General features: G+C 42.0%; 3 protein-coding genes, 1 long non-coding RNA gene and 1 pseudogene across 17 annotated transcripts; 3 read left to right on the top strand and 2 right to left on the bottom strand.

Moving 5' to 3' along the window:
* The first annotated feature begins 59,403 nt into the window (after positions 1 to 59,403).
* LOC126937326 (basic proline-rich protein-like) lies at positions 59,404 to 114,118 on the top strand (annotated as a pseudogene).
* Positions 114,119 to 175,502: 61,384 nt separating this feature from the next.
* On the top strand, positions 175,503 to 239,783 carry SLC28A3 (solute carrier family 28 member 3). Its single transcript, XM_050761201.1, has 18 exons — positions 175,503 to 175,702; positions 202,279 to 202,377; positions 206,025 to 206,110; positions 210,315 to 210,406; positions 213,249 to 213,438; positions 216,433 to 216,577; positions 218,094 to 218,207; positions 218,818 to 218,895; positions 221,814 to 221,894; positions 223,337 to 223,417; positions 225,754 to 225,879; positions 227,875 to 228,005; positions 229,984 to 230,152; positions 230,556 to 230,753; positions 235,227 to 235,308; positions 236,051 to 236,149; positions 236,731 to 236,851; positions 238,014 to 239,783. Exons 1-18 carry the CDS (start codon positions 175,643 to 175,645, stop codon positions 238,168 to 238,170), a joined length of 2,109 nt encoding a protein of 702 aa, XP_050617158.1. The 5' UTR covers positions 175,503 to 175,642; the 3' UTR covers positions 238,171 to 239,783.
* LOC126937632 (uncharacterized) lies at positions 208,813 to 419,061 on the bottom strand. The gene is made up of 5 exons (XR_007719800.1): positions 418,725 to 419,061; positions 416,900 to 417,050; positions 213,168 to 213,352; positions 212,757 to 212,840; positions 208,813 to 209,403 (listed from the first exon to the last, which is right to left on the bottom strand). It is a non-coding gene; the product is annotated as an uncharacterized LOC126937632 (long non-coding RNA).
* A 96,219-nt stretch (positions 419,062 to 515,280) lies between these two features.
* Positions 515,281 to 539,366, bottom strand: RMI1 (RecQ mediated genome instability 1). 4 transcript variants are annotated; one of them, XM_050761188.1, is made up of 4 exons: positions 539,182 to 539,366; positions 532,037 to 532,070; positions 519,869 to 519,957; positions 515,281 to 518,389 (listed from the first exon to the last, which is right to left on the bottom strand). In XM_050761188.1, exon 4 carries the CDS (start codon positions 518,351 to 518,353, stop codon positions 516,476 to 516,478), a length of 1,878 nt encoding a protein of 625 aa, XP_050617145.1. In that variant the 5' UTR covers positions 518,354 to 518,389; positions 519,869 to 519,957; positions 532,037 to 532,070; positions 539,182 to 539,366; the 3' UTR covers positions 515,281 to 516,475. The 4 variants fall into 4 exon arrangements, with proteins under 4 accessions (XP_050617145.1, XP_050617143.1, XP_050617142.1 ...); XM_050761186.1 differs by lacking the exon at positions 532,037 to 532,070 and having other exon boundaries at positions 539,062 to 539,366; XM_050761185.1 differs by lacking the exon at positions 532,037 to 532,070.
* Positions 539,367 to 539,451: 85 nt separating this feature from the next.
* On the top strand, positions 539,452 to 551,859 carry HNRNPK (heterogeneous nuclear ribonucleoprotein K). Of its 11 annotated transcripts, none has more exons than XM_050761195.1 (17): positions 539,452 to 539,570; positions 541,613 to 541,692; positions 541,791 to 541,875; positions 542,268 to 542,365; positions 543,015 to 543,071; positions 544,562 to 544,605; positions 545,479 to 545,551; positions 546,087 to 546,158; positions 546,661 to 546,774; positions 547,080 to 547,208; positions 547,868 to 548,175; positions 548,312 to 548,366; positions 548,685 to 548,768; positions 549,134 to 549,149; positions 549,227 to 549,309; positions 549,705 to 549,874; positions 550,656 to 551,859. In XM_050761195.1, exons 3-17 carry the CDS (start codon positions 541,818 to 541,820, stop codon positions 550,684 to 550,686), a joined length of 1,392 nt encoding a protein of 463 aa, XP_050617152.1. In that variant the 5' UTR covers positions 539,452 to 539,570; positions 541,613 to 541,692; positions 541,791 to 541,817; the 3' UTR covers positions 550,687 to 551,859. The 11 variants fall into 11 exon arrangements, with proteins under 11 accessions (XP_050617152.1, XP_050617147.1, XP_050617150.1 ...); XM_050761190.1 differs by having other exon boundaries at positions 550,596 to 551,859; XM_050761196.1 differs by lacking the exon at positions 539,452 to 539,570 and adding an exon at positions 539,831 to 539,920.
* The last annotated feature ends 10,472 nt before the right edge of the window (positions 551,860 to 562,331 follow it).

The raw sequence follows: 562,331 nt of genomic DNA, 5'->3' as shown, positions 1-562,331 counted from the left end.
CAGCTAGAATCAGCCATCTTAACTGACAACTGTCCTGCTGTCACTCATGGTAAGAACTTGGCATTTCCCTTCCACATCAAAGACTTTCCTGCAAGACCAACCGGCCCAAACCAAGACTACTTTTGTCTTCTTTGCTCTCCCTAGACTGGTTCATTAACCCTTTCTCCTATTTCTTTTTCTCTTGATGTTAAATGTTTATGGTGTAATGTTTAATCTATAACACTTACATATTGATTAAGTGTACTATTAAGTATGGTTTGAAATATTGGCTGATTTGTGGCATGGCTTGAACCTGTGTGACCACGGCTGTGACTGCTGAGTGAACAAAGAGTGCTAAGGAGAATTGCCTCCTTGGGAACTCCATGTAGCTCATGGTTTTTGCAATTGAAATAGCATCAGTAAAGATCTGACACTGTGGAAAGACACAAACATGCATGGACCTGCTATCTCTAACCTTGTACTGCTCATGACATATAATAATAAATAATAAAATTGAATAATAAATAATAAATAAAATTATTACTAATAGATAAAAGTAACTAATAATAATACATGATAAATAAATAAGAGCTAGCATTTTTTAAGCTCCCATTACGTTTAAGGGTCATGCTAAGAGCTTTATATGTGTAATGTCTAAAACTTATGATTTTCCAAAAAGAGCAGATACAATTATGCCCAATTATAAAAGAGGAAACTGAGACTCGGTGAGGTAATGTGACTTGCCCAGGTTCTCCAACTAAGGAAAGGCTCCCCACCATGTGTACCAGGTCTGTCTCACTTTCACACAGCAGGGCAAACTCTGAAAGCCACTTATTCCCTAAATTCAACCACAGCAGCTTTACCTTTGTCTGCTTTCTCTGTTGGCATTTCACATATTTTTTTTTTAACCTAAGTGTCTCATTATTAAAAAGGAAACTTTGAAAACCACTGCCATACTCCATGCTGATGTGACCTCTACTTTGTGACTTCTGACTTCTACCACAGCCAACCATGGACTGTGGGGGTCATGAAACATCGACAAAGTCATCTTGAACCAAAGGCCCTGCCCCTGGAGTTCAGTCATGCCACACAGCCTGTACCCACCCTGACAAAGATGGCACCTCTGATCTCATGGCAGCCTTTGATTCCGGAAAGATGTTTTGAAACTTCAGGAGTCTAAGCCCCTTGGTCCACAGAAACAGAGGACACACTCTGGGTGTCGAACCACTTCCCGGTAACTGCACTTCCCTGTAACTGTTTTTTTATGAATAGTGGGTGATGTGCAGGAATTGGCTTCCCATAGTGAAGTCCCCCTGTACCAGGCACAGTTCAATCAGAGAAACAGAAACCACTGTTTCCAGCAGAAAGTGATTTCATATCAGAAGTTGGGTGTTTTCAGACTATTGAAAGGAAGATAGAATGACAGGAGGCAGATGAGTTGTTGCCTGGGCCAGGATTAGGGGCAGATTGATTGCCAAGGGGCACAGGGAAACTTAATATGATGGTGCTTGCCTGATTGTACATATCTCTCAAAACTCATCAAACCAGGCCAAGCACAGTGGCTCATGCCCATAATCCCAGCACTTTGGGAGGCCACGGTGGGAGGATCACTTGAGGCAAAAAATTCAAGACCAGACTGAGCAACACAAGACTCTGTCTCTACAAAAAAATGAAAAAAAAAAAAATTATGCAAACCTGGTGGCACACACCTGTAGTCCCAGCTACTCTGGAGGCTGAAGTAGAAGGATCACTTTAACCAGGGAGTTCAAGGCTGAAATGAGCTATGATCACACCACTGCACACCAGCCTGGGTGATAGAGACTCTGTCTCTTAAAAAAAAAAATATATATATATATATATATTGGCCGGGCATGGTGGCTCATGCCTATAATCCCAGCACTTTGGGAGGCCAAGGTGGGTGTGCTTTCGTTCAGGCTTTGTTGTTCCATTTATAGAGCACAGGCAAAGTAGATTTAGCTTAATCCTTTTTTTTTTTTTGAGACGGAGTCTCGCTTTGTCGCCCAGGCTGGAGTGCAGTGGCCGGATCTCAGCTCACTGCAAGCTCCGCCTCCCAGGTTTACGCCATTCTCCTGCCTCAGCCTCCCGAGTAGCTGGGACTACAGGCGCCCGCCACCTCGCCCGGCTAGTTTTTTGTATTTTTAGTAGAGACGGGGTTTCACCATATTAGCCAGGATGGTCTCGATCTCCTGACCTCGTGATCCGCCCGTCTCGGCCTCCCAAAGTGCTGGGATTACAGGCTTGAGCCACCGCGCCCGGCCGATTTAGCTTAATTCTTAAGGACCCTAGGATTTTCAGAATGGTAAATGAGCATTGACTTATGGTCACCAGCTGCATTAGTCCCTAACAAATGAGTCAGCCCATCCTGGGAAGCTTTGAAGCAGGCATTGACTTCTCCTCTCCAGCTATGAAAGTCTTAGATTACATCTTCTTTAAATAGAAGGCTGTTTTATCTACATTGGAAATCTGTTTTATGTACCCACCTTCATCAGTGATCTTAGTCAGACATTCTGGATAACTTGCTGCAGCTTCTATGTCAGCATTTGCTGCCTCATCTTGCACTTTTATGTTAAGATGGCTTCTTTCCTAAACCTCATGAACCAACTTCTGCTGGCTTCCAACTTTCCTTCTACAGCTTCTGCACCTCTGTCAGCCTTCATAGAATTGAAAAGTTGGGGCTTCACTCTGGATTAGACTTTGGCTTAGAAGAATGTTGGGACTGGTTTGATCTTCTATCCAGACAACTACAACTTTCTCCATATCAGCAATAAGACTGTTTTGCTTTCTTCTCATTGATGTGTTCACTGGAGTAGCACTTCTAATTTTCTTCAAGAATTTTCCTTTGCATTCACAACTTACCTAACTGTTACATGCAAGAGGCCTAGCTTTTATTGTATCTTGGCTTTTGACATGCCTTCTTCACTAAGATTAATCATTTCTAACTTTTGATTTAAAATGAGAGACATGTGACTCTTTCACTAGAACTCTTAGAGGCCATTGTAGGGTTACTAATTGGCCTAATTTCAATATTGTTGTATCTCAGGAAATTGGGAGGCCCAAGGAGACATAGAGAAACAGAGACAGAGGAAAAAATGGCTGGTAAAGCAGTCAGAACACACACATTTATTGGTTAAGTTTGCCATCTTATATGGGCATGGTTCACGGTGCCCCAAAACAATTACAAAGATCCACGATCACATATCATCATAACAGATATAATAATAAGTGAATTACTAGGAGAATTTCCCAACTGTGATACAGAGACACAAAGTGACATCCCGGTGGAAAAATGGCACCAGAATTACTTGAGTCCTGGAGTTCAAGACCAGCCTGGGCAACATGGCAAGACCCTGTCTCAAAAAAATGGCACCAATAGACTTGCTCAACACAGCATTGCCACAAACGTTCAATTTGGGGGCGGGGGGGAAGCAATACCTGCAAAGTACAATAAAACAAAGTTTCAATAAAACAAGATATGCCTGCATACAGGAACACCTAAGAGCACAGTCAGAGAGAAGGACTTATATGCAGTAGTCTATTTGGGGGATGCATTCATTTTCTATTGCTGCTGTAAAAAATTCCTGCAAGCATAGTGGCATTTTGTTAGAATAGCCCTGTGAAAATATGATACGGAGGTAAAATCAAGGTGTTGACAGTGCTGCATTCCTTCTGGAGGATTTAGGGAAGAATTCATCCCTTGCCTTTTTCAGCTTTGGTTGCTTGCATTCCTTGGCTCATGGCTGCATCACTCTGACCTCTGTTTCTATTGTCACATCTCTTTCTCTGACACTCCTGCCTCCTTCTTAAATGGACTCTTGTGATTACATAGGACCAACCTGGATAATCCATATCCCTAACTTAGTCACATCTGAAAAATCCCTTTGCCACATTAAGATAACATATTCACAGGTCCTGAGGATTTGTATGAGAACACATTTTAGGGATCCATTATTCTCCCTTCCGCACAAGGTGATTATGAAAGGTCACAACTGGGAACAGATTGATTCTGCCAAAAGCTCCCAATCCACACACTGAGAGCTTCCAGAATAGCCCATCTGAGCAAAGGGCTGCTGGAGCATTTATTTTCAGGCTTCCACCTCCTTTGAGAGCTGGTCCTAGGAGCACTGACCTCTCCTCACTGCTGGGCTGTTTTCATGCTGGTTGAATGGTGACATGGTTTGTATCTATGTCCCCACACAAATCTCACGTTGAATTGTGATCCCCATTGTTGAAGGTGGGGGCTGTGGGAGGTGACTGGATCATCAGGTGGTTTCTCATGAATGGTTTAGCACCATCTCCCTTGGTGCTGTTCTCACTACAGTGAGTTCTCACAAGATCTGGTTGTTTAAAATTCTGTAGCACCTCCCCACTCTCTGTCTTGCCCCTGCTCCCAGCCATGTGAAGTGCTGGCCCCCTACTTTGCCTTCCACCATGACTGTAAGTTTCCTGAGGGCTCCCCAGAAGCCAAGCAGATGCCAGCATCATGCTTCCTGTACAGCCTACAGAACCATGAGCAATTAAACCTTTTTTCTTTATAAATTACCCAGTCTCCGGTATTTCTTTATAGCAATTCAAGAATGGACTAGTACAAGTGGGTTGTGTGACATCAGAGAAGGCCCAGGTTTGTGCTTGAGGTGGAACATTGTCAAGCTTACCCAGAACTGCCCACTGAAACTACAGATGAAATCAGAGATGGGTCAATGGAATGTGATGTGGGACATGAGAGGCATCTGCTACAAAGAGAGAGCCTAATTCTACTTGCCAAGAATCCACATTATATCCAACATGCCAATCCCTGGCAACTGCTTAGATGTTTGATTTTAAGTAACAACTCTAGCCTGTTTCTAATATGCTACCCTAAATGATATATCTCCTGTTCAACATTTAAATTTATGAAGTAGTTATCTAACAGGGCTGTCTTATTGAATGCATAGGACAAGATTTCCCATGTAGTTAGGTGTCAAAGTTGCTCCTAAGGAGAAGGATATTACCAAATGTGATCATCAGGCAGCAAGTGGGTCAGAAAATAAGGTTTTGAAAGGGATCCACAAAAGAATCACACAGACAATGACAGTGGCTGTAGCCCACTGGCAGATGAGGGGAATTTGCTAGGTCAGCCAGAAGATCTCAGGTTTCATGGTAGTGAGACATGCACTTCACTTCAATAAATCCTGATTTATTGAAACTCTGTGAAAGAGTCTCAGCCAAAGAAAAGTTAAGATCCAAACTCAGTTTCCCTAATCCTAAATCTCATCCTCTTTCCCTTACTCCAGAATGAATCCTTTCATTTGTTGATGACAGTCAGGAGGAGAATGTCCAGGTTTTTCAAAGACGGGTGGGCAGCATCTGGCCCTGTGCTGTGCTGCCTGCTGTTGAAGGGGAAGAGCAGGAGAGGTCTCTAGGTGCTCCAAGAGTCCTCCATGGAGAAGAATGCACCTGGGGGGAGAGGCAGGCTCCTGGTAACCCAGAGGGAAACACGGACCAGACGAGCAGAGGAGCTGGGTTTTTCTAGGTCTCACTGTGAGCAGGAATCATGTCCCTGCTGCAGATTCCCTGTAGTGTCTTGGTGAAAGGGTTAAGATGATCTTAGGTTGTTCTTGCCTCTCAATCTCTCCTTTCCCTAGGTTTTAAAGCTCTCTGGGATTGCACCTTCCATTAGAGGGCACAATCCTCTTTTCTTCCAACTTCACCCAACAAGATCCAAAGCTATTTATTTTTCTGAATGTGTCCAGAACAGAAGCCCCTGACTCTTTGCTAATACTCTGGATGTTTTGACAATTTTTCCTGGCAGCTAATTTATCACAGACATCCAGTGGACTATTCTCCCCTCTATTCCCCACTACCTTCCCTTGACAAAACCTTGGGTGCTTTAAATGAGTCGTGCAGCCAAGGAGTTCAAGTCCAGCACTGCAGCAAGTTCCTTTGCTCAGTCATTCCTCCCTGCCGAGTCCTTCACTGTCTGAGTTTCCTTCCTGTCATTTCCAGGGAAGCGTTAACCAGTCTTTTGGAAACCCATCTAAATTGAATGGCTCCAGGCTCCAGTGGCGGGAAGGGCATTCTGTTTTATATAAAATCCTGGTTTATTAAAACTTTATAAAGAAATCTTCAGTCTGAGAGCCATTGTGTACCATCAATCTTCGTTCAGCCATTAGGACTTGTTCAGTCTCACAGAAACAGATTGAATGAAATATCTTTCCGCAATATTTTTGTTTTTTCTTAATGTGGAATGGAAAATGGTTATTTTGGGTCCCTATGGACCGTGCTGTCTCAAGACCATTACATGATTGATCCTTGTCATTCATCTCCCAATTCAGATGTACATCTTCATAGTCCTTCTCGACCACCAAACAGCCACCAGTTACTTTGTCATGTTACCCTATTTTATTCTCTCCATAACATTTATCAAGATCTGAAATTGACCCTTTTTGTTATTTACTGGGGTTGTTTTGTTGTTCGTTTGTCCCTATCTTCCAAGGAACACAAATTCCATGAGCCTAGGGACCTTGACTCTTCATTAGTTGGGGGAGCCGCCAGGGCTGATCCCAAATTTCAAGTTCCCCTCTCCTCCATATGTAGGATTACATGTCCCTTCTCGAATTAAAGCTGGGCACAGCCATGTGATTTGTTTGGATCACATAAAATCTGAATCAAAGTGTATGTGTCACTTCCAGGAGGAAGGTTTATGAACTAGTGTGTGATTTACCAAATAAAGATGAAGTGGTTACAGAAGCACATGTTCTGATGGGGCCTCCATCATCCTGGGTAAGAGGCTGGTGACAATGGTCAGAGCCCCCTGATGGCCCTCACTAGACTTCTAATGTGAATAAGAAATACATCTTTGTTGTATTAAGTCAGTGAGGTTTGGAGGCTGTTTGTTACTATACCATACTCTAGCTATCCTGACTGTGTCGGTTTCCTATTGCTGCTGTAACATGTAACCCTACTTAGTCACTTAAAAAAAAAAGAATCACAAATCTATTATCTGACAATTCTGGAAGTCAGAAGTCCAAAATGAGTCTTATGAGAGTAAAATTAGGGTGTTGATAGGGCTGTGTTTCTTCTGAAATTGTCAGGGGAGAATCTGTTTTCTTGCTATACCAGATTCTAGAAGCCACTTTAATTCTTTAGCTAGTCGGCCCTTACTCCATCCTCAAAGCACATCACTCCAACCTGTGCTTCCATCATCACATCGCCTTCTTTCTGACTCATTCTTTCCTCTAATAAAAACTCTTATGATTACATTGAGCCCACCTAGATAATCCAGGATAATCTCACCAATCTCAAAGTCCTTAATTTAATCACATCTGCAAAGTCTCTTTTTTCATGCAAGGTGGCACATTCACAGGATATGGGAATTAGGACATGGATGTTTTTGTGGGAGGAGGGTGTAATTATTCTACACACCACACTGACTACTACATTAGTAAATCCATCACACCAAAAACAGTACCCACCATATTAAAGGCTCTCAGTCAATATCTGGGGAATGAATAAATGAATGAACAGATAAGAATAGAATGGAACAGCAGGGCAGAGCACAGCATAGGATGTAAATCGATTTTTTTTTAGTCAACAGCATTTGTAGTCTAGCTACAGCTTAAAAAAAATATGGGTCCTGAAATGCCTCTTTACTTAAAGTTTACCATTTCTTTGTCTAAAAATGATATTGACAGAGTCTAACTTCAACCTTAAAAGAAAATGCTGATTGAAGTTAGCCAAGGGCATAACTATTTCTAAGTCAAGGTGGTTTCAGTTTTTCTTTCTTTCTTTCTTTTTTTTTTTTTTTGCCAGAGGGTAGTTGGTATTTTGTGGTTGTTGTTTGGCTTTGTCTTTCACATTCTTCTTTATTCTGATACTTTGAGAATTTTTCCAGCTAGATCAAAAGAAACACCAGGGCCCTCACACAATCCTAATGTCCAGGATGGTGTGGAGGAAAGAACGGAGAACTTTCAGCCAGACATTCCTGGGTTGGAATCTTAGCTACATCATTATTAGTTACATGACTTTGTGCAATTTACTCTGTGCCCCTTTTTCTTCAACTATGGTGGGGTAAGCATACCACCTCTCACTGTTGCTTAGACAATTCCATGAGACATACACATGGAACTCTTTCATAACACTTAGCACAAGGCAAGCACACTCAATGCCAACTTCCCAATTCCCCCTCCTCACCCTCCAGCTTCCCATGCCCTTACAACACAGAGAGTTCAGTACCTGCTGTTTAAAACTATCTCTTTCTCTGCTGTCTACATCTCAGGAGTCAGGAGGTATGGCTGTTTCCTGAAGAAGTAAAAGCTCTTTCCCTCTCTGAGATAATGTTCAGGAAGCCATTACCACATCATATTCTGTAGTTACACTCAAGGCATTCTTTAATCATCATCATCGCAGCTAACATTTTTTGAACGTTTGTGGCAAGAATTGTTTTAAAATCGCCTGTATGTGTAACTTAATATGCACAACAACCCTAAGAAGTATGTATTATTATTATTTCTGTTTTACAAATGAAAAACTAAAGGTCAAAAGTGATATAACTGGAGATGGGTAGAGAGTTAATCTGTGTCCCAAGCCTCCACTCTTGATCACCATGCTAGACCCAGTGAACCTACAGTGTTCTGGAAACCAGGGAAGCCTTTTTAGTGAGTCATGGAAAGACTAGAAACTAGATGGAGTTTGGAGCTTGGACCTGCTCTGTCTAGCTCCTCCACAGCTCTGCCAGCTGGCCGTAAACAAAGCAATGGGTGAGAGGCCCATAAGTAACAAGGGAGTTCAAGTCAAATCAGAGAGGAAAATATTTTAGCATTAAAGAGCATCTTTTGCATTTGTGCAGAAAACCAAATGAGGTGGCACAAAAACACATCTCCTGGGAATCAGAAAGACAAGTTAGAGGAGAAACAAAATGCTAGAGCCTCAATCCAGCCTTCTGGGGGAAGACCGTAGTTGCCTTGGGGTCAGAAAACTGTACCTTGGAACTTGAGTTCTATTACATAATTTGTATTTTCCAAGAGCATGTCTTCTTGCCTTATGTTCCTTGACAAATTTAGAAGATGTTTAGATGTTTGCCCGTCTCAACTGACCTAAAGAGTACAGAGGAAGAAGCCTGAACTTGGAAAGAGATGGTGTGATTTTGTTAGAGGCTGAGTGTGGTAGCAGCAGAGGGAGTGGGGATGGGAGAGGTGATGCTAGGAAGCATATGCCACTTATCTATATGCCTCCACCTTCTAGAAGGACCTTGCTTTTAAAGGGCTCTCAATAGACAGTGTGGCCCCCCTGGTGATGGTAGGAGATGGCCTTATCTAAACAAATGGTTGTCCCCTCGTAACCTATTGCAGTTAATGGACACTCTCCTCCAGGTGGGTCTGTTCAATGATATTCTCCATGAGTACATGTGATTTCTGGCTAATGCTAGTGCCAGAAGCCTCTAAAGCCACTGGCCACCTGCCCTAGCTAAATAACACAGAATGCTGACAAATAAAAATGACAGCTGGTTTCATTTAGTAAACTTTCAAAGTACTTCCCTGGAGGACAAGGCAATGAGGTTGGAAATTTTTTAAGGCTATGTGATTATTTCAGTACCATCCATTTTGGAGTTGCTTCCTCATAAATTACAAACCCTGAAAAGACTACAGACAGTACGAGGAAGCCTAGAGAGTCACACACGCATTCTGACATCTTACTTGTGTCACTTCTTCACTCCACTTTCTCTCAGCAAATTATGATCCCAGGCTACGCTGTGGGCCCTTACATGTATTTGCCAGGAGTCATGCAACTGCACTCTTACTAATTCTTTGCAGTATTTTTGGTGTGAACACTATGGTAAATTTAAGATGGGCACATATTCTTCACCATTCTTGCCACTGAGAGATGGAGTCCAATTCTCCTCCCCTTGAAGCTAGGCTGACTTTAATGACTTGCTGGACCAACACGATGTGGTGGAAGTGATGTTCTGAGTCTAGATTATAGAAGCTTCACAACCTCTACCCAGATGACTTGGAATACACTCTTGGAGCCCTGTACCATAGTACAAAATATCTGACTACCCTGGTACTGCTGTCTTGCAGGTGAGACCATGTGCAGGCATTCTGGTAGACAGCCCCAGTTGAACCCTGCCTTCTAGCATGACTGCCAGGGTGCCTGAGTTGTGAGGGAAACTTGATTGGAGCATGCAGATCAGCCTTTCACTAGCTGAATATCAACAAGCAGCTTCATTTGATGGCACAGAGAGGTGAAGAATCACCCAACTGTACCCTCCCCTAATTCCTGATCCACAGACTCGTGGAGGAGAGCAAAATGGTCACTGTTTAAGCTACTGAGTCTTAGAGTGTGTTCACTGCACAGCAATAAACAACCAGAACAACTATCTAATCAGTTACAAATTCCTAGAAATTAACTACTGTTATCCCACACTGACCTTCACTCTCTTGTCCACCAAATGCTTTGCTTTGCACCAAGGGCAGACCTAATCGATGCTTCTGGAATAAGTGTATTTGGGTCTGTCTATTTCTGCTGTATTAAACAATCAGGAAGAGCCCTCATTTTTGTAGTGAGCAGATTCACTTCAGATACTGAAAAAAAAAATGACTTAATTTGTCAATTTCTTCCATATTTTAGAGATGATTGACATATAAATAGTTCATGGGTTTAATATTTCCATTATCATCTTCATAATGACTTCTTACAAGAAGGAACTATGATGTCCATATATGCTCTACTTCACTTACATTATGTGGGGGCATTTAAAAACCAAGTCCAACAGCTGACCACAATACCATAAAGCTAGAAATTATCAACCAAAGAATAGTGAATGCAGTCAAAGTACTGTCTGCTTTGGAGAATATAATAAGATTTCCCTCAGGTCTAATATTGACACCAGCACTGAGCACATTGTAAGCACTCAATAAATGCTAGCTACTATTGGTTTTAAAGACATGTGTGTGTATGTGTGTATATATATATTTTTTTTTCTTTTTTGAGACAGAGTCTTGCTCTGTCTCCCAGGCTGGAGTTCAGTGGCTTGATCTTGGCTCACCGTAACCTCTGCCTCCTGGATTCAAGTAGTTCTCCTGTCTCAGCCTCCCAAGTAGCTGGAACCACAGGCGCACAATACCACACTTGGCTAATGTTTTGTATTTTTAGTAGAGACGAGGTTTCTCCATGCTGGTCTCAAACTTCTGACCTCAGGTGATCCACCTACCTTGGCCTCCCAAAGTGCTGGGATTACAGGTGCCTGGCCAAGACATATATAATTTTTAAACCCTGTTTTAATTCAACAGGAGATAACTAATGCTACTCTGTCGAGTTCAAAAACATAGTCAAAATGTTAAGAAATGTGATGTTTTGCTAACCTTGTGCACCCTTATCAGAAAATAGGTACTATTTCTGGGAGACTTTTTGAAATATTATAAATAGTGTGATAATCCCTTCTAATCTCCAACCAAGAATCTAATACAGACTCAGTCTTTTATTTCCGAATGATAAAACCAAGTTCCAAAGAGGAGTAGGCAATTTGCCGTGGACCACACAGCCAGCCCCAGAACCCATGACTCCTAACTTCCCATCCAGGATTCTGTCCCTTCATGCTGCTTCTCTTGAACCAAATTAGAATAAACCAACATTATTGTTGTTTTCAGAAAACAAAGAAGGAAACAAAAAGGTTCTCCTGAACTCTGCTGTTTTTTCTTGGAGAGATGATGGCAGAGCATTGAAATAGACTTTGTACTTGACTTTTACAAAGTACCAGATCTAGAACTCAGCTACATCTTTTAGGACCTATAGGGACCCCCTATAGGATTTCCTCCAGATATGCCTTTGGACATCCAGGAAATATTTGAAGCCTGGGTCTCCTATGAATGTTTCTATTGCAGGAAATATAGTTAATGGAAAGAAAGGAAGTGTTAACGGGCAGCTTATATGGATCATATGTTATGCTGTAGATTTGAGCACTGCACCAACATATTTTCATCCTCTAGCTGCAGCATTGTGTCTCAAAACTTCGAGATTTACAATCTTATTATTGTAAAATCAAATGATATATGCCCAAGGATAAGGTGAGGCTTTTCCCCCTAAATCATCCCTCAAACAAGAAAGATGGTTTTTTGTCAAAGTCCATTTATTCTATTTCTTAGAAATTCTCTCATGGGGCTGGACGTGGTAGCTCATGCCTGTAATCACAGCACTTCGGGAGGCTGAGGCAGGCAGATCACTTGAGCCCAGGAGTTTGAGACCAGCCTGGGCAACATGGCAAAACTCCATCTCTACAAAAAATACAAAAATTAGCCGGATGTGGTGGCGGGCACCTGTGGTCCTAGTTACTCAGGCAGAGGTGGGAGGATCACCTGAGCATGGGAGGCTGCCACTCCACTCCAGCCTGGGAGACAAAGTGAGACCCTGTCTCAAAAAATAGAAAAAAAAAAAAAGAAATTCTCTCATAGTATGGAAGTACTACTTCACTTACCTTACTGTTGGCAAAGCCACATTTGCCTGAAAAATCATAACCAATTGTAGTTTAGTTGCTTAGAGAGGTTACCTTAAGAAAGAAGGAAGTATACTAGCCAGTAGATAGAATAGACCATGATGCAGTAAGAAATTAACTCTGAAATCTCAGAGGCTTAACACATAAAAATTTACCCATCACTCATACATGTGCCACTGTGGGCCTGGGCAGCAATCCAGGAAGGTGCCCTCCAGGCAGTGACTTAGCTTTAAGCTTGCGGCCCCACCTCCAACACAAGGCTTTCTTGGTTGCCAGCGCAGGTCGGGGGAGAGTTGGGATGTCACACAGGGACTTCTCACTGCTGCAGAGAAGCTGACCCAGGTGTTTACAACTGACATTTAACTGGCCAAAATTGCTTGACTATGAGATGTCAGTGAGTGTGGTCTTGGTCTTCTGTGTGCTCAGGAAAGATGTGCAGGAAAGAGGACCTGATAAATGCCATGTATTTCCTCATTCATATGGGGGTAAATGCTTACTGTAGATTTAGTAATTACATGACTTCACAATTGAAAGGCTTGAAGGTTGTCATAAACAAGCCTCTTAAAGATCACTTTTAAAAGCAATACTTGGATATCCATTTGGGGGAAAAAATCTCAACTCTTACCTGAATACATAACACAAAAATGAATTTGATATGGGACGTAGATCTAAATTAAAAGCTAAAACTACGAAAGTCCTAGAAGAAAACATAGGGGAAAATCTTCAGATTTGGAGTAGACAAAGATGTCTGAAGAAAATGCACAAACCATAAAAGAAATTATTGATATGTTGTAGTTTATCAAAATTTAAAACATATACTTTATGAAAGATAGCTTTAGGAAAATTAAAAGGCAAGTCAAAGAACCAAAGAGAATATTCAATATATCTATATTGAGTATATATACATATACATGAATATATAGCCCAATGTATTTAATTGGCAAAAGATTCAAACAGGCACTTTTTTTTTTTTTTTTTTTTTTTTTTTTTTTGAGACAGAGTTTCGCTCTTGTTGCCCAGGCTGGAGTGCAGTGGTGTGATCTCGGCTCACCGCAACCTCTGCCTCCTGGTTTCAAGCGATTCTCCTGCCTCAGCCTCCCAAGTAGCTGAGATTACAGGCATGCACCACCACGCCCAGCTAATTTTGTATTTTTAGTAAAGAAGGGGTTTCTCCATGTTGGTCAGGCTGGTCTCGAATTCCCGACCTCAGGTGATCCACCATCCTCGGCCTCCCAAAGTGCTGGGATTACAGGCATGAGCCATCTCGCCCAGCCTCGAACAGACACTTTCTAAGAACGTGTGCCAATTTGCAGCAACCTGGATGGAGCTGAAGACCATTACTCTAAGTGAAGTAACTCAGGAATGGAAAACCAAATACTGCATGTTCTCACTTATAAGTGGGAGCTAAGCTATGCAGTTACAAAGGCATAAGAGTGGTATAATGGACTTTGGGGGCCAAGCGTGGTAGCTCACACCTGTAATCACAGCATTTTGGGAGGCCAAGGCGGGCAGATCACCTGAGGTCAGGAGTTCGAGATCAGCCTGGACAACATGGTGAAACCCCCCATCTCTACTAAAAATACAAAAATTAGCTGGGCGTGGTGGCAAGCACCTGTAATCCTAGCTACTCAGGAGGCTGAGCCAGGATGATCGCTTGAACCCGGTTGGCGGATGTTGCAGTGAGCAGAGATCGTGCCACTGCACTCCAGCCTGGACAACAAAGCGAGACTCCATCTCAAAAAAACAAAAACAAAAAAAAAATGGATTTTGGGTACTCACAGGGAAGGGTAAAAGGCGGATGAGGGATAAAACACTACACATCGGGTACAATGTACACTACTCAGGCGACAGGTGCCCCAGAATCTCAGATATCACCACTAAAGAACTTATCCACATAACCAAAAACCACCTGTTCCCAAAAAAATCTACTGAAATAAAAATTTCTGTAAAAAAAGACAGACCCGGCTGGGCACGGTGGCTCACGCCTATCATCCCGTACTTTGGGAGCCTGAGGTGGGAGGATCACCTGAGGTCAGGAGTTTGAGACCAGCCTGGCCAACAGGGCGAAACCCTGTCTCTACTAAAAATACAAAAATTAGACGAGCGTGGTGTGTGACTGTAATCCCAGCTACTCGGGAGGCTGAGGCAGGAGAATCGCTTGAATCCGGGAAGCGGAGGTTGTGGTGAGCTGAGATTGCACCACTGCACTCCAGCCTGGATAACAGAGCAAGACTCCATCTCAAAAACAAACAAAAACAAAAAAAGACACACACTACCAAAAACAAACAAACAAACAAACACATGCCAATACCCAACACACAAAGCAAAGATGTTCAGCATCATTAGTCACAGGGGAGATGCAAATCCAAACCCTTGTGAGATGCCACTGCATATATACTACAAAGGCTAAAATGAGACAGACTGATAATACTAGTTGCTGGAGAGGATGGGAAACAAATACATCTCTTGCACATTGTTGGTGATAATGTAAAGTTGGTGATAATGTAACTATCTTGAGAAAACAATTTGACACTTTCTTGTAAAGTTAAACATATACCTACCTTAAGACCCAACAGTCCCATTCCTAGGTATTTACTCAATAAAAATCAAATTCTATGTTCACAAGGAGACTTATACTTGTATTGTCATAACAGCTTCATTCATAATCTCCCAAACTGGAAACAACTCAAATATCTACCAAAAGTAAATAGATAGGCACATTTCACTTAATCCATAGTATGGATTCTATTAAGCAAGAAAAAAATAATGTACTGATACACATAGCATGACTAGATTTCAAAATTAATGGGCTGACAGAAAGAAGCCAGACACTAAGGAAACATACCTAGGATTCCTTTTATATGATATTCTAGAAAAGAAGGAAGCTAATTGGGAGTGACAGAAAGCAAACAAGTAGTCAGCAGGGTCCAAGGATGGGGGGATTGACCGCAAGTGAGACAGAGGGAACTTTGGAGATAATGAAGGTTATCTATTTGTTGACTGTGTTGGTGGCTACAGGAGTGTATGCATTTGTCAAAGTTCACCAAATCATACACTTCAAATGTTTATCTTTTATTTTATATAAATTAAATTACATTTCAATAAAGGTAATCTTAAAAAATACTTTAAGACAATATTGTAGCAATCACAAAAATACATCAGCAGTGAATGGAAATACATTTTAATATTATAAAAATAGTACATTTAGTTTAGGGTAAGACTACCTGTGGAAACACTATAGATCGTTTCCAGAAGTTCTTTCTCTAAACAACTTTAATAGAAATGAATATACTGTATTGTGAAAAACTGAGTTCAGTGACAAGCAAATGATTATGTTAAGGACAAAAACAGTATGAAGACATTGAATAAATGGAAATGGGAAAAACACTATTTCTAAATTAATACATGATTCTTAACGTGTGATATGAAAATTCTGTTGCATCAGTCTAATCAGAAAACAGAAACCACTTGAATATTTTATTTATTTATTTGAAGACAGGGTCTTGCTCTGTAACCCGGGCTGGGTGCCATCATGACTCACTGCAAACTCTTGGGTTCAAGCAATCCTCTCGCCTCAGCCTCTTGAGCAGTGGGGACTAAAGGAACTTGCCACCATGCACAGCTCATGTTTCCTTTAATTTTTAGTAGGGATGTGGTCTCACTATGTTGCTGAGGCTGGTCTTGAACTACTCAGTTCAAGGGATCCTCTTGCCTAGGCCTGCCAAAGTGCTGGGATTACAGGCATGAGCCACTGCTCCCAGCCACTTGAGTACTTTAAGCAGAGGGCCTTTAATCCAGGCAATTATTTCCAGCAAAAAGGCTGGAACGAGCAGAGGATGAGAAGACTGAAAAGAGGTGACAGCACAATAGGAAGTTGAACTGTTTTCCTTTTTGCTGTCATTGAATAATGTAACCGAGCCCACAGAGTGAGCTCAGCCCTCACTGACGTGGGGACAGAACAATTACTGAAGTGCCCATGTTCCTAGTAGCCCCTCTTCCCTGGTCAACGGCAGAAAGAGGCAGCACCCAGAGATAAAGCTTGTGGGCCACAGGGGCCAGAGCAGACAAGCAGGTGGGAGCACAGCAGGCCCAGGCAGACTGCAGGTGAGCAGCCCCATGGCGGCAGCTGTCCGCCGTCTGCAGCCTTCCCCTGGAGCCCGCACACTCGCCTCATTTTCAGTCTGTACAGATTCAAACTCCAGAAACCGACTGCGCAGAGTGTATGCTAGCTGGCTGCTGCCAGATCTGGGGTCCAGGTGTATGTGATTTAATGGGTCAATAATGTTTTTTTAAAAGAGGAGATTTCACCTAGAAATTCAGATTTCTGACTTCCTCAGCAAATCCAGATCTGAAGAGACACTGCCATCGTCTGCTGGAGCTGAGGCGCAGCTGCCCCTTTGGCAGGAAATGCGTCCTCCACCTGCCTTTGCCTTTGGCACTCCCTGTTGTTACATCCTGCCTGCTCCATCCTCCTCTGGCCTCTTACTCTGATTATAGTTTTGAGCATCCTGCGCCTTCAAACATGTTGACCGAGACAGGGATGTATGCATGGCTCTGCAAACATCTAGATGGTTAATACTATCCTCTCGGTCCTTCCACCCATCCATTCCCACCAATGAATACCACTCACATCTCTCACTGTCAAAGTCTTTGGCACATAGTTCCAAAGTCAGAGAAATGTGAATGAGTTCATGGACAGGAAAGCCCCTTGCTTGGTGCCAGGTATACAGTCAGCACTAGGTGAAGATCAGTTCTCCTGTTTTTCCCTTTGCAGAACTAACTGTGCCTTTGGCTAGTAACCCTCTGCTTGGCCTTCTGAGATCAGCCATGAGCAGGCCAAACACTTACTAATAAGCTCTAAGGCCATACACTTTAATATGACATTTCGAAGTAAAACCAACTTCAAATGACTGGAAAAGTTATAGAGCTTTGGACGACATCCACTAAAACCCAAAGGCCAAAATGAAAGGGGAGCTGTCGTGTTGAAAACTTTGTCAGTATGAAGCAAAGAACATAACTTTCTAATCAGAGAGTAAATAGTTTTATTATCTCTTCTAGTTTCTCCTGCAAGGATATGTGTGGTAAATACGTCTTATTGGCTTCACTGTGTGACTTTGGGGCCTAATTTAGTTGACAAAATCCTTGAAGCAAAGAAAGTTGGGAAGAAATCACACATAAAGTCAGGAAATAGCTTTGGGAGAAGCCAGGACCTCAGGTTCACTTCTAGGGAGTTCTGCCTCTTGTCTCCTGAGGTGCACAGGCTCCAGGGCTGGTCCAGCCTACAGACATGGAATCAGAGTTGCCTGAACTTGGAGGGAACCCAGCTGGACACACATACATTTGTGACTCTACCCCAGAGTTTCCAGACTCAACTGAGCCCTCTCCTATCTTCATTCCAAAAGTTCCTAGCAACCTGGTCTGCATATAGCCAAAACAATTTCTTTCTTCACTGTATGTACATAACTGAATGGTATTTCCAAATCTCGGGGGTCATTCTCAGCCAAAGTAAACCAAAAGCTTTATTTAATATTTTATGTAAACAGTTAATAAGCCAAGCTCTTCAACTATTACTCTATTTATGAATGTGCGTCTTGAAAGAAACCTTTTGTCCAAGCCAAGATGCAGGATACAGTTTTCTGTATGGGGATAAACTTCCCTTTTGCAGACAAAGTTTTCTTTCTGATTACCGTTTCCATCCATCCATTCATCTGGCCAAGCCTTTCTACACTATCAGTAAGGTTTCTTGACTGCCTCTGGATAAGATGTCACTGTTAACAAGAAGATGGGCAAAAGAATAAACGCGCACTCCTTACTATCAGGATAATTCTCATAGAATGAATATTTCCCCTTGACGAATGAGAAATAATACAGTCAAAATTGCATCACCACGATGCCCAAAAGTCTAGGACAAAGTCAGCATTTTATTATTACATGTTAAATGCTTAGCACAAAAGCTAACACAACCGTAATACTGTTTTCAATTTTGCTATTTATGCTAACATAGTTCATTTCCTATTTTGGTTGTTTCAAATTGCCATTACATAACACAAGCTGTTCCTCACTGATCTCAGTCCCACCTGTGGATCTTGTCGGGTAACTCAGGAAAGTGTAAAAAGACTGCACCTATAAAAAGACTAAGGTTCCAGTCTGATTCTGCCTCTAACAAATTGGGCCTAGGCAAATCATTTAACTGTCGGGGTCAATTTTCTTCTCTGCTAAATGAGAGAGGTAGGCTCTTCACGCATTAAGGGTAATTCCAGCTCTAGATGTCTGAAGTTTTATCATCAGTGGTCCTTTGTTTCTTCCAACAGTGTGTATGAATCTCTCCTCTGTGGGTGCCATGCGAGGGACTCAGGATACTAGTGAACAAGATAATTGGATGTGTTCTAGGGGTCTTTACTGTGGTGAGGAGAGATAGAATTCCAATGTGTGTGATCCATATGGATGTCTAATTGATGACAGAGGTGAACCCAGAGGGTCCCTAATGGCATATGAAAATTGGACATAATCAAGAAGAAAGTCAAGTGTTTACGGAAGCTTCAGGAATACATTTTCTTTTGTCAGAAGCCTTCAAAATATTACAGTTTTTAAATGTAATTTCAGTGGAAGACACTCGAGGAGCTCAATATTGCGGACTTAATTACATTTAGCTTCCCTTATAATTACTAACTGATTTAAGCCTGCTAACTTGAAACTGACATCACCAGTGGGGAAGTTAAGTTTTACTGGCCTAGAAATTCAAAGTGTGTTAACTAGGGAGAGGCAGTGATTCCGCAACCTTGACTGTATTTTAGAATCAACTGGGGACTTCTTTGAAAATACTTAAGCCTGAGCTCTACCCCTGAGAAATTCTGATTTAATAGTTCTTGGAAGGAGCATAGACATCTGGAGATCATTTACATTTTTAAAGCTCTCCCTGTGATTCTAATACACAGTCAAGATTGACAAACACTGAACTAGGAAAAGAACAATGTTTTGATCAAAATTTCAGGTAAACCATAATCCAGGGTGAAGCAGGTGATATTTGACCCATATTAGAACCTTGGGTTCTTTGATTCCGAAGCTCTGATTCTCATAAGACGCAAACTTTAAACAAACCTAATGCAACAGAGTGGAACCATGCTGACTCCATGTAAAAGGTTGTTTTTCTGTCCAAACAATTCCCTGGGGGATTTCTTCAAGTAGCCAGCTCAAAGCTGTGAACTGAAATCACAATTCCATTTAGCATAAACATGTATAATACATGCAACTTCTCAGCATAGTATTCCACAAAACTATTGGGGCTTTAAAAATAGCCAGCAGATGTCTTTTGCTTGTGCAGCACGTGAAAAGAAAAGTGACTTACTTTTGCAAACCGCCTCCATATCTGAGTTGAGGACAATTTCACCACCCAGGGATGGGTTAACTAGATTTAATCTGTCCCACTGGCAAGCCTAGAAGGTCAGTTGAACAAGTAACTCAGCATTCCTAATACCAAACCACTAAACCAGCTAAAAGAGAATGTGGTTGACACATGCTAATGACCAAATCCAATTCACTTATCATGTGTACCATCAGGCTGGGACTCCTGCAAGCCATTCCCTTAAACCTTTTCTAATTAAAAATTGTTACAGCCGGGTGCCTGTAACAACAGGCTCACGCCTGTAATTCCAGCACTTTGGGAGGCCAAGGCAGGTGGATCACAAGGTCAGGAGTTCAAGGCCAGCCTGGCCAACATAGTGAAACCCCGTCTCTACTAAAAATACAAAAAAAAAAAAAAAAAATTTAGCCAGGCATGGTGGCAGGTGCCTGTAGTCCCAGCTACTTGGGAGGCTGAGGCAGGAGAATCACTTGAACCCGGGAGGTGAAGATTGCAGTGAGCCAAGATCACGCCACTACACTCCAACCTGGGTAACACGGCAAGACTCTGCTTATTGGAAGATAATTAAGGAGGTAGAGCTCACAATACTTGGTTTTGATGGAATGTGGGAAAAGGTGAAGTTAAAGATGACCCCCAGATTTCTGGGTATCATTTACCAAGACTGAGGACAGTGAAGGAGGAGCAGACCCCATGGGTTTCCCTTTTGCCTCCACCTACTTTTTCCATCGCTTAAATTTGTTCTTCCTGGGGTTTTCTTTTTGCTATTCCTCCCCGAGACCCCGAGGTCTTTATTTGGTCTGTGTTTCTTTTTTGACACCCCAATCTCAAAGACTTCATCTACTCTCTCTCATGCACACACCCATCAACAGCCTGCCCAAGGTCCTAGATGGACATCACACTTAGCCTATCATCTTTCCCTCAAAACCTACTCTGCCTTACTTAACCTTCCACTTAAGAGAATCCAATCTGTTATCTACCTGTTCACTAAAGGCAGAGACCTGGAAGTCACCAGAGAGTGTATTCTCTCTCTTAGTCCCATATAGAATCAACCACCAAATCCAAGCTTTACACTTCATTGCACCTGTAATATCTGCCTCTGCTCCCACATGATCCATTATTGCTCACCTGAGTTGCTGAAATTTTCTCCTTGTGTGTTATCTCTCTCCACTGTTGTTGACCTACCTCTGCCCCCACGTCCTTCCCCATACTACATCTAAAAGAGATATTCTAAAGCCCAAATCAAATCATGTCATTCCCTGTTCACCACTTTCCAATGGCTGTCGTGGTGGTCATTCAAGGCCTTCCATGCTCCACCCTGCCCACCTTTCCAACCTCATCTCCTGATGCTTGCTCAACGTAGTTGGCATTCTTGTCACCTGCCAAAGCCGCCACTCTGAATAAAATTATGGACCAAATGGTCACCTCAGGCATGCATACTGCTTTTAGTTCATTGAGCCCTCAGGGAGTGAATTTGTCTACAAATTCAGGACTTTTTTTGAGTCCTTCACATAGTCACTGTTGAAAAGACGAAATTCTTCATCAGCAAGGCTTTGTGCAGTGGCTTTTCTATGAACAGTGTTCCCTAGATGCTCTGGGAAAGTTTACAGAATAAAAAATGATAAAGTGTGTTTACTTTTGAGGGCCCAGAAAACACCTTTAACTTCTTATTTCCTATACTACCACCACTTTTTCTTGTAGCCAAGAAGTAGAAAGGGACATTGAATCTTGGAGTAGGAGCAACACTTATCCATACGGTGTTAAGTGGTTCCTGACAAACATTTGGAAACAACTATCATTATTGAGCACCTGCTTGCTTGTTTATTCCTCATCTCCATCCCAGGAGTTTGGGGTTATTATCCCATCTTATGGATAAGGAATAAAGGTTTCATTCATTTGATGACATCCATTAAAGGCAATTGTAGACTCCACAAGGTCAATAAGTGTTACGTATCTACGTCACTATTTCTGAAACATGGTACTCAAATAAGTGCATATTGGATAAGGAAACAAATGAATGAAGCAAATAGCTAGTGAATGAGCTGGTGTCAAAACCCAGGGTGATCTGATTTTGCTCTTGTCACCCAGGCTGGAGTGCAATGGAAAACCCAGCACAGAAGAACGTTCTGTTCAGGAGATGTCAACCAAGCTCCTCTTTGTCTCATCTCTCTGTGCTTTCCGTGTGTGGTTTGAAAAGACTAAGGGGGGAAATCTGACCAATCTCATGACAGTGCTAGGAAGAATATTTAGGAACTGTTAATGAAACTGTGTAAATATATAACACTAAAAAGTAAACTGTTTCTTTGTGAATGTGGAATATGCATGCTTTTTTGCAAATAAGGGGACATATGAGTGAAATACCTTTGCTTTATTTCACATTACTCTTATCATTCCAGGTCACCCTTACCAATTATGTGGTAATGGGAATAGAAGTGATTCTTATGTTACCTCCAGAGGGGTTGTTACCAGGTCACATAGATCCACATGTGTCTGATAGATTTACATTGAACACTCCTTGTGGGAAAAATTACATTTGCTAAAATGAGGTGAACTAGGTCCAGGTTTAGACATTACCTATTAAACAAAATCTATTACACTGTCAAGGACACTAAATTGTTTAATTCAATATTTTAAGTGTGAGAAGTTAATGTTAGTGGAAGAGTTAGGCACCTTTTACATTCATCACCCTAAAGACAAAGATATGAAAATGTCTACACCATTAGCTACATAATAGCTTCAAATGCTTTATCCCAGTAACCATAAATTGGCTAAATTATGAAACCACAATTAAGAATGATTATCCATGAAGTAGTCAGGTAGATGCAGAAACTCCAAGGAGTGCCTTGGTAATATATCAGCTCACAACCTAAGTCAGCCTGAATAGTGATGGGCTCACCAGTTTTATACCCCTCTAATAACGTTTCACAAACCATCAAGAAATAGTTTGTGACAATGAGAAAAGGAAAATTACAAGATGCTAATCCAAAACCTATGTCCATCTAAAACTAGAGGTGCAAAATACTCCAGAAATGATGTTTTCCTTGTAAATTAGCATGGATGATATGAAACTCCACTTATTTTCAAAGTCATTTGTTTACAAAACTACTTTGTAAGCCATATATATATATATTTTTTTTTTTTTTTTTTTTTTTTTTTTTTTGAGACGGAGTCTCGCTCTGTTGCTCAGGCTGGAGTACAGTGGCGCGATCTCAGCTCACTGCAAGCTCCGCCTCCCGGGTTCACGCCATTCTCCTGCCTCAGCCTCCTGAGTAGCTGGGGCTACAGGCACCCGCCACCGCGCCCAGCTAGTTTTTTTGTATTTTTAGTAGAGACGGGGTTTCACCGTGTTAGCCAGGATGGTCTCGATCTTCTGACCTCGTGATCTGCCTGCCTCCCCTTCCCAAAGTGCTGGGATTACAGGCATGAGCCATCGCGCCCAGCCAAGCCCTAGATTTTAGAAAGATTTTGTATCTTTAGATTTTGATAAATAAGCCAGTATTTTTAAGTTGATTAAAGCTAGCTGATTTTAGAATATACGGTGGTTCTATTTTTTAATGTTTTGAGGAGCCTTTATACTGTTTTCCCCTATGGCTGTATCAATTAGTGCAATCCCACAGTTGAATAATCTCACTTATCCAAAGTAAATGAAATCAGTGTCTCCAAGAGATAGCTGTACCTTTGTGTTTGTCACAGAGCTATTCACAATAACCAAGATATGGGAACAACCTACATGTTCATCAGTGGATGAATGAATAAAGAAAATGTAGACACACACACACACACACACACACACACACACACAGAGGAATTATTCAGCCATAAAAATGGCAGACATAAAAAATGTCTGCCATTTGAGATCGTGTAAATGAGCCTGGAGGACACTATGCTAAGTGAAATAAGCCAGGCACAGAAAGACAAATACTGTGTGATCTCACTCATCTGTGGAAACTAAAAATGTCATAGTCATAGAAACAGAGAATAGAATGGTGGTTGCCAGAAGCTGCAGGAACAGGAGACATGGGGAGATGTTGATCAAAGGGTACAAACTTTAAGTTATAAGATGATCTAAGGCACAGTGTGGGTAGCATGTTAATTAATTTGATTGTGATAATTGTTACACAGTACATACATATATTAAATCATCACTGTACACCTTAAATACATACAATCTTTGTCAATAATTGAATATTAAATAATTAATACTTTAAAATTAAAAATTAAATGAAAATAGATGCCGGGACAGTGGCTCACGCCTGTAATCCCAGCACGTTGGGAGGCCGAAGCAGGTTGATCACCTGAGATCAGGAGTTTGAGACCAGACTGGCCAACATGGCGAAACCCTGTCTTTACCAAAAATACAAAAATTAGCTGGGTGTGGTGGCGGGCACCTGTAATCCCAGCTACTTGGGAGGCAGAGACAGGAGAATCACTTGAACCCTAGAGGTGGAGGTTGCAGTAAGCTGAGGTCATGCCACTGCACTCCAGCCTGGGTGACAAGAGCAAAATTCCGTCTCAAAAAAAAAAAAAAAAAAAAGAAAAAGAAAGAAATAAAAATAGAAGCCAGCTTACTCCTAGCATATTTCTTTGAATCATTATTTCCAAAGCTCTCCCTTTCAAGGTCTGTCACATTTATCCTTCTTTTTTCCATAACAATTACTCCACATCAAATCCAAATAGTGACCACTCAATAAATATTTGTTGAATGAATTAATAAATGAATGAACAAATGAACGAGCTACAGACCTCACATAGACCTCACAAGATACAAGCAGTTTTCCAACTTCCCAGTCTTTCTCGATTCTTGTCCATCCTGTAGCCTTGCCAAGTTAGTCCTGCCCCAAACGTCACTCTCCATGCATCCATGCACCAGCCTCTTACTCAAGAACTACCAACTCTAAAGTAATTGGTTTAACAGTGAGATCCTCCCTTACTTAGTTCCAGCTGACTGGACTTGGCCGTCTTTGCTTACATTGCTCCCCTTCCTGGGAATGAGCTGTCTGTTCAGTTTCTGAGATGGTGGGGCTTCCCAACATGTCAGAACACAAATACAGCCTAGGGCCACTCCCATTACACCAGGTTGTTCGTTCCAAAGGCCAACAGTGAGGCCCTGAAACAAACAGCAAGAAACATGCTGACATTTGATTAACACAGCTGCATTGAAGTGCTCTGAGATTTTGGTAGCAGTAAGTATTTATCCAAGTGCTTGTCAAACTTTAATAGGTGCAGGAATCACCTAAGAGTCTGAGATTCTGCATTTCTAGTAAACTCCCTGGAGATGGTAATGATACTGACCCATGGATCACACTCTGAGTACCAAGGCTCTAGAATAGGAGTTACTAGACTTGGCTGCACATGTGGCTGGGCTGGGTGTGGTGGCTTACACCTGTAATCCTAGCATTTTTGGAGGCCCAGGCAGGAGGATCCCTTGAGCCCACGAGTTTAAGACCTGCGTAACGTTGGGAGACGAGAGAGACAGAGAGAGAGAGAGAGAGAGAGAGAGAGAGAATAAATAAATAAATAAAAATACTAGTGACTGAAACCTATCCCAAAGATTGTGATCTAATTGGTCTGGAGTACAGCCTAGGCATCAACATTTTTAAAACTCTTTCAATAATTCTAGTGTGTAACCAACACTGAGAACCACTGCCCAAGACCAATGTTTCTCCATCTTTTTTTTTCATTATGTTTCCCTTTGGAGGCTTTTTAGACATTTTTATCCCTAAATGCCCTCCACAAAATTTTATCATTAAGGATATACTGTATATCCATGTGTTGTACACATACCTTTGATTTATACCAAAAAAATTATTTAAAAGATTTTGCTCTCCGAGAACCAGTTTCATCCTCTTGGGGGTGACATTGCTCCCATTGAGAACATATGCTTTAGGGTCTAAAGTTATATACATGGTCTAAAGTTTCGACTACGACTAAGGCCTGGTTTTGCCCAAGCATCCACATGTCAGTCTCCACACTCCAGCCTCCAGTGGAGGCAGCAGTTCTCAGCCCCAAAGAGGCAGGCTGAGAGAAACCACAGGAAGGTGGTCAGATCAATGCATCCGCAACCCCTGCATCCTAAGCCATGATTGGCTACAAGGCCTGAAATTCCTGTGTGCTTTCCAGGACCTCACTGGCGGCAGCCGCAAAGGACAGTGTATATCCCGTCCAATCCAAACAAGAAAACTACGGTGTTTGCCAGCCTATTCCTACTTGTGTTCACAGCCAAGCCTTTCTTTAGACTGCCCAATAGCAACATCTGCCTGGAGACAAATGGGTTCTCCATCACTGCCTAAAGCAAAATGTCTACAGGAGACATTTTAATGTATGTACTAATTCCTAACACTTGCTCAGGTTACACAGTAACTCGTATAAATTGTGGCAGTAGGGGTCACAGCTATGGGGCTAGGAAACAGCATTGCAGTCTAAAGGCAGAAGAAGCTGAACTCTAATCCAGGTGTAAAGTCCTGACTACGGGAAAGGCAGATGAAAATGTGGTAACAAAAGGGGAAAAAGATGGGTAAAGAGAAAGGGAAGGAGAGAGAAGTTAACATAGTTGCATGTCTGCTGTGGTGCAGAGGTGGTGTATGAGCACTCTTTTATCTAACCCAGGCTCCAGGAGCACAGGAAAGAGAGGTATTATTGTCCCCATTGCACACACAAAAGTCCTGAGATACTGAAACTGCCCCAGATCCACTCCTAGAAAGTGAGAGAGCCAGCATTTAAATTCTTGTCTTTCCAGCTCCAAAGCCATGCATGCTGCCCTCCCAACCTCATGAAAAAAAAAAAACACACACACACACACAAATGAACCACCAAACACCAAAAGACGGCCTTCCAGAGATAAACCAGGAAGCTCAAGGTGACTTTACCATGACAGCAGGAACCCCGGCTCCTGCAGCAGCTCCAAAATATAAGTTAGGCTGAAATGGATATTTGAAATCAGCAAGAGGCCATCTGTACTCAAGACCTCCACACAGCATGGATTTAAGCAACTAAATCCAGGAAAGCATCAGAAGTTGTGAAGAAGGGTGAAGAAGTGAGGACTGAGGACTGGTCTGCATCTAACCTTAGTCAGAAAAATGGGGGCCCTGCATGGCCTGAGAACACAATGACACCAGAAACTGTGGAGGACAGAAAGGAGGCAGTGATGGTGCAGAGAATTCCAGGAAGTGGGCCAGGTACAGTGGCTCACGTCTGTAATCCCAACACTTTGGGAGGCGGAGGCGGGTGGATCACTAGATCAGGAGATTGAGACCAGCCTGGCCAACATGGTGAAACCCCGTCTCTACTAAAAATACAAAAATTAGCTGAGTGTGGTGGTGCATGCCTGTAATCCCAGCTACTCAGGAGGCTGAGGCAGGAGAATGGCTTGAACCCAGGAGTGGAGGATGCAGTGAGCTGAGATTGCGCCACTGCACTCCAGCCTGGCGACAGAGTGAGACTCTGTCTCAAAAAATAAAAATAAAAAAATAAAAACTCCAGGAAATGGAAAATGGAAAAATGAACAGCCCCAGAAGAAAGTAACTTACTTGCCTTGAGAAAATAGTGCCCCTGAGCCCACAGGTCCTCTGCTCCATGGGGGCCCTTCTGCCCTCAAGGTAGGGAGTAGGAGAAAGAGAACAAAATGCTGAGCAAACCCTAGGGATTCTCAAAATTAGATTCTTTTCTCAGGAAGAGAGGAAGAAAGATCTTCTCTACCCCCCACTCCAGACCTAATGCCTGACCTCACCAGAAAAGCCCCTTTCTCCCTCTCTCTGGGGCAAAACTAAAGCAGCCTCACATACTCCAGAATGAATGGAAGGAGGCCTAAGAAACTGAGAGTCCTCACGTGCACACAGGGACACAGAACCCACCATAAATATGATCATTCACATCCGCCTTTATCCAGGACAGGACCCGCTTCTTTTTCTTTGTCTAAACAGTGTAGCCTGAAACCCATCCAACGCCGTGACAGATCACCCCTGGGTGAATTACAGGGCTGTCCTACACATCTTTCAGAGGGGCTGCAGAGGAAATCTAAGACGTTAACCATTTGTCTTACCGTCACCAACTGCGCTACTAACTACAGTCTCCCCCAGCTCCCTGCAGGTCCAGAGTGAGGGAGACCACATCCTGTGGAAGCCCACAACATCAAGTTATTTCTCATAATATATGTTTGTGGGAAAAGGAAAAATTCCTGAACAATACATTGAAAGCCAAAGCCCCCTGAACCTTTCCTTTCATAACCACCTGCAGCTGGAAATCACCCAGGACATAAGAGCGGCTTCAGGTAGGGAAGAAACACTGGTATCCAACACCTCACTTTAAGGCTTAATGGATCTTACAGTGCCTAAAAGGTTAATGATGCTTTTCAGGGCCTACGGGAGACTCTGGCCATAAAGGAAAAATAAAAGATCCACTATGTAAAAGTTATCTCCCTCAAGGAATTCATTCAGATTATTGCAAAAGTATTTTTAAATTGCTGGAGAGACTAAGTGCAGATTTATCTCCAATGCCTCCCCAGGGTCAGGCATCTGGCACGTTTGGTGATTAGATTAAACCAGTCTGCAGGGCAGAGAGAAGAGAATTGTCTCTGTTTAAGGGATGAGGAAGAGAGTTCCTGTCCCATTCCTCGCTTTGCAACATTGATCATATTCCTACATTGATTTGGCTCCTCCAACTAACCAGTTGATTTCCACTCAACATGTTTGTTAAAATATTGAGCAAGAATTGGCAGCATTTGACAATGCTGGCCCTGGCAGAAGAATCCTCACATGATGTTGACAAGAGCAGTTCAAAGGGTTCTTCTGAACTGGCACCACAAAGGTTTGCATTCCCAGGAGCAGCGAAGCAGAGATCATTTGATTATTTGCTGAGTACTTACCCAAGCACAATTACACTCGATAGGCAGATGAATTCCAAGAGACAAACTACTTTGAGTCTCTCACTAAAGCCGAGAGAAACATATCTGCGCGTTTTGGCTAGAGATGATCTGCCAGTGGATAGCCATCTCTGTTTGGTGTAAGGAAAGCTGCACAGTCAGACCAACCTAGGGGCTTGCTCAGTGGGGAGCTGTGTGTCTCAGCCACAAAGATCAAGGTCAACAATGTTCATGCAGGTCAAGATAGTAGCAAATACCTGGAGAAGTAACCCACTTCAAAATAAAGGAAGAGAGAAAGGGAGAGAGGAAGAAAGCAAGGGAAAGAGAAAGAAAGAGAAAAGGTAAGGGAGGAAGGAAAAAAAAAGAAATGAAGAAGAAAGAAGTTTAATACATTCTTACTAGTCTGAACTAGTGAACATTCCCCAAATTCGCCATTCTGCTAATTCACTGAGCAATTATGCAAATTCCCTGGATAGCTGTCAGACATTCTTCATCTCCTCTCCCTCTCATCCCCCATGGAAAAGCTAATTAAATTAACATTGCAGGCTAGCGTGTAGAAAGTGCTACCATATTTTGTAAAAGAGGTGGACATAAAAATATACAGTATTTGCTTATATTTTCATGGATATCGATGCAACCAAACTGGAAGTAAACACAAGTAACTGCAACAATGATTGCCCCTGGGTGAGGTACAAGGCAATTTGGGATGGGAAGGGGCCAGGTTGGAAGCAAGATTCTTCCTTGGGTATCTGTTACACATTTTGATATTTGAACCATGTGAATATGCTGCCTATCCAAAAAATTAAATAGGTAGAAATATAAAAAGCAAATTATTGGCCAGGCGCAGTGGCTCACACCTGTAATCCGAGCACTTTGGGAAGCCAAGGAATGTGGATCACTTGAGGTCAGGACTTCAAGACCAGCCTGGCCAACATGGTGAAACCCTATCTCTACTAAAATTACAAAGCTTAACTGGTTTGTACAGGCTAGTGGTACAAGCCTGTAGTCCCAGCCAATGGAGAGGCTGAGGCAGGAGAATCACTTGAACCTGGGAGGCGGAGGTTGCAGTGAGCAAGATCACGCCACTGTACTCCAGCCCAGGTGACAGAGCGAGACTCCATCTCAGAAACAAAGCAAAACAACAACGAAAAAGCAAATTTATTTCAATGGCTGCTAGCAGAAGCCCAGCCATGCTTACATCAGACTTGGAAAGGAGGGAAATCCAACTAGGATTTCCTCTTTTCCTTCATTCCCCCACTCACCTTTCCCCTTCCTCTCTTCACCAAGCCTGGGTTTTGATTTTGCAAGTGACTGGAACATCCCAGAACTCAGCAGAAGCTGAGACTGTGACAGTTACAGGGTCCTTGAAGCAATAAATGGTATAAAAGTCCTAAACCTGGAAGTTAAAAGCGGAGAAAGTCTAAACTTTTCCATCAAGGCTAGGAATAGAGACACGTGGCAGCAAGATGCGCTGGAGTGTCTTAGAAAGGCAGCAGGTAGGAGCATCTGCTCTGCAATTAGACGACCTGGATTCCAGGCTTAGAGGTGATGCTTCTCCCCATTAAGCCTCAGTTTCCTCCTTTGCAAAGCTAACACAGTGAAGGCCCAAAGAGGAGGTGCAGAGACAGCCGTGGCGTGGGACCCGGGCAAGGGAAGGTGCTCATGATATCAGCAGCCCTTATTCTTCTACTTCACCACAGCCTATGGCTGCCACTGAAAGCATGCTTTCGTTCTGACAGCAACGAAGTATGGGGGTGAAGAAGACTAACCATGAGACTAAGACCTCAGCACACTGTAAGTGTTCATTGGACATTGTGAGGTGATCAATTTCTGCACTTCAGGGGTTGCACCACAGAGAAGGAAAAACCTGGCTTTGAAACTCCAAATCCCAGCTCCTTTAACTTAACTAATTGTGTGACGTCAGACAAATGGTTTAATCTCTCCACTCCCGGGTTTCTTCATCTACTAAATAGGACACCAGGATCTACCCTGCAGGAGGATGTAATGGGACAGTGAGATGTTGTGATCCAGCCCCTACCGCAGATTTGGCTCTCTTTTGGGGAGAACTATTAATCAAATGGGAACCTAGAGGTGATGGTGACAGACCAAGGTCCAAATAAAGAGTAACTTCTTCCATCCAATACTTTGTTAGCGCAACTATTATTAATTTTCATGTTCAGTTCTTTGCCACAACATGGAAGTAATGATTTGCTGTTATTTGTAATTTTTGTTATTTGTTTTAGGCATAACATTTGTCCAAAAAAAATGCTAGAAAGAATGCCACGGGGCCAATGTCGAACTCATCTTATTCACTTTGCCATGGCGAGAATAGGGTTAACTACCAGCATTGTTATTCCAAGTCCTCAGGGACCTGGAGAAACCCCTTATAGAGGACCTAGTATGTTTGAAACTTGGAGCAGATCATTTTCTAACACCTCCTTCTCCATAGAACAAAATTACTTTCAGTTATAATAATGTTCTATGAGTAATAATCATTATTTTTGATGTTTGTTCTTTAGTTTTAAAATAATCACCAAGCACAGTGGCTCATGCATGTAATCCCAGCACTTTGGGAGGCCAAGGCAGGTGGATCACTTGAGGCAAGGAGTTCAAGACTAGTCTGGCCATGATGGTGAAACCCCATCTCTGCCAAAAATACAAAAATTAGCTGGACTTGGTGGTGCATGCCTGTAGGCCCAGCTACTCGGGAGGTTGAAGCAGGAGGATGACTTAAGCCCAGGAGATAGAGGTTACAGTAAGCCAAGATTGCATCACTGCATTCCAGCCTGGGCAACAGAATGAGACTTTCTCAAAAAAAATAAATAAATAAAAATTAAACAAGGTGACAAGATCCGTACTCCAAATCTTAGCATCCCACAATATTCCCACATTACACATCTGTACATGTACCTCCCGTATCTAAAATAGAAGTTGAATTTTTTAAAAAAATTTTAAAAATAAAAAGCAAAACAATTAATTTAAAAAGAAGAAATTTCTATTTTAAATATATTATTTAAAATGTAGTAACCTGGCTAGGCATGACGGCTCACGCCTGGAATCCCAGCATTTTGGGAGGCTGAGGAGGGCAGATAACCTAAGGTCAGGAGCTCCAGACCAGCCTGGACAACATGGTGAAATCCCATCTCTACCAAAAATACAAAAATTAACCGGGTGTCATGGCGGGTGCCTGTAATCCCAGCTACTTGGGAGGCTGAAGCAAGAGAATCGCTTGAACCTGGGAGCAGAGGTTGCAGTGAGCTGAGACTGCACCATTGCACTCTAGCCTGGACAACAAGAGCGAAACTCCGTCTCAAAAAAACAAAAAATAAAAAAATTAAATTAAATGTAGTAGCCTATTTCATTTATGAACTAATATTTGCACTTACCAAACAAAAATGTTATGCCTTGGATTTACTCTTTGAAGTTTCAAAAACAAATAACAACTCTAAATAGTCACATAGAAGGACAGAATTAAAAAAACTCACATTCTGGGTTTTTGTCTTTACAGTCACCAGAATGTCACTGTTTACTTCAAATCTACCTACAGTTTAAACATGGAAATATGCAGTGTCACAGGGGTTGGAGACACATTGTGAGCCCAAAGCGAGCTTGAATAACTCTAGAGCATTCTTCATTTCTTCTCAAATAAAATGTGTAGCTGAGTCCATGTGCATCAGAGGTCCACTATGGGACAAAGAAGGCTCCAAATTAACGTCCATGTAGAATACTATCTTTGTTACAGAATAAAAAATTTAAATATGGTAATTTGAAGCTGATGTATACATTATTAAGTCTCAACAGTAATTCTAATAATTTTTAAAAATATAGACCGACCAAAAGATTGTTTTTAGGTACAAATCTTGGATCACTGACATGGTGTAGAATTTCCCACACACAGTGATAATAGAAAGCAAGCTGACTTTTAGTGGGTTTTATGGTTTTTAAATTGTCTATAGACATTACCCCCACCCAAAGCAGACAGCTCTCACCCATGCACACGCCAGAACATTCACCCATTCATCAACCCAGCTGCTACGGCTCCAACTTCCAACCTGAGCACACAGGAAGTAGAGATTCATGTTTATCAAAAAAGTCTTTGTTGGTGAAGCTATTCCTATAGTTCGCTTTTTGCATTTCAGGCCATTTGGCCTTGGGATTGATTTATAGGAGGTCTAAGACATTTTTATTGCAATATGAAACAAACAAGGTGTCCCCAGGGGAAAGCTGGCTGGTTGGCTAGCAGCGGAGAGCTTACTCAGGATGACACTAGGTTGATGAGTTTATCACAGCTCAAGTTCATTCCACAGCCTTGCAAGTCTAAAAACTGCAATTTCTCACTATTCCCAGAGGAAGTCAAATACATACAAAACGGTTAGTGTGTCCATTTACAGTGGGAAACATGGCATTCCCATAACTAGAGGACTAATTCCCCTGTCTGGCTCTTTCTTTGCAGTGGACCTTTGTTGCCCTCTCTGTATTTGGAGACTTTGCCCTTTATGAGTGGCATCTCCCAAGGTAGAGTCAAAGAGGGTGCTTTCTCAGTCTGCCTGAAAGCTAAGGTAAAGCCATGTGACCTGGATTTTTCCAATCAGATACACCCACATGAGATTTTGGCCTAGCACTGTGCAGAATCTGATTTTTTTTTTTTTTTAAGAGGATGGATGGCACTGAAGGTGATTTTAAAGCAGCAGCGGCCAATGATAGGGTATTTACTTTCCAATATTGATATAGTTTGAATGTGTGTTCCCTCCAGATCTCACACTGAAATGTAATCGCCAGTGTTGGAGGTGGGGCCTAGTGGGAGGTGTTTGAGCCATTGGAGCAGATCCCTCATGAATGGTTTGGTGCTGTCCTCATGGTAATAACTTCACATTCTTTGAATTCATGCAAGGTCTGGTTGTTTAAAAGAGTCTGGCACCTCCTGCTCTCTCTTATTTCCTCTGTCACCATGTGACATGCTGGCTCCCCTTCACCTTCTACCATGATTGTAAGCTTCCTGAGGCCCTCATCAGAAGCAGATGCCAACATCACACTTCCTGTACAACCTGCAGAACCATGAGCCAAAATAAACCTCTTTTCTTTATAAATTACCTGGTCTCCGGTATTTCTTTATAGTAATGCAGATGGACTGATACAAGCATCAGTGGTGACCTCTACTAGTATATCTTTGACCAGGGGTGACATTCATGGGATTGTGCCTGGAGCCATCCCATCATGAGGTCTGCTACAGGCTGCAGACGACTTAAGCATAACCTTCTGACTCTCCCAGAGAGCATGTGAGCTACGAAAGATCCTGCAATAAACTTCATTTCGGCATCATTTAGCTGGAATGGGTTTTGTTATTTCCAGTATCCCAGGAAGCCAGATCAGTAATTAGGAAGTTACAGGTACGGCATATAATGTAGGTAGATAGTACTGAGGAATATTTTGTGTGAGTCAAAGTGAGAACTGTTTATAAGACAGCACCTGTCTATGATTACCTTATGTCCCCCAGGTAGGTTTTTATCCCAGACAGTGATGTTCACACAATGGCAGAGTTTGTGCCTCTTAACCCCACTTTTTATGCTGTAATAAATGTGTTCTTGATGGCACTGTATTAATATCACTGATTAAATGACAAGTCAGAGTTGTTCCCATGGGCTGACACTTTCCATTTAACTTTAAGTAGACTAATTTATGTCTAATTCAGCAACCTTATATATAGACTCCCATGGTCCAACTCCTCCTATTTAATTTTATGTAATTAGTCTAATTTATTTATATTTAATTAATCTACCTCATTTCTGGGTTATCTGTGGGCATCTCACTGCTACCCTCATGTACCACCTACAGTTGATGTAAGTTTTTGGAGTCTTTATTTTAGACTTTTTTGTTTTGGTTTTGTTTTTTGTGTTTTTTGTTTGTTTGTTTGTTTTTGTTTTTTTGAGATGGAGTCTCGCTCTGTCACCCAGGCTAGAGTGCAATGGCATGATCTCAGCTCACTGCAGCCTCCACCTCCTAGGTTTAAATGATTCTCGTGCCTCAGCCTTCTGAGTAGCTGGAACTTCAGGCATGTGCCACCACACAAGACTAAGTTTTGGAGGGTTTTTTGTTCTTTTTTTTTAGTAGAGATGGGGTTTCACCATGTTGCCCAGGCTGGTCTCAAACTCCTGACCTCAAGTGATCCACCCGCCTTGGCCTCCCAAAGTGCTGGGATTACAGACATGAGTTACCAATGCCTGGCCTTTTTTTTTTTTTTTTTTTTTTTTTTTAGACTTTTAAAAGTAAAGTAGTATCATGTGAACTAAGAACTCCTCTCAAAGCAATCAAATTTCCTCATATTCACTCTCTACCAAATTTCACTGAAAGATATTCAATATTATAAGAAATTATTTGGACACTTTAAAGGCTACCATTTTATTTCAAAATAGTAGACTGAATCAAAACTCAAATGTAAGGCTTTACTACATTAGGTAAAAATTACTCATCAGCTTCCTCAGATGTGACATATATAGCACTAAAACACCAACTGAAAGATGCTGCTGAGAAAAAGAGCTCACAACTGGTCCACCAGCTCTTAGAACTCTTGGGTGATTTCCAGACAGCCCTGACAAAGGCAGAGGGATGAACAAGTGGCACCTTAAAGTCCTCAGATTCCAAAGTTTTAGAACTATCCATGATGAGACTCTTATAATAGAACTTCTAAAATCCTGAATGTATTTAAATTATTTTGCTGTCTGGTGAAAATTTATTACCAGGCAAGGTAATGGCTGGTAGTGCAGAATGCTAATTTTCTAATGCAGAGTTCTGCCAACATCGTTGTGTTTGTTGTATCATTTGTCTTTGTTCTGTTTGAGCTTCACAGAGTGAACAAAAGTTTACCTGGAAAGATGCTTTTGACAAATTCACTGCATTCAGAAGATTTGGCAGCTGTCAAAAGTTATTCCTGGGCTTTGAAACATCTTGCTATATTTTTGACAAGAAAATGTTCACTAAGCCACTTAAATCATATACCAGGAGTAAGCCAAAAGTTTTGAGCAGAATATTCTATACTAGACCAAGATGGATCTTTCTTTAAAAGGAGAAAAATAATATACTTAAGGGTTGAAAAAGAGGTTTTCTTGTACTTACTCCCAACAAGTAAATTTTGAATGAAAATTAAATGTTTATTCAATTTTGTTTGACATAGTATAATGTTAAAAAATAGTTTTCTGGGTATTAATTTTTTTAAATGCACATTGACTTAGATTACAAACTCTTAAAATCATAATCAGCCGACCCAGCAACCTGGTAGAAGGCTGTGACATCCATTAGCTGGTGCCATCATCATAAAAGAATGTGGTGGCTGAAATGTCCTGACAATCATCATATGGTCCAGTGGTTTCCAGCCTTCACTTATTCACCTACTACTTCAGGATTTTTGTCATGTTATGCACTATATGCATTCGTATTTACTTTTTCTTTTACAATCTCTTTCTTTAAACCAACACACTTATTTATACTTACATAAATTTGACTTTGCCTTAAGCATTAATATCCATGAAATCAGAGGTTTGAGGTATGTGATAAAGACTAGTTAGATGTTTACCATTTTTATTTCCTCTTCTTGGTGACACAAGAAGGCCCCTCGTCCTCAACCATCCTTGCATTAGGTTGGTCCCACATGGCTAGATTCTGGCCAATAGAATCTTAATGGAAGTGATACTTAAACTTACAAGCCTGGCCTCTAAAACATCCTGCATGTTCTTCCTTTATCTCATTCTGGCATCTGTGTAAATACAAACAGTGGACTCTGAGATGGCAGAGCTGGGTTCTCTAACTGCTTGGAGAATGGTTGAACAACAGGGCATCCAGTCCTGCATCAGACTTCACATGAACAGCAAGTAAATTTTTATTGTGTTATGCCATTAAGATTTTGAGGTTGTGTTTGGTCCTCAAGACCACACTTTGGTTGAATGATTCAGTAAAAGGACTCACTGAACTTTAAAAAGTTGTTATGCTCACAGTTTACTACAACGAGAGGACAAAGATTAAAATCAGCAATGGAAAAAGCACATGGGGTCTTTCCATTGGTCAGAGGCAAGGAGAGTCCAGGCATTAAGTTTCCAGTAGCCCTTTCCCAGTTGAGTCATGTAGACGGTACTTAGTTCTCCTACCAATGATGTGTGACAACACATGTTAAGTATCGTCAACCAGAGTCTCACCAGAGTCTCGGGGTCCAGAGTTTTTACTGGGGCTTTAATAACATAGACATGGCAGATCACTCAGGTGGCTGACCTTTTCTCCATCCCCTCTAGAGGTCAAGCTGATATTGTGCTGGTCAAGATCCCAACCGTAAATCACATTGCTAGCATAAACTCTCTGATAGGGCCCAAGGTGTTTGGCAAACAGACACATTCTTAACAGGCAAAATGTTCCACGGACTTAGAGATTATTTCCCAGGAGCCAGGTAAGTGCCAAAGCCTTCTTTGCAAGGGGCAGGGTTTGGACCACTCATACTTGCTTAGTTGATCCTTTACTGCATGGTGGTATACTTGTTATACAGCAAGGCCTAATCTACCCTGACTAAAATATAATGTATAATATATATTATATGTAATAATAATATATAGTATAAATATAAATATAAATGTATATAATGTATAAAGTATAGGTTTGTCTAATATACATGAAAATAAATACACAATAAAAGAAATGTATTCACATAGTTGCTGAAATTATCTTGTATAATTGAAACATCAGTATAATGCTAGCAGTAGTACACATATCATACTTTAGGGAATATTGATCTGGTCCAACTCCTCATGTTAAAATGTGAGAAAGTTAAAGAGCCCAACTCCACACTGAGTTTTGTCCTGGGGGAAAGATTTTGGCCTGGAAGGAAGGATTATTAGACAACATGAGGTCTGAGGCGGCAACTGCACAGATGAGTTCTCAGCAGCTTCTCCAGGCAGAGATATCGAAGGGCTATGATAGGAAGTTTGCAGGAGCTACCAACCTCTGGATCCCACCAATCCCTAGCCTCTGGATTGTTTGGACAATCTTGGGGTACCCTGCCCCTAGGAGATTTACCAAGCTTAATCTCTCTCTCTCTCTCTCTTTCTCTCTGTGTGTGTGTGTGTGTGTGTGTGTGTGTGTGTGTGTGTGTTTATCTTCAAATCTCTTCCATGAGTATCAGCTTCCTGGTTTCTCTTCCTTTACAGCACTGCAGGGTAAGTGGAACACAAAGGTATGGACCTAGGGCCTGTGACTTGTAAACCCAGAGCTCATAACCACCTGATGTACTCAGTTTCCATGTCTTAACACTAAAATTCAAGAGAGAAAAGTGAGAATGGCCCAGCTTGGCCCAGTCAGTTGTGACTACAGGGTAGCTAGGAGGGTGGTCAAATGGCACCACCAAGAGAGATGGAGCTCCTAGGGAGATGTGAATGGGCAGAAACCATCCATTTATCTTGTACAATAGAGAGGCATGGAATAATAGAACAAGGTTGAAAACCCATCCTCCGAGTAAACTACAGATCTTCCAGAATGTGAATCTCAACCTTCACTTAAAATTTTCATTTTATCTGAACCAATCTTTTCTTCTAAGGGTCAATCCAATTACTTGGGACAAATACCAGTGGCACTCTGATCCTCTATCAATCCTCAGAGGACAGATCTGAAAAGGGACAGCCAAAAGAGCAGCAGGGTCTCAGTCTCATGGGCCATCCAAATGGCTCCTCTGTGTGGATGGCAGTTTAGAATTACAGCTTAAAGGGCCCTTGATGAGATATGTTCATGAAGACCACAGACAGACCCCTCGTCTTCTTGCTTCTCTGGAGTTGGTAGTTTGTGAAGGACTGTTACGGTTCTGCTCCCAATTTGTCCTTAAAGCCATTTTCATTTTTCAAATGCCAAATGGTTATAAGTCTGGCCAGTGACAAACAGCATCAGGTTTTTGCTTTGTTTCATTTTGTTTTGTTTTAGCTCTAGCTTGCTCCATTTCAGAGTTCCCCGAGAAAGAGGACAGATGTACGCCAACTCACTCCTTGGAGCCAGGATGATACAGACTCAACTCCTTATCCAAATGGATGAAAGCCAAAGAAACAAAAATATAAGGCACAAAATCATTGGGCAATCAAACAATGAGATATTTTGTACTTTTTGTGTATCACATGAGTTTGAATGTCGATATGTTTCACTGCTAAAATATTAATGGGTTTGATTACAGGGTGCTACTCCAGACCCCACTGGGAGTATTAAGTACTCTATGGAATATGTGTCGTATCCTCCTTCTATACTCTACTGAATTTCAGAAACATCTGGCTTCAGACCATTCAAATAAGGAATTGTGCACTCATTCAACAGACACAGAAGTAGCTTTGGCCCAGACAGGCAGGCCTGGATTTGAAAGCCGTGTTTAGTTCTGTGGCAAAAGGCTTCCCTTCTCTGGGCATCAGTTTCCTCCTCTGTAAAATGGAGTTAATAATGGTAACTTCCTCATGGGGAGGAGGGTAGTTGGGATTAAATGGGATAATTTATATATGGAATTTAAGACCCTCCCTGGTTCCCCAGTCCGTGCACAAAAAGAATACTTTTCACCACATAATATCCCCACTCATTCCACAGAATCCAGGCCAGTAATACAACAATCAAAACATGAAAGAACAGAAAACAAAAAAATCATTCCCGATAAAAGGAAGGCACAAAAGCAGAGACTGGCAAGATAATTATCAGAAATGCCACCCTGTTTTCAATGAGTAAGGTGCTCATATGGGGCTGCACATGAAAACCAGTAATAACAAACATCTACTCTCATAGGTATTTCTTTATGCTTCTCTTGGATTGATTTTTTTATGGTCTATTAACCAATTCTAACAACTGGTGCAATTATGTGGGTGGATGGGTAATTTCCTTTCTCCACTTGTCCTGTCATTCTGGTAAGGGATTGGTTGTAAACATTGCCAACATTATTGACTTTATCAACTCTAGAATCCCACACCTTGCTTTATTATTTGTTCCCTTTTTGAGATGAACTCCTTACTTAAATACTTCGCCACACTCCAGTCAACTTCAAAGGCCATAAAGTATCACAATATGTTTCCTTAATGTGAAATCTATGCACGTGAAAATTCCAGGAACTTGTAAATAGATGGGTTTAATGAACTTTGCCCAAACCTACAGAGGAAAGGAGATCCAAGAAGCAATTGCATGTAGAATTTTGACTTCTATTTTAACAACATTTTTAATAAATTGAAGTAGAAAAAAGAGTGTTTATGCTTTTAGTCCTCTCCAGTACAAAATAGGATTGATCACTAGTTTCTATTTGTAGTTCTGTGTTTAAAAAAAAGAGAGCGTGAGGTAGTCTCTCTGTCCCTTGGGAGTGCTGGGGTCTGTTCGCCATGACTTCCATGCACACAGAATTGGGAAGAGGTAGCACGTGTGTGGCAATTTTGCAAATTCCACTGCATATTTTCCAAGTGTTTCTCTCCATTCATTTATTTACCCATCATGCATCCATCCATTCTTGGCCTTTTTTCTGCCAATCACTGAACTCACGTAGGGATGCAAAAGAGAGTAAGACACAGCCCCCAAGGGTGAGACAGACAGGCTTTTCATTTAACAGTTCATGATTAACTAGAAGAATGTTTTCTTGTCATAATGAAAATCCCATCACCATCACTAGAACATCAACCCTGCTCTTAAGGAGGGTGAGATCCAATCCCTGGAGGTCCTTTTGTTGCGGAGAGAGCTGGGATGGGCGTGGTTCGGCAGGGTTGGAAGCAGAGGGAGGAAGAACACCATGAATTCTGTATTATGAAGGCATGGGATGTGTGAGGTATCCCAGAGAAACTGCAGAAAATTGAGACTGGCACCAGTAAGACTGAGCTTCAACTGCAGGAAAAGCTGGGCGTGGTAGCTCATACCTGCAATCCCAGCACTTTGGGAGGCCACGGTGGATGGATCACATGGTCAAGAGATTGAGGCCATCCTGGCCAACATGGTGAAACCCTGTCTCTACTAAAAATACAAAAAAAAAAAAAAAAAAAAAAAAAAATAGCTGGGTGTAGTGGCGCCTGCCTATAGTCCCAGCTTCTCAGGATGCTGAGGCAGGAGAATCACTTGAACCCGGGAGGCGGAGCTTGCAGTCAGCCGAGATCATGCCACTGCACTCCAGCCTGATGACAGAGTGAGACTCCGTCAAATAAATAAACAAACAAACAAACAAACAAACAAATAAATAAATAAATAAATAAAAATGCTGAGAGCTGGAATAGCTAAATGGCTTCAGGAGAAAGGAGAGTTTCAAGGGACAGAGTCATGGCCTCCAGAATGAGAGAAGGTCTCATGGGAGAAATGGGACTTGGGCAAAAGTTGGAAGGGATTCCAGTTATTACTATTTTGCAATATAAGGCACCCTAAAACTTAGTGTCTTCAAAAATATATACTATTTGGCCAGGCACAGTGGATCACACACAGCGCTTTCAGAAGCAAGAGGATTGCTTGAGGCCAGGAGTTCAAGACCAGCCTGGGCAGCAAAGTGAGACTCCATCCCTAAAAAAAAAAATGTTTAAAAATTAGCCAGGCATGGTGGTGCATGCGTCTAGTCCGTTACTTGGAAGGCTGAAGCAGGAGTATCACTTGGGCCCAGAAGCTCAAGGTTTTAGGGAGCTATAATCACAGCACTGCACGTGAGCCTGGGTTACAGAGCTAGACCCTGTCTCTAAATATATACATTATTTTATTGCTGCTCACAGTTTGTGCATGTCAGAAATTCAGAAAAAACTTGGTGAAGTGGTTTTGGCTCATGGTAGTTTACCGGCTGGAGCTGGAACATTGTGGGTTAAAGGAAGAGGGGCCAGGAGCAGCCTGTGAATGGCCTGTCGTCTCTCTCTCTTCTTGGAGCTTCTCCATATGGTCTCTCCAAGTGGGATAATTTGAGCTTCCTTACAACATGGCAACAATAGGGCAGTTGGACTGCTTTATGATGGCACTGGGCTACAGAACAAGTCTACAGTTCTAGTGCACACGATGTAACCAGCATTGCTTTTCATTCCCTAACTTTGAAATCATGCAGCGTCATATTTGCATATTCTATTAGTTAGAAAGACATCATAAGCCTGCCTAGATCCAAGGAGAAGGGAATTGGACCTTACTGCATAATGCGGGGTAGCAAAATTCTAAAGAGCAAGAGGGATAGGAGCAATTGTCATGGGCGCCTTTGGAAAATACAATCTGTCTCAGAGTGACAAAGGTTGGGGGTTGAGAAACCTGATTAGACCTGAATACCTGTGTGCTGCTTGTTCCTGCAGCCAACCTGAAAGCTCTGCCCCAGTCCCACTAAATGAGAAATCAGCACTCTCCCCAGCAGTCTCTGTGGGAGTGCACCTGGTATCACTGTCAACAGGCTGCCAGACCCTCTCTCCTCACCTCTCAGCACCTGAGTCATCTCTGCTCACCTTCCCCCACTGCCTGACACTGACACGATGGCTTTTGCATCCTGTCTTAGTTTCCAGGGGCTGCCACATCAAAACCCACAAGCTGAGTGGCTTTAAACAACAGAAATGTGTTTTCTCATAGTTCTGGAGACCCAGAGTCTGAAATCAAGGTGTCAGCAGGGCCAGCTTCCATCTGAAGCTTCTAGGGAAGAATCTGTCCCTGCTCTTCCCACCGCCCTGTGGTTGCTGGCAGTCTTTGGCATTCCTTGGCTTAGAGCTTCAGCACTTCAACCTCTGCCTCCATCACCATGAGGTCTTCTTCCCCCTTCTCAGGACACCAGTCACTAGATCAGAGCTCCCTGTCTCAGTCAGTTCAGACTGCTATAACAAAATACCATTAACAGGGTGGCTTACAGACAACAGAAATTCACTGCTCACAGTTCTGGGAGCTGGGAAGTCCAACATCAAGATGCCGAGAGCTCCAGTGTCTGGTGAGGGCCCACTGCACAGACAGCAGTGTTTTTGCTGTAACCTCACTTGGTAGAAGGGGTGAATGGGTGCCCTCGTGCCTCTTTCATAAGGGCATTGAACCCATTCCTGGGGGCTTCACTCTGATGACCTGATCACCTTCTGAAGGTCCCAACTCCAATGACTATCACCTTGGGAGTTAAGATTTCAACATATGAGTTTGAGGAACATAAACATTGAGACCATAGCACCACTGCAATCCAGTATGATCTCATAAGACGCTGTTTCCAAATAAGAGCAGCAGGTGCCAGGGGCTAGGACTAGAATATATCTTTGGGGAAACACCACTCAACCCACATGCTTGCCAATGGGCCGTGGAAGCTCTGGAGTCATCACCAGGCTTCAGGACTGTTACTCCCTCCCAGCCTCAGTCTCTTCCCCCTTGGAGCAGAGCTGCCACCTCCCATTCGGCAGGGCTTCTCTCCTTAACGGGACTCTTAGTGACACACAGTTTGGCAAGAACTATGTCCATGTCTCTGCCGCCATCTCTGCTGTATTGCAACCCCCTCTGCAGCACTAGTATGTGCATCCACACACACACACACACGCCACCTGACTCACTCCTGACCACAGAATACAGCGTTCAGAGCCACACACAGGGGATTATTGATTTTTCTCTTCCCTCAGCTTTTCATTAGTGCCCACAATTGCTTTTGTTCTACTGGCTTCCTTTACCTAGCTTTTTAAAAAATGAGTTGTGTTAACATTCTCAGGCTGGTGTTGCTGTAAAGTTTTAAAAAATAAAATAAAACTAGATGTGCTAGCAGAAGAAACCCAACTTTTTTCCATGAACTGAACAGAGCTCTCTAGAATGCCAGCCCACCTTTTTTCAGGCTTGTCCATCCACAGGGCCTTTGAGGAGTCCAGGTGCAGACCTCTTCCTAACGGCCTCTTCAGTTACAGTAAAAGGGGAGAGGTCGGTGGAAGAAACACTCATCTACATGTTGCAGGCTTCAATCTGAGAGAGAAATAAAGCTACAAACTCAGCTTGTGGGAGTCCCTGTGTTGATGAGTGAGAGCCTCACTACATTGAGAGACTAGACTCTAAAGTGCCACATTTTGACTCTTATCTGAAGGACACCACCTGTCCCTTGTTCTATTCTGTTCTGAGGCATGAATACAATTTTAAAATCACCCACATTTAGGCCGGGTGCAGTGGCTCACACCTGTTATCCCAGCATTTAGGGAGGTGAAGGTGGGAGGATCACTTAAGGACAGGAGTTCAAGATCAGCCTGAGCTACATAGTGAGACCCCTGTCTCTACCAAAAAAAAAAAAGTAATCGGCCAGGTGTGGTGGTTGCACCCCTGTAGTACTAGCTACTCCAGAGGCTGAGGCAGGATGATCAGATCACTTGAGCCCAGGAGTTCAAGGCTGCAATGAACTATGGTCACGCCACTGCACTCCAACCTAGGTGACAGAGTGAGACATTGTCTCTATTTAAAAAAAAAAAAAAAAAAAAAATTTAAATTTGTTCACACACGTGCTCAAACCGAAAAGCTCTATAAGAAAGGATTCAGCAATTCTTAATTAGACCTCATTATATAAAATGTGTGTGTGTAGAAGTGTGTGTTTATATTTATACACACATTATGGCTGATATCCTGAAATAAACTCATTACAGAACATTTTTTCCTGCACATGTAATGACTGTACCATCTTAAATTTGCAAAAGTAGCTTTCTTCATGTTTGAAAAATCTTCTGCTTGCCTGTCTAGGCCATATATGGAGGAAATAGTAAGGAGCCCCTCTCCCCTAACTTTGAATTAATTCAAAACATAATTGATCTAAATGGAAAACAATTGTCAAAACTGAACCCCAACATGACAACAGGCCCTAAGTACTGTCTGATTAAAAGAAAATGAGGTGCCAGTCAGGGAAACCCAGAAATAAGAGTCATATTCCCACCCCGCCCTACCAGCCCTAAGCTGGGTTTTAGTCTGTAGGGTGGGCTCTGGGCCTTCAGCCACAGGCCTGAGGTCCTGCCACTCTTTGCCCTGGGCCATGCCCTCCCCTGACCCTCCAATGGCCTGACTTCTTCTAAACTTGCATATAGGAAGAAAATATACTGGGCCTCCTCAAATATCAGTTTGTTTTTAGAATTTATCTGTTTTGTTTTTAGGTAAAGCCACTGGGTTTTTCAAAACTAACTGGAAATGATGGAATAGCTAAAATCTACCCAAGCAGGAAATTGTCCAGCCCCCTTCCAAAGTCATGAAACCCAAGTTACCTTCACGTGGGTTTTAATAGTGAATTTATTGCATGTACTGGCAGTCAAAGGAAACTATATACCTAGAGATCTGAAGATCTCTCTGGATCACTGCCATGTCACATGATTTTGAAAGGCTGTAAATGGTTCTCCAGTTTTCAACAAGCCCGGTGCAGCTCTTGTGAGCATGTTTTTGCCCCTGTGGACTATAACATATTTAATAATTCCTGAGAAGTTGGCAGGCTTATGTTTAAGAGCTCAGGCCATCGCCTCTCAGCCTTTTGGCTAAGATCAAGTGAAGAGCTCAGGTCATGTAATCAGCCAGAATTGGGTTTGAATTTTCAGTCCTGCCACTTAGTAACTATGTGACATTTGGCAAATTGCTCGTCCTCTGTGAGGTCTATTTCCACAGTGATAAATGAAAATAATAATGAATGCTTTCTATGGCCAAGGTAAAGATTAAATAGTTGGGGGTGGTGATGCAATACACCCTAAAATCTCAGTGGTCCTAAAACCACAGAAGGATAGCTCTGCCTCCTGCTCCACATCAAACTCAGGTTGGTGGGAGAGCTCCAGCAACCACCATCCTCCCTCAAGGGCCGAGGCTGATAAAGTCACAATTGTCAAGAGCATCTCTATTCATCACAGCAGGGAGAAGGACTTATGAAATTGCACAGGAGCTCTGCAAGGCTTCTCTACATCGAAGTGACATGCATCCCTTCTGCTCATGTTTCATTGACCAAGTCAAGTCCCATGACCATGCTCATCTTCAAGACAGAGGGGAATTACCCAGAAGGAAGAAAATTAGAACCATCGGTGAATGGCACTAATGTTGGCCACAAATGCAGACCACGGGTTCCGGTGATGCAGAATATGTAAATCCTATCCCTTTTCTCCTGCAGGGAAAATGTTGGCTCTGTGGTAATGAATGCAAACATTTTAATGAGAATTTGTTCAACCAATATTTGTCAAGCTTCCTGCATCCCCAGCCTTCTTTGAGACACTGCAGAGTGAGCAGTGAACCAAAGCCTTTGGAGCTCACATTCTAGCCAAGGAGGTGGGACAAATAGACAGTTATAATAATTTCAGGAAATAGTAATTACCTTGAGAAAAAAGAAAGTAAGGTAAGGGGGTGGAGAGTGAGTAGGGTAGTCCAAGAAGTTCTCTCTGAGAGGTGATATTTGAGTAGAGACCACCACAAAGTGATGAGTGAGTTGGGTGATATCCAGGAGAAGAGGTAACATGGCAAGATCAAAGGAGTATGTGCCTGGCATGTACAAGTAACAGCAAGGATGCCAGTGTGGCTGGACCACAGGGAACCAGGGCCGGGTGCAGAAGATGAGGCAAGAGGCGTGACCAAGAGCCAAGCCACACAGGGCCAGGCCAGAGCTAGGGCTGAGGATTTGTACGTATCAGGACATCCCTGGAGCATGTGGACCAGGAGAGGTCTGAGTTGCACCAACATGAATCCATGTTCATAAAGAGATATTTTCAGAAGTGAACTCTATTAAGTAAATTTAATTCCTTGCTTAGTTAAATGATACCCAATTATTTCCATTTTTATTTCTATTTTAATAACTTTATTTTGATTGCTATTAAATTGTTTCCTCATAACATTTACGGCATAAATTTAGTCCAGTGAAATTTAGTTCATTGATTAGTTTTATGTCCGTATCAAATTTTAGAGAATTTAGCATCTGCCGCTGGGAGATGTATTAGTCAGGGTTCCCTAGGGACATAGAATCAACCAATAGGAGATAGATAGATAGATAGATAGATAGATAGATAGATAGATAGATAGATAGATAGAGAAATAAAGGTGATAGAGATAGAGAAGACAGATATAGGTATACAGATATACAAAAAGGGATTTATCAGGGGAATTCACATGATTATGGAGGCTGAGAAGTCCCACAGCAAGCTGTCTTCAAGCTGGAGACCCTGGGAAGCCAGTAGCACCCAGGGAGTCAAGGAAGCTGATGGTGTAACTCTCAGTCTGAGCCCAGAAGCCTAAGCACCCAAGCAGCCACTGGTATAAGTCCTGGAGTCCAAAGGCCAGAGAGCTTAGAGTTCTGATGTGCCAACAGGAGAAGAAGAGTGTATCCCAGCTCCCAGAGAAAGAAGCCAATTTGCCCTTTTTCTGTTTCTGTTCTATCTGGGCCCACTGCCCACTGGATGATGCCCCACCCACAATGAGGGCAGATCTTCCCCACTTAGTCCACTAAGTCTCACACGCTGAGTCTCTTCTGGAAATACCCTCGCTCTAGGGAGTCCTCCATCCAATCAAGTTGACATCTAAAATTAACCATCACAGAAGGTGTTCCTTGTTTGTTCTGTCTTGTCTTTCAGTGGCCAATATTTTGGTCAATTCAAACGTTTCTAACAAAAGCTTTTTAGATCTAATTTTTTTCACAAAGATTCGATATTCCCATGTGTTTTTTTAAATTATCGTGTAAAATTTTAGCCATTGCCTTTTTAGTTTCATGTTGATTATTTTTAACCAGACAAATTTTTCCCGGGTCAGTTTTTTGCTATGTAACTATCAAGATATTATTCTTTTTTCTTGCTCTGTCACCCCGGCTGGAGTGGAGTGGTGTGAACATGGCTCACTGCAGCCTCGACCTCCAGGGCTCAAATAATCCTCCTACCTCAGCCTCCTGAGTATCTGGGACTACAGGCGTGCACCACCATGCCCAGCTAACTTTTTGTAGTTTTTGGAGAGATGGGGTTTCACCTTGTTGCTCAGGCTGATCTCAAACTCCTGAGCTCAAGCAATCCACCTGCCTTGGCCTCCCAAAGCATGGAGATTACAGGCATGAGCCACAGCACCTGGTTAATTCTTTGGTCAAGGTTTTGTTAGAAGGCTGTTTTGTTTTGTTTTGCATTGCTTGCATATACCAGTAATATACATTATAATTGAATTTTTAAAAGATAGTTTTACTGATTTCTTAGAGAAAAGGGCAAGAAATAAGATCTTAGTGAATCAATAAGTCAAAATAGCAAGCCGATCAGTTTCCTGCTCTTAGCAAACACTGATTATTCAGTAAACATACTCATGATTGTCCCCTGTTACAAGTAGGACAGTACTGTACACCTGAATTTCTATTTATTCACTCCCAAGTAGACTATTTGCATTTTTATTGCCAAAAAAAGGCATGATTAGCTGAAGTAGGGTTTTATACATTAATTTCATACATCAATACAAGAAAGGATCTCTGAACTGAAAACAAGATATGAAAAAATAAATTTACCTGTATAACTTTTTTTTGTTTGTTTTTGAGACGGAGTCTCGCCCTGTCGCCCAGACTGGAGTACAGTGGCGCAATCTGGGCTCACTGCAAGCTCCGCCTCCTGGGTTCACGCCATTCTCCTGCCTCAGCCTCCCCAGTAGCTGGGACTACAGGCACCCGCCACCACGCCCAGCTAATTTTTTGTATATTTAGTTGAGGCAGGGTTTCATAGTGTTAGTCAGGATGGTCTCGATCTCCTGACCTCGTGATCCGCCCACCTCGGCCTCCCAAAGTGCTGGAATTACAGGCGTGAGCCACCGCACCCGGCCTACCTATATAACTTTTTTTTTAAACTCACAGGTACAAGTGATTTGATTCAAAGCTGACATTGAAAAGACAGCCTTGTCAACCCCAGTCTGAACTAAATGGTTCCGCATTCTTTTCAGCTGTATAGACAGGGTTCGGTTTTAACCTATGGCCATTGCACTGCTGTTCTAGAATGCTGAGATTCCTGAGTCGACAGAGCTAGAAGCTGCCTGATGACTCTGTTTCTTCTCCAGACGCACAGGAGAGGAAAGCCTAAAGTTACTTAGCAATTATCCAGGTGTGTATCAAATGTCTACTCTTCAAAACATCCTTATGAGGCAAGAATTTCGTCCCCATTTAGAGACAAAGAAACTGAGGTTCTAACGGGTTAAGCATCTTGCCCAAGGTCCCATGTCTAGTTCAATAATGATAGAGGCGGGAAATGAAATCCAGAGGCCAACCGGCCTCTAGAGCTCAGGCAATTCAATCCAATCTAACCCAGTTTCATTAGGGTTTCTTTTTTTTTTTTTTTTTTTTTTTTTTTTTTTTTTTTTTTTTGAGACGGAGTCTCGCTCTGTCGCCCAGGCTGGAGTGCAGTGGCCGGATCTCAGCTCACTGCAAGCTCCGCCTCCCGGGTTCACGCCATTCTCCTGCCTCAGCCTCCCGAGTAGCTGGGACTACAGGCGCCGCCACCTCGCCCGGCTAGTTTTTTGTATTTTTAAAGTAGAGACGGGGTTTCACCGTGTCAGCCAGGATGGTCTCGATCTCCTGACCTCGTGATCCGCCCGTCTCGGCCTCCCAAAGTGCTGGGATTACAGGCTTGAGCCACCGCGCCCGGCCTCATTAGGGTTTCTATTTCACAGCATGGGAGTTTTCAAACACCAGAAGGTGCTTTTTATCCACCTGCAAACTCTGTGTGTGTGTGTGTGTATAAGTATAAGACAGAGTGTAGCTATGCTGCCCAGGCTGGTCTCCAACTCCTCGGCTGAAGTGATCCTCCCGCCTCAGTCCCTCAAGTAGCTGGGATTACAAGCATGGGCCACTGTGCCTGGTTCCTCCTGCAAACTTTTGACCCTTACATCCCTCTCCCAATGTCAAAAAGAATATTATGAAAAGGCAATAATCAGTTTTGAGCCAATGTGGAATACTCATGACCAACCATGGAAATTCAAGGTATGTGTCTCACAAAAACACGTGTTCCCAGACCTGTCCCTCAGCAATGTAACATTGAAAATGGCGTTTGTCTTTTGCAATTCACACCACTTCATGTTGTACTGCGTCGTGGTGCCCAAGACACACTGTTCCAGATTTGCTTTTCAAGAAAATAAATCCTAATTTCCCTGACCTGTGACATATGTAATACATCATGCAACCCAAGATCTCCTATATCATTCAGTCTATTATATACATTACAACTCAAGTTCACTCACTTTGTCAAAATAAGTCATTCCTTTGAAATGAATTATAATAACTTAAAAGAAAACAAACTGAGACTCATTTTTTTCATATCTCTTTATCCAACCTGGGAATATCTACTTTAAACAACCACTCAAAAGGTATTAATAATAAAGGCTTTCTCTGACTTCATGATCTAAAAAGCTCCCAGTTAATAGCAGTCACTGATTTTCAGCTTTCCTCCCCGGTAGTCTGACCATAAAAGACTGAGCCTGGCTTGTCTGATTTATTGTTACCACCATAGATTGTCAATTACTCATAAGCACTGCAAATGCTGAAACATTACATGCATAGGAACACTATACTAAATTATGGATGGCAATGTTGAGAAGTGTAATATATGAGGTCCCATCAGCACAACCTAGAGAACGACCTTTCAAATAAAAGTCTCTGTTTTAATGAGCACCAAAGGCCCATCCACATTAAACATATGAACTAAAGAAAAATAAATCAGAGAATCACAATTTATGAACCAAAAAGGGTGCATGAAGTTTGGGAGGAACTTAATTGCTGAGTTAACAAGGCAAAAGCAGTTCAGCATGTTAACAGCACAAAATACAACACAGTGTCAATTTAAGTATCCTCGAGAAGTGTAGTACTCAACTAAAAGCCTAATATTAGTACACTAAGAAAAAAAAATATATATATATATATGAAATGAGTAAACTGAAGAGTAGTGTCTTCAGTGGATTCCCGAAGGCACAAGACTAAATTATTTCTCTAACTTAGAGTGGTAGAGGGAGGGTTTGGGGGGTAGCACAATCAGGAATGCAATTCTGGGACCTCTTTGCTCTGTGTATATAAATCATTAAACAGTAGACAAATGATTTAACACTAATATGAGCAAGGGTTCCCAGAGAATTAAATTTCTCTTCCCACAAATGACTCAGAATAAAAGTGAATTGGGCCATTCCATCAACTCACCAAATGCCAGGAAATATGATGCCAGCACAAAATAAACCTCATAAGAATTGACGTGGCTGTCTCCAGAACCATCCATGCCCTCATGACGTTCCTCAATCCATATTCGATCTTTCCCACATAGACTAATGAAGTCATTGGTCATCTAGTAGAGTGCCCAAAGGCCAGTCCCACCACCTGGGCTCACCATGATGCCGTCTTAAGCATTTTAGAGCAAAAACCAAGGTAGAAGATTACCAAATGTGCTTTCTTAGGAAGGGCCACCTTTTATTCTGAGATTATGCACTTCCTAATAATTGATATAAAAATTCTATTTCTTGCCAGGGACAGTGGCTCACGTCTGTAATCCCAGCACTTTGGGAGGCCAAGGCAGGTGGATCATCTGAGGTCAGAAGTCTGACACCAGCCTGGCAAGATGATGAAACTCCGTCTATACTAAAAATACAAAAATTAGCCAGGGGTGGTGGTGCACACCTGTAATCCCAGCTACTTGGGAGGTTGAGGCATGAGAATCACTTGAACCCAGGAGGCGGAGTTTGCAGTGAGCTGAGATAGCAACACTGTACTCCAGCCTGAGCGATAGAACAAGACTCTGTTTCAAAGATAGATAGATAGATAGATAGATAGATAGATAGATAGATAGATAGATAGATAGAGGATAGACAGATAGACAGATGTATATTTCTTTTAAAAATAATGACCATCAGTTTGTCACTGTCAAGGTCCTTTTAGTTTAATTTCTTAATTCAGCAAGATATAAAGTTAACAATTCTGTGTTGGATCCCAATTTTTTAAAATTTATTAGCTCATAAAACTAACAATCAATGCAAAAATCCTCAATAAAATACTGGCAAACTGAATCCAGCAGCACATCAAAAGCTTATCCACCATGATCAAGTTGGCTTCATCCCTGGGATGCAAGACTGGTTCAACATACGCAAATCAATAAACGTAATCCATCATATAAACAGAACCAAAGACAAAAACCACATGATTATCTCAATAGATGCAGAAAAGGCCTTCGACAAAATTCAACAGCCCTTCATGCTAAAAACTCTCGATAAATTAGGTATTGATGGGACATATCTCAAAATAATAAGAGCTATTTATGACAAAACTAAAGCCAGTATCATACTGAATGGGCAAAAACTGGAAGCATTCCCTTTAAAAACTGGCATAAGACAGGGATGCTCTCTCTCACCACTCCTATTCAACATAGTGTTGGAAGTTCTGACTAGGGCAATCAGGAAAGAGAAAGAAATAAAGGGTATTCAATTAGGAAAAGAGGAAGTCAAATTGTCCCTGTTTGCAGATGACATGATTGTATATTTAGAAAACCCCATCGTCTCAGCCCCAAATCTCCTTAACCTGAGAAGCAACTTCAGCAAAGTCTCAGGATACAAAATCAATGTGCAAAAATCACAAGCATTCCTATACACCAATAACAGACAAACAGAGAGCCAAGTTATGAGTGCACTCCCATTTACAATAGCTTCAAAGAGAACAAAATACCTAGGAACCCAACTTACAAGGGATGTGAAGGACCTCTTCAAGGAGAACTACAAACCACTGCTCAATGAAATAAAAGAGGACACAAACAAATGGAAAAACATTCCATGCTCATGGATAGGAAGAATCAATATTGTGAGAATGGCCATACTGCCCAAGGTAATTTATAGATTCAATGCCATCCCCATTAAGCTACCAATGACTTTCTTCACAGAATTGGAAAAAACTACTTTAAAGTTCATATGGAACCAAAAAAGAGCCCGCATTGCCAAAACAAGCCTAAGCCAAAAGAACAAAGCTAGAGGCATCACACTACCTGACTTCAAACTATACTACAAGGCTACAGTAACCAAAACAGCATGGTACTGGTATCAAAACAGAGATATAGACCAATGCAACAGAATAGAGCCCTCAGAAATAATACCACACATCCATAACCATCTGATCCTTGACAAACCTGACAAAAACAAGAAATGGGGAAAGGATTCCCTATTTAATAAATGGTGCTGGGAAAACTGGCTAGCCATATGTAGAAAGCTGAAACTGGATCCCTTCCTTACATCTTATACAAAAATGAATTCAAGATGGATTAAAGACTTAAATGTTAGACCTAAAACCATAAAAACCCTAGAGGAAAACCTAGGCAATACCATTCAGGACATAGGCATGGGCAAGGAGTTCTTGACTAAAACACCAAAAGCAATGGCAACAAAAGCCAAAATTGACAAATGGGATCTAATTAAACTAAAGAGCTTCTGCACAGCAAAAGAAATGACCATCAGAGTGAACAGGCAACCTACAGGATGGGAGAAAATTTTTACAATCTACCCATCTGACAAAGGGCTAATACCCAGAATCTACAAAGAACTTAAACAAATTTACAAGAAAAAAATCAAACAACCCCATTAAAAAGTGGGTGAAGGATATGAACAGACACTTCTCAAAAGAAGACATTTATGCAGCCAACAGATACATGAAAAGATGCTCAACATCACTGACTATCAGAGAAATGCAAATCAAAACCACAATGAGATACCATCTCACAGCAGTTAGAATGGCAATCATTAAAATGTCAGGAAACAATAGGTGCTGGAGAGGATTTGGAGAAATAGGAACACTTTTACACTATTGGTAAAGTGTAGAATGGTGGGACTGTAAACTAGTTCAACCATTGTGGAAGACAGTGTAGTGATTCCTCAAGGATCTAGAACTAGAAATAGCATTTAACCCAGTGATCCCATTACTGGGTATATACCCAAAGGAGAATAAGTCATGCTGCTATAAAGACACATGCACTTGTATGTTTATTGTGGCACTATTCACAAAAGCAAAGACTTGGAACCAACCCAAATGTCCATCAATGATAGACTGGATTAAGAAAATGTGGCACATATACACCATGGGATACTATGCAGCCATAAAAAAGGATGAATTCATGTCCTTTGTAGGGACATGGATGAAGCTGGAAACCATCATTCTGAGCAAACTATCGCAAGGACAGAAAACCAAACACTGCATGTTCTCACTCATAGGTGGGAATTGAACAATGAGAACATTTGGACACAGGGCGGGGAACATCACACACTGGGGCCTGTCGTGGGGTGGGGGGAGGGGGGAGGGATAGCATTAGGAGATATACCTAATGTAAATGACGAGTTAATGGGTGCAGCACACCAACATGGCACATGTATACATATGTAACAAACCTGCACATTGTGTACATGTACCCTAGACCTTAAAGTATAACAATAAAGAAAACTAACAATCCAAAAATCATCATCTTATACTGTAGAGTAGCCCAACCTTGTTAATCAACATATACCCAGTAAGAATCAAAGAATGCTGGCTCTGCTTATTTTGCTACTTGATTATGGTTGGAGGAGAGAGCCATGCAGTATAACCTAACTTAGAGGACTGGTCCCAGCTTCCTGTAAAATGAATCAAGTAAATGAATGAGAGTCTCTCAAGCATTCACACTTGAGCAGTTCAGTCATCTGGAATGCTATGGTGGTTTATGCTTCATTTTTCACCTCGCCTGATATCTCAGACACACTGAAGATCCTTTCCACACTCTGGACTGACAGTTTCTTGACCTCTGTTATTTAGTTTCCACTCTACATCAGCTACCCATAGGCAACAAACCTTATTTTCACTTGTACAATGGGACTACTCTTTCCTTTGATCTTATAGCAAGGCTGTGGACCCAGAGGACACAGTAATTGACAAGTGGTGATTGGACATAGCACCTCCCAAGGCTTAGTCAACAGAAGAGCACTTTGAAGTGAGTTTCATATTCCAGAAAAAGAAAGTTGATGGACTTCTTGCATCGCATGCAACCAAGGTTATGCTAGCAGGGGCCAGGGGCATCTCATGCTCAGACTTACTGCATATTTTCAATGGGGGATCCCAAGGGAAAAGAAAACATCTACTGCATGGCAAGATAGCCGATTATTTTTGGAAACTTAAGAATGATCAAAGGAAAAAAAAAAAAAAACAGGGCTTTTTAAAACAGAGAGAGAAATGGAAAAAAAGTAAGTTTAATACCAGGAGCACAACACACACTAGGGATCAAGAGGACTTTAAAGTCACACGAGGAGTCTGGGCACTGAGAATGGAGAGAAGCCAATCCTTTCTGCACCCATCTGTTCCTCTGCCTGGGTGCCCTCCCTTCCCCAGCCCATCTCTTTAAGTTAACATTTTCTCCACCTTCCAAGACTCAATTAAAAACCATTTCTTGGCCAGGCGTGGTGGCTCACGTCTATAATCCCAGCACTTTGGGAGGCCGAGCTGGGCAGATCACTTGAGGCCAGGAGTTCAAGACCAGCCTGACCAACATGGTGAAACCCTATCTCTACTAAAAATACATACCTGTAATCTCAACTACTCAGGAGGCTGAGGCAAGAGAATCACTTGAACCTGGGAGACGGAGGTTGCAGTGAGCTGAGATTGCACCGCTGCACTCCAGCCTATGCAACAGAGTGAGACTCCGTCTCAAAAAAAACTCTTTTAATAAGCCTTCCTTCCCCTTGGCAATAAATTTTCTCTCCTCTCTTCAGCATAACCACAGCATTACAACTATATCTCTTTTGTAACAGTAGTGCCTATCATTTTATACTTTGTGTTGTGATTTAAGATATAGCACTATTTCTCCTAACATTTTGAAAGAATCACAAGAGCAGATCTACGTTTGATTCATCATTGTATACAGTTGGTGTTCAATAATGACTTGCTGGATAGAAAAGTGAATGAATGAATAGAAAATTGCATACATTTACTTTAGTCTTCCTGCAATTCCACGGAAATCTCTGCCCCCCGCGGTCAAATAACTCAATAAAACACCAGCGAGCAGGGAGGCTTTCTGTAAACCTAGTAAGGAATTTGACCATTACCTTCAGCATTTTTAATTCTCTGTTTCTTTGGGGGTGTTCTGCTTTGTTTTGTTTTGTCGAGTGAGACACTGCACTCTGTTGCCCACGCTGGAGTGCAGTGGCTCAATCTCTGCTCACTGCAGCCTCAACCTCCTGGGCTCAATTGATTCTCCCACCTCAGCCTCCCAAGTAGCTGGGACTACAGGGGTATGCCACCACATCTGGCTATTTTTTGTATTTTTTTGTAGAGATGGGGTTTCACCATGTTGCCCAGGCTGGTCAAGCGATCTGCCACCTCAGGCTCCCAAAGTGCTGGGATTACAGGCATGAGACACCACGCCAATTCTCCACTTCTTTTTATTTCCTATATAGTACACCTGGGCATCTGAGAGGTGGCTGGGAAGACCTATACAAACCTACTGGCTGGAGAATGCTAATAACTCATAATTATAAGAATTCCACCTTTGGTAACTACAACCACTTCTAGATTTTCAAATTCTGTTCACACACACACACAAATATCATCTCATTTGACACTCAGCACTACCCTGCCACAAGAAAGATAAAAGCATCACAGGAATATTCTCCCCCATGGAGCTGATAAAGAGAAAAAAAAAACTGAGATTCTGAGAGATGCAGTAAATCATCCAAAGTCATACAGATGGCCAGTGACAAGGCAAGTCCTTTGCCAGAGAAAACATACCTGGAGACATTCACCAGGGGTAGGGCAGGAGTGGGGCAGGGTCCACAAGATGAAGAGAGCAATGTTGGGAAATGGGCTTTGAGAGGGCAAGGTAATCCACACGAAATAAACAAGAGCTGAATGTGAACATTCCCCCACGGTAGCTGCTGTGCCAGACCTTGCTGACACACCCATCCCTCTAGGGGACCCAGGCAGTGACTCTGAAGACCACTGGCATGCCCATACAGGTGTTGATCCATTGGCCTCAAGGCACTTGAAATAGACGAAGTCATACTTCAGCATAGCAGTCCATCCATCTATTCAATAAGCATCATAGGGCGGCTTATTCTCCAAGGGGCTGAAAAGTCCTATTTCTGATTTCAAAGACTATAAACTAACAATTTGTAAGAGAAGAGAACAGAAGTTCTAAGAGTTAGGTGGGACACAGTGGCTCACGCCTATTATCCCAGCACTTTGGGAGGCCGAGGCAGGTGGATCACTTAAGGTCAAGAGTTCAAGATCAGCCTGGCCAACATGTTGAAACCCCATCTCTACCAAAAAATACAAAAAATTAGCCAGGGTGGTGGTGCACACCTGTAATCCCAGCTATTCATGGGACTGAGGCAGAAGAATCACTTGAACCCTGGAGACAGAGGTTGCAGTGAGCCAAGATCGTGCCACTGCACTCTAGCCTCCAGCCTGGGCGACAGAGTGAGACTCAGTCTCACAAAATAAAAAAAGAAAGAAAGAAAGAAAAAAAAAAAAAAAAGTCCTAAGAGTTCAACTCCTCTCAGCTCTACATGGTGGAACCAGAACTGCCATACATGTTTTCTGACTCTAAAATCCTTGCTTGACTCTCTGCTTTTACAGGAAAGGGAGACTGAGACAGGGTGAGGTTAGCACGACTTAAGCCCCACGTGGGGCAGAGAAGAGGTAGGATTTATGAGAGCTAAATCCCATGTCTGCATTTTAGCCATTAAACAAGGCTCTCTTCTAAGGACGGAACACAGAGGAGACATTGCTTTCCTTCTCTTTACACCAAAAGAGCCAAGAGTTCAAAGCCCCATCCAGCTGAGGCCTCTCTAACTGACCAGCCCCTTCGACTGTCAGCAGCACCCCCAGGGCTGCCCTATAGATTTGCATGGCAGACATCTCCAAGCCAGAATCATAGAACCTCTCACCAATGGACAGTTGCTTATTTGCCTTGAATTCAACTACTAATTGTCTTTTAATCACATGTTATGTGGTGGAAAAATGAATTTCAGAAAAGATATGTTCTGGGCCGGGGGCAGAGGCTCATGCCTGTAGTCCCAGCACTTTGGGAGGCTGAAGGGGGCAGATGCTTGAACTCAGGAGTTCAAGACCAGTCTGGGCAACATGGCGACATCCTATCACTACAAAAAATGCAAAACATTAGCTGGGCGTGGTGGCATATGCCTGCAGTCCCAGCTACTCGGGAGGCTGAGGTGGGAGGATCACCTTAGCTGGGGAGGTCTAGGCTACACCGATCTGCATTCCAGCCTGGGTGACAGAGACCCTGTCTCAAAAAAAGCAGGGTGTGTTGGGGAGGATCTTCTGTTAGAAAAAAGCAAATAATAGGTGCCCAATTCACGAATAATACTCTATTTTCACTCTGTATGAGGAGACTCTTCGCCTGACTCTAGGTATTAATCTGTACACAGATAATTCTTCTCCCCCTTGTCTCCCTGGGAATGATGCCTGTCTTGCTCACTGTGGTATCCCTCGCATCTAGCACAGTGGCTGGCACACAGCAGAAACTCAATATTTGTTGGATGTTGATGTACGCTTGTGTGCATGAGTAAAAAGGCTGCTATGTCACCTGCTGCCCTTGCAGTAATTATTTATCCTGGAAAGAACCCCCTGATATCCAGGGTGGCTCTCTAGGTTTAGGAAAGCAGAGGCCAGTGGGTGGGGGTTGCCTGTGTGTGTGCTTTCCCAGCAACTCCAATGACAATGCACCTGGATGTTGACTCCTCGAATGTTAGATGTTAGGCCTAAATATGGCAGCCCACACTGATGAGCACATCTGTAGGTGCCTCTTGCAAGAGACAATTGTAGCAGCCACGTGTAGGCTGGCCTTGGGACACCTAGACACTAGGTAATGTGCAGAAGTCTGCTGCGTCAAGTCACCATTCAGGAAAAGCAGCAAATGGCACTGCAAAGCCTCTGAGACCGTGCCGCTGTGGTGCTGTGACAGAGAAAAGTGACAAGGAGGAGAGGCAGAGTCGTCATCTACTGAGCATTCACTTTGTGCCAAGCATTTGGAAGCTGCTGTTATTACCCCCTACCCCCACCATTTCAGAAATTAGAAAACTGAGGCTTCAAATGGCCAGGAAGTTTGTCCAAGTTTCCTCAGCCCAAAAGGGACACAGCTGAGACGCAAATTCAGTTTTGTTTTAAGCCAAGCCCCACATTTTCTCCACCATCTCACTCCGTGTACTGAAAGGGCCACTAGATGGTATATATAATTCTGTTCTTGCTTTTTGAGGGCAGCACTTTGTCCAGCGTTGGGTGTGTGGTATCCCTGTCCCAGTGACAGCTTGGTGGTCCATTGAGTATCTAGTAAAACAGTTCCCCTGAAGACACCAAAAGCCAAGATTGTAGCATTTCCTTCAATATGCATATTTGCTCCATCCCATCTCCCTACCTTAATCTCTCATAATTTTTATTTTTCTTCTGACTGCCTGTCCCTTTCTGCCTATATCTTGGCCTTGCAATGACAGCCCTATGACCCTTAAAGCTACAACATGTGCCAAGCCACGGATCTCAAGAGCTTAATTTAATTAGGTCCTGGGATGGCCAAGTTCATGGCTGACATCATTTCTCAGAATCCAGTGGGGTATAGCCCTGTTGGCTGCAATGCATCAGGACATGGTGTGAGAGTCCAGAAGCAGGAACTGACCTTGCCCACTAGAAGGACAGGCTTGGTGGGGAAAGCCCTACTGCAGGTGCTTCCCCTCTGGAAGGCTGAGTGCACGCTCCAGGATGCACAGCAGTAGAGATTCTATAAAGCCGGTGACATCAAGTCATTCTAATGGAGGGAAAAGGTGTCCTAATGATGTGAAGAGAGGAGAATGTAGGAAATCAGACAGTGGACAATGCTTGGAGAACAACCAGGAGTTAGACTCATGGATACCTGTCATCAGGCAATAGGCACACAGCCACTCAGCTCAGGTTCAAAGCCGGGATCTCAGGTCCTCGAGAGCTTAGCAAAGATCAAGGTAGAAGCCCAGGGGTATAAGGGCTGGCAACTGGGTAAGTTATCGAAACCCAAATGAGGGTGAGAGGTTGGAACAGCAGACTAGAGCTCAGGGCGGAGAGAGCACATCTAGGGACAGAGCCTGTTAGGGGTTTTCCTCCACCCACCAATTCTCCAGCACCAACCAGGTGTCCTGCAGTTCAATTCAATTCTGACCCTAACAACTGGAGTTAGCACCAGACTCCACAGATTCAAGGGGCTCAGTACCACAAAATCACCTTCTCTTCAGATGCCGGCTGCAAGTGTGGGTGCCCAGGTTACCTGCACTTCTGTCTGCCTCTGCTACAAAGTCAGCGGTTCCCACAACCTCCTTCCTCAACTTCAATAATTGGCTAGAATTGTAATCACCCAATGGGTTGACCTTGCCCGCTCCCTGGGCAGAGCTGATTTCTCAAGACAGGGGAACTGCAATAGAGAAAGAGTAATTCACACAGAGCCGGCTGTGTGGTGGACCGGAGTTTTATTATTACTCAAACAAGTCTCCCCGAGCATTTGGATATCAGAGTTTTTAAGGCCAGCTTGGTGGGTGAGGAGAAACCAGTGAGCCAGGAGTGCTGATTGGTCAAGTAGGAGATGAAATCATAGGAAACTTATGAAACAAACCTTTACATTCCAGACCCACATCCCAGAACTTAAAGTAAAATAAAAAGAAAAAGAAAAAAGAAAGAAATCACAGGGAATTGAAGTTGTCCTCTTGCACTGAGTCAGTTCCTGGGTCAGGGCCACAAGAAAGATCAGATGAACCAGCCAATCAATCTGGGTGGTGCCAGCTGACCCATCAAGGGCAGGGTCTGCAAAATGTCTCAAGCACTGATCCTAGGAACAGTTTAGGGAGGGTCAGAATCCCGTAGCCTCCAGCTGCATGACTCCCAAACCACAATTTCCAATCTTGTGGCTAATTTATTAGTCCTACAAAGGCAGTCTAGTCCCCAGGCAAGAAGGTGGTCTGCTCTGGGAAAGGGTTGCCATGGTCTTTGTTTTAAACCATAAACCAAGTTCCTCTCAAAGCCCAGCCCACGTCCAGGAATGAACAAGGACAGCCTGGAGGCTAGACACAAGATGAAGTCGGTTAGGTCAGATCTTTCACTATCTCAATCACAATTTTGCAATGGCAGTTTCAGAATACTCATAGAACTCAGGAAAATGCTATACTTCCTATTACCATTAATTATAAAAGATGCAAACAAGCAGTTAGATGAAGAGGTAGATAGGGTGAGGTCCAGGAGGGTCCCCAGCACAAGAGCCTCTGTCCCATGGAGCTGGGATGTACCGCCCTCCCGGGAAGTGGATGTGTTCAACTCGCGTTTCCTGCATCCCATCATAGAAGGGTTTGGTTTTGGAGTTTTTTGTTGTTGTTGTCGTTGTTGTTGTTGTTTTGAGACAGAGTCTCGTTTCGTCGCCCAGGCTGCAGTGCAATGGCACGATCTCGGCTCACTGCAACCTCCGCCTCCTGGGTTCAAGCGATTCTCCTGCCTCAGCCTCCCTAGTAGCTGGGATTACAGGCACCTGCCACCATGCCTGGCTGATTTTTGTATTTTCAGTAGAGACGGGGTTTCACCATGTTGGCCAGGCTGGTCTGACCTCAGGTGATCCGCTTTCCTCAGCCTCCCAAACTGCTGGGATTACAGGTGTGAGCCACTGCGCCCGGCCCATATAAGGGTTTTTATGGAGATTTTGTTACACAGGCGTGATTGCAGCCACTAGTGACTAATGCGACTCCAGTCTCTCTTCCCTCCCTAAAGCTCCAAGGGTGGAGCTGAACGTTTCTAGCTCTAATCACAGTGTGGCCTCCCTGGTCACCATGCAGCCATCCAGGAACCCCTCTGTCTAAGTCATTATTAGCATACCAAAGACACTCTTACTGCTCAGGAGATTCTAAAGGTTTTAGAAGCTCTGTACCAGGAACCAGGGACAAAGACCAAATATTTTTTATTATACCACAGAGGCAAATGTCCTACTATCAAAATGAAGGTCAGAGCCACACAGGTAGCAAGGATGACTTATAGCTGCACCCTCCAAACTGATCCAGAACCTCAGCAACAGAAAAGGACAGAGGGGAGCCTGTACGTGTAAGGCTGAGGCAGGAGGATCACTTGAGCCCAGGAGTTCCAGACTGTAGTTCTCTATGATTGTAACTGTAAATGCCACTACACGGCCGCCTGGGCAGTATGAGACCCTGTGTGTGAGGCCCTGAATGACGTGGGAAAGAAAGATGTGGGAGCTTAACCGCTGATGAGAGGCCAAGAAGAGTTGAACTGAATTCAATTCAACCAGGACACCTGGTTGGTGCTGGAGAACTGGCTAGTGTCTGGAAGAGCCTTCTGTTCACATTGCTTCGGAGCTCCTGCTAAGTCATGGTGGTCATCATGGCTTCTCTGCTTTCCCCCAGATACCTTCTAAAAATTAACAATAAACAGGTTTATTATTGATCTTTTTAGATGGATGAATAAATTCATATTATAAACATTTAAAAAATCAATAATTATTGAACTTCTGTAGTTATGTTCTGAAGTTATAGTGGATTAATTTTGAGAAGGAGCCCCTGCCTGCAAGGTTTTTAATTCTATTTAAAGGCATGAGCCCTGTGCATGGGTGTGTTTCTTAATCCCAGCTACTTGGGAGGCTGAGGCAGGAGGATCACTTGAGCCCAAGAGTTCCAGGCTGTAGTTCTCTATGATTATAACTGTAAATGCCACTGCACTCCTGCCTGGGGAACATGAGACCCTGTCTCTAAAAAATAAAAATAAATTTCAAAAACTGAAAAAACAATTTTTAATATATATAGACATGAAAGGAACATACAAAAAAAATCATACCATTTCATTCTAGAAGAGACCTTAAAGCTTCTCCTAGTTTCCTATTGCTGCTGCAATAAATTACACAAATTTAGTGGCTTAAGACGATGCACGTTTATTATCTTACAACTCCGGAGCTCAGAGGCTGAAATGTTCTTACAGGCTAAACAGAGGCGAGGCACAGCTGCCATTCTTCTGGAGGCTGTAAGGGAGAATGTTTCCTTTCCTTTTCCTGCTGTAGGCAGCCACCTGCATTCCTTGGCTCACTGCCCTTTCTCCACCTTCAAAGGGCATCGCTTCAAACTCTATTTCTGTTACCACGTCTCCTACTTCTGACCTCTGACTCTGACCCTTCTACCTCCCTCTGGTAAGGACCCCTGTGATGACACTGGACCTACCCACATAATCCAAGATAGTCTTCCCATCTCATGATTCTCAGTTGATCACATCTGTAAAGTCCTTTTTGCAGTGTAAGGAACCATAGACAGGTGCCAGGGATAAGGATCTTTGCTGGGCAAAGGCGGTATTCTATCTATCACAAATTTCTCCTAACATAACCACCCTGATTTTTTTATTTTAATTTTATTATTTATTTATTTATTTATTTGAGACGGAGTCTTGCTCTGTCCCAGGCTGGAGTGCAGTGGCGCGACCTCGGCTCACTACATCCTCCGCCTCCCAGGTTCAAGCGATTCTCCTGCCTCAGTCTCCCAAGTAGTTGGGATTACAGGCAAGCACCACCACACCCGGCTAATTTTTGTATTTTTTGTAGAGACAGGGTTTCACCATATTGGCCAGGCTGGTCTCCAACTCCTGACCTCAAGTGTTCTACCCGCCACAGCCTCCCAAGGTGCTGGGATTACAAGCATAAGCCACCGCGCCCAGCCTGATTTTTTTAGACAAGAGTATTTAAGCATGGATAGGCCAAATGACTTTCCCAAGGCCATGAGTTTAGACTAGAACTCAGGGTATCTGAGTCCCACCATCATACTTCCCAGACAGGTGTTCTTTCTACTACATTAAGTTGCCACAAAAAAAATGAATAATACAAATTACTATATTGGTGAGTGCAAATTACATGCCCTGGAGTATTATGTTCGTAGGTACACAGAATTGCAGGATCAAAGAGTTAGTGCCCAGAGGACCTTAGAAGTCTTCTTGTCCAACCAGTCTGATCCTGCCTACATTCACATATTTCAACATCTCCAGTCACCAAGAGCTTTACAGTCTTGCCAAGGCAACACACAGCGCATTCCTGAGGCTGCTAGTTGTTAGCAAAGTATGTCTTGAATAACTGGATTGCCAGCTTCAGAGTGTGGACAATGCACACTACAATCCAGCCAGCCCCCAGGAGTGACCCACACAATAATGGAAATCCCAGAAACCCAGATGGACAAGAAGTCCAGGCCCCCTCCCTGGGAAATCTCTCACTTGAAACAGACAAGATCAGCAATCTGAATACTTACTCCAGCCTCAAGGGCCATCCTTCTGTCCCCAGCTTCCTGCTGGAACCAGAACCCAGACGTGCCTGTGACCAACATTGCTAGACATACCTCCACACACACACTCTTTAGTATAATAGAGCGGTAACAGACACATCCCTTGGCTGCATTTTTAGGATCCCTTACAGTTAAGTGTGGGCATAAAGTTAGCTTTCATCAATGGAATGCAAATGGAAGTCATGTGCACTACTTTGGGGCCAGGATTTAAGACACAGGTGTTCCTCCTTCATTCTTTTTTTATCCCCTTCTACCTGAATGCAGTGTCTCTGAGGATCTAGATAAACGCTGCTCCAGCTTTTGAGTCATTGCCCGGAAGACAGACACCTGCCGACCAGAAACAGTGCCCTTAGACTGCTGTGTGAGCAAGAAATCAAATTCCGTCGCATTTGAGCCACTATATAATGTGGGGTCTAATCTGTTGCAGTGGCTTCACTTACAATAACTAAGACCGTATCTCTCGAGGGAGAAGTATTATACAACTGCTACCTGAACAGTGTCACTGCCACTGGCTGTAGCCAAAGGTGAGTTCTGACTGTTCCTACCAGCCAGGCAACTATTGTTAAGTCTGTAGAGGCCTTGGCAAGTGACACGGGAGACTTAAGTGGCCTCCATTATCTTCATCCATGCCCCCATGCTTTGATAGAGACTACAGATTTTTTTTTTTTTTTTTTGAGACAGTGTCTTGCTCTGTCGCCCAGGCTGGAGTGCAGTGGCCTAATCTTGGCTCACTGCAACCTCCACCTCCCAGGTTCAAGAGATTCTCCTGCCTCAGCCTCCCCAGTGGCTGGGATTATAGGCATGTACCACCACACCCGGCTAATTTTTACATTTTTAGTAGAGATGGGGTTTTGCCATATTGGCCAGGCTGGTCTCGAACTCCTGACCTCAGGTGGCCCACCCATCTTGGCCTCCCAAAGTGCTGGGATTACAGGCATGAGCCACCACACTCACCCTTACAGCTGATTTCTTAGTATCACATAAAGTGCTACTCAACACTCCCTCCCCCACCCTGACACACACACATACATGCGATACCTTCTAACAAGATGCCAGCCCCAAGTCCCTTTCATGTGGGAGTTCTAGACCTGCCAATGTCACAATGATACTCAAGACGTCTGGAGAAAAATTCTACTCACCATCACTGCCACCTGCATTGTGTCATCACTTTTGGTCACTTCTGAGTCATGCAGTGGTCATCACCTCACACTGACATAGTGTGAACTAAGAGTAGACCTCAGATCAGTCTGTAGGGATTCTCCCAGTGCAGGAGAGCCAAGTCCACCCCACCAAAACTGCACTGCAGCTCCTTCCATTCATGCATATAGCCTTTTTCCAGGGGGTACGAGCCTGACACCGTGGACTCAGAAGCACCGGTGCCCTCTGACCACCCGATTTTGTGCAAGGCTCACCCCTCAGGCAGCCACCTGGCCTTTCCTGATATAAGGTGACCTTATATCAGGCCACCTTTTCCACCCTAATAACTTTCTATGACTTTGACTCTCAAGGAGGAAAGTTCCCCAGGCCAAGTTTCTCTATTAAAATAACAACAATAATAATAATAATAAGTGTAGAGCGTGATAGCTCACGTCTGTAATCCCAGCACTTTTGGAGGCCGATGTGGGTGGGTTGCTTGAGCCCAGGCATACAAGACTGGACTGAGCAACATAGCGAGACCTCATCTCTACAAAAAAAAAAAAAAAAAAAAAAAAAAGCAAACAATTAGCCCAGCAAGGTGGTGTGCGTCTGTAGTCCCAGCCACCTGGGAGGTTGAGGTGGGAGGATCACGTGAACCTGGGAGGCTAAGGTTGCAGTCAGCCGAGATCATGCCACTGGACTCCAGCCTGGGCGACAAAGTGAGACCCTGTCTCAAAAAATAAAAATAAATTAAAAAACAAAAAAACACTAAATCCTGGTTTCACATAGGACCAGGGTTCTGGAGAGCAAGAATGTATCTACATGATAGTCCTCATAAAAACAGAAAAATTTTCATGACCACAGACAAGGTGGTATTTTCCCTGAGCCAAATATTATAATTCCTTTGATGAGTCCTTAAGAAACTAAATGAGAAAAAAAATGTAAAAGAGAGTGCTTTGTGACTGCTTGAGCTCCCAGCAAACGCTGGTCGTCTTTGTGGCCACTGTGTGCAATCTCAAGTCCCCACACTGTCCTCACTTTACCTCGGAATGTGCCCAAAGAAGAGAGAAAATAATGAGGGGTGGAGGAGAGAGCACAGGCTCCATGGAGGAGGAATCCTTGCTGGACATGGAGCAGATGAGTAATCCGGGTGGGTAACAGGTGAGAAATCCAGCGAGGAAGAGAAGATGCGTAAAGGCAGAATCAGAGAAGGAGGGTGGTCTATGAGGATGTGAGTTTGCCCAGAACTGAAGGTGTCCATATTTTGGGAAATAGTAAGTAAACCATTTTAAAAGTCAGAAGGAAAAGTTCATTGACTATTTAGAACATTAGGACTCAATGAATTCTGAGCAGGTTAGTATTCTGACATAAACACCGAGAAAGACAAATTTGGTATCAGTGTAATTGGGAAGGACCAGGAAGAAGTTATGGGCTGAATTTTGAAATGGGGAGGTGAGGGAATGAACTAGAGCAGTGAGAAGAAAACCTCAGAGAAAAGAATGTATGGTAAACATTTCCAGGGATTCCATGACTGGTTGAATTCAGAGATTCATCCATTTCTAAAATCTGGCACTTGGATAACTAGCACAATGACTTGGCATTGGTGGAAATTTGGAGAGGCAGGGCTGATTTGGAGAAGGGATTTTTTTTTTTTTTTTTTTTAGATATGTTGCATTTGAGCAATTAAAAAAAGATCCTAATAGAAATGCCTGGTAAGCAGCTGAAGATGTGGAACTAACACTTGATTGAAAGAGCAAATACAGCTGTAGAGTCAGGAGCTACTCCCATGGTGGTAATAAACAAGAAACAAAAATAAATGAACTTTCCACCCATTGGGCCAAATAGCTAATTGAATGACTAGAGAAAAGGTAAGAGAATGCATATTCAATCAAAAATCAGGACCAGCAACTGTCCTAGGCACTGGGAATGCAGAGCTTCATTTCGCCTCCAACAGAACAGGCTTACCCTGGGGCAAAAAGTCTTTGTGCTGGTCCTGATGCCTGGAAGACAGACTATTGGGCGATTACTCCCAGGTCAGGCATTTCTGCATCCCGCCCCTGGCTGAATTAGAGGAAGGATAACTCTTTTCTCTCAGAATTCACTTCCTCTGCAGACCTCATGTTTCCTGATCTTCAAGAAATCTTGAGAGATATTTTAGCTCTATATAAGCTCTGAAACAGGCATAATTACCCGCAGCATCTTGCCCATTCTTCTCAAACACTGGAATTTATCCAATGTAAAAAAATTTCTTTTTTCCTTTTAAGAGAATTACCTTTTTAAAAAAATGCCTTTTAGAGTATGTATTTAGAAGTTTCAAATAATTGGGCTGGGTGCAGTGGCTCACGCTTGTGAGCAGCGGGTGCAGTGGCTCATGCCTCCCTGCACTTTGGGAGACCGAGGCAGGCAGATCACCTGAGGTCAGGGGTTCAAGACCAGCCTAGCCAACATAGTGAAACCCTATCTCTATTAAAAATACAAAAATTAGCTGGGCATGGTGGTGCTTGCCTGTAATCCCAGCTACTCGGGAGACTGAGGCTGGAGAATTGTTTGAACCCATGAGCCAGAGGTAGCAGTGGGCCAAGATCAGGCCACTGTACTCCAGCCTGGGTGATAGAGTAAGACTCTGTTTCAAAAGAAAAAAAAAAGAGTTTAAAACAATTGTAGATACATATGGTCTGGCTCACACATCTCTCTCTGTCTCTCTGTGTGTTTTCTCTCTCTCTCTCTCTCTCTCTCTCTCTCTCTCTCTCTCTCTCACTGGGGTGCGGGGCAGGGAACTCCCACTGAGTAGTTTCTTGTAAGGAACCAATTGACCTAAAGTCTTTCCCTACTGGAGATAGAGGCTGACAAGTCAGAAAATTGTGAGAACTTGGCCTTTGGCCTCCAAGTGTCCAAAAAAAAAAGAAAGAATGAATGAAGAAAAGCACTCAGGCTCCATATGTTCAAGACTACAAAGTTTATCTTTTGTATTAATATTTCTCTTTGTCCCAGGAGATGGAAAGGGCTGATAATATAATTACATGAATGCTTTTTATTTTAGTGATGCTTCTGTTACAGAAAAGTGGCTTTTTTTCTCCTCAAGTTTGGACTCAGGTTTACCAAATGGTCAGCACTCTGTAGTTAGCCCCCAGAGTCCTTCACTCTCTTTTCACTCGTTACAGAAAGCAAAGACGTGTTGGTCATTGCTGTGGCATTAACACCTTGAGAATGTCCTGGCCCTGGCATTAGCACTCATACATAAAGAGAGCTGTAGCTCGTGCATATTTTGATTCTTTATTTTAAAGAAAACAGGTTAAAAAAAAATGGTTCGAAACAGGAAAACGAGTCCTTGAGTTTTTCTTTTCTCACGAGAGTTCCCCAGGCTCTTCAAGAGACCATTATTAATATATTCTCAGTGGAGCTCTGAGTGATCTGCAATGTATTTCAGTTAAGGAAATGTGTTTTCCATGACCAATCACAATCTTTTTTTTTTTTTTTTTTTTTTGAGACAGAGTCTCACTCTGTCACCCAGGCTGGAGTGCAGTGGCATGTTCTCGGCTCATTGCAAACTCCACCTCCTGGGTTCAAGTGATTGTCCTGCCTCAGCCTCCCAAGTAGCTGGGATTACAGATGTGCACTACCACACCTGGCTAATTTTTGTATAGTAGAGATGGGGTTTCACCACGTCGGCCAGGCTGGTCTCGAACTCCCGACCTCAGGTGATCCACCTGCCTCGGCCTCCCAAAGTGCTGGGATTACAGGCGTGGGCTACCGTGCCCTGCCCCAACCATAATTTTGAGTTTGCTTAAATGTGGAATGAGAGGCCTTGATAATCATCACCATGAATATATATTTGGCCAAGGCGACTTTCTCTTGAATATAATTTTTAGAGCAGGAAGTGACCAAGAAAGAATGTATGTAAGACCCTGAAAACAAAATGTGCTCTTTATTCAGTGTGACTTTGTCCATTCAGAGAAAGATGGTCTTCTTTCAGAATGAGGTTTTCCTCCTAGAGACTGAGACTGATAGTGATTAGGAGGCATTGAATCTTGTGTCCTACAACAGTGCTACTCAGTCCATTCACACATTATAACCGGTCTCTGATCAGAAACTAAGAGAGAGTGACTACAAACTTCTATCACTATTTGACATTGACACGACATCCAAGCACATGATCAGTAACTTACTTGTTTCTTGAACCAAGATAGAGGCTTGAATGTCACCTGCCTCATATGATGAGTCACATGTGGTATGAGCCACACAATGGTACTGGACTGTGATGGATGGGAAAATTTTTTAAATAATAAAACAAATAAAAAGGAAAACTAGTTTTCACCACAGACAGTTTGAGAAGCACTGGCCTGCAAAGCTATTGGTTAGATATCCACACTATGACACAGTTTGGGGCTTCCAGAATTTCAAAATACCTGATTTAAACTTTCCAAGAAGTTTGAAAATGAAAATAACTCAATGAAATATTTATTTTCAGGGAAACTGAAAAGACGAAATTTTAAAGCAAAAGAGTAAAAAGAGATTCTGAGTTGTTCCAGTGTTTTCTTCATCTGCGGAAATGTGTAGGGCATATAGATACACTTTTATGTTACATTGCATGTAAAATAAGTTATATGCAGGGCAAAACAATGGCAACCTTGTGTATAACAGCAAAAGTCTGAAAACAACCTAACTGCCATCAATCAATGGCTGATTAAACCAAGTGTGACACTTTCATGCAATAAAGTATTTTGCAGTTGTGTATTCATCTCTTGAAACTGTTCACTATTGTGAACAGTTTCAGAACTTGTGAAACTGTTCACAAGTAGATATATATTAAACTAATAATACCACATTGGACACTATCTCATACCCTAAACCATAATGATATATATCTAATCAATAACCAATGTTATTTCTTTGAGGCCGAGGCGGGTGGATCACGAGGTCAGGAGATCGAGACTATCCTGGCTAACACGGTGAAACCCCGTCTCTACTAAAAATACAAAAAAATTAGCCGGGCGTGGTAGCGGGCGCCTGTAGTCCCAGCTACTTGGGAGGCTGAGTCGGGAGAATGGCGTGAACCCAGGGGGCGGAGCTTGCAGTAAGCCGAGATCGCGCCACTGCACTCCAGCCTGGGAGACACAGTGAGACTCCGTCTCAAAAAAAAAAAAAAAAAAAAAAAATTTCTGACAAACAAAAAAAAAAAAGAAAGATCAAGATCGAGACATACTCTACCTGTTCAGATACGACAAGATCTCCAATATATAGTAAGCTTTTTAAAAGGCACGGTGCAGAACAATATACATGATATGATACCATTTGTATAATGGTAACAACACAAACAAGTGTGTTGGTTTTTAGATGCATGAATTACTTTGGGAAGGCTAGAGTAGTTGCCTCCAGTCACTAGGTTCCTGATAGATAAAGAAAGCAAATTTGTCTTACCTTTCACCTTTGCCCTTTTGTATTATGTGCAAGTGATATCTATTTCCAACAATATATTAAAAGTAATAATTTAAAATATCAAAAACAAAAATGAGAAATAAATTATTCATGTTCAATCATACCCATAAAGTGAAACAACATCTGCCTTTAAATCTTCATGCAGGGGCTGGCACAGCGCCCTATGTTCACTATTTGATCAGTTGTTGAACTGAAAGTAATAGCTCATACAGAATTTAACAAGATGCCCTTCTAAACCCCCCCCCCAAAAAGGATCATTCAATATTTATCATTTACATTTGATATGTTTTCAAAGAATCAAATCATTTTAGCCAAAATGGACAAACTACATTATGGAAACAGATGAAACTGCTAAAACTGCTGAAAGACTGTAGAATCAACTTCAGAATCATGCTTTCTGCAAAAGGATAACTCATCCTTATAGATATAATCAGTAAATTAAGACGATTATAAGGCCGGGCGCAATAGCTCTCGCCTGTAATCCCAGTACTTTAGGAAACTGAGGCGGGAGGATCACTTGAGGTCAGGAGTTCGAGACCAACCTGGCCAACATGGTGAAACCCCATCTCTACTAAAAATACTAAAATTAGCCAGGCATGGTTGTGCGCACCTATAATCTCACTACACAGGAAGCTGAGGCAAGAGAATCACTTAACCCAGGGATGCAGAGGTTGAAGTGAGCTGAGGTTGCACCAGTGTACTCCAGCCTGAGCAACAGAGTGACACTCTGTCTCAAAAAAAGAAGAAAGAAAGAGAGAAAGAAAGAGAGAAAAAGAAAGAGAGAAAAAGAAAGAAAGAAAGAAAGAAAGAAAGAAAGAAAGAAAGAAAGAAAGAAAGAAAGAAAGAAAGAAAGAAAGAGGGAGGAAGGGAGGGAAGGAAGAAAGAAAGAAAGAAAAGAAAGAAAGAAAGAAAGAAAGAAAGAAAGAAAGAAAGAAAGAAAGAAAGAAAGAAAGAAAGAAAGAAAGAAAGAGAAAGAGAAAGAAAGAAGAGAGAGAGAGAAAGAAAGAAAGAAAAAGAAAGAAAGAAAGAAAGAAAGAAAGAAAGAAAGAAAGAAAGAAAGAAAGAAAGAAAGAAAGAAAGAAAGAAAAGAAAGAAAAAGAAAGAAGGAAAGAAGGAAAAAAGGAAAGGAAAGGAAAGGGAGAGAAAAAGGAAAGGAAAGGGAGAGAAGAAGGAAAGGAAGGAAGGAAGGAAGGCAGGCAGGCAGGCAGGCAGGCACCTAAAATTATATTGTATGTGACCAGGGAATATAGGTATTAAATGTCATCCATGGGCTGCTCATTCATTTTTCATTAATTTGACATAAATCCACGGATTTAGCAAGGCTCTGCCATGTTTGTTCAAATACTGTTGTAGAGAATAACATTGTATTGGCTGAAAAGGTAATAGTAGGAAATAAATGGAATATTTGGAAATCAGGTTTTAGGAACTGCCTAAGGGAAGTATAGGACTATGCTATTTAGAATATAGCACGTGGAAAATAACAATGAAGCTGTTACAGGTAACACAATAAATATTCACCTGATCTTATTTCTCTATCCTTTTCTGCCAAGTACAGATAGCCTGGCACATCTTAGTTACATAATAAACTATCGTGACCTCAGCTATATTTGTGTTAGTTCTTTGGTGTTAATTCCAGTCAGTCTTCTCACATCCCTGAAACAAGCTCATATTCTCATTAGACATTCTCCAGATTTTTCTAAGAGGTTCAGTTTTTCTCCCAGCTAAATCGTTTGTTTATCCAGATGTTCCATTTAGGGAACAGTAAAAGTATCCAACAAAAGTCTTTATGCAATTCTCTACCCCGACCCCAAATCCAAATGTGTGGCTACAGATCATTCAATTTCCTTAATGAGAAAATAACATCAGGTCACTCTAAAAAGAATGAAGTGAGGGGTTATTTTAACTTAGTAATTACTCCTCTTTGCATAAAGACAAGGTTTTAAATCATATGAACAAACCCTAAAAATGTGATGCCAACTTCAGCACAAATACCTCAGGAAAAGCTCAATGTTTTCAAGGAAAAATTCACTAAAGAGTGAATTTTATTTAATGAAACTCACTGTCCCCTCACGTTCTCTTCCAGGGAGCCCTTCCAACAAGGCTGAATCTCACTCCAGGAGCTCATGGATTGTATCATCTGCCAGCAAAATATATATTAATCTGTCCAGGCCTCCCAACTCTGAGGAGCACAGGGAAATGACAAAGATAAGGAAGAAAGAGTTTACTTTAAAAAAATCCCTGAGGTTTACAGGCACACAATCCATTCATAATAGTTTTAAGAGAAAGCTATCCCCCAGGAAAAGGGTTTCTGCCTCCTCCATTTCTCACATATCCTTTCCATAGCTCAGCCTTTTGAATGCTCTTAATGAATGATCATTTTAACTTGATTTCACTTAAATAAAAATACCTGTTACAGTTGGCCCTCCATATTCATGGGTTCTACATTTGTGTATTCTGCCAACTGAGGATCAAAAACTTTTTTTAGTAAATGGATAGTTGCATCTGTACCGAACATGTACAGACTTTTTTCTTGTCAGTATTCCCTAAACAATACAACTATTTACATAGCATTTACATTGTATTTGATATTATGAGTAATGAGATGATTTAAAGCAAAAAAAGGATATGTGTAGGTTACATGCAAATACTACACAATATATATAAGGAACTTGAGCATTCATGGATTTTGGTATTTGTGGGGGCTCCTGGAACCAATCCCCCACAGATACCAAGGGATGACTCTGTATCAGTTAGCTACTTCTGTGTAACAAACTATCCCAAAAAATCAAGTGGCTTAAAACTATCCCCCAAAATTCAGTTGCTTAAAATAGCACTTGTTATTTCTCATGAATCCTCTGCTCGGCTGGCCAGCTGATCTTGGCTCATGCATCTGTGGTCATCTGTGGGTCAAAGGGGCTGGCTGGTTTAGGCTGGCCTTGGCTGGGATGACTTGGTTCTTTTCAATGTGTCAGTCATTTTCCCCCAGCATGCTATTTCAGGCTAATTTTATGGCAGCAGCAGGGTCCAAGAAAGGACGAAGAAGTGCCCAAGTGCTTCTTCAAGTCTCTAGTTGTATCAAGTTTGTTTTATCCCATTGGCAAAAGTCACATTGCCAAGCCTAGAGTCAGTGTGGAAGGCCACTAGCAAAGGGCTTGGATACAGGGAGGTGTGGATACAGGGAGGATCCATCAATGCAATCCATCTCTCATTCCAGAAGGCAACACAGGGTGGTATCTTAGAAAACCCCCCAAAATGACCCCAGCCTTCTACTGCAGTCTGGGGTCAGTTGCTGAGCTGGCCAGCAGGTGAAAATGAGGGCCAGCCTGGTGGAGGTGTGGCGTGATTGGCCGGGGTATAGGAGAGACGATCTCCTGTCATGCCACAGCTGGGGTTGGAGTCCAGGAGCATGACTCTTCCTCCCAGAAGTTGGAGAGAAATGATCACTACTCAACTTAGGAAGTAGTCACCCAAATAGGGAGGAAAAATACACCCTAAGGGAAGAGAGACAAAACGCTCCAGTTGGGAAGAGAGCAAGAAGGATGGCTTTGAGTTATAATATATAATGTACTGAAATCCAAATTCCTCCTGGTCCAGGGCCTAGAACACCTGTCAAGATTCCCAAGCTGAGGGTGGCTGTAATGAATTGATTAAAATTTTATCTTTAGAATCTATACCATGAAAGGTACAGAGAAGTTATGCTCAATGAGGAAGTCATAGGGTCCCAAGGTCAGGGAAAGCTTTTCCCTGGTGATGATCAGGGCAGGATAGAGGAGATGTCGCAGTGAACAAAAGAAGAGACCAAGGCACAATGATAGGTGCATCCTGGCCAGAGTAATGATAGCACAGTGGAGAGGAGGAATAGGAGGTAGCCAAGAGAAGTGGTTGTGAGCACACATGAGATGCTCTGTAGGTTCCCTAAATGATGCAAAGGCATTTGGGGCTGAGGTTTCAGTAAGCCAGGTAGTGGGTAATGAATGAGCTAGACCAGTGTTTCTCAAACTACCTGTAGGGAAGGATGAGTTTCTTACACTTCCAAGCTGTTGTAAACTCAGACTTTTGTAAATACTACAAAATTAAGTACCAAAAAAATAAACTTTATTTTATTTATTTATTTTTTATTTTTTATTTTTTTGAGATGGAGTCTAGCTCTGTCACCCAGACTGGAGTGCAGTGGCACAATCTTTGCTCACTGCAACCTCCGCCTCCCAGTTTCAAGCAATTCTCAAGCTTCAGCTTCCCAGGTAGCTCTGACTACAGGCACATGCCACAATGCCTGGCTAATTTTTTGTATTTAGCAATACAAAAAGGAGAGACAGGGTTTCACCATGTTAGCCAGGCTGGTCTCGAACTCCTGACCTCAGGTGATCTGCCTGCCTTGGCCTCCCAAAGTGCTGGGATTATAGACGTGAGCCACTGTGCCTGGCCCAAAAAAATAAACTTCAGAAAAGGCACAAATACAAACAAAATACAAGACCAGCTATTTTATTACTAGATTCAACACACATAAAATTACTCTGCCAAGTTTCAAAGTTTCAAGTGCTGCCTCTCCATTTCAGTGCTTATGTCATTGAAGACTGGTAACAATCAATCTGCCAGCTGGCTCAGGTCTGTGTTCCACACTTAGAGTAGCAACGAGTTAGACAGCTGTCAGGCTTTTCTTTGCTGATATTAAAACAATAGCTACCAGGTTTGAGTGCATACTGTGTTCCAAGCTCTGTACTCAGAACTTCCCATATTTTATCTTTATTCTCTCAACGTTATTGTCCCCATTTTGAAGATAAGGGAACCAAAGCCAGTGAGGCTAGGAACTGGCTCTAGACTGTACAGCTGTTGTCAGTGACCAAGGTAAGTGTCTCTTTTGTTGATGGCCTGATTTGTGGGGCTTGGATAAACACAGATATAGATAGAAGCACTTACAGTACTCTCCACTCTCCAAGACTCAAGTAAGTGTATGAAGTGCCCAGGAAAACCTCCAAAATAGCTGATTATAAATTGCCTTTGATATTAGCTTGTCTCTGCTGCTGCTATTTTTTCCTCCCTAAATACAGAGACTTGGGAAGTTTCGTCAGATTTCTTACAGCGATCAGCTCAGAACTGAGAAGCTCGTCTGCACTGTGGTTTGCCTCATGAGTGCACATGAAAGCCCTATGCCCCCAACTTCAGGTGTTCTGGCTCAAATTTGCTTTGTGATCTTTGAACTAGGTGGGATTAGACACAAAACGAGCATGTTAGGGCTTCGCCACTGTGACAGGCTGCTGACTATGATTCTAGGTTTAGTGGAGGTTTTGTGTTGTGCTGGGCTGAGTCCGGTTGTGCTGTGCTGTGTGTGTTTTGCTTTCATTTGTCTACTCAGCTAAATTAGAGTGAGTTAAGCCTAAACTATTCACCTCACCTTATCTACAAATTCAAGTTCCAGGATGCTGGGAAAATTTACACAGAGGATGTCGGGCCTTGGACTTCCCAGAACAGTGGACAGCAGTGTTCCCTCCCAATCTGCCCACTAAAGCACTCATATAAGAAGACGGTCTTGGCACCAAGCCGTGGAAGACAGTTTTTACGGCTAGAGCCCAACACAATCAGGAGATGAGGAAGGGAGGTTGGGAACCTCCAATGGTGATTGCCTCGGTTGGCATGAACAAGAGAGGAGATGGCTCCATGTCCACTGTGAAGCCTTTCACGACCCCCTGTGCCAAGTGGGCCCTCCCTCCCTTGTGTTATTGCAACAGTCTCGATGTTGTCATGCAGTTCTTCTCCTAGAATAGGGCACTGACGCATTTACGTCAAACTATGACCCGAATGTTTGTGTCTCCCCTCAAATTCCTAAGTTGAAATCCTTTCCTCCAAGGTGATGGTATTAGGCAGTGGGGACTTTGGGATGTGCTGAGGTCATAAGGGTGGAGCCCTCATGAATGGGATTAGTGCCCTTATAAAAAAGACCAAAGAGGGAGGCTCTCTCTTTTTCTCCAATGAGGACACAGCAAGAAGTCATTGTCTATGAGCCAGAAAGTGGGTCCTCACCAGATACCAAATCTGCCAGTGCCCTGACCTTGGACTTCCCAGCCTCTAGAACTGGGAGAAACAAAGTTCTATTGTTTAGAAGCCACCTGGTCTGCGGTATTTAGCTATAGCAAACTGAACAGACTAAGACACACACTCAACTCTCATGGGTATCTTTTCTGACCAGAGACTTCTTACTGTTTTGTATCCAGGAAAATGCCTGGTCAACCACAGGCACTGAAGAAATAGACAAAAGTGAACCCGTGCTAGCTGTATCCTAGGAACATCAACCAGGGAGGTCTTCTCATGAGCAAAACAGGCAAAAGTGCTACAAAAATCTAGACTGCATTTTAAGATTAAAAAGTGGAAATCAAGGGTTTAAAAAGCCTCTGAGCTCTACAGGTCAAAGCAATCATGTCCCTGGAGTTCTTTTATGAACACAACAAAATAAACCACCATAATGAATTGGAAGGAAGGAAGGAAGGAAGGAAGGAAGGAAGGAAGGAAGGAAGGAAGGAAGGAAGGAAGGAAGGAAGGAAGGAAGGAAGGAAGGAAGGGAGGGAGGGAGGGAGGAAGGGAGGGAGGGAGGGAGGGAGGGAGGGAGGGAGGGAGGGAAGGAGGGGAAGAGAAGGGAAGGGAAAGGAAGGGAGAAAGAAAAAAGAGAAGAGAAGAAAAGAAAAGAGAAGAGAAGAAAAGAAAAAAGAAAAGAAAAGAAAAAAGAAAAGAAAAGAAAAAAAAAAGAAAAGACGGAGTCCCTGTCAATGTGATTGTCAAGAATCAAGCCTACTTAGAAATGGAAAATGTGTGCCTCCTATCACCAAGAGTCAGCTGGGCTAAACACAATCAGTCTGCTTTCAAGAACCATGCCATTCCCCATTCAATCTAAAACAGTGTTTTAAATTCCGGGCCCACAAAGATTAAATATAAACACAAAATTTCACCACACCTTGCAAGATTTAAAATTTAAGGAAGAAAACTATACTCAGATAAAGATGGCCACATAGACAATGAGAAACAAATGTTTTTCAAATTCACAAAATGTTTCAGCCTGGGACTGGGCTACCCACCTGCTCCATCCCCATAACTTCCTGCCCAATAACTTCATGCATGGACCTGATTCTGGGGCTGGCTTCTGTGATAAAGAAACAAAGAAGAAATGTGAAAAACTCAAGCACCATTAGGAATGGTGTCCAGTAGAGATACTGGTCAGCTTGATACTTACTGTCAACATGGGGGCTGAGTTGAGAGCACGGAGAATCTTTGAGTTATAGTGAACAGCTTTGGAGATATCTTCCCAGCATTTACTTATATCTGCTGAGAATTAAGTCTCCCACAAATGAACCCCATAGCTACATTAGGACCATGTTACTCTGCCACCAGCCATAGCTAATGGTCTCAGGGCTGGAGATCTGGCCCAAGCTGGGTCAATCAAGTTTCTCTCCCAGAAATCTGAAACTGGAACCCAGATTGCATGGCTGAGATCTTCTTGGTAAATTTTTATTTTCTGCTTAAGCCAATTTTAAGTGGGTCTGAAATAAAGAAAACTTGACCAAGTCTGGAGTTCATCAGCAAATCCAGGAGTGTGTTCAAGGAGCAAAAACCTAATGGGCTTTTCATTATGGTGAGTGTGTTCAGATTGTTTTGCTGGAGAAGGAAAAGATCCTAACATCTAAAATTTTTAGCAGAAAATTATTTCTCCATTACTTTAAAAGGGCTGAGTTAACAGCACTACAAAGCAAACTTCCTCCAACAAGAGTCTTAAGAGCGATACCAGGCCAGGCGCCTGTAATCCCAGCACTTTGGGAGGCTGAGGTGGGTGGATCACCTGAGCTCAGGAGTTCGAGACCAACCTGGCCAACATGGGAAACCCCATCTCTACTAAAAATACAAAAAATTAGCTGGGTGTGGTGGCGCGTGCCTGTAATCCCAGCTACTCGGGAGACTGAGGCATGAGAATTGCTTGAACCTGGGAGGCGGAGGTTGTAGTGAGCTGAGAACGTATCACTACACTCCAGCCTAGCTGACAGAGTGAGACTCTGTCTCAAAAAAAAAGAGCAATATCAATTATGTGTATATTTAAGACCAAATTTTACCCACATGTATCTGAAGTACCCAAAATAGGTACTAGATTTTTTTTTTCTTAACCTTAAGCTAGAGTCATATGAGTAATCTTTCACTGGACTTACCAAAACATATTGTTTGGGCTTTTTCATTATTATTTCTGGACACACCATTTTATTGTGATGGAGAAAACTTTGCACCTACTTGTAATTCCAGTGTGTTTCATATCAGATGAGAAAAGGCAAGTATAAACCGAGCAGCAGTACAGTGTGTATTAATATTTCAATATGGTTTAGCTTTAGTTTTACATATCTGGGTAAGAGGTGGGTCTTAATGGTCTCCATTTATCTGTTTGATAATGTAAACTGCAACCTGAAATGTAAATCTATAAAAATGCTAAGTGTCTTTTTTGATCTCAATCTGCTTTTGGTTTTTGTTGTTACTTACTTTCCTGGACACTTGTGTTTCTGCTAGGATAGATTTGATTAGATGCTTCCTTTCACCTTTCACTCACATGGTCTCTTCTAAGTGATGGCCCCTCTGACCACTTTAAGAGTCAAGAGGAACTCAATCTTTCCGAGGGAGCTCAGCTAAAAGTATGGATCTCTTAGGTCAGCAAAAATTCATTCTTCCTCAAACTCCACGTGGGTCTGCCCCATTAAGCCTTTACTAGGCCAACTAGAGGTTGTATTATTAACATCCCTAAGCACAACACAGACATAAAAAGTGAGGAGAGGAAATTGATATTGATTCTTCCTATTCTATTTTCTAAAATATTCCTTAGATTGCAAAGACCCAAGCAGAGGCTGGCTTCCATTCTAAAGATGACCAAATACAGTTAGTCCTAAAAATTAACATTATTATCATAAGTATCATTTTTGTGCAGGGCTGCTACTGACCTGTGCCTTGAAGTGCAAATTAGAAAAAGTATTTTTGTGCAAATTATAAAAGATGCCACTATAGACAGGCGCTGCCTTCAGGGGCTGAGCTTGGCAAGTGGCCTAAAGCCAAGTTCAACTCCCACTCATCCTCTCAGCCACATTATGAAGGGAACAAATAGTCAACCATAGGCTTTGACTCTTTTGTTGTGGTTCGGAAGTTATCTTTACATATATTTTCAGCTATGCACTTACGAGGTAGTCTAATAAAAGTGTACAATTGCTGCTAACTTATGAACTTCAGAAATTTTAAAAGTTATACACTTTTGAGATTGCCAGTTTTAAAGTTTTTTCCCCATAGACACTTTTGCATAAACATAGAAGAGAAATGAGCAAGAAGCTATATTTTAAGTAGTTCTCTTTCATGGGGAGGATATATATATACATAAAGCAAAGTGCATAATGTGTACGAATCCTAAGTCTACATTTGAGTAATTTTTTTAACATGGGTATACACTCCATACCACCTCTGTTCAAGATACAGGACATTTCTAGCGCCTCACAAGGTTTCCTCTTGACACTGACCAAGAAATCATCCCTTTCCAAGGCAGTCACCTGACTTTCACCAGCTCTGATTCATTTGATGGGTCCTCGGACTTAATATAAATGGAATCATGCCATCTCTACTCTTTTGTGCCTGACTTCTTCTGCTCAGCACAGTATCAGTGAGGTTCTTCCACACGGTAGCATGTATCCGGATTTGGTCTTTTTTTGTTGTTATGTAAAATCCCATCATATGATTATACCATAATATATTAATTCTCCTCTTAATGTATTTTTGGGCTGTTTCTAATTTGGAGCTATTAAGCATATAAATTCAGTGGTTCCTTTTAGTTCAATGAAACAGAAGTTTATATTTTTACTCTATATTATTCCACAAAGGAGTTTTACACAATAAAATAATAGTAGAGAAACACAGTGAATTAAAGTAAGGATAAAATAGCATGCCTGGGCAGATAAGAATAATATGCAAACTGTCAGGTCTTTATAGTTCCATAATCAGGTTTCACTTAGACTCTGAGCTTCCTGGAAGCCAAAACATAAAGAGAAATATGGGGAGTTATAGAATTTTTGTAATAGAATTAAAAAATCAGTTAGTCAGGGGAAGCAAATTTTTTGTTGGCACTAAGTTTCAAAAAAAGTTATTCAGCCAGGCACAGTGGCTTATGCCTGTAATCCCAGCACTTTGGGAGACCGAGGCAGGTGGATCCCCTGAGGTCAGGAGTTTGAAACCAGCCTGGCCAACGTGATGAAACACCATCTCTACTAAAAATACAAAAAAAGAAAGAAAGGAAAAGAGGGAAGGGAAGGGAAGGGAAGGGAAGGGGAGGGGAGGGGAGGGGAGGGGAGGGGAGGGGAGGGGAGGGGAGGGAGGAAAGAAAGAAAGAAAAAAAGAAAAAGGAAGGAAGGAAGGAAGGAAGGAAGGAAGGAAGGAAATTTGGCTGGGCGTGGTGGTGCATGCCTGTAATCCCAGCTGCTCGGGAGGCTGAACAGGAGAATCACTTGAACCTGGGAGGCAGAGGTTGCAGTGAGCTGCAATCACGCCACTTCACTCCAGCCTGGGCCACAAGAGCAAAGTTCCATTTCAAAATAAATAAATAAATACAAAATAAAGTTATTCACATAAAGCTTTATGGTAGGAATTAGGAATTATTAAGAGAGGGAATCAATACTGCCCTCAAGGCAGCTCTACAAGAAATATATCCGGCAGCCATGGTGGCTCACACCCTTGGGAGGCCGAACAGTTTTGGAGGTCAAGGTGGGTGGATCACTTGAGATCAGGAGTTCGAGACTAGCCTGGCCAACATGGTGAAACCCTGTCTCTACTGAAACTAGAAAAATTAGCCGGGCATAGTGGCTGACACCTGCAAGTCCAGCTGCTCGGGAGGCTGAGGCAGGAGAATCACTTGAACCTGGGAGGCGGAGCTTGCAGTGAGCTGAGGTCACGTCATTGTACTCCAGCCTGGGTGACAAGAGTGAAACTCCATCTCAAAAATAATAATAATATAGTAACAAACTTTTAGATATTGTTTTCATATAGTGCCCATAAGACTTGATGCCAACCCAGTAGATTGTAAAATAGTATCATAGTCAGTGGTTTTGAATGTAGGTGTGTACTTTTAAAGAGAAAAAAGTATATTAAAATATCATATACCCTAAGCCAGGGGTCGCCAAACTACAGCCCACTGACCAAATGTGACCCACCACTTGTTTTTGTTTTTTTGAGACAGGGTCTCACTCTGTCACCCAGGCTGGAGTGCAGTGGCATGATCATGGCTCACTGCAGCCTCAACCTCTTGGGCTCAAGGGATTCGCCTGCCTCGACCTCCCAAGGGGCTGGGACTAAAGGTGCGCACCACTGTACCCAGCTAACTTTTGTATTTTTTGTAGAGATGGGGTTTTGCCATGTTGCCCAGGCTGGTCTCAAACTCCTGGTCTCAAATGATCCACCCACCTCAGCCTCCCAAAGTGCTGGCCACCTCCTGTTTTTATAAATGGCTTTGTTGGAACACAGCCACACCCATTCATTTACATACTATCTGTGGGTGCTTTCCTGTTACAATAGCAGAGCTCAACAGTTGCAACAAAGACCATCTGGCCCACAAAGCCTGAAATATTTACTATCCAACCCTTTACAAAAAGAGTTTGCCAACTCCTGCCCTAAATTAGCAGTAGGATAGAATTTCAGATATTATTTGCTTCTTGGTTATTGCTAATGCCTTTGTGTAGTCTCCACCCCTTCAGTACAAGTAGGACCTGTGACTGACATCTAGACAACAGAATATAGGAAAAGTAAAAGGATTTTGCAGGTATAATTAAAGTCCCACATCAGTGATTTTTATTTAATCAAAAGAAAGTGGGAGGCTGAGGTGGGAGGATCACTTGAGCTCAGGAGCTCGAGATGGGCCTGGACAACATAGGGAGACCTTGTGTCTACTAAAACTAACAAAACAAAACAAAACAAAAATAAAAATCAGCCAAGTGTGGTGGCAAGTGCCCACAGTCCCAGCTCCTTGGGAGACCGGAACAGGAGGATCACTTGAGCCCAGAAGTTCGAGGCTGCAGTGAGCTATGATCGTGCCACTGCCCTCCAGCCTCAGTGACACAGTAAGACCCTGTCTCGAAAAAAAAAGAGTGATTATCCTGGTTGGGCCTGACTTAATCAAGTGACAGTTCTTTTTTTTTTTTTTTTTAGACGGAGTCTTGCTCTGTCGCCCGGGCTGGAGTGCAGTGGCCGGATCTCAGCTCACTGCAAGCTCCGCCTCCCGGGTTCACGCCATTCTCCTGCCTCAGCCTCCCGAGTAGCTGGGACTACAGGCGCCCGCCAACTCACCCGGCTAGTTTTTTGTATTTTTTAGTAGAGACGGGGTTTCACCGTGTTGGCCAGGATGGTCTCGATCTCCTGACCTCGTGATCCACCCGTCTCGGCCTCCCAAAGTGCTGGGATTACAGGCTTGAGCCACCGCGCCCGGCCCAAGTGACAGTTCTTAAAAGAGACACTGGACCCTGCCTGACATCAGAGGCTTCTCTCCCTTGTTAGCTGGAAGAAGCAAGCCGTGTGTTGTGATGGGGTCTATTGAGAGGGCTGCGTGGTGGGAACTATGAATAGCTTCCAAATTCTGCTAGCAGCCACGTGAGCTTAAAGGAGGACCCCATGCCTCGAATGAGACTGCAGCTCTGGCCAACACCTCGATCACTGCTTTCCGAGACGCTGAAGCAGAAACTCCACTGAGTTGTGCCTGGACTCCTGGCCCACGGAAACTGTAAGATAAGAAATGTGTGTCGTTTTTTGTGGTTTTTTGTTTGTCTGTTTGTTTGTTTCCTTTGTTAGAGGAAATCTCACTCTGTCATGCAGGCTGGAGTGCAGTGGCGCAGTCTCGGCGCACTGCAACCTCCACCTCCTAGGTTCAAGCAATTCTCCTGTCTCAGCCTCCTGAGTAGCTGGGATTACAGGTACCCACCATTAGGCCCAGCTAATTTTTGTGGTTTTGTGGGGTTTTTTGTATTTTCAGTAGAGACAGGATTTCACTATATTGGTCAGGCTGGTCTCGAACTGCTGATCTCAAGAGATCCACCTACCTCAGCCTCCCAAAGCACTGGAATTACAGGTGTGAGCCACCACGTCCAGCCAAAATGTGTGTACTTTTAACCCACTAAGTTCAAGTCACTTGTTATGTAGCAACAGAAAGTTAATAGAGGCCAGGTGCAGTGGCTCACACCTGTAATCCCAGCACTTTGGGAGGCTGAGGCAGGCAGATCACCTGAGGTCAGGAGTTCGAAACCATCATGGCGAACATGGCAAAACTCTGTCTCTACTAAAAACATGAAAATTAGCCAGGAGTGGTGGTGGGTGCCTGTGATTCCAGCTACTTGGGAGGCTGAGGCAGAATCGCTTGAACCTGGGAGGCAGAGGTTGCGGTGAGTCGAGATCGCGCCACTGCACTCCAGCCTGGGTGACAGAGCGAGACTCCATTTCAGAAAAGAAAAAAAGAGAGAGAGAGGAGCTAATAGAGCTACCTAGTCTTCCCAATTTTTTCTATAATACACATATGGTTTAAACATGAGAAACTACCAGAGTTTGTATAAAGAATTCTTAATTTTAAGAAAATTAACTGGGCATGGTTGCATGCACCTGTAGTCCTAGCTACTCGGGAGGCTAAGGCAGGAAGATCACTTGAGCCCAGGAGTTCAAGGCTGAAGTGAGCTGTGATTGTGCTACTGCATTCCAGCCTGGACAACAGAGCAAGACCTTGTCTCTTTGGGGGGAAAAAAATAGAAGAAGAAGGAGAAGGAGAGGAAGGAGAAGAAGGAGGAGAAGGAGGAGGGGGAGGAGGAGAAGAGGAAGAGGAAGAAGGGGGAAGAAGAAGCGGAAGAGGAGATGTAGAAGAAGGAGAAGAGGAAGAGGTTTTTTTAGAAGTGCACACTGAACTAAGGTTCAAATGATGTGATGCCTGGAATTTGCTTTGAGATACTTGGCAGGGCATAATGGTACAGTATAGATGAGATGAGCTGTGTATTGATCATTGTTGAAACTAATTCATGTATTTGTGGAGATTTGTTCCCTATTCCTTCCACTTTTGCGTATGTTTGAAGTTTTCCATAATAAAAGTTTTTAAAAATTACACTTGTACATACAGAATTAACTTTAAAAGATGTTTCTAGTTTCTGCTAGAGGGAAACTAAACAAGTCAAATGTCTAACATAGGGAACTGGTTACACTAATCACTAAAGATATACAATATGTTTATATGCATCCCTTGATTGCACAGAAAAAAGATGCTGTTAACATTTTTCTATGGTCATATTAATTTGATGTGCAAATAAAATACTTGTAAGCAACAAAACACATTCACAAAACTTAGGGTTTTTTGTTTGTTTGTTTGTTTAATTCAACTGAGTAAAGTCAGCCCCATCAAACAGTGACTAAATCCAGTCTAAGTGCCCTGGCGACTCCTCTTGATGGAAGGAGTGCAGTGGAGGTGTGCGGAGGAGGGGAGAGGCTATGAAGCCACCCAGTGATCCTCCCTGCCCTGCATCGACCCCTCAGCCTTCTGCTGGACAATAGGCTACATTTAATCCACTTTAATGTTCTGTTAAGTCTCCAGATCTGCTTTGAACATATAGAGGTTGGGCAAGGAAGAGGGTGGAGCCAAGCAGGTAATTCAAAATCTTAGTACATCTTAAATATAATCATGATTCTCAAGAAAGATTCGGGCTGTGACCACCTTCGGGAACCTCCAGTTTTTACTGCAGCTCATATGGCCTTAGATTCATATTATCACCAAGAGATTTATTCATGTTCCTAATAATAATAAATTCTCAGTACCAGCATCTATTTTCCTTGGTTCCTTTGTCAGTAAGATTAGAGGAGAAGCTACATCCATGCCAAAGTGGCTCTGGGGCATATTTCTTACAATCAAGATTTCAGATCACTTTAGAGCAAAGTGTTCAAAATCACAATGAGATACCACTACCCACCAAAATCACAGTGAGATACCACTGCCCACCAAAATCACAATGAGATACCACTGCCCACCAAAATCACAATGAGATACCACTGCCCACCAAAATCACAGTGAGATACCACTGCCCACCTATCTAAAATTAAAAAGATTGACTCTACCAAGTGTGGCACAAAGCATGACTAGAACTGTCATAAATTGCTTGTAGGGATACAAGGTTGGTCTACTACATGGTGCAACCACTTTAGAGAACTGTTTGGAAGTCTCTACTAAAAAGAGCAGAATAAATCAATCAATGTAAAATAAAGTTGAGCATATGCCTTCCCTATAAGTCAGCAATTCCACTACAAGGTATATATCTAACAGAAATACATGTATGTATTCATGCAAAGAGATGTATTCATAGTAGCACTACTGTTTTCCAGAGACAGGGTCTCCCTACGTTGCCCAGGCTGGAGTGTAAGGGCTATTCACAGGTGTGATTATGGCACACTATAGCCTCAAAATGCTGGGCTCAAGAGATCCTCTTGCCTCAACCTCCTGACTAGCTGGGACTACAGGTGTGCAATGTCATGCCTGGCCTAGAGCACTATTTTTTGTAGGCAAGACCAGAAACTTCCAAAATATCCATCAATAATAGATGAACAAATATACTCATATAATGAAATTCAGTGCAGAAATGTGAATGAAGTACTGCAATGGGCAACAATATGGATGAATCTTATAAAAACTGTTGAGTAAAAGCAGCCAGTCACAAAAATAGTGCATTTCAATTTACATAAGATTAAAAACCAGACAAAACTCATTAATGGTGTGAGAAGTCGGATAGTGACTATTTTGGGGAAGAAAGATTGGGGGCACCTGGGGGTACTGATGGAGGTCTGTGTCTTTTTTCTTTTTTTTTTTTTTTTTTTTTGAGACAGTCTCACTCTATTGCCCGGGCTGGAGTGCAGTGGGACTATCTCAGCTCACTGCAACCTCCATCTCCCAAGTTCAAGCAATTCTCATGCCTCAACTTCCCAAGTAACTGGGATTACAGGCAAGGACCACGACCCCCAGGTAATTTTTGTATTTTTGGTAGAGACGGGGTTTTTGTCATGTTGCCCAGGCTGGTCTTGGACTCCTGACCTCAAGTGACCGGCCCGCCTAGGCCTTCCAAAGTGCTGGGATTACAGGTGTGGGCCACTGTGCCTGGCCAGATCTGTGTCTTTATCTGAGTGGTCATTACACGGTATTCACACTATGACCATTTATTGTGCTATTTCACAGCTATAAAAAAAGAAAAGATTTCCACTAAACAGTAATACTAAGTATCACATCATATTAGATCACTAATAATTGGCCAGGTGCAGTGGCTCACATCTATAATCTCAGCATTTTGGGTGACTGAGGCAGGTGGATCACTTGAGCCCAGGAGTTCAAGACCAGCCTGGCCAACATGGCAAGACCCCATCCCTACAAAAAATTAGCCATGTGTGGTGGCATGCACCTGTAATCCCAGCTACCAGGAAGGCCTAGGTAGGAGAATCACTTTTGCCTGTGGAGTCAAGGCTGCAGTGAGTGGGGATCACACCACTGCCCTCCAGCCTGGGCAACAGAGCAAGACCTTGTCTCAAAAAAAAAAAAAAAAATCACTAATAATCTTAAAATAACAAGGAGAAAAAGAACTAACATTCTTAGGCACCAAATATGTTACCAGAGCTGTGCTCTGTACCTTACACATGTTATCTTCAGTAATTCTCTCGGTAACTTTTCACAATAGGTATTAGTACTAAACTCATTTTATAAAAGCAGGATTTAAGACTCAGAGAACTTACGTAATTTGTCCTAGGTTGCAAAGCTCTTAAACAGCAGAACTTAGATTCAGATCTGGGATTGCTTTGCACCAAAAACCCAGAGTTGTTCCACCACACCACACATAATTCCTTACATGACCCTGGGCTATGAGTGCCTTTGACTTCTACCAGTAAAACAACTTCATAAAACTTGCGCCCTCATAAATATCTCATATAAACTAAGTAGCCCAAGGTGATTTCTTAAGAATATTATTGCATTATGCTCTGTTGCCATTTACAACCCAGAAAATGTTCCAGAGCCTTTACTACTGAGACCCAAAAGTGGGGGTACAGGTTCCCTGATTGCCAAGTAATATTTAATTGGCTATGACAGCCAGAATACAACCAAATCACCCGCTGAGAAGCTCTTCTGCAAAGAGGCCTCTACCAAGGCCAAGTTACTCTTTTAAACCTTTTCTTACTCTAGCTGTTTTATTATTCATATACTTTTAATAGCATCTCAACAATTGTTTTATAGGCCTACTATAGCTTCAGTTAATGCTAAAGACACGACAAGCAGCTCCCTTTTAAATTTTTAACCAGAATAAAAGGGTACAAAAAGCACATACGCTTCTGAAACAATACCACTCTGTATCCAAATAGAAATCCAGGCAGTTTTACAAGGCGGCCTGCAGGTTTTACTGGGTCCCATCAGTATTTGACGCTCATTACAACCACAAAAACTGAAGCCTTGGTGACTATCTACAGCCAAGTACGTGATGTTTTCTGACTTTAAAAGGCCATTTTCAGGCAGTATTATAAAAGAAGATGAAGAAAGAAAACACTGTATTTTCCTCCTTTTAACAGGACAAGAAAACCAAATGCACAGTAGTTGGAGTGGAGTGACACTAAATAGCACACTAAATGTCAACATTATGCAACTACTGAATACATCTACTTAAACTACCAAAGTTGATGCACTTAGTTTGGAAAGGGCTAATGGCTTTTATTGAAGGGAAATGAGTTTTGTTAAATGTATCAACGTGCTAACACATTAATAATTGAACCATAAATCTTTCCCACTGTTCCATTAGACATATCTATCATATAGACGATAAGGAATTTAATGCTTCAGCTTTTACATGTAGGAACTAATAGTGGAATCCCTCCCAAATTAGATGGTTGGATTCCTGAGAAATCTTCCCGGTAGGACAATTCCTAGCTGTAGAACAGTAAGACCTTTTGAGAAAATCAGGATTGAGGGAATACGGTCCTGAGTGAATCTTTTATAAATATTTTTAAGTGTACTAATCTACAATGATAAAGCTAGCCAGCACATTGTAGTCAATAACATTTTTACATGTCTTGAATTAATAATAATGGCCTCTCTACAATTAATCTTCATTCCCTATCTATTGGATCCATTGATATTTATTAAGTTCTCCTTTCTTCAAGTTTCAATAAGATTCACTGTACTTGTTTGGAACAAGCACAAGCTAAGGCTAAGAGGCAGCTATAGGCTATAGGCTAGGAAGAAATTTGTCCTGTCTTCAGTTTTCCAGCCAAGTACATTTCTACCATTCAGATTTTTTTTTTTTTTTTTTTTTTTTTTTTTTGAGACAGTCTCACCCTGTCCCCCAAGCTGGAGTACAGTGGCAAGATCTCGACTCTATGCAACCTCTGCCTCCTAGGTTCAAGTGATTCTCCTGCCTCAGCCTCCTGAGTAGCTGGGATTACAGGCATGTGCCACCACACCTGGCTAGTTTTGTAACTTTAGTAGAGACAAGGTTTCACCATGTTGGGCAGGCTGGTCTCAAACTCCTGACCTCATGTGATCTGCCCACCTCAGCCTCCCAAAACCATTCAGATTTTACAGCTCAGAGCTGTGGCCATCCCAGTCCCCGAAAGAGGTGCCTGCCTTGGTCTTAGATATGCAGGGATTTTTTTTAATAGAAAACAACTTACATAACATTAATTGACTTATGCATCCAGGTGAGTAGATTTCTTTCATTTCTCTCTAGTCTCAGAAGTATCGGTCCAATGTCAATGTACTCAATTCCCCCCCTGCCTCCTCACCATATCTCGATAGTCCACCTCAGGGATCAGACTCCCCTTTCTATTTCCTTCTGTCTCCTGCAAAAACTCCAGCTTTACCTGCTGTGATGTTCAGTTTAATGTGTAGCTTAGTGAGGCATTAGTACCCAGTTATTCAATCAAACACTAGCCTAGGTATTGTCATAACTAATAGATTGTTTTGTAGATGTTAACATCTGCAATTAGTTGACTTTAAGTAAAGATTACCCTCAATGATGTGGGTGGCCCTCATCTAATCAAGGAAGTCCTTAAGAGCAAAAACTAAGGTTTCCCAGAAAAAGAAATTCTGCCTTAAGACTACATGAATTCCTGCCTGAGCTTCTGACCTACTGGCCTGTTCTATAAATTTCAGGCTTTTTGTTTTTCTGTTTTCTGTTTTTTTTTGAAACAGAGTCTCACTTTGTCACCTAGGCTGGAGTGCAGTGGCGTTATCTCAGCTCACTGCAACCTCCACCTCCCAGGTTTAAGTGATTCTCCTGCCTCAGCCTTCCGAGTAGCTGGGACTACAGGCGAGTGCCACCATGCCTGGTTAATTTTTTGTATTTTTAGTAAAGATGAGGTTTCACCATATTGGCCAGGCTGGTCTTGAACTCCTGACCTCAAGTGATCCTCCTGCCTCAGCCTCCCAAGGTGCTGGGATTACAGGAGTGAGCCACTGTGCCGGGCCTAAATTTCAGATTTTGAACTTGCCAGCCCCAAAAACTGCATGAGCCGAGGCCTGACTGATGTACCAACCTTCCCACCTTCTCTATTCCTACTGCTGTTATTTATCTCAAAACAAAGAACTCATGAGAAGGGGAATCTCCCAGTTATTCCATAGTAAATTTTTTATACCTGCTAATATTTCATGAAAGGGAAATTTTAAGTTGTGTAGATATCGCTATAATTCAACATCATTTTCTCCATTTTCAAGATGGCTTACTTACTATTTGAATAAATTGCCTCATTACTTGACTGCAAGCCAACATTGAGAAGACTTCATTCACTCAGTTGAGAAAAGGTGCCAATTCAACCAGAAACCTATTTTCTCCCACCAGAGTGAAACTGCCTTTGCAAAGATTAAGACAATGAGAGAAGCCTAGCATGGCTTCCTCTATCTTGCCTCTAGCCTCACAGGATGCCTGTCTTCTCTCATTCCTGGCTGTAAGCCAGGGAGGAATTTAGTTATAGTTTAACTTTGAAGAAAGGATGATTAATAGCCCCTCCCTAAAACTGATTCCTTCTTTGTTGGGGAATGAAATTGTCTTTGTAAGACTAACGAAAAACATAAGAAAATGCTTTTTGCTAAAATGTAAGCATAGTTTTGATAATCCCTTACTGCTCAGGAGTCCTGTGGCCAGAGGTCACAAAATTTGTGACTTCCCCAATTGCTCCTGTAGATAACATCACTACTGTAGAACCCACAATTGGTCTTTTGAGATTTTCTCAGACTGACCCAACTTGAATTCATGACTCATGACTCAATGGGTCCTGTGGCGCCCGCCCCCCACCACCCCAAGGCAAACTCAGTGCACAAGGACCATTTTCCACACCCCTATGATTGCATTCCCCAACCAATCAGCAGCACCCGTTCCCTAGTCCCATGCCCAGCAAACCATCCCTGAAAAATCCTAACTTCCAAGCCTTCTGGGAGACAGATTTGAATGATGATGCCAGTTTTCCACATGGTCAACTTCATGTCAATTAATCTCTTCTTTACTTCAATACCACAGTCTCAGTGAATTGGTTTTGTCTGTGCACCAGTCAGAAAGAACCCATCAGATGATTACAAGGGTTTAGCACATCTGGGAAATTCAAACCAATTTTCTCAGTCCAAAGAACAGTGGGAACACCCAGTCAGGCATGGGGAACACTTCTCACAAGAATGCCTACGTACCAAGCATCTCTGCAGCTTGCTCTCAAAAATCTAGGTAACATATGGCTGTGCAGACAGAAGTTGTATTTTTCTAGCCTCTGGAGAAGAAAAAAATCATAGACTTTAGAAATCTAAACCCCTTCTAGGAAGCTAAAATATATCCTATGGAAATGAAAGAAAATAACTCAGACTTGTCATACTGCTTGAGATTCAAGCATTTTATCGAAAGTTTTCTTTCTACTTCTAAGAAAGTTATTTTCTTCAAAATGCATACAGCAGCTAATCTGAAGGCAAAGGACAACATAAAACTTTGTTTATCGTCAACAGAAAAATGCCTACAGGTAATCATTATTACCATGTCATTTGGATGGGTGATTATTGATTTGAAAACCCACTAATAACAAATGTGATTAATGAGATCACTCCACCCACCATGTAACTCGTCAGGACTTACAACCAGAAACTATCATTAGGGCTCTTCATGAGAAGAACCACCAGCCAACTCCAGTCGACCGAAGGATCCTTTGTAGAACTGGCCAGATTGAATACTGGTGCCACTGATCAATGAATAGTGAAAGGAAAATTTAAAATTCCTCCAGCCTTTTGTAAGAACAAAATATCACAGAGAAACAGGAGCAGAGGTGAAGGTCCCATAACCTTTCAGTCCCTGAAGAAAAGGGCATCCACCAGTGACCACCCCTTTACCACTGCCTCACTCACATGCACACAAAACTTCAACACCATCTCCCTTGAGACCCTTGACCTCTCGGGAGCCCTTGATAGGTGAAGTTTCTTTGCCCAGTGCAGATGCACCCCTGACGGTAGGAGGAGGGCAGATGCTTAAACTCCCTCCTGTGACTACTGCAGATGCTACAGGAAAAGGAAGTCCAGGGCTCCAGCAGATGAAGTCTCAGGTCTCCTGCTGGATTTACCACCATCATTTGTCTTTGACTGGAAGAATCTCAATGAGGAGCAGCTTAAGAGTCAAATGGGCTTGCATGGAGGATGAAGAAACCGCGATTTGGGAATTAAATGCAATCTCATTTTTGCAAAACCCTGAGCCTTCAGCAATACATGGAGAATGATTTATCGGAGTCATGACCATGAGTGAAACATTATGCTTTGTTATATAAACACGAGTAAGCAAGCTCCCCAACCTCATGGGCTTATATCTGGCAGAGAAGGCTGACACATCCACAGCAAAAAGATGGTGGGGAAAATTTGCTTAATTGAGGAAGACAACCCTGTAGAAACCCACAGGCGGAAACAATTAATTTCAATAAGAAAAACTGAAATTGAATTCGGTTGGTTTCCCCCAGAAACTCAAAAGGAAGGATAGGGGGCACTTGGAACTCAGGGAAGAAAAGAAATGGAAAGAAGTTACACAGAAGGGAGAATGAGCCCCTGCAATGTGGCAGCGGGCAGAGGCCCCAAGAAAAAGAGAAGACAAGACGGAGCTCTGTGCCCCTCTGTTCTCCTCAAGCCTTCAGTAAAAGTCTGTAACACAGCAATCCTCTAGAGAGTGCTGTGGGACCGAAAAAAAAAAAAAAGAAGAAAGGACTGGACTGGGTCAGTGCTGGGGGCACACAAGACAGACAGGACCTCTTCTGCCTCTGGGATGTGAAAATCTTTGAAAATGTATTTGGAGGATTACGTTTGAATAGTAAAGAAACAGAGACCAGAGGACTTGGCAACCTTTGTGTTTCACACATAGAAATGGTAAAGTAATAAATTTTAAAATGACAGTGGGAGTGCAAAGGAAGGAAACGGCTTTGACATTCTGTAACACTGAGCTAGGGAATGAACCAGGGTTCATGCTTTCTCTCATAGTCCTGCTGTTATTTCAGGCTGGTCTCTCCGCTTAAAACACCTTCTTAGGGTTCACCCAAATGCCACCTCCTTCGGGAAGTCTTCCTGACTCTTGCAGGCAGACACAGGCGCTTGTGTTAGGTAGTTCAGGCTGCTCTAACAAATCAAACATTAGAAATGTATTTCTCACTGTTGTGGGGGTCCCAGGTCAGGGTGCTGGCATGGTCAGAATCTGATGAGGGTCCTCTTCCTTGTTTGTAGATGGTGCCTTCTCACTGTGTCCTCACATAGTGAAAGGAACAAGCTAGCTGTCTGAGGTCTCTTGGTAAGGAAACTTATCCCATGCATGAGGGCTCCACCCCCATGACCTAATCACCTCCCAATACCATCACATTGGAGGTTAGGGCTTCAACATATGCATTTTGGGGGGACATAAACATTCTGACCAAAGCAGCACTCCTCCCATGCTGTCAGTCACTTACCTCAATTAATTGCATGATCCAACTGCCTAATAAATGCTCATTCCCTGAACAGGCTCCCCTCTAAACAGCAACCTAGACTCAAGAACAGGAGCTGTGTGTCTTTCTATCTGGATCACCTCAATGCCAAGCACATTAACTAGCACACAGCCAGTGCTCAATCAAAGTTTCTGTAAATGAGGAGTGGGCAGTAAATGGAAGAGAGGAAGAGTTTAACTGCACTGCGAAAGATTATTCTGGTTTGATTAAACAGAGATCAAAGACATGCTAAGAAAAGGAAGCACAGGAAGGAGGAACACAAAAGGAATGGTCTGGTTCAACATGGTGGCCGGAATGAATGCACGCATCTCTGTTCTCTTGTGAAATCCCACGGACTGCAAGGAATTTTTTAAAAACCATGAATTCGGTCAGGCGCAGTGGCTCATGCCTGTAATCCTAGCACTTTGGGAGGCCAAGGTGGGTAGATTGCCTGAGCTCAGGAGTTTGAGACCAGCCTAGGCAACATGGTGAAACTCCGTCTCTACTAAAATCAAAAAATTAGCTGGGCATGGAGGCGTGTGCCTGTAATCCCAGCTACTCAGGAGGCTGAGACAGGAGAATCCCTTAAACCTGGGAGGCAGAGGTTACAGTGAGCTGAGATCGTGCCACTGCACTCCAGCCTGGGCGACACAGCAAGACTCCATCTCAAACACACACACACACACACACACACACACACACACACACACAAAAAAATAAATAAATAAATAAAAACACTGAATTCACAAGACAAACAGGATTAGCATTGTCATCATATCTCTGGCTATGGAGCAGCTAGAGCCTAGATCCTTCTTCTACGCAGTTACACCAGGGTGCTGCTGTCTCTTACCTTTGGCAGGAGAGTTGTTCCCTGCACAGATCCTGAACAAGACTCTCACACCCTAGGACACTCGACCCTCAGTGCACATGCTATGTGCTCCTTTGCCATGCAATATATCAATTATGTGTACACCATGTACTTCCTGTCCCCGATACCAGATCCTTCAGGAACTCCAGCCCAGATCCTGGCCACCTCCCTTGGAAAAGTCCAGGTGGGGGCTGATGACCAGTAGAGCCCACAAGTTGGCAAATCCATCCATGCACCCAAGTTCACCCAGAAGTTTAATCACCTTTCTCGTGACTTACCATTAGATAAAATTTTTGAAAGCCTCACTTTATTCCCCCTTTTAATACAATCAAATTTACTTATGCCATGCAGATGCCTAGTATTCATTTTAAAACATCGTTTAAGGATATTTTAGATTGTTTAAAGATTAACCAGAGAAGACATCCAGAGGAAACAGGAGAAACCCGACCCAAAACCATGTACTGGGACTTGAGCATCCCCAGAAAGAAGCACAGAACTAGAGTTCCAATTACAGCAGTAGATGGTTTGGTTTGTAATAAAGAAATTCCTATAATCTGTAATTTTGTTTTTAAACCAGAGTTTACTTTCTAAAGAAGCTTAGAAAACCTCTACAGAGACTATAAAAGGACTTGTGGGTAAAGATGAGAGACTGACAATCTCCTAATTCTTACTAAAACAAATACTTTCTTTTAAATCAAAAGAAAATGTTATCCAAATTCCAGCCAAGGAAAAGTAATACAATTTCCTGCCCTAAATTTCAAAAGTGGCCTCAAATGAAAGAAACAGAAGATTCTCAAAAAACGTATGGAGTCTCTGGGGTTGGTTGAAAAACACTCCTAGTTCTTTACTTCCTCCTATGTCTAGGATTTTATATCCTTGTCCCTCGCCATGTGACGCTGCTGTGCCTCCCACTGGAGTTAAGCTAGTGATGCACACAGAGATTTTAAATGTGCTTGTGTGATGAGATTTGGCCTTTCATGCACCTGTGATCCCAGCAGGTCACACTCCCTTCCATCCTGGGCTCCAGCGCAGAGACATGGAGCATCCTGGAACCCATCTGAAGCCTGGGTCCAGCCTGGCCCTGCCAAGCCCAGCCTGCACCCCACAGAGTGGAACTTACCTGCAGACTCCGGAGCAGGAAACTCAACGTGTGTTGTAAGCCGCTGAGATTTTGCAGTTGTTTGCTGCACCGCAAAAATTATGACAAGTTCCTAACTTAATCCCCATCTTGTATAAGCAATATTAGAGAAAGAAGGTGCACAGACAAAAGTCTCAAATTCTCACTTATACCTGCTAATTTGTTTTTGTTGTTGTTTTGTTTTGAGATAGTGTTTCGCTCTTGTCACCCAGGCTAGAGTTCAGTGGCACAATCTTGGCTCACTGCAACCTCCACCTCCTGGATTCAAGTGATTCTCCTGCCTCAGCCTCCCAAGTAGCTGGGATTACAGGTGCTTGCCCCCATGCCCAACTAATTTTTGTGTTTTTAGTAGAGACGGGGTTTCACCATGTTGACCAGGCTGGTCTCGAACTCCTGACCTCAGGCAATCCACCCGCCTCGGCCTCCTAAAGTACTAGGATTACAGGCATGAGCCACTGCACCCAGCCTAATTTGGAGAGAAGCAAATTGAATGGAGGTGTAGCAGCCCAGGGTAGGGGAGGGAGGAAATCGTCAAGAGGAGAAGCATTGAGCTGCCACTATAAAATAGCAGGACCCCAGAAGAGGCAAGAAACAGTCAGGGGTGAGTAGGGAGGCATTACCCACTCTGGGGTTTCTGTCCTCCTTGGGAATAGAACACTCCTAGGCAGAGAGAATCCTGCCATAGGACAAGCCAAGGCCTCTAAGGGAGGCTTTACAGAACCTCAGCAGAGCTCTCCTCCAAACCCAACCACACACCCCACCCCCTTGTTATATACAAGCCACAAAAATACACAGAGAATAATATTCAGTCTTGAGACTGCAAGTAGGAGAGAAAGACAAATGGATCTTAGAAAAGGCAGAAAATTTGAGAGAATTCATTTATACTATATTATATTCACTAGAAAATGGACAGAGTGGTTTATGCCAAGCGCGATCAAGATAAAAAGAAATGGCACAGGGGCTAAGCCAGCATGAAAACACAAGAAAAAGAGATAGAGGGAAGGACGGAGGGAGAGGCAGACAACATAATTGAAGAGAAAATAGGTTGGGTGCAGTGGTTCACGCCTGAGACTGAGGCGGGAGGATCACTTCAGCCCAGGAGTTTGAGACCAGCCAGGGCAACAAAGGGAGACCACGTCTCAAAAATAAAAACAAAAAAGAAAAAAAAAGAAATGAATTTTAAAAAAGAAAAGAAAATACAACCAGAGGAAAAGAAGGCTAAGTACCTGTGAGTGCTTCCCACTACAAAAGGATTTAAAGAAAACATGGATTTTATAAAACAATAAAGTCAAAATGAGTAAGTAATGAAGTGAAATGAAAGGGAGGATGGTGAAACTAAGGAAACAAAATAGGGATCAAAACAACATCATTATAGAAATAAGGAGTAGGAATGGTGAGGAGAAGAGAGCAACCAAAATCAAAATTACTCACAATAAATAAAGGCTCAAGTCTATCATAGCAAATGAAAGTGAAGCTATAAAAGCAATTGAAAGTATTATACAGGAACAAAGACAAAAATGGGTGTCCTTGAGATAAAGAACTCGATAAATGGAATAAGAAGATAGTACTAAACAAAATAGAAGAAGATTCCCATAACATGAAGGGAGAACTAAACCTGAAGAATAACACAAACTGGGCCGGGCACGGTGGCTCGTGCCTGTAATCCCAGCACTCTGGGAGGCCGAGGCGGGCGGATCAACTGAGGGCAGGAGTTTGAGATCAGCCTGGCCAGCACGGGGAAACCCTGTCTCCCCTAAAAATACAAAAAAAAGAAAAAAAATTATCTGGGCGTGGTGGTGCACACCTGTGATCCAAGCTACTTGGGAGGCTAAGGCAAGAGAATTGCTTGAACCCAGGAAGCAGAGGCTGCAGCGAGCAGAGATCAACAGAGCAAGACTCTGTCTTAAAAAAAAAAAAAAAAGAATAACACAAACTGATATAATGTGATTAATAATGTCACATGTTCTCAAGAAGAAATTAAATTCCAACAATGAAGAAAGGATCCATACCGCATCCTGGAAGAAAAAGAAGGGACCTATAAGGGGTGAAAATGAAGCTGTGCTCAGGCTTCCCCAAAACGATACCCAGTGGTAAACGGCAAAGAGGTTCTAAGAAAAGAGACGACCCCAAGACTAATATACACAGCCAAGTAATCCCTGCAGCACGAATTCAAAGATGGGCCTTTCCTAAGAGAAAGAACAGAAGAAATGTAGCAGCCACACATTACTGGGGAGATGGGAAAGTGGGACCACAAAACCCCGTCAGTCTGAAACTGAATAGAGACATTGTGATTTTCAATGATATAACACTTGATAGAAAGTGTGGCCTGGGATTTTTACAACTAGACAAGTTCTCCTTATCTAGAATAAAGCTCAGAGGAAAATCCCAAAATAAAACACCCATAAATTGTTCTTGAAAAAGTTACTAGGTAATGAAATCCAGCTGATTAAGAGAGGAATCAATATTTAAAAACACACACACACACACACACACACACACACACACACACACACACACAGGGAATGGGCCGGGCACCATTCCATCAGAATATAATACGCCCATAATACCAGCATTCTGAAAGGCTGAGGCAGGTAGATTGCTTGAGCACAGGAGTTTGAGACCAGCCTAACAACATGGTGAAACCCCTTCTCTACAAAAAATACAAAAATTAGCTCAGTGTAGTGGCACACGCCTGTGGTCCTTGCACCAGATGGAGATGCAAAGATCACCCGAGCCCGGGGGACTGACACTGCAGTGAGCCATGATTATACCACTGCACACCAGCCTGGGAGGAAGAGCAGGACTCTGTCTCTCTCTCTCACACACACACACACACACACACACACACACACACAAAGGAATGGAGCCGGATGTAAAGGCTCACGCCTGTAATCCCAGCACTTTGGGGGGCAAGGGCGGGCGGATCACCTGAAGTCAGGAATTCAAGACCAGCTTGGCCAATACGGTGAAACCCCGTCTCTACTAAAAATACAAAAATGAGCAGGGTGTGGAGTGCATCTGCAGTCCCAGCTACTCAGGAAACTGAAGCAGGAGAATCACTTGAACCTGGGAGGTAGAGGTTGCAGTGAGCCAAGTTCATGCCCCTGCACTCCAGCCTGGACGACAGAGCGAGACTCCATCTCAAAACCATCAATCAATCAATCAATCAATCAATCAATCAATAAAAGAATGGAGAAGCCTTGCTATAAGAATCAGTGATGGGCATTTGCCTGTCTACTTAAACATCTAAGACCAAAGGACTCAAGTAACTGTGGTTACAGAAGAGAATGTAAATAGTCAGCCTTGACCATTTAAAAACAATCGCATGAGTAATGAGACTTCAGAGGAGGCATGAGAAATGGAAGGATGCATATTTCCTGATTTGTCACAGCATCAATTCAACTCCTGCATCCAAAATTGAAAACCAGAATTTTAACAAGCAAAAGGACCTCTAATCTTTTCATCATCTCTTTTCTTGTTAATTTTATCGGAATATTTTAGGAACTATTATCACCAGTGGTAAAGAAATATGGGTCTGAATTTCAGCAGTTCCTGCAGTCTCATTTCAGTTCATTTTCTTCAGTTAAATTCCAGTAAAATTGAATTTAAAATATTTTTAAATATAGCTTCCATTTTTATAAAAGTGCTTCAGTCTCCTTCGTGGTTTATGAAAATAAAAGTGCTTTCATTTTTCATTTATATAAAATTATTTCTCTATTTTTTTCTCTTTGAGTATGTCCACAAAGACATGAGAAGGGAAAAAAGATTTAGAAATGATGAGCACCTAATATAAATGAGGGTAACTTTAGATTAGGGGTCTGCAAACTATAGCCTGCATACAAAATCTAGCCCTAATAAAGTTTTATTGAAACATAGCCACACCTATTTGTTTACATGTTGTCCATGATTGCTTTCATGGTACAGCTACGGAGCTGAGTTGTGACAGAGACAATCTGGCCTATTTTAGCAAAGACTAAAATATTAACAACCTTGGCCAGGTGTGGTGGCTCACCAACGCGAGAGGATTGCTTGAGATCCAGAGTTCCAAGCCATCCTGGGCTACATGGAGAAACTCTGTCTCTACAAAAAATACAAAAAATTAGCTGGGTGTGGTGGCATGCACCTGTAGTCCCAGCTATTTGAGAGGCTGAGGTGGGAGGATCGCCTGAGCCTGGGAGGTCGAGGCTGCAGTGAGCCACGATCATGCCACTGCACTCCAGCCTGGGCCATAAAGTGAGACCCTGTCTCAAAAAAAGTAAAAATAAAAATAAAATATTTTATGACCTCTACATGTACAGCAAAAGCTTGCAGAACCCCGCATAGAGATGGTGAAATTGGGAGTGGAGGCGGTGCTTGTTTTTTGTGTTTTACTTTCTTCTTTGTTATTTGTTGTATTTGCAGAATGTTTTTCAGTGAGCAGTATAATTTTAAATAAAACAATAAAGCCGTTTTTGCATTTTAGAAAGATTACCCTCTACTCGCATATCAAGGTACTAGTCTGCTATAGATAAGAAGTTAGGCCAAATGACCTTCCAGCTTACCTAGGCTTCATGCCCTTCTAGAACAAGGCTCCTCCATCAGAGAAACTGGTGTTTCTCTGAAGCCTGGAGACACAGCGAACCGGCTGCTGTAGGAATCTGTGCAGGTTTGGCAGGTGCCTGTCAAAAGGAGCCAGTTATGTCACTGGTTTTGGCAAACAATTTGAGAACTCTCCAAATAATAAGACTATGGATCAGGGAAGGCAGAGGAGGAGGGAAAAAAAAAAAAAAACTTTCTATTTAGCATTTGCCAGAATTACAACCTTCAGTAAATACCACATAACTCATTAAGAAATTCCTCATTTACTGAAACTAAAATGGAAGCGGCCCAAGAACCAGAAGACAAGCAAAGCAAAGCAGTCCCGCTCATGTGTTTCAAATCTATTTCTCAACTGCATGCTAATTTTTCTGTGCCCAAATAAAGCCCTTTTCTCAAGGACTCAAATTATGAAATGTTTCGGATTCTACACAATCCAAAGAATAGTCAGAGGCTGTGAAATTCCATCTGATCCACTTGTGAGAGACCCTGTCACACTGAAGACCCCGAGACAAAAAAAGAAGCCGCCCACCCGTGACCACCACTTTGAGCCTCTGCTCTTTGGCCTCTGGGCCTCCCCGCTCCAAGGAGCTTTCCAGCAAAACACCTCCGTGACTATTTAAGCCACCAAAGCAATCCCAGCATGGGGTGAACGCCCACCCCTGCTCTGCCTATCACCTTGCTGGGTATACATTATTAATTAATTATGGAGCATTCTGAGGGCACAGGGGAATAATTCTGCAGGATGATCTATCAGCCCTTAGAAACCAGGAGAAAGATTAAGACCCATGAATTAAGAGTTTTCATGATTCAAGATGTTTTCTGTCTTGAAATAATTAATAATGTTGATTTTATTCCCTCATTGAGTAAATGCGCTTATTCCAAGAACAGTAAATCTCCCCAACTCCAATAGCAATCAGAATAAAAAGCTTTCCAACAGAAATTTTCTGCTTCCTTTCTGATTAGAAAGCAACTTTATTTTTTAGGGAAAGGGAAAATCTGTATTATGGACCATTTTTACTAACAATGCTAACTAATCAACTTACTATATCTAAAAAGAGAATCATGAAAAATTTTTCTTCATGTGTCTTCAGGGTTCTTACACAATCAAAAGGTTTAAAACTCAGGTTTGGTAGGTAATAATAATCTAATTATTTTTTGTTCTCTCTCTTTTTTTTTTTTTTGACAGAGTCTCACTCTATTGCCCATTGGAGTGCAATGGCGTAATCTCGGCTCACTGCAATCTCTGCCTCCCGGGTTCAAGGGATTCTCTGGCCTCAGTCTCCTGAGTAGCTGGGATTACAGGCGCATGCCACCACACCCGGCTAATTTTTGTATTCTTACTAGACACAGGGTTTCGCCATGTTGGCCAGGCTAGTCTCGAACTCCTGACCTCAGGTGATCTGCCCACCTCAGCCTCCCAAAGTGCTGGGATAACAGGCTTGAGCCACGGCGTCCAGCTGTCCTTTTTTCTTTAAAAAAAATTGTTTTTCACTCTGTCCTTCTGGTCTGAAATAATTAAATTAGTTGAACATTCAACACAAGTTGAAGCTGTCTATGAAAAATGCTTATAAATTCTTACGAATCAAAAAGAAGATATTTCTTCTGAAGATTTTTACTTTTGCTCAAATATTGTTCCTTCCTATTTCATTATCAGTCATCCAGACGTTCAGTAAAATCAAGGCTATTCTCCCAAATCGACATAATATTATCTGTTTTGCACTGCCTTACCACCCATCACAATCTCACAGAATCCCTTCTTTATTTATTGTATTTATTTATTTATTTAAGACAGGGTCTGGCACTGTCGCCCAGGCTGGAGTACAGTGGCATGATCTTGGCTCACTATAGCCTCTCTCCCCAGCTCAAGTGATCTTCCTGCCTCAGCTTCCCTGAGTAGCTGGAACTACAGACATGTGTGTCACGGCACCCAGCTAATTTTTGTATTTTTAGTAGAGACAGGTTTTCCCCATGTTGCCCAGGATGGTCTCAAATTCCTGAGCACAGGCCATCCATCCACCTCGGCCTCCCAAAATACTAGGATTACAGATTTGAGCTACCTCAACCAGCCAAAAAAAAAAAAAAAAAAAAAAAAAAAAACACCAGACCACATGGCAATTTGGCAATTAACTTTTTTTTTTTTTGAGACGGAGTCTCCCTCTTGTCACCCAGATTGCAGTGCAATGGTGCCATCTCAGCTCACTGCAACGTCTGCCCCCCGATTCAAGTGATTCTCCTGCCTCAGCCTCCCGAGTAGCTGGGATTACAAGCATGCACCACCACCCCCAGCTAATTTTTGTATTTTTAGTAGAGACGAGGTTTCGTCACGTTGGCCTGGCTGGTCTCGAACTCCTGACCTCAAATGATCCACCCACCTCGGCCTCCCAAAGTGCTGAGATTACAGGCTTGAGCCACCACACCCGGCTGGCAATTGATCTTTTTAAGAAAAAAGAAAGAAAACTCTTAGACATATTTTTTTTCCTTTTTTTTTTTTTTTTTTTAATTGAGACAGTCTCACTCTGTTGCCCAGGTTGGAGTGCAGTGGCACAGTCTTGGCTCACTACAACCTCCGCCCCCTGGGTTCAAGGGATTCTCCTGCTTCAGCCTCCTGAGCAGCTGGGATTGATGGTGCCCACCCCTACTCCCAGCTAATTTTTGTATTTTTAGTAGAGACAGGGTTTCACCATGTTGGCCAGGTTAGTCTTGAACTGCTGACCTCAGGTGATCTGCCTGCCTCAGCTTCCCAAAGTGCTGGGATTACAAGCGTGAGCCACTACACCCGGCCCCCAGTTCCTTTTTTTGCCCTTCCATCTGCTGCCATGTGAGGACACAGCAAGGAAGCACGCACCCCCCCCCCCCCTCCCCCTCCCCTCCCCTCCCCTCCCACCCCCGCCCCCCGCCCTCTCCACCCTCCCCCCCCCCCCCCCCCCCCCCCCCCCCCCCCCCCCCCCCCCCCCCCCCCCCCCCCCCCCCCCCCTCCCGCCTCCATCCCCCCCCCCCCCCCCCTCCCCCCCCCCCCCTCCTCTCTCCCTCCCTCCCCTCCCGCTCCCACCCCCCTTTCCCCCCCCCCCCCCGCCACCCCCTCCCCCCCCCCCCGCCTCCCCCCCCCTCGCCCCCCCCCTCCCCCCCCCCCCTCCTCCCCCTCTCACCCCCCCCCCCCCCCCCCCCCCCCCCGCCCCCCCCCCCCCCCTCTCCCCTCACCACCGGCCCTTCCCCTCCCCACCCCCCCCCCCCCCCGCCTCCCTCACCCCCCCCCGCCCTCCCCCCTCCCCCCCCCCCGCCCCACCCCCCCCTCCCTCCCCCCTCCCCCCCTCCCCCCCCCCCCCCCTCCACACCCCCCCCCCCCCTTCCACCCCCCCCCCCCCTCCCCCCCCCCCACCCCTACCCCCCCCCCCTCCCCACCCCCCCTGCCTCCCCCCCCCCCACTCCATCCTCCCCCCCCCCCCCCCACCCCCCCCCCCCCCCGCCCCCACCCCCACCCCCCCCGCCCACCTCTACACACCCCCCCCCTCCCCCCCCCCCCACCGCCCCCCCCCCCCCTCCCCCCTCCCCCCCCCCCCGCACCCCACCGCCCCCCCCACCCCCCCCCCCCCCCCCCCCCACCCCCCTCCCCCCTTCCCCCCCCCAACCCCCCCCCCTCCCGCTACCCCCCCTCCCCCTCTCTCCCCTACTCCCGCCCCCCCCCCCCCCACCCCCCCCCCCACCCCCATCCCTCCCCCCCCCCCCCTCCCACACCCCCACCCACCCCTTCCTCACCCTGCCCCCCCCCCTCCCCCCACCCCTCCCCCCCCCCCCCCCCCCTCGCCCCCCCCCCCCCCCCCCCTCCCTCCGCCCCTCCACCCCGTATCCCTCCCCCCCCCCCCCACGCCCCACCCCCCCCACCCCCCCCCCGCCCCTCCCCCCCCCCCTAACCCCCTCCCATCCCCCCCCCCCCCCCCCCCCCCCCACCCCCCCCCCCCCTCCCGCCCCCCCTCCCCCCCCCCTCCTCCCCCCCCGCCCCCTAACCACCACCCCTCCCCCCCCGCCACCCCCCCACCGCCGCCCCCCCCTCCACCCCCCACCCCCCCCACCCCAACCCCCCCCTCCCCCTACCGCCGCCACACCTCCTCTCCAGCCCCACCCCCCCCCCCCCACCCACCTACCCCCCCCCCCCCCGCCCCCCCCCCCCCCTCCCCCCCCCCCCCCCTCCCACACCCGCCACCCATCCCCCCCCCCCCCCCCCCCCCCCCCCCCCCCCCCCAGCATGAGGAATGGGATCTTGGCAGACACCGAATCTGCCATTGCCTTGATCTTGGCCTTCCCAGCTTCTAGAACTGTGAGAAAATACATTTCTGTGTTTTATAAATTACCCAGTCTTGGGTATTTTGTTATAGCAGAACAAATGAACAAAGACATACACTGAACATTTTGAACGATATGTTGTAGAGACTCTGGATTTTGTTTTTCTCTAAAAACTGTGATTTTTTTTTTTCTGATAAGCAGTTAAATTACTAACATGTCATATTGATCCTGTCAAGCTTGGGTTTTGGCTTTCTTAAGGCAGGTCTATTTCATCTTTGCTCTCAGCCCTACAGCATGTCCCTTATTCCTGGGACATAGTCATTTCCCCTAAGGTGAGTGTTGTTTTAGGTCTCAAATAAAGGTTCACCTCTACTTTGGTTGAATCAGAACTCCAAATCTCCCTGACAGATCAGATTTCGAAAATCACTGCTTACCTCTCAGTGCCCTAGAAGCTGTTCTCAGCTAGACTTTTCAGAGTCTCAGTCAATAAATATGCAACTAAAGATCTTGCCAAGGACCTAAAGGAAGCTACTAAACAGATTTCTGATTGTTTCTCTTCAATTGCCTTCTCTCTGATATCCAAACCTGCAGGTTCAAGCAGTCTTATCTACCCTTACTTTCTGTCTTCATTTTCTCCACCTAGCAAGACTTCAACTATCTGGTTGGGCTCCATTTCCCTACAGTTTGGAAAATGTCTCAAGCAAAAAGTCAGTATTGGTTAGGCATGGTGGCTCATGCCTGTAATCCCAGCACTTTAAGAGGCTGAGGCAACATAGTGAGATCCCATCTCTACAAAAAAGAAAAAATTAGCTGGGCATGGTGGCACATGTCTGCAGTCTCAGCTACTCAGGAGGCTGAGGTAGGAAGATCACTTAAGTCCAGGAAGTCGAGGCTTCAGTGAGCCATGATCGCACCACTGCGCTCCAGCCTGGGTGACAGAGCAAGACCCTGTCTCAAAAAAACAAACTACAGGCTGGCCATGGTGGCTCATGCCTGTAATCCCAGCGCTTTGGGAGCCCAATGTGGGTGGATCACCTGAGGTCAAGAGTTCGAGACCACCCTGGTCAACCATGGTCAACATGGTAAAATCTCATCTCTACTAAAAATACAAAAATTAGTCAGGCATGGTGGTGTGCACCTGCAATCCCAGCTACTCAGGAGGCTGAGGCAGGAGAATCACTTGAACCTGGGAAGCGGAGGTTGCAGTGAGCTGAGATCACACCATTGTACTCCAGCCTGGGCAACAGAGGGAGACTCTGTCTCAAAAAAAAAAGGAAAAAAAAGGGCAGCATGAAAGTGGACCTCACTTTGTGTGCCTTCTTTCAAGAATTGCAGTCCTGTGATGTCCACTGTCCAATGCCTAAGAACACTTGTTCATATATTTTGCCCAGCTTTATAATGCTGATAGCATAAAAATAAACCTGTTGCTCTGTCTTGGCAAGGGCTGAAAGTGCTTTGTAGGGCTGGGAGCGTTGGCTCACGCCTGTAATCCCAGCACTTTGGGAGGCCGAGGTGGGCGGATCATCTGAGATTAGGAGTTCGAGACCAGCCTGACCAACATAGAGAAACCCCATCTCTACTAAAAATACAAAATTAGCCAGGCGTGGTGGCGCACACCTGTAATCCCAGCTACTCAGAAGGCTGAGGCAGGAGAATCGCTTGAACCCAGGAGGCAGAGGTTGCGGTGAACCATGATCGCGCCATTACACTCCAGCCTGGGCAACACAGTGAAACTCTGCCTCAAAAAAAAAAAAAAAAAAGTGCTTTGTATTTTAACACTTCAGTAATTTTCACTTTTCTAGAATAACAAAGGCCTCTAATGCAAAAGTCATCAAACACCAGTTTAAAATAAGTCCTAAACTGGGAATGAGAAGACCAGGTTACTCCATGAGTTCTTTTACTGCCTAGTCGTCATTTAAGCTCCCTGATCCTCAGTATTCAACTCGGTAAAAACAAGCTAAGCTACACGATTGCTGATGTGTCTTTTAGCTCTAGTGTAATATAATTCTTCTGTTCCCATTATGGACATTGGATTAATGAGCTGTACTACTTCAGGAATCAAATCAGCAGTTCCTCGTGAAGGCATTTTTTTTTTTTTTTTTTTTTTTTTTTTTTTTTTTTGAGACAGTCTCACTCTGTCACCCAGGCTGGAGTGCCGTGGCGTGATCTCAACTCAATGCAACCTCCACCTCCCAGGCTCAAGCAATTCTATGCTTCTCCTGAGTAGATGGGACTACAGGCGTGCACTGCTACACCTGGTTAATTTTTGTATTTTTAGTAGAGACAGGGTTTCACCACGTTGTCCAGGCTGGTCTTGAGCTCTTGAGAACTCTCAAACTCTGGCCTCAAGTGATCCACCCTCAGCCTCCCAGAGTGCTGGGATTCAAAGCCTGAACCATCACGCCTGGCCAGGCAAGTCGTTTCTAAAGTTCTCAGTTCAGACGGCCTATTGAGAAACTGTTGAGCCTCCAAGCTCTCTGGAAGTCCTCTCTGATGCTTGGACAGTGGTGCAGGGAGGCACAGGTCAGTACAGAGGGTGAGAGCCTGTAAGCAAGATGGAGGAGCATGGGTGGTGGACCAAGTAAGACTTCAAAGCCCAACTCACCCAGCTTCCAAACTCACAGTGAGTTCCTATCACTTCTGAATCTGTTGCCTCATCTGTGAAATGGCTAACATGATGCTGCCTTGCCAGGGTATTCTGGGGATCAAATGAGATAATGCACAAGTTTGGAGTAAACTTGGAAGATATTTTTTTCACTGATATTTAAAGATGCATAAGAAGTCCCTTAGTGGCCTCTGAGACATGGAGACTCATATATTAAGGTTTTGAAAGTCTTCCTCACCACCTAATCTCCACCACCTTTCCTACACAGATGGGGAGCAGTCGGTGTTCAGCAGAAACCCCCAAGGTGGCACCTTGTCACCTATCCCCTTCCTTAAGAAGTAATCAGATTGTCATGTGACACCAAAAAGAAGAGAAGACTTGGATCAATTAACACTATGTCAAGAAGAGAGTGGAGTAAGTCTATTGGATGTTGAGGAATACAGATAGGGTCAGGGGCATGCACCTTTAGTCTCAACTACTCAGGAGGTTGGGGCAGGAGGAGCTCTTGAGCCCAGGAGTTCGACACCAACCTGGACATCATAGTGAGCCTCTTTAAAAAGGAATAAAATTAAATAAAGATATTGAGGAATGCAAAAAAAAAAAAAAAATCTCAATCCTGGTCTCTTCAATCTCTCTGCCTACCCACCCAGTGTCTTCTCAGAACTAAAGAGATGCAGGGCTTTGGATCCCAGCGGGAGGTTGCCTGAGCCACTCATGAGGACTGGCCCCAGAGGAGAATGACTGAGAACTCCAGAAAACCCAACGAGGAGCACCTTGGACTAAGTGAGGCACACAGGGTGGAGAATTGCCTTTCTTTGAAGGCCCCAGCTGTCTGGACTGGATCATAAGGCAGAGACCACATGGTCCAATGGATGGATGGAGGACAATCTGTGTGCAGCAGCGCCCCCAAGTGGCGGTGATGAGCAGCTGCAGAGCTGCAGACCAACACTACGACTTTTTTCCCCACTTGAAAATTGAACTTTGGAGAAATTTCCTTTTAGACTGCAAAAGATTCATAAAGATTCACAGATGATCCCTAAAGGAGAGAGGACCGGCCCCAAAAATGTGATAATGAGCTTTTTGCCAATCTAGTGGATGGTATGTTGTAGATAAGTTCATACTTACTACATGCATGAAAACCAGTGCTCAACACATAGTAAATACTCAGTTAATCATCATTACGAATAAATGAGAGCTTAATCAAATAAGGATTAAGGTATATATGATGGGGACATGACTTATTAGTCAAAATGATGTCGACTAAAATGCAAGCTCCAAAAGAGTAGAATTTGACCAGGCGCAGTGACTAACGCCTATAATCCCAGCACTTTGGGAGGCCAAGGCCAATGGATCACTTGAGGTCAGGAGTTCAAGACCAGCCACATAGTAAAACCCCATCTCTACTAAAAATACAAAAATTAGCCGCGTGTGGTGGTGGGCGCCTGTAATCCCAGCTACTCGGTAGGTTGAGGCAAGAGAATCACTTGATCCCAGGAGGCAGAGGTTGCAGTGAGCCAAGATCACATCACTGCACTCCAGCCTAGGCTACAGAGCGAGACTCAGCCTCAGAGAAAAAAAAAAAAAGGTAGAATTTGTGTTTGTTTTGTCCACTGCTATATTGCCAGCATTTAGAACAGTGCCTGGCATGCACAACTTGATGAATATTTGTTTAATTGAATGTTAAATGAACTGGGTGGAGGACAGAGTCCAGGCCTCTTGTACCATGCCACACAGCTGTGTCTCAGGCCCTTTACTGTCCAGTGTATTCACCACCAGCGTGAAGAAAGACCGGGAAGCCTTGTTCGCCAAGCTGGGAGAAATAGTCACTATGCTGAATGACTTGTGACATGGTTTGGCTGTGTCCCCACCCAAATCTCATCTTGAATTGTAGTTCCCATAATCCCCACCTGTAGTGGGAAGGACCTATTGGGATGTAAGAGCATGGTTACCCCCACACAGTTTTTCTCATAGTGAGTGAGTTATCATGCGATCTGATGGATTTATAAGGGGCTTTTCCCCCTTTGCCCAGCATTTCTCTCTCTCCTGCCACCATGAGAAGAAAGACGTGTTTGCTTCCCCTTCTGCCTTGATTGTAGGTTTCCTGAGGCCTCCCCAGCCACGCAGAACTGTGAGTCAATTAAACCTCTTTGTAAATTACCCAGTCTCAGGTATTTCTTCATAGTAGTGTGAGAATGGACTAATACAACTTCTATCAGGATACCAAACAAAAAGAACTCAAACTGGAAAACTTGGCTGAAACCAACAAGATAAAATGTAATTCATACAAATTCCCACATACACACTGAAAGAAAATCAAATGTGCAGTTTCAGGATGGAGAAGGCCTGCTTCGTGGCAGTCCCTGATGAAAGGCCTGGAAGGCTGGCAGCCAGGCCTATATTAGTGGCACTTGACAGAGCTGTGAAAAATCCTCACATGGTGGCAGATCCCTTCAGTGAAAGAGGGTGTCCAGAATAGGGACAAAGTGGCGGGACAGCTCTCCTGTTCTGCTTGTAGAATGTCACATTCATCTGGGGTGTCACAGGGCTCAGGCCCAGAAAGGAAGGGAGGGACACTAAAAACAAAAGGACAAGGGTTGCTGTGGAGAAGAGATTGACAGAGGGACATGACTTATTGTTGTCTTCAACTATGTATAGTGCTGGGCACGATGGCTCACACCTATAATTCCAGCACTTTGGGAGGCCAAGGCTAGAGGATCACTTGAACCCCACAGTTTGAGACCAGCATGGGAAACATAGTGAGAACCTATCTCTCCTAAAAATAAAATAATTAGCCCAGCATGTTAGCACTTGCCTGTAGTCCCAGCTACCAAGCAGGAGGATCACTTGAGTCTCAAAGGTCAAGACTGCAGTGAGCCGCATTTGTGCCACTGCACTCCAGCCTGGGCAACAGAGCGAGAAGACCCTCTCTCAGAAAAATGTGTGTATATGTGTGTGTGTGTGTGTGTGTGTGTGTGTGTGTGTGTAACTGCCCTTGGTTCTGGGCACACCCAAAATACAAGGCTAAGACTATACTATGTGGAAATTACAAGGAAGCTTTAAAAGAGCTTTCCAGGCCAGGTGTGAGGGCTCACACCTATAATCCCAGCACTTTGGGAGGCTGAGGGGGCAGATCACTTGAGGTCAGGAGTTCAAGTCCAGCCTGGCCAACATGGCCAAACCCTGTCTTTACTAAAACTACAAAAATTAGCCAGGAGTGGTGGTGTGTGCCCGTAATCCCAGCTACTTGGGAGGCTGAGGCAGGAGAAATACTTGAACCTGGGAGGTGGAGGGTGCAGTGAGCCGAGATTGCACCACTGCACTCCAGCCTGGAAGACAAAGCGAAACTCCGTCTCAAAAAAAAAAAAAAAAAAAAAAAAAAAAAAAAAAAAAAAAAAAAACTTTCCAATTATCTAGAACTGTTTAGAGATAGTATTAGCTGTGTTAGAAAGTTATGGTTCCTTCTCTTTCAAAAAAAAAAAAAAGAGAGGAGAATGAGAATTTCTATTTATTAAGTGCCTGCTGTATATGGTACGAGACCAGAAAATTCATATCATCTCCTTTCTTCTTTCTTCCCGCATGTATTATTAATACAGAATTCTTACATCCAAAACTATCTGTATCCATATCGACAGATGGGTGGTTAATTAGAGAAAAAAGTTAAGGCAAGGAATCATAAAAGATGATACATACCTTAAATATTTAACTCAACCTTCGGGAATGCATTTTTTTCAACCTTGACATAGAACCAAGTCCTGTCTTTGAGAATTGACCTACTAATTGGAGTCCGCGTGGTCTCCTTTCATAAACTCCAACCACGATTTCTACTTTCCATTTGTTTGTTTGTTTGTTTGTGGGGTTTTTTGTTTTGTTTTGTTTTTCAGAGACGGATTCTCACTCTGTCTCCCAGGCTGGAATGCAGTGGCAGGATCTCAGCTTACTGCAAGCTCTGCCTCCTGGGTTCAAGCGAGTCTCATGCCTCAACCTTCTGAGTAGCTGGGACTACAGGTGACAGTCACTACACCCGGCTAATTTTTGTGTTTTTAGCAGAGACAGGGTTTCCTCATGTTGGCCAGGCTGGTCTTGAACTCCTGACCTCAGGTGATCCACCCACCTTGGCCTCCCAAAGTGCTGGGATTACAGGCATGAGCTGCCGCACCCAGCTGTTTCCATTTCTTCAAAGTGGAGCAAGAATTTAAACTCTGTTATGCAGCAATCTGAGAGGAGACTTTTACCTGGCTTTTATTGTTTTTCCCAGGCCTCTACAATCATCTCCTAATTTAAAAGCCAGTTTTTTATCAGCTCACAAACTTCAAGCCTTTACATTGCATTTAACCATTTCAGAGAAAAAGTAGAGACAACTCCATTCTTTTGGCATTCATATTTCCTCAGTTTACATAATGTTTGATTAAATTATATGATTATGTTGTCTGGTAGAGCTGACCTGGGCAGGCCTGGGAGAGAACATGACTGTGGATTGGTTCCCTCGCAGCTGCTGGACAAGTCCGTGCGTAGCTCCCACAGTGCCTCCAACCAACCCTGTGCTGCAAGCTACAGGCACCCATCAGCTCACAGGGTGGACAGCTAGCAAGTCAAGCTGCAGGGATGGTTCCATGGAAATCTGTTGAGAGCTTCCACTCTACCTTTCAATGGTAGAGTGTTCTGACCTTGGAAAGGTAAGTAATTCACCGAGGGTCAGATGGTTAACGATTCTCTCTACTCCAGACCTACACTGTCTCCGCTGGGCCACTGCAGAGTCTGAGTAAATGCTGTAACCACTCGATGGCTTCTTCCTGCCTGCTGCACAGACAAAATCAACTCACTGAGACCACAGCATTGCAGTAAAGAGAGTTTAATTGACACAAGACCAGATCACGCAGGAGAACTGGAGTTATCACTCAAATTAGTCTCCCTGAAGGCTTGGAAGTTAGGAGTTTTATGGACAATTTGAGGGGCAGGGGCTTGGGAATGCGTGCTGCTGATTGGTTGGGGATGCAATCATGGGGGTGCGGGAAATGGTCCTTGTATGCTGAGTCTGCCTCTGGGTGGGGCCGCAGGATCAGCTGAGTCATGAGTCATGAGTCCAGGTGGGATCAGTCAGGAAGATATCTTAAAAGACCAGGCTGGGTTCAGTGGCTTACACCTGTAATCCTAGCACTTTGGGAGGCCAAAGTGGGCATATCACCGGAGGTCCAGAGTTCAAGACCAGCCTGGCCAACATGGTGAAACCCCGCGTCTACCAAAAATACAAAAATTAGCTGGGCGTGGTGGCAGGCGCCTGTAATCCCAGCTTCTTGGGAGCCTGAGCAGGAGGCTGAGGCTTGAACTCAGGAGGCAGAAGTTGCAGTGAGCTGAGATTAAGCCATTGCACTCCAGCCTAGGTAACTCCGCCTCAAAAAAAAAAAAACCAACCTTAGGTTCTACAATAGTGATGTTATCTACAGGAGCAATTGGGAAAGTCACAAATCTTGTGACCTCTGGCCACATGACCCCTGAGCAGCAAGGAATTATAGAAATTAGACCCTTCTTATCAGAACTCAGGCCTCTCTCATAACCCTAACACTGTGGCCTTTCATTAGTTTTCCAAAGGCGATTTAGTTTGCAGAAGGGATCTTATCATCTCTGCTTTAAGGTTAAACTATGAACTAAATTCTTCCCAAAGTTAGCTTGGTGTATGCTCAGGAATGGCCAAGGACAGCTTGGAGGTCAGAAGTAAGATGGAGTCAACTGTATCAGATTTCTTTTTTTGTTGTTTTTTGTTTGTTTGTTTTGAGACGGAGTTTCACTCTTGTTGCCCAGGCTGAAGTGCATTGGTGCCATTTCGACTCATCACAACCTCTGCCTCCCAGGTTCAAGCAATTCTCCTGCCTCAGCCTCCTGAGTAGATGGGATTACAGGCATGCGCCACCGTGCCTGGCTAATTTTGTATTTTTAGTAGAGATGGGGTTTCTCCATGTTGGTCAGGCTGGCCTCAAACTCCCAACCTCAGGTGATCTGCCCACCTCATCCTCCCAAAGTGCTGGGATTACAGGCGTGAGCCACCGCACCCGGCCTCAGATTTCTTACCGTCATAATTTTGCAAGAGCAGTTTCAATACCAAATGTACAGTAGTGCTGATCCTGTCAAAGGACTCCAGTACTGAGGAGAAGGTGAGCTGAATAATCTCCAAGGCCCCTCTGACTAAGAACTTGTGAGGATCTCAACTTCACTATTCTTCAGGGCTCTGTGTTTGTTTGGGGCTAAAAAGTTGTGCTGCGTTTTAAATGTCCCTTCAATGCATCTTTGCAAATGCATGTATTGGGAGACATTAGAAGATAACCTCAGAAGCCTAGACCTCAAATCAAAGGTCAAAAGACATTTTTGAGCTAATTCTAAAGAAATTTGAGTATGAATCAGAATTATATGATATTGAGAAGTTATTATTTTTTTCTTTTTTAAAAACAATTTTAATATTTTAAAAATATTTTATTTTTATTGAGATGGGGTTTGCTATGTTGCCCAGGCTGGTCTTGAACTCCTGGGCTTAAGAGATCCTCCAGCCTCAGCCTCCCAAAATCCTGGGATTGCAGGTATGAGCCACCATGCCCGGCCTGAGAAGTTATTATTAACATGTAATAAAGGCACAGAAGAAACGCCCCATGTAGGGGGAAATGACTAGAAACCTGAATATTTGCCTTTTTCAAGCTAAAATTTCAGCAAAGACAAAGACAAAAAACGAAAGTATGATAATTTTTCTATAGCAAAATCTTTTCTCCCCCTTGGCATGTGAAGTAAGAGCTATGTGGCAAAATCTTGATAATTGTTGACTCTAAGTAGTGGATAAATAAGGATTCATTATACTATCCTCTTTACTTTTGTATATATTTACATTTTTCAATAATAAGAAGAGTTTCGAGTTTACATCTGTGTCTGCTCCCCATGGTTATGACATTAGGGTCAAAAGCACCTTCGGAGCCCTCACCCTCACTCCACATGGGTGGTAAAAGCTGGACTGGAAGAAGGAGGGGCCTTACCGGGCACAGCATCTGCTTCCCGGCCCAGGAAAAGCCAGCAACATCTTGAAGAAATAAATGCATACAAAGATCAACAGCTTGAACGGGTGGATTTCAGGGCCCGTGTGCTTCACACTGAGTCATCACTTCCACAATCACAATCTCTCACTTGGAAGGAACCAAAAAAAGCACCCCTAACCCTTGGATTCCAAACTTCATTGGGTTCTTCTGAGGTGTATTAAACCCACAGATTCCGGGGCTCTCAGCTAGACCCATAGAATAGACCGAGCTGTGTGGCAGGACCCCGGAATCTGTGTTAATTTATTTCTCTGGTGATTCTGGGACAGCCCTGAACTGGAGGCCTGGGAGCCTCTGAAGTGGATCAACGTCCCGATCCCACAAAGGAGAACGTGGCCCAGAAGGGCTTTGTAACCGGCCGAAGGTGACATCCCTGCGACTTCCTCTTTTCACAGCCATGCCCTCCGAGAGACCCCTCAGAAAGAGTGGGCCCCTGGAAATGCGCCAGCACGGGAAAGAAGACAGCCAAACTCTCCATGAATGCACGTCCCATCCTTGGCCTGGGGGACTCGCAGCACCCCCGAGCACCCGTGCCTGGCAGACACAGCCAGGCTCCTTGCCTCCAGGTCCCTCACATGGTGTTAGGCCCAAAGCAGCCCAGCTTCTCCCTCTGATCCGGCCTCCGTGATATTGACCCCTGCCTCCCGCTAAGCAGCTCTTGGATGGGAGATGTTCTAATGGGAAAGAAGACAGGGAGGAGCCAGAAGATATCTGTTACAGCCATTACTTTCCACTCAGGATCCTATTTTGCATCTTCACTTGAGGCCCGTAAATTGAATCTTGAGGGAGGGGCCCCCAGAAATCCGCAGCGAGAAGTTCATAAAACCAGAACAGGATGCCCTGGGCCAATTAAAGTGAAACACTGCCACCAAGTGGCCGCTTTAGGTCATCACGGGCTACCAGCTCCTTCCAGAACACCTGCCTCTGCCAGAGACAAAAAGCATGATAGAGCAGGTGGGCATGCCCTTCCCTTCTTTTTCTAAAATTATTTTACTTATATTAATAGAAATACATTCACATGGTATAAAACTCATAAGGTCCAAAGTGGTCCTGGTGATTGCCTCCAGAGCTAATGTGGATCCAGCTGAATGCCTAGTTAGGGGTCTGCATTAGGCCTTTAACCCTGTCATGCCTGCCATCTCACCAGTATCGTCTGTTGCTCCTTGTCCATAGGGGTTCTGTTCCCAAGTGCCCAGTGCTAATCTCCCTCTTAGCATTTACTACAAATCTGGGTTGTTTCAGCAGCACCAAAGACCTGAGGCTAAATAAATTCTGCAACTCCTACAAGCCTTCCTGGTTCTGAACAATCCGGAGCATCCGCCCACGGGTAGAGTGATAACCAAATGAGCTTCAGTTGTCCTGAGATCCCAGATAAGCAAAACTGTTACAATCCTGAAATGCGTGATCAAGGGAGCCAATAGAATCTCCTCTCAAGATCTTAGCAATTGGATTAAGTTACAAAAGTATGCCATGTATCATAGTGAATCTCAAATGCCATAAAAGACAAAGCAAAACTAATTAATATGGGAGTCTGAGGACTGCCTTGCATTCGAAACTCACTTTCCAATGTACATTGTGTTTTGCTATGACTATTTAATTCATTCATATAAGGTGTGTATATTATACACCTATTTAGGTGAGCCACATATGCCACACTTTCTACTGCTCTTAACATAATGGTAGCTTAGAGATTATTAGGCAAAATATTTCCAATAGCTGCTGTTTTGTCAACTGATAGTTTACATAATTAATTGGACGCATGGCAAGTTTTAACTTTTGTCCTTGTTACATAATGGATCATTTTGAAATCAACTAAGAAACTGTCCTTTAGTTTTTAATGATGGGCAAATGAAAGTAATGCCACTCAGCAGTATTTGATTTTAAGGAATCAAACAATCGTGATTTAGAATAATTGAAAATGGAAAAGCCAGAATGTGAACAGGATCGTGGAATGTTAGAGCTGATGTCTAAGAGATGAAACCCTAGCACAACTCCTTTATTTTATAAGATGGGAACCTGAGGCACAGGAAACTGAAGAGGCTCGGCCATGGCCCTTCACTCATGTCTCATATCTGCCACATGCTCCCTCCTAGGGCTACTGACCGAGAGTTCCGGGTCTCTGAGTAACTCAGCAACTACCTGGCTGTGAAACTCCAAGACATCATCCGACTCTCTCCGAGCCTCAATTTCCTCACCAGCAAAATGAAGAGATTGGACGATACAACATCTGTGATGCACCAATTTCCAAAAGAAACTCTTCCATACTCATAACATTCAACATTAAATGTGCATGAATCAATCGATGCACACAGATTTGCAACACTATCTGTTAAACACAAACTAGCCACACCCTGTCAACATTGGTTTTCAGTGAGACCCTGTCATCCAACATGGTCTGTAGTTTCATCAATCCGATTGGGCTGCAGCTGTACTGCAATTTCCTCCACAGCTGAGCTTGACCCCAGGCCACCTTCCTACCTGCAAGTCCAGGTCAGTGGTAAGAAGCAAAATTCTCTGCAGCTGACTGAGGCTTCTTTCCCAAGTTATTTGTTTCTGGAGATATGTGCAAACACATTCACAGCTAATACATTCAAGTGGAAAGAATAACCTATCCTGGGAACCACAGGTGCCTCCATCAGAGTGGGCAGGAGAGCCAGGCAGAACGTAGGTTCACAAAAGAACTCCAAGGGGTATCATTCAGCAGTCCTAGCTCCATTGGTTAAGATCAACCTACCCCACAATTCCACTCGGCTTCACTCCACCTCTCCCCACCTTCCTCCCAGCTTCCACTGTGAAAGAAAAAACTGGGGCCAGGTGCATTGGCTCACGCCTATAATCCTGGCACTTTGGGAGGCCGAGGCAAGCGGATCACCTGAGGTCAGGAATTCAAGACCAGTCTGACCAACATCATGAAATCCCATTTCTACAAAAATACCAAAAAATTAGCCGGGCATGATGGCGGGTGCCTGTAATCCCAGCTACTTGGGAGGCTGAGGCGGGAGAATCACTTGAACACGGGAGGCAGAGGCTGCAGTGAGCCAAGATCACGCCACTGTACTCCAGCCTGGGTAACAGAGCGAGAATTCATCTGAAAAAAAAAAAAAAAAAAAAAAAGAAGGGAGGGAGGGAGGGAGGGAGGGAGGAAGGAAGGAAGGAAGAGAAGAAAGAGTAAAAGAAAAAGTTTGGCTGGGCACCTCAGCTCACGCCTATAATCCCAGCACCTTGGGAGGCCGAGGTGAGCGCATCACTTGAAGGCAGGAGTTCGAGGCCAGCATGGCCAACATGGTAAAACCCCATCTCTACTAAAAGTACAAAAATTAGCCAGGAATGGTGGTGGGTGCCTATAGTCCCAGCTACTCATGAGGCTGAGGCAGGATAATCACTTGAACTCGGGAGGTGGAGGTTGCAGTGAACCACTGCACTCCAGCCTGGGTGACAGAGTGAGACTCCGTCTCAAAAAAAAAAAAAAAAAAAAATTTAATATATAATATCCTAGATAAGTGTCTTTAACAGTTGTCTAGGATGTTATATAAGGACCACTGCAATGGGGTCTTGCAGTAGAGGAAAGAGACTGAGCTCGAACCTGATTCTAACAAGGACAAGTGGGGATTTATAGCCAAAATACAAGTGTATGAAAAGTACGAAGAAACATCAAGGAAAGGGGATTTCTGGCTACATTGTCTTCATAGGATGATTGCTGAAGGCAGTCCAGGGTGATAAGATACGGAGGGTAAGGGATAAGGACAGATACCAAGGGTAGGGGATTGTTGCTTAATTCACTGAGCAGGTTCTTGCTCAAACTGGATTCTAAAAAGACAGAAAGGGAAGCTTGAGGTCGGCCTAGTCAGAAAGGACTCAAAAGGCTAAACAAAGTGTTGGTCAAAGGAGAATCTCTGTCACTTCTCTTCAGGTTCTACCAGCCACACCTTTCTCCCAGGTTTGACCCACTGGCCCCATGTCCTGGGATTTTTGCTTAAATTGCCTATGGATAGTTGAAACCTGTAAGTGCCAGCTTTTACTAATCAGAGTCTGCGCGACATGGGTTAGGAAAGCAAATGGAAAAGACGAAACAGAATGCTTCAGAAGGAGTCCCCTCTCTGTCACCAGAGCCAACGCTTCCCGGGGAAACTGGGAGCTAGAAGTGCTGAGTCCTCTCCCCAAGGTCTGAATGGGCCCAGCACATCTGCCACCCCACCCAAAGCAGGGAGCAGGTCCCTGCTGCCTGCAGACTTTCGCCATCAGTGGATGGACGGTTAGGAGGTGGGAAAAGGGAAGAACAGTGTCCCACAGAGTATGAGCACACAGCACGGGGGAGCGGAAGTCCGCCACAGCCCCACTGAGTCCAAGCCCTGTGGCCCGCCAGGAGAGGGAGGCCTTCCCGGAAGAAAGCAGCTTCCCTTCTGCTCCAAAGACAGCTCGACTCCAAAGCCGCAGGAGCCAGGGCTGCAGCTGACCTTTCCAAATGTGTCTATCCAAAGGGACCCTGTCTCCCAAATGCACACGTGAAAGCCAGCAGGGCGCTGGCTCCCTGGTGCCCCGCCCGCCCCGACCCCCGCAGCCTCCCCGTGGGCGCCGAGCTCCCTGTGCTCCCTGCGCCTTTGCCCCCTGCAGACCTTGCGGAGGTGGGACCGCTCCTGCCCTTCTCGCAGGCACAGAACCAGGCGCAGGGAAGTGCCAAACAGAGACCTCAAAGCCCTGACCCTGGGAGGTGTCCCACAGCACACGGAGCCCCCACCCCTACCCCAGTTGACCACGAGGGCATCGCCGGTTTCTGAGAGGTGAGCCCCTTCCCAGGTCTTAAAGACCCGGAACTGGCCGGGCGCGGTGTCTCACGCCTGTAATCCCAGTACTTTGGAAGACTGAAGTGCACATATCACAAGGTCAGGAGTTCGAGACCAACCTGGTCAACATGGTAAAACCCAGTCTCTACTAAAAATACAAAAATTGGCTGGGCGTGGTGGCGCATGCCTGTAATCCCAGCTACTCGGGCGACTGAGGCGGGAGAATAGCTTGAACCCGGGAGGTGGAGGTTGCAGTGAGCTGAGATTGTGCCATTGCACTCCAACCTGGGCAACAGAGCGAGACTCCATCTCAAAAAATAATAATAAATAAAATAAAATAAAAAATAAAGACCAGGAACGGACACGTCGCCAGGCTGCAAAGGCAGTTGGTGGCCTTGGTGGGACCTGAACTCCAGTACTCCACCTCCACACCTGCCTTTCCTGGTGCAATGTGATGTTCCAATGAGGGCTATGAAATCTGCTTTGCATGTAACAGGATGTAGGCTGAAAACGGGAGTGAGGGGCAGGTTTCTGCCTCCCTCTCCGTTCCCACCCCATCTGCAGGTTATGTTGGTCCGACCTTCCCACTAGTCCACCTCTTCCTGTTCTTTTGCTACCTCCACCACCACCACGGTCCGAGCTACCAACATCTCTTGCTTGGAGGACGTAGCGTCCTCTTCAGAAGCAAACATATATATAAACCAATACACGTGCTGTTTACCTCTCAGAGTCATTGCGAAGTTACATGAAATAGGTATGTCTGAAAATACCTATCCCAATACCTGGCACATTGCAGGTGCTCAACAAACGTCCTTTTGCTATAAAAGAAAGATAATGCCAAGGATTAATTAAGTTGTGATAATTAATAAAGGCAATACAAAATAAAAGAAAAGGCTTGGCCAAGTGGCGCATGTCTGTAAACCCAGCACTTGGGGAGGCCAAGGCAGCAGGATTGCTTGAGGCCAAGAGTTCAAGACTAGCCTGGGCGTCACAGTGAGACTCCTGTATCTACAAATAAATTAATTAAATAAATAAAGAGGAAAGAGGCCCGGCGTGACAGCTCACCCCTGTAATCCCAGCACTTTGGGAGGCCAAGGTGGGTGGATCACCTGAGGTCAGGAGTTCGAGACCAGCCTGGCCAACATGGTGAAACCCCATCTTTACTAAAAATATAAAAATTAGCTAGGCATAGTGGTGGATGCCTGTAATCCCAGCTATTCAGGAAGCTGAGGCATGAGAATCACTTGAACCTGGGAGGCGTAGGTTGCAATGAGCCAAGATCGTGCCACTGCACTCTGGCCTGGGCGAAAGAGTGAAACGCCATCTCAAATATTTGTTTAAAAAAAGAATATTCTCCATTTGGAAGGGTGATTATCATTTGAAGTCCCCTAATTAAGAATCCACACTCCAGGGGTGTTTGCTCAGCCATAATCAGAAGAATGGCCATCGTAAATCCATATTTCTCTTAAAGAAATCCTGTGCACCTAGGCTTGAGAAGGTTAGACTGGTGGTCTCCCCTTGTTCTGTGGTATGCTGGAGCACCCCGGAGAAGCCCCCCTACCCTCATGGGGCTCCCCCAAAGGCTGTCACTAACAATTCAGGAGAAAATTGCCAGTAGTAGTTTTTAGCCCTATAAGGTTAGAAGTTAACCTGCAGAAACTGACACATTGTTTTGACTTTGTGACATGGTAGAAAAGCAAACCTCAAAGCCATGGTGGCTTCCCTGCACCTTAGCAAGTTAAAGTCGTACATCTAACCTGACAATCAGAGGGAACACGGAACACCTATTTCCCATGGACTACACAAATCCCTCTCCTTCCAGTGCTCTCTGAACCAGTGCTTTGTTTCCCGGCTGGTTCCCTCATTAAAGAATTAAATCAAACCTTGATGCCTGGTGACTGTCTGTCTGTGGGAGAACTACGCTTCTAACACTCCAGAGGGAGCCCTGTCAAGAACTTCAAATGCTGGTAGCTAAATGTGCACCAGGAGGTTCGAATTTTAAAACCACCTTGAAATTTATGACTGAGACAGTGAAAGAGATCTAACTTAATCAACTCCATCTTGCTTGTAATCTCCAAGCTGTCCTTGTTCATTCCTGGGCATAGGCTGAAATGACTTTGGGAGAAACTTAGTTTACAGTTTATAGTTTAAAACAAAGATGATAACAGTCTTTTCCAAAGCAGACCTCCTTCTTGCCCAGGGACTAGATTGTCTTTGTAGGACTAAGATTAGATACAAGATTAGAAATTATGGTTTATGACCGGGCTCAGTGACTCATGCCTGTAATCCCAGCACTTTGGAAGACCAAGGCAGGCAGATGACCTGAGGTCAGGAGTTCGAGATGAGCCTAGCCAACATGGTGAAACCCTGTCTCTACTAAAAAAAAAAAAAAAAAAAAAATTGCCAGGCATGGTGCCATGTACCTGTAATCCCAGTTATTGGGCAGGCTGAGGCAGGAGAATCACTTGAACCTGGGAGGCAGAGGTTGCAGTGAGCCAAGATAACACCACTGCCCTCCAGCCTGGGCAACAAGAATGAAAACTCCTTCTAAAAAAAAAAAAAAAGAAGAAGAAGAAGAAGAAGAAGAAAAGAAAAGAAATTATGGTTTAGAAGTCATGCACCTAGGGGCTACAAGATTCTGACCCTCCCTAAACTGTTCCTAAGATCAGTGCTTGAGGTATTTTGCAGACTCTGCACTTGAAGGATCAGCTGGCACCACCCAGATTGATAAACTGGCTCCTCTGATCTTGTGGCCCCCACCCAGGAACTGACTCAATGCAAGAAGGCAGCTCTGACTGCCTGTGATTTCATCCCTGACTAATCAGCACTCCTGGCTCACTGGCTTCCCCCCACCCACCAAGTTGTTCTTAAAAACTCTGCTCCCCAAATGCTCAGGGAGACTGATTTGAGTAATAATACAACTCCATTCTCCCACACAGCCAGCACCGCGTGAATTACTCCTTCCCTATTGCAATGCCCCTGTCTTGATGAATCGGCTCTGTCTAGGCAGCAGGCAAGGTCAACCCCTTGCGGGGTTACAGTTTCACATAGGAGATGTTTGAAATCATGTGTCCATGGATGAAAAAGTGCTGCCCAAGAAATGTGATTGGCAGCGTTTTTCAACCATTTTTAGTATTATTGCACCCTTTAAAGAGCCCTTTTAGACATTTCTTCCCCAACCACCCTCCTTCCCCTGAAATTTTAATACAACAGATGTACTATCATAACCAATCACCTCCTGTGGCCCCTTGCAGGGCCATAACCCATTGTCATAGCTAATATTTTTTCACACCTCATTCAAGATGCATGTGTTCTCTAAGGCCCAAGGGGGGATTTTAAGTTCTACTCTACTACCCATTTGACTTTAGGGAAGTTACTTTTTTTCTCATAAGGCTGTTGTGGGATGCAAAAAGGGGGAGGAGGGTGTTTAGGTGTGAAGGTCACTCTTTCTCATACAGTACAGTTGTCCCTCAATATCTCTGGAGGATTGGTTCCAGGATCCCCTCAAAACCAAACTCCAAGAATGCTCAGGTCCCTGATATAAAATGGCCTAGTATTTGCATATAACCTAAGAACATCCTCCTGTATACTTTAAATCATCTCTGCATTATTTATGATACCTGATATCATGTAAATGCTGTATAAAGAGTTGTTATACTGTATTATTTATTTGTATTGTCTTTATTGTTGTATTAGAATTTTTGTTTTTAAAATATTTTTGGTCTGAGGTTGGTGAGACCCATGGATGCGGAACCCACTAATACTGAGGGCTGACAGTAATTAGACTGTAACCCCACCCATATTCCACTCATCCTGACTTAGATTTTCTCTTTTTTTTTTTTTTTTTTTTTTTTTTTTTGGCTTTTCAGGTCAGAATACCTTGACAATCTTTTCTAAATAATGCATTTTGCTAACTATAAATTGTTCATTTCAATGTAATGCTATGCACCTTACTGCCATCTAAAAGACCACCAGGATGGCTAAATAGTGGTAGGAGAGCTTTACTGGCGATGCCAGTTTGAAAACTGGGAAGAGGATGTCTCCAGCATGGACAAAGTTGCTCTCTCTTCCAGGAGGGGAAGCACAGCTTGCGTTTTATGCCTCACAGGGTCCATGTCACACAATAGAGTCATACATATTCAGCAGGTTTGCGGGGAAAGCTATACATATTTATGAGGGAGGCTGAGCACAAGCACAATGGGTTAACATGTATGTAACATACATCCCATGTTCACTTTGGGCCAGGGCTTTAGCTTTACAATGAGGTGGGGTTTGGCTCTTTATATCAAAAGAACTATAGGACACAAACACAATTTGTGCCTGGCCTCTAGACGCTGGCTGAAACTGGCTTAAAGTCTGCAGTAGCTTATCAGAAAATAATGTTTGTAAGGCCTGTTCTTCGTCCGATCAGAACTGTAGTGGTCGGATCGTAAATCAGAGTTAGGAGGGATCTGAAAGCTCCTATTGTTAGGGAGTTTAGAGCTGTAGGAATTTAGAAATTTACCATGCCAGCCAGGCCCCGTGCCCTTGAGCAGTAGGTAACTTTGTTTCCATAAGCTTAGGGTCCATCTTAGTTGATAAAGGGGCATCTATCCTCTCCAAGTGCCAGCTTCTATACACGCGCCCCCTTGGACTTTCTCTGTAAGTGACAACTTCTCTATGGGAGATAATTCCTGTTCCACAATAAAACATACTGTAGAGGCTGGGTGCAGCGGCTCACACCTGTAATCCCACCATTCTGGGGGGCCAAGCCTGGAAAATTGCTTGAGGTCAGGAGTTCCAGACCAGCCTGGGCAACATAGCGAGACTCTGTCTCTACAAAAATTTTAAAAATTAGCTGGGCATGGTAGTACATGTCTGTAGTTCCAGCATCTCCTGAGGCTGAGGCAGGAGGATCACTTGGGCTCAGAAGTTGAGGTTACAGTGAGCTATAATCTCACCATTACACTCCAACCTGAGCACAGAGTGAGAACTTGTCTCTAAATATAAATAAAATAAAATAACTCTCTGTAGAAAACAAGAAAACCTCCTACTAAGATAATACTTCTACCAAATAATTCTACTAAAATAATAGTGGCCTTGTAGTGATTAAGTCAACCTCTTGAAAGATTTAGAAGGAGCAAGATTATACGGGAAAAAAAAAAAAAAACAGCTTGAAAGATAATCCTCAGCTGGGCATTAATCTCAGCATTTGGGAGGTTGCAGCAGGCTGATTGCTCAAGCCCAGGAGTTCAAGACTAGCTAGGCAACATGGCAAAACCACATTTCTACTAAAAATACAAAAAAAAATTAGCCAGATGTGGTGGTGCACACCAGTAGTCCCAGCTACTCAGGAGGCTGAAGCAGGAGGATTGTTTGAGCCTCAGATGTGGAGGCCACAGTAAGCTGATATCGCACTACTGCACTCCAACCTGCACAACATAGTGAGACCTTGTCTCAAAACATAATAATAATAATAATAATAATAATAATAATAATAAAACTAATAGGCCAGTCACAGTGGCTCATGCCTGTAATCCCAGCACTTTGGAGGCCAAGGTGGGCAGATCACTTGAGATCAGGAGTTCAAGACTAGCCTAGACAACATGCAAAACCCTGTCTCTTTTAAAAATACAAAAATTAGCCAGGTGTGGTGGCGCATGCCTGTAATCCCAGCTTCTTTGGAGGCTGAGGCAGGAGAATTGCTTGAACCCAGGAGACAGAGGTTGCAGTGAGCCGAGATCACACCACTGCACTCCAGCCTAGGTGACAGAGTAAGAATCCGTCTTAGAAAAAAAAAAAAAAAAAACGTAGTCAAAGTTACTTAAAAGTTATGTGATTTTTGTCCTGGAAATGCAAAATGTTTTCTAATTCCAGATTTACAGAGCCTTAAATTTACAGATTTACCCTTATTAGGGACAAGACTTAAAGGTGTGTCAAACGACAAAATTACAACCAATTTACTTTAATGATCTCAATTGGCTTGTTATTTATTTATTTATTTATTTAAATAAATTTATTTATTTATCCTCCTGCCTCAGCTCCCCCAGTAGCTGGGGCTACCAGTGTGAGCCACCAAGCCTGGCTAATGGCTTTATTGTGATCATAGAATCAGGCAACACTTCATTCCATAAAATAGAATAAGTGTTCCGATGAGCTGAGTGAAAGAGATTTGCTTTAAAGACAGAGACGGGCTGAAAAAAGCAGAAGCAAAAAACAGAGCGTGTATTCGTTGTTTCAAAGCTCCTTTTCTTATAAGGCAGGAGAGAGAAACAGAACAATAGAAAAATAACTAATTAGCTGACATCAGGTCACTCTAAACAGCCTTTACCATGTAAGGGTTAGGCAGAGGGAGCTTCATTGTTATGCAACTGAAATTTTAAACTGGCCCATTTGGGAAACTGACTATTATCTGTACTGATTTTATGGAAGCTCAGATAAATTAATTTAGGTTGGGTGATGTGCAACTTTAGCATGAATTACTCTGTTTTATTTTTAGTTTTTATTTTTTTAATTTTTTTAAGAGATGGGGTCTTTGCTATGTTGCCCAGACTGATCTTGAACTCCCGGGCTCCAGCAATCCTCCCACCTCAGCCTCCCAAAGTGCTGGGATTACAGGCATGAGCCACCGTGCCTCATCCATTTTTATTTTTAATCTGGTCGTCTGGGGCCTAGTGCAGGAACTTAGCCCAGAACAATGGCCTCCTGTGATTTTTATCTAACAGATGATGTCACTGCATGTGAGGGGAAACCTCCCCTTCCATCTCTGGTAGTTCACTAAAAAAATCAACTGACAGCAGATTAATAAGAGAAAAAGGCATACAAATGTATGAATGTGCACAGGAATATTACAGAATTTAAAAACTCAGAGAAATAGGTGGTTGATGCTTTTATATATTTATTTAGTTATTTATTTATTTATTTATTTATTTATTTTGAGACCAAGTCTCCCTTTGTCACCCAGGCTGGAGTGCAATGGTGCGATCTCAGCTGGCCACAGCTTCTATCTCCCAGGTTCAAGTGATTCTCCTACCTCAGCCTTCCGAGTAGCTGGGGTTACAGGCACTCGCTACCACACCCAGCTAATTTTTGTATTTTTAGTAGAGACAGAGTTTTACCATGTTGGCCAGGCTGGTATCGAACTCCTGACCTCAGGTGATCTGCCCACCTTGGCCTCCCAAAGTGCTGGGATTACAGGTGTGAGCCACTGTGCCTGGCTGCTTTTATACCATCTTGAGCTTACAGAAAGAATGGGGGCTTGGTGCTTGGCAGAACAGATCGTGGTGCCAAAACAGATTAAGACGGGGGGAAAAGAAGAGGCCTGGTGACCGAAGGGGGTCTTATTATACAGATGAAACCTCACAGGTAGCAGCCCTCAGAGAGAATAGATGGTAAATATTCCATTCAGACATTTAAAGGTGTCAGACTCTCAGCTGATCTTTCCTAGATCTGGACAAGGGGAAAAGGCCTAGATCTGGCCTCAGAGAAACCCTGGCTGCCTTCATGCAGATTTTCTCTGCAGATGCAGATGAGCCTGTGGTGGTGTCTGCAGCAGGAAGAAAAGGATGCAGGAAAGGCTCTTCTTATCCTTCCTCATTGCCCTGGTTATCAAAGAGATGTTCTTTCCCTTACTAGAGATTAAACCTCAAAAGCTGGGTTTAAAAAAAAAAAAAGGCAAAATTTCAAACACTCTGTGAATCAATGAATTACTCAAACAAAAAGTCATGAGAATGTGACCAGTCCCGTTACCTGAACGGTTTAAATGATCTGAAAGCACTTGCGGCAAGTATGTTTTCTTGAAGTTACAAATTAAACCAAGGAATAAAAGAAAAAAGAAGTCAATCCAGTCCTGGCTTTCTCAGAACAGACCTGTTTGGTTTTCTTCTTATTTCTTCAGTCCCGTACACTCAGGTGTCTCCCAAAAGGCTTTGTAATTCATTTGTGTCTTCTACAGGATTCAGTCTAAATCAGATCACTTTAGGCCAGGCGTGGTGGCTCACACCTGTGATCCTAGAACTTTGGGAGGCCAAGGCAGGTGGATCACTTGAGGTCGGGAGTTCGAGACCAGCCTGGCCAACATGGCAAAACCCTGTCTCTACTAAAAATACAAAAAAAAAAAAAAAAATAGCCAGACATGGTGGCACCCACCTGTAGTCCCAGCTACTCAAGAGGCTGAGGCCTGAGGCAGGAGAATTGCTTGAACCCGGGAGGTGGAGGTTGCAGTCAGCCAAGATCATGCCACTGCACTCCAGCCTGGGCATCAGAGCGAGACTCCATCTCTAAAAAATAAAAATAAATAAATAAGATCACTTTAATATGGGGGATCTTCTTGAGTGGCCACTAAGCCCACCAGTAATCTACATGCATTTTCAGGACAAAGTAGATATTGAAATTGGATTTTCTGCAATCAGGAGAATGTCCCTTTTAAGGACAAGCAAAGGGAAATATGTAATGAGTGAAAAAGTACAGCTACTATCTGGGATCAATGATTATCTAATGTCCCTGGTGCCAAAGCTGAGAAAGTCTGGTTTCTCCTAAAAGTGCAGTTCACATGGATAGCTTGATTTTCCAAGGCTTTGACATCCAGGAACGAAGGAGTAAATGTGGGACCTGCTTTCAAACATAGTTCAGGTCAGATGTATGGATTCCTGGCAACTCTAAAAGTATGTGATCCGTAGCATTTTTGGCTACTGGAATCTACCACAAAGCTTAATCCTGCCCTAAACCATTGTTCCAATATCCTGATTTTTTTCCTAAAGTAAGATTTCAATTAAGTTTTTTGTTATTGCTGTTTTGTTTCTTTTGAGACGGAGTATTGCTCTGTTGCCCAGGCTGGAATGCAGTGGCTCAGTCTCAGCTCACTACATTCTCTGCCTGCTGGGTTCAAGCGATTCTCCTGCCACAGCCTCCTGAGTAGCTGGGATTGCAGGCGTGGGCCACCATGCCCGGATAATTTTTGTATTTTTAGTACAGACGGGGTTTCGCCATGATGGCCAGGCTGGTCTCGTACTCTGGGCCTCAAGCAATCCGTGCGCCTCAGCCTCCCAAAGTGCTGGGATTACAGGCATGAGCCACCACGCCCAGCCCTAAGTTATTTTTGAAACTTAACTACAACCAACTATAAACTAACTGTAACTAAAAACTAGGAAAAATAATTGTGTATTTGGTTAAGTTACAGTCCTTCAACCTCAGTGGAAATAATTGAATGAGGTTACTTTCTCCTGATAAAGAATTAGCAGCTGTCAGGGTTGGGAATGTGAGTAACAAGAGAAGCTTTAATCTGTAAGTGACAGATTCTCACTCCTTAAAGAGCCACTATTGCACTTGTTATTTCTGGCACAACGTATCACCTAATGATGCTTTTAAAGTCCAAAACTCCTTTCAGCTGATTGCCTTTTGTCTGCACCCTAATACTGCTACTTCTCGGAACATAATCAAAATCAGGACGTGCTCGAAAATTATTTCCCGGACTGTTTTTGACCAATTTACAATGAACACAGTCCCTTAATGCTCTGCACCAAATGAAAATAATAAGGCATGATTTGCTCTCAGACTCCACTGACTGCTTCAATAAGGTGCTTAAGCCCTTCAGAGGGAGAGATTTGACCCCAGAGTTGTATGAAATACAATGCTTTCAGATGAGCTCTTCAGCTCCAGTCTGAGTGAACCCCATGTAATTAGAAGAGAGAGGGTCCAGTGTGTCCCTGCACATTGTCGAATTCCATCGCCTTCCCTGGAGGGTATTACAACAGACACCTGCCGGAAGGCGCCACCAGGATTCCGCAATTCCCGCCCCTCTCACGCAAGGTCCTGCAGATAGCAGTCCCAGTATCGCAACTTTGAATCACCAGTTGGATTGTTTCCATTTTGCATTGAGCATCTCACCAGCAGCAGCTGCAAAGGTTATTCCCTCCCATCTTATAGATAAGGAAGACCGAGCTAAAAATAGGTGAAGTGCCTTGTCCCAGCAGTCATGTGATTAGTGAATGTGGCCACTAGAAAAGTCTCCTTTCTCCTGGCTGGCTAGGGAGATCCTCTCACAGACTTCCAAGAAAGAACTGTACTTCCTAAGAAACATTTTGGTAATATCTACCTGAAATGTTCCTGCTAAAATGCATTTCCCTACCCTGTCTTTGGCAATATCCACCTAAATAACAAGTAGAGAAACACTCTCTAAAAGAAAAGATGTTTACTTGGAACAGAGCGTTGCAATGGAGATACACGTGTCATACCAAATTGTGTGCATATTTAGGGAGGTAAGAAAAGACAAAGGTTTTTAAAGAAAAATAGTGAGAAGGATTACCTGATCGTTTTGAAATAATTATCCTTGGCTATAAAGCTCAATAACAAGGGTGGCACCAGTCCGAGGCTGGACAGGCAGGTACTGGGCAGATGTCCTTGCAGAAGTACTTTTTGTGTAAAGTTGAGATGGCCTTTGTGCAATGTTGTGGTTTTTCAAAGCCTTTTGTGATCATTTTTGCTATCAGGTGTACAAGCCTGAGAGCTCTGTTTTGGCCTTCCCCAGCTGTCTGTCAGGGTGTTTGTTTGTTTGACAACTTCCACAGTAATAAAGTAGGCAAAGAATTGCCTTTACAGGTTACTGAATTTCTAATCCTAAAATTTGCTAAGCCTTACACATAACCATAAGGGTAAAACTATAATACCCATTTTGTAAATGAGAAAACTGAGGTCTAGAGAAGGGACCTGGACATGTCATTTAGCTGTGGATTCACACCCAGACCTGCCCAAGTCCAGAGCCCAGGCAATCTGTACACTCTTCTACCTCCCTCTATTATTTTTGTAATTGAGACATAACATCCACATAGTATACAAATTTTTACATGTCACTATCACCCAAATCCAGGGACAGAACATTTCCGTAGCCCTAGAAGCCCCCTGTGGGCTTCCTTCCAGGACAGCCACCCTCCTGCCTCCTGACACTATTGTGTTCTTTCTCGTCCTTCAGCAGACTGCAAGGTACTCGAGCAGGCACCAGTTAAAATGGGCTTTAAACCACATGCTCAGCTGGGCGCGGTGGCTCACGCCTGTAATCCCAGCACTTTGGGAGGCCAAGGCAGGTGGATCACTTGAGGCCAAGAGTTCAAGACCAGCCCAGCCAACGTGGTGAAACTCCATCTCTACTAAAAATACAAAAATCAGCCAGGCGTGTTGGCATGTGCCTGTAGTCCCAGCTACTCGGGAAGCTGAGGCACGAGAATCTCTTCATCCCAGGATGCAGAGGTTGCAGTGAGCCAAGACTGTGCCACTGCACTCCAGCCTGGGCTCAGAGTGAGACTGTCTCACAAAAAAAAAAAAAAAAAAAAACACACACACACACACACACACTCAAGGAACCTCTGCAGGGATGCCTGGGCCTGGCCTCTTGGCAATAGTTAAGGTTGTGCCTGGCTGTGGTCAAAATAACACACACGTATTTATCAATGCCAGGCACTGCGTTAGGTGCCAGGTAAGCAGTGATGACAAAGTCAAGTGGGTCCCTGTTCTAAAGTCACTGGGAGTTCAAAGATGAGCTGATATTAAACAACCTCACCAAAGTATATGTGCACAACAGTGGTGAGCAGGGTGGCAGAGCACAGGCTGCTCTGAAATAAATTTGGGGAGGAGGTCAGGAATGGCCTTGCTGAGACTGGAAAGGCCCATGGTTGACATTGACCAGGAGCAGGACGGGTGTCCCTTGGCCAGAAGAAATGGAATATGCAAAGGTCCTGAGGGGAGGAGGCATGAGCCAAATCACACAGGCCCTAAAAGGAGCTCATGAGGGCCTGAGAGTCCCTAAAAGCAAGGGAAAGTCATAGAAGGTCCTTCACAAGAGGATGGGATTGGTGACACATCCCTGGGAAGTCACAGAAATGTCAAGGGGGGAGGCTGGAAGACCTGAAACAGTAAGTAGGAACAAGGTCAGCAAAACGTCACTGAGCAAAATGTCACCTGTGCCCTGGTGTGAGGTGGCCTGAGTAGACACAGGTTACATATGTGACCCACAATCTCAGGTCTTATTTATAGAAAGACACTGTTCTAGAAACAAAGATCAAAGAAAGAGTTTACTCTCCAGGATTGTTTATTGGGAAGAATTTCTTATAACCACATCCAAGAAAGTATCATGCATCTTGATGCTGACATTTGCCGCCATATTGTTTTTCCTATTAAACTAGTGCTGCTAGGCCAGGCATGCCTGTAATCCCAGCACTTTAGAAGGGTGAGGCAGATGGATCACCTGAGGTCAGGAGTTCGAGACCAGCCTGGCCAACATGGCAAAACCCCATGTCTACTAAAAGTACAAAATTAGCTGGGCATGGTGGTGCATGCCTGTAGTCCCAGCTACTCCGGAGGCTGAGTCAGGAGAATTGCCTGAACCCAGGAGGCAGAGGTTGCAGTGAGCCAAGATCCCGCCATTGCACTCCAGCCTGGGTGACAAGAGCAAAACTCTGTCTCAGCAACAACAACAAAAACTAGTGCTGGTAAATGTTTAACAACTGATTTTCCCAAAATAAGTCCCTATGTGTATGCACACATAAACATATGTATATACCTAAGATTATTATAAACTCACTAATAGATATGTGGCACACAATTTACATAAAATAATAAAATATACATAATCTTTATTTTTTAGTTTTCTTCTTAAAATATGCATACTCTTTGTTTGTTTGTTTGTTTTTGAGATGGAGTCTCGCTCTGGTCACCCAGGCTGGAGTGTAATGGTACGATCTCGGCTCACTGCAACCTCTGCCTCCCGGGTTCAAGGGTTCAAGCAATTCTCCTGCCTCAGAACTCCCAAGTAGCTGGGATTACAGGCACCTGCCACAACACCAGACTACTTTTTATATTCTTAGTAGAGATAGGCTTTCACCGTGTTGCCCAGGCTGGTCTCAAACTCCTGACCTCAGGTAATCCACCAGACCTGGCCTCCCAAAGTGCTGGGATTACAGGCGTGAGCCACTGCGCCCAGGCATTAAAATATACATACTCTTTATTGCAATTGCTATATAGTCAATTGATTCTCACAGAAGGCTTTCATTTATTTTTGCCAAACTCCTCTCCATAGGCAACCGGTGGCTGTAATATGACTCTGATTTGGCAAATGGCAGCTTAACAATCAGTTCGTGAGATTCCTAAAAATTTAGCAATCTGTTTGAAAGAATCTAGAAGCTAAAACTAGCAGCTCCCCCAAGCCCTCAGTACTGGCTTCCAAATGTTCTTTTGGTGACAAAGACAGCAGAAAAGCAGGAAGAGTTGGAATGGGCTCAGGAATTCAGGAATGGTCAGAGGGAAACTCCTGATCCATAGTTCTTGTCAGTTTCCCGGATGAACAGGTCCTCAGAATCACCTGAAGTACATGTCAAAAATACAGAAAAGAAAAAAGAAAGGAAGAAGGAAGGAAAGAGAGAGAAGGAGGGAAAGAAAGAGAAGGAGGGAAAGAAAGAGAGAGAAAAAGAAAAGAAAGAGAGATGGAGAGAAAGAGAGAGAATGAAAAATAGAGAGACAGAGAGAATGAAAAATAGACAGAGAGAAAGAAAAGAATGAGAGAAAGAAGAAAAGAGGAGAGAAATATGCTTGTAAGTTGCCACTCCACCCCAGCTAGTAAAAAGTTGAATAAACTGAAAATTAACAACTCTTCTTAGACCCTTAAGAGAAATGAGGTCACAAGGCAAATGGCTACCCCCAAAATTAAAGAGACAGGTGAATACAGAGGATCACAACTTACTAGAGCAGAAAAGAAATCTCCAGGTCCTGGGTCAGGATACCTAAACTGAAACTGACGAATTGCTGGAAGATCAGTGTGGACAAGTCTGAGAGATAAAAACTCCAGGGAAACCCAGTCTGGGGAAGTGGGGAACTTTTGTGAGTTTCACCTCCTGGAGCTCTACCAGGCTGTCTTACTGAATACAGAAGAAAAATTCCCTCGTGCTTCCAGCAAAGCGAAGAAAAAAGAAAACATTTTGAAATACGCCAGAGCATTCTATTCTTAACAAGAATACCTTGCTAAACTATCTTACCAGTGTCTAACCTGCTGGGGTTTTATCAGAGCCTAACCTACCTAGGGGAAGGGAAATACACAACCTAGCCACCCTGTCCACCTAAGGGGGTAGGGGGCTAGAGGGCACTGAGAAACACACATGAGGTTCACAGTCCAGAGACACAGACTCATTGAAAGACTACAAGGGCCATATGCAGAAGGGTAAATGAGTATGAAAGACATAGAGAGAAAATTGGGCTATAATCATCTTTTTTTCAGGAGCCCCATTCCCAAGATAACTAACCTACTTTCACAATAATGGCATTAACTTACTCATTATCTAATTACCTCTAAAAAGCCCCACCTCTTAATCCTATTACAATGCAGATTTAGTTTCCAACATATAAAATTTCGGGAATGCATTCAAACCATAGCACCCACAAATTTGGTAACCTAGATGAAATGAACCAATTTCTTGAAAGACAATCTTCCAACACTCACCAAGAAGAAATAGACTACCTGAATAGGCCTATATCTGTCAAAGAAATTTACTCAATAATTAATAACCTTCCAAAACAGAAAGTACCAAGTCCTAACGGGTTCACTGGTGAATTCTACCAAACATTTAAGGAAGAAAGTATACCAATTCTCTATAATCTTGTTCAGAATTAGAAACAGAGGGAATGCTTTCTACCTCATTCTATGAAGCCAGATTTACCCTAATATCAAAACCAAACAAAGACATGACAAAGAACACTACAGAACAATATATCTCATGAACAAAGATGCAAAAATCTTCAACAAAATACACCACAACCACATGAGATTTATCCCAGGTATGCAAAGCTGGTTCAGCATACAAAAATAAATTAATGTAATTAATCACATAAACAAGATAAAAGAGAAAAATCATATGATCATATCAATAGATGCAGAAAAATCATTTGATAAAATCCAATACCTATTCATAATAAAAACTCCCAGTAAACTAACAATGGAAGGGAACTTCCTCAACTTGATGAAGAGTATCTATAAAAAACCCAGTTAGCGGTGACAAACTTGAAGCTTTCCCACTAAAATTAAAAACGAGGCAAGGATTTCCCTTCTCACCACTGCTTTTCAGCATTGTATTGTAAGTCCTACCTAGCAATAAGACAAGAAAAGGAAATAAAAGGTATGCAGATTTGGTAAGGAAGAAATCCATCTTTCTTTGTTTGTAGATCATCTACGTAGAAAATCTGAAAGGATCAACCAAAAAACTCCTAGAACTAATTAGCAATCACAGCAAAGTTATAGGATACAAGGCTAATACACAAAAGTTAATCACTTTTCTATATACCAGTGATACAGGTTGGATGTTTTTCCCCTTCCAAATCTCATGTTCAGCCAGGTACAGGGGCTCATTCCTATAATCCCAGCACTTTGGGAGGCTGAGGCAGGAGGATCGCTTGAAGCCCAGCAATTGAGCTCCTTCATATTTACCCAGAAGAGCTAAAAATGTATATCTACACAAAAACCTGCACACAGATGTTTATAGCAGCTCTATTCATAATTGCCCAAACTTAGAAGCAACCAAGATGCCTTTCAGTAGGTGAATGAATAAAATGTGGTACATTCAGACAATGAAATATTATTTAGCACTAAGAAGAAATGAGCTATCAAGCCATGAAAAGACATTAACCTTCTTACTGTGCATTTTGGCTTCTTAAATGCACATTACTAAGTGAAAGAAACCAATCTGAAAAGCCTACATACTATTTGATTCCAATTATATGACATTCTGGACAAGGCAACACTGCAGAGACAGTACAGTCCATAGATTGTAACAAATGTACCACCCTGGTGGGGGATGTTGATAATGAGCATGTGTTGGGGCAGAAAGCATATGAGTAATCTCTACTTTCCACTCAATTTTGCTGAGAACCTAAAACTGCCTTCAAAAAACAAAGTCAGGCTCGGCATGGTGGGTCACGCCTATAATCTCAACATTTTGGGAGGCCAAGGTGGGTGTACATTTGAGCTCAGGAGTTTGAACCCAGCCTGGGCAGCATGGTGAAACTTCGTCTCTCCAAAAAATAGAAAAATTAGCGAGGCATAGTGTCGCACTCCTGTAGTTCCAGCTACTCGGGAGGCTGAGGTGGGAGGATTGCTTGAACCCAGGAGTTGGAGGTTGCAGTGAGCTGAGATAGAGCTACTGTACTATAGCCTGGGTGACAGAGTGAGACTCTACTCAAAAAATAAATAAGTAAAGTCAAGAAATTAAAAAAAAGAAAGAAGGGAGGGAGGGAGGGAAGGAGGGAGAGAGAGAATTAACTCAGGTCCCTCCCCAGGATATTCAGATATCATTGCCCTGGGGGGCCTTCTCGCCCCCAAAAAAGACCCTCTTGCACCCATGTTTGGGAACAGGCTTATGTGAACAGACCCCTGCCATTTAATATCTCTGTGACCCTATGATGTTGGGAAAGTTCCTTCACTCTGGCCTCAGTTGTATTACCCATAAAACAAGGATAATCGCTTCTTCATGGGATTCTAGGAGGGATTAAATGTGGATTCAAAGTATGTAAAGTACTTAACATTGTAATTCCTTTTCCTATCCCTGAGGAATAGGGTTTTGGTCCAAGGGCATTTAGGGACTCACCTAAGAATTTTAATGAAGAAAATGATGTGACTTGCTTTATTTAGAAAAATCATTGATTAGAAAAGTAATTTCATCAGCTATATGGAGACGGATGAAGGACCAGAGGGCCAGCTTGAGGCCCTGGGAAGAGTTCGTTGACAGCTTCTTGCAGTAGTCAAATGAGAGACAGTAAGACCTGAGGTAATGGAATGCAAAAAAGAAGGGACACATACATTTGAGAAAAACTTAAGAGGTAGATGGGACAAGTTTTGGGGACTCAGAGTCAGCCTTGCTTCTTGTCTCTCCTTCACAGTCCACATCTGCTCTGATAGCAGGTCTTACCTCCCCTACCACAACACAACCAGCTCTGCACTGCTCAGCCCCAGGCTCTCAGACTGTTATGATTGGCTTCTAATGTTCTTCTTGCTTGCAACCCTAATCCATTCTCTACAGAGCAGCCAGAATGTTATTTAGAAATGTAAATAAAATCACATCTACTCCCCATCTTAAAATCCTCACATTGAAAAAAATCAAATTCTTTAACCTGGCTTTCAGAACTTAACTCTGATTTCCTCTCCCACCTCAGTGCCAATGTTCCCCCACTTCTGTGCTCCAGCCTTTCTGTTTTTCACCAGCTAAGCTCAGGCCCGCCCAAGAATGCCTGCAACTACCACTTTTCTATGCCTGGAATTCTTTCCCTGCCCTCCCATCGACCAAGCCCCCAGCCCCGGCCTCATCCCTTCCCCATGTCCCAAATACAGTGCTCCCTCCCTAATTGCCAGCAACCATGGTTCAACATCAGTGCAAAATAGCTGTGCGCTATCTTGAGAAATTGAACACTCATGTCAATATCAGGCTTAATTGTATACCCCAAGAATCATTGCACATGTGCACAAAAACACATTCAAGAATGTTCTTAGCATTGTTCATGATAAAAAGAACTAGAACAATTCAAGTATTCATCAATGGAAGATTGGATAAGCAAATGGCAGTATTGATACAATGGAATAATATACAGCAATAAAAATAAGTAAACCGGCAGGGCACAGTGGCTCACGCCTGCAATCCCAGCACTCTGGGAGGCTGAGGCAGCTGGATCACCTGAGGTCAGAAGTTCGAGACCAGCCTGGCCAACATGGTGAAACCCTATCTCTACTAAAATACGAAAACTAGCTGGGCATGGTGACACACACCTGTAATCCCAGCTATTCTGGAGGCTGAGGCAGGAGAATCGCTTTAACACGGGAGGCGGAGGTTGCAGTGAGTCAAGATCATGCCACTGCACTCCAGCCTGGGTAACAAGAGCAAAACTCCATCTCAGAAAAAAGTTAAAAAAATAAAAATAAGTGAACCATAGCTACAAGCTTCAACATGGATGAACTGAATCTTAGGAAATAATGTGGAGAAAAAAGTGAGTTAACAAGTTTCAGAATACACATAGTATGACACTATTTTTTTATAAAGTTCAAAAATAAGTAAAACAAAAAATATATTTTCTAAGCATACATATATAGGTGTCAAATCTATAAAGGAAAGCAGAGATAACTTTCTGACAAGTTTAGGAGGTCACCTTAAGGAATGGTACCCCAAGCACCCTAAGTTGATTACTTACAACTGTTCCTAAATGCATGATGCAAATGCCACCTGGAATTGCCCCAGCCTTCTCCTAATTCTCAACGATCAGAAAGTCCTTCCTAGATTGGGTTTCAATAATGCCCGGCACAGCTGGATACTGGATTAACAAAGTATTATCATCTCCAGGCAACCAATTTGCTGCAACTTGCCAGCATTAGCAGTATTTTAATCTATAGAGATTCAGATCTCAACTGCATGGGAACAAGACTTCACAAGCAAAGAACTCTGCTTTGAATCAGATGTTAGAGAACCCCTTCCGAGGTTCCTCCCCTACAGAACCATTTTCTTCTTCCCTTGCCATGTGACTTTCAGAACCAGTCTCAAAAAGGGGTTTTTCTTGGCAATGTTTGCTTTCTGTTCATTTCTCCCACAACTCTTATTAAAATATCCGTCTTTATTGGGAGACAGGAGAGGTGAATAAGCTTGAAAATTCAAAGTACTAGTGTTAGGCATCTGAGTGCAATTCATTCACTCATCACAGTGTTATCTCCCCGCTACTACGTGTAAGGAGCTATGTGGGGAACTATGGAGAACACAAAGACAAACGTGACATTGTCCAATTTTTCAAAGAGTTTTTAAGGAACAGACATGTAAATATTAATAACTTGCCATAGTACAAGGCATAATATAACCATTCACACAGGGGCTAGGAGTCTGGTTCGTAGTCATTCTGTGTAAACTTGGGCAGGTGACCTAATGTTTCTGGGCTTCTCTTTTTTTTTTTTTTTTTTGAGCTGGAGTCTCACTTTGTTGCCCAGGCTGGAGTGCAATGGTGCAATCTTGGCTCACTGCAACCTCTGCCTCCCTGGTTCAAGCAATTCTCCTGCCTCAGCCTCCTAAGTTGCTGAGATTACAGGCACCCGTCACCACACCTGGCTAATTTTTGTATTTTTAGTTGGCCAGGCTGTTCTCAAACTCCTGACCTCAAGTGATCCACCAGCCTCAGCCTCCCAAAGTACTGGGATTACAAGCGTGAGCCACCACACCTGGCCTGGGCTTCACTTTTCTTATCTAGAAAATGAAATAGGCCAAGTGTCATGGCTCACACCTATAATCCCAGCACTTTGGGAAGCCTAGGCAGGTGGACAGTGGACCACTTGAGCCCAAGTTCGAGACCAGCCTGGGCAACACAGTGAAACTCCATCTCGACAAAAAATTGAAAAACTTAGCTGGGCATGGTGGCATGTACCTGTAGTCCCAGCTACTCAGGAGGCTGAGGTGGGAGGATCATCTGGGAGGCTGAAGCTGCAATGAGCCAAAATTGTTTCTCTGCACTCCAGCCTGGGCAATGGAGAAAGACTCTGTCAGAAAGAAAAGAAAAGAGGAGAGGAGAGGAGAGGAGAGGAGAGGAGAGAGGAGAGGAGAGGAGAGGAGAGGGGAGGGGAGGGGAGGGGAGGGGAGGGGAGGGGAGGGGAGGGGAGGGAGGGGAGGGAAGGGAGGAAAGGAAAGGAAAGGAAAGGAAAGGAAAGGAAAGGAAAGGAAAGGAAAGGAAAGGAAAGGAAAGGAAAGGAAAGGAAAGGAAAGGAAAGGAAAGGAAAGGAAAGGAAAGGAAAGGAAAGGAAAGGAAAGGAAGAGGGGGAGAGAGAAAGGGAGAAAGGGAGAGGGACAGAGAAAGGGAGAAAGGGAGAGAGAGAGAAAGAGAAAGAGGGAGGAGGGAAGGAAGGAAGGAAGGAAGGAAGGAAGGAGGAAGGAAGGAAGGAAGGAAGGAAGGAAGGAAGGAAGGAAGGAAGGAAGGAAGGAAGGAGGGAAGGAAGGAGTCTCATATCATTACTGAGAGGAATGAATGGAAGGAAGGAAGGAAGGAAGGAAGGAAGGAAGGAAGGAAGGAAGGAAGGAAGGAGGGAGGGAAGGAAGGAGTCTCATATCATTACTGAGAGGAATGAATGAAACATACATATAAGGAGTATACTACAGGACCTTACCACTCAATGATGAACCATTTCTGTCACTACAAAGTACCCTGGAAATACACTGAAGGGGCCAATTCAGAACATCTTGTGCCTTTGAGGACAAAAGTTTTACAACACTGGAGACTCGGGTAAAGGCAACCATTTGGAGACAGTACAGGGTGGGTTAAGAGAATTCCGAAGTGCTAAAGTGTCCACTGTAAAGGCAGTAGAAGACCAGAGAGGACCAAGAAGGCTGTGGGTAGGAATTCAGCCACAATTCCATAGACAAGGCATTAGCTCCTGGGTCCAGCCAGAGAGCTCAGCAAACAGTCTGCTCTAAGTAAATGTGAGCGTTCTCTTTTTCCAATGTAATCCCTTCCCTCTGACACTGTATCCCTCGTATTTGAAATAAGAGCAGTCTCCAGGGCTCTGCCGGTCACTACTCTACCTGCTTAGGCCATGATGTTAACCAGGTTCTGATTATTAGACCATTTACCATCTTTACATTTTATTTCAATAAATATCAATATCCTCCTCCAGTCTGACATAAATAAATCACTGCTACCTTGTTCTTCCAGCCATATAAATTCTATTTCACATTTTTTTTTTTAGTGACAGAGGTTAAGAAAATAGAATAAAATTATACCTTAATTATGCTGTCAAAGTGCAGTTTTTCTACAACATTTATCAGGCCTACAGGGGTGGAAGAGAACCAACATGAGGCAAGGCTATGTTTTCAAAGATTTAAAGATGCATAAAATTCATCTTTCATAAGAAACAGATGTACCGTAACTAATTAGAATGAAGAGTTTTCTGAAAACGACAAACCCTAACTATAACCCACCAGCAATGCTAAGTTGAAAACTGAGAGTGTCATGGGCAAAAATAAAGATAAATTAGGGCTACTACGGGAAACTAAAGATCTGACATCACCTATAACCAGGCCAGACAGGGATTGTATTTAGAACTCATTAGTTTTGCTTAAGCTAATCCAAAGCAGAAGGTGGCCCAAGAAGACATGGGTTCAGTTAGTTTACTCTCAGTACAGCAGCTGAGTGCTGCTTTTAAAATGTAAATTTGGGGGCGGGGAGCAGTGGCTCATACCCGTAATCCCAGCACTTTGGGAGGCCAAAGCAGGCGGATCTCTTGAGGTCAGGGATTTGAGACCAGCCTGGCCAACATGGCAAAACCCCTTCTCTACTAAAACTACAAAAATTAGCCAGACGTGATAGAGTGCGACTGTAATTCCAGCTACTTGGAAGGCTGAGGCAGGAGAATCTCTGGAACCCAAGAGGCGGAGGTTGCAGTGACCCGAGATCACAGCCACGTACTCTAGTCCCGGCAACGGAGTGGGACTCTGTCTCAAAAAAAAAAAAAGTAAATTTCATCATGCCATGCCCTATAGTGTCCATCTTCACCTGACTTCATCTTCTACTCCCTCTCCCCAGCTCCTCCACCGTGACCAGGCTGCAGTTCTTCTGACACAACTTCATGCTCCCGCGTTAGGGCATTTTTAATAGCTCTTGCCAGTACTTTAACCACAGATATCTAATCGCACAGCCTCAGTGAGTTCACCCTATGAATACTCAGAAATATGAGCTTTCCTGCCCCCTGGCATTTCAAAACCCCTTCCTCTACCCAGCTTTTTCCTTCTTTTCCATAGCACTTACCACTTTCAGCGTAATACAGTGAACCCATTTATCATATTTGCTGTTTCTTTTCTCTCTTAATAGTAATTTTTGTAGTTTCTTTTATAAATTTTAATTTTTAAAAAATCTATGAAGGAAGAAGAGCAAGATGGCAGAATAAAAGGCTCCACCAATCATCCCCCTCACTGCAAGGACACCAGTTTAATAACTATCTACACAGAAAAAAAGCTCCTTAAATGGGAAAACATTCCATGCTTATTCATAGGAAGAATCAATATTGCTAAAATGGCCATACTGCTCACTGAATTTATAGATTTAGTGCTATTCCTATTGAATGACCAATGACATTCTTTACAGAACTAGAAAAACACTATTTTAAAATTCATATGGGCTGGGCACTGTGGGTCACAACTTTAATCCCAGCACTTTGGGAGGCCAAGACAGGTGATTATCTGAGGTCAGGAGTTTGAGACCATCCTGGCCAACACAGTGAAACCCCATCTCTATTAAAAATACAAAAATTAGCTGGGAGTGGTGGCCGGCTCCTGTAATCCCAGCTACTCAGGAGGCTGAGGCAGGAGAATCGCTTGAACCCAGGAGGCGGAGGTTGCAGTGAGCCAAGATCACACCATTGTGCTCCAGCCTGGGCTACAAGAGTAAAACTTCATTTACAAAAAAAAAAGGGAACCAAAAAAAGAGCTCAAATAACCAAGGCAATTCTAACCAAAAAGAATAAAACAATTCTAAGCAAAAAGAATAAAGCTGGAGGCATCACGCTACCCAACTTCAAGCTATACTACTACAAACTACAAACTATACATCAGTAACCAAATAGCATGGTACTTGTGCAAAGACAGATAGACCAATGGGACAGAATATAGAGCTCAGAAATAAGGCAACACATCTACAACCATCTAATTTTCGACAAAGTCAACAAAAACAAGCATTGGGGAAATGACTCCCTATTCAATAAACGGTGCTAGAATAACTGGCTAGCCATGTGTAAACTATTGAAACTGGACCTCTTCCTTATACCACATACAAAAATTAACTCAAGATGAATTAAAGCCTTAAATGTAAAACTAAGAACTATAAAAACCCTGGAAGACAACCTAGACAATACCGTTCTGGACACAGGAGCAGGCAAAAATTTCATGATGAAAATGCCCAAAGCAATTGCAACAACAGCAAAAATTGATAAATGAGATCTAATTAAACTAAAGAGCTTCTCCACAGCAAAATAAACTAGCAACAGAGTAAACAGACAACCTACAGAATGGGAGAAACATTTTGCAAACTATGCATCTGGCAAAAGTCTATTATCCAGCATCTATAAGGTACTTAATTTTTAGAAGAAAACAACCCCATTAAAGATTGGGCAAAGGACATGAACAGACAGAGAGTTTTCAAAAGAAACGTACATGTGGCCAACAAGCATGTGAAGAAAAAGCTCAACGTTGCTGACCAGTAGAGAAATGCAAATCAAAACCACAATGAGATACCATCTCACACCAATCAGAGTGGCTATTATTAAAAACTCAAAAAGTAACAGGTGTTGGTGAAGTTGTAGAGAAAAAGGAATGCTTATACACTGCTGGTGTGTATGTAATTAGTTCAGCCATTGTGGAAAACAGTGTGGCAATTCTTCAAAGATCTAAAAACAGAACTACCGTTTGATGCAGCAATCCCATTTCTGGGTATATACCCAAAGGAATATAAACCTTCTATCATAAAGACACATGCACACATATGTTCATTGCAGCACTGTTAACAACAGCAAAGATATGTACTCAACCTAAATGCCCATGAATAGTAGACTGGATTTTAAAAAATACAATATCTATACACTGTAGCATACTATGCATCCATAAAAAAGAATGACATCATATCCTTTGCAGGAACATGGATGGAGCTGGAGGTCATTATCCTTAGCAAACTATTGCAGGAACAGAAAACCAAATACTACATGTTCTCACTTATAAGTGGGAACTAAGTGATGACAACATATGGACACAAAGAGGGGAACAACAGACACCAGGGCTTACCCGGAGGGTGGAGGGCTGGAGGAAGGAGAGGATCAGGAAAAATAACAAATGGATAATAGGCTTAATATTTGGGTGATGAAACAATCTGTACAACAAACCGCTGTGACACAAGTTTACCTATATAACAAACCTGCACGTGTAACCCTGAACTTAAAAAAAAAAAAAAGAACCAAAGAATCACATGAGCTCTCACAGTACCCCCACCCCTCCATTCCACCCTTGACTCCAGCAGTAGCATGGTGCAGAGCACATCTCTGGGCACGGAGGGAGGGAGTACACAGCAGTTGTAAGGCATTGAACTCAGTGCTGTTCTGTTAGAGCAGAAAGGAAAACTAAACCAAACTCAGCTAACACCCACCTATTGGGGGAGCATTTAAACCAGCCCTAGCCAGAGGGGAATCGCCTATCCCAGCTGTCTGAACTTGAGTTCCCACAAACCTCACCACTGAGGCCTACAGTGCTCTGGGACCACAGTCTAGGCCACAAGGACTACAACTCTTAGGCAAAAAAAAAAGAAGTAAATTTGATCATACCATGCCCTACAGAGTCCATCTTCATCTGACTTCATCTTCTTTTTTTTTTAAGATGGAGTTTTGCTCTGTCGCCCAGGCTGGAGTGCAGTGGCGTGATCTTTGCTCACTGCAACCTCCACCCCCCGGGTTCAAGCAATTCTCCTTCCTCAGCTTCCCGAGTAGCTGGGATTATAGGCACCCACCACCACGCCCAGCTAATTTTTGTATTTTTAGTAGAGACAGGGTTTCATCATGTTGGACAGGCTGGTCTCAAACTCCTGACCTCAAGTGTTCCACCTGCCTTGGCCTCTCAAAGTGCTGGGATTACAGGTGTGAGCCACCATGCCCGGCATGACTTCATCTTCTACCCACTCTCCCCAGCTCCTCAACCCTGACCAGCCTGCAGTTCTTCTGACACAACTTCATGTCCTAGGGCTGAACTGGGCCCAGAGACAGTAGACTTGGTGGGAGGGCATGTGACATACTGAGACACCAGCTGGGGCGTCCCTCCCCTAACTCCAGGCTGCAAAGCCCTTAGCTCCATAAGACACTCCTTCCTTCCTCTTGAGGAGAGGAGAAGGAAGAGTGGGGAGGACTTTGTCTTGCATCTTGGATACCAGCTCAACCACAGCAAGACAGGGCACTGTTGTGCCTATTCAGAGTTGTGAGGCCCCTATTCCAGGCCCCTATTCCAGGCCCCAGCTCCCAGACAACATTTCCAGATACACCCTGAGTCAGGAGCGAACCTGCCACCTTGAAGGGAAGGACCCAGTCCGGCCAGCATGCATCATCTGCTAGATGAAGAGCTTTTGGGGCCTGAACAACCAGCAGCGATACCCAGGTACTATATCACGTGTGGGGGAAAGGAAGAGAGATCAGACTGTTACTGTGTCGATGTAGAAAAAGGAAGGCATAAGAACCTCCCTTTTGATCTCTATTAAGAAGGATTGCTCTGCTTTGAGATGCTGTTAACATGTAACTTTAGCCCCAACCCTGTGCTCACAGAAACATGTGCTGTATTGAATCAAAGTTTAATGGATTTAGGGCTGTGCAGGATGTGCCTTGTTAACAATATGTTTGCAGGCAGCATGCTTGGTAAAAGTCATCGCGAGAAAGCCTGGGTATTGTCCAAAGTTTCCCCCCACTGAGATGGCCTGAGATATAACCTCGTGGGAAGGGAAAGATCTTACTGTCCCCCAGCCCAACACTCGTAAAGGGTCTGTGCTGACGAGGATTAGTAAAAGAGGAAGGCCTCTTTGCGGTTGAGATAAGAGAAAGGCCTCTAGTTTTCCGCTTGATGGAATGTCTCCGTGTAAAGCCAATCATTCATTCTATTCTGAGATAGGAGAAAACCGTCCTATGGCTGGAGGCAAGATATGCTGGCGGCGATACTGCTCTGTTACCCTTTGCTACACTGAGATGTTTGGGTAAAGAAACATAAATCTAGCCTACATGCACATCCGGGCACAGTACCTTCCCTTGAACTTATTTATGACGCAGATTACTTTGCTCATATGTTTTCCTGCTGACCTTCTCCCCACCATCACTCTGTTCTCCTGCCACACTCTGCTTGCCGAGATAGTAAAAACAGTAATCAATAAATACTGAGGGAACTCAGAGACCAGTGCCAGTGCAGGTCCTCGCATGCTGAGTGTGCCGGTCCCCTGGGCCCACTGTTCTCTCTCTGTACTTTGTCTCTGTGTCTTATTTCTTTTTTCAGTCTCTTGTCTCCACCTGGCAAGAAATAACCACAGGTGTGGAGGGGCAGGCCCCCTTCAATCGAGGGCTTAGGGTGAGCCTCTGGAACTTGCTGGCCTCAGATACCAGCACAGCCACAAATGGGCAAAGCACCAGGCAGGCTCTTGGGGTCACAAATTTCAGGCCCTGGCTCGTGGATGACATCTCTGGACCTGCCCTGGGCCAGAAGGGAGCCCACTGCCCTGAAGCATTGAGTCCCAGGCCAGGCAGCATTCACCACCAGCTGACTTAAGAGACTTTGGGTCTTAAGAGAACACTGGCGTTAGTATGGCAGTACTTCCTGTGGAGTACTCCCTGTGGCCTGTGGTGGTGGTGGCTATGAAGTGAAGCTCCTCTGCCTTTGGAAAGGGGAGGGAAACGTGGGAAGAACTGTGTCTTATGGTTTGAGTGCCAGCTCAGCCATAGTGCAATAGAACACCAGGTAGACGTCTAAGGTTTTCAATTCTACTCCCTGATGCCCAGACAGCACCTCTGGACCCACCAAAGGCCTAGGGGAGCTTGCTGACCTGAAGGGAAGGACCCAGGCCTGACTGGCCTCATCACCTGTTGATGGTAGAGCCCCAGGGCCTTGAGAGAACATAGGCAGTAGCCAGGAAGTGGTTACAGCAGGTCTTGGGTGAGAGCCAGGGCTGTGCTGGCTTCAGGTCTGACCCAGCACAGGCAGAGTGGTGGTGGCCACAGAAGTGCTTGTGTCACTCCACCCCCAGCTTTAGGTGGCTCAGAACAGAGAGAGAGATTCTGTTTGTTTGGGAGAAAGTAAGGGAAGAGAACAAGAGTCTCTGTCTGGTAATTCAAAGAATTCTTCTAGATCTTGTCCAAGACCATCAAGGAAGTACCTCTACAAGTCTGCAAGAACCACAGTGTTGCTGAGCTTTGGTATCCCCCAAAGCAGATAGCTTAGATTACAACACTCGAGTCCTGTCAAATATCTGGAAACCCTTCCCAGGAAGGACAGGTACAAACAAGCCTAGACTGTGAAGACTACAATAAACACCTAACTTTTCCATGCCCAAACACCAAAGAACATCTACTAGCATCAACATCTTCCAGGAAAACAAGACTTCACCAAACGAACTAAGTAAGCCAACATGGACCAATTCTGGAGAAACAGAGATATGTGACCTTTCAGACAGAGAAATCAAAACAGCTGTGTGGAGGAAACTAAGAGAGATTCCAGATAACACAGAAGGAATTCAGAACTCTATGAGACAAATTTAACACAGACACTGAAATAATTTAAAATAATCAAGCAGAAATTCTGGAGCTGAAAAATGCGATTGGCATATTGAAGAATGCATCAGAATCTTAATAGCAGAATTGATCAAGCAGAAGAAAGAATTAGTGAGCTTGAAGACAGGCTATTTGAAAATACAGTCAGTCTACAGCCATACCACCCTGAATGCACCCAATCTTTTTATTGTTTGTTTGTTTTGAGATGGAGTTTCTCTCTTATTGCCCAGGCTGGAGTGCAATGGCGTGATCTTGGTTCACCACAACCTCTGCCTCCCGGGTTCAAGCGATTCTCTCGCCTCAGCCTCCCAAGTAGCTGGGATTATAGGCATGTGCCACCATGCCCAGTTAATTTTATTTTTTTTAGTAAAGACAGGGTTTCTCCATGTTGGTCAGGCTGATCTCAAACTCCCGACCTCAGGTGATCTTCCCACCTCAGCCTCCCAAAGTGCTGGGATTATAGGAGTGAGCCACCGTGCCCAGCCTTCAAACACACCCAGTCTTGTCTGAAAATACACAGAGACAATAAAAGAATAAGAAACTGGATATCCATATGCAGAAGAATTAAACTAGAACCCTATCTCTCCCCATATACAAAAATAAATCAAAATGGATTAGACTTAAATCTATGAAACTACTATAAGAAAACTTTGGGGTAAATCTCCAGGACATTGGTATGGGCAAAAATTTCTTGAGCAATACCCTACAAGCACAGGCAACCAAAGCAAAAGTGTACAAATGAGGTTATATCAAGTTAAAAAAAAAACTTCCTCACAGCAAAGGAAAAATATCAACAAAGTGAAGAGACAACCCATAGAATGGTAGAAAATAATTTGCAATCTACTCATTTGACAAAGGATTAATATCAGCATATATAAGGAGCTCAAACAACTCTATAGGAAAAAAATCTAATAATCCAATTTAAAACTGGGCAAAAGATTTGAATAGACATTTCTCAAAAGATGACATACAAATGGCAAACAGGCATACGAAAAGGTTCTCAACATCATTGATCATCAGAGAAATGCAAACCAAAACTACAGTGAGATAGCATCTCACCCCAGTTATAATGGGCTATATCCAAAGACAGGCAATAACAAATGCTGGTGAGAATGAAGAGAAAAGGGAACCCTCGTACACTGTTGGTAGGAATGTAAATTAGTACAGTCACTCTGGAGAATAGTTTGGAGGTTCCTCAAAAAACTAAAAATAGAGCTACCATATGATCCCCCAATCCCACTGCTGGGTATATACCCAAAAGAAAGGAAGTCAGTGTATTGAAGAGATATGGGCACTCCCATGTTTGTTGCAGCACTGTTCACAATAGCTAAGATTTGGAAGCAACGTAAGTGTCCATCAACAGATGAATGGATAAAGAAAATGTGGTAATTATACACAATGGAGTACTATTCAGTCTTAAAAAACAATGAGATTCAGTCATTTGCAACAGCAAAGATGGAACTGGAGAGCATTACATTAAGTGAAATAAGCTAGGCACAGAAAGACAAACATCGTATGTTATCACTTATTTGTGGAATCTGAAAATTGAAACAATTGAATTCATGGACATGGAGAGTAGAGTATGGTGACCAGAGGCTGGGGAGGGTAGTGGGGATCTGCAGGGGAGGTAGAGATGGTTAATGGGTACAAAAAAAAAAACAGAAAGAATTAATAAAACCTACTATTTCATCACACAACAGATTGACTATAGTCAATAATTACTTAATTGTACCTTTCAAAATAACTAAAAAAGTGTAATTGGCCAGGCACAGTTGCTCACGACTGTAATCCCAACACTTTGGGAGGTGAAAACAGGAGGCTCACTTGAGGCCAAGAGTTCAAGACCAGGCTGGGCAACATAGCAAGACCTTGTCTCTACAAAACAAAGGTCAGGCATGGTGGCTCACACCTGTAATCCCAGCACTTTGGGAGGCCGAGGCGAGCGGATCACCTGCCAACGGGGCGAAATCCCATCTCTACTGAAAAAATACAAAAATTAGCCGGCCATCAAGGGTTCATGCCTATAATCCCAGCCACTCGGGAGGCTGAGGCAGGAGAATTGCCTGAATCCGGCAGGCAGAGGTTGAAGTGAGCCGAGATCGCACCATTGCACTCCAGCCTTGGTAACAGAGTGAGACTCCATCTCAAAAAAAAAGAGTGTAATTGGATTTTTTTGTAACACAAAGGATAAATCCTTGAGGGGATGAATAGCTTATTCTCCATGATGTGATTATTACATATTGCATGCCTGTATCAAAACAATCTCATGTACCCCATAAATATGTACACCTACTATGTACCCACAAAAATTAAAGATAAATTTTTTTAAATCTACAAAAAGAGATAATTTTAAAAATCAAAGACAAACTTTGGTCAGTATGGAAATCAGGCCAGTCTTGGTGGCTTACGCCTATAATCCCATTGCTTTGAGAAGCCAAAGCAGGAGGATAATTTGAGCCCAAGGGTTCAAGACCAGCCTGGGCAACATAGTGAGACCCCATCTCTACAAAAATAAACAAATAAACAAATGTAAATCACCTGTGCAATTTATTAGAAACACAGTGGGTGGGACATGGGTATCCCAACTTCCCATTCTGACTCAGAATGTCTGGGGTGGGCCACGGCCATCTTTTTTCTTTTCTTTTGTTAGCAAAATGCTTAGATGATTCTGATAAATGCCCTAATCCCACCTACTGGTGAAAGTAACAATAATATGGATGTGACAGGATTCAATTCTTGAATACTGAGTGCCTGGCACAGAGGAAGTGATCATTATTTTTGTATTCCCAGCCCTAGAACACCTTGCTTGCTATATTGTTTTGGTTGAAAAATAGTAGCTGAATGAACAATGGGAATAGTCCAGTAAAGAGGAATCTAAATCATCCGTGCACACAATAAATCCTTGAAGGTTATGAAGAATACAGATCCTTGAGTCCTTCCCATAGACATTTTCTTGTCTTGACTTACCAACTTCTCCCCTCTTGGTTCCTCTCCTACCTCACTGCCTGTGCCTTCTCGGTCTCTTTTAAGCTCCTCTACCTTCGTTCAATCTCCTAATATAAGAACATCCCAGGCCGGGCGCGGTGGCTCAAGCCTGTAATCCCAGCACTTTGGGAGGCCGAGACGGGCGGATCACAAGGTCAGGAGATCGAGACCATCCTGGCTAACACGGTGAAACCCCGTCTCTACTAAAAATACAAAAAAACTAGCCGGGCGAGGTGGCGGGCGCCTGTAGTCCCAGCTACTCAGGAGGCTGAGGCAGGAGAATGGCGTAAACCTGGGAGGTGGAGCTTGCAGTGAGCTGAGATCCGGCCACTGCACTCCAACCTGGGCGACAGAGCGAGACTCCGTCTCAAAAAAAAAAAAAAAAAAAAAAAAAAAAAAAAAAAAAAAAAAAGAACATCCCAGATTAGTCCTAGGAACGCTTGTTCTTCTTTATCTACATACTAGTAGATTTCATCGTGTTCCATAGCTTTAAATATCATTTAAGGGATCCATGAAGTTGAATGGGAAAAAATATTCTATCTTCACTAATCTATATCTGAAAGTTAATATTTCTTTCATTCATAAATAAAGCAGTGGTACTGCCATATCTGGGGCTCTGTCACCAAGCACAAACGTGTTCATATTATATTACAGTTCTTCCAGACATCGAAAAATATTTTTATCTTTTTTACTACTTGCAATTATGTTAGTTATTAGATATATAAATCTGTTATTTAATGTATTAATACAAGAGTTATTATATTACTTTATCACAATTTTTTAATACCTACCTATATTTTAATATAGTTTTCCTTTGCAATCTTACGTATTTTATTTTATGCATTTAAAAGCATCATTCTGAGAAGGGGGCTGTAGGCTTCACCAGACTGCCAAAAGGGTCCATGGTATTTAAAAAGTTCATCACCTTTGATTTAAATGACAATCAGTCCTAAATTTATTTATTTATTTATTTATTTTAATTTTTTTTTTTTTTTAAATACAGAGTCTCACTCTGTCACCCAGGCTATAAGGGCAGTGGCCCAATCTCGGCTCACTGCAACTCCACCTCCCGAGTTCAAGCAATTCTCCTGCCTCAGCCTCCCAAGTAGCTGGGACTACAGGTAGGCACCACCACACTCGGCTAATTTTTGTATTTTTAGCAGAGACAGGGTTTCACCATGTTGGCCAGGCTGGTCTTGAACCCTTGACCTCAGGCAATCTGCCTGCCTCAACTTCCCAAAGTGCTGGGATTACTGGTGTGAGCCACTGCGCCCAGCCAAGTCCTAAATTTCTATCTTTAGCTCTGACTTTATTCTAGCTCCAGCCTCCTTGGCATCTCCACTTGGGTGTCCAGTAGCATCTCAATATTAACAGATGCAGCCCTGGGGCTCTCCCCCAAACTTGTCCCTTTCCCAGTCTCTGCCTCATATCAGCCTCCCAATTGTTAAAGCTCAAACTCTAGATCCAAGTTACTGCACTCCACTTTCACTCACCTTCAGAACAGCATCTGAAATTCTCTAGTCGACAAGCTTTAGTAACACAAAAAACACTAATAAGTCAAGTTGTCCCGGGAAAAGTCAATTTGGTTCTTTTAATTAAAATAAGGGACACAAAGTACTGGAATCGCTAAGATGCATCTACTCAGCAAACCTCCAAACCCTTTCCCTTAGTTGTTACTAGAAATTAATTGTATTTATTTATTTATTATTTTTTAGAGACAGACTCTTGCTCTGTCACCCAGGCTGCAGTGCAATGGCACAATTGCTCACTGCAACCTCAAATTCCCGGCTCAAACGATCCTCCCGTCTCAGCTTTCTGAGTAGCTGGGACTACAGATGTCAGCCATTGTGCAGCTTCTTCTTACTTTTTTCCATAGCTGAAAACTCAGAAGTTCGTATTGCCTCTTTTGGGGGGACTCTACCCTAGGGTGGGACAGATCAGGGTAGGATAGGCAGATCCTCTAAGATGGGTTTATCACGCCCAGGCGGTAGGACTCACAAACATCCTCACAGGGGACAGAGCACTCTGGATGGAGAGCTGGGCCTGAATCTGTCATCCCGGGAGCCTTTCACTGACAAATCAGAGCGGGGGCACGAGGGAGCACAGAGATCATCTATGGCTTAACGGTAGGTACAGAGAACCGCAGTTCTTTTTCTGAAAACAGGAAAGGCATTTTAAGTTGGCAATCTTGTTTCCTGTCTTCTTTGCGTAACTCAATAAGCATATGATGGCTCATATTCTGAAATAGCCTGTAACCCTATTTGCATGTTTAACCTTTTTTTGAGACGGAGTCTGGCTCTGTCACCAGGCCGGGGTGCAGTGGTGTGATCTCAGTTCACTGCAACCTCCGCCTCCCGGGTTCAAGCGATTCTCTTGCCTCAGCCTCCTGAGTAGCTGGGACTACAGGCGCCCACCACCACACCCAGCTAATTTTTTGTATTTTAGTAGAGACGGGGTTTCACCATGTTGGCCAGGCTGGTCTCTATCTCCTGACCTCGTGATCCGCCCGCCTCGGCCTCCCAAAGTGCTGGGATTACAGGCCTGAGCCACCGCACCCGGCCTGCATGTTTAACCCTAAAAATCGTTCTGGTTTGGGATTAATTGTTGACAATCAGCTCATTTAGCAAGTGTTTCTTGAGGGGAAGAAAACTAGCATTTATGAAGTACCTACTATATTCCAGGCACTGTGTTGGTTTTTTATTATTATTATTTATTTTGAGACAAGGTCTTGCTCTGTCACCAAAGCTGGAGGGCAGTGAGGCCATCACAGCTCACTGCAGCCCTGACCTCCTGGGCTTAAGCGATCCTCCCACCTCAGCCTCCTGATTAGCGAGACTACAGGTGCGCACCACCATGCCTGGCTAATTTTTTATTTTTAGTAGACACAAGGTCTCACTATGTTGCCCAGACTGGTCTCAAACTCCTGGGTTCAAGCAATCCTCCTGCCTCAGCCTCCCAAAGTGCTGGGATTACAATTGTGAGCCACCGCACCCAGCCTGTGTCGGTATTTTAAATGTCTTATCTCATTAAATCCTTGTAATGAAATGTTGGAGCTCTTATTAATCCTGGACGTTTTTCTCTTATTGACTCTACATATCTAGCTTCCTGCCAACTCACATTTTTATCTCCCGCTTGGCTTCTAATTCCAATTATCTTCTCAATGCTTGAATGACCCCATGAGAACCTAAAACATCTCCAGGGCTCCCTATGGACACCCAACAGCCAATCTGTATGGTTGCTTATCTCAGTAAGTGATAGCCAGGTTATCTTCAGTGGCTCTGTCTCTCCATCTGTCCCTATCTTCCTTTCCATGTTGCCATAGCCCCTGGCCTAGTTATTAAAATCGCTGGTCTGGACTCCTGCAAAAATCCTTCTAACTGGCATCCCAACCAATCTGACCCTTGACCATATCCGTCCTCCCCTGTTCAAAACCTCCCAGTGGCTTCCCATGGCTCCTAGAATGCAAATGCCCTAAGGGACACCCCTGGCACTTTTACTTTATTTTCTGCCGGTCTGTCTGGCCACAAAGCCTTATAGGTTCAAGGTTCCTTCCCACATCAGGGTCTCCTCCACACCCACAGAGATTTAACAAGATTAGTCCTAAGATTTTTTTTTTTTTTTTTTTTTTTTGAGACGGAGTTCCACTCTTGTTGTCCAGGCTGGAGTGCAGTGGCACCATCTCAGCTCATTGCAAACCTCCACTCTCCTGGCTCAAGCAATTCTCCGGCTTCAGCTCCCAAATAGCTGGGAATACAGGCACGTGCCACCATGCCCAGCTCATTTTCATATTTTTTGTAGAAACAGGGCTTCACCACATTGCCCAGGCTGGTCTCGAACTCCTGGACTCAAAGCAACCTGCCAGCCTCAGCCTCCCAAAGTACTGGGATTACAGCCGTGAGTCACCACACAGCCTAGTCATAAAACTTTCTTGATATTTAATACTTTATCTTTTCTCAGGCTCATACCTGTCTTGTAGCTTTCAGTTTAGTCCCAAAGATGTTTAAATTTGGTAATCCTTCTTTAAACTTTGATTTATATGTATGCATGCTTTCTCCCTAATATGCCCACAAATGGGATAATAGTATAAATACTGGTCTGTACCTTTTATTGCCTCAATACTTTCCAAAATACTTTTGGGTCAATTCTTACAGATGTGCCTTATTCTGTTACTTATTCCCTCATGGTGTGAATATACCATAATTCAACACTTTCTCTATAAGCTATTCTAATGTTTTTCTTTTATTAATACTATAATGAACACCTTTGTAGCTGTGTGTTTAGGATTTGTGTATTTCTATAAGACAGATTTCTAGAAGTGAAATCTTAGATGGTACAAGTCGTGCATTTTTCTAAGATCATCGGTTTGTCAGGTGCGGTTGCCCTAAACGAAATCCTAGATTTGGGAGAGGTATTAGAGGGCTCATGGCCCAATGTGCTCCATAACAGGAGAGGAAGGTTTGGAGCAACAATGCCTAGGTGGCAACCAGAGATCAAAACAGAGCAAGGACGAGAGGACGGGGCTAGAGATGCTGACCTGGAAACAGAAGATGCTGTCATTCCAGCACTTTGGGAGGCTGAGGCAGGCAGATCACTTGAAGTCAGGAGTTCGAGACCAGCTGGCCAATGTGGCAAAACTCCATCTCTACCAAAAATACAAAAACTTAGCCAGGCGTGGTGGTGCTCACTTGTGGTCCCAGCTACTTGGGAGGCTGAGGTGGGAGGATCACTTGAGCCTGGAAGGCAGAGGTTGCAGTGAGCTGAGATCGCGCCACTGCACTCCAACCTGGGTGAGAGTGAGACTCTGTCTCAAAAATAACAACAAAAATAATTATTAGAAAATGTCTTCTTTCTAGTTCAGTATTTCGCTGAATCATTCGAAAAACTTATTCTTAACAACAAAAGTTGTTCTCCCTCATCGTGAGGGTGGACTTGTATAGTTTTCTGCATAGTGCTAGGCCCTGAGGAGAAAAATTTGAAGAGTATTTGCTTTCAAGAATTTCATAGACCATCAGAGGAAATTAAGTCTATGGTAAATGCACGTGATAGCAATAGCTTAGACATACCCTTAGAATGACCCTGTATGGCAGATGCACCCGAGTGTGTTCTGAGCTAGGGAATCACCTGAAGATTCATTCCTTGCCTCTGAGGAACCACTGAGCCTTCAGCCCACCCCGTGGAACACAGGTCATACAGGAGACTGAGGTCCTGAGTTTTGGGTTACATGAAGGCTGCCAGCTGGGGGTCGTTAGGAGGAGGGTGTTAAGTGAAAATACTGTATGAACTGCATGCTGTTTGCAAGCAGTTGTGGCTCTCTTGTCCAGCTGCTTCCACTGGACTGTATGTAAGGCTGTGCAGCCCATGGCCACTGGACTGTCTCCCTTTTATGGAAGCCCCTAATAGAACCCCATGCCTCATTCGCTGGCTCTGAGTCTCCTCTGGCCTCTGAACCTGGTGCCTTCCCTACCGAGGCTAATCGGGGTTCAACACAACAGAAAGTAGATAATTGCCGTGAAGTGCATTTAGATCTAGGAACAATTCCACCTTGCTATCTGGTTTAATCCTCAAAGCCACAACTATATCTCAGCATGTGATAGTGGAATCGATGAGGGGATGAAATGGAGTGAGCCCCCATGTGAGTTTTAGGATTCTCTGTACCTCTGCCTCATTCCCCTTTAGCTTGGAAAGATTTGGATGCTCAGACCTCTGCATCTAGACCTGCCTTTTGTTCCTTCTGTTAATCTAGTTTTTGGTTCTCTATACATCAATACTGCCTTGCATAAGCCATTTCGGGTTTCAAGCCTCACTCCAGCATAAAATGAAAATGCAGCATAGGGCTGGGTGAGGTGGCTTACGCCTGTAATCCCAGCACTTTGGGAGGCCGAGGCGGATGGATCACGAGGTCAAGAGTTTGAGACCAGCCTGGCTAACACAGTGAAACCCCATCTCTACTAAGAATACAAAAATTAGCCAGGCATGGTGGCCCGTGCCTGTAATCCCAGTTACTTGGGAGGCTGAGGCAGGAGAATCGCTTGAACTAGGGTGGCTGAGGTTGCAGTGAGCCAAGATCGCACCACTGCACTCCAGCCTGGGCAACAGAGCAAGACTCCATCTCAAGAAAAACAAAAAACAAAAAAAGAAAACACAGCATAAATGGGGGTGTGAAGGTTGGAGGTGTGTCTCTGGGTGGGTGCTCCCAGTAAGTAGGCAGATTCCAACAACCTGGCCTCTGTCACCTGGGGCAACCAGGAAGACCACGAAGAGGAGGCAGCCTTAGAGGGATGAGGGGATTTGCCCGGTGGCCTGCATGTGGAGAATGAAGGAGGAGGAAGGAGTCGTGGAGGCAATGTCCCATGCAGAGAAATAGCATGTGCACACCCTCGCATTATCCAGAGGCCACAGGGAGTTCTGTACACTGGCCAAATCATGTTGAAGAATGAAGTAATGAGGTGGGTTTTTCTTCTGTGAGCAATAGGGAGCCATTAAGCAATGTTGAGCAGGGGAGTGGCGTGATCAAATGTCCATCATGTGTGACATACCTTTTGAGCAGTCACGGGAAGAAGAAATGGAAGTATAAGAACAATAGGCAAGAAGTTGGCAAGGAAACTATGGCAATGGTTAAGGTGAGAGGAGGTGAGTGCCTGAACTGGGCAGGCTCTAAAGGGATGGAGAGGAAGCCAGGGATGAAGAGGTACAAACTGGTGATCGGTTGGGTATAAGAGATGAGGGTAAATTAACAAGTGAGACTCTCCCCAGGGTTCTGACTTGGGAAGCAGAGTGAATGACGATGCCACATACAGAAGAAACACGGGGATGGGAAACTGCTTGAGGAGTTTGTTTTCATTGTAGCCACATTGAATCAGAGGTGCCTGTGTGATATCCAGCTGGAGATGTCCAATGGGCAGTTTCCAAATACAGCTGTAGAGCATCTGCATCCTTTCCTCATCTCCTACCTTCTCTCCACTGGTTCTTACGGGGTCGTGGATACTTAATGATCATGAAAACTCAGGACCCTGTCTTCAGAAAACATGGACAGGAATGTGGAATGTTTGCATCATTTTAGGGGATTCCATTCATGGACCTTATGTGAGAAACTCTAAGTCACAAACCCCTGTTAGAGCAAGAGGACACCCTCAGGGACACTAATACTTCACAGGTGGGCAGAGGAAAGGGAACCATGAGGGCAACTCAGAGGGAGTGGCCAGAGAGAGGAGGAGTGGCAGGAAAGGGTGGGTAAGTGTGGGGTCACTGCAACCAAGGCAGGGTCAAGACTCAGGACCAGAATAAGGACTGCCGAAGGCTCATGGATTGGCGAGAAGTCGCCGGTGACTTTAATGGGTGGTGGCTCCATGGAGACATCAGGGTCCAGCAGGTGACTCTGCAAGTGAATCCTGATGAAGTGGATTTAGCAAGTGTCCGATTATAGGTTGGTGCAAAAGTAACTGAGATTTTTGCCGTTGAAAGTAATGGCAATACTTTTTGCACCAACCTAATAGATCTGCAGTCATTATTCACAGCACCCTGCACTGTAACTGCTTCTGCCCATTATAAATAACCAGTCACTAATTTTAGACAGTTAAAGCCCCTTTAAAAGCAAAAATCAGGTTTCAGACTAGAACGTAGATATATACTGATAAACTCATTGTCAGTTGAAAACACTATATGTTGAAAATGCACAACTGGGCAAGGAGGCCACCTGTAATCCTGGCATTTTGGGAGGCTAAGGCAGGAGGATCACTTGGAGCCAGCTATTTTAGACCAGCCTGAGCAACACAGTGAGATCCCATCTCTACCAAAAAAAAAATTTAAGAAAGAAAATTTGCTTAAGACACCTAACCTACCAAACATCATAGCTTAGTCTAGCCTACCTGAAACATGGTCAGAACACTTATATTACCCTACAGTTGGGCAAAATGATATATATATTTCCATAGAGACAGGATCTCTCTCTGTCTCCCAGGCTGCAGTGCAGTGACGCAATTGTAACTCACTGCAGCCTTGAACTCCTGGGCTCAAGTTATCCTCTTGCTTCAGCCTCCTGAGTAGCTAGGACTACAGGTGTGCACCATGCCTAGCCAATAGTTGGGCAAAATCATCTAACACAAAGCCTACTTTCTAACTAAGTGTTGAATATTTCATGTCATTTATTGAATACCGTACTAAAAATGAAAAACACAATGATTGTATGGATACTCACAGTATGGTTTCTACTGAATGTGTATGACTTTCACACCTTCATAAAGCTGAAAAATTGTTAAATGGAGCCATAGTGTGTCAGGGACTGTCTTGTACTTTGGATAACGGGTTGAGGAAATCCAGGAGGGGAGTAGAGAAGAAAAACCAAAGGTTTGGATAGAGATGTGAATTACAAAGAGAATTATTACTTCATCTGTGTGGACTCTTGAAATGTTTTCCTTTAACAACTAGAATCTGAGCTATTTGTTTTCCTATGCAAGTGAAATCAGAAATTAATCATCTTGGGGAGGGAAAAAGTCATCTCACTTAGAGGCCATATACAAATAAAGTATTTTCTCTCAGCAAAGATAGCAGAAAGCATGTGGTTTATAAATTAATTAAAGGAGAAAGTAACTGTTGCTCAACTTTAAAGATATGCATACATTTAAATAATCCACATTCACAATATGGCTAATCCATGGCACATGTAAGTAGATGATAAGGGCAGCAAAGAAACCTTTTTTAAAAAAACAAAATTTTCGGGCCAGGTGTGATGACTCTCGCCTGTAATCCAGCACTTTGGGAGACCAAGGTGGGAGAATCACCTGAGCTCAGGAGTTCAAGACCAGCCTGGCCAACATGGTAAAAACCCATCTCTACTAAAAATATAAAAATTAGCTGAGTGTGGTGGCACACGCCTGTAATCCCAGCTACTCAGGAGACTGAGGCACGAGAATCGCTTGAATGCGGGAGACGGAGGTTGCAGTGAGCCAAGATCACGCCATTGCACTCCAGCCTGGGTGACAGAGCAAGACTCCATCTCAAAAAAAAATTTCTATTGTATGAAAGGGGATAAAAATGGCCTTGTGTCTTGCTTCTTGGGATTTGTGCTTCCTGAATATAAATAATTCTTCCTGGAACCACAAGAAAGTGTCTTTTGTTCTGGGGTGTCCTGGTGAGTGGACTCAAGCAAATATCTTAGGGGTCCACATGGTAGGGCTTCCTCCTCTTCTCATGGTGCCTCCACACACAAGGCACGTTGAGGGAGTCCTGGGGCCTTAGCAGAACTTACTTGATAGTACTTGATCTGACTGATCAGATTTCTATGCAGTTATCAAAATCTTCTGAATCTTTTTGTTGATGAATTTGTAACTAATTCCTTTTTTTTTTTTTTCTTGAGATGGAGTCTCCCTCTGTCGCCCAGGCTAGAGTGCAGTGGCATGATCTTGGCTCACTGCAAGCTCCCACCTCCCAGGTTCACACCATTCTCCTGTCTCAGCCTCCCTAGTAGCTGGGACTACAGGCACCAGCCACTGTGCCTGGCTAATTTTTTTTTGTATTTTTAGTAGAGACGGGGTTTCACCATGTTGGCCAGGATGGTATCGATCTCCTGACCTCATGATGCACCCTCCTCGGTCTCCCAAAGTGCTAGGATTACAGGCCTACAGTAGGCTGGCGAGGTGGTTCAAGCCTGTAATCCCAGCACTTTGGGAGGCCAAGGCAGGCGGATCACGAGGTCAGGAGATCGAGACCATCCTGACCAACATGGTGAAACCCTGCCTCTACTAAAAATACAAAAATTGCACGTGCCTGTAATCCCAGCTACTCGAGAGATTGAGGCAGGAGAATCCCTTGAACCAGGGAGTTGGAGGTTGCAGTGAGCCATGATTGTGCCACTGTACTCCGGCCTGGGCAACAGAGCAATATACTGTCTCAAAAAAAAAAAGCTGGCCGGGCGCGGTGGCTCAAGCCTGTAATCCCAGCACTTTGGGAGGCCGAGGCGGGCGGATCACAAGGTCAGGAGATCGAGACCACAGTGAAACCCCGTCTCTACTAAAAATACAAAAAATTAGCCGGGCGCGGTGGCGGCGCCTGTAGTCCCAGCTACTCGGGAGGCTGAGGCAGGAGAATGGCGGGAACCCAGGAGGCGGAGCTTGCAGTGAGCCGAGATCGCGCCACTGCACTCCAGCCTGGGCAACAGCGTGAGACTCCGTCTCAAAAAAAAAAAAAAAAAAAAAAAAAAAAAAAAAAAAAAAAAAAAAAAAGCTAAACAGTGCACACAGATAAACAACTCTATCAAGTGCCCTTTGACCGCTGCCCCAGCCTTCCTTCAACAGTGAAATTCCATCTCAAAAAATAATAGTTTTTAATTTTTGTAGGCACATATAAGGTGTATATATTTATGGAGTACATGATTTTTTTTTTTTTTTTGAAACAGTATCTCTCTCTGTCGCTCAGGTTGGAGTGCAGTGGTGCAATCTCAGCTCACTGCAACCTCCACCTCCCAGGTTCAAGTGATTCTCCTGCCTCAGCCTCCCTAGTAGCTGGGATTATAGGCACCCACCACCATACCAGCTGATTTTTGTATTTTTAGTAGAGACAGGGTTCCACCATGTTGGCCAGGCTGGTCTCAAACTCCTGAGCTCAAGGGATCCGCACACCTCGGCCTCCCAAAGTGTTGGGACTACACCTACAGAGTATGTGTCACATCACTGTTAACTGAATGTGACTCCCACCGAGTGGGACAACTCTTCTGAGGAGGTGGTGCTGCCTGGGGCTCACCCCATCTCTTGCTGAGACTGTGCTAAGCATAGTCTCCACTTCCTGCCCACTTCCCCAGTCCACTCCCAAGGATTGAGGCTCTCAGCCTTGGTCGGCTCCTTTGTGATCAGCCATGCCCGTTTAGACCAACAAGAGAGGCATGCCTGGGAATCCGCTGTGAGCGGCTTTGCCCGGCCATAGGATGTTTTGATACAGGCGTGCAATGCATAATAATCACATCATGGAGAATGGGGCATCCATCCCTTCAAGCGTTTATCCTTTGAGTTACAAACAATCCAATTACACCCTCTTAGCTATTTCAAATTGTACTATTAAGTTGCTATTGACTCTAGTCACCAATTGCGCTATCAAATAGTATGTCTGGCTGGGCATGGTGGCTTGCACCTGTTATCCCAGCACTTTGGGAGGCCAAGGTGGGTGGATAATTTGAGGCCAGGAGTTCAAGACCAGCCTGTCTCAAAAAATAAAATCGAATTAAATTAAAACAAGTTCAGTAAGGTCACATACTGGTGATGAGAATTAACGTTGGTAAAATATCTTTGAAAATATCTATGACTAGCCTTGAAAAAAGAATAGTATGTCTTATTCGTTTGAAATCCCATTCCTTGAACCAGGGATAGAGATAAAGATGTAAGGGCTAATAGGGTTCTGTCTGGAGAACAGGTGTTAATGCTGAGGCAGGACTGTGTGGAAGAAAATAAGGTGGGCAGAAAAGGCAAAGCGTGCTTCTACAAATATTTAAAGAGCAGGACTTCCCCTCTGCTCCTAAAGTTGCCCCATCCATAGATTCCCCATCTCACATGACGGCAGTTCCAACCTGGAGTTCAGGACAAAACTCCCGACATGACCTTCGGCTCTTTCTCTCGCATTCTGCATCCCATCCATCAGGTCAGAAATCTTTGCTTTGTTCACTTATGACTTCCAGGTGCCTAGAATGGTGCTTGGCTCATAATAAACTCTCTGTACATATTTGTTTGGGAGCTGAAGATGCCAAAGGCAGACAGCAGTGGGAAAAGTCCACATCTTCAAGGCAGAAAGCCCTAGATTGGGTTATCTCACTGCCATAGTTTCTAGCTGTGTGACCCACAGCTCGGTGTTCGACTTCTGAGTCTCATGGGCTATTTTAGGCCCTGACAGAGTAGGTGTCACATTGCTGTTCACTGAATGTGACTCCCACCGAGTGGGACAAGCCTTTTGAGGAGGCGGTGCTGCCCATCTCTTGCCGAGACTGTGCTAAACATAGTCTCCACTTCCTGCCCTCTTCCCCAGTCCACTCCCAAGGATTGAGGCTCTCAGCCTTGGTCGGCTCCTTTGTGATCAGCCATGCCCATTTAGACCAACAAGAGAGGCATGCCTGGGAATCCAGATTCCGCCTTACTTCCTGTAATTAACACAAGCAGAAGAATTATGGGGAAAACCCTGACCTTGCTGTGCCAAGTGACACATCACACATTATTACATCAGTCCTCTCACCCAGGCTTTTGACAGCTGTGACACTTCCCTGTCTCAAAACAGTCTTGGAAGGAGAAAAATGGTATTCATTTCACAGGCTGTGCACCTAAACCCCATATTTTTACTTCTTGTGGATCAAGATTGTGAAATCAAGCTTAGAGTAAATCTGCATTCAGTGAACAAATCAAAACCCAAGCTTGATTTTTGAACAATTAAACTGACATCTATCAACCCCTGCCATGTACCAGGACTGCTATACACATTTGAGCAGTGTTAAGGAACAAAACAAAGTTCCCGGCCTTCATGAAGCTGACAGTCTAGAAGGGGAGACAGGCAACCAATGGCATAAATGAATCCTCTATAGTGTTTTACAAGGGGATATGTGCTATGGAATCTATTCTGAAAGAATTATGATAATAAAAAATGAAAAAATTATATTTATTCTTTATAGGATTCAGTAAACAAATATTTGTTCACTAATTCCGGGAAACAGAATCAGGGTGGGTCTCAGTTTCACTCTGGTAAATTTATTTTATTTTATTTTATTTTATTTTATTTTATTTTATTTATTTTTGTAACAGTCTCACTCTGTTGCCCAGGCTGGAGTGCAGTGGCGCAGTCTCGGCTCACTGCAACCTCCATTTCCCGGGTTCAAGCAATTCTCCTGCCTCAGCCTCCCGAGTAGCTGGGATTACAGGTGCACACCATTAGGCTCAGCTAATTTTTTGTATTTTTTAGTAGAGACGGGGTTTCACCATATTGACCTGGCTGGTCTCGAACTTCTGACCTTGTGATCCGCCTGCCTTGGCCTCCCAAAGTGCTGGGATTACAGGCTTGAGCCACCTCACCTAACCTCATTTCTGTAAATTTAAGAAAAATAGGATTGGTGTATTGTCTACTGAGAGTGGGAACCATCACATTTTATCTTAGCTGGATGGTGCCCCAGGGATTTAGCAGATAGTCACACTGAACAATACCTTCCTGCCCAAGTGTGTATCACCTTTCTCCCCATAGGCCACAGATTGGAGGCCCTGCCCACTTTTCTTCCAGGTTCATGAGGAAGCCCAGGTTCAGAGCCCTTAACTGACTTCCTCAGGCCTTCAGGATGGGTTAATGATGGGAGGAGAGCCTGAAACTTGGGTCCTGATGCCTTGATGGTTCTCAAATTATCCCATGCTGAAAGTCTAGAATCCCATAGGCTGAACTGGGTGGAAGGGGGAGGAGAGCTATATAGCTATCTATGGCTATTACGACAATAGTATGCATTTATTCAAGAAATAATAGGTGCTGGGTGAGGTGGCTCCCACCTATAATCCTAGCACTTTGGGAGGCCGAGGCGGGCAGATTGCTTGAGCCCAGGAGTTTGAGACCAGCTTAGACAATATGGTGAAACCCCATCTCTGCAATTTTTTTTTAATTAGCTGGGTGTGGTGGGGTGCACCTGTAGTCCCAGCTACTTGGGAGGCTGAGGTGGAAGGATCACCTGAGACCAGGGAGGTCAAGGCTGCAGTGAGCCATGATTGCACCACTGCAATCCAGCCTGCGTGACAGAGCAAGAACCTTTCTAAAATAAAATAAAATAAGAAAAGGAAGAATAGGGCACCTACAGTGATAATAGCTAACGTATTGACTATTGAGTGTTTTAAGTACCCAGCCCCATTCCAACAATTGCACAAGTATTCTCGTTAGATCCTCACAAAACCCTAAGAGGCTCTGAGAGTTTGCATAAACTGCTCAAGATCCCAATCTAGAAATAGGGGAATTAAGATCAGAACCAGGAAGTCTGACTTCAGAGCTCTTACCAAAAAAAAGAAATCAAAATATATAGAGACAAAACCAGAAATGACACTATGTACTTTATATTACCCCACATCAGAAGTTCATGATATCTGGTGGACCCATGTATAGTAAATAGTTGATTTGGATTAGTATTGGCCTGATGTCTTTCCTTCCCCCACAGACATGGTCTCACCCCATCATCCAGGCTGGACTATAGTAGCACGATCATAGCTCATTGTAATCTTGGACTCCTGGGCTTAAGCAGTCCTCCCATCCCAGCCTCCCAGTTAGCTGGGACTACAGGCATGCACCACTGTGCCTGGCTATTTCTTTTTTCAAAGGCAGGGGTATTGCCATGTTGCCCAGGCTGATCTCCAACTCCTGACCTCAAGTGATTCTCCTGCCTCAGCCGTGACATCTTTATGATGCTGTTTTCCTGTTTCCCCTGTGGCAATATGTCATCTGCACACTGTGAATTTGGCTCCATACGATGTCCAGCACCCCATAAGCTACCCAACCAGTGATTTACTTCCAACTGATTATCCCTGCTCAAAGGATCACAAAATCATGCTTTTCAAATTCTATCATTTTTATATTTGTTGCTGGCAATGATATATAAGGTATAGCTTCTTCTTAACAACTGGGGCTATTTAGTTACCCTAAATTCAATTCCTCATGAACAACAGAAATGCTTATTTTCTCCCTTTTTAGGCTTTTTGCAGAGTTTCCTTTTTTCTTTCTTTCTTTTTTTTCTTTTTTTCTCTTTTTGAGACAGGGTCTCACTCTATTGCCCAGGCTGGAGCGCAGTGGCACAATCTAGACTCACTGCAACCTCTACCTCCGGGGCTCAAGCCATCCTCCCACCTCAGCCTCTTGAGTAGCTGGGATTACAGGCACATGCCACCATACCCAGCTAATTTTTGTATTTTTAGTAGAGACGGGGTTTCGTCATGTTGCCCAGGCTGGTCTCGAACTGCTGGGCTCAAGCCATCTGCCTGCCATGACCTCCTAAAGTGCTGGGATTACTGGCGTGAGCCGCAGTGCCTGGCCTAGAGATTCTGTTTTTAAGTATCATTATAGACTCATGAATTGTTGAAGGTTTTATGTGTTTCAATCGATTATAAACATTGTTCTTTCCCAGGCCACTCCTACATCCTTTGGCTATGACCTTAGGTAGGTTTAAAAACTTCCTTGTTTCTAGCACAAGAAGTCCTAGGTGTAACCTGTGGGGTTCCTTTTAGAGGGGATGGTATTCACCAGCCAGGCCTTCAGAGCTCTTAGATACCTACCCTCTGTATTGCCTCCATGCCCAGCCCTATGCCCGTGCAGGAGAGCCCATGGTTCACAAAACAGTGTGCTCTATGAGGGTTGGCCTGGCAACAGGACAGTGTGGTCTGGGACAGCCTCACTGAGGAGCTAAGATCTGAGCAAAGAGAAAGAGCCAGCCCAGGGGCCAGTCCAAATTCAAGTGAAAATGCCTATGGCCAGAACAGGCCTGGAGAACTTGGAAGATTTGTGAGCCAAGAAGAAAGAGAACAAGATGAAGTGAGAGCCAGGCGTTGAGCCACATCCCTATACTAACAAAGAACAATGACACCAATATCTCAGTGTGTACAACCATCATAAGAGGAAGCCAAGAAGTTGGATTTTTTTTCTTTCAGTAATTACAATTTATATTTTGAGTGAATGAATGGGATTTACTTGGAATGATTGGTTTTGATAATTTTTCAATCATGCTAATGAATGCTAACAAGGCAAATAAGTAAAACTAAAATTAACAGGAAAGGATATAAACTGAGGTTTTCTTACATAGGTTTACACAGTTTGGTGTATTTGTGATTGTGACTGTTACATTACATATGTAGGACATAGTCCTTTTCTGTTTATAATTTTTTTTTTTTTTTTTTTTGGAGACAGAGTCTTGCTCTGTCACCCAGGCTGGAGTACAGAGGCTCAATCTCAGCTCACTGCAACCTCCACCTCTCGAGTTCAAGCGATTCTCCTGCCTCAGCCTCCTGAGTAGCTGGGATTACAGGCGCTTATCACCACGCCTGGCTAATTTTTGTATTTTTAGCAGAGACAGGGTTTCACCATGTTGGCCAGGCTGGCCTCAAACTCCTGACCTCAAGTGATCAGCCCACCTCGGCCTCCTAAAGTGCTGGGATTACAGGAGTGAGCCACCATGCCCGGCCTATAAATTGTTTTTAGTGCAGTAGATGGAATAGAATTCAATATCAGTATTTCCCTGTGTTCCCAAGTTATACTTCAACTTACAGATGTTTTACCATGTAGTTTAAGAGCCAAGACACCTCGAGCTTCCACTGGTATATGAAATAATTGACTAGACATGAGTGAGGCTTAAAATATGTAAACTTAAGATGCGATTTGAAACATTTACTTTTAGACTTACAGCAAATGTTAAGGACAACTTACATTTGAGATACATATTTGGGGTACATACCTAAGTTCTTTTTTTTTAATAATCTCAGACATTGACAATCTTTAAATTTAATGTCACTAATAATTACTCAGCATTTTTATAATTCTGACCCAATAACTTGACCTAATAATGACAAATCTCATTGTTGTGTCAATAAATAAGAAGAAACCCCTAAATACTAAAAAATCTTAATACTAATAATCTTAATCCTCATCAGTAGCAGAATTAAATATCTAAACCTTAATCTTCATACTAAAAATCTTAATAAACTAATAATCTTAATAAGCTTTTTTTTTGGAGACAGACTCTCACTCTGTCACCCAGGTTGCAGTGCAGTGGTGCGATCTTTTTGGCTCATTGCAACCTCCACTTCCCAGGTTCAAGCAATCATTGTACCTAAGCCACCGGGGTAGCTGGGATTGCAGGAGACTGCCACCATGCCCTGCTAATTTTTTTTTTTTTTTTTTTTTTTTTTTTTTAGTAGAGACAGGGTTTCACCATGTTGGCCAGACTGGTCTCAAACTCCTGGCCTCAAGTAATCTGCCCCCCTCGGCCTCCCAAAGTGCTGGGATTACAGGTGTCAGCCACCACATCTGGCCATAATCTTAATAAATTTAATAATCTTAATATACCAAAACTTTTAATCCTTATCAATAGCAGAAGTGTGTGTGTGTGGTTAAATAAATCCATCTCAACTCTGAACTGAAATAGCAACATTTTGGCCGGGTGCAGTGGCTCACGCCGGTAATCCCAGCACTTTGGGAGGCTGAGGCAAGCAGATCATGAGGTCAGGAGTTCAAGATCAGCCTGGCCAATATAGTGAAACTCTGTCTCTTCTAAAAATACAAAAAATTAGCCAGGCGTGGTGGCAGGCACCTGTAATCCCAGCTACTGGAGGGGCTGAGGCAGGAGAATCGCTTGAACCAGGAGGCAGAGGTTGCAGTGAGCCAAGATCACGCCATTGCACTCCAGCCTGGGCAGTAAGAGTGAAATTAGGTCTCAAAAATAAATAAATAAATAAATAATAACAATAAAGGTATAAAAAATAAATGAAAAACAATAAACAAATAAATAAAAAAATAATGGTACACCTCTATAGGGCACTTACCATGGATGGCACTTACAGGACTAGGTTCTAGGTGAGTCAGTGAGTTAGTGGTGAGTTAATATTAAGGCCTAGGGCATTACTGTTCAATGATGTAGACTTTATATAAACATTGTACACTTAGGTTACACCAAATTTATTTAAAAATTTTCTTTATTCAATAATAAATTATTCTTAGCTCACCATAACTTTTTTTTTTGAGACAGAGTCTCGCTCTGTAACCTAGGTTGGAGTGCAGTTGTGCAATCTCGGTTCACTACAATCTCCACCTCCCGGGTTCAAGCGATTCTTGGGCCTCAGCCTCCCGGGTAGCTGGAACTACAGAAGCACACCACCATGTCTGGCTGATTTTTGCATTTTTAGTAGAGGCAGTTTCACCCTCCTGGCCAGGCTGGTATATCCTGACCTCAAGTAATCCACCCACCCCAGCCTCCCAAAGTTGCCAGGATTACAGGTGTGAGCCACCGTGTCGCATCTACCATATTTTTTTACTATACCTTTTCTATGTTTAGATACATTTAAATACACAAATACTTAACATTTTGTTATAATTGCCTATAGTATTCAGTACAGTAACTTGCTGTACACGTTTGTAGTCTAGGGGCAATGGACTATACCATATAACCTAGGTGTGTTGTAGGCTATACCATCTGGATTTGTGCATATACACTCTGTGCTGTTTGCACAACGACAAAATTGCCTAAGGACACATTTCTCAGAATATATCCCCATTGTTAAGTAACACATGACTGTGTTATTAAAAAAGATTCTCATCTCTGGAAATCTTCTAGACTCAAGAATGCACTTCCTGGAAGATTCTTGTTTATCCGTAAGTTGTATGTTGCCATTACTATAACCTATATCAATGTTTGTTCTTGCTCCCTTAGTTAACCTCATTCAACCACATGTAATGGTAACACACTTACCCTACTAAACACTGACAGAGCCCTAGAGGCTCAACTCAAGGTTTTCAAAAAACTGGCTACTGACAGGTATCCCACAGACACGTGAGTGTATGGATGCTGTCTTAGTCTGTTTTCTGCTGTCATAACAGAATACTAAAAGTGGGTAATTTATAAAAAACAAGTAAGCCGGGCATGGTGGCTCATGCCTGTAATCCCAACATTTTGGGAGGCCAAGGCAGACAGATCACTTGAAGTCAGAAGTTCAAGATCAGCCTGGCCAACATGGTGAAACCCCATCTCTACCAAAAATACAAAAATTAGCCAGGCGTGGTAGCAGGCACCTGTAATCCCAGCTACTTAGGAGGCTAAAGCAGGAGGATCCCTTGAACTCGGGAGGCAGAGTTCGCAGTGAGCCAAGATTGTCCCACTGTATTCGAGCCTGGGCAACAAGAGTGAAACTCCGTCTCAAAAACAAAAAACAAAAAAAAAACAAGTTTATTTAGCTCACAGTTCTGGAGACTGGGAAGTCCAAGAGCATGGGACCAGCAGCTGGAGAGGGCCTTTGTGCCTCTGAGCTGAGATGCAGTGATCTCAGCTCACTGCATCATAACACAGTGGAAAGGCAAGTGAGCACAGGAGAGAGAGCGAAATTCAGGAGAAACTCATCCTTTTTATCAGGAACCCACTCCTCAGATAACCACATTAATCCATTTATGAGGGCAGAGCTGTCATGGCCTAATCACCTCTTAAAGATCCTATCTCTTTATACTGTCACATCAGTGATAAAGATTCTAACATATGGACTTTGGGGGACATATTTAATCTACCGCAGATGCTTACGACATGATGCTAGACACTCTCCTTGTGGCACCTCAGTTTATCCTCCTGGCAGACCCATGAGATAGCTGTAAACACAAACCTCATTTTTCAGGCAGCAGTAGATGATTTCAGAGGTTACTGGTAACTAGCCCAAGCTTGCAGCTAGTGAGTGTAGAAGTAAAGCCTGACTTGGAAGCTGATTTGAGTTCAGAGCCTGCACTTTTTTTTTTTTTTTTTTTTTTTTTTTTTTGAGATGGAGTTTTGCGCTGTCGCTCAGGCTGGAGTGCAGTGGTGTGATCTCGGCTCACTGCAAGCTCCACCTCCCGGGTTCAAGTGATTCTCCTGATTCAGCCTCCCAAGTAGCTGCAACTACAGGTGTTTCACCATGTTGGCCAGGCGGGTCTTGAACTCCTTACCTCAAGTAATCCACCCACCTCAACCTCCCAAAATGCTGGGATTATAGACATGAACCACTGTGTCCCGCCCTTCCCAAGATTCTCACTAAAGTGATACAGACAGCCAAATCATCCTTTAATTGCAGACAGGTATGACCCATGTGGCAGATTCTATGGCCAGTCTTTGGCTGGGTTAAGTGCTCCGGCTGGCCGTTCCTAGTACCTGGTATATAGTATAAATGTCGGGGGAAGAAACCTAACTGCAAGGAGAATTTTGTTGAAAAACAAATCCTGAAGCATTTCCTATGTCAAATACACATTTTCATTACTTTCCTTTTTTCCCTCTTGGATGATCTGAACAATTGACAGTTAATTAGATTAAGCCTTGTAAACCTCCCAGGATTACATTTTTATTATTAACATTAACATTATTTGATTTATTTAACTACTTCAAGTTGTATAGACAAAGGTTAATCTGCACTACATGAAATGTTCTTCAGGGAGGAAGACAGCAGGAGTCTGTAACACATAACACATCATGCTCAAAATAGGACAAGCGTTATACACAATTTTAAAAAATTTTCACTTGACTCCTTTTGGAAATACCATCATCAAGAGTGACTTCACTATAGAACTGCATGCATAAGGCAAGAAAAACAATCTATTGCCATGTAATTACTTTTTTTCCTTTCACATTTTGATAAAAATGGAGGGCTTTTATGTTTTGGTTTTCTTTAATGAGCTTGTGTATAGATAGTCCATAAGTTTACAAATTTTTTTTTTTTTTTTTTTTTTTTGAGACGGAGTCTCGCTCTGTCACCCAGGCTGGAGTGCAGTGGCCGGATCTCAGCTCACTGCAAGTTCCGCCTCCCGGGTTTACACCATTCTCCTGCCTCAGCCTCCCGAGTAGCTGGGACTACAGGCGCCCGCCACCTCGCCCGGCTAGTTTTTTGTATTTTTTGGTAGAGACGGGGTTTCACCGGGTTAGCCAGGATGGTCTCGATCTCCTGACCTCGTCATCCGCCCGTCTCGGCCTCCCAAAGTGCTGGGATTACAGGCTTGAGCCACCGCGCCCGGCCAAGTTTACAAATTTTTATAAGCTGAGTTTTAGAGAACAGAATGCCATATAGGAATTATTTGACTGAAAAGTCTAGTGACTTGGTTGCTACACAATGGCTTCAAAGTTTAAAATTGAGTTTGAGTGACAATGTGATGAAAATAATTCTGAGGAGTTAAGAGACAGATTTTTAGTTCTTGGTACAAGCTATTTCTCACAAATAATGACTCTGTATGACTGAGGAATTGTTTAAAATGTAGTCTTGGAAAACTGAAAAGGCCTTTCACCTCATTTTCTGATCACAATTTCTATTTCCTAATTGGACAAAATGAACCATAGCTTCTACCGAGGTATTACCACTTTAAATGATAGCCCCATAAATCAAACTAATTCTGGTGCTGCAAGGAGTCAGAATTTTTATCGGTTCTGAAACCTCTTTAAAGATAGGCTTCAGAAACATACAATTTTAAATGACAAGTTCTCTGGATATGACCATTGTTTTGGCATTTTAGTATCATGGTTGTATATACAATTTACTCTAATTAGGTGTCAATTTTTCCTGCTGGCAGGTACAGTTGGAAGATGGATGAGGGAGGTCACTGTATCTTTTAATCATCACTGTATCTTTTAATCAACACTGTCTAGTACTGTGGCTTGCACAATGATATGCTCCCAAACGTTGTTGCATTCTTTTCACATTTTGTCTGTAGCCAAGGAGAAGAAAACACATCGTTGCATTTTTAAAAGTTCCTAAATCTGCAAGGCTGTCAGGCATTGGAGTCACGTTTCTGCAATTGGAAGCTTTAAATGATAGGATGAAGATTTCTGTCTTTTGCTCCAGAAAGTAAGGATCGTCCATAACCTTCAACTAGATTGAGTTGATATATATATATTTTTATATATATATCATGAAAATATATATATATATGAAAATATATATATATTTGCCTTTGGTAACACGATGACTACTAATTATGGCACACTGCAATGATGGGGAAGAACTAATGAAAATCCTCAAGTCTCATCAATAAGAAGCACTAAAGAGCTAAATCATAAAATTTGGGTGATGCTGAATTATGTGTCAGGCACATAATATTCCCTGCATATATTAACTCATTTTATCATCTCAGCAGTGATTCTAAATGGGTATGTCGATGAAAAGAGTTGAACTCTGTTAAATATTTGAAGATATTTATTCTGAGCCAAATATGAGTGACCATGGCCCATGACACAACCCTTGGGAAGCCCTGAGAACATGTGCCCAAGGCGGTCAGGGCACAGCCTGGTTTTATACATTTTAAAGAGGCATGAGACGTCAAATACATTCAAGAAATACATTGGCTTGGTCCAGAAAGGCAGGACAACTCAAAGCAAGGGGAGGAGGGGGTTGGGCTTCCAGGCTATAGGTGAATTTAAACACTTTCCGGTTGACAATTGGTTGAGTTTGTCTAAAGACCTGGGATTAATAGAAAGGGAAGATTCAAGTTAAGATAAAGATTGTGGAAACCGGCTGCGCGCGGTGGCTCACGCCTGTAATCCCAGCACTTTGGGAGGCCGAGACAGGCGGATCACGAGGTCAGGAGATCGAGACCATCCTGGCTAGCACAGTGAAACCCCGTCTCTACTAAAAAATACAAAAAAATTAGCCGGGCGAGGTGGCGGGCGCCTGTAGTCCCAGCTACTCGGGAGGCTGAGGCAGGAGAATGGCGTGAACCTGGGAGGCGGAGCTTGCAGTGAGCTGAGATCCGGCCACTGTACTCCAGCCTGGGCGACAGAGCGAGACTCCGTCTCAAAAAAAAAAAAAAAAAAAAGATTGTGGAAACCAAAGTTCGTTGAAAGTTTTATAGTGGCTGCCCTTAGAGACAAAGGATGACAATGTTTTCTTTTCAAAATATGGCAAAGAAACATGTTTTGGGGTAAAATATTTTGATTTTCTTCCTTGTCTCATAATGTTCTGCCAGAGTCAGGTTGGAAAGTAAGTTGTGATATATAGGGTTAAATAAAACCCATCTGGGCTGGATGCGGTGGCTCACGCCTGTAATCCCAGCACTTTGGGAGGCCAAGGCGGGTGGATCACTTGAGGTCAGGAGTTCAAGACTGGCCTAGCCAACATGGTGAAACTTTGTTTCTACTAAAAATGTAAAAATTAGCCAGGCATGGTGGCACACGCCTGCAGTCCCAGCTACTCGGGAAGCTGAGACAGGAGAATCGCTTGAACCCGGAAGTCAGAGGTTGCAGTGAGCCGAGATCTGCCACTGCACTCCAGCCTGGGTAACAGAGGAAGACTCCGTCTGGGGAAAAAAAAAAAAAAAAAAAAAAAACATCTCATGAGAATTTATGATTTGTAGGGCATGACTCCCCAGACCCCTTAGATAGTAATTTGGGCAAGATTTAAAAAAAAAAAAATCAGAGCTTAGTCCTCAGGTACTATTATCTCCATTTTATGGAAGAAGAATCTGAGATACAGAGAACAAAGTTACTTGCCCAAATTTCCATGGCCAAAGTCTTCCCACCTCAGCCTCCCAAGTAGCTGGAACTACAGGCACGCACCACTACACCTGGCTAATGGTTGTATTTTTTGTAGAGACAGGGTCTCCCTACATTGCCCAGACTGATCTCAAACTCCTGGGCTCAAGCGATTCTCCTGCCTTGGCCTCCCAAAGTGCTGGGATTACAGGCATCAGCCAGGTAGTGGATATTTGTCTTTGAGCCGTGTGGTATTCGTCACATCTACTCAGTTCTGGCCTTATGGGATGATAGTAGCCTTAGACAATACATAAATCAATGGCCATGTTTCTGTTCTGACAAAACTTTATTTATAGACACTGAATTTGAATTTCATATAACTTTAATGTGTCATGAAACATTCTTCCTTTTAATTTTTTTCAACTCTTTAAAAATCTGAAACCCATTCTTAGCTCTTGGGCCATATGAAAACACCAGAAGGCTAGGTGTGACCCTCAAGCTGTGGTTGACTACAGTTATGAGGTAGAGTCCAGGATTTGAACCCAGACCACAGGTTCCTGCAAGCCTTTAATCATTATGTATACACTGTACAGTCTGTATCATGATAACAAGAAAAGAAAAATAACTGCCACAGTCTGAGCTGTGTGAGATATGCAAAATCGATCAGGCCCAGAGAGACTGGGCCTCAGTCACTGATAAAGAGAAAACAAAAATAACTCACACAGTCCCAGCTATGTGAGCAATGCAAAATCTATCAGGCCCAGAGAGACAGAAGGTTGGACTTTAGTCACCACCCAACTCTGTGCCAAGGGGCAATTTTTTTTTTTTTTTTTTTTTTTTTTGAGATGTCGTCTCGCTCTGTCACCCAGGCAGGAGTGCAGTGGCATGGTCTCGCCTCACCGCAACCTCTGCCTCCCGGGTTCAAGCATTTCTCCTGCTTCAGCCTCCCAAGTAGTTGGGACTACAGGCATGCGCCACCATGCCTGGCTAATTTTTGTAGTTTTTTAGTAGAGACGGGGTTTCACTATGTTGGCCAGGCTGGTCTCAAATTCCTGACCTCGTGATCCGCCCGCCTCTGCCTCCCAAAGTGCTGGGATTACGTGCATGAGCCACCGCGCCCGGCCAGGGGCAATTGTTTTAAAGGCATTTTGTTTCTGACTGGCTGCCTTTCTGTTCCTAGAATGTGTGATACAAATAACAATGTATAGCCAATCAATAACTTATGTTATTTTAATGTAAATAATTGGTAAACAACTCAGAAACTCCTTCTTTTCCTTTAAAATTCACTTGTGGCCAGGCACAGTGCCTGTAATCCCAGCACTTTTGGAAGCCAAGGCAGGTGGGAAGAGTGCTTGAGCCCAGGAGTTCAAGATAAGTCTGGGCAACATAGTGAGACCCCCATCTCCACCAAAAAACAAAAATTTAGCCATGGGTGGTGGCACATGTCTGTAGTCTCAGCTACTCGGGAGGCTGAGATAGGAGGATAGCTTCAGCCCAGGAGGTCAAGGCTGTAGTGAGCCATGATTATGCCATTGTACTCCAGCCTGGGCAACAGGACACACACACACACGCACACACACATGCACACACAAAAGAATCTACTTGTAACTGCTACTAAGTGTATATTCAGAGCAACTTGAATGTGTGCTCCCAAGTTGCAATCTCAAACTTAGCCCAAATAAACTCTATACTTACATTAAGTTTGTCTCAGGTTTCTCCTTTAGGTTAACAATAACAAAAGTAAATCATTCTCTTTATAGAAAACTCAACAGCATTTAAGGGAGAAACGAAACACCAACTTCCCATAAAATTAACAACCAAGAAATAACCACTCGTAATACTTGGTATTTTCTTACTTTTTCTTTTTCTTTTTTTTTTTCTTTTTTTTTGACAGGGTCTCACTCTGTCACCCAGATGGGAGTGCAGTGGTGTGTCTTCAGTTCACTGCAATCTGTGTCTCCCGGGTTCAAGCAATTCTCCTGCCTTAGCCTCCCGAGTAGCTTGGACTATAGGTGTGCGTTATCACTCCTGGCTAATTTTTGTATTTTTAGTAAAGATGGAGTTTCGCCATGTTGGCCAGGCTGGTCTCAAACTCCTGGCCTAAAGGGATCCACCCGCCTCGGGCTCCCAAAGTGCTGGGATTGATTACAGGCGTGAGCCACCACACCAGGCCCTTTCCATTCTTTTGTCCACAGTTTTGCAGTATTTTAAATTGTACTGGGAGGAAAATCCCTATTTTAAAAGAATTCTACAGCTAATATTTTCATAAAGCAAAGTGAATTGCTTTATGAAAACAAAGCACTTTTATTGACTTTTGGTAGGTGAATAGTTGGTCACCTTTCATTTACTTGTCACATATCTGCATTTCTGTAAGCTGGATTTTTGAAAGCAGCCCAGTCTGAAGCAGGGATGTAATAAAAGGTTTCAGAATGAACCAAACTTGAATTTGAATTCTCATTATCCCTTTATTAGCTAAATGACACTAAACAAATTGTTAACTTTTCTGTACTTCAGTATAGAATCTGGAGTTGTTCTGAAGAGCCAAGACCCTTACTTACCTACCTATCTGTCTATGTATCTATCTATCCATCCATCCCTGGTATACAGTAGGTCATCACCGAGGTCAGCATGACCTTATGTCCTGTGTTCGCCCACCCTCCACCCCACCACCACTCCTAGTCTTTAACACCACCCACAGGAAAACAGAGGATTTCACTAAAGACTATAGAGAACATGTCCTTTTCTGGCTGGGCACGGTGGCTCATGCCTATAATCCCAGCACTTTAGGCAGGTCAAGGCAGGTGGATCACTTGAGGTCAGGAGTTCGAGACCAGCCTGGCCAACATGGTGAAACCCTGTCTCTACTAAAAATACAAAAGTCAGCCAGGTGTGGTGGCATGCACCTGTAATCCCAGCTACTTGGGAGGCTGAGGCAGGAGAATTGCTTGAACCTGGGAGGCAGAGGTTGCAGTGAACCGAGATTGTGTCACTGCACTCCAGCCTGGGCAACAGATCAAGACTCCATTTAAAAAAAAAAAGAAGAAGAAGAAAAAAGAAACGAAGGAAGGAAGGAGGGAGGGAGGGAGAGAGGGAGGGAAGGAGGGAGGAAGAGCAAGGGCAGGTCAGGGAAGGGAAGGGAAGGGAAGGGCAAGGGTCCTTTTCTGTTTTGTGCACCACAAGAGTTTTCTCCCCAGGAGTGCAAATAGGATGCCAAAAATAGGGATAAAGGAAAAGAGTAATAAAGTGGGCGGGCCAGCACTAGATGCCTCCACCCCGCCAACCCGCCTGCCTCTCTGCCCCACCCCAACCAGGTGTCAGCCCTAGTCATTCAGGAGGTTATTGCAGAAGTTTCCAAACTGAAGCAAGCAATGCCAAAGTTCCTATAACAGCAGGTGGCTTTCTGACATCAGCAGAGACTGGTGCTTTTTCCCAGGTACAAAGGACCTCCAGACCAGAGCCAGCCAGCAGCAAAAACAGCATGGAGCTGAGGAGTACGGCAGCCCCCAGAGCTGAAGGCTACAGCAACACGGGTTTCCAGGTGAGCAGAGCTTTCCTCTTATGTTTAAGGCCAAGTCAGTGGAAATGCTGCCCTTTCCTTAGCACCTTGGCAAGTTTCTTACCTAAGCAGGGAGATTATCAGGACAATAAGATTTTTAACGGCACACTTTAAGCCCATTATTTTTTCTTCTTGGGCTCTTCTGGGTTGACAAACCTGAAAAGTCTCTTTCAATCGATGTGTTGTGATCCCTGTGGTCACTTAGAAAAAAGACAGCCTGGCCGGGCGCGGTGGCTCAAGCCTGTAATCCCAGCACTTTGGGAGGCCGAGGCGGGCGGATCACAAGGTCAGGAGATCGAGACCACAGTGAAACCCCGTCTCTACTAAAAAAAAAAATACAAAAAAAAAATTAGCCGGGCGCGGTGGCGGGCGCCTGTAGTCCTAGCTACTCAGGAAGCTGAGGCAGGAGAATGGCGTGAACCCAGGAGGCGGAGCTTGCAGTGAGCCGAGATCGCGCCACTGCACTCCAGCCTGGGCAACAGCGTGAGACTCCGTCTCAAAAAAAAAAAAAAAAAAAAAAAAAAAAAAAAAAAAAAAAAAAAAGAAAAAAGACAGCCTTCTTCTCCTGCCTTTTTTCCCTTCTGGCTCACAGGAAGGGTACATTATTTATCTTCGGGCACCTTCCCAAAGAACTAGTGAGAAGGGAAGAATGGGGGATTTAGATCCTGGCTGGGGTAGTGCTTCAGGGTTCCTTTTACTCAAGCCAAGTCCCGGAGCCCCTGTCAGATGGCCCAGGTACCTGCCCCAGAGCAGCTGGATTACGCAAATCAGTCTCACTTCATCAACCAAAACTCACTGAGTGATTAATGCTGCTCAGCCCAAGGCTAGGTGCCCGCAGAGACCCAGAAGGAGACCTGTCGGAAACACCTGGGATGGGGATTTCCAGGGCTGTTTTTAGGTGTGGTTCCTTTCCTGAGCTGACACTCAGCATGGGCACTCTGCAGAAGATGGGAAGCCTGCATGAGCAAGTGCGAACAATCCCTTGGGCTTTATGGTCTGCTAGATGGGCAAAAGGAAACTTTGAGGTGCTAACCAAGAAAGGAAAGAGGGAGGTAAAAGGACTCGGACAGGAGTCCGGACTCCAGCACCCACAAGTTCCTGTAACTTCCCAGAGCCCCAGTTTGATCCTCTGTCCCATGGTCACAGTGATGCTCATCTCCATGAGTAGGCATTGGGTTACCATTTACAGGTCACAAGTGTAGGAGAGGAAACAACTTCCTCTACCCTCTTAGGTTGCGTGCCTGAGGCCTGCGAATTAAACCGACATAAAACAGATTAGCAGGAGAAAAGGCACACAAATTTTATTCATATTTAAAATCTCACATGTGGCCGGCAACGGGGCCTCATGCCTGTAATCCTAGCACTTTGGGAGGCTGAGGCGGGCTGATCATTTGAGGTCAGGAATTTGAGATCAGCCTGGCCAACATGGTGAAACCCCATCCCTACTGAAAATACAAAAATTAGCCGGGTGTGGTGGCACACGCCTATAGTCCCAGCTACTCGGGAGGCTGAGGCAGGAGAATTGCTTGAACCTGGGAGGCAGAGGTTGCAGTGAGCCTAGATCGTGCCACTGCACTCCAGCCTGGGCAACAGAGGGAGGCTCAGTCTCAAAAAAATAAAATAAAATAAAATAATAAAATAAAATCTCACAGAAAAGAAGTGGAAAAACCTAATAGACTCAGGAGCTTATACACCATTATAACAAAGGGCAGCAAATAGTGAAATGACTGGACAAAGGAAAGGAGGGTTAGGCTTTTAGGGGCAATAAACTGGGGGTGTAGGGTTGAACTAATGGAAGATAAGGGTTATTTTATCGAGATTTGTTTGTGCAGATTCATCTCAGTGGCATCTCTGTCTCTGGCGATAAGGTTCGCTCTCTTCCTTGCGTGAGGGAGCCGGACACCTGTGCAAGGGAAATAGCAATAAATGTGCTGCTTTTAGGAAGATGGGGGATGGGGGAGGGCAGAGAGCTCTTTCTGTGTCTGCTTTCTTTTTCATAGCCTTCAGTTCAAAATATTCTTGTGCCAAAATAGGGGCATTTGGAGGGTGGCACATCCTGATCTCTTCTCTAAGGGCTAAGTGAGGGGGAAAAGCATAAAGCATGGGGCCCATTCTGATTGCAGAGAATGGAAGGGATGGAATGGGATAGAGTCAGAGGAAGTATGGCAGCAAGAAAAGATATCTGCAATAGAGAGGGTCCATGTCACAGCAACTGGCTGCTCCCAGGGAGGAAGGCAAACAACACTGGTGATCGCTCACTGTCTTCTAGCAAAACTGCTGTTTTGTGGGGGAAACATCCCCTTACACCTGCCCCAGTAAAAGGAAGGAAAAATGAAAGGAAGATTCCTCCTAGTCCTGTAAAATTTCCTGTCATCCTTACTCACTGGATTGATTTAAATTTGAATTTCTACATTTCAAAATCAACACAGTGAAGACAATTTGTCTTTCAAGAGAATCGGAGGCTTCATAACTCCTACCAAGTTAATAAGTATGAGTCTAGCCTTGTTTGACATTCAGCTCTCTGGCTACATTATCTTCTTGAAGGAAAATTAATTGATTGTAAAATATGTGCTACTTCACTCACATTATTAAATATGCATTCACATACCACCAGGGCTTCCAAAGAAGTTAGGATACTTACTTATTCAGCTTGTCCTAGTCTGTGAATTGTTCTAGAAATTCATTTTTCTTCTTCAGAGGTTAAGAGTGCCCTTGGTAGACCAAAGTTCTAATTTTACTGAGTAGAATTACCTTCATAGCTTGAAATGCTGATGTGGGTTCCCAAAAGGCCTGTGCCTGTCAGACTTGGTGCAGGTACAATGATTACATCTGTCTATGGATTACCGGGACAGGCTCTCATCTGGACTGTTTCTCAAAGAAGTGAGCACCAATTGCTGTTTTCATGGAGCCAGTACTCCGGGGGGAAGGGTTAAACAGGAGCACAAAGTCAGTGATACGGGTTATAGGAGAGAAATGATCTCACATCCAAGAAAGGATTTCACAGCTAGAGCACATTTCGTACATGAGAGAGGATTTTGTAACCAACAATAGAAAAGAATGTTTGGGGTTTTGTTTTGTTTTCAAATCTCATTTTATTGCACCTCCAAATGTTTTCTATGAATAAGTAACTTATTTCTCATATGGCTGAGGATGGAAATGACTTCATTCAACAGCAGTTGCAAATAAGACATTTGCTATTTATGAAAGAAATTCGGATTGGCATTTGAAGTATTGTGTGTATGTAGAATATCTAAGGATTTCTTATTTTATTTTAAAATATTTTTTAAACCTTAAAACAGTCAACAAACTGGCTCTTGATTTTGTGCAAGATGTTCCCATCAGTCCAGGAAAAATAACTGCCTGAAAGGACAAAATACATACACGTGTGTGCACACACCCACACATGCACACACACACATACACACACACACAGGCTAGCATCCCCAGGCCTCAAGGTTCTAAGCAGGGCATCTCAAACACAACAGAGTATCATACCAACGACTCCCACACCTAAAAACAGTGACTGGGTTATTTCTTCCAATGCTTGCTTTTCAACAAGAATTTTTGGAGGCATGTATTTATTCAGCAGAATCATCAACTGCCCCCTAGATATGGCCGCCTCTAAGAAGGGATACCAACTTAAGAAAGAATAATATGCTCTTCTTGCCCTCAAGGAGAAGGACAGGCAGAAATAAACATACAATTACAATATAATTGATGTTAAGGAAAATGGTGGAGGTTTGCACCAAGTGCATTGTATTCTTATATTTATTATTTTTTATATTTTGTTTTACCAGGGCTGGTCTCAAACCCTGGCCTCAAGCAATCCTCCTGCCTTGGACTTCCAAAGTGCTGGGATTAAAGTCATGAGCCACAACACCCAGCCAGCACCAAGTGCATTGTAAATAATATGTAGTTGGAGCTGAGTTAACTGAGGAGTCTGTGACAGCATCACCAAAGGAGGGAGGATTTGAGGATGATCAGGTCACAGTAGGAGTCAGGGTGGGCAGAGCACCGCAAGCAGAGAGAACTATCTGTACACAGATTCAGAGCCCTAAAGGAGAAGAGCACATGAGCCTGGGATGGAGGAAGGGAACACGGTATAGGGAAAGAGGGCAGGCTGGCATCAGGTCAAGTGGCCTCTGTGTGTGCTAAGGCATTTTAGAAGGAATCGCTCAGAATTTACACAGTCAAATTGTGACTTTTTTTGAGACAGGGTCTCACTCTGTCACCCATGCTGGAGTGCTGTGGTATGATCTCAGCTCACTGCAGCCTCGACCTCCCAGGCTAAAGCAATCCTCCCACCTCAGCCTCCCGAACAGCTAGGACTACAGACATGCACCACCACACTTGGCTAGCTTTTGTTTTGTTTTGTTTTGTGTTTTAGAGATGAAGTCTCACCCTGTTGCCCAAGCTGGAGTGCAGTGGCACGATCTTGGCTCACTGCAACCTCCACCTCCTGAGTTCAAGCAGTTCTACTGTCTCAGCCTCCTGAGTAGCTGAGACTACAGGCATGTGCCACCACACCTGGCTAATATTTTGTATTTTTAGTAGAAACAGGGTTTCACAATGTTGGTCAGGCTGGTCTCAAACTCCTGACCTCAAATGATCCACCCGCCTCAGCCTCCCAAAGTGCTGGAATTACAGGTGTGAGCCACGGTGCCTGATCTAATTTTTGTATTTTTTTGTAGAAATGAGGTTTCACCATGTTGCCCAGGCTGGTTTCAAACTCCTGAGCTCAAGCGATCTGCCTGCTTCAGGCTTCCAAAGTGCTGGGGATTATAGGTGTGAACCAACACGCCAGGCTGATTTTTTTTTTTTTTTTTTTTAATATTACTTTAGTGGTCACATTGAAAGTGCTTGCAAATGGAGAGAGATTTGTGTGTAGCTGGGACATCTGTTGGGAAGTTACTGTCATAATCCAAAACAAGGTTAAAGGCAGTGGATGCAGACACTGGGGTGGAGGTAGTAATACTGATGAGGTGGCCCCTCCACAATGAAATTCAGGAGTAAAGATGAGGCTGTAAATGCTGCTCTGGCTCTGAAGATTTCTGTTTTCTCCTCTGTAAAATAGCATAATAATGGTACCTATCTTGGGATTGTTGAAATAATTAAATAAGCTAATATTATGTATGTATGATGGACATTATATATATACACACACACACACATATGTATATACATACTTGTGAAAACAGTGCCTGGCACATAGTATGAACATAATAATAGTAGCTTTTGATGCTGAGTAGTTTAAGGATAGTGTGGAGTCAATGCTTCCAGCTTGGGATGTCAACTTGGAAGTGATTCCCCTTATTTATTTATTGCTATTGTTTTAAATAGAGACAGGCTTCACTCTGTCACCCACGCTGAAGTGCAGTGGCACAATTATAGTTTATTGCAGCCTCCAACTCCTGAGTTCAGGCGGTCCTTCGACCTCAGCCTCCTGAGTAGCTGGGGCTACAGGCACACGCCACCACAACTGGCTAAGTTTTTTTATTTTTTTATATTTGTAGAGACAGGGTTTGGCTATGTTGCCCAGGCTGACCTCAAGAGATCTTCCCACCTCTTCCTGGACTTCCCAAAGTGCTGGGATTACAGGTGTGAGCCACCTCGTCCAGCCTGCACAAGGCTTTATTTAGGTAGAAAATCTTGGAATAAAGTTAGAGCAAAAAGGAGAGTGAGTTCTCTTTGGGGCCTGTTGGTTGAAATTAAGTTGACTCCAAGCATCTTCATGAAGAAGGAGATGAAGTAGGAAGCTTGTGGCATACGTTCAACCTTCAACCGGAGCTCAGAAGAGGACACACATTTGGGAGCTGTTAGCATAGATATGAGCAATATGAGCATGGATAAGACCACTGTGAGGGAAGCCTGGGAAACAGCAGCGCTTATGGAGTGGGGAAGTTAGAGATGTCAGAGAATGAAGCAGGGAGCTGCAGGGAGAGAAAGAGCAGCAGAACCAGGAGAGGGGTGATCTGGAGAAGTCAAGGAAAAGTAGAACCACAAGTCAACAGAAAAGACCCCGACAGGACAGAGGAGTCTATAGAATGAGGTCATGGGTTCACTTGACTTGCCAGCTACGAGGTTACTGGTGACGCTAGAGTTGGGGAAGGAGGAGAAGTTTGTGTTGTGAGTGAGAGTTAGGCTAGGAAAAATGGGAGCAGAGTGAACGCTCTTCTGGTGCAGTGGTGGTGCTAGGGAGGGGCGGGGAAGGGGAGTACCTAGGGCAGGGCAGGCGAAGGCAGTTACGGGGAGGTGTTTTTATGTAAAAAGAAAAAAAAATTCACTGTGAAATACAACATACAGAAAAACAAATATACAACTTGTAAGGCGAACTGTCACTCAGGTCAAGAAACAGGATATTGCCATCCCTCAGGGTCCAGCCCTACACATTTCATCACTGCTGCCTCCCTTCCCTGGGGTAAACCCAACCGGGGGTGACCACTGACCCAAATGTGGGGCAATTACTTCCTTGCTTTTCTTTACACCTTAACTTCTAATTATGAATCCCCAAGCAGTACTTTTGCCTGGTTTTGAACTTTATATAATAGAAACACACAAAATGTATTCTTTGCTCATATTGAAACTTTTTTTTTTTGTTTTTTTTTTTTGGAGACGGAGTCTCACTCTGTTGCCCAGGCTGGAGTGGCGCAATCTTGTCTCACTGCAACCTCTGCCTCCCCAGTTCAAGCAATTCTCCTGCCTCAGCCTCCTGAGTAGCTGGGAATACAGGCATGAGCCACCAGGCTCTGCTTGTAGTTTTAGTAGAGACGGGGCTTCACCCTGCTGGCCAGGATGGTCTCAAACTCCTGACCTCACATGATCCACCCACCTTGGCCCCCAAAGTGTTGGGATTACAGGCGTGAGCCACCATGCCTGGCCATCAGCAATCTGAGATTCACATGGTGTTGCGTGTAACTGCAGCTCATCCCATTTCATTAATGCATAGGATTCTGTCATGTAAATATTCCACAACTGATACATTTTGCTGCTAGTGGACATTTGTGTTATTAAGTTTGGGGATTTTGGAGCTTCTACAAACATTGCAGCTAGGGACACTGTTATCCATGCCAGGGGGAGTATCTGTAACAAATTTACTCTGGGGTTGTACTTAGGAGCAGAATCGCTAGGCCACTGGAATAAACATATGCTTTCAACTTTACTGATAGTGTCAAATTGGTTTCCTAAGTGATTTTACCAATTTACATGTCCATCAGCAGAGTGAGTATTCCCATTTCTCATCATTATTCAGCTGGCCTTTTAATGTCAACCATTCCGGTGGGTGTGTAGCAGTATGTCATTGAGTTTAGTTAAAATTTTCCTTTTATTGGTTGTTAGATGCCAACTTTTTAAATACCTGCTCAACTTTCTTGCCCTTCTCTACTGGATTTTTTTTCCATTTTTATTTGAAAGAGTTCCTTAGATATTCTGGTTACAAGCCTATGAAAGGAAATTAAATTTTGGGACGCCAAACTCATTTAACCAAAGGGAAAAGTCAAGCTGGGAACTGGGTCACACAAACCTGTTTCCCCCTTTTGGTTCCGAAATAAGATGGCTACAAGATGAAAAGCTACACACTTCCCCATGTTTTGCCCACAAGGAAATTCCTGGTGAGTTGTTAAAACTTCACCATGGCAATGTAAATTGATAACTTATCTTTACAGGTGCAGTCACCCCAGATACAAATGCATATCTGATTGCTCCCCTACCCCATTTCGTCTGTATTATTTACATAAAATGCAGATGCTCCACATTTTTCCTTTGCCCTCTTTGTTTACGTGAAAACTGTGTGCTTCTCAATATCCCTCCCTTTCTCCTTTAAATTTGGAGCCCTCAAAATCATCTTTGGAGAAAGGCATAGACCTGTCTCCCAGGCAGTTCCTTAACTTTGGCAAATAAATCTGCTAAAATGATTGAGACTTGTCTTGTCATTTTCCTCAATTGACAAGCCCTTTGTCAGTTATGATTTGTAAATATCTTCTACCACTGTGAAGCCATCTTTTACTCTAATGAAATATTTTGAGGAACAAAAGTTAATTATATTGGTCCCATTTAGGAAACATTAGGACAAAAGTTAATTATATATGGTCCCGTTTAGGAAACATTGCTTCTCTTTCCTGCATCTTGTCTAAAATCTCTTTTCCAACCTGCAAAATCATGAAGTCTTTTTTCGAACAAGTGTAACTCTTTATTACGATGAAATTGCTTTTATTAAAGAAATAGATAAAAATGGTTAAGTACAATTAAATGGCTCCAAAAGTCTTACAATGAAAACAACAGTCCTGCCAGTTGTTCTTTCCAGAGGCAAGCACTTTTCATTCTCTTAGTTTTTCCTTCTGGTAGTTACCTTCATGGGTTTTTCCAAATTATTATTTTTTAGTTTTTCAAGTGAACGCATATATTAATACATGACATTTTTAAAAGCCTATTCAGTTTATAATGCATCCTAACAGTCCCCTGCGCCATCCCTCCTAATCCTCCAGAGCAATGACTTTTAACTCTTTTAGCAATGTCTTCTATTTTTTTCCTCACATAACTACTTAGTCATTTCTTGATTGTTTTATACATTATATAGTGACTTCTTGATATGACAGATGAGGATTTATCTCTTACACCATCAGTGTCTTCACTTTTCCTCCCATATTGTCCCAAAGTAGTTACCAGATTTAGGGGCTAAGCAGTCACCACATCATTATGACAATGTATATATTGCTAATTGTTGAGAAAAACAGCGTATTATGCTCTAAAATCCTGAAGATATTTTCTAAAAGCTTACTCTTTCATTCACATTAAGGATCTCTATTCCCCTTGAAATTGAGTTTAAGGTATAGTGTAAGGTAGGAGTCAAGTTTGCTTTCCACATGAACATCCACTTATTTTGGCATTATTGTTATTATTATTATTATTATTTATTTATTTATTTATTTATTTGAGACGGGGTCTCGCTCTGTCACCCAGGCTGGAGTGCGGTGGCGCGATCTCGGCTCACTGCAAGCTCCGCCTCCCGGGATCACGCCATTCTCCTGCGTCAGCCTCCCGAGTAGCTGGTACTATAGGCGCCCGCCACCAAGTCCGGCTAATTTTTTTTTTTTTTTTTTTTTTTTTTAGTAGAGACGCGGTTTCACCGTGTTAGTCAGGATGGTCTCGATCTCCTGACCTGACCTCGTGATCCACCCGCCTCGGCCTCCCAAAGTGCTGGGATTACAGGGGTAAACCACCGCGCCCAGACGGCATTACTATTTTTTTTATTTACTTTTAACACCACTCAGTGATCAACATTGCTTTAAAAAAAATGTATTTTCCCCATTCCACAAATATTTTGCCACGTGTCCATATTTGGGAGAGGCTTTTTGGAACAGGGCAACTGAAAGATGTTTCCAAACTCAGAGGAGATGGGGAGGAATCCAAAGAGATGGAAGTTAACAGCAAGAGAGGTCAAATACAGTTGAGAATTTCTAAGAGGAAAATGCAGGAATTTGTTTTAACACATTTATTAAAGGGCATCTCTTGGAATCCCAACTCAAGTTTCCTCCTCCCTGTGAAATAAGCAACCAGCCTTGCCACAGGTGCTCTCACAGGCACAGAGCCCAGGATTGCTCTGAAGTCAGTTGGGTGGAACCCACTTACCAAAGTCCTGAAAGTCCTGGGAGAGGACTAGGCTGGGGAAATGGGCCTCACTCTGCACGAACACACAGGAAAGGCTGAGTTACTCCATGAGGAAGCCAGTCAAGCAGGTTTGGAGAGTTTGTTAAATGGAGGTCATAGTTTGGAGATCATGTAAGTGCAAGTCCCATTAGGGATCCAAACCTGCTGGAGTATGGGCGGAGACTTCTTGTCAAGCAGGTACTTTGAATACAAACGTTCTGAGGTGGGAAGTAACTATGTTATGTAGGGAGGAAGAATATTGTTTCTCCTTAACCCACTAGCCTGGGAGGTCAACATGAATCACATTGAGTACTTTTTCACATTGCTCAAGAGGTGCTTGGCTGGAGCTTCCTAGATTCAATTAAAACACACACACACACACACACACAAACACATGACAATAATTTGCTTTGGGGAAGGAGGTTAAAAAAAAAAAAAAAGCATATTCTCTACTCTTTCTTCAAATTTGCATGATCACACCTCGACTTACTTTTAGGGGAAAACAGTGTAGGGGATTATAAACCAAATCACTTCCATGGCATCTCAGAGAGAGGGTATAACGATTTATTTTTTCCTCATTCAAACATTCCTGAAGAGGTTCCCCTTAAAACTGAGGAGCCACTTACTCATCAGTGGTTGAGGCATTGGAAAGAAAACAGGAAATAATAAATAATGTAAAGATACATTTTTGCTGAGGGCTTAAGCAGAACTATCTAATATACAGCACAAGCCAGATAAGCAATTTAAAACTTTTCTGCAAGCCCATTAAAAATCCAAAATAAAGTAGATATAACTCTTCACTATATTTTAACTACATTTTATGGAACCTCATATATTGAAATTAATGAAATAATTTAAATTTGTTTCATACCAAGTCTATGAACATCCAGTGTATATTTTAAACATACAGTACATGTCAACTCTAATGCTACATTTGTATCAGAAATACTTCATCTGTTTTTAGATTTCATAAAATGTATAGTTGTAAAAAGTAGATTCATAAACAAGTTGTTCCAAACATGCTTAAGTGTTTTTCAATACATGGATCTAATGTTCAGTTTTAAATTTAAATTTAAATTGGTTAAAATTAAATTCAGGTCCTTAGTCATATTAGTCCCATTTCAAGTACTCAGTAACTACTTATCGCTGGTGATTATTCTATTGGATCACTCACGTAAGCTGTATGTTTTTGGTTTTGGAGTTCATACACACACACAAATCTGGTTATCCTTCCTCTTTAAGGACCTGACCACCAGATTTATGCCAAAAAATTAAAGCAACAACTTGACATTTATTTCTGTAATATCAGTAGTAACATCTCCTCTTGCATTCATGATTTTAGTTATTTGTCTTCTCTCTCTCTTTTTTTTTTCTTGGTTTCTTTTTTCCTGGATGTTTCCTCATTGGGAAGTTTATGGTTAGTAATTCAATCTCTTCACTTGTTATTAGTTTTTTAAGCTTTCTTTTTCCCCCTTTTTAAGTAAGTTAAGAACCAACTTTTGGTTTCATTGATTCTCTCTTTTGTTTTTCTAGTCTTTATTTCATTTGTCTCCACTATAATCTTCATTATTTCTTTCCTTCTGCTAACTTTGGGTTTCGTTTGTTCTTTTTCTAGTTTGTTACAGTAACAGATTGGGTTATTGATTTGAGATCTTACTTCTTGATAACATAAACAATTACAATTATAAAATTCCCTGTAGGCACTGCTTTAGCCATATTTATAAATTTTGGTATATTTTCATTTTTGTTATTTATTTATTTGTGATGAGGATCACGCTATGTTGCTTAGGCTGGCCTCAAACTCCTGGGTGCAAGCAATTCACCCACCCCACCCTTCCAAGTAGCTGGCACTACAGGCATGCATCACTGTGCTCAGCTTTATTTTTCTTTCTTCTTCTATTTTTCATGAGACAGAGTCTCACCCTGAGCTTTATTTGTATTAATTTTTTTTTATAAGACAGACTCTCACTCTGTCACCCAGGCTGCATTTTAACTCTTATCAAACTATTTTCTAACTTCCCTTATGATTTCTTCTTTAATCCATTGGTTATTTAGGAGTGTGCTTAATTTCCACATAATTTCTAAGTTTCCCCCAAATTATGGTTGGGGAAGATACATTATCTTTCAATATTTTTAAATTTATTAAGATTTGTTTGGGCCTAATATGTGATCTAGCCTGGAGAATGTTCTATGTGCCCTTGAGAAGAATGTGTATTCTACTTCTGTTGGTGGAGTGTTCTGTATATGTCTATAAGGTCTAGTTGGTTTATATACCACTGTTCAATTCTTCTGTTTTCTTACTGACCATCTCTCTAGTTCTATTCATTACTGAAGATGGGGTAATGAAATAGCCAGCTATTGATTAACTGTCTACTTCTCCCATGAATTCTGTCAGTTTTTGCTTCATGTGTTTTAGAGCTCTTTTATTATGTACATATATGTTAAAATAGCTCTTTGATAAATTGACCCTTTTGCCATTTTAAAATGTCTTTTGTCTCTAATAACAATTGTTGTCTTAAAACCTATTTCAGCTGATATTATTGCCACTCAAGCTCTCTTTGGGTACTATTCGCATGCTGTATCTTCCCCATCCTTTTCTTTCAACTTATTTAGGTCTTTGAATGCAAAGTATGTCTCCTTTAGACAGCATATATTTGGATCATGGGGTTTTGTTTTATTTTGGTTTGTTTGTTTGTTTGTTGGACTTTCGTTCTGTCAGCCAGGCTGGAGTGCAGTAGGGCAGTCGTGCGTGGCTCACTGAACCCTCAACCTCTGGAGCTCAAGCAATCCTCTCACCTCAGCCTCCTGATTAGCTGGGACTACAGGCACATGTCACCGTGCCTGGCTAATTTTTGTTTTTTTGTTTTTTGTTTTTCATTTTTAGACAGAGTCTCGCTCTGTCACCCAGGCTAAAGTGCAGTAGCATGATCTTGATTCACTGCAACCTCCACCTCCCAGGTTTAAACAATTCTCCTGTTTCAACCTCCCGAGAAGCTGGGATTACAGGTGCCTGCCACCACACCCGCCTAATTTTTGTATTTTTTGTAAAGATGGAGTTTCACCATATTGGTCAGGCTGGTCTCAAACTCCTGACCGCAGGTGATTCACCTGCCTCAGCCTCCCAAAGTGCTGGGATTACAGGCATGAGCCACCGCACCCAGCCAAGACACAGAGGATTTTCTAAGGAACTTCAAAATAGATCAGATAATGGCAGTTATCTGAGAGTTGGACTTTGGGTAACTCCAATCTCGTTTTACCCCCTTCAAAATGGCTATACTGCTAGTTTTCATGATTTCAGGGTTGTTGAGGCTATCATGAGTCTGTGGAGAGGGAAACAGAACTAGGATAATTTAAGACACCACAAAGCACGATGTTCTGAGATTCTGAGTCATTTTATTTGAAAAGCATTCTCTGGAGTGCTGCAAGTCTTTTTTTTTTTTTTTTTTTTTTTTTTCAGAGTTCTGAAAAAGTAATTTTGACAGTTTTGTCAGTGTGGTGAATGGTACCAGCCACATTTCTAGACTAGAATGCATTGGATAATCAGTCAGGAGTAGAACAAGGACTGAGGTTTTCAAGATTACAGCCATCTCTACTGCCTTTTACCAAAACTGGGGAAAAACTTGAGGCACCTAATGGTCACAGAAAAAGGAAAGGAGAAAGAGATTGGACTGTATTATTTCTACCATAAGTGTCCCAAGAGAGATGCCCTCCTAATTTTATTTTATCTTATTTTATTTTTGCCCTCTTGATTTTAAGAGAGTTCTTTTGAGGTGATATGTTTTTAGGGGGTTTTTGTTTTTGTTTTTTGAGACAGAGTCTTGCTCTGTCACCCAGGCTGGAGTGCAGTGGCGCGATCTATCTCGGCTCACTGCAGCCTCCACCTCCTGGGTTCAAGTGATTCTCCTGCCTCAGCCTCCTGAGTAGCTGGGATTACAGGCATGCACCACCATGCCCGGCTAAAATTTTTGGTATTTTTAGTAGAGATGGGGTTTCACCATGTTGGCCAGGCTGGTCTCAAACTCCTGACCTCAAGTGATCTGCCCACACTGGCCTCCCAAAGGGCTGGGATTACCGGTGTGAGCCACCACACCCAGCCTGAGGTGTTATGTTTTGATTGACTAGAGAGTAAGACTTGTTTTTTGTTTTGTTTGGTTTTTTTTAATCCATCTGTAGGCCTAGACAGATTGCCACAAGTATGTCATGTCAGGAATGATTGGAAAATCCCTGATTCAGCCATGAAGACACAGGCTTTAATTGGCTCACAAGACAATGTGTCCTGCAAGCATATCCCCAACCTTCAGAGAGTAGGCTGCAGGGAGGTTTCAGAAAAATGCTCTTGCTTCAGTTAGGATAGAACTAAGACTAGTTCCCAAGCTCTGGGTTTTGTTTTTGTATTTTTCTTTTGATAACCTTGGTACCAATAGTCTCCAGTTTTACTTTTTATTACTGATGATAAAACCTCCACTCTAGTTAATTACTTTAAAACGATGGTGGTGATCCCTGCCGAACCATCTCATTCAGACACTGTTGATGTTGAATGGAGAAGCTGGGCCAGGATACTTCCTGAGCTCTTATTTGTCAAATTAGGAAAAAAAAAGTTCAAAGGTGAGGGTATCTGGAATTTTACATAGAATAGAAATGATTAAGCATGAACTCCAAATCTGTATTATTCCACAGAAGTTTGGAACTTGATTGCAGATATAGGCAGACAAAAGCACAACACAATTTCCACTTAAAGCCACGATTCTGGATCTTTGAATAGCTGCTACTTCTACCCCACACAAGGACTAGGTATTTAACTGCGCCCAGCCGGATATAGCGATTTCTTAGCAAAATGCTGAGTCACCTGCCTAAGGAGTCACCGGTCAGTTTTCAGTAATGAAGGGGATGATTACCAGGAATAGGTGAGTCAGGAAGCCAGGAAATGCACCTGAAGACTTCTCAATCTTCCTTCTAATATCCTGCTTCAAAACTTTGTTTTTGTTTACATTTTCTCTGAAAGCCAAAACTCTTTGACATAAATTACGGCAATTATTGATTCAACAAAAAATTTACTGAGCTCTGACCTTGTGCCAGGCATTACGCTAGGAGCTGGAAACAGAAAGCTAGTTTGGTTAAAATTAATTAAACAATGGCAAACCAGCACAGCACAGTCTGTGAAAAGTCCCATTCATGGCAAAAGGTGACCTCACCTACTTTGACGGTCAGGGAGTCACTCCATTTTCCAAATATTCCAAATGAACATTTATTTTGTACGCTTTTATTATTTCATTCATTCATTCAACAAAGTATATTGAGCAACTGCTCTGTGCTAGATGGAAGGAAAATACTAGGTGGGGCACAAAAGATATAATTCCCCAAGCTACCATGTCAAACACTATTTTTTTTTCATGTTACATTATGTGGAGAAATCAAGGCCCAGAATGGGAAAGTAGGATTCCAAGTTAGGACTCCATTTAAAATAAAATAAAATAAAAGGTAGGAGAGGCATGAGCTGGGAGATAGAAAGAGTAGTAAAGAAAGGCAAAAAGGAATAGACACCAGTTCTCCTGATTTACCTCAGGGATCCTCATTGATTGCAAAATCTTGGTCCCTCAAATCCAAAACCAATGATAAGCTTAAAACTAAATTTGTAAATTATGTGGACTCAGGAACATTCCAGAATAAACTAGCCAGCAACCTCACAAGGGGTTGTAAGTAAAGTGATGGTAAACATTCCTCCATAAAACATGGCCCTAAAGCAAGCCATTAATGTGAGGCAAGGTTGCTTTACACCATGGGAGAGGTCAGCTATAGTCCAAAAGGGGCCAAGACAGGCAAATCTGCTTATTTAATGATCCAGTTGCCTTACTCTCCTGACCTGCTCAACTCTGACAGAATACCAAAGGTTCTGAACAGCACAACCTATGAAGCTGCACAGTCACTGAGTGATGGGTCCTAGTAGTCACTAGTGATGGGTCCTGTCAGTATCCCTGCCTTTCAATCGCATCACTTTACAGTTTCACTAGCTTTTAAGACTGCTGTTTGTTTGTTTGTTTGTTTGTTTGAAGACAGGGTCTCACTGTGTCACCTAGGCTGGAGGTGGAGTGCAGTGGTGTGATCTCAGCTCACTGCAACCTCCGCCTCTGGAGCTCAAGCAATCCTCCCACCTCAGCCTCCTGAGTAGCTGGGACTACAGGTGCATGCCACCATGTCTGGCTAATTTTTGTATTTTTAGTAGACACAGGGTCTCACCGCGTTACCCAGGCTGGTCTTGAACTCCTAAGCGCAAGCAATCCACCCACCTTGGCCTCCCAAAATGCTGGGATTACAGGTATGAGTCACCGCACCCAGCAAAAAGCTTTTTTATTTTTCTAATTTAATGTACTGAACCTGATTTTCACATCTACCAGACTCCATTAGTTGAGAAACATCTGCAAGAAGGAAGTTGGTTAGAGAGTACTGGCCTGATTTGTGCAGCCAGGGAGGTTTGAAAGAAAAATTGCTTAATCAAGGATCTGACCCATACAGATAAAACAAGTGGCGAGCACAGGTCTATTTACATGATGTGCTGGCTCCAGCAAGGAGGGGATAGAGAGACAAAGGTTCTCACAGTGACATGTTTAGGAGCCAGCAAATGTTAGGCTTCCTGTTGGCCCATATCATCACTTCCTTGTTCCCCTGCAAAGCATGAGGTCCTTTAGGTCAAAGAAGAGGAAGAAAGAAGTAAGGGAGGAAGGATTGAGAAAGCACAGGAGTGGGTAGGAGAGGTAGCTTGTAATGCTTCTAGTACTGACTGTACTCTACATGGTCTAGACCTTGGCGAGAGATCAATAGCCTGTCATTAAGGAGGACATGGGAGAGGGAGGAAAGTGATGAGCTTCTAAAAAAAGCCAGATTTAGAGGGGCGGGGGATGTCAGTGGGGAAGGTCAAGGGAGGGTGATAGATGAGGGATGTTAAAAATCAAGCACTGGGGCTGGGCACAGTGGCTCACAACTGTAATCCCAGCACTTTGGGAGGCCGAAGCGGGGGGATCACAAGGAGTTTGAGACAAGCCTGGCCAACATGATGAAACCCCATCGCTACTAAAAATACAAAAATTAGCTGGACACAGTGGCACATGCCTGTAGTCCCAGCTACTAGGGAGGCTGAGGCAGGAGAATTGCTTGAACCCAGGAGTTGGAGGTTGTGGTAAGCTGAGATCAGGCCACTGCACTCAAAAAAAAAAAAAAAAAAAAAAAAAAAAAAATTCATGTACTGAATCATAAAAATGACAAAACATAGGTTCTTCAGGTGAAGAGGCTTCAGTCAGTCTGCCTGGATTTTCCAGGCCCACCATTTAGGCAACTCATCTATTTCTCTATACCTGTTTGCTCATCTAAAAATAGGTATACTAATACTCCACATCATATAATTGCTGGGAAATTAAGGTAATATACTGGTGCCTAGCAAATGTTCAAATATCAGCTATTAATCAACCATTTAGTTGCGGATGCTGGTACAGGCCAAACCATATCTTGAAACCTAGATGTAAAATCTGCCTTTTCCTATAGCAAATACTGCAATTCATTTATGTGAGGCCTGTGGAAGTTGCCAACATGCCGCTCTGAGTTGTCATCATGTCAGTAAAATAAAAAATAAATAAATAAATAAATTCAAAAACAAAAACAAACAAAAAAACCCTCAAATTCCTTAGGTCCCTGCCAGCCCAGGAGAGCTTGGCTCTCCTTGTCGTGTCTCATCAAAGGACTTTCTAAAGTTATTTTTCTAGCATCTTGAGTCATTCTGATCTGTTTCCTATTTAGTCAAATGCATTTCTTAAATGTTTTATATACTGTGAATTCATTCGGTTTTTTTTTTCCTTTTTTTTTTTTTTTTTTCTTGAGACAGAGTCTTGCTCTGTTGCCCAGGCTGGAGTGCAGTGGACAATCTTGGCTCACTGCAATGTCCCCCTCCTGGGCTCAAGCAATTCTCATGTCTCCCAAGTAGCTGGGATTACAAGCGTGCACCACCACACTGGGCTAATTTTTGTATTTTTAATAAAAACAGGGTTTCTCCATGGTGGCCAGGCTGGTCTGGAACTCCTGACCTCAAATGATCCTCCCACCTCAGCCTCCCAAATTGCTGGGATTACAGACATCAATCAGCCACTGCGCTGGGCCTCATTCTCTGTGTTTCTGATTTGAGTAATTTACATTTATTTACTTAGCACTCTTTGGAAAGAAGAGCTTAATGGTCAAGGTGATTTTAGAAATCACCAAAAAGTAACTTTTTTCCAAATGTAGACTTGAGTTCGATTTCATTGAACATGAAGGAAGATCCCAAGTTGTGATACGTGCTGCATAAACCAATGATAGCAGAAGCAAAACATGTCTTTGAATTAGCTTAGGGACTATTCAAGATATTCCAAGATGATGGTATCATTAATGAAGTCCGATGTCTCTTGACACTACCTTTATCTCTCCCTCTCTTTTTCTTCTTATTCTGTCTTATTCTAACAATAGAATTTAATAAAGAGCTGAAGCCATATTTCCTGCTCTTGAATTTAGAAGTCAATCATTTCATGACCACTCTAACCAAATTGCTTCACAGACAGGTGTTGTTATCCTCTTCGTATCTTTTTCTGTGCTGTAAATAATATGTAGTATATAATTTTTCTTTTTGTTGTTGTCATTGCTGTTGTTCAGACAGAGTCTCGCACTGTCTCCTAGGCTGGGGTGCAGTGGCGCAATCTCAACTCACTGCAACTTCCACCTCTTGGGTTCAAGCGATTCTCCTGCCTCAGCCTCCTGAGTAGCTGTGATTACAGGCCCTCGCCACCACACCCGGTTAATTTTTGTGTTTTTAGTAGAAATGGGGTTTCACCATGTTTGCCAGGCTGGTCTCGAACTCCTGAACTCGTGACTCGGCCTCCCAAAGTGCTGGGATTATAGGCGTGAGCCACCACGCCCAGAAGTATATAATGTTTCTTAATCTCACAAATTTTGAGGATCAGGAACCCTAAAGGAAAAAGACTTCCCACTGTTGGTCTAGTGTGCCCCTGGTGAAAGCATTTTTATAAACAAAAAACAATCTATAATCACCTTGCAGTCTGAATGTTGATCCCTTCAGACAGACTAGGAGTTTGCCTATTAAAAAAAAATCAAAGAAGCAAATGAGAGTAAGACCAATCTTGGTTTCAACTGATAGATTCAACGAGATTATATCCTTGTTCATCTTCTTTCTCATCTACTGGAAGGTGTTGTGCTGGTGAGAAGATTTCCAGTTCACCGTGACTTAACAGGTCACATCTTTAGAACTTCAAACACAGTGGACTTTGTTCCAATTAATTCCTAGAAGTAGCATCTTCAACTTTTTAGTAGTCTTTTATCACAACTATAATTAAGTAATCAATTGTGTAACTCATGGTTGAAAGCTTTTCTTTCTTTCTTCCTTTCTTTCTTTTTTTTTTTCTTTTGAGGTGGAGTCTTGCTCTTGTCGCCCAGGCTGAAGTGCAGTGGCATGATATCAGCTCACTGCAACCTCTGCCTCCTGGGTTCAAGCGATTCTCCTTCCTCAGCCTCCCTAGTCGCTGGGATTACAGGCGTGAGCCAGCACGCCTGGCTAATTTTTGTATTTCGAGTAAAGACGGGGTTTCGCCATGTTGGCCAGGCTGGTCTCAAACTCCTGACCTCAAGTGTTCCACCCTCCTTGGCCTCCTAAAGTGCTAGGATTACAGGTGTGAGCCACCACGCCCAGCCGACAGCTTTTCTTCGAAACTCCCTGAGAATAGGGACCAGTATGCAATCCCCCACACCCAAAGCAGTGTCTGTCCCATAGTAAGTGCACAATAAATATTTGTCGGACAGAGCCCCAGGGAAGCACATGTAACATTCAGAGTTAAGTATAAAAGGCTGATACAGCACAGGAAAGGGAGGAGGAACAGTTTAAGTGGAAGGAGAAAACTAGTAAAGTGTGATATCATGAAAGTCAGGGACAGATCATTTTAAAGAGGAAGTTATCTATGGTGCATGATGAAAACTGAATTTAGGGATGTGGAAATCATTGTCTTTGGCAAGGGCGATTTCCATGGAGTAGTAAATGTGCAGGCCAGACCAGGCATGGTGGCTCATGCCTATAATCCCAGCACTTTGGGAGGCCAAGGCAGGTGGATTATTTGAGGCCAGGGGTTCGAGACCAGCCTGACCAACATGGCAGAATCCTGTATCTACTAAAAATAAAAAATTAAAAATGAGCAGGGTGTGGTGGCGTGTGCCTGTAGTCCCAGCTACTCAGGAGACTGAGGCATGAGAATCGCTTGACCCGGGAGGTTGAGGTTGCAGTGAGCCAAGATCATGCCACTGCACTCCAGCCTGGGCAACAGAGCAAGACTGTCTCAAAAAAGTGCAAGCCAGGCTGGAATGAGTTCAAGAGTAAACATAAGTAAAAAGTACAGCTAGAAGATGGAGAAAGGATACTTATCTATGAATTATTGGCTGCAGGGTAATAAAAAAACTAATAAAGGTACAAATATTAGCGTTCAAGGGGGTCAGGGATTAAGTCATATCATGCATGGGAAGCACAGCACCGTGGCTGGCAGAGTCGTGAGTGAAGGCGTGGTCACATTGCTCTCAGGACCAGCTTCTCCACGGGTGACTTTAGACTTCTCTGGTCTCCCTGCCAAATGCATAGGAAGTTCTTATGGCAGTGTCTCTGCTCAAACAAATCAGCCTAAGTCAGTAAGGAACAGTAACGGGAAACTAGAGCCAGTTTGAAATAGTCACACATTAACAAACAAACAATCAACACAAATATCAAAGCAACAATAAGAGCGAAAGATCACCCAGCAGCCGCAAGGGTAATGGTGTCTTGGAGTGGACAATTCTGCATTTGTGACCTTTTACAAAATAATTTTTATATTTTTATTTTAAAAAATAGAGTGACAAGGCTTCACCATGTTGCCCAAGCTGGTCTCAAACTCCTGAGTCCAAGTGATCTGCCTGCCTCAGCCCCCAAAAGTGCTGGGATTACAGGTGTGAGCCACCCGTGCCCAGTTCATGATGACTTTTCACTAGCCCCCAGCTCTGGAGACACTGTATTTAAGGAAGAAATAAAAATATACATCAATGCATTTGGAACAATTTAACTCAGGCCTTTTGGTCTTATTCTTGATATGGTTAATGTCATAGATAAATAAAGCTGAACACTCGTTAAAGTGGTGAAGACGGATTTCAGTGAGTAATAAACTGTCGCAGTAGGGAAGAGGGTCCAGCGTGACCTGAAGTAGGAAATTGGCCTGCTTATCCTACCTCCTACCTTTTCTTATCCTTCCCCTTCAAGTAGCCTTCTAATGATTTTTTCTACATTGGCAGAGGATATAATGTTTATAATTTGTTCCAGAATCATAATCCCCGGAATCGTCTTAGATTTTATTATGAAATAGATTCAAAATGTACTAACCCTCTTTGTCATAATTTCTCCATTTATCATTTGTATGGCTTCTTCCTCTAGCAATTGCTTCAAGAAAGCTCATGGAAACCATATTCTTTTTTCTTCCTCTTCTTCTTTTTTTTTTTTTTTTTCCTGAAATGGAGTTTCACTTTTGTTGCCCAGGCTGGAGTGCAATGGCACAATCTCAGCTCACTGCAACCTCCGCCTCCCGGGTTCAAGAGATTCTCCTGTCTCAGCCTCCTGAGTAAGTGGGATTATAGGCGCCTGCCACCATGCCCGGCTAGTTTTTGTATTTTTAGTAGAGACAGGGTTTCATCATATTGGTCAGGCTGGTCTCGAACTCCTGACCTCAGGTGATCCACCCTCCTCAGCCTCCCAAAGTGCTGGGATTACAGGGGTGAGTCACTGCACCCAGCCTGGAAACCATATTCTATGAGTACTCGCATGTTTAAACTTTCTTAAAACTCTTATTATACATCTTCCGGTAAGTTTTCTCCTTCGGGTACGGCGCTCTCTCTCCCCTTTCCCTGACATTCCCATACATAGGGGTTTCCTCTGCCTCCTGGCTCACAAAGTTCCCAGGGGGAGAATGTTAACAGTGTTCTGAAGCCATAGACGTTGCTAGTGTTACAGCCACTCACAGCAACATACAGAGACTTGACTTCTTGCACCCAATCCAAAGATCCCTCAGCATTAAGAGGTAACAGTGAGCCCCAGGCTGCCCACGTGTGTCTCTTGCCACAGGTACTGCTGCTCCTTACCTGGCCTCTAAACCCACACAGGCAGGCAGGTGAAACAAGAACATCTCTGGGGAATGGTCTAGCTAGTGCCCATTAACTCACACTAAGGATTATGCACACCCAAGACTTGAGCCAGAAAGTTACATGAACCAAGTGAGTCAAGACCAATAGATAAAGATCAAAGACTTCTAAAATACAATCTTTGAAAATGCAGTCATTCCTAGGCAAAATCCATGCAGTCAAAGAATAACATTTAGAGAAAGGGACTTAAAACATTTGACATTGGTAGACGGTAAGAGTAAAAAAAGAGTTGAGGTGGGGGATGACCCCAAACAATTTTGAGAGATCAGATTCACCAAACAGATGTTGATTTTGATAAGTCTAAGTTCAAATACAGAGGACAACATGACTGTAAACGCCCCAGAACAAGCGAGAAGCAAACTAAACCATGAAATTAACTTAATAGGCAACGAGTACTTACTATGTGTGCCACTAGACGGAGCCACCCAACTTTGTTAGGTAGGTCCTACCTCCATTCCCACAAGAAGCAAGTCCACTGAGTGAGCGCAAGACCACTCATGCAGTCAGAGCAACCAGGCCAGAGCAAATTCTGTAGTGAAGAAAGGCTCTCCCAGCACAATGGTGGTGCCTCTGCAGCAGAAAATCCCCTGCCACAAGAACTGAGAAATGGAAGCCAGGCTGTGTGATTACACACAGTGCAGGGGAGAGGCTGAGGAACGTGAAACCAGCCATGATGACAAGATGTGTCCACAGAGGCAGGAGTCCCCACCCATGTTACTCAAAGGATATCTTCCACTTAAAACCAGCGTACAGGGCAGGAGGGCCACTACTGTGGCTTGAGAAATGACCACAGAGCCTAGGTGTAGCTAAAAGTGGCCACAAGCTTCTCTAATTCAACATTTCTATAATTTCTACCTTTGCCTTTTAATATTTGGAGGTCAAATCAGGCTTTCCAATCCTAATTTCCAAAAGGAATTTAATTCCTAGGCAGACTACTATGTCTTGTGATCTTCGCCAGGCCCAAAGAATCACCCGTCTATAGGCACAAGATGATCTGGGGAGGGACAGTCTGGGTTGAGATCCTACCCCAGCCATTTCTGGCTATACAACCCAAGTCAAGTGATTTACTTATCTTTGCCTCAGTTTCCTCGTCTGCGAAAATGTGGATCATGGTACCCACCTCACAGGCTTCTTGGAGTTTTTGTTGTTGTTGTTCTGAGACGGAGTCTCACTCTGTCACCCAGGCTGGAGTGCAGTGGCAAGATCTTGGCTCACTGTAACCTCTGCCTCCCCAGTTCAAACGATTCTTCTGCCTCAGCCTCCCAAGTAGCTGGGACTACAGGCGTGCACCACCACGCCTGGCTAATTCTTGTATTTTTAGTAGAGATGAGGTGTCACCATATTGGCCAGGCCGGTCTTGAACTCCTGCCTCGGCATCCCAAAGTGCTGGGATTACAGGTGTGAGCCACCAGGCCCAGATAAGAGTTTTACACAGGGTCTCCTATCTGCTAAATACTGTATCATTTGGTGCAAAATAAAAGCAGAAACCAAAAGTAACAAGGGAAAAGTTAGTTTCATCCCACTAAAGATGAGGTGGGTGGTACAGAGCTGCGGTGAGCCTCCTGCTCAAGGCTTCCAGGGACCCACGTTCCTCCCAACTCAGCACCTTGACATCATGAGGATGTGGCCCTTGTATCCATGGTTCAGTTGGAATCAGCCTTACACTGGGCAGCAAGACAGAGGAAAGCACAAAAAGGACCAAGTGCACCTGCCAGCCATCCCTGGCAGAACATTCCCTGAGCTGTCCCCCACAGGGCACCCTTTCTACTTTCATTTCACTGTCAGAACCTAGTTGCAAGGGAAGCTTGGAAATGTAGCCTTTTGCCTAGGTGGCCATGTGTCAACTAACATTCTTTGAAAAGGGATGCCACAAATAGAAAGGGGAGTAATTTTAGAAATCTCCAGTGTTCTAGAAGTTATCATAGGTTTAGAAAGTGAATGAAAGGAAGACAATGAAAATGCCTCTGTCCATCTGTGGCTCCCTGTAATAGCCACATAGAAAGTGCAAGATCAAAAAGATGGTGGGAAACAAACCCCAGGCACAATGGACTCCTGGTTACTAGGCTGTCCCTTCAAAGGGGGCTCAATCAGGACCCTCATCGTTTAGCACACCTAACAACTGAAGTTAACTAGAGAAATTAAACATGATAAGCTGTAAACGGCCTAGACATACTCACAACACAATTCCCTCACCTTTCTTACACATTGAACAGAGGGATAGATTTTACCATGAGAATGCAGTCATGGTTGTAGGGTGTTAAGTGTGCAAAGGTATTTAGTAATGTGAGTTGCTAAATAAATAGAAAGAAACAATGGGCTAAGACATTATCTGGGGCCCCATATCACAGCCCCATGACTCTAATTTGAAAAGAAGTAGAAAGACAGTTGTCTTAATGGTCATTTTCCAGGTACCAGTCAATATCCACAATAACCCCATTAATTCTGTTGGGAATCCTCAAGTGGGGGCATTGTTCTTCCAGAAAATACTAAAAGGCCAAGGCGTATACTCTGCTGGCAGCAAAAATAAGACTATTACACAGTGAAAAACAAAACCACAGGTGCCCTTGTTGCCACTTAAAGAAATGCCCACTCTATCCCTCAACACACACACACCTTCCACTTTCATTAACTTTAAAAACAAAGGATCCATCCCTGTATTCCACCAGTAATTTTCAGATCCTGCCACCAGGGGGCAGGAGGAATCAACGTCAAGAAGCTGAATCTCGGAAAATGTCAGGATTCCGGAAGGATCCACAAGAACTCCAAATCCAAACTGTGTTGTATGAATAAGGGAGTTGAGGCTTGAGAGAGTGTGACCTGCTCAGTAGGGACCCTAAGGACTAGCCCCTCAGTGACCTGTGTCCTGTTACTCCACCAACTTATGCTTGGTTTTTTTTTTTTTAACTTATTTATTAAGGAAAATTTTAGCATCCACCAAAGTAGGAGAATAATAAAATGATTCTCTAGGTAACTGTCAGCCAACTTCAGCAATTAGCAACATTCTGTCATCTTCCCATACTATGTATATTTTTTCCTTTCATGCTTTTTTGTTTGTTTGTTTTGAGACTGAGTCTCGCTCTGTCGCCCAGGCTGGAGTGCAGTGGTGCGATCTCAGCTCACTGCAATCTCTACCTCCCGGGTTCAAGCAATTCGCCTGCCTCAGCTTCCCAAGTAGTTGGGATTACAAGCACATGCCACCACGCCCAGCTAATTTTTGTATTTTTAGTAGAGATGGGGTTTCACCATGTTAGCCAGGATGGTCTCAATCTACTGACCTCGTGATCTGCCCGCCTTGGCCTCCCAAAGTTCTGGGATTACAGGCGTGAGCCACGATGCTCAGCCCATGCCGTATTTTTATACCAAGAACCCAGGGGTACTACACTCCTGTGCTAATGCAACATTAAAATCACTGTAGGTCATTAATTCAAAAAATTGTTAGTGTCTGCTCTATGCAAAGAACTGTAGAATATAAGCAACTGTAACAAAAGAGGAAGTATGGCACAATACTTTGATGCATGAATCTTGTGCTGTAAGGTTTTGTCTTTTTTTCATGTTTACTCATTCTTGTGTTTCTGTAAGTGGAAAATGCAATACAACTCGGAATTGCAATATTTGCTGGATTCCTGGGGCCAGTCAGAGATATAAGTTAAAATCAAAGTCATGCACCTGGTCTTTGAAGACGCAGTCATAGCACTTGGGCTAACAGAAGGCATTTCCTGACACCGTTTATCCATTACCTCACTCTGGAAAAGGGCAAGTTGAAATGAGATGGGAGAAATATTAGATACCCCAAAAAGATAAAAGAGACAGGAGACAGGTCCGGTGTCTGTCACTTCTGGAAACAGCAGCTGAGGGGTCCCGACAGCCCTACGAGAGCAAATCTCATTCAGTTCCTTAAAGTAAAATCAAGACAGCCTCACACACACCAAAAAGGGCATTTTTCTTGTGATCATTACTCCCAGAGATTGCTTTAAACCAAATAAAACCCGTTTCAACATTTCATAAATCAAACGTCTAAGAATAAGGTTATCCAGCCTATGGTTTACCACATTTTATTTCATTTTATAAGGTGAAAATCAGTGTGATGTGATAGAAAGGAGAGTGGAAACCTGCCCCCAGTCCCAGCTCTGCCTATTGGAAAGTTATCTGGCCTACATAAGGGCAATTGTCCTCATTCCTCTCTTCCACCGGACCACCTTTGTATCAGAACAAAACAAAGCAAAAGTCATCTGTTTCTTTACTTTCTTTCTTTTTTTTTTCAAGTGGAGTCTTGCTCTGTCGCCCAAGCTGGAATGCAGTGGCATAATCTCCGCTCACTGCAACCTCTACCTCCGGGGCTCAAGCGATTCTCCCACCTCAGCCTCCCAAGTAGCTGGCATTACAGGTGCACAACACCATGCCCAGCTAATTTTTATATTTTTACTGAGATTTTGCCCAGGCTGGTCTCCCCTCCCACTTCAGCCTCCCATGGTGCTGGGATTACAAGCACAAACCACTGTGCCCAGCCCATCATCTGTTTCTTTACAAGCCCAGGATTTATCAGCTGTTCGTTGAATCAGATGCTTCACCTGAACACCTATTCTTTGCTTGTCTCATCCTCCAAATTCTTCTAGGTATTATTCATGAAAGAACATCTGTTTTTTGGCTGTAACTTTTTATTTTTTCAATCTGTACTTTTTTCTTAGAATGAAGAAAACTTTCTTGAGAACGAGAACACATCAGGAAACAAGAACTCAGTAAGGAGCAGAGCTGTGCAAAGCAGGGAGCACACAGACACCAAACAGGTACAGCAAGACTGTGGTGCGTGACTCTGGTGCCATGGCAACCGCTGCGCAACAGGCACCTGAGAACAGTGGGCACAGAAAGCATGGCGCCCCGCTGGCACGCAGAGGAACAGATTAAGTGGTAATTAAAGTGTGTGGGGCACAGTCGTAAAGAAAACACACATGCCCAAACAAAGAGATTTTGTTTCTATCCACCTGTCCTCAGAGTTCCCTGATGGGAAGCGTATGCAGGTTTTCACTGACGCTTCACTATTAGGAGTTCCAAGCTCCATTTCAAGGAAAAAGGCATTGGCTTAGACAAAAGCACCTGAGCTTTAAGGTAAACGACAGAAATAAGAGGAACGGTCTCTATGGTTCTAAATCTGTGTCCATCGGCCCCTAGCATTCCTTAGTAGCTTTATACCAGTCCGAGGGACTCTTGCTTAATTTCACTTACATATGGAATTCTGGACAGGAGTTTATTTAAAGATGGCTTCCTATTGCAAAAAAGGTGAACAGATTACCCACATAGGTCATCCCTTAAAAAGTAATTCAGGGCCGGGCACAGTGGCTCATGCCTATAATCCCAGCACTTTGGGAGGCTGAGGAGGGTGGATCACTTGAGGTCAGGAGTTCGAGACCAGCCTGGCCAGCATGGTGAAACCTCATATCTACTAAAAATACAAAAATTAGCTGGGCATGGTGGCGTGTGCCTGTAATCCCAGCTACTTGGGAGCCTGAGGCAGGAGAATCGCTTGAATCAGGTAGGTGGAGGTTGCAGTGAGCCAAGATCACACCACTGCACTCCAGCCTGGGCGACAGAGGGAGACTCTCAAAAAAAAAAAAAAAAGGAACTCAGGGTGCCCACTAGTGTGTCATTTTGTGAGGAGTTTTCTCGTGGTAAAATAATCACTTTTTAAAAAGCAGACAATTTGGAAAACTTATTGTAGCAAAATCTGGAAGACCAAAAAAGGCTCATAATTCAAGAAAAAAAGTCAGTGCCTAACATTTTGGAACACAGCCTTTTTTAATGCAAACATACGCCCACATGCATATGTCATCTGTATTGGAATCACACCATGCATAGTACAGTGTTTGGTAACTGTCTATTTTGCTTAATTGATTGTAAAAAAAATGTTCACTCCACTAAGTATTCTTCAGCAAACAAAAAAATAAAACAATACTTATGTCCGCATAAAAACCCACACATGGATGTTGAGAGCAGCTTTATTTGTAATTGCCAACACTTGGAAGCAACCTAAATGTCCTTCAGTAGGTGAATGAATAAATAAACGTGGTACATCCAGACATGCAGCGTTTTTCAGCACTAAAAAGAAATGAACTATCAAGCCATGGAAAGACACGAAGTAACCTTAAATGTACATTACTGGGTGAAAGAAACCAATCTAAACTGGCTACATATTGTGCGATCTCAACCGTACAACATTCTGGAAAATGCAAAACTATGGAGACAGTAAATAGCGCTTTCAAGGCATCGGGGGAGGTGGGGACAAATAAGAAGTGTGGGCTTTTTTTGTTTTTTGAGACGGAGTCTCACTCTTTCACCCAGGCTGGAGTACAGTGGCACAATCTCGGCTCACTGTAGTCTCCACCTCCCAGGTTCAGGCAATTCTCCTGCCTCAGCCTCCAGCGTAGCTGGGATACAGGCACCCGCTACCACGCCCGGCTAATTTTTTTGGTATTTTCAGTAGAGACGGAGTTTTACCATGTTGGCCAGGATGGTCTTGATCTCCTGACCTCATGATCCACCCGCCTCGGGCTCCCAAAGTGTTCGGATTACAGGCATGAGCCACCGCCCCCGGCTATAAGAAGATTTTTAGGGCCGTGAAAATAGTATGCCTGATACTGCAATGGTGGATACATGTCATCATACATGTGTCCAAATCCATAGAATGTACAAGACCAAGGGAGTCTCACTGCAGACTTTGGGTGATGATGATGTGTCCATGGAGGCTCCTCAGTTGTAACAAACGTACTTCTCCAGGTTCATTTGATAGTAGGGAAGATGAGGGTGGGTAGACAATACATGAAAAATCTGTATACTTTCAGCTCCATGTTGCTATGAACTTGAAACTGCTCTTTTAAAAATATTTTTAAAATATTTTTTCATAAAAACACAAATTTAGATATTTTACAGTTATAAACGGGGATGTGAAGGCTGAGGAGTAGCTACTGGATTTGATAGCAATGGGCCTTGGGTGACATTGGCAGGACACATTCAGCAGAAGCACAATCACAGTGGGTGGAGAAGTGGGCAGGGGGTGAGGAAGTGACCTCCAAAGAGTAAACGCCACTCTCTCCAGTGGCCTGACTGTGCAAGGAAAGAGGGGGCAGTTGTCCCATGATTGTGGGAGCCAAGGGAGATTTGTAGTTGTTGATTTTAAAATATGAGTAAAGACAGAAAAATAAAGGACAACAGTAGTAATGCTAGACATACCATAGATAGGAGGTAATTTGGGGTACTTTCACCACAAGACAATAATAATGATGATCATTTCAATCAAATATTTACCAAACATTGACTATTGGCTAAGCTGGGAATTAGACAGAAATAAATGAATAAGACTCAACCCCAGCCCCTCCAAAGAAGCTGCAGCTTGGACTCAGCTGGTCTCTCTTACAATTATCCTCGCACCTTCCTAGTTCCTGGGGTCCAGCCCAAAGGTAATCTGAATCAGGAGAAAAATGGAGTTTGGCCTCGTGGAATTACAGGATTTTTGAGAATCCTTTCAGCTCAGACACACACTAATGATTTATTTCTATGATTTCTGTTAAAGAGAATCAAAGGCCACATTGGATATGACAGAAGACAAGTGCTGAGATTTGACATTATACTTCTTAGAGCACACTCAAACTGCTCCACCTCCATCTATTTCCTCCCCCACCAGCTTCTGTACCATTGGTTACAAGAGCCAGGCTTATTATTTGAGACATTCTTGGAGACTGAAGACAGGTAGGAAATCCTCTGCCATCCTGGAAATAGGATGGGTCAGGGATATTTGAGAGCTCAAACTGTACCTAGAAAGATTGGGTCCCTGAAAAAAATGGACCAGAGATATCCTACACTCAATTAATTAGAGCAAGGGCTAGCTGACTAAGGGAAACAGTCCTTGTTCGCCCAACTGATAAAAGGATCCTCGTTCCCAAGGGGAGGTTTATCGGCTCTTGAAGGTGCCAAGCTAGTGTTCATATTCGCAGACCAAGCCCTGGGCTGCCGGGGAAATAAATCCAGCTTCGGTCTCAGTCCTTTGGAAACCGGGGCTGGCAGAGTACTAGGGGAGATTTATGCAGCTCCTGGTATTAACTTCATTTAGCACTTGGCTGAAAACAGAGCTGGGGTTGAATGATTACGGGAGAGACAGGAGTGAAAAGCACAAATATGAGCCTGTTCCCTTAAGAAAAGGAGAAAACACCAACCGCTCGTTTGGAAGGAAAGGAAGAGTTCAATGTGATCCTGCCTTTTTTTGTGTGAGATTATAAGCGGGGAAGAAAATGTCTGTGCAGTAGATAATAGGAGCCGTCTTCTTGCATAATAATTTAAAAGAACCTATTGAAAGTTCTTTGCCCGAGTTCTGAGCAATGAAACCAGGGTCCATTATGCCCAGGATGCTCATTATTCCATCTCTGCTCCAATGTTTGATTTCCAGGATGAAGAACAGGGCACAGTTGAGCAGGATTCTCCAAGAAACAAAGAAGACATGGAGGATGATGAAGAGGAGGTGCAACAAAAAGGGTACAGTCTTTAAAACAGGGAAATAACCAAGCCTACCTCCCATTTGGTTTTATTACTTTGATTTTTTTTTTTTTTTTCCCCAGACAGAGTCTTACTTTGTCGCCCAGGCTGGAGTGCAGTGACTCACTCTAGGCTCATTGCAACCTCCGCCTCCCAAGTTCAAGTGATTCTCCTGTTTCAGCCTCCGGAGTAGCTGGGACTACAGGCGCATGCCACCATGCCTGGCTAATTTTTGTATTTTTAGTAGAGGCGGGGTTTCACCATGTTGGCCAGTCTGGTCTTGAACTCCTGACCTCAAATGATCACCCACCTCGACCTCCCAAAGTGTTGGGATTACAAGCATGAGCCACAGCGCCGGACCTCCCATTTGAATTTTAACATTTATTGTAATTTATTAGAGATTGTCACCACTCATCCATCTACCCTCCCTACCCGACATCCTTTCCAGAAAAATTAATGAAGCTCTAAGATGATCAATGTGGCCAATTCAAACTGCTGATGTTCTGGGAACCCAATATGCAGATTTAAATTCACCCAGGATAGTCTTCTAATTAAAAGTGTAAATCACCAACTAATTGCTCCAGTCCATACGAATGCAGTTAATTCATCTTCTCAATGTCAATCAATAGCAATTGATTGCTCAAAACCCAATCCACTTTAAATCCCAACAAACTGTTACTCTTACCTTGTAATAGCCTCAAAGTATTCCAAGTTCTTACAACCAACTCCGTAAGGTAGGAGACACAAGATTAGTATCTTTATTTTTTGGACCAGAAAAATGAACCTCAGAGAACTGACTTCCCCAAGTGAGCTAGGAGACGAAGAGAGCTAGGTCACAATTTCAGCTTCTGATTCCTAGTCCAGGATTGTCTGCTACTCTGTCATAACACTACAGTATTTGTCCATCTTCTCTATTCCTAAATTTGATTTGCATTCCTATGTCTCTGAGGAAATTTTTCTTCTTTTTTTAGAGGCAGGGGTTCACTCTGTTGCACAGGCTGGAGTTCAGTGGTGCTAATTTTAAATCTAGAAATAGATTTTAATTTTTTTTTTTTGAGGCGGAGTCTCGCTCTGTTGCCCAGGCTGCAGCACAGTGGCACAATCTCGGCTGAATGAAACCTCTACCTCCCTGCCTCAGCCTCCTGAGTAGCTGGGATTACAGGCATGCACCATCGTGCCTACCTAATTTTTGCATTTTTAGTAGAGACAGGGTTTCACCATGTTGGCCAGGCTGGTCTTGAACTCCTGACCTCAGGTGGTCTGCTTGCCTCAGCCTCCCAAAGTGCTGGGATTACACGTGTGAGCCACCATGCCTGGCCAGAAATATATTTTAATTTAAATCTATTCTGTCCAGCCTGGGCAACAGAGCAAGACCCTGTCGTGAGATCTGTCAAGCTCACTGCAGCCTCGACCTCCTGGGCTCAGGTGATCCTCCCACCTCAGCCTCACAAGTAGCTGGGACTACGGGAGGAACTTTGTTTTTATGTATCAGATGATACCTCTGGAGTTGGCCAGAATTAGGGTTGGCAGCTCTTGTCACATATACATCATCCCAAATATTTACCATATCAGAAACATAGCAAAGTTTTATCCTTCATTTTACTTTATGAGTCTCTGACCCGGAGGTACTGAGAAATTCTCTTGGGTCGTCAGAGGTACTCAGGTTTCACTAATGTCAATGAGAGTGAAACAGCCGTCAGGAGGTTGGGAATTACTCAGCCTAGATAACCAAATGACCCAAGTGTCTACTTGTGGGTACTCTGCTTTATGCAGAAGTCAGATTGCCGTAATGGACTACACACATTCCCTGCAATTAAAGAACCTGATGGAGTCAACCTGCAGTATGTGAATGTATCCTATTAAATGTCACCCTCTGCTGCTGCTTTTTAACATATATTCAACTGAGAATAATACATCATTAGCCTTTCCTAAATCAGACCATGAAAAAATGTCTTCACTACACTTTTATTCACCCAATATTTTCTAGAGCACTGTTTCTAATTCTCAGTACACATATTCACACACATACATAATGATGAACGTTTCATGAAGTGATACCTATCATTCTTATGTATGAATGATACACTATGATACTTTTGATACTTTTCTTCTTTCTTGTCTTTTTTTTTTCTTTTTCTTTTTTTGTGATGGATTCTCGCTCTGACTCCCGGCTGGAATCCAATGGCGCAATTTTGACTCACTGCAACCTCTGCCTCCCGGGTTCAAGTGATTCTCCTGCGTCAGCCTCCCGAGTAGCTGGGATTAGAGGCATGTGCCACCACACCCAGCTAATTTTTGTAGTTTTAGTAGAGATGGGGTTTCACCATGTTGGTCAGGCTGGTCTCAAACTCCTGACCTCAATCAATCCACCCGCCTTGGCCTCCCAGATTACAGGCTTGAACCACTGCACCTGGCCCTTTTTTTTTTTTTTTTTGTTTTGTTTTGATACAGGGGTGCAGTGGCACAATCACAGCTCACTGCAGCCTTGACCTCTCAGGCTCAAGTGATTTTCTCATGCAGCTGGGACCACAGGTTTGTGCCATCACACCGAGCTTTTTTTTTTTTTTTTTTTTTTTTTTTTTTTTTTTGTAGAGACAAGGTCTCACTGTGTTTCCCAGGCTGGTCTTAAACTCCTGGGCTCAAATAATCCTTCTACTTTGTCCTCTCAAAGTGCTGGGATTACAGGCCACCATACCTGGCCTCCTTCTATTTTAATAGTGGTTACTATGTGGACTTTATAACCCACGAATGGATCTCCAACTCAGAGCCATAAAATACTGTTTCAGATAAGCAATATTTACTCCCATTTCATTCATCTATCAACCAATACGTGTCTGTTGAACATCCTTAATATCCAAGGTTCTACTCATGGTGCTGTATGGCTCATAGGCATCTGTTCTCCAGGGGTCTCTGGCCCTGGGGGACTGAGAAATTCTCTTGTGTGGTCAGAGGCACTCAGGTTTCACTAGGGTTAATGGGTTGGAAATTATTCAGCCTAGATAACCAAATGACTGGTTATTAACCAAATAACCAATATTTCCTGCTACTTGAAATAAACACAATCAAAGAAGACAGTAAGAATAAACTTCAGAGGCATCTATCTGTCTGAGGAGATGCAAGAAGACTTTTTAGAAGCCAAAAGCTTGAGCTGTGCCCCAAAGCTTGGGAGGTGGCTCACCTGGAGGTGCGGGCGAGACTGTTGGAAGGCAGGAAAGTGAAGGCACTGACCAAGGGGAGTGCAGGTCTCCCAGCTCGGGGCCACGTCCTTTGAGGTCCTGGAGTTTGGAAATCATCTATATGGGATGAGAAATGGTCATTTTTAGAAGTGCTGTCCCGTGACCTGGAGGGGACAATGGGGAAATATGCAAGAAGTTCCTTCCACCCAGACTCAAGTGGGAGAAGGAGAGGCCTCCAAAGAAAGAGGCATCTACATGGGAACAAGACGATCCCCAGATAAGGAGAAGAGAGTCATGTGACTATCACCCTGGCCTCCCAGCTCACTCCTGGGGAACTGCTGGACACGATCCTCCTCCGAAGACAACCTACACATTGCTCACACACTACCCACCCACCCCATAACAAAGCCCTGGATGGAAATAAAGACAGTCCAACACTTCCAGAGCTTTCTGAGAAAGCTGTGACAACCCATTGGTTAATAGCCCTAACATCCAGGAAATCCTACTTTGCATTTTAAGCACACCCCATGAAGCCCATCAGTCTTGGACTAATGGGGATGGTGATGGGGGACAGAGCACCACCAACTTGTTCAGATTTTGCCAAACCAAGAGGGATGACAGAGTTCCTTGGCTTTTTATTTTCTAACAACAAATACATAATAACCATTGGTTAGAAGCTAACAGAGGATCTTGCAGTGTGCCAGAAACACTCTCTTCCTGTGACTATTTCAGCTTTGGTTAGTTATCCATCTCCCCTGCTCTGTTCCCAGGAGCATGTTGTCTGCACCTCTCTAATCCCTCAGGGGTTGGCACACTTATTCAGTGATGGTGATCAATGAATGGTCACGATCATGGCTGACTCTAGTCTAAAATGAAATGAGTTTCCCCTCTCTATTTTGTAAGACATATGCCTCACACATGTATTTGTTTGCTTTCTTGGTTTACAAAGCCTAATCTAGCCTCAGCATACAATGTATTTCATGTTTTTGGTATTTACTTCTCCCTGCCTTTTTGCTTTTGTGTTGCAGGTGTTTGGAAAGGAGATATGACACAGTATGTGGTTTCTGTAGGAAACACAAAACCACTCTTCGGCACATCATCTGGGGCATTTTATTAGCAGGTAAATAACAAAGAGGGATAGAGATACCACAGTCTTTTTTTGCAGGGGTTCCCACAAATATTAACTTTAGGTGGGAAGAGATTAAACCTTTACTGAATCATCCAGGGAGGCAGAGAAGTAATCAAAAAGCCCTTAATAGGTGAAGCCTTTGCAAATTTCTTCCCTACCCCATTTATGAGGCCAGAAGCTCCTTCCTTCCTTCCTTCCTTCCTTCCTTCCTTCCTGCATGCATGCCTGCCTGCCTGCCTGCCTGCCTTCCTTCCTGCCTGCCTGCCTTCCTTCCATCCTTCCTTCTGTCCTTCCTTCCTTTCTTTTTTTGAGATGGAGCCTAGCTCTGTTACCCAGGCTGGAGTGCAATGGCGCCATCTCGGCTCACTGCAACCTCCGCCCCCCAGGTTCAAGTGATTCTCCTGCCTCAGCCTCCCAAGTAGCTGGAATTACAGGCACCTGCCACCATGCCTGGCTAATTTTTGTATTTTTAGTACAGACAGGGTTTCACTGTGTTGGCAAGGCTGGTCTCGAACTCCTGACTTTGTGATCTGCCCACCTCAGTCTCCCAAAGTGCTGGGATTACAGGTGTGAGCCACTGTGCCCGGCCGGGAAGCTAATTTTCGGAGTCAGTTACTCTCCTCACTCTTATAGCCTTTGTTACTGTCATGTGGATTTGAGGGGTGCATTGGTTCACACAAATCCAGAAAACACAAGTGATTAATTCTTTATATGAATACGACATGAGTAGCCTAGGGCCATCTAGCCCATTCCGCTTGCCTGAAGGCAGGACAAAAATGTCTCCTGTTTTTACTCCCTCCAAAACAAAGAACTCCTTGGCTCACTTTGTTTGTTTTTTGTTTTGGTTTGTTTTTGTTTTTGTCTTGTTGTATTGTTATTTTTTTTCTTGAAGCTCAGCACACTGAACTTGGCCCATTTTAAAGAACACTCCTGTCTGTAAAACATAAGCACCCGCATCCAAGCCTACAGGCATCAATCCAAGGCTGCTGCACCGCCAAGGTCAGTGGTTTTGCGGTGCTCAGACAGTTGGAATAGGAAACAGTAGGGTTGGTGAGCTTTCTGAATACTGGGCCAGATCATATTTTAGGCTTTTCAGTATTTCATACGTAAGGTCAAAACCATGCCATTCTGCCACTGTAGTAACAAAGCAACCGTAAACAATATGTAAGTGGACAGACATGGCTGTATTCCAACACAACTTTATTTCTAGAACACACATACAAACTTGTCAACTGAAGAATCAATCATGAGATTCAAACATTTGGAAAGCAAAGTTCTGTTTCTCATAAAGGGTTGCAGCCTGCAAGGTGGCTATTCTGACAGGCTGGGAAGTATAGTCTCCAACAGAAGCCAGAAACAAGTACTTTGAGGGAGGGAAGAATAAGACAGGAATTTATGCTGAAAGGATTGGCTAAGCATAAATATTCAATAAGCTATAGGGGGAGTCATGAATATTTATGAAAGGAGACACATTCACATGCACAACTGAGATCTATGCCTCTTTATGGAGCATGTGTATAAAAAATAGCAGTGTTACCATGATCTGAGGGTGGAGTTATCAGCCCTGTGAAGTCAAAAGGTAAAGCAAAGGACACAGAAACCCTCACTGTGCATCCTCCAAGACTGGCCAGAACCACTCCATGGTCAGCAGTCTCTTATCAGGAAGAAATGCCTTGTGAAACTGGTGAGCTGTCACATCAAAATTCTAAACAGGCCGGGCACAGTGGCTCACGTCTATAATCCCAGCACTTTTGGAGGCCGAGGCGGGTGGATCACCTGAGGTCAGGAGTTCGAGACCAGCCTGACCAACATGGTGAAACCCCATCTCTACTAAAAATACAAAATTAGCCGGGCATGGTAGCACATACCTGCAATCCCAGCTACTTGGGAGGCTGAGGTAGGAGAATCGCTTGAACCTGGGAGGCGGAGGTTGAAGTGAGCCGAGATCGCACCACTGCACTCCATCCTGTGCAACAGAGTGAGACTCCGTATCAAACAAACAAAAACTCTAAGAGGGAGGGGGAGTTTGGTTACCACCTCAGATGATTGGCTAAAGGCGATAGAGAAATGAGCCTTCCATTTCTTGTTTTCCAGAGCTGGTTTCTGCTTACTCCTTAGGAAGGAATTCTGGTTAAAGGGTCAGTTGAGTTGGTTGGGTGAGTTAGGACTTTATTTTTATTTCTCAAAACACACAAATACAAATGTACTTGCCACCTGCAAAAACAAGTAGCAGGCCAGATTTAACCTGCAGACCACCTCTGCAGACCTTTAGGAATAGGAAACCTTATTCTTATCCCAGAATCTGCTCTTCGAAAGCAGCCACCTTGGTAATTGCCCCTACCTCTTTTCCTTAGAGACTCCGTGTCACTTAGATAAGTAGTCTGTTGTTGGTAGGTCTGTGCCTTCACGCCAGTTTAGACCGAATCTGAAATGCAAACCACAAGAATCAGTACCTCTTTGCCGGTGGTCGCTTCAACACTCAGCCTTTCTCTGATAGTAGCTCACCTGCCGAGACTGAATGCCAGGGATAAAAATGGCCAGTACCTAGAGGCCCAATGATCGAGCATCAAGATTCAAGAACTCAGAAGGTCCTGTAAGAATAAAAAGACCTAGCACCCTGTCCTCCTAGCATTCATGGCGATAATTTTCCAGACCTGCTTTGAAAAATATCAAAAGCCCCCATCAAAGAAGCCAGTAGCCATATCAAGAGCACTCCTGCATTCAATGATATCTTGATTAAACTTCCCCTCACCTGAGCCAAATGAAGACTGGAGGCTGGAGGCGTATCCCAGTAGTTAGTGATGTTCAATGTCTGTTTTTGCTTCCTGGACAGGTTATCTGGTTATGGTGATTGCGGCCTGTGTGCTGAACTTTCACAGAGCCCTTCCTCTTTTTGGGATCACCGTGGCTGCCATCTTCTTTGTTGTCTGGGATCACCTGATGGCCAAATACGAACAGCGAATTTATGAGATGCTGTCTCCTGGCAGAAGGCTTCTAAACGGCCATTGGTTCTGGCTGAAGTGGTAAATGCAATCGGTTCTCTTACTTCAGTTAAGAGAGAGAGTCTTTTCCAACACCATTTCAAAAATTTGTTCTGAAATTACTTCCTCGTTTATGGGATATGGAAGCTAGAAACACCCTAGGGAGTAATCTGTTACAATGTCTTCAGTTTACAAACAGGAAATCAAAGCCTAGATGAGGCAATGGCTCATTTGAAACGTGTGCAAATGTCCTCACACACTGCCTTAATGTCAAGTGTATTAAATGATAAAATGTTGTCCAAAAGATGATGAGCATATTACACTCCATGTGCTATATTAGCGAGAGACATCTCTGTGCCTACGTATTAGGAAGTAGTTAGAAAAATAGAAAAGAGTGAAAGTTTTGTCATAACAGGATGGCTTCGCTCTCCCTCCGACCTGTCAGTGGAAGCGCACCGTGATCAATCAGTAATGTCTGTCCTGGCACTAGATAGGGAACAGCACAAATGCCATCTAATCTCAGTACCTGTAAATAAAGAATTGGGTTATAAGTACAAACTGATGGAGATTGCTGATGACGTGTCTTTAAAGAGCTTTCATTTTTACCAACGTTTTTTCTTTTACGAGTTATACCTATTCTCTTTACAATTTATTTACAAAATGAGGATCGTAGAACATATTCAATCTTGAATTTGATTATAGTTCCTGTATGGTTGACCATTTATTTTGCCTACAAAATCTTTGCTATTTTAATTATTATGATGAACACAAATCTTTATATCTATTTTTTATTTATTTATTTATTTATTTATTTATTTATTGAGAAGGAGTCTCATTTTTGTCGCCCAGGCTGGAGTGCAGTGGCGCGATCTCCTCTCACTGCATCCTCCATCTCCCGGGTTCAAGCGATTCTCCTGCCTCAGCGTCCTGAATAGCTGGGACTACAGCTGCCCGCCACCACGCCCAGCTGATTCTTTTATTTTTAGTAGAGATAGGGTTTCACCTTGTTGGCCAGGATGGTCTCAAACTCCTGACCTTGGATGATCCACCTGCCTCGGCCTCTCAAAGTGCTGAGATTACAGGCATGAGCCACCACGCCTGGCCCCAAATAATTTTTCTATCAGGTTTTCTTTTCCTCTAATTTCTTCCCATGCCTTTTACTCATAAAAAATGTAGGGCTTTTAAAATTGTTTAGGGATGTTGAAGACTGCTAGCACTTTTTTTCATGACCCATGGGGCTATGGTCAAAATAAAACAATTTTTTTCATTCATCATTCTTCCAATTTTATTCAATGGGAGATATCTACCCTATATTTTACAAAAATGCCAAAAGCCCATGACCCTTCTGAACACTCTTAGTAATAGTCCAAAGTTCATAGCCTTGTCTTTTTTTTTTTTTTTTTTTTTTTTGAGACAGAGTCTTGCTCTGTCACCCAGGCTGGAGTGCAGTGGCGCCATCTTGGCTCACTGTAACCTCTGCCTCCTGGGTTCAAATGATTCTCATGCCTCAGCCTCCCAAGTAGCTCAGCCTCCCATGTGCTGCCATACCCAGCTAATTTTTTTGTATTTTTAGTAGAGGCGGGGGTTTCACCATATTGCTCAGGCTGGTCTTGAACTCCTGGCTTCCAGTGTTCCTGCCTTGGCCTCTCAAAGTGCTGGGATTATAGGTGTCAGCCACTGTGCCCAGCCTATTTTTTAAATTTTTAATTGTTGTGGGTATGTCGTAGGTTTGATACAGGCATCATGGACATTTTTTAACATCAGAATATGCTGTCCCCTCCAGTAATGAGAACTGTGAACTTGACCCAGTGCCCTAGCTTTCCTCCCTAGCCTGGGCCTGAGTGTCCCCTTTCTCCTTGTTACTTGCTCCCCTGCCAGTCTCAAAGCCAGGATCAGCCTGGCTACCTGCTCTGGATATGAAGCTGGCCTTCTTGGGAGGAAGGGCCTGTGAAGTGTTAGAGCGACCCTTTCCCATAGGACCCTGTGTCCTGCAGCAACTGCTCAGAGCTTTTCCCTCAGCCTCTCTCTGAGGCACCTCCTCTCCCTTCAGGTGGCCCCCTGAGCAGGACCCCAGACCACTTCTCTTCCTCAAGGCTAACATGGGATCTACCAGGAAACTTCACACATCCTTGGCCTAATAAACTGGGCTTGTGCAATCCCAACACAGCAGGCCTTTTGGTTCTGCTGTGCAAGCCGTGAGTCCTGAGTCAGACTTGTCAGGCTTGCTGGGCTCCCCAGGGGAGCCAGAACTCGCCCTAATGTCTGATCTCCCTCTCGGCGGCTGGTGAGGTCCCCCAAGGGCAGATAACATATTCCAAGTTATTCCTTAAAGGGAAGCAGATAACACCTCACCCACCCCACAAAACGAAGGTGAAGAATCCCAGTAGCTCTTTCAAAGAAATCACTAGACGTTCCTCTCCAAACATGCTTTCTCCTCTCTGGCCCCTTCATGCATCCTTGGACAGGTGAAGGGCCCAAGAGTTGTAGAGTAAGGAGACCCAGTACTTAATTTTTTAGCTATTTGCCTTGATAGCCACAACCAAAAAGATTCTGTCGCAGTTTCCAAAAGCACAACCTACTGGTGCCAGAGTGTATTCATCTTGTTTCTATGTTTCTTTGTTAATTTAAGCCTGATGGCTGGGGGTGGTGGCTCACACCTGTAATCCTAGCACTTTGGGAGGCCGAGGCAGGCAGATCACCTGAGCTCAGGAGTTCAAGACCAGCCTGGCCAACATAGTGAAACCCCATCTCTACTAAAAATACAAAAATTAGCCGGGGGTGGTGGCAGATGCCTATAATCCCAGCTACTGGGGAGGCTGAGGCAGGAGAATTGCTTGAACACGGGAAGTGGAGGTTGCAGTGAGCCAAGATCGCTTCGCTCTACTCCAGCCTGGGCAACAGAGCAAGACTCCATCTCGTAAAAAAAAAAAAAAAAAAAAAAAAAAAAAAAAAAAAAAAAAAAAAAAATTTAAGCCTGATTATGATTCTCAAGTAGCACAACAAATGATGCCAATGCCTCCCTTCCCCTTCTCTTAGGGTGATCTGGAGCTCCCTGGTCCTAGCAGTTATTTTCTGGCTGGCCTTTGACACTGCCAAATTGGGTCAACAGCAGCTGGTGTCCTTTGGTGGGCTCGTAACGTACATTGTCCTGTTATTTCTATTTTCCAAGTACCCAACCAGAGTAAGTATCCAGCTGATCTTTTAGATTCTTTTTTTATTTTTCTCCCCATGTGTAAATTGCTCAAAATATTGATTGTGAGAGAATTGAACTATTGTTCAGTACTTTTCTTACCTTGATGGGATTATTTAATGTGGCCACGGTGCCCTATCTTCCTGAACTTTCACGGTACTGTTTGTTACTATCTCATGCTCCATTTTCAGTAATTTTCCAGTTACTCAACCAGTGAGATGTTCTCTCCCTGTCAAGTCTAATTTCTTCTCGCATACCCTCCATCAAACACAGAGAAAATTCATGCATTTTGATCCAGATTTCCCCAGACGAAGTCCCATGCAGTTTGGGCATTTATACTCCAAAAATTTGTCCTTATACAATTTTCTTTTTAATATTGAACTCAACTCTCATCCTAGTTCTGTCCACTGGTAACCCATGAAATGGGCAAGAATTCGGAGACATCAAAGCTCTCATATGTAACTCACGATGGCAAACTCTGGAAGACTTTACCATTAAAAGCTTGACCCAAGGGAAAAAAACATTAATCAGAGACCAAGTCAGCTAATATGATCTAAGTTATTTGCCCTGCTGAGGGGAACATCTCCATTGTCTGTGCTTCTGATGCCATAGTCCTTTTGAAGCCACTCAGCCCTGCACCACCGATGCAAGCAAATGACTGTCCATTCCTACTGCACATCCTGGGTCTGCATTAGAGTTTATTGGGCTCTTTTACAATCAAATGAGAGCCTCTTGACAGGGCAATATTTTACTTAATTCACTTACAGGTTGTCAGATCAACAAACCTTAGACACACAGAGAAATCATGTTCTGCCTTTCCATTTTCCAGACAGGGGAAATAATTATAAGTATCCAGTACTTACAGCTTGACTAGGATGGCCAGATCCTGCCTCCTTTAATGGTCCTTCTTAGACTACTGTTTCTATCGAAGTAATTTATCAGGACATAATTGTTACTTACATACTTTCCTGGACCGAAGAGTTGAAACTCAGTTTTAGGGAGAAGGAATGCAATCCTGAGTTTGTTTTTGTTTTTTTCTTGAGACGGAGTCTCGCTCTGTTGCCCAGGCTGGAGTGAAGTGGTGCGATCTCAGCTCACTGCAATCTTTGCCTCCTGGGTTCAAGCGATTCTCCTGCCTCAGCCTCCCGAGTAGCTGGGATTATAGGCATGCACCACCACGCTCGGCTTCTTTTTGTATTTTTAGTAGAGATGGGGTTTTGCCATGTTGGCCAGGCAGGTCTCGAACTCCTGTGCTCAGGTGATCTGCCCACCTTGGCCTCCCAAAGTGCTAGGATTACAGGTATGAGCCGCTGCGCCCGGCCTGAGTTTTTTAAGGTATGGTTCTATCAAAGGGTTCTCTGCTTATGACAGCTTTAGCCTCCCAAAGAAGGTGGGTGACAGACCACATCTGAGAATGTGTCCAAGGAAATAGTGATCCATTAGACATTTATGCTGAGGCCTGCATTAATTTTCCTTCTAAGATATATCACTTGATCTTTCTGTATAGGTTTACTGGAGACCTGTCTTATGGGGAATCGGGCTACAGTTTCTTCTTGGCCTCTTGATTCTAAGGACTGACCCTGGATATATAGCTTTTGATTGGTTGGGCAGGCAAGTTCAGGTAAGTTTGATTCAAAAGAACACCTTGCTTTTATGGTGCTTTTAACATTGGAGGTAATCCTCAAGATGTGTCAGAAATGGGTTTATCTGTCTGCATGAGTTGTCTCAAATTTTAATTCTGCATCATGGGTTAGACAAATAGTTTTGCTTATACTGAATATGTTAGTCTGTCTGGTTTGTTAACATCACTGCTATTCCGTACCTATATCATCACTCCCTAATTCATTGCCCACATCCTCCTCCCCAAGGACTATCATACTTCTTAGATGTCTCCACAGACAGAGAAATAGGCTTCTTTTGCATCCAGTGCTAACTAATGCCACCTACAATCCATGTATGGCTCCCAACACATTGCCATGGTCAACTCATTCTGTAGCATTCTGGAATCAGACTGAATGTCAGAAATGTCAGGAAATTTGTATACAGGAATATTTCAAAAATATGCTTCTACTATGCCATTCATTAGAGGGGGCAAAGCTGAGAACATTAACTTCCCAAGTCTATTCAACACATTTGCTGGGTCCATCCTCTGAGAGCCTAGCGTTCCTGTGCACTGTCTAATTTCCACTCATGTGGTTGGAATGAAATCTCTTCTTCTTTCTTTAACTCAGACTTTTCTGGAGTACACAGATGCTGGTGCTTCATTTGTGTTTGGTGAGAAATACAAAGACCACTTCTTTGCATTTAAGGTAAAGTCAAACGTTTTTTCTATGTAGTCGCTGCTATTTCAGTAGCTTCTCAGTCTTTGTAGATGTTCATAGAACTTAACTGACCAAAAACCAGGTATATACCTAATGGGCTGGTCAGAGGTGTGTAATACATCACCACCCTTTTCCACTGACAATGTTATCTGAAGTTAGTGGACTGCACACAGTTTACCTTGTTACTATGGAGTTAAGGGAAACATCTAGAGGAAGTTAGACATATTCAAATACCAGGCGGTGGGGCTTGTAGCTTTATCTGCGGTACTTAGGAAGAATCAAAAGGGTAATAGCGTCTTGGGCCTTCAGGGAAAAGAATATTATGTTCCCAGCAACAAGTAGACATGTGGCAGTGAATGGCTGATGGGTCCAGGATCAGTGCCAGCTCTGTATTCGGAGAGCCTCTCAGTCCCAGTCCCTGGGGCAGCCGGTCAACCACATCAACCCGTTTTAGAGCCATCCCCGCACTGAACCTTTCTCATCTCTCCTCAGCACAGCCTTTGCCGAGGCAGGACTGGAGGATAGGCCTTCTCCTAACTAAAGAAGGAACATTATTTTACAGGGCAAAGGCAGCTTGGCCCCGTGGCTGGCCACAGTCAATTCCTTCTTGAGGCTCCCACAGGCCCCAGGAAGCCCATCCTCCTCTGGGAAGTCCCTACAAACGCTTGTCAGTGAGTCAGAAGCATGCATTCGGGTTTTCCTTCAGCTTTTCTTGTGGTGTGTTGTTATTCATACACTTCTAAACTGTTTTCTCACCTAGAGACTCCAAATTTACCTCCAAATTACCCCAGCTTCAGTTAGGCCAACTTTTAGGCTGAATCTTTTTTCAGCCTAAAACACCAAACCAGCAGTTTAGCGGCAGGCTGGAGAGGAGAACCGCTACGTTTGTAAAAAGCCTGCAGCTTATACAGCGGTTCACTTAGCACCCTCCCCCAGCAGCCTCTACCTGGCAGTTTAGCTGGTTTGATGTTTTAGGGCTGAGATAACTCAGCCATCTCTGAAGGGCCAAATGTTTATAGAGTGAGATAGAAATATGCTCATATCATGAAATGAATTCAGAATTGGAAAAAATAAGGTCATAAAGAAGGAATAACTTCCTACCCAGACTACACAGGGGTTTTCAGGCCCTCCCCCACCCCTCTTCCAGGGCAGTGGCCCCTATTTTTTCCTGCCAACACAGAATCCTCTGCTAACATTCCAGAGATGAGACTGTTTAACTCCCTCAAGCTTTCAGGAAGGCACTGCCTACCCATTAAAGCCAATAAAAGGCTCATAGTGAGTGAGCTCTGAATACTGGCACAAAATGTCTTTTAATATATATTATTAATAGATTTTTTCTAAATTGGATCCTGTACAAATTGTCCTCGGTCATTCTGTGCCTCTGGTAGCAGCTTTCTCTGGCCAGTGAGCTGGGGAACAATGGGGAAGGGGTGCAGTAAGATGAGGCTGAGGAAGGACCTAGCCCACAGCTCTGTGTGGTCTATGCAGGATAGAAATTGCTCTCTGTGGAAACACTGGCTATATTGAAGGCACCCAAAGAGCGTCAGGAACATAGGATCTAGGAAAATACAATGGTTTTTTTTTTTTTTTTTTTTTTTTTTTTTTTGAGATGGAGTCTTGCTCTGTCACCCAGGCTAGAGAGCAATGGTGCAATCTCGGCTCTGCAACTTCCGCCTCCCAGGTTCAGGCGATCTTCCTGCCTCAGCCTCCCCAGTAGCTGGGATTACATGTGTGTGCCACCACACCTGGCTAATTTTTGTATTTTTAGTAGAGACAGGGTTTCACCACGTTGTCTAGGCTGGTCTTGAACTCCTGACCTCAGGTGATCCACCTGCCTCAGCATCCCAAGGTGCCAGGATTACAGGTGTGAGCCACCGAGCCCGCCCAGAAAATACAAAGGCCTTTAACACAGAACTAAAGTAGCTTCCAAAATGCAGTCACTTTTCAGTAATTTGAAAAAGTATAGTTAAAATCACTATTATTTTAAAAGCTAGAAGAATGAATGTTTACTGCATAGAGGTCATGACAGATCCCTGTTGACTTCAGTAGGGGGGCACCATGTTTGAGAGGCCAAAGAAAAGACCTGGAGCCAGCAAATGAGACACAGGGTTTATTGAGGGGACTCACATGCAGGGCAGTCCAGTGGCGGCAGGCTAGACAGGAGAACAGCTATCGTTTGCAAAAGGCAGTTTATATAGCATTCTCACTTAGCACCCTCCCTCAGCAACCTCCACCTTCCAACCTTCATTTAACCCAAAACAAAGGGCCTGGATCCCCTGTATGGCCTGCTTTCCACGGGATGGGCCAAGGGTTCAGATATTCCTTATAGATAAGGAATGAATCTTTGGGTTGGTCACTCCTAGTTTCCTTAGTTCAGAACTCCAAACACACATGCTTAGACCATAGGGTCATGCTCAGGACATGCTGAAGTTATTGCTGTCGGGTGTGTCTGCCATCCAGTAGGAGGCACTGTGTATCAGCACCCACCATGCCTTACCTGATCCCTACACACACTCAGAATAAGGCTCTGAGGTTGCTCACAATGTATCTTGACTTGGGTTACTCTGCTAACTAGTGGTGAAGCCCATGTCTTTTTAGCATCAGAACAACAAGACTATTTTCTGGCAGCCTTTATTGTATTGATCTAGTTATTACAAATCCCCCCAAACTTCATTCCTTGAGCAAAAAAAGCTCACCATAGAAGAGAGGGGAAATAAGTCAAGTCCTGTGACAAATTAGAATAAAAGACTGTAGATAGGGAAGCTGCCTGATTAAAGTTCAAGAGGAGTTTCCCATATTTTTATGATGTTTCAGAGGGAGAAAAGGAGACAGAGAGGAGGCCTGATATAAAACCTGCTGGTGCAACTGGACCCATCATTAATCCACGATTGTTTCCGTCCTCGCAGATCCTGCCGATCGTGGTTTTCTTCAGCACGGTGATGTCCATGCTGTACTACCTGGGACTGATGCAGTGGATTATTAGAAAGGTACTGGGGCTGGGAGGGACTGGGTTACAGGTGTAGAGCTGATTATCTCAGACACAAGTCCTCAAGGCCTTTTATGCAGGTATTTACGAAGTGCCTTTCTCTTCCTACCATTATCCACCACCACCACCTAAGTGATTAGATTCAAAACCCCCAATCCTAAATGTGTCCATAGAGGGAATTTTATCTCAGGAGCTTCTAATAGGGCTTTGCTTTGCAAACCACTGGATATCTTCATGAAACTCTAGCAATTACTTCTTTAGCTGAGGAGTTGAGGTCAGATACTGCTGGGGGAAACGATGCTGTTCCTTCATCTTGGTTATCCACCCTGTGCTTAGCTTTTTTCTGTTTTAAGCTACTCCTTAATTATATGCTACCTTGCTTAAGGAGGTTACAAAAGTAGACACTTCTTGTTTTGGAGGTGCTAGAGAAATTGAAGGAAAAAGGAGAAACAGCTTTTCACTCCTGAGAGAGTTTCATTAGCATAAGCATGCATGCATGCACACACACGCAGAGCTGAAGAGTTCATGTCCCTCCTGCTGCCCTAGCCTCTGGGAGTCCTATGTTCGTGTGTTGGATCAGAGGACGAGGAGATCTGTCAGCCAATTTGGATGCACCTCACCAAAGCACAGAGCAGTGCAGGCAGTGCTTGGGGCACAGCCACAGCCCTCCTTGATCCTGATAAATAAATCAAAACGTACAAAAAGAAAGAGAAAATAGAGAAGAGAGAGAGGGAACCAGAATACAGGTAGCAGCAGAGTTCAGAATGACAGCAAGAACTCCAGGGCCCATAATTTTCTGTTTAAACCCCAAAACATTCAGAATTGCTATGCTCTTGTCTAAACTAAAAAGCAAGGAGAGAGAATGCAACAGGAAGTCCTCATCCACCATCTCTAGTTGAAAGGCCAGTACAAAAGTGGAACCAAAAACCATGTTCATTTCAATTAAGTAAAAAAGACCAAACCTCAAATACATCCCGCTACATTCGGGTGACCTTTGACAAAACAACTAAACTGTTCTGTGCTTTGGTTTCCTATTTAATAAAATGAGTATAATTATATAGGACCTCTCTCAAAGAGTTATTGTAAGAATTAATTGCATTTTCTGGATCAAGGGCTTAACACAGTGTCTGGAATGCAGTAAAGCCTTCCATGACCATGTTAGCAATTGTCATTTATTAGTCGTATACAATAGACCTATAGAAATTGATTTGTATAATGTTCAAAGTAGATGCAATGACTCAGACTTACTACTCCAATAAGAGGATTTGCTTGGCCTGCTCTAGGGGCTCAATAAGTTAAACTTACCTTTGGCACCATCATTAGCCTGCTGACAATTGTTGAAGCCCTCAACATTTTACTCCAGTTTAAGGATTTTAATCCCTACTTTGAAGTTTTGGGTATACAAAAAGTTCTTTGTCAACTTTGTCCCTTTCTTCCTTTTAGGTTGGATGGATCATGCTAGTTACTACAGGATCATCTCCTATTGAATCTGTAGTTGCTTCTGGCAATATATTTGTTGGACAAGTAAGTTGTAATATCAACAAAACAAAACATCTGTTGAAATGGATCGTCTCTTTCCAAAAAGTCAAATTAGAAAATAGCACAATGTTATTTTAGTGTAGAGAGAAGGGTGTCAACATAAGAAAGCCCCTGTATTGGCAATGTCCAGATTTCAGAGGGAGAAGGCAGAGAGCGAGAGAAAGAGAGAGAAATTCCTTTTAACAATCTGGGTATGGTATTGTGGAATTGGGTTCTTGAGAATGATTATGAAGAGGATGGAAGGTTGTCATTTTACTAAAGCATAGACATAGAGCTTCTCATATAGATTCTCAATAAATCTGAATTTAGTGATTGTGAGGTTTCTGGTCAACTATTCAGAGGCTGTTAGCTCTTCCACTTGGATGGATTTCACTATTTCCAAATCTCGAAGCCGCAAACATGGAACAGGCAGCCTCCCATTCTAAACTATAATGCCTGTGGCAATGGAGGAGACCAAACAGCCTTTCCACCAACAACCATGCAACTGTGTAAACACTTGAGCATATTCTCAGCTTGTCTGAACTGGTCAATATTCTGTCTTTGCTGAGCCTGAAAAAAATGCTTTCAGGTTTTTCTCCTCTCATCAAAATTAAGCTTTTAGGCTGCAATTTTCACCTCCCTATTCCATCACATGGAGAAATGCTCTTTTGCCTGAAGCCCATTTAAGCAAATAACTATAATGCCAAGGAGTGTCCCTCAAAATAGCAGCATTGCTAAGGGGTGGATCAGTAAGAAATTGTAATAAGTCCCTCATCACTCCAGATATGCAGCTTCAGGTAGAATGGAGTCACACGCCACGAAAACCAGGTGTGAATGCTTGCCAGCACCACTGGCAAGGCAATTGAATTTGAAGCAAAAATCAAGTCACTCAGAAAAACACATAGCCCCAAATCCCAGGCTTACAACTGCTCCAGGCAGGTGGAACCTTCTTGTTGGTAAGCCAACAAGAAGCATGGGCCTCTACTCTAAAGACTATGCTTACGGCCTAGTGCAGTGGCTCATGCCTGTAATCCCAGCACTTTGGGAGGCCAAGGCAGGCAGATCACCTGAGGTCGGGAGTTCGAGACCAGCCTGACCAACATGGAGAAACCCCGTCTCTACTAAAAATCCAAAATTAGCTGGGCGTGGTGGCACATGCCTGTAATCCCAGCTACTCAGGAGGCTGAGCCAGGAGAATCGCTTGAACCCAGGAGGTACAGTATGCAGTGAGCAGAGATCATGCCACTGCACTCCAGCCTGGGCAACAAGAGCAAAACTGTATCAAAAAAAAAAAAAAAAATCTATGCTTACTAGCCTGGAGCATAGTCTTTAGAGTGGGGGCCCACGATTCCTTCCCTAGGAGTTGAAATAATTATAATTACAGTCATAAAATCTCCCAGGACTAATTAGGGCACCATCTTGAGTTGATTGCTCCTACCTGCAGGATAAGAGGGCTCATGCACAGGGTTCCTAGTCGATAGATCGAGGCACCACACATTCAATCTTATAGAACAATTAGAGATAATGAGGAGAAAATTGTAAAATTGCACACAAGCTTCTGTGATGTTCAATTTGATACTTAATATGCTAAAAGTACAGCTATTATCTATGGAGAGCCCCACACCGCAGGCTGCCTGTCCTCCTTAATGGGTTTCAAGCCTTTCCAACTATAGTCCGTCTGCTTCTTCCTTTCCACCCATCAGAGAGGGCTCTCTGACTCCCAATTACAGAAGGGCCTGCAGGCACCTGTCCTTGTTATTGCTGAGGTTGTTTGTTTGTTTGTTTTTAATGCTTGTGTCTCTATTTCCCTGAGGTATCAGGAAATAGGTTTAGGGTCTGTCAAGGTGAAGTTGGAAGATTGGAAGCCACAGTGGCTTAGAAATCACCCATCCAGAAGTTCAGGCCACTGGGTAGAGTCAGTTGACCCTTAGAGGAGTGCACCAAGTCATCACAGCATCCATTCCTAGGCTGGGTGGAGGCTTTCTATGTCTAGCCTCACAAATTTTGCAAAATTTACACAAGACCACATATGGAAACTGATCTAGAGTTCAAATAACTCACAGGTCGATGGTGTGGGTTCTCAAATTTGAGCATGCATTGGAATCACCCGGAAAGCTTGTGAAAATACAGATTGCTAGCTCCCGCCCTTGGAGTTTCTAATTTAGTAAATCGAAATAATTTGCATTTCTAATGAGTTTCCAGGTGACGCTTATGAAGTTGGTCTGGGGTTCACTCTTAGAAACTCTCTGCTTTAAAGAATAAAATTATAAGTAGATTGGCACCCCTTGCCCCACCCCCGCACAGATTTAAAAAGCAACCTGGTCACCCTTCTTTGTCTCCAGACGGAGTCTCCACTGCTGGTCCGACCATATTTACCCTACATCACCAAGTCTGAACTCCACGCCATCATGACCGCCGGGTTCTCTACAATTGCTGGAAGCGTCTTAGGTGCATACATTTCTTTTGGGGTAAGAATATTTTGGAATAAACTTATGAAAACGTCAACCTCTTCTTTCTTTGCTCTTGTTATTTTTTTTCTTTTCCATTGCTGGTGGGAAAAGGAGGCCAAGAGAGTGTTTTTTTGTTTTGTTTTGCCATATGGCAAAAGTTGGTCACAGTTGCTTTGGCGTTTGAACATAGGGACCCCAAGGAGTTTTGGGGCTTCATATCCCTGCTGTCTAAATGTGAGTTCTATCTGCAGAATAAAAATAGAAAAATGCAATCGTATGATGAAGTTGCTTTGGTTGAAAATTTAAATCTGTTAAAAAAAAAACAAAAAAAACTGTTACCTCAGTCAAGGTGATCTGGACTGGGAGTCAATAAACTACGGCCCGTGGGCCGAATCCCAATTGCTCCTGTTTTGGGAAATGAATTATTGGAAAGCAACTACTTTTATTCATTTGTCTATGGCAGCTTCCGTGCTACAGAGTTGAGTCGTTGTGATCCAAAAAGCCAACAACATTATTTTCTGGAGCTTTACAGAAAAACTTTTCTGACCCCTGGTCTAGAGCAGTGATTCTCAAACTTTTCTGCACATTAGAATCACCTGGGAGCTTTTAATTCTCTAATGCCCAGGTCCATATCTGAGTAATTAAACCACAGTTCCTTGGGATGAGACCCAGGCATCAATATTTTTTTAAAATTCCTCAGATTCTAATGTACAGCCAAGTTTGAGAGTTGGCAGTCTGTAGTATAAGGCTAGGGAATGTTATAACTGGTGCATGCACCCCGACCCATAGAGTTTACAAGCCACACAGAGGCACAGTCCCCGATATTGAAACTGAGTAACATAGCCCAGTCACTGTGTGACTCAGGAGGCTAGGATTTCTTACAAGGTAAGTGGGCTTCATTCTAGGCCTTCATCCAGGCCTTGGAGTGCCAATTAGTAGGAGGAGGCAAGAAGAAAGGAGCAAAGGACACCTGTGGAATGAGCGGCTTGCGTGGATCATCTGGGGAATGCCATCCCCACTGCAGAAATGCTGCCTCAAAAATGTTTTGGGGGGAACAGGAACAGGCAGGGAGGTGCTGATCCTGGAATTCTGAACATATGTGGAAGAGAATCCAGAAACCATGTGAGCGGGGGCGGGAAGGGGAACGAGTCGACCTGCGATAAAGGAAACAGAAGTCATGTACAAATTAAAGGGCCTCCAGATCAATGAAGATTGTGTAAAGGCACCAAGGATCTCAGGAGAGCAAAAGGAAGATGGAGAGAGGAGAATATACACATCTGCAAGTGAATCACGAGTCCCTTCTCCACTCCCCAGCCCCTATCTAAAATGATGTAATGAGGCTGGGTGCGGTGGCTCATGCCTGTAATCCCAGCACTTTGAGAGAACAAGGTGGGCGGATCACCTGAGGTTGGGAATTCAAGACCAGCCTGGCCAACATAGCGAAACCCCATCTCTACTAAAAAATACAAAACTTAGCTGGGTGTGGTGGTGGGCTCCTGTAATCCCAGCTACTCAAGAAGCTGAAGCAGGAGAATCACTTGACTGGGGAGGCGGAGGTTGCAGTGAGCCAAGATCGCACCACTGCACTCCAGCCTGGATGATAGAGCAAGACTCCGTCTCAAAGAAAAAAAAAAAATTGTAATGACATACATTCTCTAAGGGCTGTCTGAGCATTCAAAAGGGCAACGGAGAAGTTGAGGAATCTTCCTTGAAAGTTTCCACAACATAGGATTAATTCTTTTCTGAAACAATCAGATTTCATTTTTATGCTTCTCCCGAGGGATGTGGTCAGTTAGCACAAATGTCTCCCTTATCCCTCAGCCTCTTAAGGCGATGCCCGCAACTTGGCTCACTGAGCTAGAGTGGCTCTTCCAGACCTCCAAAGAAACACTGTCTTCTGTCATAGCAGCAACCCCCTACCCTGTTTCTTCCCTTGCGGAGCTCTTGGACCCTTCCTCTGAACACAAGAAAAAAGCTAACCCTGGGTTTGCCTTCTTTCTTCTGAAATTGCAGGTTCCGTCCTCCCACTTGTTAACAGCCTCGGTTATGTCGGCACCTGCGTCATTGGCTGCTGCTAAACTCTTTTGGCCTGAAACAGAAAAACCTAAAATAACCCTCAAGAATGCCATGAAAATGGAAAGTGGGTAAGTGTGACACATTCACCTAATTAATGACTACCCAAGCTGGGGTGGGGGACTCCAAATTCAACGTACAGCAAAAATTCGATAACCGGAAAGCACAGTGAATTACGATATTTAAGTCAGTCCAAAGACTATTTAGACTTCACCAAAAAGAGTCTTATTTTATTTCCTTTTTTTGAGACTTGCTCAAAAAAGGCTTTTTTTTAAAGTTTTGCTCTGTCGCTCAAGCTGGAGTGCAGTGGTATGAACACAGCTCACTGCAGCCTCGACCTCCCAGGCTCAAGTTATCCTCCCACCTCAGCCTCTTAAGTAGCTGATACTACAGGAATGTGCCACCACACTCAGCTAATTTTTTAAGTTTTTTAGAAACAGGGGTCTCACTATGTTGCCCAGGCTGATCTCCAGCTCCTGGGCTCAAGGGATCCTCCTGCCTCAGCCTCCCAAAGCGCCGGGTCCTGGCCAAAATCTTGTTTAATCCTTGACATCAACCTCTCTAAATACCTAATGTCAATACATTTCCATATCTGTTTGTTGTGAAGATATTTCTTTGTAAATATAGCAGAGTGTTTATGGAGCCTTGGTTTAGACAGTCATAGGATGACCATTTCTGGAGGTTCCTCTTATAAGAAAGCTGGTTCCTTTTATTTTGCTCTGTGAAAAAGAAAGAAAAACAGAGTGGAAAAGACTAAGGAATTTAGGATGTTCAAGAGTATTTCCTTAAATAACAGAATTCATCAGCAACCAACATGTGTCCAAAATTCACCCTTACTTGTATGTAGATAAAGTCAACCATGAGTGAAAAAGCAAGCCACCAAAGAATATAGCATAATTCCACTTATAAAGTTACTCAGTGTGCAGACTTGCACAATGTTTTTGTGTGTGTTTCTTTTGTTGTTGTTGTTTTTGGGTTTTTTTGTTTTTTTGTTTTATTGACAGGGTCTCACTCTGTCACCCAGGCTGAGCTCAAATGATCCTCCCACCTCAGCCCCTTGAGTAGCAGGGACTACAGGCATGCACCACCATACCCAGCTAATTTTTGTACTTTTTGTAGAGACAGCATTTTGCCATGTTGCCCAGACTGGTCTCAAACTCCTGGGCTCAAGAAATCCACCTGCATCGGCCTCCCAAAGTGCTGGGATTATAGGGTGTGAGCCACTGTACCCGGACACACAATATATTTTTTAGGGATACAGACATGTAGGAAAATGGTAAAGAAAGGGGACGATGAGTGAATTTTAGGAAGACAGGTACCTCTGAGATTAGAGGGGAGGATGGGATCAAAGAAGAGTACACAGGCGGATTCAAAGTGATGGTGGCACTCCATCTCTAAATGAGGTGATGCATTTACAGCCTTCCTTGAATCATTGATTTATTGTTGTTTTTGAATCATTAGTTTTTATAGCATTTATATTTTATAACTATTCTCTGGCAGCTGCTTGTAATAAAAATCATTTTTAAACTTGTAATATTTTTATCATTTTCCAAGTTTTTATTATAAATGTTCCCAAATTTTAAAAGTAATGTAAGTTACCCAGACTCTGGAGGCTAAGGTAAGAGGATCGCTTAAGCCCAGCAGTTTAAGACCAGCCCGTGCCATGTAGCATGACCCCGTCTCTTAAAAAAAAAAAAAAAATTAGCCAAGCATGGTGGCACACACCTGTAGTCCCAGCTATTCGGGAGGCTGAGGAAGGAGGATCACTTGAGCCTAGGAGTTGGAGGCTCCAATGAGCTATGATCACATCACTTTACTCCAGCCTGAGAAACAGAACAAGACCCTATCTCTTTAAAAACAAGAACAAACATGGTTAAATACCCATATGCCCACTTCATGATGTCATGGGATTCAGGTGAGTACTTTGAGCAAGGCAGGGGCCTGATAGTTTGTCTCTTGTCTAAGCTCTGATTGTGCTACTTCTGCACCAATGGTGTCCATCCCCTAACAACCCTTTGGTAATTCTAGAATTGCTATTTCTTGATAAAGCGATTCAGGGAATCTTCTAGAAGCTGCAACACAAGGAGCTTCCTCCTCCATCTCCCTGGTGGCCAACATTGCTGTGAATTTGATTGCCTTCCTGGCCCTGCTGTCTTTTATGAATTCAGCCTTGTCCTGGTTTGGAAATATGTTTGACTACCCACAGCTGAGTTTTGAGGTATAATCATATCACACCCCTGCCCTCTGTTTTGTTTCTGCCTATCTTTGTTTAAAAATAAAATAGGTTTGTAAACAGCCCACCCTGACGACCTCAGTGGACTCTTCCATGCTATAAAAGCTTCTCATGCATCCCCCAACTTCCCACCCACCTTTTCTCTGTCTCCTATCACCCTCCTTCCCCGCAATGACCGTCAGTCTCTCCTGGCCCCTTCCCCAAGAATCCAGCTTACTTCAAATGACCGATTTCTAGTTCTGATTTCTGATGGGTAAAGATGGGCAAGGGAAGAAGGAATTTCTGTGCCTAAAGGAGACAGAGGGATCAGGAACAGTGTTATCACCGAGGAGGCAGAACTGAAAGCAAATCACTGTTCTAATCAAGTGTCTACTTTTGGTTTCTGTAGCTAATCTGCTCCTACATCTTCATGCCCTTTTCCTTCATAATGGGAGTGGAATGGCAGGACAGCTTTATGGTTGCCAGACTCATAGGTTATAAGACCTTCTTCAATGAATTTGTGGCTTACGAGCACCTCTCAAAATGGATCCACTTGAGGAAAGAAGGTGGACCCAAATTTGTGAATGGTGTGCAGCAATATATATCAGTGAGTAACTATTTTAGTTTCTCGGTACATTTCTTCATCACATACCTGCATTCATCTATTACTTATGCCTCTGTGCGTCAAGCACTATGCCAGGCACCTGGGATAGATCAGAGGGAAAAACAACCTAAAATCTATGGCTCATGGAGCTCATAACGTACATAGAACTTCCTAATTTTCAGTTATGTTGAATTAATCAGAGAGAGTGTGTGTGTATGAGTGTGTAGACATAGCTCATCATTGCCATTGTGATCATTTACTTTTGAGGACTGTGGACACAGACCCAGAGTCACATGAGCTGGGACTGCAATCAACCAACCAAAATTTGTTGAATAAAACATAAAAAATGTTTTATGTGCAATGTGCTGAGTACTGAGGCCATAGCATTCAGCAAGTCATGGGGCCCCTGCCCTCATAGTCTAGTGGCTGACAGTCTAGTGATCATAAAGACCTCTCCCTTTGAACTTAATGGATTCTGTGAGCTCTGAGAAACCGTCTAAAAGTAACATCATGCTTGGACATCCTTGAGAGAGAGTGTAGCATCATTACTGCTCTCCACGTGGATCAGGGAGAGAAAAGACTCAGTCTGTGATCTGAAAGCCTTGAGACAAGCACCATAATTACGTCAGGACTTCAGGTCAGTAGCCTGCAAGGAGACATTCACATCTGTCTGGGCTTTGGTGGGATGAGGAACTCAGGTGAGGTCATGTTTGTAGTTGAGTTTGCAACTTTCTCCCCCGGACAACAGAATTGTCACTCATGGAAACTCTTAAGGAAATGGTTAACATTCCTGAGCATCCCTAGTACTCATTGAAACAATCCATTTGGAATTAATGTTCCAGGCATGTACTTGGTTTAAAAACGAAAGGGGAGGAAAAGTAGCCTGCCTAAGGTTCTGAGTCTGCTCACCCACAAACAACACTACCATCCTTCCCGGCCTCCCAAAGAACAAGCCTGCAGATTGACTCCCACATAGCACACCAATGTAAAAGCCCACTCCGGGGGGAGCACTGATTTATATTTTACAGCTAGGGCATTTTGACCCACACCTCTGACATGAGCGGGGGCTCTGCAGATTTCCCTGTTCTCGCATGTTCATTCTTCAACTAACCTCCCAGTAAAGCTTGGCCAATTATTCTCATTGTTTAGATGCCACCAAAACCAGTTTGTTTCCCTGCCAAAAGTAAACAATAGGCTAAATTAAGTGAAATGTTTTCTATCCCCAGTTGCCAGTTGCCAGGAAAGAATCGTTTTGTTAATGAGCAGGCCGGGCTCTGTGTTCTGGCAGCACGAAGCAGTTGTGTGGAAAGGTTATTACGAGGGTAGTGACAGAACAGTAGAGCTGATTGAGTTTAGGGGTGAGCCCAACCAAAGGCAGGCACAGAGAGAACATTTGGAAACAGGAGCTCAGTGGCCTCCGCTATTGTTGAGTCACGATGGGAAAGGCATTTTGCTTCTCCAAATTTCTGATTTGCAATCAACAAAATGCAGATGAGTTTCAGCAATTTTTGCTCACAACCTAGAAGTGGAGGAGGGCATCCCAACAGTCTCCTCGAAGAGGTGCCACAGAACAGAATGTATTATGTGGGTCCGTGAGGCAAAACACCAGTGATATCCACTGAATTATGCCCATGCTGACCTCCATCTGAGATAAGAGGAATACTACCCCCATGCCCCAGGATGAGCCCTTTATTCCATCACTTTCTCTTTCCTAAAGACAATACTATGTCTGTTTTTATTCATTTGTTTACATGTAACACATACCGTAGTATAAAATTCAAAAGGTCCAAAAAAAGATAAAGGAAAAAGTAAGGCAACCTTCTTCTTTCTCTGGAGCTCTTCTCTCTGTAACATATACTCACTGTTTTTAACCTTGTCCTTTGCACTTAATAACGTGTCTCAGGTACCTTTCCATATCAGCGCCTGTGACATAGTATTCTATTGTATTGCACACCATAATTCATCTTAACTAGTCCCATTCTGATAAGCAGTTATCTGTTTTTTCACTATCAGAGATAGTGCTATAATGACCATCCTGTATGTATGGCATCCTGTGCAGACACAAGGAGAGCTGTAAGGTGTGTTATTAATATTTTCCTAGTACGGTGCATCTCTTTTCATCACATCATCTTGCACATTTGTGGGCAAAGTCAGCGTGGAATTATCCCAGCCTCCTTTTCCTTTTCTAAAACCCATCGTGGCCACATCTGTGTGTCCCCTTCCCACTTATCCCAGGAAAGGGGAAAGAGGAGTTTCAAGCCCCTTATCTTTCTCCCCACAATCTCTTAATAAGCATGCCTGGTTTTGAAGCCAGCTGAACTAAATGAAAAGCACTAGAAAAAAGTGGGGAACAAGGACAGCTTTTCCAGGAACGGTGGACTGCATACCTACTTGAAATGTTTTTTTTTCCTGCAGCTATATGCACGCTGATGGAAAATATCAACAAAGGAGAGTTCTCAGAAACCATGAGAGAGAAGAGGGGCCTTGGAATCAACAAAAATCTTACCATGGCCACTTGAGTCTTGAATGAGTGTAGAATTGCTCGGTTTATTCTTTGAACAAAATCATAGAGTTTTGAGGATACTGGAAAATTATTGCTTTAGTCACGTGGGTACCTTTGTCAGACTGGGTATGCCTCTGGGGAACAATAGAGTAGATGGGATCTTCTGAGCCTCAGTTTGAATCAGTCCTCAAACTGAGAAAAAATTGTCTGGCCTAAGCAGTATCTCTTGAGTCACAGGGCCACACCCATGCTTTCATGAATTCATCTTCCATCCTCTGACTGCCCCGTGAAAAGGATGTTCCTTCTCCTAGTTCCAGCTGGGAGTCCTGACATTCCCAAGGAGTGGTCAGAGCTGCAGTACACACACCATGGCCAGACTATCAGGAAGCTCCTGTGATAGCTAAAAATTTCCTTTTTATTAACATAATTATTTTTAAATTATATCCTTTCCACTGAATTATAACTTAAATACCAAATTAAGGCCTCAGTTTTGATGTCACCTAGGTAACCACAACCATATTCAACATACAGAGTATCTCTATCACACCTTTAAAAAAAAGTTTTCCTCATGGCCATTTGTAGTCAACAACTCCACTCCCATCCCCACCCAAAGACCTAGTCCCAGGCAACCAATATCCATTCTTTCACTGTAAATTATTTTTGCATATTCTAGGATTTATTATTATTATTATTGTTATTGAGATGGAGTCTCACTCTGTCGCCCAGGCTATAGTGCAATGGTGCAATCTCAGCTCACTGCAACCTCTGCCTCCTGGGTTCAAGCAATTCTCCTGGCTCAGCCTCCCAAGTAGCTGGGATTACAGGCACACACCATCATGCCTGGCTTATTTATTTATTTATTTATTTATTTATTTATTTATTTATTTATTTTTAGTAGAGGCAGAGTTTCACCATGTTGGCCAGGATGGTCTTGAACTCCTGACCTCAAATGATCTACCCACATCAACCTCCCAAAGTGCTGGGATTACAGGCGTGAGCCACTGCACCCGGCCCTAGAATTTCATATACATGTGCTCACTTAGCTTTCATGTTGTTGGATGTATTTCCTTTTTATTGCAAAGCAGCATTTCATTTTATGGGTATCCACAATTGTTTATCCATTTGCCTACTGAATGACATTAAAGTTGTTGCCAGCATGAGGCTATTTAATAAAGCTGCCATAAGTATTTCTATATAATCTTTTTGTGGTGAGTGTTTTTGTTTCTCCTAGAAAAATTGCTGGGTCATTCAGGCAGCGCACGTTAAGAAGAAACTTCCATACTGTTTCACAAACAGACTGTGTCATTTTACATTCCCACCAGCAATATCTAAGAGATCTAGTCACTTCATATCCTTGTCAACACTTTGTATTGTCAGTTTTTTTACTTTAGTGGAAGTATAGTAGTATCTCATTGTGGCTTTATTTTGCATTTCCCCGGTGATCAATGATGTTGAACATCTTTTCATGTACTTTTTGGTTATTTGCAGAGCTTTTGTGAAGTATCCAAATCTCTATTCATTTTTCCTTGGCTGTTTATCATCTTATTGAGTTAACAGTTCTTTATATAGTCTGAACACGTCCTTTGTCAAGTAAATGTAATGTGAATATTTTCTGGGACCAATTTTGTATCTCCAGCTACTAGTCCTGACCCTGGCACACTGTAGCAGATGGCCAGGTCATATGGAATATTAGAAGGCATTATTGACCAGAAAGCAGCATTTGTAGAAGCCAAGGCTACCAATTGTAAGCCTTTTGTAGAGAGTCACTGAGTCCACACAGTCCCCTTCCATTTTCCCACAAAATTCAAGTGGAGATGGTAAAAGGGGTCTAGGAAGTAATGGACATTTGATACCATGGACTGTGCATTTATTTGTCAATATTGAATTTATGGTCAAAATGAAGCCCAGTCGGATGTCAGATTTATTAAGCCAGATCAGACTGTGTATACATATGTGTTTATGCTTGCTTACAGATTCGTTCTGAGACAATCGCCACTTACGCTCTCTGTGGTTTTGCCAATATCGGGTCCCTAGGAATTGTGATCGGCGGACTCAGTAAGTGAAAAGAACATTCTTCAGCAACACAGATGTGACATAGACATACTTGGATCTCCATTTTGCTCTGTAATGTTATTCATGTCAGGAGAAGAAAAGGGCCTTTTCAACAGTCATGAGTCCTCTGGGGTCCATTTTTTTTTTTTTTAATCTCTACTCTGCAATATAGTTTTCCCATGCACATCCAAGCTGACCTCAGGAAGAATTTTCTCAAACATACAGGTGCTTCTCCCAGCCCAGGGGTGACCTGTAGGCTTCACCTTGCATGCCGACGCCAATAGATTTATGATGGGCACCTGGAGAAGGATTCTGAGAGCCATTGGAAGTCCAGTGGGAGAAGGCTGTGATTTCTTAGTGGTGTCTGCCATGGGCATAGAAGTAGATGGTGACAGTTGAGTTACACATCATCTCCTTAGTCATCCCTCCTGCCACTCATTTGCCTTGCCATGCCCTCAATGAACAGCCCTTTGGATGAAACATAGGAGGTGTTTCTTCTGTGGAGAATGAAAGCCTTTGAGCCTTTTGGCAAACAAGCCTCTTCCCTTCTTCCCACAGCAGAGAATTTCTCTGTATGTGGAGTTTATTACGAGGTTCTTGAATCTTGAATTTCCCAGTTAAGTTAAAGAAAAAAAAAAAAAAAAGCCAGCTGACCTGAGCCCAGCCCCAGAACAATGTTCAGAGGCAAAGGGTTTTAATCAATACTTCAACATTGATCTCACATCCCTCCTTCCATGTTTCCCAGCATCCATGGCCCCTTCCAGAAAGCGTGACATCGCCTCGGGAGCAGTGAGAGCTCTGATCGCGGGGACCGTGGCCTGCTTCATGACAGCCTGCATCGCAGGTACTACACTCTGTCCTTTGTGTCCTGGTGCCCACAGGATGAATGGCAGCTTTCAGGACAGGCAGTGCCTCCAGCTTGCACGTGCAGCACACACCGCCACGGAAAGCTGAGAGTCAGAGCTGCTCTTCGGCATATTGTAAAGTTAAAGGTGTGCGGTGTGGTGGAGAAGCTAAGAACAGAATGAGGGTTCAGTGACTTCCTTAATTAATAAAATAAATGGGGCCAGGTGCAGTGGCTCGCACCTGTCATCCCAGCACATTGGGAGACCAAGGTGGGTGGGTCACCTGATGTCAGGAGTTTGAGTCCAGCCTGACCAACATGGTGAAACCGCCTCTCTACTAAAAATACAAAAAACAGCTGGGCGTGCACCTGTAATCACAGCTACTTGGGAGGCTGAAGCACTTGAATCGCTTGAACCCGGGAAGCGGAGGTTGCAGTGAGTTGAGATCATGCCACTGCACTCTAGCCTGGGCAAAAGAGCAAGACTCTGTCTCAAAATAAATAAATAAATATACAAATACATAAATAAAACTAAAAAATAAACAAATAATAAAATAAATGGGACTCTGTTCTGCTTCTAGGCATACTCTCCAGCACTCCTGTGGACATCAACTGCCATCACGTTTTAGAGAATGCCTTCACCTCCAGTTTCCCTGGAAACACAACCAAGGTGATATCTTGTTGCCAAAGTCTGTTGAACAGGTATTGTATTCTTGATTATAATTTCTTTATACTCCATTATTAATAATCAAATCAGACCTAAATACCCCATCCACTTAATTTTATAACTTTATGACTCTATTTAAAAGTGGCCGGGCGCGGTGGCTGACGCCTGTAATCCCAGCACTTTGGGAGGCTGAGGCAGGCGGATCACGAGGTCTGGAGTTCGAGACCATCCTGGCCAACATGGTGAAACCCCGCCTCTACTAAACATACAAAAAATTAGCCGGGCGTGGTGGTGGGCGCCTGTAGTCCCAGCTACTCGGGAGGCTGAGGTAGGAGAATCGCTTGAACCCGGGAGGCGGAGGTTGCAGTGGGCCCAGATCATGCCACTGCACTCCAACCTGGCGACAGAGCAAGACTCCATCTCAAAAAAAAAAAAAAAAAAGTAAGAACTTATGCAGTGATTCCAACCACCTTTCACTTTGACTTTCCTCAGATAAGACCAGCAACTATAACACTAGCTAGTGCTACTCAAGCGTTTAATATGCACCCAGCTGTGTGTTAGGCACTTTGTATGAATTAGCTCACTTAAACTTTGCAACCACTATGTACGTTGGGAACTATCTCTCTCTCTCTCTCTTTTTTTTTTTTTTTTTTTTTTTTTTTGCATTCCTTAAAATTAAGGCTTAGGGAAGCTATGCCTACTCCAGCAAAATTAGCACAAGCACAAGTGAGATACAAAATTCAGGTCTATCTGCCTGCTAAGCTTATGCCCTTAACTGCCGCCTTCTGCTGGCTCCCCTTCAAGGGGATCCAGACTGTCCAGACAACATGATGATCGTCTATGGTGAACAAGAAACCACCAGTGACCCATGGCAGCCACCCCTACCCCGTACAGTTTCTGTTTGCAAAATCAATGTTCCCACCCAAGATGCCATCCTTAATGTGCAAGTGTTTTATAACGATTGATTCTATCCTATCTTTGCTTGTTATGGAGGAAATAGGGAAAGTTCTTGAGGACACCCAGAATTTAGGAGCCAAAATGAATTCCCCAGTGCCTCTGTCCTTTAATCCACCCTAACCAGAATGTGGGCGAGAAAATCAGGTTCCTGCCCTGAACTATTTTTAATGTCACTGTCTGCTCACCTACTGTTTCTGCCATCTATGGCTCATCTAACTGTTTGTTTCCACTTTCTACCAGCACTGTTGCCAAGGGTCCTGGTGAAGTCTTCCCAGGAGGAAACCACAGCCTGTATTCTTTGAAGGGCTGCTGCACATTGTTGAATCCATCAACATTTAACTGCAGTTGGATCCCTAATATATTTCGAGGTCAGCCACTTCTCCAGTGGAACTCTTAAGTACAGATGCTGAATTTTCTACTTTGGAAAAAAAAAAAAAAAAAAAAAACTACTGCCCACAGATTGATACTTCCATCATGGAATCAGCTTTAATGGCAAGAAATGAAGAAAAACAAGAGTGGACCTTCAGAGCTACAACATCTTCCTCCTCCCCTCCCCTCCCCACCAGCCCCTTTCCCACGGAGAACTTCTGTGATGTCCCAAAGTGAGGTGGTGTGGTTTCCAGTCTCAAAGGTATTTTCTGACTTTAATGTTTCCAAGGCATTTCACCAGAATACAGCTATAAATGGCAGCTCCCAACAACTGGGCTCTGACTCACCCACACCCACTTAGTGTCCACTAAGTAGTTCAGGGTGACTCAGTTTAAGCACATCTCAGATGAGGTCACTCTGCATACACCTTGGCTTACCTGAAATAGCCTGAACTTGAATCTCACATAAGGGGAAACTAGTCATCAATCACCAACTCATTGACTACCCTCAGGAAGTCCTGCAGAAATCAAGAGTCCTTGAGGAGAACACGTGGACCATACCAAAACCAGGGTTTAAATCCATTCTGCTTAAGAGTTCTATCAGTCAGTTTAAGCATAAGTTATGCTGCACTAGCAAACAACCCTAAAAACCTCAGTGGCTTACAGATTTATTTTTCACTCACATGTTTGTAACGATCCATGTTGGTTGTAATGCATATTGCTTCAGGACCCAGTCTAAAGGAGCAGCCTCTAAGCGGGGGCATTTTGGTCTTAAGAGGGAAAAGAAAGGTGGGAACCACGTGATGGCTCTTTCATCTTCCGCTAGGAAATGATACCCTTTATTTCCATGACATTCCATTAGCCAAGACAAGTCCTGTGACAGGCACGATGTCAGTCACCACAGTTAAATTATTCTGTCATAGGGAGGGATAGTGAATATTTTGCAGAAGTAATATGATACACCACAAGGGTATATGACATCCTTGTCTCCCTTCAAGGAGCCATCCTGTTGTAGGCCATAATGGTAGGCCTATTCATGTGCACATTTGGTAATGTATTCCTGGTGACAAAGCAGTTACTCTTCAGTCAAAAGCCATGTAAGAAGCAGTTGAGGAAAAAAAGTCCTGGTTGAGCTCTGAAAACCTTGCGTTGATAATTTTACTGACCAGGAAGGCATCAGTATCAAACTTGAAGAATGGGTGTCAGTGTCTAAGAAGAAAATTCCAGAGACAATGGTGGTGTGCTCTTTAATGAAATGCCCGTCACCACTGCTCTTAATAGCATAAAGACCACATGCTGTGAGAAAACACAAACGTCAATTACCAAGTCAAGAAACAGACACTGAATGTGAAAAAGGTTTTGAAATACCTTAAGTAATTTATTTTGTTTCTATTTTTCCTTCTGTTTGTGTACAAGAGTAACTTAAAAGAAAAATCTATGTGTAAATAGTTGTGGTTTTTTGTGTGTTTTGTTTTTTGTGGTGGTGAAGGAGGAGCCTAAATGTCCAGAGGACTGTTTATCCCTGAAGTGTGATATACTAAAATATTTATCATTATTTGTATCAATTTTCCTTGGAGTTCAATGTGCCCTTGCAGTCTTCAGACTTAATTTTAGGAAAATATATTTGCATGTTTTCCCCCCATTCTCAATGTTTGGTGTCCTAGTTGATCATACCCTACAGAATGTTATGTATATGTATTATACCATTCCTCTGTGGACATGCGTTTACTTTGTTTACAGTTTGGGGGTTCTCTTTTTCCTACTTTGGACAGTGCATGTACATTTACTTTGCATGCTGGTGCTTTTTTTTCTATAGCAATGGTGTCTGATAGACATATGCAAGTTACATGTAATTTAAGATCTCGTAGCCACACTAAACAACAGGTAAAATTAATTTTAATATATTTAACCCAATACATTGGAGATATTATTTCAGTGAGATATTTTTCATTCTTATCAAACTAAGTCTCAGTCTGGTTTGTATATCTCAGTTGAGACACTAAAGTTTTACTGATAATACTTAATCCATGTTTAGATTTCATAATATCTAAATTTGCAAAGTAAATTTACATACCCATGTTGGTTTAAATGTGCTTAAAAGTTTTCCAATAACTGAAATGACTAGCAGTTTAAAATTTAAAATTTTGTTACTCGATTACTCCATATTTCAAGTATTAGTGGCTACCATATTGGTCAGAGCAGTTTCATAGGATGATTTCCTAGATTTGAAGTGTGTGTATATTTCTGGTATTATAAGATGTCAGATTAGTTTTTGGAGAAATATCTTAATTTTTACCTGCTTTGATGTGACCTTTCTGATGTGTTTTTTCATCTACCTCTGTGTATATGTGTGACATTCCTTTATAAATGCAATATGTTCGCACAGGTCCTACGCTGATTCCTTATTAATACTGTGCATCCTTGAACTGAGAAAGTGGGTATTATTCCTGAGCTATATTATGGAGGATAGTAAAGGCCAAGGACCAGCAAAATGAGCTGGTTAAGCCTCTTGAGCTTGTTTTAAGCCTCTTGAGCTTATTGCCTCCAGAAACCTCACCAATACCCTGTGAAAGTTATAGGTGGCCCTTCTCCCAGTGAAACAACCTAATGGAGGTTTTTGGTGCATGGTGATTTTTTTTTCTTTTTTTGAGACGGAGTCTCGCTCTGTCGCCCAGGCTGGAGTGCAGTGGCACGATCTCGGCTCACTGCAAGCTCCGCCTCCCAGATTCACGCCATTCTCCTGCCTCAGCCTCCCGAGTAACTGGGACTACAGGCGCCCGCCACCGCGCCAGGCTAATTTTTTGTATTTTTAGTAGAGACGGGGTTTCACCGTGTTATCCAGGATGGTCTCTATCTTCTGACCTCGTGATCCGCCCTCCTCCGCCTCCCAAAGTGCTGGGATTACAGGCGTGAGCCCCCGCGCCCGGCCGGTGCATGGTGATGCTTTTGTTTCCCTTTAGCAGACATAGAAGTGGAAGGCTGCTTGTTTTCCCCAGTTTCTCCTTCACCCACATACGTATAGTAGGCAAAGACGGCGTGCCTACGTTTTTCAGCTGTTCGAGCCCACTCACTGCTGACAGATTGTTGCTCTTGGTCTGTGCTCCCCGACCTTGCTTCAAGCCAGGGCTGCAACATCTCCTTGGGAGAACTTCCTACTTTATCCAGTCCACCCACGAACTCCAAAGCCCCTAGCCTCCTGTGTGTCTTCCCACTGGTAATCTTCCCTAACCTGAAAGCCCCTTTTGTATACAGTATTATGGTTCCAGATATCAGTGTTTCCTCGTTTCAATGAAGATGGAAGTTTACTTTACTGCTGCTTATTCTCCATGTTGTTCTCTATTGGTTTGCAAAAAAGGGGAGGGGGCAGAAATGATATTTCTCTTCGCAATCCAGAAACTGGTTATAAACAAATTTTCGGACCCTGGAGAGGCCTTTGGGTCTCAGCCAAAAATAGATTGGAGTCATGGGATATGGAACATTGATTTTTTTTTTCTCCCCATTGGTAAAGTCAACATATCCCAGCAGTTAGGTCTAAGTGACAGTCTCTGTAACTATGCAGATTACTAACAGGCATTCATTTTGCAAATGTTCCCACTTGATTACTTTCATATTTCTGTAGTTTAATTAGGCTGGTAGGGCACTGCGAAGAGCTTAAGACGTGCACTTGTCCAATGAGACTGATTTCCAGTTACAGAACAATTCCAAAAATCAAGTATGCTTATAAAGAAGGTATTATAAGCCAACAAGGACACAGTGTGCCAGGAAGGATTAAGCTGCCCTGACTGTACTGGAGTGGGGCAAGGGGAGCCAATCATTCACATTCTAAACAGGCAGGAGCGCAGGACTCAATAACTGTCTCTGGTACAGGTACACCATGTGGTGCTAATGAACCATATGGTCCTAAGAAAGGCTGCTCTTTACAGCCTGTTACTTAATTTTGTTTTAAGCTCAAGCAGGAAGAAAAGCATAGACTTTTCTTTTTCTGGCACTAAAAACTACACAACCTTGTTATAACGATGATATTTTCCTTTATATCACAAAGGCAATGTGACTGCCCATTGGTTATAGAATGAGTAGTTTCAACCTGGTTATTAGTGGGCTACTTTGCATTTTCATTCCAGGAAACTCTGGAGATTAAACAGTGAACCTACATCAAGTTAGCCCTTCCTAACCATTATGCATTTTGCAAAATGGAAGGACAGTGGCTGGTATTAGGAAGATAGCCTATAGCCACAGAACAGAGAAAAGTACTCAAATGACAACCTTTAAATTTAGTCCTCTGGCCACTGACAACCAACAACTTTGCCATGAGAAACTAGAATTAGGAAAAAACTGAAGTCTTACAAGCCATATTAACATGAAGAATTAAAGCCTACCTCTTCCAAGTACTGGCCATACTTCCAATAATATTCATAAAATAAGAGGATAGGAAAACCTTAGGTCATTCAGAAATGCTTCATCTCTCCTTCCACCTTCTGGTCATGCAGAACTGGCAAACCCACAGATCACTATGGACAAGAACAGAGTTGGGGCAGTATTCCTTGGTCTAAACTAAATCCTTACAACTGCAGGGTGCCTATCTCATTCCATGATGATTTGTCCATATGTCTAACCTCTAGAATACTAGTTCTTATGTCTCTTCAGTACCTAGTACCTGGCATTCAGTAGACATTCAGTAAATATTTGTTTAACAAACGAATGAGTGAATGAATGAGGACTACAAAATAGCTAACCTTCACACAAGCAAGAACAATTGACTGTCTAACTTATAGAATCTCATTAAAAATGCATACTTGTCGTAAACATTGCAAACTGAGAGACTGAAAATCTTCCTCTCATCTTAATCTCATTTCCTATAGTCGGTCACAGTTAATATTTTGATGTCCCTGTGAATTTTTCTCTCTATATGATAAACAATACAGTAAGTTATAATATCAAAATGGAGTGGATGAATCTTCTTTCTAGCCCAATGCCTGAATCACTTTCACATTTCCCAGTTCCTCTTAGCAAAATCAGGTAAATAATTTTGCTTGTGTTATAACATCAACTGTGTTGTACAATGATTAGCAAACAAAGTTCAGGAGATTGGCCTTCTTGATCATGTGCAATGCAAGCCTATAGTTTAGTAGTGTTGACTATGTTGAAGCTAAATGGAATTATTAGAAGAATACCCAACATAAATAAATGCAAAAATAAGGGTAGCTGGATTCTCTCTGTGTATATGAGCAATTGTTCTGCTATCATATTTGGAAAAACGCTTCTAGGAAACAGAGAACAAGCTGGTTGCCACTTCTAGCAGGTATGGAAATGTGATTCAGCAGCCAAAAGCCCAGCTCTGGAGCCGGACTGCCAGGTCTCAAGTCTTGGTCCCACCAGTCACTAGATCCATTACCTTGGAAATTTATGTAACCACTCTGTCTCAGTTTCCCCATGTGTAAAATGCAAATAAATATACTTCTCCCTCATATTTTTGTGAGGATTAAATATATTTGCATGTAAAAAACATGTAAAAGAATACCCCACAGAGAAAGGCTATAAGATACATTCTTTTTATTCATTGAGATACAATTTATGTATGTAAATGCACAGATTTTATGTAAACAGTTTGATGCATCTTGACAAATGTGTACACTCACATAACAATCACCCCAGTCAAATGTAGCTCATTGACTTTCTCAGAAAGTTCCCTAGTATCCCAAACTCACCCCTATCCCTCCAGGCAAGCCTGATTACTTTTCTTTCCCCTATAGATCCCCTATAGATTTCCCCTTAGCCTGATTACTTTTCTTTCCCCTAAAGAATTTCATATAGATGGAATTATACAACGCATGTTCTTTTGTTCCTTGTTTTTCTCACCCAACATAATGTATACGTTTTATCCAGTAGGTCGTTCTATCTTTATTGCTAAGTAGTAGTTCACTGTAGACCACAATTTTAGACCACAATATCCATTCTACTCTTGATGGACATTTAGGTTGCTTTTAGTTTTTGCAGAATATTTGTTTTTGAAGAACTTTTATTTTCCACACATTTGTTAGGTGTTTCAGAATATTTTATGCTCTGGAAATATGAATTAGGATGTGCAGGTGTGATTTACCCACATGGTAGTTTGTTTCCTATGTCCCTTTCTCTCCCTCCTAATCTTCAGAGCCTCTTTACTTATCTGCTGTTCTTCACAGGGATTGAGAAAATTGTTGGCTTCAGGCCACAAAATGGGAGACCAGTGATGAGTCTCAAAAGGGAATAACAGGGCAACCAGAGCACCATGAGGTCATTGGTGGTTGAATAGGATTTGATTAGCCGGGCCCTGTGCCACATAACAGCCCGTTGCTGCATTTTGAGAAGAATCACTTGGCTTTTCTTAGACTCCAATAAAAGCAAGAGTTACATTCACATTTGACTTCATATGTTTAAAGTACAGAAACGTGAATGAAAACATAAGAAAAAGAAATGTGAAAAACACTTGGAAGTTTGAAAGTAGTCCAATAAAGCCTGACGTATGTGAGCGTTGCGCGCTGCTCGCTCTGAAACCGATTTTGCCTCAAGCAGCGTGCAAGTTACAGAAGCGTCTGTGGGCTGAAAATTTTGTTATTCAGTGGCTACAATAAATGTAATCCCATTTATGGAAAAGGCTGGCCGGTTCTTGAAAGCACTTGTGCGAAACAAAGACCCTAATTCTCATTAGAATTCACCCATCAAAACTCAATCCCGCAGCCCGTTCTGACAAGGACATCTAGAGTTGAGGATTATTTGCTGTCTTTAACCGTCCATTTATCAGTGTCCGGCCCGGGAAAATAGTTTATCCAGAAAGCGAGGGTCTCCGCCGCTACTTAAACCAAATGGAACCAAACAGAAGGAAACAATTTGTTCTCGGGGACTCGGGAGAGTCCTCCGTCGCAGTCTGATTTGACTACTCTGTTTCCATAGCAACAGACGAGGCGTCCTCGAACCAGCGAGACGTGCGGAACATGATGTGCTCGCAGGAGGCTGCAGCTGGACGCTCAGGAACGCTGTTTTGTTTTGTTTCTCAAAAGCTACTGAAGTATTCAGAAAGAATCCAATCAAAATTGCATTTAAAATGGGTGGAGGAGTTGCTTTTTTTTGGCCTTTCAGATGACATGAGGATGAAATTAATTTCTGAAATGCGTTCTCCTTCCTCTTACCAGCAATACCAGGAATATGCTTGAGGGAAATTTTAATCAGATTAAAGGTTTTTACCTGTGCCTCTGCTGAGGTGTATGAGCACAACAGCGGCCAGAACTGAATAGCAAGGAAACGCTCAGATCCAGATAGTCTCCCCAGCAACTGGCTGGGAGTCTGCATGGGCCTGAGAGGACAAAGGCAGAGATTTGGAATCTGGAGGTGACTCCGTAATATCCTGTGTTGTCCCGCGAACTAGATTAGTAGAGGCACTCAGGAAGGCATTTTATCTCTTCCTCTTTTTATAATAGCTTTTGCAAAATGCTTCATTGCAAACGTAATCATATTTTTGTAGAAAAATTCATAATCTTAAGAAGAAAATCAGAACTTTACCCATGTCCCATTACAAAAAATATGTCGAGTGCTAATAATCCATGATGTATCGCCATTCGATGTCTGCGTGTGTGTGCGCGCGTGTATGTGTAACACTTTTTAAATGAGATCACACTGTTGTGATTTATTTTGAGGAAGCTTTTCCCCTCTCCCCCTTAATATGTCAAGAACATTTTCCCACATTAAATATTCTTTTACATCATCATTTTAAAATCACTGAAGGGCAGACCATTATATGAGGTACCATAATTTAACTTATCCCCTATGATTGGCCATCATGGATATTTCCTATATTTTATGATTATTAACAAACGGGCAATAAATGTAGTCAAATATTTGCACAAATTCATGACTAGTGATTTTTTTTTCTTGCAAAACATACAAAAAGTGCAGAGACACATAGAGATTTGTCTGCCAACAGCATGTTTCATACCTTGTGCCAGGCCTCTGGACAAAACCAAATAATCAGTCATGGAATAGATAACATATTTCCAATATAAAGTCAGTCTACTTCCAGTAATCAAAAGCTCAGATTCTGCTAGCAAGGAAGAAAGTCATTGACGCTGTACACAACAAAGACATCCAGTGATATCTGTCCACTTAAATCAAATCCAATAAAAAGAAGGTAGTTGAAACAAGTCAGCAAGCCTGGGCTTATGTGTGATTTCATACACTCACCACTGACAACCTCTTTGTATTAGTAACAACCTTTGGCAAATGACATACCAGGTTATCTTCACTGGATTAAAGATGAATTTTCTAGTTTAAGTGTTGGAACTATAAACAGTTTATGTCTTCAGTGGACTTTTACACTGACAACACAGATACATCGGGTATGAATAAGACAAAAGTAAGTTTGCCCAACCATCCTTGCCCTGAGTCCAGGAAGAAAAGAGAAGTCCCAGCCCTCAGAGAATCAAAAATTATGGTACCAGTACAGTTGGATACAAGGCTGACAGCTGGGGAGGGGTGAGCACTGCGTTGATCTCTGAGGAACTGGGTTTGTTTACCCAGTCAGAGGATAGCCAGCAATTTCACCAGCAAAAGCAGAATCCAGAACTGTGTGTCCTACACCATCAGCTTACCCACAGGGGCAACCACAGATTCTCCTTTGTGGGGAGGAGGGTAAACTCGCTATACTCATGGTTCACAGACAGCAGCATACTCTATACATGGTTCTGTTCCTTGCTCTTTTTTTTTTTTATGTTTTTTTTTTTTTTGCTTAACGTATCCTAGGGCTTTTTCCAAATCACTACATAGAAACTTTCTTCATTCTTTTGTATACATCACATGCCTCTATTATAATTTATTTAATAGTCTTCTATTTATTTAGTGTCCCATATTTTACAAAACAACAACAACAACAACAACAACAAAATGCTGCACTTTATACCCTCTACCTATGTCGCTTCCCACAGGTGTGACTATATGAGAATATTGCACGAGAGTGAAGTAGGCAAAATTTTCTCCTATAAGGGAGAAATTGCTAGAAATGGAACTTCTGAAACTTAGTGCGTGTACATTTGTAATTTTGAAATAGATTGTCCTCCATGAAGATTTGACTAATTGATATTTCCACCAACCATACACAGTGCAGTATTTAACTCAACTTTTAGTTTATAAAATGCGAAGGAAATGGTACCCCAGTGTTGTTTTAATTTACATTTCTCTTGTTTAATAAGGTTGGGCATCTTTTTGTATGTTTAAGAGCCATTTGCATGTCCTCTTCTTTGAACAGTCTATTGCTACCCTTATTCATTTCTGCATTGGTAAGGTTGTCTTTTCCTCAGACATTAATAGGTGCTATTTATCTGTTAGGAAGCATAACACTTTATCTGTGGCATGAATTGCACATATTTTCTCCATATCGCCATCTGTACTTTTACTTTTTTGTGTTTTTTTTTTTTTTTGCCATGAAGAAGTTTCCACATGTAAAGTAAATTTATATACTTAGGCCAGGAGCAGTGGCTTACACCTGTAATCCTAGCACTTTGGGAGGCAGAGGTGGGAGGATCGCTTGAGCCCAGGAGTTTGAGACCATCCATCTCTACAAAAAAAATAGCCAGGTGTGGTGGCATGCACCTATATGCGCCTCAGGAGGCTGAGATGGGAGGATGGCTAGAGCCTGGGAGGTGGAGGTTGCAGTGAGCCATGACCCCACCACTGCACTCTAGCCTGGGAGACACAGCAAGACTCTGACTCAAACAAAAAAAATTCCATACTTAAATATATCAATCTCTTTTATTATGGCTTCTAGAGTTTGTGTCATAGGAAAGCCATCCCCACTCTAAAGTCATAAAGAAATTTTCTCATCTTTTCTAGTAGAACTTTTGTGGCTTCACTTGTCATATTTGTCTTTGATTCATTTGGGATTTGTCCTCCTAAATGGTGTGAGATATGGCTTCAGATTTTTTTTTTTTTTTTTTTTTACATTTTTTCCTAGATGGTTGTCCCAATATCACTTATTGAATACTGGTACAGCTGGCCTCAGTATCCATAGATTATGCATCCTTGGATCCAACCTTGAATAGAAAATGTAGCTAGGCCTGCAATGGTTATGTCTGTACTGAACATGTACAGACTTTTTTTCTTGTCATTGTTCCCTAAATGATACACTACAACAACTATTTACATAGCATTTACATTGTATTAGGTATTACAAGTAATCTAGAATGATTTACAGGAGGATGTGCCTACATTACATGCAAATACTATCCCATTTTATGGCATCCTAGGGTTTTGGTATCTGAGGGGATCCTGGAACCAATCCCCCAGGAATACCAAGGGATGACTGTCATCCCTTTTATCATAAAGTCCCCTGTATTGGGATTATGCGGACTTTCTGCTCTGTTCTATTGGTCTGTCTGTTTGCTCCAGTGAACATTAACTGTTTGATCTTTAAAATGAAGATTATAATATCTGCCTCAGAGAACTAGCCTTAAGAATTAAATGAGGCCAGGCATGGCAGCTCACGCCTGTAATCCCAGGACTTTGGGAGGCCAAGGCGGACAGATCACCTGAGGTCGGGAGTTCAAGACCAGCCTGACCAACATGGAGAAACCCCATCTCTACTAAAAATACAAAAGTTAGCCAGCCGTGGTGGCGCATGCCTGTAATCCCAGCTATTCAGGAGGCTGAAGCAGGAGAATCGCTTAAACCCAGGAGGCAGAGGTTGTGGTGAGCTGAGATCATGCCATTGCACTCCAGCCTGGGCAAAAAGAGCAAAACTCCGTCTCCAAAAAAAAAAAAAAAAAAAGAGAGAAAGAAAGAAAGAACGAAAGAGAGAGAGAGAGAGAGAGAAAGAAAGAAAGAAAGAAAGAAAGAAAGAAAGAAAGAAAGAAAGAAAGAAAGAAAGAAAGAAAGAAAGAAAGAAAGAATTAAATGAATGTGTAATGTTTGGCCCATAGAAGAGTTCAATAAGTTTCTGCAATGACAACAAAAAGGAGGAAATTTTTGCCTACTTCACTCTCGTACAAAGAAATGCAGATACCCAGAGTGTTCACAGATAATCATGGTTCAAAGATTAGCCTTTTCATTCCACTCTGAACTAAAGGCTCCTTTACATAAACTAAAGGCAGAAAATGATTTTGTCAATGATCTCCATAATAGGTTTGAGGTGGTTTTAGTGAGTTTTTCACTAACCTACTTTGAAATGAAATTCCTAGGGCCATTAATCCCCTGAAATTTGTTTGCCAAAGCAAATTACCAGACAAGACTGGGTTTGAATCCTGGTTTAGCCACTCATCTCTGAGATTCTGCTTCCTTATTATCAAAAGAGGGATAATTATATCTCCTATTCTGACAAATATTGAGATAATAATATAAGTAGCTAGTACTGTGCTTGTCATATAGTATATGTTCAGCAAATGTAGCTTTAACAAATTTTTGTTATCACTATCATGTTCTTTGTTGTAATCATTAAAGATTATGGCTTTGGGTGGATGAAGACAAAAGGAGGGTAATAAACACTAAAACGAAAGGAAGGAAGGAAGGAAGGAAGGAAGGAAGGAAGGAAGGAAGGAAGGAAGGAAGGAAGGAAGGAAGGGAGGGAGGGAGGGAGGGAGGGAGGGAGGGAGGGAGGGAGGGAGGGAGGGAGGGAGGGAGGGAAAGAATAATCAGAATATTAAAATCAAAGCTACTTCCAAAACTAAGGTGTATTGATAGAAGGATAGATGAATATACAACAACGATAAACAATAAGTGATAAGTCAGGTAAAATGTTAATGACAGAATCTAAATTTACACTATAAATTGCCTTCAAATTTGCTGTATGTTTGAAATTTGTTACGGTAAAATATTAGGAAAAATTAAAGGCTTCCATTGCTTACTCCCTCTAGTCCTAATTTCGTCATAACCCCCAAAACGCCTAAAGGTAAAGGATGATTGATTTTCCTTGAATCTTGATATTTCATATAGAGTGGAGAACTTGTCATTTGCCTCCTCGCCAATTTTTCAAGCTGTCTTTGTGAATGTGATTCATTCCCTTCCCCTAAGATTCATACTTCTTATTTCCTGCTGGTCCAACTGACAGCTCCAATTTACGCACACCTGCCATCAATATACTAATGTCCCAGAATCTCCCCTCCCTCCTGTTTCTCTCAAGCCACCAACTCCCAGAGTCCAAACAGCTTCGTACCCAGGAAACCGCGGAGTGGAAGTTAGGGTTTAGAATTGAAAGCCCTGTTTCCAAGACATTTGGAAAGCGAAAGTCAACTGCAGTTTTCTCCTGTTGCTATGACACAGGTGACCGTAGAGTCGCTAGCCTGGAAACTGACAGACAGGGATCAGGATGCACTGGTTGCCATGGTGAGGAGGAAACTAAGGATGTTTTCTCCATGCCCATTGGTGCCTGGCATATCAGGTGACCAGAGCTGCCAGAAAGTGCTAAAAGCCCCTCATCAAATCATTAACCTGTAAGTTCACATTCAATTGTGTGCAATGGGTCTGCAGGCCCAGCTTCATGAGAGATTGTTGGGGGAGAACAGAAATGCCGGACATTTCAGCATCCTAGACAAATAAAGTATCTAAACCAAACCCTGTATTTTTTAATGACTTGTTCATATTCTTGTGTCAAAGGAAGGTTTACTCCTTTGAAATGTTGTTCAACTTTGGGCAATCAGCATCCGCTAGTTCAATATTTGTCAAAATGCTGTTCCCAAGCCATCTGTTGAATCAGAATATCTGGGGGGTGGAGCCCAGGCATCTGCAGTTTTAACTACATTCCTAGGCTAACTGATGTGTGACAAGTACTGCTCTAGTCTAGCTATCTAACTTTAAAATCTCCGAGCAAAATAACTCTAGTCAGTAGCACCCAAACTTTTCACTGCCCCATATCTTTTGTCATGTCCCTCCATCCCCAAGGCACCTCAAGAGTCCCATTCTTTGAGAGGTGTTTGTCTGCCAAACAAAATGTGTATACTGAAGAGATCGGCCAGGCACGGTGGCTCATGCCTGTAATCCCAGCACTTTGGGAGGCCAAGGCAGGCAGATCACCCAAGGTCAGGAGTTCAAGACCAGCCTGACTAACATGGAGAAACCCCGTCTCTACTAAAAATACAAAATTAGCCAGGTGTGATGGCGCATGCCTGTAATCCCAGCTACTTGGTAGGCTGAGGCAGGAGAATCACTTGAACCCAGGAGGCAAAGGTTGCAGTGAGCCGAGATCACGCCATTGCACTCCAGTCTGGGCAACAAGAGTGAAACTCTGTCTCGAAAGAAAGGAAAGAAAGGAAAGAAAAAGAAAGGAAAGAAAGGAAAGAAAGGAAAGAAAGGAAGAAAGGAAAGAAAGGAAGAAAGGAAGAAAGGAAGAAAGAAAGAAAGAAAGAAAGAAAGAAAGAAAGAAAGAAAGAAAGAAAGAAAGAAAGAAAGAAAGAAAGAAAGAGAAAGAAAGAAAGAGAAATCATTTTCCCCATTTTTAAATCGAAGACTTACGTAACTGCCAGCCTGATTGGATGAGAGAGGCAGTATTAAGATATTATATTGACAAAAATTTACTTCAAACCAAGGAAAGTTTATCTTCCTCTGCAGATTCAGCTCAGGTGTATGTATATTGCTCATTAGAGTTTCAGAGCTAAAGAAAGCAGCTCAAGCTCACTGCCACTGTCTTTTTGGAGACCAAGTGATCTGGGAATCTCAAATTGTGATCTACAAAAACTGTTCAATAACTCCATTGCATCAGAGAGCCTGTTCTGAGATTCTGCAGACTCACGTAAAACAGAAGCAGTAACAGGATCCATCCTCCTCCTAAGGAATTTAAACTCATTTATTCATTCATTTACTTATAACCACCCTTCCCCCAGTGTGGACAGAATTTAAAGTGATTTGCAAAGATCCATAAAATAATCTGAATTACCAATTGATATAGCACAGCCTGCTACTTGTCTCCTAATAGCCCAACTCCATTTCCTCTGCAGTATTAAGACTGCTCGTTTTCAGCCAAAATACATGGTTGACCATCTTTCCCAGCTGTTCTCATAGCTAGGTGTACTCAGGTGACTAAGGTCTGGTCAATGGGATGTAAATGTCAGTTGCATGTGCAACTTCTAGACAGCATCCCTTAAAAGGAGGATTAATTGTGACCCTCTTCTCTCCCATTCCCCTTCCTACTGGCTGGATGATGGACATGATAACTGGAGCCACAGCAGCCCATCTTGTACCATGAGTTGAAAGCTGGGTGTTGAGGATGGCAGTGCAACACGTAAGAGGTCTGGGTTCCTAATAATCCTGGAGCTGCCATTCTAAACTTGGACCCCTACTCAGAATCTTACCCGAGAGAAAAAGAAACTTCTCTCTTATTTAAGCTACTGGTATTTTGCGTTTTCCATTCCCCACAGCCAAGCTTAATCCTCACTGCTAATGCAAGTGAGATAAAAAAAGAAAATGGCAACACATAATAGAATAAGAAATAAACAACACAAGAATATATACCATAAAAACCATATATATTTGCTATTAATGAGTTGCAAATTTAGATGCGAACTTTCCAGAGGTTGACATGGCTGTAAAACTTTTTAAGAACACAGCTCTTGGGATCATATGCTTATTTTTTAAATTTCTCAAAAGAAATACTACTGTTTCTGATGTTAAAAACAAATAAATTTATTCTGAATCTTTATAAAGAGGGCATCTATCATTTGCTGTAATTAACAACAACTGAAACTACTTCCTTATATTAGAAACAACGTGTTTCATGATGTTCTTCAGCACAGGTCAGGAGAATCAAAGTGTAGATGATTTGAAATTGCCCCGTGTAGTTGTCCATGTGCTACGCTAAATTGAATGCTTGCTTGCTTCATCCCTTGCAAACACTAGCTAGGCAGTGACTTTCAGAGGTAACTGGTGGGAGGATAAGAAAGTGACTACAGAAGCCAAATTGTTATAGAATCAACCCACATCCGTGTTGTCTACCACCAGCTCCAGCACCAGCATCACCAATGAGAAAAGGATAGAATAGCCATGTCCTCCCTTGCACAAAGGGTACCCCATTCAACCTTTCCATTTTTGGCTTATTTTCTCCTTTAATACATTCAATGTTACTTACGTTTAAATTTTCTAGGTTATTTTAAATGTATTAAAAGCCACGTAGGCTAGGCACGGTGGCTCATGCCTGTAATCCCAGCACTTTGAGAGGCCGAGGCGGACAGATCACCTGAGGTTGGGAGTTCGAGACCAGTCTGGCTAACATGGTGAAACCTCTTCTCCACTAAAAATAAAATAATTAGCTGGGCATGGTGGTGGGCGCCTGTAATCCCAGCAACTCAGGAGGCTGAGGCAGGAGAATTGCTTGAACCCAGAAGGTGGAGGTTGGAGTGAGCTGAGATCCTGCGACTGCACTCCAGCCTAGGCAAGAGAGTGAGACTCTGTCTTAAAAAAAATAAATGAATAAAAATAAAAGCATGTGTCTTTGCATGCACATGCATGTAGTAGGAGAAGAAACTCAATGTGTGATATTTTACTTCTGCTCTCTGCATATTTCTAAATACAAAATACAGATAGATATGAACAAAACTCAGATACATAAGGCATAGGAAACAAAAAATATAAATATTTAACTTAGGAGTCATGCACCTCAACTGTGAATACAAAGTGGCAAACATTGGCAATTTATGTCTCATAAAGGAAACCAGAATGGATTCCAACCCAGAGGCAGTGACAGGCATCCCTGAAGCCACGGGATACATTTTCAGCAAATTTAAGCACTTAAGTGAGACACTTGCTGATATAGATCCTCATATTTGCTCCATCGATTCTAGAGCATTTCAAGCAGGACCCTACCACAAAGATTCGCTGGTTAAACCTGGGTCTCTTTCTTGCCTTAACCTGTTGGTGGGATGATTCATGAACACACTGTGTGGGGAATGAGTGGGGAACTTGTACCACCTATGGCAGACAATTACACACTTTGCATCCAACATGGTTCCTTTATAACTTATGACTAGGTTTTGCTAACATATTCTTTCCTATAACCCAACACTGGCTTTGAGAAAAGAAGTCTATGCCAATTTTTGTTTGTTTTTTACCTTGAGCATTACTTATTTTCATGATGCAAATACTGGACTTACACTGGTGAAGTAGAGGGATGCGTGGATATCTTCAGGATAGCCAGTCATTCTGAATAATTCTAGTCTCACCCAAACAGAACACAAAATGAAGTCCTCTTTATCCCCCAGTAAGAATGCCTGAGCATCTTTTCTCATCTTTAATCTAAATTAACTGTTCAATTCACCTGGGCAGCCACAGGCTAAAATCTCAGAAGTTTATCACACTGGTTTAGTTACTATCTCCCTTACTATTAAAAGCCACCTTTTAATTTACATACTGAATGCACACCCAAGTTATTTTTCCTACAAATGGAATCTCTAATTAGGATCAACTTCATTTGAAACTGGGCAGCAAATGGGAAAATGAGAGTGTTAGAGAACATCATTAATAGCAACTGCAAATAACCTTTTAATCAATTTTGAATATTTCCCTCTGAGGACTCACTCTTCCATTTATGAAACAGAAAATTTTGGCCTGCCATTAACAATCATCTCAGCAGCATGCACAACAATAGTAATAACAGGCATTTTAAAAGTTAACCAACACGTGGATAGATATTTTTCATCACGAAAGGCTTTCATTTGTATTTTTATCTCCTTCGATCTTATACCTGCCTTGTGTGTGTAGTAAAGTGTTTTTACTTGATTTCGCAGACAAAGGGCAAAGGGGTTAAGAGTGTGTCAGGTTACTTAGGTTTGGGTCTCAGTTCTACTGTTTATCATCTGCGCGGCTTTGGACAAGTTACTCAGTGTCTCTGAACCTCAGTAAACTTATAAAATGAAGACAAAAATGTCTACACAGCCAGATGCTGTGAAATGCAGTCACACTAGTAAAATGCTCCATTAGCGGAGGATGGGTTCAGTGCTCTTCCCAGGGATGAGCAGTTTAATCTGCAGAACCAGGAAGAGCCTGGGATCCAGATCTGGGGCTTGCCTGAAGCGAGAATCGATTTCAGAGCAGAACAAAGATTGACATTTCCAACACTTAACCTTTTTCCGTTTCTGCTGTCCCATCAGCTACGTGAGCGCTCTTAAGAATAAAAGGAATATGGACACTCCTTTGGGACGGGGTGCAATGCAAATATTTTATGATCAATCTATAAATAGATTGATTATTTATAGAAGAATCTATAAATAATGAATAGAACCCACAGAATTGTGCTGTCAGTTCAGAAGCCTGGAAATGATTGTCACAGATTGCTTTTGCAGCTTGGGCACAGCGGAAAGCAGCCTGGCCACTTAGGGAACGAGGCCTAATGCTCAAGTCCAGAGCTGGCCACAAGGTGGCAGGATGTCACCAGCGAGCACGATCAAGCCCAAACTTCCTGGCGCAACCTCCTTGTTCCCACCCAGGCTAGGGTACTGATTGACGCCTGAAGCTCAAGATGACAACCTGAAATATTCCAATCAATATCAGCCCGAAATCTAATGCCAAAAATCCCACAAATGCCATTTTTTTGCCTAATTGCTCAGCTCTTAGACAAGACAGCAAAACAGGCACATCATCCTCCACGTACAAAAAGAAACTTCAAGGTGACCGTGAACTTATTCTGATATAAATGACTAATTCTTTTTTTATGAATTCCAATTTTCAAATGCACTAAAAAAAGTGAGAAGCTTTAGGTGTCGGAAACAACCCTCCAGAATTCCTGGAGCTCTCCTATTATAATGTTTTCTTATAAAGATGAATATATCCGGCCAGGCAGTGGTTCATGCCTATAATCTCAGCACTTTGGGAGGCCAAGACAGCAGGATCACTTGAGCCCAGGAGTTCGAGACCAGCCTGGGCAACACAGTGAGACCTCGTCTCTACAAAAAATAAAAAAAAAAGCCGGGCATAGTGGCATGTGCCTATAGTCCTAGTGACTCAGGAGGCTGGGGCAGGAGGATCACTTGAGCCTAGGAGGTTGAGGCTGCAGTGAGCCATGATCTCACCACTGCTTTCCAGCCTGCGTGACACAGTGAGACCTTGTCTTAAAAAAAATGACTATATATTCAAAAAATAGTCAAATCTAAATTATTTCTATATCACTCAAATGCCACCAACCATTTTCAAAACCTGAATTTTCCCACCAACCTATTTCTGAGCTATCTTCTCTCTTTTCCTCTCCACAAAAGTGAATGCTTAAGGATGATACAATTTAAATAACAGCCTAACTTTAAACAAGGTTTTCTATAGACTTGTATTGTTTTAGAATCAGACAATAACTGGGAGATTATCTATGTTAATGCTCTCATTTTCTTAAGAAAGAAACTGGTGTTGCCAGAGGTTAATAAATTTGCCAAATATGACCCAGCAAGTTAGGTCAGAACTGAGACCCAAACTTTGATCATCTCTCAAGACACTTTGGACTAACTATGACCATTTATTTAACTGTGCCTGGAAAGTCACTACTTTCCTTTAGCCTATGGAACAGCAAGCCAGTAACAAGGAAGAAAATACCAGTTCAGTATTTTGCTCCGTAATTCCAGCAGTTCAACTTGGACTCTGTACTAGAAGCCATGATTAGGACAAACACTATATGAGGAGCATCAAGATGAATACAAATAGTGAAGCCCTAAAAATCAAATAAAATCCCTAACAGCTCACAACCATTCAAACGGGATAGAAGTGAGGAAAATGCAAGCAGAAGAAAGAAGATGGCTCTCCAGGGATGCTGGAGACCCTGAGCCCTCTCTTACAAGGTGTGACTGTAAAGTAATGCGACTGATTTTAAAAGAAACACAACCAGAGCTTCCACATCTAAGTGAGCCCTGTGTCCTCTGGCGCAGTCACTTGGGGAGCTGCATTTTTGTGGCAAGGATGTTGCAGCAGCTCAGATATTAACTCTTGTTTGAGAATTGTCTTCAGTGTCCTCTTTAGCACGTTCTTCTAAATGTTGATCACGCACACAAATCTTGGTCGTGTGAGGGTGGAGTTTTTTCTAAAAAACCTCTGGTGTCAACTCTTGGAAAAAGGTGACTGGCCTAGGTAGCTCATCATATTTTGGGATAAATCTGAGTTGCATGTATTAAATAGTAACTGGGTTCATTTTCCCTTGGGGCTGAAACATTGGACAGTGTGGTTCATCTAGAGAAAAAGATTCAGCCACATGGAGTCAGTTAAGGAAAAACCTTAAGGAGCATGAACGAATCTGTGTATTATTGACTTCAAAGCAAGGCCTCTTAATTCTAGTTCTTAATCATTTTGTGTCTGTTGATAAGTTACTCTTACGTCTCTCAACTCACATCTAAGCTCTTCTAAAGGAAAGGTCAATTTTTAGATCAAATCGTATAAAATTACTGCTATTTGACCATATTTAATGTACAAAAATCACATCATTCAAGGTAATCAATTTAACAGCTTAATAGCTTAGCAGAGGCCAGGTGCGGTGGCTCATGCCTGTAATCCCAGCACTTTGGGAGGCCAAGGCAAGTGGACCACGAGGTCAGTAGTTCGAGACCAGCCTGGCCACCATGGTGAAACCCTGTCTCTACTAAAAATAAAAAAAAAATTAGCCAGGCATGGTGGCAGGTGCCTGTAATCCCAGCTACTCGGGAGGCTGAGGCAGGAGAATCGCTTGAATCTGGGAGGCAGAGGTTGCAGTGAGCCAAGATTGCGCCATTGCCCTCCAACCTGGGCAACAGGAATGAAACTGTCTCAAAAAAAAAAAAAAAATCTTGGTAGAGTGGTAAAAAGGAGTTTAAACGTGTTAGCTAACATCACCCTGCTGAGATGGACAATACTGAACATCGATATTGAGATCCTAGAGCATGTGGTGCTAAACAGCCTCACAAGAGCCGAACATCAGTTTTCTCTCTTAATAGTCCTATTTTTTATGCATTTAGGTTTTCCTCACCATCTAATTTAAACTGCACATCTTGAGGGTATAAAATATTCAGTCAAACACACCCACAAACAGCCTTTCACAATCAGGGCTATTCTGTAAAAACCATCCGTCTTACCCTAAGCAATGATGGTAATGTGATTACCTACATATTGGAAAGCAGGTTTGCCAGTTTGGTCCCTCTAGGTCCTGGGACTCAGCCAGACAGGCCAGCTGATCTGAGTTGTGCTTAAGCGATTTCACTAAGGAACAGAGTGTACCCTCTGCCTTTTCACCTCCCTCCCGCAGGGCAGATGTGACCTCGCCGATCACAGTTGAAGTTACTGTGCAGTGAGCCTTCTTTCCCCCTCTGGTTCTTCTCTTTGCTTTTCATTTCTTCATTATCAAGCATTTATCATCAAAACGTGATCAGAGAAGCCCCTGGCCAGTTCTACCCCTTCCCCCCTCGCTACACACCAGGGCGGACATTCATTTGAATATTCAAATTCATCCTCCAGTCTCTCTAATCTGCCTGGGAGAAAGGACTCATTGGTTAGAGCATAGAACTTTCTGGTTATTATTTCAGCATACAAATGTCATTTAATGTGCGGGTGGGTCTGCAAAAACTGTGTGCCATTTATTTAACTCACTTGATACTCTTCTCAATGAAGAAAATACATCACTGATAAAACCTGGCCCCATGGGGCTTACCCAGTGATCAGCAGAGCTATCAAGACCCCGCGTAGAAGAGGCCCGCTCCGTGCTTCCCACCCAGGACTCAGCATCGGCCCGGGCAGAAAACCTGTGCCTCCCTCCCAATCCCCTCCCTCACTCCTTTTCAGCAATCATCGCCAGTGGGAAGTCACTCTGCACATTCAATTACATTGTGACGAATCTTAAATTGTTCACCTGCGCCTCAAAATGAAAAAAAGTGGGACTACAAGGCTGTGGAATTATGGTCTCTGCTGGGGTCTTCCTAGTAAGTCCTAGGCCTGGCAGGAGGTGTTCGCACGTCTTTTGTTAGCAGCTGGGCTGACCTCGCCTCAAGGCTCCTTTTCATTATTGCTGCCTGGAAAGGTATTTCTTGTTTTGGGGTTTTTTTTTTTTTAAATCAATTTTTTAAAGAAGATTTTTTTTAAATCAATCTTTTGTGATCACGAAAGCAATCTCTTTTCAATATCAGAAAATTAGAAAATGTTAACTGGGCTCAGTGGCTCATGCTTATAATCCCAGCACTTTAGGAGGTGAAGTGGGGGAGGATCACTTAGGCCTAGGAGTATGAGACCAGCCTGGGCAACATAGTGAGATCCCATCTCTACAAAAAATTTAAAAATTAGCCAGACATGGTGGCACGCATCTGTAGTCCCAGCTACTCAGGAGGATTGCTCGAGCCCAGGAAGTTGAGGCTACGGTAAGACATGATTGCACCACTGCACTCCAGCCTAGGTAACAGAGCAAAAGTGTCTCAAAAAACAAACAAAAAATTAGAAAGTGTTGATAAGAAAAAAAGGAAAATCAAACCATCATATTCTTATTCCCCCAAAATTACCCCCAGGTAACCCCAATGTACAAATCCTCCCACACTTTCTCTCTGCACCTATAAATGTATTTTATATATACATATAGAGGTATACACTCATATGTGTATATATATATGTATACATACATAAAATCAGTCATCTTTCCATGTCAATCAATTTTCTTCTCATTTAATACCTTTCAAATGTTCTCCATTGTCCCCAAAACATCTGTTATTTTAGGAGTTTAGCTAAACCACATCCAATCCAAGACCACACACTGTATCTGGTTGTAATGTTTCTTAAATCTCTTTAAATCTAGAACACTCGTCTCTTACTGCTCATCACTGATTGAAGAATGCAGGCCAGTTGTCTAGTTAAAGATCCAGCCTCTGGATTTATTTGCCTTGTTGCTTCCTTAGATGCTCAGTTTTTTTGGGTGGGGGGTGTTGTTTGTTTTGTTTTGTTTTGATACAGGTTTTCTGTTTGTTTCGTTTTGTTTTGTTTCTTGCTCTGTCGCCCAGGCTAGAGTGCAGTGGTACAATCTCGGCTCACTGCAACCTCCACCTCCCAGACTCAAATGATCTTCTCACCTCGGCCTCCTAAGTAGCTGGGACCACAGGCTGGAGCTACCACACCCAGGTCCTCAGTTATTAAGCTTGTTCTTCCATCTCTATATTCCCTGTGAACTGGAAATCAGACCCAACGGATTAGATTCCAACATTTCTAGGCTAGAATCCATCCGGAAAGATGTGGAATGCTTTACGCTGTCCCACATCAGCAGACACTTCACACTCAGTTGCTCACCATTAGTTAACGCTGCCATTGCCCACTGGGTGGGGAGATGATAGCCTAATCTATCCAACCGGGAAGTATCCTTTGGGGTGTTACTCTGGCAAATTATTTTCCAGACTTTAAACGTTTGTACCAGTATCCTGATCCAAAAACCATACCATATGTAAGTCAATAGTAAAGAACAGACAGGACCAGTTTGAGATCAAAGCCGGGGAGGGGTAAGTAAGTGGGGAAGAGCGAAGGTACGAATTTGCTTAGTGTTCATAGCTGGAAGGAAGCCTCACTGTTACAGTTTTCATGGTGCTCTCTACTTTCCAAAGTAATTGACAGACATTACTGAAGCTTGGTGTAAATCACAAGCCCCGAGGACTTGTGGGAGACTGAGCAACTGGGAAAGTCAGCACCGGGTGTTGTGTAATTTTTTTTTCCTGAATAGCTCTTCACAGGAGGTCCTCGGGGATTCTGATGTCTCTTTTAACACTCGCTAGTCAAGGTGATAATGCCAGGCTTACACATGTACATTCTTCAGAAATAAGAACTGCCTGTAATCCTCCCCAGAGGCGCCTGATCTAAGTACCTACTTGAGCTACAATCCCATATGGTTGGATATTGTCACAACGACGAAGCACCAGCAGGGACCTTGATCCCATCTCCCCACCTACCTACTTTAATCTCTGTCTCGGTCCTGGGGGACAGTGATTCTGTGATAAGGACGTCATGCAGGTGAAGTCGTTTATAGAGCTATGGTTGCTGAGTTCAGTGCTAGGTAGGGGACCCCAGATGGGGCTGTCTCAGGTACACATCCCATTAGGCACCCGCTCTCACTGTGACCTGGGGGTCTTGTTAGTTATGCACAGTATAGGTTGTGCTGTTTGCTTTTTTTGAGGTAAGAGGGACACCGTATTTCAGACAGCAGGAAAAAACCTGAATTTGTCAATTCTATAAGTACGATTGCATTTGTACTCAGGAGAAAGATACCTCTGAAGAGGTTTGCCTCTGTGCCTTTAAGCAAGACATTTGCAGAATAAATCAGAGCTGAGGCGGCTCTGTCTGAGACTGTCAGGATGGCCCAATTTCCAGAATAATAACAGAGATGTGCCTGGATAAGGCAAATTGGCTCAGGACATGAGAGGCAGAGAAAATACATAACACAGCCCTTGGCCATCTAATGATGCAGCCAGGTAAATCTTCTCCTAATGGACATTAAGTTGAAAAAATTAAAAGGAATAAGAAGAGCACAGTGTTTAGAAAAATGGGTCCTACAGGCTCTTCTCCCTGCTGCTTCAACTCTGGGTAGGTTCTTCTAGACTGCTTTTTGTACAAGAACCTTGTACAACCAGTTCAGCTGGAAGTGTGCCCGCCGCCCTGTCACGGCCCTCATTAGATAACTCTGACCTGTTGAAAAGCTGAAAATAGAACCTTGAGCCATTTTCTCTGCAGCTCAACTCTTATAAATTATCTGTCTTTCTAAATATTAGCAGTACCCTGGTTATACTGTCATTTTTAAAATACTTGTCCATTTTTACCTTTTCTTAACACCCCTGACCACCACACTACTTTTCTTCAGGAAAAGGTTTTTTATGTAAAGAGAGGAGTGGTTTTCTTTTTATTTCTTTTCTCCCTAGACAGCTAGAGATATTAGTTAAAAAAAAATTCTTGAGGGCTTTTATCCTTGGTTTAAATCACCTGGAAAGATCAGTAGGGAAGAATAGAGTATTTCCTTAGTTACCCATTTGCTGTAGTAACTAAAGCCCACAAAAATCCATCTCCCACTTCCTATTAAAATTTTATAAGCATTAAAAACATTCACTTGGATGCTGTATGGTGTTTTTTCTTTTGCATCCAAATTGAACTTTTTTCACTCTGACGTCTATAGCCTGGCTGATTTTTCTTAATTTATTTACTCACTTAAAATTTTTTTAAATTAATAAGTGAACTCCTGGCAGGGAACAGGGCTCACAAATGTAATCCCAGGGCTTTGAGAGGCTGAGTCAGGAAGATCACTTGACACCAGGAATTCGAGACCAGCTTGGGCAACATAGTGAGATTCCCATCTCTTAAAAAAAAAAAAAATTAAAACTTAGCCAGATGTGGTAGTATGTGCCTGTAGTCCTAACTACTCAGGAGACTAAGGCAGGAGAATCGCTTGAGACCAGAAATTCAAGGCTGCGGTAAGCTACGATCACACCACTGCACTCCAGCCTGGGTGACAGAGAGAGACCCTGTCTCTAAAAAATAAACAAATAAATAAATAAATAAGCTCTCAGTTCTGTTCAATAAACCAATGGCCTTTGAATTTTCCAACAGGAGTCTCTTCTGAATCTGGAACCAAGCCTTAGCAACACAGGGTATTGGATGGACAACACACATAATAAACTATTTACCCTGAAACGCATGTTTCAAAGGCTTCTCTGCATTAGATGACAGGCTTCCTACAAATCATAACTAATATTCACGTCAACTTCCCTTTTTCAGCTTTAAAGCTGATACAAATGCCCTCTCTGGTATCCGTGGACTAATATTTCCCTAGCCCCCAGTTCTTACTTTCTATGTGTTCAGCTTAAAGGGCCTGACCCCAACTGGACTGAACATTTTTTTGCAAATCTATGGGCTTTTAAATACCGGACTTTTCAGGAATCTTATTTAAAACACAAATTCCCAGGCCTCACCTTCCACAAACTCTGATCTGGTAAATCTTAGTAGGATCCATGAGTCTGCATTTTCTTTTTTTTTTTTTTTTTTTTTTTTTTTTTGAGAGGGAGTCTCGCTCTGTCGCCCAGGCTGGGATGCAGTGGCCGGATCTCAGCTCACTGCAAGCTCCGCCTCCCGGGTTTACGCCATTCTCCTGCCTCAGCCTCCCGAGTAGCTGGGACTACAGGCGCCCGCCACCTCGCCCGGCTAGTTATTTTTTGTATTTTTTAGTTGAGATGGGGTTTCACCTTGTTAGCCAGGATGGTCTCAATCTCCTGACCTCGTGATCCGCCCGTCTCGGCCTCCCAAAGTGCTGGGATTACAGGCTTGAGCCACCGCGCCCAGCCAAGTCTGCATTTTCAACAAGCTTCTCTCCCCACCCCCAAGTAAATGGTCCTTGGAATGCTCTTTGACCAACACTGCTCCAAGAATGTCAATCTCCAAAGCTTTTGATTAATGCTGTTTTCATTCATTTATTCAACAAATGGTGACCAGGTACCCACTATGTGCAGGATGTCACTTGAGGGACAGATGAATTTCATATGGGCCCTGCTCTCAAGAAACTTAAAATCTACGGGAGAAATGAGACGTGAACATCAATAACTAAACCAAAGGGAGTAAGAGATTGTCCTGAGAGAGACATGTAAAATATTATAAGAGTTCAGAGGAGAAACAGGTAACGTTGAGATAGAAGGGATAAGGCATGGTTTTATGGAGAGATGAGGTATGCATTAAACCTGAAAGTACAAAGTATTTGGGCACATGGAGATAGAAAAGCGGAGTCACTGTCAAACATAGCAGGTGTGAGCAAAGCCACAACATGGGGGAGGATGAGGCTGTGTAGGGAAGAGGGAGGCATTTAACTTGCTTGGAGCACAGGGTGCAGGCAGGGGCAGAGAGGCAAAGGAGCTTATAAAAGAGAGTTGTAGCCAAATCCTGGAGGACTTTGAATGCCAAGCCACAGAGTAGGGTCACGAGTAAGAGCTTTAAGTATACCCGGAAAACAGGTGACTGTGAGCAGAGTTGCAAGTAGCCACAAGCTGCACCAAGCAGGTAGCAACATGGCAACTGTGGGCATTCTTCCTAGGAGGGAAGAAAATCTACCGAGCTCTTCTCTGCAAGAATCCCTCAACCCTATAGTCCATCCAGAGCCCCCTTCATTATTTTTCAAAATATGATGTCCAATGTAAGCTCACACCTTGCCTTGTAGTAACCCATTAATGTTAGAAAAGGGCTAGCGCTTTTACCTGTGGGTTTAACCATAACAAAGCCTGTAAGTGCTCCTTGAGAAGGAAGGATGAGAACAAAATGCAGGGTGACAGTGCTCCATGCTCTCACACTTTTCTCCTCTCGAGAACACTGCTGCTTCTCCACACATGCTCCAACACACACATACACACACACAGCCAAAGCTTAGGGGAGCTGGCTGGCTGAAAATAAGGGCACAGTGGTATTAAGACTAGACCTTCCCTGGTTAAATTTTCCATACCCTGTTTAATGAGTAAGTTTTATTTACAGTGGGCCCAGCGTAACCCAGGTTCTTCATCTGTAGATTCAACCAGTCGTGGATCAAAAATATCCAAGAAAAATAAAAACAAAAACAGCAATACAACAACAAAAATTATTGCAAATAATAAACAATACAGTCTAACGACTATGTATATAGGATTTACATCGTATTAGGTATTATAAGTAATCTAGAGATGATCTGAAGCTTATGAAAATATGTGCAGAGATTATATACAAATACTATGCCATTTTATATCAGAGACTTGAACTTCTAAGGATTTTTGTATCCTCAGAGGTCCTGGAACCAATACCCCATGGATACAGAGTATATTACAGCACTATGTATGACTCTTTGTAGACTTGTAAGGGGTTTTACAACTTCCCCGATATCTACCCAGGAAAAAAACAGACCATAAATGCTAAACATATCATTCTTTCTGCAGTCATAATAGTTCTACCTCCAGCACTTTGCCACCACCACCCCTAGATCGAGGTCTCCAACTCAGGAGCTGATTGACCATCTGCATTTCAAAGAATCACATGAAAATCCATAATTAGGAGGCTAACACCTTTGCATGCATTTCCGAATCACCAACAGCATAGATTACATGAGCAAATTGCATCAGTAAATTCAGCTGCCACCCTATTTTTCACCCGAGTCTTATCAGAAATACAAAACAACATGTGCCAGAGGTAAATGAATTACAATCAGAAGCAGGAACCCAAGAAAAGCAGGGGGACAGGGGGATTATTTACCCAGGTGAAGGGTCATTTCTCCAGGAAATCGAATCAGAGGCAAACAGCTTACACTTTTTCAGGGAAGGAGGAGGGCAGGAGAGTTTTTTTTCCTGCTTGCTTTGTGACAGCAGCACAACCTCTTGCAAGTGCAGTATGTCTCCTGTGAGCTTCTTGCACGTCTAATATTCTAAGCAGCCACTAAATGAGGAGTGAGGAATCCAGTGCCCACTACTCTCCTCTGGGTTTCCTCCCTACAGACAGGATATGCCAACAAACGAAACAGATGGATTAGCTGCCTGCCCTGCAGCCATGCTGGCCCGTTCCTTGTGTGACCTGATCACTGTGGAACTTGCTTTAGGAGAGGGCAGGAGGAGTGATCTGAATGCTTGTCACCTTGGATGAAATGTGAGTCTCATCACAGACATATCCTTGACTCAGGCCTCCTCACAACAAGCTCTGTCTGCCCGAGTTGCAGCTGCTCTGTGCGGCCTCCCCGCAACCTAATGCAGAGCCAGAGGACATGCAACACCCCTGAAAATCTGACCCAAGGAAGATACAGCAAAGGTGTTTCTTGCTTTGCCTCGGTGGAACACAATAGTGTTGTCATTCCTCTTTCAGTCTCATTCACACACTGTCCCCACAGTGGTGCTGCCATCCTGGGGTGACTCCAATGTAGGTACAAGCAATGGCAGATCAAAAAGTAATGTTGTCTCCATACAAACCAACTCCTTGGAGACCCAGAGGCAGCCACTGGTCAAGGAAATAGCTGCTGGCTTAAGCTGAGAGATCCAGCACAGTGATGAGAGATCTTTAGCAGGAGACCAATTTGCAAGCTGGTTTTTGCTGGGGGAACAACTAGCACCTGCAAAAACTGTCACTTGTCTCCTGGGATACCTGAGATTTCAGCCAAGGCTTCCTCCCACAGGCATAGCATAAGTGCTCATGAAAATAACACCACACATACACATGTACATATGTGGGCATATATACACACACAGACTCACACAGACAAACTGCCACTGGATTGAATCACGGCTACTCTAGAGTGATGCTCTGGAGGGATGCTTCGAGCTGGGACCTCAGATTTCAGAATCCAGGGAAAAGGCTCAAGAACTGTGCTGTTCACTAGTCACATGTGGCCACTGAGTGTGTGACATGTTGACTAGCCTGAGCTGAGATCTGAGATCTGCTTTAAGACTTAGCATGAAATAATGTAAAATATCTTGTTAATAATTTTTGTATGATCAAATGTTGAAATGAGAATATGTTAGATTGTATGTTTCCTATTGCTAGTGTAAATTAGTGGCTTTCAACAACATTTAAAGCATGTGAAATAAATTTAAACAAACGTATTATCGTACAGTCCTGGAGGTCAAGTCTGAAATGGATCTCACTAAATTAAAACCAAAACATCCACAGGGCTGCATTCCTTCTGGAGGCTCTGGGGAGAATCTGCTTTCTTGCTTTTTGCAGCTTCTAGAGGCCACCTGCATTCCTGGGCTCATGGTCCCCCTTCCTCCGTCTTCAAAGCCAGCAACATCCCATCTGTCTGACCCATTCTTCTGACATCAAACCTCCCTCTGACCACAGCCAGGAAAGGTCATCTGCTTTTAAGCACCGTGATCACATGAGGCCCAGATAATTCGGAATTATCTCCCATCTCAACGTCTTTAACTTAGCTCCATCTGCAAAGTCCCTTTTGCCATGTAAGAGAACATATTCGCAAATGGCAGGGACTAGGATGTGGACATCTTTGGGGGTCATAATTCTGCATACCACATGGATATACTGGGTTAAATACCATATGTCATTAAGATTATTTTCACCAGTTTCCTTTTCAAAGGGTGTCCTAGAAATTTTTTAAATTATATGTGTCTTACATTACATTTCTACTGGGCAGTGCCAGCCTAGAGTCTTTCTGATCACTGGAATTCATTACATGGACCATTTTAGGTGCCCAGACCCTCTCTGGAGAACAAGGGCACCACCCCAAGGTGACCTCCACTCCCAGAACACAGCCTCATGGCATATACTCAGGGCTGTGCGAGTCTCCTATGACTGTTTGCCATGGAATTATCACTAGTTCCCTGCTTACTCAAAATGTCCAGTTTGGATAATCCATTAAATGATCACTCTACTCCTGTGTTATATTTGAAAATGGAGCTGCTCAATCATCCATCAAGGGGAGCTTCGAATCGATTTTCTAGGGGTGGTGATGGGTTTGCATTGATCTCCACTGCCCACTCCTGGCCTTCCCCAGGTCTCCTTGTATGTAAGGACTCCATCAGCTTGCTGACAGGTACACCCACATCCACAGGCCATAAGCAAACTGATTGGATGCCAGCTAATTCACTTCTTTTTTTTTTTTTTCTGAGATGGAGTCTCACTCTATGTCCCAGGCTGGAGTGCAGTGGTGCAATCTCGGCTCACTGCAACCTCCATCACCCGGGTTCAAGCAATTCTCCTGCCTCAGCCTCCTGAGTAGCTGGTGTTACAGGCACGCACCACCACTCCCAGCTAATTTTTTTGTATTTTTAGTAGAAGTGGGGTTTTGCCATGTAGGCCGAGCTGGTCTTGAACTCCTAACCTCAAATGATCTACCCACCTCAGCCTCCCAAAGTGTTGGGATTACAGGTGTGAGCCACCACGCCTGGGCTGCTTCTGAGTTTTTAATGACACTTGTTGTTGTCATTTTATAATTACAAAAATAACACATTAATTATAAAAATAAAATAAAACATTACAATAATCTATAATGTAGAATATTTTAAACTTTCTTATCATTTTCCACATATACCCCGGTAGATAACCACTATTCACAGTTCTCTACGTGACAGGATTGGTTGAAAAGTCTCAGTTCAGTGACGAACAAGCATGAAGCTGGCTTTCTGCTCTTGGACAAGCTCTCCAATCCCATTCACACCAAGAAGACTGCATTTAGCCCAGTCAGTTTACACTCCATCTTCCAGTTATATATATATATATGTATATATATAGACTCAAACTGAAACGTGTGCTTTCCTGGGTCTTGAGCCTGCCAGTCTTCAGACTAGAACTAAACCATCAGCTCTTCTGGGTCTCCAGCCTGTCGACTCACTTCACAGATCTTAGGACTTGCCAGCCTCCATCATCACGTGAGCCAATTCCTTATGATAAATTTCTTGTATGCATATTCACAACCTATTAATTCTGTTTTCTCTGGAAAACGCTGACTAACACTCAGGGTTACCCTTAAGCCTCAGGAGCAATTTCAGCAACCTCTCTTCTGAGGGGTAACATGTCAACCACCACCCCTCCCCTGGAGGGCTAGAGGAGGAATATTACCACCCCAGGAATCCTGCAGCCTCTGCCTGCTCCCCTCTCAAGCTGTCTTTGTAAACGGAGGGAGTGGTGACGTAAGTTCTTCTGGAACCCATCTCAGAAAGCCTGCATGGCCACTCCATGCTGAGCTCCCTCTGCTGTCAGCTGAAGTTGACTCCCTGGTAATCAGGTAAACCCAGAAGGAACAGAAAAGATTCTCCCCAAGCATTCACACCCTCCTATGTTTACCAAACATATTTTGCTTTTCTACAAGCTTCCTTCTGGGTCCAAATTCTCTTAAGTCTAAGTATTTAGAGTAATTACACACAATTACTTCCATTGTTAACTAAACTATGCATATAATTCTCCATATTTGTGTAATTGTGACTTAAGGCAAAAAACTTAAAAAAAAAAAAAAAGAGTAGTAAAGGAAGAAATGAAACTAGGCAAATCTTGCACAGATTATTCCCATGATAGACAAGCAAGCTATAAACTGTTCACGGGGAAAGTGATGACCAGACCACTAGAAGACGGCCTTTAGCAGCAATCACTTGCTGGCATGACCAAAACACAAAAATAACATTCCTGAGAAATATGAGAAGATGGAGTCAAAAAAAATGCCCAGAGAATATTGAAACAAAACAAAACAAAAAGATGGACTAGGAGAGGGAAAGATAAGTCTTCCAGGAAACCAATCAGGAAGTCAAAAATTCGATGAATAAAAGTTCTAAAAAGAGAACAGAAAAAGTAGAGGGAATGAAATTATGAATAATCATGACAATAACGGTAATACATTTCTGACTGAAAATTCTCCGCATAATGAATGAAAAATAAGAGTCATGAAAATGCAATTTCAAAACCAAACCTTGAGATTCTAAAAGCTTCCAGAGAAAAATAACAACTCACGTGTGAAGAACTGCCCATCAGAATAACATGTACTTGAAGATGGAAGATGGAGCAATGCCTTCCAAATTCTAAGTGAAAATCATCCTCGGCCTAGAATGCTATCCATACAAATGATCAATCAAGGAAAATGGAAGAAACTATATTATTAGATATGTTCTCAAAACTTACTTTCCCTGCACCCCTTCTGAGGAAGCTAATGGCAGATGCAGCCTAACAAAATAATGGCTGGTCCGTAGAGAGCATCTTCTGCACCAGGTATTATTCGAAGTACTTTATGTATATTAATTGGTTTACCCCTCACTATACCCCCAGGAGGTGAGTACTCCTATCATCTCCATTTTACAAAGAGGAAACTGGCATTTGGTGATTTGCTCATAAATCTCACAGCTCATAGTGGTAGAGAAAGAGGGAACTGAGCTAAGAGTGAAGACATGGGACGTAGGAGAAAAAGATTCTACCAGGAAAATGCCCAGCAAAGTCACAGGATGATGCAGAGCGTAGCTCGAGATGCCCCCCGAGTACTCCTCATCCAGTTTGGAGCTGAAGGATGAAGACAGAGAGAAGTCTGATACAAGGAGGAACTGATTGATATTTAATAAATTTTCTGACATAGCTGGCTTTCGGAAAATGAAATTGAGCAATGTGCAACAGATCTGCTGGGATATAATCATAGAATACTCTTTGGCTCTACAGCTAAGACATAATAATGTCAATGTCAATAATGGATTTTGTAAAAAATGTTTGGATACAAATAAAATAGGAAGAAGGGAGAAAGCGTGTGGGATGATGGGCAGAGGGGAGATACCATTAAGAAAGCTAAATCCTTCCTAGGATTTAGAGACAAACAGGAGGCAACAGAAAACATCGAAAATCGATAAATCAAGAAATGACAGTATATGCATATTCTTCAGTTAAATGACAGCAAATAGTGGAATAGACAGTTAAAGACTCTTTAAAGTGTTTGTCTTAGGGAAGTGGGACACTTTCCAAAGTGTAGAAAGGGATGGGAAATTTTACCTAGTTTATAAAAATATACATTATGATCAAATTTTATTTTTTTTCAATTACATACAGAGAAAAAGATGATCCATAAGAAGTATGGAAAAAGACTACCAACCTTAAATCAATGGGGTATGACCTATTCTGGATTTCCAGAATTCAGATATGTTAATGACTTTTCTCTTTTTTTTTTTTTTTTTTTTTTTTTTTTGAGACAGAGTCTCGCTGTGTCATCCAGGCTGGAGTGCAGTGGCCAGATCTCAGCTCACTGCAAGCTCCGCCTTCCGGGTTCACGCCATTCTCCTGCCTCAGCCTCCCGAGCAGCTGGGACTACAGGCGCCCGCCACCTCGCCCAGCTAGTTTTTTGTATTTTTTAGTAGAGACAGGGTTTCACCGTGTTAGCCAGGATGGTCTGGATCTCCTGACCTCGTGATCCGCCCGTCTTGGCCTCCCAAAGTGCTGTGTTAATGACTTTTAAAAGATGTTTACGTAAAAGTCTGGCAAGACATTAAAAGACTTAAAACATATATAGTCACTAAAAACATTTTACTTAGAATAAGTATATCCCGCAAATCAATTGACCAACTATATGCACATGGTCTACGGAGTTAGCATTTAGGTTACATGAGGCATGTTAGTCTAAATTTTTCCTTTAGACCTTTTTTCATTTTTCAAAATTTTCTTCCATCAAAATGGATTGCTTTCTAATGAGACAAAAAGTTTAAGGGAGTTTTTGGTTAGGCTTTCGATAATGTATTTGTGTTTTAAAACTAGATTCAGACACTCTTGTGATAGAAACAAAAATTTAATTAAAAAGGAAAGAGTTGAGAACAATTAATATTTTAAAAGAATGGAAAGGAAAAACATCCCTGTATCTGAATATTTGATTTTTCTGAATGACTCAAACCCAACATAACACATACCAAAAGAATTGATTTCACATGTTTTGTGGTTCCACATGTTGCCTCAAATCGAGAGGCCGCAGGCTGAGGACTGGAACTCCTGTTACCTAGAGACTGTTCAGTGGGATGGTATATGTGGTATATGTGGTAGCAGAAAATGGAAACAAACACTGGGCTGCCCTTACCCAAAGTACAATTCAAGAAGAAAGGAAAAGAGAAGAGAGTGAAGGGAGGGCAGCGCTCCCTCCCTTCAGAGCTATTCCCTATGCACAGACAATGGGCCTAAGAAAAGCAACCAAGAGGCCCCATAAATGCATCATTCCACTTTTTGGTCCTGCGGCATGGCTGTTCCGCAGAGGACTGAGGGGAGTTTCATGTCAGAAGGTGACTTGATTGATCCCTCTTTCCTCACTTGTAATTTACTTAAATGCCAAAAATCTTAAAGCAGGCTGTCAACAGCTCCATGTAACATTTAAAGCACATGACCTCACTTGGGTCTCTGACTCTCCTTAAGTACTTTAAAAACACATTATCATCTCATTTTACCGCCGAGTCTTAAAGAAATGCCATTTCTTGAAATGAAATGTTACATGAGTCACAGCTGCAAAGTGCTGTGATGGGGCCAGCCTGATTGCCTGACACCCCACAGAACACACAAAGGCAAGAAATCTTCTGCTCTCAAAACAAAGGGAAGACATATCTGTCTGTTACAGAATTCCCAGCATCAAGGAGTACCCTGAAAGGGACACAAAAGTTCCTGCTCAAAAGTAGAATGCAGATTTCTGAGTCATCCTGGTATGTTCCCCAAATCACCACACAGCTACTGGGTCCAAGTTTGGGGAAGACTTTGACAATGCTCCTGGGATCTGGGTTGTCTTTCAGGACCATGAGGCTGCCTGTAATGGAGGCATGTGGCTTAAAATTGCCCCTATAGAGTCTGGTCCAACAGTCAAGAGTACTGACCTTAAAGTACCTTGGTTAAGAATCTGAAAAAATGGCAGAACTGAGCCTGAAGCTGATCCTCTGGTATCTTTAGGCAGAAGCTTTCACAGGGGGTCTTCAGTGATAACCCACAGCAACACAGGACAAGGGCAGGCTCTGGGGAACCCCCCAAAGCACTGGAAAATGAGCAACACCAGCCTCCATGGTATAAAACCACACCAGATGTCTTCTGCCTTAAGCCGTCATACCAGGCCCCACAACAGCCTGGTGATTCCCGGGCTCACAGCCAGCTCCTGAACTTGTCTTCCAAAGCCACCATATTCTGACATTGATAAAATGTCAGATATCTGATATTGATTAAAACCTTCCCCTGAATCTTACCTGTGTCCTGCATCAAATTCAAATGTCTTGCCAAGGGCCTTCTCCCCCAACACTGCCTCCATCCCCACCACCCATTATGACCCATCGACTGTCGAAAGCAGCAGCCTGGTTGACTCTCCACAACCCACATCCTCCACCGTCTCTGAGCTTGCTTTCCCAGGCTGTAGTCTTCCAAACTACACAGCAGCTTCCATAGCCTCCTTGAGTAGGTAGGAAGTACTCACCTGTCCACTGAGTCCCTGTGTTCCATGGCATTAGAGGCATTAAATGGTGTCACACGTCATGTCTTGATTGTCTAATGTTAATACAATCCCTCTCAGGTACCCGCTCTCCTGAGTTGGTGGAACATCCAATGTCTGTCCCTTCTCCAACCTCACTTTCCTTCCCTCTGACCATCAGGGGCCTACAGGTTCCAGAGGTGGGTGGGGAACTCTCAGCATCTGGCTTCTCCGCTACCCTTGCTCCTTGCAGAGGGCTGGGGGATCCACTGTTGTTCTGTCACTGGTGGGCCCTATATCCAGCTTCCTGAGGCCTGTGAAGCCCCGCCCCAGGCTCCCAGGCCACTCCAAAACACTCTCTGTCACCCCAGGTCCTGCCACCTGAGGGGCCAGGTTCAGTATTCCTTAGGCTCTTTCCACTCACACCTGAACCCTGGTCCTCTGCAGGCTCTAAATTCTACCTCCACCCTGGGACCAGGGTGCTTTTCCAACCCTGGAAATTCAAAACCTTCATTCACTTGCCTTTTTGTTAATAAAGGGGCTTAATTGCCACTGAAGAACCATTTGATGGTCCCAAGGGACCAGATCATAGACCCTAGAATAGGAAAGAGTTGTTTATATTTCTTAACGGAGGAAGGAGAAGACAGAGTTAAGTTTATTTAAATGCACCATAAGTGCAATGGGGCAATCTTGGCTCACTGCAACCTCCACCTCCCAGGTTCAAGCGATTCTCTTACCTCAGCCTCCCAAGTAGCTGGGATTACAGGTGCCTGCCACCAAGCCCCGCTAATATTTTTGTATTTTAATAGAGACTGGGTTTCACCATGGTGGCCAGGCTGGTCTCGAACTCCTGACCTCAAGTGATCTGTCTGCCTTGGCCTCTAAAAGTGCTGGGATTACAGACTTGAGCCACCATGCCCAGCCCGTAAGTGCAATTTTTAGACAGCACTTCTATAAAACAGAATTCTTTTGTAATGCATATATTTATTTGTCAAACATTTATGGAGCCTGTGATGAGCACAGCAAAATGCTAGGTGGTAGGAATACAAACAAGAGAGACACAGAACCTACCCTCAAGATAGGTCTTGGGAGTATCTGGAAAGCAGCCATCAGAGAGATTCCTCCCACCCACCACGATGAAAACCCGTTTATTATCGTTTAAAACCACTTATTACTTGTCTGTATGCAGATAGCATATACTTCCATGTCTTCAATTACCTGTTGGTTACTTTACTTTTAAAAGAGAGGATTGTAGGCAGAATTTCTTTAGGGAAAAGCCCCTTAGTACCCAACACCAATAATCACATGAGTTTTCACAGGCTTGTGGTTGCACAACTTAAAACTCCTTCACTCACATCATTTGATCCCTCTTATAGAATTACAGGAGGCAAGCCTGCAAGTCCCATGATTACATTTTATGAAGAAAGCAAGCCAAGCCCAGAGAAGTTAATTAATTTCCACGGAAGGGGCTAATCCACAGGGAAAAGGCCCAGGTCTCTCACCAGTGAATCATTTACATCCATAAGCAGCTGCTCACCCTCAATTCAAAACTGTGTTCCTTACTGGAAGCTGACAGGAAGCTGGAGGTGTTGAACTGCTGGGAGAAGGGGAGTGAATGCTTGGGGGTGTTGTGGTCATCAGAATGAGATTTACCCAGGAAGCCGAGAAAGCTTAAGCTTTCAGCCGTGCACTTGTGCAAGCTCCTTAGAAAGGTAACCCTTCCTATACATTCCAATTAGGAGATTGCAATTCCTCAATTTGTAATTTGTTGAGATCTGTTTTCTCATTTGGAAGCAGTATTTGTTATTTTTCAGATACATTTTTGCTGAACTTTAAAAAATTCTTTTTCTTAAATAGGGTCCCCCAAATTATATAAGCTTCAAGCAATCTGGTTTCTCCTCTGGTTCTCAGTCCTCCAGTTCTGTGTTTGTTCAGTGAGGTGAGGGTGGTTACAGGGCACTGAGACACAGAGAAGGGAATCACAGGCCCCTAGCATCCCTCATCTTGTTGGAGTAGGTAGATAGACGGATAGGGGTAGGGCAGGATAGGGCCCCGAGGAATGTCAGGCAACAGTCAGGTGACTCTTCAAGAATGATAGATGGTCCTTGCTGGTGCCAGAGAGGGGAAATTTTCCTAACAACCAGGAAACATTTTGAGCTTATGTGCAACAACTTCCCAGTAAGATCCTGAGAACTGAGCAAACATGTCCAGGCAGGTGCAATAAGAGTAAACACAGCAGATTGACTGGTGTAAGACCTTCCTCTGGGGGTGCTAGACCAGTAAGGAAAAATTGCCCTAAAAGAGCATGTGCATAGTGTCAACCACCAAACAGTGCATGCAGTAATTAGCCAACAGCCCACCCAAGGGGAAGAATGAGGGCAGGAGACTAGGAAGAACCAGGAAATAGTAACTCTATAAGAGCCCTAAGCCAATAATCAGGTGGGGCACTCAATCTTTTGAGTTCCTTGTTTGGTTTCTTCTATATGTACTTTTCTTTGCTTCAATAAACTGTCATCTCTGTCTTCAATCTGCTTCTGTCTCTTGGCTGAATTCTTTCTTCCAAGAAGACAAGAATGGAGGACTGAAGACACTCACCACCAGAAAGAATCTCACTCACTCCAGAGGGAAACCTCCATATAAATAGCACCTAAAGTTAATAAAAACACCTATTCATTTACTTCCTATATGTCAAAGAATAAAACAAAGACCACTAGAGCTTAAGGGAAAAATTGCTAAGCTAGGGAAAACCCACCAGTGAGTAAATCAACTGAGGAACTCACAGAGAGGGGAAAGTCAAGGGATTCTAAGTGTGAAAAAGGAGGTTTTATGATGGTTATGCTAATTAGGGATTGAAAATTCTGCAGAGAACAGAATGCGCCCTTCCTTTGGATGCCCCCATGAAGGCTCCAGTCTCAACCTTCCACTCCCTCCTGTATTCTGCCTCCTGACCACCCAGTGTCTTTTCATGTGGCTCTGTGTGTCATGGTATGCCCTGCCTCTGTCTGTAGGACCTGTGGGTATAAGAAAACTTGTTTTCCTGAGCCTCTCCACTGCCTCCTCTTATGGTCACACCTGACTACCATTACATGAAAGAACATGAAACACCTCTATTATTAATATCTGGCATTGGTGGAGTACACTTGTTACAAATATGAACCAACTACATTATCATTCTAGGGGAATTAACGCAGAAACAGAAAACCAAATACTGCATATTCTTTCTTTTTTTTTTTTTTTTTGTTTTTTGTTTTTGTTTTTGGAGACAGAGTCTTGCTCTGTTGCCAGGCTGGAGCGCAGTGGCACGATCTTGGCTCACTGCAACCTCCACCTCCTGGGTTCAATCGATTCTCCTGCCTCAGGCTCCCAAGTAGCTGAGATTACAGGCATGCACCACCACACCCAGCTAATTTTTGTATTTTTAGGAGAGACAGGTTTTCACCATGTTGGCCAGGATGGTGTCAATCTCCTGACCTCGTGATCCACCTGCCTCAGCCTATACTGCATATTCTTTCTTATAAGTGGGGAGCTAAACACTGGGGACACACCGACACAAAGATGGGAACAATAAATACTGGGGATTCCAAAAGTGGAGAGGAAGAGAGGAGGTGAGAAGAGGGAAGAGTTGAAGAACTACCTATTGGGTACTACATTCACTACTTAGGCATAGGTGACAGGATCATTAGAGGTCCAAACCTCAGCATCATGCAACATATCCATATAACAAATCTGCAGGTGTATCCCCTGAATCTAGAATTTTTAAAGTAAATTAAAAATTTAAAAAAATAAAAAGCAGGCCGGGCGCGGTGGCTCAAGCCTGTAATCCCAGCACTTTGGGAGGCCGAGGCGGGTGGATCACGAGGTCAGGAGATCGAGACCATCCTGGCTAACATGATGAAACCCCGTCTCTACTAAAAATACAAAAAACTAGCCGGGCGTGGTGGCGGGCGCCTGTAGTCCCAGCTACTCGGAGGCTGAGGCGGGAGAATGGCGTGAACCCGGGAGGTGGAGCTTGCAGTGAGCCGAGATCGCGCCACTGCACTCCAGCCTGGGTGACAGAGCGAGACTCTGTCTCAAAAAAATAATAATAATAAAAATAAAAAATAAAAAATAAAAAACATTAATTGAAGCTCATGATTTACATCAGGGGTTGCTTCTTTTGTTGTACAGTTCTAGGGGTTTGACAAATGCATGTCATACATTATAGTGCCATCCAGAATGGTTTCATGCCCTAAAGGTCCACTCTGCCCCTATTTATCCCTCTTCACCTCTCCCTGAAATCCTAACAACCACTGATCTTTTTACTATCTCTATAGTTTTGCCTTTTCCAATAAACAATGCAATTTTAATTCTTCTCCCGTGGGGAAATTGAGCTTATGTCTGCCCCCTTAACTCTTTTTTCTCACTTGAATTTGGGTGGGCTATGACTAGGGCAGAAATGACATTATGTGGCTTTTGAGGCTACATTAGGAAAGATCATTCAGCTTCCACCAGGTTCTCTTTAGATGCTCACTCTTGGACTCTGCCATGCTGTGAGGAAGCCTAAGATGCCTGAGGACAGACCCCTGTGGAGAGGAACTGAACTCTCAGGTGACCCCAGCACCAACTTGCCAGTCATGTAAGAGAGGCACCTTACAAATGAATCCTCTAGCCCTAGTTGAGCCAGTCGAGCTGATGCTACCTGGTACAGAGATGGGCTGCCCAAGCCAAGCCCTGCTCAAATTGCAGATGCATGAGTAAAATAAATGTGTTGTTTTAAACCACTAAGTTTTGGTGTGGTTTGTTACTCAGTGATGATAACCAGACATCCAGCTATCCTCTAGGGACAGAAGATATGTCATGTGTATTTTAGTATTTGAAGCTGCAATTGGAAGGATGAAAGGTTCTTGATATTTGTTGTTAATGATCATAAAATCAAATGTAGTAAATCCCCAATCCAAGAGCAAAAGTATCATAGAACTTGGAATCTGGAAGGAGCCTTAGCAATCATTTAGCCCAGTTTCCCCTACATGATGGAAAGCCTGAGGCCAAGAGATGCTAAGGACTTACACAGGTCATATCACAAGTTAGTGGCCTGAGACTTGAGCCTGGTGCTTTATTTGGAAAAAACAAGATTAAAGCAAATAAAAACAAATTCTACTTCATGAAGCAAGCCATTTACTTATGGATTCACCAACCCAAAGGGTGTTCACCTAACCATAAGTTTAAAAATGTTAAAGAACAAATTGGAGACCGCAGAGTCATATAGGATTAAAGGAACTTACATGTCTAGGGACCCTTTCCCTAACACCTACATTGATATTAAAGAGGTTTTCTTTCCCCCTCACTATGCATTTTTCTTAGGTAATAAGTCGACTAATATCAGCCAACAGGAAAATAGTTGTTTTATATAGCACCATTTTAAGCTTTGATTCTCACTAACGAAGGCCCTTTAACTGTATTGGGAGATGATTCTCCATGAGCCTCTAATGATTGTATATCTCATGACCAAGGCATTGATCACCCTTTGCTCTAAACTATCTTTTCAGGGATGTTTAGTGAACAGCCTTGGGAGACAGAGGTAGCACCTTCCTCCAGAGCAAAGGGCAATCAACTTACTGCTGATTAGAAAAGATTTGTGTTCTCTGAGCTCAGGGCTCCTTCCCTGCAATGCAAACACTGCATGTGCGACATCCATCTGGGCTCATCTGTGTCACCCCCATGAGACTCAGAGGCAAGGGGCACAGAGGCAATACGCTGCTCATGCTGCATTGCTGTGAGTAATGAAGTCCTTTGTCTGTGGCCGGGGAGTCCCACAACTGCTGCCACCATCCATGAGTTTATTAGCTCGAAAGCAGGGTACAATCTCAGACCCTTTGCAGTCTTGAGATGCTTTCTTTTTGTGTTAGAAATGAAGCCAGATCAACAATAAGAGAACAGAACTTTGCAGGTGGAAAGAATGATTACATTCATTAGTGGGTATAATGAACCTCACAAAGTATTAGCCCCCTGTTTTAGCATCTGACAAACTTGTACTTTCTTTCTCAAGGATAAGCTGTACCTGTACCTTAATTCATTTAAATCTAATAGGGCTAAAATGTCAAAAACACTAAGAGACCAGCAGAGGAGGTTTACCATGGAGTGGTAAGCACCACTTAAGCTCTAGTGGCTTAAGCTGCCTAGGCCCTTCCAAGGTCCTGAGAAAAGCTCTAACACACATGGTCATGTGTTTTATAAAGTTTACAAGTAAGATTTTTCACCTCAGTTGTTCAATTCCATGGGCTTTTTCTACTCTGACTTTTCCTCCATCTCATTATGTTTCATCTAGGGTGGCTTTGAAGTGGCCACAGGTATTTTGGGATACCATTGAAGGGGTCCTGGCAATACACATAGCTTGTGTTTAGCTTGAGACATACTTTCATGCTTCACAGTCACATCCTGCATGGTTTAACCATCCTCTGTAGGGATGGCTTCCGGGAATACTCCTACTGTCCACTGTGCTAATACACCTGACATCATGGCATGGGGCTGCTGGCCAGACACTGCCAGGAAATGGAATGGCCCCACAGCACCCGGCACTGTAAGGATGAGAGTAATGGAGGAAAAACAAAGACTGAGGTTCTCATAGCCAGAAGCCAGTCTGAGAAATTCTTCTAATCATCAGATGTGTAAAACTGTAAGCAGAAGACTGTTGGTCAAATTCCTCTTATTAGGAATATTGAGTACAGCAGATACAGTAATAAATCTATCGTACAATTTTTTGTGTGTTTATCGGAAATTGCACAAAATGGAATTTATCAGGATTCTTGCATTTTGGGGGCACAAGCAGTGGTACAAACAGTGGCTGTGTGAGATATTACATTTAATGCATCCCAAGGTGTCAGATTGTATCTTAGCATATCCTATGTATCCTATCCCAACAAAGTCTGACAGTTCCTGATGAGATGGCATGCAAATTTGCCACCGATGTTCAACAATGGCCTGGGAAAAAAAGAAGAAATTAGTGCTCCAGCAACAAAACTCCTGCACATATTCATCAATTGACCAATGGATGTAGTCTAAATGTAATTTGACTACCTAACTACGTAGCACTGTTCAACTTAGTGGCAATTTCAAAATGCATCTGAATCAGTCATGTGGAATTTATTTTCAAATAAATTTTATACATTTTACATATTGTGTTCAGAATTACTGATTACACCAAAATAAATACAGCAGGAAGGAAACATCTTGGCGAAAGTCAATAACGTAAATTAAAAAATGAAAATTAGGCCAGGCACAGTGGCTTATGGCTGTGATCTCAGCACTCTGGGAGGCCGAGGTGGGCGAATCACCTTAGCTCAGAGGTTCTAGATCAGCCTGGCCAACATGGCGAAACCCCGTCTCTACTAAAAATACAAAAATTAGCCAGCTATGGTGGCGCATGCCTGTAATCCCAGTTACTCAGAAGGCTGAGGCAGGAGAATCGCTTGAACTCCAGGAGGTGGAGTTGCAGTGAGCCAAGGTTGCACCACTGCACTCCAGCCTGGGTGACAGAGTGAGACTCTGTCTCAAAAAAAAAAAAAAGAAAAGAAAAAAGAAAGTTAGCAAAATCAAAGCATCAACAATTCTCTTGCCATTTTAAGATAATGGATATCAAAGAAAATATTAAAATCCTTTAGCGGTCAAAATCATGGAAATTCATAAAATGAATCACAATAGCTGACAAAATACAGATGAAAAATTAAAATAGAAAAGGTAAAGATGATTAGGAGAATTGAGCCACTCTAAAATGGAAAAACAAAGGAAGAAAGATGGAAGATATAGAAAGGAAAAGCAATTTGTACAGACAATGCAGAAATGTGGGACCCACATCTGCTTCATTTTAACGAATTTGGTAATTCTGCTATGTGGTCTTTACAATCAGTATCTAGCCAAAAACACAGGGGAAAAAGTATTGTAGAGGTGTGTCAGCCTATTCAGTTATTTTCTGCACTTTCTGAAGTTTGTGTTATTTTTCAACTTTTTAAAATTTGTAATTTGTTGTGATTTCTTTTCCAATCCTAAGTATTCACTTTGATGTAATTTTGTATTTGCAGTTTTGTACTTTTTCTTCAAGGAAGCCCCAGAATTGCATAAGCTTCAGGCCCCATCAAACCCTGGATCCTGCTCCAGAGGCAGTGCCCTTTATTTCCTGTCAATCAAAGCAAAAGAATATTCAGACATTATCCTCTGCCCAAAGAAGAGGAGATGTGGTTGTCTGCAAGATTCTGGGCCAGAAGAGAGGTAGATCCAGGTGGTCCCAGAGGCTTACTTTGTAGGAGTTTGATGAAAGGTGCCAACCAGATTAGTAGCTTTAGGAAAAAACAGAGTATATCCGCAAGTGGCAGCTGCTTCTGGTACCTTTCAGGAGGACTCGACAACAAACAGTGAATTGAGGCTCAGGCTGGCTGGTTTGAAAGCAAAGATGGGGAGAAAGAAAATTATGTCAAAGCAGGTGCTTTCTGCTGTTTTCCTTAATCTCCGTCCACCTAGTTGTCTCTCAGGATTGAAAAAAGGCAACTCTTTCCTGCTAGTGAAGTTTAAAAGATAAGAGAGAGAGAGAGAAAGAGGGAAAGAGAGAGAGAAAGAGAGAAAAAGAGAAAGGAAAGAAGGAAGGAAGGAAGGAAGGAAGGAAGGAAGGAAGGAAGGAAGGAAGGAAGGAAGGAAGGAAGGAAGGAAGGAAGAAAGAAAGAAAGAAAGAAAGAAAGAAAAAGAAAGAAAGAAAGAAGAAAGAAAGAGAGAGAAAGAGAGAAAAAGAGAAAGGAAGAAAGAAAGAAGAAAGAAAGAAAAAGAAAGAAAGAAAGAAAGAAAGAAAGAAAGAGAGAAAGAAAGAAAGAAAGAAAGAAAGAAAGAAAGAAAGAAAGAGAAAGAAAGAGAGAGAGAGAGAAAGAAAGAAAGGAGGGAGGGAGGGAGGGAGGGAGAGAGAAAGAGGGAAAGAGGGAAAGAGAGAAAGAGAGAAAGGAAGGTAGGAAGGAAGGAAGGAAGAAAGGAGGGAGGGAGACAGGCAGGGAGAGAAAGAGAGAGAGAGACAGAGAGAGAGAGAGAAAGAAAGAAAGAAAGAAAGAAAGAAAGAAAGAAAGAAAGAAAGAAAGAAAGAAAGAAAGAAAGAGAGAGAGAGAGAGAGAAAGAAAGGAAGGAAGGAAGAAAGAAAGAGGGAGAGAGAGAAAGGGAGAGAGAGAAAAGAAAGAAAGAAAGAAAACGAAAACAAAAAAAGCCCAACTCTTCCTCTACCCAGATTCTAGGTCCAATTGCTTTATTAGTCAGGGCCCTTACTGCAGACAGCAATATCCACTTTAATTAGTTTAAATGCAAAGGAGTTGCTAAGGATATAGAGTGCTCTTAGAATTGTTGGAAAGGCTAGAGAAGCAGGCTGCAGCTTTGGGGCAGCTGCCTGGATCAGCGATTCCCACTTGTGGAGGAGCAGCTCCCCTGGTGGCTCGGTTTGGTGGTGTGATTTTGGAAGGTGTCCTTGAATCCCAGTCTAGGGTCATTTTCAAGCAGAACTCTGATCAGTGTATCTCACCTAAGAGCAGCGGTGATAATCTGGAAATCTCATCTTTTGCTGTTAGAATGGAAAAGGTCTTTCCAGAGTTGTACCAGTAACCTCTGACCCCCTTTGTGGATTTTCTCAAGGACTCCTCATGATAAAACCCAGCAATACTGAGCAAAATGTGTCTGGAAAACATCAAAGAATCAGGCAGTGCAATAGGCAGGAATATCGGTCCTGACTGAGACTGGAAGTATTGTGGGGACCGATAGCCATAATAAAAACAAGAATACAAAGATAGAGTCATTTGAGTTCCACTATCTATGTTATTCTGGCTCTGCCTTCCCTCATTGTCTTTTATCAGGCTGTCTCCGACACTGCCACTGTTGTCAACAAAGCTGAAAAAAAAATTATGCCATAAACAGGAAAATTTTGAAAATGTTCATGTTTACCACTGGAGGTGGCTTCCAAAGCAGGGAGATTCAGTAGTTGCCTACTACCATTTTGAAATCTTTTTTTTTTTTTTTTTTGAGACAGAGTCTCACTTTGTCGCCCAGGCTGGAGTGCAGTGGCACGGTCTCAGCCCACTGCAACATCCGCCTCCCAGGTTCAAGCAATTCTCCTGCCTCAGCCTCCCGAGTAACTGGGATTACAGGTGTGCACCACCACGCCCAGCTAAGTTTTGTATTTTTAGTAGTGACGGGGTTTCACCACATTGGCCAGGGTAGTCTTGAACTCCTGGCCTCATGTGATCCACCCACCTCGGCCCCCCAAAGTGCGGGGATTATAGGCGTGAGCTACCACGCCTGGCTTGAATTATTTAATATTATAAAGCAGATTTTTATTGCCTGTGTTTGGAACATATGACAAATATCCCATAAGAGCAATAAAATACAATAGGTTCTCTGGGTTGTGAAGAAGACTGCTGTTACAGGCAAGTTCAACTTCTGTAATTGTATAAATTCTTCATGATACAAGATTAGCAGCATCTCCAATAACAATAGCTTCTAATTATTGAGTGGGGGTATTTTCATATCCTTCACAGAGATTTTTATACATAGGTTAGCTCGGATTACTTCTTAAGTCTGTTTCAGAGAAATGATACAAACACATGGTCCTTCTCTGTTTGGCTCATCAATGCCTCTACCAAAAGAACTGAGAATATTCGGTTCAGTAATTCCTTTCATGGGCTCAAAGGTATAACATTTCATTGCAGAATTCCGTCCTCAGTGCTGAGCTTGTTTTCCCTTCTGGGAAACTTCTTCCCTTACAGAAAAACACATCAGCAAAATTTTTCTGGCTTTGCTACCTCTCTAAGCTTCCCTGGGCAGTAGTAAATACCAGATTCACTAGAATTCACTTTTCTGTCCTGGCACTGAGTCCTACAGGCACTGCTTGTGGTGGTTTTACTCTGTCAACTTAGCTAAGCTGGAACTATGCTTCCCAAAAATCCTTTCCCCACATGGTTCCAAGTGGGGATTGCACACAAGGAAGATTTGCATGTGGTTTGGAAGCTACATAACAGCAGCCGTTATGCTTTAAGTTCAGTGCAGGCTGATCTGCTGGTTAGTCTTGTTAGCATGGGGCAGGGGCAGGGCATGCAGCTCCTTCAGCTCCCACCAGATCAACTCCTTCAGCTTCAACTAGTCCTGGGCCAGACACATGCACAGTTCCATAGCAAAAGGCACCGATTCTTTGATAGGTCATTAGCACCACTGGAGTTAGACATCAGTGAAACACAGATCCAGACTCCAGTTTTCCCTTGTGTTCTACTATTTCCCTCTGCTTCACAGCCAGATTTTCTTCCCAACTGCCTGCCCTGCTGACCTACAACACCCTCAGCCAACCACAGCTCCCCTTCACGGTCCCTTGTTGGTGAGTTTTCTATGACCCCTACCCAATCTCCTTTCAGAACTATACTTGCTTAGCCCTTGTACAGTTGTGTAAAGTCTAAGCTTTATGACAAATCTCTTATTCATACCACTCATAGTGGTTGTACTTCCCAGACAGAGCTCTGATGCTCTACTGCCGAGTATGCTGACAGGTAACAGAATAACAAATGAACCAGAGGAATTCTACTCGAAATCTCAGCTAGTTAATGACTGCAGTCAAATCAACATTGATTTGCTCTCAAGAGCACTGGCAGAAAGCAAATCAACATACCTAACACCCTTGTTCCTAAGTCATCAAAAGCATTCATGTTTTTTATGCTTTCTGATCCAGTCATTCCACCTCTAAGAATTTATCTCGAAGAAATAACCATATTACTTTGATAAATTATTTGGTGAACCTTTCAAGGGACATATTTGAGTTAAAATCTATGGTCCCTGAACTGCTACGTCAAGATGGTTCGTTCTGCTGACCGCAGAACTTTTTGCTTTGCTGAGTGTACGGAGATGAATGACTCTGAACTCTGGACATCATAGGGGACATTTGGAAACTGTCTGGGAAAGAGAAAAAAGAGAGAAGAGGCCAGTGTCTGGAAAGGAGAATGGGTAGAAAGCACAAATATCAAATGGCTAAGTTTCTGTTTCTCCATGAAACATTCATGTCTTCTAATTCACAGTGGGGTTGGCTCTATTTGGAGGTAAGTCAAAGCTCTGAGTCCTGCCTCAAAATGCACATAAGGCAAAAATTGGAAAAAAATAGAGAACTGTGGGGAACAGTCTAAGTGGTGAACAATGGGGAATTATTTAAATGAATTGTGTCATTTCTACAAAAAACATGCCAAGACACTATCAACTATATTGTAAAATAATGTTTAATGATATGAAAAGAAATCTTAAGTGAAGAGAGCACATTTCAAGTAAAATGTAGAGTATTAACCCAGAAAAAAGACAAAGTGACCAACGAATGCTGGTAGCCACTAAGGTACATAAGGCCGATTTTTATTTTCTTCCTTTTATTTACTTATAATGCCTTAAATTTCTATCATAAATATGTATTTCCCTTGTAACAAAAAAGCAGCTGTATGCATATTTTTGTAAACTGGTTGAGATTTATTGAGATGGAGCACAGATACCCACCTCCCTTTTAGGGTCCTGTGAGCCCCCCAAGTATGAAAATAAAGGAAAATCTGGAGTTCCTTGAAAGGGGAATTCCAGGTACCTAGCTAGTTAGCCGTGAGAAGTAAATGAACAAGTCGGTAAGCAACGAGAAGTAATTAGTGGCCTAAAACAATAGCAAACGAGGTTGGAGTCAGGAGACGTTTGGTGCCCCTATCGAAACTAAAGGTAACATCTGAACCTATGACTCTGAGTTGTTTTTCAGAAACTCGGACTCTCACCAAACAGATCCAAGTAGCCCCAGATAAGAAGGAGCTGAGGATTGAACTCTGACCACCATTCTGTGCTCTAAATTCTTCCTGAGGGATCCGGAGGGAGTCATATCCATAAGCCAGAGCTAACATTTTATTTTCTGCTGACCTCAAATGTTTAAATAGAGCCTGTCTTCCTTAACCAATTGCAAATCAGAAAAGCTTTGAACCTGCCCATGACCTGTAAGTCACTGCTTCAAGATCGCCCACCCTTTTAAGCCAAAACCGGTATGTAACCTCATGCATTGATTTCTAATTTTGCCAGTAACTTCTGCTTCCTGAAATTTACCCCTGCCTTTAAAAACCTCTTCCTGCAAGATATCGGGGAGGTCAGGATTTGAGCATTATGGCCTGGTCCTCCTTGCTTGGCACCCTGCAAACCAACAGCTTCCATTCTATCACTGCAGAACCTCAGTGTGGATGTCTGGTCTTACTGTGCTGGGTGAGCAGACTCCAGCTCAGTTTTATAACTTGATACCCAGCATAAAGGCTCAAAGGTAGGAGAAAAACAGTAAGTTGACTTAGGCAAGGATTCATGGTCCAGAAATTGCTATTTGGATCCAGCTGCATCCCCTCACGGTCCCATCGCCCTCAGGAGTTGAGGCACCCTCCTCTCCAACCCCAGCAGAATCACAATGGGAACTGCAGAAAAGGCTTAACACAAGAGAGGTGGTTCATTGTCCTCAAGGGAGGCAATCTGAGTTCCTACTGGACTCTGTCAAAGACTGACAGTTGACTCTGGGGAGCAACTTGGCACTCTCTAGTAGACTGAAGACGCACTTCCAAGTTTATACCCTGAAGAAACGTGTGCTTAAGGACTTACGCATTAGAATGTTTATTCACTTTGGGGTCTTTTTATTGGATTTTTTTGTTATTGTTGCTATGGAAAAATCTAAACATGTATAAAATTAACAGAGCAGTTTAATAAATCCCCACATTCCTGTCACTCTGTTTCAATAACAACCAATTCATTGCAATATCATTTCAACTAAACTCCACCCACTCATCACCATTCCTGTATTATTTCATACCACATCCCGGACATTCTATCATCTCATTCATAAGTATTTCAGTATACATATATGTGTGTGTGTATATATATATACTGAATATATATATATATTCAAAATTCTCATATATATATGTATCTATCTATCTCAAAAATACAGAATCTTCTAAAAAAATAACCAAAAATACGCTAAGTGCGGTGGCTCACGCCTGTAATCCCAGCACTTTGGGAGGCTGGGGCAAGTGGATCACCTAAGGTCAGGGGTTCAAGACCCGCCTGGTCAACATGGTGAAACCCTGTCTCCACTAAAAATACAAAAATTAGCTGGGTGTGGCGGCACGCACCTGTACTCAGGAGGTCGAGGCAGGAGAATCACTTGAACCTGGGAGACAGAGGTTGCAGTGAGCTGAGATCGCACCATTGCACTCCAGTCTGGGCAACAGGGCAAGACTCTGCCTCAAAAAATAAAATAAAATAAAATAAAAAACAATAACAAAAATAACCAAAATATTAATAACCATAAACTACATAACCATACTAACCAAAAAAAAATTTCATAATATTTTTAATTATCAGGTCAGAGTCCAAGTTTTTGATTTTTTTCATAAATTAGAGAATTCTTGCCGGGCGCGGTGGCTCAAGCCTGTAATCCCAGCACTTTGGGAGGCCGAGACGGGCGGATCACGAGGTCAGGAGATCGAGACCATCCTGGCTAACACGGTGAAACCCCGTCTCTACTAAAAAAAAAAAAAAAAATACAAAAAACTAGCCGGGCGAGGTGGCGGGTACCTGTAGTCCCAGCTACTTGGGAGGCTGAGGCAGGAGAATGGCATAAACCCGGGAGGCGGAGCTTGCAGTGAGCTGAGATCCGGCCACTGCACTCCAGCCTGGGCGACAGGGCGAGACTCCGTCTCAAAAAAAAAAAAAAAAAAAAAAATTAGAGAATTCTTAAGACAATTGGGACTCTGAAAATGATGGGATATTTAACGATATTTTTATTTGTTTTGAGACAGAGTCTTGCTCTGTCACCCAGGCTGGAGTGCAGTGGCATGATCTTGGCTCACTGCAACCTCCGCCTCCCAGGTTCAAGTAATTCTCCTATCTCAGCCTCCCAAGTAGCTGGGACTGCGGGTGCACACCACCACGCCTGGGTAATTTTTGTATTTTTTTAGTAAAGATGGGGTTTCACCATATTGGTCAGGCTGGTCTCGAACTCCTAACCTCAGGTGATCCACCCACCTCGCTCTCCCAAAGTGCTGGGGTTACAGGCATGAGCCACTGTGCTTGGCCTTAATGATATTTTTTAATGTTACATTTTTTTAGATATAATAATGATTTTGTATTATTTAAGCCTTATGCTGAAATATTTACGGCTAAAATGATATGTTATCTGGAAGATTTGCTTCCAATTGGAGTAATAGGGGTACAAATGAAACAAGACTGGTCATGAGTGGGTCATTATGGAAACTGATAGACACGTGAGGGTTTTTTTAATACTGCTCTCTCTGCTTTTTTATATATTTTAAATGTTCCATCATAAAAAGTTTTTAACCAGCCTGGCCAACGTGGCGAAACCCCGTATCTTCTAAAAATGCAAAAATTAGCCAGGCGTTGTCGCACACGCCTGTAGACCCAGCTACTCAGGAGCCTGAGGCAGGAGAATTGCTTGATCCCAGGAGGCAGAGGTTTCAGTGAGCCAAGATCACACCACTGTACTCCAGCCTGGGCAACGAAGCGAGACCCTTTCTCAAAAATAATAAAAAAAAAAAAAAAAAGAAGAGTTTTTAAAAAGCATATTTAAACAACATATTGTTTACACATAGTAAGATTAAAAGAATAAAATAAGAGAAAGGGAAAGATAAACACAAAATTAAGGACATGGTTACCTGGGGTTGGGGAGGCAGAGGGTTGTCAAATGTAAATTATTGGAAATGTTCTAGCTCTTAGTTGTGAGTGACTTTTATGTTATTTTCTAAATTAAAATATTACACAATAGGTAAAAGACAGCGGTCACTTATGCATCACGACAATACTGCGGTGTCCCAAACCAAGGATTATAATTAGTTCAATTCTGTGCACCTGAGGGCCAAAGGAAAAAGAGAAAAATTGCATAGTGACCAGTACACACACACACACACACACACACACACACTCACACACTGAAAGAGTAGCTCCAAAAACAATGCTTATCTCTACTACATGTAACACTCTGAAGTCTTCTATTTTAGTTCACTTGTTTAAAAATGCCAGTCAGGATTCAATAAACTGGTTTTCTGACCTTGTATGACCCACAGTGTGCAAAACACTGGACCACATGATGATGAGGGCCTCTTCAAATTCTCACACTCTAAAATGCTTAAGTTGGTTTAATGCATTCAATAGGCATTACAGCTGATTACCAATAGCAGCAGTGAAAACGGGGCTTCTTCTGTATTTCTATCTCAGAAAATACAGGGGACTGCTCTCTTGCACTGGCCTCCTTTTCCAGATCTCTGAATGGTGGAGGGTCTCGGGACTCAGTACTCTATCTGCACCCAAGCCCAGGAGATATCATCCAGTTCCTCGACTTCATAAACCATTTATATCCTGGTGACTCTCCAATTTGTATTTCCAGCCCTAACCTTTTCCCTGAACTCCAGATTCTGACATCCAGTTGCCTACATAACATCTCTACCAGGATATCTATTACTCCTCTTAAATTCATACTCTATATTCTTTTTTTCTTTTTCTTTTCTTTTTTTTTTTTTTGAGATGGAGTCTCACTCTGTTGCCAGGCTGGAGTGCAGTGGTGTGATCTCGGCTCACTGCAACTGCCGCCTCCCAGGTTCAAGCAATTATTCTACCTCAGCCTCCCAAGTAGCTGAATTACAAGTGCGCGCCATCATGGCCAGCTAATTTTTGTATTTTTAGCGGAGACGGGGTTTCACCATGTTGGCCAGGATGATCTTGATCTCCTGACCTCGTGATCTGCCTGCCTTGGCCTCCCAAAGTGCTGGAATTACAGGCATGAGCCACCGCGCCCGGCTCCATACTCCATATTCTACGCTGAATAATAATGACTCTGTTGCTGATCCTCAGGCACAGACTAAAAGCCTTGGGGTCATCCTTGACTTCTCTCTTTCTCTCACACCCCACAATCAACTCATCAGCAAATCCTCCCCCTCTATACCTTCCAGGCGTATTCCAGATCTGACCACAACGAACCACTTCCTACTGACCACTGCAACCACCTTGGCCCACTACGTCAACTCACTCTCAGAGTTCCTGGAAGGAACTTACCTCGAATGCATTCCTTTTACACCTAGAATGTTTTTCTGCCCTTCAGACTTCATCTCGTGGCCCTCACATCTCCAGAACAGAGGTACAGGCTTCTGCTTTTTAGCAGAGCAATAAGAAGGCCTGTCCTACGTAGAATCCCCAAGACACTGAGATGGAGCAGGGCCTCCCTCTCAGGGGCCTGAGAGCCCCCCACCCAAGTATGGAAATAAAAGAATATCTTTAATTCCTTCTAGAAAAGATCCAAGCACATCGCTAGCCCTGAGAAGTAAATAAGCAACTTCATAAGAAATAGGGTACTCTAAAACAACAGCCAAGGAAGCTAGAATTATGGGACATTTGGTTCCCCTAGAGAAACTAAAGATAACATTTTAACCCATGTCTCCAAGTTGTGCTACAGAAACCCAGACTCTCACCAAACAGATCTGCAGGCAAATGGACCTCAGCTAAGGGCAACTGAAGCCTGAACCCTGACCATCTTTCTTTGTTCTATATTTCTTCCTGAGGGGCTTGGAGGAAGTCACGCCCACAGGCCAGAGCCTACATTCTTTTCTGCTGTACCCAAATGTTTAAACAGAGCCTGTCTTCCTTAACCAATTGCAAATCAGAAAAGCTTTGAATCTACCCATGACTTTTAAGGCCCTGCTTCAAGATATCCTGCCGTTTTAGGCTTGATAAAAGAAAAACTTTAGCCAGATTAAATTTAAAGGAGTTTAATTGAGCAATGAACGATTCACGAATTGGGCAGCCCCCAGAATCACAGCAGATTCACAGAGACTCCAGCACAGCCACATGGTGGAAGGAGATTTACAGACAAAAAAAAAAGGGGTACTGATGTACAGAAATTGGACGTGAGGTGCAGAACAGCTGGATTGGTTACAGCTCAGTGTTTGCCTTATTTGAACACAATGTGAACACTCAGCAGTGTGAGTGGTTGAGGTACGGCCGCAGGGATTGACCAAAACTCAGCTATTGTTACAGGCGCATACTCCTAAGTTAGGTTTTCAATATCGTCCACGTATTAAACTAGGTTGCAGTTCATCCACAGGGACCCAACTACAGAAGGACGGAGTCCTTCTCAGGCCATATTTAGTTCGCTTTAACAGGCTAAAACCAATGTGTAATCTGCATGCATTGATTTACAATTTTGTCTGTAATTTCTGCTTTCCTGAAATTTATCCCTGCCTTTAGGCAGTGGCGCAGTATCGGCTCACTGCAACCTCCACCTCCCGGGTTCAAGCAATTCTCCTGCCTCAGGCTCCTGAGTAGCTGGGATTACAGGCACCTGCCACCACACCTGGCTAATTTTTGTATTTTTAGTAGAGACAGGGTTTCGCCATATTGGCCAGGATGGTCTCAAACTCCTGACCTCAGGTGATCCACCTGCCTCAGTCTCCCAAAGTGCTGGGATTACAGGTATGAGCCACCACGCCCGGCCGCATTTTTCCAGAGTCTTAAAATGACATTTGCACAAAACTAGAGAGACCATTAGCCTCAGGAGAAGTTTTCTCCCTCTACTCCCCAATCCCTTGCTGCATTTTCCATCTTCCTACTGCAGTGGCTCCTCACTCTGGTATACTAATACCCTCTTCTCACAAACACTTTCAGTCACCTGACTTGCTGCACATGTCACACTAGTAGGGGGAAAGAAGTTAGTAAACTAAACAGCTTCCATCTGCCAGGTCAATTTTGTCTTTGCAAAATCCCCCATACTGCCCCTTCCATCCCTGCACCCACACGGAGAACCTCCACCAGCCAAGTCACAGCATTGGCTTCTGTGACATTGCAGTCCTCAGGCCGATCAGGAAAACCACTTTGAAGACTGGGGTGACTCTGCTTCAGCTGGAGTCAACAGTGGATGAACCCTCACTCTGTGCCAGGCCCCGCGTTAGCATGAGTCATGTCAGTTCCACCAAACTGAGCAGGACACAGCCCTTACTCTTCGGAAACTCCTAGAGTTTACTGGGAGTGATCACAAACCACACTCGCTCACACAAATACACACACACCAAAAAGATACAAGAAAAGTATAAAGTGCTAGGAGAATTTAGAGGTGAGAAGTCACATTTAATTGGAGAGAAGCTTCATCTCTAAGATAGACCTGTATCTTTGTAACCTCTATATAAATAGAAGACAATATTTATGAAACATAATCATTTTTTTAAAAAAATTGAATTGCCCACATTGATTATGCCAGTTGCACCTTTCCTAATGAGGAAATGTACTCAAATTTCCCAAAGTTTATATGAACTATATATGGACTTCACTTCCTAGCTGAGACACTTCAGCCAGTGTTTGATGAGACTGTCACAAGGGACATGGGGTCCTACCTAACTACAAGCCATCAGAGAATGTATTGACTACTTCCTAGTTCTTACTTTTATAAACATATAGAATTTTTAACATTCCAAGTACTATTCTAAGCACTTTGGAAATATTTAGTCACTTAATCATCATAGGCACCCAAGAAATATGTTCCATCACTATTCCCATCTTACATATGATAAAACTGAGGCACAGGTCAATTATATAACTTACCCAAAGTCATATAGCTAATACAAGGTGAGGCTGGGATTCAAACTCATGCAATCTGTGTTCTTAACCACTAAACTGCTTGTTGACTTGATTACAACAGTCCTCTAGGTTTGATCTATGGTGGAAGATGATTTGGCATCCATCTCTCATGTTTCTGCACATCTTTGAGCAGAGGCACGACTCCCTTTGTTCCTATTATCTCAAGAATGTTTGAACAGTGAAGAGCCTTTAGAAGACAGAGATATTGTCTAGGCTGGACCAAAGGGCAGACATACTTACTGCCCATTATAAAAGATTCAGACTCCCTGAGCTCAGGGTTCCTCTCCTATAATGTAACTAACAAGTGACATGCGGCCTTCTTTGCATCACTCTGTGAGAACTGGGGCTCAGGGAACTGGCACAACTGCTGACACTCTGGCTAATACTATAGCTGTAAATGATAAAATCCTTTTTCTCTGATCCCAGAGTCCCCTGTCTTCTGCCAGCAGCCATGAAACTGTAGTAGGTGAACTTGTTAGTTTGCAAGTAGTATAAAACTGCAGACCCTTCACAGTTCTTGACAACCTGTATCTCCTGTACGAACATAGATTTGCTTCATAGAAAACCTTCTAGAGGAGGCAGTGTTTAAGCCATGTCTTAAGTGATGAAGAGGAAGGATTTCCTGGCAGGAGAATGGCATGTAAAGTCAGGAAATAGGAGTGTGCATGATACTGCAGCAAGGGACTCGGCCCTGTGGCTCCAAGTTCCAGGCTATCCAGTAAGTTCTCCATTGGGGAATAAACCTGTTTTTAGATAAATCTCCTTCCATGGCTCCCAGCTTCTCTTTAGAATACACAGCATGGTTTCATTTTTTTCACTTTCTCAAATTGGCCACCCATGAGCTAAGACAGCACATGCTATAATTTTCATTCTTCCTCAATTATCTCTGATTGCCTTTCCCCTGGATATCAGGCTTGCTAAAGATGAACATCTAGGTTCTAGCAAGAGTTAACGAAGTCTGTGACAACTTAGGTCAGGGAGGGTGTCCTGTTCAGTAGGAGCACCAAGGCCTTCCCTGCACACCAAAGATATGCCGCCATTAGACCGATGTTTGTGCCCTGAGTTACAAATTTTACCCGAAACATCTGTTGCAGTGAGACATCTTGGGCTTAATTGATGTCAACTATGTCAACTGCAACCTTGGCTTCCTGGACTTAAGCAATCCTCCCACCTCGACCTCTCAAGTAGCCGGGACTACAGGTAAATACCACCATGGCCAGCTAATTTTTGTATTTTTTGTAGAGATAGGGTCTCACTATGTTGCCCAGGCTGGTCTTGAATTCCTGGGCTCAAGCAATCCACCCACTTTGGCCTCCCAAAATGCTGAGATTACTCTTAATGGGAATGTTCACATGTAAGATATTATATCCAACCTGAGTGTATAAAAAAAAATCCTAACGATTAAAATGGAGGACTTAGTTTTTACTCCAGCAATATGCTTATGTCTGAAGCAAAGCCTAGGAACAGGTGTCTTAGTCTGTTTTGTGCTGCTATAACACAAATATCACAGCCTGGGTAATTTATAATAAAACTTATCACCCTCCCAGTTCTGTCGCATCTGCAGAAGTTTATTTGGCTTATAGTTCTGGAAGGTAGGAAGTTGAAGATCAAGGGGCCCACATCTGGCAAGGGCCTTTATGCTGTGTTATGCCAAGGCAAAAAGTGAAAAGGTGAGACAGTTCAAACTCACAGCCTCAAGCCCTTTTATAATCAGCATTAATCCATTCATGAGGGTACAGCCCTTGTAACCTAAATACCTCCCATTGGGCCCCACCTCCCAACATTGATGCTTTGGAATTAAGTTTCCAAGATATGCTTTTTAGGGGACATATTCAAACCACAGCACAGAGATTCAGATGAAATAGCTTAATTCTACTGGGAAAACCCTAGGAGCCAGTGTAGTGTACATACCTCCGAGTTCTGCCCCCTGGGAGTGAAGGGGTGCAGTACTTGTGTATCAATTCTTGTCAGTCTTTGGTTGAAGGCTGCTAATTCTTCTTTGTTTCTATTTTTGTTTGTTTGTTTATTTTTTATTTATTTATTTTTTTGAGATGGAATCTCGCTCTGTCGCCCAGGCTGGAGTGCAGTGGCACAATTTTGGCTCACCACAAACTCCGCCTCCCAGGTTCAAGCGATTCTCCTGCTCAGCCTCCTGAGTAGCTGGAACTACAGGTGCCCACCACCACGCCCGGCTGATTTTTACCATTTTAGTAGAGATGGGGTTTCACCATGTTGGCCAGGCTGGTCTCAAACTCCTGACCCCAGGTGATCTGCCTGCCTCGGCCTTCCAAAGTGTTGGGATTACAGGTGTGAGCCACTGTGCCCGGCCTGAAGGCTGTTAATTCACCAACACTCCTGCTTCCTGGGCAAGAGAGAAGACTGGTGGGTAGAAGCAAGCTGGCACCCACCCAAGTGGTGAGGCCAGAGGGACGTGGGGAGGACACTGCTCTACACTGAAAGGCTTCTGCTGCCAAGGAAGGGCCACTGGGCCAAGCACACACACTCACCCTCTCCTAGAAAAGAAAGTCATAAAAAAAAAAAAGCAGCACTTTAAAATTGTATCTTATAACAGAACGACTAAAAACTCAGGGATCAAAGTTGTGTTTTAAAAAAGTTTTCTGGGCCGGGCGCGGTGGCTCAAGCCTGTAATCCCAGCACTTTGGGAGACCGAGACGGGCGGATCACGACGTCAGGAGTTCGAGACCATCCTGGCTAACACGGTGAAACCCCGTCTCTACTAAAAAATACAAAAAACTAGCCGGGCGAGGTGGTGGGCGCCTGTAGTCCCAGCTACTCGGGAGGCTGAGGCAGGAGAATGGCGTAAAAACCCGGGAGGCGGAGCTTGCAATGAGCTGAGATCCGGCCACTGCACTCCAGCCTGGGTGACACAGCAAGACTCCGTCTCAAAAAAAAAAAAAAAAAAAAAAAAGTTTTCTGGAAAGATCTTTACTGTGTAAGCTGTGAACAAGAGAGATGTCTCTGGCTGCCCCTCTGCCAAAAAGCAGTTGCTTGAGCAGCATGCCCAGCTGCGGAGGCAGAAGAGGGAGGTGCTGGAGAAGCCATCTCCCTTGTTCTGCCAGTAGCTGGTCCTCCGCTGCCTTTCACTTGTGTCCAACATGGGCACAGGCCACGGGAGTGATTATCCTTCAACCAAGAGGTAGCTGGCCCCTGAAAGACTGTGGGTGGAGTGAGGAGCTGTATCATCCATACATAAGGTCACTCCCCTGGTCTGAACCGTGACACACAGTAGTCATGCCCTGCAGAGAGAGCAGACCCTGAATGAGCAAGTCAGGGGATGTAGCTTGGCTTTCATGGCTGCCTCCAGGATTTCTTTAAAAGGATCTAGATCCAGGCTGGCGCGGTGGCTCATGCCTGTAAGCCCAACACTTTGGGAGGCTGAGGTGGGCAGATCACTTGAGGTCAGGAGTCCGAGACCAACCTGACCAACATGACAAAACTCCATCTCTACTAAAAATACAAAAATTAGCCGGGTGAGGTGGCGTGCACCTGTAGTCCTAGCTACTAGGGAGGCTGGGGCAGGAGAATCGTTTGGACCCTGAAGACGAAGGTTGCAGTAAGCCGAGATCACACCGCTGCACTCCAGCTTGGGTGACAGCGTGAGACTCTGTCTCAAAAATAAAAATAAACAAATAAAAGGATCTAGGTCTAGACTTGGGGAGGGATTCCTGAGGCAGGGGGAGTTCGTGCCTAAGTGGGTACAACGTGTTCAGTGAAGTTGCTTGAATATCCCTCACCTTTTCCCATACACAAATAGGGCAAGCATCAGCCAAAGATAATTTGCAGCGGCAGGCGGCAGGGAGCAAAGGGGAAACATCGAGTCAACCTGTGGCCTTCAGAACCTCAGCTTTGTGAGAGGAGGGCTCCACAGGGTCATCACCGTCCCGTGCCTGCTCAGGGCTCTCAGCAGAGGTCTGCAGGCACCACACCAGCAAGGGCCTTCCTCCCCAGCTGACCACCCTTGTACTACCTGCTTCGTGATTTGGCCATATGTAGCACCGCCACCTGAACAATGGATGATTAAATACTCTTCTTCAAACCCAGTCCTTTCTATACACACATACATTTATTAACAAAGGAAATCTGACCTCATTACCATCAATGAAAATGCAATCTCACTGGCCACCCATGAAAACTAAACAATGTTATTAAATTCTAGCCAGATCTTCTTGCCCACCATCAGCTAGAGTTTCGAGGGCCGCTCTTGCTCTCTGTTGAAAGAGGACACATGGCTTGCTCTTTGATTCATTGGAAGGACTGAAACAGACCTGGGAAGAGAATGTCTTTCTCAGTCTATGCGATATCGTTATTTAATGCCCTGCCAGTGCTTCTGACCTAGCTCTGGGAGACACCAGCCTCCTTCTAACATTCTGGGTTTCGCTGGCTCACTGCATACTCCTCCACATTGCTGGCAGGGATTCCAAATGCCTAGAAAATTTGCAGCAGAAGTAGGTCAGCACCCAGAGCTGAAGCTCTGCCAATGCCCCAGGGGGTGGTAAGCAGACACTGGTTTCCAAAGGACACTGAAGAGAGAGGTTTCCAGTCTCCTTCCCCAGGGAGGAAAGGACAAGAGAGCCACCAGAGAAAGGAAACCAGAATGGAAGAGAAAGAGGGTCAGAAGGGGCACAGAGCGAGCAAGACAGGATGACGGAGAGGAGAGCACAGAGCACTCACCACCACCCCTTCCATGGAAAAGCTGCAGTAAATGTCATTCACTAGCAGGAACTTTCCTCTCATTAAAGCAGTTCAACCCTATTGAACACAGAGCCTTCCTGTCTGCTAATTACTGCAGTACTGTCTGCTGTGGGATCCCATCAATGCAGCCGTTTGGACTCACAATTTAACCTGCAAAAAAAGATTCACTCTTAATTAAAACCAAGCTGACCTTTTGGAAGGCTAATTTTTGGAAGAAAAGAACTGACTTTTTAAGATTAATAAATCCTAATAAGTTCCCTAACCACAAGACCAGTGGGCACGTGCACTTGAATATCTGATAGCGTCCCCCATAAGAATGTCATACAAACCCATGTCACATCTTCTGGAGCCTGGAACATGAGATAAACAGACAGGAGATGACTCTACAGAGGGCATCTCAATGGGCACCCCCATTGACTTGAGAAATGGAGCTAGCCCTTGTGGGCAGAGGGCCATGGCAATTGGTTTTTGTCCCAAGAACCCATAGGAAACACTGTAATGCAAGATGTTGAATTGAGGTTGGGGTGGGGCTGATGTGGTAACCACAGAGAGAATTTAGGGTGCGGGGCTGTCAATAGTGCTTGGAATCTGTGCCCACACCGATGGGGTTCTGCTTTCTATATTTGTAACAATGCACCAAATTTCCAGAGACAAAAGATAGTTTGAACTTACGGAAATCCAAGACTCATCTTCGCCTTTGAGCTACAACTGGTAAAAGGCAGGAGACAGGCAAAAATGGAAACCAAAATGTCCTGGAGATACGAGTGGAATTAAGGGTTTCATGTTCAGTGTATTTGACCAGAGATCAGAAGGATTTCTGGCTTCAAGTCTGCTTGAAACGGAAAACAACAATGCCTTCTCAGTGTAGATTGATTTATTAATTGTTTTCTCACATTAAATTTGATGCTCACAATAATTTGGTAGAGCAGATACCTGAGATAGCAGGTATTATTGTCCTCATGTGACCAATAAGCCTCCGAAGACTTACTCTATGTGGGGTCACCATTCCAGTTCTACTACCTGCTGGCTGTGTGACCTTAGACAGGTTACTTAACCTCCTCCATGCCTCAGTTTCTTCATCTGTTAAATAGGAATAAGATAGTACTTATTTTACAGAGTTGGGGCAAGGATTAAATGAAATAATATATGTAAAGTGTTTAGAGATGTTTTGCTATTTAATAAGCTTTCAATGAATGTTAGTTTTTATTGACTACGTTGTCAGACCTGAGATTTTAATCCAGATCTTCTAACACCCGGACAGATCATTGATGAAGAGCAAGAACATTACAGTCTAGCAGATCAGTGTGCAAACCTCAATTGCACAACCTAACGTTAAGATTCAGTTTCCTCATCTGTAAAATGGGAAAGTGACTGTAATACCCATTGCATACTTGCTGGGAAGACTGTACGTGCTCAACATTTGGTAGTTGTTTTCCTCATCTTTATTGTTCTTTGTTTTCCACTCGCTCACAGAGACACTGACAAAACAAACTAGACAGGTAAGAGCACTACATGATCTGAAGACTCTACAGAATTGTGAGATTACATGATACAGTTATCCTACAGTAGAGCAACTTTTAAGTTAGGTCATTTAGCAATGTCCTGCTAAAGATGGAAGGCTGGACCTACTCATCCACTTTTGCTCCCTCCTGAAATCTCACTAATGACACTAAATATATTTTTAAAACTCTATAAACTCACAAGGACAAAGAGAAAGCAGAGGAAACATTAGGAACAAAATGTTGAAAGCTGCGAACCAGAGGGGCAAGGATGATTGACACCAAAAATCAAGAAATCCTAATTCTAATCAGCATGGAGAAAACCAAGAAGCAACCTCCAAAGGCCCTGAAATTGTCAGCCCAGATACTTGGAGGAGTGGTCATGAAAGTGAGGCTAAACAGAAGATGCTCTAGAAAGAGTCATTCTCTTAGATGCCATCCCATGCTCAGCCTGGCCAGGTGACTCATCTCTCAGCACCGGCAAAAGACTGAAGGATTTCTTTTCTGGAAAGGAACATCAGCTATAGTTGAAGATGAAAATATTGTGCTGAAAAAAAAAAAAAAAAAGGAGATTAAATGAACATTTATCTGTCAATGCCTCTCAAGGACACTTCCAGAACTGTACTATGGAATGTAGTGCCACTAGCCATAAAATGAAATAAAATTTAAAATTCAGCCCGCACTCACACTAACCACATTTAAAGTGCTCAATAGCCATATGGAACATGCAGATCTAGAACATTCTCATCATCACAGAAAGGTCTACTGGCCAGCACTGTCTAATGCCCAGATTAGATCCTTGCATGAAGGATCTGATCAGCCCAAGAGGAAAAACACAAAAATACTGACAGTGGAGGTTTCCCAAACAAAATGGCCAAAATGTTTAAACTCCTAAAATCAGTAGCCTTCAATCAGCTTATTCAAATCCTTCTTTGAATTGAAACCAAGTACCCTCAGCTAGATGAAGAAAGCCTCTATCATGAGAGTAGAATCCAAAACAAACAGAACAAAATAATCTGAAGAAACAAACAAAGCAGGAAGAATAAATCTTCAAGAGAATGGTTATTGGCCAGGCTTGGTAGCTCACACCTGTTATCCCAGCACTTTGGGAGGCCAAGGTGGGCAAGTCACCTGAGGTCAGGAGTTTGAGACTAGCCTGGCAACATGATGAAACCCTGTATCTACTAAAAATATAAAAATTAGTTGGACATGGTGGCGCACACCTGTAATCCTAGTTACTCGCGAGGCTGAGGCAGGACAATTGCTTGAAACTGGGGAGTGGAGGTTGCAGTGAGCCGAGACCATGCCATTGCACTCCAGCCTGGGTGATAAGATGGAAACTCCGTCTCAACAACAACAAAAAAAGAATGGTTATTGACATCTTTAGAGAGTTCAGAGATGTTGCAACTGTAAAAAGGAATGGATTATCATAACAAAAAAATTCAGAGACATTTTTTAAAGAGATCTTAGAAATTTTAAAATGACAGCAGAAAAGAAATACTCAATAGAAGAATTAGAAGATAAGATTGGGGGGGGAAAAAAAAAGCCCAGGAAGTAAACAAAAAGATAACTAGAGAAGAGGAAAAATGAATAAGTTGTCCTAGTCTTTGTACTTCCTTCACCTTTTCACTATGAAATGTCAGAAACATGAGTTCAGTTTCCAGGGCCAGCTCCCAGCCATAGAGAGGAATTACTCATGGTCTCGGACCCAGGAGTGCTGGATTCTGTGTGTAGTAAATTCATGATCCCTTTTCTTTCTTTTGCGTCCTCCTCTCTCTAGCTTGCCCCGATCCCTCCACCTTGCTTCTTTGATTAGTAGTCAAACACAGCACTACAGAACTTTTTTTTTCTGGAAGTCAAAACAGAGAAGTGGTTTTCAAAAAATATGGAGACCAAAGGAAGTTTGGGGTGAGGGTTTAGCACAACTGCCTCACTTCACCAATGGTGTAGCCTGCCTGTCTTCTCACCTGACTGCTGCCCTTGGAGGTCTTCACGCTGACTTTGCCCTCTCCTGCATCCTTACTGCCTGGCACTGCCTCTCTGGAAGCACAGTCATCACAGGTGCAACTATCAATCCTGCAAGTTTTTTAGGATAGAGAAGAATGGCCAGGATAGGTAAGTGTCAATGAGTTTGGAGACAAAAGAGAAGAAAATAAAATCAAAATGTAAAAGGAAGCAAAAAGTTAAAAGGAAAGGGAAAAGGTTATATTAATAGTAGTTGGTATATATTTTTTTTACTTTTTATTATACAAAATTTAAAACATATGCCAAATAATAGTTTAATGAATACCCACGTTTAAATTATCCAGATCCAACAATATCAAGTCATAGTTAATAGTAGCTTTGAAATAATAATCATAATATATTGAATGCTCGCCATGTGCGACGTCTGTTCTAAGTATGATGTACAGATTGTGATATATTAAAAGTTTTAAAAGTTCTTTGCCACGATTCCTATCAAGAGGTTGGGTCTAAATCAGCTCCCACATCAGCTCCAGCCTGGTCTGTAAGATGCTTTGACCAACAGAATGCAGCAGAAGAGACACTGTGCAACTTCAGGGCCCGGGCTTGAGAAGCTCCGGTGGTGAGTTTGCTGTATCAACTTGACTTGGCTACAGAACCCAGTTATTCAGTCATACACTAACTGGGTGTTGCTGTGAAGGTATTTTATAGATGTGATTAAAGTCCATTATCAGTTGACTTTAAGTAAGGAAGATTATCCTAATAATTTGGGTGGACCTGATCTACTCAGTTGAAAGGTCTTAAGAGCAGGACTGAGGCTTCCCTAAAAAAGAAAAATTTTGCCTGTGGAGATTAGATTCACAGCATGCCCAGGAGTTTCCAGCCTGCCCTTCCTGACTGCCTGCCTTACATATTTTGAACATGCCTAGTCAGCTCCCGCAATCACGTAAGCCAATTCTTGCAATAAATCTCTTAATAAATATCTCCTACTGGTTGTTCTGTTTCTCTGGTGTAACCCTGACTGATAACAAATTTTTGTACTTGTAAGTGGTACTGTAATAAATACCTAAAAATGTAGAAGTTGCTTTAGAATTCAGTAGTGGGCATAGGGTAGAAAAATTGTAAGGAGCATGATAGAGAAAGCCTAGATTGTCTCGAGCAGACTGTTAGTAGAAATATGGATGTTGACTGGGTGCGGTGGCTCATGCCTGTAATCCAAGGACTTTGGGAGGCTGAGCCAGGTGGATCACCTGAGGTCAGGAGTTCAAGATCAGCCTGGCCAACATGGTGAAACCCCATCTCTACTAAAAATACAAAAATTAGCCAGGTGTGGTGACAGGCAACTGTAATCTCAGCTGCTTGGGAGGCTGAGGTGGGAGAATCCCTTAGAACCCAGGAGGGGGAGGTTGCAGTGAGCTGAGTTCATGCAGTTGCACTCCAGCCTGGGCCAACAACAATGAGACTCCGTCTAAAAAAAAAAAAAAAAAAAAAAAAAAAGAAGAAGAAGAAGAAATATGGATGTTAACAGCTCTGCTGATAGGGACTCAGAAGAAAATGAGGAGCTGAGTAAACATATAGTATCTGAAAATATTTAAATGATCATAAGCATACTGTTAGTCGAAATGTGGGCATTGAAGGTGTTGCTGGTGAAGGTTCAGGAAAAAATGAGAAACATGATATTGAAAACTGGAAAAATGGCGATCCTTGTTCCATAGTGACAGAAGGCTTAGCAGAATTATGCTCTATAGTTATGTAGAAAGCAGAACTTGTAGCAATAAACTGAGATATTTAGCGGAGGAAATTTCTAAGCAGTGTTGAAAGTAGGGCCTGGTTTCTTCTTGCTGCTTATAGTAAAATGAGAGTGGAAAAAATATTGATTAAGGGAAGAAGTGTTAAACAAAAATAAGTGAGGATTGATGATTTGCAATATTCCCAGCCTATACCAATTGCCAAAGACACTAAAATTAGGAAATTTGTTGTCAGGAAAAAGTGCTCTGGAGAGAAAACCAAGGATGTGGCTACACGGCCTTTCCACTCGTGTCTTGAAGAATCAAAAGTTCAGATTATTTAGTTATACAGAAGGGTTAGACCTTTGACTTGAGGAGGTAAGGCATGTGAGTCATTGATTCCCTCAGCCATCTCAGCAGAAGCCAGGAATAGTGATGGGATTATCCAGGAAGGATCTGTAGAGGAGCCTCTTGCCCAAAGAAGTATATTCCCAAGACATACACAGTAGACTCAGAAGGTTCTGAAGAATGTATACCAGCATAAACACCACCAACTTGAACTGGAAGGGAAAAAATGGAGGAAGACAAAAATGAAAGAAGGCTATCTGACTCCCAAAATTCTAAAGGAATTTGATAATATAATAGATATATATAATGGTTATATAATAGCATAGGAGAGAGACAGAGAAGTCGAGAATGACTTAAAGCCTTTTGACCCAAACAATTGCAAGGATGGAGGTGCCAAAACCCATAATGGGAATGTTGAGAAATATGCTTTCTTATGGTAATATCAGAGCTCAAAAACACAGGAATAAATATTTACAATTTTGAATGAGATAACAGTTTCTTAGTTATGACACCAAAAGCACGAGCAACAGAAGAAAAAAATTACTTAAACTGTATTTCAAAATTAAAAGCATCTGTGCTTCAAAGAATATCACCAAGGAAGTAAAAAGAAAAACCACAGAGCTGGGAGGAGGGGAATAATTTGCAAATCATATATCTGGTAATGGACTCACATGTAAAATATGCAAAGAACTCTTACAACTCAATAGTAAAAGATAACCCAATTAAAAAGTGGGCAAAGGATTTGAATAGACATTTCTTCAAAGAAAATACGCATCACATGAAAAGATGCTCAGCTTCATTGACCGCCAGGGAAATGCAAAGCCCACAGTGAGATACTACTTTCTACCAACCAGGTTGGCTATAATAAAAAAAGGACAGAAAGTAACAACTGTCAAGAACGTAGAGAAATCAGAACCTGCATACACTCCTGACAGGAGTGTAAAATGGTGAAGCCTCTTTGAAAATCAGTCTGGTAATTCCTTAAGAGTTTACACATAGAGTTACCAGGTGACTCAGCAATCTCACTCCTAGGTATATGCCTAAGAGAAATCAAAACATATGTCCACACAAAGACTGGCACATGAATATTTACAGCAGCACTAAAAACAATAGTCAAGAAGTATAAAGGAACCGAATAGTCATCGGCTGATGAATGGATAAATAAAATGTGGTATATCCATACCATGGGATATTATTTGACAATAAAAGGGAATGAAATACTGAATCATGGTACAACATGAATGAATCTTGAAAATATTATGCTAGATTTAAAAAGCCAGGCCCAAAAGATCACATATTGTGTGATTCCATTTACAAAGAAATGGCTAGGACAGACAACTTTCTTTTTTTTTTTTTTTTTTGAGACAGAGTCTCACTCTGTCACCCAGGCTGGAGTGCAGTGGTGCAATCTCGGCTCACTGCAACCTCTCCCTCCTAGGTTCTAAGGGATTCTCCTGCCTCAGCCTCCCAAGTAGCTGGGATTACAGGCTCATGCCACCACGCCCGGCTAATTTTGTATTTTTAGTAGAGACGAGGTTTCACCATGTTGGCCAGGCTAATCTCTAACTCCTGACCTCAGGTGATCCACCCCCACTCAGCCTTCCAAAGTGCTGGGATTACAAGCATGAGCCACCCCGCCCAGCCAGAATAGACAAATGTATAGATACAGAAAATAGATTACTAGTATCCTAAGGCTGGGGAGAGAGTGAAATGGAGAATAACAGCTAGCAAGAATAGATTTCCTTCTGGGGTGACATAAATGTTCCAAAATTGATTGTGCTGATGGTTGCACAACTCGGTGAATGTACTAAAACCACTGGGTTTTATACTTTAAGTGGGTGAATTGTATGGTATGTGAATTATATTTCAATAAAGCCATACCAAAGGGGGAAAAAGGAAAGAATAAGAAAGCATGCCTGAGGTCCGCTCTTGTTCAGCCCTGCTGGGCAATGAACTCCAAATACACCACACATCTCCCTATTTCATAGTTTGAGGGATTAGGAGGGCCTGTGGTTCTAGTAAGGGTAGACTGCCCAGGACACCCAAGGCCAGTCTCAGGTGGTGCCATCCCAACTGCAGATACCAGGCCATGCCTGCTTGCCCTTGGTAGGAAAAAAAAATAAAAAATAAAAAGGCTGATAAAACTACTCAGCGCAACTATATGTTACTTTTGTGAAAAATTAAAGATAAATTTGTTTAGCCTAAACTCTTTAATCTCAAGGGACAATTTTAAGGGCAGATCTGTGAACCCAGAGAGTGGAGTCTTGAGGCACAGAGGGTTATCTGTAGGCTTTGAAACCTAGCCTAGTTCACCTGGTTGGATTTCAAAATAGATTGGAACTGATGATTCCTTTTTTCCTTCCATTTTCCCTCTTTTTGATCAGAAATCTCTATAGCCATTATTCATTTCCTGTGCCAACACTGTACTTGAGTAGATAGCTTGTTTTTTCGTTTTGCAGGTCCACAGGGAGGGGAGAAAGCTGCCCCAGGACGGGTAATACTTGGAGTCTCACCAATACCTGAGTTAGACATTTAGAGGATGAGATGTGAGACTTTTGAGCTGATAAGATTTAGCTGAGATTTTGGACTTTAAGTTGATGCTGTAATGGGTTGAGGCTTTGGGGGAAGTTGGAATGGAGTGAATATATTTTACATCTGGGATGGATGTGAATCTTTGGGGGACACAGGGTAGAGCGTGGTAGGTAGAATAGTGGCGTCCCCAAGGATTTCCATGGCCCACTCCCTAGAACCTGTGGATATGTTACTTTACATGACAAAGGGGCTGAAAGTGTGATTAATTTAAGGCTCTTGCAATGGAAAGATTGTCCTGGGCTTTCCACGTAGGCCTGATGTAATCAGATGAGTTCTTATAAGAGGGAGACAGGTGTGTAGGGTCCAGTAGAGAGATATGATGATGCAAGCATAGGCCTATGCCACCACGCCCAGCTAGTTTTTGTTTTGTTTTTTGTATTTTTTGTAGAGACAGGATTTTGCCACGTTGCCCAGGCTGGTTTCAAACTCCTAGGTTCAAGCAATCCACCTGCCTGGGCCTCCCAAAGTGCTGGGATAACAGTGCTGGGATAACCGGTGTGAGCCATCACGCCCAGCAGAACTGCCCTTTTTAATGTAGGCTAACTGCTCCAGAGAAATTTCCATTCTACGTGAATTCAGTGGCATGGCCTTGGATAAAAGGCTTTGGGAAACTCTCCCTCTTGGTTGTATTTATAGAAGCCTTCCTAGTAACGTGGAATCAGTCAAACAGAACCAAGCTAATACAATAAGCTTGACTCTTGGCAACCAGAAGGCTCCTGGTAGAAAATGGCTCGATGCAAGAGCAGACAGGAAAAATGGCTGATAAGTCACATAAAACCCAGAATTTCCAAGTTAGAAGGCACCACCGAGCTCATCTAACCTAACCTGGAGGTGCTGACAAGCAGTGATTCATGAATATGCAGTATCAGGGTGAATACACAGAAATGTCACCAACTACTTCCCTAAATGGAAATTTTGTAAAGATTCTTTCCATACAACCAGCATCCAGACCCCCTCATAAACTAAGTTACTGAAAAGAGAAAACTCCCTGCTACTTTATATAATCTGTGAAGCCCACAGACAGAATTTTAGTCATAGATGTGTACACATAATAGGCACTAAGTGGCTAGACTTGAGGAAGCCCTCCCCATTCTAGTAAATCTTAATAGTTATTAATAAAAATCTACACATACACGTATTTTACTTGTCTGTGTATATTAATATATTCATAAAGACTATCAGCTCAAGTAAATTAAAAATCTCATTCCTCTCACACACTACTCTTAATTAATCCAATGATCACATTCTTGAGCAAACCTGTAATACAATACAGATTTCTGGAGGTTTAAACAGATTCTATTAAAAGTTTGTTTCTGTGACCTGTTGATGGGCATTGAGAACACCAGACATGAAAGAAGCTGTCTTCTTTTAAGTAAGCAAGGTTTATTTAGATCAGAGTGTATGAAGGATGAGAAGAGTTTCCAAGTTCTGTACCGTGCCCTGAGCCAGAGTGCACATTTCCCAAGCAATGCTCTCCCATGCTGATGAGAGCTTGATGATATTTGCATCTGGTACTTGGATGTAATGAGTCCTTCCTCTCTGCTCATGTTCAATCACTCTTCTCTTTCATCAAGAAGATGTTCTCTGTCCATCTTCATCATTGTAAAATAAAATTGGGCTCTTGAAATCTAAGTATTCTTTCATGTTTCATTAGAATTTCTTTTATGGTTTCACAGAATTCTTGTACGTGATTCAGACATTTTTAAAGTTCCCAAAAACTTTTTTTTTTTTTTTTTTTTTTTTTTTTTTAGATGGAGTCTCACTCTGTCACTCTGTTGCCCAGACTGGAGTGCAGTGGTGCGATCTCAGCTTACTGCAAGCTCCGCCTCCTGGGTTCACGCCATTCTCCTGCCTCAGCCTCCTGAGTAGCTGGGACTACAGGCGCCCGCCACCATGCCCAGCTAATTTTTTGTATTTTTAGTAGAGATGGGGCTTCATATTGTTGGCCAGGATGGTCTCGATCTCCTGACCTTGTGATCCGCCCACCTTGGCCTCCCAAAGTGCTGGGATTACAGGCATGAGCCACTGCACCCAGCCACTGCCCAAAACTTTTAAACCTTTGATTAGTTATATACATGAATATCTCAAAGTACACAAAATTCCTTAAGAAATAAATTCTTCAATTTTTATAAACACTTAAAAATATGTGCTATCATGGCCAGGCGTGGTGGCTCATGCCTATAATCCCAGGGCTTTGGGAGGCCGAGGCACGTGGATCACTTGAGGTCAGGAGTTCGAGACCAGCCTGGCCAACATGGCGAAACCTCATCTCTGCTAAAAGTACGAAAATTAGCCAGGCATGGTGGTGGGCACCTGTAATCCCAGCTACTCAGGAGGCTGAGGCAGGAGAATCACTTGAACCTGGGAGGCAGGGGTTGCAGTGAGCCAGGATCACGCCACTGCACTCCATCCTGGGCAACAGAGCGAGACTCCATCTCAAAAAAAGAAAAAAAGAAAAAAAAATGTGCTACCTGCTTAAGGGTTTCTCATCCTAATTTTTAAATATTAAGTAAATGCTCAGCAATGTTTATAGTTATTTTGAATAGTCACTGCCTACCGTCATCAATTTAGAGGGGTATTTCCAAGTGATTGCTGGATGTTGTACACTCAATGGTTTTAGAGAGACCACATGAAATGGAAATTATACCCAGCTACACTTGGAGACTTTTTGTATATATAGGTACACTGGGACAGAAGTGAGAAGCTCACCCATATACAGGCTCTTCCGTGAAGGTCAGAGAGGAGTGGAGAAAATAGGGTTATGAGATTGATGGTATGATGGTATCATACACAAGAGACTGGAGAGGTCAGTGGATGAGAGAAGGCTGTGGGTAGAAAGTAGAAAGAATGGTCAGTGGGATACCATAGGATGCTAGAAATGTATTACTTTAGGAGCTACCAAATCAAATGCCTCCAGGGATTACACTTATGAAAAAAAGACAAGTGGACCAAGGGAAATTATAAGATGAACTGAAAGAAAAAGGCCTCAACCCAAAGGCATTTAAGTTCAATTTTTTTTTTTTTTTTTTTTGAGATGGAGTCTCTCTCTGTTGCCCAAGCTGGAGTGCTGTAGCACAGGGGAATGATCTCGGCTCACTGCAACCTCTGCCTCCCGGGTTCACGCCATTCTCCTGCCTCAGCCTCCTGAGTAGCTGGGACTACAGGCACCCGCCACCAAGCCCAGCTAATTTTTGTATTTTTAGTAGAGACGAGGTTTCACCATGTTGGCTAGGATGGTCTCAATCTCCTGACCTTGTGATCCACCCACCTCGGCCTCTCAAAGTGCTAGGATTACAGGCGTGAGCCACTGCGCCCGGCCTAAGCCCAATTTCTAAAAAAAAAAAATCAATGAATGCCAACCAAAACAGAATCTATGAGCCAAATTCAGCTTTCCAGTCTGACTTTCGCATTAAACGATAGCTATGTCAATACTTAGCTGTAGTGGCAGAGAGTATAGACTCAGGAGCCAGACTACTTGGATCAAATCCTCCTCCACCATTTACCAGCTGTGTGACCTTCCGCAAGTGGCTTCACATCCTAAGCCTCAGTTTCCTCAGGTGTACTATCAGGGGAGGAACTATACTTGTTCATAGGTAGGGGTGATCATATGCCCAGGTGGGCCTAGGACGGTCCTGGAATATAGAATATTTTTATAATGATTAGAATAATTAAAAGAATAATTATCAACAGTGTCTCTTTCACTGTGAAAACTGTCCATCATATAGGGTCATGGCAGGGTTAAAGAGATATAATCTATGTAAAGTACTGACCATAGTGCCTAGGATATAGAAGATGCACCCAAAATAATTGGCAATAGCTTCATGTAAGACTAGCTCTGTGCAGAATTAGGAGGGGAGAGAAGTTTGTCTTCAGAGTTGTCCCAGCCCCAGTCTCATACTATCCAGATTCCTTCACATTGGCATCCCACATATGCCTGGACCTTTCTCAGTGACCTCAAAAAGCTGTCTCTGATCCACTCCTTCAGGACCCTCCTTCAGGGCTCAGCAAGCTGATCTCCCAGACAGAGTAGTCTGGTCTTGCCAGGTTCCCAGGAGACTTATGTACTGCCCTTCCTAGGTAAGTTGAGATGAAAAAGGATTAATGGGGACTTTAGGCTGGTGGAAGGAGATGATTTTGGGTAGCTTTCAGTATTTCTTCAAACAACACACACTAACAGCTCCTTGTAAACTTGAGACCTACCTTGATTTCTTCAATCTATTTTATATTTATTTATATATTTTTATATATATATATATATCTCCAAATCTGAATTTATACCAAGCATAAAATCAATGAGTCCAGTGCCCTCCAGCCAAATGTTATTCTAAAACATAGATCATGGCATTTGTTTAAGCTGTCCTCACTTACCATGAAAATTAACAGAAGACTTAGAACTTTTACTAAAATACAAACTACAACCCCTTAAGTTTATTTCCTAGTTAAACTGTTCCAGAGATTTGTTACTGCACAACCAACTACCCCAAAAACTTAGTGGTGTAAAACAGCTATGTACCGTTACCTCTCCTGGGGCTGGGGGTTGACAGGCTTAGCTGGGTGGTTCTTACTTGGGGTGCCTCCTTTGGTTACAGACAGAGCACAGCTGGAACTTGAGCCATTGGAAGGTGCATTAGTCTGGCATTGCAATAAAGGAATACCTGAGACTGGGGAATTTATTTTTAAAAGAGGTTTTGCTTGGCTTACAGTTCTGAAGGCTGTACAAGCATGGTGCCAGAATCTGCTGGGCTTCTGGTGAAGGCTCAGGAAGTTTTAGTCAAGGTGGAAGGGAAGGGGAGCCAGCATGTCACATGACGAGAGGAAACAAGAAAAGAGAAGGCGGTGCCAGGCTCCTTTAAATAGTTAGCTCTCATGTGAACTAAGAGAGTAAGAAGTAAGCCTCAGTTTCCTCAGGTGTACTATCAGGGCAGGAACTATACTTGTCCACAGGTAGGGGTGATCATATGCCCAGGTGGGCCTAGGACGGTGCTGGCATATAGAATATTTTTATAATGATTAGAATAATTAAAAGAATAATTATTAACAGTGTCTCTTTCACTGTCAAAACTGTCTGATATATAGGGTCATGGGAGGGTTAAAGAGATAATAATCTACGTAAAGTACTGACCAAGTACTGCCCATCACCAAGGGGATGGTGCTAAGCAGTTCATGAGGGATCCACCCCATGACCCAACATCTCCCACATTCAACACTGGGGTCACATTTCCACATGAGATTTTGAGGAGACAAATATCCAAACCATATCAGAAGGTGTCTCCACTCTCACGTCTTATGTGTAGGCTGGAAAAGCTGGGGACTGCTTGAGCATCTATCCTCAAGCAGCCTCTCCACATGGCTAGGCTGGGCTTCCTACGCAGTATGGAGGTCTCAAAGTAGTTGGACTGGTAGTAGGTGGTCCGTGGATTTCCCCAAGAGGGAATACGCCAGGAGACCCAACAGAAGCTGCAAGGCTTCTTATGATTTGGAGGTTAGACTATGTCAGTTCTACCACATTCAACTGGTCAAGAGCAAGTCACAGGCCAGCCTAGATTCATTAAGGTGGTGGAATAAGTTCTACCTCTCAATGAAGAATGGCTTGTAGGGAAAGAAAGAACTTAACAGTATTCATCTTGGAGATACACTACCATACCATCCACCCATCTCTCTCCACCTTGTTATGAATGGAATAACTAATGGATTCAAAATAACTAGAACAGAGGATTCTGAATGCTGTCACTACAAAGAAATGATAAATGTTTGAGGTGATGGATATACTAAATACCATGATTGGATCATTGCATAGTGTATATATGTATTGAAACGTCACCCTGTATACCATAAACATGTACAATTATTATGTATCAAATAAAAACAAACAAAAAATAATGAAATGGAAGACTTAGTAGCATCTGACTAAAATTTCCTGAATGATCAGTCTTACATTTTTAAAAATTGTTATTTTATCAATAATATCTGTTCATTTTTAAACTAGCAAATAGAAATGAGTAAATAAAAAATAAAAGATTTCCATGACCCAGAGAAAATCATTCCCAGGGAGGTATGAGTAAAACCAACATTTACCAGATTAGAAAGCATGCAGACGTGATTTTTCAGCTCTTCCCCTTAAACACCAACTTAGTGCAGGAAAGCACTCAATGTTACCCAACTTAGTCAAACAGGCAAAGAGCCAGCCCCCAGATGTCAGAACAAATATAGGGGCTTAGCAATTGAATGGGTTGGAGGAGACAAATGATTTGAGCAGATGCCACGTTGAAGTTGTGAGAGGGAACATCTGCTGTCCCATTTGCTAAGGTATTTGGTAATCAGGAAGATGGTATAAATGCACAAACGGAGCAACCTGTATTGATATGCAGAGCATGAACACTGATGTCAATGTTTTGTAGCTAATTAGACGGCGAGTGTTACATTGTGTCTCTAATTTTACAGAATGAAAGCAGAATGTTCCTCTCCATCAGAGTTTACTGGCAATTTTCAAGCCAAGTGTGGCCTCATTCCCATTCGTCTGACAACATAATGAGCAGCAATGAACCACACAGTAACCAAGCCTCAGTTCCTTACATTATACAGCCCAAATGTTCAGACTTCATTAGTTTTAAATGTCATAATAAAGTCACATTTCTTTGTGATTCAAAAGTGATGGTACCTCGGGTTCCCACTGACTCGGCCCGAGGAAGTCCAGTTCTTCTACCAGCTTCCTCTTCACCAGCATTTCTGGGACTCCCAAGGAATCATTTCGCTTGTCAGAATGCTGTTTTCATGACTGATTGCAGCCTCAGCCACTGGGGAGGTTCTGGCTGCCGGTGGTGGCTCCCCTGGGGTCCCTGGACCTTCCTCTTTCCAGCTGCTGTTTTCTGCTATACCATTCTGTCCCCCCAAAATGGACTCCTCTGACTTCCCATCATTGAATGCAGAAAGCAAGCCGTAATGTTTAAAAGGGGTCTTATGGGGGTTGGGGTTTGGAGTTAATTGAAAGGAATTACAACAAAAGAGAGAAACACTGGATAGTAGATTGATTCTCTATAGTTCACAGGCAGTTTCCCTTGCTTGCCTTCTCTTTGCCTGATCCTCTAGACACATCAAATAGGTAGTCCTAGCTTACCATTCCCACTAGAGGCAAACTCAATACCTGTTCTATTCAGCATCAGGACCTCAACCTCCACAAGACCGCAAGAGAGGCAAACTCCCCCACCTCACCCTATTCCAGCCTGAAACTTGCCTCCTGAACCCTTTTCTGGTCCCAGGTCCTGCTGTCTTACAAAGCTGATTGACAATGGCAACGTCCTTCAACTGGACATTATTTCCAGGAATCCTATTCAGTCTTCTGTAACATTGCTGTGAGATCCAGTGATCTTCTGTAACATTGCTGTGAGATCCAGTGTGACCAAACCCAGTGTGACCAAATGCACTTCTTCTCAGCCTCTTCTCCAGCGTGACCCACCTTACAGCTGTCTCAGCTCCTGCGTGTCATGAGCAGCAGCTTTAATACTCACACACACACCAGACACACACACTCATACACACGCTACACACACGCACAACCCCACACATACCCCACACACACACACCACCCCACACACACCACACACACACCACACACACACCACACACACACCACACACACAACTCACGCACACCCTACACACATGCACAACCCCCCACACACACACCCCACCCCACACACACACCAGACACACACACCACACACACACACCACACACGCGCGCTACACACACGCACAACCCCACACATACCCCACACACACACACCACACACACACACCACACCACACACACCACACACACACACCAGACACACACACACACCACACAAACTCACACAACCCTACACACACGCACCACAACCCACCACGTACACCACACACACACCCCACCCCACATACACACCACACACACCAGACACACATACACACACCACACAAACACACCACACACACACCAGACACACACTCACACACACCAAACACCACACACACACCAGACACACTCACACTCACACACACCCTACACACACGCACAACCCCACACACATACACCCCACCCCACACCACACACATACACACACACCACACACACAAACTCACACACACCCTACACACACGCATCACAACCCCACAACACGCCACACACACACACTCTACCCCACACACATACCATACACACACACCACACACACAAACTCACACCCAACACACATGCACCACAACCCCACACACACCACACACATACACCACCCCACACACACACCACAAATACACACACACACACTCACCTCCCAAGAACAAGCAAGAAGCACAGAGATTGGAATTCTTACAAAGGAAAGCAATGCTTCCTGTCACTACAAACCAAAAACAACCAACCACACCTACAGAGGGACTCATTAGAACACCCACCCATTCCTGTTGTCCAGCAGACCTCCCAAGGCGGGACTTCAAGGACTCAACTTCAGGAACCCAATTCCAAGCCTTTGGGTAAGTTCCTAATGTTCACATCTTCCACAAGGACAAAGCAGGGGTTCTTGCTTCCTGATTAAACACTCACTGTGATGGTGTTCCCAAATAATAGGACAGAGTGCTTGAAAGGTAAATTTAAACCTGTAGGGTAAATGCGCCTGGTAGCAATAGCTTAATGATACCCTTAGACTGACTCTGCATGGAAGGTATACCTGAAGGTGCATTCCAAACTATGGAATCGGGGAACAGCCAACCAGGAGAGTCATTCATTATCTATGAGGAGCAACTGAGCCCCCAGCCCACCCATAGAACACAGGTCATACAGAGAACTGAGACCCTGAGTTTTGGCTTAAATGAAGGTTATAAAGTGGAGGTTGTTAGGGGGAGGGTGGTCAGTGAAAACTCTATATAAACTGCATGTTATTTGCAAGTGGTTGTGGTTTTCCTGTCCAGCCCAACACCACTGGACTGTATGTAAGGCAGATATCTTGTCCAGCCCACTACCACTGGACTGTCTCTGCACATAAGGCAGTTGTCCTGTCCAGCCCACGGCCACTGGACTCTCTCCCCTGTACGGAAGCCCCTAACAAAACTCCGTCTCCTTTGCTGACTCTGGGTCTCTTCTTTGGCATCTTGATCCCAGTGCCTTCCCTATTGAGGCTAACAGGGGTTCAACACGAAAAACCTCATCCCTCGAGAAGGAAAATTTCATCCTGGAAGCTGAAAATGGTGGGGCTGTTATGTCCAGCTCATATCTACCTCTTAGAGACAGAGAGAGAGAAATGGCATTTCTCCCTTATAAGTTTAAAACATAAACAAATGTATTCCAACCTGATCTATATTAACTTTCAGGGACTGATCCCAGAGAAGAGGAAAGTTCCCATAAAAACAATTGGGAGGCACTTTTTAAGAAACAATTTCTTGTTGATACATAATAAATATACATACCTTCAAGGTACATGTGATAATTTAATACATTTATATAATTTGTAAGTTTGATCAAGTCAGTGTAGTTGGGATAACCATCACTTTAAACATTTGTCTTTACACTAGAAATAGTTGAATTATTCTCTTCTAGCTATCTTGAAAGGTAAAATAGCTTACTGTAAATTATAGTTACCCTACTGATTTATCGAACACTGGGTTTTATTTCTTCAATCAAACTGTATATTTTCACCCATTAATCAAATTCTGTTCATGCCCTCCTCCCCATTACCCTTCCTAGCCTCTGGCAACCATTATTCTACTCTCTGTCTTCATGAGATCCACTTTTTTAGCCCCCACATGAGTCAGAATGTGTGATATTTGTCTTTCTGGGGAAGCACGTTTTTTTCCCTATTTTTGTGGGGGGCAGGCACATTTTCGAAAGCTGTTGTTAGACCACCCAGCTAAGAAAGGTACCTTAAGAACCAGACATCTGTCCAATACAGGGGAGCTTTGGATTTTAACTGCCTGTTCACCTAACTTAACCCCAGTGTTCTCTCATGGACATTTGCACCTCATTGGACACTACTTCTTCTCTTCTCTTCTCTTCTCATCTCTTCTCTATTCTCTTCTCTCCCTTCCTTTCTTTCATTCTTGTTCTCACTTCCTCTTCCTCCTTGTGTATAGACAGTTCTATTAACTAGTTGAAAAACTTAGCTGTCCAGCTAGTGAGGTAGGTAGGATCCTTGCCTCATCATAAATTCCTGAACCTTGAGGAAACAGCAAGGTTGCCAAGCCTGGAGGTACCATGTGAGCCAGGATGGTGGGCATGGGAGAGGTACCTGGATGACAAGAGGCTCGCCCTCCAATGCTTGGCAGTGAGTAAGACCCCAGGACCTTTTAAAATCGGAGGTGAAAATAAAAAGCTCTAATAATGACCAACATTGAGTTTTCCACCAGAAGAAAAACTGGAGAGAATTAAGAAAAATTTAAAAATAAAACCTTTATTACACACCAAATCCATAATCTGAGAAGCACTTGGAATTACTTTTGCATGTCCTCTGTGCCCCCCAAACTTTGAACCTACTCCCCAGTCAGAATCATCAACCCATCCTGATGAAGACCTGGGACCAGTCTGGGTTCTGCATTAACAAATGATACCATTTTTGAGGTTCTCAGTGCTTATTTTGTGCATCATTTGATAACCTGCTTTCTCTAGCTGTTTTTCCTGAATTGCTACAAATTAGGAGCAATTACAGATAAAGAATGTACATTCTCTTTTTTGTTAATAGACTATTTTTAGAACAGTTTTGGGTTCACAGCAAAATTGAGTGGAAAGTACAGAGAGTTCCATATACCCCTTAGCCCACACATGCACAACCTCTCCACTGTTAACATCCTGACCCACAGTGCAACATTTGTTACAATTGATAAAGCTGTATGGACGCATCATTATCACCCAAAGTCCCTAGTTTATATTAGGTCTCGGTGCTAAACATTCTGTGGGTGTAGACAAATGTATAGTAGCATGTATCTACTATTCTATCACCACGCAGAATCATCTCATTGCCCTAAAACTCCCCTGTGCTATGTTTACTCATCCCACCCTCCTCCCAGTCCCTGGCAACCACTCATTATTTTACTGTCTCCATGATTTTGCCTTTTGTAGAATGTCGTATGTTTGGAATCATATAGTATGTAGTATTTTCAGATTGTCTGCTTTCACTTAGTAATGTGCACTTAAGTTTCATCCATGTATTTTCATGACTTGATAGCTCTCTTTTTTTTTTTTTTTTTTTTTTTGAGACAAAGTCTCACTTTGTTTCCCAGGCTGGAGTACACGATCTCAGCTCACTCCGCCTCCCGGGTTCAAGCAATTCTCTGCCTCAGACTCCCGAGTAGCTGGGATTACAGGCGCCCGCCACCACGCCTAGCTAATTTTTTTTGTATTTTTAGTAGAGATGGGGTTTCACCATCTTGGCCAGGCTGGTCTTGAACTCCTGACCTCATGATCCACCTGCCTTGGCCTCCCAAAGTCCTGGGATTACAGGTGTGAGCCAACGCACCCGGACTGATAGCTCATTTCTTTTTAGCACTGAATAATACTGCATGTTCTGTATATACCACAGTTTACTTATTCATTCAATACTGAAGGCCATCTTGATTGCTTCCAAGTTTTGGCAATTATGAATAAAACTGCCATAAACACTTGTATGCGAGTTTTTGTGTGGGCATAAGTTTTCAGCTCATTTGGGTAAATACCAAGGGGCGTGATTACTGGATCTTATGGTAAGACTATGTTCAGTTTTGTAAGAAACTGACAAAATGTCTTCTGAAATGGCTGTACCATTTTGCATTCCCATCAGCAGTGAATGAGTGTTCCTGTTGCTCTCAATCTTCACCAGCATTTGGTATTATCAGTGTTTTGTCTTTTCACCATTCTAACAGGTGTGTCATGGTATTTCATTTTTGTTTTAATTTGCAATTTTGTAATGATGTATGATGTTGAGCATCCTATCATATGCTTATTTACCCTCCGTATATCTTCTTTGGTGAGGTGCCTGCTCAGGTCTCCTGCCTATTTTTTAATTAGGTTGTTCATTTTATTATTGTGGGGTTTTAAGAGTTCTTAGTATATTTGGATAACAGTCATTTATTGCATATATCTTTTGCAAATATTTTCTTCCTGTCTGTGGCTTGTCTTCCCATTCTCTTGACCGTGTCTTTTGTAGAAGTTTTTAATTTCGATGAAGTCCAGCTTACTAACTATTCCTTTTCCTTTCTTTCTTTCTTCTTCTTTTTTTTTTTTTTTTTTTTTTTTTTTGAGATGGAGTTTCACTCTTGTTGCCCAGGCTAGAGTGCTGGAACGATCTCAGCTCACTGTAACCTCTGCCTCCCAGGTTCAAGCGATTGTCCTGCCTCAGCCTCCCGAGTAGCTAGGATTACAGGTGTGTGCCACCACGCCTGGCTAATTTTTGTATTTTTAGTAGAGACAGGGGTTCACCATGTTAGTCAGGTCTTGAACTCCTGACTTCAGGTGATCCGCCTGCCTCGGCCTCCCAAAGTGCTGGGATTACAAGTGTAAGCCACTGTGCCTGGTCAATTATTTCCTTTATGAATCATGCTTCTGGCACTCTATTTAAAAAGTCATCACTATACTCAAGGCCATCTAGGTTTTCTCCTGTGTTATCTTCTAGAAGTTTTATTGTTATGCATTTTACATTTAGGTTGATGATCCATTTTGAGTTAATTTCTATGAAAGGTATAAGTCTATGTCTAATTCTTTTTTTTTTTTTTGCACTTGGATGTCTAGTTTCTCCAGCACTATTTGTTGAAAAGACTGTCTTTCCTCCATTGTATTGCCTTTGCTCCTACATCAAAGATCAGTTGACCATATTTGTATGGGTCTTTTTCTGAGCTGTCTATTCTGTTCCATTGATCTATTTGTCAACACCACACTGTCTTGATTACTGCAGCTCTATAGTTAGTCTTGAAGTCAGGTAGTGTCAGTCCTCCAACTTTGTTCTTCTCCTTCAATATAGAATGGACTATTCTGGGTCTTTTGCCTCTTCATACGAACTTTCAAATAATTGTCTATAACCACAATACAGCTTCCCAGGATTTTGGTTGGGATTGTGCTGAATCTATAGATCAAGTTTCAAAGAATCAATATCCTGATAATATTGAGCCTTCCTATCCATGAACATGAAATATCTCTTCATTTATTCAGTTATTCTTTGATATTTTGTTAAATTCATACCTTAGTATTTCATTTTGGGGAGTGCTCACATACAGTCGGCCCTCTATATCCTCTGGTTTCCATCTGTGATTTCAAACAACTGCAGATCAAAAATAGTTTTTGAAAAAAATTTAAAAACATATAAAATAATACAAATTTTAAAAGCAGCACAGTATAATAACTATTTGCACAGCATTTTCATTACATTAGGTATTATAAGTGATCTAGAGATTATTTTAAATATACAAGAGGAAGTATGTAGGTTATACGCAAATATTATACCATTTTATATAAGAGTCTTGAGCATCTGAGGATTTGCTAACATTTTGTCAAAGATTTTTGCATCTGTATTTATGAGACATATTGTTCTGTAGCTTTCTTGTAACATCTTTGTCTGGTTTTGATATTAGAGTAATGCTACCCTCATAGAATGAATTAGGAAGTTTTTTTCTGGGGTTTTATCTTCTGAAAAGGATTGTAGAGAATTGGTATAATTTCTTACTTAAATATTTGGTAGAATTCCCCAGTGAATCCATCTTGTCCTGATGTTTTCTGTTTTGGGAAGTTTTTAATTATTGATCCAGTATTTTTAATGGATATAGGCCTATTCAGATTGTCTATTTCTTCTTGTGTGAGTTTTCACACATATGTCTTTCATGGAATGTATCCATTTCATCTAGGTTGTCAAATTTGTAGGCATAGAGTTGTCCATAATATTCCTTTATTATCCTCTTGATACTCATAGGTTTTGTAGTGATGTCCCTTCTTTCATTTCTGATATGAGTAATTTCTGTCTTCTCTCTCTCTTTCTGTCTCTTTCTGTCTCTTTCTCTCTCTCTCTCTCTCTCTCTCTCTCTCTCTCTCTCTCCCCCTCCGTTTTAGAGACAAGGTCTTGCATGTTGTTCAGGCTGGCCTCAAACTCAAACTTCTGAGCTCAGGTGATCCTCCCACCTCAGCCTCCAAAATAGCTGGGATTAAAGGCTTGCATCACCATGCCTGGCCATTATCTTTTCTCTTTTTTTCTTAATTAACCTGGCTAGAGACTTATCAATTTTATTGATCTTTTCAAAGAACTAACTTTTGATTTCTTTTCTCTGTTGATTTCCTGTTTTTAATTACATGGATTCCTGCTCTAATTTTTATTTCTTCTGCTTACTGTGGAATTAATTTGCACTCCTTTTTTTAGTTTCCTAATGTGGAAGATTAGATTATTGATTTTAAATCTTTTTTCTAACATATGCATTCAACGTTATAAACTTCCTGGTAAGCACTGCTTTCTCTGCATTTCACAAATTTTGGTTTATTCAGTTATTCTATTTTTACTCTTATTTAGTTCAAACTACTTTTTTTAATTTCTCTTGAGATTTTTTTCTTTGATGTATGTGTTATTTAGAAGTGTGTTGTTTCATTGCAGGTGCACAGAATGCAAGAGTTGAGGCTTGGGAGCCTCTACCTAGATTTCAGAGGATGTATGGAAAAGCCTGGATGTCCAGGCAAAAGCCAGCTGAAGAGGTGTATCCCTCATGGAGAACCTCTATTAGGGCAGTGCAGAGGGGAAATGTGGGATTGGAGCACCCATAAAGAGTCCCCACTAGGGCACTCCCTAGTGGAGCTGTGAGAAGACAGCCACTGTCCTCCAGAACCCAGAACAATAGATTCACCAACAGCTTGCACCCTACACCTGGAAAAGCTGCAGGCACTTAATGCCAGCCTATGAGACCAGCCACAGGGGCTGAACCCTGTAAAGCCACAGAGGCAGAGCTGCCCAAAGCCTCAGAAGCCCACCCCCTTGCACCAGTGTGCCCTGGTTGTAGGACATGGAGTCAAAGGAGATCATTTTGGAGCTTTAAGATTTAATGGCTGCCCTGCTGGGTTTCAGACTTGCATGGGGCCTGTAGCCCTTTTCTTTTGGCCAATTTTTCCCTTTTGGAATGGGAATGTTTACCCAATGCTTGCACCCCCATTGTATCTTGGAAATAACTAACTTGTTCTTTACTTTACAGGCTCATAGGTGGAAGGGACTAGCCTTGTCTCAGATGAGACTTTGGACTTTTGAGTTAGTTAATGCTGGAATTAGTTAAAACTTTGAGGGACAGTTGGGAAGGTATGATTGTATTTTGCAATGTGAGAAGGATATGATATTTGGGAGGAGCAAGGGGTGGAATTATATGGTTTTGATCTGTGTTCTTACCAAACCTCATGTCAAATTGTAATCCCTAATGTTGGAGGTGGGGACTGGCGGGAGGTAACTGAGCCATGTGGATTAACTTCTCATGAATGGTTTAGCATCATCCCCTTGGTACTGTCCTCATGATCATGAGTGTGTTCTCATGAGATCTGGTCATTTCAAAGTGTGTGGCACCTCTTCCAACCCCTGCTCCCGCCATGTGAAGATGCCTTGTTACACCTTTGCCTTTGGTCATGATTGTAAGTTTCCTGAGGCCTCCCCAGAAGCCAAGCAGATGCCAGCATCATGCTTCCTGTACAGCCTGTGGAACCATGAGCTCACTAAACCTCTTTTCTTTATAAATTATCCAGTCTCAGGTATTCCTTTATAGCAATGCAAGAATGGACTAATACACCCACACAATGAAAAACAGGAAATATTTCACTGGGAGGATTCTATAAACACTATGTCTTGTGACCACTAATGGTCCATGATATTATTTTACTTCTCTCCAGCCCAGTCTGATAGGATTATAAACACTGAAGTTCAGTTTGCACAGAAGAGAGGACATTTTTTTCCTTTATGTCCTGCTTGATGAGAACATCCATGAATAGTGATTACTGTACTCTAAAAGACAAGGGTATACACTCACGGATGGCATCAGTCTGAGAAGTCTTCAATAGGGTGGGCACTGGTGAAATTGATATTTTCTTTCCTCCCAATGTATATAGTGGGAGAGATTTTTATTCATTCAAACATTCACTAAGTACATTGCTAGCCACTGGGGATAGAAAGAGGAAGTTCCACCATTATCTTAGGTAGCTAAAGTCCAGTAAAGAGATAAACATGTAAATAATAAATCCATCAGAGAGAAATCACACCAAGGCTAGCAAGCAGATACAAGATGTGAATGTATAGGAGAGATATACTGGCTTTCCCCAATTTGGAAACCACATTTAGAGATTATCTACAGGTCCCACTATCTACTGAGAACCTACTATTTACCAAGCCCTGTACTAACTGCTTTGTATAATTCTATTTCATTCTTTTAACAACTGTTCAAGGTAGTTATGGTTATTTTCATTTTCCTTAACTTCAGCAAGGATTATGTAACTTGCCTAAAGTGAAACATTTACAAATTAGTGGAGCCAGAATTTGCACTAAGGGAAATTAGGAAGCTTTTAGTCATCCAAGCAAAAAGTTAATAGTGGCCTACACTTTTTCCATGGAATCAACTTGCTTCCTCAGGTAGTATATGGTACCTAGGTCATCCAGATACTTAATTTACCACTGAAAGAATATGGATCCTTGGCTTTCCAAACTCACTGACCTTGACTCTAGAATGATCAAGCCAAAAATGTTTTAAAACCTGCAAACTCAGCAGCCACCTAGAAAAGAAAAATAGGCGCCTGCTTCTCATTTTGGCTTTTCCATCAATTAATTGTTTAGTAAGGATCCAACCATGCCCACAAATTAGAGAAACTACAAATAAATATGTCTAAGAAACCTGAAACAGAAGTTTGGCATTCCATGTGGCACTTCAGAGCCACTTTATTCAGTACAAAGCCATGTTCATTTAAATTTGTCAATATCTCCCTGATCAATGGACATGGAATAGACTCCTCTGAACACATTTATTTGCTGCCTTTGGAGCAGAGCTTTCACTCGTCCCCACCTTGGACTTGGTTTGTCTTTTCACTTTCTCTACAGTGTTCTTGGAAGCACAAAAGTTTTAAATTTGATGAAGTCTAATGTATCTATTTTTTTCTTTTGTTGCTTGTGTTTTTGATGTCATATCTAAGAACCATTCCCTCATTCAGGACCACAAAGATTTGCTCTTGTGTTTTTGATTTCTTGATCCTACTCATACAAAAACAGATTCCTCAGGGTTCCCCAACACAGTTGATGGCATGTTGAAATTTAATCACCAATACGATGAAATTAAGAAGTGGAGCCTTTGGGAAGTGATTAGGTTATGAGGTCAGAGCCCTTATGAATGGGATTAGTGTCCTTATAAAAAGAGGCCCAGAGAGCTAGCTTGCCCCTTCCACATGTGAGGACACTGGTAAAAAAGGCCATCTATAAACCAAAAAGCAGGCCCTCATCAGACAGTAAATCTGCTAGCACTTTGACTTTGGACTTCCCAGTTTTCAGAACTCAATTTCTGTTGTTTATAATTACCCATTCTATGGTATTTTGTTATAGCAGCATGAACAGACCAAGATAGGAGCATGCCTCAGTTCTAACTTTTTGGTGGCAATCACAATGTTCTTGATCTTTTTTTCCAGTTCCATGGGACAGGAATTTCCACCAGGTTCAAAAAAAAGTTTCTGTAAGACTAGCTATGAAACAGCTGCCATTATGGCCAAATCCCTTTAGCATTTCTAGTGACAAGGGGGTTGGGGCAAATGCCTAGTCCTCACCTACCCCTTAGACATTGTGAGATTTTAGGAAAATAAGAACTAGCCACCTCTTTCCCACAAAAAGGTTGGGGACTCTTTGAAGACACAAAAAGGAGAAAATCTTTGCTTTGTACTTTTCTTGGATTCTCTGCTTCAGGTTGAGTGTCCAAGTGAAGAATTGCTTTCTTGAATCCAAGGGGCCATGAAGGGGGTTCTTTCTGTCTTGATAGTGACTATATCCCAGCCATGATATCATACAAAACCTCCACTCCCTGCCCAGGTATGCTATTGGCTAGCTGGTGGCTCAGTTTTTCATGTGATTATGATGACTGAGAAGTCCCACGAAATACCATCTGCAAACTGGAGAACTAGAAAAGCCAGTGGTGGAATTCAGTCTGAGCCTGGAGGCCTCAGAATGGGGTGATTTCCAGGGCAGGAGAAGATGAAGGTCCCAGCTACAGAAGAAAGGGCTTCTTTCATGTCTTTTCAGAGCCTGATAACTCACTTATTTTTATCACTGAATAATATTATGTTGTATGAAGGTACTACAGTTTGTTTATCCATTCATGTACTGAATGATATCTTGGTTACTTCCAAGCTTGACAATAACGAATAAAGCTGCTATAAACATTTATGTGCGAGGTTTATAAAAACTTTTATTTTAGGTTTAGGGATACATGTGCAGGTTTGTTATATAGGTAAACTTGTGTCACAGGGTTGGCTGTACAGATTATTTTGTCATCCACCCTAAGCATAGTACCTGATAGTTAATTTTTTCTGCTCCTCTCCCTACTTCCATCCTCCACCTTCAAGTAGGCCCCAGTGTCTACTGTTCCCCTCTTTGTGTCCATATGTTCTTATCTTTTAGCTCCCACTTGTAAGTGAGAATATGCAGTATTTGGTTTTCTGTTCTTGCACTAGTTTGCTAAGGATGGTGGCCTCCAGCTTCATTCAGGCTCCTGAAAAGGGTATGATCTCATTCTTTTGTATAACTGCATAGTATTCCATGTTGTATATGTACCACATTTTATTTATACAGTCTACCACTGATGGGCATTTAGGTTGATTCCATGTCTTTGCTATTGTGAATAATGTGTGCAAGTTTTTATGTAGACATAGTTTTCGATTCATTTGAGTAAATACCAAGGAGTATGACTGCTAAATCTTATGATAAGGGTATGTTTCGTTTGCTAAGAAACTGACAAATTGCTACCAGCAACGAGGGTTCTTATTGCTTCACATCTTTACGAGCATTTGGCATCCTCAGTGTTTTGGATTCTCACCATTCTCTTATTTCTTAATGATTTTTTCACCCTTCTTATAGGTGTGTAGTGGTTATGACAGCGGCTGCCATCATCACTCTGGCTACAGCAAGGAGGCCCAGCTGCGGCTGCACATTCCATGGAGCCATTTGGAGCCCCACTCCATCTGAGTTGGGGCAGGAGCTCCTCAGGTGCCACTGCAGCCACCCAAACCATAGCTGTAGACCCAGGCCTCCTGCTCTACAGAGCAGGCAGGAGCCATCCCTGCCCTCCTGGGTAGGGCTACAGTCACCCAAACTGCAGCTGTGGATCTGAACTCCCTGTGCTCTTGGGGTGGGCTGGGAGCAGGCAGGATCTGCCTTCCTGAGTGCAGCTGCGGCTGCCCTCCCAGGTACAGAACCCAGGCATCTCTACAGCCTGCACCCTCGGGTCAGGAAAGGACTGTCCCCGAAGCCCCAAAGGCTCAGGGATTTCGGCTCCCACTGCCTAGCCTCTCTTCTCGCCCTGTACCTGTTCCACTCTCCGAGTAGGGTTAGGGCCAAGTCCTGGGGCCTTCAATGGCAGCAGGAGGCAGCAGAGTCCTGGGTGGAAAAAGGCAGGTATTTGTAAGCCTCCACCTTCAGGCCAGGGAAGACCTGAAGGCTGGGGACCAGGCTGCCAGTCCCACAGACCAGAGTGGGGACTTGTGGTGCCTGTTCCACACATCCACAGCTACCCATGGACCAGTCTGCATGTACTTCCTCCCCTCTGAGGTCCATAAAAGCCCTAGGCTCAGCCAGAGCAGGGCAGACGACAGCCTGAGGAGGAAGAGGGCAGAAAGAGGGCAGGACCACCAGCTACAGAGAGGAGTACCCTCCCTGCTGATAGCTGGAGATGACAGGACAACCAGTAGCAGGGAGAAGCTACCCTCTCTGCTGAGAGCTGCAGAGACGACCTGCTGTCAGAGAGAAGCCACCCTCTCCAGGGCCTCCTCTTTGCTAAGAACTGAACACTTGATGGATGACCTGCCTACAGAAAGGAGCTACCCATTGTGGGTCTCCTCTGAGCTGCTATAACACTCAATAAAGCTCATCTGCATCTTGTTCACCCTTCACTTGTCTGAATACCCCATTCTTCCCGGATGCAGGACAAGAACTTGGGTAAAGGCACCACAGCCACAGAGGTTTCTGGCCAGAAAATTGACACCCCAAAGATCCTGTAACTGTGGTATTATTGTTTTAATTTGCAATTCCCTGATGATATATGATGTCCAGTGTCTTTTTATATGCTTATTTGCCATGCGCATATCCTCTTTGGTGAGGTGTCTGTTCAGATATTTTGTCCATTCTTTACTTGATTGCTTGTTTTCTGATTGTTAAATTAGAGCCTTTTTTAATGATATTAATAAATATCTATTTAAATATTCTCATTTCAATTGACTCATTTGATCAGAATAATCTGATATATTGACATGAATCACAAATTGCAGAGGCAACATAGGAGTGGGGATGAATGGAGAAAGATTTCAGTTAAGTTATTGATATCAGCTCCTCCTTCGATTGTTTGTATACAAACAGGGTACCTATTTGCAAAGCTGGAAGTAGAAACAGAGTCTGGCATCTGTTGTCAAACTTAAGAGACCAGAGACTCTGATCTTAAAATACAGCTCTGTGGATTATGATAATCCACCCCCAAGAAGGAAAAAAAGCAGTGCTCACACCCCCAGCTTCATACCTCAGTTCCTTACCTGCTTTGCTGAGATTTACAAGAGAAGGGTAGTAAAAGACAGTATATTTTTTCTATTCATTAATACCAAGGTCAAGGATCAGGACAAACATCATGGTGACATGTCTAAGTCTGTTGATTTATGACTATTTGCAAGACATGTGAACAGCATATAATGTGAAAAAAAAGATGCTAGCATTTGTCTAGTAAAACAATAACAAGTTATAAACAGGTCCTAGTCTTTGTCCCAGTGACCAAAGACAGAGCTGTTCTCTGGCTGAGATTCTTCATCTTTCTCTGACTGATTTTTCATGGAGGTTCTGTGTTCCAGTGGAGGGGCTGATATCTTTTACTTCCTGCTGCAGAACGGCATGCTCCATTTCAGCACAGAGCCTGCAGATGTGGCCTTCTTTGAGACCTCCGCACTGCCCCCACCACTCAAGTGAGCAATGTATCAAAGCATTCAGCCTGCAGGGAAATGGGCCTGAGGCTCATTTCCTGCGGATGTTTGCCTGAAACCTCCTGAGGTTTCTTTTCCAAAAAAGAAGGAAGACAGGAAAGGAAAGGAAAGGAAAGGGAAAGGGAAAGGGAAAGGGAAAGGAAAAGGGGAAGGAGAAGGGGAAGGGGAAGGGGAAGGAGGAAGGAAGGAAGGAAAGAGAGAGAGAAAGAAAGGAAAGAAGGAAGGAAGGGAAAGAAAGAAAGAGAAAAAGGAGGGAGGGAGGGAGGGAGGGAAGGAAGGAATGAAGGAAGGAAGGAAGGAAGGAAAGAAGGAAGGAAGGAAGGAAGGAAGGAAGGAAGGAAGGAAGGAAGGAAGAAGGAAGGAAGGAAGGAAGGAAGGAGCCAAGTTCCACAATTTCTAATGCTTCAGATCTCTTTGCAGACAGAAGCCAAGTACTCCCCAAAATTAAAGTGGGTCAAAAAGCAAGGCAGAGCACACCGTCAATCCCCTCAAAAATCTCATGATAGAATTTGCCAGAGACCAAAATCAGCTTTCCACACATCCATGTTTTGATGTTTTTAAAAAAATATACAACCACTTTGAACAACTTTTTGGCACTTTCTTCTAAAGTACAACACACACCTCCCATACAGCCCAGCAATTGTACACTTCAGTATTTACCCAGCAAAAACGAAAGCGGATATCTGCACGACATTGCATACATAAATGTTCACAGTAACTTTATTCAAAATAGCCAAAAATGGAAACAATCAATGTGCCCACAAAAAGAAGGCTAGATCATTTGTGCTCCATCCACACAATGGATGACATCTCAGCAATCAAAAGGAACAAACTACCGATACATGCGGCAATAGGAATGATCTCAACGACATTGTGCTGAGTGAAAAGGCCAGACCGAAAAGAATACATACTGTGTGATTTCATTTATGTAAAGTACAAAAGCAGGCAAAACTAATCTGTGTTGATAAAAAATCCAAACAGTGGGAGTTTTCTGGAGGAGGGTAGATTGGGGCAGGGAATGAGAAAACTTTCTGGGGTAGTGGAAATGTTCCTTATCTTGGTGGGAATAGCAGTTACATGGGAATGTACATCAGTTCAAACTCAGAAAATGTATATGTAAAATCTGCAAATCCTATTGTATTTAAATTATACTTTAGGTTTTTTTTTTTAAATATATATATAGGGGGAAAAGAAAGTGAAGAATCCCAATTAAGCAGAAAAGAAGGGGAATAGTCCACGGTTTCTGTGGTAATTTAAGCTCCATATTTGGTCTATGTGTTCAAATGAATTTTTATTACCAAAGGATTATTGAAAGTCATCATCACAGATGACAGGAAAAAGAAAGAGCAGACAGACCATCCAGAAATAATGTTCCCCATGATTTTTTTAAAGTGCATTTTTCAGTCATTATCTTGAGAGAAAACAAGCAGCTGGGTCTCTTAACAAAGAGGTTTAATAGAATACTGGGAAAAAAAGAGGGGAGAAATTGAGGCGAACAATGCCTGTTTCAGTGCCAGCCACACAAAACCAAGCCTCGCAAGGTGAAGCCGATGTCTCCTCTCTGCCAGTAACATTGTTAGAGGCATGACACTCGATAATGAAGGGCCCCCTAATTATTGGAGTGATTTGAAGCATATTGTTCAAAACATTCTAAAACCTGAAATTGCAGCAGCAAATGCATTGATGGCCCTCACCCTCATCTGTGAAAATAGATGTAAATGCAAAAGGAAAGAAGATCTGTGGCTCTTCGGGTCTCTGCGTGCATTGTCAATGCACTAACTCTTGCTTCTTTTTCCCTTGTCACTTCAAATTCATCTGGGCTCAAACTGCTGGTTTCAAAGTTTCCATCTGACCTCCAACCCAGTTTGTTCATCTCTTTCTGTCTTCCCGGATTACACAATATTAGCAAAATACAAGTAATAGATGATTTGAAAGGACATCACAGAACATTCTGAAAAGAAAAAATAAGGGCGGCTTTGGTTTTGTTTAGCAGATTTCTCTCCTCGCCTACGACCACACACATATATGCTGTTTAATTGTAAAATTCAGATGTTGGATGGTGGAGAGGGTAAGCCCAACAAAGAAACACAAAGATGCCTTCTAAATTCTATTTAATCTAAATTAACTGCGTGGCCGACAATACAGGTGCTACTTTTTCCTTAAACATATATATTAGCAGACACAGGCTAAATAAATTCTGTTTAGCGGGAAATGAATTATGTAAATGTAATTTATAGCATTAACGTGGGTTCGTAAATTTAATCCACTCGAACGCAGAAAGATTTTCGTGCAATGAATATTTCTGAGGTTGTTTAATATGTTAAAATAAATATTGAGCAGCTGACAGAAAAACATGTTCTCTGCATCCCAAAAGCTGTTTTGAAACAATCATTTAAGTGCCTACTGAATATTTACAATCATGAGTTTTAAACTCTTAGGTAAATTTTCTCCCTAAAATATATTCAGGGCGCCATCCATTCAAGCAGCAGGCAGATTCGGATGGCAACAGATCAGAAACGTACACGCCAAGAACACTTTGGGTAAATAAGTGCCACAGTATAAGATGAGGGTGGAAGGGAGGGTTTTTTGTAAAACAGGCCTATTTAATGCCACCTGGAAGGCTGCGGAAAAAGCACAGATACAGGCAAACTTCAGAAATAGCGCAGAGTCAGTTCAGACCACCAAAATACAGCTAATAATTTACTGTGTGACAATAAAGCAAGTCACACAAATTTTTTGGTTTCTCAGTGCATAGAAAAGTTATTGCTGCAGGAGTTTTCCTTAGTTCAACTAAAGATGGTCCTTATCACATGACCATGAAAAATTAGCCTTGCAGATAATTCGAAGGGTGAGAAAAACGGGATTTATCAGGCGAAAAAGAAAAAAGGGAAAACAGGACTCTCTGCAAAGCCAGAGTCCTCAGAGTCCTGCTAGTGTACTTCCCGCCTTGCAGATTAAATCCCAGGTACCAAACCCCAGAACAGGAGAGAGAGGCCAGGCTCCTGCCCACTGCAAAGGGCGCGAACTTCCCATGGCTCCACTCCAGTACACATTCCTCCCAGTGCGCAGGTCGCTGGAGGTTCCGCCAGGGAGCTCTTCCCACCTGGCTGTCTCATTATGTTTAAACTATTCTAAAGTCAATTAAGTGTGCAATAGCATTACATCTAAAAAAATAAGCATACCTTAATTTAAAGATACTTGGTTGCTAAAAAAAAAAATGCTAATGATCATCTGAGCTTTCAGCAAGTCATAATCTTTTGGAAGGTGGAGGGTCTTGCCTTAATTTTGATGGTTGCTGCCTGATCAGGGTGGTGGTTGCTGAAGGCTGGGATGGCTGGGGCAATTTCTTAGAATAAGACAGCAATGAAATTTGTTGTATCTATTGACTTTTCTTTTCATGAAAACGTTCTCTGTAGCATGCAAGGCTGTTTGATAACATTTTACCCACAGCAGAACTTCTCTCAAAATTGGAGTCAACCTTCTCAATCACTGCCACTTCTTTATCAACTAAGTTTATGTAATGTTTTAAATCCTTTGTTGTCATTTCAACAATGTTCACTGCACCTCCACAGGAGTAGATTCCATCTCAAGAAACCACTTTCTTTGTTCATCCGTAAGAAGGAATTCCTCATCCTTTCAAGTTTTCCATGAGACTGCAGCAATTCAATCACATCTTTAGTCTCCACTTCTAATTCTAGTTCTCTTGCTACTTCCACCACCTCTGCAGTTCCTTCCCCCGCTGGAGTCTTGAATCCCTCAAAGTCATCCATGAGCGTTGGAATCAACTTCTTCCAAACTCCTGTCAATGTTGACGACATTTTGATCTCCTCCCATGAATCACAAATGTTCTTTTTTTTTTTTTTTTTTGGAGATGGAGTCTTGCTCTGTCACCCAGGTTGGAGTGCAGTGGCATGATCACAGCTTACTGCAGCCTCGACCACCTGAGCTCAAGCAACTGTCCGACCTCAGCCCCCTAAGTAGCTGGGACCGCAGACACATGCCACCATGCCTGGCTAATTATTATTATTATTGTTATTTGTAGAGATGAAGTCTCACTATGTTGCCCAAGCTGGTCTGAAACTCCTGGGCTCAGTGGTTCCTCCTGCCTCAGCCTCCCAAAGTGCTGGGATTATAGGCCTGAACCATTGTGCCCAGCCCATAAATGTTCTTAATGACATCTAGAATAATAAATCCTTCTCAGAAGGTTTTCTATATGCCCAGATCCATCAGAGAAATCGTGATCTATGATAGTTATAGACTTACAAAATGTATTTCTTAAATAATAAGACTTGAAAGTCAATACTACTCCTTAATCAATGGGCTGCAGAATGGATGTGGTGTTAGCTGGTATGAAACCAATACTGATCTCCTTGTACATCTCCCTCAGAGCTCTTGGGTGACCAGGTGCATTGTCAATGAGCAGTAATATTTTGGAAAAAAAATCTTTTTTTCTGCTGGGTAAGTCTCAACAGTGATCATAACCCATTTAGTAAACCAAGCTGTAAACCCATGCGCTGTCATCTGGGCTTTGTTATTCCACTTACAGAGCACAGGCAGAGTAGTTAGCGTAATTCTGAAGAGCTCTAGGATTTGGGGAATGGTAAATGAGCTTTCAACTTTAGGTCACCCACTGCGTTATTCCCCAACAAGAGAGTCAGCCTGTCCTTTGAAGCTTCAGAGCCAGGCATTGACTTGTTCTCTCAAGCTATCAAAGTCCCAGACGGCATCTTCTTCCAAGATAAGGCTGTTTCGTCTATACTGAAAATCTGTGGTTTAGTGTAGATGGTGAAGGTGGTGATATAGTTTGGATATTTGTCCTGGCCCAAATCTCATGCTGAATTGTAAGCCCCGGTGTTGGAGGTGGGGCCTGGTGGGTGGTGGCTGGGCCATGGAGAAGAACCCTCTGGGCTTGTTGCCCTCTTCAAGATAGTGAGTTTTCGCAAGATCTGGTTGTTTAAAAGTGTGTGGCACCTCCCTTCGCTCTCTCTTTCTCCTGCTTTCACCATGTGAAGTGCCTGCTCCCACTTGCCTTCCACCGTAAGTAAACGCTTCCTGAGGCCTCCCCAGAAGCAGATGCCAGCACGATGTCTCCTGCACAGTGTGAAGAACCAGGATCCAATTAAACCTCTTTTCTTATAAATTTCCCGGTCTCATGTATTTTTTCATAGCAATGGAAGAACAGCCTGATACAGGTGGCTTCATCCGTGATCTTAGCTAGATCTTCTGGGTGACTCACTGCAGCTTCTCCACCAGCACTTCCTGCCTCACCTTGTGCTTTTATGTTACGGAGATGGCTTCTTTCCTTATACCTCGAGAACCAGTTACTGCCGGCTTCACACTTTTCTTCTGCAGTTTCTTTGCCTCTCTCAGCCTTCATAGAATTGAAGCGATTTAGGGCCTTACTCTAAATTTGGCTTTGGTTTAATACTTATGCCTAGCATTCCATTATTGGAACGCTAGGCATGTGGGAGTTACTTATATGCTACTGCTCAAGATCATTGCCAAGGTCTGATTGCAAAAATTCAAAAAATTGCAACCTCAGGCATAAATGGGTTAAGGGAGTGTTGTGACTGGTTTTCTGTTCTATCCAGACCACTACAACTTTCTCCCTACCGGCAATAAGGTTCTTTGGCTTTCATATCATTCGTGTGTTTGCAGGAGTAGCACTTCTAATTTCCTTCAAGAACTTTTCCTTTGCATCCTCCATTTGGTTGTTTTGGCCTGTCTCAGTTTTTAACATGCCCTTTTCACTCACTAAGTTTAAGCATTTCTAGCTTTCAATTTAAAGTGAGAGACATGGGACTCTTCATTTCACTTGAACGCTGAGAGTCCATTGTAGGGTTACTAATGGGTCTACCTTCCATATTTTTGTGTCTCAGGAAATAGGGACTCTGGGGGAGAGAAAGAGAGATGGGGGAACGGGTGGAGGAGCAGTCAAGTACAATAGTACCACCAAACATGATTGATCATAGATCACCAGAACAGATATAACAATAAGAAAAAGCTTGAAATATTGTGACAGTTACAACAATGTGACATGGTGGCATGAAATGAACACACGCTGGTGGAAAACGATGCCAACAGACTTGCTCCAAGCTTAGATGATACAAACCTTCAATGTAGAAATGCAGTATCTGTGAAGCACAATAAAAAGAGGTATGCTCTCTTTGGGGAGCTTTGTGCTACCCCGAAACCCTCACCATTCATTGGTCACCTTGCTGAAGCATTTATAATGGTGACTCGAATATTAAAGGGAAAAGGAGGGAGCAATTTAGAAGTGTTTCCTTTAAGAGGGTAAACAACTTTAAACAGGTATTTTAAAAAATAATTTCCACTTTTATTTTAGATTCAGGAAGTACATGTGCAGGTTTGTCCCGTGTGTATTGCATAATGCTGAGATTTGGGATATGAATGATCTCATCACCCAGGTAGTGAGCATAACATCTAATATAGGAAGTTTTTCAGCCCTTGTCTCTCTCCCTCCCTTCGCCTCTCTAGTAGTCTGCAGTATCTATTGTTCCATCTTTATGTCCATGAGGATCCAATGCTTAGCTCCCACTTATAAGTGAGAACATGCAGTATTTGGTTTTCTGTTTGTATGTTAATTCACTTAGGATAATAGCTTCCAGTTGCATCCACGTTGCTACAAAGGACGACTTCATTCTTTTTTATGACTGCATAGTATTCCATGGTGTATATGTACCACATTTTCTTTATCCATCCAGTGCTGGACCCATAGGTTGATTCAATGTCTTTGCTATTAAACAATGTACTTTAAAAAACAGAACTAAAGAGTATGGGATAAAAATTACTCATACTGCTCTTTGGGAGAGAAGAGAGCATGTAAAGTCCTATAGGTAGTATTTATAAGATTACAAGCCAGGAGACTAGGGGGAGCATCAATTTTTTACTCAAATATGGATGCCACTCTCCCTGCTTTCCCAGAAAGGCGTTTTTGTGGCCATCAGGTGGGATTATGGGTATGGGAGCATTTCACAGACTCTAGCATCTTGATTAGGAAGGTTTGTTGCTTTTTATTTGGGAAGTGGTCTTTGCTTCTCAGATTGATAGTATCAGGTCAGAAAGTTCCTTGAGAAAAAAAATGAAGCCTCTGTGAATGGTTTCTACATGAATTTTCTTCCTCAAGTTCCCATTACTGTTTTTGTAGTCCTCTCTGGGAACACTGGTTGTAGACTTCTCAAAAGAAGCAAAAACTTTGTCTTACTCATATATCCCCCAGCCAGAGTCTTGAGTATATCTGGGGGATATATCTATCCCCCAGACTCTTGGATCAGGCCAGGCACTCATGGCAGGCAGTGGGGAATTAAGTCTCGCCTCCCAATCCCTACCCTCAGGACTGGGTTATTCCCACAGCTTTTATTCTCAAAGGCTTTTGACTTCTAGGACTTAAAGAGAAGGGAAAGGAGATACAAGCAAAAATGTCTGTGCTTTAGGCAGATGTCTACTTGGAGTACAGAACTTTGAGCCCTCACCTCTGGACTTGCTTGCAAAGATGAAGCACAGGCAACAGGCACAAGAACAATGTCCTATGAGCCACAGGGAATTCGCATGTTTCCATAAGGAAACACAGCTCGCTATGTCCATCCCATTTGCAAAATCCATTTAATTAACCTTCCTAAGATGAGTATAAGCCGGAAAAAATCGACACAAAAAGACAAGATGTTGATAAAGATTAAAAGCTTCTTAAAGCAAGGGTTAACGTACTCAAGCATTGGATCTATTAAATGTTGAAATCAAAGACTTTTCAGAGGCTCTGCCATCTTGAAATTATAATAGGATTAAATGAGAAAACATGATTTGATACAAAACTTCTCTCCATACATACAGCTTTTTAGGAACACATTATACATGAAAATGAAGCAAAGTTTTATTGCCCAAAGTCACATACTGCCCTTAAGTAGGGTCCCCTTGGGCTGCAACAGTATGACTTTAATAGGACTAGATATGGTGGGTAGTATTAAGAACACACTGCACTGTCCAACAGAGTGGCTAACAGCCACGTGTGGCTCTTTAATTTTTTAATTAGTTTAAATTATATTTAAAATTCAGTTCCTCAATTGCATTAGCCGCATGCCGAATGATCAATAGCCAGGTATGGCTACTGGCTGCCTTATACCACAAAGAGAAAACATTTCCATCACCATGGGAAGTCCTATCCGGCAGCACTAACCTATAGCAAACACGAAATGACAACTTTCTATATCAAGGAGAAAGTGCTTAGTACTTAGTATTCAGAGCTTAGAGAAAAGCTTACTAGACATCAAAGAGATTTAGAGACAATATTGAATAAATTAAAGTGATGAAGATTAGATTTACCTTAAAATACACAGACGTTTTTAAGTGGGTTACACTTACAAGTAACTGATAAGCTTTCAAAAATAGCTAACATAAAAATAATTTTCTTAAAGTATGTTTAAAAATAGTTCACCCTTAAAGTTGGCTTCCTCTAGTTTTTCTTGGTCAACACCTTAGCATTTGCAAAGTGTTTTACAGTTTCATGTGCAGGCTCTTGGTCCTCAGGGTCACTGCATGTGGTTGTTCAGGTTGCATACCCAACAACTCTGAGGACATCATCCATATAGGCTGCCACGTGAACTCTGGAAGACTGCAGCGTCCGAGCTGCACAGAAACATACAGCAGCTCTGGGCTCCCTCACAGCAATCTAATTTACAACATTGCTCGATATCACACAATCAGCAATTAGTAAGATGAGGATTTGGAACTTAAATTTTTCTAAATCCAAAAATTCCTTTTGACCACAGCATCCTAGCTACTGAATAGGTAATCAAATGAGAATTAACACCAAAAAAAAAGTGTGCTTTTGTTTCCATAGCATCAAGCTTCACCAGGAACCCAGTTGCTTTGCTGGAATTGGAGATGTGAGACGCTGATAGCACTGGAGAGCTTCTTTTCAAAGACACACTTTTTTTTTTTTTTGAGATGGAGTCTCACTTTGTCGTCCAGGCTGGAGTGCAGTGGCTCGATCTCACTGCAACCTCTGCCTCCTGAGTTCAAGCAATTCTCCTGCATCAACCTCCCGAGTAGCTGGGATTACAGGTACCCACCACCACACCCGGTTAACTTTTTATATTTTCAGTAAAGACGGGGGTTCAACTTGTTGGTCAAGCGGGTCTTGAACTCCTGACCTCGTGATCTGCCCACCTCGGCCTCCCAAAGTGCTGGAAATACAGGCATGAGCCACCACATCTGGCCAAAGACACACTTTTTTTTTTTTCATTTTTTTTATTATACTTTAAGTTCTAGGGTGCATGTGCACAACATGCAGGTTTGTTACATAGGTATACACGTGCCATGTTGGTGTGCTGCACCCATCAACTCATCATTTACATTAGGTATTTCTCCCAACACTATCCCTCCCCCAGCCCCCGACTCCCCAACAGGCACTGGTGTGTGATGTTCCCCACCTTGTGTCTATGTGTTCTCATTGTTCAACTCCCACTTATGAGTGAGAACATGCGGTGTTTCATTTTCTTGTGATAGTTTGCTGAAAATGATGGTTTCCAGCTTCATCCATGTCCCTGCAAAGGCCGTGAACTCATCCTTTTTTATGGCTGCATAGTATTCCATGATGTATATGTGCCACATGTTCTTAATCCAGTCTATTACTGATGGACGTTTGGGTTGATTCCAAGTCTTTGCTGTTGTGAATAGTGCAAAGACACACATTTTAAAGGGATAGAAAGTAATTGTCATTTGAACATTTTCCTTCCACCTAAATGTTGAGGGTGGGGAACAATGTAAATCTGCCCTTGTCCTGGGTATCCAAGAAGAGATAATGCTCAGATGAAAATGTTTCCAAGCCGGGTCTGGTGGCTCACGCCTGTAATCCCAGCAGTTTGCAAGGCCAAGGCAGGCGGATTGCCTGAGCTCAGGAGTTTAAGGCCAGTCTGGGCAACATGATGAAACCCTGTATCTACTAAAATACAAAAAATTAGCCAGGCATGGTGGCGGGCACCTGTAATCCAGCTACTAGGGAGGCTGAAGCAGGAGAATCGCTAGAACCAGGGAGGCGCAGGTTGCAGTGAGCTGAGATCGTGCCACTGCACTCCCGCCTGGGCAACAGAGCGAGATTCTCTCCAAAAAATTAAAAAAGAAAATGTTTCCAGCCTTTTGTACATGCACATTGATGTGTGTTTAGAAAACAACACTACAAATAATCCTATAAATAATAGAGTAGTACAGGGCCTGTCTCCCAAAGAACTCAGGAAACGTGGAAGGCATTATCCCATTAAGGCTGACAGCTGCCTCACTGGTGCCAGGGAGTAGTAACCTCAATTGAACTTTTACATGCTTTAGCTACCAGAGGGAGGGAACGAATCTCAATTACCCACGGAGGCTGGTCAGCTCTGTGGCTGAAATAGGACACTGGAAGTTGAGGCTGCAAAGCTCTTGTAAACAGGACTCCTCCCGGCCCTCAGGGCACAAGATCAGCTATGAGGGGGCAAAACTCGTTTCTTGGAAGTCCAACCAGGAGCACTCAGACTAGCCAGAAACCACTGGGGTGGCATCTTTAGGTCTGGGAGGGCCAACCAGGAAAGGAAGGGGGAGCAGGTAGTGACACACGCAGCAGGGGAAGGACAGCGCCAGCAGCTGACAGTGCCTGCCGCCACAGACCCCTCCTCTGGCTCCAGAGTGGTCCAGTCTCATGTTCGCTGCTCTCTTGTGATCTGAATCACCAGCCTTGAAATGCCACAGGGCAGCTCTCTCTCACACATACACACACACACATGCACACACACACATGCACACACACACACACACACACACACGCGCGCGCACACACCCACACACACACACACACACACACACAGGCTGTAGGGCTCTATCCCTCACCTGGTCTGCTGATGACTACACCAGACGCTCCCAGTGCCCTGTTCATATCCCATCACCTATACCACTGCTGGGCACACAGCACCTTCCAAAACCAGCACCTGCATTTATTTGCCTCAGCGCTTTCACTGGCTCTTGGAACCAGCTTGGACGCCTAATAACAGCCCGGTAGTGCCATGGAATTAACACCCTGGGAGCAGCCCTTGTCCAATTATAAACACCCCAGCTCTCTTGGCACACGGTGTTTCCCCACCGGCTTCAGCTTCGGCTGCCCACACAGGTGACTTGCTTGAAAACACACCATTTACCGGCTGCTTTCCCCAACCAGTATCACTTCTCCACTCCCCTACATATATTTCCTTCAGTAGCTTATTTCAGGATCTGCTTCTAGGGGACACAAATTCAGATGACAATCCAGCAAAAAAATCCTCAAAGCCACGGATGTCCTTTCTGTCTCTGCTCTGCTCTCCTTCCCTTTCACCCCTACGCCGGGCGGGCAGACTTCTCTTTTGTAGACCCTGTGGACGGCTTATAGTTGGCTACTATGCACTGGTATTGCCATTGGGATGGTTTTGCTGGCATCTGTTCTGATTGGTCAGTGCCTGCCTTAAATATTTTGATGATCACCCCTGACCCTATGTCACATCCCTCATCTACCATCGAGCCACCAGGATTGTGGCTGTGCTGTCACAGGTGGAAGGAGTGTCTTCTCTACACTCCGGAAAACCCTCTGAGCTGGGTGCCTCACTCTCGGTTCCTGATGTATTAAAGCTGGGACATAAAAGTTAAAGATGCCATCCAGCTGGGACTAGGAATGGGTTAGGGGCAGGGTTTATTACACAGTACCAAGACTGTGAGAGGTAATGCAAGAGAAGAAGGGCTACAGAGTTGTCAGGAGATGCAACGTATGTACAACACTTAGCAGAACATGGACTGACCTTGTAAGTCATGGGTCTATTCAACAGAACATCCAGTCTCCCACCAAGCAGTAAGGGTTGGGGTAGGATCGGGATCCAGGTGACCTCTTGTGCTGACCCTTGCGTGATCTATACTATGTATAGCGTGAACACTCTGCAGGCTACCTCAGTGTCAAGTTCACTGTGAAAGGCAGCCTAAGATGCAGGAAGAATCTCTGACCCGCTGCCAAGTAGACCTTAGGCAAGCCTCTTAATCACACCCTAGTTCCATATCTCTCAAATGGAAAGACATCAAATGTTACCTCCTCTGTGAAGCCTTCCTTGATGGGGACAATAGAGAGAATCAGACCGAAGGTGCTATGCTGTGATTGGTCACCCTAAACCTGGCCCCACTGCGGCCAGCTGGGCAACCCTGGACAGGTACTTCACCCCTCTGTGCCTGGAGCTCCTCTTCTGAATAATGGCAGAAGTAATGGTACCTAGGTCACAGAATTACTGGAGAGAAGTAAATTAAGTTACTGAGCTCACGCCTCGCAGAGAAGCTCGGTATGTTATTAGCTAATATTGCTTCTGTTGTGATTGTTAACCTCTAAGTTTCCACAGCGTTTGGGACACGCCGCCACTCTAGCACTAAAGAACTGGTGGTGTTGTAGTCCCAGCACTTTGGGAGGCCAAGGCAGGTGAATTATCTGAGGTCAGGAGTTCGAGAACAGTCTGGCAAACATAGTGAAACCTCGTCTCTACTAAAAGTACAAAAATTAGCCGGGCATGGTGGTGCACGCCTGTAATCCCAGCTACTCAGAAGATTGAGGCAGGAGAATTGCTTGAGCCCAGGAGGCGGAGGTTGCAATGAGCCAAGATCGTGCCACTGCACTCCAGCCTGGCCAACAGAGCAAGACTCTTTCTCAATAAATAAATTAATTAATTAATTAATTAATGAAGAACAAACTGGTGTTGTACTCCATCCTCTCCTGTGGGTAGATACGAGTGTCATTCATTTTTGGATCCCCAGTGTCTGACCCAATGCTTAACTCAACTCAGTGGGATAATGTTTTGAAAAGTATCAAGGTATTTTTCTCTTTTGCTTTTCTGAATAAGTGTCCATTTGCCCGTGGGAAAATTAGGATTTGTTACAGAGGTAAAGTACAGAGTCATATGCAGCTTCTAGCAGGCAAATCAGGATTTGGCAGCAAGATAATAGCCGTACAAGTCAGGCTACCTCCTCCAGAGAGGATTTTCCAAATTCTTTTATGTCCCAGCTTTAATATGTCAAGAACCGAGCCTGGGGCACCCAGCTCAGAGGATTTTCCTGAGTGTGGAGAAGACACTCATTCCAGCACAGCCACAATCCTGGTGGCTTAATGGTAGAAGAGGGATGTGACATAGGGTCAGAGGTGATCATCAAAATATTTAATACAGGCACTGACCAATCAGAACAGATGCCAGCCAGAAACATCCCAATGGCAATACCAGCAATACAAAATACAAGTTATAAGCCATCCACAGGGGCTACAAAAGAGAAGATTGCCTCTTACCCAGGGATGAGAGGGAAGGAGATCAGAGACAGGCAGACACATCAAGCAGTCAGACATGTTCTCCTCATTTTCAGGAGAGAGGCCAAGTCTTTGGCAACAAGTGAGGGAGAGTGTCTCTCGAGCCAGAGTTTGGCCACACCAAGTCGGTGGTACCTTACGGCCAGGTAGAGGAAGATCAAAGTGCTCTGGTGAATAGATCTATGACCTCCAAGGCCATGTCCATGTTCTTCTAAGGTTTATTACATATGTTGCATCTTCTGACAACTCAGCAGCCTTTTTTCTCAGGCATTACCTCATAATCTAGGTGCTACATAATAAACCCTTCTCCTATCCCACTCCTAGTCCCAGCTAAGTGGCATCTTTAACTGCAGCCAGCTATCAGAGCAAATCTATAAAAGTATGCCAGGTAATATCCAGAATCTACAAAGGACTTAAACAAATGTACAAGGAAAAAAAAAAACATCAAAAAGTAGGAGAAGGATAGGAACAGACACTTCTCAAAAGAAGACATTTATGTGGCCAACAAACATAGGGGAAAAAGCTCATCATCACTGGTCATTAGAGAAATTCAAATCAAAACACGATGAAATACTCTCATGCCAGTTAGAATGGCGATCATTAAAAAGTCAGGAAACAACAGATGCTGGAGAGGATGTGGAGAAATAGAAATGCTTTCACACTGTTGGTGGGAGTGTAAACTAGTTCAACCATTGTGGAAGACAGTGTGGTGATTCCTCAAGGATCTAGAACCAGAAACACCATTTGACCCGGCAATCCCATTACTGGGTATATACCCAAAGAATTTAAATCATTCTACTATAAAGGCACATGCACACGTATGTTTACTGCAGCACTGTTCACAATAGCAAAGACTTGGAACCAACCCAAATGCCCACAGTGATAGACTGGATAAATAAAATGTGGCACATATACACCATGGAATGCTATGCAGCACTAACAAAGGATAAGTTCGTGTCTTTTGCAGGGACATGGATGAAGCTGGAAACTATTCTCAGCAAACTAACACAAGAACAGAAAACCAAACACCGCATGTTCTCACTCATAAGTGGGAGCTGAACAATGAGAACATACGGACACAGGGAAGGGAACATCATACACTGGGGCCTGTCATGGGGTGAGGGGCTAGGGGAGGGATAGGATTAGGAGAAATACCTAATGTAGATGACGGGCTGATGGGTGCAGCAAACCACCATGGCATGTGTATACCTATGTAACAAACCTGCCCTTTCTGCACATGTATCCCAGAACTTAAAGTATAATTTAAAAACAAAAGTGTGCCAGAGGTCCCCAAGACCAACCCCTGGTTTGATGACTCACTAAGAGGATTCACAGGACTCAGCAAATAGTGATAATCATGGCACATTCGTCTATTCTCACGCTGCTATGAAGAAATACCCGAGATTGGGTAGTTTATACAGAAAGGAGGTTTAATTGACTCGCAACTCCACATGGCTGGGGAGCCCTCAGGAAACTTACAATCACGGTGGAAGGCACCTCTTCACAGCGCAGTAAGAGAGGGAATGAGTGCCAGCAGGGGAAATGCCAGATGCTTGTAAAACCATCAGATCTTGTGAGAACTCACTCACTATCATGAGAACAGCATGGAGAAAACCGACCTCATGCTTCAATTACCCCCGACAGGGTCCCTCACATGACACGCGAGGATTATGGGATTACAGTTCGAGATGAGATTTGGATGGGGACACAAAGCCAAACGATATCACATGGCTATGATTTTTCATCCCAAAAGGATGCAAAGCAAAACCAGCAAGAGAAAAGACACATGGAACAAAGTCTGCAGGAAATAGACACAGGCTGCTAAAAGTCCTCTCCTGGTGGAATCGCACAGGACATGCTTATCTCTTCCAGCAATGAGCCGTGACAACACTCGTAAAATGTTGTCTACCAGAGAAGCTCAGAAGAGACTTGACACCCAGAGCTTTCATCGGAACTGGTCACATACTCACCCCTGGCCTAGTAGGTACCAAAATTCCAGACTCCCAGAAGGAAAGCAAGTATTCTGCATAAACGACATTGTTGGTACAATGCAGGCACTGTGAGCCTCTATTATCAGCTTTGGAAATGGTGGGAATCCCCTCAAATCCAAGTTCCCTAACACCAGCCAAGGAACAACCTTGCAAGCAGGTCTTTCTAAAGACAGCAACCTTGGGGTTGCTATGTTAAGTGTTTTCTGCAGTAAAGGTTATAGGGTGAAAAAGTAAAGATAGCTCAACAGTGTCTTTTTTGTCACTATTATCCATTAAGTGGGGCTATGGGCTGAGTTGAGTCCTCCCAAAATTCGTATGTTGACAACCTAACCCCCAGTACCTCAGAATGTGACTGTTTTTGGAGACAGCCTTTTTAAAGAGGTAGTTACATTAAAATGAGGTCACTAGAGTGGACCCTAATCCAATAGGACTGATGTCCTTATGAGAAGAGGAGATTAGAACACAGACACATGCAGACAGAAGACTGTGTGAAAACACCGAGGGAAGACAGCCCACTACAAGCCTTAGAAGAAACACCATTGCAGACACCTTGATCTCAGGATCGTGAGGAAATAAATTTCTGTTATTTAAGTCCTACAGTCTGAGGTACTTTGTTATGGCACCACTAGCAAACCATTCAAGTTGGCAAAATGGAATCTGAGCTTGGATAACCCACATCAGATCATTATATATAACTATTGAAAATGTGGTCATTTTAAAAATAACAATAAGTTGCATTTCTTGGATTTCCCCCATACTGTATTCACATGCCATGCTGTAGCTAGAACAAGTTGAGGCAGATGGGTTTAGGGCCCCACCCAAACCCCTTTAGCCAACCCCAGAGGTCACTTCAAACAAATCCTGAATACACCATCAGTCTCCTGGGTCTCTCCACCTCAGAACTGTGTGCAGGTGCCCCGTAGGTGCCAGACACACCTTAGAGTCAATGTTCCAGAGGTGACCTTCCATTCATGACTTTCCTGTCAGAGGGGACAGGAGTTGGTGGCTCAACACCCTGGTTTCCTCTTTTCAGCAACAGATTTCTGAGGTGCACTCAACAGACTCTGAGACGTCCACACAGAGCTGAGCTCACAGTGGTAAAGTGCTACCAAATGCCCCCTGTGTTGGTGATTTCCTCAGGTCGTTCTCCATTAACTGCTTCTGCCCTCCATGTTATGGATAGAATTGAAGAAAAAACTCAGGGTTTCTCAATGCCAAATCCAAGAACCTGCTCCATGTGATTAATTAGAAAGCATTTCACCAAAATGTTTTTCCTCAAGTATATTCAGATATATTCTACTCATCCTTTCTTTCTAGACTTTACTATCAGTTGTCTCCATTTCAGCCCCTGGTGTGGGTTTATGACCAGGGTACACTGCCTTGTGGTTAAGCATGTGAGTTTTGGAATCAGAGATTCTAGGTTCAAATCCCACATCCTCCCCTATAGAAGGCCTCTTGGAACTGATGGAGAAGAACCCGCAGCGTGGCAGCCACAGAGCAAGTACTGAATGTATGTGAGGTTCTGTTATTGTACTATGGGCAAGAGGTTCCATTCCAAGCTAGCAGGAGGGAGGGAAGGTGGGATCCTTCCAAACTGGCGTCTACCTCAGTGACTTTCTCCCTCCAGCACTGCAGGATGAGAGGCCAAGGAAACGCTGTCCTGAAACCATCCTCACTCTTTTCAAGTGTTCTGCAGAGAGGGCACTCTGCCTTATCTTCTGCATTCCACCTGGGGCTGCAAGTCCCAGACGCCACTCTGTAAATATCAAGTGCCGCCTAATAACAAAATTCAAAACCTGGGAGGGCAGACAGACCATGAGGAGCAGGCTGACGAGCACTTTCTGAACCTCTTCAGTTTGTTTATGTCTCCAAGGCCTGCTTTTAGTCTCAGCCAATGTTCATGTAAAAACTCTCTCTCCACTGGAGATAATGATGCTTAAAAGGCTCATGGCAGGATGGACTCTGTGGGTGGAGCAGTCAAAAGAGCACAGTTCTGGGGGTCAGAGAGACCCCGATGAAAATCCTGGCTTTGCCCTTTAATAACTGCTGCTTCTGCTATGTTTCATCTCTTCGCTCAAGCGGAGATGACACTGCCTTCTTCACAGGGCTGCAGCCACAATTATGGATGGCAGTGAAAAGGGCTTTGCTCTTCAACTGGCCTAAAGGACTGTTTTTATAACAGATAAATCCCACAACTTAATATTACTCATTTTCAATCTCTCCTACTTTAGCCCTGGAGAAATGTTGCTGAAGAGGAACAAAACATCTGATTAGACTTTATCTCTTTTTTAAATCTTTCTTTCTCTCTTTATTTCAGACTTTAACTAAAGGGAAAGTGGCCACAAGTATGTTGAACAGAAAAGGAGAGGGAACAAAGGGTCTTGATAACCCACAAACTAGACCTGCTATTCTAGGGGGGCTGAATTTTGTCCAGCATCAAGCAGACAGACACTCAAAATGAAAAATATGCTTTATTTGTGGATGTCAGCAAAGATTTAATTAGAGGCAGCTTTAAAAACTGGGTGATTACGGTCAAGCAATTTCATTGACACATTAAATAAGACTTACAGTTGAATAGCAGGCCAAAGTTAACCACTTAGAACTACCAATATGTACGAAATCTGGGTAGATGAGACTGCTGGTGTTACCCAATATCTATTCTCTTCTTTCACAGCAAGAGAATTTTTAGCTGAGCATATGAGCTCCCAGAATAATAACTTCATTTCTTACCCTCTCTTGCAGATAGGTATGGTCAAGTTATTAAGTTCTGGGCAAAGAAATGTAAGAGGAAATGGTGTATGCAACATCACAGAAGTGTCCTTAAAGGGAAGCTTCTTTTCCTCCTTTCTGCTGGCTGGAATGGGGACATGATGGCTTGAACTGGAGAAGCCACTCAATGTTCCCTGGTATTACAAATAATCACACCAGCCCCTAGACCATTTACTCAGACTTTCACATGAAAAAAATAAATTTCCATCTTTTTTCCACCACTCATTATTTTGGATTTTCTGTTGCTCACAGCTGATTCTAATCCTAATTCAGTCTGGGTGGCATGAATACACAATTGGTTGTGAATTGTTGAATTTCTTGATTTTTTTAATGCATCAAAATCAGGCATTAAAATGCATTGGCTTGGTTTTCTGTATTTGTTGTTTCTGCTATTAACAGAAGTCCTGCTTTATGAAGCAACAGGAACTGCCTTGGTTATTGTTTATATAAAATTTGCTTTGCATGTACAAAAATCTCATTTATCTTGCCATCTGATACTTGGTAGATTTGGGTGTTTAATGGATCTTTGTTACCAAATATTTTTTCCCTCATTGTATACAGATGCTGCCCTTGGGCTATCGCCATCCTTCCTAACAAACAAAAATCCTCAGAAGATATTTCCAGGTTTTTTATTGAGGATGGGGGTGGTGATGGATAGCTCATCTCCCCGAAGTCATCCAGTAATCCAATTCTACAAACACTTTTTTTTTTTTTTTTTTTGCTATTTGGATCAGGGCTCCATCTCCTCATTCCTCTCCCTTGTTTTGTTTTATTTTATTTTTTGCTTTTTTGCAACAGAAACAGAGATCTGAATTACATCAATAAAATAGAAAAACAGAGAGTGTCTGCCTGTCTTCCCCCTCAAGCTCTAACACAATTGTCCCCCATTCACACTCTCCCTTTGTAATTTGTCAAATACCCGAATACCACTACTTTCCACTTAGGTTTAAATTGACTCACTTTTAGAACTTAAGCTTCACTAATATCCATGAAATTACAGATACGGTGTGCAATTTATATTTTTTTCTAACACATGTTAAAATACATGGCCATTAAAATAAAAGTATGTGCCCATGTGCCATTGTTTTAGGTTGGGTTGAGGCTAGGACTAAGTACAAATCATCTATTTGAGAGGTGTTCCCAAGAAGCACCACTAGGGGGCTGGAGACATAAGCGTGAAGAGAGGAAAGTCAGTCCAGGGAGCATTATGGGCTCTGGGGTTGCATCCCTGAGGACCTCCTGGGAGAGCTGGAGAATGAGTCTCAGAGTTTTACCCACCAACTTCCCTTCGTCATTCTTTGAAAGGTACTCCCGTGGATGTGACCATTAACTCCCTACCACTGCAGGCCTGCTGTGGAGGTGGGCAAGCCAGCTCCTGCAATCTGAGTTACAGGCATTTGCAGTAAGAAGCCATGAGCACAGGCCGGGAGAGGTGGCTCACGCCTGTAATCCCAGCACTTTGGGAGGCCAAGGCGGGCGGATCACGAGGTCAAGAGATCTAGACCATCCTGGCCAACATGGTGAAACCCTGTCTGTACTAAAAATACAAAAAAGTAGCTGGGCGTGGTGGCGCACGCCAGTAGTCCCAGCTACTCGGGAGGGTGAGGCAGAAGGATCGCTTGAACCTGGGAAGCAGAAGTTGCAGTGAGCCGAGATCGCACCACTGCACTCCAACCTGGTGACAGAGCGAGATTCCATCTCAAAAAACAAACCAACCAACCAAAAACAGAAGCCATCAGCATAGTGAGGAACAGCAAGTACCTAGGTAGTTTGCTTAGGTCACTAACCACATCTGCTTCAACTACCCAACATATCTTGCATCCCACCATTAGGATAACACATCTTGCATCCCACCATTAGGATATATGCTGCATGTTGGACAATCCTATGCAAATGACCTGAAACCAATGTTGTTTAGCATAAGAGGACAATTACGGTCAGGTGGAGTAGGCATCTAGCTACTTATTATAATTTTTTAATGTCAGAAAACGTCCCCTCCACAAATAGATCTCCTTTTGAAACTCCTCCCCTCCACTTCATCCTTTCTTCTCAAAGTAAGGTGCTAAAATCTTTTTGCAGCAAATGTTATCTGGGAAGAATAAAATGTTAAGTCATTAGCAGCCAACAGTTTAGATGTCATTAGCTTAACAGATGAGATAAAGCAGCAAGGCTCTAGCTAATATTTGTAATTATTTATATCACATCTGCCTTCCCCACTGAGAGCGTAAATCCCACAGGGGCAGAAGCCAAGCCTGTTCTGTTCACTGCCGCATTCCCAGAACTTAATATTGTGCCCGGTACAGAGCAGTCCTCAGTCAATGTTTATTAAATGAATGGATGGAGGAATAAATAGAGAGTAAGAGATATAGCAGATTTTGACGGAAGAAGAGAAAAGGGGGAAAAAAGCTTGTACTTTTCTTAAACTGGCAGAAATAAGTGGAAGGCAGGTGGGACAGGAGGAAGACATCAAAGAACTTCGTAGAGTCTTTACAAGAAAGTTTGCCTATTTCAACTCAAACACCAAAAAAAAATTCAGGAAATAAAATCTTATATCTTACCTTCATGGCACAAAACATTTCTAAATATTAGAAAATGCTGTTGGAACAACTCAGTGACATTGTTTTCATTAAATGTCACAATCTTGATTTATGTGCTACATCTTTGTGAACTCTGGAAAATTTTAGGATGACTAAAAAAAGATATGATAAATTAAATTCCTCTACTGATTCAGCCTATATATACTGGGCGCTTAATCAAATCACCATATAAAGGAGGTGGTGGAGGAGCTCTCTGAGCAGGCTTTGCGTGGGAAACCCTGCAGATGCTATTTAAAGATAGATTCCTCGATCCCATCTTACATCTCTAATCAGAATCTCCAGGGGTTGCACGTGGAAATCTGAACTGTTAAACACCCTGTGTGATTTGAATGCAGGCAATCATTGCAGGTCACTCAACCCACATTCGGGGATCCTTGCTACAGAGGATGCAAAGATGCTGCTGCTGCCATTTTCATCAAGGAGTTTGCAATCTCAAGTGGAATTTTAAAACATAGATAAAAGTAACAAAATACAAATTAGATGACAAGTATGGCAGATCATTGACATTCTCTCAGGGAGACTTCATCTGGGGAGCCGGATTTGATCTAGATCATGACAGATAAACAGATGTACGATACGGAGGCCAGAAGTGGGGGTGAGCGGATTTGAGGAAAGAATTTGGTGAACTTCTAAAACTCACCAAGAAGTCTGCTTTCATTATTGTAAGATCACAGACACTGAAAGAGACCTTTGAGATGCTGAACCTCTGTTCACAAGGAAGGAAGGGCTCTGAGGGATAAAGACAGCAGTACTGAGGGCACGTACTGAACTCTCGGGCCCAAGCTCTCCACTCCGCCTCCCCGCCTCCTGTTGGTCTGGCCACAGAGTTAGGAATATGTTTCTGTTACTCCGAAGGACTACTTGGCTCATGTCCCAGAGCATGCACTGCCATATGGGACCAGGTGTCTGGAAGGGCCTCCTGGGGGCCAAGCAGACCATAGGGCCAGCTGGCAGGCTTTCCACCTCTCAACAAGGCCCTGTTTCCCTCTGTCCTGTCACTCACAGAAGCTCCAGGGACAACAATGTTGGGGAAGGTGAGAAGAACACACACACACACACACACACACACACACACACACACACACACAAATACGTACACACACTCCCTCAGTGAATGAGTAACTGCAGAGACATTGAGACGCCGCCATTGCCCAGGCTGGAGTCACGTACCAGGGACTTTCTGTCAGAGGCTTCGCATATTTGGGCTTGTGACAAACTGCACGTGCTCGTCTGCATTTACCAGCAAGAATCTAATGGGCCTACCTCTTCAGTAGTGCCAGGCCATTGGGACACACGAGCGGGGGCCCACCAGTGAGCGCCATGTGTCCCGGCCAATGAGGGCTATTCTTGGAGATAGAAAAGCCCCTTGATCCAACTTGGCTCCTCTGATTTAAGGCATTGCTGAGCTGACAGTGGCTGCACTTCTACAAACTGTAAAGACTCAGCGAAATTCTTAAAGTAAGACTTGTATTGAAATGTAACATTAAAGAAAAAGAAGTTCACAAATTGTAAGCAAATCATGTAACCAGCCCTCAGAACAAAGAAACAGAACAATATCAGCACCCTAGGCTAATCACTAGGATGATTTCCAGCACAATTTACTAGTTTTGCCTGTTTTTGAACTGTATCTCAAATGAATCATATTAATACATTATATTTTATCTTCAACATTTATGATAGGTGAATGGTTAACAAGAAATTGCCTGCAAAGTTCCCTGCAAGTTTAAAGAACTAAAAGAGTAGAAATACAGTCATGTGCCACGTCATGATGTTTCAGGCAAGGACAAACCACATATACAAGGGTGGTCCCATAAGATTCGAATGAAGCTGAAACATCCCTATTGCTCAGTGCCATCATAGCTGTCATATTTAAAAACAAACGTTAACTGTAAAAACAGTCTCGGGCAGGTTCTTCAGAAGGTATTCTGGAAGAAGGCATTGTTATCACAGGAGATGACAGTCTCCATGCGGGTTATTGCCCCTGAAGGTTTTCCAGTGGGGCAAGATGTGGAGGTGGAAGACAGTGATATTGATGATCCTCACCCTGTGTAGACCTGGGCTAATGTGTGTGTTTGTGTCTTCACTCTTAATGAAGAAGTTTAAAAAGTGAAACAATATTAATACAAGAAAAGCTTATAAAATAAGCATATAAAGAAAGTATTTTTGGACAGCTATACTATGTGTTTGTGTTTTACACTAAGTGTTCTTACAAAAGAGTCCAAAAATTTTTAAGTTTATAAAGTAAAAAGTTACAGCAAACTAAAGTTAACGTCTTACTGAAGAAAAACATTTTTGTAAGTTTAGTGTAACCTAAGTGTGCAGTGTTTATAAAGTCTACAGTAATGTACTGTCATGCCTTAGGCCTTCACATTCACTCACCACTCACTCACTGACTCACCCAGAGCAACCTCCAGTCCTGCAAGCTCCATGCATGATAAGTGCCTTATATAGATGTACCATTTTTTATCTTTTATACCATATTTTAACCGTATCTCTTCTACGTTTAGATATACAAATACTTAACCATTGAGTTACAGATGTCTATAGTATTCAGTATGTAACATGCTGTACAGGTTTGCAGCCTAGGCACAATAGGCTGTATCATACCACCTAGGTGTGTAGTAGGCTCTACCAGCTAGGTTTGTGTAAGCTCATTCTATGATGTTCCTAAACAATACAATCGCCTGACTGTGCATCACATATCCCCATCATGAAGTGACATATGACTATATTTAACAACAGAGTTTATTCTAGTGTAGGCTAGGAGAGTTGTTTGGCTCAGACTTCACTCTCAGGAAGAATCTCAAATTTAGATCTTTGTCATCATCTCCAAATGATGTTAATGTACATTTAGAGATAGACACACCGACAGGGCTGGAACATTAGGCCCATCATACAATTTTAAAACCCTGTTCCATTTCCGGACTACATCTTCTATCATGAATTATTATTATAAAGAAATCGTACTATTGCCTGATGAATTCAAAATTACACTACCTTGAATTTTTGTGTTAAAAGTACTAAATATTTAAATGCAAACAATATATACTATATATACTGGTATTTTGGTAACCTTTTGTTGGCTTTCTCCATTTTTAATGTATTAAAGTCAAAAAATTAGAAGTGGTACAGGCTTCACTTAACTTCTAAACAAGGCCCTGCTTAGTGACATCCGGGGAGTTTTTCTTGCCAGGCTCACGGGAAGGGCATGTGCTGCCAACAGAGCCCCCAAAGATGGAGAAATAAGGAGAATGGCTGGGAAGGAACTGACCCCATCCCCTTCCTAACAAGTCCCTGCCAGTGAGAAGTCACTTTGTAGTCCTTTATTTTTTTTTTTTTCATGACTATTATAAAAATAAATTCCTATAGTACTTGGAAAGATATTTATGAATCTTACTTTTAATTTAATGGGTCATCAGATTTTCATCTTTGCCAAATGCCCTTTATGCCTTCAGTTTTTGCCCATGTTTCATTGATGTCTAGATACACAAGTGCGCTTTCCTTCTGAAATGTCACACCACGCCGCCACCACTTCTGGGGTGTATTTCTCAAGGTGAGTTCCGTAGATCGCCTTCGCCAGAGGGACCCAGGGTGCTTGTCCCTCGAGCACATTCCTGACCTACCCCAGCTCTCCTGAAGCAGAACCTCTAGAGATGGGGCCCAGGAATATGCATCTTAGGTTCAACACCTTCTGCATCACCATATGTTCCTCCCTTAAGGCAGCGGTCCCCAACTTTCTTGGCACAAGGGACCAGTTTCGTGGAAGACAATTTTTCCATGCACAGGTTTGGGGGATGGTTTCGGGATGAAATTGTTCTACCTTGGATCATCAAGCATTAGATTCTCATAAGGAGCACCCAACCTAGATTCCTCACATGTGCAGTTCACAATAGGGTCCGCGCTCCCATGAGAATCTAATGCCATTGCTGATCTGGCAGGAGGCGGGCCTCAAGAAGTAACGCTCACTAGCCCGCCACTCACCTCCTGCTGTGCAGCCGGGTTCCTAACAGACCACAGACGGGCACCGTCCATAGCCTGGAGGTTGGGGACCCCTATTTTAAGGAACTGCCTAGATTTCTGCCTTTCTAAAAATATTCATTAACGTATTTTAGTAGCCTGCATCCCCAGCTTACGTGCAGATCCACTGTTGATAGGAAAACCGCATTGAAGCTAATAATGCTCAGAGAAGTAGTTAAATGTGAAGGTTAAAAGCTTGATGCCTTGTTTAAGATCCAGCTCAGTTACAACCTGGCAGCATGTCCTGGAAACTCAACCTCTCTAAGCCTCGGTTTCTCACCTGTAAAATGGGAAAACGACAGCACCGCTGTGGTTTGGACCTCTGTCCCCTTCAAACTTCATGTTGAAATTTGATCCCAGGTGTTGGAGGTGGGGCCTAAGGGCAGGTGTTCAAGTCGTGAGGACGGATCCCACATGAATAGATTAATGTCCTCCCTCAGGTGAGTGAGTTTTCACCCTACTATTAATAGTTCTTGCAGAACTTGTTAAAAAGAGCTAAGTATCTCCTCTCCTCTCTCATTTCCACTCTCTCCATGTGATCTCCGTACACACCGGCTCCCCTTTGCCTTCCGCCATGAGCGGAAGCAGTCGGAGGCTCTCACCAGAGGCAGATGCCAATGCTGAACTTTCCAGCCATCAGAATAACGAGCCAAATAAACCTTTTTTTCTTTGTAAATTATCTAGCTCCAGATATTTCTTTATAGTAACACAAAACAGACTAAGACAAATACCTAACTCATAGAGTCCTTGTGAGAATTAATGTTCATTAAGCCCTTACAGTATGCCTGACGCGCAATAAACACTCAATAAGTAGTCCCTATTCTAATCTTTACGACTACTTGCAATTTAGGCTTTTAAGGTAAATATTAAAATTACACAGTAACACCTGATATTCAAGCAGTGTAACCAGATCTTAAAGTTTTATTAAAAAAATGAAATAGTGGCCGGGCACGTTGACTCATGCCTACATTCCTAGCACTTTGGGAGGCCGAGGCGGGCAGATCACTTGAGATCAGGAGTTCGAGACCAGCCTGGCCAACATGGTGAAACCCCGTCTCTACTAAAAATACACACAAAAAAAATAGCTGGGCGTAGTGGCGCATGCCTATAATCTCAGCTACTCAGGAGGCTGAGGCAGGAGAATCGCTTGAATGCAGGGGTGGAGGTTGCAGTGAGCCAAGATCGCACCATTGCACTCCAGGCTGGGGGAGAAGGGCAAAATTTCGTCTCAAAAAAAAAGAAAGAAGAGAAGAGAAGAGAAGAGGAAGAGAAAAGGAACAGAAAAGAAAAAAAGAAAAGAAAAGAAAAAGTAACATCCAAAGCTTACACACACGTAAGCTAACACTTGTCTATACTGCTCCTGGGAAATGTACCAGGATCCTCCAGGAAAACAACTTGGCCATAGGTAGCAACAGTCTTCCAAGTTGATTTCCTGGGTATAGGTCTCACACATACATTGTTAAATTGACCCATGGGAATGTCATAATTTTGATGCTACTGTGTTACTTTTACTCAATTTCTGATTATTGATTTCTAGGAAAAAAGTACAATTGATTTTTGTAGATTGACCCCATATCTTGAAATCTTGCTAAATTCACACATTGTTTAGTCGCTTTTTTGAAGAATAGGATTTTCTTCATATTCATCATCTTCAAATAAAGACAGTTTGACTTCTTCCTTTCCAATATATATGACTTTCACTTCTTTTTCTAGGATTTTTACACTGGCTAGGACCTCCAGTACCATGTCAAATAGAAATGGTGACTGCTATACCTAAGAGAAAGCAGTCTTTCACTCTTAAGTATGATGTTCATTTCACTATTAAGTATGATGTTTGTTAAGTACGATGTACAGGAAAGGCGTTAGTTAAAAGCTAGTCCTGGAAAAGCTTGTTTCTTTGCTCTGTAACTACAGGTTCTCACGGGAGCGTGGACCCCTGCACGTTGATGATAGTAGGGTGAAAACTCACTCATCTAAGAGGGAGTAGGCTTTTGTATATGCACATTATCAGGGTGAGGAAACTATTATATTCTTAATTTCTTGAGACTATTTTTTCATGAATGGGTGTTAAATTTTGTCAAGTTTTTTTCCTGCATCAATTATGATATAATATGGCAAGTTATATTGTTTCATTTCCAAAATTTAAACCAACTTTATATTCCTGGGATAAATTCACTTAATCATAAGGCATTATCCTCTTCATACATTGGGGGATTAGTCTTGCCAATATTGTGAAGATTTCTCCATCTATGTTCATAGAGGAGAAAATGTGTTTTTATTTTCCAATGTTTTAGAGTTTACATTTTTTCTAGCCCTAAGGTATTACAGGATAGAGAGCAAATTGCCCAAGATCAAATTGCATTTTCTCTGTCAATATCATCACTGCATTAGTCTGTTCTCGAACTGCTATAAAGAAATACCTGAGACTGGCTAATTCATAAAGAAAAGAGGTTTAATTGACTCACGGTTCCGCAGGCTGTATATGATGCTGGCCATTTACTCGGCTTTGGGGAGGCCTCAGAAAACTTACAATCACGGCAGAAGGTGAAGGGGAAGCAGGCTCATCTTACATGTCTGGAGCAGAAGGAGGAAAGGGGGGGAGGTGCTGCACACTTTTAAACAACCAGATTTTGTAAGAACTCGCTCACTATACAGTACTGAGGAGATGGTGCTAAACCATTTATGAGAACTCCACTCCCATGATCCCAGTCACCTCCTACAAACCCCTCCTCCAACACTGGGAATTACAATTGAATACGAGATTTCAATTTCAATGAGATATGGTATGGACACATTTTCTACGGTAAGTAGAAAAGTTAAACATACTAAGGGAAATACAAATAACAAATTAACATTTATGTTAAAATTTTTGGCCAGGCATGGTGGCTCACTCCTGTAATTCTAGCACTTTGGGAGGCTAAGGCGGGCAGATCACTTGAGGTTGGGAGTTTGAGACCAGCCTGGCCAACATGGTGAAACCCTGTATCTACTAAAAATACAAAATTAGCCAGGCGTGGTGGCACATGCTTGTAATCCCAGCTACTCAGGAGGCTGAAGCATGAGAATTGCTTGAATCCAGGAGGTGAAGGTTGCAGTGAGCTGAGATCACGCCACTGCACTCCAGCCTGGGCCACATAGTGAGATTTGTCTAAAAAAAATTGGCCAGGCATGGTGTCTCATGCCTGTAATCCCAGCACCTTGGGAGGCCAAGGCAGGTGGATTACTTGTGGTCAGGAGTTCAAGATCAGCCTGGCCAACATGGTGAAACCTTGTCTCTACTAAAAATATAAAAAATTAGCCAGGTGTGGTGGCAGGCACCTGTAGTCCCAGCTACTCGGGAGGCTGAGGCAGGAGATTCGCTTGAACATGGGAAGCAGAGGTTGTAGTGAGCCAAGATCATGCCCCTGCACTCCAGTCTGGGTGACAAGAGCAAAACTCCATCTCAAAAATAAATTTATATCATAATTTAATAATGGTCATGATAACACTATGCAGCTTGGAAAGCAGTTTTGCATGCACTATCTTATTTGACTCTTATTATAACATATGTTCTGTATTATTATTATTCCATTTTGCAAGTGAAGAAACTAAGACTAAGAGAGTTTTCAGATCTTTCTTAATGGCCACTCGGTTAATAAGAATCAGAGCTCCCAATTTGGGAACAGAAAATAATTTTTATATACATAGACAGAAATAATAAATTAAGAAATTTATAAATTCTCTATATTTTAATTGCAAAGTCTGAATCTTGGCTTAAGTCACATTTTTATGGCTTGAATACAAATGTTTTCATATTTTAAAAAATAAACATTCACTGTGCTTTGTTTCCTGTGTAAGATGATGACATATTCAAATATGCTTAAGGAAATACAAATGCAATATTATTTTTGGCAGCCATTAATTGTTCTAATAAAGACAGAAGAAATTAGTTCAAACAAAATAGGAGAGTCAGCAGTGCTTGAATCATTATGAATATTGTAATTAATCTTCTTCAATATATTCATTAGCCCTAATTTGGTCTTTAGGACATAGCTCCACACAAACTGCTCTTTCTGGTCTTAAATTACATGTTCCCGATTCTCTGAGCCACTTGATCTCCAGAGTAAACAGCTGCTTATTTCTTTAGACTCTTCTTGGAAACTCCACTCAGACACTGACAGAGTCGTCTCTTTGTACGTTTGCAGCCAAACCACAGGCTACCAGAGCCCCTGTGTGCTCCCCCAGTCATTATTCCCAGACCCCACTCTAGAATTTCTCCAGGGGCCGTGGTTTTCAAACTTGCGTGTACGTCAGAGTCACTCAGTAAGGCCCACTAAAACACAGCTTGCTGGGCCCCACCCACAGAATTTCCAATTCAGGTCTGAGGTGGGGCCCGACAATCTGCATTTGACAAGTCCTCGGGTGGCTGTGACACTACTGGTCCCCTGACCACACTTTGAGAGCCTCTCAACTAGATGGATGATTGGGCCTTTAATTTTCCAGGTTCCTTATTTTTCCCCAGCAGAACAGAAAAAATAGGGAAGTTTTCAGGAAAGGTGTTAGTTAAAAGCTAGTCCTGGAAAAGCTTGTTTCTTTGCTCTGTAACTACAGGTTTACAGCAGGGCCTTGCCTCTATGAATTTTATGTCTCTTTCATTTGAATATTTTAATGTGAAATCTCCTAAAGAGACAATATTAAGAATATTTTTTTTTTTTTTTTTTTTTTGGTTTGCCAAATGAAAGAATACACACACACATGCACACACACACACACACATATACACACACACATTCAAATATAATATGTCGACGGTACTGATCTCTTAGAGGTAGAATTGTGAATAATGTACTTTTCTTTTTGCATTCAGCATTTTTGGTCTTGTTAAAACAAATATAGTTCACCTATGTCATACAAATATGCAGCCGGTAAAAATCAAATGAGTAAATAGTTTTCCCAGTATTTTAATAGAAGCATAATGAATAATCAAAATTTCTTCTTTCTTCTCTACAAGCTAAAGCATTTAAGAATGTATCTATTTTTTAACAAGATTTAAGACCTACCTTCTTCCTGACTCTCTACATTACAGTTCACACTTGGAGCCCATTAGTAAATCAAGAAGTAAAATGGCAAAGTCTGAGACCTCTCTGGTCCCCTCTCTGGTCTGTATCCAGACTAACGTGGCCTCCCCAGCTGATTACTCCCCCAACCATCTTTCCAGGCAATGCTGGTCCCTTCACCCCTTTTTCTCACACCTTCTCTTGGAACTAGAAGTGGTGGACAATTCGTGTGAGTGATGTCTTCGGAATCTGCTATGCACTGAGGAAGACCGTGGCCCTCCATTGAGCCCATTTTCATTCTCAATCTCAAAGAAAAGTTTATCCCATCCATTCATACATTTCCCCAAATTACCGTAAGAACAGACTAAGCTGTTCAAAAAATAACCAAGATAACCTCAGCTTATAAGTGAGAAAAAATGTTTTGTCTACTTACATTTTCATATGTACTGGGGAATATTTCATAATATGAAAAACAACAAAAGCTAATTTTTGCCACATTCTGCTTCCTTGTCTATACAAAACTATATTGGTTTTTCTTTTTTACGCCTACTAATTGTAAAGTCTTCTTTTTCTTTTTCTTCGTGGACTTTTAAAATTGCAAAACACGTTATTGAGTTGAAAATTAAGGAAAGGTTTTGATATTTCACATGCCATTATTTTTTCCTCCTTACCAATTCCCTGTAAAACTTCAAATAGCAAGGATGCTTTTTCTCTGGCCTAAATAAACATGTAGATCTGAACCGTGTAACAGCGGAAAAGTCACATCCTCTTTATTATTGTTAATTCATTGCCAAATTAAAATGCATACAGCCTCTTCTTCTTACCACACAAATTGTGCCTCGAACAAGATAATAATTCTATTTTGTAGAATAAAAACATCATCCAAATTAAGACAAGGTTTTTCTTAATGACCTAAAATATGTGTTTTCTCTAAAAAGAGAAAGAAATTTAAAAGGCAATGACAACAAGATGTTTTTCCAGGAGATAGTAATTAGAAATGAATTAGAGCTTCCAAAAGAGTGAAAACAAGAAGGCCCCTGTTTACCTCTTACGCTAACTACAGCCCAGCTTATGAGCCTTCATTATTCCAGCGTCATCTCTCAACTGTATCCTACAAATGAATGTTATTTGTAGCTTTAGCTCAACCGGGATTTGAGATATGTGAGTGGGTTGTTTTGGCTTTTATTTTTCGAATCTTTTTTTTTTTTTTTTTTTTTTTGAGACGGAGTCTCGCTCTGTCGCCCAGGCTGGAGTGCAGTGGCGCGATCTCGGCTCACTGCAAGCTCCGCCTCCCGGGTTCACGCCATTCTCCTGCCTCAGCCTCCCGAGTAGCTGGGACTACAGGCGCCCACAACCGCGCCCGGCTAATTTTGTTGTATTTTTAGTAGAGACGGGGTTTCACCGTGGTCTCGATCTCCTGACCTTGTGATCCGCCCGCCTCGGCCTCCCAAAGTGCTGGGATTACAGGCGTGAGCCACCGCGCCCGGCCTATTTTTCGAATCTTAAGAGGGACAGTTTCATTCTATCTGAACCAATTTCAGCATTAAAAAAAAAAAAAAAAAAAAAAAAAAAAAAAAAAAAGCAGCTCCACTCTGTATGCTCTCCTGTTGTCCCTTTTAAAGCTATTTTCATATTATTCCGAGAACTCTCAAGCAAACTCACTGAGACTCCAATGTCCATCTCTGTAATTTTGAACAGAACTCGTTCCTGGTAGCTTTTTACTCTGGGTATTGTAGTTCATCCAAATGGAGAAAACAATTTACAGAAATAAACATGTATATACAAAGTCTGAGACAATAAGAGCACAACCTTCTGGAAGGTCCTGTTCCCTCTCTTATCCCTGAGGGATTTAGTCACTCCCTCAATACTCTCACATATTCTTTTGTAACCATCAGTCCAGCCAACCTCAATCATCCAACTCCAGCAAAGCAGCATGAAAAGGGATGAGGAGAGTTGAAAATTAGGAGATGTCATAATCCAACTGGGCTAACCTGGTAGAAAAAAAAGGAAAAAGCAAAGCCCTCCTGGCTCCAACCCTGAAAACTCCTGCAAAGGCAGAAAAACTGAAAGCTACATGCTAGAAAGAAGAAAAAAATAAAAGTCAACCAAATGGAACAGAAGGTGCATAGCTGGGAAGCAGGGAATGGAAATGGCAACTTGAAGAGAATGATGGTTAGATAAGACCTTGGGGAGAGAAGTGTACAGGAAGGTTGGGAAATACAGTCCATGAGGGAGGAGGGAAGCACAAACTAGACCAGCAAGGCAGCTGGGGGAATCCATTGAAAAGGCATAGTGCTCACCAGACATCCCCAGTGGCACTCACTATTGCTTACTAGAGTGTCAGCTTATTGAGTTATATGTTTATTTTATTGTTTTTTTCTAAGATGTAATACATTATAGGAAGCTGTCCTTCAACAGCCAGTTTGGAATAATTTTAAGTATTCAATTATCTAGAAAATTCACTTTTCCATGACCCAATCCATCTATAATTAATTTTATAATTTCACTTTTTACAGTAGAAGTTCTCTTAATATAGTTTCAAGTCTGTGAATAACAAGGCCCTCCATTTTCGTAGAAAAACATCCTGACTGGTGCCCACAGCACACTGAGTCTACGTGGCTCCAGCCAATTGAGTTTTACTTTTACCAAGGATTGGACATATGGACCTATTTATGCCAGTACTATTGTAATTATGTAACCACATTTTAAAATATGTATAAACTCATGAAAATTGGTGCAAAAGGAAAAAGTTCTCACATAAACTAAATTAGATGCCTTAAAAAAATTAAGCTGCTATTTTTTAAATTAAAAGAAGAATTCACAGGGATCTAGTAAGATTCTGCATTCAGTCTGTTTTCTTAGTGTCTTTAAACTCTCTATTGTAAAGAAACAAAGCCAGGAAATTATAGAAAATGTAGGGGAATTTCCAATCCACAGATCCAAATTCAAAGCAAAAGCCTTGGTCTTACATCAAAAGACTGGTAAATTGCCATTCATGTATGCATTTTATGTTAACCTATTTAAGGCAAGTATAGATCATTCCATGACAGCCAAATTGAACCAGCTTTTTCCATTTATTGGTCCCAGTGGCTCAGAGAAAAGAGCTTCCACTACATTTATTTTTAAACTCTGTGAATACACGTGTTCCCTCCACCCCACCAACAACTTTTAATCTTCAAACTGCACAATGGTGCTGGTAAACTTCTTCGTGTTTTATGCATAGAATGGAATTTTACTCGTCTGACCATGTGCTGGGGAATCTTTTTGTCCTTATGGTGAAATGTGCTCCTCTTTTGTTGACAGTCCTGAAAGTGGAGGTATGCCTGTGTTTTTTGCACAGGTGGGATTCCATTTTAACAATGGCTTAATGCCCTTCTGTCACCAAAGTCTGCTTATCTTGAGGCTGTCTTGGGGTAGAGATGGTGGCTTTCCTTTAGTTCTTGGGTTTTCTTTGCAGACGTTTAGGTTAGAGGAAGGGAGGTGTGTGTACACTGCTACCCCGTGCCCAGGTTCCTCTCTCTCCTGAGCCCCTCTGAACATCACTTTGCCTTTGGAATCAACATCCTTTGCTTGGTTGGTTTGGTTTCTAAAGTGAACTTACAAGCTCGGCACGAATGTTCCAAGCTTCAACCAAACCAGGCATGAAAAGGTTTGAAATGGTTCTTTTCCTGGCATGGTTCTTTTATTTTACCCCCGTCCATAAGTAAGTGAATAATAAACTTGGAAAAGATGTAAATTGCTGTCGTGGGCGTTCTGTGGCAATTTTCATTCACTCAGAAGTGGGATTAAATAAAAGACCTTGAAAATATAATGCATTTCTCTTTGTCTCGTGACGCAGTATAAAAAATATCTAAGAGAAGAAGGGCAGAAAACAGAAAGAAAACTACAGCCGATTACGTAAGAGCCACACTCTCCGTTAGGTAGAAGTCTGACCACCAGAGTATTAAACAAAACTGCCAGGCAGTGGCTTCTCTTGTGAACTGGACACCAGTTAGGTCATTTTTTAACAGCCTCTGCCTCTATATAAAATTATTTTCTGTAATAATTACTATTTTCTGGAGTTGGCTATTTAGTTTTAAATTTTTAAAATATTTTTTAATTTTAAAGATACTATTCAAATTCCATAAAATATTTCATGTATGAAATAACACTTGAATTTGCCAAACAAAAACATTATACCTCGCAGTTCACCACTCCATTACACTGTTTAAAGTGGTAAGTGCAAATAAAAACTCTGTGATGTGTGAAATGAATTTCTGGAAAGGACTCCTCAGCCTACATGTTAATAGAAGTGAATAGAAATCTGTTTCTGTGCTTCAGCGTGGGCAACAAGCTTTCCCACAAAAATGGGCATTTTCCTATATAAATACTTTTACTCAAAAGTAGTTAAAGTTGTAAATGTATCTGCCCCACAGCGGATAAGCATATGGCTACCTCATTCAATTAACTGTTGCAATTGTTTAGAATTTAGTGCAACAAATTGTGTGTTTGTGTATGTAGGAGTATTTTATCTTTGACATTGTTTATAATTGCCAGCATATGGTAATAATAAAAAGCAGACCAAATTTTAGTTGATTTTGTATTGCTTTTAAGTTCTTCATAAACCATGTGCCTGCCCATTGTCTATACCTGAGGCAAAGTGCTCCCACAGCTATGCCCCTTTGTTTGACACTACCACCAGGCAAGGGCACAACCGTAATCTCAGGTTGTAGAAGGAAACTGCCCAAACACCAAGATTCCACTTTTGGTTGAATCTAGACAGAGAAATCAGTAGGGTAGCTGACCTCCAGAATATCAGTGAGAACTGGTAAAGTGCTTGCTGGATGAATTTTTAAAAATGATATACAAACAAGTCCAATACTTTCAGAGGATGATAAATTTTTTTTTAAATGAGATTCTAATTCTCACATCTTGATTAAATGAAACATGCTTTTTCCAGGTCTTCATTTTCCATTCTGGATTGTAAATATTTGCTGAGTGAACAAACAAATAGATGTTGGGTGAGTCCATGAAAGGAGAGCTACTATTTATACATCTATTTGAATTCACGTCTCTCAATTTGCTAAAAGAAATGGTAATAGGATTCTCTACCCAGAGGGTGCTCCAGAAACAAACAGGTGAACTGAACAGGTAACCAAAAGCTCACCAACAAATTTCAAGTCCAGACCAGGAACCGTGTACACGATATTCAGAACACAGAAAGGCATCCCAAGCCTAGAACGGCCAACTTTTCAGTAAATGCCAGAGAATGACAAACAGCACCGTATCTTGTCCTATAGCCCTCTTTGCTGCCATAAGGAAGAGGGCCAAGAAACAAAGAGAAAATAACTGAGTCTTTTACTTTGGAAATGCCATGTTAGCCATGAAGACTTAATGCTCCAGATGTGTGCTGTGTTCTCTCACTTAACCATAAACTCTAACCATGGATCACTTACAATCAGCGAGGGGAAGCATCTGAACTTAGGATCAGCCACAAGAACCCATTCCAAAGCTTTTCCTCTGCTGCTGTCCTGTCAGAATACAGGAGTTTTCTCCTTTTTATTCTAATCCTCCCACTAGCAGAGAATAAAGCTTTTTCATTTCTTACTACCTTTCTTCTATTAATCTAACTCTAAGACCCTTTACAAAAGGAAGGAAATTGAGAAGAAACTTATTTCAGAAGAAAAATTACTCCATTAAAAAAAGACATACACACACACACAAATAATAAACTCCAAAGGTTTTTTTGTAATGCCTGTGTTTCCTTAAGTTGGGTAGTGGATGCATGGGAATTCATCAAATTATTCTCCATAATGTTTTTAATGTCTTAAGTGTCTGATAATAAATCCACTCATTGTAATAAATTCAAGTAAGATGAGTTTTTAAAAAGTCAACACAAAAATCTTACTATTCAGAAAAAACTAACATTTGGTGAGTATTACTCTGGGGGGGGATGTGTGTGTGTGTGTAAATGGACATAATTTCACACAAATGAAGTCATAATAGAAATGCCATTTATGTTTATATGTATGTATGTATGTATGTATGTATTTATTTATTTTTGGAGACAGAGTCTCACTCTGTCACCCAGGCTGGAGTACAGTGGCATGATCTCAAGGCTCACTGCAACCTTCACCTGGTGGGTTCAAGTGATTCTCCTTCCTCAGCCTCCCAAGTAGCTGGGAATACAAGTACATACCACCATGCCCAGTTAATTTTTGTATTTTCAGTAGAGACAGCATTTCGCCATGTTTTCCAGGCTGGTCTTGAACTCCTGGCCTCAAACGATTCACCTACCTCAGTCTCCCAAAGTGCTGAGATTACAAGTGTGAGTCACCACACCCAGCCTAGATGCTATTTATTTAAAACATTAACTTAAAATTTTCTTCAATTAATCAGAAAAAAATTAAGTTAAAACTGAAGGGGATTTTTTTTAGTCACAGGAAAATTATTTACTAAAAGCTTAAAGAGAAAAAAATACAAAAAGACCCAAAACATCAGAAGCTTCATTTTTTTAAATAAAAGTGAATCCCACAGAAAATATCAATTGCCTCAGCAATGAGCGTTGAAAAAAATGATTACTCTTACACTTCCCATTTCTCATTTTTTGTTTCATACTATTTCTCTATGATCAAGATTATAACATTTACATTCATCTTTATAAACATAATTCCCATATTTGTTTAATGTCGTTCTGTGAGTAAATGGATTCCAAGTTCACCAAGCCCTTTGCTATCGCTGTTCTTTTGCTGGGTTCCCATATTTACATCTTCCATGACTACATTTCATCATCACATACTTTTTCAAGTAGAACTCAGTTCTTTTGTCTCTGAAAAAATCTTTGGCCACTACACTTGAATGGTAACTTGCCTCAGGATAACATTTTGTGGGTTCACAATTCTTTCACAGACATTACAACAGATTTTTTTCTGGAATACAGTGTTGCTGTGGAGACATCTCTGGCCTGATTCTTCTCTTCCTTGTAAATGACTTGCATTTTCTGCCTGGATCCATGAGCAATTTATTCTCCATCCTTGAAGCAGACAACTTAACTAAGATATAGTTCAGCGTCGGCCACTCTGTAGCCATTTTTCTTTGCACCTTGTTCAGGAAACTTTCTTCTTACGTCTTTGAAGAGTTTGCACACTTCATTTGTTGGGCTGTGTCCTCTAAGTTCACCAATTATTCTTAAATGTTTGATTATCTTTGTCTACCTTCAATATGTATCTAATTTCTCTTAAATGTTTCACTCTTGTTTTCCTCTGCAAACACTGTGATTATTTCAGGCCCTTTCTCTGTCAGGAATTCAGTTTATTGCCCTGTCTGTTCTTTCCCCTGAAACATCAGATACACGTGTCAGGTCTATAATGGTATTGATTTGTTCTTCAGTTTCTTTCTTTAGGTTTTCCATCACTTTTCTTCTTTCTATTCTGGTGTTCCAGCATCTCATTTCTGAGTTCTTGTTTTGTTGAATTTGTGATCTTATGAAGCTCTTCTATTGAATAAAGCTCTCTATTCCATGAGTTACGGTTTCTTACAGACTGGATTCTCCGTGTGTTCAATGTTATATTCCTTTCTTCCTCTCTTATTTTAGGGGGAGCATGGTATGCTTGCCTGGTGCTTGCTCTGATGTGGTGTGGGTGAATTCTAATTTACTGTCTTCCCATTGTATTGGAGGCCACATCGTGTTCACCCCTGAGCTAGAGTTTGAGGAGATTGTATCCATGTTTCTGTTACCTGCTGTCCTGGGAGTGGAGGTGAATGGCCAGCTGGGTCTATGTGCAGCTTTTTTGGGGGATGTGAATTATTTTCTCTCTTCCAACATTTGATTTGATATACAGTCCCAGGCCTTGCTCCACCTAAGTGGGGACATGTGCTATTTCCATAGGGGAATATCTTTCTGTTTCAGATGGATTTCCGGTTTGACTTGAAGCATTAGAACCTAGACTCTGTCAGACAAAATCAGCCCCTGTTCCTGACGTCCCCCATTTCACTGACATATCTCTCCTCAGTAGCAAGTCCTATTCTTCCAATCCAAAGAGGGAACAGAATAAACTATTTGTGATTTGGGGGGCTGGTAGTTAATAGTTGGGTGAGGGAGTGCTAGAAGAGGTTAGAGGGTAGAACCTCACTTAGGGCTTTCCAAGTACCTTCCCCCGCCTCCACACACACATACATATTCACACCTGCTCTTACTCCTTTAGAGAGCCTGGCATGTATAAATTCCCCTGGTCTGCTTGTTCAGAGTCTTCAGCCGAATCCTTCCTCTCCAAATTGAGCAATAACACTGGGCATAAGAATTTTCACTATTTTACTGAGTCATCTGCTCCGGGGGTTGTGGACAGAGTTAATAACCAAACAACTCAATCTACATTCTTACTGTGTCAGGGTTCCCTAGGCCATCCCCAAGTTCAATGACTTGCTTATGATCTTATTAAGTTCTTTTATTGAATAAAGCCAAGGACACCAGTCCTTTAGGACTTACAAGACTCAGCATATATTTGTACTCATGGCTATGATTTATTACAGCAAAATCAGCAAAGGGAAAAGGCTTATGGATGAAGTCTGGAGGAAACCAAGAACAAGCTTCCATGAACCCTCTGCTGGTGGCATTAGACAGGACAGGTTTATTTCTTCCAGCAATACCCTGTGGCATGCACTGTCGACCAGGAACACATACCTGAGCCTAAAAGAACAGAGGTTTTATCAAAGGTTGGTCACACAGGCACATAGGACCCATATGACTAACTGCAGTCCCTGACATTTCATGTTCCCAGAAGGAAGGCAGGTATCCAGCATAAACCACGTTGTTTGTACAGTAAGTCAATCTTATCATTTAAGGAAAGTTTTGCATCAGTGTAGGGAAGTTTTTACTAACCCAGTTCCCAGACACCAGCCAAGGACCAACTTTGCAAATAGGCCTTTCTAAGGCCAGCAGTATCAGGCCGGCTATGCCTTTCAGCACACATACCTTGGTCGCTACTTTTCAAAATACAACACGAGATGTACATCCATCTGAGTCCATTTAAACTTTAATGTCCCCACTGTTTCTTCCATATACTCTTTATATATTAGAATAATGGGAGAAAAGTCAAGAAAATCTATAAAACTACAGCATGAAGATTGCCATTAGAGTCACGCTTCCACTTCCTAACTGTCTTAATTCCATCTCCACAACTTCACATTCATTTACTCACATCGTCTTTGACGGAAACAAACAAGAAGAAAGAGAAAAATAATGAAGCAATAAATTTGTTGCGTAAAATCTCCAACTCCAAAAGAGGTAAAATCAATTTTAGCTAAATTTGATGTTTTAATCAAACCTCAGACATCCTAATTAACATGTGACATAAAATCTAAATCTACACATGAAATTTCTAGGTAGTCAGATATGCAATGATGTGTGCCAATATCACCTCTATAACTTTCCTTAGTTGAGTATAGTTTCACCATTTGAGTAGCCAAGAGGTTGTGTCCAAGCAAAAAAAAAAAAAAAAAAGAGCTAGAGTGTTTCTTTTTTAAAATCTGAAAGAGATACACTTTGTTTCAATACTTCCTACTCAATTAAACAACTGGAAATATTTTCATGCCATTTGCTTATCCACAAAATAACCTGAGATGTATTTAAGAAAAAAAAAGCCTCTCCCTGTTAAGTCATTACCTACATATTTTAAAGTATCCTCAAAATGACTGTGATACTTCTACTCTTGAAGCTGATACGATAGATACATATATTTTTATATAAATGTTAGTATATATTTATATATATATATTTTTCTAAATCTTCCTGGGGGCAGAGAAAGAACAAATATTTAACTTATGGTGTCTAAATATTAGAGATCAAACACACATAAATAGAGCAAATCAGGTGTATCAATAGCTGCACAGTGTACATAAATGGAAATGTATGCATATTCACACATTTCACCGATTATTTCAAACCTTAAGGTGAGACTCTAGTCCCAGAACAGCACCTGGCTAACCTGAAAAAATTTAGTAACCACTCAGTAATGAGGAATTAGATATGATCCCTTTACCACACCACTCACATCTCTGTAACTTCTTAAACCATGTCACAAACAGGTCTCCAAAACCTTCTCTTTGCTCTTATAGCAAACCAGTGGTCATTAGGTCTGAGATATATACAAAGGGCCAAAGGTGAAACGCTGAATAACTGATTCTTACTAAAGAAAGGAAATATTACTCAGCTTGAATTTCCTCCTCTTCTTCCTGCAAATTGAAATTCTTGCCCTAATCAGGCTGTTTCCAAACACATATGAAATGGACAAAAAGGGAGAGGAAATTAAGCATCCCAGGACATGCTGTAGGCATGTAATGAGACCCACAGCAGTTTCTAGGACCCAGACAGTGATCACCTTGCTGTCGCATATTTGCTCTTATTGCAACACATTTTCTCCTAACTAGTTACAATAAAATTAATAGAACTAAAATGCTCATCTCTGTTTTCCTTTGCCCTCCATTTTTCCCTTTCTCTTTTTGCTTTTTTATAAGCTCAGAGAGTTATAGAAAAAGGGGTTGCTTTGGTTACCATTAAATCAATCTCACCTCATATCCTTTCACAAGTATAAAATGAATTCTGAGTGATTCTGATTATAGCAACTGTACCCCAGCCCTGATCAAACCTAATTACAATTTGATGCAGGGCCCCATCATTGTTGCATCTAGGTAATGGAGCCTGTATTCCAGCCAGCAGTACCTTGTTAATGAATAGGAGAGATGAGAGGCCTACACATTGTCTCCAGTGACCTCTTCTGCATTGTAGAGAGCGAACTGCATTGATAAACACACTAAGATGGGTTATTATCCATTATTCAGTTTTACAATTAGCGAACACCTGGCACGGGGGCAGCCAGGAGCTCTTTACTTCCCATTTGTATCTATGCGAATGCCAACTCTGACACAATATAGTATGCCAATTTCCCTTCATTAAAGGAAAGAACTTGTAAAGAAAGGGCTAAGGGAGGCTTAGGGAGGTGCTGTTGCTGTTTTTAAGTCTCCTTACTGTTTGAAAGAAACAGATATTGGCAGAAATCCTGTTAGAGATGGCTTTGAGAGGGGTGGCCTTTTAAATATTGTCCTTTTGTGTTAAGAAGGACTTAGAGACCAGTGAGCTCCCCACCAGTTCCTGAAGGCCGTTGCGCGTCCAGATTAACAAGGCAATGAGGAGCCACAAAGAACAAAGAAATGCAGCATTGCCATCTTCGAACCTGTAGAAAAGGAAAACTCGTTGCATTTTGTTGAGTCCTGGCTACCCATGGACTTTCAGTTCTCTTCTGACTTTACAAATCTTTATTTCCAACACTCAATTCCCCTTAAGGAAAGCTGCCTGATGGCAAATATATTTCAGATGTTTTTATCTTTATGTGAGTTGGTTAATTTATGACCATTCTTTTGAAAGAAAAAAAAAAATCCAGTAAAGATTTTTTTTGCCAGCAGCAGTTAACAGGCGCATTTTGAGCCTCCAGGACAGATGACTTCTATATTTGAGATGTCACTAGAGGCATTTTCCATATCCTAACAACTTCATAAGCTGTGGGGGAAGCTAGGAGAATGAGAGAGGGAGAGGGATCACAGGGTAATGGGGTGCGTGGCCTTCATGTATGCTTTTAAAGCAATTTGAGGCCTCTAAAGTCAGCTTAAACTGGGGTTCCCAGGAATCCCTGGAAAAACTGGCTGCCCTTCCAAACTCACCAAAGAACAAACTGGAATCACAAAAGGCAATTTGGATTAACATCTGAAGATGGAATATTGAGTTTACAGGTTCTCAACCAGAAACACACCATGGCTCATAGGCATTATCGGCAGCCTTTGAGCCCAGGGGCAGGTTTGGAAATGACAGCCTCGCCACCACATAGATCCCTCAGCAGCCAGACTTAGGCCCTGCTCACACTCTTCTCTACCTCTCATCTCTTTCCAGTACCTAAAAAACAAGATGAACAACACAAAACACAACAAAAAAGGATGGTTGCCTTCTGAGAAGTGTGCAAGGGCCTTCAATTTTACAGTTACAAAAATGAAAGAAGACATAGTCTCACCAAAGCTTGAGTTGGCGCCCAGGGATTTCCTCAAATCTACACAAATATGGGTGGCTTAGTCAAAGATTTGCCAGCTTCCATTATTCTATTATTGTGTCTTTTTTTAGGTTTATTTTTTATCTATTTAAGGGATAAAATTAAAGATTTCTTTTTTGTTTTGTTTTGTTTTGTTTTTTTGAGACAGAGTCTCACTCTGTTACCCAGGCTGGAGTACAGTGGTGTGTGTGATCTCAGGTCACTGCAACCTCCACCTCCCAGGTTCAAACAATTCTCCTGCCTAAGCCTCCTGAATGGCTGGGATTACAGGCATGAGCCACCATGCCTGGCTAATTTTTGTACTTTTAGTAGAGATGGGGTTTCATCATGTTGGTGAGGCTGGTCTCGAACTCCTGACCTCAGGTGATCTGCCCACCTCGGCCTCCCAGACTGCTGGGATTACAGGTGTGAGGCACCATGCCCAGCCACAAGTACAGGTTTCTTACATGCATATATTGTATACTGATGAAGTCTGGGCTTTTTGAAGTCTGGATGATTACCTCTCAGGTAATTTTCCAACCCTCACCTCTCCCCTGACCTTCCACATTTTGTAGTCCCCAGTGTCTATTATTCCACTCTGTACATGCCTATGCAGTCAATGTTTAGCTCCCACTTACACATGAGAATGTGAGGAATTTGACTATTTCTGAGTTATTTCACTTAGGATAATGTCCTCCAGTTGCATCCATGTTTCTGCAAAAGATATTGTTTCATTCTATTTTATGGCTAAGTAGCATTCCGTGGTATGTGTATGCCACATTTTCTTCATCCTATCCTCCGCTGACAAATTCTCAACTTGATTCCATATCTTGGCTATTGTGAGTTGTGCTGCAATTAACATGCACATGCAGAAATGTCTTCAATATATGGATTTCCTTTCTTCTGTGTATACACTCAGCAGTGAGAGTGCTAGATTATGTGGTCTATTTTTTGTTTTTTGAGGAACTTCCATATAATTTTCCATGATAGTTGTACTAATTTACATTCCCACCAAGAATATACTAACATTCTCCTTTTTCCACATCTTCATCAGCGTTTGTTATTGTTTGTATTTTTGATAATAGCACTCCCATGTTTATCGTAGCACTATTCACAATAGCCAAGATACAGAATCAAGCTAAGTGTCCATCAGTAGACGAATGGATAAAGAAAATGTGGTATATCTACACAATGGAATATTATTCAGCCATAAAAAGAATAAAACCTGGTTATTTGCAGCAACACGGATGACCTGGAAGACATTACATTAAGTGAAAATAAGTAAGGTGCAGAAAAACAAATATCACATGTTCTCATTTATACGTAGGAACTTAAAAAGCTGATCTCATGGAAGAAGCAATGATAGATGCCAGGGCCTGGGAAGGGTAGCAGGAAGGAAGGGATGAAGAGAGGTTGGTTAATGGGTACCAAAGTACAGTCAGAAAGAAGGAATATGGTTTAATGTTCAAGAGCACAGTGGGATGACTATAGTTATCAATAATTTATTATATATTTCAAAATAGCTAGAAGAGATTTGGGATGTTCTCAACATAAAGAAATGATAAATATTTGAGGTGATGGATACCCCAATTACTCTGATTTGATCTTACACATTGTATGCATGTATCACCATATCTCATATACTCTATAAATATGTACAATTATGTATTAATTTTTTTAATTCCATGAAGCCATCACTTTTCAACCATCAAACCAGCAAAGCTGTTTTGCAAGAGTTTGATGGGTTGAGTACCCTCATACATTGCCGGCAGGAGTGTAATGTACATAAGGCTTTAGGAAAATGATTTGATACCATGTGTCAAAACTTTAAATTTAAAAATCCAGGCTGGGTGCAGTGGTTCACGCCTGTAATCCCAGCACTTTGGGAGGCCAAGGTGGGTAGATCACCTGATGTAGGAGTTTGAGACCAGCCTGGCCAACACAGTGAAACCCCATCTCTACTAAAAATACAAAAAATTAGCCAGGCGTGGTAGTGGGTGCCTGTAATCTCAGCTACTCGGGAGGCTGAGGCAGCAGAATTGCTTGAACCCAGGAGGCAGAGGTTGCAGTGAGCTGAGATTCCACCTTTGTACCCCAGCCTGGGCAACAAGAATGAAACTCCCTCTCAAAAAAATAAATAAATAAATAATAAAAATAAAAATGCATTTAGAAATACAAATACAGTTAGAAAGTAAAACTATCCAGTAATTTCTTCTAGAATTATGAAACTCAATAATAGGCAACTTTAGTGTGCCTATAAATCTCAGGAGCTCTTTTTTCCAGGCAGATTTTTGGGCCCTAATTGCAGAGATTCAGATACTGCAGGACTGGGTTGGGATCCTGATGTGCATTAATGCCTGGTTCTGGTGGAGGTGGCTAAGGCGTCACACCATAACAAGAGCTGCTTTAAAGAAATCTCTTCCTAGGAAGCAATCAGGAATGTGGAGAAACATTGATATGCCAAGCTCTTTTCAGCTGTTCTTTTTAGTGTTGAGAAATTGTAAACAACCTATACTGACATGGACAAGGACACAGAACAGTAACTATTATACAGTCTTATAAGACAGTATTACACAGCCATTAAAAATGAGCTTGGGGGGATATTTAATAATGCAGGAAGATGCTAAATGAAAGAAATCAAGATGCAAAACTATGAATACACCAGATATGTTATTTGAAAACAACTACATCAAACCACTAACAGTGGCTATGATTGGGTAGTGGGATTCTGAGTAATATTATCTAGGTGCCACTTTTTATTTTCTGAGTTTGAAACAATGACAAGTACTGCTCTCATGATCCAAAAATACATAAACTTTTAAAAAATAAAGAAGTCATAAATCTCTTCTCTGCTTCTAGCCAGAAATATACCCAAATCATTCCATACATAGCTGCCCCATCTGCTCTTTTTTAGGCCCAATTAAGGAAATCTTCTAGAACTAGACAGTTGTCATTTATGTCAAGCCTATGTTGTCCCTGTTGAAATGTAAATCTGCTTCCTTCATGGACTCAGAGACCAGTTGTTTTCTTACTTCCTGAAAGGGTTGTTCACAATGCTGCCCAAGCTGGTTTGTGTCTATTTATGTCCCGAAGGTCTCCTGGGAAGGAAATGTGTAAACTATCATTGACAAGGAAATGCTGCGGGAGAGGGCTAGTGATTGTGACCAACTAAAAGAGATAAATTCTGGTTTCTGGGAAAGGATGACTGTGAGGGCCAAGGAAGGCATTTTCCAGATAAAGGCCTACTCAATAGACTTTGGAAGCAATTAATCAATGAGTACCATTTGAAAACATTTGCCTAAAATTCCTCCACAAGCATGAATTGCAAGGCAATTCCCTAAAGCTTACAAAACAATTATAAAAGAATGCTTCTTAAGAAAAATAAAATTTAATGGCCAAGGCCTGACGTCTCTTACAGGTAATATACAATAAAAGCTACTATTGTGGGCAGAGTATCTTTTTCATGCATCATTTCTTCTTCCTTCCCACTGCTCAGGCCCTCATCACCCCACACTGCTCAGGTCCTAACTAGTCCTTTTCCTGCCAATCCTAGGTCCCTGATTTGGTTGTCGTGGTCTTTTGCTCAAAAGCTTTAACAGGAAGTTACTACACTTGGGAAAAAAACCCAGTGGACCTAAAAATAGATGTTCAAAGGCATGTGGGGAATCCAAAGAGCCTGCCCTATTTCTAATAGCCAGCCTGTCCGTTTTTCATTCAACACCCATCTCAATACCACTAATAATCCAGTTTTACTTATCTGAGTGTGTCTGGTTTCAGTCCAGCACTCAGCACACAGGAGGCACCTAGCATATGTTTATCCAAGGAATAGAACTGACCGCCAGTTCCTTTGATGATGGTGAGTCCCCTTGTGTGATCCCCATCCCATGTTTTTCCAAATAGAAGGAACTTAATCTCTATTGGTCAGATTTGTCTGCCCTTGTATCCATTATTCATTTAATAGCAACAAATGTTTATTGAGCAAATCCTTGCTATCAGGTATTAGAGATAGAGCAGTGAACAAAAGAGACACAGTTCCTATGTTCGCAGAAGTTACACTGTAGTCAGAGGTGATGGGGCAATTAACCAAATAATTGCTTAATTGCTTTTAAATTATGCTTTTGGATACAGATAAGCATTATGAAGAAAATAAAAGTGGGCTCTCTGTGATACAGCCTAAGCAGCAAGGATAATTATAGCTGGGCAGGGCAGGTTTTTCTGAGGAAGTGACATTTGAACTAAGGCCTGAATGATGAGACCTAGGAAATACTCATTCATGTAGCTTCTCTATAGTTGCAACTTTTTAAATTGAGGAAAAATGTATATTGAGGAAAATGCACATATCTTAAATTGATAATTGAATGTGTTTTGCTAAATGTACACACCCGTGCAATCCACCATCAAGATAAAAAAAATTTGCATTACCCTAGAAAGTTCTCTTTTTTCCGGCCGGGCGCGGTGGCTCAAGCCTGTAATCCCAGTACTTTGGGAGGCCGAGGCGGGTGGATCACGAAGTCAGGAGATCGAGACCATCCTGGCTAACATGGTGAAACCCCGTCTCTACTAAAAATACAAAAAACTAGCCGGGCGTGGTGGCAGGCGCCTGTAGTCCCAGCTACTCGGAGGCTGAGGCAGGAGAATGGCGTAAACCCGGGAGGCGGAGCTTGCAGTGAGCCGAGATCGGGCCACTGCACTCCAGCCTGGGTGACACAGCGAGACTCCGTCTCAAAAAAAAAAAAAAAAAAAAAAAAAAAGAAAGTTCTCTTTTTTCCATTTTTATTGAGGCTTGCTTAACAAATAAAAATTATATATATTTAAGGAGTACAATGTGCTGTTTTGATTACCCCAGAAAGTTCCTGCATCTGTTGCCCAGTCATTCCCCGCCCCACCCTCAGAGGCACCCACTGTTGTGATTTTTATCATTGTAGCTTAGTGTTGCCTCTGCTTTAACTTTATAAAGTGGAATCATGCAGGATGTGCCCTTTGTCCCTAGCTTCCTCCGTCAATATAATGTGCTGGAGACCTATCCATGTTGTTATATATATCTTACTGCTCTTTTTGTTGCTGAGCCATATTCCATTGTATAACAAAACCACAATTCGTTAATCCATTCTCTTATTGACAGTTATGCAGGTTGTCTTCAGATTTTGGCAATGATTCATAAACCTGCCATAAACATTCTTTTTTTTTTTTCTTTTGAGACAGAGTTTCACTCCTGTTGCTCAGGCTGCAGTGCAATAGTGTAGTCTCAGCACACTGCAACCTCTGCCTCCTGGGTTCAAGCAATTCTCCTACCTCAGCCTCCCATGTAGCTAGGATTACAGGTGCACACTACCATACTTGGCTAATTTTTGTATTTTTAGCAGAGACAGGGTTTCACCATGTTGGTCAAGCTGGTCTCAAACTCCTGACATCAGGTGATCCACCTGCCTCCGCCTCCCAAAGTGCTGGGATTACAGGCGTGAGCACCTAGCCAGGCCTGCCATAAATATTCTTATACAAATTTCTTATATAGTCTTGCTATAGATGTATTATTTTATTTCTCTTGGATAAATATCTAGGAGTAGAGACGCTAGCTCATAGGTAGGTGTATGTATAACCTTTTTTAACAGGCAGACAAAAGGTTTTCTAAAGTCGTTAATACCACACCCTGTTGCCACCTGCAAATTATGAGAATTCCAGTTGCTCCACATATTTGCCAACATTTGTGTTGTCTGACTAATTTTAGCTATTTTTAAAATGTGGTCGCTCACTTTGATTTTAATTTGCATTTCCTGATGACTGATAACACCTTTCATCTGCTTAGTGGCTATTCTTATTAGTTTGTTTATAGAGTGTCTGTTCATGTCTTTTGCCCATTTTTTATTACATGGTTTTTATTTTATTATGGATTTGTAGAAATTTTTAATATATCTGAATAAATGTCCTTTCCCAGATGTCTCCACCCCCACATCCACCACCTGTGGCTTGTCTTTTATTTTCTTAATGGTACTTTTGATAAGCAGAATTTGTAAAATTTTCATGATGTCCAACACATCAATTTTTTTTATGTTTGGTGATTTTTGTGTCTTCTCCAAGAAATGTTTACCTACCCAAGTTTGAGAAGACTTTATTTTATTTCCTGAAAACTTGTAGCTGTAATTTTTCCACTTAGTCTCTGATCCATCTTGAACTAATTTTTGTATGTGGTATGAGATAGGGATTAACATTCATATTTTCATATATTTATCCTGTTGTTCCAATATCATTTGTGAGAAGATTATTCTTTCTCTACTGAATTACCTTGGCACCTTTGTAAAGCTCAATTAGCCACACACACATGGGTCTATTTCTGAACTCTATTCTGTTACATTGATTCATATGTGTATTCTTACACCAATATCACACTTAATTACAAAGTTAGAGAATACTTTGAAATCTGGAAATGTGAGACTTCTAACTTCTTTTTTTTTTTTTTTTTTTGAGACAGGGTCTCATTTTGTTACCCATGCTGGAGTGCAGTGGTGCGATCTTGCCTCATTGAAGCCTCAAACACCTGGGCTCAAGCGATCCTCCCACCTCAGCCTCCTGAGTAGCTGGGACTACAGGTCCACACCTGGCTAATTTTTTTTTTATTTTCTGTAGAGATGGGGTCTGACTACTTTGCCCAGGCTGGTTTCGAACTCCTGGGCTCAAGCTACCTGCCCACCTCAGCCTCCCAAAGTGTTGGGATTACAGGCGTGAGCCACTGCACTTGGACAAGTCCTCTAACCCTTTTTTTTCTTTTCCAAGATTGTTTTGGACATTCTAAGTCCTTGAATTCTTAGATAAATTTTAGAGCATCGCTTCGGCTGTACTGTATTGGTCAAAGCATTCATAGAGCAGCCCAGATTCAAGGGGTCAGGGAGGAAACGAATCTATCTCCTAACAGAGGGATGGTATGAATACAGAGAGGGAAGGAATTGATGATAACTACTTTTCAGACATTCTGCCAGCTAGCCACAATAATTTGCATCCCTGCCAAATGTCAAATGCACTAACCCCCTTCAAAGATCTCCAAAATCTCATCTCATTATAGCATCAATTCAAAGTCCATGACCTCATCACCTGAGCCCTGATGAAGGAGGACTGCTCAGGTGCAGCTCCTGGGGTACCGTGTCTCTCCATCAGAACTCTGATCTACATGACAAGCTATCTGCTTCCTAACTCCCAACTTACAATGACAGTGCAAGGATGAGATAACCACAACAGACAGCAGTGTTCAGAAAGAAGGGAAATAAGAGGCCCACAGCAGTCACTGGTCCATAGAAATTAGCCATATGAAATTAACTCTCTGTGCCCTCCTGCCATTTCCCACATACCCACATTCCTTCCATCCCCCAGCCCTGGGCAACTACTAGCCTCCTTTCTGTTTCTTTAGATGTGCCTATTCTGGACATTTTACATAAACGGAATAATACAATACACGGTCTTTTGTGTCTGGCTTCTTAGTGTAATGTTGTCAAGGTTCATCCATGTTGTCGCATGTATTAGTACTTCATTCATTTTTATTAGCCCCAAATGCTCATGGCCAACCTAGAGCAGAGCTTTATAATGAGTGTGGCAGAGTGGGAGCCACGACCATGTCACAGGGTGCTGCTGGCCACCTCTGACTTGGGGCACCTAGTCTAGTGCTTCTCAAAGGGCAGCCCCAGGGAAGTGGGCCCTGAAGGGGGAAGTGCAGTGAGTAACAGAGACACGCAGACTCCTTGTCCCATTGTGATAGGATGTCAGAAACCAAAGAGACGCCCTCCCACCTGGCTCAGCAGCCCCTTACAGCACACCTCTGACCCCAGGAGCAGGGGCTGCAGCAGCCGCTGCAGAAGGGGTGCAGGTCTGGGAGGCTCAGCTGAGGCTGCTGACACGTCTGTCAGATGTGGCCCCAGGCTTTGTCTTTACATTGTCCTATACTTCTACCCACTTTCAGCTCCCATGCCCTCTTCTTTGTGGTGCCTGAGCACTAACAGCTTCATCATTATCTTGAAAAATTTGCTGTGAAAAACTATCAGACTTGAAATCCATTCACGCTACCGCAAGAGATTCCAGTATTACATTTGTCAGTGAAAGCAACGAATAAGCTGTTAGATTCCTTAAATAAAATTTCAATTGTTGCAAATTTTAGGAAGGTTTAAACATTAAACCATTAGATTTAAATAAACTAAACAGTTTAAATCCCTGGCTTGTGCAAACAAAGTATGAATAGTGACTACTGATACCTTGAAAAGATTGCCATAAAAAAAAAAATCTTCATCAGGATTTGCTCACAGGTATTTTAAGATTATAAATTAATATTACAGCTATGCTCTTATTCAGCAATAAAAATGAATGAAGTACTGATACATGCTACAACATGGATGAACCTTGACAACATTACACTAAGAAGCCAGACACAAAAGACCATGTATTGTATTATTCCGTTTATGTAAAATGTCCAGAATAGGCAAATCTAAAGAAACAGAAAGGAGGCTAGTAGTTGCCCAGGGCTGGGGGATGGAAGGAATGTGAATGATTGCCAATAGATATAATATTTCTTTCTGGGGTGATACAGTGTTCCAAAATTGACTGTGGTGATGGACACATAACTGTGAATATACTAAAAACTATTAAATTCAGGAGACTGAGTCAGGAGAATCGCTTGAACCTGGGTAGCAGAATTTGCAGTGAGCCAAGATCACACCACTGCACTCCAACCTGGGCCACAGAGTGAGACTCTATCTGAAAAACAAACGAACAAACAAAAATCATTAAATTGTATGCTTTAAATGAGTGAGCTGTATGGTGTGGGTATTCATTTTCTGTAGCTGCTGCAACAATTTACCGCAAACGTGATTGCTTAAAACAACAAAAATTGATTCTCTCACAGTTCTGGAGGCCGGAAGTCCCAAGGCAGCCTCAAGGTGTTGGCAGGGCCCCTCCCCGCCTCTTCCACCTTCTGGTGGCTGCTGTCAATTCCGGGCTTATAGCTGTGTCATTCGAATCAGCCAGCATCTTCCAATCTCTCGGCTTCATCTTCACAAAGCCTTCAGTGTGTGTCAAATCTCCCTCTTGAAGGACACAGGTGACTGCACTCAGGGCTTACTCTTGTAATACAGGATAATCTTCCCATCTCAAGATTCTTAACTTTATTACGCTGTAAAAACCCTATTTCCATATAAGGTAATAGTCACAGGTTCCAGGGATTAGAATCTGATATCTTAGGGAGTGGAGGGATCATTTTTCAGCCTGCAACAGTATGTGAATTACATCTCAATAAAGCTATTTTTAAAAATAAGCAGAGTATAATATAAAAATTACTATACATTTAAAAAGTTATATTCATGTTACAGATTCAAGAAGACTTGAAAGTCATACCAATCGATCGAAAACTTTGTTTTGATCTTGAATTGACCCAAACGGATCAACAGTAAAAAGACTTTTTTTTTTTAGGCAAATGAAAAAAATTGAACATGAACTGGATGCTAGATAATACTGAGAAATTATTTTTAATTTATTGGAATTGAGAATGGTATTTTGCTTATTTTTAAGTCCTGTCTGTTAGAGATTTACACCGAAGTGTTTTCAGATGAAATGAAGTGATTCCTGGGGTGTGCTTTTAAATATTCTAGGAAAAAAAAAAAAAGGAGGATGAGGTAGATGAAATCTGAAAGGCAAATGTGGATAGCAGTTTAGTCTGGGTCCTGGCTATGGGCAAGAGGCGAGCTGGTCACTATGCCATTCTCTTTATTTGTATCTGTTTGAAATTTTTCCGTAATAAAAGTTACATTCGTGGAAACAAGCTCAATTTTCTCATTTAAAATTTTGAGCAGATTTTATTTGGCAGTTTAAAACACATACAATTTCTTCTCTAATACTTCATACATATTTTCTTATAATTCTATAACATTAAAAACTGTATTTAATTTTTAAATAAACCTCACAGAGACGCTCTGAAATCCCCTCCAGCTTTACCCCGAATGCTCTTGAAATCAGATGATTTTCTATGTGTCCTGACGGAAACGGCTGGAAAGGCTTGCCCTAGAGAAACTGATTTTTTGCGAAGGGCAGATAAATACAGGCTTTCAAAATCTTCCGTTTCCGAAAATGTGCAGGGCGCTCGCTCTCTCCCTCTTGAGCATCTTTTAAAGCGCTTTCAGAAAACGAAACGCTTGCGATTGAAGCAGCGCCCGCAGCTGCAGCGCGGGTTTCAAATGCCCCACTATTTTGAAAGAAGACCCGCACACACGCTCTTTGTGCTCTTTTTCGTTTGTTTCCCAAAGGAAAAGCTAAATCCACCCCAGTGTTTTCATACAGTGAAAATGAAAGGCTTGGGGGCTGCCATCCAGCCGACGGAAGAAGACATTTGGCAGAGAAGGCCCCTTCGGGGCTTTCGTTCTCCCAAACCCCAGTCAATTCGCACCGGGCCCGCTGGGACGCGGCCATCACAGGGGACTTAAGCGAGGACGCGAAGCCGTGCCGTCCTGGCGGGGCTGCTGTGCCTGGGGAGCCAGGTGTAGGGTGCAGGGTGCTGAGGGCGGACCGGCGTGGAGACGGCTGGTGTCTCCGGCTCCTTTACAGCCATAAAATCGACTGGGGCTGCAGCTGGCTGGGGCTCACTCCCTCTCCAGACCCCAGGATGTACCCCGCAACTATGCCCCCCATTATTCCTCCCCTGGTGCTTAAGTATTTGCTCAGCCCTGAATTTGGTTGTTGCTTGGCTGTTTGACTCACAGGGTAAAAAAAGTTTCAAAGAGAACTAGAAAGGTATACCTGGAAATTCGGCCTCTCAAGATCCCAAGCCTAGCTCTCCCATGGAGGCAACCAGCGCTACCAGGTTTTTGGCACCCTTCCAGATATTTCTATGCCTATACACATGTGTATACACGTGTATTCAAGTAATCACACACATTCTGCCCCCACTTCCAAATGCTTGCCCCCACACACGCGGAATGTTCTTAATATCTTGTGTGTCTTACCTTGTATTTTCACCCTCAAGTTTGTATTTTGGAGATTATACCTTCTCAATATAGAGAGGGATGCCTTGCATTGGGTTTTGATTATTCAATGCTTTTTTAAGGCTATGAATTTCCCAGTATGGATGTATCATAATTTATGTAAGCAATTCCATATTGATGTGTATTTGGGTTGTTTCCAGAGTCGTGCTATTCCAAGCAAAGCTGCAGTAGATTTTGCAAACCCTCCAAGCTTTTATGCAAGACTACTCTAGTTTCCTTTAAAAGAAAGACATACACACCATGCTTACATAAAAAGAGAAGGCAGCAAAAATCCCATTTCCAACACACTTAGAATCTGACATTGTTTTAACAGAAGTAGCTGCTCCCCCACCGCCCCCCGAAAGACTCAAAACAATGCGGTAAGGATTCAGGCTAGAGAGCTGGCTCCCTTCTCATAATTCCTACTCCCATCTCAACAGATGGCTTTGTAGACAAACCACTGAGGCTCCAGGGTATAAGGATTTCTATCAAGGATATGTTCTCCTTTACCCTCTGACCCTGAGTCAGTTCATAGAAAACCCAGCTTTATTGTTTTTGGAGCCTTTCTTCCCTCAACAAACATCAAGACTCTGCCTCCATTCTAAGTCGGCATTTCTCCCAGAAAATTGCTCCAATGTACCTCACACCTGCCTGGCAATGAATGCAATCAAGAAACTGCAAGCAAAGACCTTTGGACAATCGAAACCAAAGTGCCAGGGGACAAAAAAACAGGAAAGAGACCACTTGTAAGGGAAGTGAAAGTGTTGGGCCTTACATTGTCATGCCGTTTGTCCAAATCACCTTTTACCAAAATTCGACCAAATCAAAAGGGGCCACAAGTTTCTGTCAGCAACAGCCAAAAGAAATTCATCCAGCAATCAAACTCCTCCAGCAGCAAGAAAGACGATCTCATGGACACACACACACACACACACACATACACACACACACACGATGTTTAATTCATTTGGGCAGATTTAGGAGAAAATGAGCTTAAATTAATAAAAAGTCAGGATGATGGACTGCTTAAGGAATACAAAATGCAATCCTGTGAGCACTGAACTAGGGCAAGTGCACCATCCACAGAGCTGACCTTAAGAAAATATGCTTTATATGAAAACTGGCGTGTCTGAAGTCTTTAAAAATAGTTTATCCTATAGAGCAGATTGAAATTTCCATATCAGGTTCTTCTTAATTTGAGTCATCAGACATCTTTCCTGCCCATTTTATATTAATTAATTCAGGTTCCAAATCTGAAAATGCATATGGTTCTATTTTAATGCTTCGATGCAGCAGAAACAAAAATACTTCAAACACCCTGAAGACAGCCTTTTACTAGTTTGGGGGATGTTTGTGCATGAAAAGTAAGCACAGTCATGCATCACTTAATAAAAGGCATGCATTCTGAGAAATGCATTGTTATGGAATTTTGTCATGTGCCAACATCATAGAGTACACTTTTCCAAACCTAATTTTATAGCCAACTACACATGTAGGCTAGCTGGTATAGCCTATTGCTCTTAGGCTACAGATCTGTACATCATGGGACTGTACTGCATACTGGAGGCAGCTGTAACACAATGGTAAGTATTTGTGTATCTAAACATAGAAAAAGTACAGTAAACATATGGTATTATAATCTTATGGGACTATATAATCTTACAGAACCATCATATATGTAGCCTATCATTGACCAAAATGTCGTTATGTGGCATATGACCGTATTGCAATTATGTGTCTTACTAAGTGGGAAGTCAAGGCTCAGAGACTAACCCAGCTGCTTTCCTAAAGGCTACTCAGGACAAAGGCTTTGTTATTAGTGCTATCAGAATGGATGTACTTTCCCCAGATTGCTCAAGCTTTCATCCATAGTAAGTGATTATACACTGGGCTCCTTTGAGTTTAGGTACATGGAATGATGTCATGTCCTTGGCACAAGATAGCACTGTCCTCCTGCAAGAGTTCACACCAGCTTGCAGTGGGGTAAAGGATGGGCAGCAAAGGGAAGGAACTCAAGGACCTCAGAGACGTTTGGGCTCACACTTTTCAGAAGCCTTCTGAAATGGCAGAGCAAGTCGGGACCTGCCAAGGTATGATTCAGAATTGTAGCACCCCAAAGCTAGCAAGAAACTTGTAGGTCACTAACTCACCCCAGCCCATCCCCCAAAGCCCAGTAAGGGCTATACAGTTGGGTAAAAGAAGGACCTGGGCTAAAACTCAGATATCTTCTTTTTTTAAGAGATAGATCTGCTATGCTGGCAGGCTGGAGTGCAAATGGCTATTCTCACTTACAATCAGGGCTCACTGCAGCCTCAAATTCCTAAGCTCAAGCAATCCTCCCAACTGGGCCTCCTGAGTAGCTGGGACTATAGGCACACACCACCACACCCAGCTAAACTCAAGTATCTTGACTGCCAAATTGGCAGCCTGTCTCTTACAGCAGTGCTTTTCCAACTTTAACATGTATACGAATCACCCAGGGAGCTTATTAAATGTAACTCTGCTTCAGATCGAGGGTAGGGTGCAACATTTTGCATTTCGAATAAGCTTCCTGTGATGCCAGTGTTGCTAGTGGAGGACTAATTCTCTGAGAAGCACATTATTACATCTCCACTCTTAACATTTCTCAATCACAGAAAAATCCAGAAAATTGTCCCTCCTGCACTGCCTGGGATCTGAAGAAAGACAGCCCTTTTGTTAATCTCTTCTCTTTTTTTTAATCAAATTTACTTCAAACAATTAAGTCCCAGTCTTCTTCTCCACTGGAGAGGTCCCTGAATTTCTGCCCTAGCCACTTAGTGGGAAGGGAAAGGAAACTGTAAGACCAATATTCCCATCTTTCTGTCAGGTGAGTTTCCATCTAAAGCAGCAGCTCTCCAAGTGTCATCCACAGACCAACAGCATCACCCGGGCTCTTGTTAGAAATGCAAGTTTTAAAACTCTAGGAGTGAGTCCCAGAAAGATGTGTTTTAACAAACCTCTCCAGGTGATACAGATACAGTCTCAAGTCCAAGAATCAGTGAGGTAAGACTCACAGCCAAGAGCAGCCAATCAGTGCTTGCAGCTCTGTATCAAGGAAGGGGATTGTATCCAAAAAGTGCTTGCAAAACAATCATCCTCCAGCTCCAGGACATGGACCACTTGTTGGAGCAAGGAATTTTATATAATCATAACCCAAACCAATGACTCTGCATGATTATGTGGCCCACCCATGGTGTCTCTCTTCATGGAACTCAAAGAGAAGATTCTCGAAACATCAAAAAAAGACAAATTTGCTCCCTCAAGGGTTCCTATCCTTCAGGAAGGACAGCCATTGTGTCCTTGGAACCACGTGTGTGGTCATAGCCCTCTCTGCCTCACACCCCTTGGTGGAATGCTTTATATACATGGCTCTCTCCACCAGATAAGATGACATGACAGCTTCTTGCCATGTTCATCGTGTGTGTGCACATGTGCCCATGTGTGTGTGCACGTGTGCCCATGTGTGTGTAAACTCCTCAACTACATGTTCTTGGAACAGACACCATCTCAAGCTCTATCCTGTCAAACAAGCTGGGACACCAGCAGGTGAAGCTGACGCAGCAGACCTGTGTTCTGCCATGGTAATATTATGGAAATCCTGTAAATATAATCCCACACCTTCTACCCATCTATGCACCTCCCTCATTTTTTAAAATGAGAAACAATAAGAAAACCTCATTAAAATGTTTGCTGTAACTTTTAAGCTTAATAAGCCTAGCCCTAATAGAACATTCGCTTCTTTGTCTGGCATATAAAGTCGTGATTCATCTGTATGCAATTCCACCTTGTTTGTTATACTGTTGCCATGACAACATTTTTCAGTACCAAGTAAATTGTGGAAGAGAACATACAAACAGCACACTCCTATAGGTAAATACTTCTTTACTATCTGCACACACATTTCATTCTTTGTATCCACTCTCTCCTATCTCAATAAATGCAGCTCTATTTACATCCAATTTTTGAATTCTTTCCTCCCAAGGATATGTGAAAGCTTTGCTCCATCCGAAAAAGTCCAAATCAAAGATGATTTGGGTTTGAATATTTTAAAATATTTTTCTTTTTCCACAATTATTCTGGAGGGGCTATCAACACAATAGAAGTTTTAAATATCAAACCAAGAAGTTAATGTCCAAAGTTCTCTCCAACCCAAAGAGCAGACATTTCTGCCTCCCATCTCCACGCAAATTGCAACACCCAGACACCAGCAGTGGACTTTGAGAGTTGACATCCTAGTAGTGTATATGTTTATTGGGCATTTGTGTACTTATAGCCATATGAGCTCTAAGCCCCAAATGGGCAGGATGTCTATATCATATCTTGAGATGTGCTTAGATACAGATCTGTATCTCATCTTCACCTCTCCCATATCAACCAATGCAATGGTTCCATGGATAGATGCATTGGAATCACTTGGGAGCTTTCAAAAGTAGATCCCTGGGTGTCATACCTGGGAACTACGTTCTGAGTAGGTCTATAAAACAGCCATAAAAATTGTCTTAACTCAGAGGACTGTTGTGAGAATTACATGAGATCAAAAATGCACATAAGGCTGGGCGCTGTGGCTCACGCCTATAATCCCAGCACTTTAGGAGGCCAAGGCAGTCGGATCAAGAGGTCAAGAGATCAAGACCATCCTGGCCAACACAGTTAAACCCCATTTCTACTAAAAATACAAAAAACTTAGTTGGGCGTGGTGGCACGTGCCTGTAATCCCAGCTACTCGGAAAGCTGAGGTAGGAGAATCGCTTGAACCTGGGAGGCAGAGGTTGCAGTGAGCCGAGATCGCACTACTGCACTCCAGTCTGGTGACAGAGCAAGATTCTGTCTAAAAAAAAAAAAAAAAAAAAAGAATACACATAAAGCCTGTAGCCCCAGACTTGGCGTTATAAGCAATTAATAACTGACAACTGTATTTACTGACAGTAAAACATTAATGTTAATAATGAAGGACTACATGGGTAGGATCATAATGAAGTCTGATGAAGGACCCCTGTTTGATAGTAAAGTACTTATAGTAATGTATTAGTGTTCTCTAGAGGGACAGAACTAACAGGATAGATGCATATATAAAGGCGAGTTTATTAAGGAGTTTTGACTCACACGATCACAAGGTGATGTCCCACAATAGGCCGTCTGCAAGCTGAGGAGCAAGGAAAGCCAGTCCGAGTCCCAAAACTGAAGAACTTGGAGTTCGATGTTTGAGGGCAAAAGCATCCAGCATGGGAGAAAGATGGAGGCCAGAAGACTAAAGCAGTCTGCTCTTTCTACGTTTTTTTGCCTGCTTTTATTCTGGCCCCACTGGCAGCTGACTAGATGGTGCCCACCCAGACTGAGGGTAGGTCTGCCTCTCACAATCTACTGACTCAAATGTTAATCTCCTTTAGTGACACCCTCATAGACACACCCAGGAACAATACTTTGCATTGTATTGCATGTATTCCTTGGCAAAAGGGATGTGTGATGTTCCTACCACAAATCCTTCTTTGCAGTTAACGCACCCATTTCCATGGACAGGGCTGGCTGTTTGATTAGGTTAACAGCTGATCATATCATCTCTTTGGATATGGTGATACAAATATCCTGGCACGGGCTTTTATACTCTGCAAAATGTATAGACTGGCACTAACATAAGGTGTTCAGACAAAGCTGAGTTTACTGCTTACCAAGGTAAGGAGAACACCAGCTCTATACTACTTTGTGTTTAGGATATGGGATGTCAAGGTTAGAGTTTACTGAAAATTGGACATTTAAAGTTTGCTTTAAGGTGGGTCTTTCAATTGGGGAGATGAAGAGGGCATGATTAGGATTGGGTAAGGATGACACAATAGCCCAGGATTTGTGGAAACAGCAAGGTGAGGAGTTTCAAAGCAAGTGGTTCAAAGAATCTTTAGTCCATTGAAGAGTGTATGGGCCTCTTGGGAAATTTCAGTAATGAACAAGGAACTCTGCCTGGGTAAGAGTCTCTCGGATTTTTTAAATTATGATAATGAAGATACTGGACTAGCAAAGTCATGTTAAGGTAGACAGTAAGTTATAAGGGGAATAGTTTGAGTCCTCAGTGTCCAAACTGTGTGTAGGGGGGCCAGGGGTGGATGATTTTGGTTCTCAGCCTTTCTGGAGACCAACTTGGCAACATGTGTAAAGGGTCTTAAAAGCATTCCCACTTTTTTACATTGTAATTCTATTCCCAAGAATCTAAGGAAATAATCTGAAGCATGTACAAAAATTTACGTAATGAAGATGTTCACTATGGAGTACAATTATTTATTAATAATAGCCCCAAATTGGAAGTAACCCAAATGACCGATAGTAGGTAAGTTGTGGTATATACACGTGGTAGAATTTTTGAAGCCATTAAAAGTTTACTAAAATAGACCAGACACGATGGCTCACACTTGTAATCCCTGCACTTTGGGAGGCCGAGGCAGGTGGCTCACTTGAGGTCAGGAATTAGAGACCAGTCTAACCAACATAGTGAAACCCCATCTCTACTAAAAATACAAAAAAAAACTAGCTGAGCATGGTGGTGCATGCCTGTAATCCTAGCTACTTGGGAGGCTGAGGCAGGAGAAATGCTTGAACTTGGGAAGCGGAGGTTGCAGTAAGCCAAAATCGCGCCATTGCACTCTAGCCTGGGTGACAGAGCGAGACTCTGTCTCAAAATATATATACATATATATATATATACACACACACTAAATATATTAAAATATAATATACTAAAAATATACTAAAATATATAAAAACAATGGAATACGCCTGTACTATATTTGTTAACAAAAGCAGATTATAGGCTCAAATAAACAAACAAACAAAAAACCTGCTAGAAATACATACCAAACTTACCAAATATAGTACATCAAAATGATACTGCTGGGTAGTTTATTGACAGTTTCAATGTCCTTCCTTTCACTTTTCAGTGTTTTATATATCATTTAACTGAGAATGTATTACTTTTATAATCAGAATTTGTATGTAAGCAATAATATTATGATAGAAAAACAAAATACAAGCAAGCACAAAATTTTTTAAAAACAAAACTTATCTGTAATTTTACACCAAGACGTAATTGTACTGAACCTTGTGATGTACATTCCTCTAGATATGTTTCTATGTGTTTGAGAAAGTGGGACTTTGCTATTATGAGTTAGTATGGAGGGGCGAAAAAAGCACTTTGCCCCCAAGATAAAAAAATAAAACTACAGAATCACTCTATCTAGCAGCAGTCCCCAAAACAAATGAAACCTCATCACTTTCCTGTATACTGACTTCTCTAACAGTGATAATTTTTTTTATTATTTTATTTTTGAGATTGAGTCTTGCTCTGTCGCCCAGGCTGGAGTGCAGTGGCGGGATCTCGGCTTACTACAAGCTCCGCCTCCTGGGTTTACGCCATTCTCCTGCCTCAGCCTCCCGAATAGCTGGTACTACAGGCGCCCGCCACCTCGCCCAGCTAGTTTTTTGTATTTTTTAGTAGAGACGGGGTTTCACCGTGTTAGCCAGGATGGTCTCGATCTCCTGACCTCATGATCCGCCCGTCTCGGCCTCCCAAAGTGCTGGGATTACAGGCTTGAGCCACCGCGCCCGGCCTATAATGTATTATTTTCTATTTAAATTCATTTTATTTTCTTTTTTGAGTGTTATATTGATTTATTTTGGTATTGGAATTCTGGCAGCTTAGTGAAACAATGTGGACAGTTTTTTAATCTACATCTATGCTAGGAAATAAATTTACACTGCATAGAAATTATCTCTTCATTGACAGTTTAAAAACACTTGCCTCTAGACTTCTAGACCCCATGCCTTTTTCTAGGTAAATATTTGAAAATTTTTAAAATTTTTGATTATACATTTTTCCTAAGAAACTGTTCACTCAACTTTTCAGAAAAATATTTAAAAATTATGTTGAATGAAAGCAGCTTTACTCAAGACAGCACATATTATATGATTCCATTTATATTTAGTTCTAGGACAGGCATAACTAATATAGGGGGAAAAAAACAGAAGAATTGTTTCCTGGAAGGAGCTGGGTGGGTAGGAGCAGAAAAGGACTGGGAACGGACATGAGGTAAGTTAGTGGGGTCATGGCAATGCTCAGTAATTACTGTGATAGAGGCTTGGGTTACACAGGCATATGCACTTGTCAGACTGAGTGAATGTACACTAACGTTTGTATACATCATTGTATTTTATATTAAAAGAGAAAACTATTAAGAAATACTGAATTCTAATTAATGATACGAGTAGTGAAATATTTAGGGGGAAGTGTAGAGGTGTCCCAATTTACCTCGAAATGCACTGAGAAGTAAGATGGATTGATAGGTGGATAGAGGAATAGATGAATGAATAGATAATGTAATAAAGCAAGTACAATAAAATATTTTTTTCTTTTTTTTGAGACTTTCTCTGTTGCCAGGCTGGAGTGCAGTGGCACGATCTCAGCTCACTGCAATCTCCACCTCCCAGGTTCAAGCGATTCTCCTGCCTCAGCCTCCCGAGTAGCTGGGACTACAGGCGCAAGCCACCATGCCCAGCTAATTTTTGTGTTTTTAGTAGAGACAGGGTTTCACCACGTTGGCCAGGATGGTCTTGATCTTTTGACCTCATGATCTGCCTGCCTTGGCCTCCCGAAGTGCTGGGATAGTAAAATCTTAATGGTAGAATCTAAGTGGTAGATATATAGGTGCTCACCATAAACATTGTTTGACTTTGCTCTATGTTTGAGAAATTTTATGGCAAAAAAATTTTTAAAAATTTAAAGTAAAAAAAAACTTAGCATAGAAATGTATGTAGTATTAGTTTTCTATTGCTATGTAACAAATGAACACAAATTGAGCATCTTAAAACAATATGCATTTAAAAATATTTAATTATATTTTGTTTTGAGTTCCAGGATACGTGTGCAGGATGTGCAGGTTTGTTATGTAGGTAAACGTGCTTCATGGTGGTTTGCTGCACCTATCAACCCCTCACCTAGGTGGTAAGCCCCACATGAACATGCATTTTTAAATCTCACAGTTTCCATGATCAGGAGTCCAGACACAGAGTGCCTGGGTCCTCCACTCAGGATCACATAAGGCTGCAGTCCAGGTGTTGGCCGGGTTACATTCTCATCTGCAGGCTCAACTTAGGAAGAGTCTGCTTCCAAGCTCATTCAAGCTGTTGACAGAATTCATTTTCTTGCAGCTGTATGACTGAGCCCCCTTGCTTCCCACTGCCTATTGGTGGAGGCCATCCTTAGCTCCTAGAGGCCACCCACCATTCCCTGACTTGAGGTCTTCTCCAAAGGCAGTCCACAACATGACCATTTGCTTCTTCAAAAACAGCAGGAGGATTTCTCGCTAGCTGATATAGTTTGGATGTTCGTCCCCTCCAAATCTCATGTTGAAATGTGATCCCTAATGTTGTAGGTGGGAACTGGTGGGAGGTGACGGGAGCATGGGGGCAGATCCCTCATAAAGGGTTTGGCACCATCCCCTTGGTAATAAGTGAATTCTTGTTCAGTTAGTTCACTCGAGATCCAGTTGTTTAAAAGTCTGGAAACTCCCCTCCCCACTCTCTCACCCCTCGCTCTCCTGCTCCTGTTCTCACCATGTGATGCGCCTGCTTCCCTTTCATCTCCTGCCATGAATGGAAGTTTCCTGAGGCCTTACCAGAAGCAGATGCTGGCACCATACCTCCTGTACACCCTGCAGAACTGTGAGCCAATTAAACCTCTTTTCTTTATAAATTATCCAGTCTCGGGTATTCCTTTATAGTAACATAAACAGACTAATACACTAGTCTGCTAAGATGGAGTCTAACATAATGTAACCAAATCAAAGAGTGATAATCAATCACCTTTCCCACATTCTGTTGGTTAGAAGCAAGTTGTAGATTCCACACATTCAAGGGGAAGGCGTTATACAAGAATGTGACTCATAGGGGGTAATCTTAGGGTGCATTCTAGATAAAGCCAGACAGAAGTAAAAATGGTAAGGATAGATTGTAATCACCAATATACGATTGCACTAGAAAAGAGGGTCCCACGTGAACAGAACTCAACTTCAGTTTGTACAGAGATGACGGCATTTTAAAGGGAGAGCAATGGAGTAGGGAGTGGAGACAATGGGGGCTCAGTAGTCAGGGAAGCGAAAAAATTGCAAAGAGTTGGTCAGTGTAAATGCTGATTGGGCCAGCTGCGTCTGCTAGCTGGCAGTTATCAAAGTCAGGACTGCATCCTCCCATGGTCACTGGGAGACAGACGCCCTGTTCTTCCTTATGATAGTATCTCAGAGGAATGGCTTTCAGGTCCTTGAGAAAGACACTCCTGAGTTGTAGGAGGTACACACATATCCCAAGGGACAGAGGAAAGATTCACAATAAGCCCTTTTTAGTGAATGCTCTAAGAAAGGATGGTCAAGGGCCAATGGTCAGGTATCAGCTGGAACAAACAGTCAATTCTTTTGGTAGCCTTGAGCTTTCCCAAGCAAGCACTTTAAGGGAAGCTAAAGTCACCTAGAGATGTGGCCTTGACTGGCAAGAAACTAAGTTAATGCTTGCTTAAGTCTTTTAGTGTGAGTGGGGGGCTGGATGACATCATTTGTATTGAGTGTCTGTAATTTTTATAGGCCAAGGTAGAGGCCTAGTCAAGAAGGGGATTCAGAGGACTCTGGCTAGAGTTTAATAAGGAGAGACTGTTTATCAGTCGAACACACTATTTTTCATGTTACGTTTTAATCTCCTTATTGGTGGTGGTTCTATTTCCTTTCTCTTTCTTAGTGGGGCTTATTTTCTACCTTCTCTCTTTTACCCATCTTCTTTCCATCCACCAAGATTTATGTTTTGGCTCAGAATAAAAAAATGAAACAAACAAAAAGCTGACCATTAAAACAAAAGGTAAAGAAAAAAGGTAGGCTGGGCACAGTGGCTCATGTCTGTAATCCCAGCACTTTGGGAGGCTAAGGCAGGCGGATCACAAGGTCAGAAGATCAAGACCATCCTGGCTAACATGGTGAAACCCCATCTCTACTAAAAATACAAAAAAAAAATTAGCCGGGTGTGGTGGCGTGCGCCTGTGGTCCCAGCTACTTGGGAGGCTGAGGCAGGAGAATGGCATGAACCCGGGAGGTGGAGCTTGCAGTGAGCCAAGATCGCACCACTGCACTCCAGCCTGGGCGACAGAGTGAGACTCCATCTGAAAAAAAAAGAGAAAGAAAAAAGGTAAAGGAAAAAAACAACCCACAGCAATAAACACAGAGGACAGTTTATATTCTGCATTTTTTCTTTAATTTTTTTTAATGTGATTTTTAAAATAATGAAAAGTTATTTTGATGGCACAGGGTATCATAAGAGTGAAAACTTGTTTACTTAAAAAGAATATAAAGAAGAATTTATGAAAAAGAAGAGGGAAGCAAACCAAAGTACTTGAAGCCCTACCAAATTAATCAGCTCTTTGAGAAATGTCCATTCTAAAGCTATCAGTAATGAATTAAATTGTTCTTATCTTGATTTAAAAGGACAGCAAAGCAATGTTTAAATAATCTATTTGTTGGCCACAACAAACAGGATCATGATTGAATTCACCAATCTCAGAATTATATTTCTAATCTGTGAAGTATGAGTTAACAGTAGAGCAAGATGAAACATACTTAACACAATTCCTTCTCTGTGACAGTGAAGGTCACAGGAGATACGAGGCCAAATTCAGCAATGAGTAAAGCTTTCGGTTTTGAGTGTTCTAAACCAGGGCACTGCTCTAGGTATAGTAACTTGCATCTAGTTAGCAATCAAATGTTTATTGATAATAATGATTATTAAATGAAAGCTTATATTCCCTAATAAAAATGTTAGTTTGTGAATCTTAAAGTTTTAAAAAGCACTCCTTTGAACTGCATATGAACTTTGTAAAGTGCTTATCAGTAGCACCACCTTTTATAAACGAAGCTGACCCACAGAGCATGTGAGATTTGCCTAAGTCACAGTTGGTGAGCTGAGAACCAACATGCAAACTCCTGTCTCCCTCCAACTTCCATTCTCTTTCCAGTCTCCCATCTGCTTCCTACCTTCTCATACATTCTTCAATATCAATTTCATAACTTCGCTGTCTCTCATTTCTATACCAAGAAAAAAAGAGTCCAAGAATGATCTCTAATAGTTAGGGTTTTAAAACAATACCAAGGTCACTTCCCACTGGAAAGGAATTTTCACATTAGATGCCAAGAGAACTCCTAAAAGAGGCTTCCAACCACAGTTGTGTGTGGGGGCGGGGGGAGGTGTGTGTGTGTGTGTGTGTGCAGACATACACAGGCAAGTATATTAGAAGAAGCCTAGCAGCTGCCTGATAGAGAAATATGAGTAGCAAAGGGATGAATCATGCCACATATCAAAGCAACAACTAATTTCCAACCCAAACTCTCTGGACTGTTTTGTTTACCTAGTGCCTGCATATCTTTCCAGCACACTTCTTGCCTGTTAGCACTCATGTTTAACACCACACCCCAGAGAGGGGCCTCTTTCAGGAAACTGAAGCCATCATTCATTATTGATTTTATAGAAGGATTATAAATAAACTCAACATATGGTGCCATGAACTCAGTAAACTCAATGTCGTTAGAAATTCATTTTGTTTAACTTCTAGCCCAGCCCCATTCAATAGAAATACAGTGCAAGCCACCTATGCAATGGTTTATTTTCTTGTAGCCACATTTTCAAAAATAAAAAGAAATAGATGAAATTAACTTTAATACAATATTTTATGTAACCTACTATCTCAAAAATATTATTTCAATACAAGAAAGTATTAAAAAGATATCTTGTATTATTTTTGTACTGCTTTAAATCCATTGTGTGTTTTACCCTCACAACACATTTCAGTTAAGACTAGCCACATTTCAAGTGCTCGGTAGCCATGTGTGGCGAGCAGCTACCATTTTGGATAGCACCAGTCGAAACCTAAAGTTAAGAATAACCCACGTGTGAACTATAATATGAAAACTCATTTTCCAGGTAAAAGAAGAAATTGGCGATTTGAAAATCTGATTCCTACTGACTACAGTAAAATTTGTATTAGTAACAAGTGTTCCAAATCCCTCAAATATCAGAATGCATTGAATGCAAATGAATTAATTTGCCATGATCTATATATAGTATGCCATGATCTATATATAGTGAACAAACCTCAAAAGCTTTTTTTAAAAAACAAAAATAATTTCTGTGTTGAAGCAAAGTCTCTAACTGTGGCCAGGGAACAATTTAACCAAGGTTGTAAGCTAAATGCATTCAGGATCCAGTCAAGTCACATAAATGAGTGGGAACCAGTGTGTTGTATGTAAGACAACAGAGAGTGGTGGGAACTGTGCCAAATTAGAAAATACTTGCTTTGTCTAAACATGCTCAAATTGAAAACCTGCATAAATACCACCGTGTCAAACAAAACATCTGCGAGCCAGATTTGGCCTGTGAGATATCAGTTTGCAACTCCTCATTCAACGGGATGAAAAAAGTGAGCATCACAAAGAAAGGGCTTGTTTTATTCCCTGAAGGGGTAGGTCTGTCTCCCTGGTTACACTGCCAAAAACAACATTTTCTCCTCCCAATAATAGCGGTTTCCGTGGTGTAAACATGCCTCCCACTTAGAGTTTTCTGTTAGAAGTTCAGTCTTTGGGATGTCCAAGAAACAGGAAAACTCGCAGACATAAATCCTCCACTGGAGTGTTATGAAGCCACTTGAAGAACATGAGCCTGACTTGGTCACTGCTGTGAAACCAAGAGCAGTTTGAATGCTGGTCACTGCTACACTGTCCCTGCTGACCAACCAGGCACCTCTCAACTGTGGAGCTGTGCCCTTCAAGGTTAGGGGTCCTTTGCCTACCATCCATCTTTCTCTAACTAGACAATCTCTTTTAAAGATAAACAATATTTCACATACACACAAACAAGCCATCTGTCTTAAAACAAAAAAATTGGTTTTATTTGGAATTTCTTGAGAATATGTGATAAGATTTGCATTAGAATAATTATATTTGCATCTTAGAGGGATTACCAAGCAGGTAATGAAAACACACTTCTCCTAAGTGCATAGATGTACAACAGAGCATCCTCAAAAAGAGAAAGCACCCTTTTAAAAACATACCATACCATTCTTTGGGTGTTCACGATGTAGTTTCTTTTGACAAAGTGACTTCTAATCAGGACATTGTCATCGTGGCAGAAAGAGGAGCCACCTAATTTTAATTAGAAGGGAATACTTTGGACCTTGTTAGGCTCATTCTTTTTAGGGCGTGTATTACTCTGCTAGAGCTGCCATAACAAAATACCGCAGACTGTGTGGTTTAAATAATAGAAACGTATATTCTCAATGTTTGGGGGCCTGGAAGTCCAAGAACAAGGTGCCAGCAGAGCTGGGTTCTTCTGAGGTCTCTCCCCTTGGCTCACAGACAGCCCCTCCTGCTGCCTCTTCACAAGGGCATCCATCTGTGCGTACATGCCCCCGTGTCTCTCCCTCTTCTCCTGAGGACGCCAGTCACATCGGATTAGGTCCCCACCCTAACAGCCTCATTTTAACTTAATTACCTCTTTAAAGGCCTAATCTCCAGATCTGGTTCCATTCTGATGGTCTGGGGGTTGGGGCTTCAACACATGAATTCTGAAGGTCACAATTCAGTCCGTAACCAAAAGTAACATTTCTTGACAATGAGAATAGCTAACGTTCATCGAGCATTTCTTACGTGCTACCAACCGTAATCAACCCTTTACATGTTTTAACTCATTTCATTCTCACAACACCTCCATGAGCTAGATCTTTGATAATTCCCATTCTGCAGATGCAAAGACTGAGGCAGAAAGAAGATAAGTAACCTGCCCAAGGTCTCACAGCTGCTAGTAAGTGGCAGAGCAAGGGCATGAATGCAGACAGCTTAGCTCCCAAAACCAAGCACTTAACCAATGTATAACAGATAAAAACGTTTTTATCAGCAGAGAATCTGCTACTCTGGTTACCAATGGTCTGGTATTCTGTCTGTTATGGATTAAATTGTATCCCCCAAAATGTATGTGTTAAAACCCTAATGCCCACAATGTGACTGTATTTGGAAACACGGCGTGTAAAAAGATAATTAAGGTTAAATGCGGTCATGAAAATGTGGCCATAATCCAACAGAACTGGTGTTCTTATAAGAAGGGAAGAGATACCACAGAAGAAAGGTTATTTGATGCCCCAGGGAGAAGTCAGACACCTGCAAGGCAAGTAGAGTGGCCTCAGGAGAAACTAAATCTGCCGACACCTTGATCTTGGACTTCAGCCCCCAGAACCCTGAGAAAATACATTTATGTGGTTTAAGCCATCTGTGATATTTTGTTATGGCAGCCTGAGCTGACGCATACACTGCCTTAATCCCTTTGTCAAGAGCTAGTGTGGTAAGGGTCTCTGATCATCACAGATAACCTTTAAGAGTCTGATCACAGGAGACTGTCAAGTCAGTAAAAATTCCTGAAGAAAGGGGTTTCTCGGGACTCTGGACCCTGGAGTTTGAAACGGTTTTATAGAAACCTTTAAGCCCTGCTTTCCATGCCCAAGTAAGGATATCAGCTTCTAGATTCTGCATTTGGATTAAGAGTTAGGAGAACCTGGTTGGGTACAGTGGCTCACGCCTGCAATCCCAGCACTTTGGGAGGCTGTGGTGGGTGGATCACCTGAGGTCAGGAGTTCAAGGCCAGCCTGACCAACATGGTGGACACCCATCTCTACTAAATACAAAAATCAGCTGGGTGTGGTGACGGGCACCTGTAATCCCAGCTACTTGGGAGGCTGAGGCAGGAGAATCACTTGAACCCGGGAGGCAGAGGTTGCAGTGAGCCAAGATTGCACCATTGCACTCCACTCCGGGCAACAAGAGTGAAACTGCGTCCCAAAAAAAAAAAAAAAAAAAAAAGAATTAGGAGAACCTAATGTTTATAAATTTAATGAAAGAAGAAGTCCGTAAGTTAAGAGTATAGTTTCTGCGAATAAAAAGGAAGTGGCAAAACAAGAATGGAACTTTTCAGCTTGTTAAAACCCTAACTCACAGGACCATACCCCTGCCTCCCAGCATGTTCCTCAGTAGACCTATCCCATTAGGAATGTTGGAGCTCACAGGAAGCTGTGCAGAGATAAACTGCATCTGATCTCACCCAACATAGTGACCTCACTTTCAATAAGATGTATAATTCTTTGCTGGTTAAGTTGGGCATTTACTTTAAAACTTAAAATGTTTGTGGGTGTGTACTTTTTTCTGACAAATATGAACCCAACTGACACCCTGTGGAATGGAACTGTGTTTGTATTTTAAGCAACAGGCCTCACAAATGACAAATGTTTGAAAAACAAAAACATCATACAAAGTTGTAAACCTGCTGTAATATAAAAATGGGATACATGGTTTTATCTATAAAATTCTAATATCTTGCATTTCTTGACAAATGTTATCAATGGTATCTTATATTGTTGTTTAAACAGTCTAGTAACCTGACTTCCATTGAAAAGATAAACCAGAGAAAGACCCAGTGTAGACCAAGGAGAAAGACTGCAGCCTTAAGCAAGAGTGTTCATGCATTTATTCAATGCATTTAATCACCAAGCTTAACAGCCCATTATGTGCCTCTGTGCTGGGTACAGCCAGACTGAGTTGAACAAGTCATAAGAAAAACCAAGCAGAAAGAAAGTGAGCTCCTAAGATATGACAGCAAGAGCAGCAAGTCCTAGAAGAAATAGAAGTAACTTGACATGACTTACTTGAAAAGGATACCCTTGCAAACTGGGTAACAGCACAGAGAAATTTAAAAAGAGAGAGCAGGGCCGGGCGTGGTGCCTCACGCCTGTAATCCCAGCACTTTGGGAGGCCAAGGCGGATGGATCACCTGAGGTCAGGAGTTCAAGACCAGCCTGACCAATATGGTGAAACCCCATCTCTACTAAAAATACAAGAATTAGCCAGGCGTGGTGGTGTGTGCCTGTAATCCCAGTGACTCAGGAGGCTGAGGCAGAAGAATCACTTGAACCTTGGAGGTGGAGGTTGCAGTGAGCCAAGATTGCATCCCTGCACTCCAGCCTGGGTGACAGAGCGACACTCCATCTCAAAAGAAAAAAAAGAAAAAGAAGAAGAAGAAGAGCACACAGCTGGGTTGCAGAACACAGAGGACAACATGAAATGCTTAGGAAGAAAATTAGCCCAGACAAAAAGAGAAAAGTGAGCTGGGACACACCTAACATTCCACACTTGACAACTTTACCAAATTACGGGCAAAAAATAATTTACATATCTACTTTTTTGTCCACAATTGAGTTAATTACCTACAGATATTTGTGATGAGTTCTACAGGTTTCTTTAGGCTGCTTTGTTAAATCCATATAAATGTTATTGTACTTATGATGGTGTTTTACCCAGCATAAGTAAATTGAAACTATTGTAAGTCAAAAATGTACTTGATACACTCAACCTACTGAACACCATAGCTTAGCCTAGCCTATCTCAAACAAGCTCAGAACACTTACATTAGCCTACAGTTGAGCAAAATCATCTGGAAACACAGAATACTGTAGATTGTTGGTGATTTACAGTGGTGATCATGTGTCTGGCTGGGGGCTGTGGCTCATTGCCACCGCCTGCCATCACACGATAGTATCATACTACATATTGCTAGTCCAAGAAAAGATCAAAAATCAAAATATGAAGCACTATTTCTATTGAATGCATATTCAGTATGTAAAGTCAATTGTAAAGCCAATATTCACACAGAGAGAATAGCTCAGCACAGAGACAGACTCCATTTGTTTGGGGGAAAGTAAGAGGAGAGAATAAGAGTCTCTGCCTCGTAATCGAAAGAATTCTCCTAGATCCTAACCAAGACCACCAAGGTGGTACCTCTAGGAGCCTGCAAGAACCACAGCATTACTGGGCTTGGAGTGCCCCATTAAACAAATATGGCTACAGTGACCAAAGACTTAGATCACAACCTACACATTCCCTTAAATATCTGGAAAGCCTTCCCAAAAAAGAATGGGTACTAACAAGCCCAGACTGCAAAATTTACAATAAGTACCTAACTCATCAATGCCCAGACACCAACAAATATTCACAAGCATCAAGACCATTGAGGAAAGCATGGCCTTACCAAATGAACTAAATAAGGCATAAGCGACCAATTCCAGAGAGACAGAGATCTGATACCTTTCAGATAGAAAATTCAAAATAGCTGTTTTGAGGAAGCTCAATTAAATCTAAGATGACACAGAGAAGGGAGTCAGAATTCTACCAGATAAACTTAACAAAGAGATTAAAATAATTTAAAACAAATGGAAATTCTGGAGTTAAGAAATGCAATTGACATACTAAAAAATGCATCAGTGTCTCTAAACAGAAGAATTGATCAAGCAGAAGAATTAGTGAGTCTGAAGACAGGCTATATTTGAAAATACACAGTCAGAGGAGACACAAGAATAAGGCATGCCTACAAGATCTAAAAAATAGCCTCAATAGCCTCCTTGAGTAGGAGGTAGAGAGATCTGAGTAGAAGTTTTATTGAAAGAGATAATAACAGAGAACTTCCTAAACCTAGAGAAAGATATGAATATTCAAGTATAAGGAGGTGATAGAACACCAAGTATGTTTAATCCAAATAAGACCGCCTCAAGACATTTAATACTTCCAAATGTCAAAGATAAAGAAGGATCCTAAAAGTGGCAAGAGAAAAGAAACAAATAACATACAAAGGAGCTCAAATATGTCTGGCAGCAGCCTTCTCTGTGGAAACTTTACAGGCCAAGAGATAGTGGCATGACATATGTAAAGTGCTGAAGGGAAAAAACATGATCCTAAAATAGTATATTCAGCAAAACAATCCTTCAAACATGAAGGAGATATGAAGATCTTCCCAGACGAACAAAAACTGAGGGATTTCATCAATACCAGACTTGTCCTGCAAGAAATGCTAAAGGAAGTTCTTCAGTCTTAAAGAAAAGGATGTTAATGACTAAGAAGAAATCATCTGAAAGTACAAAACTCACTGGTAATAATAAGCACACAGAAAAACACAGACTATTATAACACTATAATTGTGGTATGTAAACTACCTTAAGTAGAAAGACTGAAAAATGAACCTATCATAAATAATAACTGTAATGACTTTTCAAGACACAGACAGTATAACAAGATATAAATAGAAACAATAAAAAGTTAAAAAGTGAGGGGATGAAGTTAACGTGTAGAGTTTTTATTAGTTTTCTCTTTGCTTGTTTGTTTATATAACCAGTGTTAAGTTGTCATCAGTTTAAAATAACGGGCTACAAGTATTTGCAAGTCTCATGGTAACCTCGAATCAAAACACACACACAAGATACACAAAGATTAAAAAAAAAAAAAAGAAATTTAAACATACCACCTGAGAAAATCACTTTTACTAAAACAAAGAAAGGAAGGAAGCAAGGGAGGAAAGGAGGAAGGGAGGAAGGAGGAAGGGAGGGAGGGAGGAAAAGCGGGAGGGAGAAAAAAACAACCAGAATATAAATAACAAAATGGCAACAGTAAGTCCTTACATATCAATAATTACATTGAATGTAAATGAACTAAATTCTCCAATCAAAAAACGTAGAGTGGCTAAATGAATAAAAAATACCAAGACTCAACAATCTGTTGCCTACAAAAAACACACTTTACCTATAAAGATACACACAGACTAAAAATAATGGGATGAAAAAGATATTCTACGGGATGAAAAAGATACTCTATGTAAATGGAAACCAAAAATGAGCAGGAGTAGCTACTCTGTTTTTTTCTTTTTTTTTTTTTGAAACGGAGTCTCGCTCTGTCGCCCAGACTGGAGTGCAGTGGCGCGATCTCGGCTCACTGCAACCTCCGCCTCCCGGGTTCACGCCATTCTTCTGCCTCAGCCTCCCAAGTAGCTGGGACTACAGGTGCCCGCCTCCATGCCCAGCTAATTCTTTGTGTTCTTAGTTGAGACGGGGTTTCGCCATGTTGGCCAGGATGGCCTCGATCTCCTGACCTTGTGATCTGCCCGCCTCGGCCTCCCAAAGTGAGGAGTAGCTATTCTTACACCTAACAAAATAGATTTCAAGACAAAATCTGCAAGAAGAAACTAAGAAGTCATTATTTAATGCCAAAGAGGTCAATTCAGTAAGAGGCTATAACAATCATAAATATATATGCACCCAACACTGGAGCACCCAGATATATAAACCGAATATTATTAGCGCTAAAGAGAGAGACAGACTCCTACACAATAACAGCTGGAGACTTCAACACTCCACTTGCAGCACTGGACAGATCATCCAAACAGAAAATTAACAAAGAAACATCAGGCTTAAGCTGCATTTAATGTGACCAAATGGAGCTAATACATATCTATAGAACATTTTATCCAATGGCTGCAGAATACATATTTTCAGCACATGGATCATTCTCAAGGATAGACCATACATTAGGCCATAAAATAAGTCTTTAAAATTTCAAAAAAAAAAATTGAAATCATATCAAGTATCTTATCTGACCACAATAAAACTAGAAATCAATAATAAGAGGAACTTTGGAAAACATATAAACACATGGAAATTAAATACTATGCTCCTCAATGACCAGTGGGTCAATTAAGAAATTAAGAAGGAAATTGAAAATGTTCTTGAAACAAATGAATAGGGAAACATATCAAAATCCATGGGATGTAGTAAACGCAGTACTAAGAGGAAAGTTTATACTAATAAGCACCTATATCAAAGAAGTAAAAAAGAAACTTAAAATAAACAACCTAACAATGTATCTTTAAAAACTAAAAAGCAAGAGCAAATCAAATCCAAAATTAGAAGAAAAGAAATAATAAAGATCAGAATAGAAATAAATGAAGTTGAAACTAAAACAAATACAAAAGATCAATGAAACAAAAAGTTGGTTTTTTGAAAAGATAAACAAAACCAACAAACCTTTAGCCAAACTAAGAAAAAAAGAGAAGAGCCAAATAAATAAAATCAGAGATGAAAAAGGAGACATTACAACCAATACTGCAGAAATTCAAAGGATCATTAGAGAATATTATGAGAAAACGTATGCCAGTAAGTTGGAAAACCTACATAGAAGAAATCGATAAATTCCTAGACACATACAACCTACCAAGATTGAACTATGAAGAAAACCAAAACCTGAACAGAGCTATAACAAGTAAAGATTTAAAACAATCAAGCAGAATTTAAAACAATATAAGCCATAATAAAAAAGTCTTTCAGCAAAGAAAAGCCCAGGACTCAATGACTTCATTGCTGAATTTTACCAAACATTTAAAAAACTAATACCAATTCTACTCAATCTATCCTAAAAAATAGAGGAGAGAGGAATATTTCTAAACTATTCTATGAGGCCAGTATTACCCTAGACAATGACACATCAAAAAAAGAAAGCTACAAGTCAATATCCCGGATGAACATTCATGAAAAAACCCTCAACAAAGTATTACCAAACTGAATTCACGAACATATTAAAAAAATCATTCATCATGATCATGTGGGATTTATCCCAGGGATGCAAGGATGATTCCACATATGCAAATTAATAAATGTGATACATTGTATCAACAGAATGAAAGACAAAAACCATATGATCATTTCAATTGATGCTGAGAAAGCATTTGATAAAATCCAACATCCCTTCATGATAAAATCCCTCAAAACACTGGGTATAGAAGTAACACACCTTAACAAAATAAAAGCCATACACAACAAACCCATAGCTTTATTGTACTGGATGGGAAAAACTGAAAGCCTTTCCTCTAAGGTCTGGAGCAAGACAAGGATGCCCACTTTCACCGCTGTTAATTCTACATAGTACTGGAGGTCTTAGCCGGAGCAATCAGACAAGAGAAAGAAATAAAGGTGATCCAAAATGGAAAGGAAGAAGTCAAATTACCTTTGTTTGCAGGTGATATAAATCTTATATTTGGAAAAACCTAAAGACTTCACCAAAAAAATATTAGAACTGATTAACAAAGTAAAGTTGCAGGGTACAAAATCAAATATAAAAATCAGTAGCACTTCTATATGTCAACAGTGAACAATCTGGAAATCAAGAAATAACCTTATTTACAACAGGTACAAATAAAATACCTAGTAGTAAACTTAATCAAATAAATAAAAGATCTCTACAATGAAAACTAGAAAACATTGATGAAAGAAACTGAAGAGGACCAAAAAATGGAAAGATATTCTCTGTTCATGGATCAGAAGAATCAATATTGTTAAAATGTTCATACTACCTAAAGCAATCTACAGATTCAATGCAATCCCTATCAAAAATACCAATCACATTCTTCACAGAAATGGAAAAAAAATCATAAAATGTATATGGTACCATAAAAGACCTGTAATACCCAAAGCTATCCCCAGCAAAAAGAATAAAACTGAAAGAATCACATTACCTGACTTCAAATTATACTACAAAGCTACGGTAACCAAAACAGCATGATACTACATAAAAACAGACACATAGACTCATGGAACAGAATAGAGAACCTAGAAACAAATCCATACTTCTACAGTGAACTCAATTTCAACAAAGGTGGCAAGAACGTTAGAGAAAGGACAGCCTCTTCAATAAATGATGCTGGGAAAACTGGATATCCATAGGCAGAAGGAGGACCTCTATCTAGGCTTCCATCTCTCCATATACAAAAATTAAAATGGATTAAAGACTTAAATCTAAGACCTGAAACTATGAAACTACTAAAAGAAAACATTGGGGAAACTCTTCAGGACATCAGACTGGGCAAAGATTTATTGAATAATACCCACAAGCACAGGCAACCAAACCAAAAATTGACAAATGAGATTACATCAAGTTAAAAAGCTTCTGCACAACAATGGAAAGAGTCAACAATGTGAAGAGATAACCTACAGAATGGAAGAAAATATTTGAAGACTATTCATTTGACTAGGGATTAATAACCAGACTATCCATTTGACAAGGTAATAATAACCAGGAGCTCAAACAACTCTATAGAAAAAAAATCTAATAATCCAATTAAAAATGAGCAAAAGATCTGAATAGACTTTTCTTTAAAGAAGACATAAAATGGTAAAGTGTATATGAAAAGGTGCTCAACAACATTGATCATCAGAGAAATGCAAATCAAAACCATAATGAGATATCATCTCACTCCAGTTAAATGGCTTTTATCCAAGACAGGCAATAACACATGCTGGAGAGGATGTGGAGTAAAGGGAACCCCCATATGCTGTTGGTGAGAATGTAAATTAGTACAATCACTATGGAAGACGGCCTGGAGGTTCCTCAAAAAAACTGAAAATAGAGCTGCAATCTGATCCAGCAATCCCACTGCTAGTTATATACCCAAAAGAAAGTAAATCAGTATATCAAAGGGATATCTGCATTCTCATGTTTATTACAGCACTTATGTTTGTTATAGTCACAATAGCCAAGATTTGGAAGCAACCTAAGTGTCCATCAACAGATGAATGGGTAATGAAAATGTGGTACATATACACAATGGAGTACTATTCAGCCATAAAAAAGAATGAGATCCTGTTCATTTGCAATGACATGGATGGATCTAGAGGTCATTATGTTAAGAGAAATAAGCCAGGCACAGAAAGACAAACTTATTTGTGGGAGCTAAAATAATTAAAACAATTGAAGTCATGGAGGTGGAGAGTAGAAAGATGTTTACCAGAGGCTGGGAAGGGTAGTGGGCAGGGAGAGGGGAACCAGTGGGTATGGTTAATTGGTATGAAAATATAGGTAGATAAAATGACACTATCTAGTATTTGATAGCACAACAGGATGACTACAGTCAACAATAATTTATTGTACCTTTAAAAATAACTAAGAGAGTATAATTGGATTGTTTGTAACACAAAGAAGGAATACATGCTTGAGGTAATGAATACCCCCATTTACCCTTATGTGATTATAATGCATTATATGCCTGTACCCAAATATCTCATGTACTCCATAAACATATATGCCTACTATGCACCCACAAAAATTAAAAAGAGACTATGAATGAAAAGCAGGAACACATGGGTTGTATTGCTGTGAACAGAAAAAGTCATGTTTTGTATGATGCTGACAAGTCATGAGTCACTGGGTACACGCAGGAAGATAATAAGTTTCTGGAGGCAAGAAAACACTTGGGGAGAGAAAACTGCTTCTGCTTTAGCCTGGCTAATTAGTTTGCTAGAAGGGCAGGCACATTATCCCGCCCAGGAGTCCAACAGCTGTGCATGTCTCACTCTACCTTCTGAGCAAGCGGTAATGACCACAAGGCTGGCTGACATCAGGGACTGGTCAAGAAAACAAGTTCTGGGGCCTCTGGGACCAGCACTCCATTGTCTTCATTCCCCAAAGCTCATGTCTGGCATGCACAGCACAGCTCGAAACTAAGTTAAGCTCTGGAGAAGGCCCCGACGTTGAAATTGTGGGAAGAATTTGGATTGTCCTGCAGAAAACAATGGATGAACAAAGGGTACAATAGGAGTCTAATATCTCTGTCTATAGAAGAACAAGTTTACATATTTGTAAAAAATATTTATTATTATTATTATTTAATCTTCTCCCCCTATAACATGTTTGTGGTTGCTTGGTTGGTTTGGGTTTGGTTTTTACTTCATTGGACCTAACAAACGATATGTTATATTCACATCAATAACAGTGAATATGACAAATGGGTAGGGAAGACAGACAAGCAGAATGTGAAAGAGTCCTGCCCTCCCCTCAAGCCTGCCCACTCTGCCCCTCACCACCACTGAGACTCACAGCTGCAAACCAAGCAGCACGGAACCTTTCCGAAGGAGCATGTGTACCCAATGGAGTCAGACTCTAGCAGTCATACACATTTAATTGTATGCATTTAAGAGAGGCTTGACGTGGTCTGAAGAGAGGAGCTCTGGAGATGTGAGAAAACCTCCTGGGGATCCCTGAGAGAGGGATATGGAGGAAGCTCAGAGTTTGAAAGAGGGGCAAGAGCGAAGGAGGCTTTCCAAAGCTTGGAGAGGCTGGAATAAACTCCTCATCACCACAACACATTAGAAAGCCAGGGGGACCAAGGAGAAGAGACTAATGAGGACATGGTCAGAGTTAGTCAGGAATTGAGAAAATGAACTGCTTCGAGTGGAGGGCTCCCCAAGAAGAGCCAGAAACAGTTTCATCATGATGTTTGAGAATTTTTTTAAATAATTTCATTTTTATCTTCAGCCTACTTCAGTCTAACAAGAATATTTTTTTAAACAACAGAAATTTATTCTCTCATAATTCTGGAGGCCAGAATTTTTTTTTTTAACAGTTTTCTGTTTGAGAATTTCTTCACAGTTAAAATTAAGAGTTGGCAGAATGCAACATGGTATCCTACTATATCCTGGAGCAGAAAAAGAACATTAATGGAAAAACTGGTGAAATCCAAATAAAGTCTGGCATTTAGTTAATAGTAAGGTGCCAATGTTAGTTTCTTAGTTTGGACACATGTACTAAGGTAATAAGATGTTAACATTGGAAGAAGCTGGGTAAAAGATATTAGGGACTCTATACTACACTTGCAACTTTTCTGTAAATCTAAAATTATTCCAAAATTAAGTTATTTTAAAAATTAATCTTTGGCATTTTTAATGGTTAAACACCAAAGTTATCTGATAAACATTCCAAGAAAATTTTATTCATAGCCTCTTAAGTCTTACTTTCAACAAGTCAACGGGTTCTGAAATATTTGTGCTGGCATACAAAACCAGTCATCTTATTATAAAAATTCAAATACTTTTCTTGTAAACTTCTCACCTCTACTACTAAGACTAAAATTCTAGCATCCTGTGGTAGACTGCAAAAATGGCCATAATTCTTCACCCCTCCCTATATCCACACCCTTTGCAATGTGACTTAGAAATTATAGAGATTGGTTGCACAAGGATGTGAATGTGCTTAACACTAATGGATTGTACACTTAGAAATGGTTAGGGTGGTACTTTTTTTTTTTTTTTTTTTTTTTTTTGAGACAGAGTCTCACTCTGTTATCCAGGGTGGAGTGCAGTGGCGCAATCTCGACTTACTGCAACCTCCACCTCCTGAGTTCAAGCAATTCTCCTGCCTTGGCCTCCCAGAGTGGTACATTTTATGTTATGTACATTTTATGACCAGTTTAGAAAGAAAATAAGGCTTACTGATACATACATACTCTCTGTTCAGCACTCTCACCCTTTCTCACCCAAACTCAACTTCACAACAGGAAGATTTTGCCCTGAATTCTCAGAAGAAATTTCTGCTGATACCAGCTTCTGGTTTAAAATAGAAATAAAAAAGGAATACATAAAAGTTTCCTCTACCACTGTATACACTAACTTGATCTCAAGAAATTAAAGTTGTTCTGGAAGCATCCCCCTCATTTATTTCACCACTCTCAGGAAACCATGCCCCGACAGAAACGTCTTTACTACAAACTCCTAGATAATGTCTTTTCTCTCTCCTCTTTTGCACAACCACCTCCTTTAAATCTCACCAGTGATCTCATGGTGAAAAGCCAAAAATCGTATTGAATTCTAAAAGACTGATTAAATGCAGCCTTTACTAAAGCTCAAATAAAAGTATGTTTGTACAGCCCGCCAACACTCCAGCTCCCTGTAGTGGAGTGTGTCATGGAGTCACATTTCCAGAAACACCGACTTTTTAAAAAAAAAGAAAGCAAATTTTGAAAAAGCACTAAAATCTTCATGAGTTTTTAAACTCAAAGGCTAAAGGATTCACAGGTTCCAGGGATATATACAAACATATACATAGATACATACACATATATGTGTATACAGATGCACATATATATACATACACGTGTGTATATGTGTGTTTACATATATGTATAAAGACTAAAGGTCCTAGGAGGAAGAGAGTAAATTCTTCTTCTTTTTTTTTTTTTGAGACAGTGTCTCGCTCTGTCGCCCAGGCTGGAGTGCAGTGGTGTGATCGCGGCTCACTGCAAGCTCCACCTCCCAGGTTCACACCATTCTCCTGCCTCAGCCTCCTGAGTAGCTGGGACTACAGGCATCCGCCACCACGCCCAGCTAATTTTTTGTAGTTTTAGTAGAGATGGGGTTTCACTGTGTTAGCCAGGATGTTCTCGATCTCCTGACCTCAGGCAGCAAAACATCTTTAAAATCTGTTCTCTCCATTTTTGTCTTGTCTTCCCCATAAACGGCAGTTCTCAAATCCCAAACAAAAACTTCTTGGATATTCCCAAGCAGCATTTCATCTCCAACTCTGTCCATTTCCAGATATGTTCTTTTTTCTTTTTCCAATAGTTGGGGTTTTTGTTTGTATGTTTCCTTTTACCTTTTCCAATATGAATCTTACAGTCTTACCTGTTGCTTCTGCCCTTTCTGCTCAGATTGTAAAATAAGGCCCAGGAGGAAAAGAGAGGCAGAGGAAATTGTCCAAGGGTCAAAGCTCCAGTTTTCTTTTTTGAGGAAATGGAGGCTGCGCTTCCATGTGCACAGATAACTTGAGTCCCTATATGACCTGGCTAAAAGGTTTGATTCTAAGAAAGTAGACACATAGAGGAAAATGGATAGACAATTTAAGTTTCACAGTTCGTGTGAAATAATTTTAGATAAGATTTACATTTAAACTGTACCAATTCTATTTCCCAGAAAGTGTGGTTGTTAAGATAAAAGCCCAAATGAGCGTAATTAAAGGTGTTTTCAATGGAGCGGAGCTTGACACTTCTCATCCCACACAGAAGAAAATGAATAGTGGTGCTGTCACCATTCAAAAACAACGATTTCTGGCACTTGTTCAATCAGATTCTCACCTTCTGATTGCAACAACACACCACCTCCTTTCTGCACCCAAGGTGGCAGAAAGACCTCTTTCCCTGACACACCCAAAGGGGCAAGACCTGCACTTTACCTTCTAGAGAAGAGGCCAGCTGTTTTACAATACTTTGTAGGAAATAATGGCTACAAAAACTTTTTTTATTTCATTTGAAATGGCAGTTGATCTCATTTTATACATTAAAATAACGCCTCAGGAGATGATGTCTGCCACCTATCCCACTCTTCAAACCACATTTTTAGCCTCTTCCTGTATACTCCAGTTATTGAGAGCAACTAATGCTCCCCTAAACCAGAGTACACCAACCTGTGTCCCACCAAATGGATTGAAGCCTCAAAAACTATTGAGCCACCTCCCCCTCAATGGCCTGGGCTGCCTCCAACTTTCAACAGCTGTCCACTTATCCCAGGGTACCTCATAAATCCTACCTTTTTCTCAAGCACCATCACTTTCCAAAAGTTGATAAGCACTGTGCTTTACATACTGTTTTTGGGCTCAGCTGCCCCTTCTGTCTGGAAAACCTTTTTATCTCTGTAATTTATACCCATCTGATTTCCTCCTCTAGGAACTCTTCCCTGATTTGACCTAACCAACTATCTGGCACGTCTCCTCTATGCTCTGAAATACCCCCTACCTCCTACGCCTAGATTCCACACACATGTGTAGTATTATCTGTAGCCCTAAAAAGTAATTCCCCTACTGGATATTGTTTTGAGGACAAAGTCGTCATAACTGTTGCTACTCTACTCTTAAATGAAGTGAGGCCGAGTTTTTCAATAAGCCTCTGTTGACCATCTTCTCCATCTAGGGCAAGGCTCTATACTTCAAGGCGCCACTCAGGTCTCACCTTGCTGACAGCCTTTCTGCTTGATCTCAGCTCCAGTGAGAGCCAAGCTGTGGTGCATTGTGCATGCTCCATCATGGCACTGCATGCACTGTGTTCTAGTTTGATGTGCCCATCTTTCCTTCTCATTAAACTGCAGCCTCGTTGGCACCAGCACTATGTCTTGTTTATAGTTGAATATCCAACACTTAGCAGTGCCTGGAATAGAGATGCCTCTGAATGAACACTCTCTTTCCCAAGATCAACCATAATTCTAGATAAATCACCAGGAAGTGAAGACATGTCAACGTTTTGCTGCTTTTATAAACCCTTAAAACAAATTTCTCACTCCATGCTCTAAACCAGTGGTTCTCAACCATACAGTGCATCAGTGTCAACTGCAGAGCTTGTTTAAACAGGTTGCTGGGCCCCATGCCCAGAGATTCTGATTTATTGATCTGAGGTGGGGTCCAGGAATTTGCCTTTCTAACAAGCTTCCAGATGATCCCAATGCTGCAAGTCCAAGAATTACATTTTGAGTAGCCCTGCACATAGCAAGCCATAGAATAATGCAAACAGATCTCTGCTATGTCTTATCAAATGCATACATCTGATACTGGACTGAATGAATAATCTCAAAGAGAAACTTACCATATAGTGATTACATATTCTAGTTCAGAAGGAAAATACTCTCATTGTTTTCCACCTAGTATGCTTATCAGTTTTTGTTGCTGTTGTTTTTATCACATGGTCCAAAGGGAATTAACAATCAACTGGCACCTACTATGAAAAAGAGCTGGGTACAGAGTTGAAGAATGCAACCCTGAGGTCAGACTCCCTGCTACCAAATCCTGGCTCAACTTAATCTCTGTGCTCCAGCCTTCTCTTCTGTAAATTGGGACTCATGATAACCTTCCCTTACATGGTTGCTGTGAAGCTTCAATAAGTTTATACAATGTCTGGCACATAGTGCTAAAAAAGAATTAGCTTTCAGCATCACTCATACTTTTAAACATTACTGTTTTTATGCACACTATCTAATTTAATCTTCACCACAACTCTATAAACAGCTTGCCTATGGTCATACAATTAAAAAGAGCTAAAAATGGTATAGAAATCAAGGTTTTGATTCCAAAATTCATGGAATTGTTTTCTAACTCATTCATATGTGTGAGAGCTTCTTAAAAGGCAGCTTTTTGGGTCCCATCTGACTGCCCAGATTCTAATCCTAGTATATGGGGGATGCAGAAGTCGGCATTTTAAACTGGCAAAAGGAATTCTACATCTGATGCTGGTGGTCTAGGGATCTTTTCCATACACTGCCTGCCTTGCAAGATGAATGTTAGAATTAGCGAGAACAAGTGCAGGACAGGGCTTTAGAAACTAAATACTGAAAAAATGTCTATTATTGTGATGGAATTAAATTGTTTTTCCTCAAATGTTAGAGCTATAGAAAAATAAAGAAGAAATCACGTTAGAAAACAGTTGTAAGGGTGGACGCAGAGGCTCACACCTGTAATTCCAGTACTTTGGGAGGCCGAGGCAGGTGGATCACTTGAGGTCAAGAGTTCGAGATCAGCCTGGCCAACATGGTGAAACCCTGTCTCTACTAAAAATACAAAAAATTAGCAGGGAGTGGTGGCAGGCACCTGTAATCCCAGCTACCTGGGTGGCTGAGGCAGGAGAATCACTTGAACCGGGGAGGTGGAGGTTGCAGTGAGCCGAGATTGTACCACTGCCCTCCAGCCTGAGCAACAAGAGGAAGACTCCATTTCAAGAAAAAAAAAAAAAAGAATAAGTTGAATTAGTCTGTTCTTACACTGCTATAAAGAATTGCCAGAGACTGGGTAATTTATAAAGGGAAGAGGTTTAATTGACCCAGTTCTGCATGGCTAGGGAGGCCTTAGGAAACTTACAATCATGGCGGAAGGGGAAGCAAACACATCCTTCTTCACATGGCAGCAGGAGAGAGAAGTGCTGAGCAAAGGTGAGGGAAAGCCCCTTATAAAATCATCAGGTCTTGTGAAAACTCACTCACTATCATGAGAACAACATGAGGATAATCGCCCCCATGATTCAATTACCTCCCACTGGGTCCCTCCCACAACACACGGGAATTATGGGAACTACAATTCAAGATGAGATTTGGGTGGGGACACAGCCAAGCCATATCAACAGTGGAGAAGTAAAAGCTATTGCTCTAATTTGACCAGATAAATGAAAACTAAAATTCTCTGGAATCAAATGATTTAACAAAGATTAAGAACTGAGTTTCGGCCGGGCGCGGTGGCTCAAGCCTGTAATCCCAGCACTTTGGGAGGCCGAGACGGGCGGATCACGAGGTCAGGAGATCGAGACCATCCTGACTAACACAGTGAAACCCCGTCTCTACTAAAAATACAAAAACTAGCCGGGCGAGGTGGTGGGCGCCTGTAATCCCAGCTACTCGGGAGGCTGAGGCAGTAGAATGGCGTAAACCCGGGAGGCGGAGCTTGCAGTGAGCTGAGATCCGGCCACTGCACTCCAGCCTGGGTGACAGAGCGAGACTCGGTCTCAAAAAAAAAAAAAAAAAAAAAAAGAACTGAGTTTCTAGAGTAAGACAGACTTAAATGTCATCCCCAATTCTGTTTCTTATTACTTTGTGATATCGGGCAACTTATTTTACCTCTCTGAGCCTCAGTTTGCTCATTTGTAAAACAATATACCGACCTCAGAGGATTGTAGTTAACACTAAGTGAAATAATGCATATAAAGTACCTAACCCTGGGTCTGGAACAGAATAGATTCTCAATGAGCTGTGCCTTTGTTATTCCTATAAACACCAATAGCCAGTTAACAGGAGTTGCACAGGAAAGGGAGGATGTTGTATTTGAAATTAGAACAGCTTTATCCACTGATATTAAAAGGTAAAGAAAGTGAACGGTATTTTAAAATGTAACCCTCCTTAGGAATGTTTAGTGTTTACTATTATCCCTCGCATGTGTGTAAATCTCTGCAGCACCACGTCTCTATAAGACCTGAGAAACATGATGAATGTGTGCCCTAAGAGGCTCTTCGCAAAAGAGCTCTTCATGGTCCCCAGAGTCTAAAGCAGAAATGGACATTGGCACTTGCTCATCAACTGCAGAGAAATGAGAAACCTTCTGAGAAAGTGTTTTCACTCACTGCGGCTTTCTCCTCAGTAAATAGCCCCTTCCCACAACCATTACAAACCCATACATTCTAAAATGCCTCATAAATCACTAGAAAGATCCTGACTCCAGTGTCTCCTTTCTATGGACACAGAGAAATAACAGGAATGAAAGAACCTTTAAACAAGGGTGCTCACTTGCCCCTGTTTGGTTAACACTGTCCATAAGCAAATTCTGAATCCAGGATTCGTGTATGTGTGTTTCTTTGGAAAACAGAAATGCAGAAGTTAAAATTAATTCTAAATGCTTAAAAAGCATGAGTTGAAACTGCCTAAACATTATATGCTTCTGGCATGTCACGAAAGTGATCTGGCATGACATAATTCTTAGAAAGCACTCCAAAGCAGACAGAACAGAAATGCACTACTTGGAAAGAAGACAAAGAATTGTATTGTGAGATCAGCTCTTCTGTCAAGTGAGGAGTAGGTGGGGCGTTCATTGCGTACAAAGGATTCAGTTAGCCCTAATATTCTAGAATTCTAAGATTATTTATTCATATATATTTATATATGTGTGTACATAGATACACATGTACATATATAAATATTACTTGGTTCCAGGTGTATGATAGAATGGTATGATGCTACTTTAAATACACCAGAATTACTATTTTTTTATTTTTATAATTTCTACTTTTATTTTAGATTCAGGGGGTATATGTGCAGGTCTGTTACCTGGGTATATTGTGTGATGCTGAGGTTTGGGATACAACTGATCCCGTCACCCAGGTACTGAGCATAGCACCTGATACTTTTTCACCCCTGCCTCCCTCCCTCTCTCCAGTGTCTATCGTTGCCATCTTTATGTGCATAAGTACCCATTGTTTAGTTCCCACTTATAAGTGAGAACATGAGCACACCAGAATTCTCTTTCCTTAGCATTAAGTTTATTCATAAACACCAACACCATTTCCTACCAAATGGAAAAAGGAAATTATTTAAAAATAAAACTACCTCCAAGAAGTATCAAAGTTTTGTTAGGTTAAAGGTTAGGCTAAAATCCTGAACATGCTGCCATTGTGGAACTTGGAAAATGTTACCAGGTTTTTAAAATTACATTTAATATGTCACGCAATTTATACAGAGTCTTGCCTTGGAAACCAGCGGGGAATAGGTTCTAGGACCTACCCCCAATACCAAAAACGGATGCTCAAGTTCCTTACATAAAATGAGAAAGTACGCACATCCTCCCGTATACTTGAAATCATCTCTAGATTACTTATATACATAATACAGTGTAATGCTATGCGAATAGTTGTTATACTATATTGGTTTTTATTTATATTATTTTTATTTTTGCATTGTCAGCTCTCCCCACTGCCCCCCGGAATATTTTCCATCAGCTGTTGGTTAAGCCAGAGATGGAGACCCACCCATGTAGAGAGCCGATTGGTACTTATATTTTGTGTGTGGAATTTGTTGTGCTTTTTAAAAAAAAAAAAAAAAGGAGATATCCTTCTTGTAAAACTACACAAAAAAAGTCCAAAATTGGAAGTGTAAACGGAACAAAAAGGGGAGGAGAGCTCGGAATCCGCCTTCCAAAAAGGCGCAGTGTTTACCCATAAATTTCAGGTTGTGGCAGCTTCCTAAACAAGCCCTTTCTTCTTCCTCCCAGCCCCCTAAACACAACCCCACCCTCCATCATCGTTCAATATATAAAAGTTTTTTTTGTTTTGTTTTGTTTTTGTTTTTTCTTAACCTATGAAAGGGAACTGGCACCGCTGTCCAGGCGCCCGACTCTTCCACTTGCTCCCGCGGAATTGCACTCAGGCCTGGCCTCTCGCAGATCGCGCTCCCTCGGCCACGAGCCCTGGGGGAAGGCGACACTTCTCCCTCCTTCTTCCCCTCCTCACTGTCCATAACATTAGAAGAAGAAAAAACAAAACCAAAGGGGGTGGGACGAGAAGCACAAGGGATCCCCTCGTGAACGGAGTCCCGGTAGCAGGTCTCTTTCTGAGCAGGGGTAAACATCCCTATGGAAAGCGCCAGCTCCGGGGGGTTTCCCACAGAAACCTGCACTCATTCCTAGGCAGAACAGGCAGCTGGACTTGGAAATGGCAGGAAAACAGAAGCTCTAACTAGGCAACTCAAGATGTTATCTTTTCCTGCGAACTGGAAACTGCACAGCACAATCCCAGTGGTTCCCACGGACAGTGGGACGCTCACAGAATGTACTTCTCATCCTGCGTGGCTGACAGAGCCCCCTGCCTGGTGCCTGGCACGGGGGCGGGAGGAACTAAAGTGAGTATCACCAGTTTTCCAGTTCAAAGCGCCTCCCATTTAGGTTTACAGATTGTACCAGCCAAGAGACACTTTCAATTTGTCCTGTGCACTTTCTGTGCTCTGTGGTCAACCTTAACGTCAAATCGACTGCATGCCCGTCTCCCCACCTAGCTACATTCCGATGGGATGAGTGTGCAAAGAGGAGCTAGACAATAATTTTAATAGCTATTTTAATGTTTGTACTAACCCAAGAGAAATACAAAATAAACCTTTAATAGGGGGCGGGAGAGAGAGTTCATTCCCAAGGCTAATATTGTGCCAAAGTTCTGACCTGTACAGGTGCCTAAGCATTTGCTGCCAGAGGTACCTTCTGGGGGAAAAAAAAAAAATAGAAGAAAGAAGAAAGGAGGAGGAGGAGGAGAAACCTACAAAACAAATACAAGTTAGCTGTAGTCTCTCTTAGAAGATAAGTGGCACAAAAATCTTCATTTTATATTTTGCCTATTTTCCCCTGAATCCTTCTATAACCCCAAACTTCTCAGCAAACCAAACATTTGAACAAGAATATGAGAATGAACGATCATTTCTTAATGTGGGAAGCTGGTTTTATGAAAATGCACAGAACATCCTTGCCCTGGGAGATGCTTGTGTCTGAAATGTTTAGTGAGCTAACTAGATCTTTGGGCAGGCCTGACTTGGTGCAAATAAAATTTGAACTCCATGTATACACAGGCTTAAGAAGAGAATTTTAAAGAAAAAATATACTATTGTGTTCCAGATGGATTTGGAACCTTCTTTACATTTCTGATTATCTAAACTTTGTTTTCTGGAATATGCCTGATACACGAATGGAGAAGGTTTGCAAGATTATTTCAAATGTTAGGACTGGAAGGGACCTGAGAAAATTATCCATTAAGCCAATATTCTCATCTTTGCAATCAGGGAACCAACACTCTGAGAGTTTGCTACTTGAACTAAATACATAATGTATAAACAACCCCTAAAGACAGGGAAAGCCTGGAAGCCACTCTTCAGGTCTAACTAGACAGCAGCAGCACAACCATGTAAAAATCGTGTCGGCAATCCTCCTTCCACATTGACAGGGAGGAGGCTGCCTGAGAGCCCTATGTCTAAATAAAGCATCACACTGCAGAGTCCTTCCCTGATCCTTCCTCTCTTCTTCTTGAATACTTGCCCTTCAGGCTTCTAACGAGGCCCTTCTAGGTGGGAGCAGAGGACTAAAGCACTAGGATGCTGTGGTTCAGGCAGTCTCATATGCACCATATACACAATGTCCACTTAACCCTCTTAACTTGGAAGAGGTAGGAAGCTTTGTTTGAGTGTTAATAATATATGTGGCACCAGTAATGAGAGGAGAACTGAGAATGGGTAATGAAGAGTAAACTCGAATCAAAGCAAAAGCAAGCTGTCTCTTCCTCTCTTGCAGGCATAAGCCTGCTCATGAGCAGCACTGTTCAGGACAGAAGGGGAAGCAGGAGACAGAGACCACAAAAGGGGAGGTTTCTCCAGTGGAGTTCTATTTATTTTTTTTTTACAAAGGTTAAAGGGTTTCTTCCGAAACAGAGGCCTAGAATTTAAATCTCTACACCAAAAAAGACATGACATTATCTGAAGATATTGCCTAATAACCTATTGTGCAATCAATATTCATCTAAAAGAGGAGTTTTCTCTCCAAAAGAACTAAGTACTTTTATTTTTATTTTTGAGACGGAGTCTAGCTCTGTCCCCAGGATGGAGTGCAGTGGCACAATCTCATCTCACTGCAACCTCTGTCTCCCAGGTTCAAGCAATTCTCCTGCCTCAGCCTCTTGAGTAGCTGGGATTATAGTCATGCGCCACCACACTCAGCTAATTTTTATTTTTTTGGTAGAGACGAGTTTTCACCATGTTAGCCAGGATTATCTTGATCTCCTGACCTTGTGATCCACCCACCTCGGCCTCCCAAAGTGCTGGGATTACAGGCGTGAGCCACCCCGCCCAGCCAGAACTAAGTATTTTTAATGTAGATTATTTTGGTTTAGTTAATAAGAAGAATTAGAACTCATCAAAAAATGTTGGTTTCAACAGACTTTTTGTTCATCTCTACTAAGATTCTTTGTTCAGAAATTTGGATTCCTGTTGCACCAGGAAATCTTTGGTTTTTGAGAAGCAGAACAATATTTACCTGGTTTGAAGCTGTGAGTGAGGTTTCTTTTCCTCAAATAAGACCAATGTTTCTCAGCCTGTAACACCCTAAATCTCATAAAAACTTGCCACCAGACCCCTCCTCTATTCATCCTTTCTTTTCTCTCCTTCTGGGTGGACCTGGCTGCTGGTCCTAGTTGTTTTCCTAATGAAACCAGCTCTGTTAAGGCACAGCTTAAAGGAGTCTACTTTTGTAATTTGCACTATCTCAAACTAATTACTATACTTCATCTAGAAGTGTGATTTATTCATTCACTTTTTAAAGTCATTGACTATGCTGATGAGCAAAGTGGAAATTAGTAAAATTTCCCTGTACGTCACATCGGTTCTCTGTTAATCTATGTTTTGAGAAAATTAAGAATAATAAACTTATCTAAGCACCTCAAATGTTACATCCTAGGGCAGTTACAAAGCAGAGGGATTGATCAACCATATGAATCAAAGGCAAAGATTGTGAAAAGTTCACAATTAATAATGGTTTGTTTGAGCGGAAAATCTATGTCTTTTCGAGCATTAGAGTCATTAAATTGTGCATTTCTGATTTTGCTAATAAGAATTCAATTATATTTGAAATATAGATTAATTATCCTAAAAGCATTAATCAATTTGGCAAGGACACCTCAATAATGATGCAGTCTCTGTATTGCTTCCATATTCCATCATAGTATGATGCCATCTCTTTATTGCTTCCCCCATAACCGTAATCAAGTTATTGATACAAATGATTCTTCCCTTCAGTTAATTCGAATAGAACATTTCTCTAGTACTTTCAGTTGATAGGATGGTAAATAATTTTTAGACTGAAAGTTGAAGTGGATTGATTAGAAGCAATTTTTTCTGTTTTGCACAATAAAAAGATGAACTACATGGTTCGCCAAGCCAATTTGCAGAGCAACCTCTTCTCTCTAATTGCTGCCAGACTAATGTAGTAGAAGCTGAGTCCTAGGAAGTAGAAAAATCCATTTACCCAGCCATGACATTTAAGTAGCAAACACAAGTAGTGGATTTTTCCATTATCCTTCATTTCAACCCCACTACATTCCACCTGTGACCCTTATGTGCTGAGGGCAATGTGCTTTCATACAATTTGGTAACTCTAATAAGGGTCCACTTCAAAATGTTCGAGAGCAGGCTAAAAACATTTTTTAGAAAAGCATAATTAAGTTCATAACCAATCTCACTAATTTCTGATAATGTATTGAAAAGCCAAATTATTTGATAAGTGCTCTAACAAATGTACATCTTACCGGAGGAAAAAATGCCATGTTTTCTCTATCACAAATAGCTCCCTGTTCATCACCAGTAGTCCCAGCACAGTTCCTTTACTTTGTGTCAGACTTTCAACAGCAAAAAGCAGGCGAGTTTTCTGAAAACCACAGGGGCTCCATTGCTGTATGCCTTTCCCAAAAGAAACGGGAAAGCCTCTTTAAATAAAATCCACATTGAAATGTGTATCAAAGAAGAAAAAAAAAACTCTGTACTTTCATTTTTTACAAATCTCCTAAGACATTTGAGTGTCAGCCAGAGTTTCCCCAGGTAAATTATCATCAAACTGAAATAGAGAAACTCCCAGGGATGTGTCTTTTCTGTGGCATGGTCACCATCCTTCCTACGGCAGTACTTGGAATGGAGTAGACGGCCCACAAATGTTTGCTGAATGCATCATTAGGGTAAGCCTGGTAAAAGTTAAAACCTTAAAAAATGCTTGTTTCTAAATAAAAACAGAGTGTTTATTTAGTAGGAATGGTGTAACATGCTACAGAGTATATAGTATATTATAGTTAAAACAATAATCAAAGATGTAGAAAGTAAAATCCATTGTTAATCTTTTTTTTCTGTTTGTTTTTCAAAATAAGGAATGGGGGGGAGCAGGGGGTCTGGTAGTACTTGAAAGGAAAAAGACAGCATGACAGTTCCCACTAGGAGAAGTCAAATTTACCCCTCAGCAATGTGGCAGGGAATGGTTTTTTGTGTGTTGTTGTTTTTGTTTGTTTTTAGATAAGGTCTCACTCTCTTGTCCATCTGGAGTACAGTGATACAATTTCAGCTCACTGCAACCTTGGCCTCCCAGGTTCAGGTGATCCTCCCACCTCAGCCTCCAGAGTAGCTGGGACTACAGGCCTGTGCCATCACATCCAGCTAGCCTATGTATATTTTGTGGAGACAGGGTTTTGCCATATTGCCCAGGCTGGTGTCTAACCCCTGAACTCAAGTGATCCTCCGACTTTGACCTCCCAAAGTGCTAGGATTACAGGTGTGAGGCATCACGCTCAGCTGAAATGGTGCCTTTCAGGCTAAATAATTCCCTTTCCATCAAATTCATTTGCCTCATTCAAGTGTATTGAGACTGTACTCATGAAACCTGATGCCTATCATAATCCCAAAAAACAAAACCCTAAATATAAAGATTGAAATCCGGAAAGCCAAATTCTGGGGACAGGATTATTGCATTTTCCGTTGTATGCAGGAGAGTTGCTTCATGTTAGTTTCATCACATTAGGTGAAATTATTACTTTATGTGTTAGTCTGTTCTTGCATTGCAATAAAGAAATACCTGAGGCTGGATAATTCATAAACAGAAGATATATTTAAAAAAAAAAAAAGAAACATGTTTGCTGAATGAAGGACGCATGTTTACAGGGTGCTTGCACTTCAAGGGTGGGGAGAAGACCAAAACAGTATTTTTTTTTTTTCCTTTGAGACAGAGTGAAGTGGCACGATCTCGGGTCACTGCAACCTCTGCCTCCCAGGTTCAAGCAATTCTCCTGGCTCAGCCTCCCAAGTAGCTGAAATTACAGGCAACACGCCGCCACGCCCAGCTACTTTTTATATTTTTAGTAGACACAGCATTTCACCATGTTGACCAGGTTGGTCTCAAACTTCTGACCTCAGGTGATCTGCCCATCTCAGCCTCCCAAAGTGCTGAGATTACAGGCATGAGCCAACACGCTGGGCCCCAAACAGTATTTTTAAATGAAGCAAAGTCAGTTTTATTTCGCTTCCCCCACAAAAAAAAAGAGTTACTCTTAACCTCTAAAAAAACAAAGCAGCAAAAATAATTTAAGATTTTACCTCTGATTGAAATTTCTTCAGTAATTCATCACCACCGCACCTGAAACCAATGCAACACATTCACTTCAGGGTTGAATTCACAAGCCGACGCCACAAAAAGCCTCAAGTATAGCATCTTCAGTTTCAAACAACCCTGTGCAATACCACAAAAACAGAGCACAGTCCTTGCAGAATGTGTTACCTGAAAACTAAATGTTTTACCCCTTCATTTTGTTGTTTGCTTAAATTGCTTTGATAAGAGATTTATCTGCTAGAAAACTTTCTGATATATATTTAATAGCCTGGATATTAAAACTATCAAGTTGAAGGTTAGAGAGAAAAATGCTAACCTTACTTCTTAATGGATAGCAGTCCACCTAGTCAACAATATCCTTTAAATACAAGTATATTTAAAATTAAGTATGCCAGTCTCAGGTCGAAAGCAAGTTTAAAATCATGTAACATAAGCATTAAGCTTCTTCTCGACAAAGTAGTGATGTGAACTGACAACATTTAGATACTGTGATTGTTTCTGCAAAGTAATTTCTACAAGGAGGGAAACTGTCTTTGGTAAGATGAATACAACTCTTTTCTCAGATGAGATAATTTGTCATTAACGAGGCCTGGTTCTTTCACATTCATCTTAGTGCTGCAGGTTCTGAAAACTACTTTAAAGATGCCCAGATGTTTTTCCTAGAGATCAGACACAGCTGCATAACTTTTCATCATCAACAAAATCAGAGGCAATAGGAGGAAAGTGTTAGGAACACAGGCGTCAGAGCCACACAAGCTGGGTTCAAGGAATACTTCTACCATGGACTAGCTGTATCACTTAGGGCACGACCTCTCTGAGCCTCATCTGTAAAACAGGGAGAGCAGGGAATCCAAGGATTAAATGGGATAAAACATGTCAAGTATTTAGCATAGTAGACATATCATGAATGATTACTGTTATTATCAGACAGCAAAATTCTACTTGGGACAAAGAGCTAGAATCTTACATTTAGGCCTCAAAAGGCATAATGCTCCCAGATTGGAACCACAGCTATTGTTCCTCCTCAAAATCTTTTTCAGAATATGGCAAGATTTAAATAAATAACTAAACAGTCACCTGTTTCTGAAAATTTTTCATTGTCCTTTGGCTTCTGCCCATGTCTCAATTATTTCTAGATATTTAAGACCAAACCAAATGTAATTAGTAAAACAATCTTCACATCATATCACACATTCCAAGCTAAATGTTTTCAAATTATTCTATTTGGCCTATGCCTATTTTGCAGATAATTGAGAAATGACTGCTATAGCAGTACAGACATTCAGGATTAAAATGTGTGTACTATCCATTTAAATGAGACAATATCTACCCCTTTAAGACAAATTCACATCACCAGAAATACTCATAACTACTTTAAACCGGGTCATTCCCACTAGTAAGTTAACATAACATACCTATAAAAAGTTGCTTCTATTAAAATGTGGGGTTGTGAGGGGTTTTTTCCCAGTTTAAGATGCTATGCAACTGGAACCTTAGAGAAAAGGTAAATTTTGTATAAGAAAATAAAAACAGAGAGAGAAGATGAAAAGCGTAGAGAAAAGGAACCATTCAAGATGAAGGAGAGAGAGAAAGATGAAAAGCACAGAGAAAAGGAACGGTTGAAGATGAAAGAGAGAAGGCTAGCTTATGCCTAGGCCTGATGGTGACTGTAAATTCAAGGCACCTCAGGTGTGAGGAGTAGCAGGCATCCTTTTACAACTAACTGTACCTGGCTGCTGAACAATGCTGAGTTATATCCAGGAGCTGTACATCAAAGTAAAATAAGTCCCAGACGTCCAGATCCCAGAAGGGTTGTTTCTTTTTTTTTTTTTTTTTTCTTTTGGAGACAGAGTCTTGATCTGTCAACCCAGGCTGGAGTGCAGCAGCACAATCTCAGTTCACTGCAACCTCCGCCTCCTGGGTTCAAGTGATTCTCCTGCCTCAGCCTCCGCAGTAGCCGAGATGATAGGTGCCTGCCACTACGTCCCGCTAATTTTTGTATTTTTAGTAGAGACAGGATTTCACCATGTTGGCAAGGCTGGTCTCAAATTCCTGGCCTCAGGTGATCCACCTGCTTTGGCCTCCTAAAGTGCTGGGATTACAGGTGTGAGCCACCGCACCTGGTCAAAAAGTAGTCTTGATTATAAATTGTGCCAAGAGAATTTACATATATTCAGCCACTATAGTCTAGGGATTTACAATAAAAGATTTACTTTACAATTGAAGCTATACAATGTAAATTAAATAATGTGGCTGCACTTCACACAGAACCTTCACAGTTATTATTAAATAAGTTAAATAATAACTGTGAAGGTTCTGTGTGAAGTGCAGCCACACAAGTGTATTGTTCTTTATTGGCATACATTTCAATGGAAAAAATGTAGAAAGTGACATAGAGGATGAATGGGCGGTTCGGGTCGGGGAAGATGGACCAAACTATTTTTTCCTAATGAACATAATCAGTTTTCAGCTAGGTAAAAGAGCCCCGCAAGTGTTAAATGATTCTCACCAACCACCTGGTCATGATACTTCTAATGAGAGTGAATGGTAAAGACTCAAGGAACTGAGTCAAATTATGAAGTTTTATTAAAATGTTTCTCCACGTCTTCAATTATTTAGATCCAATCTAATCTTCCTTCAAAATTAAAGTCTGAGGCTCAAGTTAATTTATGTGGCTGAACTTTGAAAAATACATGTGCTTTCTACCTGTATGTAGCATCGCTGAGAAAGGGCACGGTATGTTTCCACAGCACTGTTGTTGAAACATAACAATTTTTCTAAACTTATTATAATAACGGGCAATGGAAAGAGCATTACTGGAGCGTTGTCCCTAAAAACTAACACTTAGAAATCCTCCAAATTGCCTTCTTCCCCACTCTCCTTCCTCTCCACTTCTCTAACTGCATCTTCAGCAGCTGTAGCCAAGCTCCCTTTCATTTCTCCTAAACCCCACGGCAAGTTGGACACAGTAGACAAAGACTGTAGGTCAAAGTTGGAGAGAATGACAACAGATATTCAGCTTCTTGGATAATTATTACAGATCTAATAATTATTACAGATCTAAATAATTGAAGACATGTGGAGAAACATTTTAATAAAACTTCATAATTTGACTCACAGTTCCTTGAGTCTTTACCACTCACTCTCATTAGCAGTATCATGACCAGGTGGTTGGTGAGAATCATTTAATAGCCTGAACACTTGCGGGGCTTTTTTACCTAGCTGAAATATTCCTAAATCTGGAATGTCAGGGTCCATTCAAGAAATAACCCATCTATGACAGAAAAACTATCTATCGGGTACTATGCTTATAACCTGGTTGACAAAATAATCTGTATACTAAACCCTGTGATACAGTTTACCTATGTTAACAAACCTGCACCTGTACCCCTGAACCCAAAATACAAGTTAAAAACAAAAAGAGGCTGGGCACTGTGTATTATAATACATATATATGTAATATAATAATAATACTTTTTGATAATTATGATTTTTTAAATGATGAAGCTGTTTTTAAAAAACATACCAAAAGCAAAGTCCTGGTTCACAATATAAACTTAAAAGACAAAGACTCTTACAGTCACGTAGGAAAGAATGGTTAATTTTAATGAACGAAATAAACCAAGGTAGTTGAGACTGTTCAATATTTGCAATTCTATACATTTCTTAACAAATTTATTTTGGTAAATAAGTGAGCTGTGAAAGCTGCCTTGTAATGATTGAGATATTTAATTGATCCAGCTTGAACTAAGAGGACAAGGCTGAAACACTTTGCATCAAAACAGAAGCTTCACTGAAGTAACTTGATGTGCACTGAGCTTTGCCACCTGAAAAGAAGAATAAAAGAACTTTAACCTTAACTGTCTACTCCAGAAAAGCTTTCTGAATGAGGTGGGACCAACTAGGGAAATTCATGTCTAATGCTGCTGCTGCTGTTGCTAAAAAGCTTCTGTACAGCAAAGAAAACAATCCACAAAGTGAAGAGATGCCCTACAGAATGGGAGAAAATCTTTGCAAACTATGCATCTGACAAAGCATTAATAACAAGAATATAAGAGGAATACAATTTGACAGCAAAAAAAAGAATTTGATTATAAAATAATGGGCAAGACATCTGAATAGATACTTCTCAAAAGAAGACATATAAATGGTCAACAAGTAGATGAAAAAATGTTAAACATCACAATTCATCAGGGAAATGCAAATCAAAACCACAATGAAATATTATCTCACCCGAGTTTAAATGGCTATTACCATAAAGACAGAAAATAACAAATGCTGGCGACAATGTGGAGAAAAGGAACTCCTATACACTGTTCATGGGAATGTCAATTAGTACATCAACTATGAAAACAGTTTGGAGGTTCCTCAAAAAAACTAAAAGGAGAATGCAATCCCACTGCTGGGTATATACGCAAAAGAGAGGAAATTAGTATATCAAAGAGATATCTGCACTCCCATATTTATTACAGCACGATTTACAATAGCCAAGATAATGGAATCAACCCAAGTATCCATCAACGAATGTATAAAGAAAATTAGGTACAGATACACAATGGAATATTATTCAGCCATAAAAGAAATGAAATGCCATCATTTGCAGCAAGATGAATGAAATTGGAGGATATTATGTTAAGTGAAATAAGCCAGCATAGAAGGATAAATATTGCATGTTCTCACTCATATGCGAGAGCTTAAAAAGTCAATCTCATGGTGGTGGAGATTAGAATGGTAGGTACTGGAGGCTGGAAAGGAAGGAGAAGGAAGGATGAAGAGATGTTGGTAAATGGGTACGAAAATATAGTTAGATAAAAGGAGTAAGTTCTAGTATTCAAGAGCACAGTACGGTGACTATAATTTACTATATATTTCTTCTATATTTCAAATAGCTAGAGGATAAAATTAGGAATATTCCCAACACAAAGTAATTATAAATGCTTGAGACGATGGAGATTTCAATTACCCTTTGATCATTACACATTGTATGCATGTATCAAAATATTACATATATTCCATAAGTATATATGACCATTATGTATGAATTTTTAAAAGATACAAACAATATACAAAAACATAAAGTGAAAAGTGGCATACTCACCCTGTTCCCATCACCACTCCAACAGGTAATCATTCTTATTAATTTCTTATAATCCTTCTGGAGTTTCTTTATGCATTTAGAAACAAATATGAATATATATTTTTTATTTATTTTTCTTTTCCCACAAAAGGTTGCATAATATATAGTCTTCTGCACTTTTTTTGCTAAAGAATGCAATTATTTGTGTACAAGTTTTATTTTACCTGTTTATATCATACTCCCAATTGAGAAACCTCCATATTAGAATGTTCATTCTCAAAAAAATTAATCTACATAAATTCAGGCAATTCTCAAAATCTCAACAATAGTTTTTGTAGACTATGACCAACTGATTTTAAAATTCATCTTGCTCTCCCTTGTGTGAAAACATACTATAAAACTACAGTAATTAAAACAGTATGCTACTTACTGATAAAGAGACAAATAGACTGATGGGTAAGAACATAAAGTCCTCCCAGCCTGGGCAACATGTTGAAACCCCATCTCTACAAAAAATACACAAAAAAATTAGCCAGGCATGGTGGTGCATGCCTATAGTCCCAGCTACTCAAGAGGCTGAGATAGCACAATGGCTTGAACCTGGGAGGCGGAGGTTGCAGTGAGCTGGGATCACGGCACTGCACTCCAGAGCAAGACTCTGTCTCAAAAATAAATAAATAAATAGAAGAAAAATTAGGCTGTTACCTAATATCAAACATAAAGAAATTATTTTATCGATGATTGTATTAAAGATGTCAGTATTATAAACATATATACAGGTATACCTCTTTTTTTTTTTTTTTTTTTTTGAGACAGAGTCTCACTCTGTCACCCAGGCTGGTGTGCAGGGTTGCAATCATGGCTCAGTGCAGCCTCAACTTCCTAGGTTCAAGCAATCCTCCTCCTGAGTAGCTGGGACCATAGGTGTGTGCCACTGTGCCCTGCTAATTTTTTATTTTTTTGTTAAGATGGGGTCTCACTATGTTGCCAATATTGCTCTCAAACTCCTAGGATCAAGTGATCCTCCTGCACCCGCCCCATACCTCATTTTATTGCATTTCACTCTATTGCACTTTGCAGGTACTGCATTTTTTTATAAATTATAGTTTTGCAGCAACCCTTCATTAAACAAACCTATTGGCGCCATTTTTCCAACAGCATGTGCTCACTTCATGTCTCTGTGTCACATTTTGGTAATTCTCACAATATTTCAAACTTTTTTATTATTAGATCTGTTATAGCGATCTGTGGCCCATGATCTTTGCTGTTACTATTGTAATTGGTTTGGGGCACCACAAATGACACCCATATAAGACTACGAACTGTGTGTTCAGACTGCTCCACCAACCAGCCTTCTCCTCTTCTCTCTCCCTCTCTCCTTGAGCCTCCCTTTCCCCTGAGACACAATAATATTGAAATTCAGACAATTTGTAATCTTGCAATTGTCTCTAAGTTCAAGTGAAAGGAAGAGTTGCACGTCTCTCACTTGAAATCAAAAGCTAAAAATAATTAAGCTGACTGAGGTTAGCGTGTCAAAAACCAAAAGAAATTGAAAGCTAGTCTCTTGTACCAAACAGTTGCCCAAGTTGTGAATGCAAAAGAAAAGTTATTGAAGGAAATTAAAAGTGCTGTTTCAGTGATAGCACACAAATGATAGGAAAGCAAAACAGCCTTATTGCTGATATGGAGAAAGCTGTAGTGGTTTCTATAGAAAATCAAACCAGACACAATATTTCCTTAAGCCAAAGCCTAATGCAGAGAAAAGCCCTAACTCTCTTCAATACTATGAATGCTGAGAAAGGTGAGGAAGCTGCAGTAGAAAAGTAGGAATTCAGCAGATGTTGGGTTCATGAGATTTAAGGAAAGAAGCCATTTCCATAACATAAAAGTACAAGGTGGGGAGTGGGTGTAAAAAACAAAAAAGTGGCCGGGCGCGGTGGCTCAAGCCTGTAATCCCAGCACTTTGGGAGGCCGAGGCGGGCGGATCACAAGGTCAGGAGATCGAGACCACAGTGAAACCCCGTCTCTACTAAAAATACAAAAATTAGCCGGGCGCGGTGGCGGGCGCCTGTAGTCCCAGCTACTCAGGAGGCTGAGGCAGGAGAATGGCGGGAACCCGGGAGGCGGAGCTTGCAGTGAGCCAAGATCGCGCCACTGCACTCCAGCCTGGGCAACAGCGTGAGACTCCGTCTCAAAAAAAAAAAAAAAAAAGTGCAAGGTGAGGCAGCAAGTGCTGATGGAGAAGCTGCAGCAAGTTATCCAGAAGATCTAGCTAAGATCACTGATGAAGGTGGCTACACTAAACAACAGATTTTCAAAGTAGACAAAACAGTCTTCTATTGGAAGATGCGATCTAGGACTTTCATAACTAGAGAGGGGAAGTCAAGGACTGGCTTCAAAGGTTCGAAGGACAGGCTGACCCTCTTGTTAGAGAATCATGCCACCAGTGACTTAAAGTTGAAGCCAATGCTCATTTACCATCCCAAAATCCTAGGGCCCTTAAGAATTATGCTAAATTGGCCAGGCGTGGTGGCTTACGCCTGTAATCCCAGCGCTCTGGGAGGCTGAGGCGGGTGGATCACCTGGGGTTAGGAATCCGAGACCAGCCTGGCCAACGTGGTAAAACCCGTCTCTACTAAAAATACAAAAATTAGCTGGGCATGGTGGCAGGCGCCTGTAATCCCAGCTACTCAAGAAGCTGGGGCAGGAGAATCACTTGAACCCAGGAGGCGGAGGTTGCAGTGAGCCAAGATGGCACCATTGTATTCCAGCCTGGGCAACAAGTGAAACTCCGGCTCAAAAAATAAATAAATAAATAAAATAAAACAATTATGCTAGATCTGCTCTGCCTGTGCTCTATAAATGGAACAACAAAGCCCAGATGACAGCACATCTGTTGACATCATGGTTTACTAAATATTTAAAGCCCACTGTTGAGACCTGCTCCTCAGGAAAAAAAAAAAAAAAAAAAAAAAAAGATTATTTTCAAAATGTTTTGGCTTATTGGCAATGCACCTGGTCACCCAAGAGCTCTGATACAGATGCATAAAGAGATTAATGTTTTCATGCCTGCAAACACCACATCTATTCTGTGGCCCATGGATCAAAGAGTAATTTTTACTTTCAAGTCTCTTTAAAAAATATATTTCATAAGGCTCTAGTGGCCTTAGATAGTGATTCCTCTGATGGATCTGAGCAAAGTAAATTGAAAACTTTCTGGAAAGGATTCACCATTCTCAATGCCATTAAGAACATTCGTGATTCAAGGGAGGAGGTAAAAATATGAACATTAACAGGAGTTTGGAGAAAGTTCATTCCAACCCTCATGGATGACATTGAGGGATTCAAGGCCTCAATGTAGGAAGGAACTGCATATGTAGTAGAAACAGCAAGAGAACTAGAATTAGAAGAGGAGCCTGAAGATGTAACTAAATTGCTGAAACCTTACAATAAAACTTGAAAGGATGAAGGCTCACTTCTTTGGATAAGCAAAGAAAGTACTTTCTTGAGATGGAATGATAAAGGTGCTGTGAACATTGTTGAAATGACAACAAATAATTGAGAATATTACATAAACTTAGTTGATAAAGTAGCAGCAGGGTTTGAGAGGATTGACTCCAATTTTGAAAGAATTTCTACTGTGAGTGAAATGTTATCAAACAGAATTGCATGCTGCAGAGAAATCTTTCGTGAAAGAAAGAGCAAATTGATGCAGTAAACTTCATTGTTATTTTAAGAAGTTGCCACAGCCACCCCAACCTTCAGCAACCACTACCCTGATCTGTCAGCAGCCATCAACACTGAAGCAAGATCCTCCACCAGCAAAATGATTACAATGCACTAAAGGCTCAAATGATTGTTCGCCTCATGCATGCATTTTTATGCAGAAGGAAACTAGGAGAATATATTTGTAAGCTTGTGGCAAGGAAGATTTTCTTAGGCCAAGTGTGAAAAAAAATGAAAGACTGGTAGACTTGCTTCCAAAAACAGAAAAACTTAACCATAAAAGACACCATAAACCAAGTTTTTAGGACAAATGAGAAACAGGGAGAAAACATTTATAACATGATGGCTTCCCTCATCACTTCTATTCAAGTCCTAGCTAGAGCAATCAGGCAAGAGAAAGAAATAAAATGCATCCAAATAGAAGAGAGGAAGTCAAACTATCTCTGTTCACAGACAACATGATTCCATACCTAGAAAACCCCCATAGTCTCTGCCCAAAAGCTCTTTCGGCTGATAAACAACTTCAGCAAAGTTGCAGGATATAAAATCAATGTATAAATATCACTAGCATTCCTGTACACCAACAAGCCAAACCAAGAGCCAAATCAGAAAGGCAATCCCATTCACAATTGCCACACACACACACACACACACACACACATACATGCACACAAAACAAGCAAACAAAAACAAACAAAAACAACCTAGGAATACAACTAACCAGAGACGTGAAAGATCTCTACCATGAGAATTACAAAACACTGTCCAAAGAAATCAAAGACACAAAAAATGAAAAATCCCATGCTCATGGATAGGAAGAATCAATATTATTAAAATGGCTATACTGCCCAAAGCAATTTATAGATTCAGTGCTATCAAACAAGTCCATTCTTCACAGAACTATTTAAAAAAAAAAAAAAAAAAAAAGCTATTTTAAAATTTATATGGAACCAAAAAAGAGCCCAAATAGTCAAAGCAATTCTAGGCAAAAAGAACAAAGCTGCAGGCATCACATTACCCGACTTCAAACTATGCTACAAGGCTACAGTAACCAAAGCAGCATGTTACGAGTACAAAAACAGACACATAGACCAATGGAACAGAATAGAGAGCCCAGAAATAAGCCTCACATCTATAACCATCTAATCTGCAACAAAGCTGACAAAAACAAGCAATGGAGAAAAGACTCTCTATTCAAGTGGGATCTAATTAAACTTAAGAGTTTCTGCACAGCAAAAGAAACCAGCAACAAAGTAAACAACCTACAGAATGGAAGAAAATATATGCAAAGTATGCATCTGATGAAGGTCTAATACCCAGCATCTATAAGGAACTTAAACAAATTTGCAAGAGAAAAGCAATCCCATTAAAAAGTGGGCAAAGGGCATGAACAGACACTTCTCAAAAGAAGACATGCATGCAACCAACAAGGATATGAAAAAAAGCTCAATATCATTAATTACTAGAGAAATGCAAATGAAAACAGCAATGAGATATCATCTCACACCAGTCAGAATGGCTATTATTAAAAAGTCAAAAATAACAGATGCTGGAATTGTTCCAGAGAAAAAGGAATGCTTATACACTGTTGGTTGGAGTGTAAATTAGTTCAACCATTGTGGAAAGCAGTATGGTGATACCTCAAAGAGCTAAAAGCAGTTGATCCAGCAATCCCATTACTGGGTGTATCCCCCAGGAATATAAAGCATTCTGCCATAAAGGCACATGCATGCAAATGTTCACTGCAGCACTATTAACAAGAGCAAAGACATGGAATCAACCTAAATGCCCATCAATGACAGATTGGATAAAGAAAATATGGTACATACACACCATGGAATATTATGCATCCATAAAAAAAATAAGATCATGTCTTTTGTGGTAACATGGATGGAGCTGGAGGCTACCATCCTTCGCAAACTAACGCAGGAACAGAAAACCAAATACTGCATGTTCTCACTTATAAGTGGGAGCTAAATGATAAGAACACATGCACACAAAGAAGGAAACAACAGACACTGGGGTCTACTTGACGGGGGAGGGTGGGAAGGTAGAAGAGGAGCAGAAAAGATAACTATTTCATCACCCGGGTGATGAAATAGTATATACAACAAACTCCTGTGACACATTTACCTATGTAACAAATTTTCACATGTACCCCCAAACCTAAAAGTTTATTAAAAATAACATGTATAGGTAATTGCTGTACAAAGGTCAGAATTCCTACCTGAGGCCCAAATTATCAGCACACGATAGTGCCCGAAACAGTCGTAAGAAGAAGCCCCATTCCCCCACTCTTTCCGCCCCAGTAGAGGTTTCCAGTTTAGGTAAATAAAGGGATTATGGAAGGTGAGGGGTAACATGTATAGCAAAAGATTATTGTTCCAAAAATAAGTGAATATTCCAGAATATAAAAGATACAAATGGCTTAGTAAATATATGAAAAATGCTCACTCTTACTCGGAATCAATGAAATGTACATTGAGAGAACAAATGAATAACACTTTCTTTACCCATCAGATTATGAAAAATTTTTAAAGGTTTAAAATAGCTGGCAATTTTGAAATGCTTCCACAAATGTTCAAAGTGGAATGAGGAATTTTGCTGCAGTATTATTTGTAATAACAAAAAGTCAAACAATATGTATGTCTGTAAAGAAAGGAATGGTTAAATAAACTTCAAATATCAATATAACAGAATCTCAAATAGCAATTTTTTGGTAGATTTAGACCCTGCTAAAATGGAAAATTCTCCAAATGTACACTTAAGTGAAAAAAGTAACTTACAGAATACTATTTACAGCATGATCATTTGTGCATATATATATATATATATGTGTGTGATTCTACGTGAGCATTCAAATGTAACTGTGTAGAAAATTAAATATCTCAAAGGATACATACCAAACTGATAGATACAGTGTTTTTTTTAACCAAAGAGGGAAGTGAAATGACCTCACAGGAGGAAAGGTTAAAAAGGAGATATCTTCTTTATATTATTTACACCCTTTGACTTTTTATAAGAATGTATAAGGTATTACATGTACAAATAAAAAGTATATGTTGACATTTTTTAGAGAGTGCAAAGTAATATAACTTGCATGCATATTTTCAAAAGACAAGAGGCAGATTGGGAAAAATATCTGTAACGTAAATTAAAAACAGGATTAATACTGTTCATACACAAAGAATACCTGTACATCAATTTTAAAAAGAAGCCCCCCAAAAAAAAATTTTTTTTAAATAAAAAAAGAAAGAAAAAGAAAAATCAGTAGGTCGGGTGTGGTAGCTCATGCCTATAATCCCAGCACTTTGGGAAACTGAAGCAGGTGGAACACCTGAGGTCAGGAGTTCGAGACCAGCCTGACCAAATGGTGAGACCCTGTCTCTACTAAAAATGCAAAAAATCAGTTGGGCATGGTAGCAACTGCCTGTAATCCCAGCTACTCAGGAGGATGAGGCAGGAGAATCACTTGAACCCAGGAGGCAGAGGTTGCAGTGAGCTGAGATCGCGCCACTGCACTCTAGCCTGGACAACAAGAGTAAAACTCCGTCTCAAAAAAAAAGGAAGGAAGGAAGGGAGGGAGGGAGAATTAGTAATAGACTGGCACAGAAAAACTCACAAGAGAATAACTATAACCAAAAAGGGGCAGGGAAATGGGAAAAAAAGAATCACTATAAATGGCAAATAAGTGTAGTATATGAAAAAAAAAAAAAAGTATTATGAGTGATAAGAAAAAAGACTTCTAGGGTTAAGTCTTCCCAGACCAAATTATCCAAGTGCCTAAATGAAGTTTAAAAGGATGAGAAGCCACCAAGCATCCCATAGGAGCAAAGGACAAATCAGGACCATCAGGAAATGTTTAAAAAACTGATCTTCCAAGAAATTAGGATTTATGGAGAAGAGGTGAGAAGCAGCAGTCAGGAGCAGCTTCAGAAAGAAGATGTCAGAGAGAGCAGGGGTAAACGAGATAAACTCTTCTGTGTGTTAGCTATATTCCTGGCTCCATTTTGTTGATTCTATTCTTGTTTTCCTTTCTTATTTCACTCCAGTTTTCATAGGCCATTTTGTTGTATTTTATTCATCTTGTAAACTGCCTTTCACGTCTGGAACATTTTTGAGAACAGATCATCAAATGAATGGATGATTTATTCATCAAATGGTCAAATGAATGAATGGTTGAATATATTGTGACTGTTTTCAAAAAAAAGAAAGGTTCTTGAAGTAATCTAGAAGGATGAGAATACCAGACATTCTGAGTAAAATCTACTTTAGAATCACCGCACAATAACCTAGGCCTCAGATTCCCAGAGAAGGGGATGTATGAGGATTAAGTGTTACACCAAGCACTTAAAGGAGTGTTGGTCCTATGTCAGCAGAACTCATAGCACTGTTAAAATACATAGTAAGCCAAAATATTACTATAAGGGAGGTTTTATTATTTATTTTATAAGGATAGGCTACCTGCTATAGCAAATGAAAAAAAAAATGTATAACGGCCCAGATTCAATAGAAGTTTATTTCTTGTTCATGGAAACGGTGCTGAGCAAGTGAATAAGTTGGCAGAATAGTCATTCCAGGAACTTAAGCTGGTAGGGTCATAACATCTTCAACAAGTGGCTTCCAAGGTTGCCCTGGGAATCACATCATTCCAACCAGCCAGAAGGAGAAAAAAGCAAGGTACATGTGGGAGGTTTTTATGAACCAAGCTGGAGGTGGTACGTATCAATTTTGAATAAAACTCGGGCATGTGACCAAACCTAACTGTACAAAGGGTACATAGTCTAGCCCAGAATGAAGAGCAGAACAAGGATTTGGGTGAGTCCCTAGTCTTTCCTGCCACAGACCTAAAGTGAGACTTAAATAAGGGACCTCAATAAATTCTAAGCTCCATCCTGTGATTCTCCTTCTCAGGAACCTGGGGAAATGTACCAAACACCCGTTCAAGGATTACTTTGCTGGCTGGGCACGGTGACACACACCTGTAACCCCAGAACTTTGGGAGGCCGAGGCAGGCGGATCACCTGAGATTGGGAGTTCAAGACCAGCCTGGTCGATATGGTGGAACCTTGTCTCTACTAAAAATACAAAAAAAATTAGCCGGGCGTGGTAGCACATGCCTGTAATCCCAGCTACTCAGGAGGCTGAGGCAGGAGAATCGTTTGAAAAAGGGAGGTGGAGGTTGCAGGGAGCCATGATCGCGCCACTGTACTCCAGCCTGAACAACAAAGTAAGATTCTGTCTCACAAAAAAAAAAAAAAAATTACTTTGGTAATAAATTCCAGATGAGAATTCCATCTCCCAAAACTCCACTATTAGAGGCTTTTTCAGAGAAGTCTCCTATTCCAATATAGGAGGAGGAAAGGGAGGAAAAAAAGCTCACCTCCGCAGTGTATTTTAAGAGGGTCACCGCGGTCTTCATGGGAAATGAGAGATGAAAGGTTGACTGTGCTTGTAAATAGGGAAGATTTTTCTGTGCGGCCTTGTGCATTGATGGAGAGAATGTCACGCTGATGTCAATCTTTTTTAAGCCACTGATCAATCCTTTGCAGAGGCACATTTTTTTAAAATATTGCTTCTATTGTTCACTTATGCCTTGCTCTGGTAAGGCTATTTCCACTCTGAGTAGGAGATAAAAGAACAGCTGCACCACATCTCTTAACCATGAACCTTACCAGGCACCCAGTTTGCTAAAAAGAAAAAATCAATTTTTAGTTTTACAAGATAGAAATAAAGCCCATTTAAAAGAAAATGTTTAGAATGTCTATTTAAATGCAAATTGAACAACAGCATTTACATGTGTCAACTAAAGTCCCTCTAAGAATTTTCTTAAAATATTAGCATTTGCTCATGTGAACTTTTTATTTTAAAGAAAGAGACTCACAATTAAAAACTGTTCTGAATGTCATGGTAGTTGCTATAAAAAGGTAGCTCATTATTAGCTCTGGTAACATTTGACTTGAGGGACTAATTTATTTTCAGCATGAAAAACATGATGACTTCTTTACCCATCCAAGAAAGGTCAAGACTTTCAACTCAATGTGACCTCCCATGATTTTATCCCTGCCTCCACCCACCCCAGACAGAAGAGCCAAGGTAAGCAGTGATTGCCTGCTACCCACAACGCAATCTAAGAATATTAAAGAACTAACATTTGCTGAGGACCTACAGCAATGCCAATCATTTTCTTCTTCGGATTATGTCTGTTAGCTTTCACAGTTACCCTACAGAGAGGGAAATGGGTAAACATTATTATTCTATTTTACAGATGAGGGAACAGGCTCAAAAGAATACCAATTTACCCTCAGTCTGACAATGAGTAAATTGTAAGTTCACAATTCAAAGCCAAGTGGATGTTATTCCAAAACCCACAGCCCTTCCAAGCTCTTCCAAGCTAGCTCACAAATGTCCAGGTCAGCTAGGCTCTTCCTAGTCAGATGCCCTTTCCTGCCTGCATGGAGGCCAAGGGCTCTTGGGGTTGTATTTGCTAGTAGTGGGTCCTTTTCGATGGAGTGACTTTTGCAGGAAAGAAGAAACAACAAAAACTGACCCTGCGAAGAAACTCTACCTAAAAGCTGACATCATGTCATTTGCCTGGCCTGCCCTTTAAGCCTGTCCATCCCCTCTTCCAATCGGGAAAAGTTCCCATGTTATTATATTATATCCAGATGGATATGACTGGCCTTACTAGACGTACAAGACAGCATGAGAGGATTCAAGGAAAGTCTGCCTACTCACACCCACCACTTACCTCTCCCTAAAAGCTTCCTACAGCTGCTCACTGATCCCGGAAATTACTTTAACAGATGATCAAGCCTTTAGTTCACAACTAGAGAGAACGACAGTAGAAGGGATATGAGGTAAGGGAGGCCAATTACCTTAAATTCACACAAAAACTGTACCAGACAATAGCAAATCTCTTTGTATACAATTTTGATATAAGAAGAGGAACACTGGCAAATAATACAACAGCACACTCCTGCCACTGATTTTTATCTAGACCATAACAGATCACTAATGGAACCCAGCCCAATTTCCCTCTGAGCTTAGACACAACAATCATCTCAATACAGCACTCTAATCATAGTTGATAAAGTGATTAGACCCTATATACCCATTCCAGGAATAAAGGGATACAGAAATCCTTCTGCACGAGGAAGTGCATAAAGTGTCATGAGGTTGGCAAAGGCTGTGGAAGGAAGTGTGTTCTCCATGATGCATTTAACCAAATTCCCAATTTTGTTTGGGATCAGTACCCCAAGATTCACAATACTGTCCACAGAAGCCATCACTGGCAGGTAAATTGTAAGAGTGCAAATGCTTTTGGGGAAGGGTAAGTGTTACCTCCTTTCTGAGTTTCTTCTGTAACAGTCCAGGCTTCCATTACCACTGGAATAAAACCAATAGGTCACAAGTATTCATATGTTTACCACAAAGACTGCTGTGATCGTGAATTACCTACCTTGGAACCTCGAAGACAAAACTAAACAGTTACATATAAGGGTGCCAGTTCCGGCCCGGCGTGGTGGCTCATGTCTGTGATCCCAGCACTTTGGGAGGCTGAGGCGGGCGGAGCAGAAAGTCAGGAAATCGAGACCATCCTGGCTAACACGGTGAAACCCTGTCTCTACTAAAAATACAAAAAAAAAAAAAAAAAAAAATGTAGCTAGGCCCGGTGGCGGGAGCCTGTAATCCCACCTACTCGGGAGGCTGAGGTAGGAGAATGGCGTGAACCCGGGAGGCGGAGCTTGCAGTGAGCCGAGATCTCGCGACTGCGCTCCAGCCTCCGTGACAGAGCGAGACTCCGTCTCAAAAAAAAAAAAAAAAAAAAAAAGGAGTGCCAGCTCCAGGTAAAATTGAGTAAGCCCGCTCTACTCTGTTTCACCCACTCAGTGAAACTATACAACCTGGAAGTAATGCCTGGAGAAGCTATTTGAGGAATCAGAAAAGTAAACAGTAGCAGACCAGTGGGAGGACGGGTAGACCAGTTCTTGTTTTTCCACGAGTATCACTCAGCCTTGTCCGTGATACAAGGCAGGCCAAAACCCAGAAGTAGGTACCAGGAAATAAACACAGACAACTCCAGGAGAAGCCTTCAAATTTTGGTTAAGAATGGTACAGGAGACTCCTAATACTCAGACAAAGTGGGGGGAATGTCCCATTTTTCTTTTTTAAAAATTTTTTTGCAAGCCAAACTGTATCCAGCTTTATTAAAGATTCTTTTCACAAATAATCATGGTATTTCAGGCAGGACATGAGCAGACAATCGTTAACGATATACAACAATTTTCAAACCCCCTTCTTCAATAGACTACCCAAAGATGGAAACCCACTATAAAACCCAATGAATTAGCCTGGCGGTAGTGGTGCGCACCTGTAATCCCAGCTACCCAGGAGGCTGAGGTAGGAGGATCACTTGAGCCTGGGAGGCAGAGGTCGAGATTGCGCCACTGCACTCCAGTCTGGGCGACAGAGTGAGACCCTGTCTCAAAAAAAAAAAAAAAAAATGAAGTCTTCATCTGATGCTCTGAACAGGGAAACTTTAGAGGTTTAGAGTGAGGATTGACATTTCACATTTAGCATGTTGTTTAACAACTTTTCAGGAGCCGACCTTGACTATCAAGAAATGAAATGAAAATGGCAGAATTTATCCGAAGATCCACAGTCTAGAAATGGAACCACTGCTCTTTTGAAGGGTGCCATCTCAGTGGCATCACTGGAAAGTCCAGATTGCCTGACACATTGGTAACCAATTATTTGGGGTCAGGTCCCAACAGATGTCTGGGTTTAAGGGAGTTAAGTCTATGCTGAAAGGTGGAAAGGGAGAAGAGGACATAAAAACAAATTTGTTTTTCATACCACAAGGCTTTTGTGCCAAGGTGGCCATGTGTGTCAAAGTCAGGGAATCCCTCCCTTGCGAGCCCAGAGGAGGCCTCTCAAAACCAGAAAAGAAAGGTGTTTCCCGCCCTCATCAATCCAGCTTCCGAGACATTCTATTAGTGACACATGCCCCGTCCCCCAAAAACAACAATGAAGTGTTCTGTGTGCTAACAACATAGCTTAAGGGAAAAAAAAAAAAAAGTAAAACAAAATTCTGCATTTTTATAAAACTTGATTTTAAAAAATAGTATTTCAAACTGTACAGTCACCAGAAGTACAGTTATCAAAAATGAATACACTTCACTTGGCATCTCCAGCGCCTTCAGCTTTCTGGGCCTGCTCTGTTTAGCGTCTCCATTTTCTGCAAGCTTATTCCCCTCGTTGCCAGCATCAGCTTTTCCCTCTTTCCCTTTGGGTATCTTTTCTCCCTTTATTGCAGGGGCCTTTTTAGGCTTGGGCTCTGGCTTTGGAGGAGCAGGTTTAGCAGACAACCTCGCAGATCTCTGTGGTTCGTCCTTCACCTTGGCTTTATCTCCTTTAGCAACCCCTTCAGCCTTCCTCTTGGGCATGGTGGTGGTAGGACGTAGGCGGTATGCTGGCTTTGGTCAGTCTAGAAATTGTTGCTGCCTCTTCTCCTTCCCTTTTTTTTTTTTTAATTTTTATTTTTGTTGGTACATAGTAGGTGTATTTATTTATGGGGTACATCAGATATTTTGCTACAGGCACACAATGCATAATAATCACATCGTGGAAAATGGGGTATCTATTTCCTCAAGCATTTATCCTTTGTGTGAAAGACAATCCAATTTTACTCTTTTCATTATTTTTAAATGTGCAATTGAATTATTTCGACGATAGTCATCTTGTTGTGCTATAAAATACTAGGTATTATTCATTCATTCTTTCAAAGTACTTTTTGTATCCATTAGCCATCCCCACCTGCCCCCAACCCCTCACTACCCTTCCCAGCCTCTGGTCACCATCCTTCTACTCTCTATCTCCATGTGTTCAATTGTTTTGATTTTCAGATGCCACAAATAAGTGAGAACATGCAATGTTTGTCTTTCTGTGCCAGGCTTATTTCACTAAGCATAATGACCTCCAGTTGTATCCATGTTGTTGCAAATGACAGGATCTCATTTTTTTTTTTTTTTTTTTTGAGACGGAGTCTCGCTCTGTCTCCCAGACTGGAGTGCAGTGGCCGGATCTCAGCTCACTGCAAGCTCCGCCTCCCGGGTTTACGCTATTCTCCTGCCTCAGCCTCCCGAGTAGCTGGGACTACAGGCGCCAGCCACCTCGCCCGGCTAGTTTTTTTGTATTTTTTAGTAGAGACGGGGTTTCACCGTGTTAGCCAGGATGGTCTCGATCTCCTGACCTCGTGATCCGCCCGTCTCGGCCTCCCAAAGTGCTGGGATTACAGGCTTGAGCCACCGCGCCCGGCCAGGATCTCATTTTTTTAATGGCTAGTACTCCATTGTGTATATGTACCACATTTTCTTTATCCATTCATCTGTTGATGGAAACTTAGGTTGCTTTCAAATCTTGGCTATTGTAAACAGTGCTGCAACAAACATGGAATTGCAGATATCTCTTTGATATACTGATTTCTTTTCTTCTGGGTATACACTTCTGGTATACACCCAGCAGTGGGATTGCTGGATTATATGGTAGCTCAATTTTTAGTTTTTTGAGGAACCTCCAACTTTTCCACAGTGACTATACTAATTTACATTCCCACCAACACTGTATGCGGGTTCCCTTTTCCCCGCATCCTCTCTAGCATTTGTTATTGCCTGTATTTTGGCTATAAGCCATCTTAACAGAGATAAGATGATATCTCATTGTGGTTTGATTTGCATTTCTCTGATGATCAGTGATGTTGAGCACCTTTTCATATATCTATTTGTCATTTGCATGTCCTCTTTTGAGAAATGTCTATTGAGATCCTTTGCCCATTTTTTAAATGGATATTAGATTTTTTCCTATAGAGTTGTTTGAGCTTCTTATATATTCGGGTTATTAATTCCCTGTCAGATGGGTAATTTGCAAATATATTCTCCCATTCTGTGGGTTGTCTCTTCATTTTGTTGATTGTTTCCTTCGCTGTGCAGAAGCTTTTTAACTTGGTGTGATCTCGTTTGTCCATTTCCGTTTTGGTTGCTTGTACTCGTGGGATGTTTCTCATGAAATCTTCATCCAGATCAATGTCCTGGAGAGTTTCCCCAGTTCCTTCTTTTAGTAGTTTCATAGTTTCAGGTTTAACTCTTTAATCCATTTTGATAAGCTTTTAATCCATTTTGATGTGATTATTTGATTGGAATCAAAAACCTTAGAAATTTGCCTGATGTTCTATTCTGCTGCAGCTAAGCTGACACTTAAACCATAATATAAAGTACTCCCACTCTTCCTCCTCTTTTCCATAGCAGAGGAGCCTCCCCCTGTGGCCACCACCATCAAGTTTCATTCTGCCAGGCCACCGCTGATGTTCACTTAAAATCCAAGGACTCTGCAGTCAGCTTGTGGTGAATGCTGCCAGGCCTGGGACTCACCCTTCAGGGAAGTGCGTTCCCCTCTGCTCCAGGGCAGGTCCAGAAATGCTGTCCAAGAGCCTAGGCCTGGGCTCGGGGACCCCAAGAACCCACTTGGTGCTCTACCTCACTGTGGCTGGTACCTAAGGTGTAAGACAAAGTCCCTTCACTTTTCCCTCTGCTTTTCTCAAACCGAAGGAGTCTTTCTTCATCGCCACTACAGCTAGGAATGTGCCGGCTCACACCTGAAGTCAGCATATCTAGAGCCCAAGGCCCACAGCGTACTACCTGGGTATCACTGCTGGTTATTCAGGGCCCAACTGCTCTTTGGTCAGGTGGTAATAAATCCTGCTAGGACTGGGGCCTTCCTTCAAGGCAGCAGGCTCCCTTTTGGCCAAGCGTGTGTCTAGAAATATAATCCAGGAGCTAGGGCCTGGAACAGGGCCCTCATAGCTCTGCCCAGTGCCCTCTCCTACTGTGGCTGAACTGCTATCCAAGAGGCAAAACAAAGTTCTCTTTACTCTTCACTCTCCACCCCTTAATCAGAAGGAAGGAGACATTGTCATTGCTACAAGCTGCACTGCCTAGTGTTAGGGGAGGGACAGTGCGAGCGCTCCTTTAGCTGCCCTGACTGGTGTCTTCCTAGGTCATGTGCCACTTTAGTCCTGTGGCTCTGAACACAGCCAGCACTAGGATTTGCCTAGGAATTGCAGTTCTTGTGTCCTAGACTGCCTTTCAAGTTTACCTATGACCCCGGAGCACTTTGGGCCCCAGTGGCAAAGCTTGCCGAGAAACTTGAGGTCCAGCCAATGGGATGAGTGGTTCCCCTCCGGCTAGGTCTGATGCAAGTTCTCCCTCTGTGCACTGGGACTGGCTGAGCCCAGCACGGCTTTTCTCTCTGCTATGACAAGGCTGTACCGAGTTCAATGTAAAGTCCCCCAGTCACTGCTCTCCCTCCTCCAAGTGCACAGACTCTCCACATTACAAGGCTGCTGCCAGAGGATGGGAGAGGTGTGGTGTCATCATTACAAGATTTTCTCTCTGCCTCCTCAATGCCTCTTTCAATGATATGAAGTTAAAAACAGGTACTATGATTGCTCACCTGATTTTTGGTTCTTATGATGGTGCTTTTCTGTGTGCAGATAGTTGTTAAAATTTGGGTTCCTGTGGGGGGTACGAACGATGTAGGCTTGTAGTCTGCTGGTTTTCTCCATCCACCCATTTTTTTTTTTCTTTAATTTTATAATCTCCACGCTATCATGTCCCAGCCACCAGGAAATCTTCCATTGGTGGCAGTGGTGGTGGTAATGGCAGCAACAGCAGCAGCAGCAGAGTCCACAGGCACCTAAAACTTTGTAGAATGGAAACTTTCTTCTCTCCTCAGAGAACCTATGGTCCCAAGAAGATGGATCAACTCAAATAGGAATTGATTTTTTTTCTTCTCTTGGCCCCAGATGTGGGTGCAATTATGAGACTTCTGTGGCAAGCTACGATAACAAAAATTCCAGCTTTCTGCCTAAAAAGACAAAAATAGGGCCGGTGAACTGGAAAGGACCACAAAGATCATAGAAAGGAAGGAGCTCAGGAAAGTGACCACATGAAGTTGTTTATGAGCTCATGGACTCACTGAGAACTAAACTATAGGACAGACCACTGCTCAGGTCCCAGACTGGCCAATGGATGGTGCATACATGAAACAGATTCAACTAGCATTTCAATACCTTTGAAAGCAGAACTGACATTGAAACCACAACCCATAGAAAAAAGGTCAGAACTTACAGCCTGTATCCAAATGAGTGAATTGCCTACTAAAGCAAGAAGACCAACATTATCCATAGGATTTAAACAAGACCTAGAATCTCATAACATATTGTCATATTATTCAAACTTTCCAGGATATAATCCAAAAGTAATAAGCATATAAAGAATCAGAAAAATCTCAATTTAAGTAAGAAAACATAATTAACAGACACAAACATCAAGATTACACACATATTGCAAGTATCTGAGACAGATTATAATGCAGCTAATGCAAAAGTGCTCCAAGAAGAATGGCAAACACTCTTAAAGCAAACAGAAAGATAGAAAATCTCAACAACAACAAAAAAATAGAAAATAGAAAGAAGAACCAAATGGAAATTTGGAGGCTAATAAATACAATAGCCAAAATGTTAAAACTCACTGAAAGAGCTTAATAGCAAATAAAGATGGCAGATGAATGCATGAGTGAACTTGAAGATAGATCAATAGAAATTGCTCAACAATAGAAAGAAAAAAATTAACAATATAATTGAGTGGAGCCTCTGGGACCTAAGGTGCTATACCAAAAAGCCTAACATTTGTGTCATAGGAGTCTCATCAGGAAAGGAAAAAGGGTGTGGAGCTAGAAAAATATTTAAAGAAATAGCAACTAAAAATTTCCTACCTTTGGTAAAAGACATAAAACTTACGGATTCGAGAACCAGTAAGCCCCAGTCCCAAAAGAAATACATGCCCAAACACATCATAATCAAATTGCTGAAAACAAAAAACTAGGCCAGGCGAGGTGGCTCACACCTGTAATCTCAGCACTTTGGGAGGCTGAGGTGGATGGATCACCTGAGGTCAGGAGTTCAAGACCAGCCTGGCCAACATTGTGAAACCCCATCTCTATTAAAAATACAAAAATTAGCCGGGCTTGGTGGCGGGCACCTGTAGTCCCAGCTGCTTGGGAGGCTGAGGCAGGAGAATGGCATGAACCCAGGAGGCAGAGGTTGCAGTGAGCCGAGATTGTGCCACTGCACTCCAGCCTGGGTGACAGAGCAAGACTTCATCTAAAAAAAAAAAAAACTAAAGACAAGGAACAACAGTGCATTGCTTATAGGGGAATAATGATTCAAATAATTTCAGATTTCTCACTGGAAACCATGGAGGCCCAAAGTAAAATGACATTTTTTACAGGGCTGAAAGAAAATACTGTCAACACAGAGCTAAATATCCAGTAAAAATATCCTTCAGAAATGACAGGTTGTTTAAAAAATAAATAAATAAAGGACATCTCAGGCAAGAAAAACCATGAGAATTTACTGCCAACAGACCTACTCTAAAAGAATTGCTAAAAGAAATTGTTTAGACAGAAGGAAAATGATACCACAAAGAAATGTGGAACATTAAGAATGAAGAAAGAGCAATAGAAATGTTAAATATCGGCCGGGCGCGGTGGCTCAAGCCTGTAATCCCAGCACTTTGGGAGGCCGAGACGGGCGGATCACTAGGTCAGGAGATCGAGACCATCCTGGCTAACACGGTGACACCCCGTCTCTACTAAAAAATACAAAAAAAAAAACTAGCCGGGCGAGGTGGCGGGCGCCTGTAGTCCCAGCTACTCAGGAGGCTGAGACAGAAGAATGGCCCAAACCCGGGAGGCGGAGCTTGCAGTGAGCTGAGATCCGGCCACTGCACTCCAGCCTGGGCGACAGAGCGAGACTCCGTCTCAAAAAAAAAAAAAAAAAAAAAAAAAAAAAGAAATGTTAAATATCTGGTTAAGTATAATAGACAAATCTTCTCCTCTTGAGTTCTTTAAAATATGTGTGACAACCAAAAGCAAAAATTATAACAATATCTGATGAGGCTTTTATTGTATGTAAGCGTATTAGATAAGACAGCTACGACATAGATTGTGGAGAATAAAGAGATGCATATGGTGGCAAGATTCCACATTTCACTTTGTGCCAGGGGTCCCTACAACCACACTTAGGCTCATTGATTTGCTAGAAAGATTCACAGAACTCAGAAAAGCTGTTAATGATCATGGTTTCAGCTTATTACAGCAAAAAGATACAGATAAAATCAGCAAAGGTAAAAAATGCGTGGGGCAGAGTTCAGGAGAAACCAAGAAAGCTTCAAATTGTCTTCTTAATTTTCCCCACAATAATGTGTGAAAACACATATGGCTGACTGCCAACCAGTGCCAGGATTTGGTGTCCAGGATTTGTATTGGGGGTTGGCCACATAGGCATGAAACATCCATATGACAAACCTTACTCAGTCTCCAGCTTCTACAGAGGTCAAATGGATACAATGTGGACAAGGCCCCAGTCATAAATCACATTGTTGGCATAAACTATCTGGCAAGGCCCAAGGCCCAGGTATACAAAGATACTTCTATCAAACAGGATATTCAAAGGGCTTAGAGATTACCTCCCAGAAGTTGGTCAAAGGCCAGTCCTTTTTTGGGAATGTTCAGGTCTTAAACATTCCAAGCCTGTTGAATTAATCCTTTACTGAACGTACTTGAAGAGGTATAATATTGATGCTAAGTAGAATGTAATGAGTTATGTTATTATATATTATTATGATGTTATTATAATCCCTAGATCAACTACTAAAAAGAAATACCAAAAAATGGTCAAAGACACAATGAATAAATTGAATAGAATACTAAAATTTGTTCAATTATCCCCAGAAAAGAAGCTGAAAGGGAAACAGAGAAATACATATCAGAGGGGAAAAACAGAACACATATAATAAAATGGTAGGCTCAAATTTAGATATTTCAATAATTACATGTGAATGCTAAATTAAGTGTAAATATGCTAACTATATCAATTAAAAGAGATCAGAATGGATATAAATGGATTTAGAAGTCAAGAAAAACATGAGATCACATGCTGCCTACAAGAAATTCACCACAAATATAATGATATAGGTAGGTTAAGTAACATAATGGAAAGAATATACCATGCAAACACGAATTAAAAGAAAGCTTGCATGGCTTTATTAGTAACAAAGTAAATGTTAGAGCCAGGGATAAAGAGACATTATACAATGATAAAAAGGTCAGTTCACCGAAAACACATAACAATACTAAATGTGTATGCACCTAACAACAAAGGTGGCTGGGCACAGTGGCTCACACCTATAATCCCAGCACTTTGGGAGGCCAAGTTGGGCAGATCACCTGAGCTCAGGAGTTTGAGACCACCTTGGGCAACGTGGCAAAACCCCATCTCTACGAAAAACACAAAAATTAGCCAGCCGTGGTGGCGCACACCTGTAATCTCAGCTACTTGGGGGGCTAAAGGCGGGGGGATCACTTGAGCCTGGAAAGCTGAGGCTGCAGTGAGCTGTGTTCACACCACTGCACTCCAGCCTGGGTGACAAAGTGAGACCTTGTCACAAAACAAACAAATAAACAAGTAAAAAACATAAAGCTGGCCGGGTACGGTGGCTCAAGCATGTAATCCCAGCACTTTGGGAGGCCGAGACTGGCGGATCAGGAGGTCTGGAGATAGAGACCATCCTGGCTAACACGGTGAAACCCCGTCTCTACTAAAAATACAAAAAAAAAAACTAGCCGGGCGAGGTGGCGGGCGCCTGTAGTCCCAGCTACTCGGGAGGCTGAGGCAGGAGAATGGTGTAAACCCGGGAGGCGGAGCTTGCAGTGAGCTGAGATCCGGCCACTGCACTCCAGCCTGGGTGACAGAGCGAGACCCCATCTCAAAAAAAAAAAAAAAAAAAAAAAAAAAACCCACAAAGCTTCATGAACTAAAAAGTGAGAGAACCAAAAGAAGAAATAGATACATCCAAAATTATAATTACAGACTTCTATACTCCTCTCTCATTAATCAACAAAACTAGTAGATATAAAATTAGCAAGGATATAGAACTGAACAATACTATCAACCAACTAAATCTAATTTCATTATAGAACATTTCCTTCAATAGGTAGATTGTACTTTTTTTTTCAGATACTTATGAAACATTCACCAAGATAGGGTACATTCTATAGATTTCAAAGAGTTGAATCATGCAAAGTATGTTCCCTGACTGTAATGGAATTGAGCTAGAAATCAATAATAGAAAGATAGCAGGAAAATCTACAAACACTTGAAAATTAAACAATATACTTCTAATAATCCATAGGTCACAGAGGAGTTATCAAGGGAAATTAGAAAATATTTTTAACTGAATAAAATAAAACCACAATATATCAAAAATTGTGGAATGAAAGTAAAGGAGAGCTTACAGGGAAATGTAAAGCATTAAATGCTCACATTAAGAAAGAAGGTCTCAAATTAGTTCATTTAAGCTTCTACCTGGAACAAAATAAATCCAATGCAAGCACAAGGAAGAGGATTAAAAAGTTAAAAGCAACAATCAATGAAACGGAAAAAAGAAAAATAATAGAGAAAATTAGTGAAACAAAGAGGTCGTTCCCTTTAAGAGATCAATAAGATTGATAATTCTCCATTAACACTAAAAAAGAAGATCAATAAAATGGATAAACCTGACATGGTTTGGATTTGTGTCCCCGCTTAAATCTCATGTAGAATTGTAATCCCCATGTGTTGGAGGAGGAGCCTGGTGGGAGGTGATTAGATCAAGAGAGTGGATTTCGTCCTTGCTGTTCTCGTGATAGTGAGTGAGTTCGCAGGAGATCTGCTTGTTTGAAAGCGTGTGGCACCCCCGGCCCTCGTTCTCTCTTCCTCCTGCTCCAACCATGTAAGGCATGCCTCCTTCCTCTTCTTCTTCCACCATGATTGAAAGTTTCTTGAGGCCTCCTCAGCCATGCGTCCTATATAGCCTGCAAAACTGTGTAAGCTAATTAAACATTTTTTCTTTATAAATTACCCAGTCTCAGGTAGTTCTTAATAGCAATTAGAGAACAAACTAATACAAACTTCTAGCAACACTAACAAAGGAAAAAACAGAGAAGTCATAAATTACCAACATCAGGAATAAAAAGGGTGACACACCGTAGAAATTAAAAGAATGATAATGGGATGTTACACATGATTTTACACACATAAATTCAATAACAGATAAAATGGAGCACTTCTGCAAACTGCAAACTAACAACTCACTCAAAATGAAATAGATAACCTGGAAAAAATTGAATTAGGAGTTAAAATCACCTGAAAAAGAAATCTTCAGGCTCAGAGTATTTAATTGATTAATTCTACCAAAACAATTAAAGAAGAAATGGCCAGGCATGGTGGCTCACCTCTGTAATCTCAGCACTTTGGGAGGCCAAGGTTGGCAGATCACTTGAGGTCAGGAGTTTGAGATCAGCCTGGCCAACATGGTAAAGCCCTGTCTCTACTAAAAATACAAAAATTAGCTGGGCATGGTGGCACACACCTGTAGTCCCAGCTACTAGGAAGGCTGAGGCAGGAGGATCGCTTGTAACCCAGGAGGCAGAGGTTACAGTGAGCCAAGATCACACCACTGTACTCCAGCCTGGGTGACAGAGAGAAACTCTGTCTCAAAAAAATAACAATAAATTAATTAATTAATTAAAGAATAAATAATACAGATTCTTTCTTTCTTTCTTTCTTTCTTTCTTTCTTTCTTTCTTTCTTTCTTTCTTTCTTTTTTTGTGACAGAGTCTTGCTCTGTCGCCTAGGCTGGAGTGCGGTGGTGCAATCTTGGCTCACTACAAGCTCCACCTCCCAGGTTCATTCCATTCTCCTGCCTCAGCCTCCCGAGTAGCTGGGACTACAGGTGCCCACCACCACGCCTGGCTAATTTTTTTGTATTTTCAGTAGAGACAGTGTTTCACTGTGTGAGCCAGGCTGGTCTCAATCTCCTGACCTCGTGATCTGCCCACCTCGGCCTCCCAAAGTGCTGGGATTACAGACATGAGCCACCTCACCTGGCGAAATAACACAGATTCTAAACACACTTTCCCAGAAAATAAAAGAGAAGGGAATACTTCCCAACTTATCAGGCCAGCATTACTCTGATACTAAATCCAGACAAAGACATTACAAGAAAATAAAATGATATACCTTATGAATATTTTTGCAAAAATACTCAATAAAATATTAGCAAATTTAATCCAACAAGATATAAAAAAGAATAGCATACTGGTTCAATGCATAAATGTCAATCAATGTAATCCATCATTATGACATTCTAAAGAAGAAAACCACATGATCCTATCAACGTATGCAAAAATATCATTTGGCAAAATTCAATATTCATTCATGATTTTAAAAACTCTCAGCAAGCCAAATAGAGTGGAACTTCCTTAACCTAATAAAAGGTATTGTCAGTGGACTAAATTGTGTTACCTCAAAATTTGTATAAGGCCCTAATCCCCAGTACCTCAGAATGTGACTGTGTTTGAAGATAGAACCTGTAAAGAGGTGACTAAGTCAAAATGAGGCCATTAGGGTGGACCCTAATCCAACTAATCCAATCTGACTGGCGTCTCTATGAGAATAGGAAATTTGGAGAAACAGAGAAGCACCAGAGATGAGCCCGCAGAGAGGAAAGACCATGTAAGGACATAGCAAGAAGGAGGCCGTCCACAAGCCAGGAAGAGAGGCTCCGAAGAAAATAAACCTGCCTACACCTGGTTCCTGGACTTCTAGGCTCCAGAAATGTGAGAAACAAACTTCTGTTATTTAAGTCACTCAGCTGGCGGTACTTTGTTATGGCAACCTTAGCAAACTAATACAAGTACCTACAAAATATCTACAGCTAGCATTATGTTTAGGGTTGAAAGCCTGAATGCTTTTTCTCCCAAAATCAAGAATAAGGCAAGAATGTCTGCTATCACTGCTCTAATGCATATAAAGAGGAGAGTTCAGGTGATTTATCAAGGTAGCCCATTCCAGAGATGTTATCTCCTCAGCTCGATACCTCCCAAGACCAACTACACACACATACACACACACACACATACACACCTGTTATCTGAATGTCTTAGCTAAAACTAATTTTCACCCACAATATCAAAATAGTTGCCTCAATTCACTTTGAGTGTCCAGAAGCAGCTTGGGCATAACGAGGAAAGGGGACAGGGAATCAAATGAGCAGCAGGATTATGAAGTCTGCAAGAAAGAAAACTTAAAAAGGAAAGAAGAATTTCAGGGTGCTCATATATGAAAATTACAGCCTGCACATCACTGCCATCTTATAAAGGGTCAGGGTGCATTTGATGGAGCTTTCTAACCATTATGTTCTCTGGTCATAATAGAATATCTGTATTCTAATTAAAAAGGAGAAAAGGATGATTATTTAAAAAGCATAAAGCTTCTTAGAAACCTCCGTTTCTGGCATTTATTTGAAGGTTTCTACTCTCCCCACATATAATGTATCTGAGCAATTTAGAACTATGCCTAACAGGCTCCACTTCACGCCTACTCTTGCAAGAAAAGGGTTTCATGCAAAATGTGAAAATTGCAGCTGGAGCCATTATGTAAGCTACTTAACCTATAGTAGGGGAGGTCTACATGCTATATATTGCTCTGGAAAAAAAAATGATTCAAAAGAAAATAAGGATTATGTTCCAAGGCTGTTTTCCCCTGAAGCTTTTTAAACAATGCCTTTATCTATTCCCCATTTTCCAATTGTCTTTTCCAGAGATGTGGCAATAATTTAGTAGTATTATGTGCTGTCACTTCTGCATTAGTAAACACCAGGACCTGCTGAGTAATTACAGAATAACCTCATAATAAAATGCAGTGAAGAGCTCTAATTAAATGTTAATGTTGCTTAAAACTATCCTACTTTAAAATGAAAATTTTCCATCCATGTATCCTAATGAGTTATCAGAATGCATTACTCCCAAATAAAATGTACAAATGAGAAGGTAAACATAAAATATTACCACCAGTAGGCATGTGTGTGGAAACATTTATAATCAAAATTAATATACTACATTAAAATTACTGAAATATAAATGCATACCAAAATGCTGTAACAACAATGGGGAGGATTTTTATGAAAGCTCATGCTTCACTTTAAAAGGGAAAAATGCCAAATTATTCTTCAGTCACGTAGTAGGCAATAAAGGTTAAAGCTGCTTCTGAACATGGGACTAAAGCAAGTTAAACTAAGAACATCTACAACTTCTGTAAAATAATAGAACTAAAAAACCTCACTGTCTAATTGAGGAAACAAGGCCTTCCATTTACTTTATTCTTTAAAAATCTGCCAGGAAAGGGTTCCCCTCCCAGATTATATTGCTCTACTGTCTTGACCCACACATCATCCTTCTGGCATTTAGTGTGCTGACCTAGGTAGACGTGGTGAAAATCTATTGCTCACAGGTATCTATATAAACCCATTATTGTTACAGTCTCGGCTCACTGCAACCTCCGCCTCCTGTGTTCAAGCGATTCTCCTGCCTCAGCCTCCCAAGTAGCCGGGATTATAGGCGCCCGCCACCACGTCCGGCTAATTTTTTACATTTTTGGTAGAGATGGGGTTTCACTACATTGGCCAGGCTGGTCTCAAAATCCTGACCCCAAGTGATCCCCCCACCTCGGCCTCCCAAAGTGCTGAGATTATAGGCGTGAGCCACCGCACCCTGCCCAACCCATTTCAGTTTTCATATCACAGGAAGAAAGTCACAATCTTTCCTCCTTCCTTTACATTGCCAGAACAAACAAGTCAATCCATTTAGTCTTTGGAAAAGACCTATCCCCCAACTCTTCTGCCATTATCTGCTGAAATCTGCTATACATTCTTCTCACATTTCTGTCAAACCACTTATATTGCTACTTCTCATAGGCCTAATTAATATTCTTTCATGTAATCAGTTTTAAAATACAATCACAAACCTAGCATAGTATTGCCTAAAGAATTCTGCAATATGTGTTTCTGTTTTGTACTTCCTGTTAGCTTACTCTTTTTCTCCAAGATGAAGAACTAACAAAAGCTTTATCATTGACAAATTTGAAATCTTTGTTTCCATTACCAGGCTCTTGTGTTATTAGGGATATGTGCCCACTTCACTGACCTGAGACCTGGATATCTCCCACACTTGACCTTCTACGCAGTGGAACCCCTCACACCCACTTATAGTACAAGCTGTTGATGCTGCTATTGATAAAGGTATTTGTTTACTACTGACTGTGATGAAATATGTTGGGAACTTTTCTTCCCAGTTTACACCAAATACCTAGAAGAGGTGACTTCTAGCGTTCCTCAGATTCTCTTTGGCCATGGCTATGTCTCTTTGGAAAAAGACTAGATGCTATGTGAACTTCTGCTGAACAGCTTGTACAGCCCGAGAAGAGAGGGAGGGAAGGCAAGGAGGCATCCAGGGCCTGGCTCAGACATCTCATGTTCACTCCCATCACTGGGAACTTCACATCTGTGTGCAGGGGATTGTGTGTGTCATGAAGAACCAACATGGCACTGACCACCAATCAGTCACCAGACACCAAAAAGAGTTGTTGGCAATGGCGAGACCTCCCCTGCTGCCCCTTGGAGAACAGGAAATAGATTCCCTCGACAGTTTTCAGGAGGATAATACTTCAGGACACAAGCTTTGGAGTCAGACAGACTTGAGTTTGCATCTCAGCTCTGATGCTTGCTAGTTGTGCCCCCTTGAGCAGTTTGCTTAATCTCTCTGAGCCTCCATTTCATCATCTATTCATTGAGAATAATGCTCACCTCATAAGATTATTGTGAGAAATAGGTGAGCAATATATGACAAGCACTTGGCATGCTGAGTGATTCAAGTATTTAATTAGTGGAAGCTGCTATTATTACTACTATAGCCTCTATTAATGGTGTCTTTCCCCACAAGTAGCAACACCTCCTGGCTTCTGTAATAACAATGATGTTCTTACCCTGAAAAACTTTCAAGTCATCCTTGCCTCTCCCTCAGTCCCCACATCCAAAGATGTATTATCAATCCATCCTCTCCTTTGCATCTCCCTTGCCACTCCTCTAGTTTATATCTTCACTAACTCTCACCTTGACCTTCACTCAGTAAATGTTTATTAAAGCACCTACTATGTGCTAAGCATGATGTAAAATACAAACATGTAAAATATCTCAAAATATGTATAATCTGGTGGTGCGGCAGGGAAATACAGACATTTAGACAGGTAACCAGAATGCAAGGCCAAATGAAACAGCATGGAATATTTAGAAAGGTTTCACATACATATGATTCAACAACAACCAAAAAAGATGTACAGGAAGGTTTCACAGAGGCCTTGCCCCTTGAGGGGAAACTTGAACAATGAATAAAAATAAGAAAAAAAAGGCATTACAGTCTGAGAAAACAGCATGAGCAAACACAAGAGCTCAAGAATTATGTCACATGGAGAAAATGCTAAGTTATACAGTGGGACCAGAGTGGGTGGGGAGGACAGAGTCACAGCTGAAGTCGGAAGCAGTCCATCAGGGGAGTGGAGTGCTTCCAATTCCCCTTCAGGTGGATTCCTCCTGCCTCAAGGTGGATTCCGCTTCAAATTCCGCCCCCACCCCTAAAGGCTGTATAGCTATAGACAAATTACTTACCTTCCCTGAGACTCATTTGTAAAATGCAGACAACGAAATACCTACTTCATGCTGTTCTTGAGGGGATTAAATGAAATAATATCGGTAAAGCACTTTACACAATGCCTAGACTATAGCAGGCACTTCACAGATGGTAGTTACTGTTTTTCTAGGAAGCTGTTGTGGACTGAATGTTTGTGATTCACAAAAATGTATATGTCTAAACCCTAACCCACAGTCTGGCTTTATTTGGAGATGGGGCCTCTATGGAACTAAGGGTAAATGAGGTCATAGGGTGGGACCCTGGAGTCTTGATTCAAAAGGATTAGTCTTTATAAAAAGAACCCCAGAGAGCTTGCTCTTTCTCTCCATGAGTGCCACCAAGTAAAGGCCACATAAGCACACAGTAAGAAGGCGGCCATTTGCAAGCCATCTGCCCTCGCCAGAAACTGAACTGGCCAGAATCTTGAACTTCTAGCCTCCATAACTGTGAGAAAATAAATTTCTGTTGTTTAAACCCCAAGTCTATGGTATTTTATTATGACAGCTCAAGCTGACTAGTACGGAGGCCTTGAATGGCATTTTAAGGGGTTTGTTCTTTATTTTGTGGGCAATGGAGATGCCTTAAAAATTTCTGAGAAGGCAATAATTAACATTATATCTGACGGTCTGAGAGTTGAAGAGTAATGTGGATGTCCTCTTTACTGACCTCCTGCACCCTGCCTCTGCCTCTTCCCTTCCATTCATGACAACCACTCTATGACTAATATCTCCAATATGGATCAGAGGAGCTGCTCAAAACGTTGACCTATAGAATACAACCTGGATCCCTTTGTTTGGCGTTCAAGCTGGGAAGATCAGACCCTGGCTTGTGCCACATTTGTGCCTTTGCTCAAGCTGTTCCTTCCACCAGTAATATTATTTCCTACTGTTTTCAGACAGAATCCAATTTATCCTTTAAGACCAATGCCCATGCTGCTTGTCTTATGATGTCTCCCCTCCACTGAACCCCTGCTGTTTATGCCTCTAGCATGTCACGGTGGTCAACCTCTATTCTAAATAATGTTGTTTATAGCTCCTTTAGTAGACTGTAATGACCTGAGGTCAATTTTTGTGGCTTTCACATTACATGGCACAGAAAAGAATTTTAAGGGGGTATGAGGGAAAATCTATAAAGCAAGAGAGAAAAACACTAGGCTTACATGGGAGAAGGGAGAGAGACAGTCTGGAAGAGAAGGGGGGTTTGGAGAGCAAAAACTCTTATTGAAAGGAGAATTGGTCACTTGATGTGGGTGTGCATTGTGAAACAGATGGATTTACCCCCACCCCAATTCCTTACAGAGTCTCCATCTCCATTATACTCCCATACATGCTAATTCTCTGAAATTCCCATGAGGCATTAGATGGGAAGGATGGTTATTGGGTGGCAAAAATCATAATCATAGTTAACATCTGTTGAAGATATACCTGATGCCTGGCGCTGGGCTACAGTACAGGCTTTCAGTATTCCATATATTATGTTCTTTTTCAGTCCTGAAATACATGTCTTTCTGTTGGTATAATGTGGCCATTTAGGTGTTCTTTTAATCTGAAATGTTATTCAGAGATTTATCCAGAGGATTATATGCTGCATTAAAACAATGAGTCCAGTCAGGGAGCATTCGTTTAGAAAGTTACTAACCCTATCCCGCCTCTGTTTAAGACCCATGTTAAGACCTTTACTTAAGACTCAGGCACTTATACAACTGTAGTTTTAATTCCAACTTTCTGGCTTACTAATGAGGAAAAACAACTTTTATTTTGATTTTGAAAACATCTATTAAATTCCTATAAAATATCTTGGTTTTTAAAAAATATATCTGAGATAATCTTTCCCTACACATATTTTTAAAACCTTTTCCTTTTTTAAAAAAAATTTTATTTCCATAGGTTTTTGGGGGGAATGGGTGATGTTTGGTTACATGAGTAAGTTCTTCGCTGGTGATTTGTGAGATTCTGGCGCACCCATCTCCAGAGCAGTATACACTGAACTCAATTTGTAGTCTTTTATCCCTCACTCCCTTCCCACCCTTTCCCCTGAGTCCCCAAAGTCTATTGTATCATTCTTATGCCTTTGCATCCTCATAGCTTAGCTCCCACTTATAAGTGAGAACATACGATGGACAAACAACTTTTTTATATCGTTGGTCATTTATATTTGCCCCCTAGTCTATCAGAGTCACTGATGAAAACCGGCAAAGGCAGAAGGAGAACACAGAGAGGAAGAGGGGAGGTGCCCAGGACTAATCCCAGCCCTTGGCATGGAGCCTGCCTGCCTCCCTTTTCCCAGGACTCAGTTCTGCCTCCTTCCTTCCCCTCTATTCCTCCAGAGCCAGCCCCAACCTTTCCTAAGATCTTTATTTTATCTAAAAACTTCCCAATAATTCTACTTGGAGATACTTAAGCCAGGAGGACAAAGGATCCACAGTCACAAGTCTGGCATACTCGCAAGTGAAACAACACCCAGAGACAAAATTTATTTTTAAATAAAATATGGAGATTTCTGGTTACATGAAATAAATATACAAATTACCAGTATTCTCAATGGGCTTCGATGTGTGCAGTTAGTAGCCAGGCCCTTTGCTGAGAACTCTACTTGCATTATCTATTTCAGTCCTCATGGAGGGAGGTACTGAATAATTACTATCTATCTCATTTAGCAATGGGAAGGGTAGGAAGTTACCCTGGGTGGATGGTGCAGGACACTGAGAGTCCTGTTTTAATTTTGATATAAGGAAAAGAGATTTTGCTGTATGCCCTTAGCTAGCTTAAGTAGGAAAGGAAGAATCTCCCTTCTTATTTTAATCAATATATGACTGATTTAAAGGAGCCTCAGAGGCCTTTAGCACTAACAAGGCCCAATCTCTAGGAATTTAAGAATGACAGTGAGGCTGGCACTGTGAGGAGCCTGATGTATGATACCACCAGGGCGTTGAAAGAACACGGCTTATATCACATCTCACACCCTGCCTAGAGAAAGCCACTTTTATTCTAGGCCAAATTCCAAAGGGAACCTGGCAATGGACTTGTTATAATGTTAAAGTTAAATAAAATTGTTCCCAGTAATACACTTTCCTGCTTTTGAAATCTTTATTGTTTGTTATTACAAAAGCAAATAAAACACACAGAGACTGTTGCTGTGTACATCTGCAGTTCTTATTGCAAGCTCCCCCAACCCTCCCTGAGGGCTTTCTCTGGCAGCAGAAATTAGTTCACTACTGTACAGGGCAGGCAGGCGCTGCCAGGCTGGAAGCCAATCCCTGTTCCCCCCATAATGAATGGGAGATGGAGGGTAAATTGCTCCTCGGGTGGGACAACCTGAGGTGTATTCTACGCAGTTTTCAGAGGCCCCCAGTGGGATGCAGATCCGGTTGCCCCCAGCAGTGACCTGCTCTGAACTGCTTTCCTTCCTTTCCCTCTCCCTTCATCTCTGTCTTTCAGGGCTTCCTGGGATCACCTCCCAAATAAACTACTTCTGCATAAATCACTATATACGTCTGGGAAAGCCCAACTCAAGGCAATTGCTGTAGTTTGAATATATGTGTATGTGTGTGTATATATTTGTTTGTTTGTTTTGTTTTGTTTTGGAGACAAAGTCTCACTCTGTCGCCCAGTCTGGAGTGCAGTGGCATGATCTCGGCTCACTGCAACCTCCACCTCCTGGGTTCAAGCTATTCTCCTCCCTCAGCCTCCCGAGTAGCCAGGACTACAGGCATGTGACACCACACCCAGCTAGTTTTTTTATTTTTAGCAGAGACAGGGTTTCACCCTATTGGCCAGGCTGGTCTCGAACTCCTGACCTTGTGATCTGCCCACCTCAGCCTCCCAAAGTACTGGGATTACAGGCATAAGCCACCGCACCTGGGCCAGTAATTTGAATATTTATCCCCTCTGAAAGTTATGTCGAAACTTAATCCCCAGTGTGGCAGTATTGAGATAAGGCCTTTAAGAGGTGATTGGATCATGAGGGCTCTGCCCTCATAAGTGGATTAATCCATTCATGGATGAATGGGTTAAAGGGTTAATGAACGTATGGGTTACCATGGGAGTGGAATGGGTTGCTTTATAAGAAGAGGAAGAGGGGGCCGGGTGCGGTGGCTCACGCCTGTAATCCCAGCACTTTGGGAGGCCGAGGCGGGCGGATCACGAGGTCAGGAGATCGAGACCAGCCTGGCTAACACGGTGAAACCCCGTCTCTACTTTAAAAATACAAAAAACTAGCCGGGCGAGGTGGCGGCGCGGGTAGTCCCAGCTACTTGGGAGGCTGAGGCAGGAGAATGGCGTGAACCCGGGGGGCGGAGCTTGCAGTGAGCTGAGATCTGGCCACTGCACTCCAGCCTGGGCGACAGAGCGAGACTCCGTCTCAAAAAAAAAAAAAAAAAAAAAAAAGAGGAAGAGGGACCTGAGCTCGCACATTCACACACTCAGCCCTCTTGCTGTGTGATACCCTGCCTTGCCTCAGAACTCTTCAGAGTCCCCACCAGCAAGAAGGCTCTCACCAGATGTGGCCCCTCGACCTGGGACTTCATAGCCTCCACAACTGGAAGAAATAAATTTTTTTTCTTTATAAATTACCCAGTCCATTTTCCATTGTTATAAGCAATATAACAATGCCCACATATGAGTTTGCTGAGGCCTCAATACCAGGGTACCACAGACTGGGTGGCTTAAATAACAGAAATGTATTTTGTCACAATTCCAGAAGCTGGAAGTCCAAAATCAAAGTGTCAGCAGGGTTATTTCTTCTGAGGCCTCACTCTTTGGCTTATAGATGGCCATCTTCTCCACTTGTGTTTACACAGCCTTTCCTCTGTTGTGTGTTTGTCCTCATCTACTCCTCTTATAAGGACACCAGTCATATTGCATTAGGGTCTACCTATATGACCTTATTTTACCTTAATTACCTCTGTAAAGACTCTTTCTCCAAATACAATCACATTCTGAGGTACTGGGGTTAGAACTTCAGCATAGGAATTTGGGCGGGTACAAAATGCTGCCCCTAAGAGCCCATTATAATCAAAACAAAGTTATATCAAATGTTTATTGAAAACACATGCTTGTGTTGACTTAACCCAGCCAGTGAACAAGTCAAGCCTGGTAGGCTGTGGTGGGATATTTGCTCTGAATCTGCATAGGCTTGTCTTCCAGGGACACATTTATATTCTGGTGCTCTAAAGCAGCTATCAGCATTAAGAGATTTAGGCCGGGCGCGGTGGCTCACGCCTGTAATCCCAGCACTTTGGGAGGCCGAGACGGGCGGATCACAAGGTCAGGAGATCGAGACCACGGTGAAACCCCGTCTCTACTAAAAATACAAAAAATTAGCCGGGCGCGGTGGCGGGCGCCTGTAGTCCCAGCTACTCAGAAGGCTGAGGCAGGAGAATGGCGTAAACCCAGGAGGCGGAGCTTGCAGTGAGCCGAGATCGCGCCACTGCACTCCAGCCTGGGCGACAGAGCGAGACTCCGTCTCAAAAAACAAAAAAAAAACAAAAAAAAACAAAACAGAAAAAAAAAAAAAAAAAGAGATTTGCCCAGTTAGGAATTTAGCATAGATTAATCCAGGCTCCTTCATTCTAACTATTTATACTGCTCTCTAGGGTGACCAACTCATCTTGGTTTGTCCAGGACTGTCCTGGTTTTAGCACTGAAAGTCCTGCATCTTAGTACTTTTGCCTGGGCACACCAGGATGGTTGATTATCCTTAGTCTCTCATATTTGAGAAATGCGGGGGTTTGGGGGAATCAGGAGTAGATAGAAAGAGAGAGAACAGATGATCATTTTGTTTGTCAGGCTGGGTTGGATTTGATGATTTCTGAAACTGTTTCCAGTTTCATTAGTATAAAGAAACAAAGATGTTATCAACCCCTTGGATATTTACATCTGAAATTTAGTAGTTGGTGATGAGACCAAACATGATAAAAATAAAAACTCTAGCAATATTCCAAGAGAAGCCAAAAGGAAGGTGAGAGAGCAGATAACTCCTTGAGAAAAGCTGTCCCCACACTTCCTGACAGAAGAGATCCTCTCTCCTTCTCCTGCCTCACTCACACACTCATGCTCCTCTCTGATTTCAGGTTATACTGGAAATCATCTGTTAGACTTGTCTGCATACTTCTTTTTCTTACTAGATACCAAGTTCCTTGAGAGGCTGGGTCTTATTCATCATTGAAGACCCTGGCACCAAACAGGTATAAATAATTACCTTTTTTCCTTCTATATTTTTTTCACAATACGTTGTGCTCCCAAAACCAGCATTACCTCCAGTGGGTATCAGGAGTGCCTGGAAAAGAACATTATTGAATGGGTGATCTCTTCCATAATAATCAAACTAATCCTATTACTAATAGAATTACTGATTAACAGTGCCCTTTCACCCCTTGAAGCCTAGCATTTGTGACAGATCTACACTGTGTCTTTCCATTTGATTCATGAAAGATCTACATTATTAGATCGTAGCCATTTCTTAGCCAAGAGTAATTCTGTTGCTTCAAGCTATACATCTATTCTAATAGATAGACGTGTTTTTTGTTTTTGTTTTTTACCCAATCTTGTCTGAGGTTTTCCAATGTTTTTGTTAGATAAGTCCAACATTTATTAAGCACCCACTGAATATTTTGCATGAATACCACTGATTTATTCAAAAAAATGGTGTCGAATATTTTAGGACTAATGACAGTGGCAGTGTGGTATTATACAGAATCTCTGCCTTCAAGCAATGTCTGATCTATTGAAGGAAATGAGACTTATATATACATGAAAAATAACTGATTATGGATCTTATGTAAAGCAGTATATTTAATGTGCCAGATGAGTAACATAGAAAATAAATTCTCTGAATTATAATTATTTTGTCTTGCCAATTATATACTGTGAGTATATTGAGAATATATTGTTTTATAACCTCAACACCTGCTTTTAAGTAGACACCTGATTTTTAACAAGCTTCCCAGATGAATTTTTTTTTTTTGAGACAGGGTCTCCCTTTGTCACCCAGGCTGGAGTGCAGTGGTTTGATCTTGGCTCACTGCAACTTCCACCTCCCAGGCTCAAGCAATCCACCCACCTCAGCAGCCTCCTGAGTAGCTAGGACTACAGGTGCATGCCACTATGCATGGCTAATTTTTGTATTTTTTGTGGAGACAGGGTTTCACTATGTTGGTCAAGCGGGTCTCAAACTCCTGAGCTAAAACAATTCAGCCACCTTGGCCTCCCAAAGTGTTGGGATTACAGGCATGAGCCACCACACCCAGCCTTCCCAGGTGATTCTAATTATGCTGAAGTTTAAGAATCACTACTGTAGACAATAGAAAGAGATTAAAGGATTTGGGCAAGAGCATGGCATGATAGAGATATTTGATGAAGATTCATCTAGTGGAGTGCAAGATGGAGCAGGGCGTGGAGAAACTGAAGATAGAGGAGACAGAAACAAAGCTGATGCATTTTTCCATGCATGAGATAACACCAGAACATTAGGAATAGTATGAAGGAAAGAAGAGGTAGGCATGGAAAACATTGAGAAGGAGGAATCGCTGAACTTGGTGACTGACTGTTAGAGAAGAAGAGGAGGAATGAAAAATAACTTCAACATCTTTAACTTTAAAAACTAGAATAATACTAACAGTAACAGCTAACATATATTAATCACTGTGGCAGTCACTGTGACCTGGCTGCCTCTACAACCATGCCCAACTCTCTTCTCTCATTACAGAAGCTGGAAAACTAGATCATCACTTTCTTAGCCTCCTTCAAAGTCACGGGAGGACGTGTGACTTAGTCCTGGCAATAAGATGTAGGGAGAAATCTTTTGGAAGGCTCCCGGGAACTGGGAAAGCTTTTGCTTTTCTGATTGAAGAGACAGTTGATGCCGCCCCTGCCTTTCCCTCTTCTTTTTGCCTTGATCCCTGGAGCTGCAGGAGCCTGGTGACCTGTGATAGCTATAAAGATGAAAAGCTGACATGGTAAAGATGGCAGAAGGGAAAGAGAAAAGGACATGCAGTCTTTGGTGGCACCACTGAACTGCTGCAGCAAGGCTGGACTTCACACCTCCAGAATTCTAGTTACGTAAGATAATTATGAGCTGGGTGTGGTGGTGGCTCATGCCTGTAATCCCAGCAATTTGGGAAGCCAAGGCAGGAGGATCACCTAAGGTCAGGAATTCGAGACCAACCTGACCAATATGGTGAAACCCCATCTCTACTATGTGGTGGCATGTGCGTGTAGTCCCAGCTACTCGGGAGGCTGAGACAGAAGAATTGCTTGAACCCGGGAGGCGGAGGTTGCAGTGAGCCGAGATTGCGCCACTGCACTCCAGCCTGGGCGACAAAGGGAGACTCCATCTCAAAAAAAAAAAAAAAAGACAATTAAATATATTTATTGCCTAAGCTGTTATTAATTGGTATTCTGTTACTTGCAGCCTATTACAACCAAACTGATACAAGCACTGACTACATTCCAGGCATTGGCCTAAACATTTAATTCAATGCTTACAACAACTTGATGAGGGATGTGTTATTATTACACAGAGGAGATAAGGAAGACACCAAGAAGTCAAATAACTTATACAAGTCCACACACCTGGTAAATAGCACAGCAGGGATTTAAAACCCAGCAGTCAGCCTCCAGAGCCTTCACTTGTAATCACTATATATACAGTTTCTCAATAATGGTGATAGCACAGATAGAAAATAAGGAAGTTGGGAACAGGTGTTAATAGCTGGAAATCCAAGTAGAAATATCCATCAGGCAGTTAGAAGTGCCAAGTCTGAGGCACAAGAATATAAAGGATATTATTTAGAACAAGGAGCCATCTGCATTAAAATAAGGGTTTATTTAGAGCCTACAGCGGTTCCAAATCCTCTTATCTACAAGGTGAGTTGAATAGAACCATAAATATATTGCATAGCCTGAATACTCTTTTGTTGACAAAAATGCCTTTGACTGTCCCAAAGCTGGCTCCCTTGTTACTGCAAACGTTTAAGTTCTGGCCTGTGAATACAGTAATATCATTTAAAGGAATGCTGTGAAGTGGGGTCCAAGGCTGCCCTCCACTCCTGGCTGCCAGGGAAGATTTTTGGCTACACATAGCAATTCTCCGTTGTAAGCCAATGCCAAACATAGCATCAATCTTCCAGCCAGCTGCCAGTTTGCAAGGCCGCGCTGACCCAACAAAGCTACCCAGAATCTGAAGTGGGCTTCCAGGGCTGTTGACTGTTCTATCACCTTCAACATCAGGGCAGCCTGTCCTCAGAAACGAGAACGGACGCTGTGTACCTTTATTCCACTGGTATTCAGAGTAAAAAGACAGATGTCCATGAGGACCAAAAAGGGAGGGGGGGGGGAAACAGATAACATTAATTCCAAATAATAAAAATAATGGTAATAAGAGCTTGCCATTTTTGAGCACTCACCCTGTGCCAGGCTCTGTGTGGAGTGAATGACTTTCATGCATTATCTCACTTGAAGCAAATTAATCTTGTGTCTGCTTCTATTTTAACAGACTCACAAGGTTTCTAAAGAAAATCATTGTTAATCACTGAAGATACTTTGGCACTTGCCAATTATTTTTGTCATTGTTGGTTTGCTTGGGGTTTTGTTTGTTTTGCTTTCTTTATTCAAAGGCCTAACAAAGGTTAGCTGGAATATTCCACTGATGCCCATGGACACTGCAATAATTTTCAAACAAGGCTGACAACCAGAGCAATAGCTCAGTCCTGTGGAAAACAGATTGGCCTACCTGGGAGAACTGAGAGGGCACATACATGAAAAACAAACATCTATGAACTTCCTATCACCAACTTTGTCAGGTTAGTATTTACATAGTTCTAGAAATGGGGCCAACGTAATCATTATTTATCCAATACAAGGATATAAATGCTCAGTGGCATTGGAAAGGAACTTAAAAAGGGAAAGATGTCTACTTTACAGTCCTGGTATTGGTTAGAATGTTTTGTACTTTCCTTGGTGATGAGCTGCAATTAACCCAGTTCCGATCTGAACGTGCTGATCTTCATCACAAATCACCAATGACACTGAAACAATTTCATGGTCATTAAATGCTTAAATGATGTTACAATCACCTAAACAACTAAAGTACACAAATTAAAGCTTTAATTTATAATCCTTTTGCAAAAGCACTCCTGTTAGAATTTAATTTAAGATTTCTCTAGACTCACACTCTAAGTCCAATCATTACAATTAATCCAATCTCTCTAATCAAGGATGCATGTCTTTACTTACTCTCCCTAAAAGTAATGGAGATTATAAATGAATGAATTTCATTACTGTTCATGATTGTGGTCAATTGTTCTCAGTTTCTCGTTCTGGGGTCATTTCCCTCTGGGAGGCTGTTTGAAAGATAAACAACCCTATATTTAGATACTACCAACAACAATAACAACAACAAAAGACAAAAAATACACATCAAGCTTATTTCTGAGATAAGAATGAGACAAGCTGAGTCATCATTGAAGTGGTCAGCAGTCCAAGGCCACTCATCCTTCATAATTAGCAGCTGTGAAGGGCTTTGCCAAGCCCACTGGCCAAAGGGCAAGGGGTAAGAATCGCTCACGGCCTTAGAGAAGTGGTTCCCTTGCATAAGTGGCTAAATCCAGACAGACCAGAATAAATCCTGCCAGTGCATCTGATTCAATATTGAAAAGTGCACAAGCAGGAAAGTAGTTAGCAAGTCCCTTCATAATTCTGCAAAAGTTTATTCTTTGTCTCAACAGAAAATGAGGAAGTGTATTCTCTCCTAGACTTTAAACTCTGAGGATAAAGAGATACTCCTAGTGGAGTATCTGGCACATGATGGGAGATTAGTAAATGTTTGTTGAAACTAAAATTAACTAACATGTCCTATCATTGACTCTGCATAACAGCTTGACAGAGTAGGTATTGTTGTCCTATTCTGTAATAAAATTGAGGAATTGATCAGTTTGGCAACTTGTTAACAAAGGATAAAGCCAGGACTCAAACTCAGGTCTTTCTGGCTCCAAAGTTAGTGTTCTTTTCATTATGTCATGCTGCTGCAAACTACCTGCTTTTCTAACTTAAGAAAAGACTCTTTCTGTTTCTTTTCTAATTATAGAATGCACAACACTCTTCTATAAATGTAAAGCCTCCTTCTATTCCAAACCCCTTATTCACTGCAGATGATCACGTAGTTCCTTTATTCAAAATGTGGTGGTGCTTCTACATTAACATCACTTCCTGTCTCTTCCCTATCTTGGCTTCCTTCACTGCTGTCACAGATTAAAAAGTGACCTTCCTCTATTTCAAGGTGAAAGCCCCTCTCTATGGCTCTTAATCTCCCCAACCTGACCACATTTTAATACTTCATTCTTTCTTCTGTGACTTCTTCCTGCCAGTGTATAAATGGTTTGACGTGCTTCCCATCTTAAAATACACACTCGCGCGCGCACACACACACACACACACACCACCTCCACTCACCAGGCTATCCCTTGAACTACATTCCTGTCCCTCTCTCCTTCCCTTCACTATCAAGTTTATTTTTCACAGCCTTCATCTTCTAACCATCTCATCATGTACAGAAAATAATCTCTTGATAACAATTGAAAAATCAGATCTACAGATTTTCTTAGTTTTCATTCTCCTCAGACTCTCTGCAGCAAGCCACCACCACCAATTCTTATTTCTTCACATGATCTTCTCCCATTACTTGCATAAAGCTGTTCACTCTCAGATCTGCCTCTCATTGTCTGACTCCTCTTTCCTCTTCTGACCCCAAAGGTAACTGTTGCCTTTGGTTATGCCCATAGCCCATTTCTCCTCTCCACATTCCCTCCTTTGGGTATTTCACTCAGTCTTTTCTAACAATCTTCAGTTTTGACTAGTGCTGCAGTCCACATTCCCAACTCCTGTTAGATATTTCCATCTGCCTGTTTCCTACTGACACCCCAAACTCACTATGCTCAAAATACAGTCATCATATTTTTTCATACATATCTATTTATTACATTGTAAATACTATTCTCTCAGTCACTATGGAAACAAAAATTACCATGTTAAGTTTACAGTGTTCAATGCTACAAAGGCCAAATATTAATCATAGGAGGTCTAATATTCAAATAGAACTCATTTTTTCTTTTGTTTGAAAATTATTTCCCAAAATTAATGCATTTTTCAAAAGTAATGCATATGCTAAAAAGAATAATTCAAAAAATACAAAATATACCCAGTAATGGGATGGCTGGGTCATATGGTACATCTAGTTCTAGATCCTTGAGGAATCGCCATACTGTTTTCCATAATGGTTGAACTAGTTTACAATCCCACCAACAGTGTAAAAGTGTTGACCCAGCCATCCCATTACTGGGTATATACCCAAAGGATTATAAATTATGCTGCTATAAAGACACATGCACATGTATGTTTATTGCGGCACTATTCACAATAGCAAAGACTTGGAATCAACCCAAATGTCCATCAGTGACAGACTGGATTAAGAAAATGTGGCACATATACACCATGGAATACTATGCAGCCATAAAAAAGGATGAGTTTGTGTCCTTTGTAGGGACATGGATGCAGCTGGAAACCATCATTCTTAGCAAACTATCACAAGAACAGAAAACCAAACACCGCATGTTCTCACTCATAGGTGGGAACTGAACAATGAGATCACTTGGACTCGGGAAGGGGAACATCACACACCGGGGCCTATCATGGGGAGGGGGAAGGGGGGAGGGATTGCATTGGGAGTTATACCTGATGTAAATGACGAGTTGATGGGTGCTGACGAGTTGATGGGTGCAGCACACCAACATGGCACAAGTATACATATGTAACAAACCTGCACGTTATGCACATGTACCCTAGAACTTAAAGTATAATAATAATAAATAAATTTTAAAAAAATACAAAATAGTATATTACATACAGTAAAAAGTAGGTTGTCTTCATCCCTAACCATCATAAATCAAATTCTCTTCTTCAGAAGCAGTAGTACTGGTTTTATCCGTGTTATCAGTTTGCTATAGAAAATGTGCCAGAAATATTCTATGTATTTGCAAGTATGTATGTATAGATGCCTGTCTTAGTTCATTTTCTGTTGCTTATAACAGAATAACTAAACCTGGGTAATTTATAAGGAAAAGAAATATATTCCTGGCCAGGCACAGTAGCTCACGCCTGTAATCCCAACACTCTGGGAGGCCCGGTGGACGGATCACCTGAGGTTAGGAGTTCGAGACCAGTCTAGCCAACATGGTGAAACCCCGTCTCTACTAAAAATACAAAAATTAGCCAGATATGGTGGCAGGCTCCTGTAATCCCAGCTACTTGGGAGGCTGAGGCAGGAGAATCATTTGAACCTGGGAGGCAGAGGTTGCAGTGAGCTGAGATCGTGACACTGCACTCCAGCCTGGGCAACAGAGCAAGACTCTGTCGAAAGGAAGGAAGGAGGGAAGGAGGGAGGGAGGGAGGGAGGGAGGGAAGGAAGGAAGGAAGGAAGGAAGGAAGGAAGGAAGGAAGGAAGGAAGGAAGGAAGGAAGGAAGGAAGGAAGGAAGGAAAAAGGAAAGGAAAGGAGAGGAGAGGAGAGGAGAGAGAGGAGAGGGGAGGGGAGGGGAGGGGGGGGGAGGGGAGGGGAGGGGAGGGGAGGGAAAGAAAGAAATATATTCCTTCTAGTTATGGAGGATAAGTCCAAGGTAGTGTGGCCGCATCTGTTGAGGGCCTTCTTGCTGGTAAGGACTCTCTGTAGAGTCCCAAGGTGGCACAAGGCATCCCATGGCAAGGGGACCAAACATGCTAGCTCAGGTCTCTCTTCCTCTTATAAAGCCACCAGTCCCACTCTCATGATAACCCATAAATCCATTAATTATCTGACTTTCTCATTATGGGGATAAGGGAGTCGGAGGAAATGTAGTGGGAGGACAAGCAGGAGTGGAACAGTCTTGGATTTTGCTAATGAGGGCCACCTGGAATGGTGTGAAGACCTCCACAGAAAGATGCTAAAGATGTACGGACATATGTCCAAGAGATATTGAGGTCGTCATAAGTGACCAGCCAAAGGAAGTCATTCAACCCTGTCAAGGCACCTGCAGGTGGAGATCCCCAGCAATGGGTCTCTGAAGAAACCACTAAGGTGCCCCAAGGAAGTCTGATCACTACTAAATTCAGACAGACTCAGCCTAATACCTTCAAAGTCCAGGGTTTAACCGTTGAGACCTTTCCTACTCCTTGCCTCTTTAACCTTAGATGTGTCAGATATCATAACTACTGGGAGCAGGGAGTAATAGGAGGTACAGCCCAAACTAAACTAATCTTACCTGATACATAAGCATAAACCCTCAACAAATTATTGCACGTGTGCACCAAGACTTGTACAAGGAGGTTCATAGCAACAACATTTGTAAAAGCAAAATATTGGAAACAATCTATCTGCATGTCCACAGATACATGGATCCATAAGATACGGTCTTTTCCTATAATGAAATATTATGCAGCAAAACAAATCAAGTATAGCTACATGCATCAACATGGATGAATCTCAAGAACATAATGTTTAGGAGGAAGGGAAGCAGGAAACAGACACAAACTGTACAATTCCATTTATATAAAGTTTTAAAACATGCAGCACTGAACAATATATTCTTTAAGAACATACACGGACTGGGCCAGGCGCGGTGGCTCATGCCTGTAATCCCAGCACTTTGGGAGGCCGAGGCAAGCAGATCACTTGAGGTCAGGAGTTTGAAACCAACCTGGCCAACATGGCAAAACCCCAACTCTACTAAAAGTACAAAAATTAGCCAGATGAGATAGTGGGCGCCTATACTCCCAGATACTCGGGAGGCTGATGCAGGAGAATCACTTGAACCTGGGAGGCGGAGGTTGCAGTGGACTGAGATCATGCCATTGCTTTCCATCCTGGGTGACAGGGCAAGACTCCATAAAAAAGAAAAGAAAAGAAAAGAAAAGAGAAGAAAAGTAAAACATATACAGACTGGTACAATTAATTAAACAAGAAAGCAAGAAAATATTAAACATAAAATTCAGGATAATGGCTCCTTCTGAAAGAGGGAAGTGGGGTGAGGAAAAACAATGGGAATTCCAAAATGCAGGGAACGTTTCTAGCTCTCAAACTGTGGAGTGGGTGGAGATACTTGTTTTTGTTTTATCATCATTCTTTAAACCTTTATATATATATTACAAATGTTTTCAAGCTGTTCATTATTTAAAACAAATTTTAGAAAAAATATAACTATATATTTTAATTAATGTGAACATTTCTTAGTTTTCTTTCATTTTCATAATCATGTGGAATATCCATAAAGTACCTACTACAATGCCCAGCAAATGGGATCTATTTTTATTTGCCTTCAACTCACCACTTACTTGTCTTTGGGGGATTTAAGGCATCAAATCCAAGAGTAGCAAGGGAATTTATTCGCTAAGTATAAGTGATACTGGTGATACTGAGCAGCCGTAAGCAGTCTTAGGCCAGGTCAGCACAACACCCAACTGAAGCAAGAAGCCTGGAATTATCACACTGCCCTTACAATGCCAAAAGTCCAGTGGGAATTATCTTCTCATCAAAGTGAGTAAGTCTGTCCTTCCTGCTTGCAGCATTTGTGTTCACTTTGACAACCTATCACTGCCTGCCTGCAACCTCCCCACTCCAGGACCCTCAGTCATTACCTTCAGCATACTGGGTCAATGTGGCCATAGCTCCATTAACTGAGCACTACTCTGTGCCAGGCATTGCTGTCTCTTTTACTCACCAACATCCCACAAGGATAGTGTGTATTAATCCTGTTTTACAGAAGAAAACAGGTTCAGAAGAGATAGTCTGTCTAAAATCACTGTCTGCAGCAAGTACTAGAGGCAGAGTTCAAGCCCAGATCTCTCTGACTCCAAGTGCAAACTTCCCACCTGGCATCCAACAATCTTCACCGTAGGCTTCCCTTGACTATTCAGTTTCCCAACCAACCCTCTTCTTTGTTAAGCAGGCAACTCTCCTTAATGCCTCCTGAATAAGTCAGCTCAATTTGTGTCTATGCTTTTCCTTATGCTATTTCCCTGCTGCAAACATCCTCTCCTTCTTTCCTCTACTCACCTCTCACCTAAACACAATACTTCTTTCACCTTCATTTGGAACTGCCCTCCTTGGGAAGCCTTCCTGAACCAACTCAACTCCCAGGTGGTCGCATTTTCTCAGAATCCTTCCTATCATATAGTTGTTGTATTAACTAGACTATAGGTTCCACAAGAGTCAAAATGGTACCTTCCTTTACAGCATTTTGTTTCACTTTGTTTGGGGTTCTCCAGATAGACACACGCGGTGATTGCTAAATAAATGAAGAAACCAGTGATTTGGGTACTCTACAGACACAAATATAATCCCTGGGGCAGTAGTTCCAGGAAGACTCCAAATCTCCCTTGAGGCTTTTTAAATGTACAGATGCCAAGCTCCATTCCAACAACCTCGCAAGACAGAATCTCCCAGGACAGGGACTGGGGAGAACTGAGTATCTATATTTTTTTACAGACAATTTTCACGTGCACCCTCAGATGAGAATCTTAAGCGTTGTTGCAGTTCAGGACAATCTCCATCCAGATAAACACACAAGGAATAGCCACATGAAGACGAGTGAGCCAAAATGCTAAGAAATGTGTATTTAAAAGACAATCAAGAAATCTATTTCCTGATAGGCATGACTGTTTTAAGGGAAGAATAAGGAAAAGGAGGAAAGGAAGAAGAGATGCAGAGAAAGGAAGGAAGGAGGGAAGGAGAGAGAAAGGAGGGAGGAAAAAGAAGGGAAGGGAAGGGAAGGAGAAGGGTCATAGTCTGCTCAGGCTGACACAATAAAATACCATAGACTGGGTGGCTTAAACAACCAAAATTTATTTTCTCACAGTTCTGGTGGCCAGAACGTTGGGATTGGGGTGCCAGCATGATCAGTTGCTGGTAAGCTCTCTTCTTGGCTTGAAGATGGCTGCCTTCTTGCTATGCCCTCACATGGCAGAGGGTGTAGCTCTCTCTTCCTCTTCTTATAAAGCCACCAATCCTATTGGATTAGTACCCTCACCCTTATGACCACATTTAACCTTAATTACCACTTAAAAACCCTATTATCTAATACAATCACAGTGGGGGTTAGGGCTTCAACACATGCATTTTGAATGGACATAATTCAGTCTATAGCAGAAGGGAAGAGAGAAAAAGGATGTGGGCTGTGACTTTATGAAATTTCATAGAATCTCAAGGCAGCCCATTCTGCATTTGAGCAGTCCTGCTTGATAGGACTTCCTTACATTGTGCCAAAATCCATCCCTATAACTTTAACCTCAGTGGTCCAAGCTCCTCCCTGACAGGTCTTACATGGCTAGCCTGCCGAGGGATTGCAAAGGCAAATACCTACAAGGCCAAGAAAGATACCTAAATGAGTGAAGACAGCAAGGTGTTAGACAGCAGGAAGTGGTGGGAACTCAGCTGAATTACAGAAGGGGCACCCTATCTAAAAGAGGTAGCAGATAATCGTCTCCATGCAGCTTCAGTGACCATTGACAGATCCTCCCATTTATCGAGAGAATTGGGATGTCTCACAATTCTTAAGTATTGACCATTGTTGTTGTTGGTTTTGGTTTTTTGTTTTTTGGGGGTTTTTTTAGCACTGGTCAAGCGTAGCTTCCACAGATTAAAATCCTCAGTTCTTCAACCACTTCCTCCTTAATACAGCACCAGGCCTCTTCTGCCTATAACAAAACATCGCTTTTCTAGTGCCATCTAATTAACAAGAGAAAAGTGCTTCTAAATGCTGCCTTCTAGTAAGAAAATCTGAGACTACCATCAGATTTCATAGTGACAACATCACATTGTGCACACTATGTATTTTTAATACATGCTACTGCTAAGCTATGTTTCCCCCATCATAAACTTCTACAGTTGTATTTCTTGGACCTAAATGTAAGGCTTTTAAGTTATTACCATTAAATTTACCTTAGTGGTTTTTGTTGCCCTAGGCTGTCAAACACATTTTTTGGATTCTGATTCTGTCATCCAGTATATTTCCTCTCTTCCATATTGGGGCAGGGGGGAAGTCCTTTCTCTACACATCCAAATCATTGATTTAAAAAAACTGTGGAATAAGAACAGTTCATAAGGAGAGCTCTCTGACACACTACTGAACTAGAAACCACAATCTCATTAACTCATTCGATACAATCAGTCAACAAGAAATGAATCTTAATTGTTCTTAATTCTAGACTATACTGTTAGCAAAGATTCTGTGGGAGAATGTGTCAAATGCCTTGCTGAACCCTAAATACAGTAAATACATATTCCTGTTTTCTCTAGTAACCTATAACATTTCATTCATTCATTTGACATACCTCTCAACACTTATGATATTCACAACATCAAGCTAAACCCTGAGAATGCAGCAGTGAAGAAGACATTCAAATCCCTGAGTCCATGGAATTTACCATGTGGTAACAGAGATAGTCATTGAACAACAGTGTTCACAATTAATTATTAAATTATAATTATGGGCCGGGCGCGGTGGCTCAAGTCTGTAATCCCAGCACTTTGGGAGGCCGAGACGGGCGGATCACGAGGTCAGGAGATCGAGACCATCCTGGCTAACACAGTGAAACCCCGTCTCTACTAAAAATACAAAAACTTAGCCGGGCGAGGTGGCAGGCGCCTGTAGTCCCAGCTACTCGGGAGGCTGAGGCAGGAGAATGGCGTGAACCCGGGAGGCGGAGCTTGCAGTGAGCTGAGATCCGGCCACTGCACTCCAGCCTGGGTGACAGAGCGAGACTCCATCTCAAAAAAAAAAAAAAAAAAAATTATAATTATGATACCAAAATATTGGTGATTAAATTGTATAATGTCTAGGTGTATAGTTAAAATAAGGTTGACCTTGAGTTGATAATTATTTAAACAAAGTAACAAAAATACAAGGACTTATTATACTATTCTCTCTACCTTTTTCTATGTTTAAAATTTTCCATTAAAATTTTAAAATTATAGTTATAATAAGTAATGTAAAAATGTATGGAGTATTTGGAGAATACATAACAGTGAAGAGCTAAACTAATTTGATGAAGCAGAGAGGGTTTCTCTGAGGAACTGACTTTTAAGTTTAAATCGGAACAATAAGTAGGAATTATCTAAATTGAAAGGGAAATGGAAGAGAAGAAATCCTTCCAGGAAGACAGAACGGCATGTAAAAAAAATTACTTTAAAGCAGGAAAGAACAGTATATGTTCAAGGAAGAAGCCCAATGTGGCTGCAGTACAGAAGATAAACAAGAGTTGCTTGGTTTAAAAAGTGGTCAAGTAGACAGATGCCAGATTATGAGGACCATTTGAACAATGTTTTTATCCTAAGAATAATAAATATTTGCCAAACAGTTCTAGTTACATGATCAGGTTGGCACTTTTAGAACAGCACTGTATGTGTATATATGCTCCTATAACCAATAGATGAACCTAGAAATCATTCATGTATATCTATGAGTGAATATATATATATAGATACACACACACGTATATATTATGTCACCATACATATTATTTTGAAATTAAGTTGTATAATAATATATATTTATTTTTTAATGGGAGGGTAAACTTTTTAAAAAATGGTTACCTATATGGGGAGGGAGAGAAGTGGGTGATAGAGGGGAAAGAGCTGAAACTAGACTTTTAAAATATATCTTTTTTATTCATTTGGCCTTGAATTTATGTCAGTATATTTCATAATTATAAAATAAAAGTTAATTAAGAAAATAAATCTCTAAAAATTAAAATAAAATTATCTGTGTATTGCATCTGTAGCATGACCACCAGAAAAGAATGTTTTCGAGTGTGTTAAAACCTAATACTTCGTGAGAATTTTATGTAAATTTAAAAAAAATACATAATCCTTTAGAGGAGAGGCTTTGAGATGACTAACTAGAAGCACCTAGTATTTGCCACTTCATGAAGAGGAACCAAACCAGCAAGTAGCTAATCACACTTCGAATCGCTTATCCGAGAGAGAGCACTGTAATTCAACAGAGAAGAGACGGGAAGCACCGAAAGCAAGGAAGGACAAAGTGAGGCCACCTCTTCCGCCAGGACTGGCTGAGCGTCTGCAGAGGCTCCCTAATGTGGGGAAAGGGTAAATGAGAGACCCCCAGAAGTCTGCATTCCTGCCACAGATGCTTATAATCCTAGCCACAGGAGATCCTCTTGGCCCTAATGGGTCTTGAGACTAACATAGGGAGCTGCCTGGAGCCCTTGCAAAGGCATGGCTCCAGAGACAGAGCTCACGCTGGGTCCCATAAACCCCTGAGGCCTCAGCAGCTGCAGCACCCTGCCATTTTGAGAGCCCAGGACCCAGCAGACTGTGTCCTGCCCTGCTACCAGGGGTCAATGCAGTAGCCACAGGCAGTGACTCTACCCCCACCCCCAGCAGAGGGGCAGTCACACATTTTCATATGCCCTGAAGACAAATTCCACTGCCTGCAACCACAGTTACAGACTGCTATAGGGCCAAAGTACCAGCAAAGTCCACACCCACACCCCCCAATCCAGGCTGCCAGCATATAGGCTGCTTCCAAGGTAAACAACCCGGTCCTCCCCCACAGTACCGTCTCTGCCATCCCCCAGCTGAGCATTCCAACAGCTTAGGGATCACCCTGCCCCTGCTTACCACAACCAGCATCCTGCAGTCATCACCTGGTGGACTGAGGGCAGGTTCACCTAGCCTGGTTTGAGTTCGATTCCCTCCCCCAGTAATCAAGCATACCATCCAGGGGCCTGGGGATCACTCATCCACACTGTCAGGGGCCTGGGATCACCCATCCACACTGTCCAGGGGCCTGGGGATCACCCATCCACACTGTCCAGGGGCCTGAGATCACCCAGCCCAGTCCACCACTGGTGGCACCTGAGCACTCCTCCTGGGATCTGAGGTCCAGGCCATTCAACCTGCTGCTACCACCACAGCTGGCACCCACCTGCATATGCCACCTGCAGGTATGGGGACCAGTCCGCCCAATCTGCCACACTCACTGCCAACACCAGTGCAAACTGCTTGGGTCCCAAAGAGTTGTCTCACCACTGCGACTGCAATCGCCCACTGTTCCTGCTGCCCAGGAAGTCAATGACCTGCCCACCAACCTGACCCACTACTGCCATTTTTGGCACCCAATCAAGCCACCTGGAGGCCCAATAAGTGACTTACCTAGACCCACTAACAATGGTGCCAGCATATACAACCCCGGGGCCCAAGGACAGGCATGCTCAGCCCATCACTACCACCACGGAGGCCCAAAGACTGGCCCACCTGCCATCCCAGTCCCCAGAAAATCTTCTCCATAGCCTCCACTAACCACCACGGCCTAAGCCACCAAGGAAACCACAGTCTCCACTGATGCTGTTTACAGCTGAAAAAAAAATCACAGAGACCAAACTAAGTTACAGACTCAGAATCAAAGCCAAAATGCTCTAGCCAACCACACCATAGATATATCTTCAGGAAAAAGTCCTCCCCTATGAAAGCAAATGTTAAACACTGGAATAAGTGACTATTACACCAGATATGCAGATAACAACATAAGAACACAGGAAACATGAAAAAGCAAGGAAACATGACACCTCCAGAGGAACACAATAATTCTCCAGCACCAGAGTATAATCAAAACAAAATTTCTGAAATCTCAGATAAAGAATTCAAAATATTGCTACTAAAGAAGCTCAGTGAAGGATTCCTGGGCAAGATGGCTGAATAGGAACAGCTCTAGTCTGCAGCTCCCACCGAGACCAATGCTGAAGGCAGGTGATTTCTGCATTTCCAACTAAGGAACGGGGCTCATCTCATTGGGACTGGTTAGACAGTGGGTGCAGCCAATGGAGGATGAGCCGAAGCAGGGTGGGGCGTCACCTCACTCGGGAAGCATAAGGGGTCAGGGAACTCCCTCCCCTAGCCAAGGTAAGCCGTGTGGGACTGTGCTATGAGGGATGGTGCTATCCAACCCAGATACTATGCTTTTCCCACAGTCTTCACAACCCACAGACCGGGAGATTCCCTGGGGTGCCTATGCCACCAGGGCCCTGGGTTTCAAGCACAAAACTGGGCCGCCATTTGGGCAGACATTGAGCTAGCCGCAGGAGTTTTTTTTCGTACCCCAGTGGCACCTGGAATGCCAGTGAGACAGAACCATTCACTCCTCTGGAAAGGGGGCTGAAGCCAGGGAGCCAAGTGGTCTAGCTCAGCAGACTCCACCCCCATGGAGCCCAGAAAGCTAAGAACCACTGGCTTGAAATTCTCACTGCCAACACAGCAGTCTGAAGTCCACCTGCGACGCTCGAACTTGGTAGGGGGAGGGGTGTCTACCATTACTGAGGCTTGAGTAAGTGGTTTTCCCCTCACAGTGTAAACAAAGCTGCCAGGAAGTTTGAACTGGGTGGCAAAGCCACTATAGCCAGGCTGCCTCTCTAGATTCCTCCTGTCTAGGCAGGGCATCCCGGAAAGAAAGGCAGCAGCTCCAGTCAAGGGCTTATAGATCAAACTCCCATCTCCCTGGGACAGAGAACCTGGGGAAAGGGGTGGCCATGGACGCAGCTTCAGCTGACTTAAATGTTCCTGCCTGCAGGCTCTGAAGAGAGCAGCAGATCTCCCAGCATACCTCTTGAGCTCTGCTTCAAGTGGGTCCCTGACCCCTATGCTTTCTGACAGAGAGACACCTCCCAACAGGGGTTGACAGACACCTCATACAGAAGAGCTCTGGCTGGCATCTGGTGGGTGCTCCTCTGGGATGAAGCTTCAAGAGGAAGAAGCAGGCAGCAATCTTTGCTGTTCTGCAGCCTCTGCTCATGATACCCAGGCAAACGGGGTCTGGAGTGGACCTCCAGCAAACTCCAGCAGACCTGTAGAAGAGGGGCCTGACTGCTAGAAGGAAAACTAACAAATGGAAGGCAATAGCATCAACATCAACGAAAAGGACGACCATGCAAAAACTCCACCTGAAGGTCACCAACAGAGCAAAAAGGCTGAAAATTCCAAAAACCAGAATGCCTCTTCTCCTCCAAAGGATCACAACGTCTCTCCAGCAAGGGAACAAAACTGGAGAGAGAATGAGTTTGACCAACTGACAGAAGTAGGCTTCAGAAAGTGGGTAATAACAAACTCCTCCAAGCTAAAGGAGCGTATTGTAACCCAATGCAAGGAAGCTAAGAACCTTGAAAACCCAATGCAAGGAAGCTAAGAACCTTGAAAAAGGTTAGAGGAATTGTTAACTAGAATAACCAGTTTAGAGAAGAACATAAATGACCTGATGGAGCTGAAAAACACAGCATGAGAATTTTGTGAAGCATACCCAATATCAATAACCGAATCGATCAAGCAGAAGAAAGGATACTAGAGATTGAAGATCAACTTAATGAAATAAAGCGTGAAGACAAGATTAGAGAAAAAAGAATGAAAAGGACCAAACAAAGCCTCCAAGAAGTATGGGACTATGAGAAAAGACCAAACCTATGTTTGATTGGTATACCTGAAAGTGACAGGGAGAATGGAACCAAGTTGGAAAGCACAGTTCAGGATATTATCCAGGAGAACTTCCCCAACCTAGCAAGACAGACCAACATTAAAATTCAGGAAATACAGAGAACACCACAAAGATACTCTTCGAGAAGAGCAACCCCAGGACACATAATCATCAGATTCACCAAGGCTGAAATGAAGGAAAAAATGTTAAGGGCAGCCAGAGAGAAATGCTGGGTTATCCACAAAGGAAAGCTCATCAAACTAACAGCAGATCTCTCTGCAGAAAACCTACAAGCCAGAAGAGAGCAGGGACCAATATTCAACATTCTTAAAGAAAAGAATTTTCAGCCAAGAATCTCATATCCAGCCAAACAAAACTTCATAAAGGCAGGAGAAATAAAATCCTTTACAGACAAGCAAAGGCTGAGAGATTTTGTCACCACCAGATCTGCCTTACAAGAGCTCCTGAAGGAAGCACTAAATATGGAAAGGAAAAACCAGTACCAGCTACTGCAAAAACAAACCAAAATGTAAAGACCATCAACACTATGAAAAAAACTGCATCAACTAATGGGCAAAATAACCAGCTGGCATCATAATGAAAGGATCAAATTCACACACATAACAATGTTAACCTTAAATGTAAATGAGCTAAATGCCCCAACTGAAAGGCACAGACTGGCAAATTGGATAAAAGGCAAGACCCATCAGTATGCTGTATTCAGGAGACCCATCTCACGTGCAAAGACATACATAGGCTCAAAATAAAGGGATGGAGGAAGATTTACCAACCAAATGGATAGCAAAAAAAAAAAAAAAAAAAAAAAAAAAAAAAAAACAACAACAACAAAAAACAGGGATTGCTATCCTAGTCTCTGACAAAACAGACTTTAAACCAACAAAGAACAAAAAAGACAAAGAAGGGCATTACATAATGGTAAAGGGATCAATGCAACAAGATATATATTCTTAAATATATATTAAATATATATTCACCCAATACAGGAGCACCCAGATTCATAAAGCAAGTTCTTAGAGACCTATAAAGAGACTTAGACTCCCACACAGTAATAGTGGGAGATTTTAACACTCCACTGTCAATATTACACAGATCAAGAAGACAGAAAATTAACAAGGATATTCAGGACTTGAACTCAGCTCTGGACCAAGTAGACATAATAGACATCTACAGAACTCTCCACCCCAAATCAACAGAATATACATTCTTCTCAGCAACACAGAGTGCTTATTCTAAAATCGAATACAGCATACTGATGGGTCTTGCCTTTTTATCCAATTTGCAGTCTGTGCCTTTTAGTTGGGGCATTTAATTGGAAGTAACAACACTCCTTAGCAAATGCAAAAGAACAGAATTTCTGGGACACAACTAAAGCAGTGTTTAGGGGGAAATTTATAGCACTAAATGCCCACAGGAGAAAGCAGGAAAAATCTAAAATTGACACCCTAGCATCACAATTAAAAGAACTAGAGAAGCAAGAGCAAACAAATTCAAAAGTTAGCAGAAGACAATAAATAATTAAGATCAGAGCAAAATTGAAGGTGATAGAGACACAAAAACCCTTCAAAAAAATCAATGAATCCAGGACCTAGTTGTTTAAAAACATTAACAAAACAGATAGACTGCTAGCCAGACTAATAAGGAAGAAAAGAGAGAAGTAGACACGATAAAAAATGATAAAGGGGAGATCACTACTGATCCCACAGAAACACAAACTACCATCAGAGAATACTATAAACACCTCTACACAAATAAACCAGAAAACCTAGAAGAAATGGACAAATTCCTGGACACATACACCCTCCCAAGACTAAACCAGGAAGAAGTCGAATCCCTGAATAGACCAGTAACATGTTAGGAAATACAGGCAACAATTAATAGCTTACCAACCAAAAATGCCGAGGACCAGATGGATTCACAGCCGAATTCTAGAGGTACAAAGAGGAGCTGGTACCATTCCTTCTGAAACTATTCCAAAAAAATAGAGAAAGAGGGACTCCTCTCTAACTCATTTTATGAGGCCAGCATCATCCTGATACCAAAACCTGGCAGAGACACAATAAAAAAAGAATATTTCAGGTCGATATCCATGATGAATATCGATGAGAAAATCCTCAATAAAATACTGGCAAACCGAACCCAGCGGCACATTAAAAAGCTTATCCACTATGATCAAGTCGGCTTCATCCCTAGGATGCAAGGCTGGTTTAAGATACGCAAATCAACAAATGTAATCCATCACATCAACAGAACCAATGACAAAAACAACATGATTATCTCAATAGATGCAGAAAAGGCCTTCGATAAAATTCAACACCCCTTCATGCTAAAAACACTCAATAAACTAGGTACTGATGGAACATATCTCAAAATAATAAGAGCTATATATGACAAACCCACAGCCAATATCATACTGAATGGACAAAAACTGAAAGCGTTCCCTTTGGAAACCAGCACAAGACAAGGATGCCCTCTCTCACCACTCCTATTCAACATACTATTGGAAGTTCTGGCCAGGGGGATCAGGCAAGAGATAGAAAGAAAGGGTATTCAAATAGGAAGAAAGGAAGTTAAATTGTCTGTTTGCAAATGACATGATTGTATATTTAGAAAACCCCACGTCTCAGCCCAAAAACTCCATAAACTGATAAGCAACTTCAGCAAAGTCTCAGCATACAAAATGAATGTGCAAAAATCACAAGCATTCCTGTACACCAATAATAGACAAACAGAGAGCCAAATCATGAGCAAGCTCCCATTCACAATTGCTACAAAGAGAATAAAATACCTAGGAATACAACTTACAATGGATGTGAAGGACCTCTTCAAGGAGAACTACAAACCATTGCTCAAGGAAGTAAGAGAGGACACAAACAAATGAAAAAACATTTCATGCTCATGGATAGGAAGAATCAATATCATGAAAATGGCCATACTGCACAAAGTAATTTATAGATTCAGTGCTATTCCCATCAAGGTACCACTGACTTTCTTCACAGAATTTGAAAAAAATACTTTAAATTTCATATGGAACCAAAAAAGAGACTGTATAGCCAAGACAATCCTAAGCAAAAACAACAAACTGGTCATTAGAGAAATGCAAATCAAAACCACAATGAGATACCATCTCATGTCAGTTAGAATGGCAGTTATTAAAAAGTCAGGAAACAGAGGCAGGGCGTGGTGGCTCACGCCTGTAATCCCAGCACTTTGGGAGGCCGAGGCTGGCAGATCACAAGGTCAGGAGATAGAGACCATCCTGGTTAACACAGTGAAACCCCGTCTCTACTAAAAATACAAAAAATTAGCCAGGCATGGTGGTGGGCACCTATAGTCCCAGCTACTCAGGAGGCTAAGGCAGGAGAATGGCTTGAACCCAGGAGGTGGAGCTCGCAGTGAGCCGAGACTGCACCACTGCACTCCAGCCTGGGTGACAGAGAGACTCCGTCTCAAAAAAAAAAAAAAAAAAAAAAAAGTCAGAAACAACAGATGCTGGAGAGGATGTGAAGAAATAGTAACGCTTTTACACTGTTGGCGGGAGTGTAAATTAGTTCAACCATTGTGGAAGACGGTGTGGCGATTCCTCGAGGGTGTAGAACTGGAAATACCATTTGATCTATCAATCCCATTACTGGGTATATACCCAAAGGATTATAAGTCATTCTGCTATAAAGACACATGCACACGTATGTTTATGGCAGCACTATTCACAATAGCAAAGACTTGGGACCAACCCAAATGCCCATCAATGTTAGACTGAATAAAGAAAATGTGGCACATATACACTATAGAATACTATGCAGCCATAAAAAAGGATGAGTTCATGTCCTTTGCAAGGATGTGGATGAAGCTGGAAACCATCATTCTCAGCAAACTAACACAGGGACAGAAAACCAAACACCACATGTTCTCACTCATAAGTGGGAGTTGAACAATGAGAACACATGGACTCAGGGTGGTGGGGGTGGCAGACATCATATACCAGGGCCTGTCAGGGGGTGGGGGTCTGGGGGAGGGATAGCATTAGAAGACATACCTAATGTAGATGACGGGCTGATGGATGCAGCAAACCACTATGGCACATATATACCTATGTAACAAACCTGCACATTCTGCACATGTACCCCAGAACTTAAAGTATAATAATAAAAGAAAGAGTCTCCCAAAAAAGAAAAGTCCAGGACCAGATGGCTCCACTGCCAAATTCTACTAAGCTTTCAAAAAAGAACACCTATTTTCTTCAAATTACTCCAAAAAGTTTAAGAGGAAGAAGTTCTCAGCCGGGTGTGGTGGCTCACACCTGTAATCCCAGCACTTTGGGAGGCAGAGGAGGGCAGATCACGAGGGTCAGCAATTTGAGACCCGACTGGCCAACATAGTGAAACCCCGTCTCTACTAAAAATATAAAAATTAGCCAGGCTTGGTGGCACATGCCTGTAGTCCCAGCTACTTGGGAGGCTGAGGCAAGAGAATCGCTTGAACCTGGGAGGCGGAGGTTGTGGTGAGCCAAGATTGAGCCACTGCACTGCAGCCTGGGCAACAGAGCAAGACTCCATCTAAAAAAAAAAAAAAGAGGAAGAAGTTCTCCTTAAATCATTCTATGAGGCAAGCATTACACTGACACCGAAACCAAACAAGAACAAGGACACCAACGAAAAAACTAAAGGCCAATATCCCTGATGAACAGAAATGCAAAAATTCTCCATAAAATACTAACAAACAAAACTCAAACAGCACATTAAAAAAAAAAATGACCAAGTGGGATTTATCTCAGATATGCAAGGGTGGATCAACATACAAAAATCAGTAAATATGATACATCACATCCACCGAATAAAGGACACCACCATATGATTTTCTCAATAGATGCAGAAAAACATTGTCTTTTCATGATAAAAACTCTCAAAAACTACACATGGAAGGTGAGAGATGAGGTAGATATATTTAAGAAAAACTACACATAGGAGGAATATACCTCAACATAATAAAAGCCATGTATGACAGACCCACAGCTAGTATCATTCTCAAGAGGGGAAAACTGAAAGACTTTCCTGTGATCTGGAACACGACAAGGATGTCCACTTTCACCACTGTTATTCAACATAGTACTGGAAGTCATAGCTAGGGCAATCACACAAGAGAAAGAAATAAAGGGCATTCAAATTGGAAAGGAAGAAGTCAAATTATCCTTGTTTACAGATGATACGATCTTATATTTGGAAAAACCTAAAGACTCTACCAAAATACTATTAGAACTGATAAATTCAATAAAGTTGCAGGATACAAAAGTAACATACAAAAATCAGTAGCACTTCCATATGCCAACAGTGAACAATTTGAAAAAGAAATAAAAAAGTAATCCCATTAAAAAAAAATCACCACAATAAAATTAAATACCTAGGAATTAACTGAAGAAGGGAAAGACCTCTACAAGGAAAACTATAAAACACTGATGAAAGAAATCAAAGGGTACACAAAAAATCGAAAGATCCCATGTTCACGAATCAAAATAATCAATATTGTTAAAATGTCCATACTACCCAAAGCACTCTACAGATTCAATGCAATTCCTATCAAAATATCAATGACATTCTTCACAGAAATAGAAAAAACAATCCTAAAATTTATATGGAATCACAAAAGACCCAGAATAGCCAAAGCTATTGCATAAAAACAGACACATAGACCAATGGAACAGAATAGAAAACCAATAAACAAATCCACACATCTACAGTGAACTCATTTTTGACAAAGGTGCCAAGAACATACACTGGAGAAAGGATAGTCTCTTCAATAAATAGCACTGAAAAAACTGGATATCCTTATGCAAAAGAATAAAACTAGATACCTATCTCTCCACTATATACAAAAATCAAATGAATATGGATTAAAAACTTAAATCTAAGACCTCAAACTATGAAACTACTACAAGAAAACATTGGAGAAACCTTCCAGGACATTTATCTAGGTAACAATTTCTTGAGTAATACCCCATAAGCACAGGCAATCAAAGACAAAATGGACAAATGAGATGGTTAAAAAGCTTCTGCACAGCAAGGGAAACAATCAACAAAGTGAAGAGACAACCTACAGAATGGAAGAAAATATTTGCAAACTACCTATCTGACAAGGATTAATAACCAGAATATACAAGGAGTTTAAACTCTACTGGGAAAAATCTAATAATCCGATCAGAAAATGGGCAAAAGATTTGAATAGACATTTTTTAAAAGAATACATACAAATGGCAAACAAAAGGCCTATGAAACAGTGCTCAACATCAATGATCATCAAAGAAATGCAAATCAAAACTATAATGAGATATCATCTCACCCCAGTTAAAATACCTTACACCCAAAAGACAGGCAAGAACAAATGCTGGAGAGGATGTAAAGAAAAGGGAACCCTTGTACATTGTTGATGGAAATGTAAATTAGTACAGCCACTACGGACAACGGTTTGCAGGTTCCTCACAAAATTAAAAATTGAGCTACCAGATGATCCAGGAATCCCACTGCTGGGTATATACCCAAAAGAAAGGAAATCAGTGTATCGAAGAGATATCCACACTCCTATGTTAGTTGCAGCACTGTTTACAATAGTTAAGATTTGGAACCAACTTAAGTGTCCATCAACAGATGAATGGATAAAGAAAATGTGGTAATTATACACAGTGGAGTACTAGTCACTCTTAAAAAAGAATGAGATCTAGTCATTTGCAATGACTTTGATGGAACTGCATGTCATTATGTTAGGTGAAATAAGCCAGGTACAGAAAGACAAACATCACATGTTCTCACTTACTTATGGGATCTAAAAGTCAAAACAATTGAACTCATGGACATATAGGGTACAAGGATGGTTATCAGAGTCTGGGAAGGGTAGTGGGGGGAGGTAGGGGGAGGTGGGATGGTTAATGGGTACAAAAAAATAGCTAGAACTAGTAAATAAGACCTACTATTTGATCACACGACAGGGTGACTATAGTCAATAACTTCATTGCACATTTTAAAATAACTTAAGAATGTAATTGCATTTCTACAACTCAATGGATAAATGCTTGAGGGAATGGATACCCCATTCTTTACGGTGTACTTATTTCACATTGCATGCCTGTATCAGAACAACTCATGTAGCCATAAATATATACACCTACTAGTACCCACAAAAAATAAAAATAAAAAAATTGAAAAAATATACTAAAAACAGAGCTACCATATGATCCAGCAATCCCATTGCCAGCTATATATCCAAAAGAAAAGAGATGAATATATTGAAGAGATATCTGCACTCCTATGTTTGTTGCAGCACTATTCACAATAACCAAGATTAGGAAGCAACCTAAGTGTCTATCAACAGATGAATGGATAAAGAAAATGTGGCAATTATATACAATGGACTTCTATTCAGCCATTAAAAAAATGGGATCCAGTCACTGCAACAACACGGATGGAAGTGAAGGTTATTATGTGAAGTGAAATAAGTCAGACACGGAAAAACAAACTTCACATGTTCTCACTTATTTGAGTGAGAAAACTCAAAACAGTTGAATTCATGGAGATGGAGAGTAGAAGAATGGTTACCAGAGGCTGGGAAGGGTAATGGGGAGGCCGGGGGTAAGTAGGAGTAGTTAATGGGTTCAAAAAAATAGTTAGAAATAATGAATAAGATTTACTATTTGACAGCACAACAGGGTGACTACAGTCATCAATAATTTAATTGTACATCAAAAAATAACTTAAAGAGTATAATTGGATTGTTTGTAATACAAAGAATAAATGCTTGAGGGGATGGATACTCCATTTTCCATGATGTGATTACTGCTTATTGCATGCCTGAATCAAAGTATCTCATGTAGCTGGGCCTGATGGCGTGTGCCTGTAGTCCCAGCAACTCGAGAGGCTGAGGTGGGAGTGCCATTTCAGCAGAGGAGGTCAAGGCTGAAGTGAGCCGTGATTGCACCGCTCCACTCCCTCCTGGATGACAGAGCGACACCTTTTCTCAAAAAAATAAAATAAAATAAAATAAAATAAAGGAAAATATCAGTACATTCTCATGGTATATTTTATCTTTAAAAAAATTAAAAGGGATTAAACATTTCCTGGCCTTCACCCTGTAAACATCTGTAAAAATAACAATTCCTATAGCAGTGAATGTCCCTAGTGCCCAGATTATGGTCTTTACATATCATTTTCCACTAAAAGAAGCAAGGGTTCCTGACAGTAATGGTAGATTCCAGGTCTGGGGCAGTAAATGTTCAAGATGAGCTTGGAAGCCAGGCGCAGTGGCTCACACCTGTAATCCCAGCACTTCAGGAGGCCAACGCAGGCAGATCACCCGAGGTCAGGAGTTTGAGACCAGCCTGGCCAACAGTGAAACCCCGTCTCTACTTAACTTCTCCCCTCTGAGAAGGTGATTTATTACTTATGTGGGAGAACACTCAAAATCTGGTGCCAGAATGGTAACAGTGATTTTTAAGTGTTCAAGGCATTTGCATACTGCATCTCACTTGAGACTCACAAGACTACAGGCCTGATAAATCATCACCCCAACTTTACCAGTGAGAAAACTAAGGCTCAAAGAAATTAGTCAATTGCTGAGAACACACACCCTAAAAACCACACCCTAACAGCCAAAACTCCCTGTGACACTGGAGCAGATCGGCCTTCTTCCAACTGACCACTTCCTCCAATATTAGCTCTGGGTCACCAGTCAGCAAAAATCCTTATTAAAAAGTTGAAAGTGGAACGTCTAATTATAGTTCTGCAATTCACATTAAGGTGTGGATTTTAACAGACTGATTTTAAAAGGCACTTTAATAAACTAATGTCTTAAATCTCTGGAGTGGTAGGAAAAGGGAAAGGATTGTTTTTGTTTTGCTTCATTTGTGTTTTGTTTTTGTTTTGGCATACTCAGGATGATTTGGGAGAGAAGATCTGATCAGGAGGTACCTTCTCCATACACCTTAGCTACATTTTTATGCCATTACAGAAAGGCAGGAGTCAGGAACTTGTTCCCCCTTCCAAAAGTTAGCTAACTCCAACTAAAAGCCAAAACAGAAATACTTGATAGACTTCTTTTCCATTCCTCTTCCATTTTCTAGCTCTACTTCCCCTATGTCCACTCAGAGTTAAATGTTAAAAAATTTAAAACCTCTTGAGTAAATAGCTCAATAATATTTAGTGGCCGGGTGCAGTGGCTCACGCCTGTAATCCCAACACTTTGGGAGGCCGAGGCAGGCAGATCACGAGGTCAGTAGATCAAGACCATCCTGGCTAATACAGTGAAACCCCATCTCTACTAAAAATACAAAAAAGTAGCTGAGCATGGTGGCGGACGCCTGTAGTGCCAGCTACTCAGGAGGCTGAGGCAGGAGAATCGCTTGAACCCAGGAGGGAGAGGTCGCAGTGAGCCGAGATCAAATCGCTGCATTCCAGCCTGGGCAACAGAGCCAGACTCATCTTAAAAATAAAAAAAAAAGATTAAATAAACTTGGGCTTAGAGAACTCTGTTTCATTTTATTAGCATCGAGGTCCCATAAAATTGACATAAAGAATCAGGTAATCACAGAAAACCAATAACATCAAATACATAGTTAAAGTTGATTTATATCGGGTCCTAAATGCGTTATAGATCTGCTGCCCCAAATCTCAAAGCTTCAATGAATACCAACAGCATGAATTTACAAATACATAAACAGAGTAGTACCAAATTTATTGGATTTATGTATGGGATAGTCACCTGTCTCTCACTCCTAATTATCAGAGAGAGTTCCAAAAACTTAGTATCCTATTGTTCATCCCAACATTTGAGAAATATTTAAAATCATCATCAAGGAATATTTATAAATAATTCACAGAAGAAATACAAATGATCAGATTGACAAAGGTATTTCTTTTTTTTTTTTTTTTTTTTTTTTGAGACAGAGTCTCACTCTGTCACCCAGGCTGGAGTGCAGTGGCCGGATCTCAGCTCACTGCAAGCTCCGCCTCCTGGGTTCACGCCATTCTCCTGCCTCAGCCTCCTGAGTAGCTGGGACTACAGGCGCCCGCCACCTCGCCCGGCTAGTTTTTTTTTTTTTTTGTATTTTTTAGTAGAGATGGGGTTTCACCGTGTTAGCCAGGATGGTCTCGATCTGTTGACCTCGTGATCCGCCCGTCTCGGCCTCCCAAAGTGCTGGGATTACAGGCGTGAGCCACCGCGCCCAGCCAACAAAGGTATTTCTTAAATAATAATATTTTGTATAAGTATTTGAGAGGTTTAGAAGTCCTGAACTCTTAAATACTCCAGGTAATAGTATTAACTGTAATAATTTTTTAAAGTAGTAATAGCTGTCACTGAGTACTTACCATATGTGAGACACTACACTAAATATTTTAAAACAATGTATTCTTCTATTATCTCCATTTTATGGATGAGGAAACTGATGCTCAAAAACATTAGGTAACATATCCAAGGTCACAAAACTAGTAGAAAAAGAAAACAGAACAAGAAGGCAATTAGGCGTGAGGTATCAAAAGCCTTCAAAATTTGTGTATATTTGGAGCCAGCAATCCTCCTTGGAGTTTATCACGAAGAAAGAATTATAGGCCGGGCGCAGTGGCTCATGCCTGTAGTCCCAGCACTTTGGGAGGCCGAGGCAGGCAGATCACAAGGTCAGGAGATCGAGACCATCTTGGCTAACACAGTGAAACCCCATCTGTACTAAAAATACAAAAAAATTAGCCGGGCATGGTGGCCGGCGACTGTAGTCCCAGCTACTCGGGAGGCTGAGGTAGGAGAATGGCGTAACCCAGCAGGCAGAGCTTACAGTGAGCCAAGATCACGCCACTGCACTCCAGTCTGGGTGACAGAGCGAGACTCTGTCTCAAAAAAAAAAAAAAAAAAAAAGAATTATAGAAAAATAATACAATTCTGGCCAGGTGCAGTGGCTCACGCCTGTAATCTCAGCACTTTGGGAGGTTAGGAGTTCGAGACCAGCCTGTCCAACATGGTGAAACCCTGTCTCTACTAAAAATAAAAAAAAATTAGCCAGGCGTGGTGGCAAGCGCTTGTAATCCCAGCTACTCGGGAGGCTGAGGCAGGAGAAGTGTTTAAACCCGGGAGGTGGAGGTTGCAGTGAATTGAGATCGTGCCACTCTACTCTAGCCTGGGTGCAACACAGGGAGACCCTGTCTCAAAAAAGAAAAGAAATGAAATGAAATGAAATGAAATGAAATGAAATGAAATGAAATGAAATGAAATGAAATATACAACTTTATTTTTACAACAATGTCCATTGTCATATTATTTATAACGATGAGAAGAAGCAAACAACCTAAAGGTCCAACAAAAACCAAATGGCTAGTTTCAGTATGTCCTGCACTGATGTAACAGAATACTCTGCAGCTATTTCAAATGATGGTTTAAATGTATATTTATTGAAACAGAAAATCTAGTCCCACGTTACATGGAAAAAGCAAAATGCAGAGAAGTACATACAGTATAAGGTTTTATTTTAAATAGCATAGGTAGAAAAAAAGTTAAGAATAATATACTCCAGGGGAGGGGGGAGGGATAGCATGAGGAGATATACCTAATGTAAATGACGAGTTAATGGGTGCAGCACACCAACATGGCACATGTATACATATGTAACAAACCTGCACATTGTGCACATGTACCCTAGAACTTAAAGTATAATAATAAAAAAAAAGAATAATATACTCCACAATGTTACATCTTGTAGTAAAATTTTAAGTGATGCATTTCTTTACTCTTATATACTTTTTAGTATTTCTACAACAAAAATGAACTACCTATATAAACATTTGTTTAAAAGGTCCTAAGAAAACTCTATATACTGCCCATGGGAATGCAAAACAATATTGTCATTTTGGAAACCTGGCATTCCTTATCAAATTAAGCATGTCTGCGATATAATCCTACCATTCTACTCTTCAGTATGTACCTAAGAGAAATGAAAGTCTATGCCCCACACAAATGTTTAAAGTAGCTTTATTAACAATAACCAAAAACTGAAAATAATTCAAATATCCATCAACAGATGAATGGATAAACAAAATGTGGTACATCCATACAATGGAATACTACTTAACAACAAAAAGGAATGAAATATTGATATATGCCTGGATACACAACATGCTTAACCCTCAAAATCATTATGCTAAGTGAAAGAAACCAGACACAAAAGAGTACACATTACAGACATGTCTTGGAGATACTGCAGGTTCAGTTCCAGAGCACTGCAATAAAGCAAACATCACAATAAAGCAAGTCACACAAATTTGTTTCCCAGTGCTTATAAAAATTATGCTTACAGCCTGGTGTGGTGGTTCATGCCTATAATCCCAGCACTTTGAGAGACTGAGGCAGGTGGATCACTTGAGCCTAGGAGTTTGAGACCACCCTGGGCAACACCGTGAAACCCTATCTCTACAAAAAATACAAACAATTAGCCGGGTGTGGTGATGCATACCTGTAGTCCCAGCTACTCGGGAGGCTGAGGAAGGAGGATTGCTTGACCCTGGGAGGCAGAGGTTGCAGTGAGCTGAGATTATGCCACTGCACTCCAGCCTGGGTGACAAAGCGAGACCCTGTTTCACCACCCCCGCAAAAAAATATGTTTACACGATACTGTAGTCTATTAAGTATACGACAGCACTACATCTTTAAAAAATGTACATACCTTAATTTTAAGATACTGTGTTGCTAAAAAATGCTACTGGTCAGCTAAGCCTTCAGCAAGCAAGTAAGAATCTTTTTGCTGGTAGAGGGTCTTGCCTTGATTTTATTTTTTTTTTTTTTTTAATTTTAGAGACAGGGTTTCGCTCTGTCACCCAGGCTGGAGTGCAGTGGTGCGATCATAACCCACTGCGAGCCTCAACTTCTGGGGCTCAAGTGATCCTCCCACATCAGCCTCCTGAATAGCTGAGACCACAGGTGTGCACCACCATGCCCAGCTAAATTTTTATTTATTTATTTATTTATTTATTTGTAGAGACAAGGTCTCCCTTTGTTGCCCAAGCTGGTCTCAAATGCCAGGCCTCAAGCGATCCTCCCATGTTGGCCTGAAAAAATGCTGGGACTACACGTGTGAGCTACCACACCCAGCCCTGCCTGGATGTTGATGGTTGCTGACTAATCAGGGTGGTGGCTAAGGCAATTTCTAAAATAAGACAACGATGAAGTCTGCCACATCAACTGACTCCTCCTTTCATGACAGATTTCTCTGTAGCATGCAATGCTGTTTGATAGCATTTTACTTACTGTAGAAATTCTTTCAGAATTGAAGTCAATCCTCTTAATCCCTGCCACTGCTTTATCATCTAAGTTTATGTACTGTTCTAAATCTTTTGTTATCATCTCAACATTTGTAGCATCCTCACCAGGAGTAGAGTCCATCTCAAAAAATCACTTTCTTTGCTCATCCATAAAAAGCAACTCCTTATCCTTTCAAGTTTTATTATGAAATTGCAGCAATTCAGTCAGATCTTCAGTCTCCACTTCTAATTCTAGTTATCTTGCTACTTCCACCACCTCTGCAGTTTCTTCCTCCAGTGAAGTTTTGAGCCCTGCAAAGTCATCCATGAGAGTTGGAATCAACTTCTTCCAAATTGCTGTTAATGTTGATATTTTCACCTCCTCCTATGAATCATAAATGTTCTTAATGGCATCTAGAATGGTGAATCCTTTCCAGAAAATTTTCAATTCACTTTGCTCAGATCCATCAGAGGAATCACTATCTAAGGCAGCTATAGCCTTATGAGATGTATTTCTTAAAAAATAAGACTTGGCCGGGTGCGATAGCTCACGCCTGTAATCCCAGCACTTTAGGAAGTCTAGGTGTTTGGATCGCGAGATCAGGAGTTCAAGACCAGCCCAGCCAAATTGGTGAAACCCTGTCTCTATTAAAAATATAAAAATTAGCCAGGTGTGGTGGCACACGCCTATAATCCCAGCTACTCAGGGGGCTGAGGCAGGATAATCGCTTGAATCCGGATCCGGGAGTCGGAGGTTGAATCCGGATTCTGCAGTCGGAGATTCTTGCAGAACCAAGATCATCCCCTGCAGCCTGGGTGACAGAGTGAGACTCTCAAATAAAGAAGAAGAGGAGGAGGAGGAGGAGGAGGAGGAGGAGGAGGAGGAGGAGGAGAAGGAAAAATTAAGATCAAGGAAAAATTATTCCTTAATCCATGAGCTACAGAATGGATATTGCGTTAGCAGGCATGAAAATATTAATCTCCTTATACATCTCCATTAGAACGTTGGTTGACCAGGTGCAATGTCAATGAACAGTGATATTTTGAAAAGAATATTTTTTTTCTGAGGAATAGGTTTCAACAGTGGACTTAAATTATTTAGTAAATTATGCTGTCAACAGATGTGTTGTCATTTGGGCTTTGTTGTTCCATGTATAGAACACAGGTAGAGTAGACTTAAAATAATTCTCCCTCTTTGAGATAGAGTCTCACTGTTGCCCAGGCTGGAATGGCACCATCATGGCTCACTGCAGCCTTGACTTCCCCGGGCTCAGGTGATCCTCCCACCTCAGTCTCCCAAGTAGCTTGGACCACAGGCACACCCACACCTGGCTAATTGTTGTATATTTTGTAGAGACGTTTTCGCCATGGTACCCAGGCTGGTCTTGAACTCCTAGACTCAAGTAATCTGCCCACCTCAGCCTCCCAAAATGCTGGGATTACAGGTGTTAGCCCCTACACTTGGCCAATGTAATTCTTAAGGGCCCCAGGATTTTAAACATGATAAATGAGCATCAGCTTCAACCACATGTCACCAATTGCATTAGCCCCTAACAAGAACGTCAGCCTGTCTTTTGAACTTTAAAGCTAGGTGTTGACTTCTCCTCTCTAGCTATACAAATTCTAGATAGCATCTACTTCCAATTTAAGGCTGTTTTGTCTACATTGAAATTTCCTTTAGTGTAGCCACCTTTATCTATGATCTTAGCTAGACTTTCTGGGTAATTTGCTGCAGCTTCTACATCAACTTGCTACTTTAGGTTGTACTTTTAAGTTATGTCAGTGTTCCATTTTATGGATATACCATATGTCATTTATTCATTCATTCATCAGTTGATAGACACTTGAGTTGCTCCCACTTTTTGGCTACTATGAATAATGCTGCTATGAACATTCATGTGCTTTGATATATAAATTCTACATACTGTTTGGTTCCATTTATATGAAATTCAAGAACAGGCACAACTGATCTACAGTGGGTAGATGTCAGAAGAGTAGTTACTCAGGGGCAGGCACCTAGTGTCTACTGAAGAAAGGTACCAAAGAAACTTTCAGGAGGAACAGAAACATCACATATTCTTATCTAGGTGGAGGTCACAAAGAGGTAGATAACTTAAAAGTCATACCACTTCACACCTATTAGAATGGCTATAATCAAAAAGATAATATTAATTTTAATGCTTAGTAATAATTGGCTGGGTGCAGTGGCTCACATCTGTAATCCCAGCATTTTGGGAGGCCAAGGCAGGCAGATCACTTGAGGTCAGATGTTCAAAAATAGCCTGACCAACATGGTGAAACTCCATCTCTACAAAAAATACAAAAATTAGCCAGGCATGGTGGTGCACACCTGTAATCCTAGCTACTTGGGAGGCTGTGGTAAGAGGATCCCTTGAACCTGGGAGGCGGAGGTTGCAGCGAGCCAAGGTCACGCCATTGCACTCCAGCCTGGGCAAAAAGAGCTAAACTCCATCTCAAAACAACAACAACAAAAAACTTAGTAATAATTGTTAGCAAAGATGTGGAGAAATGGAAATCCTTATACATGTTAATGGGAATGTAAAACGGTGCAACCACTCTGGAAAACAGTTTGGCAATGCCTCAAAATATTAAAAGTAGAGAACCATATGACCCAGCAATTCTCCTGGTATGTACCCAAGAGAAATAGAAACACATGTCCACACGAACACAATTGTTCATAGCAGCATTATTCATAACAACCAAAAGTGGAAACAGCCTAAATTTTCATTAACTGACGAATGGATAAATAAAATGTGGTACATACACAAAATGAACACTATTTGGCAACAAAAAGGAATGAAGTGTTGATTCTTGCTACAACACAGATGAATCTTGAAAAAATTATGCCAAATGAAAGAAGTCAGTCACAAAAGATGACACGTTGTAAGATTTCATTCCTATGAAAGGGCCAGAATACTGTGGTGAGCCATGATGTCACCACTGCACTCTAGCCTGGGTAACCGAGCGAGACCTAGACTCAAAGAAAAAACAAAAAAACAAGGGCCAAAATAGACAAACATAAAATATATGGAAAGAGCAAGTAGACCAGTGGTTCCCAAGAACTGGCAGAGTAAAGGGAAAGGGAGGACAGGAGCGACTGCTAATGGGCACCAGGTTTCTTTTAGGGTGATAAAAATTTTCTAAAATTAGACTATGGTGATGGGTATAAAAATCTGTAAATATAGGCCATATGCGGTGGCTCATGCCTGTAATCCCAGCACTTTGGGAGGCCAAGGCGAGCGGATCACCTGAGGTCAGGAGTTAAGAAACCAGCCTGACCAACATGGAGAAACCCCGTCTCTACTAAAAATACAAAATTAGCAGGGCGTGGTGGCGCATGCCTGTAATCCCAGTTACTCACTCAGGAGCCTGAGGCAGGAGAATTGCTTTAACCCGGGAGGCAGAGCTTGCAGTGAGCCAAGATTGTGCCATTGCACTCCAGCGTGGGCAATAAAAGCGAAACTCTGTCTCAAAAAAAAAAAAAAAAAAAAAAAAAAAAATCTCTGTAAATACACTAAAAACCATTGAATTGTACACATTAAACAGGTGAATTTTGTGGCATGTTAATTATATCCCAATAAAGCTATTTTTATTAAGCCATTGAGCAATACATTTAAAACTTGTATATTTAAACCTATGTAAATTATACTTTAAGGTATTGATCAAAAGACATATTATGAACCACTAAAAATAAAGTAAGAAGGTCTAAGTAATATAATCACGGAATTTTATGGAAGGATGAGGTCTTGGAGGTCATCTGGTCCAGTATTTTGACTGAATAAGAAAACTGAAGGTCTGAGAAACAAGACTCGTCTATTCTCAATGGCACAATTGAATAGAAAGTCAAAGACAGGTTTCCAGTACAGCATGTATAGATTACTATATTCAAACATAGAAGTTCCAGAAAATATCTGCACTCGCGTATATAAGGCAATATTTGCTGGAAAGTATTAATCAGTCTTAGCATGGCCTGTCTGACATATTCTCTTTCATACAAGTCCCTTAAGAATAAGACTTCAGGCCGGGCTTGGTGGCTCAAGCCTGTAATCCCAGCACTTTGGGAGGCCGAGACGGGCGGATCACGAGTTCAGGAGATCGAGACCATCCTGGCTAACACGGTGAAACCCCGTCTCTACTAAAATACAAAAAAAATTAGCCGGGCGAGGTGGCGGGCGCCTGTACTCCCAGCTACTCGGGAGGCTGAGGCAGGAGAATGGCGTGAACCCGGGAGGCGGGGCTTGCAGTGAGCTGAGATCCGGCCACTGCCTCCAGCCTGGGCAACAGAGCTAGACTCCGTCTCAAAAAAAAAAAAAAAAAAAAAAAAAAGAATAAGACTTCAAGGCCAGGCCTGGTGGCTTACGCCTGTAATTTCATCACTTTGGGAGGCTATGGTGGGCAGATCACGAGGTCAGGAGATCAAGACCATCCTGGCTAACATTGTAGAAACCCTGTCTCTACTAAAAATACAAAAAATTAGCTGGCCGTGGTGGCGGGCGCCTGTAGTCTCAGTTACTCAGGAAGCTGAGGCAGGAGAATGGCGTGAACCCGGGAGGCGGAGCTTGCAGTGAGCCAAGATCGGGCCACTGCACTCCAGCCTGGGGGACAGAGCGAGACTCAGTCTCAAAAAAAAAAAAAAAGAGTAAGACTTCAGTGGAAAAGGATGTAAGAACAAACATCTTTTATGTGTGCCACTTTAAACCATTCCACTTTCCCTTTCCAGTTGTTACCCATTTCTCTGAATGATATTGTTCTTTTCCATTGCTTCTGATTGAAAATATTTTAAAATACTTAGAAACAGTTCCAAAGAAGTCAAATAACATGTAGCAATTAATGACTAAATATAAGGAATGCAAAGCTGGATAATCCAGAGAAAAGATAACTTGATTCATTTTAGAATCATCTCTCAAACACAGTTAATTAGGTACATACTTAACTAGGTATTTCCCAGGTCTCTTAAAATGAAATTGTTCAGGACTCAATATTTCTGTTACCTCCTAGGATATTGGTAAATATGGCCTTAGAATTTTATACTAATAAACTTAGAGAAAAAACAAGACGATGAATCACTAGAGTGGATTTCCTGGGATTTATTCCCTGCTCCATCACTGAATAACTTACTTGGTTTAGAGATATCTATTAATATTTAGTTTCCTTGGGCCAATGTTCCCAACTCTGTAAAATAACATGATATAGGATTGTTCTAAAAATTTATTTTATCTTATTTTGAGACAGAGTCTTGCTCTGTGCCCAGGCTGGAGTGCAATGGGCGTGATCTCTGCTCACTGCAAGCTCTGCCTCCCAGGTTCACGCCATTCTCCTGCCTCCGCCTCCCAAGTAGCTGGGACTACAGGCGCCCGCCACCACACCTGGCTAATTTTTTGTATTTTTAGTAGAGACAGGGTTTCACCGTGTTAGCCAGGATGGTCTTGATCTCCCGACCTCGTGATCCGCCCGCCTTGGCCTCCCAAAGTGCTGGGATTACAGGCGTGAGCCACCGCGCCCAGCGGATTGTTCTAAAAATTAAATGAGATTTTTTCCTGTTTAAGATGATGGAAGAGCTACAAGCTTTTTGTTAGTCCCTCCTGAAACTTTATTAAAATGACAGTTCAGGGTATAAAAGTGCAATATTGAAGAGAAAGAAAGGAAAGCCATCAGCAAACAAGTGATTTTTATCAAGCTTTTGGAAAACACTGAGTTTGGAGGACTGATCACTGATAAAGCACTGATAAAGAAGGAACCACTACTTAGAAAATGAGTGCATAGCCAGGAGCAGTGCCTATAATCCCAGCTATTTGGAAGGCTAAAGAGGGAGGATCACTTAAGGCCAGAATTCGAGACCAGCCTGGCCAACATGGCAAAAGCCCGTGTCTACTAAAAATACAAAAAAAAAAAAAAAATAGCTGGGCATGGTGTCGCATGCCTGTAAACTCAACTAGTCAGGTGGCTGAGACAGGAGAATTGCTTGAACCCTTGAGACGGAGGTTGCAGTGAGCTGAGATCGCGCCACTGCACTCCAGCCTGAGCAACAGAGCAAGACTTTGTATCAAGAAGAAAAAAATAATAATAATAAAAAGTAGCCGGGCATGGTACCCAGGAGACTGAGGCAGGAGGACCCTTTGAGCCCAGGAGTTAGAGGCTGCAATGAGCTACAATCAAAGCACTGTACTCCAGCCTGTGTGACGGTGTGTAAAAGTGGAAAAGGCTCCCCAGTGGAAGAGCACACCAATCTTATCTGGAGAAACTTCAAATGCTTAGATTCAGAAAATTCAGTTAGGATGGTCAAGAGGAATGAGACCTGGGAATGAAAGCAGGGTTATTATTTAAAGCATGTGCTATGGTTTGAATGTCCCCGCAAAACACATGTTGAAATTTAATTGTCCAACTGTGTGCGGTGACTCACACCTGTAATTCCAGCACTTTGGGAGGCTGAGGTAGGTGGATCACTTGAGGTTAGGAGTTCAAGAGCAGCCTGGTCACCATGGAGAAACCCTGTCTTTACTAAAAATACTAACATTAGCTGGGCATGGTGGTGCATGCCCGTAATCTCAACTTCTCGGGAGGCTGAGGCAGGAGAATTGCTTGAACCCAGGAGGCGGAGGTTGCAGTGAGCCAAGATCATGCCACCGCACTCCAGCTCCAGCCTGGGTGACAGAACAAGACTCTGTCTAAAAAAAAGAGAGAGAGAGAGAAAGAAATTTAATTGTCCATGTAACAGTATTAAGAGGTGAAACTTTAAGAGATGATTAGGTCTTGAGGGCTCCACCTTCATGAATGGACTACCACTATTATCATGGGAGCAAATTTGCTGTCTCAGGAGTAGATTCTTAATTAGAATGAGGGGGTTTGGCCAGATTTCCTTTCTCTGTCTTGCGTGCTCACTTCTGCCTTCCACCCTTCTGCCGCGAGATGGTCCTCACCAGATGCCAGAGCCAAGCTCTTGGACTCCCTAGCCTCCAGAATTGTGAGATGAATAAACTTCTTTTCTTTACAAATTACCCAGTCTGTGGTATTCTGTTATATCAATAGAAAATGGACTAAAACAGCCTGAATAATATAGAGTATATAAAAAGCACCCACTCCACTCCCACAAACCAGTAAGCAAAACATCCATCAAGGTGATTGTTCTCCAGGCAGAAAATAATAGTAATAGGCCGGGCACTGTGATTCACGCCTATAATCCCAACACTTTGGGAGGCCGAGGCGGGTGGATCATGAGGTCAGGAGATGGAGGTCATCCTGGCTAACATGGTGAAACCCCATCTCTACTAAAAATACAAAAAATTAGCCAGGTGTGGTGGCGGGTCTCTGTAGTCCCAGCTACTCTGGAGGCTGAGGCAAGAGAATGGCGTGAACCCAGGAGGCGGAGCTTGCAGTGAGCCGAGACTGCACCACCGCACTCCAGCCGGGGTGACAGAGTGAGACTCCGTCTCAAAAAAACAAACAAACAAAAAACCCTGAAAGCGATTTTCTATAAAGAAGTTTATTGAACCATCTAGCAAGAGAATTAGGGCAGCTAAACGGGGCACTGTTGGCCAACAAGCCCATTCAAGTATGAAAAGTTCAAAGTCAATCCTTCTATTGGCTCATTTTTTTTTTTTTTTTTTTTTTTTTCCTGAGACAGAGTCTGGCTCTGTCACCAGGCTGGAGTGCAGTGGTGTGATCTCAACTCACTGCAGCCACCACCTCCTGGGTTCAAGAGATTCTCCTGCCTTAGCCTCCCGAGTCGCTGGGACTACAGACGCGTGCCACAACGCCCAGCTAATTTTTGTATTTTTAGTAGAGACAGGGTTTCATCATGTTGGCCAGGATGGTCTCGATTTCTTGACCTCATGATCCGCTGCCTCGGCCTTCCAAAGTGCTGGGATTACAGGCATGAGCCACTGCACCCAGACTATTGCCTCATTCTTAAAAGTGGATAGATTATCAAAGATTGCCAGACTTTTAAGGAAAATCTGTAATGTGAATGAGAAACACAAAAGAAAAGAGAGGAATGAATTAAGAGAACTAAAAATAATTTCATAAGACAATTTATAAAAAATAAAAAACTCTTTTAAAAAAAGATTAGGCCAGGCACGGTGGCTCACGTCTGTAATCCCAGCACTTTGGGGGGCTGAGGTGGGCGGATCACCTAAGGCAATCAAGAGTTCAAGACCAGCCCGGTCAACATGGCAAAACCCCATCTCTACTAAAAAAAAATACAAAAATTAGCCGGATATGGTGGTGTGCACCTGTAGTCCCAGCTATTTGGGAGCTGAGGCAGGAGAATCGATTGAACCCAGGAGGCGGAGATTGCAGTGAGCCGAGATCTCACCACTGAACTCTGGCCTGGCCACAGTGCATGACTCCACCTCAAAAAAAAAAAAAAAAAAAAAAAAAAAGATTTATGTATCCTCAAAAATATACAGAAGATACTACATTTATAAAACAAGAACCAGCTGCTATTAAAATTTTAAATATAATAATTCAATTAAATAACAGAAAGAGTTCTGGGAGATTAACAATTTGATGGCTCAAAAAAAAATTACAAGCATAGAGGTTAGAAGGTAAAGTCAAGAAAGTCTTTCAGAAAGAAGAAACAAGACAAAAAGGTAGACCAAGAAGAAAGTTAAGGCCAAGCACAGTGGCTCACACCTGTAATATCAGCACTTTGGGAGGCCAAAGTGGGAGATCACTTGAGTCTAGGAGTTAGACCAGCCTGAACAACATAGGGAGACCCCCATCTCTACAAATAATTTAAAAATTAGCCAAGCTTGGTGGCACATGCCTGTAGTCCCAGCTGCTTGGGAGGCTGAGGTAGGAGGGTCACTTGAGCCCTGGATGTTGAAGCTGCAGCGAGCTGTGACTGTGCCTCTGCATTCTATCCTGGGCAACAGAGCGAGACCCAGTCTCAAAAAAAAAAAAGAACAAAGTTAATACACATGAAGACCAATCCAGAAGCCCAATAGTTAACTAAAATGATAATTCAAGAAAAAGAAAATGAAAGGATTTTAAAATTAATAGTACCAGAAAAACTCCCAGAATGACAGACTGGACTTGGGAAGCTGAGGCAGGAGAATTGCTTGAACCTGGGAGGCAGAGGTTGCAGCGAGCTGAGATCGTGCCACTGCACTCCAGCCTGGGCAACAGAGCGAGATTCTAGCTCAACTAAATAAATAAAGACACACAAAAAAATGGAAAGGTATTCCATTTTCATGGATTGGAAGATTTAATATTGTTAAAATGATAATACTACCCAAAGTAATTTACAGGTTCAATACAATCCCTATCAAAATTATAGTAACTATTCTTCAAAGAAACAAAAAAAAAAGGAATCCTAAAATTTATGTAGAACCATGAAAGACCCCAAATAGCCACAGCAATCCTGAGCAACAAGAACAAAGCTGGAGGCATCACACTACCTGGCTTCAAAGTATACTACTACAAAGCTACAGTAACCAAATCAGCATTGTACTGGCATACAAACAGACACACAAACAAAAGAAACAAAATCCAGAAACCAGCTACAAATTCACATATTTACTCATTTTCAACAAAGGTGCTAAGAACATATGTTGGGGGAAGGATATGTTCTTCAATAAATGGTGCTGGGAAAACTGGATATTCATAAGCAGAAGAATGAAAACAGACCCCTATTTCTCACCATATGCAAAAATCAAACCAAAATGGATTAAAGACTTAAATCTAGACCGGGCACAGTGGCTTACGCCTGTAATCCCAGCACTTTGGGAGGCTAAGGCGAGCAGATCATGAGATCAGGAGCTTGAGACCATCCTGGCTAAGACGGTAAAACCCCGTCTCTACTAAAAAAAATTACAAAAGATTAGCTGGGAGTGGTGGCAGGCGCCTGTAGTCCCAGCTACTCTGGAGCCTGAGGCAGGCGAATGGCGTGAACCTGGGAGGCGAAGCTTGCAGTGAACCGGGATCGCACCACTGCACTCCAGCCTGGGCGACAGAGCAAGACTCTGTCTCAAAAAAAAAAAAAAAGACTTAAATCTAAAATTTGAAACTATGAAACTACTAGAAAACACTGGGGAAATGCTTCAGGATATTGATCCAGGCAACGATTTTTTGTGTAAACAGGCCTCAGAAGCACAAGTAACAAAAGCAAAAATAGACAAATGGGATTGCATAAAGCTAAAAAGCTTCTGCACAGTAAAAGAAACAGTCAACAAAAAGAAGAAACAACCCACAGAATGAAAGAAAATATTTGCAAACCAGCCATCTGGCAAGGGATTAATAACCAGAATTAATAAGAAGCTAAAACAACTCAACAGCAAAAAAAACAAAAAACAAATAATTCATTTTAAAAACAGGCAAAATATCTGAATAAACATTTCACAAAAGATGACATATAAATGGAAAACAAGTGTAAGAAATATGCTCAACATCTAATCATCAGAGAAATGCAAATCAAAACCACAATGAGATACCATCTCACCCCAGCTAAATGGCTTTTATGACAAAGAAAAAACAGGGAATAACAGATGCTGGCAAGGATGTGGAGAAAGGGGAACCCTCATACACTGTTGGTGGAAATGAAAATTAGTACAGTCACTATGGAAAACACTATGGACGTTCCTCAAAAAACTAAAAATTGAACTGCCATGATCCAGCAATTTCACTACTGGGTATATATCCTAAAGAAAGAAAAATCAATATATCAAAAAGATAGCTACAGTCTCATGTTTATCGCAGCACTATTCACAACAGCCATAATATGGAATCAACCTAAGTGTCCATCAGCAGATGAATGGATAAAGAAAATGTGATATATATACACAATGGAATGAAGTCATGTCATTTGCACCAACACGGATAGAACTGAAGGTCATTGGCCGGGCGCGGTGGCTCAAGCCTGTAATCCCAGCACTTTGGGAGGCTGAGGCGGGCGGATCACGAGGTCAGGAGATCGAGACCATCCTGGCTGACACGGTGAAACCCTGTCTCTGCTAAAAAATACAAAAAAAACTAGCCGGGCGAGGTGGCGGGCGCCTGTAGTCCCAGCTACTGGGGAGGCTGAGGCAGGAGAATTGCGTGAACCCGGGGAGGCGGAGCCTGCAGTGAGCTGAGATCCGGCCACTGCACTCCAGCCTGGGCGGCAGAGCGAGACTCCGTCTCAAAAAAAAAAAAAAAAAAAGAACTGAAGGTCATTATGTTAAGTGAAACAAGCCAAACACAGAAAGTCAAATATCGCATGTTCTCACTCATATGTGAGAGCTTGAAAAGTAAATCTCATGAAGATAGACAACTTGCTTGGTGGTTACCAGGAATTGGTGGGGCAGGGGGTAACAAAAGACTGATTAATGGGTAGAAATATACTCTTTTTTTTCCTTCCTTCCTTCCTTCCTTCCTTCCTTCCTTTTTTCCTTCCCTCTCTCCCTCCCTCCCTCGTTCCTTCCTTCCTTTCTTTCTTTCCTTTCTTTCTGATGGAGTCTCCCTCTTTAGCCCAGGCTGGAATGCAGTGGCGCTGCAATCTCGGCTCACTGCAACCTCCACCTCCCAGGTTCAAGCCATTCTCCTGCCTCAGCCCCCGCAAGTAGCTGGGATTACAGGCATGCATCACCACCAAGGCTACTTTTGTGTTGATTTTTGTTGTTGTTGTTTGTTTGTTCGTTTGCTTGTTTGTTGAGAGAGAGTCTCGCACTGTCACCCAGTAGAGACGGTTTTCACCATGTTGGCCAGGCTGGTCTCAAACTTCTGACCTCATGATTTGCCCGCCTCAGCCTCCCAAAGTGCTGGGATTACAGGTGTGAGCCACAACGCTGGGTCAAGTTTGTATTTTTAGTAGCGATAGGGTTTCACCATGTTGGCCAGGCTGGTCTCGAACTCCTGACCTCAGGTGTTCCACCCACTTCCGCCTCCCAAAGTTCTGGGATTACAGGTGTGAACCACTGTGACCAGCTGAAATATACAGTTTCATAGAAGAAATAAGACCTAGCGTTTGATAGATTAGTAGAGTGACTGTAGTTTACGATAATTTATTATATATTTCAAATAGGTAGAAGAGAATAATTAGAATGTTTCTAGCATAAAGAAAAGACAAATATTTAAGGTGATGGATATCCTAATTACACTGATTTGATCTTTACAAATTATCTCAATGTACAAAATTGCCACATAAATTCCCAGAATATGTATATTATATATCAAATTTTTAAAAAGAAGTTTTCAAACATGCCTGTAGATTTAGATTTGTAAATCGAAAGACTTAGAAAATTTATCTCAAACACCCCATTTTCAGAAAGTTACTTGAGTATGTGCTTCTACAAAATGAAAGCATATGGCCCAGCAGATCACCTGAGGTCATGAGTTTGAGATCAGCCTGGCCAGCATGGCAAAACCCTGTCTCTACTAAAAAATGCAAAAATTAGCTGGGCATGGTGGCATGCTCCTGTAATCGCAGCTACTCTTGAGGCTGAGGCTAGAGAATCCTTTAAACCTGGGAGGCAGAGTTCGCAGTGAGCCGAGATCTCACCGCTGCACTCTAGCCAGGGTGACAGAGAGAGACTCTGTTGAAAGAAAGGGAAGGGAAGGGGAGGGGAGGAGAGGGGAGGGGAGGAGAGGGGAGGAGAGGGGAGGGGAGGGGAAAGAAAGGGAAAGGAAAGGGAAAGGAAAAGGAAAGGGAAAGGGAAGGCAAGGCAAGGCAGGGCAGGGCAGGGCAGGGCAGGGCAGGGCTGGGCAGGAAACGGAACGGGAAAGGGAAAGGGAAGGCAAGGCAGGACAGGGCAGGGCAGGGCAGGGCAAGAAATCCCAGAAACAGTGGATCCAAGTTAAAAGAAAAATGGAAGTCAAGATGAGCATTGAGCAGCAGGCTAGAAAATATTGAGAATAGATTAAACAAATTGACTCCAATAAAGTTATTTAATTCCCAGTGTCCAGATGTCCAGACATTTTTTTCTACTACCATTTTCCAATAAAAGAAGACATTATTGATTCTAGGTCTGGAGAAGGAAATATAAAAGATAAGCCTTGAGCATCTTGTAATACCACAAAGTAAAGTGCTTTAAAAAATGATGGGAGTGGCTGGGTGTAGTGGCTCACGCCTGTAATCCCAGCACTTTAGGAGGCCGAGGCGGGTGGATCACTTGAGGTCAGAAGTTCTAAACCAGCCTGGTCAATATGCCAAAACCCTTTCTCTACTAAAAATACAAAAATTAGCCAGGCATGGTGGCAGGGGCCTGAAATCCCAGACACTCGGGAGGCTGAAACACGAGAATTGCTTGAACCCAGTGGCAGGGGGGTGGAAGTTGCAGTGAGCTGAGATTGTGCCACTGCACTCCAGCCTGGGCAACAGAGCAAGGCTCTGTCTCAAAAAGAAAAAAAGAAAAATAAATAAATGACGGGAGTATATCAAAGGGAAACAAGAACCAAGGGAAAGAAGATCCCAATTGCCAAAGCTGGAACAATTTGAACAACAATTTAAAAAGTACTACTGAATTATAACCCAAATTATAAAATATATATCCATGAGTGTATATTCATATAAATGATTGAATAAATACATACATGAGGGAAAAGAAACAAATCTCTGTTTCAGAACAATTTCAAATAACTTATGTAGATACTCTGTCCTCAAGGAAGGAGGAACACAAATGGAACACAAATCTTCACTCCTTAAGTATAGATTACACACAGTTACTTCCTTCCAAAGCATTCACTGTGGAAAGGTTGTGGGAGAGTGGAAGAATAACTTTACAGTAGAAAAACTACAAACACTACCTCATCCAGGTGCTCAAGGTCAACATGAACAGTGATGGAAGATGTTGATAGTATGTACCCTTGATATGATATAATAAAAATGACACTTTACCTGTGTGGTCTTCCTCCCAGAAACCAATTAGCCAGTATCATAACGAGGAAAGCATCACACAAATTCCAATAGAGGGGCCTCCTACAAAGTATTTGACCAATACGCCTCAAAGCAGTCAAGGTCATCAAAAACAAGAAGAGTCTGGGAATCTGTCACAACCAAGAGGAGTGTAAGGAGACATGACAACTAAAGGTAATATAGTATTCTGGATGGGATCCTGGAAGAGAAAGACATTAGGTAAAACCAAGGAAACCTGTGTACAATATAACTTTGGTTAATAATGTAACAATACTGGACCATCAGTTGTAACAAACGTACCATACTAACGTAAGATGTTCATGATAGAGCAAACTGGGTGTGGGGTATATAAGAATTCTCTACTATCATCTCAAAATTTCTGCAAATCTAAAAAGGCTTTTTTTTTTTTTTTTTAAAGGAGGTATCTAGAAAAGTAAGAGATACAAGAGATTTGATATTATCCTTAAGAAGTTGGAAGAACTTAAGGATAAGAAAAAGGTGGGAAATTACCCCCAAAATGGATAGGCAAATAACCTCCCTGTCGCCCAAAAAAATCTCTACAAAAACACTGGTAATTCCAATATACTATAACAACGAATGCAATCACCAATATTTAAATAGTTGTAATAATGTGATCACTGCTTGACGTTTAACCTTTAGAATAAGCTTATAGAGGAAATAGATGTCATAAATCTGATTAACAGAATGCAAACTTAGTCTGATAATGTTGAAGTATAAGAAGACATTAAGTAGAAAGGAAAGTCAGGAGTACTAATTAGACTATTTTGTAATATGAGTAGTCAGGAGAAATGGCCTATAGTTTTAATAAGAAATCAAAGTGTAAGTTCATCATTTTGTGGTTTTGTTTGTTTATTTTTGACACAGAGTCTCGCTCTGTTGGCCAGGCTGGAGCGCAGTGACACGATCTCGGCTCACTGCAACCTCTGTCTCCTTGGCTCAAGCGATTCTGCCTCAGCCTCCCAAGTAGCTGGGATTACAGGTGTGTGCCACCACGCCCAGCTAATTTTTGTATTTTTAGTAGATACGGGGTTTCACCATGTTGGCCAGGCTGTTCTCAAACTCCTGACCTCAGGTAATCTGCCCACCTTGGCCTCCCAAAGTGTTGGGATTACAGGCATGAGCCACCACGCCCAGCCTATCATTTCATATTTTAATAATAACCAATAAAGAAAACCAAAAAGAGTTTTGTAACAGATGGAAAGAAGAGATGCAGGAATCGAGTGAGTTAAAGCTTTATCAGAGCTAATTTGACAGGTAGAAGTCTAAATAATGGACATTCCCATATTATTTAAAGAATGAGGACAATCAATAGATACACTAAAAACAGACCTTAATAGGCAACAGTGGTCTCCCTGAGGAGCAGAATGGGAGTGGGACGTGGGAAACAGTGAAAAAGTCAGGATTGCTACTTTTTATCACGGGTCTTTCTATACTATTTAATTTCACAATTATGTTTATGTATTGCTTTGATAAAAAGATTTTAACTTTCTAAAGAAACATTCTTTGTAAAGCGTTTAGCACAGTGTCTGATACTCAGCAAGGAGCTCACAGCCTTGGCAAAGATTCTTGGATCCATGTATGACACAAAAGCTTCAAATTCTACTTTGGTAAAAACAGTAAACAAAGAACACCATTTCTCTACTCACATCCCACTTCTAGCACCAATTCTAGAATGTTTTTACAACACCAGCAACCAATTCTCTGATTCTGTGGACACAAACTGGGTGTCCAATAATTCAACTCAATACTGAATTCAATTCAATTCAATTCAATACTAACTACCCGGAGTTAAAGCGGACCCCAGAGGTTAAGAGCTGAGTCTCACAAGACTGCTCCCCACATCCAAGTCCAGGCACCTGTACTTATGAGCAAATGGGTATAAATCAGGGGTTCCCACAAGCCACTCCTTGGGTTCAATAATTTATTAGAACCTCTCATAAAACTCAGAAAAACAATGCTTACATTTACAAGTTTATTATAAAGCAAACAATTCAATGTAGGAGGGGTCAGAGCTTCCATGCCCTCTCCAGCTGTGCCACCCTCTCAGCACTTTGATGTATTCACCTGGAAGCTCATCAGATCTCATTATTCAAGTTTGTATACAGAGGTGAGTGGGTGGTGCAGAAAGCTTCCACCTTCTAATTACTTGGACTTTCTGGTGACCAACTTGATCCTGAGGTCTTTTTGGGGCCTCACCCTAAGACACTTCATTAGCATAAACTCAGATGTATTCAAAAGAGGCTCCTTACGAATAAAAAAGGACACTTATGTGAGTTATTTTACAACTCTATTAATTGTAGATAACTGATAGCAATGCAAAACAACTCTTGCCTTGTTCATAGGTTTTTAAAAATTTTGTAGAGACGGGGTCTCACCATGTTGCCCAGGCTGCTCTCGAACTCCTGGCATCAAGCAATTCTCCTGCCTTGGCATCTCAAAGTGCTGGGATTATCAATGTGAGCCACTGCACCCGGCCTTCTCTTTGATTAATGCCTGTAATCCCAATACTTTGGGAGGCCAAGGTGAGAGGATCGCTTTATGACCAGCCTGGCATAGGGAGACCCCATCTCTACAAAAAATAAAAATAAATTAGCCAGGTGTGGTGGTGTGTGCCTGTAGTCCCAGCTACTCAGGAGGCTGAGGTGGGAGGATTGCTTGAGCCCAGGAATTGGAGGCTGCAGTGAGTTATGATAATGAGTTATGATTATATCACTGCACTTGCACTCCAGCCTGGGCAACAGAGTGAAATCCCATCTCTAAAAAGTATATTAAATACATATATTTAATTAATTAAAAAAAGAAGAGAAATAACCCCATATTAGGCTTTTTATCAGCCAGTGTGATGATATGAAGTAAGATGGAAGTAGTAGTAGGAGAGACAGACACAGAATTTCTAAATGGTTTGTGTTGGCTCCACTTCATCAGTTAATTCAGAATTGTTGGTATAGACTTGTCCTTACCTAACAGATAAAAGTATTTGCCTTTGGTGCTGAGTAGTGCATTTTGATTAGCTAGTGACTATGAATTATAATATTAATTCTGTGGAAGAGTTTATGTAGAGTAATGTTATTCTTAATATTTTGAAAGAATTCAGTGGGGATGTCATGAGGGGCGGGAATTCTTGGAAAGTCTTTAAACCACAGATTCTATTAGTTTTTAAATTTTAGAAATATATTAAATCACACACCATAAAAATAACCCTTTTAAAGTATACAAATGAGTAGTTTTTTTGTACATTCACAAAGTTGTGCAACCATCACCACTATCTAACTCTAGAACACTTAAATCATCCCAAAAAGGAACTCCATATCCATACCCATATCCATTTGCACAGGGGTCCTCAACCCCCAGGTCACAGACCAGTAGAGGTCTGTGGCCTGTTAGGAACCCAGCAGCACAGCAGGAGGTGAAAGGTGGGAGAGCAAGCATTACCACCTGAGCTCCACCTCCTGTCAGATTCGCAGCAGCATTGAATTCTCATGGGAGCTCAAATCCTATTGTGAACTGTGCATGCAAGGGATCTAGGCTGCATGCTCCTTATGATAATCTAATTAAAGCCTGATGATCTGGGTGAAACAATTTCATCCCAAAACCATCTGCCCCTCGCCCCCAGTCGGTGGAAAAATGTCTTCCACAAAACTGGTTCCTGGTGGCAAAAGGGTTGAGGACCACTCACCATTCATCCCCATGCCTCTGCTCCCCTGTCCCTGGCAACCACTAATCTGCTTTCTGTCTCTGTGAATTTAACTCTTGTGGCTATTTCGAGTTAATCTTATACTAGTGATTAACACAGTGATTAACTATTGTGGATATTTCTGGTTGAATTATACACTATGTGGTATTTTCTGTTGCTTCTTTCACTTAGAATGTTTCCAAGATTCATCTATGTTGTAGCATGTATCGGTATTTCATTTTCTTATGGCTGAATAATATTCCATTGTATGTATATACTTAAATTTATCCATTCATCAGTTAGACATTTAGATCGTTTCCTTTCCATGTTTTGGCAATTATGAATAAAATTGCTATGAACATTCACATACAAGTTATTGTGTGAGCATACCCTTTCGATTCTTTTAGGTAAGAATGAAATTGCTGGATCACGTGGTAACTCTGTTTAACTTTGTGAGGAACTGCCACACTATTTTCCAAAGTGGCTGTACTATTTCACATTCCCATTAGCATTATATGAGGGTCCCAATTTTTCCACATCCTCATCATAATTGTCATTGTCTTCTTTTCAATGATAGCCATCCTAGTGAATATGAAGTAGTATCCCATTATGGCTTTTCCCTAACGACATTTCCCTAACGACCAATAATCCTCAGCATCTATTCATGTGCTTACCAGCCATTTGTGTATCTTTGAAGATATAGCTATTCAAATACTTTGCCCATTTTTTAATTGAGCTATTTGTCCTTTTTTTTTTTTTTTTTTTTTTTTTTCCAAATGGAGTCTCGTTCTGTCACCCAGACTGGAGTGCAGTGGCGCGATCTCGGCTTACTGCAAGCTCCGCCTCCCGGGTTCACGCCATTCTCCTGCCTCAGCCTCCCAAGTAGCTGGGACTACAGGTGCCCGCCACCACGACCGGCTAATTTTTCGTATTTTTAGTAGAGACGGGGCTTCACCGTGTTAGCCAGGATGGTCTCCATCTCCTGACTTCGTGATCCGCCCGCCTCGGCCTCCCACAGTGCTGGGATTACAGGCGTAAGCCACCGCACCCGGCCTATTTGTCTTTTTATTCCTGAGGTGTAGACTTTTTTCTATTCTGGATACAAATCCCTTATCATATACATGATTTGCAAATATAGTCTTCCATTCTGAGAGCGTTGTCATTTCATTTTCTTGATGGTGCTCTTTGATCACAATTTTTAAAAATTTTGATGATCTCCAATTTGTTTTTCTTTGATTGCTTGTGCTATACACGTTATACCTAACAAACCATTGCATCACCCATGGTCACAGATTCACATCTATTTTCTTGTAAAGAGTTTTATAGTTATAGTTCTTACATTTAGGTCTTTATTCCATTTGTAGCTTATTTTTGTATATAGTATGAGATATAAATTCAACTTCATTCCTCTGCATGTAGTTACCCAGCTGTCTCAAATAACTTCAGCTCTTTATGTTTTCCTTCCTTCTTTGTGCTTAATTTGCAGTTTTTATAACTTACTGGGATAAATGCTCAGCTTATTGATGTTTACCCTTTATTGTTTTCTAATATGTTAAGATACAAAGTTCCAAGGACAACTTCAGTGATACTCCACAAATTGTGATGTTTTATTATTATAATTAAAATATTTTCTAAATTTCATTGTGTTTTTTAGTTTCTAATTATGTGGTGCAAAAATAATTGTGGTTTCTGCATTGTTGGAATTTGCCATTTGATACTGGAATAGATCTTAAATAAATGTGGCTATGTTATGTATCATTTTATTTTATTTTATTTTTCTGAGACGGAGTCTCGCTCTGTCACCCAGGCTGGAGTGCAGTGGCCAGATCTCAGCTCACTGTAAGCTCCAACTCCCGGGTTTACACCATTCTCCTGCCTCAGCCTCCCAAGTAGCTGGGACTACAGGCGCCCGCCACCATGCCCGGCTAGTTTTTTGTATTTTTTTAGTAGAGACGGGGTTTCACCGTGTTAGCCAGGATGGTCTCGATCTCCTGACCTCGTGATCCGTCCGTCTCAGCCGCCTAAAGTGCTGGGATTACAGGCTTGAGCCACTGCGCCTAGCCTGTTATATATCATTTTAATGGGCACTTTTTGCTTTTTTTTTTTTGGCTAATGACTTATTAATTGCTGTTTATGTTGATTTTAAACTATGGAAATGATGTTAGACAAAAAGCAAATTCGAGTGATTTTCTTATCTGAGTTCAAAATGGGTTGTAAAGCACCAGAGACAACTTGCAACATTAACAACACATTTGGCCCTGGAACTGCTAATGAATGTACAGTGCAGTGGTGGTTCAAGAAGTTTCGCAAAGGGAGATGAGAGCCTTAAAGATCAGAAGCATAGTGGCCGGCCATCAGAAGTTGACAACGACCAATTGAGAGCAATCATGGAAGCCGATCCTCTTATAACTACATGAGAAGCTGCCAAATAACTCAACGTCAACCATTCTACGGTCATTTGGCATTTGAGGCAAATTGGAAAGGTGAAAAACTTGATAAGTAGGTACCTCATGAACTGAGCAAAAATTTTTTTAAAATCATAATTTTGAAGTGTCTTCTCTTATTCTACACAACAACAAACCATTTCTCCATTGGGTTGTGATGTACCACAAAAAGTGGATTTTATACAGGAACCAGTAATGACCATCTCAGTGGTTGGACAAAGAAGCTCCAAAGTACTTCCCAAAGCCAAAGTTGCACCAAAAACTGGTCATGGACACTGTTAGGTGGCCTGCTGCCAGTCTGATTCACTAGTTTCTGAACCCCAGCAAAACCCTTCCATCTGAGAAGTATGCTCAGCAAATCAATGAGATGCACCAAAAACTGCAATGCCTGTAGCCAGCAATGGTCAACAGGAAGGGTCCAATTATTCTCCACAACGCCCAACCATACATTGCACAACCAATGCTACAAAAATTGAACAAATTAGGCTACAAAGTTTTGCTTCATCCTCCATATTCACCTGATCTCTCACCAACCGACCACCATCTCTTCAAGCATCTCGACAACTTTTTGCAGGGAAAACTCTTCCACTCTTCCAGCAGGATGCAGAAAATGCTTTCCAAGAGTTTGTTGAATCCTGAAGTACAGATTTTTATGCTACAGGAATAAGCAAACTTATTTCTTGTTGGCAAAAATGTGTTGATTGCAGTGGTTCCTATTTTGATCAATAAAGATGTGTTTGAGCTTAGTTATGATGATTTAAAATTGTCTGAAACCACAATTACTTTTGCACCAACCTATTAAATATATGAAATGTCTAACCATTTCTTCTCTGGCTTACTTTAATTATGATCAGAGAATATACTCTGTATTGTTATAATCTTTTGAATCTTACTTAGACTTGTATTATGGTATAGCATATGGTCAGTTTTTGTAAATGTTCCACATGCATATTAAAAATGTGTACTATAGGGCTGGGTGCGGTGGCTAACGCCTGTAATACCAGCACTTTGGAAGGCCGAGGTGGGTGGATCACTTGGGGTCAGGAATTTGAGACCAGCCTGACCAACATGGTGAAACCCCATCTCCACTAAAAATACAAAAATTAGCTGGATGTGGTGGCAGGCACCTGTAATCCTAGCTACTCAGGAGGCTGAGGCAGGACAATCGCCTGAACCTGGGAGGCAGAGGTTGCAGTGAGCCAAGACTGTGCCATTGCACTCTAGCCTGGGCAACAGAGTGAGACTCTGTCTCAGAAAAAAAAAAAAAAAGAACTATGCATTTGTTTTCTATGAATGTTGACTAGGTCAACTTTAATTGTATTTTCTGTATCTCTGCCAACATTTTTTATTGAGTGTGTAATCTTCCTTTTGGTTGTGGATTTTTTATTTCTCCTTATAATTCTCTGGCAAATTTAGAAGCTATTATTGAATTATGTAAGTCTAGAATTATTAAACCTTCCTTGTGAATTAGCCCTTTTATCATTAGCAACTGCTTCTCTTTACTAAGTCTTTTGACTGAAATTCTACTGTTTGATATTACTATAGACACAGCAGCTTTCTTTTGGTGTTTAGACATCTTTTTATAACCTTTCCCTTTCATCTTTCTCTATCTTTGCATTTTATGCATCTTATAATTTGGCTGTATTATTATCTTACTTCTCTTTTATTAGAGGATTTAGCCTATTTACATGTAATGCAATTTCTAATAGATTTGGATTTAAACTTACCACCTCACCAATTGCTTTTCCCCATATGCCACTCTTTCTTTGTTATTTCCTTTCCTGCATTCCTTTGGGTTGAGTGCAATTTGTTCTGTATTATCATGTTTTTGTCCCATTAGCTTGGTGGCAATATTTTAAGATCTTAAAAATCTTTTAGAGTGGTTACCCTGAGTATTATAAAACCAACTTTGAATATTTGAGCTTAATATATCTGTAGGCCAGGGTTGAAAATGAAAAATAAAAATTTTTAAAAAGAAAAAAGTTTAATATAAAACTATAGCTTAATCTTTTCTCAGAAAACAAGGCCATTAAAACATTTTAACTTGATTTATCCCTCTCCCAAGTTATGTGCTTTTTCTTTTTTAAATTCAGATTCTCACTCTGTCACCCAGGCTGGGCTGCAGTGGTGTGTGGCTCACTGCAACCTCCACCTCCTGAGTTCAAGCAATCCTCATGCCTCAAGCCTCCCAAGTAGCTGGGATTACTGGCATGCACCACCATACCCAGTTGATTTTTGTATTTTAGTAGAAACAGGGTTTCACCATGTTGGCCAGGCTGGTCTGGAACTCCTGGCCTCAAGCAATCGGCCCACCTTGGTTTCCCAAAGTGCTAGGATTACAGGTGTGAGCCACTGAGCCCGGCCTGTTTTAAAATCTCTATTCATTTATACTGGGTGCAGTGACTCATGCCTGTAATCTCAGCAACTTGGGAGGCTGAGACAGAAGGATCACTCAAGGCCAGTTCATTATCAGCCTGGGCAATATAGTAAGACCTTGTCTCTATAATTTTTTTTTTTTTAACTTAGCTAGGTATGGTGTTATGCACCTCTAGTCCCACCTACTAAGGAGGCTGAAGCAGGAGGATTTTTTGAACCCAAGAGTTCAAAGCTGCAGTGAGACATGATCTCCACTGTACTCCAGCCTGAGTGACAGAGTAAAACCCTGACTCCAAAAAAAAAAGTAAAATCACTATGCATTTAATTCATATATTTACCCTCTTAATTCATATTCCTTCTTGCATCTCCAAGCTTCTATCTGATAATGTTCTCCCTCTGCTTAAAGCCAATTTTTGTGTGTGTGCAGGATTTGTTAGGGGGAAATTCTCATTTTTCATGTGAAATGTTTTGGGTTTTTTGCTTTTTGTTTTTTGAGACAGAGTCTCACTCTGTCACCCAGGCTGAGTGTAGTGACACGATCTCAGTCAACTGCAACTTCTGCCTCCCAGGTTCAAGCATTTCTCCTGCCTCAGCTTCCTGAGTATCCCAAGTAGCTGGGATTACACGTGCACACCACCACATCCGACTAATTTTTGTATCTTTAGTAGAGACACAGTTTCACCATGTTGGCCAGGCGGGTCGCAAACTCCTGACCTCAAGTGATCCATGGGCCTCAGCCTCCCAAAGTGTTGGGATTACAGGCGTGAGTCAGCACACCTGGTGGAAACGTTCTTAATTTTTCCTATTGCACCCTATTTTTAAGGACAGTTTTGCTTATTATAGACTCCAGGTTGGCAGTTATGTCATCACTTTGAAAATGTCATTCCATTACCTTCTGATTCCCATTGTTTGTAGAGAGAAGTCAGTTGTCATATTTTGGTCCTTAGAAGGTAATATATCTTATTTTTGTCACTGCCGTACATTTTTTCTTTACTTTTCAACTGTATTAGTAATATTTGTATGTGTATTTTAAAAATTTATTTTGCCTGAGGTTTCCAGAACTGTCTTTTTTTTTTTTTTTTTTTTTTTTTTTTTTTCGTCTGTCACCCAGGCTAGTGCGGTTCTCAAAAATTTATTTTGCCTGTAGCTGGGACTTTCGCCCGGCAGTAGAACTTCACCGTGTTAGCCAATCTCGATCTCCTAGCTCGTGATCCGCCTGTCTCGGCCTCCCAAATCTTCAGGCGTGGCTGTTTCCAGAACTTTCGAAATCTATAGCTTGAAGATCTTCATGGGTTTTACGAAATTCTTAAGCATTAACTCCAAATATTCTCTACTTTGCTCTTTCTAGAACTCCAGTTGCTTAATGTTAGCCCTTCTGTTACATTGCTTTCTGGTTCTTTTCCATCCTTTTGTCTCTGTATGTATCATTCAGAATTTTTTTCTTCTGACCCAACTCATTTCACTATTTATCCTCAGCTTTGTTTCATCTGGTTTGAAACTCACTCATCAAAAAAAAATTTTTTTAGTGGGGGAAACAGAGTTTTGCTCTTGTTACCCAGGCTGGAGTGCAATGGCACGATCTCAGCTTACCACAACCTCCACCTCCTGAGTTCAAGTGATTCTCCTGCCTCAGCCTTCTGAGTAGCTGGGATTACAGGCATGCACCACCACCCCTGGCTAATTTTGTATTTTTAGTAGAGATGGGATTTCTCCATGTTGGTCAGGCTGGTCTTGAACTCCCGACTTCAGGTGATCCGCCTGCCTTGGCCTCCCAAAGTGCTGGGATTACAGGCACGAGCCACCGCACCCAGGCTCATCAAATTCTTAATTCCAGCTCTTGCTTTTTTGTTGTTGTTAGAATTTCCATTTAGGCTAGGCACAGTGGCTCACACTGTAATCCCAGCACTTTGGGAGGCCAAGGTAGGTGGATTGCTTGAGCTCAGGAGTTTGAGACCAGCCTAGGTAGAAATGGCAAAATCCCATCTCTACTAAAAACACAAAAAAATTATCTGGGCCTGGTGGTGCATGCCTGTAGTCCCAGCTGCCCAGAGACCATGGTAGGAGGATCGCTTGAGCCCAGGAGGTCGAGGTTGCAGTGAGCCACAATTGCACCACTGCACTCCGGCCTGGGTGAAAAAGTGAGACCCTGTCTCAAAAAAAAAAAAAAAAAAAAAAAATTAATTTAGTTTTTAGTTCCCAGTTAACTAAAACTTTCAATCTTGTCTTTTTTTCAAGCATATTACGTTGTTATTTTTAAGTCTAAAAATAGTTGATGTCTGAGAGCTTCATGTGGTGCCTACTAACTCCAGAATTGGGTAGACTAACCCACCAAGTCACAAGCAGTACTGGACCCAGGGCAGAAGCCAACCAGTAAGACTTAAGAATGAACAAGCAAAAAACATATATGGTCAACCCTCACACCCATGGATTCAACCAGCCATGGATCAGAAATATTCAAAATAAAAATGCATCTATACTGAACGTGTACAGACTTTTTTTCCTTGTCATTATTCTCTAAACAATACAACTATTTACCTAGCAGTTACATTGTATTAAGCATTTTAGGAGGCAGAGGCAGGACAATGGCTTGAGGACAGGAGTTGGAGACCAGCCTGGCCAACATGGCAAGACACTATCTCTACAAAAAAAGTGTAATTAGCTGGGCATGGAGGCATACACCTGTGGCCCCAGCTACCCGGCAGGCTGACGCAAGAGGATCACTTGAGCCCAGGAGGTCAAGGCTGAAGTAAGCAGTAATTGTGTCACTGCACTCCAGCCAGGGCGACAGAACAAGATCCTGTCTCAAAAAAAAAAAAGAATTAAAAGTAACCTAGAAATTAAATTATTTAAAGTATATGGGAGTATGTGACTAGGTTATATGCAAATAAGGTACCATTTTATATCAGAAACTTGAGCATCTGGATGTTGGTATCCGTGGAAGGTTCTGAAACCAATCCCCCATGGATACCAAAGGACAACTGTACTCTGAAAGCAGAGTCACTCCCAAGAGAAAGAGAGAGCTCATCTGATTATGCTTGTTTTTTTCTTCTCATTTGCTACTGCCAGGAACTCTTAGGATCATTCTTGTTGGTGTCCAGTTATTAGTCTGGAGATTATCGTGCAGGTAACTTTTAAGTGTCTGGTTAGCCCCACATGAGCACAGACCTACAGCTACAAATTCTCAGGGAAAAGAACATTTTTTCCCCTACCCAACCAGAATCTAAACCAAGTCATCCAAGTTTTTTCATAGTCACTCTTTACTACAGGCTAGATTTTTCTAATCTATTCTTTCACTAAAGAGGGCAGCTCTTTGACATGCTGTGTATGCACAGGTGTCAGGGCTTTAAGTACCATGCTATTGGAATGGATGATGGGAAATCACAAAAGATATTAGGCAACAGAAGATTATCAGACTTGATGAAATGCTTACTGGAGCAACAAGGTAAACCCCTCAACCATACTGTTAAGCAGCTTATATTCCAACAGAACAATGGTTCTCAACTAGGGGCATCTCCAGCTCCAGGGAATATCTGGCAATGTCTGGAGAGATTTTTGGTTATCACAACTGGAAGGATGCTGCTCACATCCAGTGGGCAGAGGCCAAAGATATTGCTAAATATCCTACAATGCACACAGGACAGCCCCGTAAGACTTATCCTACCAAAAAGGTAGCAATAGAATAACAGAGAAACAAGCACAGTAAAAACACACATATTAGTCTGTATAATGTACAGGAGAGCATGCAAGTGGGCAGGTGAATTCATGAAACACTGTAACAGGCAGCTAAAGCTTAAACTGAATTGGAAATGATTTAGGAAGGCAGGGGGGTGAGGCACTATAAGCATGAGTATGAGGCCGGGCGCGGTGGCTCAAGCCTGTAATCCCAGCACTTTGGGAGGCCGAGACGGGCGGATCACGAGGTCAGGGGATCGAGACCATCCTGGCTAACACGGTGAAACCCCCTCTCTACTAAAAAATACAAAAAACTAGCCGGGCGAGGTGGTGGGCGCCTGTAGTCCCAGCTACTCGGGAGGCTGAGGCAGGAGAATGGCGTAAACCCGGGAGGCGGAGCTTGCAGTGAGCAGAGATCCGGCCACTGCACTCCAGCCTGGGCGACAGAGCGAGACTCCGTCTCAAAAAAAAAAAAAAAAAAAAAAAAAAAAAACATGAGTATGAAAGTAAGAGGTATATTCTTCCACATGTTTAGTGTACTACAAATAACTTGGTACCCCTAAAACTCAGGGGCAAAGAGTAATGGGGCAAGATAGGCTAAAAAAGAAGTCAGGGGCCAGATCACGAAAGGCCTTACATACTCAGTGAGGAGTTTGGACTTCACCCTGTAAGTAATGGGGTGGAAGGAGGTTGGTATTAAAGGTTAATGAAGAGAAAACAAGAAGAAATTTATTTTCGAAAGATCACTCTGGTAACATTATGGAGCATGGTTTGAGGGCAAAATAAGATAAAAGACCAATTAGTAAACCACTGCAATAATCCAGGCCAGAGAAGACTAGAAACAGAATCAACGCACCAAGAACCAATATAGTAGCATAGATTGATAAAAAGTACGATAGCCAGTCTTTAATGACAATATGAAAAGAAGTTCTAATCCCAATTTTCAAGCCCCATTCACAGAGATAAAGAGTCTAAGAGCACAGCATTTAATGAAAAGATAATGAAAGATAAGGCTATCCCACTCAGATCACTTATTAAAAAGCTATGCAAGTATATAGACAAGATTATTACTAGGGCACATACCAGCAATATCTGTGTCCTGGTGCTTTGAACCCTGATATAACAATGGAAATATTTTAAAAATCTTTCTCTTCTACTTCTATTATCATATTTTCATACATGTATTTATCTTACTTCCTGATATTTCCTGTTACATTATTTTCAATAAAATAAAACACCAATGTATTTTGTTATTTAAGGATTTGTTTAATGTTTTAAAACTCAAAGCACTTTAAATTATTTTAAGACAAAAGATTAATAAAAACGACATTACCTTTCCAATACAACTTTACAACAGCACAGTGGAAGAATGGTAAACAGCCCCTCTTAAAAAATAAAAAAAATCAGCACTTAAAACCAAAGGAAGGCTTAGATGTACAGCTAATTCAGAAAGGGAACAATGACACCTAAAGACATAGATAAATGCCTTATTTTAATCCAATAAATGTCCTACTTACTGGATCTTGTTAATGATGTTTTCAATATGCCGTTTAAAATAAACTATCCTTGAAAATAAAGTTTTAAATCATTCAATATAATCTATGAAATAGCATCTAATTAACTAGATTACCTTAAATATACCAAATATTATAATCAGCAAAATAAAAACCAGTAAATCAATTTGCATCTGAAAGTTTGATGTTCTGATCTAACTGGATTTTATTTATTTTTTCCTAAGATTAACAATATAAACAAATCTTTTGGGTACTCAACATATTATGACAGCTCAGGCATGTTCCAGTTGGTATGGCCATAGACAACACATTAGAAGGAAAATTACCTCTTTATAATTATTAACTTTCAACAATATGACTCACCACTGAACACCAGTATTGATACTTCAGCATTCATCTTATGTGACAAGTGGAAAACAAATTTCTCAACAATAGTGGGTCACCATATTCCTCCATCTAACAGTTACTTTTTAAAAAATTAACCTTTGGAGGCCAAGACAGGAGGATTGAGAGGCCAGGAGTTTGAGACCAACCTGGGCAACAGAGCAAAACTCTGTCCCTACAAAATAATAATTATAATAAATTAGCTGGGCATGGTGGTATATGCCTAGAGTCCCAGCAACTCAAGAGGTTAAGGCAGGAGGATTGCTTGAGCTCAGGAGGTCAGTGCAATAACTATAGGATCATGCCACTGCACTCCAGCCTGGGCAACAAAGCAAGACCCTGTCTTTAAAAAAAAAAAAAAAAAAGATTAACTTATGTTAAAAAGCTCCACATATAACAAACATGATTAAACACTTTAAAATTAAACTAAGTTATGTAATTTCATCTTTCCTTTTTACACAAAGTCTCACAAGTAAAATTGTGAACAAATTCTAAATATTTCCTTGTTGTTTTTAATTGTTCCTAATACTATTTTAGTTAACTTATTTATTTAACCGCTTCTTTAGATTCTCAAGGTGTTCCGTATTAACATTTTGTAATGCCAGTACCATTGCTTTAGACAAGGAAGGATTAAATGAAATAGTCATTATACAGCACAAATCTATTAGATCTCTCTGACATTTCTGCAAACCTTCCAGGAACTTTTGGTATTGAAGAGGATCCTTTTTTAACTGTTTCATTTCTGGTACAGAGAACCCTATCAGGCTAGTCAGTATTTCATCCACGAAGTCTACATCTAGATACGCAGTACCATCAGACACCTTTGCAGTTATACTCCAAATGCCACCGGAACTTGAGAGATTTCCAGTTAAGGTTACAATAAATGCTTTCACTTTCACTGTTGTAACTTCCTTTGGTTTGCTGGCCAGTAGAACAGACAAATAGATAAAGGGTGGAGAATACAAATCCATGGCAATAGAAAAATTAATGCTATTCTCTGGTAATCTTAAAGAACAAGTCTGTAAATGACGATCATTTTCATTAGAAATTTGTGAACTCCTTTTCTGTACATAATTGACCACCTCTCTATCTAATATTTTACTATTTAAGGAATGTCCATCTGAACTGCTGGTTTGTTTTATTTTATTATCTGTCTCTAAGTTCTTATCTTTATTTGTAAAATCATGGGCTAAGGGTACATTACGATGAACTGAAAAAATACTCCTGTTTTGGTCTCTAACAGATGGACAATCAAATGATTTGTCTTCATTAGTCATTTGTTCAGATACATTTTTTTCACTCCAATTATTGTTTCCATTTTTGCAAGTCAAAGAAAAAGTATTCATAGTATTAGGATTATGTGAAAATCTCTCTATACTTCGATCGGCATTTCTGTTAAAAGTCAATGGCTGCAATTCTTTAGTTTCCATCTGTTCTTTCTGGACAGTTTCTTCTAAAAGCAAGGCCTCCTCCAATGAAAAGTCATCTAATTCCCCATCCATGAAATGCATAGATAGGTTTGATGGTTCCTCTTTTGGTCTTGGAGAAGTAACAAATTCTGGCTCAAAACTTGACTGTCTTGTGGGAATGGTATTTGAGGAACTACCCATGGTGAAACACCTTTCTGAGGAAGTGTCATTATTTGCTGTAAGCTCATCATTTTCATCAAGACTTGCCAAGAGTTCTTCATCAGAAGGACCTAATGCAGGATCTAGAACATCTGTAACTCTGGGAATGTTTTCGTTAGAATTGTTTGGTATGACTGAAAGTACAGGATCAGGTTCCCCTATTAATCTTGCAAGTACTTTTTCTTGGGCATATTCTTCTAAAAGAGCATCTACTTCACCTCCTAATACTTTCACATTTTCTGGTTTCAATAAGAGAACACCAAGACGGAAAGATATATTTCCAAAAATCAAAATTTTTGTACCTGGAGGAAGATCACTATGAAGAATTGGAATAGGCTGATATTCCATTCCCTGTATTTGTACAATTCCATCAGTTAGCTGCAGCATCAACATTCGTGAAGGCTTTGCTTCCCAAGGTTTTGGGGTTACTTGTGTTTCAGCTGTAACTAGATCATTTGTTGTATTCTTTCCTCTCAACTTCTGTATCTGGCAATATGCAGGCTGACTTACATCAACCAAGGAATTGATCTGCAGAGCATAAAATCCATTTAGTTCTCCTTTTGGAATTTCTAAAATGCCATCAGGTAAAAGAGGATGCTCCAAATCCCTCAGATCAGTAAGGAGCCACTGCTCAAACACTTGTTTATTCATTTGGGCCTGACTCAAGTTAACATTATTATTTTCTTCTTGAATCCAGTTAATACAAGCTTCCAGCCACATCGGAGGTACTTTAACATGCCATGTAGCTAAAAGCCAGGTTTCAGCTCTTAATGCAATACTAGTCACATTCATTTCTTTTAAATAAAAGAAATAATATGCATCTATTACCTGAAAACAACAAACAAAAAAATTAGGTAATTCAGTATATTTGAATACAGCTTCTGTAATTCTCTAAAATGTACAGACAGGCACACCCTTTAGATTTTTCACTCTTCAGCATCTTAAAAATCTTTACTTTTTACGTGATCAAAATTCAAACACTACACATAATCAGATGGTATAATGAGAAAATCAAAAGGTTTGAGACAGTTATACCTAGGTTTGAAAGCTGGCTCTGTCAAGTTACAAGTTATGTGACCTAATATAAAATTCTGAACTTCTGTAACCAGTTTTTTCCTATATAAAATGGCAACACTACCATCTATCTTATAGGACTGTTAACAGGATCACACAAATTATATTTGTAAAGCATAATGTCAGACCTATGAAGGATACTCAGTAAACAGTAGTTACAGTAGCCTCCCTTATCTGTGGGGAATATGCTCCAATACCCCCAGTGGATGTCTGGAACTCTAAATATTACCAAATTTAATATACACTATTTTTTTAAATCTGATTTCCAACCAGCTACTAAGTGACTAAAGGGTAGGTAACATAAACAGCATAGATATGCTGGACAAAGGGATGACTGAAGTCCAGGGTATGAGTTCATCACACTATTTGGAACAGCACTAAATTTAAAACTTATGAATTACTTCTAGAATTTTCCACTAAATATTTTCAGACCTTGGTTGACTGCAGATAACTGAAACCATGGAAAGCAAAACCACGGAGAAAGGGAGACTAGTGTATAATATATTATAATTGATCTAATAATCAGATTGTAATCACTTAAAATTTAGTTAAGAAACAATGTTCACTAATGTTCTTCATGTATGTATAATAGTTCTAATTTAACTCTATTAAAACATAACACTGTGTTTGTCCATTTAGCACTTGAATATGTGGTCTAAAGATACAATTATTATTATTTTTTTTTTTTTTGAGACGGAGTCTCACTCAGTCGCCCAGGCTGGAGTGCAGTGGCACGATCTTGGCTCACTGCAAGCTCCGCCTCCCGGGATCACGCCATTCTCCTGCCTCAGCATCCCAAGTAGCTGGGACTACAGGGGCCCACCGCCACGCCCGGCTAATTTTTTGCATTTTTAGTAGAGACGGGGTTTCACCGTGTTAGCCAGGATGGTCTCGATCTCCCGACCTCGTGATCCACCCGCCTCGGCCTCCCAAAGTGCTGGGATTACAGGAGTGAGCCACCGCGCCCGGCCAAGATAGAATTATAACAAATAACAGTAGACCGAGCTGATAGACGTAAAGCATCTTATTTGTTGGGCTAAATATTTTCAAAAGTTGTGCCAGGCAAATATATTAATATTTAACTTCTGACTTTCTCAGTATGATAAAGCAGTAGCAAAACAATAAAGCCTAATCAATCATGTGTTCACAAAAGTATACTTTGTTCCTTTTACAGATGAAGATACTTATGAATAGAATATATTAAAGTTTTACTATGTCCATAAGAAAACTTACCACTTGGAACAGCAGCACAGGATTTGACCACAGAATTTGGAACTGGTTGTTAGTGGATTACTTGAAACCTCTACTGCTCAGAAATGGCCCTGGGAGATAAGACAAGAAGCAGTAAGAGTTGTAAGATGAAGTTGTATAAAAACTGGACTATTTTCTTAAGTGCAAGAGTTTGATGGTATGGTTCATGGGGATCAGAAACAAGTGACCATGAGACAGTTACACACTCTCTCTGTTTCCTGTCCTATATACTTACCTCATAGGCTTACTGTGAAAATTAAAGAAGATAGGAGGTATAATATTTGATGTTGAATACATCTCTGGTGCTAGACTTACAAACTCATAAACTCTGTGACTCTAAACAAGTTACTCAACTTCACGATATCCTACTTATCTTATTTGTAAAACAAGAATAACAGGATTTTCCTCACGGGCTTGTTACTAAGATTAGATTAATATGGAAAAAGCAGCACCTGGCACATAGCAAGAACTCAGTAAATGTATACTATTAGACTTATAGTACTTACTACAGCAACTGACAAAAAGCAGCCACTTAAAAACTATACTTATTGTTATTTTATTTTATATTATTTTATTTCTTTGAGACAGAGTATTGCTCTGTCACCCAGAGTGGACTGCAGTGGCGCGATCTCAGTTCACTGCAACCTCTGCCTCCCAGGTTCAAGCGATTCTCCTGCCTCAGCATCCCCAGTAGCTGGGACTACAGGTATGCGCCATCACACCTGGCTAATTTCTATATTTTTAGGAGAAACAGGGTTTCACCATGTTGGCCAGGCTGGTCTCAAACTCCTGACCTCAATTGATCTGGCCGCCTCAGCCTCCCAAAGTGCTGGGATTATAGGTGTGAGCCACCGTGCCCGGCCATTATTTTAGACTGAACAACCAATTCCTACATTGGATAAGTCCTACACTGCTCTGAAATTAGTGGAATGAGATTTTTTTGTAGGTTCTCAAGAAAATAATATATACCTACCTGAGATTTTAGGGGTTTAAACCCTGAAAATGCTAATACAGCTCACCTTAAGCTACTGCTGTAACAAAACTATTTTACATTGCATCCCCAAAAACAGCTGAAAGAAATGTAGCATGTGCATGAGAAATGGAAGGAACTAAAACTTCAGTTTATTGCTGATTCTAATACTAGTGGTTGAACATCTTTTCATATTTCTCAGTGACATAGACTCCTTATCACTGCCTCCAAACAATTTCTCCTCTTTTGTTCTATACTTCTGTGCTAACACATAGTAAATGTATGTAAGTGCTTGTTACCATTAATATTTTTTAAATATCCCACAAAAGAAGACATAGAAGCACATAGTTCTCAGGAACCTATAAACAGTAGGTACATTATTAATTTAATTTAATGGATGATGAAAATTCAAAGGACATGGGGAAGTTAAGGTCACAATTAGAGAACTGATTCATCTTTATATTAAAAAAATGAGAGGATAAACATTTTTTAAACTATATGTAAAAAACAATGTAAAAATTCAAAAATAGGAAAAGTCTCTACCCATTGTGATGAAGATAAACTATGCAGGTCAAATCAGCAGGTCTCCTTAACAAAGAAACCAAATCTCCATGCCAGCCCTCTGATTTACCAAATGGAAATACTTCCTATCTTGGCTGGGCATGGTAGCTCACGCCTGTAAACCCAGCACTCTGGGAGGCCAAGGTGGGAAGATCACTTGAGCCCAGGAGTTCAAGACCAGCCTGGGCAACAAAGCAAGATCCCATCTTTAATTTATTTATTTATTATTTTTTTTAAATTAGCTGAGCATGGTGGTGCATGCCTGTAGTCCCAGCTACTAGGGAGACTGAAGTGGGAGGATTGCTTGAGCCCAGAGGTTGAAGCTACAGTGAGCTATGACTGCACCACTGCACTCCACCTGGGAGACAGAGCAAGATTCTGTCTCTCAAAAAAAAAAAAAAAAAAATACTCCCTATCTTATTAAGAAAAGCAAAGTATAGGTGATATGGTTTGGGTCTGTGGCCCCACCCAAATCCCCAGTGTTGGAGGTAGGACCTGGTGGGAGGTGACTGAATTATGGGGGTGGATTTCCCCCTCCGTGCTGCTCTCGTGATAGTGAGTGCTCCTGAGATCCGGTTGTTCAAAAATGTGTGTGGCACAGAGGAGGAGAAGAAGCCCCTGTGCCAGTTTTCCATATGACACCATACTCCCAGTAGGTGCAGAGCCCTTCTCACTCCTCCCTGACCCTCCCTGTTACACAGCCCACCAGGGTCCAGGGAGGCATTTGTTCTTGCTTTAAGTCAGGAATAACAAATAACTTTTTTTTTCCCCCCCAATTAAGGGAAAAAAAGGGTCGAACACAGTAGCTCATGCCTGTAATCCCAGCACTTTGGGAGGCCAAGGCAGACGGATCACCTGAGGTTGGGAGTTCGAGACTAGCCTAACCAACATGGAGAAACCCTGTCTCTACTAAAAATACAAAATTAACCAGGTGTGGTGGCGCATGCCTGTAATCTCAGCTACTCAGGAGGCTGAGGCAGGAGAATCGCCTGAACCTGTGAGGCAGAGGTTGTGGTGAGCTGAGATTGTGCCATTGCACTCCAGCCTGGACAACAAGAGCAAAATTTCATTTCAAAAAAAAAAGGGAGGGGGTGGGAACCGCCCTCTACCTTTAAAACCACCCAGAGCCCTGCAAAAAAAAAAAAAAAGGGGGGGAAAACCCCACCCACCTCTATCTTTAAAACCACCCAGAGCCCTACAAAAAAAAAAAGGGGGGGGGGAAAAACCCACCCACCTCTATCTTTAAAACCACCCAGAGTCCTGCATCCCACCCCATGTCCTATGTTGTTGCTAATGACAATATGATGCTTACTCTGTTATTCAAAAACTATTTTTATGTAATTAATGTATGCTTTGTTTCTAAATGCCTGATTTAAAAAAAAAAAAAAAAGCATGTGGCACCTTCTCCCTCTCTGCCCTCCCCTTGCTCTGGCCCCGTAAGATGCGCCTGCTCCCCCTTCACTTTTTCCATGATTTTAAGTTTCCTGAGGCCTCCCCAGCCTGGTTCCTATACAGCCTGCAGAACCATGAGCCAATTTAAATCTCTTTTCTTTATAAATTACCCAGTCTCGGGTATTTCTTTATAGCAGAACGAGAATGAACTAATATAATACGATATATAGTATGCTAACTTCTGTATACAAAGGAAAATAAGCACATTATTACTTATATAAACATAAAGTACCTCTAGAAGGATATACAAGAAACTAGATAAAACTTTAAATATTTAGCTACACTCAATAAGAGTGTAAGTAAGATCTTCGTGGTTGACAAATTTAGAGTGGTTAAGTGGGCACTAAAGCCATGCAGCCCCCAGGAGAAGGGCTTTTAACTAAAAACAGTGTAGCTAAAGCTGTGACGCTCCAGAAGTCCAGCATGCCATGCATGGAACAGAAGACCAGAAACAGACTCCTTGCTGGAACTGGGCCAAAAAAAGTTCCACCCAACTGTGGCAGGAACAGAGCTACCCTGAGAATAGACACTGGGCCTGCGTAACAAATATAACAAATGTAGTGTCGTCCAGAACTAGGCTATTCCCAAAGTAAAAACCCAAATTCCTAATGAAACAGCTGACCTAGAGCTATGTCAGCCAGAGGGACAGGTGGAGTACACTCCAAAGCCACACAAAAGGGGTAAAACACACACAGGAAAAAAAAATCCAACGTGAGCCCACAAACCAAAATTATAATATACTTTAGGAAAATTACTACCAATAAGCAGACACAGCAAATAGAATTTACACCTGAAGACCGTTTTTTAAATGAAGAATCTTAATTTTTTTAATCTCTTTGAGCATACTAAATATACTTAAGTGGGACTAACATCCTAAAAGAAGAATAGAAGATAATTAAATGATCACAGGTATTTATAAAAAGAATCTATTGTAAATCTCGGAAATAGAAAATGGTCTTTAAAATTAAAATCAATAGATGGGATAAATATCCGGCTAACAACAAATGAAGAGATAACTTATGTATTAGAAATTACCTAGAACACAGTATAAAGAAAAGATTAAGATATTACACAGTGAGGAAAAAAGAACTAAGAAATAGGGAACATAGGTTCCAACAGTGAAATAATTGCAGTTTCAGAAGGAAAAAATAGAAGAGGTGAAGGAAATGTTTTTTTAAAAAATAATATGGTTGAGGCCAGGCGTGGTGGCTCATGCCTGTAATCCCAGCATTTTGGGAGGCCAAGGCAGGTGAATCACAAGGTCAGGAGTTTAAGACCACCCTAGCCAACATGGTGAAACCCTGTCTCTACTCAAAATACAAAAATTAGCTGGGCATGGTGGCATGCACCTGTAATCCCAGCTACTCAGGAGGCTGAGGTAGAGAATGGCTTGAACCCGGGAGGCGAAGGTTGTGATGAGCCGAGATCTCGCCACTGCACTCCAGCCTGGGTGATAGAGTGAGACTTCATCTCAAAATAAATAAATAAATAATGGTTGAAATTTTTGCAAGATATTATTTTCTAGGTTGAAAAAACTCTCTACTGCTAATCAATAGTAAAATCTACACTTATACACAGTAATATGGCAAAATACAAAACATTAAGGATAAAGAAAATTATCAAAAGACCTAACAAGCTGGATCTAAAATATAACAAAAATGTGGGAGCTAGACATGGTGGCTTATGCCTGTAATCACAACACTAGGGAGGCCTAGGTGGGCAGATCGCTTGAGCTCAGGAGTTCAAGACCAGCCTGGGCAACATGACAAAACCCCGTCACCACAAAACACACAAAAATCAGCCAGGTGTGGTGTCACCTTCTGGTGGTCCCAGTCACTTGGGGGGCTGAGGTGGGAGGATCACTTGATCCCAGGAGGTATCGTGTCAAATAATCTTTGATAATGGTGCCAAGACTCCACAATGGAAAAACGATTCTCTCTTCAGCAAACGGTGTTGAGAAAACTGGACATGCCCATGCAAAAGATTAAAGATGGACTTTATCTCACATCATACACAAAAACTAACTCAAAATCGATTACAGGTACAAAGGTAGCACCTGAAACTATAAAACTCCTAGAAGAAAACATAAGGAAAAAGCTTCATGACATTGAAATGGGCTATGATTTCTTGGATATGACACCAAAAGTACAGGAAACAAAAGCAAAAATAGACAAATGGGACTGCATCAAACTGAAAAACTTGTGTGCACCAAACGACACAATCAACAGAGGAAAAAGACAATCTACGGAATGGGAGAAAATATTTGCAAACCACATATCAGATAAGGGGTTATTACCCAGAATAGGTAAAGAACTTCTCAACTTTAACAACAAAAAATAATCCAATTTGAAAATGGGCAAACAGCTTGAATAGACATTTCTCCAAAGATATACAATGAGCTGGTAACAGTGGCTCACACTTGTAATCCCAGCATTTTGGGGGGCAGAGGCAGGTGGATCACTTAAGCCCAAGAGTTCAAGACCAGCCTGGACAACATGGTGAAATCCCACCTCTACGAAAAAATACAAAAATTAGCTGGGCATGGTGGCGCACGCCTATAGTCCCAGCTACTCATGAGGCTGAGGTGAGAGGACTGCTTGAGGTCAAGGCTGCAGTGAGCCATAAGCGTGCGACTGCACCCCAGTCTGGGCAACAAAGCAAGACCCTATCTTAAAAAAAAAAAAAAAAGATATACAATGGTCAACAAGCATATGAAAAGATGCTCAACATCACTAATCATAAAAGAAATAAAAATCAAAACCACAATGAGATCTCACCCTCATACCTGTTAGAATTGCCAATATCAAAAAACAAGAAAATAACAAGTATTGGAGAGGATGTGGGAAAACTGAAACCCCTGTGCACTGTTAGTACGACTGTAAAATGGTGAAGCTACTATGGAAAACAGTATAGAGCTTCCTCAAAAAATTAAAACTAGAACTACCATATGATCCCACTTCTAGGTGTATATCCAAATGAACTGAAAACAGGATCTTGAAGAGATACCTGCACAATCCACGTTCATTGCAGCATTGCTAACATTAAGCATATAGACACAACCGAAATGTCCACTGATAGATGGATACAGAAAATACAACATATACATACCATGGAATGTTCAGTATTATAAAAGAAGTAAATCCTATCATATGCCACAGCATAAATTAACCTTGAGGACATTATGCTAAGTAAAATAAGCCAATCAGAAAAGGACAAATACTGCATGATTCCACTTATATGAGGTACCTAAAGTAATCAAGCACATAGAAACGGAAAGCAGAATGGTGGTTATCAAGTGTTGTGGGGAGGGAGAAATGGGGAGCTGTCACTAAATGGGTAGTTTCAGTAATGCCAGGTGAAAAAGTTCTAGATAACTATTGAACAACAATATGCACATAATTAACAATGCCATAAAATGTACTTAAAATTGTTAAGAGGGTATTTTTTTTTCTTTTTTTTAGGCTACTCAAGTAAGGCAGTGGAAATGGAGAAGGAACAAAGAAATCTATAATTGGTTGTAAACATCACTGCAACCAGACCAGTGGGTAAATTTATTTGCTGTGCTTTTTACTACAATTTTAAAAAGAGAGAAAGAGAGAAAAAAGGAATAATAAAAGTACCCCTATTTGCCGATGACATGAATATTGATGAAGAAAATGCCAAAGAATCAACAAAAAAGCTCTATCACCTGAGTTAGCAAGATCCAGGATATAAGGCCAATATATAGCACAAAAGTCAATTTTACTTTTATATAGTTGATCTTCATTCACAGATTCCTAATTTGCCTACTCACTAAAATTTATTTGTAATCCCAAAATCAATATTTACTGCACTCTCATGGTCATTCATGAACATGTACAGAGCAGTGAAAAATTTGAGTCATCCAACATACACATTCCCAGCTGAGGTCAAAGTGATACTGTGTCTTTTTAGTTCAGGTCTCATACAATAAACAAGTCTCCTTTTAGTGCTCTACTTAGTGCCATGTTTTTGTGCTTTTTTTTTTTTTTTTTTTCCCCAGTAATTTTGATGTTTAAAACGGTCCCCTGGCACAGTGCTCAAGTGCTACCTAGTGTACCTAAGCACAAGGAAGCTATGATCTGCCTTGTGGAGAAAATCTGTATTTTAGATAAGCTTATTCAGGCATGAGTTATAGCACTATTGGCTGTGTAAGTTCAATGTTAATGATTCAATAATACATATTAAATGAGGTGTCTTCAAACCTTCAAATAAGGTTACCAACTGTACAAGCAATGGACAAAACAGTACATTTTATAATAGCACCTAAAAGGCAAACACTATGCTGAAAACTATAAATTACAGATTAAAGAAATTAAAAACCTAAGCAAATGGAGAGATATGGATGTGTTCATGGATTGGAAGACTTCATCTGGTGAAGGTTTCAGTTCTCTCCAATTGTTCTATAGATTCAATGCAATTCCATTCAAATCCCCAGCAATCTTTTTACAAAAATGACAAGCTGATTCTAAAATTTATATGGAAAGGCAAAGGAACTAGAATTGCCAAGACAATTTTGAAAAGAAAAACAAAGTTGGAGGATTCACACTATCTAACATTAAGACTTCATAGAAAGCTACAATAATCAACAGTGAGATGTTGACAAAAGGATTAACATACTGGAAAATAGGAAGAGAAGACAGTCTACAAATAGACACACATATATATGATCAATTGATTTTCCACAAAGTTGTAAAAGTAATTCAACAAAAACAGGATAGTCATTTGAACACATGGCACTGAAACAACTGGATATCCATATGCAAAAAACTATGAGCCTCAACCAACACCTCAAACTATGTATAAAAATTAATTCAAAATGGATCACACAGCTAAATGTAAAAACTAAAACTACAAAATATGTATAAGAGGTTTGCAGAAAAATCTTTGTGACCTTGGTTTCCTAAAAGTTTTCTTAGAAAAATGACACCAGGGTTGGACATGGTGGCTCACGCCTATAATCCTAGCACTTTGGGAGGCCAAGGTGGGAGCATCACTTGAGGACAGAAGTGCAAGACCAACATGGGCAACAGAGCAAGACCCCACTTCTACAAAAAAAATTTTAAAACAAGCTGGGGTGTGGTGGCACACATTTGTAGCTCTAGTAACTTGGGAGGCTAAGATGGGAGGATTGCTTGAGCCCAGGAGGTTGAGGCTGTAGTCAGCCATGTTTGTGCTGCAGTACCCTACCCTGGACACAAAGTGAGAACCTGTCTCTAAAAAATATTAATTAAGGTCAGGCGCGGTGGCTCACACCTGTAATGCCAGCACTTTGGGAGGCCGAGGTGGGTGGATCACGAGGTCAGGAGATGGAGACCATTCCGGCTAACACATGAAACCCTGTCTCTACTCTACTAAAAATACAAAAAAATTAGCCGGGCGTGGTGGCGGGCGCCTGTAGTCCCAGCTGCTGGGGAAGCTGAGGCAGGAGAATGGCGTGAACCCAGGAGGCGGAGCTTGCAGTGAGCTGAGACTGCGCCACTGCACTCCAGCCCGGGTGACAGAGTGAGACTCTGTCTCAAAAAAAAAAAAAAAAATATATATATATATATATATATATATATATATATATATATATACACACACACACAAATTTTTTAAAAATGACATCAAAAGCATGATACATAAAAGAAAAGAATTTAAAACATCTGCTCTATGAAAGACACTGTTAGGAATATAAAAAGACAAGACACACACACATGCATATCAGTCTAGAAGAAACATCTAATTGACAAAAGAAATATCTTGAATATCCAAATAATTTTTAAAATTCAGTAAGAAAACAGATATTGTCTGGGCACAGTGGCTCACGCCTACATTCTCAGCCCTTTGGGAGGCCGAGGCAGGTGGATCACCTGAGGCTGGGAGTTAGAGATCAGCCTCAGCAACATGCAGAAACCCCGTCTCTACTAAATATACAAAATTAGTTGGGTATGGTGGCGCATGCCTGTAGTCCTAGCTACTCTGGAGGCTGAGGCAACATAATTGCTTGAACCCAGGAGGCAGAGGTTGTGGTAAGCCGAGATCGTGCCATTGCACGCCAGCCTGGGCAACAAGAGCAAAACTCCGTCTCAAAAAAAAAAAAAAAAAAGAAAGAAAGAAAACAAATATTGAAATGAGCAAAATACTTTTTATTGATACATAATAATGTACATATATATGGAGTACATGTGATATTCCAATACATGCATACAGTGTGTAACGATCAAATCAGGGTAATTAGGATATCTACCACTTCAAACATTTCTTTCCTTCTGTTGAGAACATTCCAAACCTTCTCTTCTATTTTGAAAGAATTACTAAATTACTGTTAACTATAGCCACAATGCAGTGCTGTCAAACACTAGAACTTATTCCTTCTAATTGTATTTTTTTTTTTTTTAAGACAGCGTCTAGCTCTGTCGCCCAGGCTGGAGTGCAGTGGCACTCTCTCGGCTCACTACAACCTCTGCCTTCTGAGTTCAAGTGATTCTCCTGCCTCAGCCTCCCAAGTAGCTGGGACTACAGTCACGTACCACCACGCCTGGCTAATTTTTGTATTTTTAGTAGAGACGGGGTTTCACTACATTAGACAGGCTGGTCTCGAACTCTTGACCCCATGATCTGTCAGCTTCGGCCTCCCAAAATGCTGGGATTACAGGCATAAGCCACTGGGCCCGACCTCTAACTGTATTTTTACACCCATTAACCAATCTGTCTTCATACCTTTTGCCCCCACTATCCTTCCCAGCCTCTGGTAACCATTGTTCTACTCTCTACCTTCTTGAGATCAACTTTTTTTAGATCCCACATGAGTGAGAACATACAATATGTGTCTGTGCTTGGCTTATTTCACTGAACATAATGTTCTCCAGTTACATCCATGTTGCTGCAAATGATAGGATCATTCTTTTTTATGGCTGAATAATATTCCATTGTATATATAACCACATTTTCTTTATCCATTCATCTGCTGATGGATTCAGGCTTTTCCATATCACGGAAACTGTAAATAGTACTGTAATAAACACTGGAATGCAGATATCTCTTCAATACATTCATTTCCTTTTAGTTTATACCTTACAGTGAAATTGCTGGATCATATGGCAGATCTATTTTTATTCTTTTGAGGAACCTCCATACTGTTTTTTACAGAGGCTACATTAATTTATATTCCCAATTAAACTGTCCTACCATTCCCCTTTCTCTCTATCCTCACAAGCATCTTTTTTTTTTTTTTTTTTTTTTTTTTTTGTCTTTTTGATGGCAATTTTAACTGGGGTGAGATGAAATCTCTTTGTGGTTTTGATTTGCATTTCCCTGATTCACGATGTTGAATATTTTTTTCATGTACCTGTTGGCCACCTGCACATCTTCTTTTGTGAAATTCCTATTCAGACCATTTGCCCATTTTAAAAATCAGATTATTTGGCTCTTTGCTATTGTTTCAGCTCCTTATATATTCTTGTTATTAATTCCTTGTCAGATGGATATTTTGTGAATATTTTCTCTGATTCAATAGGTTGTCTCTTTGTTGGTTATTTCCTTTGCTGTACAGAAGCTTTTTAGTTTAATATAATTCCATCTGTCTATTTTTGCTTTTATTGCCTGTGCTTTTTTTTTTTTTTTAAGAGATGGAGTCTCACTCTATCACCGAGGCTGGAGTGCAATGGCTCAATCTCGGCTCATTGCAAACTCCGCCTCCTGGGTTCACGCCATTCTCCTGCCTCAGCGTCCCAAGTAGCTGGGACTACAGGCGCCCGCCACCATGCCCAGCTAATTTTTTTTTTTTTTTTTTTTTTTGAGACGGAGTCTCGCTGTGTCGCCCAGGCTGGAGTACAGTGGCCGGATCTCAGCTCACCGCAAGCCCCACCTCCCGGGTTTACGCCATTCTCCTGCCTCAGCCTCCCGAGTAGCTGGGACTACAGGCGCCCGCCACCTCGCCCGGCTAGTTTTTTGTATTTTTTAGTAGAGACGGGGTTTCACCATGTTAGCCAGGATGGTCTCGATCTCCTGACCTCGTGATCCGCCCGTCTCGGCCTCCCAAAGTGCTGGGATTACAGGCTTGAGCCACCGCGCCCGGCCAATTTTTGTATTTTTAGTAGAGACGGGGTTTCACTGTGTTAGCCAGGATGGTCTCGATCTCCTGACCTCGTGATCTGCCTGCCTCAGTCTCCCAAAGTGCCAGGATTACAGGCGTGAGTCACCGCACCTGACTGCCTGTGCTTTTAAGTTTTTACCCCAAAAAAACTTTGCCCAGAACAGTGTCCTGAAGCATTTCCACAATGTTTTTGCCTAGTAGTTTCATAGTTTCAGGTCTTACATTTAAGTATTTAATCCATAAAATGAGAAAGAGATTTGAAAGGATACTTCAGTCCAGGCATAGTGGCTCACACCCATAAGCCTGGCACTTTGGGAGACCAAGGCAGGAGGATTACTTGAGCCCAGGAATTAAAGACCAGCCTGGAAAATATATTGAGATCTTGTCGCTACAAAAATATAAACAAAATTAGGTGGGCATGGTGGCATGTGCCTGTGGTCTCAACTACTCAGGAGGTTGAGATGGAGGATCACTTGAGTCTGGGAGGTCAAGGCTGCAGTAAGCCAAGGTCACACCACTGCATTCAGCCTGGGTAACAGAGCAAGACCGTGTCTCAACAAAAAAACAAACAGAAGGCAAAAAGAAAAATGATATGGATACTTCACCAAAGAAAATACGCAGATGGAAAATAAACACAGGAAAACATGTTCAATATTATTAGACATTAGGGAAATGCAAAATTAAAATCAAAGGTGATATCACTACACACGTAAAATAAAAAATAACTGACAATACCAAGTACTAGAATTCTCATTGCTAGTGAGAATGCAAAATGGCACAGCCACTGTGGAAAAGAGCTTGGCAGGTTTCTACAAAGGAGAACAGTTGGGCCAGGTGCAGTGGCTCATGCCTGTAATCCCAGCACTTTGAGAGGCTGAGAAGGGCAAACTGCTTGAGCCGGGGAGTTCGATACCTGCCTGAGCAACACAGCAAAACCCTGTCTCTAACAAAAATGAGAAAATTAGCCAGACATTGTGGTGCATGCCTGTAGTCCCAGCTACTCAGAAGCCTAAGGGAGGAGGACCACCTAAGTCCAGGAGGACAAGGCTGCAGTGAGCTGTGATCATACCTCTGTTCTCCAGCCTGGGCGATAGAGCAAGACCCTGTAGCAAAACAAAACAAAACAAAAGGAAAACATTTTCTTAGAAATCAAAACATATACTTACCATACAACCCAGCAATGCACAAGGTATTTACTCAAGAGAGTAAATAATTTTGACATCCATTAAAATCCTGTATGTGGCCAGGTGTGGTGGCACACACCCGTAATCCCAACACTTGGGGAAACTAAGGTGGGAGGGTCACTTGAGGCCAGGAGTTTAAAATCAGCCTGGGCAATATGGCGAGACTCTATCTCTCCCAAAAAATTAAAAAACTGAATGTGGTGGCGCATGCCTGTAGTCCTAGCTCCCCGGGAGGCAGAGGTAGGAGGATCACTTGAGCCCAGGAGGTTGAGGCTGCAGTGAGCCATGTTTGCACTACTGCACTCCAGCCTGAGTGACAGACTGAGACTCTGTCTCAAAAAAAACCCACCCACATGTCCTTAATTTGGTCAATGGATAAACTGTGATAATATCCATACAATGGAATACTATTTAATAATAAAAATAAACTATGGACACAAGGAATGATATGCATGAATGTCTAATTCAGTATGATAAGTGAAGGAATAATTCCATTTATATGACATTCAGGAAAAACGCAACACTATACAAACAGAAAACAGTTCAGTGGTTGCCAAACGCTGGAACTGTGGAAAGAGGTTGACAACAAGGGGCAAAAGAAAATTTTGGAGGTGATGGAACTGTTCTATAACATGACAATAGTGGTGGTGGTTGGTGGTTACATGACTGTATCTGTTTATCAAAACTCAGAACTATACACCAAAAAATATGAATTTTACTGAAGGTAAATTATACTCCAATTAAAAAACTTAAGGTAAACACCAAAAGAATAGAAATGTAACAACTTTCAAACTAGCTGAGGAAAACACAGAATAAAGAAAACAATCTAACAGAAGACATAAAAGGAGCAGAAAAATGATAAAAATAAAAACAATAAGAAGGCAGGCCGGGCGCGGTGGCTCAAGCCTGTAATCCCAGCACTTTGGGAGGCCGAGGTGGGTGGATCACCTGAGGTCAGGAGTGTGAGTCAACATGGTGAAACCCCATCTCTACTAAAAATACAAAAATTAGCTGGGTGTGGTGGTGCATGCTTGTAATCCCAGCTACTCAGGAGGCTGAGGCGGAAAATCGCTTGAATCCAGAAGGCAGAGGTTGCAGTGAGCCAAGATCGCACCACTGCACTACAGCCTGGGTGACAGAGTGAGACTCCATCTCAAACAAACAAACAAACAAATAAATAAAATCATGGCTCTTAGTTGCACCAATTCAATAAGGTGCCTATTTCCTCCAGTAAAATTTAAGTAACACAGTGCTGGCAAATGGACCTAGTATAATTTTCAAAGGTGTTGTAAAAATGTGATGACAGACATTAGATTAGGTAAACTGAAATGAGGACAAAGTGTACTTTCAGTTGACTTTGAAACTTCAAAAGAAATGAATCAGTAAGAAAAGAAGAAAGACTGATTGGTTATGAACTGAAAAGGTCAAGGTTGAACAGAAAATGAACAAGAATGAATTTCAGAGATAGTAATCCTCTATTTCCCACCAGGTACAGATGTATAAACAGAGAATTGAAGACTTCGCTGAAAATAAATTAAAACCTATTTTGTAAGACTTTAAAATTTTTTTAAAGATATCAATGAAAAATGTACTTCTACATCTACAATGTTATCTAAACCTCAAAACAGTAATTTTTTGATAGAGTATTATCTATTTGACAATGATGAAACTGAGACATGAAGATTAAGGCATAAATATCATACCCAACAGCAGACCCAGAACTAAAACATAAATTCTGCTAATCTCCATTCCTACTTTTCTGTCAACTTAAGTGGAAAGAGGAAGTAAAATCAGTCCCTCAATTCAAAACCCACTTATGTATAAAATCCACATATAAACGGCCTTTCTATAAGAGTGGTTTGCTGCTACAATAACGAACAAACTTCTCAGGTCTCATGTAAATAACAAGTTCATCTAATGCATTCTAAATTGTTTCATTTACAAAATCAAATAAAGAAAAACTTAAAAATATCACCTACACCTACTATATTTATCTTTGTGATAGCTTCAACATAGCGCTGCAGTTAAGTACTACTTTTCCTTTTGCTATAACTCTACTAACATAGCACGTAATTTTTACATTTTTTGAATATTACAAACTGATATTCTAAGGCTTATGTATCAGTTTATTTTTTAATTCTTTTTTTTTTAATTTCAAACTTGCTCTTCCTTGTATGTGCTATTTTTTGTTTGTTTGTTTCTGAGACAGAGTCTCGCTCTGTCGCCCAGGCTGGAGTGCAGTGGCACAATCTCGGCTCACGGCACACTCCGCCTTCCCCGGTTTCCGCCATTCTTCTGCTGCCTCAGCCTCCCGAGTAGCTGGGACTACAAGCGCCCGCCACCACGCCCAGCTAATTTTTTGGTATTTTTAGTAGAGATGAGGTTTCACCGTGTTAGCCAGATGGTCTCGATCTCCTGACCTCGTGATCTGCCCACCTTGGCCTCCCAAAGTGCTGGGATTACAGGCGTGAGCCACCGCGCCCGGTTGTATGTGCTATTGAACACCGCAAGTGGCAAAACTCCTTTCAGCCAGAAGTTGGGACGAATTCTGAAAAACACTGCTCAGAAAACCCCAACAACTAAAGTATTCCATTAAATATGTGTCAGTGCTAATTCATAACTCTAAGTACTACCCTCAACTTCTGAAGCCAACATACTATAAATTTACAGTAACGTTATCATAACTAGGCAAAGAAAAAAAATTCCAGTGACTGAACACCCAAAAGATAACCAAGACACCTGTAAAACACAAGCAAATGTGATGAGATACTTAACACTGTACAAGCATTCCAACACAACTATTCTCAAATATTTTATCAAAAAGTCAAGAACTTGAGGAAAAAAAAATAACTGCTAAAGTACATCTGTTACACAGATTTCTTCACCTAACAGTAAAGTAGAAAGTAGGATTGATCTAGGATACTCATACAATTCCTACAACTGCATGTCTTAATTATAATAAAAAGATGATGTATAATAGGTTATTTTTCCTACAGAAAAGCTTATTAAAATGTTTAATCAAATGGAAAAATATTAAATAAGATCTATATTATAAAGTTTAGACTGGATATTAATAATTGAGACCTTTAATAATTTGGTAAATTATATTAATGGCATCTAGTCCTTCAGAAAATTCCTAAGGTTTTCATTCTTCCTTTGCTTAGGAAATTGGGTAACCATAGTCACAAGCAGGCAGAAGCAGCTCAGAGGTGGAGATTAGCAAGGGCAGCACAAATTCCCGTGTGCTAATGTACAAAGAACAGCTCCTGATCCTAAAGAACTCCACTGTCCAAGAAAATAATAAATTTGGAAAAAATGTCTTTTACATTATACATTAAGATATGTTCGGGCCAGGCGTGGTGGCTCATGCCTGTAATCCCAGCATTTTGGGAGGATCACCTGAGGTCAGGAGTTCAAGACCAGCCTGACCAACATGGAGAAGCCCCGTCTCTACTAAAAACACAAAAAAATTAGCCGAGCCTGGTGGCGCATGCCTGTGATCCCAGCTCCTCGGGAGGCTGAGACAGGAGAATGGTCTGAACCCAGGAGGCAGAGGGTGCAGTGAGCCTAGATTGTGCCACTGCACTCCAGTCTGGGCGACAATAACGAAACTTTGTTTCAGAAATAAATAAATAAATAAATAAATAATAAAAAAGATATGTTCAAAGCTGGTAATCCCAGCAGTATGGGAGGCGAAGGCGGATGGATCACCTGAGGTCAGGAGTTCCAGACCAGCCTGACCAACATGGGGAAACCTCGTCTCTACTAAAAATACAAAAAAATTAGCCGAGCGTGGTGGTGCATGCCTGTAATTCCAGCTACTAGGGAGGCTGAGGCAGGAGAATTGTTTGAACCCAGGAGGCAAGGTTGCAGTGAGCGAAGATTGCACCACTGCACTCCAGCCTAGGCAACAAGAGTGAAACTCCGGTCTCAGGAAAAAAAAAAAAGTATGTTCATACCATATTATCCACTTCTTTTACTTTCCAGAATAAAGGACACAATCATAAAAAAGGACCAAAAAGAAAAAAGCCATATATATTAAGGAGACACTATCCCAAGTACTGTGATTTGAGCTTTACAAATTAATTGAATATATTATCACATATATTCCAAAACTATGCACAACTTTTATGCATCAATAAGTAACAAAATAAAGACAAAGATTTATGTGGCAGAGTGTTTACCAGTGAGTTTTTATAGTTTGAAAAAAACAAACAAAATGTTCAAAATGGGAAAAAAGTTAAATATATTTCACCGCCACCATGAAATCAAAAGCTATGAAATCTTTAAAGAAGCCATTTTTAGGAATAATTTAATGACATAGAAATACATTTATTTACTTTTTTTGAGGAAAAGAACACATATAAAATTACATATAGCTTAATCCCCATTAATTTTATAATCAGGAAAAAAACATTTTTAAGAAAGATGATTAGCATTGTGTGAATGACAAACTTGGCTGACCGCACTAATCTACATTCTAGATCTGGACTGCCAGGAACTAAACAAAAGAGAATAAAGTGGAAAATTTTATCACCTACCACGAAGGTCTAGGTGATTTCTAGATTAATTGATTTCTAGATTAATTTTCAGTCAGCCTCATATATTCCAATTTTTTTTTTTAATAAAAAGTGAGGCAGGAGTGTCATCCTTTTAGACATTACGTGTGCCATTCCGACAGCAGCTGAGACTTAACAGCACTAACGAATATTTAAATCTACTCCACATTTCCATTATCTTCATCTAAACAATAAAGGTAAGTCTACATTTTAATTCATTGAGGATGAGTTCAAGGTAATCCTGGAATTTTTGAGAAGATACTCCAAAAATTAGGGAGGAAAAATGTATACTGTGTATGACGGAAATTAAAAGAAATAATCAGAGGAGATTTTTGTGGATCCTCCATAACCTAAGGTAAGGAAAAGACAGAAAAGAGAATCTGGAACCCAATTTTGCTATGTGACCTTGGATATGTTTCTTAGCTTCTTAGTATTAGTTCGTTCATCCATAAAACAAAGATAACTAACAACTTAAAGAACTCTAAAAAGTATTAAACTGCCAGCACAATGTTTAGCACACAGTGGGGAACTCAAGAAACAGTAGTTATAAATACTCTTTTAAACAATAATCCAGCTGGATAGTGTACAATCTCAATTGTATCAGCCCATCTGAAGTAAATCTCACATCTAAGTAACATTGGGTCTAAATCACTGAGTCCAAAATGATCACTACACTATTACACCATAGAACCAATTACACAAAACTGGAGTCAATGAATTTATTGGTAAGTTCTTGAATGAACACAGGTATAAAATTAGTGGGTTGAAAAGTCTTAATTTCAAACAGAGAATAAAAGGATGGAGAAAAAACAGACTTTCCTGTTATTTAAATAGCAAACCTAAATATTAAAAGAAGTAAAGAGGAAATCAAATGGGGGAAAAACAGCAACCATCCCACAATGGCATCTAGAGAGGATGAATAATTTACACCAGTCGGGGTCCGGTCTGGCAATGAAATTGGGAGGAAGAAGTTCTTATATAGGGCTGCTTAACTTGTGATTCCAACTCATCACTGCTTATCAAGAAAATGATGACCGCAACATACATACTAACTTTAAAGAAAGTACAGCATCATTATTACCGTACCGCTCTTTGTGCATATTAGTGTCAATGACATGTCTCAGGTTTTCAATGACAAAATTAAATGTTGCAAATCCTAACTGGCGGATTAAATCTCTATGATCCAAGTATTCCCAGCCCCTACATAATCTCATCAAAGCTGAATATTTAATAAAATTCTGAACTTTGTATTTTAGAGCTGAAATGTGAGTTAAGTTTTACCTACCCAACAAGACTATACACTCTTCATGGTGGGGACCATTTTAAAAACTATATTACCACTTAAAGAGAACTTTTATAAACTCCACAATCCCGGACATTATGTTCTAACAGTATGTGTTAACGTATCCTCCCAGAATGTAAATACCGGTGTTCATCATGAAATCCTCAGTGTACCTTAACAAGTTTTCCTCTAATCAGGCAAGTAAAAGATGCTGGGTGGAAGCAATCATGGCCATTAAAAAGAATGCTGGTATATATATTTTGCAAATTACCCAAGAAGGAAACATAACAGGAATGAATCAGCACAAATTCATCACCACTAAAATATACATGAATGTATTCGGTCAATGGTGGATTTCGCTTCATGTGCAGATTATAACATCTTTATGCTTCAAAATGAGTTTGGGATTGTGGGCGGAGGCCGGAAGGTTGACGAGTAAGGATGTGGAAAGCGGGTACTACCAGGCTGGAGATTTCCCAGGGTTGTCACCGATTGAAAGTGACCTTATGTGCCTTAACAAAGGAAGTCATGAAGGCTTGGCACAGGAGCCTTAGAAATAAGGAACCGAATACAATGCAACTGTGAACTGAACCCGCTAGAACAGGAGCACGTTTGCGGGAGACGGTTTTGGGGTTTTTGTCTGTTTTCATCACTGCCACAACAAGGTAGGCGCTTTGAATGGAAAGTAGAGGTCTACAACGTATTTAGCGATATGCATTCATCTTAGGAGACGAGTGCAATATTTATTGCCTAAAAATTTTATCGGAATAAACTACAGCGACGACACTACAAAATACTTCCACCATCTCAGGCGCCATTACCCAAGAGGAAAGTCTCATCAGAACGGAGAGCCCTGTGAAACCGCCTGTGCTCTTCTCGGCGAGAAGTTCTCCAGGACTCCCAGGCTCGCCCCGCGTTTCCCCGGCTCCCGCCCCAGCGCAAAGCGGGCCGAGAACCGCCAGCTGCGCCTCCGGGCCCAGCCTTGGCTGACTGAGGCCCCGGACCGTTACAAACAGCGGGTTTCCGAAGCGTGAGCCGAGAACAGCGAACGCAGGCGGCCCGCACTTACCGCGGCGCAGCTAGTCCCGCAGCCCACAGCCCACAGCCCACAGCCCGGGGCGGGCTAAGGGGCTTCGGGCGCAAGTGTGGGCTGCGGAAACAGGGGCATAAGTCTGGGCCAAGCACCGACCTGGGCGTCCCGCATTTCCCTCGCGCAACAGCGGTCCCTGGGCCGCGCAACTGTAAGAACAGGAACCGCCGCAGCACTCTCCCAGATCCCTTTTTGCCTCTTCCCGCCCGATTTGTCGCGCGCTCGCGCCCCTCCTCCAACCCCAGAGGACTCCTTCAGGCCTGGAAAACGCCCCTTCCCCGGCCCCTCCCTGTGCGCGTGAACTAGGCAGTTGTTAGATCTCGCGAGAGGTTCGCCCCCTAGTCGCTCCTCCCCCCAGCTAGTGAGTGCGCGAACGAGAAAGGAGGAGGGCGCTCCAGGCGACAGCACTGCAGACGCCATTATCCTCTGTTTCTCTGCTGCGCCGACCTCGACGTCTTGCCTGTGTCCCACTTGTTCGCGGCCTATAGGTAATTGGAGTTATTGGAGCTTGGGTATTGCTGATTCGGGCATGGGTTTGGCCTCCCTGAAAGGCTGCGTTGACTTTTCCCAAGCCCGGGTTTTCTCGAGCCCTTAGTGGCCTCACAGCCCGAAGGGAGGCGCTGGCGGGAGGCGGGGTTGTCGCCTCCCCCGTCGCCTTGATTGACGTGGCCTCGGGCCAATTGCTTCGCCCTCGCACCATCGCCGAAGCCCTGGCAGCCAATAGGGCGCGACGGCGGGGAGGACGCGAGAAGGCGGGGGAGGGGAGCCTGCGCTCGTTTTCTGTCTAGCTCCGACCGGCTGAGGCGGCGCGGCTGCAGAGAGACGGCGGCCTCGCGCGGTGAGAAGCCGGGTTGGGGGAGCGGCTCGTGGAGGTGAGGGTCGGAGCCCAGTTTTTCCGCTTGAGGGAGGCATTCTGGGGGCCGCTTTGGTGTTTGGCCGCTTCTCCGAGTGGGAACGTTGCCCGGCGTCCCCTCCCCCACCTCCGCCATTTCCCTGAGCGTGTATCCGCAGTCCGCGTTGTGGTCCTAGAGACTTCGGGGATTCGTGAGGCATGTGCCTTTAGAATGAGCTGGAGCTATGTGGCACTAGGAACTAGGAACCTCGTGGAGGAAAGGAGCCCGGCTGGGGGAGAAGGTCGCGCCGCCGCTCTCTTTGTGTGAGCCCCGCCTCACCTTGGGTCTCCCGGCCCGGGGTCGGAGCTGGAGCGGCGGGGATGGAACAGTCAGGGCTGCCTCGGTGGCTTTGTCTCGGGCGATGGGGGGAGGATGCGGGGGATGAGACCTCGGGACCGCGTGGTGGGTGGGGGAGGGGGTCGGCGCTCGGCTCCGCCTAGTAGCACGTAGTCGCCATTACGCGGGCCGCCATTTCCTGTCGGATCCGGGTGAGGAGAGGTGGCGGCGCTTTTGCTATCGACTCTCGCTTTTTCCAGTCCTGTTACCCGGCTGTTTCCGATCCCGGTACCGGGAGGCGGGGAGGGGAGGGCGCGTTGGCGCTCGGCCAGTCGAGCACATACTTAGCGGATTTTCGGGGCCTGGGGACTAGTGACTGCAGGACCCGAAGGGTGAACGGCACGCGGCAGCGTTATTCTTACAGATAAGCCCTGCTGTTTTTGCTTAAACTTTCTTATCCAAATTTCTCACACCCCACCTCAGAAATTGAGTGCTGGGCCAGGAGAATGTCGTTTCAGTTAGTCGTTAGAAGAGCGGTAAGTCCACCAACGGTATGGGAGAATGGGAGGCATAAAAGTGCCTCGATTGTTGGCTCTTTGCTGTCTAGCCAACCTTCTAGTAGAGGCCGCTTGTCAACTCCTAGTCCCGACAAGAGGGAAGCTTAAAAAGGCTGTTTGCAGGCCTGTCGACCGTTCTGGCGCGTAGACACTTTAGTTTTCATATTACAGGCATAATTGTCGGGTTGTACTCTCTCAAGCCTAATTTAAAATAGTCCGCTAGTGACTGTTAGTTTTCAAGGGCTCCATTAGCTTCGCTGATTAATAGACTGGTAGTGTGATAGTTTGGATCTGGTCCTGTATTAGATTTTTGGATTTATCCCTCCGGTAGATTGTTGATGGATGTGTTCGCAGTGGCCGTTGTATTTGTAAACTTTCGGGGTGTCACATAAGATCGCTTCAAGCATGAGTCGAAAGAAATAGAAAAGCAATTAGAAGTTTTAATATAAAATTAGTTTTTCCAGTGAATAAGATGCATTGTAACTTTTTATAAATGTTACGCTTTGTGGATGACATTTATCTTTTCAGGCTTTTGTGAATGTGCCGTATAAAACAATTCATTGCTGTGTTTGGGAGTTAATTCAGTGGCTAAAAGTTATTGTTCTAACTTAGCAAAAAATCAAACCAGGCTCCGTTGAATTTTGTATTTTTTAGGCAGTCATTTGAATTGTGAAACCCTAAAATGAGTCAAGTTTTAGAAGCAGCTAGTTTTTTGGGTTCAAAGCAGTGTTGACTGTGATCAGAAACAAATATTCAGTAATAGGAATAAACAAAAGCAAAACTGATTTCTGTTGGTTCTTATAGGCTACTGCAGCACTGGGGTGTCAGTTGTTGGTCCGACCCAGAACGCTTCAGTTCTGCTCTGCAAGGATATATAATAACTGGTACGTTCTAGAAGTAGTGTGTTTTTTTTGTTTTTTGTTTTTTTTTACAGCTTGCTTTCCAATAAGTCAAATGTACTAGCGTCTTTATTTTTCAACAGATTGGTGTGCCCATTTAATAAAAGAATATGGAAACTGAACAGCCAGAAGAAACCTTCCCTAACACTGAAACCAATGGTGAATTTGGTGAGAATAAATTTTAATTTTAACAGTATTTTTTTTATTCTGTTAATTATTGCCTAGAAGTGTGTGGTGAAATTTTGGTATTTCTGTTTAGGTAATTTTAATTCAGCGATTTATCAGTTACATTTTAGCTTTTTATTTATGAAGTTGAAGTAACTGATTTGCATATAAAATATTTTCCTTGCATTTTGGGATTTCAAGTCCTTTGAAGTATTTTGTCACAGTATTTTGTGTTTGGTACGTTTTACTAGATGGAAGCATAAGGTTCAAGTCTATAGCAATGCCTTTGGCCTTTCTAAAACATGCCTAAGATTAGCAACAAGTCTCTTGAAACAGAATGGAGTTGCTTTGGAGACTTCGCTGCTTTCTTTGAAATCTGAACTGTTAATTTTTAGGTAAACGCCCTGCAGAAGATATGGAAGAGGAACAAGCATTTAAAAGATCTAGAAACACTGATGAGATGGTTGAATTACGCATTCTGCTTCAAAGCAAGGTATGCATTTTATTCTTGAAATTTTGAAGGGGGTTCATACTCAAGTGGAAATTAAGATAAGGTCTGGTTTGGCTTTCTCGAAAGTCAAAAGTTTTACAGATTGAAGAATATAAAACATTTGTTTGTGGTTCTTTCTAAACACACTTGAAGGCTCTGGTGGTTTTGTTACTCCACTTATAATTAAGATTAAAGCCTTTGCTGTAGTGAACCACCGCTACAGGTCAAGCTAGGAGGAGAGTGTGATTCTTAAAGTATTAATAGATTAAATCTTAATTATGTGTGGACTCCTTAGGAAACTGCTTAGTTGGCAGTTTATTGTTTTATCACGGGTCACAATATGAAGGTACCTACTAATACTAAATTAATTGATTTATTTTACCAAAAGGTGCTATAAAATCTGTGCTTAGTTTTATTTTATACTTGGTGTATTTCTCATGTTAAGTACTCCAAACTATTTAGTCCTCAAAGCACTTAGAATTATATTTTGATTTTTGATTTGTTTTTGGCCTGGTCGTTTTTACATCCCCAAGTAGATTTTTATTCTTATAACAAACAGGTTAGAGGATTTTTTAGCAAAATCTTAAGAGTATAGGTAGACATTAATTTTAGGGAAAGGCAAAATAATTTTTTGTCTTTGTATCTTCTCCAGAATGCTGGGGCAGTGATTGGAAAAGGAGGCAAGAATATTAAGGCTCTCCGTACAGACGTAAGTATTAAGATATTAAACTAGTACACGAGCAGCTTCAGTTTATATGTCTATAGAAATTTAAAGATTTACATCCTAGAAATCATTTTATAGTTTAGCTACAAGACATTTGTAACAATTTATTATTACAGAATTGATTTCAAAGTTATCCATTCCTGTTTTAACAAAAGCCCAGATTGAGCAGGGTTGGGGGGGTGGTTTCTATTAAACCTCTTCACATTCTAATAAGAGTCCACCAAACTATTCACTTCATCAAGCAAGATAACATCTTAATTAGAAATAGCAACAAAGTGTAAAAATCCTTGATTGCACCATCCTGTGTGTGAATCAATTACAGTATTACTGAAAACCATTGCAGGTGGCTGGTTAAATCCAGAAAATTTTTTTTTGTTTTCTTTCGGAAGAAAAATGTCCATCTGTTCTTTAACGGCTTGCACATGGAGCACAAAGAATTTAATGTTGAGGTTGCATGATTTAAATATGGGTAAAGAATAGAGTAGGCACTTAATCTTATAATTGGGAAACTGTTCGTCAATGCCTATGATTTGTTTGAGTCTTCATTTTACAGTGGGTTGACTCTTGTGATTAGACACATTAAATGTTGGCAGTGCCAGAAGTGAGCACGTTTATAGGACTTGGCTACACCAAAATTTCTAAATTTTTTTTCTCATAGTGTACACATTTCTTAATGTTTTTCTTGCTAAAAATGAGGCAAATAACTTTGTGTCGAGTACTTATTTGACAGTATTTCATTTCTCTCTTGGTCGCAGATCTTTGTATGTTCCTCTTGATTACTGTAAACTGAACTTGAAATTTTGTTTAAAATTTTACAAACTTGCCTGTTAGGATCTAGGAATGCGTTTTAAAACCTCCAGACAACCAAACCAGTCTTATTAGTTAGGGTTTTTGGTGGTGTGGGAATTTTTGTTTTGTCTTTTATAAAACCTCTCTCCTCTTAATCCAGATGTTCTGTATAATTATCTGGGTTATTTCCCCATTTCCTCAAGAATTTCAGTAAACTTTGAGTCAGGTTTTGTGTCTACCCTCATGAGCCAGCCTGCTACTGAAACATCGTTTGTTTTTCTTAAAAAAATAAAAACGGCTAGAACCATCATTTGAGGTCCTTAATGTTAAGCCACAGTCAGATTTAGAGAAGTCCATTATTGTGTTAGTCTTCAGAACAACTTAAGCTTGTTTCATTAATTGAGAGTATGAGTATAGTTTGTATTAAATTAAAATTTATTGCTTTTCCCCCTTTTCCCTCTCCTTGTTTTTTTGGCCATATATCTCCGTTGCCCATGTACTGGATCGACTTACCCCTGCGTTGCCCACCATGACGTTGGCCCATCCGCCCCTGAACGCCCATGTGAAAACCCTGGTTGGCTATGCCCAAAAATGTGCTCGTTGCCAAACGGGTACCATACTTGACAACTTCTGATTGAATGCCCATGCCCAATGCCAACATCCACGAACGCCAATGACCAATGCAGTACAATGCCAGTGTTTCAGTCCCAGACAGCAGTGGCCCCGAGCGGTATGTCCCAACAGTTTATGCCTCACTGCCTGATTAGAAAGAGAGAAATGTATTTTATTACCTGCCTTTTATATAATTAAATAGTATCCCCTTTAGACGGTGTATTGTTTTTCAAGTTTCTGTCTTATTTTCCCCATTAAGTCTTTTTGTCACTGAACTTTTACCGTGAGTTGCCCACCCAAACGATCCACTAATTTTATTTCGATGGAAGGAGCACAGCTTCAAGTGTTGCATATTTGCCGCATTGTAAATCAAATTGTTACCAAGATAGTCTCTCGCTCTGTCTTTGTGGCCCACCTTGCTTCCCAACATTGCCTGTTCATAATTTTTTCTGATGAAATGCTAACTCTGGTTCACTTTCCTTCACTTCTCATTTGTGTTGTCTTTGTTTTGTCTTGCATTTGTATTTGTTTTCTTGCAGAGCCCATTAGTGATCTAATTTCTAACTGGTATTCATAACCTTACTCCAGATACAATGTTCACCACTCGCATATTCCCCCACTTTGCCTAAGAGAAGGTGTGCCAGTTTTACCAATGTAACAGCGAGGGTATCCTTAACTTAGTGGTGGCGGGGAACATAAATATTCAACTCTGCTTCAGTTCTGGTCAGTTTATTGCCCACTTAATCTGAGCCCTTCCAAAAGCCCGTTCTCTCTGTCTCTCTGCAAGTCTCCTAATATTGTTATCATGTCTGTATTGGGTATAAAACAAAATGCATGTGAGAAATCTATAAATAGGCTACTTTAAATGGGGAATATTAAATAATTGTATGTTACATCTCTGTAAAAGTTTGTATGACTTTGGTAACAAACACAAAACTCATTTTTCTTTTCCGCCTTTTTTGTATTATCTGGTATTTGTGGTGTTTGACAGCATATTGAGTATCAGTGCTGATATTGAAACAATTGGAGAAATTCTGAAGAAAATCATCCCTACCTTGGAAGAGGTAGGCTCATTATTTTTTTTTTAAATATATTTGACAACATGAGGGGGGAATGTTTAAAGTGCATTGTATTGGGGTATGATGGGGGAGGTGGAGAGACAATGGATATAACAGTTTGCAGGAGTATCTCAATGTGCTACGTAATTTTGTACATACATAATTTGTTTTTTAAAAAAAAACAAACAGGCTGACCACTCCTGGAGTAAATGTGAACTTATCTGTGGTCATGTGCTTTCATGGATTTAGTGTGTATTTTATGGGCTTTAGTTTTAGAAAAGAGATTTTTTAAATTAGAGTATTTATGGGAATGTGTTGAAAAGGAGAATTATTTAGATTTAGGATTTTACGACTCTACGTAATTCACTTAGGTATTTAGAGAAAAGTATTTTATGTTTTATATCATCTTAATGTTGAGTAAAGCAGTTTCTCATTTAATAATATAGGTTTAAAATATGTTGTAGTAGCTTTACCAATATATGCGACAATAGCCTGATCACGCTAGACACTTAACCTATTACTCTTATTTTTCTACTTTCAGGGCCTGCAGTTGCCATCACCCACTGCAACCAGCCAGCTCCCGCTCGAATCTGATGCTGTGGAATGCTTAAATGTATGTCATAGTGCCATTGAACCCCACTGAAGTATGGAGCCTGGCCCATAGGATCGATTATATTTTTAACATAGTGTGCTTTTCCCATCTCTATAGAAAAAGGCTTAAAAACATGATACATGAATGGTCTTACAACTCACTGTTGACCCTGCTCCATGCTGCAGTGGGAATTAACTACATTTGCAAAGTGCTTTGCAGTCATTTTTATTATGGTGTTATTTGAATGTTAATAATAATTTTGTGGTAACAGCGACATGCTAAATGGCTGCAGTGTGGGTATGGTGTTGCAGGACCTGAAAATAAAATAGTTTTTTAAGGTGGTGCAGAATGTCCTTTTTGGGCCTGGCTATTGAGGATAATAAGCACATAACTGGTAAAGTTATTGAAATATAAATTCAGGTTGCTCACTGCAACAGTATATTATTGTTATGCTTATAGCAGATAAGTGTGTTTTGGGGAATTGTTGATTTGAGACTAAAATTTTATAACTCTCCCTCCACAGTACCAACACTATAAAGGAAGTGACTTTGACTGCGAGTTGAGGCTGTTGATTCATCAGAGTCTAGCAGGAGGAATTATTGGGGTCAAAGGTGCTAAAATCAAAGAACTTCGAGAGGTAAAAAAAAAAAAAATTCTGCCATATTTGTTGCTGGAAAGTAAATTTTCATATAGACTTGTTTCTGTGAGCTGCTCTCACTTCCCTTCTGAGTTCCCTCCGAAGATTGCGTATCACAAACGACAAAAAATGTCTGGCATTGCTATTATATTTTGTCAAAATTTTTATACCATTGCAAAGTCGTGTGATAATAATGAAGTTTTTATATTATGGGGGGATAATTGTTGAATTCAAATGCAATTTTCACTGAACCTAGGAAACCTAATTTTCTTCTAATTATTTTTTTTTTTATGATCTTACTACAGAACACTCAAACCACCATCAAGCTTTTCCAGGAATGCTGTCCTCATTCCACTGACAGAGTTGTTCTTATTGGAGGAAAACCCGATAGGGTTGTAGAGTGCATAAAGATCATCCTTGATCTTATATCTGAGGTACTTCTGAACACATTTGTTTGCATTTGGTTTTATGAAACAAAGTGATAACCTTTTGCAAAAGTAGCTTCAGATCATTTAGTGTAATAGTCTTTATTTGCCCTTTCCCTAGCAATTTTCTATCACCTGGCTTCAGCCATCACTTTAATTTAGAAATGGTTTTGAAAAAGTGGAGAGTGGTAATTTGGTGGTGGTATTTCTTTAGCCTTTGATCCTTCGAATGAATTTCCAATAGTGTTGCTTGTGTCTTTGTAACTACGCTGCAGGGCTGCAGGGCTTCCTATCTCGGGTGCCTCGGTATGGATTACAGGCTTGCCAAGATACTGATCTCTTCAGCCCTTGTTGTGAAATAAGCATTGTAGTTTGTTATGTGTAAAATGGGAGGACTTTGTGGTTTCTTAAGATTTAAGTGTAAGAGCAAGCTGTTACTTCTCCCTGCACAGGCAATAGAACTCACTTGTGTTTAGCACTTGCCAAAAGTTTTGGAGTTCTTGGGAATCTTTACTTTGCTACTGTTAGTGTTGACATAATTCCTGTTTCTGCCTCTAGCACCTCCTGATGGGGGAATGACTTGTATTTTGTTGATGATGAGAGAAGGGTTGGTTTGAAGCGGGTCTCTTTTTCTTCAGTCTGTAAGTTTGTTCTATCTCTGTTTTTAGTCTCCCATCAAAGGACGTGCACAGCCTTATGATCCAAATTTTTACGATGAAACCTATGATTATGGTGGTTTTACAATGATGTTTGATGACCGCCGTGGACGCCCAGTGGGATTTCCAATGCGGGGAAGAGGTGGTTTTGACAGAATGCCTCCTGGTCGGGGTGGGCGTCCCATGCCTCCATCTAGAAGAGATTATGATGATATGAGCCCTCGTCGAGGACCACCTCCCCCTCCTCCTGGACGAGGCGGCCGGGGTGGTAGCAGAGCTCGGAATCTTCCTCTTCCTCCACCACCACCACCTAGAGGGGGGTAAGTTTTTGGGTTTTTTTAATCTATGAATTATTAACCTACAAGAGACTGCGCTTAGTGGTAGACAAGGTAGACTTTGATTTGATATGTGTGGCATGTAAACAAGTTTAGATTACAACAAGTACTGTGCTTGCAGAGACCTCATGGCCTATGACAGAAGAGGGAGACCTGGAGACCGTTACGACGGCATGGTAAGAACTTTGGTTTATTACCAGTGTTTTGTGTATGTGAGGGTTGTAACAATATAGTTCACGTTTTGTTGAAGGTTATAGTAATTAAAAAGCTTTTCCTACAAGTAAATTTTGTTTGAATTACTAGTTAAATCATTATTTCTGTTATTTGCTGCTGGAGGATTATGACTTTGCTGAGCTTTGTTCCCCTCGATTACATAATTGCTGCCTATATATGTACCCTCTTTTGTTTTAATGTAACATGCAAATTAGGCATATAAAAACAGCTCTGTAACAAAATACAATGTGGGTTCATGTTAATATTTTTATCGCTAACAGGTTGGTTTCAGTGCTGATGAAACTTGGGACTCTGCAATAGATACATGGAGCCCATCGGAATGGCAGATGGCTTATGAACCACAGGTTGAGTATCATGGTTGTTCGTGTGTATATCAGTGATAATTTAAGATGTTTACCTGCTCTCCAGTAAGTTTATTATTCCCCAGAGGATACTCACTGAAAATAGGATACAGGATGACTTTGGTTTCCTGAATAGAGGGATTTTATGAGTATTAAAATACTTGAATAGTGAAGCTGGGTGCAGTGGTACTCACTTAACCCCAACTACAAAAGAGTCTGAGGCAGGAGGATCACTTCAGCCCGAGAGTTTGAGACCAGCCTGGGCAACATAGCGAGACTCCATTTTTATTGAATGAATTTTTTATTTTAAGTACTGGTAGTAACTACAACGGCAAAGTAATTTTCTATTTTTTTCTTTCTGTTTTTAGGGTGGCTCCGGATATGGTAAGTTTTCTCCTTTGTGAAATCAAACATTAATTTCATACTTTTTAAATGAACTTACTGCTCATTATTTAAATCAGATTATTCCTATGCAGGGGGTCGTGGCTCATATGGTGATCTTGGTGGACCTATTATTACTACACAAGTAACTATTCCCAAAGATGTAAGTATCTTTAATACTATGAGGAGCACTTTATCACTTTTATGATTATTCCTCCTTTCTGTTTTTTTAATTCAAAAGGCTTTAACAAAAATACACATTTAGGAATGAGGTTATGTTCATAGGCTTTAGTGAGCTAGGTTTTCTGCTGTTTGAGCCTTGTTAAGTGATCAGTGCTGTTAATAAAAATAGTTAAGAGGGTGTTGAGCCCTTAATTAGCTAATTAAGGGAAACATTAGTGAGTGTGACATAAATGCATTGTAACTCAAACTTTGACAGGTTTAGGGATAGTTAAGAGTCTGAATGAATAAAATTAATACACTTCATGCTCCTTGAAAATACAGGTAGTAAATGTTAAAAGTATATCGTAAACACATACTTTTAAAAAATCTTTTCAGTTGGCTGGATCTATTATTGGCAAAGGTGGTCAGCGGATTAAACAAATCCGTCATGAGTCGGGAGCTTCGATCAAAATTGATGAGCCTTTAGAAGGATCCGAAGATCGGATCATTACCATTACAGGAACACAGGACCAGATACAGAATGCACAGTATTTGCTGCAGAACAGGTCAGTTTAAGTTTAGCTTTGTGTTAGCTTATACATACTAAAACCTTTAAAGAGCTTTTCTTCTCAATTGATTTTTTTCTTTTAGAAGCCATGGTGTCTCAACCTTTTGGGGACCTAACTTCTAAACATTCTAATAGTTTGCCTTGATTTTCTTCTGCTTTCTTACTAAAAACGAAGACATTCAATACTAATCTTGCTGGAAGAAGCCTTAACCAAGCAAACTTCTCATTTCTCTGGTGAAAACTGCTGCCAAAACCACTTGTTACAAAATTGTACAGAGCCTGTAGACAATATAGAAGATTCATTGGATGTTGGCCTAGTTCTGTGTGGAAGACTAGTGATTTTGTTGTTTTTAGATAACTAAATTGACAACAAATCACAGTCTGCCATATGGCACAGGCCATGCCTCTACAGGACAAATGATTGGTGCTGTAAAATGCAGCATTTCACACCTTACTAGCATTCTTTGTCTTTTCTACCAAATATTAACAACTTTCAATTCCGTTTTCTTAATTCTGTTCTACTAATGTCTGATTTACCGCTCATCATTTTTCTTGACATTTAACATTGCTTTAATTTGTAATTGCTTATGGTTTTTGAACTCTTCTAATTGTAATGGACATGTTTATCATTTTAATTTAGCATTGAAATTGTCTTGATGTTGATTAAGATGTTACGAGCAAAAATTCTAATTCGCACTTTTTTTTCTTTTCTTTTATAGTGTGAAGCAGTATGCAGATGTTGAAGGATTCTAATGCAAGATATTTTTTCTTTTTTATAGTGTGAAGCAGTATTCTGGAAAGTTTTTCTAAGACTAGTGAAGAACTGAAGGAGTCCTGCATCTTTTTTTTTTTATCTGCTTCTGTTTAAAAAGCCAACATTCCTCTGCTTCATAGGTGTTCTGCATTTGAGGTGTAGTGAAATCTTTGCTGTTCACCAGATGTAATGTTTTAGTTCCTTACAAACAGGGTTGGGGGGGGGAAGGGCGTGCAAAAACTAACATTGAAATTTTGAAACAGCAGCAGAGTGAGTGGATTTTATTTTTTGTTATTGTTGGTGGTTTAAAAAAATTCCCCCCATGTAATTGTGAACACCTGCTTTGTGGTCACTGTAACATTTGGGGGGTGGGACAGGGAGGAAAAGTAACAATAGTCCACATGTCCCTGGCATCTGTTCAGAGCAGTGTGCAGAATGTAATGCTCTTTTGTAAGAAACGTTTTATGATTTTTAAAATAAATTTAGTGAACCTATTTTTGGTGGTCATTTTTTTTTTAAGACAGTCATTTTAAAATGGTGGCTGAATTTCCCAACCCACCCCCAAACTAAACACTAAGTTTGATTTTCAGCTCCTCTGTTGGACATATAAGTGCATCTCTTGTTGGACATAGGCAAAATAACTTGGCAAACTTAGTTCTGGTGATTTCTTGATGGTTTGGAAGTCTATTGCTGGGAAGAAATTCCATCATACATATTCATGCTTATAATAAGCTGGGGATTTTTTGTTTTTGCAAATGCTTGCCCCTACTTTTCAACATTTTCTATGTTAGTAGTTGTGAAGAACTAAGGTGGGGAGCAGTACTACAAGTTGAGTAATGGTATTAGTATATACCAGAATTCTGATTGGCAGCAAGTTTTATTAATCGGAATAACACTTGGTTATGGAAGTGACTAATGCTGAAAAAATTGATTATTTTTATTAGATAATTTCTCACCTATAGACTTAAACTGTCAACTTGCTCTAGTGTCTTATTAGTTAAACTTTGTAAAATATATATATACTTGTTTTTCCATTGTATGCAAATTGAAAGAAAAAGATGTACCATTTCTCTGTTGTATGTTGGATTATGTAGGAAATGTTTGTGTACAATTCAAAAAAAAAAAAAAAAAAGATGAAAAAAGTTCCTGTGGATGTTTTGTGTAGTATCTTGGCATTTGTATTGATAGTTAAAATTCACTTCCAAATAAATAAAACACCCATGATGCTAGATTTGATGTGTGCCCAATTTGAACAAGGGTTGATTGACACCTGTAAAATTTGTTGAAACGTTCCTCTTAAAAGGAAATACAGTAATCTTATATATATTTTTTTGTGTGTGTGGAGTGTTTTTCTAGCATTTATAAGTGAAAGCTGGCAGGGGTGGTAGATGCAAAGTTCAGTAGTTGGGCTCATAATTTATTAAAGTGGTAATTTAGCAAAATGAGAGCCTAGTCATCAGGGTTTTTTTGTTTTGTTTTTCCTTATGGTCAGCTTTCCTCATTACCTATGAGAAATTTTGAATGAGTTACTTTGTTCCTTTCTCTAAAATAGCTTTCGTTTGATGTTTGAGAATATCGGAGACAATGTAAAATCACTGCAGAGTATGATTCCTAGCTCATATTCCTGAAATACTGCTTATTAACCTCCAACTGTCCAGAAAACTTGAAAACTTTTTTGTTTTGAGACAGAGTCTTGCTCTTCTTCCCAGGCTTGAGTGCAGTAGCATGATCTTGGCTCACTGCATCCTCCATCTTATGGGCACAAGCAGTCCTCCTGTCTCAGAACATGAACAACTATATAGAAAAGGAGTCAGGAATGTAATTATTGAATTTAGGTAAGAGGCTTGTATATAGTAAAAGAATATCGTTGGGCACAGAATAATGCCTTTTAAGGGAATTAGAGTTGAGTGACATTTAGTTTGGGGAGGGGCATAGAGTGTTCTTTTGATTTACGAAGAACATGAAGTAAATGTCAAAATGTCACTTAAAACTAGTGAATGCTACCTGTGGTATGGTTTTCCCAGTGTGGGTGAGTTGGGGTTGCTTAGGGTGAAATGAGCCCTTACCCCTAAAGAAAAATTTGTAAGGACATTTTAGTCAAATTGTTACTCCTACTGGAGGAAAGCATCCTTGGAGAGAACACTGGCTTTCAAAGCTTTTATCTGTTGTCTATAAATGAGTTATGTAACACATGGACTATTAGCTGAAAATGTTTTCACTTTTGCGTTTTACAATAATTTGAGACAAACACATCATTCTACTGAAGACTTAATGGATTGAATATCTGGCATTGATATCTTCAATACATAGCTTTGGGAGGGAGAGGGGTGTTTTGCAAGGCCACTACTATTGATGTGGTAAATGGTATTTAAAATTTGGGTGAGAATTGGTACAGGTTGGGAGAATTTTCACAAAGAGTGGGAAAAGGGAACATAAGCTCTTTAATTAAATGGAATATTGAGCCAATTTTGTAAGAAATACTGGTACATAACGCCGACTTAGTTTCAAAAATTTAGCGTAATTTTTGAAAGTTAATTACCAAAATGCCAACAGATGGAAACCAAGTTGCACTAGTTATCTCAAGAATTTAAAACCTTTCTCTACTATTAATGAATTCAAATTTTGTTTGCCTTTAATTATGTTCTATTGTACCAAGACTATATAATGTAAAATGCTAAATCTGATCACTGATACCATTCAAATAGCAAAGAAAATCAAGAAACAGCAAAGTTTTTAAAAACTTTCATTGGTTTTAAGTTTTTTTATTGTGTTCCATATGAATTAGATAATGAATTGCTTCAGATTGCTGTGGTTCAAAGTAAGTTTAATCAGCCCCGTGCAGTGGCTCATACTTGTAACCCCAACATTTTGGGGGCCAAGGTGGACAGATGGCTTGAGCCCAAGAGTTTGAGACAGCCTGGGCAACATGGTGAAACCCTATTGCTACAAAAAATAAGCCAAGCATGGTGGTGCATACCTGTAGTCCCATTTAGGAGGCTTGAGGTGGGAGTATCTCCTCAGCCTGGGAAGTGGAGGCTGCAGTGAGCCTTGATGGCACTACTGCACTACAGCCTGGGTGACAGACCCTGTCTCAATCCAGTAAGTTTTTATGTTAAAGGGAACCAAAAAAAGAAGAAGTTTTTTTTTTTTTTTTTTTAAGATGGTCTGGCTGTGTCACCCAGGCTGGAGTGCAGTGGTGCTCTCTTGGCTCCTGGCTCAGGCCATCCCCAGAGACCTTCTTATATTTCAGCCTGGGGCAAGACCAGTGGGAGATGATTAATGAGAGCAGACGCTCTAGATGGGTTGAAAAGGATGGCAAAAGCACAAAAACAAGGCACTGGCCTCACTTCTAATTTGAAACCCTGCAAAGTGTTCGTATGACCACATGGGATAGAAAACACAAGACAGATACACAATGTTTGGCAGAGATGATCTGAGATTACAGATGCAAACACCCCACAGAATTTCCTTTGATTCCCAGGTATAATAAGAGGCACATCACTTGACAGCCAATGGGGCTTGTGATGGGGTCATTGTGGTGAGGGATATGGTTACTGCATAGCAGCAGCTGTAAGAGAGACCAGCTAGTGGCTGGATGGAGATGGCAGAATTAGCAAAAAATTTGCAGTACCAGTGAGAGCCAAGGTGAGATAGTCAAGGATAGACCACTGAATTGAGTGCCAGTTACACTAGCTTTGGTCATTCAGTAGTAGCTTTGCTGAGGGCAGAAGCCAAAATTCGGACACCTAACAGACTATACTATACCGCAGCTAGAGATCAGAGACTGCTGACAAAGAAAACACCTGTATCCTAAATCAAAATAACATCTAAACCTCCCTTTGTACCCAGAAGTGGAGGCAAAGAAAGACCTTGGAGAGAAAACAAATGGCCCTAATAAGGGGTTGACCTTTAACTATTTCCCGTAAGTGAGATTATTTACAACTGGAAGACCAGTGGCTCAACGTCTGTAATCCCAGCACTTTGGGAGGCCTACGTAGGCGGATCATGAGGTCAGAACTTCGAGACCAGCCTGGCTAATAACGTGAAACCCCGTCTCTACTAAAAAAAAAATTAGCTGGACATGGTGGCACACGCCTGTAATCCCAGCTACTCAGGAGGCTGAGACAAGAGAATCACTTGAACCTGGGAGGCGGAGGTTGCAGTGAGCTGAAATCGTGCCACTGCACTCCAGCCTGGGCAACAAGAGCAAAACTTGGTCTCAAAAAAAAAAAAAAATGGAAGACCAGTTTTTTCTGCTATCAGTGGGAATGGGAATTTATGAGAAAACTCAGTCAAAGAAGGCATATCTAGGAATTTACAGACCCTGAAATTCCCAAGAAACAGGAGAGTTAAGACTAATGCTATCAAATCATAAATTCTGGGTGGAGGTGGTCTCTCTTGGGATGGACCTTCAGATCATTTATTCATACTTTGTGCCTCAAACTGGTACCAAGTCTGTGTATAGTTCAGATTCCGGAACTCATGGTATCAGGCTGACACTGCTGAGACTGCATCATGGTTTGACCAGTTTTCCCTGCCCTGTGCTTCTTTCCTCATTCTGCTTCACGTGAGAGCATTCTCCAAGTGAATCAATTGCACAAAAATCTCTGGCTGTGGCTCAGCTTCTAGGACTTGATCTAACACAGTTAAGCTGAAGCTAAAGCAGAAATGTACGTCATTCACATATCCTGGACTTAGATTGTGATGCAGCAAATAATGAGACTGGGTTGTCTCCCTCAGAAGAGGGGGTGAGAAACGTATGAAGATAACCGTGTTATACTATTATTTCTGGAAGTACATGAGAAAAACTTCTTGAATGCTGAACAGCTAAGGGGTGAATTATAATGGACATCTTGTTAATACCACATCAGTTTCCCCTTTCTAATTGAACAGTTTTCCTTGTGGAGTTTTTCTCTCTCCATTGTACATAGGCTTGATGAGAAAGAAATCCTGGTCCTTACAGGTTCTTTTGTCACCCTGGAGGATGGGCATTTGATTTAGGCTTGCCCAACCAGACTCTCTCCTGGGATTTTCAATCTTGAGGAGAATGATGCAAGCAAGCTGTAATGCTTATAGGTTTTTTGGGTTTTTTGTTTTTTGAGACAGAGTCTCTCACTGTCACCCAGGCTGGAGTACAGTGGCGCAATCTCGGCTCACTGCAACCTCCGCCCGCTGGGTTCAAGCGATTCGCCTGCCTCAGCCTCCGGAGTAGCTGGGACTACAGGAACTACAGGCGCGCGCCGCCACACCCAGCTAATTTTTTTTTTTTTTTTTTTTTTTTTTTTTTTTTTTGAGACAGAGCCTCACTGGGTCACCCAGGCTGGAGTGCGGGGTCTCGGCTCACTGCAAGCTCCGCCTCCCGGGTTCTCAACAGCCTCCGGAGTAGCTGGGACTACAGGCGCCCGCCACCGCACCCGGCTAATTTTTTTGTATATTTAGTGGAGACGGGGTTTCACCATGTTAGCCAGGATGGTCTCACATCTCCTGACCTCGTGATCCACCCACCTCGGCCTCCCAAAGTGCTGAGATTACAGGTGTGAGCCACCACACCTGGCCTTAAAATTTTTTTTTTTTAATTTTGTTTAGCCATTCAGTTGCTGTTACATGCAGCCCTGCAATCATAGGTTTATCTTATACAGGCAGCACTGCTAATTTCAGGGAGGACAGCAACAAAATATGGATGACAGCTCTTACTCCACCTCAGCTACCACTGCTGCCAGCGAGTTTCACTAGATCATAGTTATGCCAAGTCTGGGGCTGATCAGTCATTTCCTAGAAAGTGCCTCAAGGTTGAACAGGCAGGACAATGAGTAACATACCTGGGCTTTTTTTTTTTTTTTTGAGATAGGATCTCTTTGTTGCCCAGGCTGGAGTACAGTGGTGGGATCTCTGCTCATTGCAACCTTCATCTCCCAGACTCAGGCCATCCTCCTGCCCTCAGACTCCTGAGTAGCAGGGACTAGAGGCGCATGCCACCACGCCCAGCTAACTTTTTAAAATTTTTTGTAGAGATGGGGTTTCACCACATTGCCCAGGGCTGGTGTTGAACTGATGGACTCAAGGCGATTTGCCAGCCTTGGCCTCGCATAGTGCTGGGATTACAGGTGTGAGCCACCATGCCCAGCCCATACCTAGGGTTTCTGGCTTTTCCTTCACTTTCAGACTTGGAAAAAATGCCACACCTCACAGGGACATGACTTCCTGAGTAGCCACCAAAGGAGCTGGATGATGCAGCCTGGAATTATGGAGGAGATAACTCCCTGTGGGGCAAACTCTAACCAAGGGGAATTTGTTCTCCTTCCTTCCTCCCAAAAACTGCCCTGAGGCAGTTTCTACATATAGTTTGTCGAGAGACTTCCCCAGTGACAGCACTCCTACTGAGTGACTAGCTGTGTCTGAGCTCACCATGAAGCAGTGGCAGGACAATACAGTGTCCCCCTCAGTGTCCACGCCGAAATATTGCACCTCATAGATTAAATATCAGCACTTAACACCTGCCCCAGATTCTGTTTTCAAGGGAATCCAAGTTAAATAATCCTTTGTACCTGTTTATTTTTGTACTGTTTTTAAATAATACTTAGCTCTTCCTCCTAAGTAGGAAATATTAACTTCACGAATTAAAAGCAAAATATGGGCCAGGCACAGTGGCTCACGTCTGTAATACCAGCACTTTGGGAGGCCAAGGTGGGCGGATCATGAGGTCAGGAGTTCGAGACCAGCCTGACCAACATGGTGAAACCCCGTCTCTACTAAAAATACAAAAATTAGCTGGGCGTGGTGGCGCACATGTGTAATCCCAAGCTACTCAGGAGGCTGAGGCAGGAGAATTGCTTGAACTCAGGAGGTGGAGGTTGCAGTGAGCCAAGATCACGCCACTGCACTCCAACCTGGGCGACAGAGTGAGACTCTGTCTCAAAAAAAAAGCAAAATATGGTTCAAAAAACTCTAACTGGTTTTGAACTGTAGTAATAATGTTAATGATATATAATGGGAAATAATAGATTTATTCCATTATAATTTAATATTTTAAATCAGAAATTGAAGTATTTAATAGGCATGGTTTTCACAGAAAGATTCCATTCTATCCCTAAGTCATATCCTATAAATATGAAACGTTCCAAACTCAGTAAGGAGAGAGTAGGAAGAGCTTTCAATGACACTAAGAAAACTAGGATAATATAAATGCCCTGCAAGCCAAGGGAGAATTTCAAGGAAGTGCTCAATCTTAAATGTTAAATATGGATAAATCAAAAAGAAAAGGAACAGAAAAATTACACTGTAGTGAGCCATATCTCTTTCTGCTATGGCTTCTTGGGGATTCAGTCTGTCATTTTGTGCATACAAGGAGAAAAGAAAATAAGAGGTGTCTTATCTCCACAAAATCCATTTCACTTCTATGCATAACTCTTTCAGCAGATATAAGAAACTATGTCCTCCCCACTAGCGATGTCTATTGTCCATCCACTGCTCTAGGCAACTTTTGCAACTTCCTTTGTTGCTCAGACTGGCGTGCAGTGGCACGAACACAGCTCACCGCAGCCTCGACCTCTTGGGCTCAAGCGATCCTCTTGCCTCAGATGCGTAAGAAGCTGAGACTACAGGCACATGCCACCAGCCTCGAGTCTCGCTCTGTTGGAGTGCTGTGGCCGGATCTCAAGCTCCGCGATCCCGCCATTCTCCTGCCTCAGATAGCTGGGTAAGAAGCTAGTAGAGACTACAGGCACATGCTCGATCTCCTGACCTCCTGATCCGCCCCTAGATCCCAAAGTGCTGGGATTACAGGCTTGAGCCACCGCGCCCGGCCGATAATTTTTTTTTAATTATTTCTTGTAGAGACGGGGTCTCACCGTGTTGTCGAGGTTGTTCTCAAACTCCTGAGCTCAAGTGATCAGCCTGCTTCGGCCTCCCAAAGTGCTGGGATTACAGGCAAGAGCCACCACACCTAGTCAACCCTCCATTTCTTTAATGCTATATAGCCTATCATAGAAAATAAAAGATATAGCAATAATCATTCCCAAGAGCTTGACATGTAATTTAGCTAATCAAAAATGATGACTCTTTTGATGACTGGAATAATCTAACTTGGATACTGTTCAAGGGGGGGAAGTTATATGGACACATCATTGATCATGTCTTCCTCCTTTGTTAACCTTTAAAATGCAAGCTTAGAGGTTATTTAGAGGTCATCACTCTCTCTTCAAAAGCCTATCCCCACAGGGCATAGTAGCTCACGCCTGTAATCCCAGCACTTTGTGAGGCCGAGGCAGGCGGACTGCTTGAGCCCAGGAGTTCGAAACCAACCTGGGCAACACAGCAGACCCCATCTCTACAAAAAATTTAAAAATTAGCCAAGTGCAGTGGTACATGCCTGTAGTCCCAGCTACTCAGGAGGATCACTTGAGCTGGGGAGGTCAAGGCTGCAGTGAGCTATGACTGCAGTGAGCTAGACTGGAGCACCACTGCACTCCAGTCTGTGTGACAGAGTGAGACCCTGTTTCAAATAAATAAAGCCTATGCCTACAGGGTAGAGCTTCTGCCAAAGATTTTCAAAAGAAACATACTCAGCTGACATGTTGCTCTGGCCCTTTGCTGCTTTCACTTTCTTAAGCATATAGCCATTTCACAACCATAAAGACAGAAGCCACATGATAGGGATGGTGAGGCAGGAAAGTGAAGAGCCTAGATCTTTGCTGACATTCTCACCAGCCCTGTGGTACCTACCTCTGGACTTCTTATTGTGAGAAAAACAATCACTTTTTTTGTTTAGTCATTATATTCTGGCTTTGTGTTGCTTCAAGTACAGTCCTACCTAGATACTTGATTGTTTACCTTACCCACCCGATCATAAGATGTCAGATATCATGTCTGTCTTTGCTCCCTGTATAAGATTGTATAAGATTACTTTCATGTGAAATAACAGAAAACCCAACTTAAAACTGCTTTAAACTAGAAGGAAGTTTATTTATTTATTTATTTATTTATTTATTTTATTTATTTTTTTGAGATGGAGTCTCACTCTTGTTGCCCAGGCTGCAGTGCAATGGCATGATCTTGGTTCACTGCAACCTCCACCTCCTGGTTCAAGCGATTCTCCTGCATCAGCTTCATAAGTAGCTGGGATTACAGGTGCATGCCACCACGCCTGGCTAACTTTTTAATGTATTTTTAGTAGAGACAGGGTTTTACCACATAGGCCAGGCTGCTCTCGAACTCCTGACCTCAGATGATCTGCCACCTTCGCCTCCCAAAGTGCTGGGATTACAGGTGTGAGCTACCGTGCCTGGCCTTGGAAGGAAGTTTATTAACTCACACAACTAAAGATTCAAAAGTAACTGGGGGGCTGGGCATGGTGGTTCACGCCTGTAATCCCAGCACTTTGGGAGGTCAAGGCGGGCAGATCACGAGGTCAAGAGATCAAGACCATCCTGGCCAACAGGGTGAAATCCCGTCTCTACTAAAAACACAAAAATTAGCAGCTGCGCATGGTGGCACGCACCTGTAGTCCCAGCTACTCAGGGGCTGAGGCAGGAGAATTGCTTGAACCCAGGAGGCGGATGTTGCAGTGAGCCCAGATCCCACCACTGCACTCCAGCCTGGTGACAGAGCGAGACTCCATCTCAAAAAACAAAACAAAACAAAAAATCCAAAAGTAGGACAGATTGAAAAATTGATGTAATCCCATTACTGAAGTCCATTTATTTCTGTTTTTTTTTTGGCCTTGCCCTTCCCCATGTGTTGACTTCAAACTCAGGTTGCCAGGAGGCTGAGGCGGGTGGATCACGAGGTCAGGAGATAGAGACCATCCTGGCTAACACAGTGAAACCCCCGTCTCTACTAAAAAAAATACAAAAAAATTAGCCAGGCGTGGTGGTGGGTGCCTGTAATCCCAGCTACTCGGGAGACTGAGGCAGGAGAATGGCGTGAACCCGGGAGGCAGGGGTTGCAGTGAGTGGAGATTGCTCCATTGCACCCCAGCCTAGGCAACAGAGCGAGACTCCGTCTCAAAAAAAAAACAAAAAAACAAAAAAACAAAAAAACCAAACCAAACCAAAACAAAACAAAAACAACTCAAGTTGCCATCAAAAGGACTGCAGCAATTCCAGGCCTTACATCCAAGTTCAATCAGGTCCAGAGGGAGCCTGAATCACTGCTGGAAGTTCTCCTGGAAGAGTGAGGAAAAGCTTTTCTGTAAGCATTTTGCAAATCTTAACAACTCACTGAGGTGAACTGGGAAATATGCATAAACCTAATCCAGTTGCTGGCAAGAGGGTGATATTACCAGTCCAGACTACTACTGAGTCAGAGAATGCTAAACTAAGCTACAAGGGACTGTGGTTGAGTGATTCCTAAACAGTATCACAGTACCTGTTAGGAAGGAAAAAGCAGGAAAACCATGTTAAGTAGGTGAATAACTCACTTTTTTTTTTTTTGAGACAGTGCGTTGCCCAGGCTGGAGTGCGGTGGTGTGATTTCAGCTCACTGCAACCTCCACCTCCCAGGCTCAAGGGATCGTCCCACCTCAGCCTCTGGGAGTAGCTGGGACTACAGGCTCCAGCCACCTGGCTAATTTTTTTCTCTCTCTTTTTTTTTTTGTAGAGATAGGGTTTGCCATGTTGCCCAGGCTGGTCTCGACTCCTGGGCTCAAGTGATCCTCGGCCTGCCAAAGTGCTGGGATTACATGCCTGAGTCACTACGGCCAGCCCAACTTACTTTTTGTATTCTCGGAATCTTGTAGACATGCTTAAAAAAACAAAAACAAAAATCCTTGACACACAGAGTTTTGATTTATCTTAACGTTGACTGAAGGAAGCATGTTTTATTCTTGTGTACTACTTTTAGAGTTTAAATATCTTGAACATAGGTAGGAATTTGACTTTTTGGGTGGGAGGGGGAACAGGCATCTCACTTTTTCTCACAGGCTGGAGTGCAGTGGCACGATCTCAGCTCACTGGAATCTCTCTGCCACCCGGGCTCAGATGATCCTCCCGCCTCAGTCTCCCTAGAAGCTGGGACCACTGGCGCATGCCACCACACCCATCTAATTTTTTGTGTTTCTGTTAGAGACAAGGTTTCCCCATGTTGCTCAGGCTGGCCTCGAACTCCTGCACTCAAGTGATCCACCCGTCTTGGCCTCCCAAAGAGCTGGGATTACAGGCGTGAGTCACCACACCTGGCCAGCATTTGACTTTTTTCTATCAATAAACCTCAGTGAAAGAAAAGGGTCTAAGTTATTTACCCTTCTGGATTCTTTTGCAGATGGCTAGATTTCCTTGCTAAATCAATTTGTCTTCCAAGACTTAGGTGCTGTGGTAGAAAGGAAAAATCCCAAGCCAACAGACTTACATTTCCTTAACAACTGTATTAATGTACTAGTGACTTTTTCTGGAAAACGTATCATAGTGGAGTCCTTAAAGTTCTTTTTTCTTACCAAAATGAAGAAACTGGAAGGATGAAGATCTGCTTTTCTAGGGTAATAGCTGTCAAATTTAAAAGCTCCATCTGGGGCCAGGTGCAGTGGCTCACGCCTGTAATCCCAGCATTTTGGGATGCCAAGACGGGCGGATCACCTGAGATCAGGAGTTCGAGACCAGCCCAGCCAATACGGTGAAACCCTGTCCTACTAAAAATACAAAAATTAGCTGGGCATGGTGGCGGGCGCCTGTAATCCCAGCTACTCGGGAGGCTGAGGCAGGAGAATTGC

Source organism: Macaca thibetana, chromosome 15, assembly GCF_024542745.1.
Source record: "Macaca thibetana thibetana isolate TM-01 chromosome 15, ASM2454274v1, whole genome shotgun sequence".
Taxonomy (NCBI): Eukaryota; Metazoa; Chordata; class Mammalia; order Primates; family Cercopithecidae; genus Macaca; species Macaca thibetana.
The sequence above is the reverse complement of the archived record's forward strand: the minus strand, read 5'-3'. Positions and strand labels throughout refer to the sequence as shown.

Bases quoted from the DNA above. Each gene is read 5' to 3' on its own strand.
- SLC28A3 (XM_050761201.1), top strand. From the start codon at position 175,643: ATGGAGCTGAGGAGTACGGCAGCCCCCAGAGCTGAAGGCTACAGCAAC. The intron at 206,111-210,314 runs GTACAGTCTTTA...TTTGTGTTGCAG, and splicing joins GAGGAGGTGCAACAAAAAGG to GTGTTTGGAAAGGAGATATG. The intron at 230,153-230,555 runs GTATAATCATAT...TGGTTTCTGTAG, and splicing joins ACCCACAGCTGAGTTTTGAG to CTAATCTGCTCCTACATCTT.
- RMI1 (XM_050761186.1), bottom strand. From the start codon at position 518,353: ATGAATGTGACTAGTATTGCATTAAGAGCTGAAACCTGGCTTTTAGCT.
- HNRNPK (XM_050761190.1), top strand. From the start codon at position 541,818: ATGGAAACTGAACAGCCAGAAGAAACCTTCCCTAACACTGAAACCAAT. The intron at 542,366-543,014 runs GTATGCATTTTA...TATCTTCTCCAG, and splicing joins GCATTCTGCTTCAAAGCAAG to AATGCTGGGGCAGTGATTGG. The intron at 543,072-544,561 runs GTAAGTATTAAG...TGACCAATGCAG, and splicing joins TTAAGGCTCTCCGTACAGAC to TACAATGCCAGTGTTTCAGT.